This window comes from Saimiri boliviensis, chromosome 2 (genome assembly GCF_048565385.1).
Source record: "Saimiri boliviensis isolate mSaiBol1 chromosome 2, mSaiBol1.pri, whole genome shotgun sequence".
In the NCBI taxonomy this organism is placed as follows: Eukaryota; Metazoa; Chordata; class Mammalia; order Primates; family Cebidae; genus Saimiri; species Saimiri boliviensis.
In genome coordinates this window covers 47,097,109-47,646,878 of record NC_133450.1, presented here as the reverse complement: position 1 = coordinate 47,646,878, position 549,770 = coordinate 47,097,109, and the positions used below count along the sequence as shown (strand labels likewise).

Here is a 549,770-nt window from a genome sequence, read left to right as displayed (position 1 = left end):
ATGACTCTCATCCTTCCTCTAGGGATGGTACTACCTGATTTGCTTTCTGCAGTACTAACTGCATGAGCCCTACAGAGCTGCCTTGCCTGTTCAGGGGACTGTCCCAGCCTGAGGCAAGGCAATGGGATGTGTTCCCAAGAGGAGCCAAGGGCTGTTCTGAGGGAGCCTTCTAGCCAACGCCGTAGATAACCATCCAAAGTGATGAGAAGGCTGCCATGCATCAGAGAAGCAGTAATAATTTTACTTATTTAAGATCTTCACAGTGAGAGCTGAGACTTCCCCAGGCTGCCCACAAGATCTTCAGAAGTCTTCTTGTGGCTTTCTGGGGACCATCCCCGGTTACTGTTCCAGTGGTGAGTGGAGTGGCTCACCGGCTTGTGGGAGCTGCTGATGCACATCTCTTCTAAGTCCTCATTGGGTGACTTCATATGGTGTCTTGAATCAGCCATAGCAAGAGTACATGTCCCATGGAAGTCCACAAATGGTACCAATCAGGGCTTTCTTTTAGAGAGAGGGCTGGCTTATCAGTATGTGACTGGTATAGAACCTTTGGAACTGTGTACCTAAATGCCGCCATTTGCTCTGGCAGCTAATTAAGATCACAGTGATCAGATTTCCTCAGCACCTGCTCACCCTCTTCCACTTACCAACTTATATTCCTATTATCCCCTGAGGTTGGTGAGGGGGCAGAGGCAGTTGTCTATGTGGTAGAAAAAGAAGATAGGCCTCAGGACCACCTCCAGCCTTCCACAGCCCATCATTAAAAGCCACCAATGGGGCTGGGTGCAGTGGCTTACACCTGTAATCTCAGTCCTTTGGGAGATTGCAGCAAGTGGATTGCTTGGGCCCAGAAGTTTAAGGCTAGCCTGGGCAACATAGGGAGACCTCATCTCTACAAAATATTTTTTTTTTAATTAGCTAGGTGTGGTGGAATGCACCTGTGGTCCCAGCTACTCAGGAGGCCAAGGTGGGAGGATTTGGTGAGCCCAGAAGTTTGAGGCTTCGGTGAACCATGACCATGCCACTGCACTCCAGCCTGGGCAACAGAGTGAGACCCAGTCTCAAAAAAAAAAAAAAAAAAAAAACACACACTATTGGAACAAAAACCTTACATGATGGCACTGTCTCCTAAAGTCTCAAGATATGAGAGAAGCATGGGCTTCAAAGTTATATCAACTATTATACAAATCCTGACTCTACCACTTTGAGAACTAAATGAAATAATATATGTAAAGCACCAAGCAATCCATAACCACTGAAATTGTCAATTCTTTCTCTCAGCAAATAAATCTAACAGCCTGCTCTGCACCAGGCACCATTCTTGGCTTCAGGATAGAACAGAGAGCAAGACAGGCCAGACCCCAGCCCGCAAAAACTTTCATTTCAGCCATGGAAGATTTTAGAAGTCATCTAGACCTTCCATTTATTGAAGGCAGTGAGTGAACTGGGGCCCCAAAAGTCCATAAGATGTGAAGTTAGACCTCAATCCTGGTATCCCAAGAAACCAGAAGGAGCAGTGTTCTTCATGGCAGCCCACTGTGCTTCCCTCTGACAAGGTTTCAGTCATCTTAGAAACATAAGCCACAGAGTACACTGCCCAGGGGAATGGCACATGCAGTCACTTTTGATTGAAGATAGAAGAGATTCAGGATGTGAGAAGCCTGACACTAGAGAGCACTAATCGATACTCATTCAAAAACATTTGTTTTTTGAAACTGCCCAGCACCATGCAAGATACCAGGGAACACTAGTTGAATTTGGGGAGATGGGTGCTACAGTAAGGTTTACCCAGAGTGCCCTGAGGACACAGGAGGAAGGAAGCAGCACTACTGGAGAAGTTAGGAACAGGTGAGACTAAGCAGACTTGTAAAGGAAGGGCATGGGGTAGGGGTGGAGGTTTTTTGTGTTTTTTTTAAGGCAGGTACTAAGACACAAAAGTGGCAGAACAGCTAGAAGTTTGATGTGGCTTACATTCACATTCGATAGGGAATACACTTCCAAAGAGAGTGGAGTAAAGATATATGATTGACACTTAAATTGTGTGTGATAGGTTTCCACTGAGGATCCACCTTTGACCCTGAGTGATTTATGAAGTCCTCCCAGGGGAGATCAGTAAGCGAGGTTGGTAAAAGCAATCACGAGCACCCTTTCAGCCTCAGAAAGCAGCTTTGGCATACTGTGAGCAAACAGCTTTGAAGTGTAAGGCCTCAGAGTAGTTCCAGCTTGGGACGAGGTTTTCCTGGGCTTTTATTCCCACCAACACAACCACCAGCACATGGTGCTTAGTGACCATGGAGCAGTCACTGGGTACGCTGCCACCCAGGGCAAAGCTGCCAGCCTTGAAAGCATAGAGTGGGGAACAGGCATGGTGGCTCACGCCTGTAATCCTAGCACTTTGGGAGGCTAAGGCAGGTGGATCACTTGAGGTCAGGAGTTCGAGACCAGCCTGGCCAACATGGTGAAACCCCATCTAGCCTGTGTGATGGCACACACCTGTAATCCCAGCTACTCAGGAAGCTGAGGCAGGAGGATCGCTTGAACCTGGGAGGCAGAGGTTGCAGTGAGCCAAGATTGCACCACTACACTCGAGCCTGGGTGACAGAGTAAGACTCCATCTCAAAAAAATGAAAAACTAAAAGCACAGAGTGGGGTATCATGCACAAAATATGGAAAAAGTCCAGGGGGGTTCTGGGCAGAGCATTAACACTGTCAGCTGCAGGAGGATTTAAGCAGAAAATTATCAGATTTGAATTTTGGAAGTTCAGTGGGGCTGAAGCGTGGGGAGAATGCACCAGAGGGAGGCGAGAGGCAGGCACCGAGGAGTGACCAGAAGGCTGGCCCAGTATCAGTATCCCTGGGATGTGATGTAGTGAAGCTGTGGGCAGATGAGAGATTGTAGGAGGCAGAGTCAACAGGGACCTGGGACTAGCGTGGGACTGCGGTGGTGTTATCCCTGGCTTGAGGGATGCCATGAAACCAGCAACAAGCACAGAGAAAGAATGTGCCTGAGCAGTGAAGGAGAAGCCAGTCTACCAGACTTAGCACTGGTGGAGCACTGAGGGCCTGACCGAGATCCAGCCTGCCCCCTCTGGAGCAAATCAAGGTTCTTGGCTGGTCCCTGAGGATGCTTAATTCCTCAAAGGAGCCCAGGGAGAGAAGAGATTTTTGTTTTGCACTGTTACTATTATTTTTTTTTTAAACAGTTTCGCTTTGTTGCCCAGGCTGGAGTGCAGTGGCGTGATCTTGGCTCGCAGCCACCTCAACCTCCCAGGTTCAAGCAATTCTCATGCCTCAGCCTCCTGAGTAGCTGGGATTATAGGCACCTGCCACCACACCCAGCTGATTTTTTGTATTAGTAGAGACAGGGTTTCACCATCTTGCCCAGCCTGGTCTCGAACTCCTGAACTTAGGCAATCTGCCTTTCTCAGCCTCCCAGACTGCTAGGATTACAGGCATAAACCACTGCACCTGGCCTGTTAATTTATATTTTTCAGAGGTAACACAGTCACATGGCTCAGAATCCAAAAGGTATTGAAGGATGCACAGTGAAAAGTCTTCTTTTCATCCCTGCCCTTAGCCCACAGGCAGCCAGTGCTACCACATTCTTGGGTAGCCACAGAGAGAGCCCATGCCTTCTAAGCAAACATCTAAGATACTCAGAGAAGAAATTTGCTGCATGCAAATCTGGGCCTCTCTCTCCAGCAGAGGGGTCATAATTTCCAGTCTGAGGCCCGCTCTGGCCCTTGTGTCCCACACTTCTAAGTGGGCCCATTGCCCCCACCCCTTCCCAGGTCCTAATGCAGCTGCTCCGACCACCAGAAACTTCCCTACCCCACCAGCAGGGAGGGTAAGAGGAAAGTGTGAAGGCTTAAATAGAGACTATTTACAGCAGAGAAGCAGTGAGAATGCCTAGAAGAAACCAGCCTGAGCGGCCCAGCCCAGCCCCACTCTCCTCCAAGGAAGTGGACTCAAACATGGCTGTGAGATGCATGTCACACAGAGATTCCTCTTTGTAGAACAACTTCCCAAGCGTTGTGGGGTGTCAAAATGAGGCTGTGGCACCTCTGTCCCCAGGTGTCCCCACTGATGTGAGTTTTGACCAACTGGCCTACATTAAACAGGAAAGGGATAGGTGCAGGGGTGGGTTGAGGAGGGATCAGTGACTCCAGGGTTATGGATAAGTCACTGAGGAGGAGTTTCCACCAGCTCCTGAAGGCCCCTTTGGGCCCATGAGTAGGATGGGAGGTCTCTGGCAGGCCAGAGAAATGAGAAGGCGATGTGAGTGACAGTAGGGTGTGATCCAGGCACGTAGAGTGAGGAGCATCCACAAGGGCCCCATGGAAGCCTGGGCCCAATGGACAAACCCAGGCAGGCGGCTGGGCTCAGGGCTGCCCTTGCCCTTCCTCACCCCATCTCCTACCACCCCACGCCAAAGGCCTTGGCACTGTCTCAGAAGCATCTGTCTCCTACTACCCACACCAAAGGCATTGGCATTGTCTTTGAGGCATCTGGTCCCTTAAGCTTTTGGCCTCCACATCCTTGGGGAGAGCCCCACCCATGGCCTCAGAAGTCCTTTGCCACAGTCCCTCCCCGTCACCTCCAGTCACTGGTGTTCCCCTCCTTGTTTGGCCCACCCCCTCCACCAAGCACACTCCCCTGGGCCCTGCTGCCTCCACCTTCTGAGGCATCCCCTCCTTGCACAGCTCCTCCCAACGCCTCAGCCCCATCACCTGCCTGTCCCCACCAGCCCCTGTGCTCCAATCTCTTCTTTAATCCTCCATCTCCTGGTCAGCTGTGTTTGTGCAGCCTCCTGTGTGCCCAGCCCTGGGCAGGGCAGGGTGACGGGTACAGGCAAGCCTTATGAGACAAAGTTCCAGCTCTCAAAAGTGCTTGCAGTTAGCGTCATAAAAACATTAGGCAACCATTGCAAGACCCAGGGTGGGGACTTAAAGGATCGGGAGGGGTCGCCATAGCCAGGCACCGCCCTAGGTTGGACACAACCCTCGTTCCATTCAGGTTTCACCTTCCTGGGGGTGATAGAACATTCTTATCCTTGCCTTTCTCTGTCAAGCCTCACCTGTCTCAGCTCCTGCCTGCAGGAAACCAAGGGCATCCTTGCCCCCTCAGTGTGTCCTGATTCCCTGCCTGACACCCCAGTCAGTTCCTCCAACACACATGCCCATGGGTGCTCTGGTCTAGGGTCCTCCCCAGAGTCCCATGGCTTCTGGCTTGACCAGGCTGATGGGCCTGATGTTGAACAGCAGAGGAGGCAGGAGCCACCTCAGGGCTGAGCAGGGGCTAAGGAGGAGCATGGGATGGGTCTTCTGCAGGCGGTATCAAAGAGAAACAGCAGATGTTAGTTAAAGCAGTGAAAGCAGGCTTTATTCAGTAACGACTGACAGTAGGGGAAAGAGCCAAGCTCCATTCTGTGCACAGATGATCTGGGAGCTTTAAAGGGAGGAAGCAGGGGGTTAGCAGAGCCTCATAGAGTGAATGGAATGAGGCCAGCTTTCTCTCTGGCTGCTGTCCTTAGTGAGTAAGTGAATGAGTGAGTGAGAGAGAGAGAGAGAGAGAGAGAGTGTGTGTGTGTGTGTGTGTGTGTGTTTAACAGAGACAGGGTTTTGCCATGCTGCCCAAGCTGGTTTGAACTCCTGGCCTCGAATGATCCACTGCCTCAGCCTCCCAAAATGCTGAAATTACGGATGTCAGCCACCATGCCTGGCCTTGATGACTACATTTTAAAGGAAGACCTGATGCTTCTGAGTTGCAAGAGATACATATTTACAATTGCAAGCCCTTTTGAGTAAATGCTCTAAGAAAGGTCAGGGGCCTATCATCAGGTGTTGGCTAGAACAAATAATAAATGTTTCTGGCAGCACTGAGCTTCCTCAAGCTGGCCCTTTATGAGGGGCTGGGGTCATCCTAGGGATACAGCCTTGTGCTGCTAAAAGCCAATCTAGAGTCTGTTCAAGTCTCTTAACTCGAAGGTTTGGACAGAGTTGTCATGCGCTGTGAGTTCTGCAGTTCTCAGTGGGATGCCGCTGCCCACTGCCCTGTGCTCCAAACTTCCCAGGGAACTCAGCAGTGGGCCAGCTGTGGGAGTGAACAGTTTTCCCAGCCAGGGTCTAGGGGCAGGCTCAGGCTCAGCTTGAAGCAAGGCCAAGGGATCACCAGCCGCCGGGACTTGAATGCCAGCAGTGGAGAGGAACTGGGAGCTTAACTTGACAGTGGCGAACCTGGAGGATATGAGGACCCTGCCTTAGACCCTTGAGAATGGAGAAGCCTATGAGGAATGCTGGGGAGGAGGCAAAGGGAGGAAGTGGGCCCAGTTTCGTGCAATTTCTGTTACAAGTACCAACACATATGCCCCCTACTGGTGAGTAAGGAGGTCTTGGCAACCTCCTTATTGAAGAGGCAGTTCCAGAAGAAATGAGCAAAGCCAGAACAGACACAGCCTGAGCATCCCTAGAGAGGCTCGTGCAAGAGGCAGCAAAGGTGCCTTGGCTTTGGCCCTTCACTGTCACATTAACACGCTATCATCAGAAACCTGTGTTCTTGTAGGGGCTGAGAGAATTCAGGTTTATTGGGCACCTGCAATGCCCAAACACTACCTAGGTCCTATTCTTTTCATCTGCCACATGAGGTAAGTACTCCTTTACAGCTGAGGAAACTCTTTTATAGCTGAGGCTCAGAAATGCTAAGTAACTTGTCCAGGATTGCAAGTCTTTACAGCGAGACTCTGGATTCGACTAAATCTGTGTAACTCTGTAGAAAAGTGTGAGCTCTTTCCCCTGCATCATGATACCTCTGCTGCCTTGTATCTGGTTTGGTTTTGATTTTTCTTGTGGTTGTTTTTTTTTTTTTTTTTTTTTTCTGTCAGCCAAGCTGGAGTGCAGTGGCGCTATCTCGACTCACTGCAACCTCTGCCTCCTGGGTTCAAGTTATTCTCCTGCCTCAGCCTCCTGAGTAGCTGGGATTACAGGGGTGTGTCACCATGCCCGGCTAATTTTTGTATTTTTAATAGAGATGGGGGTTTTTCCATGTTGTCCGGGCTGGTCTCAAACTCCTGGCCTCAAGTGGTCCATCTGCCTCAGCCTCCCAAAGTGCTGGGATTACAGGCGTGAGCCACTGCACCTGGTCTCTGGTTTGATTTTGACTTGGAGGACTTCTACTTTGGGTAGAGGAAGGGTTGGGGACTGGGCAGAATGGCGAAAGCATTTCCAAGCTCACCACGCCTAAGTACCTCCTAGCCAAGTTCAGCCTTATTCCTCCCTAAACTTGACCACACTCCCTTCTTCTGCACCTTTGCTCCAGCTATTCTGATCTCTGGATTACCATTCACTCTTCTTTCACCCAGCCCCCAACCCCATTTTGCCTGCCAGAATTCATCCATCCAGGACCATCTCAACCTCCCAGAATTTTCTCATGGCGTTTTCTACCCTTGCTTTGCCCCTTTCCAGGGAACCTCTTCCTATGAAATTCACTTGGCTCTTGACTAGTGTTAGAGCCATAGATGTCCTCATCCATTTCCTGGATAAGGATGACACCTTTCCAAAGTTAGGGATTAGGTATTGGACCCTTCATCCTCTCTTCCCTTCTCCTGCTGTCTCCTTCCCCATGCACAAAAATTTTGAAACCTTCAGCACAGGACTGCACAGTACCTGAGGCAAACCAAGAGTGTGGCTGAGCTCACGGGCCCAGTGAGACCCAGTGGTGAGGGTCTCACCCTTCCTCCCTGGGGGGAGGTACACTGGGCCAGCCGTGGCAGTGTCTGTATCCCAGGACTGACCCTCTGAGGACTCACTGCTCCCTAGGATCCATCAATCCTTGGCTTGGCCCCACATACCACACCTCAGCCTCAAAACCCCTGCTCAGGGGCCTAGGAGAGAATTTCCCAACAGTGCTGCCTGCAGTGGAAGCCTTGGGTGCCTCTGCAGCACTGCTCCAGGTCCTCCCTGCCCCTCTTCCCCTCAGTGTCCCTTGCCAGGCACAGAGCTCAAGTCTGAGTCATGATTGGGCCCACAGTGGGCTCAGGAACACAGCACTGCTCCTGTCAGCAGTTTCCGGCATTCTCTTTTACACTGAATTCTGAGCTTCAGAACCACTCCCTGTCTACTCCCTCCCAGTGCTGCAAGGCCGGGCCCTATGGCCTGGAGTGCAGCCACCCCTGACCAGGTTCCCTGCCCTGGGCTTGAAGATTCCCAATTCCTCCTCTTAAGCTCCCACCCCAGCCCAGTGGGTGCCTCCACGGCTCACCATTTATTCATTCATTCATTCTTTCCCAACTAGTCTCAATACCCTGTTTTATTTCCCTCATGGGCACTTAGATTCCCTGAACTTGTCTTTTGTGTATATTTACTCCTACCAGGACTGTCTCCCCAACTATAATGTAAGCCCTATGGCAGTAGGGACCTTGTCTGTCTTGGTCACTGCTGTATATTGAGCTGTACTGGTGCTCCATAATTGTTGGTTGATAATTGACTGGCTAAATTATGTTAATGTTTGTTGTGCAAGCACCGTGGTGCAGGCACCTTGCTAGGTGAGAGGAAATGCAGTCAAATGAGTCCCCTTGGGTAGGTAGTTCACAGCAGGAACACAAGTAAGGTGCCATCACCCCATGTGATGAGCTATAATGAAGGCACCACATGACCTAGTGCTGAGAGGCAGACAAGACACTTGATGGAGCCCCAAGTCAGGGCTCCTGCTCACCGACAGCTCCCGCTCCCGCTCGCTTCCTCTAGGAAGCCTACCCCCATCCCCAGACAGGGTAGCTCCTCATCAGGTGCTCACCCACCACCACATGTAAGGGCAGAGCATTTGACAGAGTTGTACTTCTACATTTGCTTATATGATAATTTCCATCATTCAGAAAGTTTAATTAAACAGCCCAGGGCTAGCTTGTATGCTCCGTGACACAGAGACTGTGTCTGTGCTCTGCTTACTGCCTTAGCCCCTGCCCTAGCGCGGATCAGGCACAGAGGGCCCTCAGTCGCTATTTGTCGGACGGATGAATGGCACAGGGAAAGGGTGATGGCCACGTCCTCCCCAAAAAGAGCAGTTCCTCTTTACTCCCCTAGAGGAGCACGTCCTTCATCCCCTGTGTTCATCTACCAGCGACTGTATCCCATCCTTCCCCAGGACCCCACATCTCACTTTGCTCCATGGCTTCTGTTTTTCATCTGACATAGAACGTCAGGGCTTCTGCCTTTTGGTCCACTCACATATATACCCAAAACCGAATGTGATGGTGCCCCCTGCAGTTGGGCAGCAGCCTTGCCAGGCAGCAAGCTTCTTCGCTACGTTCCCACCTCCACCAGTGCTCTGGGCAATTTTTAGCCAACATGTCATCATCATCACCAGTCACCATGCAGTGCCTGGCCCCTGTCACAGAGGCTTCAGTTCTGGCTGGCTCAGGAAGTTTTTCCAGCTTTTCAGGACCATTTCTTGGTTGCTCTTCCTTCAACTCTTCCCCAAGAGATGCCAACCTGAGTCAGCACCAACCACACCCTGGGAGAGTTAGAATGGTTTTATGGGGACTTTCCCTTTGGGGCCCTTCTGTCTTTTAGGGCAGCTTTGGGAACCTACCCTCCCTTTTCACTGGCTAACCCATTCCGTCTTATTCTTCAGCCAGGAAGTGTACTACACACACATGGCTACCCCCATGGGCCGTCAAGGAATTTCTCCAGCCTGACTCAGAAGGAACTGGGAACAGGGAGAAGAAAAAGAATTCAAACCAAGTGTCCAAGGAATGGGCAGTGTGGGGGGAGGGGCAGTGGAGAGGATCTTGTTGGGCTCTGAGTTACTCTAGTCCCCTGGTCCATCCCAGGGATCAGAATGTTTCAGAACTTCAGAGTGGAGAGACTCTGGTCTCTGAATGTCCACTACTACATTCTCACAAAGTGGTTGACCATCACATGCTTGATTACCTCTCACACTGGTGAGCTCACCACCTCTCACTGAGGCCCATTCTACCTTTGGGCAGCTTTAATTATTAGAAAGTCCTTTCCTCATAAAGAATCTATATCCATTCTCTGGTCTTTGTTCTTTGCTCTCAAGATACACAGAATCAATTAGGTTTCTATTCCAGGAGTTGGAAGACCATTATAATCTGTCCCTTGAGTCTTCTCTCCCAGTTCAATATCTTGATGCCCTCCCTCCGGTCATGGGCTCCTCTTAGCATCCTCACTTCTACCTCTGGACTCTACAGTTTGTCTCTGTCCTTCTCAAAATGGGCCACACACTCCTAACAGGGTTTGACTCTCACAGAGTCTGGGCCTATAAGCCCCATTGTTCTGGGTACTAAAGCTCTCATAGTGCATCCCAAAGTCATGGTAGTGCTTTTGGCAAGCAGATCACAATCAACTCTTTCCAATCCCACATCAAACAGAGTCTTCCTGTCTTCATATACTACTGTTCTTCCACCCCTCACATATCTTACTCCTGTGCAGCTGATTATCTGAAGACCAAAGAACCAGACTGTAATCCTGTCCCTATTCGATACCACGTGATAAATCTGGCCCAACAATCTTGCCAGATGCCATCATCCAGTATTCCTCCCAGTTACGTGCCAGTGACCTTTGATTATGAGAGTGGCATCTGTGCTCATCCCACGTCACTGAAAAAGTGCCATCACTAGGGACCTCCCTCAGGGTTGACAAAGACACATTAATTCATATTATCTGGTGATGGATATCCTATCCATTACAACTATATCTACTATCCTATCACCCCACCCACAGTTCACTGTTTCGTTGTTCAACATATCCTATGATAGAACTGGTAGGTGCAAAAGCACTAAGACAGTCATTTGAAAACCTAGTTTCCAAACCTGGCCCCATCTCCAGAGGCATGACTTCATTGAGTATCTCTGGGCTGCTGGAGACCTGTCAAGCCCTGTCTCGCTCTGATGTTCTGTTCTGTGATGGTCAGAGTTATAAAGAATCAGGAAGCTGGGGCAGAGGACGGTCCCTGTTCCAAGAGATAAGAATCAGGCACTTCTGCTTGTGCCATGGGGAAGCTTCACTCTGCTGTCAATGACACACACCAAGCGCTCAGCACTTCTCTTCCCCTTTCATTTTCTTGACCCCAACTTGTGCTGGAACTCAGACTTCCCTATTTCATTTCCTCTGGGTCCCAAGAAGATCCAGACCATCTGGCCTGAGGTGCCTCCCCTTTCTGGCCCCTTCACAAGGCCAGCATCCATCACCCCCATCCCAGCTTCCCAGAGGTCTCTGGACACCTCCTTCCACCCTCCTCCCACACTCCTGGCCCTGGCTGCGGCTCCAGCAAAGCATGGTGGGTGAGGCAAGCCTGGAGGAAAAGCCAGCAAGAGAGCATCTTCTGGAATCAACCTGAGCATGAGGCCAAGCTTTATCACTTCTGGCCATGCAGCCTTGGGCAGAGCTTCAGTTTCTTGCCGTCATGGCTATAAAGTATTCAGTCATTATAATTTCTCAGAAATTATAGCTTCAAGAGCACAGAAGCTCTCCTCTCTTCATTGTCCATTTCTTCTTTTGCTCTCCACTGAGGCTTCTCTGCCTCGCACCCTCAGCCCTCAGCCCTGCCCTCATTACACTCTCCCAAAGCTTGTTTGTGGGTTCCCTCACCTCCCCTCTCCCCAGAGCACCCATTCTCTGCTGGGGTGTAATTATTACCTGCACACACCTGACACCCACGCTGACCTCTTCTGCCTTGACCTCTCATCCTCTCTCCAGGCAAGGATTTCTTGCTGCCTCAGGACATCTCCACATCAAAACCGAACATGTGAGAAGTAGTTTTCCTCTTTCTGCACAATCCCTCCCTGTGCCCATGTCCTAGGACCTCTGTGGACACCACAAATTCTCAAGTCCTTGGCTTTACAACTCACAAGCCTTCCTCCAAGTTGCTTTCATGCCTGCATCTCAGTCTCACCTGATACCAAATCCTGCCTACTGGTCGTCAAAAATAGTCCTTCGCCATCCCATTCGCAATGCCCACTGCCCACCCACAGCCACAGGGACACTGATGTGGATTCTAGGTTCTGCCAAAATATCCCTGAGGAGAGGGTTTTCTAACCTCCTTCCCCACATTTACCTCCACTGTGTCTCCCATCCTCCACCAAACCTCTTACCCATAGCTGTGTCTGGGAGAGTTTTAAAATAGGAGGATCAGAGCTGTACATTCATGATTTGTGCACTTTCAGTATAATATGCTATGCCTCATTGACAAGTTTTACAGGAAGAATAGAATAAGCATCAAAAGTTAAAGAGAAAACATGTAAACCATTACATATCACCAGATCTAAAACAAGTTCGTCTTAACCTGAGTCTGGGTGAGGTGTCCCTTCCATGGGCCCTCAAGGACCCCTGTCCTCCTACTCCAGCTTATGTGTTTCACCCAAGAGACCTGCTCTGTCCAATACTAACCACTAGCCCCGTGCACTTATTTACATTTAAATTAGGCCAGGGCAGTGGCTCACAACTATAGTCACAGCACTTTGGGAGGCTGAGGCAGGATGACTGCTTCGAGGCCAGGAGTTGGAGTCCAGCCTGGGCAATATAGAAAGACCCTATGTCTAAAAATTTTTTTTTAATTCGCCAGGCATGGGATAATTTTTAAAAACTGGCTGCGTGTGTGCCTGTAGTTCTAGCTACTTGGAAGCCTGAGGCAGAAGGATCAGTTGAGCCCAGGAGTTGGAGGCTGCAGAGAGATATGATTGCACCACTGTACTCCAGCCTGGGCAACAGAGAAAGACCCTGTGGCTGGAGTGCAGTGGCACAACCTCTGCTCACTGCAACCTCTGCCTCTTGGGCTCAAGCAATTCTTGGCCTCAGCCTCCAGTGTAGCCGGGACTACAGGCACACACCACCTGGCTAATTTTTGTATTTTTAGTTGAGACGGGGTTTCACCATGTTGGCCAGGCTAGTCTCGAATTCCTGACATCAAGTGATCCGCTCACCTTGGGCTCCCAAAGTGCTGGGATTACAGCACTACAGCTGGCACCTGGCCAAAAAAAAAAAGTTAATTAAAATAAAACTAAACTAAATATTCAGTTCCTAAATTGCACTAGCCACATTTCAAGTGCTTAGTAGTTCCATGAGGCTACTGTCAACTGTGTTGGAAAGCACAGACACCAAACATGTCCATTATCCCAGAAAGTTCTATTGGACAGTGCTACACCTCACCATAAGCTCTGGAAGATAGAGACTTACTTGTCTTTCTGGTCCAGTACTGGATCCCTTGCACCCGACATGCTGTGAGGCCCAGCACAGATGCTGAACATCAAAGAAGTGAATGAATGCGCACACTGCCGCACACCGCACATGGCCCAGTGGGAGCTCCATGACCTTTCTCCCACTTGCTTCCCCTGCCTCCAGACCATGGCTTCTAGCCAAGCGTTGACCCAAGGTCCTAACCCAGGGCTCATGGCCCCTTCCCTCCCTCTGAACTATCTCTGATCTGTGACAGGCTTAGGGTCCTGGAGCCATTATATGTGAGTATGTGTGTGTGCTTGTGTGTACGTATGTTGGGAGCAGGAGTAGAGAATGAATTGGCAGGGGTGAAAAATTGTCAGGGTTCCAGGTCTCAAGAAGCTCAAGTTCAGGCCTCTGGCAATGGTCACTCCCACTTATGCAGCTGACTGGATTCTCAATCTCCCAGATGTGTGACTTTGGACAAGAAACTAACCTCTGTGAACCCACTGTATTCCCTGCTGCTTCACTGTAAAATATGGATAATAATATCTACTTCATATAGGTAGTGAGTGCAGTAAATAAGATGTCTGGGGCTCTGTTGATACTCAATTATTGTTTTTTTCTTTCTATACATAGAGGGCAGTACAATCTCTCCTTCAAACATCATTTAGATTGTGGCTCTCAGACACCTGCATGGTTCCCACTTATCCCACATAGGAGGCCAAATATAACTCCTGACAGCTGCTTTTGCCTTCAAGCAAGAGGCTTGTCATCAGTTCCATTGCCCTTATCTCCAAAGGCACCTGGTTCAGCCTCTCTCTGCCAGCCAGCTACGCTTGTTTGGCTTTCTCTCCCTCACCTTCACGTCATATTACATACCTGAAATACCATTCCTGCCTGCTCTTTCCAAAACCCAGGCCCTGCCTTCCCTGATGCAGAGTTTTTCGTGAGACTCACTTCCTCTCTTAAGCCTGCTTGACTCAACCTTCTCAGTTTCAAGATTGCTAATCACTAGAAAATATTTCTTCCCTATCTCAGCCTCCAACCACCCCCTTTCCTCCTCCCTTAGTGACTATGAAGCAAGGCTGTACCTGGCAAATCTGCACCTGAGGGCATCTGTGTTCCCAGGTGTCTGGTTGCGCCTGTGAGTGTGTGCAGAGCAGGAAGCAAGAGAAGGTGATGACCAACAACTAAAAAAGGCTGGTGGTGAGGTGGAAGGGCTGCCCCAGACTAGATACAGGTCCCATTTGGCCACTTATTACATGATGGCCCTCAACAAGTTACTTAATCTTTCTGAGCCTCAGTTTACTATTACTATACTGAGCCCTTACTTAGGACAGACACTAGTCTAAGTACTTTACATAGATTCTTTTATTTCAGCTTAACTTCAACAGATTAACTTCAACTGCAGCAGGTAGATAATATTATTTTTCCTATGTTAATGTTGAAGAAAGAAACACAGAGGAAGCTCAACACAGAAGTTGAGTAACTTGCCCCAGGTCACCCTGGGACAAGTAAGTGGCAAAGCTAGGATTTGTAGCCAGGCAGTTTGGCTCCAGCATCCACGTTCTTAATTACTCTGCTAACTACCTCCTACCTGTAATTCTGTGTATGTGCACATACTTCATCTATATGCAAAGCTCCCATCATAGTGGCTGGCACAAAGAGAACCAATAAATGGTTTAACTCTTTCCTCACTGGGACTGCAAATACACAAGGATAGAGAAAAAAAAGTCTCTTTTCCTCTGTAATTTGTTATAGGAGCTAGGGAAGAACAAGTATATAATGGGCCCTTTACATACATTTCTAGGGGCTGAGAAAGGTGTGAAAGATATATAAAGATTTAAAGCACTGGCTGGGCATGTGACTCATGCCAGTAATCACAGCACTTTGGGAAGCTGAGGCAGGCCGATAACCTGAGGTCAGGAGTCTGAGATCAGCCTGGCCAATGTGGTGAAACCCCCTCTCTACTAAGAATACAGAAACTAGCTGGGTGTGGTGGCACACGACTGTAGTCCCAGCTACTTGGGAGGATGAGGCAAGAGAATCACTTGAACCCGGGAGGCAGAGGTTGCAGTGAGCCGAGATCGCGCCACTGCCCTCTTGGCGTGGGTGACAGAGTGAGACCCTGTCTCAAAAAAAAAAAAAAAAAGATTTAAAGCCCTACCTTCTAAACCAGGTGTGAGTTAGAAACACACATACGCCACATGGACACAATATTCACAAAGACATCACACATGTACACATGAGGTACACACACACTCAGTAGCCACCTTGAACCCCATGAAGACTCCACCAGAAAACCTTCCTGAGCTGCTCCAGGCCATGCAGAGCTCTCCTATTCCTGAATGCCAACAGAACTCATTGTTAGGCCCGACCAAGCCAGCCCTCACTATGTGATATTTTGTTCGTTCATTCAAATTACTGCTGAATACCTACTGAGAATTAGGACCAGGTATCAAAGAGGCAACATCAAAAAAGTATGGTTCTGGTCCTCCAGGAACTTTCAGTATGATAGAAGATACTGGCACACAAACTGAGACTTCCGGGGAAAGATGACTTACAGTAGGCACAGGGGGAAAAAAGCACTGCCTTTGAAAATACATACGAAGGTCTATCGGACGAGGGCATTTTAGGGAACTTCCTGAGGTGCCACTTAAGTATTTTTTCTTTGTTCTGTGGAGTTCAAAAAGTTAAATCTTAGAGATAAACAGGAGTTACTGTGGCAAAGGAGGGGCGCAGAGAAAGGAGACTGAAGAAGAGGGAAGAGGCTAACATTTAGGGAACTGCATGTATTTCTGTAGGCTGTCATGCAGAGTTTTTAGCAGGGTCAGCGGGACGTATGGCCAGAGAGTAGGCAGAGCCCAAATGCCAAAAGATCTGATGTGCTAAGCTGAGAGGTTACAATTCTGTCCTGAAAAGGAGACACTCAGGGCTTTTAGGCAGAGAGATGACATCAAATCTGCGTTTTAGAAAGATTGGTTCAGCAGCACAGAGGAGGACTGGTAACAGAAGGGACGAGGTAGCAGACATTGAAAAGACTTTCAACAGTCTGGAAAAGAAATTTGTAGTTTGAACTCTTAGAGGCAGTGGGAATAGAGAGTATTTAAGCGAGTTTAAGAAGTGGGGAGGAAATAGTGTCATTCGCTACAATAGAAAACATAAAGGCCAATGTTTAGACAGGATGGATGAGAAACAATTTATACTTTTTGGCTTTTGAAGTTTGAGGTGTCTCTGGAACACGCAGGTGATATCCAATAGGTGTTTGAATATGTATGTGCATGTATATTATTTATTGTTATTTAAGCTTCCAAGACATCTGGGCTGGAGATATAATTTTGGGCGTCATCAACTTATAGGTAGTAATTAAAACAATGAGTGTGGATGATGTCACCCAGAGAAAGTGTGATGCCAGATTTGTGGGCCACAACAGAGAGCTCTGCAGAACTCCAACTCTAAGCAGTTGAAGGCTTAGTTTTAAACATTCTCCCAGGAACAGTGTATGCAGTGGAAAAGCGGTGAGGAAAGGGCCCTGGAGATCACCACATTTAGGGGAGGAGGTGAACAGATGAGGAGAGCCAGAGGTGCGGGAAGAGAAGCCAGAATGGGAGTGCCAAGTGTAAAGAAGTGGGTAGGGTCAAATGCTTCAGAGGTTAGAGAAAATGACAGGGAGTTCAACTCCACCTGTTAGATTTAACTTCTAGAAGGTTGTCAGTGTGGCCAGGGTAAGGTCAGTGGAGTAGTGAAGGTGTGGGTTTCCAGCTATTGGAAAACCTCTTCCACTAACTACACTGCACTTTGAGTTACCAACCAGCATGGTCCGCCCCCATTTCACACGCACGCTACAGTCGCACGAGCGCGCTTGCACACACCAGGTGGCTAATAGGTACTCAGCGTGCCTTGACACCGAGCGCAGAGCCCCCGCGCACGCGCCTCCGAGCCGCCTCCTCCGCCGCAGGCCCTTCCCCAAGCCTGCAGAGGGCGCTGCGTTTCGGTGCGCTGGGACGCGGCGCCGCTCTAGCCAGCTCCTGGGCTCTGTAGCGGGCGCCGCAGCTGTGCGTCCCCCGCGCCTCCTCCCAGCGCAGGTGGGTCCGCCCGCGGGGGGCGGGGGTGCCCGGGAGCCGGGGGACGGGCGGGTAGCGGCAACCTTTGGGGCGCAGAGTGGTCCCCATCGCCCAGATGTCCCGGCTGGTGCGTTAGCCGTGGCGAATCGAGCTGTGGGAAGGGCCACACGGATGGAAGTCCTAGTCCGGGTATTTGCCTCTTCGTGAATGTGCAACGCCTGTCCCAGGACCTCTTTACACCCTGGGGGTCTCTGCCCAGGCACGCGCGCTGCTTCCGGGACACAGCTGAGGGCGGAGCTAGTGGGGGCGGGGCTACGTGATTGACACCTCTCTCCTCAGACTTCAAAGGCTGCCTCTGGACCCCTTCCCTGTCTTGAACCCTGAGCCGGCACCATGGTGAGAACCCTGAGCCCAGCCCTTCACCTCCGCAGGCCCGTACCCTCACCCCGAGTGGCCATGCCTTGGTTGCCCCGTATGAACCTGGGGCTCCACAGTGTGGGGTTTTTGCAGGTCAGCTCCTGCAAGGCAACCTGCACTCTTCCAACCCGTTCATCCTTGTAGCACGGACGCCTGAAGGTGAAGACGTCAGAAGAGCAGGCAGAGGCCAAAAGGCTAGAGCGAGAGCAGAAGCTGAAGCTATACCAGTCAGCCACCCAAGCCGTATTCCAGAAGGTGGGGCCCTCAGAGGTAGCCCCAACCTCAGGTGGCTCCCTCAGTATAGTACACAGGCCAAGAGCGGGTTCCTAGAGTCAGACAGCCTGGATTCAATTCTGGGTTCTCTCACTTATAACTGTATGACCTTGGACAAGTTGCTGAATCGCTGGGCCTCAGTTTGTTCATCTGTAAAATGGAGCTAATAATTCTACCTACTGCATAAGGCTGTTGTGAAGATTAAATGAGAGAATACTAGTAAAGCCATAAAGCATGGTTCATAGTACCTGTTGTATAGTGTGGGATTCACAGAATATTGGGTGGTTCTATATTTATGTTATTTAGTCCTGTAGTGGGCAAATGGTATGATCTCTGACCCTGCTACCTGTCTTCTCAGCGTCAGGCTGGTGAGCTGGATGAGTCAGTGCTGGAACTGACAAGCCAGATTCTGGGAGCCAACCCTGATTTTGCCACCCTCTGGAACTGCCGACGAGAAGTGCTCCAGCAGCTGGAGACTCAGAAGTGCGTAGGGTCAGGGTCTTAGAAGACTGCCCTGGCCCTGCACCTGCACTGCCTGGGTCCAGGGGTGGAGGAGAAATGTGGCAGCCAGTGGCATAGATGGAGGACAGGAGAGGGCTGGGTGCAGAAAGTGAGGGGTGAGCTGAGGTGGAGTGTAGGAAAGCCCTGACCCTGCTTCCCCTCCGGGTGCAGGTCTCCTGAGGAATTGGCTGCTCTGGTGAAGGCAGAACTGGGCTTCCTGGAGAGCTGCCTGCGGGTGAACCCCAAGTCTTACGGCACGTGGCACCACCGAAGCTGGCTGCTGGGCCGCCTGCCTGAGCCCAGCTGGGCCCGGGAGCTGGAGCTGTGTGCCCGCTTCCTGGAGGTGGATGAGCGGAACTGTACGTTCCTGCAGGCTTTGTCCCCATATTCCTCACCTGCCCACATTCTGGTGCTGGGGCCTCATTAAGGCCCAGAATGGGGAGGGATATCCAGGATGGGTCCACTGAGCTGGCGCTGAAAGGGATGATGGAGCCAATGCCTCCTCCGTGGAGTGCACTGAGGTGTTTCTAGGGGTTCCAGCCAGGTAGCTCCTCTTGCCCTGCTTCTAATATATGCTGTCACCTCTCCCCTCCAGTTCACTGCTGGGACTATCGGCGTTTTGTGGCCTCACAGGCAGCAGTGCCCCCTGCAGAAGAGCTAGCCTTCACTGACAGCCTCATCACCCGAAACTTCTCCAACTACTCCTCCTGGCATTACCGCTCCTGCCTCTTGCCCCAGCTGCACCCCCAGCCAGATTCTGAACCACAGGGACGCCTCCCTGAAGATGTGCTGCTCAAAGGTAAGCAGGGTCAGGGGTGCTCAGGAGGACTCTGCAGTGCTGCCCTTCCAGCCCCTGTGCCTGACCCTGTTCCTGAACCTGTCACTCGGATTTATTGAGCACTTACTTCATGCCTGGCTCCATGGGTGCCTAAGACTCAGTCCCTGGCTGCAGGGAGCTCAAGCGTCTGATGGGGAAGATAAAACTGACATACGCAGCCCCTGTGCAAGGACAGCATATAAGTGAGACTAGGGGCTGGAAGTACTCCAAGGAGAGGGTAGGGTGTTGAAGTGGCCAGGAGCCTACCATTGGCCTGACCACAGCCCATGCCTCCTGGAACCCCACAGAGCTGGAGCTGGTGCAGAATGCCTTCTTCACTGACCCCAATGATCAGAGTGCCTGGTTCTATCACCGTTGGCTCCTAGGCCGAGGTGAGCAATGAGGAAAGGGGCTGGGTATTTAGGGCTTGGTAGGAGTGGGAGAGGGTTTAGGATCTGATGCTGTGTTTCCCCGCAGCTGACCCCCAGGATGCACTGCGCTGCCTGCATGTGAGCCGGGACGAGGCCTGTCTGACTGTCTCCTTCTCTCGGCCCCTCCTAGTGAGTCCTGCAGCTTTTGTCAAGAGCCACTGTAGGATTGTGGGCCTGTTGCTGTTGGGGCTGAAGTCTCTCTTTGTCCCTTGTATCAGGTAGGCTCCAGAACGGAGACCTTGCTGCTCATGGTTGATGATTCTCCCCTGATTGTGGAGTGGAGGACCCCAGATGGCAGGAACCGGCCCAACCATGTCTGGGTATCCCAGGATTGGTAGGGCAGAAGTGGGGGTCTGGGGCAGGGCTGGGTGGGAGAGTCAAAAAAGTGGTTATTAGGCCCCGGCATTTCCTTGACCCAGCACTCCCAGCTCTGTGACCTGCCTGCCGCCTCCCTCAACGACCAGTCGCCCCAACACACGTTTCGCGTCATTTGGACAGAAGGTGATGTCCAGAAAGAATGCGTGCTTTTAAAAGGTGATGGAACTTGCAGCCTCCACCCCTTGCAGCAGCCCCCATCCGTTTCTTCCTCTTGTGGGTGCACCCCACAACCACCTACTCTTTCCCCAGGCCGCCAGGAGGGCTGGTGTCGGGACTCCACCACAGAAGAGCAGCTATTCAGGTGGTGACAGGGAAGCACAAAACAAGGAGAGGGGCTCTGGGCAGCAGGCAGCTAGGGCAGGAGCCGGAGCCTCGGGGAGATGTTTCAGGGTAGATTCTGGGGATTTGATCAGTACTGCAGGGCTGCCGGCCTCAACACCTCCCCACCCTGCCCACCCTCAGGTGTGAGCTGTCAGTGGAAAAGTCTACAGTGCTACAGTCTGAACTGGAATCCTGTAAGGAGCTGCAGGAGCTGGAGCCTGAGAATAAATGTGAGGCCCCATTCTGTGAGAGCCTGCTCCCAGAGCCCACTGAGGAAGCCCCTTTCCGGTGTGGCCCTGAGAGGAAAGCAGGAGGGCTTCAGGCGGATGGGAGCAGAGGAGGATCCAGGAGAAAGCCTCCTTTTCTCCGCCCTCTCCTCAGGGTGCCTCCTTACCATCATCCTGCTGATGCGGGCGCTGGACCCCCTGCTGTATGAGAAGGAAACCCTGCAGTACTTCCAGACCCTGAAGGCAAGTTGTGCCTGCAGAACAGGCCAGGGGGAGGCCCAGCAGGCAGGAGGCAGGCAGCTGACATGCATGCCCTGCCCGCCCCGTCCACTCCAGGCCGTGGACCCCATGCGGGCAGCATATCTGGATGACCTGCGCAGCAAGTTCTTGCTGGAGAATAGCGTGCTCAAGATGGAATATGCTGAGGTGCGCGTGCTACACCTGGCTCACAAGGTATGGGCTGCCGCACGCGCCTTCCCCTGGCCCTCATCCTGCTGGCCTCCCCACATCCCTGATGTCGCCCCAGTCTCAGATGCTTTGGTGGACTTCCTCCCAATCAAGAGGGAGTTCATTCCTTCCTCCCAGCTTGCCCCTCTTCCAGCCTTGCTTTCTGTCACTCAGCCCATTTTTCTTTTTGTCACTCTTTCAAATCCTGAGTCACCAGGACCTCCTTGTGCTGCTCCTTCCCCAGTCTGCTCATAGCTTCATCTTCCTTCACAGTGACCCCTACCCCACCCCTCCTACACATTCCAGCACGTCTGACCATGGAGCAACCCCCAATACCTGAAAGCCAAATAGTTTCCAGAGATTCCTGAGAAGTTGTCCAGGCTCCACTTTTCCTAGTCCTTCCCAACACATCAGTTTCATCACGTCACTACAAGGCACCTCCGTTCCTGCCAAAGTCATCTCCTGCCTCATCAGAATCCAGTCCCTGTGGTGTCTTTGTTTGCCCAGCACCCTCCACTGGCCCCTGCACCCCCAAGCTCCAGGCCTCCTCCTTCTTGCCCACTCCACTGGTCACTCCACTCACAGCACTCACTGTCTGTCCCACGTCCATGACATGTAGCATGTACTACTGTGGGCTATAAGGTCAACTTCCCACCTGCTCCCATCCTCTCCTTGGCTGGGGTTCCCAAAGGGCTTGTGGGGCACAGAGGGCATGTGCCTAATAAACACTGGCTGAGGACCCTCTCCCAGGTCTCCTAGGAAACCCATCACTTCCTTCCTCCCCTCGCCTCCAGGATCTGACAGTGCTCTGCCATCTGGAGCAGCTGCTCTTAGTCACCCATCTTGACCTGTCACACAATCGTCTCCGAACCCTGCCACCTGCCCTGGCTGCCCTGCGCTGCCTTGAGGTAAAGTACCCATGTCTCCATTGCTGTTGTGGGTGGTTCTTTTCCCCTTCTTCTACCTCAGAAGCCTGTCTTACAAAGAGATGTCCAGGACCTTCTGCCCCTAACAGGTGACTGCATGCCTTCTGCTTCCGTCACTCAGCCTGACCCTGTGAGCCCCTCTGTGTGCTGTGGGCCCATCAGCCTGAGCTCCTTAGTTGCTGAACCATCCCTGGCTGACAGCGCCTGCCCTGCCTTGTGTCTTCCTGCCCCCAGGTGCTGCAGGCCAGCGATAATGCCATAGAGTCCCTGGATGGCATCACCAACCTACCCCGGCTACAGGAGCTGCTATTGTGCAACAACCGTATCCTTCCTTCTGGGTGCCTTTCAGACAGTGGGTAAGGTGAAGTGCCACCCTGGGAGGGACAGACAGCAGGCAGGGTATGTGCCACCCTCTGGCAAGGCAGGAGACAGGGACTCTGTAGTGTGAGTTGAATGGGGAGAGCCTGAGGCTTTTGGGCTATCACTGACTTGCACTGGTGGAGTTTTGCAGAGTGTAAGTGACTTCTTCAAGTCAGAGTTCACAAATGGGCAGCCTGCAGATGTTCTTCAGGACCATGTAGTTTTTTAAAAATCAGGAAGTTTCATACTTAAAATAAAAATCTAGAGTTCTGATTCCTCTCTTAAAAATTGGAAGATAGAGCAACCTTTCACTAGTATTTGCACACAGCAGCCCTGGATCATTGCTGAATAGTAAATGTCTCTTTGGACCAGGCTAGATTTCCACCTTACCATCCCCTCCACCACTCCTCTCATACTATACCAGCCTGCATGGGGTGTTGTGGCTCATTCTTTTCTGGCTAACCCTGTGTGCAGGTGTTTGCAGTCCCTGCCTAGAGCCTGACTCCCTGCAGGGAGCATATGAGATGCCCATCAAACATACTCCCAGGCAGCAGTCCCCAGCTCTTGGGGGCACACAGGAGCAGATGGATTGGGAGGAACCTGCCAAGCTTTCCTTGACTCTCCTGCACAAGGCCTCCAGCAGCCTGCAGCACTCCAGCCTCTTGCCTCCTGCCCCAGGATGGTCCTCCTCAACCTGCAGGGTAATCCGCTATGCCAAGCAGTGGGCATCTTGGAGCACCTGGCTGAACTGCTGCCTTCAGTGAGCACCATCCTCACCTAAGAGGCCCTGCCCTCTCCCCTTGCCCTCTAACTTATTGGGACTGAATAAAGAATGGAGAGGCCTCCTCAGGCTACCAAGCTGTTATTGTGGCTACCACTTCACCATTGCCTTCTTTGCTACAGCCATTTATTTTGGCCTTGGTTGCCCCATATGAACCTGGGGCTCCACAGTGTGGGGTTTCTGCAGGTCAAAAATTTTGGGAAAAGAAAGGGAAGAGACGTGGGGAGACGTGGGGTGTTCCTGGCCCATTCTTTCTGCACCATCCTGCTGTTTCCTCTCAGGGACAGCCAAGACCTCAGTGTTTGGGTCAGAATTCAGGGTGAGGGCTGAGCTTGAGTTTATCTTCTGGTTTGGGGTGGGAGCTGAGGCTGGGTCTAGATTCCAAGCAGGAATAGAGCTTGGGATCAGGTTCTGGTTCTGGCTGAGTTGCAGAGCAGCTGTGAGTTTCTCCAGGTGGAAGCATCATAACAAGTTTTTCCCATGACCCCTGCACCTTTCAGATGTCCTCTCTGCCCTGGCCCCCATTCACCACAGCCGGGGAGGCTCGGGGGCTTTGTGTTCCCAGGAGTGGGCCAGGGTGCCCTTGTTCCACCCTGCCTTAACAACAGTATCAGTCCCCGTGAGTAGCATTCTACGGTTGAAGTACTCTTAAGCATACTTGATAACTTTTGATCCTCACAGCCTTTCAGGGATGAGATGATTAGGCCCAGTGTACTGATGAGGAAACTGCTGTTGAGACTTGCCCAAGGTTGCTGAGCAAATCAGCACTGAAACCAAAGTTGTCTCTACCCTTGCTCTATTACTCTAGACTCATATTCTTGCTTCTGTATTGCTAAGGAATGATTGGGCAGCAGCCTGGCCTTGGCTCCTTCAAGTCCTGAGCTGAGTGTCTACTCCCATGGTGTCCCCCAACACATACCATGTACACACCTTGTCCTAACCTAGAGAGGCCTGAGTGTTGGTGGGGGGAGGGGACTGGCTCAGGGGCTAGGGCACTAACTCAAATCTGGCTGGGTGGGGAGAGAAAGACTGATTAAAGCTAGAGAGAGTGTGACAAAGGCATCTTCCTGGTTGTCTGGGATCCACCTGGGCCCACATGTGCTCACACACATCCGGACAATCAGGGCCCTGCCCCTTCCCGTATCTGCAGTGATGCACAAACACCCAGGCCCAGCACAAAGCCCTCTGGCTGACCTGCCTGGAAGTTTGATTTCCAATGGTGTGCGAACTGAGGGTGTTGGAGGTGGGGCAGACCTGTTCCCCCCCACCTCCCTCTGGGCAGGTTCTGGTGCTTGAAGCTGGACAAGAAAAGGCAGTGTGGGTGTGGAGGGCTCCCTGCCAGTTCCTGGGGCCTCTTTGTCCCCAGTCCCCACGGCACCTCCCTGCCTGATGCATCACCAAACAGCCCCTCCTGGATTCTGCTTCCTTGTATCTTTTTATCAACCTATTTTCACTGTCTTCTGCTCGGCGGCCCGTGGGCAGAGCTGGGATACCAATGGGAAGGAAGGAAAGAAGGAAGAAGCCCCTGGCTGATGGGCCCAAGAACAAGACCCAAGGAGAGCCTCCCTGAAGATGCACAGCCTCCTCCTCTCTGCCCTGGGATTGCCTTGGTGCCACCCTTGGTGTTTCCCCGGTTCCGGGGTGGAGTTAGGATGCGCACAGGACAGGGGCCTGAGCCGGTTGGTCTGGATTCCCAGGAAGAATTCCAGGTTGGAAAAAGGAATCCTCAAGTCCAGCTGAGCAGAGACTCCTCGCAGTGAGAGAAGGGGGTAATCTGCACCCCTGGAAGGGGGACTCAGTTCCCACCCAAGCCTAAGTGGAAAGACCTGAGCTACCCCCAAGCCCCAAGGCTACAGCGGGGGTGGGAGCATAAAGAGATTGCTCCTACTCTGATCCCCCTAATCCAAAACTTGGGGGGCAGCTCACTCATGCCTGGGGCCGTAAAGCAGCTGAGAAAGAAGGGACAGACTTGGGGGTTGGGGAAGTCAGAATATCTGGTAGAGCCAGCAGGTCAGGGGTTAGCTGGTGGAGCCAGTCTGCAGCCTGGGATTCTGGGACCTCCCTGGACAGGATGAGTTCCAGGACCAGGCCCCTGGGCCAGTTTCACAGGGCTGAGCCTGGACTGGGCTGTGCGGAGCTCGGCAGCAGGAGCCTGTGAGAGCCAAGGTAGGCAGCCTGTGCATGGGACCAGAAGGTCGGCCAGACAGGGCTGTGGGTGGAAGGGCCTGCCTGCCCCACTGTCCTTGCAGCTTCTTCATTCGGGAGAAGGGGCTCCTCACATGCCCAGTCTGGTAGTTATCAGCCTGGTGCCAGCCATCACACCCTGGCGGATCCCACTAAAGCCCAGCCTAAGCCAGACAGACCTCACCCCTGTTCGCTCTCTAGCATCTTCTCCCTGTTCCCCGCCCAGAGGCCCGGCCTCTTCCCTCCGCCCCCCACCCCACAGCAGTTTGGCCCCTCCCTCTCACATAAGTCACCTACCAGGCCTGTCCCGGCAGCATCCAGTCTGTGGGTCCCGTCCCATCCATCCTGACCTGTTCCATCTTGACCTCAGGACCCAGCGCTGCGGTTACCAACACTGCTGCCAGGTGAGGGACTCCCATGGGCAGCAAGGTGCTGAACCCAGGTGGCCCACCTTATCGGGGGCCATGCTGGGATCCAGCAAGGTGGGGTATGGGCCAGCTGTGTACCTGTCTGCCCCAGCCAGGCTGTTCCCCAACACCAAGACTCTGCTTTCCCTGGACTGGGCACAGGCTCCAGGCACCTGCCATGCCCTACCCCTCCTGGCAGCTCCAAATGGAGTCTTCCCAGACTTGGGAATGCCAAGGACCCCAGGCCCCGGGGCCCCATCTGTCTTCTGAGAAGCCTTGAGTTGGGGGATTTCTGCTAAGAAATGAGTCCTAGAGGCTGTGAGCGTTGTGCACCTCTACCTCTAAACTGTGGAGCCAGCAGGTGGAGGGACCAGGCCCAGGGATGCTGGAGCACTCTAATGTGTGTGCAGCTGTATCTGGAGGCTGTGATAAGCGTCCATACAGGGAGCTGTGCATTTCCTGGGACAGATCCTTGAGTGGGTTTCTCCACTGGGGAGTTTTTGGATGTGGTTTGGTGGGGTTGAGGGGAAGGCTTTTCTCTGCAATGTGATAAGCTTGTCTGTGTCTGAATGGTCTTCAGGGAAGGTCTCTGGATGTGTCTGGGGAATCTCTGGGCCATGGTGGGACTGTCTCGGTCATTGGGCTGGGACTGAATCATCTGCCTGGATGGAAGGTTTCTGGGTTGGCCGGCTGGGACTACATGGGTTAAGAAGCCACCCCTGCCTCTTCCTAACAGGCATGATGGACGGGCCACGTTCCGACGTGGGCCGTTGGGGTGGGAACCCCTGGCAGCCCCCTACCACGCCTTCGCCAGAGCCAGAGCCAGAGCCAGAGAGACGCTCTCGCAGAGGAGGCCGTTCCTTCTGGGCTCGCTGTTGTGGCTGCTGTTCATGCCGAAATGCAGCAGATGATGACTGGGGACCTGAACCCTCTGACTCCAGGGATCGAGGGTCCAGGTCTGGGACCCGAAGGCCTGGCTCCCGGGGCTCAGACTCCCGCCGGCCTATCTCCTGGGGCAGTGGTGTCAATGCAGCTGGAGATGGCACCATCCGAGGTGAGACCAGTCTGTCTTCCTCAGCTGAGAGCGGAAAGGCTTTAATGGGACCAGAGACTCATTCTGGCATTTCTGGGGGGATCGGAGACTAATGATGAGGGCCTGGGTTCCCATGGGGCTTCATTGACCCGAAGCTGTGCCCTTGCAGAGGGGATGCTAGTAGTGACCGGTGTGGACTTGATGAGCTCGCGCTCAGACCAGAACCGCCGAGAGCACCACACAGACGAGTATGAGTACGACGAGCTGATAGTGCGCCGCGGGCAGCCTTTCCATGTGCTCCTCGTCCTGTCCCGGACCTATGAATCCTCTGATCGCATCACCCTTGAGTTACTCATCGGTCAGTGGGGCCTGGAGTGGGAAGGCCCTATATTTGGTGGGGAGAGGCTGGCATTAGGGTCAGAGAGGTCTTTAGGCTCCTCCCTGCCCTACTCTTCACCTCTGCCAGATAAGGCAGGTGCAAGTGTGTGGGTGTGCCCCAGGGGGCGTGTCTCAGAGAGGGTCTTGGTGTTTCCATGTTTTCCAAGCCCACCCTCCTCAAGCCTCCTGGGGCATCTGTCTCAGAGTACTCCTCTTCAGGGCCTGCCTCGCTGCCTTCTTCGGCATTGCTGCTCTGTCCTTTCGGCGTCTGTTCTCTTTCCCCAGGATGTGGCTGTTTCTCTTCTCTCTCTTTCTCTCTCCCTCTCTCCTTTGACGCCCCCCATCTCTGCCAATTTTCTGTCTCTGTCTCTGTCCCTCTGTCCCCATGACCCAGGGCAGGTGCCTCCCTCACTGCGTTGGTTGGTGGAGCTTGACTTCTCAGGCTGGTGATTATGCTGCTGCCTGGGGCAGGCGACTCCTTTTAGCCTTTGATTAGAGCTTAACCTTGCCCACCTCAGCCTCTAATTTCCCAGGTACCCCTACCACCTCCACCAGGGATGCCCTGGGCTCTGGAAACTGCAGCCCCAGGGAACAGGCAGTGTTGGCCTTCAGGATCTGGACTGCTCTTTCTTTCTTTCTTTCTTTCTTTCTTTTTTTTTTTTTTTTTTTTGAGACAGTCTTGCTCTATTGCTCAAGCTGGAGTCCAGTGGTGCAATCTTGGCTCACTGCAACCTCCTCCTCCTGGATTCAAGTGATTCTCCTGCCTCAGCCTTCCAAGTAGCTGGAACTACAGGCACATGCCACCACGCCTGGCTAATTTTTTGTATTTTTAGTAGAGATGGGGTTTCACCATGTTAGCCAGGATGGTCTCGATCTCCTGACCTCATGATCTGCCCGCCTTGGCCTCCCAAAGTGCTGGGATTACAGGCGTGAGCCACTGCACCCAGCCTGGACTGCCCTTTCATATGGGGCAGGTAGATCTGCACCCAGCCAGGATGGATCTGCCCCTCCAGCCCAGGCACTGCAACAGTCAGGCAGGCAGAAGGTGACAAGAGCCCCGGTCTTTCCTCCCCACCTCAGAGTTCAGTGTCAGGGGAACAGGTTTGGGATGTTGGACTAGGGCCCTGCCCTTACATATGGGCAAACATTGGGTGGGGACAGAGCTGCTCTGAGGGAGATTGTCAGAGAATAAGGCTATGGCCCAATGCAGGGACATACACAGTGGCTCATACACATTTTGGGTGGGGCCAGAAGAAGTCCCAGGGTCCATCCCTTCTCCTTAGGGAGGACTCACCAGCTAATTGCCGATTTCATACTCTAGGAAACAACCCTGAGGTGGGCAAGGGCACACATGTGATCATCCCAGTGGACAAGGGGGGCAGTGGCGGCTGGAAGGCCCAGGTGGTGAAGGCCAATGGACAGAATCTGAACCTGCGGGTCCACACCTCTCCCAACGCCATCATCGGCAAGTTTCAGTTCACAGTCCGCACACAATCAGACGCTGGGGAGTTCCAGTTGCCCTTTGACCCCCGCAACGAGATCTACATCCTCTTCAACCCCTGGTGCCCAGGTGAGCGGCTGGGGTCTGGAGCAGAGGGTAGGTGGGAGGGAAGGACAGGGCAGGGCTTCCTGCCCTCCAGTGCAGCAGGGTGCCTAGGTGCCTGACCCTAGGAGAAGCCAGCCTCCCATCATGCAGATGAGAGGACCGAGGCCTGGTGCAGAAAGGTGGCCAGCCCAGGGTCACACAGCCAACCATGCCGCTCCTGGTGAAGGCTCCGGCTACGGTCAATCTCCTCCACCATCTGTCATGCTTCCCCTGTCTTCACGCTGCAGTCCTGTCAGGCTAGGGGCATCCCCACCTTTTCTTCTGTGGACACAAGTCCTGCAGAACTGGCCAAGGAGTAGGCGAGGCCCAGGGAGAGAACTGGAGGGAACCAGTTTTGTGTGTTCTGGGGACACAGAGGACATTGTGTACGTGGACCATGAGGATTGGCGGCAGGAGTATGTGCTTAATGAGTCTGGGAGAATTTACTACGGGACCGAAGCACAGATTGGCGAGCGGACCTGGAACTATGGCCAGGTATGGTGTAGCTGGCCAGGGTCACATGCAACCAGGGGAGCTGGGGTGGATGTGGGGGCTGGGGTATTGGAGCAGAGTGCTGGCCTAGGGTTCGGGCTGTCACATGTGCCCTCTGTCCCTCCTACCAGTTTGACCATGGGGTGCTGGATGCCTGCTTGTACATCCTGGACCGGCGGGGGATGCCATATGGAGGCCGTGGAGACCCAGTCAGTGTCTCCCGGGTCATCTCTGCCATGGTGAGCACCCTCATGTCTCTGAGCCCTGCTGTGTGTCTGCCTGCTCCCTCACCGCACCCCCACCCTCATCCTGCCCTTTCTGGATTCCTCCAGGACCCCCAGCCCTTCCTCTGCCCTTGCAAAGGATAACTCAGGAAGGGGTCTCGCCTCCTCTTCTCTCCCTTGACTGCCCCCTATTCTGCCTTTCCTGGCTCCTGTCCCAGCTTCTGTGGAATGTAGGGCCAAAGCCAAAACTTGGCACGCCCAGGATTCACATTCCTGTGTCAGAACCTGGGTGGGAGGGAGGGGGCAGATGGCTCAGGGAAGGGCTGGGTGGCGCTCAGGCTGATGTCTGGATTATGAGGCATTTAGGGGATGAGGGGTGGTTGCAGGGTCGGGGCTGGGCCAGGGACCACATGGCAGGTCCTGAGCCCCTCCTCCACCTCAGCCCCGTCTCATCCTGTCCTGGGCAGGTGAACTCCCTGGATGACAATGGAGTCCTGATTGGGAACTGGTCTGGTGATTACTCTCGAGGCACCAACCCATCAGCCTGGGTGGGCAGCGTGGAGATCCTGCTTAGCTACCTACGCACCGGCTATTCCGTCCCCTATGGCCAGTGCTGGGTCTTTGCTGGCGTGACCACTACAGGTAGTAGAGGGACTGGGACAGGAGTGGCCTGGGCCCGACAGGGAGAAGGGAGGAAAGCCAGGCTCCACCGTCACCCAGCCCTGCCCAGCTGTGGCTACAGTGCAGGATGAGGCGGGTGGATGATAGGCTGGCCTTAATTATCATTAATTACTGTTAACAACAGAGAGAGGCCTAAGGAAGAGGAGGGAGAAGGGACAGGCAGGAACTGAGCCAGGCAGTTGGCCTAGCTTCCCTGACCCTAAGTGCTTTGTGGCCCAAAGGTCTTCTTACCCCAGTGACCCTGACCCTGGCAGTCCGTGCACAGCATGGCAATCCTAGTTTCCCTTCTCCCCCTGATATTCCTGACACAATACATCACTTGCCCTCAACCCATGCCTTGAACCCCAACCTTGGCTCCTCCACAGTGCTGCGCTGCCTGGGTCTGGCCACCCGTACTGTCACCAACTTCAACTCCGCCCATGACACAGACACATCACTTACCATGGACATCTACTTCGATGAGAATATGAAGCCCCTGGAGCACCTGAACCATGATTCTGTCTGGTGAGCTGGGATGGACTGCCCGTCTCTGCTGAAGAACGATCATCTGAGTCTTGGAGGTGGAGGGTGGGCAGGGCCAGGGCGCTGGGGAAACCCTAGACTCCTGACCCTGGGGCTCAGATCCAGCCCTCCCTCCATGTCCATCCAGGAACTTCCATGTATGGAATGACTGCTGGATGAAGAGGCCCGATCTGCCCTCGGGCTTTGACGGGTGGCAGGTGGTGGATGCCACGCCCCAGGAGACTAGCAGTGGTGAGACAGCCCCCGCCCCCCGACTTCCCACCGTGCCCCTGCTCATCTTCCCCTCCTGAGTAACATAGTCCAGAGCAGGCGTCCCCAAACTACGGCCTGTGGGCTGCATGCGGCCCCCTGAGGCCATTTATCCGGACCCCCGCCGCACTTCAGGAAGGGGCACTTCTTTCATTGGTGGTCAGTGAGAGGAGCACAGTATGTGGCAGCCCTCCAACGGTCTGAGGGACAGTGAACTGACCCCCTGTGTAAAAAGTTTGGGGACGCCTGGTCCAGAGTGTCAGTGCTGGGCTGGGAGAGAGTCAAGCCCTGTAACCCCATGGCTTCTTAAACGGGTTTATCAGCTGAACCACCAGGTGGCCGTTAGTTTTTACCTTTCTATATAACTCTCTATTTGCCTAAATTTTACTTATTTATAATGGCTTATTTTATTAATCATGGTTAATATGGAAGGGAGTTTCAAAATTCAAAAGATGTAGGAGTATTCAGTGAAAGAGAATTTATATTCACTATTCTTACTTGCTTTTTAACTTACATATCCTGGAGATAATTAATTGAAGAACCCTTTAAAGTTATTTTTATAAATAATACATGTTTGGAAGGAAAATAGTATAGAATTGAATAACACAAAATGTAAACATTCCCTATTCTCTCTCAAGAGGTATTTGGGGTTTTTTTTTTTCAAAAATATTTTTTAAGTACATTTCTAGGTTCTACCCCAAACCTGATACATTAGACTTTCCAAGGATAGATGCTAATAATATATATTTTTGAAAGTTCTTCTGGTGATTCTGAAGATCAACCAGATTTGGGACCCACTCCAAAGGGTGGCCAGAGAGGTGGAGTGATCTCCTCTGGGGCACAGGGCGGTAGGTCAGCAACAGAGCAAGTCCAGTCTAACACATACTCTTGCTTTCACCGAGTTCCTTCCTGTCTGTTCCATTGCTCACTGGGAGTTATATATACAGTATCAAAAAAAATCAGCACTTAGATAGGTTCAAAGAAGAAAATAGCCCTTATGACCCAGCCTTAATATATAATCACTGTTGATATAACCCACAGATCTCTTTTCTGTGTCCACATACACGTTTCTGCAGAAATTAGAACTACTGTACACTCTGTTCTCAAACAAACCCCCACCCCTTCCTACTGGGATACTCCAGCCCCAGGCCACCAGGCCTGCCCTGCCAGCTGCCTTCTGTCCAGCCTCTCCTTTACTCACCCCAGGTCAGAGAGCCCTCCCCTACATTACTCCCCTGGCCTCTTCCCAGCGCGCTGCCCCCTGAGCTGTGCAACCCAGTGATGCCTGTGATGCTGAAATGGCCTGGCCCAGACACTGGCAGATCTGAGCTCTGGCCCCCAGCTCTGGGAGGTGGCATAGTGGACATCAGGCAGGGAGCTCAGGGACAGCCAGACAGGGGCTTGGTCCTAGCCTGATCACTTCTCAGATGTGTGCTCTTGGGCTAGGACCTCACACTTTTAGGCTTTGGTGGTTTGGATGCAATTTGGGGATAGTATATGCCATATAGGGTGATTGGGAGGATTAAATGAGAACTCCTGTATCTGAAGGGACCAGCAGCATGCCGGGAGCATAGTAGCTACTCAGAAAGTCTTAGCTCCTTTCATTCTCCCTGCACCGCCTGTCTTGTGGGATCTGGGCATGCACTTCGGCTTGCTGTTTCCCTGTCTTTAAAGGAGTGTGTAGTGTTAGGTGTTGTCTAAGATTCTTTCCTGTTAGCTGGTACTAACTTCCCACTCTGCCCTCCCCTGCCAGGCTTCCTCCTGTCAGCCTGTCTCTTCTAGGCAGCCTCCTGAGTGTGATAAAGGCAGATACTCTATTTCCCACCAGCTCCCCCAAGTAGAGAGGGCAGCAGGTTGCAGAGCTGTGGGTTGTTCCGAGTCTCTCTGGAGTGGTGGTGGCGGTGGCGTCCTTGCGCTCCCAGCCAGCAGGCAGGGCCGCTGTGGACTCTGGGTTGGTTATGATAAAGGATGGGGGGTCCTGTCCTCCGGAGATCACAGATAGTGGACATCCAGTGTCGGCCAGCCATGAAAGAGCATACAGGACTTGGTTATCAGGCAGGCTAGTCCGCACATCTGTACCCGCCCTTGTCCTCCAGCAGAGCAGCCTGGGCTAAGGAACGTGGACTGAGAACCAAATGGAGCCACTCTCTCTTTGTTTTCCATCCCTGTGTTGCACTGGCTGTCAACTGACTTCCAAGTGTTTGGGTGAGGGCCGATGGCCTTGTTCCAGAGGCCACCAGCAGTGGGACCAGGCTTGGGGCCCTGTATGGACCTCACCCAAGGTCCAAAGGTCCATCCTGGCCGTCTCAGATCTCTCGCCTGTGTCCTCACTCCCTAGGCATCTTCTGCTGTGGCCCCTGTTCCGTGGAGTCCATCAAGAATGGCCTGGTCTACATGAAGTATGACACACCTTTCATTTTTGCTGAGGTGAGGGCTGGGCTCCAGGTACTTTCTTGGGCTTCAGTCCTGGGTTCTCTGGTCCCGACTTCACCGCTGACTGACCAGCTGTGCAATCCTGGGCAAGTCACTCATTATACAAGTCAGTTTCCTCACCTGTAAAAGGGGATAATCAAGGCTGCCTTGCTTCCTGTACTCAGGATCAAAAGAGATAATGGGTATGAAACTGCTTCACTAGTCATAAAGTCAGCCAATGAGCGTGAGGGATGACTGTTATTATTACCAAAGTGTGCTGCAAGGAGCCTCCCAGACCAGCTTCTTCCCTGCACTCTGGCCTCATCTGGCTCATCTTAGAAAGTCTCCCCTTGGCTCTGCCAGGAAGCTCCCACCCTTAGGACCATGCCCTGTCCCCCAGATCCGGGGATCAGGGGAAGGAGGCCAGGAGTCAGGCATCCTCAGACTCTCTGGCTCACTCATTCCTGCTCACTCCCAACCCACCCCCCCCCCACCACAGGTGAATAGTGACAAGGTGTACTGGCAGCGGCAGGACGATGGCAGCTTCAAGATTGTGTATGTGGAGGAGAAGGCCATTGGCACACTCATTGTCACCAAGGCCATTGGCTCCAACATGCGGGAGGACATCACCTACCTCTATAAGCATCCAGAAGGTACTATTCCCCCAAGCCAGCCAGCTCTGGGCCCCATGACAAGTGTCCCTGCTGAGTGCTCGCCCATTCAGGTGGGAATTGGAACCTCACCCTTGATCCTCAACCCCCAGGCTCAGACGCGGAGCGGAAGGCAGTAGAGACAGCAGCAGCCCACGGCAGCAAACCCAACGTGTACGCCAACCGGGGCTCAGCTGAGGATGTGGCCATGCAGGTGGAGGCACAGGACGCAGTGATGGGGCAGGATCTGAACGTCTCTGTGATGCTGACCAATCAAAGCAGCAGTCGTCGCACGGTGAAACTGCACCTCTACCTCTCGGTCACCTACTACACTGGTGTCACTGGGACTATCTTCAAGGAGACAAAGAAGGAAGTGGCACTGGCACCGGGGGCCTGTAAGTGCTCCTTACCCAACCCTACCCCCTGGATGGCTGGGCACCTCAGGGCTGTGGAAATGGAGACCCCAGGAGCAGTGGGGAGTCCCTGTGGGAGGCCACGTGCAGGAAAACGGGCCTCAGTGATGCCATGCCTCTTCTCCCCAGCGGACCGTGTGACCATGCCCGTGGCCTACAAGGAATACCGGCCCCACCTTGTGGACCAGGGGGCCATGCTGCTCAACGTCTCAGGCCATGTCAAGGAGAGCGGGCAGGTGCTGGCCAAGCAGCACACCTTCCGTCTGCGCACCCCAGATCTCTCCCTCACGGTGAATGCGTGTTGCCGGGGCGTGAGGGGTGGTCAAGGAGTGAAGGCCAGGGGATAAGGACATCAGAGGAGGGCGCTAAGCCAGGAGCAGGCTGGCCTGATGAGCCTTTGTAGGGGAAGATCAAGGACTGGCTCTGGGGCCTCAGTTTCCTCATCTGCAGCATGGGATCTTATGTCTCTGGTTCTGTGACAGCCTTTGTTGGGGTGTAGGTTGAAGTTTCATCTCTGACTTTGAGGAGCTTTCTCTCAGGAGGATAAATGTGGGGTTCAGGAAGAGGTTTTGCTTCTAAGCAGCTTCTCCTCTGGTGCAGTGTACGGACCCCATGTGTTTGGCCAGGGTCTCTGATGTGGGGGATGGGCCTCTTTTTCTCTCAGTTACTGGGAGCAGCAGTGGTTGGCCAGGAGTGTGAAGTACAGATTGTCTTCAAGAACCCCCTGCCCGTCACCCTCACCAATGTCGTCTTCCGGCTTGAGGGCTCCGGGTTACAGAGACCCAAGATCCTCAACGTTGGGTGAGTCTGGCCTCTCTCCTGCCCTTGTTGCCACTCTGGCCTTTCCTGCAGGCTGCGCTGGCTCCCAGCTTTGCTTCCTCTCTGTCTGGATAAGTATGTTCTGTCAGGGCCCAACCAAGCAATACCTCCTGACCCAGCTCGGTCCCACCAGCCTTTAGGGAGACCTCCTAGGAACCTGGTGCTGTGCTGTGTCCCTGCCCTGCCTCACTATCTAATTAGGGAGCTAAAGCCCCACATAGGAATGGTTAGTAACTCAGTGCTAATATATTTACCCAGCACTGAATTGACCAGGCACTTTTAGGAATATTATCTGCTTTGGGCAAAAAACTCTTTAAAGCACATTAAAAGGTCAGGTGCGGTGGCTCACACCTGTAATCCCAGCACTTTGGGAGGCCAAGGCAGGTAGATCACTTGAGGTCAGGTGTTCGAGACCAGCCTGGCCAACAAGGTGAAACTCTGTCTCTACTAAAATACAAAAATTAACCAGGTATGATGGCAGGAGCCTGTAATCCCAGCTACTCGGGAGGCTAGGGCAGGAGAATCGCTTGGACCCAGGTGGAGGTTGCAGTGAGCTGAGATTGTGCCACTGCACTCCAGCCTAGGCAACAGAACCAGACTCCATCTCGAAAAAAAAAAAAAAAAAAAGTACATTAAAGCTCATCATAGGATTAAAAGCAAAGTTTTGGGCCAGGCGTGCTGGTTCACGCCTGTAATCCCAGCACTTTGGCAGGCTGAGGTGAGTGGATCACTTGAGCCCAGGAGTTGAAGATCAGCCTGGGCAACATGGTGAAGCCCTGTCTCTGTAAAAAATTTTTAAAAAATTAACCGGGGCTGCACGCAGTGGCTCACGCCTGTAATCCCAGCACTTTGGGAGGGCGAGGTGGGTAGATCACGAGATCAAGAGATTGAGACCGTGGTCAAACCCTGTCTCTACTAAAAATACGAAAATTAGCTGGGTGTGGTGGCTTGCACCTGTAGTCCCAGCTACTTGGGAGGCTGAGGCAGGAGAATTGCTTGAACCCGGCAGGCGGAGGTTGCAGTGAGCCGAGATCGCACCACTGCACTCCAGCCTGGCGCCTGGTAACGAAGCAAGACTCTGTCTCAAAAACAAACAAACAAACAAATTAACCAGGTATGGTGGTGTGTGCCTGTTGTCCCAGCTACTTGGGAGGCTAAGGTAGGAGGATCACCTGAGCCCAGGGAGGTTGAGGCTGCAGTGAGCCATGTTTGTGCCACTGTACTCCAGCTTGGGAGACAAAGTGAGACTTCCTCTCTTTCTCTCTCTCTCTCTTTCTCTCTCTCTCTCTCTCTCTCTCTCTCTCTCACACACACACACACACACACACACACACACACACACACGGCGATAAAGTGAGACACCCTCTCTCTTTCTGTCTCTCTCTCTCTCTCACACACACACACACACACACACACACACACACACACACACAGTTTTGGAACCCTAAAGATGTGGGTTCAGGTCCCAGCTCTGGCACTTACTGGCTATATGCCTTTAGGCAAGCAGCTTCTCTCCTTCGAGCCTTAGTGTTCGCATCTGTAAAACAGGGATAGGAATAACCCCTGGACCTAGGGTCTTCTTGGCACAAAGTTAGTGCTCCACTGGTAGTTGTTATTTTTATTATTGCCATTATCACCCCCACTCACAGATGGGAAAGCTGGCGGCCATATCACTCACAGTCTCACAGTTTGTAGGGAAACTCTGTTCTTCCCACTGTGGTGTATACCACGCACAGGCTCTCAAGCTCATTGCTTGTTTTGTGCCATGAGGGCCACCAAGTAGCAGTTCCAGAGGAGAGAACCCCATCCCTCAGGCTCTTACCCAACCTATCTGGGCCTGATCCCCGGCTGGGCAAGCCCCTGAGTGCAGTGAGGACACACACATGCTGTGTTCCTGGGCCTGTGGCTGTCATCTCTGGTTCAAACTCACACATGGTCCCCTGTCCCTCCCTAAGAAAAGCACAGAGGGAAGGCAGAGCAGGCCAGAGCCTGGCCTTCTGGGACATGGGCGGGTTTTGTCTTCAGATAGAGGACTCCTGAGAAAGAGCAATGGCTTGGGGTGGGGAACTGAGGAGAGGAAGCAGAGGACACCCTGCACATTCTGCCCACCCCTCCCTCACACATAGCAGCTCTCCTGGTGATGGCCACCACCTCTGCCATTAGGCCAAAGCTGAGAAGGCAGCTATGTTGATCTTCGCCCCAGTCTGGGTCCTTGGAAATACTATGATGTGTCAAACAGGAGGGCTTTCCTCATGTCACCCTACCAGGGTCTCTGGCAGCTCAGTCAGGGGAGTCTCTGACCCCCCAAATAGCCTGCTTTCTAGTCTTGCCCAGGAGACATCTCTTACCCACACCCCCACCATGGTGGGGAGAGGTTCCTTGTCCTAAGGGATCCCCAGAGCTGGACTTGCCTCAGCAGCCCCACCAGGTCTTTGCCTCTTGTCCCTGCCTGGAAGGAAGGAAAGGGCCCCTGTGTTGAGTGTTGGGGGACCTGTCCCGTCTTTAGCTATAGGGCTTATATGAGTCTCCCTACAGTAAAACACAGGGTTGGGTGATGGCTTCTTAAGGCAGGTCCTCCCTGGACAGTCTGTGGCTCCATAGCTGCTGTGAGCCCAGATCAGAGCCTCTAGAACAACTGGGAGCCTCCAGGGGGACATCTCTGAGCTGCTGGTTCAGATACGTAAGATTCCAAGATGGGTGTACTTCGCCTCTCATTTGCACATCAAAGGCTGTGGCATGGAACCCCATTATAGCATAAGGTGTGCCACCTCAGCGTGGTGACTGGCCACTTAATAAACATTCTAGAACTCACTCCTCCAGATGGCTGTTGTCACCACCAAAAGCAGTCACCAGGAAGGCTAGAAGTCTATTCCAAACCTTCCTGGGAATTTCCCTCAGAGCCTGAATCATATCCTCTAGAATGTTATCAGAGTGGTCACTCTGCCTTCTTAGGGGTAGATTTGACTCTGGGGAGAAACCTGAAGTCATTTAGCGCTAAGACGAATTAATAAGACAAGTGAACAGGTGGGTAACTGCCCTTTTCCATCAGCACAGGCACACAGTGAAGGAAGGACAGGCTGACTGTTGCATCACTGAGCACACGTGTGTGCGTGTGTGTGTGTGTGTGTGTGGCTGACTTGCATCACTGAGCACGTGTGTGTGTGTGTGTGTGTGTGTGTGTTATGTGTGTGTGTATGTTTTAATGGCCCTGTGAAAGAGTCCAGGAGGAGTTTTTTAAATGTTTCAAGCCCAGGGAATATGATTGAACAAGTACACAATTGGACAATGCTCATTTCAATGTTTAAGTTCTGGTGTCCTTGTCGGGGAGTTGGTTTCATGACCAACTCAGTTCCAGGAACATCCCAGTTTTAGCAGATAGCTTGTACTCAGCTTCAACTCACAAAAGAGGTGTGGTAAAGTCCCCACCTCACAATGAGACCAGGGCAGGGAGAGATCTTGACATTTCCATCTAGAAAACAGTTTCTTTTGGAAATAGTTATTGCAATGTAAAGTTACTTTCTGAAATGTTGCAGTTCAATTATGGTATAGATTAAATAGACTTCTGAGGGCTGGTCTGAGCTTGAACAACCTTGAATCTTTTATTTATGAAAAAGTGAGAAAAAATTAAGAATGCAAATTTGTAAGCAGTCAGGACATAGCCTATGCATTAAGTTATAGACTTACTTTATAGACTTCCTATCATACTACATTCTATTATATATCCCTACTTCCCTCCTTCATGGAGCTCAGAAGTACCTTCAATATAATCAGATCCCACTCTTCCTTTTACTTTCACTTCCATTTTATGACCCAGAAAGTGAGGATCAGAGAAGTTAAGTAGCTTCTCCTAAACCTCACAGCTAACCAGTGGTAGAAGAGGGAATAACGTGGTCCAGGGAAACTGCTCAGAACCAGGCTCCAAGCCAAATGCTTTGCCCTGAAAAGAATTCATCTTTGGAGTTAGGGATGTTAGCTCATTCTCTTAGAGGACAATAGTGACTGTACAAGTTCTATGTCTGGAGAGGGTCCCCAAGGGCAAGCTTGGGTTAATAGGGGGCCAGAGGTAAGGTTTAGGCAAAGGCAGGAAGGACAGACTCCCACAGGCATAAGCAAATGCAATAAACACAATCATGCTCAGTGCATAACGTGAAACGTGCAGGTTGCTGGAGGAGCTCAGAGAAGGGTGAGATTCCTTTTCCTAGAGGCAGGAGGTGCTCAGGGGAGCCCTCACTGAGGATGTGGTGTGTCAGGCCCTGGAGGAAAAGTAGGCCTTCACCCAGGGTGGGGAGGCAGAGCTGGATGCTCATTCAACACAAGACAAAGACTGCAAAGCATGACTGTGGAGGTGAGTCTGGTTTGTCTGGGGAAGAAGGTGTTCGGTAGGGCTGCTCAGCAGGAGGAATGAATGGTGGGGGATGATGAGGCTGTGCTCATAGCAGTGGCTGAGTCACAGTGAGCCTGTGTGTCAGGTTAGAGAGCCGGGATCTCATGCCACAAGCACCAAAGGAGCCAAGCCCTTGAAGGATTTAGTTCACCTCTGAGTGGTTAGCAGAACAGAATACAATAGTAGGATGGGAGCGAGGAGTCCCATTAGAGGACTAGTGAAATCATGATTCCCAGGGAAGGTCTGGGAATCAATTTTTCAGAGGCCCATGTGGAAAGGAGAAAATGAAAGAGTGTGTGTGTGTGTGTGTGTGTGTGTGTGTGTGTGGTGTGGTTTATGCACCTGCCTGTCTCTCACACACATACAGACACAAGGGTTTATGTCCATTTAAAGATGTCTGCTGTTTGTTCTTGGGAAGGGTTTTTCTTTGAAATGATGATCGTAGCAGAGAATAATTACTTTTCTTCAACCTATGCTCTTGTCAAAACTGAAAGTATTTGGAAATATTGTGTTGGGCTCCCAAAGTCTCATTTTGAAGTTTTCTTGGTTTTGGAAACCCCAGGTGAGATGAGGATGTTCTGTTTAGGGCAGGAGCAGTAGTGATGGAGGGGATGGCATGAGAGGCCTCTGGGGTGGCACCAGCAGTCTTTGTCCAGGTGGATGTGGGGGCAGGGAGGGAGGAGTCCCAGACGATGGGGAGAGTTCCAGCCCAGGCAGCTGGTGGGTGGCTGCTGATCTGGCTATGCAGAGGCAGCCCTGGGGCTCCTGGTCTTGGGTGTGGAAATTCCAGGTGAGCCTGGAAATGTCTGAATGGTTCCACCTCCTGCTTCTTCCTCCTGACTGCCCTGGATCAGTTCTTACTCTCCACTCCACCCCCAATTACTCCAGGCCCATGACCTTGTCTCTCCCCACAGGGACATTGGGGGCAATGAGACAGTGACACTACGCCAGACATTTGTGCCTGTGCGGCCAGGCCCCCGCCAGCTCATTGCCAGCTTGGACAGCCCGCAGCTCTCCCAGGTGCACGGTGTTATCCAGGTGGATGTGGCCCCAGCCTCTGGGGACAGAGGCCTCTTCTCAGATGCTGGAGGTGACAGTCACTTGGGAGAGACCATCCCTATGGCATCTCGAGGTGGAGCTTAACCCTGTGCCAGGAGCAATGGGACTGGAGTCAGATGAGCAAGGACACTGCCCCAAGATGGGGGCCCACTGCAGAGCAGCTCACCAGAGCTCAGGTGGGGAGTCCAGGGCTCCTGGAGAGGGAGTCAGTCTTCACTTGCACTGGGGGCACAGATGCTAATAAACTGTTTTTTAATGAAGCTGCTGTTCTGTCCATCTTTCAGTCATGCCACACCAAGACAGATGAAGCCATGGTCTGTCCCAGGGCAGCACATGGCCTTTCTATATCATCTACTGATAGGGGCTGGTGTCCCTCATCAGAGAGGGGGACCATGAAGGAAGTTGAGGCTCAGAGAAACAGAGTTGGTACTCTTTGTATAACTCTCTTCTACCTGGAAATTTTCCTGTGGATGTGTTTTGGAGGATTTTGGCTTTGGTTTGAATGAAACTGTTCCCTTACTTCAGGTTTCTTCAAGTGTAGTCTCTAGACCACTTCTGTTACAATCATTTGAATGTGTATTAATAATCCAGATATATGGGCCCTAGTACAGACTGTATATCAGAATCCTTGTAGCAGAAGCCCAGAACAAACTCACCAAGAGTTTGACTCCTGTGCACACTAAAGATCAAGGACAACACCCTTTCATTTTTCTTCTCAGCTGTTCTTTCTGCATTCCCACTGCCTACATTCTTCCTGGGCCAGTGGTAGCTATGAGATCGTGCACCTGATATTCTGGTCCTGAATTCACATGTCTTCTTGAACCTTTGAGTTTAGAAGGCTTTCAAGACAAAGGGCTCATGGGGCAGGAAAAAGAGAACTAAAATTGAGCTGTAAACACATGAACAAGGTGCACACCTTGAGGTATCAGTAGTATAACATGCACAGGGAAGAAACAAGCCCTTCCTGTAAGGTGCTCCTGCCCAGTAGGGGTGACAGAGGTGTAAACATTCTAAATACAGTAAATGCATATGTCACACTTACCAGGAGCCAGGTTCCAAGCACTTTATGAATTCACTGAATCCTTACAACAACCTTATGAGATAGGGTCTGCATGGTAGTAGAAGGATGTTCAGGATGCTGAGGGGCCCAAAGAATGGCGACTCTGCCTGGACTGATGCAGAAAGGCTTCATGAAGGTAATTATCAGATGACCCATGAAAGATGAGAAAAAGTCAAGTCCAAGAGGCAGAGGACAGGAATCATCCAACATGTGTGAAGTACAAAAATACGAGATGACACAGTATATTTGGAAAATGCAGACAGCTGGATGAGGACTGGCATATGGGTGCATGATGAGTACAAAGTGGCAAGGGATGTGCTTGAAGAAGTAAGCTTGGGCCAGGTCATTAAAAATCCTTTTGCCATATTTACGAGTTTGGACTTTCTTCTGAAAGTAAGGGGGAGCTTTCAACTGGGGATAATATGATCAGTTTTGCATTTCACAAGATTCATGATGAAAGCAACATAGAAAAGAAATTAGAGGGGTTGGGCTGGAGGTAGGAGGACTAGAGTCCTGTCAGGATGAGAGACAGAAGAACCTGAAATAGGATAGAGGCAGTATGAATGAAAAAAAGGGGGATGGGTTTGAAGGTTGTAGAACTAATTAGACTTGGTAACAGATTCAATTTGGAGAGGAGGGAGGACAGAGAGAAGGGTGGTGGTCTGGGTTTCTGACTCACGGGTGCCATGCACAGAAATACGAAGCCCAGGAGGAAGACCATATTATAAAAGGGAAGATAATCTCTGGTCTTTAGTCTGGCTGCTAACAAGCTTGGGAGTCCTTACTCCTGCCCTCATAAGAAACAAGCTGAACAAACTGAAAGTCAATAACTCTTGTTAGATCTATCAGAGAATTGAGGGCACAGAGAAAACTGCTGCCCCTAAAACTGGAGAGACAAAAAGGCAGATACAGAGAATCACGATTTCATAGCAGAAGCCCAGAAACAGAAACTTCTGGGAAACCAGTACCAGGGTAGGAAAACTTTAAGTGTAATTGACTTACAGCTGGAGGTTTACGGTGGACAAATTTGAAGGCTAAAAAAATCTGTAGTGGCCAGGCCTGGTGGCTCAGGCCTGTAATCCCAGTACTTTGTGAAACTGAGGCAGGCAGATCACTTGAGCTCAAGGGTTCAAGACCAGCTTGGGCAACATGGCAAAACTCCATCTTTACAAAAAAGACAAAAAGTAGCTGGGTTTGGTGGCACATGCCTGTAATCCAGCTACTTGGGAGGCTGAGGTGGATCACCTGAGCCTGGGGAGGTTAAGGCTGCATTGAGCCAAGACTGCACTCCAGCCTGGGTGACAGAGTGAGATGGTCTTAAAAAAAAAAAAAAATTATAAGAGGTCCCATTCTTAGGTGGGCACCCCACACTTTTTTTGTTTTTGTTTTTTATTTTTCGTTTCTTATTTTTGTTTTGCCCAGGCTAGAATGCAGTAGCACAATCACAGCTCACTACAGCCTCCAATTCCTGGGCTCAAGCAATCTTCCTGCCTCAGCCCAAGTAGCTAGGACTACAGGTGTGTACCACCATGCCTGGCAAATTTTTAAATTTTTTTGTAGAGACAAGGCCTCGCTATGTTGCCCAGATTGGTCTTGAACTCCTAGCCTCATGCAATCCTAGGTGTGAGCCATGGCACATGGCCATAAGTTTTACCAGGATCCCACAGTGAAAACTGAAGCCCCTCCTGTGAGTCTGGCAGAGGGGAGGACGAAAGTAGCCATTTTGAAATACATCCATTGCATTCTGTTCTTGCTCTGTCACCCAGGCTGGATTACAGCTCACTACAACCTCGACCTCCTGGGCTCAGGCAATCCTCTCACCTCAGCCTCCTGAGTAACTGGGGCTACAGGTGTACGCATCCAAGCCTGGTTGGTTTTTAAAATTTTTTTGTAGAGATGGGCTCTCGCCATTTTGCCCAGGTTGGTCTCAAACTCCTGGGCTCAAGCAATCCACCTGCCTTGGACTCCCAATTGCTGGGATTATGGGAGTGAGCCACACCTGGCCCTGTATTCCATTCTTAACAATGTCTGCCCTCAAGAGAAACTAACTCTATTCATTAAGAGAGCATGCCTAATCTGGAAAAGGGACATGTCCAGCTCCAGCCAGGATAGCACATTTCCAGCATTTTACATGGGGGAAGAGAAATACCCAATTCTTGTTTTCCCTGCATGTGAGGAGACAAAGGAGGGAGGGAGCAGGGTCTAGTAGCACTTACGGAAGTCACAGCTTCCAGCAAAGGCTTACTGAAAGACAGAGACGTAATTACAGGACTACTGAATGCCTTCCCTCGCCCCCGACACCTTACTTCTAATAGAGTTCTCATATAATAACAGGGAATACAACTGAAATAACTGCACATCTTAGACTTTATTTAAGAAGTCTCTAGGGAACACCAAAGATGACAGAGGAGACAGTAACAAGGACACCAGAGAAAATTTTAGCTGATACCTACAGCTATATCAAGCAATAAACACAGCCTAACCCCTAGCCAGATAAACCTCACAGGAAAGGTTTATTTGCCTGTTTCTTTTATCCATACATAACAACAACAAAAATCACGTGGCACACTAAAAGACAAAAATACACAGTTTGAAGAAAGAGAAAGTGTCAGAACCAAATTCTGATATGGCAGCGATACTAGAATTATCAGACCAGGAATGTAAAACAACTATGGCCAATATGCTAAGGGCTCTAAAGGAAAAAGGGGACAACATGAAAGATAATGGTAAGCATTATGTTTGGTGGATAATATAAGCAGAGAGAGGAAAATTCTAATGAAAAAACAGAAATGCAGAAATAAAAAACACTGGGCCAAGTGCGGTGGCTCATGCCTGTAATCCCAGCACTTTAGGAGGCCAAGGCAGGCGGATCGCTTGAGGCCAGGAGTTCAAGACCAGCCTGGGCAACATGGCAAAACCCCGTTGCCACTAAAACAAAAATTAGCCAGGTGTGGTGGCGCACGATCTGTAGTCCCAGCTACTTGGGAGGCTGAGGCTCCAGAATCGCTTGAACTTGGGAGGTGAAGGTTGCAGTGAGCTGATACTGAGCCACTGCACTCCAACCTGAGCAACAGAGTGAGACACTGTCTCAAAAAAAAAAAAAAAAAAAAAAAAAAAAAAAAAAAGTACTGTAACAGAAATGAAGAATGCCTGTAATGGGCTTATCAATAGACTAGACATGGCCAAAGAACATGGTGTGCTTGAAGGAGTATCAATAGAAATTTCCAAAGCTGGGGCTTCCAGCCTCATCGGGGAAAAAAAAAAAAAAAAAAAAAAAAAAAAGAAAAGAAAGGAAAAAAAAGAAATTTCCAAAGCTGAAATGCAAAGAGGAAAAAAAATGAAAAAGAACAGAATATCCGACAATTATAGAAGGTGTAGCATACACATAATCAGAATGGAAGAGAAAATAAAGGAACAGAAGAAATGAGGTGATAATGACTGAGAATTTCCCCAAATTAATGACAGACACCAAACACAGATCCAGGAAGCTCAGAGAGTACCAAGCAGGATAAATACCAAAAACAAAAAATACAGACAGACTGGCCTGGGCAACATAGCGAGATCCCTTCTCCACAAAACACATTTTTCTTTCTTTTTTTTTTTTTTTTTTTTTTTTTGTAGAGTCTGGGTCTCACTGTGTTGCCTAGGGTGGTCTCAAATTCCTGGCCTCAAGTGATCCTCCTATTTCAGCCTCCCAAAGTACTGGAATTACAGGCATGAACCACCACACCCACCAAAATAATTTTTTTTTTTTTTTTTTTTTGAGAGGGAGTTTTGTTCTTGTTGCCTAGTCTGGAATGCAATGGCGCGATTCGGCTCACCACAACCTCTGCCTCCCGAGTTCAAGCGATTCTCCTGCCTCCGCCTCCTGAGTAGCTAGGATTGATTACAGGCATGGGCCACCACATCCAGCTAATTTTGCGTTTTTAGTAGAGACGGGGTTGCTCCATGTTGGTAAGGCTGGTCTCGAACTCCTGACCTCAAATGATCCACCCGCCTCAGCCTCCCTAAGTGTTGAGATTACAGGCACGAGCCACTGCACCCTGCCTAAAAGACTGTTTTTTAATTAGCCAGGGACTGGGTGCAGTGGCTCACTCCTGTGCTCCCAACACTTTGGGAGGCCGAGGTGGGAAGATGGCTTGAACAGGCACCTGCTCCCACACCCGGCTAATTTTTGTACTTTTAGCAGACACGAGGTTTCACTGTGTCTCCTAGGCTGGTCTGGGCTCAAGTTATCCTCCTGTTTATTTTTCTTTCTTTCTTTTTTTTTTTTTGAGACGGAGTTTCGCTCTTGTTACCCAGGCTGGAGTGCAATGGCGCGATCTCGGCTCACCGCAACCTCCGCCTCCTGCCTCAGCCTCCTGAGCAGCTGGGATTACAGGCACGCGCCACCATGCCCAGCTAATTTTTTGTATTTTTAGTAGAGACGGGGTTTCACCATGTTGACCAGGATGGTCTCGATCTCTTGACCTCGTGATCCACCCACCTCGGCCTCCCGAAGTGCTGGGACTACAGGTTTGAGCCACCACGCCCAGCCCTGTATTTTACTTTTTAAGGGCGGGGCGCCCTCTTCTGTTTTATAAAAGAAACAGTCGAATTCCTACTGGAGGCGATGCGAGCCAGGGAAGGCTCTAAAGACGCCGGCTCGAGGGACTTAAGGAGCTGATTTTCGATGGGTGAAGGCAGTGGGAAGAGGCGGTGGCATGATCCTCGTTTTACAGACTAGGAAGTCGAGCCTCAGGGGAGCGACGTGGCTGCTCCGCTGGCTCCACGAAGCAAGCGGGATAGGGAAGACCCAGACGAGCGGGCCCACGCGGACTCAGCGGCCGGCCAACTCAAGTCAGCCGGCAGAGGGCGCGGGGCTCTGGAAGCGCCGGCTCCAACGCGGCGTGGCCTTCCGACGCGCCGTCACACTTCCCTCTGTGGCTGCCCATTGGCCGCCTCTTACCGCCCTTTTCCGGGGCAAGAGTACTCGCTGCGGAGCCGGAAATAAGGCACCCTCGGGCTCGAGACAGCGGCGGCGTTTAAAGCTGGGCGACCCGGTGCCGTTGGAGACAGCCAGCTTCGCCACTCAGGCTCCTCCAGCCCGAGCAGAAGTCCCCCCGCAGAACTCTGGGTGCCTACGGAAGGCGGCCGAGCCGGATCGCAAGGTACCCAGAGCCGACTGATCGGAGCCACGGAGCGCTGCCAGAAGCCCCGCCCCTAGGAGTGATCGGGAAGCCTCATTCATCCGGGTGAGGAACCTGGAGGGACCGCCTCAGGGCGGAGCCCGCCGGCCATGGCTACGCCCCCGGGGGCCGGTCCTGCCGCTCTGCGCTTCGCCGCCGCCGCTAGCTGGCGGGTAGTGCGCGGCCGCTGTGTGGAGCATTTCCCGCGAGTACTGGAGTTTCTGCAATATCTGCGCGCTGTTGCCCCTGGCTTGGTTCGCTACCGGCACCACGAACGCCTTTGTATGGGCCTAAAGGCCAAGGTATTGAAGCAAGTAGGATCTAGAAGGGGAAAGAGAGAAAGGGGTGGGATGCGAGGACCTGACAAGGGCACACGGCTTGGGGATGAGACTAGTTGGAACAAGTCACCTTGCCCCGAGGTGGGGATTCTGAATTCAGTACCGCACAGGTGGTGGTGGAGCTGATCCTGCAGGGCCAGCCTTGGGCCCAAGTCCTGACTGCCCTGAATCACCACTTTCCAGAATCTGGACCTGTAGTGCGGGACCCCAAGGCTGTGAGTAATCCCTGGAACAAGCCCTGACCCCAGTTACACTTGGTGCAGTAAAGTTGCTCCTCCTGTCTACCGGATTTTGGTGCTAACTTGTCTGTCCGATATCCTCAACAGACAAAGCAGGATCTGAGGAAGATTTTGGAGGCACAGGAAACTTTTTGTCAGCAGGTGAAGCAGCTGTCAGACGCTCCTGTGGATTTGGCCTCGAAGCTGCAGGTGAGACTGGTTTGAAGGCTGTTAGGTGGCTCCTATTTTCTCTAAACCACCTTTTTTTTTTTTTTTTTTTTTTTGAGAGTCTCACTCTGTCATCCAGGCTGGAGTGCAATGGCGCTATCTCAGCTCACTACAACCTCTGCCTCCCAGGTTCAAGCGATTCTCTTGCCTCAGCCTCCAGAGTAGCTGGGATTATAGATGCCCAGCTAATTTTTATATTTTAGTAGAGATGGGGTTTCACTATGTTGGCCAGGCTGGTCTTGAACTCCTGACCTCAAGTGATCCGCCTGCCTCAGGCTCCCAAAGTGCCAGGATTACAGGCATGAGGCACCATGCCTGGCCACTAACCCACTTTTGACCTCCTACTCTCCCTGCTGCAGGAACTTGAACAAGAGTATGGGGAACCCTTTCTGGCTGCAATGGAAAAGCTGCTTTTTGAATACTTGTGTCAGCTAGAGAAAGCACTGCCTACACCGCAGGCACAGCAGGTTTTGTTGGGGCAAAACATGTAAGGGCAGAGTGTGGGGTGGTTGTATCAAGGACTGTGGTCTTCATACCTCTATCCCTGCCCACAGCTTCAGGATGTGTTGAGTTGGATGCAGCCTGGAGTCTCTGTCACCTCTTCTCTTGCCTGGAGCCAATATGTTGTGGACATGGGGTGGCCGCTTCCAGGTACTAGGAATTTGGAGGTGTAGTGTTTAGCATGAGATCTTTTGAGGCAGCCTATTGGAATAGTTTCATGGGCTCCAGGCATAAGAAACCATTTACTCTGTTACTATCTGTTCTCTTTATAAAGGGCCTCATTTTCTTTTTCAGAGTGCTCTATTACTGACTCAGTGAACCTGGCTGAGCCCATGGAACAGAATCCTCAGCAACAAAGACTAGCACTCCACAATCCTCTGCCCAAAGCGAAGCGTGGCCCATATCTTCCCCAGGGACCATCTTCAAGGACACACCCAGAACCTCTAGCTGGCCACCACTTCAATCTGGCCCCTCTAGGCCAACGAAGAGTACACTCCCAATGGGTGTCTGCTAGGGGAGGCCATAAGGAGCGCCCCACAGTCATGCTGTTTCCCTTTAGGAATCTGTGCTCAGCAACCCAGCGCACATCTAAGCCTGAGAACAAGGAAGAACATGCGATATGCACAGCAGACCTAGCCATGAGCACAAGAGCAGCCCCCACTGGGAAGTCTAAGAGTCCAAGCCAGACCCTGAGGGGAAGGGCTCTGAAGGAGAACCCAGTTGACTTGCCTGCCGCAGAGCCAAAGGAGTGAGTGGAACAGAGTTAATTCTCCTTACTAGGAGCACATTCTTTGCCTGCCTTCCTTTCACCCTATCCTCTTTGCTTGCTCTCACCTCAGGAATTGCTTGGATTGCTACATGGACCCCCTGAGGTTATCATTATTACCTCCTAGGGCCAGGAAGCCAGGTAGGTAGTCTTGAGTCAGGATTGGATAACAGCCTCCTCTCTTGGGGACTCTGAAGAGCCTGTGTTCATCTAGAGGTAGTAGTTTGATTCTGGTTTCCCTCCTACAGTGTGTACTCCATCTCTGTGCAGCTCCGTCATTACCATAGGGGACTTGGTTTTAGACTCTGATGAGGAAGAAAATGGCCAGGGGGAAGGAAAGGTGAGTAGGAAGGAGCAGAAAGCTGGGGAAGTGGATGGGCAGAACAGGACTAAGAAATCCACATGCTTCAGAATTCAGAGGGCTCAGGCAATGGTTTCATTTGGTGGGATCTGCCTGCTCCCTTCTCTACAGGAGTCTCTGGAAAACTATCAGAAGACAAAGTTTGACACCCTGATCCCCACTTTCTATGAATACCTCCCCTCTTCTGGCTACAGTGCCATGCCTTCCTATGACTGTAGAGACAGCTGTAAACCCCTGTGATAGAACTAAAGTGCCCTCTGTATTCTGCCTGTCTCCTGCCTCCTCAGCTCTGCAAGTAGTTTAGTAGGAATGAAGTGGAAGTCCAGGCTTGGATTGCCTGACTACACTGCTAAAAATACTTTGTAATGCTGCTTAATTAAACCTTGGATTTGTTAAAATACTGCCTTGATGTGACGGAGGGGAATTTAGGTTCCCATAGGTCAGCATAAGCCATGCCTTAGAAACAGCTGGCCCTTCCAGACTGGAAGGATCCCTTTGCCTTTTTTACTTCCCTTGGTAAGTGTTCAGCTGTGCCCAGAAGGGTTAACAAGGTTGAGAGCCAGGAAGAGATCCTTTTGCTATTCCGGAAATATGTGTCCTAATGTCAGAATATACTTTGTAAATTCTCATGCTTTCAGATCATCTGGGGGTAATGGCACTAGAATGGAGATACTTCATGGAAATAATACTCATTGTCCTTGACCCCAGTGGGTCAGCGCTGACCCTACCGCCACCCACTCTGGAGCAGCAGCCAGATGCTAGCCTTGTACAGAAAGCCCCAGCATCTATTTACAATCAATGAGCTCTTTCTTTATTGAGGTATTTCAAATATACAAACACTTCTGAGCTTTTTAGATATCTGAAGGTCCCATTTAGTGAAGCTGATTAACAAAACATGATTCTAAAAGCCTGCCTCCTCTAAACCAAAGCCATGTAAAAAATTCACGTATCAATCAGCATCTTTTCCTTTTAATAATCTTCAGGTGTCAGGTCCCCACATTCCCATTTGATTATCTTGCATCATTTTCTCAGACTTTTCTTCCTTGCTTCCTCCCCAGTGAGTGCCCTGGGCATTTCGCATGTGCAGATAGCGAAGTACAGAGTTACTGCAGGAGCCCTCAAGAGTGAGCCAACAGGAAATGACAAAGTAATACAGAGCTGCAGTAGCTGGGATAGGTGAGGTGCCCACTTGGCATGCCCCGTGGTAGAATACTGGTGTCTTGGGAGGGCAGAACTGCTCAGGTCTAGCGCGCATCACTGAAGATTGGATTCACCTGCTGGGTGACTCGGATGAAGGTAGTTCTCCTGCTCAACTCTTTGAGCTTAGCTGCTCCCACATAGGTACACGTAGAGCGGATCCCTCCTAGGATGTCTCGGATGGTATGTTCCACATCTCCTTTAAAAGGAACTTCCACTGTCTTTCCCTCTGAGGCTCTTAAAGTTAAAAAAAAACAAACAAAAAACCAAACAAAAAAAAAACTTTATCTTTTCCTTCTGGATTCCGTGAGCCGAGGGACTTTTCCCCAGACTCTAGCATTGAGCCCCTGTTCACCATTCTTCTCCAAGAACTGTACCATCCCCCTCTCAACAGCCATGAGTTCTGCCTCCATACTATTACTAAGTTCCTGAGCTACCACACATACCTGTACTCAGCCACACCCCCAGCATACTTCTTCATGGCCATTTCAGAACTCATTCCATAGAAGAGCTTGTACTTCTTGCCGTCCCTCTCGATAAGCTCACCCCCTGACTCACTATGCCCAGCCAGCATGCCACCCAGCATCACGAAGTCAGCTCCTGCACCTGCCACCATCATGGAGGGGGGAAAGAGATTATTAATATGGCCAAGGTGCCCATATGGCCACCCTCAGAATAAACTCACACCACATTCTCAGTCCTGACAATGATTCCAGCCTCTTCCTGGTTCTGATTCCCTAGCTGACCCACAGTCCATGCAGGCCTCATCTGCCCTGGCTTCTATTCCTCAGTGAGTATGATTTCCCCAAGATTTAAAAAAGAGGCTCTGGAGAATCCCTGCCTGGCACTTGCTTTCTCCTTTTGCTGTTTTCACCATCATCTTCTGGTCATTTCATTTTACTGTGCCCAGCTAAACAAGACTCATTTCATGTGTGCCAAGAGCAAAGATCTCCAACTTTAATGGGAGTAATTATCTCCTGGGAAGCTGTACAAAATAAAAAATAAAGATTTGCTGCCCTATTCCTCAGAGCCTAATATTTTTTTAGGTCTTGGTGGGGCTCAGGAGTCTGCACTGTGCAACTATCTAGGAGATGGTCAGATGGCCATGCTCACACTTGGAGAGTCTCAGATGTCCCCTGCTGGCCACCCCAGGTGATACCATAGACTTCAGAGTCACTAATTTATATTATGAAAGAATCTGAATGACTTCCTGAGCCTCTCTTATCCTGACCCTAGACCCTAGACCCTCAGAGGTGACTCATCCTCTTACAAAGAATAATCCTTCTGTGCCCTCAAGCTTCTTACCAAAAGCCTTGGCCACATCCCCAGGGCAGCTGCAACCTCCATCCTGCAAAGTAAGGAGCGCTATGAACACACAGCATAGATTTTCTAAGCCCTCGGTGATGTCCCAACAACGCAACTCAAAGCCAACAAGAACCCAGGAATTCTAGTCCATCTCTGCCATCTCCATACCCTGCAGAAAACCCAGTTCATACCCTACCCTGCCCTTGGGCCTTACTGAAATGATGTGGCCTTTGAGGCCATGAGCAGCATCTGCACACTCCATCACTGCACTGAGCTGTGGATACCCCACTCCAGTTTTCTTCCGAGTAGTACATACAGAGCCTAGGAAGAACATGACAAGGGTGAAAATGATGTGCTCCATAGGTGTTTGCCACTGCAGGGGTAGCCAGTGGCCCAGGTGAACCAGCTTACCTGGCCCAATTCCCACTTTGATGATGTCAGCCCCAGAGAGGATTAGCTCTTCTACCATCTCTCCTGTTACCACATTCCCTGCCTGAGACAGAGCAATTGAAATACAGCATCCTTAGGGTCAGAAACAGGTCATATATTGTCATATACCGTATGCCTGGACCATGACTTTCCAACATTATTACTAAGAAAGGATGCCTCAGTGCCCTCTACTGGGCCTTCTGAGGGCTTTTACACTAGCCACTTTAGAGAACCCTGCTCCCTACCCATTCCCCCAACACCAAGCCAAAGTAGGGGGTGAGTGGCAAATGTCACCACTGAACCTAGAGTAAAGCCAACGTCCAGGATGCACTTTCCTAAGACAACAAGGTGCTATGATCAACAGGGACACATGAAGTGGCATGGAGGAGCATTCAGTGAGGCAAAGGGAACTACTGGACCAGGCTCACATCTAATTTAAAGTAGATTTATCTCCTATTCCTCAAGAGACCAAACATACTCTGTTAAGCCATTCTGTCATAAAACCTGCCTGGCTTCAGGAAAAGGGAGAAGACATGGATGGTACTGTAGGCTGAAGACCCATTTGACCAGTTGTACTGGCTTCTGATGGTCATAGACACACCCCTCAATGAAGAAAATGGGGACCTGCCATCACTCTTCTAAGGTTGTAAGAAAATAAATCATTGTTTATGTGACCCCTTTTATGTGATTGTAGTATGTGTCCATTTCAGTGGGCAGATATCTATGTGCCACAGGTATGTACAGTGCATAGATGTTCCATCATGGTTTGGTGAGTGACGTCAGGGACACTAGATTTACAAAGACTATGAACCAAGCATTAGAGATACTGCACTGGCCAAATAAATGGACATTTTAAGCTTAAAACTATGGATAATCATCCAGTATCATGATTAAATGGACTAGGAATATCATAACGCAGCAGAGGAGAACTGGACTGATGTAGCAAAACGGAAAGGCAGGAAAGTGGAAAGATAAAAAGCACCGACCATAATAGAAACATACCATGATGGTGTGCTGGGGGAAGCGCTTCCGTACATCTTTTACAAATTCAACGAAGTGCTCAGAGTAGCCATTTGCCACATCCAGGCATATATAGTTCACCTGGGGAATAGCTTCCAGGATCTGTTCCAACTGCTCAAAGTCAGAAGAGCCTGTGCCTGAGCTGGCAGCCAGATGCTGTGGAATAAACAGAACCATTGGCCTATCAGAGATGATCTGGTGAGCAGCCAATGGGTCAGTGATGAGGGTTGGTCCCCAGAAAGCCAAAATATAATTGCTGGAAAACTAGGAAAAGGAAGGGAGCAGGGTAGGGCCAGTGTTACCTCAAGACAGTCAGGATTCTGGCTAGCAAACTCTTGCCACTGATCGAGGCTGTAGTGCTTATGGACAGCAGTGAAGAGAGAGAACTGGGGAAAAGAAAAGGAAGCATCAAAAGAAAGAAAACTTCATTAAGGTCTCTCTTTCTAGAAACAGACCTATTCTCTCTGAGAGAGGAAATAATTGAAGTTGGGGAGGAAACAACTTTAAGAAGTCGGGTTGAATTGGGATTTGAGTTCAACCTTTCTTCTCCCTACAAATACTGGTAGGGCTTTTTTTTTTTTTCCTCCTCCTTTTTTTTCTTTCTTTCTAAAGAAACTGGTAGGGCTTTTTACCATAAGCTAGTACTTGTCAGATATTCCCACCAAAGTACTGAGTGATCTATGTTGGATTTCATCTGCCAGCAAATTTACTGCTTCTGACTTTAAAGGTGACAAGCTGTTGGTGCAGTGGGACAGGCAGCAGACATGAAAGAACCATGAAGAAGTTGGATGGAGCCTGTGCTTCTCTGCTCTGACTCAGCCAGTCCTCCTAAGGTAACCTAGGACTAAACTATTTTTGGTTAGGTTCTCATTCATTTACCAGCAGTAATTCAGAAGGTCTGGATGCCCACAAAATACAATGCCTTAAGGTTGATAAAAGCTAATAAGGTGCTACCCTATCTCCATCTCTAGTGGAAAAAAGGACAGATTTCCTAGTTGGGGACATGGATCAAGCTAAAAAGTGTTTCATTCAATCCATTTTAATAAAGTTCAAGGATATAATGGCTCATCAAGTTCATATTCTCTAGCTCAACAAATTGCAAACAATATCTCAATAGCTGGAGAAAGGCATTCAAAAGCCATTATGAATGCTGGTGTTTGTGCTTTACATGTCTACATGCAAACAGACAAGAGACAGCAGTTGGCTGAGACAGCACAAATCTTGCATCTGACAGGAAACGCAAGGAAGACATGTATTAGCAATAAGCAAGTGCCCTACATATGTACTCAGAGATAAACACTATCTAGCTAAAGCTGATATTGAATTCTGCTTTCTCAACATTCTACCATCAACATACTGGTAAGCAAAGAAAAATCACTATAGGATGGAAGTCAGCAGACGTTAGAGATATACTGGCATAGTGTGGCATGATGAGCACATCAGATTACATACCAAGCTTAGAAAAAGATGTTTGCTTGCATCCAACCTTTTTATTACTATAAGACTTGGCTCTATCTCTAAAATCTGATTTCTTTACCTCTCATCAGCAATACTGAAAGCCAGGCTCAACATAAAGCATCAAGACAATCCCCAAAAAGGTTCATGTATTACAGCATGTCAGTTGACTCTGCAGTCAGAGTCGCCATTTCTGAACTCTGCTGGTCAGGGCAGATGGACAATGGACAGCACCAAGATTCCTAAACAGTTACTGAATGGCAATAAAAATAAAGTAAAAATAAAACTGCATAACTATCAACCTCAAAGAAATGACAAGACATTCCACAAAGACACAGCAATAAAAAATAGAAAAAAAGGATATGAACTCCTTAAGACTAACAGAGCCACAAACAGTAGCAGAATCAACCAGGGCTACACAGATCAACCAGCAGAGTGCGTATATTCTTAAAGTGCCCAGATAACTTTCTACCTTCTCAGCAACAAGTATAGAGGCAGGTATTAGTACTGACAGGAGCAGCATCTTCCATTTCAAAGTGAACAACTTGTATATAAGAAAAACACATCCCATTGGGGGCACATCCCAGAAATTCCCAGGAACCTAGGACTTAAAGAAGAGGAAGATTAAAAAAAGAAAAAAGAAAGGCAGAATTATTCTTTTATCAATGAATTGTGCTTATTAAAGAATAATCAAAAGAAAATAATTCCTTCTCCTAGGATCTTCTAGTTAGGAATTTTGAATGCTTAAACTATAGTTTCTGGACTAAAACAGTGAATGCTTAATGTGGACAATCGTACAACTGAAGGGATGCATGTGACTGGGAAGGGGTGACCTGGGTGGTGGGAAAAGTTGGCAAGGTGTACAAACTGCTAGACAGGACAAAAGGGAAAATTCTGTTCATGTATCAGAAAAATGGGAGTAAAACTTAGCTTTGAATCTAATTCAGATGGCCTTTTGAACTGAAAGGGATTTAGTAGTGGAAAAAAACTGTAAACAGAGCATCCTGACTGCTAACTGCCAGAGAGCTGACTGGGCATGGAGGTGGGATGCAAACACCTCTGCAGTCAGCTGGGCTAACTGGACACCAGTAGGGGTGGGGCACGAGGAAAGCCCTACCTTACAGAGAACCTTGGCCATCTCAAAGGTGCCCACAGTATCCATATTGGCAGCAATGATGGGAACCCCAATGTACGTCTGCTTTGAGTTCCGAAATGAAAAGGATCTTGTGAGATCCACCTGCAGATACGAAGAGGAAACTGAGCATTTCATTAATCCAAAAAAACGTACCGTATTAGGGCAAGGACAGGCGTCTTTCTTGGTTGTGGCCCACCAGAAGCGTGGAGTCAAGAAACAGCAAGTAGAGAGGCTTGCTCACCTCACTTCGAGACTTAAGGGTACTGCGTTTGGGCCTCAAAAGGACATCCTTGAAGTCCAGTTTCACATCGTTGTCGATATGAGGCATGGCGCTTCGCCTCGGGAAAGCGATGAATCTGAGGGCTGGAAGGCAGGAAGTCATAAGGACCAATCTTCCCCTGGGGTTTAACGCCCCGTTACGGCTGGCAGCCTCTGCTGTCTTAAGTTGTGGAAGGTCGGGCAAACGCCGAAGTGTGTTCCTGAAGCCTGTCACCTCGACCCATCCCGTGGCTGCGATCACCCTAGGGGTCTCCATCCCTGGTACTGTTTGTTGGAAAGAAGAGCTGGGAAAGGGTTGTGAGAGACCCTGACGGTGCATTCCTTACCCCGCTACACTTCCTTCTTCTATCCCTGCAAAGAGCAACGGGACAAGAGGCTGATTTAAGGGGACGAAAGAATGTGGGCGACTGCGGGCGGGGAGGGTTCATAACCAGCTTCCGGAATAGGGGCACTCACTTCCTGTTGCGTTGGTCCCGGCGGCAGTTGATGAAAGACCACCTTGCTTAGCGACTAGCCTCGTGCAATCCCGCTGAGCCTTCTGGGCCACGCCAACAGGTCCCTCTAGTCGCCGGCGAGAACTACTAGGCGACGAATTCCAGCTTCGGCGACGGCCGGGCGAGGCCTTCTGGGTAACAGAGTTCACGCAATGAGGTTGCTGCTGGATCCGAGGGACGGGAGACTACAACTCCCATGGTGAAACGAGCGGGACCGCCCCCTGGCACGATGTGAGATGTAGTTCGTTCTGCCCCAGCTTTTCGCTAGCTCGGGCTCGCTAGGGACTCTCAGAATCGCAGAGTTGTCATCTCGGCTGTAGCTAAACTGGATGCCTCGTTTTTATTTACAACGTCACTGAACCAAAACACGGGAGGACTCTTGAGCCTTTCCGGAACCCAGTGGAACGCGGGGGGGAGCGGGGGGGGCAGGGAGAGGGTGGAGCCAGACAGTGACCCGGAAGCAGAAGTGGCCCTCGCAGGCAGAGTGCTGGAGAGCGGCAGCGGCGACCGGAGTGCTGGGAGCGTCAATTTATCCGTGTGCAGTCCCAAACTGGAAAGAAGATGCTAATTAAAGTGAAGGTGGGAGCACCTCCAGCCTTGCCAAGACGCAGTAGTGCTGCGCTGGCAGCTGTGCCTTACGGGATACATGGGGAAGGAAAACCACGCCTTTCCCGAGCCTGGAGGGCGCTGACAGCATCAGGGCTCCGCGCGAGGGGTGATGGGAAATAGGGGGACTTAGAAGGGCTTTGAGAGCGGGGCCCAGGTCCCTGGACCCCCGACCCTGGGGTCTTTTGTCGTCCCTGCTTTTTTTTTTTGCCAGAACTTTGCTGTCACCCAGAAGGGGTTGGCTTTTGTCATATCTCACTGTATTCGAACCCCCTCAGTCATAGAGAAGGCCTAGCAGCGGCTTGACTCCCCCTTCTCTCAGATTCTGGGAATAAGCGTTGCTCTCCATTCTTCATTCCCAGGTTACCTGCTTCTCCCAGTCCCTAACGTAGGCCGCCTCCGAGCACAGCCCTAAAACGTTAGCCCGGGGAAACCGGGGCCTCCCAGGGGCTAGACTATGAGCCCTTACTGGTGGTTGCCAAGGTGTGGTATCTCAGCCATCCTACAGGAGCCAAAGCGGGGAGTGTGGTCAGTCAGCACCTGCCTTTCTGAGCCTGGCATCCTGGACCAGCCTCACTTCCTTGGCAGAGGCAGGTTAGTTACTGCTGCCCTCGTTCTTGGTACTAGCCGTGGTTTCCTTCATCTGCATCTCTCAACTCCCATGGTGGTTCTTCACCAATTTCCAGCCCTTATTAGTCCTATCTGCTGTTTCCTCTTTTGTGCTTTCAGACCTCGCCTCACCGCAACCTCCGCCTCCTGGGTTCAGGCAATTCTCCTGCCTCAGCCTCCTGAGTAGCTGGGACAGATGCCCCGACCTCCCCCCACCCCCCCCCAAAAAAAACAACTGCTGACAAGTGATGAAGTCCAGTGCTAGTTTGGCCTTTTTATAGCTAAGTAAATCTGTCGTTATTTCATCAGCTTCTTAGCATATTTTCCGTACTTAATAGTCATTCTTAACCTTCTCTTCTCCAGTCCTTCCAAACTATTTCTCAACCTTCTCTTCCCCAGTCCTTCCCCACTACTTAGCTAAGGTGTGAGGCCAAGTATTAAAATAGTTGTTAAAGATGATTGTTTTTCTTTTTTTCTTTTTCTTTTTTTTTTTTTTTTTTGAGATGGAGTTTCCCTCTTGTTACCCAGGCTGGAGAGTGCAATGGCTCGACCTCGCCTCACCGCAACCTCCGCCTCCTGGGTTCAGGCAATTCTCCTGCCTCAGCCTCCTGAGTAGCTGGGACTACAGGCACGCACCAGCATGCCCAGCTAATGTTTTGTATTTTTAGTAGAGACGGGGTTTCACCATGTTGACCAGGATGGTCTCGATCTCTTGACCTCGTGATCCACCCGCCTCGGCCTCCCAAAGTGCTGGAATTACAGGCTTGAGCCACCGCACCCGGCTGATTGTTTTTCAAACTTTGAGTAGCCACCTATGTAAGAGTCGTGACGTCAATTTAATAGGTGAATGGGTCACTGGCACCATTAATAAAAGAAAATAGGCTGGGCTTGGTGGCTAATGCCTGTAATCCCAGCACTTCGGGAGGCCGAGGCAGGCCAATTGCTTGAGCCCAGGAGTTCGAGACCATCCTGGGCAACATGGTGAAACTCCATTTCTACAATAAATACCAAAAATTAGCTGAGGGTGTGGGTGCAGGCCTGTAGGCCCAGCTATTTGGGAGGCTGAGATGGGAGGATTGATTGAGCCTGGGATGTCAAGGCCCTGGTGAGCAGTGATGGCACCACTGCACTCCAGACCCCATCTCAAAAAAATAAATAAAAGGCCAGGCGCGGTGGCTAACACCTGTAATCCCAGCACTTTGGGAGGCCGAGGTGGACGGATCACCTGAGGTCAGGAGTTCAAGACCAGCTACTCGGGAGGCTGAGGCAGGAGAATTGCTTGAACCCGAGAGGTGGGGGTTGCAGTGAGCCGAGATTGAGTCATTGCACTCCAACCTGGGCGACGAGAGTGAAACGCCTTCTCCAAAAAAAAAAAAAAGAAAAAAGAAAAGAAAAGAAAAAAGAGAGAAAAAAAGGAAATATCAGTATAGTGCTAGGTAAGGATATTGTTTTGTCGATTTTTTTTTTTTTTTTTTTTTTTTTTTTTGAGTTGGAGTCTCGCCCTATGGCCAGGCTGGAGTGTAGTGGCACGATCTCAGCTCACTACAACCCCACCTCCCTGGGTTCAAGCTGTTCTCCTGCCTCAGCCTCCCAGGTAGCTGAGACTACAGGCACACGCCACCATGTCCAGCTAATTTTTGTATTTTTAACAGAGACAGGATTTCACCATGTTTGTGTTAGAGACATGAAAAATTTGCTATTTGTGATATGCTCTGAAACTTCAATTCTAAGTTGATTTCATAACCCACTGATGGGTTAAGACCTGCAGTTTAAAAAATAGTGTTGGAAAAAAAATCAATGCTGTGTGTGGAAACTTGAAAAAAGAAATACGGTGTCCTATCACCTGTGGTCTTGCTAAAATGCTGGTTATGATTCTGTGGGTCTGGGATGGGCTCAAGTTTCTGCATTTCTCACAAACTCCCAGGTGATGTTGAATGTCTGAGGACTACACTTTGGATAGCAAGATTCTAGATTTTGTCTGTTTCTTTGAATCCATATTTATCTAGTACTTCTCCAAGATTTCCAGTCTTCTTTCCAGCAACACTTACCCTTCTGTCTTTAATCTCGCTCTATCTCCCCCCTCTCCCTCCCTTTCCCCCCAATCCCGTCTTGTTTGTTGCATTTCTTTATTAAATGCATAGGAAAGCAGTTATGTATGAGATAACTGTTAATCTCATCTGAAGAAAATACTAATTTTAAAAAGACAAAAACAAAACAAAACAACAAACCAAGGAGATAGCTGCTAATTCCCATGTAAGTGACAGGTTTTTATTTACAGTTCTCCCTTTTTTTTTTTTTTTTTTTTGAGACAGGTTCTCACTCTGTCACCCAGGCTTAAAGTGTAGCTTTTTTGGTTTTTTGTTTGTTTTCTTTTGTTTTTTTGAGATGGAGTCTCGCTCTGTCACCCAGGCTAGAGTGCAGTGGCGTGATCTCAGCTTACTGCAACTGCCGCCTCCTGGATCCAAGTGTTTCTCCTGCTTCAGCTTCCCAAGTAGCTGGAACTACAGGCACCCACCACAACACCTGGCTAACTTTTGTGTTTTTAGTAGAGATGGGGTTTCATCATGTTGGCTAGGCTAGTCTTGAATGCCTGACCTCAGGTGATTTGCCCACTTCAGCCTCCCAAAGGGCTGAGATTACAGGCATGAGCCACCGCACCCAGTCTTATTTTTTTGTTTTTATTTTGAGACATTCTCACTGTCACTCAGGCTGGATTGTAGTGGCGTGATCTCAGCTCACTGCAACCTCCATCTCCCAGGCTCAAGGGATCCTCCCAACTCAGCCTCCCCAGTAGCTGGGCTTACAGGTGCATGCCACCGCACCTGGCTGATTTTCTGTATTTTTAGTAGAGATGGGGTTTCACCACATTGCCCAGGCTAGTCTCAAACTCCTGAGTTCAAGCTATCCGCCTGCCTTGGCCTCCCAACGTGCTGGGATTACAGGCATGAGCTCCCCATGCCTGGCCGAATTATTCATTTTCAACTGCTGTCTCTGTGTAGCTGACTTCTTCCATATTTTTCTGTAAGATTTTACAATTTGTCCTAATTTAAGTCTTCTCTTGTCACCTTGTCTCTGTGGTTCTAAAATTAAGTATATAATCTTCTGTCATAAACCATATCCCAATACCAGTCTCATATGTTAATCCCATCAATTGCTCAGGTGTCTGGAATACAATTCTTTAGAGTGATGTAAAATTACATGATCCTTTTATAGGACCTAATTTTTCACTTAAAAACCTGTTTCTGTTTCATTTTTCTTTCCATTTTCATTACCCTCATTCTGGTCTGGGGTCTTATTTATATCTTTATTTCTCGAATACTTTCAATCAGATTGCCCTACTGTCATAAAGTGGAGAGTCTAAACTAAGAGATGATGTACAAAACCATAATGTGCAGGTCTTCCTTGAGCTTCTTTTTCATTATGTAATGTCCTAACCCCAGATCCTTCATTGATTTCCTCACTGCAGATTACTTTGGCAGCTGTCTTTACTATGTGAACCAGTTTTCTCATTATGTTTTTTAACATGCAATAAGATGTACACTTCTTGAGGGTTTAGTTCAGTGAGTTTGTTGTTGTTGTTGTGGTTGTTGTTGTTTTGAGGTGGAATTTCCCTGTGCCACCCAGGCTGGAGCGCAATGGGGTGGTCTCGGCTCACTGCAACCTCCGCCACCTGGGTTCAAGTGATTCTCCTGCATCAGCCTTCTGAGTAGCTGGCACTACAAGCATGTGCCACCACACCCAGCTAATTTTTGTATTTTTAGTAGAAATGGGGTTTCACCATGTTGGTCAGGATGGTCTCTATCTCTTGAACTTGTGATCCGCCCGCCTTGGTCTCCCAAGGTGCTGAGATTACTACAGGCATGAGCCACTGTGCCCAGCTAGTTCAGTGCATTTTTCACAATAGCATACGTTCATGTAATTACAAAATATAAACATTTGTATGCCTACCCCTCAAGAGTTTCATAGATTAGTTTTGCTTGTTTTAGAATTTTATATAAATGAAAGTATACAATGTACAGTTTTTGTATGTGGCTCCTTTCAGTCAGCATAATGTCTGTTGTTGTATGTATCTGTGGTTTATTCCTTTTTTTTTTTTTTTTTTTTTTTTTTGAGACAGTGTTTCGCTTTTGTTGCCCAGTTTGGAGTGCAGTGGTGCTATCTCGGCTCACTGCAATCTCTGCCTCCTGGGTTCAAGCGATTGTACTGCCTCAGCCTCCCAAGTAGCTGGGATTACAGGCATGTGCCATGCCCAGCTAATTTTTTGTGTTTTTAGTAGAGACAGGGTTTCTCCATATTGGTCAGGCTGATCTTGAACTCCCGGCCTCAGGTGATCTACCCACCCCAGCCTCCCAAAGTGCTGGGATTACAGGCGTGAGCCACCACTCCTAGCCGGTTTATTCCTTCTTATTACTGAATAGTACTCATTGGATGGAATACTATTAATAGATAATTTGTTTAGCCATTCTCCTGTTGATAGGAGTTTGAGTTATCTCCATTCTGGCTATTATGAATAAGGTTTCTATAAACATTGTTATGCAAGTCTTTCTGTGAACATGTTTCAGTCCCTTTGGATAAATACCTAAGAATAAAATAACGAGGTCATGTGGTAGATATATGTAACTTTTTTTTTTTTTTTTTTTAAGATGGGGTTTCACCGTGATGGCCAGGCTGGTCTTGAACTCCTGACCTCAGGTGATCCACCCACCTCAGCCTCCCAAAGTGCTAGGATTACAGGCGTGAGCCACCACACCTGGCCATATGTAACTTTAAAAAGAAACCAACCGGTTGTACCATTTTATATTCCCACTTGCAATGTATGAGCATTCCAGTTGCTCTGTACCCTTACTAGCTAGTACCCTTGCAGCACCATAAAAATGCTGATGTCAGTCATTTTTATTTTGGCTATTAGTGTTATAATTAATGCTACATAATATAAATTAAAACACTATATATATAGTGTTATATAATGTTATCTCATTCCAGGCTTAAATTGATGACATTGATTTTCATTCACCATAGCACTTTGTTATTACATAACCCTTGGTGTTTGCACAATATAGCACTTCCTTGTTTTTTTATATTTATTTTTATTTTTGAGACAGAGCGTCCCTCTCTTACCCAGACCGGAGTGCAGTGGCACAATCTCGGCTCACTGCAACTTCCACCTTTATTCAAGCGATTCTCCTGCCTCAGCCTCCTGAGTAGCTGGAACTACAGGCATGTGCCACCACTCCCAGCTAATATTTTGTATTTTTGGTAGAGACAGGATTTTGCCCTGTTGGCCAGGCTGGTCTCAAGCTCCTGACCTCAAGTGATCCATCTGCCTCAGCCTCCCAAAGTGCTGGGATTACAGGCATGTGCCACCATACCCAGCTAATTTTTTTATATTTTTAGTAGAGACGGGTTTTTACCACGTTAGCCAGTCTGATCTCAAACTCCTGACCTCATGTGGCTTGCCTACCTTGGCCTCCCAAAGTGCTGGAACCACTGCGCCCGGCTTAGGTTCATCTTATACTTGTTAAATAGCATTGAATGTGTCAGATCACAGTGTGATATATCAAGAATGTCTTCTAAAATTGTTCAGTTACTTTAAAACAGTTTTAATTATGGACAGTTTCAAACACTACAGCAAAGAGAAAGGTGTATGTTTGGAACAAGTTCGATGTATAAATCTTTTTCAATTATAAATTATGAAGTTTAAATATAGGTCTAGTATTTATTTGGGATGAAAATTTACCATTTGAATTTTTTTTTTTTTCTGAGATAGGGCCTTGCTCTGTCCCTCAAGCTGGAGTGCAGTGGCACAGTCACCCCACTACAGCCTTGAACTCCTAGGCTTGGGCAGTCCTGCCTCAGCCTTCTGAGTATCCAGTTGCTGGGACTACAGGCTTGTGCCACTGTCCCTGGCTAATTTTATTGTAGAGATGGGGATCTCACTATGTTACCAGGCTGGTCTCAAAATTCCAGGGCTCAAGCACTGTGCCCACTTCCCCCTCCCAAAGTGCTGAGGTGGGAGGGTTGTTTGAGCCCAGGAGGTCAAGGCTGCAGTAAGCCAGGATCACACCACTGTACTCCAGCTTGGGTGACAGAGTGAGACCCTGTCTCAAAAAGTAAAGAAAAGGAGAAAAATAGAAAGTGTTCAGTAAATGTTATTTGTGATTATAACATGATCGTCAGTGTATTTAGCCCTTCAAAAATACTCAATGACTGCTTATGTGTCAAACACTGGGAAAGTTTAACACTTAAAACAACTAGCTGTAATTGCTGTATTAATATTGGAAGTATTAATAAAGTATACTGGGAACTGGTCTACACATTATACAGGAGGAGATCTTATATTAAAGGGGTCTTGAAGTTTGGAGAAGGAGCAGGGGAGGATATTGCAACAAGGAAAACAGTAGAAGCAAAGAAATGCCTGTAAATTAATGAGCATAGTGTGTTTGTGGCCTGGATCACTGTGGACTAATGCAGATAGAGCTTTAAGAGCAAGGAGGAATGGGAGATGAGAATGGGTGGAACACAGTGTTTGTGACTGCATAATCGGTATAATTATTGTGTTTGAATATCACCAGCCCTTAACCTATGGAAGCAGTCAAGAAGACAAGAGCTGCAATTTAGGATTTAGGTAGAAGTCTATAAAGATATGGGGGATGCAATGTTGACTTCTAGTCTTTTTTTCTTTTCTCTTTTTTTTTTTTCCAGGGGGAGGGGGGTTTGACAGTGTCTTCCTCTGTTACCCAGGCTGGAGTACAGTGGCACAATCATGGCTTACTGCTGCTGCCTCTAACTTCTGGACTCAAGTGATCCTCCCACTTCAGCCTCCTAAGTATCTGGTACTACATGCATGCACCCCTGTACTCAGCTAATTTTTTTTTGGTCCAGACTGGTCTGGAACTCCTAGGCTCAAGTGATCCTCCCACCTTGGTCTCCCGAAGCCTTAGGATTACAGGTATGAGCCACCATGCCCAGCCAATTCTAGCATTTTTTTGTTTTGTTTTGTTTTGTTTTTTGAGACGGAGTTTCACTCTTGTTACCCAGGTTGGAGTGCAATGGTGCGATCTCGGCTCAGCGCAACCTCCGCCTCCTGGGTTCAGGCAATTCTCCTGTCTAAGCCTCCTGAGTAGCTGGGATTACAGGCACGCACCACCATGCCCAGCTAATTTTTTGTATTTTTAGTAGAGATGGGGTTTCACCTTGTTGACCAGGATGGTCTCAATCTCTTGACCTCGTGATCCACCCGCCTCGGCCTCCCAACGTGCTGGGATTACAGGCTTGAGCCACTGCGCCTGGCAATTCTAGCGTTTTGAAAATATTGCTTAGAGGTGATTCCTCGAGAATTATTTGAATTAATATTAATTTTTAGCACTGATATTTATAACAGAACAAGGTCCTTCTGACTTTTTTTAGATGCCTTTCCAGCCGCAGTGGCTCATGCCCGTAATCCCATCACTTTGGGAGGCTGAGGCGGGCAGATCACGTGAGGTCAGAAGTTCAAGACCAGCCTGACCAACATGGAGAAAACCCATCTCTACCAAAAATACAAAATTAGCTGGGCGTAGTGGCGTGTGCCTTTAATCCCACCTACTCAGGAGGCTGAGGCAGGAGAATCGCTTGAACCCTGGAGGCAGAGGTTGTAGAGAGCTGAGATCACACCATTGCACTCCAGCCTGGGCAACAAGAATGAAACTGTGTCTCAAAATAAATAAATAAATAAATAAATAAAAGATACCTTTCATTGCCATATCATCCAAAAGAATGCCAATATTCTCACTGATTTTGGGGGACGGGAGAGGCAATGGAAGATGACTCATGGGATTAAGGGAATCAGATGATTTGAAGAATCTTGCTCTATCAAAGTTGGTCACAGCCTAAAAATATTTGATGAATGTAGGTATGTTCAAAGCCTTCTAATTCTCCAAAGCAATGCTGCTGAGAATATGCATCTCTCAGAAGGCAGTGGATCCCAAAGACCAAGAGGATGTTTTACCTAAAAGACAAATTGTACATTGGGCTTTAGGACTCATGAAACCCTTGCCTGTTTCAGACGCTGACCGGAAAGGAAATTGAGATTGACATTGAACCTACAGATAAGGTGATGCATGCCCAACTTCTTTTCATATACTTCTTGCCATGTATATTTGTTTGTGTATGCTTGTGAATTTGGTCCTTTTGCTCTCATGCTGTCTGCATAGCCCTTGTTCGTTCCATTTCCATGGTCCTACCCCTGAGCACCTCCTGACTACTTGTCTCTCTAAAGGTGGAGCGAATCAAGGAGCGTGTGGAGGAGAAAGAGGGAATCCCCCCACAGCAGCAGAGGCTCATCTACAGTGGCAAACAGATGTGAGTTTGGAGTGAGAATGACAGCATGGCCATCTTCTGTGAAGATGAGAGGGGCCACATACTGAGGTGGATCAGGCCTGTCTTTTGTTTTTGGTGCCTTAGACCCTTTGGCAATCTGGTGAAGCCTCAAGCCCCTTCTCAGAATAACATTTTTTCAGGCATAAAACAAAATATATAGAATTACAAAGAAAACTAATTATATTGAAATACAATTATCAAAATACTAAAACAAATTTGTGATTTAGTAAGTATGTGCTTTTTTATTAATACATGAGATCTAATAGCAGGTCTAATATGACCATAATTTTGAAATATTTTCAAGATACCTACAAACAATTATGATATGAAAATAGCTAATTTCTATTGTTAACAAGTTAATATATTGCTAATATTACTGTGGTTTTTGGCCTATGTTTAAAGTTAGAAGAAATGTTAAATTTTAGTTGTGGGTTAGTAAAAATAAAGATGGGATTTTTTTTTTTTCCTTGTTCAAGTTCACAGACCCCAAAAGAGATCCATGAAACTTAGGTTAAGAACTCCTGTTCTGGCTAGGTGCGGTGACTCACGCCTGTAATCCCAGCACATTGGAAGGCTGATGGGGGCGGATCACCTGAGGTCAGGAGTTTAAGATCAGCCTGGCCAACATGGTGAAACCCTCTCTCTACTAAATATACAGAAATTAGCCGAGTGTAATGGTGGGTGCCTGTAATCCTAGATACTCAGGAAGCTGAGGCAGGAGAATCACTTGAACCCAGGAGGCAGAGGCTGCAGTGAGCCAAGACTGCACCACTGCACTCCAGCCTAGGTGACAGAGACTGTCTCAAAAACAAAATAAAACCAAAAAACTGTTCTAAGTCTTTCTTTTTTGGCTTCCTTTTCCTGCAGGAATGATGAGAAGACAGCAGCTGATTACAAGATTTTAGGTGGTTCAGTCCTCCACCTCGTGTTGGCTCTGAGAGGAGGAGGTGGTCCGAGGCAGTGATGGACCCTCTATTTTACCTCCTTACCCTGTCGCTCATAATGAGGCATCATATATCCTCTCACTCTCTGGGACGCCAGGGCCACTGCCCCCTCCCCTGGATGCCCAGTAATGTATGTCTACTGGTGGGAGACTGTGAGGATCCCAGGATGCAGTATTCCTGGCCCAGTGGGCCCTTGCTGACTATTGGGTGTTAGTTTGCAGTCCTGTGTGCTTCCCTCTCTTATGGCTGTGTCCCTGGTTGTCAATAAAATATTTCCTGGCCTCCTGGAACCTTTCTTCTGTTGCACAAGCTGACTGAAATAAAAATGGACCTAATGCTCACTCAGTTATAACAGGCTGAAGGAGCAGGACAGTGGAAGGGATGGGGTTCTTAGAGGGATTATGAGACTCTAGGAAAGCCTGCTTAGTGGTTCGCTGGAGCCAGTTCCTAGTGGCTCATGGGAACCAATTATTGGCAGCTCTTTCCAACTCTATTAAGCGACTTCATGATGGTAGCTTGAAGTTGGCCATGGTAGGATTATTTACAGAAATTGGCAGACAATACAGATCAGTTCCTCCCCACAAACATTTACCAGTGTAGTGGTAACATGGATGGTGGAAACCTTAGGAGAGTGAATTCTCTGACTGTGGCTTCAGTGGACATTTAGGCCTGGCTGGAGAAAGCCGTCAAGGGTTTGGCTGACACTGCACTCTGGATGGAATATTACTGAGGGCTTTGGGTTCTACACTATGAAGAGGTTGATAATGGAGAAAGATTGAGTGGCAAGCTGTGATATATCGCTTGGTCTTGAGAAGAGGCAGGTGCTAGGAGAAAACGCTTCCCTTCTTACCTGGCTTCTTTATAGAATCCGGCAAGGCTGGATGGAGTGGGGAAGTAGGGAGGATGTCTGTAGCCAAATGCCTTGGGGAGACTTGACTGCTACGGTTGAGTGTGTGGTCGTGCTGGTACCTCACTGCAATCCTCATCCCCACCCAGTATCAGACGGCGCTCTTGCGCCGTCTCCAGGCTGACGACGTTCTGAGTGGCGACGCTCTAGTCGCCATTTGTCTATGGCAGGCTGGGTGGCTGTGTTAGCTGCCGGAGTTGCTGCTCTTTCTACCGCCCTGGGTGAAGCCCCACCTCTGCACAACGCCTGCGGTGCGGGTCATGGCGCGACTACCGAAGCTGGCAGTCTTCGATTTGGGTGAGGGACGGTAAGGGGAGAAGTTCGTAAGCCGCTCTCCTTTTCACATTCTTAACTGCAGCTCTCCAGTCCCTGCGCCCCCGCCCCCAGGCTGAACCTTCCCTCTCCGTCCTCTCGCAGATTACACTCTATGGCCCTTCTGGGTTGACACGCACGTAGACCCCCCGTTTCACAAGAGCAGGTGAGGTAGGGACATGGAGGACTGGGGCGAGATGGGGCCTGGCTGGGGCTGAGTGCACTCTTGCCCTCTCCAGTGATGGAACTGTACGAGATAGGCGGGGCCAAGATGTCCGACTGTACCCAGAGGTGCCTGAGGTCCTAAAACGATTGCAGAGCCTTGGGGTGCCTGGTGCAGCTGCTTCACGGTAAGGAAAGCAACTGACAAAAACTGATAGTGTGATGCCGAAGGGTGCATGCATGAGACTTACGGTGAAACCTCTGGGCTACAAAAATATGGGCGGTGCAAGTATGCAAGTATTTGCATATTTTTTCTCCTTGTATGCTCTCCTGTGCCTTTTAATTATTAAAAAGTGGGGCCGGGTACAGTGACTCACACCTGTAATCCCAGCACTTTGGGAGGCCTAGGCGGGAGGATCACTTGAACCCAGGAATTTGAGACCAGCCTAGGCAATAGAGGGAGACCCCATCTTTACCAAAAAACAAAATTGTGGTGGCATGCACCTGTAGTCCCAGTTACTTGGGAGGCTGAGGTGGGAGGTTCGCTTGAGCCCAGGAGGTTGTGACAGCACTGAGCCATGATTGGGCCACTGCACTTCAGTGTGGGTGACAGAGCTAGACCCTGTCTCAAAACAAAAACTAAAACATTGGCCCAGCACCAGCTGTGTCAAACAGGAAGGCAATGGGTTTAAACAGAGGCTGAGGATGCCTGTCCATCCTGGAAAAACAGCAAGTTGATTTCCCCTGATTATACTTAATAATTTTGCTTAATAAGTTAACTTAGCCCTGGCCCTTCACTTTGCTAATCCCATCTTTCACACTGTCTTGCAGGACAGGTGAGATAGAAGGGGCCAACCAGCTACTGGAGCTCTTTGACCTCATCAGGTACTTTGTTCATCGGGAAATCTATCCAGGCAGCAAAGTCACACACTTTGAGAGGTATGTGGAGATAAGGGAGGAACAGGGTGAGAAACTACCAGAGGCTTGGGGAACCAAGATACTAGCTTGCTTACCCCTGCCCTATCTTGCACAGGTTACAGCAGAAGACTGGAATTCCTTTCTCCCAGATGATCTTCTTTGATGATGAGAGGCGGAATATTGTAGACGTCAGCAAACTGGGTACTGAGCGATGAGGACAGCCATTTGGGGTCCCTAGGAGGGATTAGATACATACAGGATGGATAGTTTTCCCTATAGGTGGCACCCCCAAAGGTCAGAGTAATAATGGGGAGCCCTGAAAGCCTGATGAAATGTGACTTCTTATCTTTCTAGGTGTTACCTGCATTCACATCCAGAATGGAATGAATCTTCAAACTCTAAGTCAAGGGTTAGAGACATTTGCAAAGGCCCAAACTGGGCCTTGAGGTCCAGTCTTGAGGATGAGCCTCCTTTGAGGCCTATACTGAAAGGAAATCAAGAAGGCATTTTGAGGTGCATTTGTAATTTATTAAAGTTCATCTGTGTATGACAGAAGAGATTTTGCAAACAGTGTGGGTAGTTTCTATTTTTCTAGCCTGTGAACTGGGGTTGGTTGTCCTGAGGTGCAGAGACCAGAATGTGAGACATTAGACTGCATCAGGTTTGCCATCTAAATTTAGGGCAACCCCAAGTGCTTGAACCCATCCCGTACCATTTTCCTGAGCTCTGTAAAGAGCATGAAGAGTTTTCCCACTGACTCCACACATTGAGGTGCCATCACACTGCACATTTCCCTCAGGAGAATAAGCACATACTCTGGGGTGGAGACAGGACTGCCTTTTTATGTAACAGAAAATGATGCGGCCGCTTTAAGAGGAGCACGTCGGTCTGGGCTGGTGGCTTGGGTCACGTGACGGCGGTGGTCTGGTTTGCGCCTCTTGATGATGTCGCTGCGGCGCCCTAAGGAGGGATTGGGCAAGGCTGGTCCCTGTGTGATGAAACATCACCCTCCCAGGAGCAAGGCGGAAGTTTGGAGGACGCTGAGTGGCGGAGGCGGGAGAGGCGATGAGTGGTCTCGGCAGGCTCTTCGGGAAGGGTGAGCCGGGTGGGACTGGCCATCCAGGACGCGCTGGCTGGTGCTGGGGAAGCAGAGACCCCGGCGAAATTCGGCCGGACCGCTGCACGGGACAGGGGTTAGAAACTCGGGAGACAGGCTGGAAAACCCCAGCCGATGGCGGAGCAAGGCTCATCGCAGGTGCCAGAAGGCACACCTTATCAGGGCGACTTGTTCCCATTCTCCGTCCTTCCCCGCTCTCAGAGGGGAGAACTCAAGATCCGGGAGGGGACTTGAGGGCGTGGCAATCGTGCCGGCTCCCACTGTTAAGGCTGTCTTCAGCCCTCTCCAAAACCTTGTTCTAAAATACTTTGTGCTGGGCAAGAGGGATCCAAGGTGAAGAAGAAATACTGTCTTCTTGGTTGGACGTGGTGGCTCCTTCTTGTAATCCCAGCACTTTGGGAGGCTGAGGGGGGTGGATCATGAGGTTAGGAGTTCGAGATCAGCCTGGCCAATATGACGAAATCCCATCTCTACTGAAAATACAAAAATTAGCCGGGCATGGTGGTGTGTGCCTGTAGACCCAGCTACTCTGAGGCAGGAGGCTGAGGCAGGAGAATCACTTGAACCTGGGAGGCGGAGGTTTCAATGAGCCAAGATTGCCCCACTGCACTCTGGTCTGGGCAACAGAGTAGGACTTCATCTCAGAAAAAAAAAAAAAAAAAGGCAGCTAGGAATAGTAAAAAGAATATTGGCTTTAGAACTCTTACTACCACATTTTGATTCCTGCACAGTCTCTTACTAGTTGTGATTTTTAACATCTTTGTGGTTGTTTTCACATTTGGAAAGTGAAGAGATAGCACATTCATTGTAGAGATTTGGGGATTAGCAATAACACAGTCAGGTGCCTAGCACATACTATGCATTCAGTGATTGGTGGCTAATATTTTTCCTTCACAAAATTTGGGCCCACTTCATTGGACTCTTCAGGGAAGAAGGAGAAGGGGCCAACCCCTGAAGAAGCAATACAGAAACTGAAGGAAACAGAGAAGATACTGATCAAGAAACAGGAATTTCTAGAGCAGAAGATTCAGCAGGAGCTACAAACAGCCAAGAAGTATGGGACCAAGAATAAGAGAGGTAATGAGGGAAAGGAGCCTATGGGGAGGGCCCAGATGGGAAGCAGGTGCTTCTGACTCTTGATGTTCAGGGTGTGGGCTGGGTCAGCCGCCCTACAGGCTTTGCGGAGAAAGAAAAGATTGGAACAGCAGCTGGCACAAACTGATGGGACGTTATCTACCCTGGAGTTTCAGCGTGAGGCCATTGAGAATGCCACCACCAATGCAGAAGTTCTTCGTACCATGGAGCTTGCTGCCCGAGGCATGAAGAAGGCCTACCAGGACATGTGGGTATGGGGGGACGGGTGGAGGGACCCAGGCACTGGGAAGAGTGGCTTGCTACCATACTTTAAAGCCTCTCAGAGTGTGGAGTTACAGTACGGATGTTTGTGATGGCTAGACCTTTGTCTGCCTCCTTGCTTCCTATAAGATCCTTTCGCTGGCTGGGGCATTCTAGGGAGGAAAGATGTCTCCTCTAATTCTTTTTTTGTTTTATTTCTTTTTTTTTTTTGGAGGTGGAGTTTCACTTTGTTGCCCAGGCTGGAGTTCAGTGGCACGATCTCGGCTCTCTGCAACCTCCACCTCCCGGGTTCAAGTGTTTCTCCTGCCCTACCCTCCTGAGTAGCTGGGATTACCGGTGGGGGCTGGGTGGTTATAAAAAAACCACCCAGCTCATTTTTATATTTTTAGTAGAAATGGGGTTTTGTCGGGCTGGGCGCGGTGGCTCAAGCCTGTAATCCCAGCACTTTAGGAGGCCGAGGCGGGTGGATCACAAGGTCGAGAGATCGAGACCATCCTGGTCAACATGGTGAAACCCCGTCTCTACTAAAAATACAAAAAAATTAGCTGGGCATGGTGGCGCGTGCCTGTAATCCCAGCTACTCAGGAGGCTGAGGCAGGAGAATTGCTTGAACCCAGGAGGCGGAGGTTGCGGTGAGCCGAGATCGCGCCATTGCACTCCAGCCTGGGTAACAAGAGCGAAACTCCATCTCAAAAAAAAAAAAAAAGAAATGGGGTTTTGTCATTTTGGCCAGGCTGGTCTTGAACTCCTGACCTCAGGTGATCCACCTGCCTGGGCCTCCCAAAATTCTGGAATTACAAGCAGGAGCCACCATGCCCAGCCACCTTCTCTAATTCTTTTTTTCTTTTTTCTTTCACATCTGCAACATTTATTTTTTTAAGGAATGGATTTTGAGAGAAAACAATGTGGCACAGAAATATGGAACAGAAAACAAATACAAATATAGGCTATTTTGCTAATTGTTTTTATAACCACCACAAACTAGCACAGAGAATGCCCTGTACAAAACACAAAGGTTCAAACATCAAGGTGTTTTAGCAAGGCTGAAAATTTCAGTCTCTGGTATTTGGAATTTAGGCTGCATTCCTTGTTTTAGGATCACTGGGTGTGTGGCACGGTCCATGTTTTTTGTTTTTTTTTTTTTTTAAATGAGACAGTCTCACTCTGTTGCCCAGACTGGAGTACAATGGCCTGATCTCAGCTCACTGCAACCTCCACCTCCCAGGTTCAAGTGATTCTCCTGCCTCAGCCTCCCGAGTAGCTGGGATTACAGGTGCACACCACCACTCCTGGCTAATTTTTTTGTACTTTTAGTAGAGACAAGGTTTCACCATGTTGGCTAGGCTGGTCTCGAACTCCTGACCTCAGGTGATCCGCCCGCCTCGGCCTTCCAGAGTGCTGGGATTACAGGTATCAGCCACCGCGCCTGGCTGCCTTCTCTGATTCTTAAAGATCCTTCAGGAAAGAGAATGCAGCCTGTCCTCTCCAGTGTGGCTCCTTGCTATTTCTTAGCCCAGGCTTGTGTCTTTGCAATTTTCCAGGGATCTCTTCTACTTGATAGCTATGGGCTTATCAGTGTGACCCTACAAGGCAGGAGGGGTTTCAATCATGTGAGATGAGAAAGTCAAGGGGGCATCATTTCCTGATTTCTTAGCTGTCTATCTCATTCTCAGGGACATTGACAAAGTAGATGAACTGATGGCTGACATCACAGAACAACAGGAGGTGGCCCATCAGATCTCAGATGCCATTTCTCGGCCTGTGGGCTTTGGAGATGATGTGGATGAGGTGATTGGGGGTGAGGGGTAAGGGAATATTGGAGTAAGTATGGGACTGGCCAGAAGGAACACCCAAGAGAGGCTCTTGGAGCAAGTTTGGGAGGGAACTTCAAAAGTGGTATGTTTTCAGAGGTAGAAGTTTTTTCCTTCATCTTGAATGGTCTTGTTTTCCCCATCCAGGATGAACTGCTGGAGGAACTAGAGGAGCTGGAGCAGGAGGAATTGGCTCAGGAGTTGCTAAATGTGGGCAACAAGGAGGAAGAACCCCCAGTCAAATTGCCTAGTGTACCTTCTACACATCTGCCGGCAGGGCCAGGTATGCAGGGTTCTTCTGTTGTCTTGAGGACTTAAGAGGGTGGGAGAGATATGAGGAAAGATTCTTCTTCATCTATCCTGTCTCAAAGGAACCATACAGAAAGGGCTGCTGCTACAGTTGTGCAGGTTGTGAACTGCATACAGGCACCTACCTAGCCTGTGCTCCACTCAGCAAACTGTGTACCCTTGTTTAGGGCTAAAAATGGCAGGAGCAAGAGGCACCATTTTTCTAATTTGCACAAAGGTGCTGTGGGATTGAACAGCAGCCTAACAAGCAGAATGATCACACGTTTAAGGTTTTTGCTGGGGAGAGAGAATTCAGCAGACTCTGAAGGTCATAGCAGGGGATGGTTGGAATTGCTGAGACCTTAATGCTTCTCCTTTCTTTTCTCTGGGTATCTCTGTCCTCAAAGCTCCCAAAGCAGATGAAGATGAAGAAGCACTAAAGCAGTTGGCTGAGTCGGTATCCTGATAAGTCTGGGCTTGTCTTCCTAACACTACCTTTGTTGGTCCTTTTTCCTTAAGTGCCAAGTACTGAGCTAAAGGAGGATAACTTTTTGGGGAAGTCCTGCTAAAGGTGGTAGTGTGACCCTGCCTGAAAAGGGTCTTTTGCCCTCCCAGCCCTGGATCAAATCTGAAGAAGGATCTTGCTCCAGGAGGAGCCGCTGGGCTCCCTTCTTTTTGATAGCAGTTATAATGTCCTTGTTCCCAATAAAATTGGACAGACAGAATCTTAGTGTCTATACTACCTTGTTTACCCTTGAAGCTCTCCCCCTGGCCCTTGTCCTCAAGAGCCTTATTTTAAGCAATGAGTAATTAGAGCAAACAAGGGGGTTTGAAACAGAACAAATGGGCATTCCTAATATCTCAACTTATGTTCCAGGCAAGCACTGTTTCATCTTTGAATTTGGTTTGTCCTAGAGTTGCCCAGTTGCTGAGGGAAGAAACTGCTGTCTACCACTTATCTTAGAACCATGAGGAGACATCTCTGAGTCTCCCCTCATTGCTTTCCCCTTGTGCCTCTGCCAAGACAGTCCCACATTTCTTTTACAAAGCCCATTTTCAGGGAAAAGGAGGGAGAATACCATGGAAGAAGCAAGTAGCTTTACTACTTGGAATGGAAGGAGCAAGTAGCTTTCCTTTATCCAGAGTCCACAGTTAGTAGCTTTTACTACTAGAAGGGTTCGTTTGAATTCTGAGTCTGGGAGCAATAGTGTGAGGAGCCTTGTCTCCCTGCTATTGTTTCAGTAGTGGTTAAGGTGACACTGGAGGAGGGAAAAGGAACCAAAGTACTTCATATACCTGAATGCCTATTTCTTTTCTGTTTTTTTGTTTTTTGAAACAGAGGTTCATTTTGTCACCTAGGCTGGAGTACAGTGGTGCTATCTTGGCTCACAGCAACCTCCGCCTCCCAGGTTCAGGAGATTCTTGTGCCTTAGCTGGGCACCACTATGCCTGGCTAATTTTTGTATTTTTAGTACAGCCATGTTGAACAGACTGGACTTGAACTCTTGACCTCAAGTAATCTGCCCGCCTCACCCTCCCAAAGTGCTGGGATTAGAGGCATGAGCCACCGCACCCAGCTCGAATACCCATTTCTAAAAGAACTAACAGTGCGGCAGGGCGCGGTGGCTCACGCCTGTAATCCCAGCACTTTGGGAGGCCGAGGCAGGTGGCTCACGAGGTCAAGAGATCGAGACTATCCTGGTCAACATGGTGAAACCCTGTCTCCACTAAAAATACAAAAAATTAGCTGGGCATGGTGGCATGTGCCTGTAATCCCAGCTACTCAGGAGGCTGAGGCAGAATTGCCTGAACCCAGAAGGTGGAGGTTGCGGTGAGCTGAGATCACGCCATTGCACTCCGGCCTGGGTAACAGAACGAAACTCCGTCTCAAAAAAAAAAAAAAAAAAAAAAAGAACTAACAGTGCCATCACTTTGGACTATAGACAGACAGAACCATAATCAAAGTGGAGCAACCAGGGCTTTTGCCTCACTGCTTAAGCATTTAAACAGCACGAAGGTGTAAAATAATGAGCATATACTGAGATGAATAATAAAGCGTCCCAAAATAGTGTTAATCTGAGCACCCCATCCCCTCTGAGCCACATCATGGATTACACTATTGATTTAACATAAATGTCAAGATTATTGGTTAGCCGGGCGCGGTGGCTCAAGCCTGTAATCCCAGCACTTTGGGAGGCTGAGGCGGGTGGATCACGAGGTCAAGACCATCCTGGTGAACATGGTGAAACCCCGTCTCTACTAAAAATACAAAAAATTAGCTGGGCATCGTGGCGCGTGCCTGTAATCCCAGCTACTCAGGAGGCTGAGGCAGGAGAATTGCCTGAGCCCAGGAGGCGGAGGTTGCGGTGAGCCAAGATCGCGCCATTGCACTCCAGCCTGGGTAACAAGAGTGAAACTCCGTCTCAAAAAAAAAAAAAAAAAAAAAAAAAAAAAAGATTATTAGTTAAAGGCTCTGGGCAGAAATCCCTCTCCTATCCCAGCAGTGTTCCTTGCTGTAAGATTCCCTTGAGAAAAGAATGTCTTTGACTCTAGTTGATGAAACTAAATCAGACTTAGATTTATTTTTGGTATAAAAGATTTTTAGCCCAAGACCCTCCTAATTGCTCCTCTCTCAGCCCCCTTCTTCAGCCATTTTCAGGTCGTAATTCCAAGGATTGGTGACGATTAGTGGTGGCGTGGGGCTGGCACATGGCCTCAAGCAGCCTGATCTCATGGGTGGGTTGCTCAGGCTGGAACTTGAGCACCCAGGGATCCTTGATGATATCCAGAATGGTGACACGCTTAGCAGCTTGGCGTAACATCTGAAGGACCAGGTTCTAGAGCAGGGGAGAGAGAGGTCTTGCCTGAGTTTTTCTCCATTGTGCCACACAGATAATGAGCAGCTGGACCTAAGAAAGAAGCAGGATAGCCTATCGTACCACTCATGTCAAATGAGGTGTGGCTCTGATTTTATCTTGGAGAGCCAGGCAGTTAACCCCCTGGAGGGGGAGTGAAAAGTTCCTTGCGGGGAATGCTTTCCATAATCCCCTTCTGGCCTAAAGAGGCAGAAGCTGGAACCTGCATATCAAGCAAGGTTTGGAGCCTACTGGTTGGCCCTTTATGCCTTCCATACTATTTTTTTTTTTTTTTTTTTTTTTTTTTTTTTTTTGAGATGGAGTTACTCTATCACCCAGGCTGGAGTGCAGTGGCACCATCTCAGCTCACTGCAACCTCCGCCTCCCTGGTTCAAGCGATTCTCCTGCCTCAGCCTCCTGAGTAGCTGGCATTACAGACAGGCACCCGCCACCACACCCAGCTAATTTTTGTATTTTTATTAGAGACGGGGTCTCACCATATTGGTCAGGCTGGTCTCGAACTACTGACCTCGTGATCCATCCACCTTGGCCTACCAAAGTGTTAGGGATTACAGGTGTGAGCCTCCACACCTGCCAACTCCATTCTATTATAGGGCAGGAGCTAGTGTGTGAAATGGCTCTGGTGTGGGAAAAGCCTTACCCCAGGGTTGGGAGACCTAGGTTGGGTGACCTAGGATGGATATTCATCCCTCCCTGTGGGTCATCCCTGAGGCCTCAGCCCTGCTTAGGTAGCCAGTACCTTGCACTCCTGGGAGACGGTGAGGTTAGGTGGGAAAGTGACCTCCTTCTGAGTCTCTCTCAGCAGCTTTTTGAGATTGGTGTCATCAAAGGGCAGATGAGCGACCACTAGAGTGTAAAGGATGACGCCCATGCTCCAGGTGTCAGAGAGGAAAGGGTTGTAGGGCAAACCTAGTAAGATCTCCGGGCAGGCATAAGCAAAGCTGCCGCAGTAAGTCTGGCTGAGGTGGGAAAAGCAGTTCACTTGGCGGTAAGAAGCGCTACGACCCACATGGTGGTTAGAAGGCACCATCTTGGCAAAGCCAAAGTCCGATATCTTCACGTTCTCCTGCTTGTCCAGCAACAGGTTCTCCAACTTTAAGTCCCTACCAGCAGCAGAAAGGCTGGGTGTCAGGCTGGGAAGAGGGCTTAGTTTTAGACTGGGAGCTGAAGGGCCAGGGGTCAGAGGGTAAGGAGAGTCCAAAGTGAGGAGAAAGAGAGGATGGTATGTGAAGACCACTGGGAGCTCACCACTGTATTTCATAAAATGCTCTCCAGGATGGGCATGGTGGCTCACGCCTGTAATCCCAGAACTTTGGGAGTCCCGAGGCAGGCAGATCACGAGATCAGGAGTTCAAGACCAGCCTGATCAACATGGTGAAACCCCATCTCTACTAAAAATATAAACATTAGCTGGACATGGTGGCGTGTGCCTGTAACCCCGACTACTTAAGAGGCTGAGGCAGGAGAATTGCTTGAACCCAGGAGGCGGAGGTTGCAGTGAGCTGAGATGGCACCATTGCACTCCAGCGTGGGGGCAACAGAGCAAGACTCCATCTCGAAAAAAACAAAAACTCTCCATACCGTGAGTATTTTATCAGTATCCTTAACCACATGATTATAATAGAGTGCATGAATAGGCCTAGATATTTAGGAGCAAGTTCGAGAGAGGAAAAAAGAGCAGAAAATGAGAGATGTGCATAAAACCCCCTTGAGAGCAAAGGCCCCAGTCTGGGTGGCAGCGATCTCACCGGTGCACGATGCCCTTGCTGTGCAGGTAGGCAATGCCCAGGGTCAGCTGGGAGAACCACTTGCCAGCAAGGGGCTCAGAGCAGGCCCCGTAGCGCTGGATCCATTCCAGGACGTCACCACCCTGAGCCAGCTCCAGAATGATGTATACTCGAGATGTGGTCTCAATGGCCTGATAGAAGTTGATGAGGTACTTGTGCCGCAAGACTTTCATTACCTGACCCCAGAAGAAGGACCCATCAAACCTGGGAAGGGAGAACTCTGACTGCACTCACAGCCATCTCGTACCCTTAGCTACTTACTTAGAACTTTGCAAAAGGATCAACCCCTGAACCTCAGAGAACTAGTGGCCTGTGGGCAAACCCTATGTTTTGCACTTTTACTTTTTGTGGAGCTGGAGGTGAGTGGGTGGATGGGAAAGAGGTTTAATTTACATAAATCTTCCTAGCTGCTTAGTGAGACATTCAGTTCTGGTTTGGGGGTTTCTGGCCCCACCCCTTCTGGCCATACCCCTTCTGAGAAACCTCAAGCAGCTTAGTACCAAGCTCCAGTTCTCTCTTCCAGTCCCCTTTCTAACCTGTATCTCTCGGGGCAGGAACTTGTTAAGATAGTCGTCAGAGGCCTTCTTCTTTGAGATGATCTTGACTGCCACCATGATCTTCTGCTTTGTGTAGAAAGCCTCATATACTGTCCCATAGGAGCCATTGCCAATGACCTTGCCCACCTCATACCCATATTCATCCATGATGGAGTGGTAGGCTGTGGCTGTGGTGGTTGGTGCTGCCTCTGATACATCTACCTTCCCCATGGTGTTGGGCTTGCTGAGAGCAGGGAGCTTTACTACTTGGAAGCCTCCTATACAAAGCCAACACCTTGAGCCACTGAAGGCTAGGGTATCAAAGTGAAATAGGTCTCCAAATGCTTGCCTATATAGTCACACGAGTCTGGGATGCTGGGCTCAGCCCTCCACTAGCAACTTGGAGGGGGAAAGAAAAAGAAGCAGTTCTTTTTGTCTCCACTGGTTGTTGTTACTTCCTCCTTTTGGTTGCGGAACCCCTCAAGGTCTCATGTTCCGGATACATCACAATCCACCTCCTATCCGTCTGTTGGCCACAAAACTTAAGAATGAAATACAGGCCGGGCGCGGTGGCTCAAGCCTGTAATCCCAGCACATTGGGAGGCCGAGGCGGGTGGATCACGAGGTCAAGAGATCGAGACCATCCTGGTCAACATGGTGAAACCCCGTGTCTACTAAAAATACAAAAATAGCTGGGCATGGTGGCGCATGCCTGTAATCCCAGCTACTCAGGAGACTGAGGCAGGAGAATTGCCTGAACCCAGGAGGCGGAGGTTGCGGTGAGCCGAGATCGCGCCATTGCACTCCAGCCTGGGTAACAAGAGCGAAACTCCACCTCAAAAAAAAAAAAAAAAAGAATGAAATACAGTGTGAAACATACTCATTCCCAGAGGTACCTTCCAGTCTGGTAACACTCCTCCTAAAGATCAGCCCCATCATTGATATATGAGTACCGACTATGTAACAGACAGTATACTGAGTACTTGGATAAAATGTCACCCAAATGTCATGCCAGACCCTTCCTTCTTCCTCAATCCCTACATACAATCTATCATCAAATCCTGTCTCTGCTACCTCCTACTTATCTCTTTAATGATACACTCAAGGCTTTCTGAGCCTACTGCAGCCCCTTAGTTCAATAAGGTCAGTAGAGACACAATGATCCTAGAGTTTATAATGCAGCATGAGAAATATGAGTGTGAAAGTATTATAACTATAAGGTGTTGAACATGTTCTAGGACAATCTAACCTTGAAATCCATGCTTATCATGACCCAGAACTCTCTAGTTTTCCTCCACATCCTCCGGTCATTCCTCAGCCTTCACTGAAGCTGTATCTTTCTCCATTCATTCCTGAATCATATCCCAAGTGTTCTATCACAAGCTTTATTTTCTCTAACGAATGAGAGGTTCTTATCTTGCCCAGGTTGGTTGGCCTCGAACACACAGCCTCGGCTCCTCAAGCTCCAGGACAACTGGCATGAGCCACCGCGGCCCCTACAAGCTTTATTTTCTCAAACCTTCACATTCTCCCTTATTGATCTCGTTCACACCCATGATGTCAATACTACATTTACGCTGACTGCTCCTAGTTTCATCTCCATTCCATTTATCTCTGGAGTTTAGATAGAGCAGCCAATATTACATGGCCATGTCCATCCCAGCCATGGAACTTACCATATCTGCCTAGAACTTAACCATATCAAAAATTGAACTTATTTTCTTCTCTCAGAACTTTCTGTGAGTTGTACATTAATCACCCTTAATTTAGACACTCAAATGTCATCCCAAACCCTCCTGCCTCAGCCCCTACATTCAATCTATCACCAAATCCTGTCTCTTCTACCTCCTGATTATCTGTTTAAAAATACTCTCATGGCTTTCTGAGCCCACTGCCACTCCCTTAGTTTACACCTCCATCATTGAACAGATTGCCCCAGCCAGGCTTCTGCTCCCCTCCAGTCTGTCCATCCTCCTTAAGACTAAAGCATAAATCTGATTTTATTTTCATTTGAAACAATTCAATGTCTCCTCATTCTCCTCTGGATCAAGTCCATCCAAATTGTTTCATACAGCTTTAAGTCTGATCCTGCTTGCCTCCCCAATTTTAACACACAAATACAGAAAAAAAATTTCCATATTTCTTTGCCACAAATACAGAAAAGCAGTTGTTTGGTTTGCTTCATCCAAACAACTGCTTTTCTGTATTTGTGGCAAACTAGTACTCTTCTTGAGAACTTGGCATAGGAGCTGTTTTAAAGACTTTACTGACTGCTCAGGCTTCACTTAGCTATTCCTTCTTCCTGGGTGCTCCCATACTTTGTCACAGCACCTAACACCGTGTCTGTAATTGCGTCTCTTGCTTGCCTCTCCCACTAACCTATATAGGGAGGTCAACTGATCAGATGAGACAAATGACTTGTGGAGAAGAGAAAAGAGCTGGTTTGGAAAATAAGCAGCATTGAGGGCCCAACTGAGGTTGGAGAACACAGCTTGTCCATAGACACATATTATAGTGTTGTGATTCTTTTTAGCATCTTGGTTATAGGTATTTGAATGATGATTTAGGGTTTTGCTTGGCAGCTGCAGTGAAACAATGAGAGACAGGCATCAAGAACACATGCAAGAATGTGGCTGAAATGATGGAATGCAGAATCTAAGCTGCATGGGTAAGGAAGATTATATGGTTTGGATCTGTGTCCCCAACCAAATCTCATGGTCAATTGTAATCTGCAGTGTTGGAGGTGGGGCCTGATGGGAGGTGATTGGATCATGGAGGTGAGTTTCTCATGAATGGTTTAGCACTGTCCCTCTTGGTACTGTCCTCACACTAGTGAGTTCTCATAAGATGTGGTCATTTTTAAAAAGTGGGTAGCACCTTCCTCTATGGCCTCTTGTTCCTACTCCTACCATGTGAGATACCTGCTCCCCCTTCGCCTTCTGCCATGATTGTAAGCTTCCTGAGGCCTCCCCAAAAGCAGATGCCAGCGTTATGCTTCCTGTACAACCTGCAGAACCACAAGCCAATTGAAGCTCTTTTCTTATAAATTACCTAGTCTTAGGTATTTATTTATAGCAGTGCAACTGACACAGAAGACAAGCTAGAAACTGGCCAAATGGGCAGGTGGTGGCTGGAAATTGCAGGTCTCAGTGGAATGGGAAAACAAGTTTGGTCACAGAGGAGTTATTTAGATTTAAGATATTGTGGGCCGGGCGCGGTGGCTCAAACCTGTAATCCCAGCACTTTGGGAGGCTGAGGCGGGTGGATCACGAGGTCAAGAGATCGAGACCATCCTGGTCAACATAGTGAAACCCCGTCTCTACTAAAAATACAAAAAATTAGCTGGGCATGGTGGTGCGTGCCTGTAATCCCAGCTACTCAGGAGGCTGAGGCAGGAGAATTGCCTGAGCCCAGGAGGCGGAGGTTACCGTGAGCCGAGATCGCGCCATTGCACTCCAGCCTGGGTAACAAGAGCGAAACTCCGTCTCAAAAAAAAAAAAAAAAAAAAAGATTTTGTGGCCACGTGTGGTGGCTCATGCCTGTGATGCCAGCACTTTGGAAGGCCAAGAGGGGTGGATTGCTTAAGGTTAGGAATTCAAGACCAGCCTGATCAACATGGTGAAACCCCATCTCTACTAAAAACACAAATATTAGCTGGGTATGGTGGCAGGTGCCTGTAATCCCAGCTACTTGGGAGGCTGAGGCAGGAGAATTGCTTGAAGCAAGAAGGTGGAGGCTGCAGTGAGCCGAGATCACGCCACTGCACTCCAGCCTGGGCAACAGAGTAAGACTCTGTCTCAAAAAAAAAAAAAAAGATTTTGTGTGGTGGGTGTGGTATTAGGCCATTCTTGCATTGCAATAAAGAAATACCTGAGGCTGGGTACTCTTGCTTATGCCTGTAATCCCAACATTTGGGAAGCCAAAGCAGGTGGATTACCTGAGCCCAGGAGTTCAAGACCAGCCTAGGCAACATATCAAAAACCCATTTCTATTAAAAATACAAATATTAGCCAGGTGTGGTAGTGTGTACCTATAGTCTCAGCTACTCAGGATCGCTTGAGCCTGGGAGGTGAAGATTGCAGTGAACCAAGATCGTACCACTGCACTCCAGTGTGGGTGACAAAGTGAGACCCTGTATCAAAAACAAACAAAAATTTGAGACTGGGTAGTTTGTAAAGAAAAGAGGTTTAGGCCAGGTATGGTGGCTCACACCTGTAATCCCAGCACTTTGGGAGGCTGAAGTGGGCAGATCAAGAGGCCAAGAGATTGAGATCATCCTGACCAACATGGTAAAAACCCCTCTCTACTAATAATACAGAAATTATCTGGGCATGGTAGTAGGTGCCTGTAGTCCCAGCTACTCGGGATGTTGAGGCAGAAGAATAGCTTGAACCCGGGAGGTGGTGGTTGCAGTGAACCAAAATATCACACCACTGCACTCCAGCCTGGCGACAGAGCAAGACTCCGTCTCACTCACACTCACACACACAAAAGAGGTTTCATTGGCTCACGACTCACCATTCTGCAGGTTATATAGGAAGCATGGTGCTGGCTCAGCTTCTGGGGAGGCCTCAGGAAGCTTACAATCATAACAGAAAGTGAAGGGGAAGCAGGGATATCACATGGTGAGAACGGGAGTGAGAGAGTTGTAGGGGAGGTGGTGCACACTTTTAAACAACCAGATCTTGTGAGAACTCACATGGTGAAGACTACACCAAACCATGAGGGATCCGCCCCCATGATCCAAACACCTCCCACCAGGACCCACCTCCAGCATTGGGAATTACATTTCAACATGAGATCCAGCCAGGGATAAATATCCAAACTATATCAGTGGGGACAGAGGGGCAGAGGAGAGAACATAGGAAGAATCCAAATTCTTGTATCTTCCATCCTCCAAAACAGAACAAATACTCTAAGAACAGATTATGCCATAGGCTAGCAGTAAATTCCCATTTATTGACAGTCTGACCTTGCTGGCAGGATGGTTCCAAAGTTCTATTGGAAGCCAGCTCTACAGCTCTACATCCTCAATCTAGCAAGATGAGCAGTTTTCCAGGGCACATCATGGTAAGGGGGGCCCACCCAATCTTGTCCATCTGATCCCACAGGCTGGCCCCCAGACAGGTAACTTGGTGGCAGTTCTAGTCTCTCACCATGTACAGGGTTTAAGTAAACCAGTTCATGCAATGATCATGTATTAAGCTGCCTGATAGATACAAAAACACTGCTAGGTCCTGAGGAAACAGAGTTGAATAAATTACAGTCTTCCTGTGAGGAGTCTGAAATTAGCAAGGGAGACAGACACATAAGTAAAATAACAGTACAGTGAGACACACTATAAACAAACCTGGAAGGAGAAATAAGAGAAGGCTTTATAGAGAAGGTGACATTTGCAATGTTCAAAAAAAAAAAAAAAAGGATAAGTAGGAAATAGGAAATTGGGTGGTTTAGGCACAAGGAACAATATGAGGCTTACAGGCTTGAGAGAACATGATATTCAGTATTTCTATTTGAAAACAGGATAGGGTTCCAGAAGGCGAATGTACCTGGAGAAGTGATTAGGATCCAGGTCTGAGAGGTCTCAAATGCCAGGCTATTTTGATTCTACCCTGTATATTCATATAATCTGGGTGTACAAAAAATCGAGGTCCTTGCTTTAATTTTTTTTTGAGATAGAGTTTGGTTCTTCTTGCCCAGGCTGGAGTGCAATGGTGCAGTCTTGGCTCACTGCAACCTCTGCCTCCCAAGTTCAAGCAATTCTCCTTCTTCAGCCTCCCAAGTAGCTGAGATTACAGACATGAGCCATCATACTTGGCTATTTTGTTTTGTTTTTTTGGTTGAGAAGGAGTTTCGCTCGTTACCCAGGCTGGAGTGCAATGGCACGATCTCGGCTCACCACAACCTCCGCCTCCTGGGTTCAAGCAATTCTCCCGCCTCAGCCTCCTGAGTAGCTGGGACTACAGGTGTGCGCCACCATGCCCAGCTAATTTTTGTATTTTTAGTAGAGACAGGATTTCACCATGTTGACCAGGATGGTCTCGATCTCTTGACCTCGTGATCCACCTGCCTCGGCCTCCCAAAGCGCTGGGATTATAGGCGTGAGCCACCGCGCCTGGCCATTTTTTTTGTATTTTGTATTTTTTTTGTTGTTGGGGTTTCACCATGTTGGTCAAGCTGGTCATGAACTCCTGACCTCAGGTAATCCACCCGCCTTGGCCTCCCAAAGTGCTGGGACTACAGGTGTGAGCCACCATGCCCGGCCTCAGTGCTTGCTTTAAAAAAAAACAAAACAAACAAAAAAACACTGTTGACCAGGCACCCCCTCCCCCTGAAAATCCTGATTTAAAAAAAGAAAATCTTTCCAGTAGCAGTGTGAAAAATGACCCAGGGGGAAGGTAACTAAGAGACTAGCAAGATGGCTGTCATGGTAACTTAGGTGAGAGAAGATGGAGCCTGAACCAAAGAAGTGGAGGCAAGCATCTGTGAGATATTCAGGAAGTAAGTGGAGAGGGCATGGTGACACTGATTATCTGAGGGGGAAGATACTGAGAAAGAGGCCCAAGTTTCTGGCTTTAGAGACCAGGTGGTTGTCAGTTAAAGATGATTTATTATTTTTATTTTCTTTTGAGACGGAGTCTCGCTCTCTGTTGCCCAGGCTGGAGTGCAATAGCAGGAACTCAGCTCACTGCACCTCCACCTCCTGGATTCAAGCAATTCTCCTGCCTCAGCCTCCTGAGTAGCTGGGATTACAGGTGCTCACCACCACGTCCGGCTAAACCACTCTCAAGTTCTTTTCCTTTTCCTTTTTTTGGGGGGAGGGGGCAGAGGAGGGACGGAGTCTCAAAAAAAAAAAAAAAAAAGATCGCACAATTCCACCAGGCTGGATACAATAGTGCGACCTCGGCTCACTGCAACCTCTGCCTCCCGGGTTCAAGCGATTCTCCTGCCTCAGCCGCCCAAGTAGCTGGGATTACAGGCGCCCCCCACCACGTCCAGCTAACTGTTTTGTATTTTTAGTAGAGATGGGGTTTCACCATGTTGGCCAGGCTGGTCTTGAACTCCTGACCTCAGGTGATCCGCCCACCTCGGCCTCCCAAAATGCTGGGATTAGGGCGTGGGCCACGCGCCCAGCCATTAGTTCTTTTTCTAATTACAAAATTCACTGATGGTCTAAAAAAGCTCCACCATCTACTTCTTTGAACCTCACCTATGTCTGCCGGGAGAAGGACTGGGTCAGAAAGGGCAATAATCATGGAAGCAGGTAAATGAAGAGCTTTTCAGGCCAGAAGTCACTTGTGATTTTCCGCTGTGCTTCTTCCCCTGAGGAGTGAAAACCTTAAGTGCACTTCCTTACACGTTGCTACCAGGTGGCCAAACGGAAGTCACTGCCCAAACGTCTGATTTCCAAGGGGAACTAACTCCCTAGATGGCAGATCCCCTTTGAAATAGCTGGGACACAAGGGTAAACTTTTTCAAAATTTGCCCTACAAGGTTAAGAGAAGCCCAAAGACATATAGTGATAAATAAGAGCAAAAACATAATAGAGACTAACGGACCACAGATTCCTTACCACCAATTAACAACAACCGTGTTAGGCTACCCAGTTCACGGAGTGAAAAGACAAGACATCCTCTCTCCTTGGGTGCCTCCGCCAGACCCGACTTCGGCTTGCTTATCGTGGGGCACTAAACGGTCACTGTGCGGCCAGGGAAGTCTCCAGTAGAGCTCCGGGAAGACATTCCTATGACATATTTATTACTTTGGCGCGGGCCATTCGTAACACGTGGGAGAGGGGTGAGGTGAGATTCAGACCGTGGGACCCTTGCATGGGAGAGACGCGCAAAGCCTCACCCCTAACCCGGCTGGGGGACCACGAACCGCCTCTCAGGACTCGGCCTCAGCAGCCGGTGGTTTAACCCGCAAGTGCTACTGACTCAGCAACCCCTGCTCCATGCGTCTCCCTGGCCCTCGCTAGGCTGCTGCCGCGGGCACAGCTCTCAGGCCTCGGCCAGCGCGAGCCTCCTGGCCAAGAGCTCTCCAGCCCCAAATCTTTCCAGGAACCAGCAAGTGGCCTAGTGGCGACTCATCCTGAAGGGGCATCAGCGTCCTCGCCGCCAGGCCTCAGCCCCTTCCCCGGGAAGCCGTCGCGAAGGGTCCCCAGGGGCCGCAGCAGCCGGGGACCTCTAGGGCCCAGGCCAGGAACTTTCCGCCAGGCTGAGGTCCCCGCCGGTGAGAGCGGAAGTGGTAAGACTGACGTGTCCTGGGCCGCGCTGCTGATCGCCGGGAGGACCCCCGCCTCGCCGAGGACGGGCGGGGCGAGCCGAGCCTCACGGGGTCCCCGGAACTGGGCCGGGCCTCCAGCTGGAGAAGGCGCAGCGAGTTCTTGAATAAGGCAGTGCGGTGTCCAGCTCGGTGCAGCCGCAGCCGCCGCCGTCAGGCGCAGCGGCGGGCAACCCCGTGGAGGTCGGTCGGCAGGTCCTCTCCAACCCGCCGCTACCGCACCGCTCTGGGGGAGACCCCGGCAGGAGCCCAAGGGCAGCTACGGGGCCGCGGAGGCCGCTGGCGCCGCCTCGGTCAGCCCTTCCCGCGCGGTGAGGACCCCGGGGCTGTGGCGGGAAGGGACCCGAGGTGCGAGACGGCGCGGCGTTGCCATGGAAACGGGCCAGGGCGCGTAGTGGAGACTCCAGGCCGGACGGACTGCGGGAGGGAGCCCAGGTTGGGAGAATGAGAGAGCAGAGGCGGAACCGGGTCTTTGGGATACAGAGACGTAGGGTGGGGTGGGGCAGGGGGCCAATGGAGGCAAGTGGAGCCAGAGGGCCGCAGTTCGAGGCACCTGACCTGGGGTTTCTGTAACCTCCCTGGTTTCTATAACTGTAGGATTCCCCTAAACAGGTTCCACTGCCTTAAGGATGACAGTCGTAGGGAACCCTCGAAGTTGGAGCTGCCAGTGGTTGCCAATCCTGATACTGTTGCTGAGCACAGGCCATGGGCCAGGGGTGGAAGGCGTGACACACTACAAGGCCGGCGACCCTGTTATTCTATATGTCAACAAAGTGGGACCCTACCATAACCCTCAGGAAACTTACCACTACTATCAGCTTCCAGTCTGCTGCCCTGAGAAGATACGTCACAAAAGCCTTAGCCTGGGTGAAGTGCTGGATGGGGACCGGATGGCTGAGTCTTTGTATGAGATCCACTTTCGGGAAAACGTGGAGAAGAGAATTCTGTGCCACATGCAGCTCAGTTCTGCACAGGTCAGCCTCTCCACATTGGCTATCCCATAGCCCTCCTTCCCAGAGACTAACAGTGCCTTACATTTATGGTTCAGAGTACCTTGATGGAAACTGTCTGATTCCATTCCAACTACAATACAACCCAGTGCGGCAGGCAGGGCATGCGATGCTATTCTAATTAAGTGGACTAAGATACGTACTTGCTCAGCAGTGACTTTTTTCAAGATTACATGGACAGTGAACTGCAGAACTGATACCAGAGCCCAGGATTTCTTACTGCAAGCTTCTCTGTTGGCCATAAGGTCTCAACTATCAGTCCTACATAGTTCTGTTGCCTTCCATACCTACCTCTTGGCTGTTTCTTAAATTGTCTCCTGTAGTCTCTACCTAACCTTCCCTGTCATGCTTTTTCCTTAGTGAATACTGGTACTTCTTAGTCCACTCCAGACCTCCTTACGCTGCACCACTCTTCTTTTTCTAGGCCCTAACCCTGTCAAGTCATACTTGCCCTTTTATGGAGGACCTCAACATTCTAGAGTCTAACCCAGTGATCCTCAAGGGAACAGTTTTGCCCTCCAGGGGAGATTTAGCAACGTCTGGAGACATTTATTTATTTCTCTTTCTTTTTTATAATGTTCTGCTTACTAGCCTATATGGAGACATTTTTTGTTGTTACTACTAGGGGGTGCTACTGGCATGTAGTGGGAAGAGGCCAGGAAGGCTACATCCTGCAGTGCACAGGACAGCCCCACTATGACAAAGAATTATCTACCCCAGGCTGGGTGTGGTGGCTCATGCCTGTAATCCCAGCACTTTGGGATGCCAAGGCAGGTGGATCATGAGGTCAGGAGTTTGAGCCAGCCTGGCCAACATGGTGAAACGCTCTGTCTACTAAAAATACAAAAATTAGCTGGATGTAGTGGTGGGTGCCTGTAATCCCAGCTACTTGGGAGGCTAAGGCAGGAGAATTGCTGGAACCCAGGAGGTGGAGGTTGCAGTGAGCCAAGACCGCACCAGGGCACTCCAGCCTGGGTGACAGAGCACGACACCGTATGGGGTGGTGGGGGAGGGAAGGAATTATCTACCCCAAAATATCAGTAGTGCTGAAGGTGAGAAACTTGACTGGGGAGGTCTTGTGTGACCAACTCCTGACTTCCTCTTTATAGGTGGAGCAGCTGCGCCAGGCCATCGAAGAACTGTACTACTTTGAATTTGTGGTAGATGACTTGCCAATCCGGGGGTTTGTGGGTTACATGGAGGAGAGCGGCTTCCTGCCACACAGCCACAAGATAGGACTCTGGACTCATTTGGACTTCCACCTAGAATTCCATGGAGACCGAATTATATTCGCCAATGTTTCAGTGCGGGACGTCAAGCCCCACAGCTTGGATGGGTTACGACCTGACGAGTTCCTAGGCCTTACCCACACTTATAGCGTGCGCTGGTCTGAGACCTCAGTGGAGCGTCGGAGTGACAGGCGCCGTGGTGATGATGGTGGTTTCTTTCCTCGAACACTGGAAATCCACTGGTTGTCCATCATCAACTCCATGGTGCTTGTGTTTTTACTGGTGGGTTTTGTGGCTGTCATTCTAATGCGTGTGCTTCGGAATGACCTGGCTCGGTACAACTTAGATGAGGAGACCACCTCTGCAGGTTCTGGTGATGACTTTGACCAGGGTGACAATGGCTGGAAAATTATCCATACGGATGTCTTCCGCTTCCCCCCATACCGTGGTCTGCTCTGTGCTGTGCTTGGCGTGGGCGCCCAGTTCCTGGCCCTTGGCACTGGTGAGGTGATAACAATGAATTGGGGATTTCTCTTATGGGATTGAACTAGGTAGGGAGTTTGTTCAGAAAAGGTCTGTGGGTCTTCTTTTCTATCCAGAGGGGAAGACCTAAGGGATAGGGTGGCTGTAGCAAGGATGCATGTATTCTGTTGTAGATTTTCTGGATAGTAAAACTGGGGGAGATTGTTTTGCTGGAGGACCTTAGTCTGGGAGAAGGGGGGCTGATTCCCCTGAAATTGCTAGGGGAGAGACAGGTGAGGCCTAACGTGGGCTTTCCACTACCGTCCTGCAGGCATTATTGTCATGGCACTGCTGGGCATGTTCAATGTGCACCGTCATGGGGCCATTAACTCGGCAGCCATCTTGTTGTATGCCCTGACCTGCTGCATCTCTGGCTACGTGTCCAGCCACTTCTACCGGCAGATCGGAGGCGAGCGTTGGGTGTGGAACATCATACTCACCACCAGTCTCTTCTCTGGTGAGGACTTCCCTTTCCCTGGTGGGCCTTTCTGGACTTAGAAATTAAGAACACATTGTGGCTGGGCACAGTGGCTCACACCTGTAATCCTAGCACTTTGGGAGAATGAGGCTGGAGGATCACTTGAGCCCAAAAGTTTGAGACAAGCCTAGGCAACACAGTGAAATCCCCTCTCTATAACAAATAAAAAATTAGCCAGGAATGGTGGTTCACACCTGTAATTCCAGCTACTCGGGAGGCTGAGGCAGGATGATTGCTTGAGTCTGGGGAGCCTGGGAGGGTGAAGCTGCAGTAAGCCATGATTGTACCACTTTACTCTAGCTGGGGTGACAGAGTGAGACTGTCTAAAAAAAAAAAAAGAACACATCATAGAACTTGGGATAGAGTCAGGGTGAGGCTTGAAGGGAAAGAATATTGTAAAAGAAACAAGAAAACCAAAAAAGATAAGAATGCATTTCTTTTGAATAGTTTAAAATTATTAAGCCCTTAAAATGTCCTAGGCAGTGTGGTAAGCACTCAGCAATACCTGTGTGAAGTAGGTAATATTTCCATTGCACAGATGAGGAAACTGAACTAAAGGCTGCTTAAGTAACTTGTGTGAGATTACACTCCTAAAAAGTAATGAACCAGGTTTCAGACCCAAGCAGTCTGTCTTGTATTCTCACCCATTACAGTGAAATAATACCCCTGAATTTGCCGGGCGCGGTGGCTCAAGCCTGTAATCCCAGCACTTTGGGAGGCCGAGGCGGGTGGATCACAAGGTCAAGAGATCGAGACCATCCTGATCAACATGGTGAAACCCCGTCTCTACTAAAAATACAAAACATTAGCTGGGCATGGTGGCGCGTGCCTGTAATCCCAGCTACTCAGGAGGCTGAGGCAGGAGAATTGCCTGAACCCAGCAGGCGGAGGTTGCGGTGAGCCGAGATCGCGCCATTGCACTCCAGCCTGGGTAATAAGAGTAAAACTCTGTCTCAAAATAAATAAATAAATAATACCCCTGAATTGTTATTTTGAAGGTGGGCCCACTCTAGGCTTTCAAACTGGATTGACCTTTCAAAGGCAGTAGTAGTTTCTGTTCTGAACCCTTCTTGTTCCCAATCCTATGTGTCTGATTTATATCCCATCACATTTATATTTGAACCAAGTTTTCTGAAAACAGGGCCTTAATCCAAAGGAATGTCTCATGCGAGGAATTACCAACTCCAGGGCAAGATGGAGGCAGGTGGATTTGTAATACTCCCAGATTATGTAGTAGCTACCTTGATCCTTAATGACACAGAGTTGGGGGGTAGTGTTGGTAAGATAAAGAGCAAAGATGGGATCTGAAAGGGTGGAGGTGAAAGCATTTGACTCTGCAGAGACATCTAGAAGAATAAGCCTGCTGTTAGAGTAGCAGGCTGCTTCACCCCCCTCCCCTTTTGGTCCTGGATGTAAGTGGGTGCCCTTAGAGATGTAGCTCCTAGTGTTGACCCTCCCTCTGGGGGCCCCATCCCTGCAGTGCCTTTCTTCCTGACGTGGAGTGTGGTGAACTCAGTGCATTGGGCCAATGGTTCGACACAGGCTCTGCCAGCCACAACCATCCTGCTGCTTCTGACGGTTTGGCTGCTGGTGGGCTTTCCCCTCACTGTTATTGGAGGCATCTTTGGGAAGAACAACGCCAGCCCCTTTGATGCACCCTGTCGCACCAAGAACATCGCCCGGGAGATCCCACCCCAGCCCTGGTACAAGTCTACTGTCATCCACATGACTGTTGGAGGCTTCCTGCCTTTCAGGTATCCTCCCTTTATCCCAATGCTATCACTCTTAGGTTCCTGACCTCACCTTTTCCTGTCCCTACTTATCCAGTACCCTAACCCAACTTCAATGATGATGCGTTGTTCAGCGGTACCATTCAGAGATCATTAAATGGTTCCTCCTATCCCCAAGCAGGACTGAGTTTGAATCAGTTCAGATATGAGAGTGTCTCACTTTTAAAGCTCTCTGGAGACATCTCCCCCTTCACCTTCCTGGTTTCCAACCTTAGTGTCTGTGGCCATCATGTGAGACTTAAAGCCTATTTGATTACTTATTTACTTTGTTGAATACCTCTTTGTGCCAGGCAGAGAATGAAGTGGAAAGTAAAATGGACAAGATCCCTGCCCTTAACCTATCAGGGAAGATACTCTTGAAGTGAGAGCAGCTAATCATAGGCAAAAAATCCCCATGAAGCCAGGAGTTCTGGGGCAGAGAATGGAGTGAACTCACTTTTCACAATGACCTAGCAACATGGGAGAGGGTGGGGGCTGGATTTTGGCCCAGCCACTGTGCTGACAGTGCACAGCCCTTTAATGCTGTGTATCATCTCTTTTCTTCACAGTGCCATCTCTGTGGAGCTGTACTACATCTTTGCCACAGTATGGGGTCGGGAGCAGTACACTTTGTATGGCATCCTCTTCTTTGTCTTCGCCATCCTGCTGAGTGTGGGGGCTTGCATCTCCATTGCACTCACCTACTTCCAGTTATCTGGGGAGGATTACCGCTGGTGGTGGCGATCTGTGCTGAGTGTTGGCTCCACTGGCGTCTTCATCTTCCTCTACTCAGTTTTCTATTATGCCCGGCGCTCCAACATGTCTGGGGCAGTACAGACAGTAGAGTTCTTTGGCTACTCCTTACTCACCGGTTATGTCTTCTTCCTCATGCTGGGCACCATCTCCTTTTTTTCTTCTCTAAAGTTCATCCGTTATATCTATGTTAACCTCAAGATGGACTGAGTTCTGGATGGCAGAGCTACTGCTGTTCTCTCCCTTTCTTCATGCCCCGTTGAGCTGTCCTACCAGCTTCTCTTTTGAACGAGTGACTGAATTGTTTGATGGCATTGTTGCCTTCCCCTTTGCCCTTTGGGTCTTCCTTCCCCAGAGAGGGCCTGGAAATTATAAATCTCTATTATTATTAAGGAGTATATATTTGAACTTTTTAAGTTGCCTTTAGTTTTGGTCCTGATTTTTCTTTTTACAATTATCAAAATAAAATTTATTAAGAAAAAGGATCATGTAGTTGGAGGTTTTGGTCTGGATATAGGAACTCGAGACCTGCTGTTAAGGGCACGGTCCTTTAGAAAGCCGAGCTGGCCACTGAATAACCGAATCTCGAGTTCTCCAACCCAGCTTGGGAACTCTCCGCGTGGGGAACCTACATTGCCAGAGCCCGGTTTCCGCGACTCAACCGGCGCTCAGCCTAACGGAAGTGGAGGAGCCGGACCTCTTTGTGGGAAGTGAATTGAATCACCTTGGCGACCCGCGGGGCGTGCGGGAACGCTCTTTCCGCCGGAAGTGGGTGTCAGCCTCCACGTGCTGTCCCTCCCCCTCCCCCTTTCAGCCCAATAGCGGCGGCTCAGCTGCTGCCATGGAGCCCGCCGGTCTGGAGCAGCTCCTACGGGAACTGCTGCTGCCGGACACCGAGCGCATCCGTCGGGTATGGAGCAGGCCTAACCGGACCAGGGCGAGCGGGAGGTTGCGGGAAAGGCCCGACTCTCACCCCTAGCTCTCCCCCAGGCCACGGAACAGCTCCACATCGCTCTGCGGGCCCCCGCCGCCTTGCCGGCTCTCTGCGACCTGCTCGCCTCGGCAGCCGACCCCCAGGTGAGACCCCTGCACTGGCCAAGCCCCAGTAAACGCCCCGTGCGGTCCCCTCAGCACCTTCCTGCCCGGACCTCCACATGCCTACTTCCTCGTCCTAGATCCGACAGTTTGCGGCCGTGCTGACCCGCAGGCGACTGAACACCCGCTGGCGACGGCTGGCGGCGGAGCAACGGGAGAGGTGGGCTGGGCCTGGGGCGGGGCGGGGCCAGGTGGAAGCTTTTCTTGGGCAAGCCGGGTACCAAACACCTGCCACCTGTGTTCTAGCTTCAAGTCCCTGATCTTGACGGCCCTGCAGAGGGAAACAGAGTGAGTACCTACTCCCTTCTCTCGGGATCTTGACCTTCTTTGGGTTTTTGCCTTCCCCTTCAGCTGCAGGCTGGGACTTGGGGGGCAGGGACTTCCGTTCTAGACCCAAGGTGAAGATTTTAAGGCTGTTTTGAAGACTGAAGTTCTTGAGAAAGGGTGATGATGATCTGGCAAACCAAAGTCAGAAGAATGAGACTGAAATTCAGGCTAAGTAAGACAACTTACCAGATTACATGCCCGCAGTGCTGCTGGGCTCCCTTTGAGCTGCTATCTCATGTGTCCCAACTTGGCAAAGACCCTGTACCCACCCCTCCTGAAAGTTTCCCTCCTGGCTGCCCCAATGAGCCTGGCCACTCAAGAGGAAGGCATTGGAGGGTGACTGGAGGAGATCTCTCCTGTTTGCAGGCACTGTGTGAGCCTCAGCTTGGCCCAGCTTTCAGCCACCATTTTTCGAAAGGAAGGCCTGGAGGCCTGGCCTCAGCTTTTGCAGCTTCTTCAGCACAGTACCCACAGCACCCACAGCTCAGAGAGAGAGGTACCATCACATAGTTGGCAGGAGGAGGGAGGGCCCAAGAGGCCAGATAGACCATGTAAGCTCGCCCTCCCATCCTCTCTACTCTTGGACAGATGGGGCTTTTGCTGCTGAGTGTGGTGGTGACCTCCCGGCCCCAGGCCTTCCAACCCCACCACCGGGAGCTTCTTCGGCTTCTGAATGAGACTCTTGGTGAGGTGGGCTCTCCTGGGCTGCTCTTCTACTCTCTGCGCACTCTGACCACCATGGCCCCCCACCTCAGCACTGAAGACGTGGTGAGATGTGGGCCCACTCATATCACTGACTCCCTTTCCTCAGGCCTTTATGTCCTCACCCTTAAAAGTTAGAAAGCTGTCCCAGACATGGTGGCTCGTGCCTGTAATCTCAGCCCTTTCGGAGGCCAAGGCAGGCAGATCACAAGGTCAGGAGATCGAGACCATCCTGGCCAACCCGGTGAACTCTGTCTCTACCAAAAGGACAATAAGTTAGCCAGTCGTGATGGTGTGCTCCTGTAGTCCCAGCTGCTCGGTAGGCTGAGGCAGGAGAATCACTCGAACCAGGGAGGCGGAGGTTATGTGAGCTGAGATCGCACCTCTGCACTCCAGCTTGGCAACAGAACAAGACTGTCTCAAAACACACAAACACGCACACACACACACACACCCTACAAAACTGCTTTGGATTCTTTACCTGCCTGTGGCCCTTCCTGACAATCAAGAGGGGATGCTGTAGGTGGGCCTGGCTGTTGTTCCTGGGCTCCTCCTCACAATTCAGGCTGTGAGGAAGCTGCCAGCTGCTGGGTGTAAGATTAGGCTACATCATGCTCTCTCTGATGTGTCCCTCAGCCTCTCGCTCGGATGTTGGTGCCTAAGCTGATTGTGGCGGTACAGACCCTGATCCCCATAGATGAGGTGAGGACAGCTGGGCAGGAGTTCTGTTGGAAGGAGTGCGGAAGTGTCCAGCTGGGCCCACTGAAGAAGAGCATGGTAACCCTGTGCCTTGTTTTGTTTGTCAGGCAAAAGCCTGTGAGGCCCTTGAGGCTTTGGATGAACTGTTGGAGTCCGAGGTACCCATCATCACTCCCCACCTCTCTGAAGTCCTCACATTCTGCCTGGAGGTGAGCCTAGAATGGACATGGCCCCTGCCACATGCCCTGTTGGGACTTTCCTTGCCTGTCTCTGATTCTTTTTTTTTTTTGAGACGGAGTTTCGCTCTTGTTACCCAGGCTGGAGTGCAATGGCGTGATCTCGGCTCACCGCAACCTCCGCCTTCTGGGTTCAGGCAATTCTCCTGCCTCAGCCTCCTGAGTAGCTGGGACTACAGGCACGCGCCACCATGCCCAGCTAATGTTTTGTAATTTTAGTAGAGACAGGGTTTCACCATGTTGACCAGGATGGTCTCGATCTCTTGACCTTGTGATCCACCCGCCTCAGCCTCCCAAAGTGCTGGGATTACAGGCTTGAGCCACCGTGCCTGGCCTGTCTCTGATTCTTATTATCTCTGGACAGGTGGCTAGAAATGTGGCCCTGGGCAATGCGATACGCGTACGTATCCTTTGCTCCCTCACTTTCTTGGTCAAAGTCAAAAGCAAGGTGAGTGCCCGTTGACATATCACCAACCCGTCCATCTCCACTCTTAATCTCACTTTTGGGGCTTTCTGTCCATTTCAGGGTATCTAAAGTACTGTGGGGGTCCAAGCCTTGCCCTGGCCTCACCCCAACTCCTGCCTGGGAGATTGGGAATCTTCTGTCAGACCTCTATGGCCTGGAAGACTGTTTTTTGGGTTTTTTTTGAGACAGGGTTTTGCTCTTGTTACCCAGGCTGGAGTGCAGTGGCGCAATCTCAGCTCACCGCATCCTCTGCCTCCTGGGTTCAAGTGATTCTCCTGCCTCAGCCTCCTAGTAGCTGGGATTACAGTCATGCACCACCATGCCTAGCTAATTTTGTATTTTTAGTAGAGACCGGGTTTCTCCATGTTGGTCAGGCTGGTCTTCAACTCCCCGTCTCAGGTGATCTGCCTGCCTTAGGTGATCTGTCTGCCTTGGCCTGCCAAAGTGCTAGGATTACAGGCATGAGCCACTGTGCATGGCCAAGACTGGAATTTTTTTTTTTTTTTTTTTGAGACGGAGTTTCACTCTTGTTACCCAGGCTGGAGTGCAATGGCGCGATCTCGGCTCACCACAGCCTCTGCCTCCTGGGTTCAGGCAATTCTCCTGCCTCAGCCTCCTGAGTAGCTGAGATTACAGGCATGCGCCACCATGCCCAGCTAATGTTTTGTATTTTTAGTAGAGACGGGGTTTCACCATGTTGAGCAGGATGGTCTCGATCTCTTGACCTCGTGATCCACCTGCCTCGGCCTCCAAAAGTGCTGGGATTACAGACTTGAGAAGACTGGAATTTTTAATGTGAGCCCATCCTGGGAGCAGATTCTTAGGGACACTGTTGCATGTTCTTCATCAAGGCCTTACTAAAGAATCGTCTCCTGCCACCCTTGCTGCACACCCTTTTCCCCATTATGGCTGCTGAGCCCCCACCAGGCCAGCTGGATCCCGAAGACCAGGACTCAGAAGAGGAAGAGTTGGAAATTGAGCTGATGGGGGAGACTCCCAAGCATTTTGCTGTACAAGTGAGATGTGGGGCAGGACGGGGGGAAGGTGTTAGGTGGCTGTGGGAGGTTGGTGAGGAAGAGATGGAGTCGAGCAAAGTAAGTCTCCCCATCCCATCTCAGGTTGTGGACATGCTGGCGCTACACCTGCCTCCCGAGAAGCTCTGTCCCCAGTTGGTAAGTGTGGCTTTGTCCTTCTGGTGTCCCTACCTCCAGGTGTGCCTAGTCCCCTGAGACCAAGGACATTTAGATCCTGGGAGGTGTGAAGGCCTATTGCCACAGGAATGGGCAGGCTCTTGCTGGGGTTTCAGGAGAGTGCCACATGCTTCCCTAGATGCCCATGCTAGAAGAGGCCTTGCGGAGTGAGAGCCCATACCAGCGCAAGGCTGGACTCCTTGTGCTGGCCGTGCTGTCTGACGGAGCTGGCGACCACATCAGGCAGAGGTATCTGTTCCCCTGTCCCAGGGTGAGGGTTGCCCACAGGGAGGACCATGGCTGTCCTGGTTTATACTTGTTGTTCAAGCTTATTTATCAACAGCATTTCCTCCCATTCTCAAAAGTGTCCTGGCTTGGAAGATAAAAATGACAGGGCTTCCCAGCTATAGGGACCAGGGGCTGCTGCCCACCCTCTGGTGACAGGAAAAGCCTTGGTTTTTCCAGGAGAAATGAAGAGAGCAGGTCAGCCTAGGGCTCTCAGGTGTAGCTCCTCAGCCTGTGTCCTCTTGTCCTGCCCCATCCAGACTGCTGCCCCCACTGCTGCAGATCGTGTGTAAGGGCTTGGAGGACCCCTCGCAAGTTGTACACAATGCCGCGCTGTTTGCCCTGGGCCAGTTCTCAGAAAACCTACAGGTGAGCCAGGCTGAGTGTGAGAACCATCACTTGAGTGTCTCCTTCCCCTCACCTTTCAGCTCTTCCAGCATTCCTGCTGCCATTAGCACTCCAGTGTGTGCCCAGCAGGTGAACCTGACTCGGATCCTGCTTGCTCCTTCCTCCAGCCCCATATCAGCAGCTATTCAAAAGAGGTGATGCCGCTGCTGCTCGCCTACCTGAAGTCGGTGCCTCTCGGACACACTCACCACCTAGCCAAGGCCTGCTATGCCCTGGAGAATTTCGTGGAGAACCTGGGTAGTGATGGCAGTGGGGAGCTCAGGGGACGGGGATGAGGCTTTGGCTGAATGTACAGGATGTGCATCTCCCTGAATTGTTGCCTGCGGGGAAGGGGTGTGATGGCACCACAAAGAGGGAGGTGGGCATGCAGCAGGTAGGAGACCTAGGTTGGTTGGTAGAGGAGCATCCTTTCCCACAGGGCCCAAAGTGCAGCCCTACCTTCCGGAGCTTATGGAATGCATGCTGCATCCCCTGAGGAACCCCAGCAGTCCCCGGGCCAAGGAGCTGGCTGTGAGCGCCCTGGGAGCTATTGGTGAGGAGAGAGGCAGGAGGCAGGGATGTGGGCCTCACCCAAAGCCCTGTGGCAGGTGGTTCCTGCCCTCTCCAGCTCTGATTCTGTCCTTCCATCCTGTAGCCACGGCCGCCCAGGCCTCGCTGCTGCCCTACTTCCCCGCTATCATGGAGCACCTGCGGGAATTCCTGTTGACAGGCCGTGAGGACCTTCAGCCTGTGCAGATCCAGAGCCTGGGTGAGTAAGAGGCTCCCAGGTGAGGGTCCCAGTGCCAGCAAAAGGCTGATGCTCACCTGTTGTTCAGAGAGACTGCCCCCACGGGAGCACAAGTGTCTTCCTTCTCATGAAAGAGGGGTATTCTTTTTTTTTTTTTTTTTTTTTTGAGACGGAGTTTCGCTCTTGTTACCCAGGCTGGAGTGCAATGGTGCGATCTCGGCTCACCGCAACCTCCACCTCCTGAGTTCAAGCAATTCTCCTACCTCAGCCTGCTGAGTAGCTAGGACTACAGGCACGTGCCACCATGCCCAGCTAATTTTTGTATTTTTAGTAGAGACGGGGTTTCACCTTGTTGTTGTTTTTTTTTTTTTTTTTTTTTGAGACAGAGTTTCGCTCTTGTTACCCAGGCTGGAGTGCAATGGCACGATATTGGCTCACTGCAACCTCTGCCTCCTGAGTTCAAGCAATTCTCCTACCTCAGCCTCCCGAGTAGCTGGGATTACAGGTGTGCGCCACCATGCCCAGCTAGTTTTTGTATTTTTAGTAGAGACGGGGTTTTCACCATGTTGACCAGGATGGTCTCGATCTCTTGACCTCATGATCCACCCGCCTCAGCCTCCCAAAGTGCTGGGATTATAGGCGTGAGCCACCGCGCCCGGCCCAAAAGAGGGTATTCTTTACGATGTACCAAGGGGTGTGGCGGGATTTCTGAATTCCTCCTAGTTACCACATGTCGTCCCATAGCCCACCTCCACAGCCTGGGTGCTAATGGAACCCTTGCCCTGACAGAGACACTGGGGGTGCTGGCACGAGCGGTGGGGGAGCCCATGAGGCCACTGGCTGAGGAATGCTGCCAGCTGGGTCTGGGCCTCTGCGACCAGGTAGACGACCCTGACTTGCGGCGCTGCACGTGAGTGACCCCTCACCCTGCGCCTGCCCCTGTGTCCCCACCCCTCCTGTTTGCCTACTGAACCCACTGGAGTCCCCACCCTAGACTCTAGTCCTCTGGTTTGGACCATAGCCAGGTGTTCCTGGGCTTCCTCATCCTGTCTGGCTGTAGCAGGCAGGACCATACAATTTCTTGTGCCTACTTTGACCAGGTACAGCCTATTTGCGGCCTTATCAGGTCTGATGGGTGAGGGCCTGGCACCCCACTTGGAACAGATCACCACACTCATGCTGCTGTCACTCCGTTCCACCGAGGGCATTGTGGTGAGCAGACGGTGGGTGGGCTGGGCCAGGCCAACCCTGCGATGGGATTTATCTCCTGGGCCCAGCTGAGCCCAAGTCCTTGCCGTGCCTCCACTCCAGCCTCAGTATGACGGGAGCAGCTCCTTCCTTCTGTTTGACGATGAGAGTGATGGGGAAGAAGAGGAGGACCTCATGGATGAGGACGTGGAAGAAGAGGATGACTCCGAGATCTCAGGGTGCAGAGGGGTGCTTTTCTGGTCAGGAATCTAGACTTGGGTTTCAGACAAGGGCTTAGTACCTGATCACCACTCCCTCCCCATCCTACTATAGGTACAGTGTAGAGAACGCCTTCTTCGATGAGAAGGAAGACGCCTGTGCTGCCCTGGGGGAGATCTCCGTGAACACCAGGTGAGCATTTGCCCTTCCCTGGCACTGAAAACCTTGCCTGGGAGCCCCTTACCCACAGCTGTGTCTTTCTCTGTAGTGTAGCCTTCCTTCCGTACATGGAAAGTGTCTTTGAAGAAGTCTTTAAACTGCTGGAGGTGAGTGGGCTGGTGGGTGGGGTTCTCACTCTGTGTTCACAGTGCACACAGTAGGCACATCCCGCCCCTCCTCATCCTGCAGTGCCCTCACCTGAATGTGCGGAAGGCAGCCCATGAGGCGCTGGGTCAGTTTTGCTGTGCACTGCACAAGGCCTGTCAAAGCTGCCCTTCGGAACCCAACTCTGCTGGTGAGAAAGAGAGGCTGGGCCAGGCTGGGGGTTCTCGGTGAGGGACAGGGCCTGACAGGGGCTTCAGCCAATAATGTCCCCAGCTTTGCAGGCCGCCCTGGCCCGAGTGGTGCCATCTTACATACAGGCAGTGAACGCGGAGCGGGAGCGCCAGGTGGTGATGGCTGTGCTGGAGGCCTTGACAGGGGTGCTCCGCAGCTGTGGGACCCTCGCACTGCAGCCCCCTGGGCGCCTCGCTGAGCTCTGTAGCATGCTCAAGGCCGTGCTGCAGAGGAAGGTGAGCAGGGCAGGTGGGCTTTGGGAAGGAGAGGTGCTGGGCCCAGACTGGGGACTGGCTATAAGTCCACCCCCAGACTTTCATAAAAAGGGAAGGGGCATGAAAGCTCTGGCTAATAAGTTGAGCTACTTCTTCTTGTAGACAGCCTGTCAGGATACTGATGAGGAGGAGGAAGAAGATGATGATCAGGTGAGAGCGAGGGATGAAAACTGGGACCAGGCAGTCTAGGGAGTCTCCATAGGGACAGGGGTGGACAGTGTATTCGGGCTTGGACTGGGAAAGCCAGGGCCACTAAAAGAGATTGGTAATGGCCAGAGGGGCAAAACTCTGATACCACTATGCCAGTGGGAGTTCAGGGAAGGAGAGAAGTGTGGACTGGGGTATGCTTGGAGCAATAGGAGCAGGAGAGCCAGGGGAAGAAGCTGGGCCATGGAAACACCCAGCCTGAGAGGGGTCAGCCCCGTCAACCAAGGGCAGCTCCAGGGACCCCTGCAGCTGGTGGCAGAGCATGGGGAGGTCTGCAGTCACTGAGCTGGCCCTGGTGCTCCGGCCCCTGACCTGTATCCACAGGCTGAATACGACGCCATGTTGCTGGAGCATGCTGGAGAGGCCATCCCTGCCCTGGCAGCCGCGGCTGGGGGAGACTCCTTTGCCCCATTTTTTGCTGGCTTCCTGCCATTATTGCTATGCAAGACAGTGAGTGTCCATCCTCTGGCTTCGAGCCCTAAACCACTCATGCACCTGGTGCCCACCCCAGCCTTTATCCTTGGCCCAGGCTGATTGTATTCCCTTTCTGTCCTCTCCTGTCAGAAACAGGGCTGTACAGTGGCAGAGAAGTCCTTTGCGATGGGGACCTTGGCAGAGTCCATTCAGGGTCTGGGTGCCGCCTCAGCCCAGTTTGTGTCTCGGCTGCTCCCTGTGTTGTTGAGTACCGCCCGAGAGGCAGACCCTGAGGTGCGAAGCAATGCCATCTTTGGGATGGGCGTGCTGGCAGAGCACGGGGGCCGCCCTGCCCAGGAGTATCCTTGGCTCATAGGAAGTGAGGGACTTGGGGTTGGGGAAGTGTCCCTAGGGCTTCTAGGTGGGCAAGTTCTACCTGAGTGTGTGGGCCATTCCTTGACTGTGGACCAGAAACTTTCCCAAGCTGCTAGGGCTCCTTTTTCCCCTCCTGGCACGGGAGCGACATGATCGTGTCCGTGACAACATCTGTGGGGCACTCGCTCGCCTGCTGATGGCCAGTCCCATGAGGAAACCAGAACCCCAGGTGAGGGAGGGAGACATCAGGCATGGCCTGGAAGCTGAGTGTGGTGGAGGGCAGGGCAGGTTGGCCTGAGATATTTGTGTGTCCAGGTGCTAGCTGCCCTACTGCACGCCCTGCCACTGAAGGAAGACTTGGAGGAGTGGGTCACCATCGGGCGCCTCTTCAGCTTCCTGTACCAGAGCAGCCCTGACCAGGTAACCTTGCTGCTGGCAGCCCTCAGAGGGGAGCATGCCACTCCACTCAGTGATAGGCACTGTCTGCTGATGAGGCTCGGGAGCTCCAGGCTGTCAGTTGCACCTGAGGCAAGCTGACAGTTTTAGCTGTTCTTTGATACTCCCTGCACCATTTCTTGTCTGCAAGGATTGGCAGCCAGTCCTATGATGGCACAGGTGGGACTTCCCTCTCCACGTAGCATTTTTCCTGAGGAAGCTCTATTTCTACCCTTTGGTCTGAGCCAGAAGTTGCAGTTTTCCTAGGCTGGTTTCCTAAGCCAGGGCTCTTTTAAACTGCTCTGTGGAGCCCTGGGTGCCTCTGGGCCACCATGCCATATGTTTCAATCAGATCAGCTCTGCTCTCTGAAGGGATTTTGCCTGTACCAAGTAGCTAGGTTTGGAGTCATGTTGGAGTGTTTGTGTCACCCTTGTTTTATACCTTTAGAGACTGTTGTGTAGGTGGAGCTCTTGGGTGTCTGGGTTTCTTTTTGAGACAGAGTCTCGCTCTGTCACCCAGGCTGAAGTACAGTATCATGGCCTTGGCTCACTGCAACCTCCGCCTCCCGGATTCAAGTGATTCTCCTGCCTCAGCCTCCCAAGTAGCTGGGATTACAGGCATTAGCCACCACACCTGGCTAAGTTTTGTTTTTGTTTTTGTTTTTGTTTTTTTAGTGGAGACGGGGTTTCACCATGTTGGCCAGGCTGGTCTTGAACTCCTGACCTCAGGTGATCCAGCTGCAATAGGCTCCCAGAGTGCTGGGATTATAGGTGTGAGCCACCGTGCCCAGCCGGGTGTCTGGGTTTGTTTTGGTCTTGAGGTTATGACTCTAATCATCTTGTCACATATCCCCCATCCCCTCCAAAAAAAGTCATTACCACCAAGTTTCATTGGTCCTTCTCATGTTCATAGTTGTCTTGGATGCCTGTGAATCAGTACCAGGCAAAACCATCCCTGGTAAGACACTCTGCCACTCCTTGGTCTCGACCACTCCGCCTAGACCTGGGGTCCAGGGATATTGCCCTGAGTCAGCCACTCTTTCCTCACAGGTTGTAGATGTGGCTCCCGAGCTCTTGCGTATCTGCAGCCTCATTCTGGATGACAACAAGATCCCACCAGGTGAGGGTAGAAGTCATGGGCAGGGGCTTGGGGGAGGAGGGGTATGGTAGGGCTCAGAGGGCCTGGGGCAGCGAGGCTTTAGGAGCCCAGACCTTTCCCCCTCTCTCTCCACCCAGACACCAAGGCCGCACTGTTGCTGCTCCTGACATTCTTGGCCAAAGAGCATGCCGACAGCTTCCAAGCAGCCCTGGGCTCACTGCCTGTTGACAAGGCTCAGGAGCTCCAGGCTGTACTGGGCCTCTCCTAGACTGCAGGCTGCAGCCAGGCCAGAGAGAAGGAGCCTGCCCAGGCCTTACCACCACCTCTCAGCCCAGTTCAGTTTTGCCTTACCAAAGATTCTGGACCTCATACCCATCTGGCAACAGCCCTGCCTACTGCTTTACAGGGCTGTCCCTGAGGCTGGATCTGTTACAAATGAGTCATGACATCATATTGTAATAAAAGCAGTTTGTTTTCTGCTTGAACAATAACTCAGAGCAAGAAGGCTAGACATGCACATTCAGAAATGAGGCAGGCAGGGCCCAGTGAAGCACAGCATGGTTACTCGAAGTGGCCGGTTTCCTGACGGTTTAAATGGACTCTAACCTCGGTGGAATCTGGGCCCCGGCTGGATCAGGAGGCGACCATATGGCTTTTCTTGTTCTATGCGAAGAATCTGCTGTGCTGAGAGCACTGGTCAAGAGGGGAGGAGAGGACAGGTTGGGGGAGTCCGCCTATGGGCCTTTGGTTTGTGTGTCTCTGCCCCATATACACAAGACGCACACACTTACCCAGGAGCAGGTAGAAGACCCGGGCAGCCATCCTGCGGGGGCTGAGAGGTGATACCAGGCTGCTAAAGTCGGGCTCCCTGTTGGCCTGCAGCTCCAGTGCCACTGCCCTGTAGGGATCAAGAACCATTAGCTGAGGCTTCAGCCCCAGTCCACCCCCATCAAGGTACTGCCTCTCTGGTACCTGTGCACAGCTTCCAGTGAGAGTAGCTCAAGCTCTGGGGGTAGCACCAAAGGCATCTCCATAGGCACCTCGGGGACTTCAGGCACCATGGGCAATGCAGGAGCCTCTGGCTGCTCCATCTCAGCCAAGGCCCTAGGAGAACATGAAAGTCACAGCAGGTAAGATGGCAGCCGTGGCAGTGACAAGGGGCTTAGCCATCCTAGCAGCCATTTCTACCATCTGGCCCTGGCTCCCAAAAAGCCTGGCTGCTTACCATCGTTCTGGTGTGATGAGGCTGATACGGGACTTCTCCTCTTCAGCTGCCTCCAGGGAGAGCTCTGTTGAAGGAGGAAAGGCACAGGGGGGCATCTGCTTGGGTGGTAGTTAGGACCTTGTGGTCACCTGGCGTAAGTGGATGCCAGAGCTGTGCAGTGACTTGTTAAAAGCACACAGATGGGGAGCTGAGGAGGACCAATCTGCGTTCATGTCACGTACATATGCCTTCACTCATGAAACAGCTTCAGCAGTTGGGGTACTAGTTTCCTGGGGCAGTGGTTAGGGTGGTGGTCTCACTGCCCCTCTTTTCTAGGTGCTTACCTGCAGACACCATAAGGGGACCACTGGGCTCCCAGGCCTCCCTTGGGACCTGTGGATGGCAGAAGCAGAACTAAGATCCCAAGCATCTGGGACTTGGGCCTCAGAAGGCCCAAGGCCAGTGAGCCTGTGCTGTTGGCTCTTGTGGCAGGAGAAGGCAGCCAGCTGGGTCAGGCAGAGCCCAGCCTTGGGGCAATTCAGAAAACAGGTGGTACAGTTACCTCAATCTCACTTGGAGCTTCAATCCTTCTCCTTTCTTCCTCAGCAGCTGCCTCCCTCTCAGCAGCCTCTTCGGTCAGCTCTCGCCTGAGTGCTCTTGGGAGTGGCTGGGCACAGGAAGTCCAAAGGCCCAGTAGTTCAGGGGGTAGCCAGCCAGCTGTGGACAAGCGGGCAATAGGCACAGGGTTTGAGCTCTGAGGAGCACCAGGAATGAGGAATTGGTTTTGAGGATCCTTCGTGCCCAGCCCCTGCCATTCTTACACAGAGTTGGGGTTCTGAACAACTCCACAGGGCTTGTGATGGTCCTCTCAGGAGGCTGCACCATGGGCTGTGTGGTGAGGGAAGGCCAGAAGCCCATTATGAAGCAGCCACTCCTCAGTTCCCCTTTGTCTTTTTGCAATGCATTGTTCCAGGGCCTCTGGACTTCCCCAGCCTTTGGGCTCATGACCTTGCTTGCCCTGTTTATTACTAAATGGTGTATGTGAACACATGTCGTATGCATTTTCTGGGGAATGGAGGGGATTTTTCATCAAGTTCCCAATCCTCCCCATACCCACCTGAGGAGTTTAGAAGGCCCAGCCTGCACCTGTCCCTGGTCATCCCTGCCTCCATCCCTCCCCCAGCAAAGCCTGGGCTGCACTCACACATTCCCGGCAGTGGGCTCTGGTTTGTAGTTGTTTCCGGAATTTCTCCCGGGAGATCTGTGTCTCCTCGTCCCAGAATGGTAACTGGCGGCGACGGCGGCGGCGAGGAGGTGGGGGTGCCGGAGGCCTCCGCTGAGTGGGGAGGGCAGGTAGGGGCAAGGCTGCCCATTACTCCTTTTTCTGTCATTCTGGTGGACTGCTAACAGGGCCCCACACCCTGCCCCTAGAGGAACCTGGGGAAAAGGCTTAAGCAAGGTCTTCATGCACTTGTGCAGCTCATAACTTGTATAAGGGTACCCATCTGGGAAGTAAGTGCAGGCCAGATGTGATGGGGTGTAGAAAGGGACATCTTTTATGATCTGCACTAAGGCTTCCTGTAAGCTAGCAGTGCCCAGGGCTTGAGGAGGCAGCCCTGGGAGGGGAGGGCAAATGAAGAGGATAGGAAGGGATGCTACTCACCTCTGGGCTGGGTGGGGCTGGCAGACGAAGTTCCTCTGGGGGGGTCACCTCTGCAACAACACCCAAGGTTGTGGCTGTCCCATAAGCCCCTTACCGCTTGCAGACCCCAGGGCAAGAAACTGCAGGGTCCTCCCCCTTCAACAGGTTGGGATATAAAGCCCTTGTCTGCAGCAGTATCCAGGTAGTCCCAGGAAAGCACCCAGGGTACGGTAGACACTCACCCATGAGCAGGGCCTCAGGCTCCCAGCCTGTCGGCCTCAGCTCCTCAGGGACCAGGACCTGGACTGGAAGTGGCTCTCCTATTCCTTCTACCCTGAGGGGAAATGGGCAAGATAAATGAGGTGACCCTTCCGAGCACTGACTCCCTACCTGGTCTAGGAATTCCTGCCCTTACTCTGCAGGAGCTGGAGGTGAGATCCGGGGGACTATGATTTCACCCTCTGGGGCCCGGGGCTCCTCCTTTGCCTCTGTGGAGAGAGAATCAGAGTTCACAGGACAGAAAAGGAAAAATAAAAGCATTGTCCAGGACCAGACTACCCGTGCCAGGGGTCTGACCTTCCAGTGCCAGGCGGGCCCTAAGCTGCTGGAGACGCCTGGCTTCTAGCAAGATAGCTTCATCTTCCTCTGCAATCAGTAGGTCCAAGTCTCGGCGGCTGATCTCTGGGATATCCCGTTCACCCTGTCCAGAGAAGTGCAAGGGGAGGGGACTCAATAACATTTCTGAAAAGGCAAGTGGATCCAGGAGAGTGGGTCATAGAGGCACACCACAGGGCTGAGTTCAAGGAAGCCAGTGGGTGCTCAAGTACAGGGACAGAGAATAGGGAAATGGAGATGGAAAAGCCAGGGCTCTGGGGGCAGAGAGAAGTAGATGCAAGGGGGCTGGACCTCAGGCCCTGTGTACAGGGGACAACTCACCTCAATCTGCAGCATCCGTATGGGCTCTTCCTCCCGGAGCGTGATGGCCTCTGGGGGAAGCATAGTGACCAGAATCCTGTCTGGAAGGGCAGGGGAGTCGCCAGCCTCTCTGCTTCTTTCCAAATTCCCACAGCCATGCAGTGAGCCAAAAGCATGGACTCGAGTCAAGGTAACCTGGGTTCTAATCAGACCCAGGCTAGACCCTGGCATCCTGACCCTGGGTACACTGCTTGATCACCGTGAGCCTCACTTTCCTCATCTGTAAAGTGGGGAGGCTGGGCAAAGTGGCTCACACCTGTAATCTCAAGACTTTGGCTCATTTGAGCCCAGGAGTTTGAGACCAGCCTGGGCAACAAACATAGACCGTTTCTACAAAAAAATTTAAAAACTAGCCGGGTGTGGTGGCTCATTCCTGTGGTCCTGTCTACACTGGAGGCTGAGGTAGGCAGATTGTTTGAGCCCTGGAGGTCAATGCTGCAGTGACCTATGATCATACCACTGTACTCCAGCCTGGGGGAAAAAAAGGGAAAAAAAAAAAAAAAAAAAAAAAAAAAGGCATGGTGGCTCATGCCTGTAATCCCAGCACTTTCGGAGGCTGAAGTGGGTGGATCACGTGAGGTCAGAAGTTCAAGACCAGCCTGGCCAACATGGCAAAAACTCATCTCTAGTAAAAATACAAAAATTAGCTGAGCATGGTGGTACACACCTATAATCTCAGCTACTTGGGAGGACAAGCACTTGAACCCGGGAGGCGGAGATTGCAGTAAGCCTAAAGTACACCAGTGCACTCCAGCCTGGACAACAGAATGAGACTCTGTCTCAGAAAAAAAAAAAATAATAATAATAATAATAATAATAATAATAAATCTGACCTCAGAGCGGGTGGATCACCTGAGGTCAGGAGTTTGAGACAAGCCTGACCAACATGGAGAAAACACCTCTACTAAAAAATACAAAAAACTAGCAGGGCATGGTGGCGCATGCCTGTAATCTCAGCTACTTGGGAGGCTAAAACTAGAGAATCAATCACTTGAACAAGGTAGGCAGAGGTTGCGGTGAACCGAGATTGAGCCATTGCACTCCAGCCTGAGCAACAAGAGCAAAACTCCATCTCAAAAAAAAAAAAAATAAAAGAAATCTGACCTCAGAGGACTCTTATAAGGTACTGATGAGGTTACATATATAAAGTGCCCCTCATCAGACGTGGTAGCTGACGTCCATAATTCTAGCACTTTGGGAGGCCAAGGTGGGCAGATCATCCTAGGTCAGGAGTTCGAGACCAGCCTGGCCAACATGGCAAAACCCCATCTCTACTAAAAATACAAAAATTAGCCAGGCATGGTAGTTCATGCTTGTAGTCCCAGTTACTAGGGAGGCTGAGACAGGAGAATTGCTTGAACCCAGGAGGCGGAGGTTGCAGTGAGCCAAGATTGTGCCACTGCATTCCAGCCTGGGTGACAGGGAGATACCATCTCAAAAAAATAAATAAATAACTGCCCTTCACAGGGCCCGGCTCTTATGCTCAAAAATGGTCATTTCTACAGCTCTTGGGCCTGCCTATGCCTCTCACCAGAAAGTAGGTTCTCTGCTGACCTGGCTTCCTGGGCTCTGTAGGCACTTCAGGAGGAATCTCTTCAACTCTTTCTGGGGACACAGCCTCTAAAAGATGTCGAATCTTTGGGGAGGGATTGCAAACAAAATAAAGGATTTAGCTTCAGCCCTCTGCTTTTCCACTTTCACAACCTTCTTCAACAATGCATGGTAATCTCCTTTTATGCCTAATTCTTGTTGCATTGACATCAGTTTGCAGTAAACTCACACACTATCTAGTCTTTCCTCAGTTCCTGCTCTCATCTCCCTCCCCAATCCGCACCCCAGTTATCTAGCCCTTATCAATTTGTGCAAGAAGCAGTGCATCCTTACCCTTGTGAAATGTTATGGTTGACAGAGGTGAACAAAAAAGATTCTTGATCTTAAGGTCTAGTGGGGAGACAACATTGTATATAACCCCACAAGAGTCAAGGCAAAGGGTAAAACAAGGCCTTAGCAAAGTGCTAAGCTCCCAAACTGCATTTGGTTCTGGCTGGACTGGGATAAATATTTCATAGAGAAGGGTAGCATTTGAGCCAGGTCTATAAGAATTATGTAGAAACTGACTCATAGAGGATGAGGAGTGACCATTATGGTCTAGGGAAACAGCACAAGCAAAGATGTGAATGTGGCATCACTGAGGAACAAGGGCCAAACTGGTGTTTAGGAGCCACAGATGCACAGGGGAATGAGAGAGAAGTCTGGGGATGACTAGCTCTAAACTGGGGCATGTGCCGGGTGTGGTGGCCTATAATCCGAGGTGGACGGATCGCTTGAGGTCAGGAGTTCAAAAGCAGTCTGAGCAACATGGTGAAATCCCGTCCCTACTAAAAAATACAAAAATTAGCCGGTGTGGTGGTACGCATCTGTAATCCCAGCTACTTGGGAGGCTGAGGCAGGAGAATTGCTTGAACAGGGGAAACAGGTTGCGGTGAGACAAAATTGCGCCACTGCACTCCAGCCTGGGTGACAGAGTGAGACCCTGTCTCAAAAAGTAATAATAGGCCAGGCAAAGTGACTCATGTCTGTAATCTCAGCACTTTGGAAGGCCAAGGCAAGTGATCACCTGAGGTCAGGAGTTCGAGACCAGCCTGGCCAATATGGCAAAACTCCGTGTATACTAAAACTACAAAAATTGGGCTGGTTGCGGTGGCTCATGCCTGTAATCTTTGGGAGAACAAGGCAGGTGGATCATGAGGTCAGGAGTTCGAAACCAGCCTGGCCAGCATGGTGAAATGCCGTCTCTATTAAAATTCAAAAATTAACCAGGCATGGTAGCAAGTGCCTGTAGTCCCAGCTACTCAGGAGGCTGAGGCAGGAGAATTGCTTGAACCTGGGAGACAGAGGTTGTGGTGAGCAGAGATGCACCACTGAACTCCAGCCTGGGCGACAGAGCAAGACTCCTGTCTCAAAAAAAATAAAAACAGGCCGGGCGTGGTGGCTCAAGCCTGTAATCCCAGCACTTTGGGAGGCCGAGGCGGGTGGATCACAAGGTCGAGAGATCGAGACCATCCTGGTCAACATGGTGAAACCCCGTCTCTACTAAAAATACAAAAAATTAGCTGGGCATGGTGGCACGTGCCTGTAATCCCAGCTACTCAGGAGGCTGAGGCAGGAGAATTGCCTGAACCCAGGAGGCGGAGGTTGCGGTGAGCCAAGATCGCGCCATTGCACTCCAGCCTGGGTAACAAGAGCGAAACACCGTCTCAAAAAAAAAAATAAAAAAATAAGGCCGGGCGCGGTGGCTCAAGCCTGTAATCCCAGCACTTTGGGAGGCCGAGGCGGGTGGATCACGAGGTCGAGAGATCGAGACCAACGTGGTCAACAGGGTGAAACCCCGTCTCTACTAAAAATACAAAAAATTAGCTGGGCATGGTGGCGCGTGCCTGTAATCCCAGCTATTCAGGAGGCTGAGGCAGGAGAATTGCCTGAACCCAGGAGGCGGAGGTTGCGGTGAGCCGAGATCGCGCCATTGCACTCCAGCCTGGGCAACAAGAGCGAAACTCCGTCTCAAAATAAATAAATAAATAAAATAAAAATAAATAAAAACAATTAGCAGGATGTGGTGCCACGTGCCTGTAATCCCAGCTACTCCGGAGGCTGAGGCAGGAAAATCACTTGAACTGGGGAGGCAGAGGTTGCAGTGAGCTGAGATCATGCCACTGCACTCCAGCCTGGGTCAAAGAGCAAGATCCTGTCTTCAAAATAATAACAAAATAAAAAAATAAACTGGGTCATGGAAAGCCCTAAATGCTAATATTCTGTTTGCAGCAGGAGCCACTATTCAAATGGGGAACCAAGGAATGGGGTGACATTAAGCTGTAGGAATACTGGGAATAGATGGAGGAGCCATCTTACATCTAGATGTAAGGAAGCCCAATGCAGACATGAGAGCCTGGATTAGGGTCGTGACAGTGAGAACAGTGTGGAGACAAGTGGGGACAAAAGCTGCCTCACTTGGGGAAACCATCTGATCAGATTGGCCTCAAGTAGATAAGTATGGGAGCTTCGCCCAGATGGGTCCACCATGGCAGTCCCCCTGCACCATCTCCTGTGGGAGAGAGCTGTGGCAAGCTTCCTTCCCCAACCCCAATGTCAGAGTGACACAGGGATAGCACGCCCCTTCTGCATTGTCAATTTGTGAGTCTGGGGGAATGAGCCCTACCTGAGGGATATCGAAAGGACTAGGAAGTCTGGGATCCACAGACATCATCCCAAAAAAGGGATCTGGAGCATCTTCCAGGGTCTCCATCATGGCCAGGTGGTTAGGAAGCAGCAAGCTGGGTCTGGGAGAGAATGTAGGCTGTCAAGGACTGAGGCTGAGCTAGGCTGAGGCCAAGCTAGCAGGTGTTCCATCAAAGGCCAGGGGACACTCACAGCTCAGTCTCCATATCTATTCGGATCTGCAGCTGGGCACGGTGGATGCGCTCCAAGATGTGCTGGATGTCCTCTGTGAGCAGTGAGGGCAAGGTAGGGAGCCAGCTTAGCAGACAGCTCCTCAGCCAGCCCCACCTGAAGGTTCCCAGTCTTACCCACGAGGTACTGGCATTGTTGAGAATAGACGCGGATCACACCGATCTGAAGTTGGGCCGAGAGATAGAGGGAGAAGCGGGGCCGCGGCAGGCCGGGCTGCAGGGGCTGCACTCGTACCAGCACATAATTGAGGATTTCCTCGCTGGGGAACAACGCGCCCAGATCACCGCTTTGCCCAGGACCGAGCCCACAGCCTTGCCCACTCTATCCCCTAACCCACACCCTGCACCAGGCCCTCCTTTTCTGGGCCTTACCAGGTCTTCACCACGTTCACCCTCAAGTATTCGCGCTTCACCAACCGGCTGCCGCGTGTCGCTGCCAGCCTGAAGTGGGTGGGGAAGGTGGGAGAATGCGGATGGAGGGGAAGCTGTCAGTCTGGGATCCCGGGCAGTGCCCCCATCATGCGCCCATGGGCCTTGCCCTTACCAGATGGTGGCAAAGCAGCCGGTGTGGCGCTGAAGCACATTGGGATAGTAGAACATGGTCCCTCCGGCCTTTTACCCTCGATTCCACCAGATCCCTGTTCGGATCTGAGTTGGAATTCTTTAGGGCACAGAATTCCCAACACTTTGGAGAGAAGTGTCAGGTTTGGACAGGTGAGGAGGTGGGTGCACCCAGAAAGCCAAGTTAATGAGGCGATCAACAGTTGGCGGATACACGATTACCGGGATAACTAAGACGCAGGAGATGGGCACCCCTCTTTGTGGATCCACCCTTAGTGGATCCGCACGCCAAGTGGGCCCGTCGAACTTGAGCCTTCTGGGTTGGGTTCCAGGTTGGAGATGCGGAGCTCCGAGGGGACGCCTGGGCCGGGATTCAGAGCAGGTCCCAAGGGAGCACAGTGTCCTCCACAGCAGGCCTTGGTTCTCGAGCACTGGAAGCGATGTCAGGCCCTGGGGCCTTGCACTGGTTTGGGCGGCTGCGGTACGGCCCGGGCTGCCTCCCACAGGACTAGATCGCACCGCGGAAAGCCTGCCTTCCGGAGCCCCGCACTTCGCTGCTCACTAGATGGCGGCTTTTGCCAGGCCAATGGGGAACCGGGGTCGGGTTGGGAGCGCCAAGTACCCTGAGCTCCAGGCAATAGGGTCTCCTGAGACAGGCGGCAAACCAATCATAAGGACTCTGCGCGCTGCTGGGGTCCATTGTGAGGTGTCCCGACCAATGGGACTCTGGTTCTCGTCTCTAGTAACAGGCGTTCCTTCTTGGCCAATCAGCGCAACCCCGTGGCTTGCCTGGCAACAAGGGTGCCTCAACTGGTGGGGGAGGTAGGGTCACCTCGGGGGCAAACCTGCTGAGCCTCTTCTGGGTGCCAAGATGTACCTTGCACCACGTCTGACCTGAGGTTAGACCCCGCCCTTCCCCCAAATTCCACAAACTGACTTTGTTGCCAGCTAAGGCGTGTTGTGTGCTGCGGAGGTAGAAAGATGTAAGATGACGGCCTTCGAGCGGCCACAGGTCAATGAGGAAGAAGTCATTTTTTTTTCTTTAAGACAGAGTCGTGTCCCGGTTGTCCAGGCTGGAGTGCAGTGGCACTATCTCGGCGATCTCGGCTCACTGCAACCTCCTCCCCTCATCCCAGCCAGATTCAAGCGATTCTAGTGTCTCGGCCTCCTGAGCAGCGGGGATTACAGGTGCCCACCACCACACCCAGCTAATTTTTGGATTTTTAGAAGAAACAGGGTTTCACCATGTTGGCCAGGTTGGTTTCTTTGCTTTTTGAGATGGAGTTTCAATCTGTCACACAGGCTAGAGCACGGTGTCAGCTCACTGCAACCTTTGCCTCCTGGGTGCAAGAGATTCTCCTGCCTCAGCCTCCCGAGTAGCTGGGATTACAGGTGCCCGATAGCACATCGGCTAATTTTTTTATTTTTTAGTAGACAGGGGTTTCACCATGTTGGCCAGACCGGTCTCGAACTCCTGACCTCAGGTGATCAACCCACCTTGGCCTTCCAAAGTGTTGGGATTACAGGCATAAGCCACTGTGCCTGGCCACAGAAGTCAATCTTACATGAAACTCCAAGAGGACTTACTGGGGTCACTTCCTCAACCTGAGCAACTTAGGTTATGAGCATGCCACATGTGGTCCTTTCTCACCTGTCAGGGTTCTCCCAGCTGAAACAGACTTTAGCTTTGTTGGAATCAGCACATACTTCTCAGCCTAGAAAAGCCATATTCTCAAACAATTATTTGTGTAAATTTAAGTTGTATGGTTGTAATAACAAATAACCCTTGTCCCTATGCCTCCTACCTTTGCACAGCCATTTCTTTGGCCTAGAATGCCCTTTCTCTGCCTTGACTCCAGGGCATGCTTCTTCCTAAGACTTATCTCTTACTGTAGCTGAGCTGTCCTATCTTCTTAGTCTCCTTCAATTTGTGAGCTCTTGAGGTTGGGGTCTTCTCAGTGAGTGCCTTGCATCTAGCTCAGTAAATATTTGCCAAATGAATGTGCAGTTGTACTCTATTTACAACCAAAATGTGAAAGCTGAAAGGGATTTAGAGATCTAGTCCAAGTCCTGGCTTTACCAATGAGGAAACAGAAGTCCATATAGACTGTTTCAGACCACACAGCTCCTTCGTCCAAGCCTGCTTGGGAACTCTATGCTCTTGAATTCCAGTATTCCCAATCCCTATCCTATTGAGCTCAGCTAAATTGGTTTCTGCATGATGCTTACAAACTGTTTCAATCACTATACATAAGTTATCAATTTTATTTATTTATTTATTTTTTGAGACAGAGTTTCGCTCTTGTTACCCAGGCTGGAGTGCAATGGCGCGATCTCGGCTCACCACAACCTCTGCCTCCTGGGTTCAGGCAATTCTTCAGCCTCAGCTTCCTGAGTAGCTGGGATTACAGGCACGTGCCACCATGCCCAGCTAATTTTTTTTGTATTTTTAGTAGGGACGGGGTTTCACCACGTTGACCAGGATGGTCTTGATCTCTTGACCTCGTGATCCACCCGCCTAAGCCTCCCAAAGTGCTGGGATTACAGGCTTGAGCCACTGCGTCCGGCCATTTCATTTTTTTTTTTAAGAGACAAGATCTCAGGCCAGGCAAGGTGACTCACGCCTGTAATCCCAGCACTTTGGGAGGCCGAGGTGGGCGGATCACGAAGTCAGGAGTTCAAGACCAGCCAGCAGCCTGACCAACATGGTGATACCCCATCTCTTTTTATAAAAATAAAAATAAGAGACAAGATCTCGCTCTGTCACCCAGGCTGGAGTACAGTGATGTGATCATAGCTCATTGCAGCCTCAAACTCCTGGGCACAAGCAATCCTTCTGCCTCAGCCTCCCAAAAATTGTCAGTATTTGTAAGTGCTCCCTTTGGGGCTCAAAGACAATGAAGTAGGGCATCTGCCCTAACAGTGCCTGGAACCCAGTTTAGGAGAAAGGCAAGGAACACAGAATAGTTTGTTCATTAATTCATCCATTTGTTCAACAAGTATTTATTGGCCAGGCGCGGTGGCTCAAGCCTGTAATCCCAGCACTTTGGGAGGCCGAGGCGGGTGGATCACGAGGTCAAGAGATCGAGACCATCCTGGTCAACATGGTGAAACCCCGTCTCTACTAAAAATACAAAAAATTAGCTGGGCATGGTGGCGCGTGCTTGTAATCCCAGCTACTCAGGAGGCTGAGGCAGGAGAATTGCCTGAACCCAGGAGGCGGAGATTGCGGTGAGCCGAGATGGCGCCATTGCACTCCAGCCTGGGTAACAAGAGCGAAACTCCGTCTAAAAAAAAAAAAAAAAAAGTATTTTGGGAGGCCAGGTGCGGTGACTCATGCCTATAATCCCAGCACTTTGGGAGGCCGAGGTGGGAGGATTACCTGAGGTCAGGAGTTTGAGACCAGCCTGACCAACATGGTGAAACCCCGTCTTTATTAAAAATACAAAAATTAGCCAGGCATGGTGGTGTGCACCTGTAATCCCAGCTACTTGAGAGGCTGAGGGAGGTGGATCACTGGAACCTAGAAGGTGGAGGTTGCAGCAGTGAACCAAGATTGCACAACCACAGCTGTACTCCAGCCTGAGTGACAGAGACTCTGTCTCAAAAAAAAAAAAAAAGAATTTTTTGTAGAGGTAGAGTCTCACTATGTCACCCAGGCTAGTCTCAAACTAGCCACGGGGCTAGTCCTCACACTTTGATCTTCCGAAGTGCTGGGATTACAGGCATAAACCACTGTGCCCAGGCAAAAAAAAAAAAAAAGATTTTTTTTTTTTTTTTGAGACACAGTTTTACTCGTCGCCCAGGCTGAAGTGCAGTGGTGCGATCTCAGCTTACTGCAACCTCCGCCTCCCAGGTTCAAGCAATTCTCCTGCCTCACACTCCTGAGTAGCTGCAATTACAGGTGTCTGCCACCATGCCTGGCTAATTTTTTGTATCTTTAGTAGAGACAGGGTTTCACCATGTTGGCCAGGCTAGTCTCGAACTCCTGACCTCAAGTGATCCACCTACCTCAGCCTCCCAAAGTTCTGGGATTACAGGCATGAGCCATTGTACCCAGCCAATTTTTAAAAAAAAGAATTAAAAGAAAAATAAAGGGAGTCAAGGAGGTAATTTAGACCTTGTACAAAGAAGGTCTAGGAGGAATTTCATCAAATTGAGAGCACAACAAGGTTTGTACACCTCTGCACTCAGTACCTGATTTCTTCACTGCTAGTGCAGAGCCTGTATAGGTGCTTGGCTTCCCAGGATGATGGACAAGACTGAAGAGAAGAAGGGAGGTCCATGGAGGCAGGGAGGCTCAAAGGCAGTACTGAAGCTTGTCAAATGAGGCAGGAGGAAGGTCCTAGGAGGACTTATGCATCCAGATTTGATCCTGTGTGTGAGCCATTGAGGGTTGATGAGTGAAATCACAGGAGGAAGTCTGGAAAGCTAAGCTGGTGTCATATGCAGGAAGACAGAAGCTGAAGGCTGTGGCCTGGGTTGGAAGTAGTTTGCTGGAAGTGAATATACAAAAAAGTAGGTGTCAAGTGGCTTTGTGAAGAAAAAACTTCCAGTTTGGTAGTAAAATGAACACAGAGGAAAGGGAAGGGAGGGTCAGTCGATTTGGAGCCCTCACGTCTCATGAAAAGCGTGTTGGACATGGCAGTCTAGGCCGGAGTATCTTTTATGGGACTTAGAGCAAGGAATCCAGTTTGGGAGTACCCTGCTGGGGTGACAGTACAATTTGTGCTGGGGGAAGGGGCGCCAGGAACAGCAGGTACAGGTTTAACAACTCTTCTGACTCCTCTATTCTCAGACCCCAGGGCCTCTAGAATAGTTTCGGGTCACCCTCAAGTGTCTCCTCTTCATTTAGACCTCTAGTCTAACCCCAGGCCTGAAGTTGGGGCTCTCTAACAAGAACTGTGGAGCCCAGACTACCATGTGAAGTTGGTGGCTATAGTGCCTGGCTGAAGGCTTGGTGCCCTTTTGATGGCCAGTCCCAACCCTCTCCCTAATCATGGCTGCCTAGAGAGTAACTCTGTAGAGTGCCAGGCCCAGGACCCACAGGGCCCAGACAGCATCTTAGCCAGAACCTGTGGGCAGAAGAGAGGAAAGAGGTCTGAAGATGACAGAAGGAAGAGAACCCCAGTGCCCTGCTCATAAGTTTACATTTCTGTCTCCCAGAAAAATCAGATACTGATTCCTCTTTCAATAAAATTTTATTTTAAATCCTTAGTGAATAACTAAGAGGAAAATATAAAGTGCTTGCCTTTAGAGTTGGGAGGTCGGGGAAGAGGGAAAGACCCCTGGGTTCACACCATTTAGATTTCCCAGTCCCTTACAGACGAAAGAGGTTGTATATCTCAAAATTCAAAAAATAAAAAATTTAAAAAAAGAAAGGACAAAATATTAGCCTTGAGTTCTCCACCAGCCAGTGTGTGCGAGGATTTTAAGGACACAACTATCACATACAACCACTGAGAATTATTGCGAGGAGGACAGGTCAATCATGTGAAGAATGAGTCTATTTCAAAGGAGACAGGCAGAGCGAAGTAGTGAGGTGGAAGATGGGTTCCCCAGGCTCTACACCAGGGACAGAATGGCTGCCTCCTGCTCTGGAGTCTCCTCCAGTAAGTGTCGGGCAAAAGCCTGCTCCATCTGTATTGGAAGAGATGGAGAAGAGCGTCTCAGTGAGTGCATCAGGGACAGACACCACCCCCAGGAGCTCCTTCCCCACTGGGAGACCCCCTTCACCTCCTGGAGCACCACTGCCCCTACTCTCATTAGATAGGCGACTCTGCCCCTGCTCTGAGCTCACCTTCACCGTGATAAGATTCTGTGGAGTATGGCTGGGGCCACAGCTCTCCTCCCAGAAATTCAGTGTTACCTGGAACTTGGGTGGGGGGCCCAGGCCCTGGAAGTACCTGGCCAAGTCTGAAAGAGAAAGGGTCAAGGGTTGGAAGGACAAAAAGGGAGAAGAGAGAGGGCCACAGGTAGGGAGGCAATAGTGAGGAACCCATGATGGAGAGAGGTAGGAGGGGGGTCCACATGGAGACAGGCCAGAGCAGGAGCTGCAAGGTCAGGAGAAGTGCTCGGAACTAAATGCTACTCACCCATGTGCAAATAGGAAAGGGTGCCTCTGCCTCAAGTATGTGTTAGAAGTAGCAGATCACAACCTGAAAAGCTCTCTGCTGGGAGAGTTTAGAGTCCTCCCAGGCCACAGCCCTGGCTGCTAACATAGATGTGCCCAGACCTTTGCTGCTTACTCACACCCTCTCAGTGCTAGGGTACTCATGGCCCTGGGAACACCCACACGCTACACCCCCTGTACTCCTGGTCCCACTCTTAAGTCAGATTTAGAATTGAGTAGGAACTGGAACTGGATGGGAGAGAAGGGCAACCCCAGGGCATTCTTGGAGTATAGTAGAGATGGTGCAGCCAGGGCCAGAGGCATGATGTGTGCCAGCTCTCCCAAATGTGTGTATGTAGGAGAAGGCCATGAGGCTCACTCTGTGCCAATTCTTCTGTGCACCTTCACATAATGACTGCATGCTTCATTGTGATGGTGTTCCCCAAGATGTACTGAGCTCTACCTGAACCTCCTCTTCCACTGTCTTGGCTGGAGGAGAGCTGCCATATAGCTGCCAGGCTGGGCATATGGCCACACAGGATGTGCACCACACAAGTGCAGGAGTGCCATGCATAGTCTACATGGAAGATCTGCTGGCAAATAGGGTGGTAGCAGGACCCACCAAGTTGGGCCCGGGGAGTACTAAGAGGCAGGGGGTAGGAGCTCAGGTGCCCAGTGAGAGCATCCTCACCTCTGCAGAAGTAGGCAGTTCTGAAGAGCTCCACGCACTCGTTGCTGGGCAGCAGATGTGGGCCTGGCCCAGGTGGATCCTGGGGTGCATTCCAGGAGATGGGGATGGGGCAAAGGCGCTGCACGAAGAGGCCTCGGGGGTTGCTGGCCACCAGGATGCCCCTCTCAAGCTGACTCAGCAGGCGCTGTGTAGGCTCCAGTGGACCAGGCTTGGGGAATAGCACCTGCTCCATGCTGCTCTCAGAGCCTGAGGGCTCAGCCACAAGGCGGCAGTCCAGGCTTTGCACCTGGGCCTCGCCCACCACGCGCCCATTGTAGATGAAGGTGAGCAGCAGTGAGTAGTCTGGGGATAGAACAGTCTAGCTGTACCTGGTGCTGGAGGAGCATGCAGGCTGGTGATAGCCCCTCTCCAAGGGAACATCTCCACCTCCCCTCCCCTCACCAGCCAGGGGGCTTCCTCTCAGGTTTTCCCATCACTCAGGCAAGTAGCTAGTACTACTGAGTGATTCACCTGGGCTTAATGCCCAGGGTCCTGTAGTTTACAAGAAGGTCCCTTGAGACTGGGGCTCTGTTTGGCCCAAAGAAATTAGTGTCTCAGTGTGAATTTCCAGGAGAGTGTATAGGGTGGTATTTTTGGGAAGCAAGCTTTTTAGAGTCTGACCAGGTACGTGGAATTCTCATCACCTAGAAACAAGTGCCTTGGGCTATGATAATATGGTCACAGTTTGCTGTAAGCCCTGACTGACTAGATAATGCATGTACTGTCAAAGGAGGATGGCCTCAGGGGCACAGGGCACAGGAGAAAGTTAGAAATGTGACGTACCGGACTCTGGAGGAAGCAGAAACTCCAGGAACACCTGATCCCCTTGTAAGGGGGCATCAGTTGTGTCTGTACCTGGAAGGGAAGCAAAGGCACTGGTCATTCAGAGTGGGGCTGAGGAGTCTTGGGCCAGAGTGAGACATGGTGGACGACACAAGAGGCAAGGCAGGTGGTACCTTCCTGTGGCTCAGGGCTGCTGCTGCTGCTGCTGCTGCTGTTGCTCCTGATGTCTGAATGGACTGCTCCCCTACTGGCTCCCTCCTCTTCCTGCAGACACAGTGTTTTTTTTTGTTTTTGAGACGGAGTCTCACTCTGTCACCCAGGCTGGAGTGCAATAGTGCAATCTCGGCTCATGGCAACCTCCAGCTCCCAGGTTCAAGCTATTCTCCTGCCTCAGTCTCCCGAGTAGCTGAGATTACAAGCAGATGTCACTATGACCAGCTAATTTTTGGATTTTTAGTAGAGACAGGGTTTCACCATGTTGGTCAAGGCTGGTTTTGAACTCCTAACCTCAGATGATGTGCCCACCTTGGCCTCTGAAGATGCTGTCTTTCATTGGCCCACCTCTCCCTCTAGTTACTGTCCTGCTGTCAGGCCTGCCCAATTCCCTCTCCATCGCTCACATTATTGAGGGAGTCCTGGAGCACAGAGGGACTGAGTGTACAGTTCTGCATGGCACCCTCTTCCTCTTTCCTCTCAGAAGACACAGAACTGTGCTGTCGCTTTGATGGTGATTTCTGAGTCCCTCCTGTGGAATTGTTAAGGGAGAGAGAAAGGTCAGGGTCTTGAGCAGGGACAGAGGGTAAAGGAGAGGTCTGAGGCAGTGAAGGATGGGCAGGGCTAGGAAGGGAAACCTAGGTAGCAGCCTCCCCAGGGCATGGAGAGGGCAGAGCTGTGAGAAGCCTGGTAGAGGCCCGCAGGTCTATCCTTCCTCCGCAGTCTGCTGAGGCTAGGAGTGGTTGGGCAAGGGGACACTCACCAGAGAGGGTTCCTGGTGGCAGCAGGCGATACACCTTGTAGGGCTCAGCAACATCCATGCGGCCCCTCTCAGGGACTTCCTCAAATTCAGGACTCTTGTTGAGTGCACAGCGTAGGCGAGTCTTCCAGGCAGCGGGGCCTCCTGTGTCCCCCTCCTTATACTTTCCCTTAAATATTGCCCAGGCCTAGGAAAGAAAGCAAGGGAAGAGGAGGCAGTGTGTTACAGGCTCCAGCTGCCCCTCCAACAGGACTGGCTTCACGGGCATGCAGCTCTGAGCTCAGAAGGCATTATGAAGGGTTTATACTCTGTGTTGCTATCTTGAAATCCCTAGGAATTTTTGAACAAGGCCTCTGCATTTTCATTTCGTACTGGACTCTACAAATGATGTAGCTGGTTTTCCTCTCCAATCTGTCCCTTATCTGAAACCCAGGCAGACGCAAGTACAGAGGGTAAGTATACCAGTGTATACACAATCCCTCACACAGAGGAACAGTGGTTTCCAGGCCCTTTCACCTTGAAGAAGGCAGCATCCTGATCCTCCCGGAAGTCCTGCTTGCCTGCATGCTTCCAGGGAATCCGGAACATGGTCTTAGCTGCATCATCCCAGCACACTCCGGGGAACTGCCCGCTCTCCACTTGCTCCACCACCCAGTTCCGGAGTTTTCGGGTACAGCGTGCCCTGCCTGATGCCATCCTGGGGGATAAGAGGAGCAGGAAACATTAAAACTGACACTTTGGGAGGGAACATCTCCTGAGACCCATTGGAACTAGATTCTAGCAACAGGCCCTAGAGATCCCATCCATCTTCTCTTAGCTCTAGACACATTTCAACACCCTTTGAGACAGAATTGTTTCCTTTCTGCCATCACTAGCAATGACCCAAAAAAAAAAAAAAAAAAAAAACCAACTACCCCAAAAACATTGTTTTTAACGTTCTAAACTGTGCTACCTGGAAGGAAACCGTAGGTACTGGTCTTAATTGTAGGACTTTTCAGAAATGCATTGATTAGGAAAGAATTCCTTTGGTGATCTGTTCCTGGTTAGAGCCCCTGTCTAGATTCCTGAGTGTCTGCAGAGGCAGGCTCTGTAAGATGCATCAGGCTCTTCTTCACCCACCACCCCACAGCCTATACAACCTAGCCTCTGACCCCCACCCCCCTGCTGGCCGCAGGAGTAGGTGGGGCAGGAAGCTGGGGTGGGGGTGGAGCTGCAGTTGAAGTGGGCAGGGCAGATGGCAAGGAATCAAACAGGGTCAACTGAGGCTGGGGCAATGAGCCTTTTTCCCTGAACCATCTGGCAGCAGGTCCCCCTGATCTTTGCCTACAAGGATCTGCGGTGCTAGCCCTTGTCAGTTGCACTCTCTGGCTCAATCTCCCACTTCCTGACTTACAGGTCTTCTGTCTAGCCCTCGGTCTAACAGACGGGTCCCTAAGACCCCCTACCCCCAATCTGGCTGGGCTTTCTAGCCCTAGAGCCTGGGCTGACCCCCATCCTTACCTGAGTTGCTGTCCAGGCTGTCTCAGGACTCAGACAACCTCAGCTTAACTCCTGGCTAGGCGGCTGATCTCTCCGCCCCTTTCTACAGTCCCCACCCTAAGTTTCAATTCTCCTCCAAGAACGGCTTTTTCCCAGAAATCACGTGGCCTCGAGTTGCAGGGCACCAGTGGCCACCAGAGGGCAGCAGTATCTGAACATCTAACTGTCAGGATGCCACTGTCACAGCAGGGGGAGCCTGCTCTGCCAGCTCATTTCAACCCTGGCTCATTCCCCTTCCTCCCTCAGATAGTCTTGTTTGTATCTAACCTTCTCTGAGTGACACTGTGGCTTTCCCAGGGAGGCCAGTTTCCTGGAGTCAGGTCTGGGGCCTGGACTGCTGTGTACACCTGTGCATCTGTGTTCCCCCACAAGGCCTGCTTGGTACACATTGGGTGACTTCTAATATCAGTCAAATTCAGTGAAAGAAAAAAAGGAGGCAGGGAGGGAGGAAGCCCAGGCCAGGTGGCTGGATGGGGAGCACCTCCCTTGACCATCCAGGGTGTCAACTCCTTCCTGGTCCTGAGTCCAGGGAGGGTTAGGCACTAGGTTGCAGGGGGCCCTTTTCAGCAAAGCTCTGTTCATCCCACTCTTTCCCTGGTGCCTCCAGATGGTGGCATCAGGAAGAAGGACTGCCAAGAAGTCTGGGTAGTAAGATGCCTCTTTATTGGTGCTGGAGCTGTTCCTGAGGGAGCAGGCCATGGGACCCTCATGGGACCCTTGCTCTCAGCTACTTCCTCCGGCGAGGGATACTCTGTCCCAAGGGCACCTCTTCTGTCAGCTTCTGCAGGAGGAGAGAGAAGGTAATGATACTGGAAGCCTGGGGCTCAGACACAGGCTGGGCCAGGTGACTTCTGTAGGGTGGGGTCAGAGGTGAGGCTGTACCTGTAACAAGCGGGCCTGGTAGGCAGGGGGATCCTCTCCAGCCAAAGGCTGGGGGCGTACATGTAGGTAGCGCTCAGTGGCCGTCTCCAGCTCTTCCATCTCATACAGGGTGGCTGGGTCCAGTGAGTGGGCATTGATGAGGCTCACAAGATACTCTTTGTAGTGTGCCCTGGGGAGAAAAGGGAGCAGAATATTTGTTCCGTTGGCTAATATTAACTGAGTATGTCTAACATGTAGCTGGGCTCTGGGACACTTGGATGAACAAGACTGACAACTCCTGCCTGTGCCCACATGGCCTGCTACTATCTATCCATGCCCTTGGCCAGAAAGCCTCCTCCCTCCCACCCACTGCAGGACCTACTGCTCCCAGGGACCCACTTTACTGCCTGGGCATGCCCGCACCACTTCTACCCGCTGCCCAACACCATGCCCGTGTCCTGCTGGCACTCACTGGCACAGGCCGGCATAGCCAGCTGGAGTTTCCTTGCCACAAGCTTCGTCCCTTAGCCCATTGGGAACCTCTTTCTGCTCCATCACTCGGCAGCCACCTAAAATGGTGAAGAAAGAAGGGAGCCTCTGTTGAGAGGTCAGTGACTACAAAGCTCCAGAACTGGGATATCCACAAAGCCGGGAAGGCAGCCTTCAAGGAGGGGACTACAGCAACTCCTACTTTCCCAGTGGTGCTGGTGGGTTACTTAGAGGTGCCATCAGTGGGAGACCATCTGATAGAGAGGGGACCATTTGATACAGAGGCAGGAAACTTGTCCCTACTTTTATCCAAGCTGGCTTTTGGCTCATAAACACACACCCTCTTGAGACAGTTTTTTGTTTGTTTTGCAGGGGTTGTTCTTTATCTCTTGCCTAGTTAACTTATTCTGTGAAGGTCTTACCTTTAAAAAAATTAATTAATTAATTAAAAAAAAATAGAGACAGGGTCTCACTATGTTGTTCAGGCTGCTCTCAAATTCCTGGGCTCAAGTAATTCTCTTGCCTCAGCTTCCCAAAGTGCTGGGATTGCAGGTGTGAGCCAACCATGCCTGGCTAATTCTGTGTTTTGTTTTTTTTTTTGAGATAGAGTTTTGCTCTTGTTGCCCAGGCTGCAGTGCAATGGTGCAATCTCAGTTCACTGCAACTTCCACCTCCCAGGTTCAAGTGATTCTCCTGCCTCAGTCTCTCAAGTAGCTGAGATTACAGGTGCCCGCCACCACACCCGGCTAATTTTTTTGTATTTTTAGTAGAGATGGGGTTTTACTTTGTTGGCCAGGCTAGTCTCAAACTCCTGACCTCTGATTCTACCGATTTCAGCCTCCCAAAGTGCTAGGATGACAGGTGTGAGCCACCAAGACCGACTACCTGTATTTTTAAAAAAATAAATTTAAAGCCTTTATACAAATGGGGAGCCAAAAATAAATAAAAATAAATAAATTTAAAGCCTACAGCATCTGGTATTCCAAGGCAATCTCTCATCCAAGTACTAACCAGGCCCAACCTTGGTTAGCCTCCAAGATCAGTCACATTCAGGATGGTATGGACTGTAGACTTACCTCTGTCTATTAAGAAGTGAAAGAGGTTAGAACTATATGCAACACCTTTCTGTTGCCCTCATGGAACCTAAAACAGCGCCCTGCAACTAGCAGGTCTCACTAAACACTCATTGAGTTAATTAATGAATTATGATCACTTGGGAATGGGAGAAGAAAATTAGTATTAATACCTTCCCGGGTACCAGGTCCTTTAAAGATGTCTTAGTAAAATGGCTTAGCTGCAAGGTGGGTATTACCCCCATTTTACAGAGGAAGAAACAAGTCCTGGAGTCTCAATTAACTTGCCAAAGGGCATGCAACAAGTGACCCTACTCCCAAGCCTCCCCTTCAGCCATCACAGAGTGGGAGCCCAGCACATCCTCCCCACTCTCAAAGGCCTGTCCTAACACTCACCTCCAGGGACTGCCCGGGCCCCAGCTGGAGGCTCTGTATTAAACATGATGTTATTGTCCTGAGGAGAGACAGATGGGTGTTATGTTCCCCTTGATGCCAATGCCTGTTGCACTTCCTAGCATGAAGTCTTTTCCATTCTTGCCCACCCTGGGCCCTGCCTTCTTCTCTCCTGGCCACGTCTGACCTGTAGCAGCTTCTGGAGCCGAAGAGCAGTCCAGTCCCGCAGGTAGAAGAGGCAGTCTCGAGGGTGGTGGCCGTGCAGGGACTTTTTCACCCTGCAGTTAGGCTCTGGACATTTCTGACAGAAACCCAGATGGGAGAGAGGAAGTTGGAGACTGTTGGGGTCCTGGCCTCTCAGGAACCCCTGCATGAAGGATGTAAGGGTGAAGGGAGACGGAGACATTGGAGGGTCTAAAGCAAGCAAAGGGTAAGGGGATAGAGAGTTGTGCTTTACATCCCACTGACCTCCTCTTCTCTTCCCCGGGGCCACTCTTCAATGGCCTCTGCCTCTCAAACCCAATGGGAGCCTCCTACCCTTCCATCCCTCCCCCAACTCTCTGGGCTCACATTCTTGGCGTAAAAGGCATTGTAGCAGCCGCTGCAGAACTGGTGGCGGCACTGGGTGCAGTGAAAGTGCATGCAGCCTCCCCGGGCCAAGGCATACGAGAACTTGCATTTGGGGCAGTCTGCAAAGGACAAGAGGTCAGGGCTGGGGCTGCCACTGCAAGTCAAGGCCCTCAAGAAGAGAGCTACTGACAATTACAGGCTTCTGAGCAAACAGGCCAAGTGGGACAGCCTTACCAATGCCATTTTCCTGAAGATACATTGCTAGGCCCTGGGCCTGGTATTCTGGGTCGTTCATGCGTTTCCAGTTCTGGAAATCCTCACAGCTCCGACCTCGGTGCTGCTCCTCCCACTGCCAGAGGGAAAGGAGGCTTCACATGGGAGCTCTATCCCATACCCTGGGCCCTTCTTGCTGGCCCATCCACTGACATCCAGTGGTCCACAGCTTGGTTTATGTCACTGCCACCTACCATTTGCTCAAATCTCAAAATGAGGGCCATCCTTGGTTCTTTCATTTTCTCATACCACCTCACATTCATTTTGTCTTGTTTCTACCCCACAAGTCCATCTCAACGCTGCCTCCTTTTCCCTCATCCCTACTGCTACCACTTTACTGCAGGCCACCATCAGAACTTGCCTCAATTGCTTGCCCTGGTTACTACTATCTGTTTCCCATTTCTGCTCCTCTATGGTCGATTCTTCCCATGGCTGCCAAAATGCCTTCAAAACTGTAACTCAGGTAGCTTCCACGGTATTAGTGGTCTAGTTTTGTGGTTTGGTGGTAGTCTCAGGTGCATTTTGTTTCATACATGATGCAGATAAATTTTTTTTGGTATCAAACATCATACTTTTTTTTTTTTTTGAGATGGAGTCTTGCTCTGTCACCCAGGCTGGAGTGCAGTAGTGTGATGTTAGCTCATGAAGCCTCCATCTCCTGGATTCAAGTGATTCTTCCACCTCAGCCTGCAGATTAGCTAGGAATACAGGCACATGCCACCATGCCCAGTTAATTTTTGTATTTTTAGTAGAGACAGGGTTTCATGACATTGGGCAGGCTGGTCTTGAATTCCTGACCTCAAGTTATCCACCCACCATGGCCTCCCAAAGTGCTGGGATTAGAAGTGGGAGCCACTGTGCCAGCCAAACATTACACTTCTTAAAAGATAAATGTGGCTGGGCACAGTGGCTCATGCCTGTAATCCCAGTACCTTGGGAAGCTGAGGCGAGGGATCACTTGAAACCAGGAGTTGGAGGCTGCAGTAAGCTGTGACTCCGCCAGTGCACCCTAGCCTGGGTGACAGTGAGACCTTGTCTCTAAAAATAAATAAATAAATGAAAGATAAATGAGATAGTACCACCCCTTGTTTTATTTCAGAATGAAGGCACCTGCCTCACTTGGCCTCCAGGGCTCTCCAGACCTAGCAGCTGGCTTCTCTCTGACTACCTGCCACTCCTGCCTTGCTTTCCAGGCTCCAGCCATACACTTTTTTCTGACTCTGGCCTTTCCATGCGTTGTTCTTTCTATTCCAAATACTCTTTGCATGGCTGGCTTCTTTTTAACTTTTAGGCCTGAGCTTAAACCATTTTAGAGAAGACTTGTGTGACCTCTCTACCCTAAGTATGTCCACTCTGTTACTCTGATCTCCGGTTCCTGTTTGTTTGTTTGTTTGTTTGTTTTTTGAGACGGAGTTTCGCTCTTGTTACCCAGGCTGGAGTGCAATGGCGCGATCTCGGCTCACCGCAACCTCCGCCTCCTGGGTTCAGGCAATTCTCCTGCCTCAGCCTCTTGATTAGCTGGGATTACAGGCACGTGCCACCATGGCCAGCTAATTTTTTTTTGTATTTTTAGTAGAGACAGGGTTTCACCATGTTGACCAGGATGCTCTCGATCTCTCGACCTCGTGATCCACCCGCCTTGGCCTCCCAAAGTGCTGGGATTACAGGCTTGAGCCACCGCGCCCGGCTCCTGTTTGTTTTCTTCATAGAACTTATGCCTATACACAATTAGTTCCTCTCTGGCTGACTTTCTTTCCTTTCTTCCTCCTCCCTCTGCTTTCCTTTCCTTTCCCTCCCTCCGCTTTCTTCCCTTTCTCCTTGTGCCTGTCTTTCTGACTAGTCTGTAAGCTCTTCTGCGCTCAGAGCTCATGTCTACTTTGCTCTCCAGTACACAAACTCCCGAGTCTAATACAGTACCTGGCAGTAGCTCAGCAAGTATTTCTGAAAGGATGAATGTGTCTCACCTGGCGCTTGCAGCGCACACAGAAGGTCTGGTGACACTGGGGACACGTGGCCTCCAGCTGCTCTCGCTCATATATAAAGCCAAAGGAGCACTGTAAGTGCAAGAGCATAAAGTTATCAAAGGCCTGACCTGGAACCATTTCCTGCCCCTTCATAGTAGCTCCCCTGGGCAGGCCACTTACCTGGGCACACCACAAGAACTTGGGGTCCCGCATCAGTACACCCTCGGTCAGCTTCTTATGGAACAATGCATAGGCATCTGGCTCTAGGCTCTCTCGAAGCTGGGGACAGGATGCAGAGGTGGTGGGCGGGAGAGTTCCTGTTCAAAGCCCAGGGTACCTGAGTCCTAGGGGCTGCAGTACCTGGATGTCTAAGGTAGAGAAGTAGCTGAGCAACTGTGTGTCATCGGTGAGGTCAGGGCGTCCACAGGCAGGGCACACCATGTCTGTGATGTGCTTCTCCTTCAAGGCGATGGTGAAGTGCTGGCGGAAGCACTCAGGACAGATGGTACACTCACAGGAAGTCAGGGCCTGCATCTGAAGGGGTTGGAGGGGAGGGGGTCAGAAGCCACAGCTGCCAGCCTGGGGAAGAGGCAGTAGCCAGCTGTCCACTAAGAAATCAGGGTCTAATTAACAACTGGGCAGGGTTGACAACCTTAAGTGCCAGCAGGGCCAGGCAGGCAACCAAAACATCTGAAGACAGTAGGGTGGAGGAAAACAGACAATGGTGACCCCTAAGGTAAAGGCAAAAGTGCCTCTAAAAGGCATTCACATTCCATTAAAATAAATATACAAATAACATCCTCGAAATGACACAACTATAGAGGTGGAGAACAGATTCATGGTTGTCAGGTGACTGGAAGTGGGGGCAGAAGGGTATGACTAAAGGGGTAAATGAGAGAGTTGCTTTGTGGTGATGAAACAATCTGTATCTTGATTATAGTACTGGTTATATGCATCTATATGTGGTACACAACTGCATAGAACCACACATACACACACACAGGCACATCCATGTGAAAAATAAAATCTATAGTATAGCTAACACTGTGACAATGTCTTTTTCTTGGTCTTGATATTGTACTATAATTACATAAGATGTCACCACTGGGGGCCGGGCGTGGTGGCTCACACCTGTAATTCCAGTACTTTGGAAAGCCAAGGAGGGCGGATCACTTGAGGCCAGGAATTTGAGACCAGCCTGGCCAATATCATGAAACCTTGTCTCTATTAAAAATACAACTATTAGGCTGGGCATGATGGTTCACGCCTGTAATCTCAACACTTTGGGAGACTGAGGCAGGCAGATCAGCTGTGGTCAGGAGTTCGGGACCAGCCTGACCAAGGTAGAAACCCTGTCTACTAAAAATACAAAATTAGCAAGCTGTAGTGGCGCATGCCTGTAATCCCAGCTACTCAGGAGGCTGAGGCAGGAGAATTGCCTGAACCCAGGAGGCGGAGGTTGCGGTGAGCCGAGATGGCGCCATTGCACTCCAGCCTGGGCAACAAGAGCGAAACTCCGTCTCAAAAAAAATAAAAATAAAAATAATAATAATCATAAAATAAAATAAAATACAGAGTAAAACCAAAATAAAACACAGACAGAACCAGTCTGACTAGTCTGACCTAGAGTACGTGGAGGCTCAGGAGTTAAGAAGGGCTTGTTCCTATAAACTAGGTATTTGCTGCTATTAGAGAGTTACTGTTCATTTTTTTTGGTGTGACAATAGTAGTATAGCTATGTTTTCAGGAAGAATTTTGTTGCATATGATGCCTCATGCCTGTAATCCTAGATATTTGGGAGGCTGAGGCAGGAGAGTTGCTTGAAGCCAGGAGTTGGAGACCAGCCTGGACAACACAGCAAGACTCTTATCTCTAGAAAAATAAGGTTGGCCGGGCACTGTGGATCATGCCTGTAATCCTAGTACTTTGGGAGGCCGAGACAGGTGGATCACCTGAAGTCAGGAGTTTAAGACCAACCCGGCCAACATGATAAAACCTGTCTCTGCTAAAAATATAAAACCTAGCTGGGTGTGGTGGCGCATGCCTGTAATCCCAGCTATTCAGGAGGCTGAGGCAGGAAAATTGATTAAACCCAAGAGGCGGAGGTCGCAGTGAGCCAAGATTGTGCCATTGCACTCCAGCTTGGGGGACAAGAGCAAAAGTCCGTCTCAAAAAAAAAGTTTTACTTTTTATTTTTATTTTTTTTGAGACGGAGTTTCGCTCGTTACCCAGGTTGGAGTGCAATGGCGAGATCTCGGCTCATCACAACCTCCACCTCCTGGGTTCAAGCAATTCTCCTGCCTCAGCCTCCCGAGTAGCTGGGACTACAGGCACTCACCACTATGCCCAGCTAGTTTTTGTATTTTTAGTAGAGACAGGGTTTCACCATGTTGACCAGGATGGTCTTGATCTCTTGACCTTGTGATCTACCCACCTCGGCCTCCCAAAGTGCTGGGATTATAGGCATGAGCCACCGCACCCAGCCTAGTTTTACATTTTAGAGATACATACTGAAGCATTTATAGATAAACTATATTATTCCTGGTTATTTGCTTCAAAATAACCATCTGTGTATATAAGTGAAATAAAGACTATGTTTGTTGAATCACTGAAGCTTGGTTATGAATACACTAGCAGTGGAGGAGTTGTGGGCAAGTATGGGAATTTGTTACACAGTGTAGTAAAATTTTTCTACTACTTTGTGTTTGAAAATTTCCGTAATAGAACATTTTTTTTTAAAGGGAGAAGGTTGCCTCTTCCTGCCCTCCCCCTGCCAGAAGCCTTCATGGGTACACAGGCAATTGCAGAGCAGAACACAGGATGAGAGATGGGGACTGGGGTAGGGTGGGGGTCCAAAAGAATAGAGTAATTCTCTGACCAGGTACTGTAGGGAGGAACCTACCCGGTTGTGGGGCAGGGCCCAGCCACACACAGCACACTCCTGGGCAAGCAAGCGGCGCAGGAAGGCCCGGTCCTGGCTGTGCCTCACGGCTTCTACCACGTCTCCCAACTCATAGTTCCTTGGTGTCTCCTGCAGCAGCGACAGTGCCAGCTCTGCCCGGCCCCAGCTGGGGAGTGTGTAGACTGCCAAAAGCCGCCTGACCAGGCTCTGCAATGTGTTTCAGGTGGAGCGGGGAAGTGGCTGTCAGACTCCAGGGACCCTTCCCCTCTTGCTCCTCTAGGTGGACACTTGGGTTTCTCGCCTCCCCCTACCTGCTTGTCCGGCCCATCCCAGGACGGAGTGGGCTCAGGGCCACTGTCCCAGAGGCGCTGGCGGAAGGGCTCCAGGCGTTGGCGCTGTAGCTCAGTCAGGGCCCGTGACACATCACCTCCATGCTGGAACAATGCCTGGAGAGATCCCTCCTCAGGTCCAAAGCCTAGAGACTGAAGCTCCTGCACCTGTAAGTTGGGAGTGGCAAAAGGGAGTGAAGTGGGAAAGCAAGCAAGGGAGGGTGTGCGAGATGCAGACCCTCAACCCTATCCCATATCTAGCACAGCTGATACCTTCCTTCGCCTGGTCCTCACACACTCCTCCACAGCTTCATCAAGGTTACCATGACGATCCAGCCAGGCTTTCCGAGCCTCCTGACAGGAAAAGGCACCCAGTCCAGGGTCCTGCTGTCCAGCCAGCTCAGCCACCATCTCCAGCACGTAGGGCAGTTCTGAGCGCAACCACTGCAGAGGAACCTCAGTGCCCGAGTACTGCAGAGCCGAGAAGATCTCCTCTGGACAGGCACCTGCGGCTTCCCCTTCCTAAGGCACAGTCCCACCCATCAGGCCCATCAGCAGGGGCACCCTTCACCCACCCTCAGCCTGAACTAAGATGGTGACAGTGGAAGAGCTGAGACATATGGATCATGTGACCAGTGTACAGTAGGGTAACTGCCTCAGTAAGAGGCAGCTGTTGCTAACAATGACAAGATTTACAGAAACTTATTAACCACCTGCAGCATCTCCTTTCCCACACCAGCTCAGCCCTACCTCAACCCAGGCCCGGTCCTTACCTGGATCATGCTCACTAGCTGGAGGCCTTCCTCCCGCATCTTGTCTTGGCGCTGCTTCTCAGGGTCTCCACAGGAACTGGGCAGAGGGGCACTAAGGCGTTGTGGGGGCCCAGGCTTGGGGAGTCCCTTTTCCAAAGAGCTGGCATGGGGCCGGGGGGCATGCTGTACTGGGATGGGGTTACTTGTCCGGTTGCACATAACACACACCCAGCCAGGGCTCGAGTTGCAGAAGGTACAGTGAATACAGTACCAGACTTGAGTCTGGGCAGAGGCCAGCAAAGTATCCCCCTGCTGGGAAGGCAGAGAGAATTATCCCTTTGACTGGCTGGCTGAGGTTCACAACAGAAATACAGGGAGTTGGGAGGAACTGAAGGAAAACATGGGATAGGGAAGAAGAGAACGACCTGAAGTAACATGCAATAAGGGGCTGGGAAGGCCAGGAACAGGTTACCTGAAGGGGTTGCAGGCAAATGCCAGCATCTCGGGAATCCACCACCAAGCTGGGAGGCTGGGCCAGCCGAGGTCGCTCACATATGGAACATAGCACAGCCACTGCCTCATTCTCAAAGGTACAGCTCTGGCAGGCCCACCGACCCCGTGCAAGCTCAGGTTCTAGGCCTCCAGTTCCATGGGGACCGTCAGTTCCCAACCCCAACCCCTTACAGCCTCGGGGCCGATCACAGGCCACACAGAGCACTGCCCAAGGCTCATTTAGCATGGCACAGGCAGCACAGTGCCAGGGCAAACGAGCACTTGCAGGATTAGGGGAAGAAAGAGAGCTGTCTCCTAGGGCCAGCAGGGAGGTCGACTGGGGCCGTGGTTGGGCTGAGGCAGGTAAACTGTAATGGAAAAGCAGACATGGCCTGCTGAAGTGGCACCTGGTTCCTGGATCGCTCATCTCTGAGCATTCCCCATTTCCTTGGTAACGACCCATGTCACTGGCCTTTGCACACATTGTCTCTGTCTCAAACATTCCTATACCCGTAGCCTGTGCAACACGTAAGTGACAGCTTAAAGCTCACTTCTTCCTAGTAGATACTATTATTAATATATGGCCTGACCTACACTAGGTGTTTTAAATGTTGCCAACTGATTCAGCTGACCCTCCAGATGAGGTTCCAGCCACCTATTACCATAATAACCTGGGTTACTGCAATTGCTACTTGCTTGAGGTGTACATCTATTATCTCCTCCAGGGTTCTGACTGGCTGCTTATCCTCTATCAAACAGTCTCCAGCACAGAACCTGGCATGTAGTAGTCCATAATCAAATGATCTTAAGGTCTCTAAATTTCACTCCCACCCAGAAGAGAAGGCCTCTCACCTGGGGCTCAGGTGGGTACCCTGGAGGACTCCAGGCAGGGTCTGGCGGAGGTGATGAGCACGGGATGGGTGTCCATGGAACAGGTGATCACAGGCTGGACACAGGGCATGTTTACAGGATGGGCAGTGCAGTGTGCCTGGGGCAGAACCACAGAGGAAGCAGGGACCAGGAGTGGAGCCTGGAGAGCAGGAGAGACAGAATGTAACATCTTTCCAAGAAAGAGCAGGTTACATCTAAATCTGCTGTGGATGGGGGCAAATTACAAGACTACTTTTCAACACATCTGGACCCAAGGAAACAATTTTAATCTCTTTTAAAAAACAAAGGGAGCTCGGTGTGCCGGCTCATGCCTGTAATCCCTTGGGAGGCCAATGCGGGCGGATCATGAGATCAAGAGACTGAGACCATCCTGGGCAAAACGGCAAAACTCTGTCTCTACTAAAAATACAAAAATTAGCTGGGTGTGGTGGCACACGCCTGCAGTCCCAGCTACTCGGGAGGCTGAGGCAGGAGAATCACTTAAACCCGGGAGGCGGAGGTTGTAGTGAGCCGAGATCACACCACTTGCACTCCAGTTTGGCAAGAGAGCGAGACTCTGTCTCAAAACAAAACAAAAGAGGCTGGGTGCAATGGCTCACACCTGTAAGTAATTCCAGCACTTTGGGAGGCTGAGGTAGGCAGATCACCTGAGGCCGGGAGTATGAGACCAGCCTAACCAACACAGAGAAACTCCATCTCTACTAAAAATACAAAATTAGCTGGGCATGGTGGCACATGCCTGTACTCCCACCTACTCTGGAGGCTAAGGCTGAAAAATTGCTTGAACCCCAGGAGGTGGAGATTGCCTTGAGCTGAGATGGTGCCATCACACTCCAGCCTGTGCACCAAGAGCAAAACTCCATCTCAAAAAAAAAGGAAGATAACCAAGAGAATAGAGGAGCATCCCAAATTTCCATCAATATAGCTTTCTACTTGGTCCCCAATTTAGGACCAATAATACCTGGGGCAGAAGGTGTAGTGAGGGGGCCAGAAGCAATCTCTCTCAATAGGGGGTCAAGTTCTGAAAGCTGCAGCATCTGAAAAAGAAAGGGCAGGCAATGAACAAGGGTTCAGGAACACAGAGTCCACAATTCCTGTTCCCTTTGTACACCAGCCCCTTTCCTGCCTTCCTTACATCATCTTCAACCTTGTCTTCCAACAGCTGCTCCAGTGCCTGCTGTCTTGGATGAGTATTCTGCAATAATACAGATAAAAACGGTTTACACCAAGACCCCTAGAACAAAGCCCTCCCTGGTCCCTTAACACTCAGAGGGAAAATCGGGACCCGGAGCTCCCAGAATGCTGAACTATGCCCATAGTTCAGCAGCACGGGGGTCCTCAGACTTACTTGAGTTAGGCTGAGCTCCCCAGCCCTGGTGCATAAGTCCATCAAGACTAGAGGAGCATCTCACCTGCAACAGCAGGCTGAGCTCTGTCCGAAGCAGCAGTACTTCCAGTGTGACTGTAGCAACCTGGCGCTCATCTGGCTCCTCCTGCCCTTCGGGGAAGCTCAACCCATCTGGCTGCTCCTCGGTGTAGCCATATAACCGCAGCACATCTCGGCCCCCCTGCCACACACGTTCACAATCAGTCACCACCCAGGAGGTTTCCTGCCCAGAAGCGCTGAACACCTCCCCATTCAGGCGAGCCTTAGGCCTTTTCTAGCCAAACACCAGCCCACTCTACCATAAGGCCCTGGAGATTCACCTGCACAGCATCCACTGTGCTACAAAAGACAGGGTTATTAAACTTGACGCCACGCCAGTACCGGGGCCGCTGAGGGCTGAGAAGGTTGCGGCCGTATTTCTCCAGGATGTTCAGGGCCGTGGACAGGGTGTTGAGGTAGTTTCGGGGCTGGAAGCAATCAGAGCAGAGTTGTGAGCATGGCCCGGGCTTCAGGCCCTGTGTTCCCCTTCCAAGCGGGGCCGGGCCTCACCTCCCCATGAGCGTTGCAGCGAACCAGGCGTGCGGCGTCCAGCTGCAGGTAGCGGGCGGCTGGCGGCAGAGAGCTGACTAGTAGCGGCCGGAGCTGCTCGAGGGAAAACACCTGCGCGGAATCCCTCCTCAGGGCGCTAGCCAGCTCCTCGCGGGCCGCCAGGAAGGCCTGCTCCTCCTCCTCCCCCGGCATCCTGAGGCAGCGGTCAGCCCCAGCCTCGCCGCCCGTCGGAACGCCGCGCGGGCAGCGCGCGTCCCGAGCGCCGCCCCTCGCGTCTGGTGCCCGGCTGTGAGGCCCACCCCGGGCCGCACAGCCGCCCCAGCTCACTAAGACCACGGTCACTCTCCAGCCCCCGGCCCAGCGCCAGGGTTAGCCAAGAACAGGAAGTACTAGGAAAGAGGGCGTGCTGCGACCCAATTTCAGAGGAACGGGCGGGGCTTAACGTTAAGGTTGGAGCCGGGATCGGGAAACTAGGGGGCGTGGCCAAGAGGGAGGGCCGGGTCCCAACCAATCAGTAGGCAAGGGGTTCCTGGCTCCTCCCTCAGCGCGCCCCAATTTCTTTCCTCAGTCAGGCGCTTGTCTCCGCCTTCCTTCAGTCTGGTTCCACCTCTTCCGGATAGCCCCAGGCGTGGGGTTATCCCGTTCAGCTCAAAACCTTCCTCCTAGCTGGGTCAGTCCGCTACGCTCCGGGCCTCACCGGGGAAGTCCCACCCCGCAGGGGACCCGACTCTGGCCGGCCCTATGCCCTCTCGACCGAGTCCCGCCCCATCTCCGGTCTGTCCTGAAGGCAACGGGAAGACCCTCACCCAGCCTCCGCCGGCTCCCTTCCACCGGCAGCTAGGCCTTCTCCACCCTAGGCGCTTTCTCTTGCTGCCCCTCCCACTCCCTCTGATTCTCCGTCCACTACTTGAGGTAGAGACTTCTCGGGGGAGCCCCGCCACTGGAGACCCGCTCTGCCAACTCCTACCTCTCTTACCCCAACCCTGGACTTCCTGTTGGCCCTAGCTATAAGCCCCGCCCCTCTCTGAGAGACAGCCCCCGCTCCAGTCTCCGCGGTCCCACTCACCCTAGCCCCTCCCTCGGACAGCCCCTGGGCTTGTGACCCAGCCGGCACCGCCTCTCCTAGTGGCAACTAGCTGGGAATGGCTGAGGGGCTACCTACTGCGTGCGGCTTGCCAGGGGGAGGAGGGGGCGGAAAGACGAAAGGGGGCGGGGTTGAGGGGGGCGGGCCTGGACCTGGGGAGTGAAAGCGAAAGCCCGGGCGACTAGCCCGGAGACCAGAGATCTAGCGACTTGAAGCAGCATGGCCAAGCCGTGTGGGGTTCGCCTGAGCGGGGAGGCCCGCAAACAGGTAATGGAGAATCGGAGGCCAAGAAGGGGTCGGGGAACCCTCTTGGGTGGAGGCCAAGCTGGGTGGTTCAGGGGACCAAAGCAGTGCCAGAGAACTCCCCCAGTCTCTCTAGTGCTTTCACTTCTTGGGGATTCCCAGGTTCCTGCCCTCTGACTCTGTACTGAGCAGGAGCTTCCAGGGAAAACTGGCTTGTGGTGGGAAAGGCCTGAGCCACAGTTGGATGGCACCCTATTGGGGGTGGAAGCTTTTGACAACCCAGACCCCTAACCACCATCCGGGTACTGCTTTCTGTAGGTGGAAGTCTTCAGGCAGAATCTTTTCCAGGAGGTAAGTTTCTGGATTTAAGAGATTTGACCCAGAATCTTAGAACAATACTTGAGGATAACAACCTCTCAGAATGACCTCCCAAGTCACCCTAGACTTAGCCCTATTTCCCTTACCAAGCCTTCACCCGAAGTAACCCTGGAACTATTAATACCTACCTTTACTCTGACCTTTCTTAGGACTCTTCCCCACTTCTGGCACTTCTCCCCTCTTTTGAGGTGGAGGAAAAACGCCATGGCTCCCAAGGCAGGAATATCACAGTCCTAACCTTGGCTCTGCCACTTACCAGCTTGGACACGTCCCTTCATTTTCAGGTCTTAAGTTTCCTCACTTACAAGTCTTGGACCCAGTGATTTCCAAAGTCCCCTCCAGTTCCATTTGCCGCACATCTCATTGAGCATATTCTGTGATTCCCCTCCCTTGCAATGTAACCCACAGGCTGAGGAATTCCTCTACAGATTCTTGCCACAGAAAATCATATACCTGAATCAGCTCTTGCAAGTAAGTAGTGTGGGCCTCTCCTGCCCCATCCCATGTCCTCTCTCCCCTTTGCCCACCCTCTCTAGCTAACAACTGGATTCAGCATGCAGAGAATTATTTCAAACAGTGGATTGGGGATGTTAGGATGGTGTGAGACCTGAGCCTAGGTTGGGAGGCAGAAGGCAAGTAGGATGTGTGGAGGGAAGTCTGTGACCCAGGAAGAAGAGAAGAGGTTGGGTAGCCCCTGACAGTGAGCTCTGTGCAGGAGGACTCCCTCAATGTGGCTGACCTGACTTCCCTCCGGGCCACACTGGACATCCCCATCCCAGATCCTCCACCCAAGGATGATGAGGTGAGACACTCAGGGTGCAGGACTTGGACTATAAACCCAATGGAGATGATAGCCCTTCAACCTCTGTGACTTTTCTAAAGCTACTTTCCCCCTTTTTGTCTTAGATGGAAACAGATAAGCAGGAGAAGAAAGAAGGTAAGAGAGATAAGAGGTGACTAGGAAAGGGGAGATGGCACATTGACTACTGGATGAGAAAGGGCCTGAATCCTCTCTTTCTCACAGTCCCTAAGTGTGGATTTCTCCCTGGGAATGAGAAGGTCCTGTCCCTGCTTGCCCTGGTTAAGCCAGAAGTCTGGACTCTCAAAGAGAAATGCATTCTGGTAAGCTGGGGAGCTAAGGGAAGTGGAAAGAAAAGACAAACAAGGTGAGGCACTGGACTCCTCCATAGATAGAAGTCCTTCATACAGAGACCTAATCCTGAAAAGGAAAACGTCCTTCTGTGCCTTGGGCTTAGATCCCCTTTGTTCTCCTCATTCTGTTAGACCTCTCATATCATAGTGGTACCCCCCAAATCAGAGACTGTACAGTATCCACTCTGTAACCTCAGAACCTACTGCTGTATCAGGTTCATAGTAGAGGTGGTATGATACAGTGAGTAAATTGGTTTAGAAGATTGGACCCTAGAGAGAGACAGCTTGGGTTCAAATCATGATTTTATCAGTTACCTCGCTGGTAACCTTAAGTAAGTCACTTAGACATTCTGTGATTCAATTTTTTCATCTGTTAAATGGGTATAATAAGAATATATATCTCGGGCTAGGCGTGGTGGCTCACACCTGTAATCCCAGCACTTTGGGAGGCTGAGGCGGGTGGATCATGGAGTCAGGAGTTCGAGACTGACCTGACCAACATGGTGAAACCCCATCTCTACTAAAAATACAAAAAAATACCAGGTGTGGTGGCGCGTGCCTGTAATCCCAGCTACTCTGGAGGCTGAGGCAGGAGAATCGCTTGAACCTGGGCAGCAGAGGTTGCAGTGAACCAAGATTGAGCCATTGCACTCCAGCCTGGGTGACAGAGCAGGACTCTGTCTAAAAAAAAAAAAAAAAAAAATTCTCAGAAGGTTGCTATGATGATTAAATAAGACAAGTATATGGCACAGTGCCTAGCACATAATAAGTAACCAACTAAGTATAACTACTTTTTAGGAAGTGACAGTATAGAACCCAGTATGTTTTTTGAATGATTCTTACATGATACCTCTTAACACAGGTAATCACATGGATCCAGCACCTGATCCCCAAGATTGAAGATGGAAATGATTTTGGGGTAGCAATCCAGGTAAGAAAAGGGTAACTGAAATGTCCTCTCACTGGGAGTGGGGAGAGACTTGGAGGGTGAGAGTTAGGAGCTGGACATGAACCAGAAGGAGGAGGAAGGTAGTGTTTGAAGAGGGAAGGACATGAAGTGTTGTCTTTGCCTCCCATGTCACCACAGGAGAAGGTACTGGAGAGGGTGAATGCTGTCAAGACCAAAGTGGAAGCTTTCCAGACAACCATTTCCAAGTGAGGGGAGCTGGAGGACCAGTATAGGGGGGCAGTAGGGACATTTCTTTTGGACCCCCAAAGCTGGGTAGCCCCATCACGATGATGGGAGACTTTGGGGAGGGTCTGAGGGAGTACATTTCCCTCAACATTCATTCCTGTGGTATTCCCTTGCTTCTGGCAGGTACTTCTCAGAACGTGGGGATGCTGTGGCCAAGGCCTCCAAGGAGACTCATGTGGTGAGTGGATGGTCCACCTGCCTTTTAGCTGGGGGTGGGAAGAGGAGGTGTGGAGGAAGAGGTCCTCCTTGTCTTGTTTGTGACCTTCCTGATATTAAGCTAAAAGCATTGCCTAGAAAAACTGATTTAGGCTTCAACGACCTTGATCCTTTTCTCTGCTCAGTCCTTTGGGATCCTATTTCTCGGTGCTAAGAAGGGGTTCGTTCTCAAGTTAATCTATTTCCTATAAAAGGAAACCATACTCATGTCCCAACATCCCATGGGACTGACTCAGCTTTGCCTCCCACATTGCAGATGGATTACCGGGCCTTGGTGCACGAGCGAGATGAGGCAGCCTATGGGGAGCTCAGGGCCATGGTGCTGGACCTGAGGGCCTTCTATGTGAGTGTGGAGTAAGCCCTTAGGGCAGGTGGATGAGTAGGGGTGGGCAGGGGATTGACCAAGAACCTCACTCTTGCTCCTTGGCCTTCTCCCAGGCTGAGCTTTATCATATCATAAGCAGCAACCTGGAGAAAATTGTCAACCCAAAGGGTGAAGAGAAGCCATCTATGTACTGAACCCAGGACTAGAAGGAAAATAAATGACCCAATAAAGGACCTTCCTGTGTGTGTCATTCATTCAAAAAACATTTATTAAGTGGCACCTATGTCCAGACTGAAGATGAATGTGGTGGGAAGAGGTGGGTGTCATGAAGACAAAGATGAATTAGATGCCCACCGTAATCTTGAGGCCCTCCAAAGGAACAGGATGGGGATTGTTACATGCCATGACAAACATGCAGATAACCTGTATTTTTGAAATTTCACAATATTATTTTCATTCAAAGGTCTCATGAATTAGTGGAAGAGGTGGCATTTGCAAAGAGCCCTTACGGGAATAATAAGGCTTTGGCTAGACATGGGGACATCAGGAATGAAGAAAGAATCCTCATTAGTTTAGGACAAGCCTAGAAGGAGAATGAGGTTTTGCTGGGAGAACTATGGATGAATGATTGGACTCCTTCTTAAGGGCTGGGAGGGAAAAAAATAATGCTCCCAAGGCATTGTGGTTAAGGAAATACACCGCAGGACATTATGGGAAGGATGAATCTGTAAGTTTTTCTTACTGTCCTCCCCCATACCCCTTTCAGCCAATCACTGTCTTTATCTCTGCTTTTCGTAATTCAGCCCTGGGCTGGTGGTAGAGACAAGGGTTCCTTTGCTGTGATCTTTGCTATAAATTCCATGGGATTGTTCTTTAATTCAAGGCCTTACCCTATTATAGAATATGAGATAAGAATGTGCTGGGAAGCACTGGACAGTCTGGAAGCCTGCCCCCATACAGATATCATTAAATCCTTAAAGGACCATGGGCAAAAGATAAGAAACTAAGGGCAAGAAAGCCTGCAGTCGCGAAGGTAAAAAGGCTCATTAGTAAGTGACAGAGCCGATCTAGCGTACAGATCCAGTCATCCCATAATAGGTGCAAGGCAGTCTGCTGTATCCGCAGCGCTCCGGGACACCAGACTGCAGGCTAGCGCTCCATCCCCGGGGCTCGGCCGGGCCAGTGGTAACACTGGTAGCAAGCAAAGCCAACCAGCAACCGAGAGCAGAAGTCGGAGAACTACAGCCAATAAGAGTGCGGGCAATTTTCTTTGCTTTACAATTGCGGGGTCTTTCCAGTCCGCTGGAGACAAAGGCGGGGCAAGGTTGGGACGCGGCCGCTGATTGGACAAAATGAAAGGCTTTAGCCCTATCAAGGGGCACCACGTGGGCGGGACTTCAGAAGCCAGTTCCGCAACCAGCGGCAGCTTGCTTGGGTCTCCCTGGTAGGCGCTGAGTCGCCACCGCCCGCTAGGGGCGCGGGAGGCGGGGCTTGGTGCGGAGGGATGCACTCGGGACCGCCTCCTGGGCCGGGCCGGGGGCGGGCTCCTGCACCCATGGCGCAGGGAGCCGGCGAGCTACCGCGACCGGAGTTAGCGTCGTACCCGAACCGAAGTGAGAGGGCACTGGGAAGGGTCAAGGAGGGTGCCGAAGCACTGGAGGGAGCTTCACGGACGCGAGCTGGGCACCGGCTCGCCTGGACGGGGTGGGGAACCGGCTCTAATCCGGCTTGCTGTTTCCCTGGCAGGCCCTGCTCGCCATGGGGGAGGTGGAGATCTCGGCCCGGGCCTACGTGAAGATGTGTCTGCACGCTGCCCGGTACCCATACGCCGCAGTCAACGGGCTGTTGCTGGCGCCACCGCCGCGGTCCGGAGAATGCCTGTGCCTCACTGACTGTGTGCCCCTCTTTCACAGCCACCTGGCCCTATCCGTCATGTTGGAGGTCGCCCTCAACCAGGTGCCTCGGTTGGATGCCCATTTCCTCACCGCGAACCCACCCAACACCCCAGCCCAAGTTCATCCCCGGTCCCTTGGCAGCAGTGCGCATCCACAAAGCCAGCGGCACGATGTAATTACTGATGGCCCCTTTCCCACGACAGGTGGATGTGTGGGGCGCACAGGCCGGTCTGGTGGTGGCTGGGTACTACCATGCCAATGCAGCTGTGGACGACCAGAGGTGAGTGGCGTAGCCAGAGGCAGAAGGAAAGGATTATGGTGGGAGGGATGGGGGGGAATGGCGCGCAAGAGAACCAAGGTTATTCCTTTAATCTTTCCTTTATCAAAGCGTAGGAGCAGGGGCTTTACATGAGGTACTATGCTAGGTGCTGGAGTGAGGAAATACAGAGATGAATAGGACAGAGCCCTGCCCTGGAGTGGTGGGGGCGGGGAGGACAACTGTATATCAACAGACTGATTTTTTTTTTTTTTTTTTTTTTTTGAGATGGAGTCTTGCTCTGTCGCCCAGGCTGGAGTGAAGCGGCACAATCTCGGCTCACTGCAACCTCTGCCTCCTGGGTTTAAGCGATTCTCCAACCTCAGCCTCCTGCTGGGATCACAGATGAGGGCCACCACCCCTGGCTAATTTTTTTTTGTATTTTTAGTAGAGACAGGGTTTTGCCATGTTGGCCAGGCTGGTCTAGAACTCTGGACCTCAGGTGATCCACCTGCTTCAGTCTCCCAAAGTGCTGGGATTACAGGCATGAACCACTGCGCCAGGCCAACAGACTGATCTTGCTTTAACTGAGGTGTCCCCCAGGTGCTGAAAGAACAGAGAAAGCCCAATCAGCAACTTCCGAAATAGGGAAGTTTCCTTATATATATAGAGACAATTACATACATAATATATATATAATGTATATGTAATATATATATAAATCATATACATTAAACAAGTTAGAGATACTGTTTTGTAAATTTGTGTTTCTTCCTCACTTAATAAATATTTGACATCATTCCATTTCCACACCAAGATCTACCTTTCCTTAATAGCTGTATAGTCTGAATATGGATGTCCCATAATTTATGTAATGCTTTACATTATATATTGAAGTTTCCAATGTTTTATTACAGTCACTGTCCTATTATTACCATAACTTCTTTGTAAGTAGAATTTCTGGGTCAGCATATGTATAGTATGTATACAGTTTCAATTTGGATGGTTGTGCCGTTACCTTCCAAAAAGACGACCTTTGGTTTCCACTCTCACCAGCAATATCTGAGCACCTGTTTCCCACAGCACTCAAGCTTCAAGCAGTCGTGCATCAAGCATCCAGCAGGCCCGATCCCCGCAGGCCAGCTACAGGGAAAGGCCACAGCTGCGCCCACATCTATGAGACCTGGGAGGCCCAGCTCAAATGAATGGGTTTTGCCCACAGTTGGCTCCTCACTCTGATCTTCCCTCTACACAGCCCTGGGCCCCTGGCCTTGAAAATTGCTGGGCGAATTGCAGAATTCTTCCCTGATGCAGTACTTATTATGGTGAGGCTTGGGTTACCAGGTAGGGAGGTAGAGAAAGTGGGGCAGGGGGATCCTTGAAACTCTCACTTGCCCTTTTTTCTCCACTCAGTTGGATAATCAGAAACTGGTGCCTCAGCCTCGTGTCCCCCCAGTCATCATCCTGGAGAACCAAGGTCTCCACTGGGTCCCTAAGGACAAGAACTTGTGAGTATCCCACTTCCTCTACCTCTTCTCAGAAGCCCAAGGCTCCTGGGTTTCCCCTGTCCTTGGCCCTGCCCCAGAGGTCTTTCTCTAGACTCAATCTCTGTTAAGTTTGTGTCTGGCCCCACTACTTGCTGTTTGACCTCCATGGGGCTTACTATTTCAGAGTGATGTGGAGGGACTGGGAAGAGTCAAGGCAGATGGTGGGAGCTCTACTGGAGGATCGGGCCCACCGGCACCTTGTGGACTTCGACTGCCACCTTGAGGACATCCGGCAGGACTGGACCAACCAGCAACTCAACACTCAAATCACCCAGTGGGTTGGTCCCACGAATGGAAATGGAAATGCCTGAGCCAGGGCGGTCCAGATCCAATAAAGAGACTTGAGCTGAAGGGCAATGGTATAACTGTATTTATTGTGCCTGGGAGGCAAGGTGAAGAAAAATCTCAACAGGAGCAAGTTTGGGGAAAGTCTGGAGTCCCTAGTAAAAAGCAGGATATGTGTCTGCTGTACCCCTCACAGAATGGGAGCGATCTCAATAGATCATTCCCTTTGTTTCTCCCCTGGGCTTCTTGAGCTTCTCGAAGTTCTTCAGAATGATGTCATATAACACAGCCTACAGGGCCAGGGAGGAGTGGAGGTCAGTCAGAGGCCTCCAGTGGCTCTGTGCCCCATTTCTAGCCTTGTGGAGAAGCTGAGCTTTGTCACCCTTAACCCCCAGCCTGCAGGGTCAGGGAGTGGGTGGCCTGGGAAAGCTGCATCTGCCCACCCCTGCCCTGCCCTCGTCTCCTCACATAAGCATTACGGATCTCCATGACCATCAGCCGGATGTCGCGGTACTCTGCCTCATCCAGCTCGTGCACCAGCTGCCGATAATCACCCTGTGGGAAGCTCAGGTCAGGCCTGACTTGACATGTGTCCTTCCCCCATGCACCCTGACCTGGGCCTCACCTACCACGTGGGGCTGCTTGGCTGCTTTAGTTACTGCATCACCACGCTCAGAGAAATACCTGTGGAAGAAGAAGTGTGTATGGAGTAGAAGATGAAGGAGGTAGGTCTCTGTCCAAAACAAAGCAGTATGCATGTGGGTGGTCACTCACTTAGAGATTTGAGTGTGGAAGCCTTCTAGCTTGGTGTGGAGGCTGGTCATCAGCTCAAATACCTTCTCCTAGGGAAAAAAAAAAAACAAGGGGGAAAGTGGAAGGAAGCATGGACTAGAAAGGAGAGTGGGGAAGTGGGGCAGCAGCACTCTCACCTGGACGGCCACTCCAAAATTGTTCCCATCCTCAATCCGAGGTATCTGCAGCTGCAACCAGGTGGTGACCTGGGAGGAGGGAATGGCATCATGCCACATCAGCCCTCTGCCCAATTGCCAGTTTCATATTCTCCCTTGCTTCCCTCCCCACACTGGGTGGAGGCATTCCAGGTCTATCCTGAGCCCCAGGGCCTGGACTTATGGTTTCACTTGCTGTGCCCTCTCTTGCTAAAACCTGGCAAGTGCCAGGCCCTAACTAGCAGGGACCAAGAGGACAAGGGTTTGTTTGACGTGAAGCTTTAGAGTTGAAAGAGGAGGGCTTGCCAGGTTGAGCTGCTCAATGACATCCTTGATCTCAGGCTTCAAGCGCTGCAGAAGGACCACAATCTTTTCATTGCAGTTCACTGGGCCACAGGGAGGACCTAGAGAGTGAGCAATGGGTCAGTTACATGATTAAGCCTATGTGAGGTGAAGGGGAGAGTGGAAAGAAATCCTTAGGAGGACCTCCTGTGGGTGGGACTCAAGTCTCTTCCCACCGTCATAGTTTTACCTTTGTCTTCATCTTCCCCTTTCTTCTTTTCATCCTTGTCTTCCTTCTGCAGGGAAAGAGGGGCTCATGCGAGTCAGAACTAAGGTTGATTTCCCCCATGGTTGGATCCCTCCTCCCAGGTCTTCCCAGCTTGCCTCCTGCTGTTTCTTCCGCTCCTCTTTTTCTTTCTCCTTGACTGGATCAGGCACTGGGATGTCCAATGGGGCCTTCAGATTGCTCAGGTTGGCTTCATTGAGAGCTGGCTCCTGGTGTAGGGTGGGAGGAGGACTGGAGGTGAGGGTGTTCCTCTCACCTCACTCTCACGACCCTCCAGACTCTTCTCTTGGTCTTTACTCCCTAGCTCCCTGCCCAGCCACGGTACCTTTAAAAATGCATCCAGCTCAGAAATCTTCTTGGGGAAATAGCTCCCGAGCAGGTTCTCTGTCTGTGTGTGAGGTGGGGGTGGAGGAGTATGGGAGTCAGCATCAAATGCCTGTCCTAGGTGGTGAGGCAGGGTTGAGCAGTAGAAGTTGGGTCGGAGTGGGGCTGCTGATGGGGCAGGTCTTACCTTGGTACAGAGGTCTTCACGAAACACATCCACCTGTGGGGCACAGACATCCCTTCAGAAACCTGGCTTTAAGGCTAGTTCATTTGAGGACAATTCCCTTAGGGTTATGCAGGGCCTGACCTGGGGAAGGGTGGAGTGGATCCTTCTAAGGCTAGACCTGAAGAAGGCGAGATAGACGCCTGTAGAGGGGGTTGGGGTGGTGGAGGAGTGGATTTCTGCAGACCTGGATCTGGGAAGGGTGGAGTGGGCATCCCTGGGGCTGAATATGGGGGATGAGAACGTTCCTGGAGGTGAAGGGCCAGTGGTTCATGTGAGAATGGATCCCTGGGGTCACCTGGGTGGTGTAAGGAGGGGTGCTGAAAGGCCTCTGCGAGTTGGATAGGAACCTCCGATAGGATCCCCGGGATCCTCCCTGACGAAAAGGCCAGGAAGTATCTGGGGCAGTCCCGCACCAGATCTGTGGGTGGCCCCGGCCCCAGGCCAGCGGAGTTCCCCTCCATGCCAGCTCTCCGCTTCACCTCACCCCGCCGAACCACAACCGCCTTGCCTGTCCTCGCAGGTAGCGGTCGCCGCTCTCTCCGGGGCGCAGGTGCTTCGGGCGCCCCGGCTCGGCCGGCTGCCCTCGACCCGCGTGGGAGCCTGGGGGGCGGGTCGGGGATGCCCTTGGCCGCTTGAGCCACGCCTCCCCAGGGGGCCCTTCTTAGACCCCGTGGCTCTCACCTTGGCTTGGGCCTCGGGATGGACCCTGAGTGTGGTCATGGCCGGGGTGGGGGTCCTAGTGCCGCACGAGGAACGAAGTGGGCACCGCGAAGGGAAAGCGAAAGCAGCGCCTGCACCCCGCTCGGCCTTCCTGGGTAATGGGGCGGGGAGGGCTGGAGGGGCGGTGCCGCAAAGGAGGGCGGCGGGCGCGGCTCCCCCTAGCGCGCACAGGCGCTCTTCGCCCACTTTCCCCGTGCCGCCTCGCGAGGGCCAGCTTCCAGCCTCCCTACCTCCGCCGGCCGGGTCCCCGCCTCCCACCGCCAGCCGCCGGAGGACACTGGTCCTCCCATCGCCCCGCCCAAAACCGGCTCTCCGCGCCCCGCCCTCCCACTCCCTCCCCTTCCCCTCCCCCTCCTCTTCCCCTCCCCCTCCTCTTCCCCTCCCCCTCCTCTTCCCCTCCCCCTCCCACCTCCCGTCCTCCTTCCCTTCCCCCTCCCATCCCCCTCTCGCCTCCCCACTGACTCCCCACCTGCTGCTCTTCTTCCCCTGCTCAGCCTGGGACAGATAAGCCCTATTTAGGGCTCTTCCGTCTTTCCCCAGAAATGGAACAACACCTGGCCTCTCTTTCCTAACCTTGCCAGCGTGGGCCTCTGGCTCTGCCGACATCCTCCGCACCTGCAGCAACACCGGCACCAGAGCAGGCACCATCCCGGACCAGCTCTCTCCTGGACCAGGGCTGCAGATGTCATTCTTCTATAACCCATCTCACGGAGCAGCAGGTTCATGCCTCTCTGGCTTAAAACCCTTTCTCTGCTGCCTGTTGACCTTAGAATGAAATCCAAAAGGCTATCCTTCGTGGCCTGCCTGGCACCTGTCTCCCCTTCAAGTTCACTTTCTACCGCTTGCCCCCTCATTCATTACGCTTGCAAATACTTGGGCTATTTCTCAAATGTGTCGTGTTCATTCCTGCCTCAGAGCCTTTGCCCTTGTTAATAATCCCTTTGCCTAAAACACCCTTGCCCTGGGTGTTGTCATTCGGTTCTCAATTTAGATGTCACCCCTTCAGAGAGAACTATTTTCATCATCCTCTATAAAGAACCTCCCTCCAAATCTATTACAAATCAGCCTGTTTTAGTACATTCATAGCATTTATTTCTGATATTAGCCAGTTTTTTGTTTTTTTACAGGATAGTGATTTAAACCAGGTTTTGGGCAAACTTTATTTCTATAAAGGGCCAGAGAGTAAATATTTAAAGGCTTTATGGGCCTTACACTATCTTATCTACTCAACTCTGCCATTGTAGCAGGAAAGCTGCCATATGTAAATGAATTAGTGTGGTGAAATTCAATAAAACTTTATAGACACTGGAATTTGAATTTCATGTAATTTTCTCCTGTAATAAAATCTTCTTCTTCTTTTGCCTTTCAACCATTAAAAAATGTAAAAATGGCTGGGCACAGTGGCTCACACCTGTAATCCCAGCACTTAGGGAGGCCAAGGCAGGTTGATCACTTGAGGTCAGGAGTTTGAGACCAGCCTGGCCAACATGGTGAAACTCATCCCTACTGAAAATACAAAAAATTAGACTGGTGAGTGGTGGGGGCCTGTAATACCAGCTGCTCGGGAGGCTGAGATGGGAGAACTGCTTGACCTGGGAGGCAGAGGTTACAGTGAGCCAAAATTGCACCACTGCACTGCAGCCTGGGCAACAGAGTGAGACTCTGTCTCAAAAAATAATAATAAAATAAAAAATAAAACTATAGGCCGGGCATAGTGGCTCACGCCTGTAATCCCAGCACTTTGGGAGGCCGAGGCGGGCAGATTATCTGAGGTCGGGAATTCAAGACCAGCCTGACCAACATGGAGAAACCCTGTCTCTACTAAAAATAGAAAAATTAGCCAGGTATGGTGGCACATGCCTATAATCCCAGCTACTTGGAAGGCTGAGACAGGAGAATCACGTGAACCTGGGAAGAAGAAGTTGCAGTGAGCCGAGATTGTGCCATTGCACTCAAGCCTGGGCAACAAGAACGAGACTCCATCTCAAATAATAATAATAGTAATAATAATAATAATAATAAAATGTAAAAAAGTTCTACCTTTTTCTTTTTAAAAAATTTTTTGTAGAGACAGGGTCTCACCATCTTGTCCAGGCTAGTCTCAAACTCCTGGGCTCAAGTGATCCTCTTGCCTCAGCCTCCCAAAGTGTTGGGATTACAGGTATGAGCCATCACTGCCAGGGCTCTGCCTAAAAAAAAAAAAAAAAATTATAAAAACTATTCTTAGGTAGCAGGTCATACAAAAACTGGCCATAGGAGGGCCAAAGTTTGCTAATTCCTGGTTTAGAGGACAGAAGATACACCATATTGCCTAGCTTTGTAATCATGGCTCCTCTGTTCATTAGTTGTGAACAAGTTACTTAACCTCTGTCTCAGTTTTTGCAACTGTACAATGGAAACACTATTACCTCAATTTTATTTTTTATTTTTTTTTGTCAATCAAGATCAGTACAACCTACCTCATACTTTTACTGTTGTGAGGACCAAATGTGTTAACTTTTGTAAAGAACTTACAGACACTTAGAACAGTGCCTGGCACAGAGTAAACAGAGTGCAAGTGTCTGCTATTATTTGTGTGTCTATTATCTGCCTTCCCCCGTTAGTTCATAAGCCTCCAAACAGCAGAAATCTTATTTACATGGCATAGAATTATGCTCAGCTCAATAAACATTTGTTAAATAGATGAGCACATACAGACTCCTATGGGGAAGACAGGGTAGGAAGGGTAGAGTGGAGTGCCCAGATATGTAGGCCCCTGAAGAGAGCAGAGTGGAGATTCAGTGGAGAAGGCAGGAAAAACAACCAACCTGGCTTCTGGAGATGGAGCAACTGCTCAGCAAGAATGATGTCCACACCTAAAGGCATCATTACCTGGCTTAGAAGCACCATTCCTGGATGTTTCAGTCCCCAGATAGCTTGAAGTCTGCAAAAACTAGGAGGCTGAAAGGACAGCTGGAGGGATGGATATCAAGCATAAGGAAGGACATTTAAGGTTGATGAGAGTAAGGAATGGCTGAGGAACCCTAGTGACTACCAGACCCTCTTCCTACCCTTTCAAGTACCCAACCAAATGATGAGAAGAGGCAGAGCCAGGCCCAATGGCTTTTATTCCTTTCAGTTATGCTTGCGGCTGGAGTGGGAACGGGGGAAGAGCCCATGGCCTGGGCTCCCTGGAGACCAGGGCTGATGATACCAGCTGCCATAGGTGAGGTACCATGCGAAGGTGCCCACTGCGGCGCCCACCACCTTGTGAGTGTACTGGTGGAAATAGATGACAGTACAGACCAGCAAGAAGTTCCAGAGGCCCAGCAGCAGCACGTTGAGCAGGAAGACAAGGCGCAGGGGGGCGCCTGCAGGCAGCCCATGGGCCAGGTACTTGGCAAACACGGCCGCTTCCTCTGCCATGAGCAGGCAGCAGAAGGTGAGCAGGAAGGTGTGTGAGGAGACCGTGTAGCCCCGCCACTGGTGGCCGGCTGCCAGGCAGCTGCGGCGGTCAGGCAGCTCGTGGAGCAGCAGACCCTGGGGCAGTGGCTCAAAGCAGGAGCCGGTCAGGTCCTCGATGAGCAGGAACGCCCGGCCGGCTCCCCGCCACACAGCTGCCCCCACCACCAGTCGGCTCAGGTGTCTGGCAGTTACTGCCACGCGCCGTGTAGCCAGGAACACCACCAGCAACACAAAGCCCCCCAGGAAGGTGCATGTCCAGCCCCAGGCTGAATTCACAAATTTTCTGTGGGTAGAAAAGAGGGGAAGACTACTGAGACCCCAAGCTCCATCTCCCACCTTGGTCTGTGTTCCCATCACTACACTTTCCCCAACCCTACACATCATCACCCATTCTCTCCTTGCCATACCCTGTACTGTCCCCAGTCATTTAAACTTTGCCATTTCCTTGGAGGACCATTCAGCATGCCAGGATCCACATTTCCTCTTCAGTCCTGCTCCTGACTTCCCCTGTACCCCACAGCTCCTTTCCCTTCCCCCTCACCCGACCTTCTCCTCAACCTCCTAGCCTATTTTTAGTGTTCAGACTGGCAGAAGGACAGAAGCCTGGAGAAGGGAGCTAGGATCCCAGAGTGCAGGAACCCGGCTCCCACAGACTTGAATGGACTCACATGTTGAAGAAGTTGCCGTGGCTGGCGAAGATAGTCCGAGGGTTGACATGGAACTGCAGAAGGGGCCCAAAGATGACCACCGCTGCTAGCCAGGCATGGTAGAGGCGCCGTAAGCAGGGGCTGCCTAGAAGGCGGGCAGCCTGTTCGCTTCCAAAGTACAGCAAGACAGAGGCCACCCAGAGCAGTACCTTGACCAGGCAGCCCAGGAGTGCCCGGATTCGGGCCCCAGCCCCCAGCCCTGCCCCCACCACTGCCCCCCGCTCCATGTTCCCTCCCCTCCCCAATAACTGCTTGCTCTGCTGGGCAGCTGAGGAGGGGCTGATGGGGCCCCCCCCCGGACAAGGACAGGCAGTGACAGGTGTGGCAGACACAAGGCAGAGCCTTGCTGGCAGCTGGCAGGCAGGGGAGAGGGGGCGGGGGGCAGTAAGGGGCCAGGGTGGAGGTCTGCCCTGTCAGCAGGGTCCTGGCCTTGGGTGTGTGGTAGTATGTGTTCTGACAGCAGTCTGTGTCCTTTCCTGTTAGCCCTGTGTCCCAGGCTCCAACCATGTTCCAGTTTATGTCTCAGGGCCAGCTGTTCAGGGCTGTCCTTGTCCATAGACTGCTGGGGTCTGTCCCTCTCTGCCTAACCCTACTTTACCATTTGCTCCACAGGGAAATCAGAGGTCATGAAGATAAAATTAACCAAACCTTTAAAGTCATTGAAAAAAAAAAAAAAAAAAAAAAGCTGTCAGTCTTCTTATCAGTGTGATCTAGCACTTTTCCTGGGGTCTGAGCACAAGAGCGTACCACTGCAGTATGCAGCAAGGTGGCTGTGCACAGTGCTGTGACCATCTTAGGTCTTTAGAGGCAGATCAGCAGGGGTCTCCATTTCAGTGATCTGTGACCTCAGCAGCTTGGCTCTGCCCTAGTTCCTATCTGGATTGAGGTGCTCTAAGGGGCTAGTTTGGCCCAGCGCTGCTGTGTAAACTGGTGGTTTCATCTGTTGATCGTGTTGACTCTCAGATCCCTAAAGATTAGTTTGCTCCCAGGTGACGGGGTGGAGGACACCCTAAAAGGGCAATCACCAGACAGGAGTCAATTGAAACTTTTAAGTCCATCCTCCAACCAACTATCCTGGGCCTCTGGGCTCTCCATACAAGCCTGCCCTCCCAGTCTGATTGCTGAGGCTGCAGCAGCAGGGCAGAAGAGAGCCACCTACCCGCAGAGAGAGCCTGTTAGTCAGTAACTGTTTCAAGATCACTTTTTCTTTCTTCCTCATTCCTCAAAACTGGTAGGATTTCAGAGCACAGAGGAATTAATGAAAGGAATGAGCAAGCAAGGAAACCCATGTTCTGGGCCCAACTGTGTGACTTCAGGAAAATCAATGAACCCTCTTTGGTCCTCAGTAAATCAATTTCCTCTATAAATTGATCAAGACAGATTGGATAATCAATCAGATTCCTTCTAGATCCTAAAGCCCATACCTAGTAACAGTGACTTGTAATAAACCCTATAAAATAATTTTGAACTAGGCTGGGTGTGGTGGCTCATGCCTATAACTCCAGCACTTTGGGAGGGTGAATTGGGCAGATGGCTTGAGGTCAGGAGTTCGAGACCAGCCTGGCCAACATGGTGAAACCCTGTCTCTACTAAAAACACACACAAAAAATTAGCCAGTGTGGTAGCAGCTGCCTGTAATCCTAGCTACTTAGGAGGCTGGGGCAGGAGAATCCCCTGAACCCGGGAGGCAGAGGTTGTCATGAGCCAAGATCATGCCACAGCACTTCAGCCTGAGCAACAGAGTGAGACTCTGTCTTAAAAAAAAACAAAAAAGAAGTTTGGCCGGGCATGGTGGCTCAAGCTTGTAATCCCAGCACTTTGGGAGGCCGAGGCGGGTAGATCACGAGGTCAAGAGATCGAGACCATCCTGGTCAACATGGTGAAACCCCGTCTCTACTAAAAATACAAAAAATTAGCTGGGCATGGTGGCACGTGCCTGTAATCCCAGCTACTCAGGAGGCTGAGGCAGGAGAATTGCCTGAACCCAGGAGGTGGAGGTTGCGGTGAGCCGAGATTGCGCCATTGCACTCCAGCCTGGGTATCAAGAGCGAAACTCCATCTCAAAAAAAAAAAAAAAAAAAAAAAAAAAAAAGAAGTTTGAAGACCTGCAGACTCTCTACACATTTTTTTATTTGGCATACAATGTTTCATTGTAGCTTTTCAATTTTTTTAATTAAAAAATTTTTCCTGGCTGGGCACGGTGGCTCATGCCTGTAATCTCAGCACTTTAGGAGGCCGAGGTGGGCACATCACCTGAGGTCAAGAGATGGAGATATCCTGGCCAACATGGTGAAATCCATCTCTACTAAAAATACAAAAATTAGCTGGGTGTGGTGGCATGTGCCTGTAGTCCCAGCTACTTGGGAGGGTGAGGCAGGAGAATTGCTTGAACCTGGGAGGTGGAGGTTGCAGTGAGCCAAGATCAAGCCTGGTGAAAGAGCAAGACTTTGTCTCAAGAAACCCCCCCCCATTTTTATTTATTAAATTTTTATTATTTATTTTTTGAGACAGGGTCTCACTCTATTGCCCAGGCTGGAATACAGTGTGCTATCATGGCTCAATGCAGCCTCCAACTCCTGGGGTCAAGTGATTATCTGCCTTAGCCTCCTGAGTGAGTAGCTAGGACTACAGAAATGCCCCAGCATGCCTGGTTAGTTTATTTTTAATTTTCTGGCCAGGTGCGGTAGCTCATGCCTGTAATCCCAGCACTTTGGGACCAGCCTGAGCTGGTCTCACATAGTGAGACCTTGTCTCTACAAAAATAAAAAAAATTAGCTAGGCATAGTGATATATGCCTGTGATCTCAGCTACTTGGGAGGCTGAAATGGAAGGATTATTTGGGCCCAGGAGGTTGACACTGCAGTGAGCCGTGACTGCACCACTGTGCTCCAAGCCTAAGCAACAGAGAGAGACCTTGTTTCAAAATAAATAAATAATTTTTTTTTTTTTTTTTTTTTTTTTTGTAGAGACCAAGTCTCACTAAGTTGACCAGGGTGGTCTTGAACTCCTGGCCTCAGGTGATCTTCCTGCCTTGGCCTCCCAAAGTGGTGGGATTATAGGCATGAGTCACCATGCCTGGTCTCATAGTGGTTTTAAGTAGTTCTAGTGTATTACATACTGACATTTCAAAGTAAAACCATTAAGTCACTCTTTCAAATGTATCCAATGAAATTTAAATATTACAGTGCTTAGATACTTCACCATTATCCACTAAAACACATGTCACAAGATTTTACATTAAAAATTATATTTTAGCCAGATGAGGTGGCTCACGCCTGTAATCCCAGAACTTTGGGAGGCCTAGGCAGGCAGATCACCTAAGGTCAGGAGTTCGAGACCAACCTGACATGGAGAAACACTGTCTCTACAAAAAATACAAAATCAGCTGGGCGTGGTGGCACATGCCTGTAATCTCAGCTACTCGGGAGGCTGAGGCAGGAAAATTGCTCGAACCCAGGAGGCGGAGGTTGTGGAGAGCCAAGATCATGCCATTGCACTCCAGCCTGAGCAACAAAAGAGAAACTCCGTCTCAAAAAAAAAAAAGAAATTATATTTCAACTCCCTCATAAAATTTATCCTAATATGTTTTTATGCCTGAAAGTCTTTTATTGAGCATTTATCACAGTTCTCTGCCAAAAAAAAAAGCATATAACTTAAAAAATTTAATTTTTATTTTTATTTATTTATTTATTTATTTGTTTTTATATCTTTTCTTTTTTTCTTTTTATTTTTCTTTTCTCTTTTTTACAAACTCTTGTGTCCAGGGCTGACTTTCAATAGATCGCAGCGAGGGAGCTGCTCTGCTACGTACGAAACCCCGACCCAGAAGCAGGTCGTCTACGAATGGTTTAGCGCCAGGTTCCCCACGAACGTGCGTTGCGTGATGGGCGAGGGGGCGGCCGCCTTTCCGGCCGCACCCCGTTTCCCAGGACGAGGGGCACTCCGCACCGGACCCCGGTCCCGGCGCGCGGCGGGACACGCCCCGCGCGGGGCGGAGCGGCAAAAATTTAACTTTTTAAAATTTCTGGGCCGGGTGTGGTGGATCACACCTGTAATTCTCGTCCTTTGGGAGACTGTGGCAGGAGGATCACTTGAGCCCAGGAGTTTGAAACTAGCCTGAGCAACATGGTGAAACCCTGTCCATGCAAAAATAAACACAAATTAGTTAAGCATAGTGGTGCCCACCCAGCTACTCAGGAGGCTGAGATGGGGAGATCGCCTGAGGCTAGGAATTAGAGGTTGCAGTGAGCAGTGATCACACCACTGCACTCCAGCCTGGGTGGAAGAGCAAGACTATATCAAAAAATAAAAGTAACAGAGTAAAAATAAAATTTTCCTGTGACCATAAAGCCCTAAGAGTTATTTTTTCCCCTATGGATTATATTTTCATTATAACTGTTAGTAGTCTAAAATGTATTGTTAGTACATGAATACCTTGGTTTTTGGGGGTTTTTTGAAACAGGGTCACTTTCTGTCACAAAAGTGAAACAGTCTCATTACTGACATGAGAAAGTTTAGTGGTCTGGGTAGATTAAAGCAGCCACAACATTCTCTTAAACCAAAGCCTAATCCAGTGGCATGATCACAGCTCACTGCAGCCTTGACCTCCCCAGTCGTTTCAAGGGATCCTCCTCTCATGGAGCTCGGACCATAGGTACATACTACCAAGTTCAGCTAATTTTTAAATTTTTTGTAGAGACAGAGGTCTCGCTATGTTGCCCAGGCTGGTCTTAAACTCCTGGGCTCAAGTGATCCTTCTGCCTTTGCCTAAAGTGCTGAGATTACGGAAGTGAGCCGCTGCACCTGTTCAGGAAGAGTTCTTGAAGGAAATTAAGTTACTACTTCAGTGAACACATGAATTACACAAAAGTGAAACAGCTTTATTGTTGATATGGAGAAAGTTTCAGTGGTCCCGATAGAAGATTAAAGCAGCCACACAACATTACCTTAAACCAAAGTCTAATCCAGAACCGGGCCCTCTCTTCTCTTTTTTTTTTTTAAAGAGACAGGGTTGGGCTGGGTGCGGCGGCTCACGCCTGTAATCCTAGCACTTTGGAAGGCTGAGGTGGGCGGATCACCTGAGGTCAGGAGTTCGAGACCAGCCTGGCCAACATGGAGAAACCCCATCTCTTAAAAAAAAAAAAAAAAAAAAAAGAGAGAGAGAGAGACAGGGTCTAGCTTGGTTGCCCAGCCTGGAGTGCAGTGGCATGATCATATCTTATTGTAGCCTCCAACTCCTGAACTCAAGCAATCCTCCTGCTCTGCCTTCTAAGTAGCTGGGACTACATGTGCATGCCTCCACTCACCATGTTGCCCAAACTGGTCTCCAAATCTTGGCCTCAAGTGATCCTTCCATCTTGGCCTCCCCAAGTGCTGAGATCACAGGTGTGAGCTACTGAGCCCAGCCTATTCTCTTCAATTCTGTAAAGACTGAGACTGGTGAGGAAGCTAGCAGAGGTTCGTTCATAATGCTCAAAGAAAAAAGCCATCTCTATAACATAAAAATGCAAGGTGAAGAAGCAAGTGCTGATGTAGAAGCTGTGGCAAGTTATCCATAGGATCTAGCTAAGATCACTGATAAAGGTGGTTACACTAAATAACAGATTTTCAAAGCAAACAAAACAGCTTTCTATTGGAAGATGCCATATTGGAGTTTCACAGCTAGACAGAAGTGAAGGCTGGGCTACAGAGCTTCAAAGGACAGACTAACTCTTGTTAGGAGATAATGCACCTGCTGATTTTAAGTTGAAACCAATGCTCGTTTACCATTCTGAAAATCTTAGGGTCTTAGGAATTATGCTAAATGTATTCTGCTGTGCTCTATAAATCAAACAACAAAACATACATGATGGCACATATGTTTGCAGCATGGGTTACAAAATATTTTAAGCTCACTGTTAAGATCCACTCCTTAGAAATAAAGCTTCCTTTCAAAATATTACTGCTCATTGACAATGCATCTGGTCACCTACAAACTCTGGAGATATAAAGGGAGATTGTTTTCATGCCTGCTAACACAACATCCATTCTGCAGCTCATGGATCAAGGAATAATTGTGACTTGCAAGTTTTATTGTCTAAAAAATACATTTTGAACCCCATTTCTACAAAAAATTAACAAAAACAAGCCAAGTGTGCTGATAGGTGCTGGTAGTCCCAGCTACTTGGGAGGCTGAGGCGGGAGGATCTCTTGAGTCCAGGGCGAGGCAGAGGTTGCAGTGAGCCAAGATTGTATCACTGCACTCTAGCCTGTGACAGAGCAAGACCCTGTCTCAAAAAAAAAAAAAGAGAAAAAAATCCATTTCATAAGACTATAGCTACCACAGTGATTCCTCTGATAGCTATAGACGAAGTCAATTGAAAACCTTCTGGAAAGGATTCACCATTCTAGGTGCCATTAAGAACATGCATGGCTAGCCGGGCGTGGTGGCATGTGCTTGTAGTCCTGCTACTCGGGGGGCTGGGGTGGAAGAACCGCTTGAACCCAGGAGGCAGAGGTTGCAATGAGCCGAGATTGCACCCCTGCACTTCAGCCTGGTGACAGAGAAAGACTCCGTCTCAAAAAAAAAAAAAAAACAACAAAAAAACATTCATGGCCAGGCACAGTGGCTCATGCCTATAATCCCAGCATTTGGGAGGCTGAAGCGGAGGATCACTTGATCCCAGGAATCTGAGAGCAGCAATTTTTTTTTTTTTTTTTTTTTTTTTTTTTTTTTTTTTTGAGAGGGAGTCTCACTCTGTTACCCAGGCTGGAGTGCAGTGGAGTGCAGTGGCACAATCTCAGCTCACTGCAACCTCCACCTCCTCGGTATTACCAGGCTGTAACAGAGAGTGTGCTCTCTTGCTATCTACTTGCAGGGAAGCTTCTGAAGTTGGTGAGGGAGCACCTGCTGCAAGGCTCAGTGAACAAATGGTTTTGGTATTTCCCTTTATCATGGGGCATCAGAAGGGTATTTTCTCCAACACAGGATGGCAGCTAATGACTCTGTTGAGGCTGGGCGTGGTGGCTCACGCCTGTAATCCCAGCACTTTGTGAGGCCGAGGCGGGGGGATCACGAGGTAAGGAGATGGAGACCATCCTGGCCATGGTGAAACCTTATCTCTTGATATAAAAAAAAAACTAGTCAGGCGTGGTGGCCCATGCCTGTAGTCCCAGCTACTCAGGAGGCTAAGGCAGGGGGGATCGCATGAACCCAGAAGATGGAGGTTGCAGTGAGCTGAGATCATGCCACTGTACTCCAGCCTGGCAACAAAGCAAGACTCCATTCCTCCACCAAAAAAAAAAAAAAAAAAAAAAAAAAAAAAAAAAAAAAAAAGGCTCTGTTGAAACTGTATTTTCCTGAAGTGAGAGGAAGAAAGACCTCAAATAGGAAAAGGAGAGAGTGTGAGAGAGAGACAGACACTGAGCCAGGTTCCCACACAGAGTTTATTGAGGGAGCCAAAGCCGGTGAGAGGACGAAAGAGTCCTACTTCAACCTACTTCCTTAAAGCTGCGTGCCTCCAGCATGATGGGACCTTCTCAGAGGGCAGGGCCTGCCCTATGAGGGGCCACAAGGAGCCTTTTGGAGACTCCCGCCTCTCATACCACAGCCTGTCCTACCCCAAAGACCCAGACACGAAAGCAGTCATAATCCCTACCCCAGGAAGGTGCGGAGGAAACACCCTTACCCATGCTCCTCCCCTAGAGACCTCAGGAATAAAGGCCAGGACACCTGCCCTATGATTGGCCAGTTGAATCCTCAACATGATTCAGGCAACAGGCCTGGCTGACAGGTCTGTTCAGATGTGGCCTCAGGCGTCTACTCTAGGAGCCAACCTCTAACATTCAAACATGATAAAAAACACTCAGGACACTTCTCTTGCTAGCAGAGACCACACCCCAGATAATGGCACTCCTGCCAAACTCTGGCCAGAGATAGGGACTCAATCTGACTGGGTGTGAGCATGTGAGGAGACCACTCTGCTCCATGGGGAGGATCTTCTAGGGCTCAGCTGAGGCTCAGAGCCTGGGCTTCTGTTTCTTCCCATCCAATGCCAGTGATTCCTCCAAACATTCCCCACAAGGGAGAAAGGGAGGAGGAGGCAGAGAGCTTATCAAGAGGTTCACCCTATATGGGGCTGGAGGTCAGATCTACTGGGGTGAGGAAAAGGCTGTAGAGGAGTGGGGCACTGGGGCAGGGGCGCTGGCACATTCCTCAGACTCTGGCATGTCATCCCGGAAGTACTCAGCCTGGCGGTACTGCCACAGACGCAGGTTCCCGTCCCACTGCAGGGCAGAGGGTGGCAAGTAGTCAGGACATGCTGCCCCCCAAGTCCAAGCCCCAGACATGTGCCAGCCCCCTCAACCCTTGCAACCTCACCGAACTGCTGACAATCTTTTCTTCAAAGGGGTGCCAACTGACGTCACGCACACAGGCCTTGTGGTTGGTCAGCTTCTTCACAATGTGGCCACTGAGAAGGTCGTACACTGTCCAGGACAGGCAAGAGTGGAGAGGGACCACCGTAAGACTCTAAACTCTCCCTCACCTCCCCATGAGTAGCACCACTGACCTGCCTCTCAGGCAACTTCCCATGTTCCCATTGGGGCAGAGCCCACACCAGAGGACTGTGTTATTTCTACTTCTATCCCTGTTCCTTTCCCTACCTTGGGTTGAGGGTATGGTTTAGTGGTATGGGTATTTCTGGTCCTTAGCTAAATTTTTTTTTTTTTTTTTTGACGGAGTTTCGCTCATTACCCAGGCTGGAGTGAAACGGCGTGACCTCGGCTCACCGCAACCTCCGCCTCCTGGGTTCAAGCAATTCTCCTGTCTCAGCCTCCCTAGTAGCTGGGACTACAGGCGTGCGCCACCATGCCCAGCTAATTTTTGTATTTTTAGTAGAGACGGGGTTTTACCATGTTGACCAGGATGGTCTCGATCTCTTGACCTCGTGATCCACCTGCCTTGGCCTCCCAAAGTGCTGGGATTACAGGCGTGAGCCACCGCGCCCGGCCTGCTTAGCTAAATTTTATAGGGGCTACAGTTAAGAAAATGCACTAGCTTTAAAGCTTTTAGTAAAATATGGAAGTCACCACAAAAGTGAAAACTGAGCTGTCTGGAGTGTGTACTTGTCTAGACAGAGTACATCTTTCTTTTGTTATGGGTCTGTGAGTGTCTCCCTAGGGATAGCACTGCCCTGCCTTAGGCTCCTTATATCTGTAGCTGTGCTTGTGCTTTTCTTGTTTTTTTGAGACGGAGTCTTGCTCTTGTTGCCAGGCTGGAGTGCAGTGGCGCGATCTTGGCTCACTGCAACCTCTGTCCCCCGGGTTCAAGCGATTCTCCTGCCTCAGTCTTCCAAGTAGCTGGGATTACAGGCGCCTCCCACCATGCCTGGCTAATTTTTCTATTTTTATTAGAGACGGTATTTCACCATGTTGGCCAGGCTGGTCTCAAACTCCTAACATTAGGTGATCTGCCCGCCTTGGCCTCCCGAAGTGCTGGGATTACAGGTGTGAGCCACTGCACCAGCCCTCCTTTTTTTTTTTTTTGAGACAGTTTCTCACTCTGTCACCCAGGCTGAAGTGTGGTGGCACAATCATGGCACACTGCAGTCTCGATTTCCTGGGCTCAAGTGATTCTCCCACCCTAGCCTCCCAAACAGCTGGGACTACAGGCCTGCGCCACCACATCCAGCCATGGTTTTTTCCATGTTGCCGTAGCTGGTCTAAAACTCCTGGGCTCAAGCAATCTGCCCACATCAGCCTCCCGAAGTGCTAGGATTACAGGCGCGAGCCACCGCGCCCAGGTTCTCCTTTCTTTCTGCTTCAGCAACTGCATGTCCTTTACTACTTGCTACCATCTTCCTGTATCATTTTATCTCTGTTCCCTTCTACCTTTCATCTGCAACCTCTTTCCTTGACTGGCTGAAAAACAGGACCAACTATATTTTTGGCAGTCTATTATATTTACTGGCTAGAGTTCTATGTTCCTTTTCTTAATTTAAAATGCTGAAGAATAGAATGTTTTCTATTTCTCTGTTTAAGCCTCCAAGCTAAATTAGATTTTACCTGTAGCTGTCTGTGGGCTTTTTAAGGTGGTCAGTGGTGGTTATAGGCAGAATGGGAAAGAGTCATTCCTGCCCTTCCTGAGGCCCCCTGTTCTGACACAATCCTTACCAACCACTTTGCCGGTGGAGCAGCCACTGTAGATGAACTGCTGGCCGGTGCTATGAGTAGGGGAGAACCGGCAGCGGATGAGGGTGTGCAACACTCCGTGGCCCCGGTAGGTCATCAAGGAGCTGTCTCCCGGGAGCTTCAACTTCCGCCAGGCTGGGTAGGGATGCAGGGTAAGCCCTAGGTTAGGGAATCTGCTTTGGGATTGTTTTGTGTCACCAGTCCTGAGCAAGCATGTGTGCCCAGAGAAAACTATCTTTCTAACCTTCAAGTGGTGGCTCTTTTTTTTTTTAAGATAGGGTTTCACCATATTGGTCAGGCTGATCTTGAACTCCTGACCTCAGGTGATCTGCCTGCCTTGGCCTCCAAAGTGTTTGGATTACAGGCCTGAGCCACCACGCCCAGCCCAAGTGGTGGCTCTTTCTCCACCTAATTGTCAGTGGACAGTCTCCAGTATGTCCCAGCTCGCTAATCATACTCAAATACTTTTGTATTGGTTGATTCTGAGTGACCCCCATCCAGGCCCCAATCCTAGGAACCTCTGGCCATCCCATCCACGATTTAGCAAATAAAGCGTTAATGCCTGGCAAAGAGGGCTGAGGGGGAGGGCTCCAGGGTTCCCAGCTACAGACAAATCCACTGTGCCTGTACTTCCAGTCTCACCTTTTTTGGGCACTTGCTGCCAGCGATAGTCCCAGTTTTGCTGTGTGGCAGCCTGGCGTGAGGCTTCCATGCCTTCCCGTGTGGAAAAGCGTCGGATATCCCAGAGCTTGATGGTCTGGTCTTTGGAGTTGGAGATGAGATATCGGGCATCACCCTATGAATCCAAATGTGGATAGTGAAGCATCAGAGCTTACAAATGTCAGCACCTGTCAGTCTAGTACCCATTCTCTAGTTGAGCAGAACTCCAGCCTCTGGTTTTGCTTGCCTCTTTCTTTATCCAGGTGAACTCATTTTTATTGTTCTGCCTCAGAGTCTACCATCTGGCTGGGTTTTCCTTTCTGTGCCCAGGTTACTGGCTGGCTTTCCTATTCTATCCTGGATCAGACTGTCTTCCATTTTCCTTTTTAAAAAATATTTAATCCAAAAAAAAAAAAAAAAAATAGAGACAAAGGCCACTAGGTTTCCCAGGCTGTTCTCAAACTCTTGAGCTCAAGCGATCTTCCCACTTTGGCCTCCCAAAGTGATAGGATTACTGGTGTGAGCCACCTACGATTTTTCTTGTACAGAAAGCCCTGTCCTACTCCTTTAGGACTGGTGAGAACAGATGGAATTCATGTTCCCTAGATTGAGCCCCTACCCTAAACTCCAACCCTTATAAACATTGGCTAATAAGGAACTGTCAAATTCCCACACCAGTCTATTTTCATGCCCTCCTGAGCAACCAGAACTTTTAGTAGCCTGGCTAAAACAGGCTTTTTGCAGTCCTGTTTCCTGGCCCACCTTGCTGTCAATGAAGGTGATGCCATCCTGGTGTCCAGCGAGTGCACCCACAGGCTTGGGGTCATCCTCTCGCATGGTGCGTCGATCCCACACTTTGCAGATGGCATCATCACCCCCAGAGAACAGGATTTGTGAGCTTATATCAGCAAAGGCCACTGCATTCACATCATCCTCATGGGACTCAATCTAGGTGAAAAGGAGGCCAGAATATAAGATCTCTTTCTAGGTCTTATAATAAGCCAAAGACCAGGAGGCGGAGGCTCTGTCTTAGGAGCCATACCTGAAGGGTGCGCCGGTTCTGCTCTCGGTCAAAGACATACAGGCAGCCATCATTGGCCCTGAAAGGGAAGCAATAAAGAAGGGTCCTGGAGCCGTGATCGTGAGGATCAATGTGGTATGTGCTCTAGAGAGCCCCACTGAGAAATCCTGCTCTGGGTCATGGGGTAAGAGTTAGCTGTGTTTTCAAGGAGTCTCTCGTGCGGGGGAGATGGAGAGCAAGAGGTGAACCAACTTGTAAATCCTGACCTTGGAGAAGATCTGGTTCTTCTCTGCAGCTGCCAGTGCCATCTGTGTACAGCTGAGCTCATCTCTGGGGGAACCCCCATCTTGTTAGTTGAGGGAAACATACCCCACAAGCACTCACCCTCCTAGTACTTCTCGTCCATCTGAGGAGACAGCAATGGAGAAGACAGCAAAGCGACGCTCATCTGGCCTGAAAGCAAGAAGGAACTGGGTTAAGTGGACTTCCCTTCAGCTTTTGCTAATTTACATAGAATCTGACAATGGTTGTAAGGCATATCCCCAGGGGAAAAAAGAAGTCTGGTTAACATGCACCACAATGCAGATCCTCAGTGAGAACCCAGAAACAATCCTGCAACCATCCATTTACCCAATCCTTTGGCTGACAGGATGCTGCTTCCCTCCCAGGAATCCACACAGATCCACCAGTATACATTTCCCCCTAAGCAGAACTTCCAACTCAGAGGTTTATTCCTGAAGAGCTTCCCTTGAGAAGTTTCTGATGAGTCTGACCAGAAAGGGAAGCCAGTACCTGAGATCCAGCGCAGTGTGTGTATCTCCCTCACCATAGATATTGCAGATATGAACTAAGACAGCAAGAAAAACAAGAATCTTTCAGGCATGGGGGAAGGAGAGTGGACATGAAGTTAGGGAAGAGATCAAACAAAGGACAAGGATGTTGGAGCACGTTGGGAGTGATCTTCCCTGGACAAAGTGAGGAATCCTGGCTCAGAGGGGATGAGCACATGGAAACCTCAGGTCTCAGGGTGGAGAGACAGTGGAGGCCTGGTGCATACTCACTGTAATCAGACCAGCTGGAGTAGAGGAAGTGGTTCCCATCAGGGGTAAAGGCCACATCCAAGATGCTCCAGCCTACATCGCGGGCCTTGATGCTCTTGAATTTATGGAAACGGCCATACCGGCAGTCATACAGTCGGATTGTCTGGTCTGTATAAGTAGAGATCAGGCAGAATTATGGAACACTTTCCTTGTAACTTTCCTAGATTAGAGGTCTGCCACTCATTGTACCTGTGGAATCTTCGCTTTATCATGGGAAACATGCTCTGGGTAAGCATCCCTAAGCCAAGTCTGAGCTCCCTGTCTGTGGCTTTCTAGCCTCAGTCAGAGGGAACGTTCCATGTTCCAGGAAAAGACAGTTGACAGGACCAGGGTCTGGTACCTTGGCAAGCAGACATGAATATTTGACCATCTTTGCTGTAGATGCCACAGAAAGCCTTCTGAGAGTAGCTATCAGTGAAGCCCAGATCATTGGGCAAGAAGCTAGGGAAGGAGAGAGAAAGTGAGGATAAGGGGTGCTCCGGATAAGGAGTATCCCAATTAGCAGAATCTTTACAGAGCTAGAATATCAGTACAAAGTCATTCTCTTTTGGTTGTGAGTGCAATCCCGTCTTTCAACCATTCCACCATCCTTTAAATTTCTATACTTTTCCAGTTTGTTTACTCTCAAAGTTTCAACCCCATTTAACCTAACCTTTAATATCTCCTTCAAACTTTAGGAGATAAAACTTATCTGGCCCTTAGAGTCTCTTCACCAAGCCCCATACTCACTGAGATATCACTCGAGACTGTTCTCCAAGGGAGAAGCTTCCCTGGTGGCAGAGGCCCCGTTCTCTCTAAATGGAAGGGATTGGGGAATATTGCTAGCAGAAACAGAGGGCCACTTCAGCCATATCAAGCCCCCTCCTCCAAAGATCTTGCTCTTGTTATAGAAATAGACACAACACGCCATAGTCTGTCCCACAGAACTCTGATGGAGGCTGGTTAACTCCCCAGCACTAGCCCTTGAGACTGCCTTGAAAAGTTTACTTTCTTTTTCTCTGGGGCTGGCAGAGCTACTGGCTTGCTTTGGCAGTCCTGCTGCCAGGCTGGGAGGTGGAGAAGCCTACCTGGTGCAACATTCGAGGGAAGCTGTGTTCCTGGGCTGCCCGCCTAAGCCCGAGCTGCCCTGTGGCCAATTCCACTTGTGTCTTGATCTCATTGCATTCCAGCTCCCGGGTGTCAGGGGTGGCATCCACTGTGAATACCAAGAAGTTTCATCCTAGGTCTTTCAGCCTCAGGGGACAGTTAGCAGAACCATACCCAAGCCCACTCCTGTGGCTTAATATACTGGGGTTATAAGGACTCCCTTATTCCCTAAATTATTGTACCTTCTTTTAATGTATTGTATTATTCAAAATATCACTAAAAGGTTTTCTAGTAAAAGTCTTCCAACATTAGGGCCTTTTCCTCTTACCAGGTGGGTTGTATCGGTCCCCAAGACGACCATCCCAAGCTCTGTCATTCTCTTCCTCTGAGTCCAAGAGGGCCTGAATGAATTGTAAATTTGCTGCACCTCCTCCCTGCACCAACCTCACTTGGCCTCTGTGGAAAGACCCCCAGTATAAAGGAGGGGACCTCTTCCCTCAAACCAATAAATTCAGAGTCAATGGCTATCTAGCTCTTAGACCGCTTGGTACTCATTTTGAGGTTTCAGGATGACTAGATCTTGGCTGTTATTTTCAGTTTCCTATAAAACACAGTAGGAAAGTGAATCTTACTCTTAGAGCAAGAGCAAGACTAACACGCTGTGGACATGACCTACTAAGTTGACCTCCCAGCGAGTTAAACATTCTAACAGCATTTCCTTAGAGCAAGAGCACAACCAATATGCTGCGGACATGACCTACTAAGTTGACCTCCCAATGAGCTAAACATTCTCACAGTGTTTCCTTCTGAGCCTCTGCCTGAGAAGTCCACCACAGAACACAATATGATAAGCTGGGTGCAGTGGCGTGTGCAACTGTAGTCTTAGCTACCTGGGAGGCAAGGAATGCTTGAGCCCAGGATGTGGTGTGCACTGTGATCACACCTGTGAATAGCCTGCTCTCCAGACTGGGGAACACAGTGAGATCCTATGTCTACTGAAAACAAAACAAAACACAAACAAACAAAAAAGACTACAATATTCAGAAGGGACCCCCATGCTCATCTTCCCCGCAAATAGCCATAAGGAAAGAAACAAAGCCAGCTGCACTCTTCCAGTCAACTCCAGGTGGTCTCTCTGTTCAAGGTACTCTTTCCTCAAGAACAGGTCAGGGCAATTTAAACATGTTTTTCAAGTAATCAGAGTGGCCTCATATCACGTGTCAATGCCTTACTAAAAAGTTCAACACTCCCTTCCCGTCTCTTCACCCCTTACATCACTCCTTTCCCACCAGGCTCCATTTTGTTTTAAACTTACTTGGAAAATAGATTATATTTGTTTAGTCATAGCGAGAGAGGCTCCCTTGAATAGTCCCTCAAACACATGAGCAGGTCCTCTTGGTGACCCTCCCTAGGGTATGGGGCTGCATGCCATGGGTGCCCAACAGGGAAAGACTGTTCCGTACAAATAGAACGGCTGTTCTGGGCAAATCCCATTTCCTAACCTCTCTAATTTTCCTGCCTGGAGTTGGGATCAAGGGGCCGTGGTAGCACCTGGTGGGGTCACACCAGAGGGTAAGTTACCTGCGGAGGAGATAGGCCAGTACCTGGGCCAGATCCACATCTTCATCCTCTTCTTCCTCTTCCTCACTCCGACGCAGGCCAGCCCCTCTTCGGGACAAACCCTCGGAGGGGTCTCCGGACCCGGATCCCGCACTGCTGCTGTTCCGTGATCCCATCTTCTGGTCACAGCATTCTTAGGTCCTGTGCGGGGGCTCCTCCTGTCACCTCCTTGGGTTTGGTGAAAGTAAAGCGTGCTCTAGAAATACCAGGGTCTCCCGAGATGGGGTAGCTATCTATAGGAGGGTGACCCTTCCTCGGGGCTGAGATCCCTTTTCTTTAGCCTATGCCAACTACCAAGGCGTCGGGAACACAAAGCTTCCCCAATCCTGTGAAGCAAAGAAAGTGAGAGTGAAGCGTAGGGCGCTACCCTACCTCACCAATTTTAGAAGGATTTCTGTTTTCTACACCAAACTCACCTATTAAAGTCCCAGAACTGGGGAGCGGGAGGGTTGTTGGGCGGTGTTGGATTCCCAGGTAACCTCTCTGACAGACCAATCGAAGCCCCTCGAGGAAGAAAGAGCGTCACTAGCTTATCTCATCTAACCAATTAGAAGCCTTAAGACTCAAAGACCCTCGACGCCCCCTCTTACCGACCAATCAGAGCGCTCTCTTACGAAAGCCGGCAGCAGTGACAGCCAATGAAAATAAAATTTGGCCTACCCCCCCACCTCTTCCTTGCCTCACGCCCACGTGGTGCGCCGGGGGTGTGTACGCCAAGAAGGGGAGGAAGCCAAGAAGCACCTCCCACTGAAGCCGGCAGTTACCGCCCCCCGGGAGACCACCCACCAGCCAGGAGCGGTCGCAGGACCGGCAGCGGCGCGAGGCCTTGTTTACACCGACTGCTGCCGCTGCGTTGGCCAACCGCTCCTCCGTCATGCGCCTACCTCGTCACACATCTCGCGGCTTCCTGGCCGGCGGGCTGCAAACGTCACACGACGGTCCCGCCCCCTTGGCCAGCCAACTGAACAGCCGAGCGCGGTGATTGATAGATAGGCGGGAGAATGAGCCAGAGGCCTGAGGGTAGGAGAAAGTCCGCACCGGAGGCGGGCCTTTCGCCCTTGTTGGGGAGGAGTAAGTGGGAACTGGCAGCTTTTTGGATCAGAGACCGCCGAACTAGACGTAATGGCTGAAAGGCAGGGCTTAAAAAAAAATAATTGGTGGTTCACTACCGAGAGGTATTTTAGCAAGGGATACAATTTACTGTCTGTCCCTAAAGATCATTTGGCATTGCACTTTTCAGACAGTGCCCAAGGCCCCACCTCCCCCTTTCTCCCCACTGTTTCCTCCGTCCAGCTGGAGCCGTTCTCCTGTCGTCGGCTGCAGCGCCAGTCGGTCCTATCTTCAGGGGTGCCAGGCGTCCCAGTAGGCTTCCACACATTCCTTCCGGGCTTAGGTTTTAGAAGCCTTGTTCTTGGGACTGCCCCTTTTAGACCTCCCTTTAACCACTCTGGCAACTTCTTAAGACAATCCCTGGCTTTCCGCTGCGGTCTTTGCAGATGCTCCCTAATACACGCGTTGTTCTCTCAGAGCTTTTCCGGTTCCGGCAGTCCCCCCTAGACGCTTCCTTGGCCCTCCGCGATTTGCAGACGTTCCCTAGACCCTCTGTCCTCGCGGTGCTTCTCTGCCCCCGGCCGCGGGTTCAGGGTGCGCGCGCCGCCTCCTGTCCCCGCCAGCCGGTTGTTGAGTAACAAGCCTGAGTCCAAGGCCGGGACTTGCCACGTCTCTGATCTTCGGCCAGGCTGGGTGGGGAGGCGTGTGGGTTGAAGGACCTTGGTGTCCCGGGCTCAGAGGCTCAGGGTCCGAGCTGAACTTCAGTCCCCGCAACCGGCACTCCCTTGGGAAAGCTGCGAGCTTCCCTGCGCCGGCTCCTGAGGGCGTCGATGGGCTCTTTGCCTTCTTGGTCCCTTCTGGGGCCTCTCTCAGTGAGCGACGTCTCCTGGTCTCCAGACCCCGAGACCTGAGCCTGTCACCAGGACTAGCTTTGATGGACTCTGCATCCATAATGCTTGGTTTAATGTTCTACTGTTAACGGTCTTGAAATTCTTACTAATTTTAAAGCAGGTGCCGGGCATTTTCATCTTGCGCTTGGCTCCACTGATTATGTAGGTGGGCTGCTGGGCGCCCATCACGTATTGCCAGATTACTTACTTTCTGTGCTTTAAGGTTTGAGACTTTAGGATACCGTGGTTTCTGGGTTATCCAGCCTGGAAAATCGGAATGTTTATTTAATTATTGATTTCACCTCCATTCTGTCAGAATGTGACGGAATCATCTTTAAAAAAATTGGCCAGGCGTGGTGACTCTCACGCCTGTAATCCCAGCATTTTGGGAGGCCGAGGCGGGTGAATCCCCTGAGGTCAGGGGTTCGAGACCAGACCAACCTGGCCAACACGGTGAAACCCCGTCTCTACTTAAAAAAAAAAAAAAGAAAAATTAGCCGGGAGTGGTGGCGCACTCCTGTAATCCCACCTACTCGGGAGGTTGAGGCAGAAGACTCGAACCCAGCAGGCGGAGGTGAGCCGAGAGCACGCGACTGCACTCCAGCTGGCTCTACAAGAGCGAAACTGTGTCTCAAACAACAACAATACCTTTATCAATTCTTTGTCTTTTAAATTAAGGCCTTCAAATCTTACAGATTCTTTAGCCGATTGAGGTTATTTTCTCAGTAACCATCCAAAATCAAAAAATTTATTACTTCATGCCTCTTCCGTTAGTTGATCTGAAGAATCCTCCTCTAACAGCATTTAGGGCTTAAGAACCCACAAGTGAGCTGGGCGCGGTGGCTCTCGACTGTAATTCCAGCACTATGGGAGGCCTAGGGGCAGGATCATTTGAGGCTAGGAGTTCAAGGCCAGCTTGGGCAACATAGTGATACCCAGTCTACAAAAAAGAAAAAAAAAATAGGCTGAGTGCGGTGGTTCATGCCTGTAATCCCAGCACTTTGGGAAGTCGAGGTGGGTGGATTACAAGGTCAGGAGATTGAGACCATTCTGGCTAACATAGTGAAACCCTGTCTCCACTAAAAATACAAAAAATTAGCCGGGTGTGGTGACACGAGCCTGTAATCTCAGCTACTTGGGAGGCTGAGGCAGGAGAACCGCTTGAACCCGGGATTTGGAGGTTGCCATGAGCCAGGATCTTACCACTGTACTCCAGCCTGGGCGGCAGAGCGACTCAGGCTCAAAAAAAAAAAAAAAAAGCCGGCCATCGTGGCGTGTGCCTGTGGTCCCAACTTACTTAGGAAGGCTGAAGGAGGGAATCTTGAGCCCAGGAGGTGGAGGGAATCTTGAGCCCAGGAGGTAGAGGCTGCAGTGAGCCATGATTGCTCCACTGCACTCCAGCCTAGGCACAGAGCTAAACCTTGTCTCTAAAAAAAGAAAAGGAACCAACAAATAGTTCACTATTGTTCTTTGTTTCAATTACAGACTTCCAAACCTGGTTGTCTATTTTTAGTAACCTCATTTTTTGATATTCCTGTCAAGCAAATATGCCCATAAATAACTTGTTTATTTTTACGTCTGCACCTTCCCAGGAGAATTTATTATCAGAGGGAAGCTGTCTCTACCAAACTTCCTTCCTCACAGTCTTGCACTTTGACCCAGTAATACTGCCTCCAGAAATCTAGCCTGGACCCTCATTAAGACTGTTGTTCTCCTTTCTCTGTGCAGCCATCAGGTAAGCCAAGATGGGTGCACACAAGTACATCCAGAAGCTATGGAGAAAGAATTGCAGTCTGATGTCATACACTTTCTTCTGAGGGTCTGCTGCTGGCAGTACACCAGCTTTCTGCTCTCCACAGGGTTCCCCGTCTCACCTGGCCTGATAAAGCGCACCAACTGGGCTACAAGGCCAAGCAAGGTTAGGTTATATATAGGATTTGTGTTCACTGTGGTGGCCAAAAATGCCCAGTCCCTAAGGGTGCAACTTACAGTGAGCCTGTCCATCATGGTGTTAACCAGTTAAAATTTGCTTGAAGCCTTCAGTCCATTGCAGAGGAGTGAGCTGGACGCCACTGTGGGGCTCTAAGAGTCCTGAATTCTCAATGGGTTGGTGAATATTCCATATACAAATTTTTTGAGGTTATTCTCATCGATCCATTCCAAAAGCTATAAGAAATCCTGACACCCAATGGATCACCAAACCAGTCCACAAGCACAGGGAGATGTGTGGGCTGACATCTGCAGGCTGAAAGAGCCGTGGCCTTGAAAAGGGCCGTAAGTTCCACCACACTATTGGTCGTTCTCACCCGGCAGCTTGGAAAAGGTGCAATACTCGCCACCTCCACCATTACCACTAATATAAATAAAGTTTGTAAAATTCATACGTAATAAACAATTTAGGACAAAAAAAGATGTGTGTTCTACATAGCAATTGTTGATAAAAGTGGAACACTGGAAACAAAGATCTAAATATCTTACAATATGGGATTGGTTAAAGAAATTATGGTCCATATAGTACAGACACAGAAATACCAGGTAGCTATTAAAATGGTGTTGTAGTCTTTTTTTCACTCTTGTTGCCCAGGCTGGAGTGCAATGGCACAATCTCGGCTCACTGCAACCTCTGCCTCCTGGGTTCAAGCGATTCTCCTGCCTCAGCCTCCTGAGTAGCTGGGATTACAGGCATGCACCACCACGTCCAGCTAATTTTGTCTTTTTAGTAGAGATGAGGTTTCTCCATATTGCTCAGGTTGGTCTCAAACTCCCGACGTCAGGTGATCCGCCCACCTTAGTCTCCCAAAGTGCTGGGATTACAGGTGTGAGCCACTGCGCCTGGCCTTCAATTTTTTTTTTTTTTTTTTTAAAGTACGTATTCCTGGTATAGGATTGTTGTAGCCTTTTATTTTTATACCATGGGAAATTGTGCAAACTACATCTTTAAGTTTTCTAAAAAATGATAGTCATTTCTTCTGGTGACATGATAAATGCAAAAACAATGTGGTTTCAGTTTTTTATTAGAAAGTATAATAGGCATGGTAGCTCACACCTATAATCCCACTACTTTGGGAGGCTAGGTGAGCAGATTGCTTGATCCCAGGAGTTTGAGACCAGCCTGGGCAACATGATGAAACCCCATCTCTACAAAAACTACAAAAAAAAAAAAAAAAAAAAAAAATTTAGCTGCACCTGTAGTCCCAGCTACGCGGGATGCTAAGGTGGAAGGATCACCTGAGTCTGGTTGAGGCTGCTGTGAGACATGATCAGCCACTGTAATTCATCCAGTCTGGGTGAGAATGAGACCCTGTCTCAAAGGGACAAAAAAAAAGTATAATAATACTTACCTCATTACACCATTAAACAAAGTCGAGAAGGCTTTCATGAACCAGTGACAAAAGTGTAGCTTGTACAAAGGATTCTGATTAATACAATTACAGCACCTGAGGTCCAGAAAAACAAAAAACTTCTGTTAAGCGTGTTTCTTTAACAATTCATTTTTTGATTCTCTTTTTCTCCTTCTTACAAGTTAGTTTAAACCTGAATAAAATCTTTTAATTCAAGCTTTTGTAACATGGAACTTGTACATTATTAAATAAAACATTTAAAAGTCATGGTAAATGTTAAAAAATCTGAGGTTTTATGACCAAAATGAGTCTTCCTTCACATTGCATCAAATGGGAAAGATACAGGATTAATCACTGGATCCACTGATTAATTTTTTTTACGTGAAAAAGATTTTTAAGCCTATGAACTTATCTCACTATGACCTGTAATGTTTTTCAAACTATATAAGAGCATTTATATCTTAGGGCATACTATATGCCTATTGAAAGAAATAAAATGGCATATATTTAAAAATAATTATAGTGAAGTCACTTTGATACACTCAGTTTTGCCTTTCCTCTCTCGATTTTGAAATTTGGTACTTTGCTTGGTTCCAGTTTGTGAAACACATTTCATTTGGGTAACCTCTACTCTCTCCAGCTGCGCTTAAAGTCACGTAAAGCCACAGAGAGGTTTTTCTACCTTCAGCACCCATTTTAAGACCATGTCTGATAATTGCTAAGTAAATGTCAGCTGATTGACTTCCTGCCTGACCTGCCTTGGCGTTTCCTGTGCTCTTTAGCATCTCCACTAGAGGGCAGGCCGGGCTGCTGAGGAGAGAAGGAAAGGTGCGTTTTCATTCTCTTGCTAAAGCTGTGCTCCTCTCCTCTATTGCAGCCCCCAGCCTGGTGACCACACAGAGCTCCTGGGACAGTTCCATTCTTGGAAGTGGCTGATGCTCATACATGTGTTTAAACATTGCCTTGTAGCATCCTCTGTGTTGATGGAAGTGGAGAGTGTGCTAATTTACCTAGGGACTTAAAATATGTTGACTAGAAAGCAACTAAGTAATTGTGGGATATTCTAATACTCTCATGTCTTGTGTCCGTAAGAACCAGATTTTTCTACATGTAGGGTAGGAGCTACAGATGTAATACAAGTAAATACCCTTTGGTGGCCCAGATGGTGGCTCACACCTGTAAACCCAACACTTTGGGAGGCCAAGGCAGATGGATTGCTTGAAACCAGGAGTTCAAGACCAGCCTGGGCAACATAGTGAGACCCTATCTCTACCAAAAAAAAAAAAAAAAAAAAAAAAAAATTAGCCAGGCGTGGTGGCTTGCACCTGTAGCTACTCGGGGGGCTGAGGCAAGAGGATCATTTGAGTCCAGGAATTTGAGGCTGTAGTGAGCTGTGATCACGCTACTCCATTACAGCCTGGGCAACAAAACAAGACTGTATCTCAAAAAATGAAAATCCCAAAAAAACCCTTTAGCCCTGATTTTGAATAGAACATGTCAGTATGAGCGCTTGAGGTTTTATCTTCTGTCTGTATCCACTAAAAAGATCTAGAAACAATGACCAATCCAATATCAATGAACACTCCTAGCATCCAGATTGTGGTCTTAAAATGCCGTTTCCCACTGAAAGAAGCCAGAGATTCTTAGAGAAATGGCTGATTTTAGGTTTGGGGAAGGAACTGAACAAGATGAGCATGGAACAACTTATACCAGAGAGCCAGGAAGCAAGCAGTATCTATCATGTCAAAAAGAGTCAGCTCCTTTTGGTCTAGCTTCCATGGCCAAATGTGGGACAATTTGAGCATTTAATAAGGTCAATTTAATAAATGCTAAGTATGTTTAAATCCATGAGTTCATAATGTGTAACTAACTGGTTACCTTTTCAAAGGATGATAGGAAATCAAATCATTATTTTATTTTATTTTATTTATTTATTTTTTTTGAGATGGAGTTTCGCTCTTGTTACCCAGGCTGGAGTGCAATGGCATGATCTCGGCTCACCGAAACCTCCGCCTCCTGGGTTCAGGCTATTCTCCTGCCTCAGCCTCCTGAGTAGCTGGGACTACAGGCACGTGCCACCATGCCCAGCTAATTTTTTGTATTTTTAGTAGAGACGGGGTTTCACTATGTTGACCAGGATGGTCTTGATCTCTTGACCTCGTGATCCACCCGCCTCGGCCTCCCAAAGTGCTGGGATTACAGGCTTGAGCCACGGCACCCAGCCCAAATCATTATTTTTAAGATGGTGAAGGTAATTAAGCAGTTATCTTGCTGTTCCTATATAAAGGATACTACAGGATAATGAAATAGAAGTGTCCATTTTATAAAATTATTGCAACTGTTATGACAACTCAGACATGGCTGTTTTGCAATCCCTAGTGAGTTAATGCATCTAGACACTGAACATCTGGTTCTGGATTTTCAATGGCAAAATTGAAGGAAAGGAAAGGAACGGGGAATCTGTAGACTGATAGAGACAAAAGACATATGAAAATGTTTAGAAAATGAGAGCAAAGCTAAACTATAGTGTTTAAAGATCTACATTTAGGTGATCAAACGATAAAAAATGGAAAGAAGTGATTATTACCCACCACAGTGTATCTACTATGGCAGGAAGGGGTGGCTGTGATAGAGATGGGCAACAGGTTGGGGCAGGGCAGGTTTGGTGTCTGGCAAAGTTCTGTTTCTTTCCCTGGGTGGGGTTCCAAAGGTGTTCACTTCATGATAGTTTATTCAGCCATATCTTTGTTTTAAATGGTTTTCTGTATCTGTGTTTTATTTTTAAATAAAATGATTAATTATAATGTGTTAACTATATTTTATCAGTTATCTGGAGCTGAAGGGCATGCGGCCCAATTTTATTCTAATTAATAACCCCCCCCTTTTTTTTTGAGATAGAGTCTCAGAACTCTGTCACCCAGGCTGGAGTGCAGTGGCATGATCTTGGCTCACTGCATCCTCCACGTCCTAGGTTCAAACAATGCCTGCCTCAGCCTCCCGAGGAGCTGGGACTAAAGGCACACACCACCATGCCTGGCTAACTTTTGTATTTTTAGTAGAGATGGGGGTTCACCATATTGGGCAGGCTGGTCTTGAACTCCTGATCTTCTGATCCACTTGCCTCAGCCTCCCAAAGTGCTGGGATTACAGGTCTGAGCCACCGCACCCAGCTAAATAAAAATCATTTTTAAGGCTGACACTTTCTTGTCCCTGTGCATCTAGATACCAGAAAGGTTCCTGCCTCTTAGCTGGAGGGATTTATTATTATTATTATTATTATTTTTTGTCTTTTTGTTTTTTTCTTTTTGTGGAGAACGGGGTCTCGCTATATTGCCCAGGCAGGTCTCGAACTCCTGGGCTCAAGCTATCCTCCCGCCTCTGCCTCCCTAAGAGCTGGGATTACAGGCGTGAGCCACAGCGCCCAGCCTATTTTTAAATCTATTTTCTTTCCCTCCTAAATTTTACTTACATTGCTCATGTTCCTCTCAAACTGTAGAGTCAGCAATATGTAATATATGCTTGCAGGGCCTACTCTAATCATTATAAAGTGGAAAGGTCATGATGGCTAGCATGCATTAAATGGTTATTCAGTGCCAGGTGTAGTTCTGAGCCTTTTATTCCATTGACTCTTTTAATCTTCTCAACAAGACTGTAAGGTGTAGGCCTTTCCATTTTACAGATGAAGCGTCTGAGAGGCAGCTCTGGCTCGAGTCTACTATGTGCTTAATACCTGTGCTATGCTGCTGCTGATGGTGTTCAGTTATCAGATGCTATTTATGAAGCTAAGTATTTGGGTGTGTTTTAGTATTATTATTTTTTTAACTTTCAAATTTTATTTATTTATTCTGAGATGGAATCTCACTCTGTTGCCCAGGCTGGAGTGCAGTGGCGTGATCTCAGCTCACTGCAACCTCTGCCTTCTAGGTTCAAGCGATTCTCCTGCCTCAGCCTCCCGAGGAGCTGGGATTGCAGGCATATGCCATCAGGCCAGGCTGATTTTTGTATTTTTAGTAGAGAAGGGGTTTCACCATGTTGGCCTGGCTGATCTCAAACTCCTGACCTCAGGTGATCTGCCTACCTCAGCCTTCCAAAGTGTGAGCCACCGTGGCTGGCAGCTGTGTTTTAAAGTACAATATACTCCATTGCTAACTTTGTTCTAACCTCTGTTTCACTATAACCTTTAGATTTTTACACATTCTAGCTAGTCACTGGCATTTCCTATGAGAACATTTGGTGTTTCCTCTTTCAGTTTTTTCCTTTGAGGGAGTTCCCAATAATTCCATTTTATTGTTGAAGTTTGTTCCCTTTTTCTGGGTAAAGATTTCCATCCTACCCACCTTAGTTTATACATTCACTCAGCCTGATCCAGATTGCACAGAAATTATTCTAAGCTGATGCCACTGACTCATGTGGGACCATTGCATTACTTTCCAAAGTTGATTTCAGATGAGTTTAGGCTAAGACCTTGCTACTCAAACTGTAGTCCCCAGGCCGGCAGCTTAAGCATCACCCAGGAGCTTGTAAGACAGACAAAATCTCCAGGCTACCACAGACTTGCTGAGTGACAATCTGCATTTTAACAAGATCCCCAGGTGATTCAAAGGCACTTTAAAGCTTGAGAAACATGGAATAGGTGACTTCTTTTTCTTTCTTTCTTTTTTTTTTCTTTTCTTTTCTTTTTTATTTTTGAGATGGAGTCTTGCTCTGCCACCTAGGCTGGAATGCAAGAGCATGATCTCGGCTCACTGCAGCCTCTGCCTCCCAGGTTCAAGTGAATCTCCAGCCTCAGCCTCCCGAGTAGCTGGAATTACAGGCACCTTCCATCATGCCTGGCTAATTTTTGTATTTTTGTAGAGAGGGGTTTCACCATGTTGGCCAGGCTGGACTTGAACTCCTGACCTCAGGTCATCTGTCCACCTCGGCCTCCCAAAGTGCTGGGATTACAGGCATGAACCACTGTGCCCGGCAGAATAGGTGACTTCTAAGGTCCTTGCAGTTCTAGACAGCTATACTACGATGAAAGACATGTCTGTGCAGTTATCACTTTAACCCTGAGCTCTACTGTTTATTAACTGTGAAGCTTTGGACAAATTACTTGATCTCTCTGTGCCTTTGTTACTTCATCTGTAAAATGGTACCTCCCCCAAAGCGTTGTTATGTACATGCTTAGAATGGTGCCTGGCACACAGAAGGTGCTATGGAAGTATTAGCTGTCCTAATATTGAACATGTTTCTGTGAATACAATGCGACCCCCAGTACCACATCAGACAGGGGGAAAAACACATTTGAGAACTGATAATGATGCCACTTCACTGGTGAATGGGGTTGTAGAGGCTTCTGCAATCTAAGTGGGAGATCAGGAATTTTGGGCTTGGGGGCTATACTGAGCAGCTTACTAGGCCCTCACCTTTTTTTAAGACCTCAGGATATAGAGTGGATAGTGCCTTCTCCCAGCAGTTTGTAGTCTGTGACCCAGTGCTAGAGCTGCCTGTAAAACAGATCTTTGATTGTGCTGGGCTGTGCTTCCAGGGGCTGGAAGAAGATTGTGAGATCGGTGTTAGAGGGAAGACTGTGAAGCTAGATGGGAAATGAAAACAGCACAAATCTTGTGTAAAATAGATGAGCATCTCTTATTATTGGACGGTCTTTGTGGGAAGGTCTGTGGCACACAGAAGATGTTAGTTAATATCAAATTGCTCATATTTTCTGCAAGGCTGGTGGCTTCCCTATTCCCAGAAAGGGGTGCTATGTTCTCTTGCTAGACTGCAGCCTCAGGTCACATTTTGTACACACGTCTCTCTAGGGCCTCAAGTTCAGCCAACACCTCTTTGGGCAGATCCTGGTTGACCTGCTCTGTCAGGTAGCTCCGAATGTCACGAACCTCCTGTTCCCAGAAGTCCTTGGGGAGGGAGAACAGCTGAGTGGTGTCTATAGCTCCGAGGCCACTGAGATCCAAGGCTCCTTCCTTTGGCACCAGCCCGATGGGTGTCTCTTGGGCACTGTCCTCCCCTTCTAACCGCCGGCATATCCAGTCTAGCACCCGAGCATTCTCCCCAAAGCCTGGCCACAGGAAGCGGCCTGCCTCGTCACGCCGGAACCAGTTGACATGGAAGATACGAGGCAGCCGGGCCCCCTTGCGACCCTCCATGCTCAGCCAGTGTTCCAGGTAGCGCCCGAAGTTGTAGCCAAAAAAGGGCCGCATGGCAAATGGGTCGTGCATGATGATCTTCCCTAGGGAGGGGAGCAGTATGGGTAAGGAATCTTCTTCCTCACTGGGGAAGGGAAGGGCACCCTACATCTGGTTGGAGGAAGCTGTGAAAGGCTCATGGTTCTGGAATCTCATCAGGGATGGGGAAAAGATAGAGGTGGGAAGAGGTAGGGCCATATCAGACTCCAGAGGTGGCAAAAGGAAGGTCTGGCTCAGGGACGGAGAGAGGAGGTGCTGTGTGCACACAGAGGAGAGAGAGGAATGGGGTAGGTGCTCACCTTTGTGTTCTGCTGCAGCAGTGGACTCAGAGCGCATGGCACTGCCCACAAACACCCCATGACGCCAGTTGAAGGCCTCGTATACCAGGGGTACCCCTAGATCACCAAGAACAGTCACAGGCAGTCCTTTTCTTTGGACCCTCGCTCCCGCCCTTCTGGTGAGCTTGACTGATACTCTCTCTCCTAGGACCTTGGCTATCCCATTTCTAAACCCTTTGCCTCCTTCCAGGTTTGCATTCACCAGGGGAGAACTCTGGAGACAGACATCTAGCTACAGGTGAGATCCTGGCTGAGGCTCTGGATCAGAGGGAGGTAGGCCCTAATACAGAGATAGCCCTTTTGGCAAGAACATGGAGCTCACATGTTGTTTACCTTTGGGTCTGCGTCCACCAAAGATGATAGCATCAATGGGGACACCCTCTGGGGCCTCCCAGGCTGGGTCCATGATGGGGCACTGGCGAGCTGGGGCACAAAATCGAGAGTTGGGATGTGCACAGGGCTCCTTGTCACCTGGTAGAAGAAATACAAACACTATTGTTTCCAAGGTCATGTCAACCCCCAACATATACCTATATGGGCACACATTCTTGCTTTTTTTTTTTTCTCCCTCATCAGCTGCCTAGAACCTTTTGTAATAAGGAGCAGAGAGAAGGGAGCCAGGACACCTCCAAAAGCTCAGGTTATTTAGCCACGAAGGTGCTGCCAGCCGAACTATGTGAGAAAAGAGTGGGAGAGGAATTGGGGTTTGGCAGTGCACCAATATTTATGCTACACTACAGGCACTTGGCATTGACCAGGGCTCAAGGGAATGGGGTTAGATATGGTCATAAGGTTATAATAATTTCCCCCCCAGACACTATTTCTTTATTTGTGAGATTATTATTTACATAAATACCCAAACCTAAAGCAAAAACTAAGAGTGTCAGCTCAGTACTTCAGACAACCGACAAACTGGGGAAGACAGGCTCTCCTAAGTTATCAAAATGGAAACAGGAATTTATTTTATTTTATTGTTTTGAGACGGAGTCTCACTCTGTTGCCCAGGCTGGAGTGCAGTGGCACAATCTTGGCTCACTGCAATCTCTGCCTTCCAGATTCAAGCAATTCTCCTGCCTCAGCCTCCCAAGTAGCTGGGATTACAGGCATCCAACACCACACTTGGCTGATTTTTTTTTTTTTTTTTTTGTATTTTTAGTAGAGATGGCGTTTCACCATCTTGGCCAGGCTGGTTTCGAACTCCTGACCTTAGGTGATCCACCCGCCTCAGCCTCCCAAAGTGCTAGGATTGCAGGTGTGAGACACCAAGATTTTATTTTATTTTATTAATTCTTTATTTTTGAGACACAGTCTCACACTGTCACCATGCTGGAGTGCACTGGCACAATCTTGTCTTTTTTTTTTTTTTTTGAGACGGAGTTTTCGCTCGTTACCCAGGCTGGAGTGCAATGGTGCGATCTCGGCTCACCGCAACCTCCACCTTCTGGGTTCAGGCAATTCTCCTGCCTCAGCCTCCTGAGTAGCTGGGATTACAGGCATGTGCCACCATGCCCAGCTAATTTTTTGTATTTTTTTTTTTTTTTTTAGGCGGAGTTTCGCTCTTGTTACCCAGGCTGGAGTGCAATGGCGCGATCTCGGCTCACCGCAACCTCCGCCTCCTGGGTTCAGGCAATTCTCCTGCCTCAGCCTCCTGAGTAGCTGGGATTACAGGCACGCACCACCATGCCCAGCTAATTTTTGTATTTTTAGTAGAGACGGGGTTTCACCATGTTGACCAGGATGGTCTCGATCTCTTGACCTCGTGATCCACCTGCCTCGGCCTCCCAAAGTGCTGGGATTACAGGCTTGAGCCACTGCGCCCGGCCCTAATTTTTTGTATTTTCAGTAGAGACGGGGTTTCACCATGTTGACCAGGATGGTCTCAATCTCTCGACCTTGTGATCCACCCGCCTCGGCCTCCAAAGTGCTGGGATTACAGGCTTGAGCCACTGTGCCCTGCACTATCTTGTCTTACTACAACCTCCGCCTCCTTGGATCAAATGATTCTCCTGCCTTGCCTCCTGAGTAGCTGGGATTACAGGCGTGAACCACCATGCCTAGCTAATTTTTGTATTTTTAGTAGAGATGAGGTTTCACCATGTTGGCCAGGCTAGTCTCGAACTCCTAACCTCAAGTGATGTACCCGCCGTGGCCTCCCAAAGTGCTGGGATTACAGGTGTGAGCCACTGCGCCCAACCAGGAATTGATTTTAAAACTAACAAAATGCTGGTGATTTCCCCGGCCTGCTAAGACCCTGATGAAGGGTCTAAAGAACAGGGCCTGTAGATAGGGCCTGAATAACACAGACAGGGCTATCACATGGGTAGGCATAACTTCAGGAGCCCAGGTCACACTTGGCACCTTCAGGTGTCCTGGAGAGGGGTTGGGAGTAAGTCAGTGGCACATGTATGAAGCACCACTGTGGGGCCCCTGAGTGGTCATGGTGCCTTCTCCGTTGGAGGTTGCTGGTCAGACCTGGGGGGTGGGAAAACCATGGAGCCAAAACCCCCACCTTCTCCCATCCCCCAGTTTCTGCCTCCCCTCACAGATAAAGAGCCATCTTTCATCAGCACCCAGCACAGGACCCTAACACAGGGTATTATTCTGGGAATTGAAGCTGGGCACAAGATGCCCTAGTTATGCCCCTGAATCTGGTGATGATGAAAGGGTTGGGGAACTAGTCTGTGGGGAAAGATCAAAGTTTCTTGGATTTCTCAGTTGGGTGGGAAGTCTGAGGGGGGCTTAATGATGGTGTTAGAGAAAACAAAGGGTGATTAGATGAGGCAAGGAGGGTGACTGCTAGGCCAGCCTGGCGAATCTGAATATAGGCTGCAGTGACCACAAGGCCACCCTCCCCTCCCATGCTCTTCTTTGCTCCCGCCCCCTTGGTGTCTGGACTGCCTGACTGCAGATGGCCATGGAAAGAATGCTGAAGGTCCAGAGTGCAGGGCTGAGGGAGAGGTGGGACTCCCAGGCACCCAGGGTAATGACAGGATTCAGAAACTGGCTTCTGGGAAAGACTCAAGCACTGACCTAATTTTGTTTGTAGGAAGGATTGGGGGGACTGTTTTGGAGGAACAGGGGAAGGGGAAGGGTAACAATACTAACATTTAGACAGTGGTTATTACACAGGGGGAGCCAAGTGGCAGGAAGAGAGTCGGAGCAGAGGAGACAGGTTTCCTTTCTTCCTAATGGAGCCCAATACCTTCTGCAACAATTTCCAAAACTTCTTCCTTTTTCTTTCATTAAAAAAGTCCAGCCTGTATTTATTATTGAGAATTTACTATGTATTTGTCAGTGTGTTAAACCCTTTCTATGCACTATTTAATCCTCCGACAACCTCATGAGATAGGTACTATCATAACTACCCTCATTTAACCGATGTGGAAACTAAAGCTTAGGGAAGTTGAGCAACTTAGCCAGATCACAAAACCAGTGATTGGTAGAGTTGGGACATGAACTGAGATTTTGCCTGGGACTGGAAACTGCAAATGTTCATGACTTCCTGTGCCTCTTGGCAGTCCTAGAAGATTGCTGGAGGTTGTGGAGAAGGCTTTTCCACCATTAGGGTGCTGAGCCCTGGAGGCTGTGCCAGAACTTCCCCACCACACATACCAGGTTTCCAGGGTTTGCCCAGCCAGGAGGTCACAGTAACACCAGGTGAAAGAGGCTGGTCGATGCCTTCCCAGTACACGCCACCATCGCTGGTCTCAGCCACATTGGTAAAAAGAGTGTTACTCTGGATTGTAGCCATGGCGTTGGGATTGGTGGTAGCAGAAGTACCAGGGGCAACCCCAAAGAAGCCGTTCTCAGGGTTGATGGCCCGGAGTCGACCTTTTAGGAGAAGTGAAAGAAAGGAAGGACCAAACAAGGAAAAATTGAGATGTAAGACCAACGAAGGTCCTGTTCCACCCTGCCCTGTCCTGAGATGGACCAAAGATCTGATGAGGAAAGACTGTCTCTAGGGTGGCTGTGCTGCCAGAGGAATGGGATGGCTCTTCAGGAAAAGTTCTAACTCACAAACTCACTGTGGACACTGGAGAAGAGACCCCGAGGCTCTGACAAGAGCCAGAACTAAGAGTGTGATCCGAGGGTCCCTCACCTTCACTGTCAAACCTCATCCAAGCAATGTCATCCCCCACACACTCCACTTTCCAGCCTGGCAGTGCTGGCCGCATCATGGCCAGGTTGGTCTTGCCACAGGCACTGGGGAAGGCAGCTGCCACATAGCGCTTCTTCCCTGCAGGGTTGGTGATGCCCAGGATCTGCACATTGAGGAGAGAGGGAATAGGAAAGAGGTCATCAAAGGTGAGGGCATGGTCTGCATGGGGAAGGACAACTAGAGTTTAACAGGGAGAACCAATGTTTATTCGCTACATAGGTGACTGCACTGCCATCAGGCCTGGGGTGGAAGCAGGGGAAGCCCCAACATTCAGCAGCCTGGGGCCAAAGCTTTGGTCCTTCAAGTGGAGTCCCTGTCCACTAGCCTGGCACCTGGCAAGAGGGAAATGAGGCTAAGGCAGACTGGCCAGGCCCCACCCCTGCCCCATCCCCGGCAGCTGCCCTGCTCCTCACCAGGCCCTCACCAGCATGTGCTCTGCCAGCCAGCCTTCATCCCGGGCCAGCCGAGAGGCGATGCGCAGGGCAAAGCACTTCTTGCCCAGCAGGGAGTTGCCACCATAGCCGCTGCCGAAGGAGACGATCTCCCGCTGGTCGGGCACGTGGCCAATCAGGGTTTTCTCTGGGTTGCACGGCCACTGGCTCACTGGCTCCCCTGGGGACAATGGGGTCATGGGGCGGCTGGCAGTGGCATCAGGAATGGGGGTGTCAGGGGTTGGCAGAAGAGACACTTGGGAGCAGTGGCAGCACCAAGAGGTGGCTGAAGCCCCCCACCTCATAATAGCCATCAGCTTCCATTCCCCTATTCTTGGACATGGACTTTTCTCAATCTTATGCAAAGTCCTCTGCAAACACAGCTTCACCCCCACAGGGGATGCTGCTCTGGATCTTGGGAATTAGGCTGCCAGAGAGGACAGGTTCTTAGGGTCTGTGGAGAGCTAAGATTTGGGATTTCCTCCAAGTGCAAGAAGGCCTCCGTGTCCTCCCTGGGGCAGAGCAGGTACTTACCTTGTCCTGTCAGGGGCTGGCCCACAGAGTGCAGACACTTGACAAAGTCACCATCTCCCAGGGCCTGAAGCACAGGTGTCCCCAGTCGGGTCATAATACGCATGCTTGCCACTACATAGGCTGAGTCAGTGAGCTGTACCCCGATGCGGGACAGTGGGGAGCCCACAGGACCCATGCTGAATGGAAGCACATACATGGTGCGGCCTGTGGAGGAAAGCATCCCCTGGATGAAGGGTTCCAAACCTGGTTATATCTTCCATGCCCCTGCCACTGTGTTCCTGTCCTGGTTACCCTGCATGCAGCCTGGAAACCTCTCATCCACAGCTCGCTGGAAATCAGCTGGGGACATCCAGTTGCCCAGCTGCCCACGGGCCCCACCAGCTGGGAGAGGTACTGTGTCCCGCTGAGAAGGAGTTACAATCACCGTCTTGCTCTCTACTCGCGCCACGTCCTTGGGGTCTGTGCGGGCCAGCCAGCTGGGGGAGAGGGGATTGTTAGGCACATGATGGCCAGCAGCTTTCCTTTGTCCCTAGACCCACTTTTCAAGTACAACTTTGACTCCAGGTCTTCTGTTGGCCTTATTTTTCCCTGTCCAATCACATCTCAGTCCCTTCCTCCAGGCTTTGTCCCATCTAAGGGGTGTTTCCCAATGTCCCAGCCCTCTGGAGGTCTCTGCCCTTGGCAAAAGCTCCCTCAACTGGTGAGAGAAAGAGAGAGAGAGAGAGAGAGAGAGAGAGAGAGAGAGAGAGAGAGAGAGGGAGGGAGAGAGAGAGAGAAAAGCAAAGGATCTTATTTGTATCAGCTTCTTCATTTAACATTAAGATACAAGTTAGGCAGGCGCAGTGGCTCACGCCTGTAATTCCAGTATTTTGGGAGGCTGAGGTGGGTGGATCACTTGAGGTCAGGAGTTTGAGATCAGCCTGGCCAACATGGTGAAACCTTGTCTCTAGTAAAAATACAAAAATTAGTTGGGCATGGTGGTGCATGCCTGTAATCACAGCTATTCACAAGGCTGAGGCAGGAGAATGCTTGAACCTGGGAGGCAGAAGTTGCAGTGAGCCAAGATCACACCACTGCACTCCATCCTGGACGATAAAGCGAGACTCCATCTCAAAAAAAAAAAAAAAAAAATCCCAGTTTCTGAGTCTGTTTCCCCAAAGCTCTCATTCTTGTTCATTCCATTGGGATGGTCTCGTTAAGTTGATTTTGATTTTGTTTTGGTGAACCCAAAGTGGCCTGAGAGCACCTATTCTGCAGGTTGTGGAGCCCAAGGCTTACCAGTTATTGTACTTGGGGAGCTTTCGGATGAGGCCGTGCTGCTCCAGCAGGGTCAGTGTGGCAGTATTCTCAGCCTCAGTTCCATCACAGATGTGGATGCCCTCTGGTTGGCACAGGCGGGCACTGCGTTCTACAAAATCTCGAACACCGGCAGGAAGCTGGCCCAGATCTCCACTAAGTACTCGCAGGGTCTGGATGCTACGGCATAATGGCCAGCCCAAGGGGCTCAGCCCATGCCAGCTATGCCTGCAGGAGAAACAGGGAGGCCATGAGCTAGCTGCTGTCATGGAGGGTGGACAAGGCGGGTGGTGGGGAGACAGAAAGCTTGGGCTGCTGCACCCTGCTAAAACATGTCTGTGTGCAGGGACCATGAAGAGCAGGTTGCAGTTGGTGTGTAGCATCTGTTCAGGACACACGTATCTTGTAGCCTTTATGAGGCTTGAGGAGGGTGTCTCCTGGTCAGCGAGGGACAGACATGGCCAAATGAGCAAAAAAGGCACACGTCTGGCTGTGCAGACTGTCAGGCATGCTGATGTTGCTGCACGTGTAGCCCATACCCATGTTTAACTGTCTAATCAATGTTTAGAAATGAGTAGGGGCCTTTGGCACAAGTGTCAAGAAGCTAGGCCCAGGTGACAACTTCATATGTCTGGTGTTTGGAGCCTCATCCATTTTATTTCCATTTTCAAGTATCTTTTTTTATGAGTTAAAATGGCAGCTGTTTTTATTTTTTCCTTTTGGTGTGTATGCTGTAAGACTATGAAAGCCCCAAGCAAAGATCCCAGTCTTTGAGGTTATATAACGTCTTTCCAGCGCCAGGTTTCTAGATGTGGGCTCTCACACAGAGAATAGGTGACTGGATGCTAAGCTTCCAGGACCTGGATCTGCTGCTGCCTATTTGGACCAACAATGATTGCATAAAATGTTGCTCTCAGGTAAGTATTTTTGAACTGTGTGGAAGGTTGACCATTGGGGAATGAGTGTCACTGGCTGGGGTTCATGAGCTTAATTCTCAGGAGGTCGGTGTCCTGTTGTCTGTCCTCTCATGGCCCTGGGAGGCAGAGAAGCAAGGTCTGCTCTGATTGGCCTGGACCCAAGGTGGAGTAAGCCCAAGAGAGCAAAGGCCATGAGAGGGATGTTACTCTCCTCCTCTACCAAGGCTTCACCCATCAGAAACTGCCCTCCACACCCAGGACCATGTGACCCCGTGCTTCCCTTGGCTCTCCTTCCTAGAGGTCATATGCCTAGAGAGCCTTGGTGTTGGTGGGAGTGTGGAACAGCAGCCTGCCAGCAGCTCAGACTCAGAGGGTGTTAGCCTGAGGAAGGGAGTAAACTCAGAGCATGGATGTGGATGCGGGAGCTTGAGTCTGGCTGGGCTAGAGGCTGGGATCTTTCCACCAAAGCAGGATAGATGATCACTGTGGCCCAGGGGCAGGGGAGAGGGCTACTGGGACCTGGGTCTGTTCCTGCCTCAGAGGGAAGTTCTCCCTGAGCATTAATTTTCAAGACACACAGTCTTGGCCAGGCGTGGTGGCTCACGCCTGTAATCCCAGCACTTTGGGAGGTCGAGGTGGGCGGATCATTTGAGGTCAGGAGATCAAGACCAGCCTGGCCAACATGGTGAAACCCTGTCTCTATACAAACAAAACAAAACAAAACAAAACAAAACAAAACAAAACAAAACGACACACAGTCTTGAGGAGCGCCTCTCTGCAGCTGGAGCCTGGCTCAGGTTATCTCTTGTGAAGCCCCCACACCCTCCTCCAGGCCCCTAAGTGGGACCTTTCCTCCAGAGACCACCCATAAGCGCTAGCCAAGTGGAACGGGCTGTGGGAGGGATGCGGGTCACTTCCGACTCTGGGACAAAAGCCAAGGAGAAGATAGGTCTCAAAGAACAGAAAGGAGGCTAAGAGGACGAGCAGACAAGCAGGAGGAGCCTTGGGGCTCCAGGTCTGGACAGAGGAAGAAGCGAAGCTATGTAAGAAATGTACTGGGGCCTGGGTTCCACCACAAGGCAAGGTGGCGCCCACCTCCCACCTTGCTTGCCTCCCTCCCCTGGCCCCAGGTCCCTCGGGCTGCGCTGGACTTCCGCCAGGTTCCAGTCCTTCCAGTCCGGGAATGGATGTTTAACCTTCCACCTTCTTTTGGGGCTCTGAGCTCAGTCTCCTGGGGCTCACGTACCCTTGTCCCCAGGGCCCTGAAGCCTCTGGAAGCACCCTGGGGCGCGGGCTGGGAGCCCGTTAGAGGTCCGAGGGAGGTATCTGGGACGGAAAGGAGGATTTGCGGAGACCCGGCTCAGCAGAGACGAGCGAGGAGGGGGAGGAAGTTCTGAGAGCGGCAGAGAGAGACCGCGCGGTCGGAGGCGAGCGAGGCAGAGAAGAGGAGGTGCGGGCGGAAACGAGGCGCCCCGGCGGCTGCCCTCCCGAGAGACGCACATTGCTGGAGGCCGGACCACAGCAGTCACCCCTGCCCGCCTCCGCCTAGGATGGGAAACCTGGCCGAGGCTGAGAGCAGGAGAGCGCCACTGTCAGCCCTGAGGGGGCGAGCGCGGCGGAAGGTGCGGGTGGGCCCCGGGCCGGGGGTCACTCACCGCAGGCCGGGGCGGTACAAAGCGGCCATGGCACCTGCGGGGTAGCCACGGAACCGAGCGGAGCCGGGGAGGTATGGAAGGCGGGGAGGGAGGGAGCGCGACGAAGCGAGCCACAGCCGAGGCTGGCGGGAGGTGCTTAAAAAGGAGGCGGGCAGCCCGGGGGCGGAACCCGGCCGGGCGGCGCGAGCTTCCCTCCGCCCTGCGGGCAGGCCAGCTCCCTCGGCCCCTGCGGGGCTCCAGCCCCAGGACCGCCCAGCCGCCGCCCCAACCCCTGCCTCCCAACCGCCAAACCCACCTCTCCCATTGGAGGACGGGGTCCGCTCTTCGCCCCCGACTTCGAGGCCCCGCCCCCCATGCGCCACCGCCCTCCTCGCTGCACATGATGTAACTTTGAGGACTCTTGCTCTCGGGAGAGACACTAGGTGGCAAACAAGCTAGGGATGAGGGGCGAGGCCAGGGGCGGGAACCCACGGGGGCCAGACGTCTAGAAGTTAGGGGGTTCGCCGGGCGCGGTGGCTCAAGCCTGTAATCCCAGCACTTTGGGAGGCCGAGGCGGGTGGATCACGAGGTCAAGAGATCGAGACCATCCTGGTCAACATGGTGAAACCCCGTCTCTACTAATGGTGCAAAAAATTAGCTGGGCATGGTGGCGCGTGCCTGTAATCCCAGCTACTCCGGAGGCTGAGGCAGGAGAATTGCCTGAACCCAGGAGGCGGAGGTTGCGGTGAGCCGAGATCGCGCCATTGCACTCCAGCCTGGGTAACAAGAGCGAAACTCCGTCTCAAAAAAAAAAAAAAAAAAAAAAAAAAAAAAAAAAAAAAAGAAGTTAGGGGGTTGGGCATTGCCTTTCCAGTTCCTCCTGGGGACCCGACACCCTGAGCCTCGGGCCTTTCTGTAGTCCAAGTCCCCAGTGCTAAGGTCTGCTTAGTCCCCAACTCCTAAATCCCCGTTTCTCCTCCTGAACAGGGTTCCTTTCTACCTTACCATGAAATGAAGACTATCCATCCCTGGGTCGCTTCGTTGGTCGTCTGATCTGGTCATCCCCCTCCCCCGCCATGGAGTCTTGCTCGTCACCCAGGCTGGAGTGCAGTGGCGCGATCTCAGCTCACTGCAACCTTCGCCTCCCGGGTTCAAGCGATTATCCTGCCTCAGCCCCGCAAGTAGCTGGAATTACAGGCACCAGCTACCACACTGGTTTAATTTTTGAGATGGGGTTTCACCATGTTTGCCAGGGTGGTCTCGAACTCCTGACCTCGTGATCTGCTTGTCTTGTCCTACTAAAGTGCTGGGATTACAGGCGTGAGTCGCCGTGCCCGTCCTGGTCATTCCTTCTCTCCACAATCCATGAGGAAACACATCTGCCCACCCAACTACCACCATAAAGTCCTCAGGTAATTTCTCAAGCTATATCTCCATTCGGACGTCTCTCGCCAACCTGAGACCACTGGATAGCACCCACAATGCTATCTAGCACCTCGGACTCAGCATATCTATGATGGATGTCTGCTCAGCATCCACTCCCCCTTTCTGGAAATAGCAACCTGATTTTCTTTTGGGGAACCTCAGTCTGTATTGTCATGTGGGTCTGACATCACCGCTCCTGGGAGTAGGCTTGCAGTTTGGCCAACTTTTGTATTCCTCACTCTCGCTCTGACCACAGCAATCAGGGATATTAAAGGATGGGCATGAGACCCCTCTCCAGGACTTTTTCTGAAAACTTTGGAAGTGAGCTCTCTTTTTTGTAGGTTGCTGAGCTGGTAGAATATAAGCCTGGAACTGCTGGGTCTTAGCTTGGCACTGCAAAGCAGGAATCTGAGACAGAAGCCAGCCTAGAGGAAGCAGAGCAGGGAGATGGAGAGCAATGGATTCCTGATTTCAGTTATAGGAATCGATGCATTTCTTTTCTTGCTCAAGCTAATTTTAAATGGAGTTCTGCCACTGACAATAGAAACAATCTTGATTCTCAGATTTCTTGGAGTTCTATGCTGGAACATACTGGGATAAGGAGAGCTGGTCTCCAGCCATAGGCTTACTGCTGATCCCCGTCTCTTGCCTCTCAGGCTCCAGCCTACACTCACCCTCAGCTATATGTATTTGGATCTCTTTCTCCCCTGTCTGTAGACCCAAACTCTGTCCATACTTACCCAGCTTCAAACAGATGCCTTTTGGCCAAACTTTGGACTTAAAGGTGCCACACTGGTGGCAGCATGGTGCACCTGAAGGTCATCGTCTTCTCCATAATCCTGCACCTGTTCTCATGGTTTCCTACCTCAGCAAATGGCATCATCATCTGGCCAGTTGCCCCAGAGGGAATCAGTCTAGACTATTCTTATCCTCCATAGCCAATCAGATGCCAGGACCTTTGGATTCGTACTTCTCAATTAGCTCTTAAGTCTGTAACAATCCCTATGGCCACTGCCTTAGTTCAGGGCTTATCTCTCACCTGGCTTCAGGTGACAGCTTCTAAGGCACTTCTTGGACTTCTGCCTCTCCAAACACCAACCCCTCTCCCTACCAAGCCACTCCCCACACTGTGCATGCAAATCCACCATGGAGATTTAAGAGAGAAGAATAATGTTTATGGTATGGACAGTAGGTGCCAGGCTCTGTGTCAGCAACTCTGCATGCATAATCTCATTCCATTTCACAACTACATTTTATAGATGTGGACACTGAGGCTTAAAGAGTCATTTGCTCAAAGTCGCACAACTGGTTAGCAGGAGAAATGGAATCTGAATCCAAATCTTTCTGACTCGAATCACCAAGTCCCCCTGCTCCTTGCAAATCCTATACTGTCCCCTCTATTTACCATTAAAAATTAGATCATGTCACTCTTAGGCTTAAAATCTCTTCAAGGCTCATTCCATCCCATGGTGTCTGATGTCCTTCATAATCAGACTCCAATTTATCCACTGTTGTCACCCCCGCATCCCCACTTACCTCCTTTTCTCCTACGTACTGAACTCTGAAGTTTCCAGAGCACTTCTGTGAACTTTTTTCTGCCCATCTGCACTCAAACACACATGAGCCTTTTCTGTTCATCCCTTAGAATGAACATCTATTTCATCTGTGTTGGTTCTATCCCATGTATATGCCTATATTTTTGTACTCACACACTTTACTATACTGTAGTTATTTTTATATGTCTGTAATCCTTCCTAGAGTGAGGATTTCAATCTTGTTTTTCTCCTAGCTCCTAGCAGTACCTGGCCTGTAGGGCTGAGGGCACAAGGTCGTGGGGTGAGCCTTATGCTGTGCTGAGGCGCAGGATTCGAGAAATAAAAAGACAGGACACAGAAGTACAAAGAAAATGCAGCTGGGCTTGGGGGTCCATGCCATCTATTAGTGGAGTCAGGCAAGGCCCTGAATGTCCAGAAGTATGAGTATTTATTGTGTATAGGTTAGGGGGCAGGGCAGTGAGTGAAATCATCTTTAAGGATAGTGATAGGGCCGTGAGCAATAAAACATGGGGTCCACCCCCATTAGGTCACCTAGGCCAGGCGGTGGACAGTGTGCAGCAAGGGGCCCGTTCCCATGAAGGCAAGGGCTGTGTGCAGTAAGGGGTCCACCCCCATTAGATCACCGAGGCTTGAAGGTGGGCCTTGCACAGTGAAGAGGGTGCAGTGTGCAATACTTCTATCTATGGGCAAACTACTTCTAAGAAGCTTTATAGGAGGATGCTTTCAGTCACATAGCAGGGACAGAGCTGTCAAGGTTACCGCCACCTTCTGGCAGCTTCCAATGGGTTCTATGGGAAGATACTTTTCAAGCAGCACAGTATCAAGAAGCTGATAAAGTTCACAGTCACCAAGGTGGATGCCGTTCTGAGGGTAGCGTTCCACAAGAACTGGAGCAAGGTCCTACAACTCCTTTATCAGGAGGAGTGGCTCTCGCCCCAAGCCTGCCATACAGTGGATATCTTTTTTTTTTTTTTTTTTTTTTTTTTTTTTTTTTTTTTTGAGACGGAGTTTCGCTCTTGTTACCCAGGCTGGAGTGCAATGGCGCGATCTCGGCTCACTGCAACCTCCGCCTCCTGGGTTCAAGCAATTCTCCTGCCTCAGCCTCCTGAGTAGCTGGGATTACAGGCACGTGCCACCATGCCCAGCTAATTTTTTGTATCTTTAGTAGAGACAGGGTTTCACCATGTTGACCAGGATGGTCTTGATCTCTTGACCTCGTGATTCACCCGCCTCAGCCTCCCAAAGTGCTGGGATTACAGGCTTGAGCCACCGCGCCCGGCCGACAGTGGATATCTTTATGGTACTGAACTCTGCCGCCTGGACCATGGATTCTTGTCCTTGTATAACTGTCCCTTAAATCATGCTCTGCACTGTGTTTGCTCTAGGCATTCCTCCGATTATAAGCTGCTTATCCCTTAATTCATGCTCTGTACTGTGTCCATTCTAGGCATTCCTCCAATTATGAACTAAGATATAATTATAGGTATATATGTAGGGAAATATTCTTTAGGCACTCATACTATCAACTATTATATGATTATATAGAGAGGATTAGATAAAGGGATTCTTCAAGCCCTAATTCTATAAACTAATATATAATTATAAAAGGAAATAGCTGAGTAGTAACACTATAAAGTGAGATATTCTTCAAGCCCTAACTGTGCTAGGGTCCTGCTTAGCTCTCATTCCTCAGTGCTTATATGGGGGGTTACCCACACTGGCCTAGAATAGGCACTTAATAAAAATTGGTTGAATAAAAGAATGAATGCGTGCCACGTTTCTGAATCCTTCTTTCCCACAATTACTTCCTTCTCTAGCTTTAGGCAGACTGAGCAAGGGGATCATGTGTGGATTTCGTTGCACTGTTCATTTCCCCTTATCTGCCACATGCTTTTTTTCTGTTCCGGCTGGGGGAGCCTGGCCCACCAGCTGGCCCCATGTCCAAGGAGTACCACCAGGGGGCAGAGTGTGACCAGCCTTGCCCTGATCTGCATTGTACTCCCAGGGGCCTCTGGGTTCATCCTGGAAGTCTCACAGCCCCCAAGTTGTGGAGGCTGTAGTGTGCAGCCCAGATTCCCCCTTCAGGATCATGGTGCTCATTGTTCCAGCTGCTGAGTGTTGGCTGCTAATGGCTCACAGCTGAATACTTCCTTGAGCACAATTTGTAGCCGAAGGAAGCTGTCTCAACAAAGGCAATGCCTGTTTCCTGGGGGCAGTATGTATGCAATGACTGGTTGTTATAGTGTACAAAGGCCTAACCCTTCGCCTCAGTTTGGGAAAACTCTAAAGATCCTTCCCAGCCCTAGAGCTCTCTATGCTCAGCTGATTACAACTGCAGTGCCATTCAACTTTTCCCTCTCTCAGGTCCTGCTACTCTCACTTTCTTTGAAAGGCCCTCTGAGTAAACCACCTGCGCACAAGGTTCTATCTCAGAGTGTGCTTCCAGCTGCAGATATTCCCCAGGCTCAACTTGGTTATGGCATTAGCCCTCTAATACATTAGACTCTGATTTCCTTGTTGCCTTCCTCCACAAACACAAAGTGGTGACATACGTGATCTTTTTGTACACAAATCTGATCACGTCATGTCTCTACTGAAAACCCTTCAGTAGCTTCTCCCTCCTCTTAGAATAAAGCCCAAACCCTTAATGTGATCTCCCAGGCCCTGCATGATCTGTCCCCTGCTGACTTCTCCAGCCTCACTTATCACCATTCTACTCTCTGGCCACATGGATCTTTTCTCACTTTTGTGAACACGTCTACCTCTTTCCTGCCTCAGAGCCTTTGCATATGTTGTTTCTGCAGCTTGCATTTCCCACCCTGTCCACACCTCCAGGCAGGGTCACTTCTTATGCACCTGACCAGTCTTGGTTTAATATGACTTAGGCAACCTGTCCCTGTGATGCATCTCCTCTGCCCTTGTATTACATAATGTCTTCATGAAAGAAAATTTCATAGCACCCTACTCTTCTTCATAGCACATTCATCTCCATTTAAATGACTTGTTTTTATGTAGACACATCTCTAACATATGTAGGACCTGGGGCAAGAGTACAAATAGAGGTTCTCAAACCTTGTGAATAAATATTTAAAATGGGCTGGGTGTGGTGGCTTATGCCTTGTAATCCTAGCACCTTGGGAGGCAGAGGCTAGAGGATCACTTGAGCCCAGGAGTTTAAAACCAGCCTGAACAACGTAGTAAGACTTCTCTACAAAAAATAAAAAATTAGCCAGGCATGGTGGTATGTACCTATAGTCCCAACTGCAGCTATGATTGCACCACTGTACTCCAGCCTGGGTGACAGAGCGAGACACTATTTCAAAAAAAACAAAGTTAAAATGTATAACTCAGGGTCAGGTGCAGTGGCTCATGCCTGTAATCCCAACACTTTGAGAGGCTGAGGTGCGTGGATCACTTGAGGTCAGGAGTTCGAGACCAGACTGGCCAACATGAAACACTGTCTTTACTAAAAATAGAAAAATTAGCCCGGCATGGTGGTGCATGTCTGTAGTCCCAGCTACTCAGCAGGCTGAGCCAGGAGAATCACTTGAACCCAGGAGGAAGAGGTTGCAGTGAGCTGAGATCACACCACTGCACTCCAGCCAGGGTGACACAGCTATCTCAAAAAAAAAAAAAAAAAAAAAAAAGTATAATTCAGGCTAACAAACTGTTACACAAAATATATTCTGTTCTTCTACCTTGACAAATATATACTTCACCATGGCCTGGAAGGCCAGGTTCAAATTTGTATTTTATTTGGAATCCTCAGGGTTCTGCACCAGAATATGGTGGTATAGGGGAGGTGGTTTTGGCCACTGGCCCTCAGGTGGGCCCACTTCGCCTCCCACCCCTGACACATCTTTGCTGCAAGCAGCCTTGTGTGGAACCATGTGGACCTTTCATCAGGCCATCCCAAGTCTGTCCACAGACTCCTGCAAGCAGCTACCCTTTGTCTACCCTTTGACCTTAGAATATGTGAACCAGTCATGTGGTCCAGTCATGGGAGGGCAAACTCAGGGAAGTTGTCCATGTGGGTCCCAGGGTTGGGCCTTTTGGATAGAGAATGCTTTTTTTTTTTTTTTTTTTTTTTTAACGAAGTTTTGCTCTTGTTGCCTGGGCTGGAGTGTAATAGTGCCATCTGGGCTCACCGCAACCTCTGCCTCCCAGGTTCAAGCAGTTTTCCTGCCTCAGCCTCCTGAGTAGCTGGGATTTACAGGTGCCCACCACCATACCCGGCTAAGTTTTTTGTATTTTTAGTAGAGACTGGGTTTCACCATGTTGGCCAGGCTGGTCTCAACTCCTGACCTCAGGTGATCTGCCAGCCTTGGCCTCCCAAAGTGATGAGATTACAGGCGTCAGCCACCGTACCCAGCCTGGACAGGGAATGCTTAGCTATCTGGAGCATGGTCCTGAGAGGATTAGGGTATGGGCAGAGGAGAGTTAGACTCTTCACCCATGTGGTGGGATATAGCCAAAGGAGGGCCAGAGTAGAGCCTTCTAAAGCACAGGGACCAATGCAGGGGCCACTCCTGCCTGTGCCTAAGGGCAATAATTTTTTTTTTTTTGAGATGGTGTTTCATTCTGTTGCCAAAGCTAGAGTGCAGTGGTGCCAAAATGGCCCATTGCAGCCTCGATCTCCCCAGGCTCAGGTGATCCTCCCACCTCAATTTTTGTGTTTTTAGTAGAGACAGGGTTTTGCTATGTTGCCCAGGCTGGTGTCAAACCTCTGGGCTGAAGCGATCCACCTGTCTTGGCCTTCCAAAGTGCTAGGATTACAGGTGTGAGCCACTGCACCCAGCCAAAGGGCAATAATTTGATGTTTCCCTGTTTCATCAGTCTGTAAGTTTCATGAAGTCAGTACTGCTATCAGTATAAGTTACTGAGGTGTCGCCAATGCCTTACACAGGGCCTGGTGCAGAACAGATGTTTAATATGCATTTGTCAAATGAATGTAGGAGGTACACCAGAGATTGAGGATTTGGATCAATTACTACAGATCTAGATACAATGATACAGAACTGGGAAAGAGAACCAGGCTTTCAGGGTTCCAAAAATAAGAGTACAGGACAGGGGAGAGGAGGGTAGCATCCTGGAATGCTGACTGTCTCATCTTTTCTCCTTTTTCTTCATTTTCAACCCCACTCCTGCAGGCCCTTTGCCTGCCTGGCCCTCTTTCTCCATGGTCCGATATCACTCCAGCCATATCTTTCTATCTTTCTGTCCTTTGGCCATTGCTCTTCCTCTGCGGCCTACGTATGTGTCTGTTTCTTTGAATTGGTGTCTAGGTCTTCGTGCCCAATCTTATGTCCTGTCCCTTCCTGCTACCATTCCTACTGTTGTAGTCCTTGTTCCTCTCCACCCTTCCTGTTGTCTTCTACTCCCTTCGTGGTCCTCTCCTGGAAGACCTCCTCTCTTTACCCCTCTCTTCCATGTGCCTACATCTCTGTCTCCTTTAATCCAAATCCCTGTGGAGCCCCTGACTTGTCCTGTCCTCTATCCCATGTCTACACCTACTGCTTCCTTGTCTTCTTCCTCTGTTCTATTATTCCTGGAGTCACGCTGCTTCATCTTTTTCATCCCCATTTTTCTGTCTCCAGATGTCCTTGAGCCTGTCCGTGTCAGTATTCATTTCCCAGTCTCCAGTGCATATGGGAGATGGAATCTGCTTTCTGGGTCCCCACTGACTGCCATAGACTCTCCTCTCTGTGCCCTTGGTCCTTTACTCTGGCCCAGACTGGGCCCAGCCTGAGCCCAACCCTCACTGCCCCAGCTCCTTTCCCTAGTTTAGTGGTGCCTGGTCTGAGCCCCGAGCGGCTCAACTCGCCTGAGCTTGTTTAGTCTGACTCCCTTAGCCTGTTAGCAGCTTAGCCCTCCCACCTCTCCTTTGAGCCCTCCAGTAAACAAGAGGATCAGTGCAGACCTGACAGCTGCTGGCTGGGGGCAAGTGTCTGGCCAGGCCAGAGCAGGCATGAAAAAGGGGCTGCACTCAACATTTCCCATTCTTCCTTCAACCAGGGAAATTGTAGAGTCTCTTTCCTGGGTGTCCACTTTAGAGAGCTATATTCCACGGGCATGTGTGTGAGGTCCTCTCTCTCCATGATCCTCATTCCCATTTTGTGGTTGGTTCCTAGGCCTTAGGCTTTTTGATTCTTTTAAGAAAACAGCAGTAGATCCCGGCAGTCACACAGAGAAGCTTGAATGGTGATGATGGTTTCTGTTCCTTCAAACAGAGACCCAGGTGTGGGAAGAGCGTGATGTCATTTGATCTAGGTTTTCTAACATGTGTGGAAAGCATGGTAGGAGAGACCATATACATACACACAGACAGACACATACACATACACACGCCCCCTGCCCCCTCAAGGGAAGCTGGGTAGACTCTAGGCATTCTGTGCAGTTCTCAAACTTTTTTTTTTGAGATGGAGTCTCTCTCTGTTGCTCAAGCTGGAGTGCACTGGCACTACGTCGGTTCACTGCAACCTCTGCCTCTCAGGTCCAAGTGATTCTCCTGCCTCAGCCTCCTGAGTAGCTGGCATTACAGACACCTGCCACCATACCTGGCTAATTTTTGTATTTTTAATACAGACGAGGTTTCACCATATTGGCCAGGTTGTTCTTGAACTCTCAAAGTGCTGGGATTACGGGCCTGTGCCACTGTGCCTGGCCTTCAAACTTTCAAGCACATCACACTTGCTGAAAGGGCCTTAAAACACAGATTTCTGGGCTCCACCCCCAGAGTTCCTGACTCGGTTGATTTAAGGTGAGACCAGATAACATGTATTTCTAACAAGTTCCCAGGTGATACGTATGCTGCTGCTCCCAGGACCACACTTCAAAAATGACCATCTTAGATAATCAGTATCTGCCAGCTCTTCTCCAACGTCTAAGGCTGGGACCAGGTTAAGTTGTATAAGTGATGACCTTTGGGGGCTGATGGACACCCAGGTCTCTGTGTTGAGAAAGAGGATCTGTTAACTCCATGGGAGTATTCGGGTGGCCTCAGAAGGTAGGGAGTGGCCTTTAACTCCATAGACCCTATTTAAACAGCTTCGGACAGGTTTAAACATCTCCTTAGATAATTCCTAGTATCCCTGTTCCAACTCCTACTCGGGGATGATAGCTGTAAGAGGTGTTAGGGGATTAGGCTGAAAATGTAGGTCACCCCCCAGCCATCTGGGAATTAGAAGAGCGAGAGGAGGAGAGAGGGGCAGAGACACACAGGGAAGAGGTGAGAGGAAGCAGAGGGCATGCGAGGGCAGTTACAAAAGTGTCTCCTATGGATGGTTGTGATTAGATTTCAATGTCCCTTGAGGCCCAGAAGGAAGGAACAGAGTTCCCTGCTCTTTTTTCACCTGCTCCTTCTCCCAAGCTGGGCTGCCTGTTTTGGGGCTGGGATCAGCAAGAGTGGGAGATGCAAAATATGGTATGGTCAAGTCCTGGAGATTCCCTGTGGGAAAAGTTGCTTTCCTTTCTGATGCAATGGCTATGAGGGGCATAAGACCAGTGAGCGTGACGGTGGGGCAGAGGCAGAAATGTGAGGATTCTTCAAATTAGGAATCAGACCCAATAGGCCAGGTGAGAGTGGGCCTGGGAGAGCTTATAGTCTCCAAAGACACTGATGAGGGGGCTGCAGGGCCTTGGAAGGTGAGGGTGCTGGGAGCTTGTCTGGCTCTCTTTTCCAGTCCCAGGCTACCCATGACTAGGGCTGAGGGTTGTGTTCACGTGGAGGGATGGTGGTTGAGGCCCATGTGGCTGTCTGAACTGGGAAACTGAGCACTCAGGAGTTGGATCATCAGTGAGGAGCTTTGTTGGGGAAGGTGCCCCCTTTCCTTTTTTGAGAACAAACATACTTGGACTCTCCTCTCTCTCCATTTCCCCCAACCCCAGGCCAATAAGATATGCAAATGATCTCCTTACCCCATTGGTTAGAGGCCTCAGGACCACAGATGACCTCAGAGAGCTGGCCCTTTAAGAATGCCCTTTGGGCTCTGTGCCCACAGCCCCCTGGAGCTGAGCAGAGAGGCACCAGACCCTGCTCCATGGAGCCTTCAGTCTCTCAGGAAGCTGTGCCCGCCTGGCTCTGGAACTGACCGCATCCTCTCTGGCATCCCTAAAGTGAGTATTTCCAGGACCTACCTGGGTGCCAGGCCGCTTGCCTAGAGCCCCTCTTTCAACACCTGCTCTTTGTTTTGTATTTCCAAAAATCCTCACACTTTGGTACCCTACTCTATTCCCACCCTGGCTGGCCTGTGTCGCTCACTGCTATCACATCAGAAAGAGAAACAACCTTCCCCACGACCCCTTCTGTACATTCAGTTCTTTCTGGAACCTCTCAGGGTCTCACCGTCACCTCTGCCAGGGCCCAGTTCCTTGTGCTTCCCTCCCCTCGGTCCTCTCAAGGGTGACAGGTTTAATGCAGAGGGCAGCAGCTCTGCCCTGGAACAGGAAGAGAGAGGCTTGGGTCTTCCTCTTGCCTCTCTGGGTAAAGCCTGGGGTTCTGAGACGTGATTGGAAAGAGGGCTACCTAGGCTACCTAGGTAAGAAGGAGTGGAAGTCTGGCGGGGAGCGGTGGCTCATGCCTGTAATCCCAGCACTTTGGGAGGCCTACGTGGACGGATCACGAGGTCATGAGTTCGAGACCATCCTGGCCAACATGATGAAACCCCGTCTCTACTAAAACTATAAAAATTAGTTGGGCATGGTGGCATGTGCCTGTAGTCCCATCTACTCAGGAGTCTGAAGCAAGAGAATTGCTTGAACCTGGGAGGCGGAGTTTGCAGTGAGGCGAGATCACGCCACTGCACTCCAGCTTGGTAACAGAGCGAGATTCTGTCTCAAAAAAAAAAAAAAAAAAAAAAAAGAGTGGAAGTCTAAGCCCTGGGGATGAGCACTCCCTGCCACGCCCCTTCTGGGGGTGGTGTGGGAGTTACTGGAATTGGGAGCTTGACTAGAGCTTGGACATCCAGACTGGGGAGGATATCTGAGGTCCCCTAGTCAGAAGTTCCTCAGGTGAACATGTGCCCCATGGTTGATAACAGAGAGTTCCTTGATGATATAAGTTTAGGACACTTTGTGTTGAACTTGAACGGATGGTTTACTAAAGGATCAATCAGGTTAATATGCTCTTGTGATATGTGAATGTGTAAGAGGTGGGGATAGGAGGCAACATTTCTCAAAATTATCTGAGCACAGACCTCTTCATGAGTATTGCTCAGAATCCGTGTTCCAGAGAACACTCTTTGGTACATGTTACAAAGTCTAACTTCCCTCATTGAACAGAGGGAAAAAAGGAAAATGGGTTGGAAGGGTGAAGGTGATCTGCTCGAGTTCACACAACATAGCAAGTTCTGAATAGAAGAAGGAAAATCAATCTTGGCTGGTTCCCCTTGGAGAGACTGGCCTTGAGGAAAGATGGTGGCCAGTTGATCCTGATCTTTCTAGAACTAATTCTAGGACCTTTTTTTTCTATACAAAGTCCCTTGCTCCTACAAAAGGGATTCACTGATTGATTAATCCATGGAACAAATGTACACTGAGGGTCTTCTAGAGGCAAGGTACTGCCCTGAGGGCTTTGAGAGACAGAGAGGTATAACAGCACATTATCTTTGTGTCTTAAAATTCACAGCATACCTGCCTTCCCATTGTCCTAAAATATACACTTACTCTGTCACAGTTAATTAAGCAATTTTAAAAAATGGCTTGGAAATGGAATGATGCCTCTTGAGATGACAGACCTCTCGGCATGTCTCAGCACCAGGGTTGGGAGCACTGCCATACTGCTCTTGTTTTTCATAGATCCTGAAGCATCATTGAGGTAAGAGGCTGTGCTGTCCTCTTCCTCCTTCAGGCCTTCAGCTGCTTGTCTCCTGTCAGGAGCCTCTGCCCCTGAAAGGTTGCTCTGCAGCCTGGGGGGGGACTGTGAAGTGGGCAGAGCTGCACCATCCCTCTGGCTTTCCTGAACTCTTGCTCCAGGGCACTTAGGCTTTGAGGGAAGAGGGACTTGGTGAAGAGGGAATGGCAGGTGATCTCCATGTGCTCCAGACCGCTCCTCTTTGCAGGTGCACTCCTCCCAGCCCAGCTCCAGAATGGCCCTGCCCCCCAGCCCCCTGGCCATGGAATATGTCAATGACTTTGACTTGATGAAGTTCGAGGTAAAGCGAGAGCCCTCTGAGGGGCGACCAGGCCCGGCTACAGCCTCACTAGGCTCCACACCTTACAGCTCAGTGCCTCCTTCACCCACCTTCAGTGAACCAGGCATGGTGGGGGCGACCGAGGGCTCCCGGCCAGGCCTGGAGGAGCTGTACTGGCTGGCTACCCTGCAGCAGCAGCTGGGGGCTGGGGAGGCACTGGGGCTGAGTCCTGAAGAGGCCGTGGAGCTGCTGCAGGGTCAGGGCCCAGTCCCTGTTGATGGGCCCCATGGCTACTACCCAGGGAGTCCAGAGGAGACAGGAGCCCAGCACGTCCAGGTGAGTGGTCAGCAAGCTGGCCTGAGGGGAGGGAGGCCGAGGGAGGGGGACTGCCCAAGAGGGGAGGGGGAGCTCCCGGAGAGGGTTATGGACTGGGGCAACGGACAGAGGGCCAGAGAAGGGAAGAAGGTCCCTTGAAAGAAAACAGTTGGAGAAAACTACATTCTGCTTCTCCTCCTTTTCTCAAAATGGAGAGAAATGAGTAGGCTGAACCAGGAGGAGCAGGGAGAAGGTAAGAGTAGCAGAGGATCCAAAGGGAAGAATTGAGCTGGGGAGTGGGCGACTCCGGGAGGTAAACAGACACACGGTGTGTGGAAACCAGGGAAAGGGTTACCTGTGGAACGGAGCCGGGTTAAGACTGGTTTAGATTGGCCTTTTCAAGACTTCGGGCTTCCCAGCCCCCAACCTTCTCAGGAAGGATTGGGACTCATCCTATTAATTACAGACACAGGTGGGGGTGTTGAGGGCATTAGGATGTAATCCAAATCCTGTGAGGGTCACGGGGTTGCGGGTTTCAGGACAGGGAAACGCAGAGCGTTGGAGGGTTGGGGGGTGTCTGGGTGCGGGTCCACTGGACACACCCGGGCCTGGAGCGGGATGCCGGGGACCTCAGAGAGGGGCCCGGGGTTCAGGTGCGCGATGGGCTCGCCTGACCGTGGCCGTGCGCCGTGGGGCGCCCGCCCGGGTCAAGCAACGCTCCGCTGGAGGGACCCGGGAGCCTCGGGGCCTGGGGCGGGGTCTGCACCGAAACGGACTGCGTGGAAGCGCGAGCATTCGGGTGAAGGTGGGAGCCGGGGCCGGGCGGGGCGGGGCGGGGCTGTCCCGGGGCGGGGCCACGTAGCGTCGCGCCCCCGGTCCTCGCCGGTGCGACCCGGCGCCGACCCGGTCTCTGCACTCTTCCTCCTCAGCTGGCCGAGCGGTTTTCCGACGCGGCGCTGGTCTCGATGTCTGTGCGGGAGCTAAACCGGCAGCTGCGGGGCTGCGGGCGCGACGAGGCGCTGCGGCTGAAGCAGAGGCGCCGCACGCTGAAGAACCGCGGCTACGCGCAGGCCTGTCGCTCCAAGCGGCTGCAGCAGCGGCGCGGGCTGGAGGCCGAGCGCGCCCGCCTGGCCGCCCAGCTGGACGCGCTGCGGGCCGAAGTGGCCCGCCTGGCCCGGGAGCGCGATCTCTACAAGGCTCGCTGTGACCGGCTCACCTCGAGCGGCCCGGAGTCCGGGGACCCCTCCCACCTCTTCCTCTGAGCCGTTCAGGGCACCCTGTGGTGTAGTGGGGGCTGGATGGGATGGCACCGCCGAGGAGGCGGCTGCACGGTTCTCTGCATGGTTATCAGAGCGCCTTCTGGTCCAAGCCATGCCCTATATGACCACACAAATATCCCCAAAGCTTTTGGGTTCTCGAGTCATGCCCGAGTTTAGATGCTGGACAATTTTTGGAGAGGGGTCCCCTCGCCTTACGCAGGTCGTACACAGAAACCCGGCCCACATGACTAGCACGCTGAGCTCTGCAGGGACCAGTGCCAGGCAGTGGGGGGTGGAAGTGTGGTGACACAGTGAATGGGAGGTGGGGGAGGGATGCAGCTCCCACCTCAGTTTAGTTTCTAATTCAAGGTTTTCAACCTGTAACACATTAAAGCTGTAATTAGCGATGAGGCTGTATTTTCATTCTGAAGCTTGTAACCTCCCCATTTTAGCACTAAGGCATTTCAAGATTTCAATGCCCAGCAACTAGACAGACTGGGAACTCTATCTAAGATGCTTTTCCCTTGCCCAACTCTGTGGCCTCCAGGGCCCAGAGTGGCAAAGGCCTGAAGAGTGAGCTCTGGGGGTTGTTGGTGTGGGCTGGGAGAGAGCCCTGTGCAGAAGTCTGGAAACCTGGGTGCTAGTTCCAGCTCTTCCATGGGATCCCCCTGTCACCTTGAGCAAATCGATTACTTTCTGAGCCTGTGTTACTTCATCTAATTCTCATTTGGATTGGATAATTTCTGATACTTTTCCATTTCTGGCATCTCCCCAGTACGGAAGTCCCAGTGGTCTCCCCAAGAAGTCCTCGAGACAGCCTCACAATGGCACCTCCTATCCTGCTCCAGTTTCCCACTGCAGTCTAGGCAGGGGATGTGCAGCCCAGGTTAGGGAGCCCAGCTTCTCTGTGAGCACATACATGGGTTCTCTGCAGCTCCCTCCAGACTGCCTGGTTCTCCAGAACTGCACAGGGTGCTCCTGCCACCTCCCGCCTCCCTCTCTAAGTGCTGAGGCAAGACTTCTCCCGGGATGACAACGAGCTGAGAGACTGCAGGTTTTGTGAATTAAACTTGAAGTCCAGGCAGAATTCTAATGCAATCGGCTAAATGTTCTTGCAATTTAAGAAGTGTTCATTCTTTATCCTTGCTTCAGGCTACTGTTTTGTGTGTCTGTGTGTGGGAGAGGGAGAGGGAGAGTGAGAGAAAGGGAGGTCCCCACCTGGAGCTGAGTGGCACATCTGTTATGGGGAGCCAATGGAAATGGGGTGGAGGGGCAGGCATTGGGACAGATGGATCCACCACCACCACCAAATTCAGAAGCCGCAGTGGCCCAGCTTGCCCTTGTCTGTGGCTATCCAGGTCTCACAGTTTCCATGGTAACCCAACCCTCCAGTTCAGCAGCCTAAGGAGGGGCAGGTGTGGCCTCTGGGCAGAGCACAGGCATTGTGCTGGGAGCAGCCACCTCACTGGTTACTGTCATCTGTCATCTACTGGACATAATAAATGGGAGAAGTGTTCGGGCATGGGGGAAGAGGCTTCCATATGTCCCTCTTCCTTTCTACCCCCTCTCTCCACCCCCTCCCCAGCTGTCTCTTCTCTTCCCATCACAGTTCTTGCTCCCTCTTCCCCCTCCTCTATCCCAGCTCATCCCTCCTCCACTTAGGAGCCTGCAATGGGAGTCCTCTCCTCCATTGCTCTCAGAATTTCTCTTGTCTTGTCTCCTCTCATTTCCCCACCATTGGCCACTGGCTCTCTGGCTCTGGATTCTCTCTCTGATGGGCTCACAGACCTTTAGCTTCTCTTTCTTCATCTCCTTCCATACTCCTTGTTGAAGGGAGAGAATGGGGCAGAGAGGGTCCTTTCAGGAACCCAGCTCTTTTTCTCTCACTCTAAATTTCACCTGTGTCTATCCTTGCCTGCCCTGGAGCTGTAATTCAGAGCCACTGCTTTCTTGTTCACTTTTCTCACCTGCATGGCACACAAAGGCAGACAGACCCATCTATAGACATCTGAGCATGCAACTGGGCCACGTATACAGTACACATACAGGTGTCAGAATGATACTCCTGGGTCACCTAAATATACTTAAAAAAAAAAGTTGCAGCCAGATGCAGTGGCTCACACCTGTAATCCCAGCACTTTGGGAGGTCCAGGTGGGCAGATCACCTGAGGTCAGGAGTTCAAGACCAGCCTGACCAACATGGAGAAACCACATCTCTACTAAAAATACAAAATTAGCTGGGCATGGTGGCACATGTCTGTAATCCCAGCTACCTGGGAGGCTGAGGCAGGAGAATTGCTGGAACCCAGGAGGCGGAGGTTGCAGTGAGCCGAGATTGTGCCACTGCATTACAGCCTGGTGATAGAGCAAGACTCCGTCTCAAAAAAAAAAAAAAAAAAAAAAAAAAAGAATGGTGCTTTAGGTGGGGCGCAGTGATTCAGGCCTGTAATCACAACACTTTGGGAGGCCAACGAGGAAGTTTGAGATCAGCCTGGGCAAAATAACGAGAACCCTGTCTCTACCAGTAAAATAAAATAAAGTAAAATAAAATAAAATAATTCAGATGTAATGGCATGCACCTGGAGTCTCAGCTACTCAGGAGGCTAAGGTGGAAGGATCACTTGAGCCCAGGAGTTCGGGGCTGCAGTGAACCATAATCATGCCACTGCACTCCAGCCTAGGCGGCAGAGTAACATCCTGTTTCAAGTTGTAGTTCTACCAGTTTTTTGACCCTGGGTGGGTTAAACTCAAGCCTCAACTGATCGTCAGAAAAATGGTGAAAATAGTGGTAACTACCTACTGAGAATAAATGCATTTAAACAAGCACTTAACATAAAGTTGACACATGCTAAACAATAATATTTGCTGTTGTTGCTAATGTGATCGCTAGGTGTGTGAATGTGTGTGGGTGTGTTCATGCATGGCACATCCCTGAGTCCATGAGTGTGACCCATTAAGGCCATGAACAGACACACACATTGACACACCCAGGAAACCAGACTGTATAGGCCTTAGATGCCCCACTATGTTCCCAACTCACTAGCAGGCCTGCTGCCCTCCTTCAGTACCCCCAGCACCCATTCGTGACCCGTCCCACAGCTGTGTGGGGGCTAGGGTTCAGCTCCTGGGGGATTCAGCAGGGCCTCTCTAGAGACAGCTATAAGAAAGCATCAGGCTGCCCCTGTGACAGCCCCTAATTATCCCCCTAGCTTCTGTAATTAACCCCCTTGGTGTCCAGACCCCCTGGGGTTGGGAGGTGAGGGTGGGGGCTCCTCAGACCCCACTGGCACATAGTTGGGGTAAGACTGCAGAGACAGCAGCCTGCCTGGGAAGCACTGGTTCAGATTTTGAAAGGTGCTGGTCCTCATTTCTTATGGTGTGTGTCGGGGGGTGCTGCAGGCTGCCCAGTGGGCATCTGAGGCATGATGGTTAGAGGTTGAGGTGCTAGGAGCGGTTCTCTTTATTAACAGCCAGAAAGTCAGGATCACCCAGGAAGTCACTGAGGGGCCACAGCATTGAAGGGTAGGGGGTTTGGAGAGATGGGAGCAGGGCCCACCACTCACGTCCAGGACCCAAGGGGCACAGCTGGTCCAAGAGGTGGAGGCATTGGTCACTGGAGTCAGGAGGGTCAGGACAGGCACCTGGGAGGGGGTGGGAGAGTCATAAGCACTCTCTTCTACACTACGCCCAGCCTAGATGGGCTCTACTGAGCCCCACTTTGCACCCTCTATGTCCACTCCTTTGGGCCCCCCAGGACTCACTGAGACGCCGAGGGAGTGTCGGTCCGGAGGGTGGCAGTCACGGGCTAGGGCTGGGAGTTGTGGCCAGTGTGCAGGGCCTCGGAGCCCCAGGGCTGATGCCCTGGCTGGCGTAGTACTCCACTACCTGCCTCGGCACCTCTGCCAGGACACACTTGGCGAGTGCAGAGGGGGCAGCCTGGGGGTGGGAACAGCGATGTGGTTAGGGGTGGGAGAAAGAGTAGGGGAGGCAGGGTCAGCTAAGGGAGGGGTGGGGCTTCAGGGTGGCCAGCTGGGCTCCCTCCTCCTTAGCAGGACATCAAATGGTGGAAGATGAAGGTCAGATCTGGGGACATGAGAAACCAGGGAGTCCTTCAGCCAGAAGGGGCCCAGGGGACTTACATCCTTGAAATCTCGGAAGGGCACAAACTGGACAATGTCTCGGGCTGCAGGCACCCCTCGGGGGCAGCGCAAGGGTCCGTCATCGCCATCCAGCAGTCGCATGTCAGAGAAGTCAGCATTGCCCACGCCCACGATGATGATGGACATGGGCAGGCGGGAGGCACGCACGATGGCAGCGCGGGTCTCAGCCATGTCACTCACCACACCGTCAGTGAGCACGAGCAGCACCGAGTACTTCTGAGGGCCAGCAGAGAGGGTGGAAGGGTTGGCTTTGTGTGCAAGGGTGTTGACACCATGTCCACCAAGGTGCAGGCCCTGGCCTGGCACCACTTGAAGACACATGGGGCAGCTCCTCTTACCGTGGCTTGGCCGGTGCTCTGCTCCCGCTGGGCTGGCTCAGCCACACGGTTGATGATGGGGGCCACGTTGGTGGGGCCATAGAGCTGGATCTGGGGCAGGCAACGACGGTAGGAGGCGATGACCCCTGAGATCTCTGTGGGTGAAGAGAAGTGGTGAAGCTGGTAAAAATGAGCAAGGGATCCTCCTGACAATCCTCAAAGCAAGGATGTGCATCCAGGTCTGAGGACTGCCCTCCCCCTTGAGTTTCTTCACTGAGCAGTGAGAGAGTTGGATAGTCCCTTGGTGGGGACAGCTTGGGGGGCAGATGCTGGGCCTTGGCCCTGGAAGCCTCACCTGATGCAGACAGGTCTGGGATGGGTGGAAGGGACAGGGAGCTGGGCCCCTGGAAATGGAGTCTGTGCCCCTGTGTGGGGTGTGTCTGGGGGGAGACGGGGCAGGTGAAAATCTCCCCTCTTACCTTCACATTCAGGATTTTCCGGGTCAAAGTTGATAGCAAAGTCATGGGACACCTGCGAAGGCAAGGCGGGAGCTGTGAGGGCCTGCCTTTCCTTCCTGTCTGACAAGCTCCACCCTCATCTCCTTCCTTCTCTCTCATCAGCCTACCTCAAAGTTGGGGGGGATTCGAGCCCCAAAGCCAAAAGCTGGGAACCGCTTATCACTGGGGAGAAGAAAAGGCTGTGGGGTCCATCGGGCAAGGCCTCCCTGCCTGTTCCCTCCCGCCCCACTTTCTCCTACCTGTCATAGTCCTGGCAGATGCCTCCTACTGCACGCAGGGCCTGCAGGTAGTGGTTGGGCTGTCGAGGGCTGAGGCAGTGCAGGGACTGGCTGCTCCTCGGGTCCCCATTGGAGGCGGTGAAGTCGATGGCCACCTGGGTGGGGTGCGGGTGGGAAAAAGGCCATGCTGCAGCCCTGAGAGCCACCAGGGAGCCTAGGCTGGAGCTGGATCTGGATAGAGGACTCGGATGAGTGCGGGGGAGGCTACAGGTGGCTGTTTCGTGATCTGGGGGCACAAGCTGACAATGCCGAGGCTCACGAGCAGCCCAGGCGGAGGCGGTGGAGATTCTCCTTCCCTTCTCTATGCACTCAGCCCCTCCCTCTTGCCTTTGTGTCTACCCTCTGGGTCTTTACCGTGAAGCTGATCTGGCAGCCACCCATGATGTAATCCAGGAAGGTGTGCACTTTCTCCACCTGGTGGTAGGGAGAAGGGTAAGGCGAGGGGATAGGGTGGTCCTTTGAGGAGGGAGCTTGGGTAGGGCTTCAGTGGGGAACATGCGAGAGCCAGAGTTTTTTGGGTTGCAGTTGGGGGTGAGATAGGGCAAAGATTTCCAGTTCCCAGAAGCAGAGAAACTGGTCTTTGAAACAAGGGAAGGGTTGAATCTGAGAGTATGGTAGGGGCAGGGGCTGGGGTAAGGGTTGAAGCAGGAAGTAAAATTTACCGCACACTGGGCCAGCACTACTGTTCCTGAGCTCTTGTAATTCTTCTTCTTGTCCCGATACTTGGGGTTGATACAGTCCCACTGCATCTAGACCCCACCCCACAAGCTCAGGGTCACAAGTCCATCAGGTGACCCCTCTTTCCCCCTTTCAGCAGAGCCTCCCAGAGCAAGATCCCCGTGGCTCCATCCTTCAGCCGAGGCCAGGTGCTTTCCACCCTCTCCACCTACTATCACCTATAGTGATCTCTTTAGCCACACCCTCAGGATTCTCCCAGGGATCTGGGTGGGATTCTGGGGATGGGATATTTGTGGCACCTCCTGCCCAGGGTTTGCCGTCCCTTCCTGCATCTCCTGGAAAGTGCTGGTGAACTCGCCGATGAAGTCATGCTTCCCACTGGAATCATAGTCATACACCAGGAACTGAGAAGACGGGGGGTGGGGGGAGGGGGGGTCAGGTTGGAGATGCTCTGTGGTGTTCATGGCGGTGGGGGAGTGGGTGGGTAGGGGGACTCAGGAAGGTAGGGGCCTCACAGTCTCAAGGTCCAAACAGACATCCTCAGCTTGCCCAGAGAGGCCACCTGCTGAACTTTGCTCTTTGGCTCAATCTGCCAGGGACTTTGGCCACTGATAACAGGCACACATGTGGGAAGTTTAACATTGAGCTGTGACCTGTTATTTATCCCACAGTGGGATGTGCTTATCACATGAGGGAGAGGAGGGAGGCTTGCTGCATGCAGGGGAAAGGTCTTAGACAGCAGGTTGGTTGCTGTAAGCAGGCTGTGCTGGCTTGGTTGGGATTTCACCTTGAGAGGTCGGTGGACATCACAGCTGCACAGGGAATGCAGGGACAGGCGGAACGGCTCCCAGCTGGGGTTTAGGTTGTTCTTCACCACCTTGGAGAGGCACCAAGCTGCTGGTCAGCTCCTGTCTGGGTTTTCTTATTTTGCTCTCCCTCCCTTCATCCCCATAGCCCCAGGCACCAACCTCAGTTCTCCAGACCAGCTGATCACTTTGGTCCCCATTGGTCTTATAGATTTCCATGAAAGGGTCAGACTTGCTGAACAGATCCTGAAAATACAGGAGAAAGGGCCCCTGAGGCTGGTGAGAGTTGCAAGGAGGGCGGAGGAGGGACTCACACTGGGAAGGGAGCAGGCCTGGGCTCCTGGGATCGGTCTTGAGTGGGAGGCCTAGGATGGACAGGGGTGTTGGGGGCCTGAACTCCGGGGTTCCAACCTTGTTGTCCAGCTTGTGGGCTCTGAAGGTGAGTTGCACATAGTCGTTTGTGCCAGATACCTCCTCGGCCACGATCTGCAAGGGAGATACAAGTGGCAGGACTCCCCTATCCCCACCACAAGGACCACCCATCCCCTTTCCCTTAGGTGGGAGTAGTCCTGGGCATGATGTCACCATGGGCGTCCATGCAGGAGCATTGAATACCAGGACCAAGAGTATGGGTGATCTTGCCTACCGTGATGGTGGACTTGCCCGCAGTCTTCCCATTCTTCAGCAGTAATGGCTTAGTGACCTTGGTTTGTGATACAATCTAGGGATGGAGGTGGAGGGAGACCCAGCTGTGACATCTCCATCTGCCTCAGCCACTTACAAGGGATGGAATAATAAATGTTATTTGAGTGTCCGCAAGGGTTGGCATTTTAACCTGGGCTGGAGTTGGGCTTAATTTTTACAACAGCCTGAAGAGGGGAGCACTCTGACTACTCCCCCATTTTTTAGATAGGAAAACTAAGACTCAGAGAGGTTAAGTATCTTTCCTGAGGCTGCACAGCTAGTGAGTAGCAGAGATGTGGGAGCCACGGCTGGGTTGAACTATCTGTAGAGCTCATACTGTCTTTTATTTTGGATTCCAGAAGTAAAAGCTGATGAGGTAGGGTAGGGTGGGGTGGGGAGGCTGGGAATGCAGACCTGGCCCAAGGTGCACTCCGTAGAGCCGAGGAAGGTATCATTTCTGGGGCTGGTGGCTCCATCCTCAGCATCAAACACGTGGAACTGCAGGGGCTGCTTCTCCTCAAAAAAATACTCGAGGGCCAGCACCCGGGAGAAGACAGGGCTGGAACAGGAGCGAAGCACCTCCGTGCGCTCCACCTGTGGTGGTGGTTGAGGGGAAGCGAGGGCTGTCTGGGAACCAAGGATACTTTTCCCTGCCCTTGACTGCCCTCGTCATGCCAGCTCTTCTTAGACCCCCACATCTCCAGCAACCAGCTCTTCTCTTCTTAAGCTGATCCCTGAGCTTGGGGTGCTGCCTGCCCACTGGACCCTCTGTGTCTGTCCTCCTCCGAAGTGGTATGTCCATTTCCAGGAGGGTATGACAGTTCCTGTACCTCTGTCAGAACTGGGACCTTTCTGTGGTTGGGTATCCTCTGTGCTATCATGAGGCCTTTGGGAGCAACCCCACTGCCTCTGGGGCAATCTCAGGACCCTCTGGGACTCCATCTCCAAGGTTACCCAAATGGCCTGGAAAAGGTGCCCAGGAGTCCACACATTTCCCTTCAAGGCTTTCACTGGTCCCACCCAACCTCCCTCCTTCCCAAGCTTAACCCAGGTTAGTTAAGGAGAAACCTGAGCTGCTCTCACCTCCACCCACTGCTCATCAGAGTAGAGCTTGAGCAGCACGCAGGGGTGGGGTTTGGTGAGTGTGTCCCGGTCCAGGAGGCCATGGCAGGACACCCGCAGCTCCACCCGAGAGGCCCCCAGCGTCATGGTTGGGGGCTCAGGCACCCATCCCATCTCAGGGTCCGACATGTCACTGTGGGGACAGAGCAGGTGGCCTGGACCCTGGAAAGGGAACACCTGCCAGCAGAGGGGTCTATCCTCTGGCATCCCTGGGCCCCACCCCTTAACCTCCTTCCCGAGACACTGGGGTCTCACAGACCTCCTGCTTCCCCTGGCCTCTGCTTGGCTTCACCAGAGCTCTGAACAGGGGAAGGCAGAGGACCTGAGCCTCCCACTCCTGCACAGAAGCTCTGTGCTGCTGGCCTGGGTATGTGTGGATGGGGTAGGAGAGGGCTGAAGGGTTGGGGTGGGGATGTTCCTGGCAGTCTTGGCTCGTAGGCCATCGATTGATTTACACTTTCTGCTGCCTCAGCACCTTCTGCTACTTCCCGACTGGTGCTGGAGCCAGCACTGCACTCAGTCTTGGCACGAGGGACCTAAACTAGGGCAAGGGGGTGGGGTAGGGGCTGAAGAGGTCCTTGGGGTCTGAAGAGGACGGGCCTCTGGAGCAGAGTCTGCAGTGGGCAGGAGACAGGTTGGAAGGTCCCCTGCTGGGCTATCCCTATCCACTCCCCACCCCCACTCCCCTTCTGGCTAGCTGATGGAAAAGGAGGGCTGGTGGGCTGGGGAGGCAGGACCAGGGTTCTGCTGAAGGCTCCTTCAGGCTCCTGGCAGGAGCTCCAACTATGACAAGCCTCACATCCCTCCCCACCTCCCCTGTTTTCACACTTCTTGGCAGCACTGGCACTGTCTCTTAGCGACAGGATTTTTGGGGAGTTGAGGCTCCCTCCATGCTGCCCGTGGGATGCACGCATGCTACCTTCCCCCAGCAGTGGTTCCAAGCCTTGGGCTGAAGCAGGCAGGGGTATGCCGGCCCGAGTTCATGGCCGGTCAGTCCATCTATCTGTGTCTGTACAGATCTCAGGGTGAGGCTGTCTGATCCCATGTCATGCTTCCTCGAGTGAGTGTGCATTGGTGTGTTTGAGTGCCCCACCCTCTGTGTCTGTCTTCCCCGGATGTCGTGTGTCCGTCTCCAGAGGGTGTGACAGTTCTGTACCTCCCTCAGAATTGGGACCTTTCTCTGGCTGGGCATCGACCTCCCCACAATGTGTGCCTTTCTGGATATGTGAGGGAGGGTCTGGGCTGGGGGAGGGGGGGTCTCTGCCTTCCAGCGACAAGTCTCCTAGTTCTTGGGGGTCCTCTGAAATAAGCAGGGGCTTGTGGTAGTGAAGGGATTGGGCAGGGCTGGGATCTCTCTGGGGGTTCCAGGAGATGTTGTTATGGAGACAGGCAAGCTGGGCTGGGCTGGGCTGGGGCTGGGCCGGGGAGGAAGGGTGGGCTCACCTGGGCTCTCGGTCAGGGGCTCCTCTCTCCGGCTCTCTGGCCCTGGCCCTGACTCCCTTGCTGCTCCAGCCGCTGGCGCCGGCTCCGGCTCCGGCTCCGGCTCTGCTGCTATTTATGGGGCCTGGATGGGGAGGGGTGGGGGGGGCGCAGCACCAGCTCCCCCCGCACAGATGGATTGGGAGGGAGAAGAGGGAAGGGGCAGGGCCACAGCCTGGGAGGGAGCCACAGAACCGGGGGAGGAGGGCGGGCTGAGGGTGGCTCGGAGGCAGGACCCCCATAGACACAGTGACACACATCTTCCCCTTCACACCACACCCACACCCAGGATCACAGAGATGCGCACATTGCAGTGGTGCGTGCACATACACATTCACACAGAGGAACGATGGCGACACATGCACCCACGGCTCACAGGCTCACACATATCTTGACACACACAGGCGCCAATACATAAACTCACTGTGACACCATGACGGTTACAGCCCCCCGCAGATACACATTGGGAAACATACCCCTTCTCACATCACTTTCAACATTGTTACACTAGCTAAGGATATCTGCAGTCACATATACAGGAATACTGGGCTGTCCTTGTTACACATGTACTCACATTAACCCGGAATACAGCTGAATGTAAATCTTCCCGGGCTTCTTAAAAACCATCACGTACCTTACTGGACTTCATTGTTTTGAGAATGGTATCCAGTTCCCTAGCCACCATGTTATAAGGAGACACAGGAAATGGACACAATTGCTTAAGGACACCCAACCTCATATCCTGGTCACATGAGGGCATGTGCTGAAGGACTGACTCCCAAGGCTTCTTCCCGGTGCCACAATGTACCCAATACCCCCTGAGATTCAACCCATATGGCCTTATCCTTGTGGGAGGGGCTGTGCCATGCACAGATCTTAAGGAAACAAAACAAGTCATTCCTGGTGAAATCAGTAAGGAAGGGAAGTAAGCAGTTGCCTGGGGAGCTGCAAACCACACGTGAAGACATTTGGGCACATTGTGGTCTGTGATGAGTACGCAAGAGCATTTACCTTCACCCTCCATCCCCTTAAGCTGCTCGTGTATTAATGTAGCAGCCATTTACTGAGCATCTCCTGGGTGTCAGGCACTGTGCCAGGTGTTGGGGCTACACAGGTGATTAAGACACAGCCTCTGCCCTTAGGGGAGGCAGATGTATATGGAACAGGGAGACAGAGACAGAATAAGCCAATACACCAACTGAATTAAGTGTGACAGGTGCAATGTTACAGACCTGCTCAGGATGCATTGGGAGCTCATTAACGGAGGGTGCAATATGGATGAGTGGGGAAGGCGTCAGGAAAGGCTTCACAGAGGAAGAGGCTTTTGAGTGGGGTCTTGAATGCCAAAATAGTATTTGCTAGGACACCATGGAAGACAGCTACTTTAGTTGTTGACCTTCTCATGCCACCGAGACTTCTGTTCACCTACAAGCCACTCTGTTATTCAGAATTCTGACTAGTGAGGGTGACCCCAGGACGACACAACATCATTTAATTCCCCCATTAGTGTGCATGCACATGTACACGCACACACACACATGCACACACACGTGCACACACACACACACACACACACACCCTGCTCCTCAGTGTCCTTCTGGTACACCAGGGCTTCCAATCCCATTACACCTCCAAAAGCTGGACAGACACTGGTGCTGGTTTCTGTCCTTTTGGTTCCTTCTCCAGACAGCTCAGCCCTGACCCTGTGTATAACACCCACTTTGGCTTGGAGACTTAGTCCCTTTCCCTCAGCAGTTATGTTTTTAAATCCTGCTCCTCTCAGAACCCCAGGTCTATCCCTGTGGGATGTTTCTCACTTTTCCCTACTGTGGCCAAGCTCTGAGGGTTTCTGGGAAGGAAGCAGATGGTGGAGGCCGTGAATGGGGACGATAGCAGAGACTTGAGGCAGGCAGTGATTTTGTTTTTTTATTCTATACAAGTGGGGAGAGAGTCCCTGGGCATAGAGGGACAGAGATCCACACTCCCGGGGGAGGAGACAGGCCCCTACCCGGAAGCTCTCTGCAGAGAGAGGAATCGAGGCAGGTACTGAGAGCCTCCATCTCTCCAGGTGGCTCCCTCTCTTCTAGTTCCTGCCGCCAGCTCCCCCATGCCTGGTCCTGCTGTCTTGCCCCTGTAGGACAGGGGCTGGCAGGGGGCCCTGGGGGGCTAGGGGTGGATAGGGGTCCAAGTCCTTGTGAGGCACATGTCGAGGGCTGAGGAGGGTGTTGTGGCAGCTGTCAGTCTGTTCCTGGCTCACTGGTTCCTGCTGGGGACAAATCCAGGGAGTCCTGTTTCCTGGGCAGGGACAAGTGGCCACCTGGCATTGGGGGTAGGGGATTGTTGGACAGATAGGTGGGAAGGGGGAACTGCCCTCTCACCACCAGCACCTGTGGGGTCAGGGGGCCGTCTTCTATCAGGTTCCAGCTTGTCACAGGACTGTGCCCGCCGTGTCCTCTTGGGCTTCAGGGGGGCAGTCCGCCGGCCTGGATCAGGAGGCCCTGAAATAACAGTCAAAGCAGGCCTATCACAGGAGTGGGGCTCAGGCTAGGATGCTCATCCAGGCTGTGACTCCTGGTTGTCACTCATTCCATGCTCTGGAAGAGGACCTGACGTGGGCAGCAAAGTCCTAGAGGTGCCCCGAGCCCCCCACTCAGCCAGGGTGGCCGACCTTGGACTTCGGGCTCCTCTTGGTCTTGCTGTGAGCCCAGCCTTAGCCGGTGTTTGTTGACTCCTGGAGCTGCACCCCCAGCCTCAGCTTCCTCCCTGACCCCTGGCTCCTGGGGAGGCTGGCGACCCCTGGGCACAGCCATTGGCTTGGGAAGCTGTGGAGCTAGAGGGGGGTCCTGTAGCTGGTGGAGGAAGGAAGATGCTGGCTCAGTTAGTCCCTTTGCCTCATCAAAGTGCCTCCCCTGCCCACCTTGCGGGCCCTCACCTTGGCATTCCTAGCTGGAAGTGTCCTCTCTGGGAAGAGGGTCCCCTCCTTCTCCTCTTCCCCATCTTGGGAGGCTGGGCTGGGGCTCTGGCAGCTGTGGTTGGGGGCATTCTCTTCAGCTAGGGATGGGAGAGAGGAGAAGCTGCAGGAAAAGGCATTCTTGCATAGCCCTTCCCCATCTCAATCCAGTGAAGCCCTGGAGGCCAGGACTTTCTCCCTCCAAGCCCACTTTCTCCTATGTTTCTGCCTTTCATGTGCCTTTCTATGTCCATGTTCCTTAGCCCTTGTTTCCCAGGATCATCCTGAGGCCATCACCTCTGGAGGGGACTCTGGCTTAGCTGTCCCTCTTGCAGAGCAGTGCCTGAGCCCTTTCCTGCTGGGGCAGAGCCAGGGCGCAGGGCCTGCTGGGTCCACAGGCATGGCTGCTCATCCAGGCTGCAGTGCCCTGGGGGCTCTGCCAAGGCTGCAGCCTGGCATTCCCAGAACTCTGTGTGAAAGTCTGATTTAGATGGAGAGGTGCCCTGGCACACTCATCTCCCACCCCTGTGGCCTTTACGCAACATGAGCCTGTGGGTCTGACACTGGAAAGCATTGTCTGCGTGTGGATATGTGAGGTGTGTGTGCAGTGGGGCAACTGACTATTGTGGTTTCCTTAATGAAAGATGGAGCCCTACTTTGGGTGCTTTAATTAGCCTGTGTGTGGGATGGAAAAATCAGCCAAGATGCCCCCAGTCCTGGGTTGGCCTTGGAGGAAGAGGCAAGGGCACGGGCACTCCAAGTTTCAGGACGGCCTGGTTCTGCACTACAGGGGAGAGAGGGGAAGATGCAGAATGGGTGGAATGGGACAGTGGGGAGCATGTGGCCTGAGCCAGACCAGCCTGCTTAGCTCTTAGCTCTTTCTGGCCCTTACGCCCTAGGCTGGTGGTGGGAGTGGAAGAGGCTGAGGGAGTGTCTCCATCTATAGGGAGGTTTTGTCTATGTCAGTATTGATGGAAGGTTGCAGTCCAGGCCTCTGGCAAGTGAAGTTGATGCTGAGCTGACCAGCTTTTCTTTAGTGGCTCCCTAAATGGAAGGTGCTCTGAAGCCAGCAGAAGGGAAGTGTCGTGCCTGGGGTAATCCCCAGTCCCTTCGCTTTTATTCCTCCAGTCATGAAGCCAGAAAGTAAATGACTTGTTTAAGATCGTGGGTGGCTGAGGAAGACTAATACCACAGGTTTCTGACCTCCAAGGCAGAGCTTTTGCCCATGTTTGGGGCACCTTTCTGTGTGAGCTGAGGGTGAGTTGTTGAGTGACATCTGAAGGAGGCTGGAATGTGTGAGGTGGGCTTGGCATAGCTGATACTTGCTGGCAGTTTGGCTTGCCCAACCTCTTCCCAGCAAGGTACAGAGAGAAGCCTTCTCTACAGAGGGTACCACTGTGCTGATGGTGGCCACAGGCTGCAGCTGCCCTAGAGAATTCACCAGAGCCATCCTGTCTGCTAACACTGGAGAAGCCGCTTTTGTTCTGTAGAAGCTTTGTTTGGATTGGGTTGTCTCTTTTGGATATAGCTTTTACATATCCTTAAACATTTTCACTGTGCTGACTTCTCACTGCCACACCTTGGCCATAAATTCCCCAGCCATGGCTTCTGTTTCTTTGGATACACTCTGGGCTTTCAATACTGCTGCCCGAAAGAGGCTTTCCATACCTATGTGCCATGTAGCCTCTGCTCGGCGCATGGCGCTGAAGCTTGGTTTGGTGCTTTGGGGTGGTGGTGGGGGCTTCCAGGCTCCAGGCCCTGGAGTAGAGAGAGGGGATGAGAAAGAGGGAAGGAGAAATGAATAAGGTAGATTAGGAGGGGTCCTTGAGAAGAGGGGTCAAAGGAAGGGCTTGAATATGACCGTTCTTACCTGCATCATCTGAAGAGCGCCGTTTCTGCCAGGTCTGGGTGCTGCCCTCCTGGTCTGGGCCTGGGCCCTGAAAGAACAGTGGGTCAGGCTGCAAGAAAGTCTCCTCCATGGCAGGACTGCAGCTGACAAAGGGCTTCTGCTCTAGCATCTCCACATCATCCTCATGTCATTAGTTCCTAGACACTTAAACTGTTTCCCAAAGAATGGCATGCATACCTCCCCAGGGGCACAAGAAATGCTTACACAAATAAGTATACTTCCATATTTATAGTTACATGTTTATTTTATGTGTAGTAGAAGAAAACATGACTCATTCAAAAAGCCTGTGATTTTAAAGATAATAATGCCTAGGTCTAGCCTAAGTTAAAAAAAGGTGAGTTAATTTAAATAAAAATATTATTTAAGTAATAATTCAGGTAAAAATCAGTCACAAAGGTTATAGTTGAGTCAACATTGCTTGGGAAACAGAGCTCTAGAGGTACGTATTTTTATAACCCCTCATTTTACAGTAAAGAAGGAGAGGCTCCAAGAGGTTAAGTGACCAGTCCAGGATTCCATGGCAAGTATGTGGTGGGGGCTGAACAGCAGCTAATATCTTCTAATTTCAAAGCATCTGCTTTCCCTACTGAGCCACCAGGGATGAGGGAGCGGGGAGGAGAGGGTGGTGGACAGGTACCCTCAGGATCCACAGTTTGTTGTCCCAGGCTCCACTCACCTCTTGTTTCCCATCGAAGCTCCAACCCTTGGCTCTTTCCAACCCGGGAAGGGCGACACCATGAACCCTTGGCTGCTGTGCTGTCCCAGGGGCTGGGCCCTCCTCCCCTGGCTCCGACCCCTCAGTGCCCTAGAACAAGGTCTCTTATTAACAGTTCCTGGTGGAAGGGGGCTCCCCAGGCTGCAAGGGAGTTGCCATGAGGACCCCTTCCTCACGGAGCCCCTGGGCATGGGGAAGCCCTGCTGAGACCCTCTAAAGCAGGTGTCCCCAAACTTTTTACACAGGGGGCCAGTTCACTGTCCCTCAGACCGTTGGAGGGCCGCCACATACTGTGCTCCTCTCACTGACCACCAATGAAAGAAGTGCCCCTTCCTGAAGTGCGGCGGGGGGCTGGATAAATGGCCTCAGGGGGCCGCATCCGGCGCACGGGGCTGTAGTTTGGGGACGCCTGCTCTAAAGAGTCCTTCCGCCGGGCTCGGTGGCTCAAGCCTGTAATCCCAGCACTTTGGGAGGCCAAGGCGGGTGGATCACGAGGTCAAGAGATCGAGACCATCCTGGTCAACATGGTGAAACCCCGTCTCTACTAAAAATACAAAAAAATTAGCTGGGCATGGTGGCACGTGCCTGTAATCCTAGCTACTCAGGAGGCTGAGGCAGGAGAATTGCCTGAACCCAGGAGGCGGAGGTTGCGGTGAGCCGAGATCGCGCCATTGCACTCCAGCCTGGGTAACAAGACCGAAACTCCGTCTCAAAAAAAAAAAAAAAAAAAAAAAAAAAAAAGAGTCCTTCCAATGCCTGCATTCACATACAGCACTCCCAGCATGCTCTTGGCTATGGTCTTAGTCCATTCTCAAGGAGAGGAGAACAGATATGACCAACATTCCCAAGAACCCTGGGTCCTAGCATTCCTCCATTAAGCTTGGGGTGGGGTAGGAGACTGGGATATGTGTGGGGCAGGAAAAGGTGAAGATACAGCATCCCCTGCCTCACTTACCATCTTCCTCCGGAAGGAAGGCCCCCGGCCCCCACCAAATCCAGGGAGGAGGCTGCCGTCCTCCTCTGGGCTCCAGCAGGGAGAGGAGTTATTGCCAAGGCTTGCAGGGTCTGGGCTGGGGGGGCTCTCCTGAGTCGGGGGAGGGGGTGGGGGTGGAGGGAGGAGGAGTCCAGTGGTGGGGGACCCTGGCCCCCTGTCCCCCTTGAAGCTCCGGGGCCGACGAAAGTGAAACAGGCCCCGGCGCCTCTTCTTCTGAAGTGGAGGCAGCGGTGGCTCCGAGAGTCCTGGCCGCACGGTCCTCAGAGTCCGGGGGTAGCTGGTAGTTGGGGTAAGTTAGTGACAAATGCCAGATGCAAGCTCAATCCTGGGTCTGCTGAACCTGCTTTCCTTTCATCTGGTCTCTCCTGCTGCACTGCAGCCCTTTCCACTTAGTTTTGAGGGGAGATGATGCCCTCACCTTCCCTGTCCCATTGTAATCCTCCGGCAGCCTTTCCCCCAGACTGACTATTTCCTCCCATCTCCCTCACCAGCCCCGCATCTCCTCTCAGCTTCTCCAAGTGACCTGGTTCCTCATGGACAGACACCGGGCAGTCAGCTGGACGGTGCGGGGAACACTACCTCCTGGACCTGTCACCACTAAAATGGTATCCTGTCCCAGGGCTGCTGCCCCCCGCCTCCCTCTCATCCCCACCTGCCCCCGACCCCACTGTGGTGGTTCACTCTTGCCCCATTTCTTCCCAGCTGTCCTGAGAAGATGCAGAGGCCATTGGACCTAAGGGCTAGGTGGGGAAGGATGAGAATGTGGGGAAATGTCCTACGGAGACTGGCTTTGGGCATCGTTGTTATAGAGACTCCCACGGGAGCTGGGAGGACATGGAGCCCTTCCAGGGCCTTGGGCCCTGCTGAAAATGGGAGTGTGTTTAGGCATCACACCTGGAACTTTCATCCATGACCCTTCGGCTGAAGAAGTCCTCCAGCCCCTCATCTAGGCGGGTGGCCATCCCATTCTCCTGACGAGTCCCAGGTGCTGACATCTGCTGGGAGGAAAGTCCTGTGGGACATCTCATCTAGGTCCGGAAGTCCCACCTCCCATCCACTCAGGGCATTTCCCTTTGGGCTTGGACATTTATGGAAATTTACACGTCGGTTCACCCGGTGTTTCCTAAGCTTGGTGTCTCTTGGTGTTCTTGGTGGCTCTATCCTTCACCAAAATAAGAATGGCACTGCCTGGCAGACAAAGATTTCTTATATGTGACAAGGTCTAACTCCCATACAAACTGGATAATCCCTCATCTGTTCACTGGCATGCCTGGGCTCCTGCCTATCTCTGGCATTGGGGTCCTAAACGTAAAACCCTTGGCTCTGGCATCACACTAAGTGAAGGTGATCCTCTTGTGAGGCCTTAGGGACTCACGCTGGGCCGACCAGGTCCTGGAGGTGTGGTCCTGGGTGGGCGGGGCCTCCCTTGTGTTTGATGCCTTAGTTTGTAGCCATGAGTAGGCAGCTCAGATAGACCTTCCCAGGAGCCACTAGCTGTGGGCTGGCTGCCCCCGAGTCCTGAGAACCAGCCAGGGGGGATCCCCAGGTTCCCCAGTTGGCTTTCCATGTCCTGAGGGCTCCCACCTGCAAGGACAGCAGCATCAGAGGGACTAGCAAAGGAATAGGGAGAAAGTAGGATGGGGAGACAGAAATATTCAAGGGAAAGAGGGGCTATGGAGGATGCCCATGAGAACAGAGGCTGGGAGACTCACTGATGAAGGCAGATACTGGCCGGATCTTGCGGCAGCGTTTCTGCTTTTTGATGGCCATAGTGTCCTGTAGAAATGAAGACAAGTGGCAGGGCCAGGAACCTCACCCAGAGCTACCCGCTCCTCATAAAGCCTTCTCATTTGAATCCATTCTGCCCCTCACGCCTCAGGGGGTTGAGCCATTGGGATGAAGGAAGAGATTGGGCTGGATTGGGGTTGGGGGCAGAAGGCCAGGCACAGTGAGGTGGCCAGGGGAGTCCAGAGCAGTAGAAGGGGACACTGTTGTGCAGGTTTAAGGGCAAGGCCCAGGTTATTAAGGAGGGGAGCAGGAAGTGGGGGACTCACAATGTTGGTCCCAAGTTCATCATCTGTGGTCTCCTCATGGTCATGATTCCGGCCTCGGCCCCGGGAGGACAGATCCTGCCCTTGTCCTGGGCCTCCTGGTGGATCTGACAGTGTCCTTAGCTGGGTCAGGTGCCGGGCCTGGGGAAGGGCAGGTATGAACAGGATTCCAATGAAGGTGCCCACCTCCCAGGGCCTTGGGAGGAGGGTGATTAGGGAGACAGGATGATGTGGGGTGGAGAGCATGCCCGAGCTAGGCCAGGTTGCAGAAGCCTTACCAGGCTCTTGTGGGAATGATAGAGCTCTTGCAGGATCTCATCCACTATGGAGTTGGTTAGGTAGGTGACGACTGAGAGCTTCACTTCGCTGTGGGCACAGGTGCGGCTGCTCAGAACAGTAGCACCTAAGCCCCCTACATGGCCCCTGAGCCACTCCCTCCCACAGAGCCTGAGAGAATGGCCAGCTGGCCTGGCCTGGATGCCCATGAAGAGCATGTAGCTGCGAAAGGAGGCAGCCTAGGCTCGAGACACTCTGTTCTCCATAAGCACACATCTAGTCCCACCCTGGAGCCCCCAGCCCAACTATGTGTGGGGACAGAGGAATTAGAGGAGAAGAAGGAACAAGGGGACCCTAGGTTAGGCCCCTGGAGCCCCAGTGGAACATGGCAAGGTCACTGGGGTGCTGAGTAACTAAATCCTGCTAGTTGCTACTGTGAGGGTAGAAAAGACCTCTCCTTGAGCCTGGCTGTTTCATGGGTATGTGTACTAGTTTTCCTTTGCTTTGGTGAGTGGTGGCACCCAGACCCAGAATGAAAGAACTCTAGGGGCAATGAAAACTGGGAGGAAGACAGAGCTTCCATGTACCTAACTCAGCGACCTTTCTTTGTCCATGCCTCTGAGGGAGCATTGTGTATTTCTCATTCCTGGTGTATGTGTGTGAGTGTGTGTGTGTACACCTGTGGGCACCACCTTGGCTCCTAAACCCCAGCTCAGCACTTAGTTTTCTAGGGCAAAGACCAGTCAGACCCTAAATAGCAAGGTTGCATTTGGTTAAAGATTGATCCTTGCAATGGAGATTGTACCATTCATTATTCATTGCTGATAACTCTCCAGTCCCAAGTCCCTAAGTGATCTGGGCCAAATCCAGCCCAGCTCCCAGCCCTGCCCTTTGCCTCTCACTCCAGCTTGTTCTGAATGTCCTGTCCTGCTTGCTCCAGCAGCGCCCCTCTGATGAAGTTCCGGGGTACAGTGACACGTTCTGCCACATTGCTCAGCATCTTGTTGTGCCCCTCTGCCACCCGCATGGCCACAGGGCATAACTCCTGTGTCAGGCTGACCATGGACTCCAGGATCACCTAGTATTGGGGAAAGGGAGGCCAGAGGCCCAAGGCAAGCAGGGTCAGGGCTGGCACCACAGGAGAAGTGACTTTCTCTATTCCAGCCCCTCATGCTAAGAGGGTCCCACCTACAGTCACAAAACCATTAGTGGCAGAGCCTTGGACACTCAGGCTTCCCCACTTTCTGGTCAGTGCTCCTTCCACCCTACCATATAGACAGGGGGAGTCAGTCCAAGGATCAAAACCCAGAGCGGGGCCGGGCACAGTGGCTCACGCCTGTAATCCCAGCACTTTGGGAGGCTGAGGTGGTGGATCACTTGAGGTCAGGAGTTCAAGACCAGTCTAACCAACATGATGAAACCCCATCTCTACTAAAAATACAATAACTAGCCAGGCACTGTGGCATGAGCCTGTAATCCCAGCTACTTGGGAGGCAAAGTCAGGAGAATCACTTGAACTTGGGAGGTAGAGGTTGCACTGAGCTGAGATCACTCCAGCCTGGGCGACAGAGTGAGACTGTCTCAAAAAAAAAAAAAAAAAAAAATATTCAAAGGGTGGCAGACAGAGTTCAGGGACAAAGCTAGCAGAAAAAAATCCCAAGCTCATATTGTAGCAATGCCTTGGCACAGTGGGACTGTGTGTGGTCTCGACTCTGTGCCTGTCCTCCTGGCCCTCCAGTAGTCTCCCCAGTTTGACTTCAGTTCTTGGCTTAGGACCTCAGTCAACACTGGGCTCCCACCATGGCTTCCTCCTTCCTCCAGTACTTGCCTGCAGTTCCTTGTCCACAGCTTTGGACACCTCACTTGCTACTGATTCCAGCCTCTGCCGCACAGGCCCGTCATTGGCCAGCACGTGGCCCAGCTCATAGAGGCTGGGAAACAGCTGGAGAAGGAAGGGGTTATGATTAGCAGGCCAGAACCAGGACTTGCTAGGTCTCTGGGGGGCCTATGCTAGGAAGGCAGATGCACAGGGCAGGGCTGGCATGGCTTAGCATGGTCAGCCTTCTTGGGTTCTCTAGACTGCGGGGGAAGGGTGGGCTTCGGAGGGCTCACCGCCCTGGAGTTCTTGGCATCCTTGATGAGGTCCCGAGCGTAGAGCAGCTCATCCTGCACGGGCTCCAGGGGACACAGCCTCAGGGCCCGAACCTCCTCCTGCACCCGTCCACACAGCCGCTGCAGCATCTGGAGCACAGTGGCAGGAGTGTCAAGGGGACCCCTGCTTCCACATCTTCACAGGTGGGACCCCTTAGGTGGTGCTACTGGTGCTGGCACCGACAGTGGTGGAGATGATGTCTCTGGCTGGCCTGGTCTCCCTTGCTATGGCCTTCTTGAATGCCCAGGTGAGCTCCTGGAGTCCTGTGCACTCCTGTGTTCGCCCACGTATGTTTGAAACATATGCAGGACATATCCTGCAGGTCCTTTCTTTATGCTTCCCCACATGCTCAGTCCAGTGATAAGGACCACCATGCAGTGCCTCTTCATGCTCCCCTACTCAGTTTTCTCTCACATCACACCTGTGCCCTGCATGCCCCAGGCGTGCCCCCTGTGTCCCAGAGGGAAACGTTTACTTGCTCGGCGCTGCTGGTCACCAGGCCCTGCTGCAGCCTGAAGGCCTGCTCCTGGGGGCATGTCTGGGAGTGGTTGTTCCTCACTAAGCACCATTGGATCTAGAGACGATGGGGGTGGTGGGTCAGGGCCTAGGGATGTGGGCTGCCCGCTGCCCCTTGCTGTCCCACCCTGCTTAGGACAGCACCCTGCACCTTCTGCCAGACGTCCTCGGTGCGCTCAGGGGCGCTGCGGTAGGCTTGGGAGATGTCACTCACGGGGAAGGACATGAAGCGCAACGTGTGGTTGCTGTGGGACACAGGGGCACAGCTGAGTGGGAACAGGTGGGGATGGGAGGCCCCTGCCTCCTCTGTTGGTAAGCCACCCTCCAGCCCCTTTGCTCATCACTTCTCTCTTTCATGGCCCTTCCTAAAATTTCTGTGCAAATAGGCCAAAGGGGCTGGGGTGGGGCAAGAGTTGTTCAGGCCTGATTCAGGCACAGGGAGGCTAGGGACTTGGATTAGGGCAGGACCATGGTCTACTCACCTCTCCAGGGCCCTTGCGATGTCCAGGAAGCCCAGGGCAGATGTATTGTTCCGATCCCATAGGATAGTTCTGGGGGCAGGGTAACCACCAGTTTGGCACCCCTCCCCGCCCCGGGTCCCTACTAGGGGCCAGGGACACAATCCTCTTGGTCAGAGATGGTTCTGGGGCTGGGGGTCTTCTGGAAGCTGTGATCCAGAGCATCAAGGCAAGCAGGGAGATTGTGTATGTATGGGGAGGGGCTGGGGCTCCAGGTCAGGGAGTCCAGGTGTGGGCCCCACCTGAGGGAGGAGTTTATCTGCAGGGCCTTAGACAGCATCTTGGCCCCGATGTCCTCCATGCCATTGCCGCTCAGATCCACCTTGGCTAGGCAGGTGTTGCTGCCCAGGGCATTGATGAGGATACTGGTGCGAAGCTTCAGCCGGGAGTCTGCCACCGACAGGGACTGCAGGGACTGTGTGGGCAAGGTGGGGTTGGGCCCAGTCCCAGAAGCCTCCTCCAACTGCAGGTCCCTCCCAGGCCCAGGCACTCACACAGTCCTCTTCCTGGATCAGCTGTACCAGCTTGTGGAGGATCTCCTCCAGGGTCCTGCAGGGAGGCGGGGCTCAGAGTAGGAGGGGAGGGGCTGGGGTCATGCTATTGGAGGAGAGAGGTGGCCAGAGGTAATGCGGTGAGCTAAGAGGATGGATGAATGATGGGACGAGGGTCTGTGGGCATGGAAAGGGGGCCTCACTTGGCCTTGACATTGAAGTTCTTGCCCAGAAACAGGTGCTTGAGGGACTTGTTCTTGCCAAGGGCGGGCACCAGTGTCAGGAGGTCCGAGTCAAACCCTGGTGAGCAAATGGGAGAGGCCTGGCCTCGAGGCCTGAGACTGACTGGTGTCCCTTCAGGGCTGCTTCTGCATGCCCCAGGCCCCTGTTCTCCTCTGGCCCCAGGGAAGGGAGGCACTGTTACTCACCATTGTCCGACAGATCCAGGCTGCCTACACAGGCGACAGCTCCCAGTTGCTCCTGCAAGGCTTGGGCTCCCGCTGAGCGGAGCTGCAGGGACAAGGTGAGGTGGTGAAGGCAGGGATTGGGGTGGGGGATATGGTACCTTTAATAATTAGAGATCAGAGTACTCACACCAGGACTCAAGGTCATGCCAGGATCTGGGTGTAAAATCAGGGAGGCTCTTTCCCTACACCAGATCCTTCCCTAGGGCTCACTTTCCTCCCTTTAGCCAGAAAGGCCGCTATTCCTGAGACAGCTTGCTCCTGCCCTCTGGTGGAAAAGTCTGGTATATCCCACCCCAAAACTTGAAGGACCGAGATACTAGAAACTGAAAATGAATGGCCTCTGGAAAACAGGGCCACACCTCAGACAGAGAGGAACGTGGTGGTGTGGCCAGGTCAGGGGGTTGCAGAGGGTCAGCACAGAGGCTAGATGGAGGCAGGGTTTGACTTAGGTCCAAGAAATGCACATGGGTGGCGGGCGGGCAGAGGTGCTGGGGACTGGGGGCTCACCTCACAGCTGCTGAGATCCAGGTGTAGGTCACCGAGGTGACTGTTGAGGGAGAGGCCCTGAAGCAGCGCCCTGTGGGGGAAGGTCAGCAGGCCCTCCTTTACCCCTCCCCGCTCCCCGTGGCTCCCTTGGATGCCCCCCCAACCCTGCACCCACCCGACCTGAGGGCCTCCAGGGGCAGCTTCGTGGCTGACAGGTTGACGTGGCTCAGTGTGTAGGCGCTGCTGAAGAACTGCTTGAAGGCCGGTGGGGCCTCTCGACTCTTCCTGTGGAGAGACCCCTGGGGTCAGCAAGGGAGGGGGTTGGCCATGGCTTGCCCTATCTTCCCTTCCCCCTCCTTCCCACCTGTGGGAGCAGCTGTTGCGAGCCAGGTTGAGGTAGGTGAGGTGGGAGCAGCAGCCATGGAGCAGGGCACCGAGAAGCTGTGGGGGAGACGTAGTGGGTCTCAGGGGAGCTGGAAGGGGTGGGGGAGCGGCAGGAAAGGACCCCTCCTCCCTCTCCATCGAAGTTCCTGGCTCTTCACTTTCTGGTTGGCCTGTGGGAGCTCCACTGTTGGTGCCCACTCAGATTCTTGAAGCCTCTGTTTTTTCCCCTGTGGAACGCGGGTCTACTCCCTGTCTGGCTTCCAGGGGTGTGGAGCTGCTCATAGGCAGTGGATGTATAAAGTCAGGGCCACCATTGACTCCTAAGATGGCTTGTTCAAGTTAGGAAAAGCATCCATTCCCCCGGGACACACTTCTGTGCCAGGGCACACAGCTGGGGAATGGAGCAACGGCTGGCATTTAGGCACAGCCAGCACAACCCTGTGACCTGGATAAAGTGCCACACTGTATGAACTACGGACATTGCTTTATACTTCAGCTGAACCTGAAGTCATCCAGACAGCTCTGCCCACCTGTGTACTCAGGGATGGGGGGTGAGACAGAGGCCCACCATGGTCTCCCCAAATCACCTTGGATGGGCTTCCCCCACCAACTCCTCACCAAGTCTATGGTGCAGTCAGTCCCTGACAGGTCCAGGTGCACCAGGACATTGGGTTGGGCCAGAAAACTGTAGAGGGCCTAGAGCAGGAAGGATAGAGGAGCTGCAGGGGAAGGGATGATAGAGTCTCGCCACCGCCGGGGACCCTAGGGCAAAAGGCCTCCCAGCTCCTGAAGCTTGAGCATGCTTTCTACAGGGGGCTGAGGCTGTTCCGAGGACTCACATTGGCCTCGTCCGTGGCGAGGAGCCCAGGGTTCTTGCTCAGGTCCAGGTATCGAAGGGAGCTGGCAAAGGCTGGGTTGGCCCCAAAGGTCTGGCCGAGTGCCTGGAGCCCTGAGCACAGCGGGCACTGGGCTGGGTTGGCCCCCAGCCCCACCTCTTCCCCTCAGTACATAACTCTTCCCCACTCCCCAAACGTGGCTCCTTTTCACTCCTCTGTCCCTGAGGTGGTGTGTGAGTGTGTGGGTATACCTCTGGAGCTCAATACCCCAGGCAGCACCGGGGTAGGATCAGAGGTCAGGGGTCCTGGTGCGAGTACCTCGAGGGGAAATGGCAGTCTTGGCCAGGCACAGTTTGGTTAGGCCAGTGGGGAAGCAGAGGAGCTGCTGGCTCAGACTGAGAAATCCTGGGGAGTGGAGAGAGAAACGGGCCCAGTGAGAGGCAGGGCCATGGGCGCAGGTGGCACAAAGTCAGGTTGGGGGCTCTAGTAGGGTACAGGCCTGGGGTCAGGGATGGAGGTGTCAGGGCGGGGGGCAGGGGGCTGGAGAGCCCCTGTTCAGACCTGGTTGGGCTCTGGGCTAGGACATGGGTCTGCATTGCGATGGGGACAGGATTCAGGGCTGGGGCTCACCCTTGTCCTCGATGGGGTTGTGGGACAGAGTGAGGGCATGCAGCACACAGCTCCCGTTCTCCCCAAACACCCCGGCCAGCTTCTGGACAAAGTCCCTTCAGGGAAGGGGAGGAAGGATTTGTCCTGAGCAGAGCCCCATGTCCCAGCCCTTGGGCTTCCCCTCCTCCTCTACCTGCCTGCCTGGCTGGGGCTGCAATGGTCAGAGGGCCCCACAACAGGGGAACAGCTCAGGGCCTGTCAGGGAGCTTGTCACCACTCCGGAGTACCTGGGGGCATTCCACACCTTAGGAAGTTGTGCTGAGACAAAGGTGAGCTTTGGGTCCTCAAGACTGGAGCAGCCCACCCTGCTTGGTAGTTAATGGAAAAAGAGGATGGGGCATGGAACATCCTGGGGAAAGGCCATGGAGCTGGGGGTCAGAGGCCTGGGTGTGAGTCCTAGCTTGGCCTCCGACTTGCTTTGTGCCCTCTTTTGGCCTTGGTCTCCTCTTCTGTAAAGAGAGGCACTGGATAAGATAGACCAGAGGCCTATATCATACTCTGAGGTTCTGGGGCCCTAAAACTATATCAAGGGTGCACTACTGCCCAAGGAGGAGGCTGGCCTCACGTCTTGAGCCCGGCGTTGTCCAGCACCAGCTCTTCAAGGCTCCCCGACTTGCTCAGGGTGTGTAGCACCTGTTCTAGCACTTCAGAGCCCTGAGAAATGAGGGGGTCTTGCGATCAGGGGCCAAAGGGGGCACTACTCCTCCCACCTCACCAGCCCCTCCTAGTTCCTACCAGCCGCAAGTCCTTGCAGTAGAGTTTGGTGAACCACTGGTTGTAGGCCAGGGCTGCCACCATTAGGGCCAAGTCTCTGTGGGGATATGGAAGGGGGCAGAAAAGTGGTGAACAGGTGGCTGGGTCAGAAAAGAAGAGACCAAGGATGGGGTGGTTGGGCTGGGGAAGACCTCGATAGGTAGATGGGGATGGGATGGAGTTAGGGAAATAGAGCTGGGGCTGTGGGACCAGAAAGGTGCTTCTGGGAAAGGCTGGGATTGGGCTGGAGCTAGGAATTTGAGGGTAGAGTCTCTGCCCCATCTGCTTACCGGCTCTCCAAGTGGCTGAAATCCAAAAGATTGAACTCCCGGTTATCTTCAGCATGGTAGATGGTGTCCACATCCTTGGAGAGGTGGAACTGGCTCACACCTGCTCCCCACTTCCTCCTTGGCCCCCTCCCTCCAGGTCCCACCTGTCCCCTACGGGGCCCCTGCCCAACATACCCATTGAACCTCCTCACGGCAGTGTAGCCCATTGTAGTCACACAGAGCAGCATAGGTCTCAGAGAAGCCACCTGTGGGACAGGAAATAGGCTGGCTCCATGAGGGTAAGGAGATGGGGAATAGGCTTGGGGTTCAAGAACAGTCAAGGTCACTTTATGTGCCAGTGCTCTTTGTTCTTGTTATGCCATGAACTTCCTGAGGTCTGGGAGCTATGGAGTCCTCAGGGTAGGCAAAGCCCCTCCCCGCCTGCCCAGGCAACACCCCATGCACAAAGCACTCCCCGCAAAATGGTTTAGGGCCTACTTTCCTCACATCTGCCCCTGCTCACCGCAGACACTGTGGGTGGTAGATGTTGAAGTCTCAGAGTTGGGGGATGTGTCTCGGGGCCCCTCTGGGGTGTCTGCATTTCCACGTCGGATCAAACACCTGGAAAAGAAACAAGTCATCCCAGAGAGGGCTGGAAAGAGGCTCTTAATTCTTCACACATTATAGCTCCTGCATCCCAGGAAAAAGCAGGAGTGGGGACATGAGAGCTCTCCTTCTCCTCGGCCCTGGTCCAGGGGAAGGAGGAAGGGAAGGAGGAGTCTCCCTCTCATCTAATCCCTTAAGAGATCCCTCATTTGCCACTCACCCAGGGCCAGGGCAGACCTTGGACAGGGCAGAGCTCACATGGCGCGTCACCTGGTCCACACTTTCAGCTGATGGCAGCCGCATGCTCACCATGCCACGCTCTGTCTCCACAAGTATCTGGGGGAGAGGAAGTTTCAGACTCTCAGACTCCCTCCTCTCTGCTCCCTCCTCCAGTTGGCCCAGTAATGGGGCCCAGAGCCCTGGTACTCACCTGGTTCTGACTGAGCGTGTTGAAGGCACGGATCTCCAGGACATTGAAGGAGCTCTCCACCTAGGAGGGATGGAGATGCTCAGCTCCTGGTAAGGGCCTGGGTTGCCAGGCTCGGGAGGTAGGGAGCATGCCAGGTGCTCTCCTGCTCCTCAGCCCAACTCACCTTGGCTGGGACTTTGAGGGGAAATAGGTGGAGGCGCCAGGAGGTCAGGGCCTGCAGAGAGGAAAAGAATATCAGCAGCTCATGGTGGCTGCTGGGCCCTGGTGCTTCTGCCCTCCATAAGCCCTTCATCTCTGCTCTTGGAGTACCCCCCCAACCTGATGCCCTGTCCTAGACTTCTTCTGGACATCAACCCAGTCCAGCCCTGCCTCCTCCCTCCAGGTTTCATCTCTTCAGTGACCACCCACTTCTGTCTCTTCTGCCCTACCAGCTCCTTGCCCTCTACTGGCCAGCTGCCCTCACCAGCCACCTCCTCACTCCCCACATGCCCAGTGCCCTCACCAGCACTCGGTCCTCAAACTTCTTGGGCTTTGTTTCCAACTTCACACGATGCTGTTGGAGCACAGCCCCTTGGCTCAGGCACCTCCGGATGCTGTCTGAGGGTGGGTGGGGGCCTGCTCAGAGCTTCCCCTTACCCTGGCCACCCCCACTTCCCAGGGCTCTCCAGATAGAGGCAGAGTCAGGGTCAAACGGGAAGAGAGAGAAACAGAGAGACAGAGAAAGGAGGACAGGTACAGAGGCCTTTCCTTCTTGGGTGACTTTTCATACTCTCTCTTTTTCGACTTTTCTCTTCCTATCAGAGAGGGAGTAGGGTGTGGAGAAAACCCCAGCTCCTGATGTCCCTGAGTCAGGGGACAGTTGCTGACTGTCTGTGGGAGGGTGTGTCTTACACTTCTGAGAGTGTGAAGAATTTTTCCAACCCATGCACTACAACAGCCATTGACACATACACAGTGAGTCAGTGTGTGGGGGTGTGGGGTGTCCCTTTGACTATATTCTAGGTGGTCTGGGTGTGAATGTCTGTCTTTACTATGGGTGTGCATGCCTCCTGGAGATGTCAGGGAGCCTGAGTGTAGCATTGGTGGGGACAGGTAAGTGTGAATGAGTATGCTGTGGAAGGGGCACAGAGCCAGACACTTCCTCTGTGTGCGTGTTGGGCAGGGAGAGGAATTAATGTTTAAATGAGCCCCATACCCATCTGCTGGCCGAGCCACCCGGATATAGTGTGTGTGTGTGAGTGTGTGTGTGTATGTGTGCACACATGTGCTGGGGTGCCATCTCTGTGAAGGTGTGTTTACACACATCTCATGATTGTGCTGTGTGTGTGTGCAGGTGTGGGAGATCACCACAGTGCAGCATGCCTCTGAGCATCCATGAGCATCCGGAGCTCTGCGTGGGCTAGCCTGTGTTCCTGTCTCTGGGGGTCAGAGACAATGCTGGGCAATGCTGGGTGGTTCTGAGAGCCATGCAAACGGGGGAGGCCTTGAGGTGTGGGTGGTGGGTACCGAGAAGGGGGTAGACTGGGACAGGTGCTGTGGGAGGCTAGCCGCAGAGACTCTCCTGCTCCTGGTTTTAGCTCCGATCCAGGGCCTCTTCCCTGACCCCCTTCTTTGCCCCACAGGCCTGGGCGCTGCCCAGAGCCTAAGGGGTCCTTCAGGGCCAGTTCCGGGGCGGGGCCAGGAGGAGGAGGGTGTTAAGCCACGCAGTGGTCAGGACCAGGGGCAGCTCCCATCGCCGGGCGGGGCGGGCCTGGCCCCGCCCGGCGGGGGAAGCCAGGAGTCTCTAGAGGGGAGACTGGACGCTTCACCGAGGGTGGGTCAGGAACGCCAACAGTCAGCCCCAGGGAGCGCCAGGGAACTGCACCTGTCACTGAAGGGCGGGACGGGTGGCTACGGGACAGGAAGGTCCTGATCGGGTGAGGCAAGGCGGGTAGTGGAGGATACTCCGGGGACAGCGATGCCCAGACTGGAATTCAGGGGCTGCCTTGGAGCCGGGGTGCAGGGGGTAGGGTGGGTGGGTGGGGGGTGAGGCACCAGGCTGGGGTGCACCGCGGGGAGGAACGCGCTGGATCTGGGATGCTCCCGGACGGAGCGTCCCAGAGACCGAGGCAGCCTCGTACCTTGCAACTCGCGGGTGAGCTCCACGCTGCCCTTGGCCATGGCGGCCGCTGCTGCTGAGGCTGCTGCAGAGGAGCCGCCGCCGCCGCCGCCGCGGGGGAGCCGCGGCACATGCTAGACCCGGCTTCGGCAGGGCCCGGGAGCTGAGCGCTGCAGCAGCGGCGGAGCCCGCTCCAGTCAGGGGCGGCTGCGTGAGCGCTCCTCCCCCCGCCTCGGAGCGCTGGCTCCCCCGCCCCGCCCGGAGAGCTACCGGACTGAGCATGCGCACCGCGCTGCCAAGCCGCGTGAGGCGCCGCGCGCGCTCGCGCCGACCCCTCACACCCGCTCCAGCGTGAGAGGCCCGGTGCGCGTCGCCCGGTGTCCCGGCCTTTGGGGCGGGGGACAGCGTCCCCGCTTTCCGTCTACTCAATCTTCGGGCCCCGTGGGCAGAACCCATTTCTTTTGTTTGTGGGCCTAGATACCTTGCAGGGCCTTTCCCTGTTCCCCACCAGCTCAGGACCCGTCCAGCTTGTCCTTGCTGACTCGGGAGGGAACTTGAGAGCTAGGGCCATGCGGGGAAAGGACCTGGCCAGATCTGGGAGGTGTTAGAGCGTTCATCCTTCCCCCCACCCTCACCCGGCTTGGCCTGCCTCGCGGATCCCCGTGACGTCCTGGGAGTTCCCGTGCCACCTTCCTTCCAGCTGGCAGCTCTGAAGACACCTCCACTCCTCAATATCACGCTCAGGTCCTGGAGCCAGGGAGGAGGGCTAGCAGATCCAGAGAGCCAGCCTGGCCAGACTTCTGCTCTCTGCTCAGCTAAGCACCCCACACTGAGAAATGAGCACGTCAATTCAAACCAGTGTAATCATCTGCATTTTATTTGAACCTCATTTGCAAGTTGTTAATTTCTAACTCTGCTCCTTCCACTCTAGGTTTCCTCTCTGGCATCTCCCCTCAAATTCCCCAGTGGCCCGGGCAAAAAATAGCTGTTGGTCTTTGCCAAGGTAGACTCAGCCTTCTCAGCAGGCCTGTCCTGTGTTCTCAGGGGAGACCTTTACCCAAGGCCATAGCAACAGCAGGAATCCCGAGTAAGATGCCACCTTGATGGCAGGGAAGGCTGGATCTTGTCACAGGCAGAACTGATTTTGTGAGGTGAACAGTAAGGTGGGCAGAGGTGGGAAAGGCCAGTGATGAATGCAGGAACAGCACCAGAAGGGCTGTCTCCGGGTCCTCAGAGGCGGGACGGGGTTCCTCCACCCACCACCACTGTCTCCCCAGTGATGTAGCTGGCATCTTCAGAGCATAGGAAAGACACGATGCCTGCACACTCCTCTGGCTCACCCATCCTGGGGAATATGGGAAACAAGGAAGGGAGTAAAAATCAAACAGTTCTGGCCCCCTCACCTGGCCCATGGGGAATGAAATTTGCTTAATCAAGAATTATTAGATGACTTTTCAGGATCATTATACAAGCTTTCTGTTTATCAAATAGGGTTACCACAAGGATATGCTGTTATAATTTAGTATAAGCATACTGTAGTCTGTAAAACCCATCATTACTCATAATATTCAAATACTATAGAAACACATTGCTTTTTTTAGAGAGCTTAGGACACCAAAATCCAAAGTTATATAGATAAAATGGTGAGCAATTATTTCATACTTCAAAAAAATTGTTTCACATGTGCACACCCCAAAGTATTAGGGAGTCTGTGTGACAGTAAATGGTGTGTTTAAAATGATTCCATTTGTGCAGGCTCAACTTCAGACAACTTTTTTGGGAATCTATACTTGTTCCTTAAAGTCAGGTTCATTTGGTGAGAATATGCCAATTTTAATTTTATCAGTGACTGCATAGTTAGGGGACACTTTAATCTGCCTGCCATAGAATGCTCTAGAGGTGGGCAGAGTGAGTAATTCAAACCTAGAAGGGCTGAATTAGTGGTTCTCCACTCTAGCTGTATCTTGCAGTCATTTGAGAGGCTTAAACTAAAAAAGGAAAAAGAAAAGACAAAAACAAAAGCCCAGATGGTGAAGTCCTACCTTGGGCCAATTAAGAATCCCTGGGAGTGGGTGAGTTTAAATCTGCAGTTTTAAAAGCTCCCCAGGTGATTCTAATGTGCATCCCGGATTGAGCTACATGGGCTTGATACAGGAGATCTAGGATGACAATCCCCTAACTTATTAATGAGTTATGAACTAGGCCTGCAGCTCATGTATCGGAATGGCTTTGGGAAGATTTGGGATATCTGGACCAGTACAGAGTTAGACATTGCTGGCATTTGTCCTTGAGGTACAAGATGGAGAAACTAGATAGTGCCCAGAAGCCAGAAGGTAGAGAGAGGCAAGCAGCTTAGAGGAAAGGGAGCCTGACCAAGGTGCTTGAACGGTTCACCCAGTTCATCGGGGAGGAGAGTAATTCCTTCGGCAAGGGAGTTTGGGGCTTAGTGAAACTTTTCATTCCTTTCATTTGGTTTGTAGATCATCAACCTGAGTTTTGTAAACATGTCTCATTATTCAAGGGAACTAAAAATGCATGGTTTTGGTTTTGGTCCCTGGTCTCCATGGATGCCCAGAGGTGGAGTCAATCCCCAAGGTGGAGAGAGGACTCAGGGCTTCTCCCAGAGCTCTGCACTGCTGAAACCCCAATGTCTCTGTGTTTACCTTTTGAAAGGGAAGCTGGCTTCTTGCTTAGGCCACTGCAGTGACAGTGTTTATGAATTTGTGGTCTGTGAGGCAGAGGAGAGCATGTCTGTGTTATGTGTGGGACTGAGACAGCAGGCTATGGGCTGCTAGGGACCAGAACTTTCCATCTTCACGCCTCTTGGGGCCTTTGCCCCCATGACAGTCTTACCTTCTTATCTTCAGGGTTTTTTTTGTCATTTCCTCTTGTTCCTCATCTCTCCAGAGCTGCAGGAAGAAGGGAAATCTCTTTTATGTTCAAGAAGAGGAAAGTGAGGAACGGAAAGCGAAGAAACTGCCTGTTCTCATAGCAACTGAGAGGAAAGATCGAGAGAGAGACTTCCCTCCTTCACTTCCTATTTTTTTCTAGCTCCCAGCTCTCCCCACTGCCCTCATCTGTTTCATTTGTTTCAGGTTCTTGTGATGCATTTTGCTGCGTCTCTCCAATTCTCATCCACTTAAGGAGAGAGGAAACAATGTGAGCAGAGTCTGAATATCTCAGTCTCCATTCTACTCCTCAAGAAAGGTGTGGTAGGAGTTTGGCTTGGATAGGGCAGCTGGTATAGAAAGGGAATATGGAAAAGCCTCAGGAAGGAGAATGGAGTGGTTGAGAGCTTAGGACTCAGGAACTGGGCTTCTCTGTCCAAGAGGATGGATGCCGTTCAAGAGTTCCAGTGGGCTGCAGAGCTCCACTTCCTCACCATCTTGCTGAAGCTAGTCCTGATAAGTCCAGGTGCTAGGCAGTTCACCCGAATGTTCTTTGGGGCCAGCTCTATGGCCAGGCACTTGGTGAGGCCCAGTAAGGCTGTTTTACTGACGCAGTAAGAGCCAAGGCCCTGGAGAAGGAAGAGAATGGATTAGGTTCATAGTTTCCAGGTCATTCTTGGTTCTAATGATCAGACATAAAGGGCAGTGTTCAGCAGGAATCTCCTGTAAGGAAGGGGCACAGTTAGGAAACTGTCTTGTGGCTAAACCTCCCCTAGGTTGGGGTTTGTGGAGGCAAGACAACTATTTGGTGGGCAGGGACTTGGTGGTGTGATTCTAAAAGGGGACACAAACTTCTCTGGGTAACAAGAGGGGTGGAAAGATGTGGAGTTTAGGATGGCACGTAAGGGGCAGACAAAAGGATTCTTACAGAAGATGGTTGGAAGGCTGCTATGGTGGACGTGATCACCACTGAGCCGCCTCTGGAAAAAGAAGAGAGCTGACCCTCTTCCCAGTGTAGACCACTGCCCTCAGCCCGTAAGGGTTCCCGTCTCACCCAGGCTCTCTCTCACTCTCTGTACCCTCGTTTCTCCATTTCTGGCACCACTGCATTTGTCATCATGGCTGTGGCCTTCACATTAATGTTCAGAACCTGAAGCCAAGAGAAGAAAAGGAAACAGTGTGAATGAAGAGCATTAGAGGAGGCATGGCAATGAGGAGTTAGAGTGGGTTCCTAGGATGTTTGTCAGAGATGACAAAGATCTCAGAATGATACACCTGCATCTTACACATGAAGACACTGAGGTTCAGGGAGAAGTCGCTTTCACCAGCTGCTCAGCTAGATAATGATACATTAGGTTCAGGTGAGAAAAAAACGGAGCCTGGTTCCTCTTGTTTCCTAACCAGCCAAGTATGATTTGGCCCAGAATGGGCCTAAATCCTCAGGGCTCCTTTGAATTTCAGCTGTGTTTTCTGTGTTTCTTCAAAGTAGATAGAGCCTGGAATTGTCATCCTCCTGGACCTGCCCTAGAGTGGGCCATGCTTCTCAGGAAAAATGTGGCCTGACCTTGGATACCTGGGGTTGTTGTAGCACTACTCTGTCTTCTGATCGTAGGGAGTGAGATGCTCTTGCTCCTCTAGGGTGGACTGTCTGGCTTAGACGTGATCAGAAAGTAGGATCATGAGGAGGCACCTTCTAGGGAAGCCGGGGGACAGGCTATAGTCAGAATCCCCACATCATAATCTAAAACAAATGTATGACCCCTGTTTACATTGTTCTACACAACTGCTTATATTAAAATATTTCAATCTTTCAGAAAAATTGGAAATAGAAATACAACATAATCTTTACTTAGATTCACCAGTTGTTCACATTTTGTCCCATTTGTCCTCTCTATAGCTCTGTTCTGTTTTTTAAATGAACCATTAAAACTCAGTTGCAACTTTTCTGAAAGATTTTATGTAATAAAATGAAAAATTACTAAGAACAAAAATAAAAAAAGAAAATAAATTAAAAAAAGAAACTCAGGGCTGGGCATAGTGGTTGATACTTGTAATCCCATCACTTTGGGAGGCAGAGGTGGATGGATCACTTTGAGGTCAGGCGTTTGAGAACAGCCTGGGCAACATGGTGAAACCTTGTCTCTACTAAAAATACAAAAATTAGCAGGGCATGGTGGCATGTGCCTGTAGTCCCAGCTACTCAGGAAAATGAGACAGAATAGCTTGAACCCAGGAGGTGGAGATTGCAGTGAGCCAAGATTGCACCACTGCTCTCCAGCCTGGGCAATAGAGGAGAGTCCATCTCAAAAAAAAAAGTAAATAAATAAAATAAATAAACTCAGTTGCAGATATTACAATGCTCTCTCCCTAAATACTTAGCATACATTTCCAAAGAGTAAGGATGCTCTTTTACACAACCATAATCCATTATCACACACCCAAGAAGTTTGACACTGATGATGATTTTATCTAATATATTGGCCCCAATTGTCTCTCAAATATGTGTGTGTGTGTTTTAAAGTCCAGAGTTCCATCAAGGATCAGCCATTGTATTTGGATTTGATGTACTGTGGTATTTTTAAAAATATATAAACTAAAAGAAAAGTTGCCGGGTGCGGTGGCTCAAGCCTGTAATCCCAGCACTTTGGGAGGCCGAGGTGGGTGGATCACAAGGTCAAGAGATCGAGACCATCCTGGTCAACATGGTGAAACCCCGTCTCTACTAAAAATACAAAAAAATTAGCTGGGCATGGTGGCACGTGCCTGTAATCCCAGCTACTCAGGAGGCTGAGGCAGGAGAATTGCCTGAACCCAGGAGGCGGAGGTTACGGTGAGCCGAGATTGCGCCATTGCACTCCAGCCTGGGAAACAATAGCGAAACTCCGTCTCAAAAAAAAAAAAAAAAAAAAAAAAAAAAAGAAAAGTTACAGGCACACATCATTTTATTATGCTTTGCAGATATTGTGTTTTTTACAAATTGAAGGTTCATGGCAACCCTGCGTTAATTGCAGCCATTTTCCCAACAGCATGTGCTCACTTTGTCTCTGGGTCATATTTTGGTAATTCTTGTAATATTTCAGACTTTTTCATTATTATTATATCTGTTACGGTGATGTGTGATCTTTCACGGTTTAATTGTAATTATTTGGGGGTACCATAAAACACACCCATAAAATAAGGTGAACTTAATCAATGAATGTATGTGTTCTGACTGCTCCGCCCTTCTCCCATCTCTCTCCTTCTCTGTGGGCCTCCATATTACCTGAGACACATTGATATTGAAATTGGAGCAATTAATAACCCCTACAATGGCCTCTAAGTGTTCAAGTGAAAGGAAGAGTCACACATCTTTCACCTTAATTCAAAAGCTAGAAATAATTAAGCTTAATGAGGAAGGCGTGTTGAAAGCAGAGGCAGGCTGAAAGCTAGGCCTTGTGCACCAGTTAGCCAAGTTGTGAATGCAAAGGAAAAATTCTTGAAGGAAATTAAAAGTGCCACTTCTGTGAACACATAAATAACAAGAAAGCAAAACAGCTTTATTGTTGATATGAAGAAAGTTCTAGAGTTCTGGATAGAAGATCAAACTAGCCACAACATTCCCTTAAGCCAAAGCCTAATTAGAAAAAGGCCCTAACTTTTTTTTTTTTTTGAGGCGGGGTTTCGCTCTTGTTACCCAGGCTGGAGTGCAATGGCGCGATCTCGGCTCACCGCAACCTCCGCCTCCTGGGTTCAGGCAATTCTCCTGCCTCAGCCTCCTGAGCAGCCGGGATTACAGGCACGCACCACCATGCCCAGCTCATTTTTTGTATTTTTAGTAGAGATGGGGTTTCACCATGCTGACCAGGATGGTCTCGATCTCTCGACCTCGTGATCCACCCACCTCGGCCTCCCAAAGTGCTGGGATTACAGGCTTGAGCCACCGCGCCCGGCAACGGCCCTAACTTTTTAATTATATGAAGGCTTAGGGAGGTGAGGAAGCTGCAGAAGAAAAGTTGAAAGCTAGCAGAGGTTGGTTCATGAGGTTTAAGAAAAGAAGCCATTTCTACAACATAAAAGTGCAAGATGAAGCAGCAAGTACTGACGTAGAAACTACAGCAAGTTATGCAGAAGATCTAGCTAAGATCATTGATGAAGGTGGCTACACCAAACAACAGACTTTCAATGTAGATGAAACAACCTTCTAGTGGAAGAAGATGCCATGTAGGGCTTTCATAGCTAGAGAGAAGTCAATGCCTGGCTTCAAAACTTCAAAGGACAGGCTTATTCTCTTGTTAGGGGCTAATGCAGCCAGTGACTTTAAGATGAAGCCAATGCTCATTTACCATTCTGAAAATTCTAGGGCTCTTAAGAATTATGCTAAATCTACTCTGTCTGTGCTCTATAAATGGAACAACAAAGCCTGAATAACAGTACATCTGTTTATAGCATGGTTTACTGAATATCTTAAGCTCACCGTTGATAGCTACTGCTCAGAAAAAAGATTCCTTTCAAAATATTACTTCTCATTGACAATGCACCTGGTCACTCAAAAGCTCTGATGGAGATGTACAAGGAGATTAATGTTGTCTTCATGCCTGCTAACACAACATCCATTCTGCAGCCCATGGATCGGGGGTAATTCTGGTTTGCAAACAAGTCTTATTATTTAAGAAATATATTTTGTAAGGCTACAGCTGCCATAGATAGTGATTCCTCTGATGGAGCTGGGCAAAGTCAACTGAAAACCTTCTGAAAAGGATTAACCATTCTAGATGCCACTAAGAATATTTGTGGGCTGGGCACGGTGGCTCACGCCTGTAATCCCAGCACTTTGGGAGGCCAAGGCAGGCAGATCATGAGGTCAGGAGCTCAATACCAGCCTGACCAACATGGTGAAACCTGGTCTCTACTAAAAATACAAAAATTTGCTGGGTGTGAAGGCATATGTCTATAATCCCAGCTACTTATGAGGCTGAGGCAGGAGAATCACCCGGAAGGTGGAGGTTGCAGTGAGCTGAGATTGCACCACTGCACTCCAGCCTGGGTGACAGAGTGAGACTCCATCTAAGAAAAAGAAAAAAAAAAAAAGAATATTTGTGATTCATAGGAGGAGGACAAAATATCTACATTAACAGGAGTCTGGAATAAGTTGATTGCAACCCTCATGGATGACTTGGAGGGGTTCAAGACCTCATCAGAGGAAGGAACTCCAGATGTGGTGGAAATAGCAAGAGAACTAGAGTGGAGCCTGAAGATGTGACTGAATTGCTGCAATCTCATGATAAAATGTAAACAGCTGAGGAGTTGCTTCTTATGGATAAACAAAGAAAGTGGTTTCTTGGCATGGAATCCATTTCTGATGAAGATGCTATGAACATTGTTGAAATTACAACATGAGATTTAGAATATTACATAAACTTAGTTGATTAAGCAGTGGCAGAGTTTGATAGGATTGACTCCAGTTTTGAAGGAGGTTCTACTGTGGGTAAATGTTATCAAACAGCATCACATGCTACAGAGAAATCTTTTGTGAAAGGAAGAGTCAATTGATGTGGCAAACTTCACTGCCATCTTATTTAAAGAAATTGCCACAGCCATCCCAGCCTTCAGCAACACCACCCTAAGTCAGCCGCAATCAATACAGAGGCAAGCTGATTTGCCTCCACCAGCAAAAAGAATATAATTTCTAAGGGCTCAAATGATTGTTAGTATTTTTTAGCAATAAAGTCTTTTTTTTTTTTTTTTTTTTGAGACGGAGTTTCGGTCTTGTTACCCAGGCTGGAGTGCAATGGCGCAATCTCGGCTCACCGCAACCTCCGCCTCCTGGGTTCAGGCAATTCTCCTGTCTCAGTCTCCTGAGTAGCTGGGATTACAGGCACGCGCCACCATGCCCAGCTAATTTTTTTGTATTTTTAGTAGAGACGGGGTTTCACCATGTTGACCAGGATGGTCTCGATCTCTTGACCTCGTGAGCCACCCGCCTCAGCCTCCCAAAGTGCTGGGATTACAGGCTTGAGCCACCGCGCCTGGCCCCAATAAAGTCTTTTAAAATTAAGACATGAATATCTATTTTAAGACATAATAATGCTATTGCTCATTTAATAGACTACATTAGATGACCATTTTAGTGTAAACATAACTTTTATATGCACTGGGAAACCAAAAAATTAATGTGGCTCATTTTATTACAATATTCACTTTATTGTGTGGTGGCCTGGAACCAAACCCACAATATCTCCAAGGTGTGCCTGTACTTAGTTTAAAACTGACTTTCATATGGTCTCTATTCAGACTGTTCATGAAAGATATTCCTTTGTTTTAAAGACTATCAGAATCTGGCTGGGTATGGTGGCTCATGCCTGTAATCCCAACACTTTGGGATGCTGAAGTGGGTGGATTGGCCAGGAATTTGAGACCAGCCTGGGCTACATAGTGAAACCCTGTCTCTACCAAAAGAAACAAAAAATTAGCCGGGCATGATGGCACATGCCTAAAGTACCTGGTACTTGGGAGGCTGAGGCACAGGAATTGCTTGAACCTGGGAGGCTGAGCTTGCAGTGAGCTGAGATCGCACCACTGCATTTTAGCCTGGGTAATACAACAAGGGAGGAAAAAAAAAAAGGAAGAAGGAAAAAGACTATCAGAATCAGGAACTAGCTCACTGAAGAACATTTTGGCATTCTGGTCTTTATGTGTATGAAACACTGGTAAATAAATCATAGTATTTTCACATGCTGAATCTTCAGTGTTGGGAAACTCTTGATGACATCTGATGTAGTTGGTATGTTTGTCCTCTCTAAATCTCATGTTGAAATGTGATCACCAATGTTCTGGGGCCCAATATGAGGTGTTTTGGCCACAGGGGTGGATCCCTTAGAAATGGCTTGGTGCCCTCCCCGTGGCAATGAGTGAGTTCTCACTCTATTAGTTCATGCAAGAGCTAGTTGTTTAAAAGAGCCTAGTATCTCACTCTTGCTTCCTCTCTTGCCATGTGACATGCCTGTTCCCTTTTGCCTTCTGCCATGATTGTAAGCTTCCTGAGGCCTCATCAGAAGCAGATACTGACACCATGCTTCTTGTACAATCTGCAGAACCGTGAGCCGAAACAAAGCTCTTTTCTTTATAAATTGCCCAGCTCAGGTATTCCTTTATAGCAATGCAAAACAGACTAATACAACATCAGAGTAAAAAGCAAAACCATGAGAGATCATAAAAAATTAGCACTTCCAAATCATGTGGGAATGTTAACCTTAGTAAACAAAGACAAATATTTTAATTAAAGCTTTGTAATTAAAGAATGTGTGTGAAACCTATTACAAATATAATGTAATTATACACTTTCACATAAAACCCAATATTCTACCACTTGAATTTAGACATCTGGATCTCAGATTTTCTTGACACTGCAGTTAAGAAGAAAATAATATAGGTTTTTATTTTTATTTTTTAAAAGATTGTATGTTATAAAGTGGCAACTGGTCATTTCACCGGAATTAGTATTTTACTTAACTAGTAGCTTTTAATGTTTCCCAACTACTGAAAAATGATTCCTTTTTGGTGGCTGGGTGGGCGTGTAAGTTTAAGTGTCGTAGTTGTTGGCATATAAGCTGCCACGTCTCTGTTGGAAATCAACCAGGCAGAAGAGCATGCCGGGGAAGAAGGCTGGGGAGGGGAGCAGACGGCGGCTAGCAAAGAGCAGATGGAAGCAGACAGAACCAGGAGCAGCAGAAATGAATGAGAAGAGCAGAGACAGAGGAAGCCACCCCCACCCGCCCTTTACCAGGTGCACGACAGGTATGTGGCATGTGGCAAAGAGTCCTCACATTGACATTGCACTTGACAAATGCATTCTAAAAGCAGATGAAGTTTGTGTTGAATGTGTTCTGAGGCCCGCCCTCTGCTGCTTTAATCCCCTTACCTTGTCCCACTCTTCCTCGGTGTTATCTATTAGTTTTTTAAAGGAAGGGCTGACAGCAGCATTGGAGAACAGGATATCGATGCCTCCATGAAGCTTCACAGCCTAGAGAGAGGGGTAAGGTTAGGACCAGGGCTGCAGTAAGTAAAGGAGGTGCATTTATCTATGTTGATAAAAACTTCCTTCTAGGCTAGGCGAGGTGGCTCATGCCTGTAATCATAGCACTTTGGGAGGCCAAGGTGGGAGGCTCACTTGAGTTCAGGAGTTTGAGAGAAGCCTGGGCAACATAGCAAGACCTTATCTCTATATTAAAAACAACAACAACAACAAAACCTTCCTTCTTAGGAACTATCATCAAAATAACTTCTCTTTCGGTTTCACAAGATGGCGGCGCGCTGGGAGCGTAACTTCTGCATTTCTAGGAGCTTCGCGCTGCGGCTGGTTTAAGATTCTAGGGTTGTACAGGCCCACGCCAGATACGTCTGGCAAGAACCTTGGCCTCAGAGATGGCTCTGAGCAAATCAATGCATGCAAGAAATAGATACAAGGACAAACCTCCTGACTTTGCATATCTGGCATCCAAATATCCAGATTTTAAGCAGCATGTTCAGATAAATCTGAATGGAAGAGTGAGGTGCAAGTGGTTCACGCCTGTAATCTCAACACTTAGGCCGAGGCAGGACGATTACATGAGGCCAGGAGTTCAAGACCAGCCGAGGCAACGTAATGAGCCTTAATTTTAAAGACCCTGAAGCAGTCCGAGCTCTGACTTGTACTCTCCTAAGGGAAGATTTTGGACTTTCTATTGATATTCCATTGGAGAGACTAATTCCCACAGTTCCCTTGAGACTCAACTATATTCACTGGGTAGAAGATCTGATTGGTCACCAGGACTCTGACACAAGTTCTCTCCGAAGAGGAATTGACATAGGTACAGGGGCCTCCTGCATCTACCCGTTACTTGGAGCAACCTTGAATGGCTGGTATTTCCTTGCAACAGAAGTGGATGATATGTGTTTCAACTATGCAAAGAAAAATGTGGAACAGAATAACTTATCTGATCTCATAAAAGGTTAGCGCCACAGAATGAATACCTCCAAACTTTGTATTTTCTTTCACCTGCCTTTTTAATTTAACATATTTCATTACATTTTTCTTTAATATGCAGACTTTGGTAATTTTTTAAAATCTAGTACTTTGTCATTGGGTTTACTGTTTTGATGTGAGAATTAACTCAGAAAGAAAGTAGTAACTACAGTTGATTCTTATTATTTGTGGATTCTATATTTGTGAATTTGCCTACTTGCCGAAATTTATTTAGTTATGCATTCATTTATTTTAGTAGATTTTCTTGAATAAATGTTGCTTTATTTGCCTTAGGAAAAAAAAAATAACTTCTCTTTCTTAAAACATCTTTTCTTCAAAACCATCCTAAGATCTACTGCTAACCATTTAAGGTTGATTTCTTTCTTTCTTTTTTTAGACAGAGTCTTGCTCTGTCAGCCAGGCTGGACTGCAATGGCATGATCTCAGCTCACTGCAGCCATGACATGCTGGGTTCAAGCCAACCTCCTGCTTCAGCCATCCAAGTAGCTGGGACTAGAGGTGTGTAGAGACAGGGTCTTGCCATGTTGCCCAGGCTGGTCTTGAACTCCTGAGCTTAAGCCATCTGCCTGCCTTGGCTTCCCAAAGTGTTACAGGCGTGAGCCACCAGGAAGTTGGCCTTACTTCTTCTGCCGTCCTTTCTTCCAACCTCCCATTTTTCTAAGGCTGCCTCTGACCCTTTGCTCTTTTCTTTACACTTTCCCTTTGGGGAGCTCTTTCATTCTCATGATTTCAAGTCTCACCTCAAAATCTATTTCCAGACCCCTCCTTCCTTTCACACTGAGTTCTACCCCCATTTCTCCAAGTGCTTACTGTCTAGTTCTCCTTGAATAAGTTACCATTAACTCAAAGTCAATCTGTTCACACTTACCCGAATGGAAAAACGGGCTTAAATAGAGGTGTAGAAAGTTACCACTGGAAGGGACTTTGAGATAATCAATTCCAGTGACCTCAAGGTAGAGGTGGTAAAACAGGTTCAGGGAATTTTCTCAAGATCATATAGTTCAGTAATGACACACTGGGGCTAGCTAAGAACAGGAGGCCTGCTTATTCTGTGTTTGGGAGAGGTGAAGTGATTTGCTCAGGGTACAAAGCTAGTTAGTGGTGGAAGAACTGAGGTCAGTCTTCCACTTTGTAGCACAGAGCTAATTTGTAAGAACCCTCTGAAAGTGAGTTGGGGTCATTACAAAACTGGCTGTCCAGTAGAACCATGATGGGAGAAGATACCAGCCTGAATTTAAAGCAATTCCATATTTGGTTATGATGTCATTTTCTGTCTCTCTCTCTCTTTTGACCTGGAGGCATGAAAGATTCAAGGCAGAAACTGAGATTTAAACTGAGAAAGCCAAGAAAGGCAACATCTCACCTCTTTAATAAGTTATAAGTAGGTATGAGGTGTGTGCTAGAGTGGCCAAGCAGAATCTGCCAACAAAGGTTTTCAGTAAAAAGCCACCCTGAAACCAGGCTTTGCATTTGCCCAGAGCTGGCAATTTTGATGCCTTGGGCAAGTAGCACTAAATGGGCCCTCGATCAACTTTGTGCCTCAGATTTGGCACACAGAGGGGTGTTATTAACAATGTACACCATCTGCTAGCTTCCCATTTTAATTAATTATTCTTGTTAACTAGGTGCTAAGCTCAGTTGTTTCTACACGGTTGAAGGAATGAATGCCTAGGCTGTCAACATGTAAATCTAACAAGATTTAAAGTCACATAATCTTTTAAAACCATTATTAATACTTTCTTGCACCCTTCAAATTTTGGTATTCTGGCACAAAGGACAGTCACCTGCCTTGGCTCTGTATAAATCTCACCAATGGACTTGTCACTAGGGAGGTGCAGAATAAGTTGGAAAATGATGTGCGCTGTGCTCAGTGCATGCGTATTTGGGATGGGAGAAGATAGTGTGGATGGCTCCAGAATCACCTGGAGACAGTTCTACTTTGCTATATACCCCATGCCCCTCTCCTTCCAGGTCTGTCAGCACAGAGATGGGAGGAGACCGGTTTGATTGAACAGACAGCAAAACATAAAAGATAAATTAGGCTGGCTGTGGTGGCTCACACCTACAATCCTAGCAGTTTGGTAGGTCCAGTGGGGAGGATTGCTTGAGGCCAGGAGTTCAAAACAAGCCCAGACAATGTAGCCCCAGCTCTACAAAAAGTTTAAAAGATGAACTGGCATGGTGGTGCATGCCTATAGTCTTAGCCACTTGGGAAGCTGAGGTGGGGGGATTGCTTGAGTTCAGGAGTTCGAGGTTACAGTGAGCTGTGATCATGCTACTGCACTCCAGCCCGGGCAACAGAGGAGTCTTCTAAGTCTTGTTCTCACTTGTGTGATCACTATACTAAAGCGGTTAGGAGGTGTTTGCTCTGTGTTCTGATAGTTATACATTTTAAAGAAAAAATATAATCAAGCAGCTAAGCAGCTAATTTGGTTTCTTCTTACCACACCACTGAGAAGTTTCGTGGTGCAGATTAGGAGGCCACTGGGTAGTAACTGTCCTCAGGACAATGTTTTTTCTCAAGGCAGAGTAACATGTGGCAATTGGCAGAACAAATTTCTTTTTTGTTTTTATTTCTGTTATTTTTTTGAGACAGAGGTTTGCTCTTGTTGCCCAGGCTAGAGTGCAATGGTGCCATCTCAGCTCACTGCAACCTCTGCCTCCCTGGTTCAAGCAGTTCTCCTGCCTCAGCATCCCAAGTAGCTGGGATTATAGGCATGTGCCACCATGCCAGGCTGATTTTGTATTTTTAGTAGAGATGGGGTTTCTCCATGTTGGTCAGGCTGGTCTCGAACTCCCAACCTCAGGTGATCCACTCGCCTCAGCCTCTCAAAGTGCTGGGATTACAGGCAGGAACCACCGTGCCTGGCCTGGCAGAACACATTTCAAACTGCTGACAAATATTCTATCATTCTCCTCTCTGACAATGGTCATACAAACTACCTGAGAGTCGGTTTTGACTCCTCTCCTATTTCCCATTTTTTGACTTGGGGTTGGAAAATCTTAGTTGGTTCCCACTAAATGTCTCTTGGGCACATCTGTTCCAGACCCACCACCACTGCTCTAAACCTGGATGACAGCAACAGCTTCCTCCTCGATGCCCTGGATTCAGTGTCTTCTCTGTATATCCTTCCTACAAGAGCCAGATTACCTTTCTTAGTAACCATCTTTCTCTTGCTCAAAACCCCACAAGGCTTCTTATTTCCTACAAGAATGTCTAAACATATCCTTTTAAGAGGCCATATCCTTTTAAGATCCTTAACATACCCTTTTAAGAGGCTATGGCCCGGCATGGTGGCTCACGCCTATAATCCTAGAACTTTGGGAGGCTGAGGTGGGTGGATCCCCTGAGGTCAGGAGTTTGAGACCAGCCTGGCTACTTTTTAGTAGAAGCCCCATCTCTACTAAAAATACAAAAATTAGCTGGGCATGGTGGCACATGCCTGTAATCCCAGCTACTCAGAAGGCTGAGGTACGAGAATTGCTTGAACCTGGGAGGCAGAGGTTGCAGCGAGCCAGGACAGTGCCACTGCACTCCAGCCTGGGTGGGTGGGGGGAAACTCCATCTCTGGGGGTGGGGAGTGGGAAGAGGATATGGAGGCTCATGGCCTCTATCTTTCCAATGCAGCCCCTTTTCTACCAGTACTCCTAAGCCTGTGCTCCACTGTGGACTGACAGTGCTCCTCTCTTTCCTTCAGTTCCTCTTTTGGCTGTCTGCTGGTATTGCAGAGTTATCTGGAACCTCACTGCTATTCCATCTGTTCATTCTCATCCGTTCCTCAAGGTTTAGCTCAAGCACCACTTCTGGGCCAGGCCTGCAGGACCTGTTAAGTGAAGCTGATGGGGCCACAGGATGTTTTTCCAGCAGGATTTTGACATTAAATTGCTACTTACATGTCATATGGTTAGTCACTAATTGACCCAGACTCCCAAATGGCTCCTTCCACCATCAGGATCAAGGCCCCAATCTTGGGCTCTGTCCAGCAGTCTAGGCCAGGCAAGGTGACTTTCTTGTACTCACATTTGGCTCTTCCCAATGCACATTTGAACATTTGCTAGAATTATCTTATACTGTCTACCCTACCACTGTCTACTATTGCTTAAGATCCTCCTCTTCTAAGAAGATTTCCAAATTATTTCTGCCAACCTTCTGATTTGTTAGCACACCCTATACTTTCCATTTTTGGGTAGATTCTCCCTTCCACTCTTAGGAATAAAATGTGTGCCCTTATCTTCAAGGGAAGAGGAGCTTCCTTTGCCAGATTGTTCATATTTTTTTGTGCAGTTGGAAGGCTGGTGTCCACTACTAACTGTGACACTGACTTACATACTTTCTTTGAGACTAAAATCCAGTACCTAGTAGTCCATAGGCAGCCAAAAATGGAAGGGAGCTTGGGAGGAATGGGTTGAATTACAGCTCTTTCCTTACTGGCTATGGGATCTTGGGAAGTTGCTCCAGCTATCTGAGCCAGTCTCTGCAGACTGAGAGAATAGTCTTTGCCTTGCTTGGGTTGTTGTCAGGTCTAGAAATAACCTGAGTAAGACTTTGAACACAGGAAATGGCACATAGTAGGTAGTTGAAACATGGTGGGCTGCTTCCTGAGGTTCCCAGGGACTTGACTCTAAAAGCTGAATAATAGCGAATTATTTATTAGCTCCTATGGGTGGGAACATCTATTTCGTGATTGTATTTACCCTTCTCATCTGTCCAATTAGATTGGAAATTACTAGAGAACCAGTACCAGCTATTTCTCTGGGGTATGTAAGGGATGATGCAGGGCTGAAGCAGTAGAATGTTTTAAAATTCTCTGACTGGTATGGGATGATTCTCAGACATTAGTAATAGACATAATAGAAAGGCACACAATAAAAATGTGCTGGTGGGCTGGTGTGAGTATGCAGAACTCACTATGTTTTAGTTAACAGCACTGCATTGGATCTCATCAATGCTGTCCAGGAAAGCAGGGAAGGAGGCTCAGGCTGGCCCCCTTTTCCACCTCCTGGCTCTATACCCATTTCTTTGCAGCTTACCGTGGCCACCAGCCGCTCCCGGTCCTCGGCCTTTCCCACGTGGCACACGGTGCCTGTCACGCTCAACCCCTCCCCCTGCAGCTTGGCCACCGCCTGATCCACGCTCTGCTGCTTCCGGCTGCTGATGATCACGTGGGCCCCATCCTGGGCCAGACGCCGGGCTACGGCGAAGCCGATCCTGCGAGCAGAAAGAGACAAAGACTGCCAAGGCCTGAAGAGGTTGATAGCGTGGGCTGTGAAGTTAGACTGGCCAGGTTTGAATTCTGGCTCTTTCTCTATATGACCTCCATGTGTCTCTACTCTGTGTAAAACAGGCTTAATGGTATGGCCATTTTTGGCATTCATTTACTTATTTTTCATATGATCTTGGACTGCAGCTTCAGTTCCCAAGAACTGACATCACTTCCTACAGTTCCCACCATGGGTGACAGGCTTCATCCTCTGTTGGGACTGAGAGGTGAGAAATGAGCTAGGTGTGCAGCAGCAGCCACTTCCATGATTTAAGGGTCTCACTCAGAACAGCCCTGCCTCCAGGTTTCTCCCTTACTAGTCTACATCATTCTTAAAATTCTATCCTTTTTTTTTTTTTGAGATAGAGTTTAGCTCTTGTTGCCCAGGCTGGAGTGCAATGGTGCAATGTTGGCTCACTGCAACTTCTGTCTCCCGGGATCAAACGATTCTCCTGCCTCAGCCTCCTGAATAGCTGGGATTACGGGCAAGTGCCACCACACCCAGCTAATTTTGTGTTTTTAGTAGACGCAGGATTTCTCCATGTTGGTCAGGCTGGTCTTGTTCCTGACCTCAGGTGATCCACCTGCCTTGGTCTCCCAAAGTGCTGGGATTACAGGCGTGAGCCACCATACCCAGCCAATTCTATCCTGAGTTATTTTTTTGGGTGCATATGAAAGGATGGTCTCTGGTCAAAAATGTAAATATTCCTTTGGGAGGAAGAGTTACACATTTTGCAATTGTCAGCCATTAGCATTTTACCTACATTTGTATTTTAGTTTTGTGAAGAGCTGGCATCTAGCAAAGTCCTGTAGAAATGAAAAATAGGACAGACAAGAGTGGTGGGTGAGAAATAGGCTGGGCAAGCTAGGCCCAGACGTACTGACCTAAACAAAAATCTTGACAAATGGCTCTTGAGTCCCATCTAAGTAAGGGGGGGGCGGGTTCCGGGAGACTTTCCGGTGCCCAAATAGAGTGTCTGGAACATTTTCACTGTGCTGGAGGCCGTGGGATAGGATTTTGAAATCCGGATTCCCTTGGATTTCTGGTTTCTGGTCTTCCCGGACGCTAGGTGGGGCTGGTTGACTGGGGCAGCCCAGAGCACTGGGGTGGGGTGGGGGTGGGGGCGCTGGATCGACGGGGCTGCACAGAGGTGGCACAGTTGTGCCAGAGGCAGCCGGGACATGAGGGCTGGCAAGGGAGGGCCCAGGGCCAGGGGATTCGAAGGAGCTTCAGGTGGACCACGTGGCTCCTTTTTTCCAGGGCCAGACTTTGGCGGCGTGTGAGGTCTGAGGACAGGGACACCAGAGGCAAAGGACGAAAGGCCACTGCCTGTTTCCAGGCATCTAGCGCCTCAGAAACTCCCGCCCGAGCACTCACCCGTGGGTGGAAGCCGTTAGGACGGCCACCTTATTCGCGAGCGGGTCCCGGCGGGTCATCCCTGAGCTGGCCATCCGCACCGACTTCCAAGCCCGGCCCCAGGGGCCTAACAGCCCCACCCTGTGCATGACTCAGACGGGCAAGTCTGGCTTCCACCCCTCCCAGGGCAGGTGAGTGATAATAGGGCGAGGGACAGGACGAAGGGCGGCCCGACCCCCCGGCCCGCCCCCCGGCCCACCCCTCGGCCCACAGAGGTGAGTGATAATAGGGCGAGGGACAGGACGAAGGGCGGCCCGAACCCCCGGCCCGCCTCCCGGCCCGCCCCCCCGGCCCGCCCCCCGGCCCACCCCTCGGCCCTCGGCTGTGGCGGTGGGCGCCCCTCGCCGGCCGCCGCGCCCCGCAGCCGACTGTCTTCCGCCGGACTTTGGCTTGGCCTCCCAGGCAGGCGGGTGATCAAAGCGCTCTCTGTCCAAGTTTCCTGTAGGGCTCGCCCCTCCCCTGGCCCCGACAGGAACCCGGACTTTGTCTGCTGCCCTTCTGCATCTACTTGCCCACGTTTTCTTCTGGAGGAAGTGGGGGTTTTGAGTTGGTTGCTTTTGCTTCTTCAAAGCTAGAGATGGAATTCTTTCTCCAAGAAAGTCAGGGTCTATGTATGTGACATCCCACAGGAGGGCAAATGTTTTGAGAATGCCCATGGAGGTGAGGCCTGTGGTCCTTCTTGTGTCCACCAGGTGAAGCTGGAGGAGCCTGGGAGAGAGATGCGATAAGGGAGCGGCTGCACCAGGCCTGGCACTGCTCTTCAGTCTGCTCAAGGTCTCCTCCATCTTCACGGGCCCTGGAGGGTAGACTACGGTCATTTACCAAACATAATCTGTTATATCCCTTGCCAAAAGGACTTCCTCCTTTACAGGAGCTAAGTGCTAGGGGGGAGGCTAGAGAGTCCCTCAAGCAGTGGTGGAAATGCAAAAAACTTGGAGCACTCATGTTCTCCCTAACCACTCTGTCCCTGGGTCTTAGCCTCCATCCTAGTTCAGTAAATATTTGTTGATTGCAAATCGCTTTATGAACTGTAAACTACTGAGCACATAGTAGTTACTGCCACCATGTAGTGATTATTATTGGTGTCCCGGGCCAGACTCTTCATTTGTAAATTACTTGAGGGTATGGAACGGATGATGAAAAAAGTCCTTGCCAGCTATAAATTCTGTGTCCAAGACTTCAGCCTCCACTTCTGCCAAGTGGGCTGAAATGATCTCCCTCTGGGTTTCTGGCAGAATGAATAAATCTGGATGGCTTATGGTACACTGCAGAATGGCCCCAACAGACCCAAATGCAAGCATCTGAACTGGCTTAACCCACTGGCCTCCAAATGTCAGACTGAGAAGCAGTGCTGGTCCATGGCAATGTTTTCACTAGTTCAAGGCAAAATGAGAAAAGTAAAGACATTACAGTGAGTTTCGTAAAGCTAAGCGTATTTAATAGCCCTTTATTGTGGAGTATATGTTTGCTTCCTTTTCCTTTTTTTTTTTTTGTGTTAGTCTTTTCTTTCAGAAAAGATGATGAAATCAGATGGGTAGGTTTAGAAACGTGTTGGTGAAATCACCAGTTTGGCAGCCTTATGCCAGTCCCTACAATTAGAGGGGAAATAATCCTGGTTTGTGAAATTCAGTTCAGGGGCCACTTTTTAATAGAATTCATGCTCATTCAAGATTCATTTAGTATATGAGTAGGTCAGCTGAGCAGTTGAAAAAGGATTTCAGCAATCAAAAGTAGGTGAATGGCTAGCAAGTAATAGAACAGGCCTGCACTGGATTTATAGTATCTTCCTCAGCCAAGAAGTTACAGCTGCAGTACTCAGCTTTGGTACTCAGCACAACTCGATGAGATAAGGGAGTTTAAGTATTATTTTCCCCATGTCCAGGGAAAACTGACTCTGACTGGTGCCCCTCAGTCTGAGCCTCATGAATTATTGACAGAGGCTAGAGAGTACTACATTCCCTGTCCTCTTGCACTGTTTAGAGCTAATGCACTGTGGGAACCCTTCCCAGGGCTCTCCATCTGTGTGGGGGCCTGTGGGAGGGTACACAGAAGGACTGCTGCAGAGTTTCTTAGGGCTTGGTTCAAAGGGACAGGGCTACAGGGCACGTTTGACTCTCCACCTTCTTTTAGAGGTAGATAGCCAGACAGCCAAAGGATTCTGGGAAAAGAGAATTCTGGCTTGGGAGCTTGGTGAACATCACATGGCTCTTTCTTGCATGGGCAGTGTTGCTATTTGGCCTCCAGCACTATTTCTTTTGTAGAGAGCACAGGGGAGCTTAGGGAGGGGGCCTGTGAGTAGAAACGGATAGAAAGCAGTTAAGAAGTATGGGAATCTCTAGCACTACTCCTCATCAAGCTGGCTTACTGGAGATAAGAACAGGAAAGCGTGGGCCAGGCGCAGTGGCTCATGCCTGTAATCCCAGCACTTTAGGAGGCTGAGGTGGGCGGATCACTTGAGGTCAGGAGTTTGAGACCAGCCTGGCCAACATGGTGAAACCCTGTCTCTACTAAAAATACAAAAATTAGCTGGACCTGGTGGTGCATTCCTGCAATTCCAGCTACTCAGGAGGCTGAGGCAGCAGAATTGCTTGAATCCAGAAGGCGGAGGTTGTAGTGAGCCAAGATTGCACCACTGCACTCCAGCCTGGGCAATGGAACCAGAGACTCCATCTCAAAAAAACAAAAAAACAAAAAACAAAACAAACCAGGAAATCTTTTGGTGAAATACATACATATGTGGGAGCATCTCTTTGAAATGGGAACTGTAATAGGCAATGGGATTGTTCTTCTATGGAGGTGGTAACATCTGCCTATCTTGAGGAAAAAAATGCTTCCATGATTGAGGGCTCTACTCCCATCCTTTTCAAGGGCTGGCTGCCTGTGGTCCAGAAGAGAATTCACCTGGGGTGGAATTTAAGTCTTGCATTTTGCATTAGCTTTCTTAGTTTGACTGTTGAGTCATGCATCACTGACACGATTCAGGATTAGGGAATGTGGGAGGGTTGGAGTGGGGTTAGGACAACTGCCAGGCAGAGAAAGTAATAGTAAAAGTGTTAACAGTAACTACTTATTGAGCACTTACTTACTAAGTGCTGGCAAGTGTTAAGTGCTTTTTGTAAATCTTATTGAATATTTTTAATCTGGTGAAATGGATGTTTTAAATTCCATATGTGCAATCAGAGTAAGTGATGACAACCTCACCCACTGTCTGTGTTGTACAGCTACACTTCATTTTTCTGGCATTGCTGGCAGATTGATAGTTTTCATAGAAATCAATTTTCTCTGAATTGGAATTTTAACTTTCAGGATCAGTGTGTTTTTCAAATCAACACATATATTCATTGAATTATAAAAATAACACCCGCTCATGATTTTAAAAAGGACAGAAAGTTATGTGAAAAGTGGAAAGTAACTCTTCCCTATGCTGCTTTTACCTTCTTCCCATACAGCTCTTGGCTTTGTGTATTCTTCGAGAAGTGTCCTATAATTTACATGCATTGTTCTTTTAAAAACTGTTCCCACAAATGAGATGACACTATACATTCTGTCCTTCAAATTGCCTTTCTTTTCTTTATTCCTTGCCCCAACCCCCCTTTTATTTCTTTTTAAAATATTTTAAAATTATTATACTTTAAGTTCTGAGATAATGTGTACAGAACATGCAAGTTTGTTACATAGGTATACACATGCCATGGTGGTTTGCTGCACCCATCAACCCATCATCTACATTAAGTATTTCTCCGAATGCTATCCCTCCCCTAGCTCCCGACCCTTGAACAGGCCCCAGTGTGTGATATTCCCCTCCCTGTGTCCACGTGTTCTCATTGTTCAACTCCCACTTATGAGTGAGAACATGTAGTGTTTGGTTTTCTGTTCTTGTGTCAGTTTGCTAAGAGTGATGGTTTCCAGCTTCATCCATGTCCTTGCAAAGGACATTAACTCATCCTTTCTTATGCCTGCATAGTATTCCATGGTGTATATGTGCCACAATTTCCTTATTCAGTCTATCATTGATGGGAATTTGGGTTGGTTCCAAGTTTTTGCTATTGCAAACAGTGCTGCAATAAACACATGTGTGCATGTGTCTTTATAGTACAGCGATTTATAACCCTTTGGGTATATACCCATATACATGGGTTTATGCAATAAATATATGTGTGCATTTGTCTTTATAGTTGAATGATTTATAATCCTTTGGGTATATACTCAGTAATGGGATTGCTGGGTCAAATGGTATTTCTTGTTCTAGATCCTTGAGGAATTGCTACACTGTCTCCCACAATGGTTGACCTAATTTACACTGCCACTAACAGTGTAAAAGTCTTCCTATTGCTACACATTCTCTCCAGCATCTGTTGTTTCGTAACTTTTTAATGATTGCCATGCTAACTGGCATGAGATAGTATCTCATTGTGGTTTTGATTTGTATTTCTCTCACGACCTGTGAGGATGAGCTTTTTTTCATGTGTTTGTTGGTCACATAAATTGTCTTCTTTTGAAAAGTGTCTGTTCATATCCTTTGTCCACTTTTTGATGGTTTTTTTTTTTTTTTTCTCTTAAATTTGTTTAAGTTCTTTGTAGATTCTGGATATTAGCCCTTTGTTAGATGGGTAGATTGCAAACATTTTCTCCCTTTCTGTAGGTTGCCTGTTCACTCTGATGATGGTTTCTTTTGCTGTGCAGAAGCTCTTTAGTTTAATTAGGTCCCATTTGTCAATTGTGGCTTTTGTTGCCATTGCTTTTGGTGTCTTAGTCATAAAGACTTTGCCCATGCTGTGTCCTGAATGATATTGCCTAGGTTTTCTTCTAGGGTTTTTATGGTTTTAGGTCTTACGTTTAAGTCTTTAATTCATCCCGAGTTAATTTCTGTATAAGGTGTAGGGAAGGGGTTCAGTTTTAGTTTTCTGCATATGGCTAGCCAGTTTTCCCAACACCATTTATTAAATCAGGACTCCTTTCCTCATTGCTTATTTTTGTCAGGTTTGTCAAAGACATCAGATGGTTGCAGATGTGTGGTGTTATTTCTGAGGCCTCTGTTCTGTTCCATTGGTCTATATATCTGTTTTGATATCAGTACCATGCTGTTTTGGTTACTGTGACCTTGTAGCATAGTTTGAAGTCAGGTAGCATGATGCCTCCAGCTTCGCTCTTTTTGCTTAGGATTGTTAGGCTATACAGGATGTTTTTTGGTTCCACATGAAATTTAAAGTAGTTTTTTCTAATTCTGTGAAGAAAGTCAATGGAAGTTTGATGGGGATAGCATTAAATCTCTAAATTACTTTGGGCAGTATGGCCATTTTGACGATATTTGTTCTTTTTATCCATGAGCATGGAATGTTTTTCCATTTTTTTGTGTTCTCTTTTATTTCCTTGAGCAGTGGTTTGTAGTTCTCCTTGAAGCAGTCCTTTACATCCCTTGGAAGTTGTATTCCTAGGTATTTTATTCTCTTTGTAGCAATTGTGAATGGGAGTTCACTCATGATTTGGCTCTCTATTTGCCTATTATTGGTGTATAAGAATGCTTGTGATTTTTGCACATTGATTTTGTATCCTGAGACTTTATTGAAGTTGCTTATCAGCTTAAGGAGATGTTGAGCTGAGACAACAGAGTTTTCTAAATATACTATAATGTCACCTGCAAACAGGGACAATTTAACTTTCTCTCTTCCTATTTGAATACCCATTATTTCTTTCTCTTGCCTGATTACCTTGGCCAGAACTTCCAATACTATGTGAAAGAGGGCATCCTTGTCTTGTGTCAGTTTTCAAAGGGAATGCTTCCAGCTTTTGCCCATTCATGATATTGGCTGTGGATTTGTCATAGAGAGCTCTTTTTATTTTGAGATACGTTCCATTGATACCTAGTTTATTGAGAGTTTTTAGCATAAAGGGGTGTTGAGTGTTATCAAAGGCCTTTTCTGCATCTATTGAGATAATCATGTGGTTTTTGTCATTGGTTCTGTTTATGTGATGGATTACATTTATTGATTTGCATATGTTGAACAAGATTTCAGGGATGAAGCTGACTTGATTGTGGTGGATAAGCTTTTTGATGTGCTGCTGGATTTGGTTTGCTAGTATTTTATTGAAGATTTCTGCTTCGATGTTCATCAGGAATATGGGCCTGAAATTTTCTTTTTTTGTTGTGTCTCTGCCAGGTTTTAGTATCAGGATGATACTGGCCTCATAAAATGAGTTAGGGAGGAATCCCTCTTTTTTTTTTTTTTTTTTGTATTGTTTGAAATAGTTTCAGAAGGAATGGTACCAGCTCCTCTTTGTACCTCTGGTAGAATTTGGCTGTGAATCTGTCTGGCCCTGGGCTTTTTTTGGTTGGTAGGCTGTTAATTATTGCCTGAATTTCAGACCTTGTTATTGGTTTATTCAGGGATTTGACTTCTTCCTGATTTAATCTTGGGAAGGTAAATGTGTCTAGGAATTTATCAATTTTTTTTCCAGGTTTTCTAGTTTATTTGTGTATGTGTTTACAGCATTCTCTGATGATAGTTTGTATTTCTGTGGGATCAGTGGTGATTTCCCCTTTATCATTTTTTATTATGTCTACTTGATTCTTCTCTCTTTTCTTCATTAGTTTGGCTAGCAGTCTATCTATTTTGTTGATCTTTTCCAAAAAACAACTCCTAGATTCATTGATTTTTTGAACAGTCTTTCATGTCTCTATCTCCTTCAGTTCTGCTCTGATTTTAGTTATTTCTTGTCTTCTGCTAGCTTTTGAATTTGTGTGTTCTTGCTTCTCTAGTTCTTTTAATTCCGATGTTAGAATGTCAATTTTAGATCTTTCGTTCTTTCTCTGTGGGCATTTAGTGCTATACATTTCCCTGTAAACACTGCTTTGGCTGTGTCCCAGAGATTCTGGTATGTTGTGTGTTTGTTCTCATTGATTTCAAAGAGCTTATTTATTTCTGCCTTAATTTTGTAATTTACCCAGTAGTCATTCAGGAGCAGGTTTTCAGTTTCTGTGTGGTTGTGTGGTTTTGAGTTTCTTAATCCTGAGTTCTAATTTGATTGCACTGTGGTCTGAGAGATTGTTTGTTATGATTTCTGTTCTTTTGCATTTGCTGAGGAGTGTTTTACTTCCAATTATGTGGTCAATTTTAGAATAAGTGAGATGTGGTGCTAAGAAAAATGTATATTCTGTCAATTTGGGGTGGATTAGGTTTGCTTAGGTTTGATTGGGTTTAGGTTTGCTTGGTTCAGAGCTGAGTTCAAGTCCTGAATATCCTTGTTAATTTTCTGTTTCATTGATCTGTCTAATATTGACAGTGGGGTGTTAAAGTCTCTCACTAATATTGTGTGGGAGTATAAGTCTATTTGTAGGTCTCTAAGAACTTGCTTTATGAATCTGGGTGCTTCTATATTGGGTGCATATATATTTAGGAAATTAGCTCTTTTTGTTGCATTGATCCCTTTTCCATTATGTAATTACCTTCTTTGTCTTTTTGATCTTTGTTGGTTTAAAGTCTGTTCTGTCAGACTAGAATGGCAACACTTGCCTTTTTCTGCTTTCCATTTGCTTGGTAAATATTCCTTCACCCTTTATTTTCAGGCTATCTGTGTCTTTATCCTTCACCCTTTATTTTCAGGCTATCTGTGTCTTTGCACATGAGATGGGTCTCCTGAATACAGCACACCAATGAGTCTTGACTGTATCCAATTTGCCAGTCTATGTCTTTTAATTGGGGCATTTAGCCCATTTACATTTAAGGTTAATATTGTTATGTGTGAATTTGATCCTGTCATTATGCTGCTAGCTGGTTATTTTGCCTGTTAGTTGATGTAATTTCTTCACAGTGTTGATGGCCTTTACAATTTAGTGTTTTTGCAGTGTCTGGTACCAGTTTTTCCTTTCCATGTTTAGTGTTTCCTTCAGGAGTTCTTGTAAGGCAGGCCTGGTGGTGGCAAAACCTCTCAGCATTTGCTTGTCTGTAAAAGATTTTTATTTCTCCTTCACTTATGAAGCTTAGTTTGGCTGGATATGAAATTCTGGGTTGAAGCCGGGCACGGTGGCTCAAGCCTGTAATCCCAGCACTTTGGGAGGCCAAGGCGGGTGGATCACGAGGTCAAGAGATCGAGACCATCCTGGTCAACATGGTGAAACCCCGTCTCTACTAAAAATACAAAAAAATTAGCTGGGCATGGTGGTGTGTGCCTGTAATCCCAGCTACTCAGGAGGCTGAGGCAGGAGAATTGCCTGAACCCAGGAGGCGGAGGTTGCAGTGAGCCGAGATCGTGCCATTGCACTCCAGCCTGGGTAACAAGAGCGAAACTCCATCTCAAAAAAAAAAAAAAAAAAAAGAAATTCTCGGTTGAACATTCTTTAAGAATCTTGAACATTGGCCCCACTTTCTTCTGGCTTGCAGAGTTTCTGCAGAGAAATCTGCTATTAATCTGATGGGCTACCCTTTGTGGGTAACTCGAAGGTTTACCTATTAGGTCACCTATTAGGCCAGCCTTTCTCTCTGGCTGCCCTTAAGTTTTTCCTTCATTTCAGCCTTGGTGAATCTGATGATTATGTATCTTGTGGTTGCTCTTCTCGAGGAGTATCTTTCTAGTGTTCTCTGTATTTTCTGAATTTCAATGTTGGCCTGTCTTGCTAGATTGAGGAAGTTCTTCTGGGTAATAACCTGAAATGTGTTTTTCAACTTGGTTCCATTCTCCCCATCACTTTTGGTTACACCAGTCAAACAGGTTTGGTCTTTCCACATAGTTGCATATTTCATAATTTGCTTGTTTATTTTCATTCAGATCTGCTGCTCTCTTCAGAGTTAGCAGGCAGGAATGTTTAAATCTGCTAAAGCTGTGTCCACAGCTGCCCTTTCCCCCAGGTGCTTTGTCTCAGGGAAATGGGAGTTTGATCTATAAGCACCTGACTGGGGCTGCTGCCTATCTTTTAGAGATGCCCTGCCCAGAGGGGAGGAATCTAGAGAGGCAATCTGGCTACAGAGGCTTTGCTGAGTTGTGGTGGGCTCTGCCCAGTTTCAACTTCCCAGCAGCTTTGTTTACACTGTGAGAGGTAAACTACCTACTCAAGCTTCGGTAATGTGAACTCCCACCCCCGCACCAAGCTCGAGCGTCCCAGGTGTTCAGACTGCTGTGCTGGCAGTGAGAATTGCAAGCCAGTGGGTCTTAGCTTACTCGGCTCCATGGAAGGCAGATTTAGTGTGTGTGGGGGGTCAGTTTTATCCACAGTTTCTGGCTTGCCTGCTGTTCTTGAAGAGTTAGATGAGAAAGAGATGTTTGGGCTGTTTCCAGGAGGAGCTCTAATAAATTCCAGCAGTGAGGAGGCCCCCTCCCCACTCAGGATTCTGTTTCTGTCCAACTTTCGAGGTGGGTGGTTCCCAGGAAGCATAGCAGGGCAGGATGTCAGGGAGAGCCTTGGCTCATAGTTCACAAGTATTAAATACTTTAAGCTACATGATATTCATACAGTACTTCCACATAAACCTTAACTGTAATTGTTGCAAGGATACACCATTTTCCCCCAAAGCAGATTCTAATTAATCAACAATGTGCTGATTAAGCATCTGCAGGAGAAGCACTGTGCTAAACACTGTAGAAAATTAAAGATTTAGAGCATAAACTTCATCTTTACACTCAAGGAATTTACAAGCTAGCTGAGGAAATAGGACACATCAATGAAAAACCTAGAAAACAACTGCCAAAAAAAAGTGCTAAACTAAGTGAGATTCATTGGCACCACTTTTCCACCCTTCGCTGTGTCTCCCCTGCAGAGTGGCTCAACCTTGCCCCCAGTTGGCAGAACTTTGGGGACAGGAGGCAGATCACATGAATCTTCCCTCCAGTCCCTTACTCAGTCTTTATCCCATGGAACTTTAGTCACTGTTGGTAGTTTTTCTGCACCCCTTCACTCCCTTCCCACAGGGCTTGGTGGACTGGGGTGGGGAGAGTTTGAGGGTGATGAGGGGAGGAGGTGGTTTCGTGCGGATATATCCAGAAAATGAATCCTGCAAAGGCGATTACACTAGATAAAAATACATTTAATTTCTTTAGTTGACTTCTGTTAAAATGGAATGGGTCTGGTTAGTTGGAGGGGTCAGATATCTCTTGTTAAATTGATAAGCAGCTGCTGAATCTCATTCATATAGAAGGAAGATAAAAGGCCATCAGGAGACCTGGGTGTGGCCTTGCTGGGGCTCTTCTGGTTGCCTAGTAGTTTTTCCATGTTCTCTCGTTATGTCTTTATATTAGTGTCCCTTCGATATACATTTCCCCCTAGTTGTGCTGATGCTTGTGTGACTGTCATCATTTGGGTACAATCCTCTGAATTAGACAGTTCAAGAGAGTGACAAAAGTGTTACTGGAACCAACTTTTTCTATTAGGCCAGCCTTTCTCAATGGGGTTTCCAGGAAAGAATTAAGGTCTACAGAATATTATTTGAGTGACTGTCTTCTCAATCTCCCTAGGATGTGACATGACTAGTTCCATTCTAGAAGCAGGAGAGATATAAGTTAATTCATTACATAAAATAAGCTTTAGAGCTGAGTTTTCTCATGAAGCCCAGATTGAGAAGGGCTGCTCTGGGCCCTCGTCCAAGGGTCTCAAGCAACATCAGAGCTCCCTCCTTTTTTTGGCCTGTCTCAGTTGCTACAACTGACCCATAATGACTTACTGGGTCATGAGTTTGACAGTGTACACTAAATGTAATTGGAGTTCAAAGGAGAGACCAAGGCCCTTTGGGGGAATAACTTAACATACTATGTTAAGTTATAATGCTTTAGGCATTCTAAGGTCATCTAATATTAACTTAGACTAGGCAGTGAACTTGGAGAGAGAAGACTCTGAAACTTTGCTCTCTCCCGCATTCCCTATCAGGGACTCTGTAAGGCAGGGTGGCGAGTAATGGCTTCCCTCTATGGTATGGGAGTGGAAGTTCTCTGTTTAAAAAACTTTAGATCTTGTGAACAGTGATCTAAACAGCAGTCTCGGATCTTTTGGCACCAGGGACTGGTTTCATAGAAGACAATTTTTCCATGGACTGTGGGATTTGGGGGTGGATGGTTTGGGGATGATTCAAGCTCATTACATTTATTGTGTACTTTACAGATATTATTACATTGTAATATATAATGAAATAATTATACAACTCACCATGATGTGTCAGCTTATCAGTGGGAGCCCTGAGCTCTTTTCCTGCCACTAGATGGCTCCTTCTGGGGGTGATGGGAGACAGTGACAGATCATCAGGCATTGGATTCTCATAAGGAGAATACAACCTAGATCCTCTAGAACCTTTGCATACGCAGTTCACAATAGGGTTCATGCTCCTATGAGAATTGAATGCTTCTGTTGATCTGACAGGAGGTGGAACTCACCAGGTAATATGAGTGATGGGGAGTGGCTGTAAATACAGATGAAGCTTCCCTCGCCCACCCACCACTCCCCTGTGCAGCCTGGTTCCTAATAGGCCATGGACTGGTCTGGTCTGTAGCCCAGGGATTGGGACCCGCCCCCCACCGCATCTAAATAGCAAAGCTGAAGCAAGTATACCTACCCCATCTGATATAAATTTAGAATTGTTGGGATTTGGCATGGCGAGTCAAAGTGTTGAGTAACCTGACGTTCATCAGTATGGTCAGGTGGAGAAGATGAGGGCGTTTTGAGCTCACGAAGACAGGAGCAGACGCCCGCTGGGACGAGGGCACAGCAGCAGCCTCGTTCTCTCATCCTCGTTCCCTATCATATGATGCTGGTCAGGAGGAGACTGGAGCAATAGTGTGATATGGGAGTTTAAATCTTTGGGAAAGTATTTTTTGAGTCAGGCTTGGTCTGGACATTGCCTGACTCCTGTGGTTTGGAGGTTGCTAGGGGGATGACACATTTCTTCAAGATTCTTGTTTCTTTCCTGGCCAGATCTAGCAGAGTTGAGTTGGGTGCTTGTAGGCCGTCAGAAGAACTCCATCCTTGCTTCTCTGCCACTACTGTGCACTGAATCCTGTCTGAAATCCTTCACTTCCCACTTTGGCTAGGGACCCTTTCTTCCCTGCTGGATCCAGGGAGAAGAAGAAGTAACATCAGAACTTGCTGTGCTTCAACCATAGCTTGTGGGGCTGTCTCTGTGTAAAGTCCTGCTAGCCTAGAGTTTCTAGCTTTTAGTGTCACCTGTGGAACTACAGAAGTTATCCTGATTCTAGGCTAAGTTCCTCTGCTATGCATTCTCATGCACTTCCTTTTTGAAATAACTATCAAATGGATGAATGCTTATTTAACATTTATTTTCCTGGGCTAGACTGTGAGCTCCATAAGATTTGGAACGGAGTTTGTCTTGCTCACTGCCATATTCCTATTGCCAAGCACAACAAAATCATCGTAGGCATTTCAAACAGGGAATTAAAAATTTATGTATGTAACCAATTTCTGGTTACACAGACTGGGCTGAGAAGCCAAATGGGCTGGTGAAACAACCACATATTAGTTGCAGTAGAAGCTGCTATCACCCTGAGGGCTGGAAGGACACAAGAAAGGAGTGGGCAACAACTTCATTCTGACTAACGTCATTCTTAATTATATGGAATTAAAAAATTTTTCTTTTGGTAGGAGTGACCACAATACTAGTAAAAATGTAGGCCATTTAACATTACCCTATTTGAAATCCAGCATAGTCTTCTTGAGCTCCAAATCTGAAATCTGCAAGGATAATGCTTCTCAAAATGATGAAAGCACCATTTTTGAGGCAAAGACCCAGCCTGTCCTGGGCAGGTTGGTCCTTGGTTAGGGTTTCAGGTCATGTTTGCAGATCAGAACCCCAGGAGGCTTCCATCTGAGATGGCGGTGTCCTTTTGGATGCAGAAAAGGCTGTAATGCCACCTTTGTCCACCAGAGGGCTTCAGGGCCACCCCTCACAGTCCAGCCGGCTGGGATTCGGTGGCTCACCCATGCCTTGGCAGGGTGCTGCCTTGAGGGGTTTCTTTTTAAGTACCTCATGTGTTGGAGCAGATGTGGGGGTGCAGAGGCTGCCCTGATTCTAGAAGGGAGGAATTTTGCATTCAGTTCCCTTATGTTCTCTTTCACAGCTTCATTTTATGCTTAATAACAATTGGTTTGAAAAATTTTAAAATTGGGAAATCAAAGAAGGGTGTGTGTGTGTGCATTTTGTAGGCAGGTCTGGTTAATTAATGCCTGAACTCGCAGCTTAAACATTAGTTAATGTTGTAGAAATTCAGAGATGGAAAAGTGACCTTGGAAATAATCTAGCATCCTTTCATTTATAACTAAAGCAGCAAATGCAGCCCTTGCTGCTTGCAAGATGCCTGGGAAGTTCAGAGCCTGAGGAATGCAGCAAATAAGTAAGGTTATTAAAGCGTTTTTGGTAAGATTTTATTTCAGTTTTCCAATCTTTCCTCCCTTTTCTTAGACTCAGCCTGAGCCTTAACAGCAGCAACAAAGCACAAAAAGGCAGTTTTCAGTTTTCTATTGAAAGTGCTTGGCTCTCTTGTTCTAATCTCATCGTTGGTCTTGGGACTTTTTCCAGACTCTATTGAATCAGAGGATAGAAAGGCCTGGCTGGTAGAAAAATTATCCAGGAAAATATTGGAGTGACTAGAAAACCGGTCAAACTCCTAATTGCAAATTCTATTAAAATTAATTTAAAAATGTTACTAAAGAATTTTCAGCAGTACAGCAGAGACCAGCCACTGGAGTTACTTAAGGGAGAATGCACTAAACTGAAAAAAAAAATCAATGTGGGTTTTCTAAAAAAGTTTTTTAAAAAACGAAACCAACAATCCCATATAAAAAACTTTATTTTAATTAATCCCAAAGAAAAAAATAAAACTACAGGGAACCATACACAGAATTCAGAAAATGACTGGAGCCTCTTTTCAAAGAAATGAAGTGGACATTACATCCTCTCAAGTGAAAGTCAGGATAAAAAAGGAAGGTAATGATTATTGCACAAGGCACATTGAAAATGATGTTTAAGCTGCACAAAGCAGAAATGGCACTTAAATCAGTAAAGAAACCTGAGCAATAGACCCAGAATTTAAAGAAACTAAATTAAGAAATGAAACATTCTAGGAGGGCAGATCTGAGGAATAGATCTGAGTATTGCGATTTCTGAATAGTTAGACTTCCTGAGTAAGCCAAACAATGAAAAGGCCCTAAATCAATAATTAAAGATGCAAGAATACTTTATTCCAGAACCAGTAAGAGATTTGACTTGAAATAGAGAAGAGTCACACGGTCTAATAGAATACTTAAAAACATTTAGGAAACAGTTCTCACACTCATACATTTTTTAATTTGATATTTACAATGACAATATGAGGTAGACAGTTGTTATTGTTCTCCTGTCTTACAGATAGAAATTAACCTCCAAGAAGCTTAGTGATTTGCTCAAGGGATATGACTAGTAAGGGAAGAACCCAAGTTCAAGTTCAGGTCCTGCTCTCCAAAGTCGGGGGGTCTCATACATATTTTAAATAATAAGGAAAAGATATCTTCGGTGACATGCAAAAAGAGAAGATCACTCCTAAAAGAATATACATTGAAAACATGATTGGCTTTTCTAGTAACGTAAGAAGTGCTCAGTGGATTTGAAATAATGTTACCAAGAATGAAAGAGAGAGAGAGAGAGAGAGAGAGAGAGAGAGAGAGAGAGAGAATGCATCCACACTCTACTTGACTTTACCAAACTGCCTTTCATGTGGGACACAAAAAAGACCTATAAGCTCTTCAAGGTCCTAGAAATTCAACCAGTCGCTCACTTACCTTATTCCAACAGGCTTCTAGGACTGCTTCTAAGAGAATTTTGCATTAAACACAGATACCTAAAGAGAAGACATTGATCTGAGTTATTTATTTATTATAGAAATACATAAAGAGAACATTATGAGGAAGCACTTTTTGTTGATAAGTATAATTATTATATTTGATGAAACAAAAGTAAGATATGTCCTTATACCTGTATGAGGAATTGCAAACTACTCTGACCTTTCTAAGAGAGTTATTTGGCTAAATGTGACATGAAACATTCCTTAGATTCAATACTACCCCTCTGGGAACTTTTCCTGAACCAATAATTCAAAGAAGAAAAAGTTATAGATTGTTATACTGATATTTATAATTGTGAAAACTTCGAATAAAAACCGAAGAACTGGGTTTTAGCCCACATGAATATTATGTAGCTGTTAAAAATAATGAAGATAAAATATGCATATGAAATTAGCAGTGGAAGTAGAACTAAACTTTTAACCATACTGTGATTAAAACAATGAAAAATGTGTGCATGTAGATAAAGATTGGAATGCAATTCAGAGAAATGACATGAGTAAATTTAGGGTGGTGGAATCAAAGCAGAATTTTAAAAAGTCTTTACATACTATTAAATTTACAAATAGTTAGAAAGTTGCCAAAGCTGCTGCTGCAACATGGGCAACCCCACCCAAGTCAGAGGTTCATGGACTAAGTCTGGAAGCATAAGAAACTGCTTACAGTTGTTGCCCTTGAGTAGGGGAAGTGGGGGCTCATTGGCCTGGGGAAGAGGGCTAGGAAGTGACTTGTTCACTCTAAATGCTATATTTGTTGGTGCCTTTTGGGTTTTGTATTCTGTGGATGTGGTGCCAATGAAAACATGATGTTTTGCACAATAAATCTACGTATTTCTGACCTGAAAAATTTCCCCAGTGGTCTGATGATGGGACAGAATAGTTGAAGTCAGTGTGGTGTTGGAAAATGCAAAACATGTAGTTACTGTGCCATGTAAATGGAAAGGCAGAGAGTGGAGACAATGCCAAGGATAGAAGGAGAATAGTAGGTGGGAGTGAGCCTGCCTAGGAGTCCAAATGAAGCTGTGAGACCAGGTAGAATCTTGGGGCTGTGGCCATTGGAGCAGAAAGCTGCAGTGCAGAAGGTGAGCGGAGATGGTGGCACAGACAGCAGAGGAAGAGTGTGCTTGGATGGCAAGGGGAGGGGCCGGGGGGTGGAGCCAAGGGAGGCCAGCACTACTCACTGTGGTGTAGTGTGGACAGACACTGAGCTGTGGGGCGTGTAGTGGGTGGCCTATGGGGCCAGACATGCTGGGTGCGTAAAGTCAGGGCACCAGGGAAACTTGGAGCAGGGGCTCCCCCTGGAACAGCTGCTGAAACCAGTATGAGCTGGGGAGGACGCAGACGCACAGGCTGGGCTCAAGGCTATGGAGACAGTGGGATTGGGTTAGCTGCAGATCTTAAAGGCATCTTCTCTTAAAGGGTAGGATGGAAAGAACAGAATTGGCAATCAGAAGGCCGAGATTCAAGTTCCGCTTTGAGGATCAGCTCTGTGACCTTCCTCACTATTTTGTCATCTTCAAAATGATAATATTAGCTGCCTCATGGAGGTAGAACAAGGAGGCAAGAGTGAGAACATCTGCAAAAAATAGCAGAGATAAGTGCTCTCTGAGCTATAAACTGTAAAACCAGCATCATTCATCAGAGCAGAGAGGGGCTCAGTCACTTTAAGGAGGTAGAGTGACTCTCAGGCCTGAATGAAGGTATTAACTTGTTAATTAGAATAAGGATTTAAAGACCCACAGATCCCAGGAGGAGGAGAGACAGGTGTCCATGCTAGTAGTCTATTCCCTGCTCAGGTGAGGTGCCCAGCCTGAGGCCGTGGTGTCTCTGGGTTGAGAAACAGGCATTCTGTTTTTGTGGAAAGGGATGTATTAGGCTATCCTGGTTATATTGGCCAGACTGGTCTGGAACACCTGACCTCAGGTGATCTGCCCACCTTGGACTTTCAAAGTGCTGGGATTATAGGCTTGAGCCACCGTGCCTGGCCATGTGACCTTCTTTGTATCAGTTTCCTCATCTGTAAAATGGGATACTAAGAGTAGCTTCCTGTTCCTTGTGAGGAACAATGATAAATCATGTGAGGGTCCTCAGTGCCTGGTCCGGTGCAGTACACACATTTGTGGGGTTTATTGAAAATCACTGGCTTGGCATTTTGACTCATCCACAGTAGACTCTGTGACGCTGCTCAGGGTGCTGCTGCCAAGGAGTTTGCTAGAGGGATGGCGTTCCAGGTGGAGGGTATGGTTTGTTGAGTGTCAGAAGGGTAAACAGGCCACAGGTAGCTGGGGTAGTTGCAACCTGGCCACAGACCATTCATGACAGAATTTTTAAAATGATGTGTTAATGGTGGGAGGCGAGACAGAGCAGATTGGGGCCAGATCCCATGAGTATGGGCAATGACAGTGTGCTGTGCTAATACATTCTGATTTCATCTTACAGGCTACGGTGGTCCCATGGAGAATTTTAGGTAGGTGAGTGACAAAATGGAATTTGCATTTTAGATTGTGAGATCCTTAACAGCCGGGGGAGGGGGTCTTGTTCATCATTGTGTCTTCAGTAAGTCACCCATCTTTTGACTCATAGTAAGAAATCAAAGAGCATTTGCTAAATGAATGAAAGACAATGCCAGAGATTGTGGAGTCCAGATGGGCATCAGGGAGACCACCTAGGCCTGTTGCACTAGCCCAGGTGGGAGCGATGAGGGTGTGGACAGAGGCAGCAGGAGGTGCTGGGGGAAGGTCACACTCCCCTCCAACTTGTGAAGGAGGGTCACAGTATTTGATGGCTGATGGAGGAGATGGATGAAGATAAAGCAAAGATGACTTTATCTTTCTAGCTAGGGTGATGCCAAAGCTACTAAATATGAAAGGAAAACAGGAGGTAGACCGGTGTGCTTAAGCTTAGGACAACACCACAATGCGAAGTACCCCGTGGATGTCAGTGAGTTTTTCCTCTTAATAATTTTTCCTGCAAGCAAGGCTGACATTGCTAACACTTCTGATGAGCTCTCTTAAATTTTTAAGGGGACCCATAATTGCAGTTTCAAGGTGGGATCTGAAAAAAAAAAATAATGTGAACAGTTTTCACCCATCTATTTTAGATTATATATGTTATGGGACATGTTTGAAAAGGCATGTATAAGCAAATTTGTTTAAATTCAAATGTTACAAATTCACAACTACATTCGTGTGTATCTTGTGTGTGTGTATGCAACTCTATACTTCTGGAAGTTGTGGAGATAAGCAATACTGTCTGACCCTGGCCTTGGGGCCTCTAAGTTGCCTGACAATGAGACAGCTCTCAGACTCAATGTCCCATGGGACTGAGGGCTCCCAGGGTCTCCCTCTAAGTTCTGGATGCAGTGACATCTGAGAGAATTTCCCTACACAGGAGGCACCTAAGACTGAAACTGCTTAGTGTTTTTTTTTTTTTTTTTGAGACGGAGTTTCGCTCTTGTTACCCAGGCTGGAGTGCAATGGCGCGATCTCGGCTCACCGCAACCTCCGCCTCCTGGGCTCAGGCAATTCTCCTGCCTCAGCCTCCTGAGTAGCTGGGATTACAGGCATGCGCCACCATGCCCAGCTAGTGTTTTGTATTTTTAGTAGAGACGGGGTTTCACCGTGTTGACCAGGATGGTCTCGATCTCTCGACCTCGTGATCCACCCGCCTCGGCCTCCCAAAGTGCTGGGATTACAGGCTTGAGCCACCGCGTCCGGCCTCGTGTTTTATCTAACACGTTTATTCCCCCATGCAAGACTACCTTTATATATACCTCATTTGATGGAAAAATATCAAGGGCTGGGGGTCCCCCTGCTGCCCATCCCTATGGCACATTTATTCATTTGGCCCAAGCACACCTTTCCACAGGAGGCTGGGAGGGCAGGCACCTGGCTGGGCTGATCCGCCTCTCATGAGTTCCAGCTGCACCAGATGATGCTGGTTGGTGTCTACCCTCAGCCCTTTATAAAAACACCTGTGCAGTCTTGTTTAGATCCTAGGGAAATAACAGCTGATTTCTGTGGATGAGAAGTTCATATCAGCTAGCAGAGGAAAATTTATTGTTTCATCTCATAACGCACGTGTTTTAATTATTTCTACCATCAGATTTAACAAAGCTCTAAAATGAAATTTAAAGTAGCATGAGGATTTTATGAAGATCTTGTATAATAAATTCCAGCCATATTGCTTTATTCACAGAATCTGAAAGACTGCTATTTGCTTTTCTTGTTATTTTCAAGAGGAAATTTTTAAAAATCTTTCTCCCTAGGTCTCTTGAATAATAGTGGCGTATTTTTCTCTGTCATGGTGTAGACAAAGGCCCTCTTCTACTGCATTTATGGATTTTAAAAAGTTAACGATAGCAGTTTGTTTGAAGTAGATATTTTGTATGTGTGTGTTTGAGGTGAAATTCGTGCAAAGAGGTGAAATAGTCTTCCGCTTTCCTGCTGTGACCAAGAAGGTTTTGTCTTTTATGTGGGCATGAAAATGACACTTAAAAATCTTAGTTGGCTTTTCAAGGATTTAAAAAAAAAAAAAAAACATCAAGGACATTGCCAGTTTTTGTTGTTGTTGTTGTTGTTGCTGTTGTTCTATTTAATTAATTAATTAATTTGAGCACCCAGGCTGGAGTGCTGTGACATGATCTTGGCTCACTGCAACCTCTGCCTTCCAGGACTCAATAGTCCCCCCTCCGACTTCTGCCTCTCAAGTAGCTGAGACTACAGGCATGTGACACCACACCTGGCTAATTTTTGTATTTTTTGTGGAGATGGGGGGTGGTGGGCTCACTAAGTTGCCCAGGCTGGTCTCAAATTCCTGAGCTCGAAGCCGTCTACCCACCTCAGCCTCCCCAAATGCTGGGATTACAGGTGTGGGCTACTGTGCCCAGCTTAAAGCACTAACTTTCTAATTACTCAGGATACACTTGATGCTGGTAACTGCTACCTGCATCAGAGATGCCTGAAAGTATCTCTCAATATCTAAGGGAAAATGTTTTGAAAAAAATGAAAAGCTATGTGAGGAAGTAGAGAATAACAAATTGTATAGAAACAAAACAGAGCCAAATAGAAATACAGAATGCGTGTGCATATATATGCCTTATAGTTTCTTCATTCTACTCTGAAATGGAGAATATTATCATTCCCTTCTTTATATTCAGGAATGCAATAGGTAATGACATATTTTTAGTAATCCTCTAGAAATCTTGATAAAGTTGACCCAAAGTAGGAAACTGTAGCTAAGCTTACTCTTAGTTTTGGTGGCATTAAATAAGGGAGGACTAGCCCAGGAAACTGTGGACAGAGTCCACTAGCTATTTCTCTGGCCCGTGGTTCTTGTAAAACCAGCCGATGACAGCAGTAACTACGGGTGTAGACCAGGCGTCCCAAAACTACGGCCCGTGGGCCGCATGCGGCCCCCTGAGGCCATTTATCCGGCCCTCTGCTGCACTTCAGGAAGGGGCACCTCTTTCATTGGTGGTCAGTGAGAGGAGCACAGTATGTGGCGGCCCTCCAACGGTCTGAGGGACAGTGAACTGGCCCCCTGTGTAAAAAGTTTGGGGACACCTGGTGTAGCCCCTGGAGATGAATCAGAAGGAAGCCTGGAGACTGTGACGTGAGTTAGCAAGAGCTGTGCACTCAATAGGACAAGGAAGACAATGCCAGCCAGCCCATTCCTTTTCTGTCTCCAACTTCAAACATTAAAAATCATGTTTTTGGTATGTGTTTTTCTGGAAGGAATAATTGGGATATCCAACGATGTGAGGGGAGAGGGAAGTGGTAAACAGTCATTTGCCATAAAGGAGTGGGAAAAAAAATGGAATGCTCCAAGGTTGGTTGTATTCTTCCAGCTCCATCTATGGGAAAGAGAACGAACAACTGGGTGCTTTCCTTCCGGACAATGATTATGACACAGGTTACTACTGGGACCAGAAGCACTGCCACTGTGGACAACACGGAAGAGAAGTATTATTGAGAGTCACTTATAATGAGATGCTGCTTCAAATTAGGAAAAATTTGATAAATTTATAATACAAATGATTATAAAGACCTAAAGATCATTCATGACAGAATTTAAAAGTGATGTGTTAATTATAAATACCAGTATCTTGCTAGTTCCGGTGCCTTGCTTGGGCATATCAAGTATGTAACCTATTAATATAGTCTATCTGGACTGAAATAAGCCTGATTAAGACCCCATTTTGGTATTTACTCCCCACTACTAATTTTTTTTTTTTTTTTTTTTGAGATGGAGTTTCACTCTTGTTACCCAGGCTGGAGTGCAATGGCGCGATCTCGGCTCACCGCAACCTCCGCCTCCTGGGTTCAGGCAATTCTCCTGCCTCAGCCTCCTGAGTAGCTGGGATTACAGGCACATGCCACCATGCCCAGCTAATTTTCTGTATTTTTAGTAGAGACGGGGTTTCACGTTGACCAGGATGGTCTCGATCTCTTGACCTTGTGATCCACCCACCTCGGCCTCCCAAAGTGCTGGGATTACAGGCTTGAGCCACCGCGCCCAGCCCCCACTACTAATTTTTTTAATTCCCTGATTTTGGTACGTACTGCCCACTACTAATCTGAATTTTTGCTATAGTCATTCCTAGGAAATGTTCAAGAAAAAGTTTTAGATGAATTGCTCTCAAGCCCAACTCAATGCTTGTTAATTGGTTAAGAAGATAACTAATGAGTCTGGTCATCCAGAAAGGGTATGAAAATGAGGAATTCCAGAGTTGGCAAATGATGCGTATGTAGGCAGCTAGTTTTCACAAAGTTTGACAGTTTATCGCTTAATTTCCAAGGTCACTGAAACATGGTGTCCACATCAACTGTTGGGAGGGGAGTCGATGGCAGGACGGTTTGAGGTGGCAGAGGTGTACACTCAGGCCATGGGAAAAACACTTCTCAAAAACAAATGACAAGAGGCTGAAGTGTGGGAATAACAAGGTTTTACCCCCAGGTTATGTTAGGGCTAGTAACAAGAAAGCTTCAGTAGTATTGAGCCCACTGGGGCTCACTTCTGAGTGCTAGGCAACAAGGTCTGAGTTTTGAAAAAAAGCCAGTCATTTTTCTCAAATTTAGACAAATTTTCCCATGTCTTAGTTTGGGACAAGGTTTTTACTTGTTTGTTTGTTTCTCCCTTAAAAAAAGGATTCTTAGACTGGGTGCAGTGGCTCATGCCTGTAATCCCAGCACTTTGGGAGGCTGAGGCAGGCAGATCATGAGGTCCAGAGTTCAAGATCAGTCTGACCAACATGGTAAAACCCTGTCTCTACTAAAAATACAAAAATTAGCCAGGCATGGTGGCAGGTGCCTGTAATCCCAGGTATTCAGAAGGCTGTGGCAGGAGAATCGCTTGAACCCGGGAGGTGGATGTTGCAGTGAGCCGAGATCATGCCACTGCACTCCAGCCTGGGCAACAGAGCAAGACTCCATCTGAAAAAAAAAAAAAAAAAAAAAAAAAAAAAAAAAAAAAAGGATTCTTGGATTTGAAATTGATTAAGAATGACTAAAATAAAAACTAGCATGTATTCTGTTTCAACCCCAGCTTGTCTGACACCACCTGGCATACTACAATTCAATTCTGGTGGTAACCCCCTGGAGCTAGTGCAGACTCCATCAGTTACGGGCTAAGACTTCCTTCACTTTAGGTGCCAGCTGCAATTCAGAGGCTCCCAAGCCACCTGCACTATTGACCAAGGGGCTACAAATTTGGGAGCTCTTACAACTCCCTCAGGTTCAAAAATTCTGTAGCATGACTCACAGAGCTTGGGAAAACATAAAAAAAAATTACAATTTTATTATAAAGGATACAGATCATCAGCAGCCAAACACAGGGTGAGTTCAGGGAGAGTCCAGAGTGTGGAGCTTCTGTGCCCTCTCCTGTGGAATCAGCGTGCTGTCACCCTTCTGACACATCAATGTGGTCATCAGCCAGGAAGCTACACCAAGCTTTGGTGTCCAGAGTTTTTCTGGGGTTTCATTGTGTAGGCATAGTTCATTAAATCTGGCCAACTGATTGAAGTCAATCTCCAGCCCTCCTCCCCTCTCCAGAGGTCAGGCTGGGCTGTCCTCACATCGTTCAAAGTCCCAACCCTCTAATCATGTAGTTGGTCTTTCTGCTGAGATTTTCTGGTGGACAGCCCCACCATGTGTTTCCTTATTAGTATGAACTCAGCTGGCTCATGAATAATGAAGACACTTCTGTCACTTGGAAAATTCCAAGGGTTTTAGAAACTCCAGGCTAGGAATCCAGGACTAAGACCAGACAAATTCTTTATTAAACAACAGCACAGGAATACAGGTAATGTGGGCATACTTTTAGAGAATGAACTTTAAACGATGTACAGGAGGTTCTGATTTGTTTTCCAAACTAATGCCAGGGTGATCTTACCAAAACACATGTGTGCTTGAAACTCTTCAGTGGCCTCCCATTATTCTCAGGATGAAGAGTAAAATCCCTAACCATGTCTCTTGCGTGGCTCAGGTCCTGTCTTGTCTGGCCTCACCAGACACAGCCCTTGCTGCTTGCTCCCATGGGCTGGCCCTTCAGTTTCTTGAACGCACTTGCTGTCTTGTCTGGTCCTCTCCCCTTGCTGTTCTGTGCTTGGATCTGTTGTCTTCCCAGCCTCTTGATCTATGTGTTCCTATAGCACTTTGGCTGCTTTCTTTCATGGTCCTTGATCTGTCTTCCCTATTAGCCATAAGCTCCAGGGCGAGCTGTTTGTGCTCATAGCTGTATCCCTGCCCCCAAACTCAGAAGTTCCTAGTACAGAGAGGATGTTCCACATACCTTTGTCGAACGAATTAATTAAGTGTTTTCTAATTCGCCCCCAGGGAATTGGCAAAAAACGCTTACCCAGGGCTAAGAGAATACTGTTTGCTTTGCCTGGACTTCCTTTGTTCTTGTGTTTTCATGTTCTGCTTATTTTTATTCTCAATGTCTCTCATTATTTTTGCCCCATCTCATTCTGTACAGGGCTCTATCTGATGTCAGGGCCTTTGTTTATGCACTTGTTCAAAGTTTGCTTCTCCAGAGTCTTAATCGGTTGTAATCCTAAGGAGACTCTAATGTGTTCTACAAAATCCCTGCTGCTACTTATTAATCTGGGGAAGGCTTCTGGCTCTCTGTGGTATGGGGATTCTACCTGTGCTGCGGCTCTGCTTTGAGCCCTTTTAAAAAGCCTGCTTTCTTTGTGCCATATCCTAGCCCAGTCTTTTAACTGCTGTGCTGTTCTAGGTCACTCCTTACTTTCGTTTTGTGGTATTTTCTGTTTAACATCGTTAAGCCTCTCCTCGGCAGTACTTGGCCATTAGGTTGTTTCTGTTGAATGGCTTGATGCCACTTTCAGGTGTATTAGTCTTGGTAAGTATAACAATTCTGCTGGAAGGATATAGGAAGCAGACACAGAAGAAGTAAGTTAATATTACTTGGGAACATACAGCTAGTTAGTAGAATAACTGCAACTAGAATGCCAAACTCCTGAGCTCATATCTAGCTGTTCTTTCTACTCTACCCAGAATTGGCTCACATTTGTGAGCAAATAAATAGGAAATTTTGTTGACTATCTTTCCACTTATCAAAATGTTTGGAACTATAGCAAGCTACTTATCCTATTCATATCACCTCATTTGATTCTTAGAATTGCAGAAACTGGGAGAAGCAATTAACAGCAGTAAGCTCAACTTTTCTCAACGTTCCCCTTCAGAGGTTCTGAACAAAGAGAACAAGGAACCCAGATTACCCAAAAGCTCCAATTAAAGGGAACTTGACTGCATATCCAGATGTGAAAATCACTACCAACCCTCCAGGTTTCCCTTCAGTGTCCATGTTGTAAAAAATGGCTGGCAAATTTATTCATATTAGCCACTGATATGTTCATACTTTCTGTTTTTATTAGAATAAATGAGAAAAAAAGACCTTGGTATTCCCACCTGAGATACGAAGCTGTTCTAAAAATATCTAGTTGGCTGGGCATGGTGGCTCATGCCTATAATTTCAGCAGTTTAGGAGGCTGAGACGGGAGGATTACTTGAGCCCAGGTGTTCAAGACCAGCCTGGGCAACATAGGGAGACCCCATCTCTATAGAAGTATTAAATTAAAAAAAAATTATAAAACAATAAAATTAAAAAATCTTAATAAGAATGGCTTGCTTATGGTCATCATAAAGATTCATAAAATATGAAATGTAGATAGAATTTAAAGGAGATAAATTTTAGAGTTGTATGAGATTAAAAAATAAAAAAGGGCAGGATGCAGTGGTTCATGCCTGTGTAATCTCAACATTTTGGGAGGTCAAGGCAGGCAGACCCATTGAGGCCAGAAGTTCGAGGCCAGCCTGAGAAACATGGCAAAACACCATCTCTACAAAAAATACAAAAAATTAGTTGGACGTGGTGGTGTGCACCTGTAGGCCCAGTTACTTAGGAGGCTGAGTGGGAGGATCACTTGAGCCCGGGAGGTGGAGGGTGCAGTGAGCTGAGATTGCACCCCTGTAACCCAGCCTGGGTGACAGAGCCAGACCCTGCCTCAGAAATGAATAAATAAAATAAAACATAAAAAATAAAAAAGGTTGCAGAGAAAGAAAGTTTCCAGCTCTTCCAGTGGATCTGACAGGTGCCTCTTGTTTGCCTGCAGTCCTTGTGTTCAAAGGGATAAAATGGAGATGATTAACTCCCAGACAGTCAGATCATCTGATAAATTGGAAGAATAAATACCTAACAAGATGGCACGTCCTGCTAAAATATGTGCATCTCCTCTGAGGTTTAAGGACATTTTATGTCTTCCCCATAAAGTGTCTCCAGTGTCGTGAGGCCCGGGCCTTCCTGCTGTAAACCCTGCTTCCGTAGTCCACACTTCACACAAAGCCATGATACCCCGTGTTTCATGTGCACACACCTGCACATGCCCCCAGATGTGTTTCTCAATACTCAGATGTTGTTTTGTCAATCTTTTCATGTCACTAATGGAGGAAGATAGTTAAACAGTTCAGCTCCTTGTTCCTTCTCTCTGTTGGCTCCTGTCTTCTCTTAGTCTCTCCAGATCCACATTTTACCTGTCCACTCCTGGCCAGGGAGGGAGGCTGGCCAAAATGAACATCATCAACAGACTCTTGCTTTCCGGCTTTTAGCTGGGTTTGGCTAAAGGAAGTCATCAGCAGGCTCTGGGAGAGCTCAGAGTGAGATGGGGTGTTTACTACTGCAGCTCACTCACTTTCAGTTCAAGAGGGTTTCCTCATCTCACCTCTGATGGGTGATCCTTTCCCATAGCTGCTTTCTCAGGGTTCTCAGAATCTCCCTTCCCTGACAGCCTTCATGCTTAGAGATGGTAACCAAGGAACTGCATGACCCATTGTTGGTTTCATAAGTCCTTCCTACATATTGGCAATAGTCGCTTGTTAACAATTCCTCAACTAGCCTGTTTGCACAAGCCATCGGTTTCTTGTGGGGACTCTAACTGATAATACTTTGTTGTGTTTCTCTCTCACTTTTTCTCCCTCCTTTTTTGTTTTCTTATCTCCTTTGTCCCACTCCTTTCCTCCAATTTCCTCTCCCTGTCTACCATTTTTTTTTTCTATCCCTGTTTCCTCCATCTAATACTCAATTTTTTTTTCTCTGTAGCTTTACAGTATAGGGGAGAATGCATTGTATTGTTCACTATCTGGTTGCCACCTGTATTCCTTCTCTGTGGACTCTTCCTCATCTTCAGAGTGAGTTACTTCAATCTTTGCATCACATTACCTTTTTTCCTCTTTTTTCCTCCTCTTCTCTTCTCTCTCTTATAAGAACATTTATTATAACTCCATTGTGATTACATTTAGTGCTCACTCAGATAGCCCAGGATAATCTCCCCATCTCAAGATCCTTATTCACACCTGCCAAGTCCTTTCTGCCACATAAGAAAACATTCACAAGCTCTGGGGGTTAATGTGGAATATATTTGGGGCCATTATTCACTCTACTGTAGATGGTATATTGTTCGGTCTGTGAAAATGCATATTGCTTAGTATCTAGGAATGGCTTATCTTCTTCTGCTTTGCACTGAGGTATTTATAAGTAGTGTTGGCTCTTGAAGAGAAGGGAACAACTTCCAGGCTAGATACTATATGAAAAAGCTCACTGTGCAGAAATCATCCACTTCTTGTGTGGAATTATAAAGCATCACCAGTATAGCAGCCTAAACATGTTGAGCCCATTCTTACATGGGCCATGCTTTTTCTTGAAGAAAGAGCTTAGGCAGCTGGGGAATGGACAACCTTTAGATGATTGTTATGATTTTGTGCAAAGCTAATCCTTTGCTTGCAGGCTTCAGTCCGCCCTTTGTTAACTCATCTTTAATCGTATCTGTAGTCTGACCATGGAGATGCTGGGAAAATCCTCACCACCTGATTGCCAAAAGCAAACATCAAGGCCTACATGTGGAGCTACTTCTAGGGAAGCTGCTGAGATGAGACTCTCATTCCTAAAGCAGGATAGACCCTTGAGCTTTGTTGACCCCAGACCTTGGCCCTAGTGAACCTTCTCTGAAAAGCAGAGTCTAGAGATAGGGTGTATTATGATAGGGAATGTGGTCAGAGGGAGATTTTGCCTCTTAAGTCCTGCAGCGGTAACAGATGGAATCGGGGTGATGCTGGCTGCCTACACCCTCTAGAGTGGCTGCCTCTTGTCTACAGTCTGGCCCACACTGACAGTAAGCCCAAATTGTGGAAGCAGCCTTGCCCAATTCAGAAATGTCTCCAAGACCTGGAGTTTTTCAGTGTGATCTCCTTCAAAGGGGAGAGAGTCACAAACAAATGACAAATGCAAGACAAATAGAGACTGGGGATAGCTAGTGGTTGAGCTTTGAGTATCTCTAGCAATGCCTTTGGGGCTCAGAGGATGGTTCTTGATCTGTAAATTGACAGGTATTGCCCACATTTACAGAGTACTTTCCTATAGGCAGGGGAGAAGTTCTTATTTGTTCCTACTTGTTCCTCTGACAGGCAAGGTTTCCTCTATGCAGTTTGGCATCTGGGGACTCTGGCTGTCTTTCCTTTGCAAAGGTTGGGGAGAAGGAGGCGTGGGAACCTGGGAAGATGGGAATGAGCTTTGTGGGTGTGGACACAGCTGAAGTTCCTTCCTTGCCTGAAGGGGTCAGCAAAGGCCCAGCTGGGGTGGCAACATCTTGACTCCCCGGAGGGAAAAAATTCCTAATAGCCCATAAAACCCGGGGGGTGGACAGCTCCTATCCAGCTACTGTGTGATTTCTCCGCTTGGACACTGACAGATCCTCCCACAGGGTTCCCTATCTGCCTGGAGATACTTGGGCAGGCCCTAGATGTTGGAGAATGGGAGTCTGTGGGATTCAGGAGAGGGAGTGCGCCCAAGAGCCTGGATGGAAGGGGCCACAGGGGTGTAGAATCTCCCAGCTCTGCCCTCTCGGATATTCCGGGGATGTCTGTGCCCCAGGCAGAGCCTGTAATCAAGTTACCAAAGCTAATAAGATAATTTCTGCATTAAATGAAATTGTAGATGAAGGCTAGGGACGTAGGAAACAGACTAATGGCTCTAATGTTTTTCCTCAACCTTTCGCATCTCAATATAGTGCAGTCATCAGAGTCCTTGTTCATGTGCAAGGAAAATGATGACTCCTCGGAGAAGCTGCTGGCAATGATCATTTAGTTCCTCATTCTTTTGTGTTTAGTTGGGTAGGATCAGGCAGGAGAAACTAGGGTAGAGGAGAGCAGTAAGTCACAATCTGTCCTGTAGATAAACATCTCTTTTCTTACCCAGTTTCACTGGTTGCCATGTTTTAAACAATCAAGAATATTCCTATGTTTTAATTACAAAACTAAATTCTTCTTATTAAAAATAGAAAAAAACCAAAAGCCTCCTTTTACTTGACTCCTCCCATCTACTCCCTTCCTCTGAAGTATCTATCATTGTTGATCTGGAGAATGTCCTTCTCTCTATAGGTAGTGGTTTGAAAACATGTCCACAATTATTTGATATGACTTCTTTCAAAAGGTGGAGCCCATTCTCCTCACCTTAAGTGCAGGATGGACTTAGTGACTCACTTTTAAAGCATAGAATGTGGCAGGAATGATGATTTATGATGTCTGAGATTAGGATGTAGGTGGTATCAAGGCTTTCTCCTCTCTCTTGCTCTCTCCAACTCCCTGTTCTGGGGGAGGCCAAATGCCATGTTGTGAGGACACTCAAGCCAACCCAAGGAGAGTGGTGTGTGTTGAGGAACAGAGGCCTCCTGCCAGCAGCCACATGAGTGATCCATAAAGATAGTATTATAATGGATTTTTTTCACCTACGAGGGCATAGGCTCCCAGATGTCAGGGGTACTCTGAAATTCAGGATTACCAGTCACAGGAAAATGGGCAGAGGACAGAGCACACAATACCCAGGCACATTTTTATATTGACAAATAGTACCTAAGAGTGTATATAACAGGCACGTCTAGTTTTAGTAGCTTGGGTTATATGGTGGTTGCTGATATTTGCCACTCAATTACCCTTCAGGGTTGGAGGACTTATTGCTCCAGCTGCTGGGAGCGCTGCAGGCAGAGAGCCCTCACCTATCAACCTCCTCTTCCTAAACTGAAGAGAGCCATCATGCTCAGGGTCATGCCCCTTCCCAGCAGCCCACATCCAGGGATTGACTAATGAGTGGTATAGAGCTCACCCCTTACACCCCAACTCAGGAGAGCTCTGATGGCCACCCCATCTTCAGAACTCCCTGCAGAATTGGCTGAGGAATTCATTGAGACTGCACTGCAGCTGAACTTCATCATCTGCCCACCCCCACTTCCTCGCCCTTCCCTTTCACAGGTGTTGTTACTCAAAGCACTCCCCACTGAGCCGCCTGTATGCCAGCCTCCATCTTGGAGTCTGCTTCCTGGAAACCCAAGAAGAGACAGTGGGTACCAGGAATATTTTAGGAAAGTGGATGAAGAGACAGTGTTTTAGAGAGGGATTACTGGCCACCCAGCTGGCATCACTGGTGGTAGATGCAGCATCGACAGCTAGTAGCAGAAGGTGGTGGTGCAGTCGCTCACTGGTTATGAGCTGTGATGGTGTACTGTGGAAGGGCGTGCATTAACTAGTACAAGGTGTTAGGCATTTGAGAAATATGGGGGGAGTGGTAGGTAACTCTATTGATGCTCAGGAAAAGGATAATAAAAAGCTGAAAGTAATTACTCAGGTATTAAAGCTAAGTGTCAGCTGGGCATGGTGGCTCACACCTGCCCAGCAATTTGGGAGGCCGAGGCGTGTGAATCACTTGTGGTTAGGAGTTAGAGACCAGCCTGGGCAACATGGAGAAACCCTGTCTCTACTAAAAACATAAAAATTAGGAGTTGGCCAGGAGTTCAAAATCAGCCTGGCCAAGCTAGTGAAATCCTGTCTCTACTAAAAATGCAAAAAAAAAAAAAAAAAAAAAAAAAAATCAGCTGGGCATGGTGGGAGGTGCCTGTAATCCCACTCAGGAGGCTGAGGCAGGAGAATCACTTGAACCCAGGAGGCAGAGGTTGCAGTGAGCTGAGATTGCACCACTGCATTCAAACTTGAGTGACAGAGTGAGATGTTGCTAAAGAAAAAGAAAGGAGAACCTTTTAAAAAAGAGTAGAAGAGCTCCAAAGGAGGTTAAACTCCCACATAAGGCAGGTCTGCTATGCCAAGGACAGGGGATCTGGGTGGGAAGATGGGACCCTGGCATGTATCAGAGTTGATGCCCCCAGAGCTTGACTCCCCAGTTTCCCTGGGAACCAAGGGGGTAGAAGCGGGAGTGGCTCTGATTACCATCATGCCCAGGGTCCAACTTGGGGACATTCCCCCATCCCACTTACCCTCCTGCATTTCTACATCTTTGGACTCTGTTAATTTAGAGGTCTTAGATCTCAAAGGAGAATGCTTTTATTTGGGAATAAGCAAAAGTTCTATTCAGCTATAAGCTATGGCTGCCATCTGGATACTTTGAGCTTCTTGTGAAAAAGAACAGCAGGGAAATAGAGGATTCTCACCCTCACAGGACTGAATGACCCTTATCATTAAGTGAGGAAAGGAAAGAACACACTGAGAAGGCAATATAGGAAATCTCTTCAAATATAAATGGGTATAAGCCCTGGCCATGGAAATCTACTTTATGGATGCACAGCTAGTCATCCTGTATCCATGGGTTTTGCATCCCATGGATTTGACCAATGGCAGGTTGAAAATAGTTTGTTAAAAATTGTGTCTGTGCTTAATACATACAGACGTTTTTCTTGTCATGATTCCCTAAACAATACAGTATAACAATCATTTATATAGTACTTACATTGTATTAGGTATTATAAGTAATATATAGATGATTTAAAGTATATGGGAGGATGTGCTTTGGTTATATGAGATTTTGGCATTTGCAAGAGGTTAATGACATTTGGCGGTGGAGCCACTGGGAGGTAATTAGGATTAGATAAGATCATCAGGGTGGGGCCCCCATGATGGGGCTGGTGGTTTCATAAGAAGCAGAAGAGAGACCTGAGCTGGCACACACACACTTCTCTCTCACCATGTGATGTCCTCTGTTGTGTTATGACATAGTGAGAAGGCCCTCACCAGGAGGAGCCTCCCAGCCTTGGACACCTCCTCAAACTGTAAGAAATAAATTTCTTTTCTTTATAAATTACCTAATTTGTAATGTTCTGTTATAGCAAAGAAAATGGACTAAGATAGTGGGTCTGGAGGACTTGGTTATCTGTTAGGAGGAAATGCTCCCACCAGAGAACACAATAAAGGTTTCCCTGAATCCACAGGTATGATTACCATCTGATTATTTTGGGATTCTCATACTAGTAGAACAGCAGACAATGGAAGGGAGATATAATTGCCTCTGATCACCATAAAGAAATTGGATACCTGATACTTAATGGTGACACAGAGGAATATATCTGAAATTCAAGGATCCATTTGGGCATCTGTGGGTGGTCCCATGACTCATATTAACCATGAACAGCCAATTGCAGGGATGGTGGCCTGACAAAGGGAAGCAGGAGCTCAGATTCATCCAGGTTAAAGGTCTAGTCACCTCCTAAGGCAAGGAAGCTGTGTTACATTAAATTCGAGGTGCTTATACAAGTAGAGCTGTCAAGTAAGCAACTGCATACACAAGTCTGGAGCTGGGAGAGGCCCAGGTATATTATCATCATATAGAGTAGATGACTCTACCCAGTGGGTGAGTATAAGTTACAAAAAGAAGAATTGAGGTCTGGGTCACACCAATGTTTAGAGGACATGACCTTTCAGTATTTGTTTGTAGAGGTGAGAGGTGGGAGAAAAATCAGGAATTTGGCATTCTCAAAGCCAAGCGAAGATAGTTTCCAAGGAGGAGAGTTATCAGCTGTGTCAAATGCTGTTCATAGTTGAAGTAAAAATGAGGATTGAGTATTGACTCTTGTTTTCTGTGGTGTGAAATTTATCGGTGGCCTTGACAAGATAGGTTTCAGTGGAGTCATGGGGACACAAAATATGAATCAACCTGAAAATGGGGAGGAAACAACCAAGAGACAGTAGATATAGACAACCCTTTCAAAGAGCTATGTTGTTTTAAAAAATGTGGGAGTCGGGGGAGAATAGGCCAATGAGGAGGATCCCAGTGATCCACGATAGAGGGTGAGCTGGTCAATGCAGGGGTGCGAGGGTAGACCAGTGGGGAGCATCCAGGGATAGGCAGGAGGAGATAGAACCAGAACATAGGCTTTTAGCCAGGAGCACCTAAAATCTACCTAGAGTCAGTGGAGAGGAGAGAGAGTGAATGGGAAGAGATGTGTTTGGGTGGAGAGAGATATGGTGGGAGCTTGGAAGGTCTCTTCTAATTGCCTAGTTTTCTCAGGGAAATAGGAGGGGAGGTCATCAAGAGAGAGTGAGGACCTAGAGGTTTGAGGAGACATGGGAGGATGCATATAGGCTATATGCAAATAGCATACCATTTTATACAGGGGACTTGAGCATCTGTGGATGCATCACAGAGTTGTCAAGGGAGTGGGAGTGTGAATGCAGATAAAGTGTGAAGCTGGACAGCATCAAGGGGCCCCCCAAGATTAGGGATCATGGAGTTGAATTATGGATTTCATGAGGTGACTGGGTGAAATTACTTTCACTACCTTGCTGATTCATCTATATTGACTCTGAAAATGTCAGGTAAAATTTTTATTCTTGGCCTTTATCCAGTGTATCTTGAAAACTTTGGCAGTCACTAAGCAGTTGAACTCCATCTGTCAAAGGTGATTTCTTCCCAGGCTAATAACATGACTTATGGGTGAATGTTGAGAAGAGCTGAAAAGGATTGCACACACTTAGATACCTGGAAATGCTAGTTGAAGCACTGAGTGTTGTGTATTCAGGCTATCATTGCTCATCTCTTGTAGAACTTTCCCCATCTATGTTCCTTGATAAGAATTGAGGTGTGGAAAGGTGAGGTCCTTAAAGGATAATCAACACATCCACTGCCTCATTTCACCCTATATCCAAATTCAGAACATCTCAATGCAGATGAAAACACTTAATTTCTAATAGCAAGCTACAGTCTTAACCAAATCAAGTATAAGATAGGGAAAGATAAGAAGTCCTAAGGCATTAATCATTAAAGGAGGCGTCCCAGTAACCAATATTCAGAATGGTCTTTCTGCTGGCAACTTGGAGGTTTCTTCACTCGAGTTCACACACCATAGTAAAATAAGGATAGGAGCAGAATAAGAATCTCTTCCTTTCTGAGCTTGGCCAACTAAAAGGGGAGGTAGTAAAGTGAATTTTACATCACATTGAACACAGGTGCTTTCTCAGGCAGATCATTTCTCAGGCAGGCCATTAGGAAAGACCACACATGGAAGTTGAAGATCTGAAAATTAATTTCTCATTTTAAGAAACAACTTTATTGAAGTATATAATAAAATTTAAGTCTACAATTCAATGATTTTTGTAACTTTACCAAGTGGTACAACCATCACATTCAGTGAGTTGTAGAGCATTTTCATTGCTCCGGTAAGACTCCTCATGTCCTTTACAGTTGATCTCTATTCCCAGCCCCAGACCCAGGCAACCTTTATCTATTTTGTCTCTACAAATTTTATAAATTTGCCTTTCTGAATCTTTCATGCTAATGAAGAAATTGATTTTTAAAATACATATACGCCTACTTACCTCGTGGAAAGTCTTTGCATATATACTGTCTGTCTCATATAGGCCTGTCTTAGGCCTATGGTATTTTTGGAAGAATATCTATTCATATCTCTGTATCTCTATAGATCTATTTATATAAAATATTCAACATACAGTCTTTGTATTACCTTGGTGGTGAGTTCCAGTGGCTTTGTCTAGGGCACAAAGGGAATCTTAGTGACAGGAGTAGTTCAAGATTGGGCAGGTCCTGGGGTGTCTGGGCAGCTGCTGTTCTCTCTTCTCTCTACGTCAGGCTATCCTTCCCTTTCTCCTCCCCCTAGGATACACCCAGGACGTCTCCATGCCCTCTTTCCAGACTTCCCTTTGTTAAGTCATCAAACCCCTAAACCAGGATAAAGGCTCATACCAAAAGACAACAAATCACATTTTGTCCATCACGCAGGACCTCTTTCAAATCTTTGCTTACCACCACAGTGCACAGGGACCTCTCTGAATCTCTATGGGCTGTGCACATCAGCTCCCAGGAACTCTGGTCCTTTCTTTGTGTTTTCTATGTTAACATATGGGCCCACTGTCCATTCAGTTGTCTAAGGCAGAAACCACAGTCAGCCAAGATCCTTCCCGTTTCTTCCATACCCAGTTGTCACCAAGCCCTGCTAATATGGTATCTGCTGTCTTTTAGTTGATCTTCTTCTGATTCCTCAGTCACTGCCTTTTGTTGGAGTGCTCATCTGTCTTGCCTGGAGTATAGCTGAAGCTTTTGTTCTGCTCTTATTTCCAAATGAAGGTGGAGGAATCTTTCCAGGGTGAAAAGCTGATCAAGTTTGTGTCATTGTGGAGATTCAACCATGGCTCTCCCTTGGCTTTTATGATAAAATGTACATTTCTTGCCTTCCCACACTGGGATTTTGTTGATTTGTCCCTGACTCATCTCCCGCTGCCTTCACAAGCTCCTTCTATTGTAAACATAACAATGTTCTTGTATTTCATGCTTGCATCTTCTTATTCCCTGGATTGTTCCTACTCTTCCCTCAGACTCAGCAAAGGCATCCCTTCTGCAGGGAAGCCTTAGAAACACATCTACTTGGTTTTACATGGCTGTCTCTCCAACCCAACTTTTAGTGTTTCCCCTGCCCCTCTTCCCACTGCCCCCCAGAATGACAGTTTCTTAAGGGCAGAGTTTGTATTTTATACTTCTCCAGAATCATTGCACATGATAGACAGTCATTCGTTATTTGGAATTTCTTAGCCTCTTAAAAAAATGCACCTCTCTTTTCAGAGAAAAGGAAACCTGTGTACACTGCTGCTTGGAATATAAATTAGTACAGCCATTGTGGAAAGTGGTTTGGTGATTTCTGAAATAAAAAGCAGAATTATCATTCAACTCAGCAATCCTATTACTAAGTATTTATATCCCAAAGGAATACAAATCATTCTACTGTAAAGACACGTGCACACATATGTTCATCACAGCACTATTTACAATAGCAAAGACATGGAATCAATCTAAATGCCTATCAGTGCTGGGCTGGATAAAGAAAATGTGGTACATATACACCAGTAAATACTATGTTGCAGTAAAAAGAACAAGATCGTGTCCTTTACAGTAACGTGAATGGAGCTAGAGACCATTATCCCAAGAAAATGAATGTAGGAGTCGAAAACCAAATACTTAACGTTCTCCTTTATAAGTGGGAGCTAAACATTGAGCACATATGGACGCAAAGAAGGGAACAACACACATTGGAGCCTACTTGAGGGTGGAGGGTGGGAGGAGGTTGAGGGTGGAAAAATCACTCCTGTGACATGCAATGTACCTGTGTAACAAACCTGCACATGTACTCCTGAACCTAGAATAAAAGTTTAAAAAAGTCACATCTCAGCGTTCATGTTTGTCCTCTGCAGATACCTTGAGCCTCTTATGGGGTCATGAGGATTGTGTGCTGAGATCCCAGGAGACAAAGCTGAGATTCAGCTGGATAAAGGGGATGTGCAGCACAGCTGATGTTTGTTCTTTGTGGAAATCAGCCTCTTTTCTCCTAAGGAGAGTTCCAGAGCAGTTATTTCTATTATCAGTCTATTTTTTGGAGTGTGTTTTGTGTACCAAACTAAGGTTTATTTGGCATTTTCATTTTCAACGCAAACGCACTGAAGTGGATGGTACTATCCTGCTTGACACATAAGGAAACTGAGTCACAAACAAGTTAAATAACCTGCCCAAACAATATAATCATTATTCATTAACACTGAGATTTTTCTTTAAACCCATGCTCTTAACTTTTTTTTTTTTGAGACAGGGTCACATGCTTTGCCCAGGCTGGAGTGCCAACTTGGCTGCTGCAACTTCCACCTCCCAGGTTCAAGTGATTCTCCCACTTCAGCCTGCTGAGTAGCTGGGATTACAGGCATGCACCACCACGCCCAGCTATTTTTTGTAGTTTTTGGTAGAGACAGGGTTTCACCATGATGGCCAGCCTCCCATGCTCTTAACTTCTAAGCCATAATGTTTTATGAATTCATTTATGAATTGGATACATGTTGTGAACTAAAATTCAAGCAACTTTGTATTGTAACCCAGCATGAACATTGAAGTTAGTGGGGTGTCTAAATGTAGGTTGAGGGTGGGGAACCAAGTTAACTACACAGCCTCTTGCCTGGTCCTACCTTTAAATTCACCTCCCCAATCTCAACCTGGGCTGCTACGAATAGGTTTTCTTGGCTACCATTTTCCTAGTCCCTATTCCAAAGACCTTGATATAGGTGGTACCTGTTATTCTTAAAATATTACATGTCTAAGATACATGTAAATAAGATACAGTCTTCCATTGACAGTTTTGGAGTCAGGCTTAAATGTGTGGAAACTGCTTCTATACCAGGCAGTTTCTTTCTTTCCAAAGTATGCCTACCTTTTTCTGGCTTTCACAGTTGTAAGTCTATACTTTCTTTGAGTAGAAAAGTGGTTTGCATCCTTGACAAAGTAGTTGGCATTAGAACCTAATCTTTTCAGTGTTTGTTTGACTTTTTGATTTTTAAAATTCAGAACAAATGTAATATGACTCAGGTCTTGAAGGTATAACTCAGTATTCCTGCACTGGGAGGGAAGGAGTGTGCTCCATCTTTAGGCAGAGAAGTTCTAGGAATATCACATAAAATTATATATATACACATCTACATGAATATACACATATATATGTATATCTACATGAACAGATATGTGAAAATGTTTTGACAGCTGTAAGTTGCTATACAGATGCTGGGCATGTAACTTTGTTAATTTTGTCATTTTGTGTATAGCAGTGCTCATCCTATTTGCTATATTTAGTAGTTTTGTTTTTCTTAAAATTCCTTTCCTTTCCATGGCTCTTAATGAGGCATTTTTCCCCTTCTGTTCTTTCCCTGACCCTTCCACCCCCACAATTTACCCTAAAGAGGAAAACAAAAAATTTTCTTTATGACAATCAACACTTTCAACACTTCTGTGACCAAATGAGTGGCTTCCCCCACCACCCCACAACACCAACCAATTCTCCTGTTCTTTGGACACCAGCTGGGCATCCTGTAATTCAATCATGACACCAACTACCTGCAGTTAGTTTGAGTGCATGTTAAGGGCTCAGTCCCACAAGACTGCCTGTTTCGGAAGCCAATTGCAAGTACTGAATCCCCAGGTTACCCAGACTTCTGTCAGCCTTGGCTACAGATGGAGGGTTCCCAGGACCTCCTTTTTAAGTTTGACCATTTGTTGTGTTGGCTCTCAGGATACAGGGAAACACTCTTGCTGGTTTATTATTAAGGCTATGATACAGCATACAGATGAACAGCCACATGAAAATGCATGTAGAGAAAGGTCAGCAAGGGTCCTGAATATAGGGGCTCAGTCCCCATGGAGTTGGGGTGCACTGCCCTCGGGGCACATGGATGTGTTTGCCAACCCAGAATGTCTCTGAGCTCTTTTAGGGATTTTTATTTTTTTATTTTATGGAAGCTTCATGTAGGCATGATCAATTATTAACTCAACCTCTATCTCTTCTCCCCTCCCTGAGGATGGGAGTGAAGCTGAAAGTTCCAAGCTTCTAACCATGGCTTGGTCTTCCTGGTGACCAGCCCCCATTAAGGAGCCCAGCAAGAGTCACCTCATTGGAAGAAAAGATGCTCCTATCACCCAGGAAATTCCAAGGGATTTAGGAGCTCTGTGTTTGGAACTGGGGTCAAAAACCAAACAAAAAATACTCCTAGCACTTTTATGGCTTAGAAGATTACAAAGGTTTTAGGAGCTATGGCCAATAGCTGGGAAAGAAGACCAAAATATACATTTCTTATGTCATAATATCACAACCTTTAGTTTCCTATCTGTCTCTGAACATACAATCAGTCAGGAACTTACATAATTATATAATTTGGTACATTCACATAAAGGTATTTACATGTTACATATCATTTGTAACTTGTCTTTTTTCATGTTAATATGTCTCAGAGATATCTTTGAATCAGCACATAGTAAGTTTACCTCATTTAAGAGCAATTCTGCACTTTTTGACAGAAAGCACTCATAAGAATACAGGCAGACCAGAAGCCGTGTTTCAATCCTGTAGTGAAGCTGGCACCCAACTGGGCACTAGTTCTCTACTCGTGCGAAATGATGTCATAATGGATCCTGCCTTTTGGGTGTCCTAGGGTGAGTGGTCAGTACACCTTTGTTCTTCACAGACCTTGGGGATCAGAACATGAGCAAACAAGAAGGCACAGAGGCCCAAGTCACACTGACACAGTGGCAGTAGGTTCCAGTCCATTCTCAATCTTTCTACTTTGAAGAAATACTTGAGTTAATTTTGAGGTCTCCAGGAATCCCTGTGTAAATACAAATACATCTAAGGCTGTAGATCACTGTATGACAGTAAGCTACGGACGTAATAACCCACTATTATTCGTCAGTGTAGTTTTTTATAGGCACTGATATTTTTCAGTGGATCTATTTACTGCAACCAATCTATCAGCCTGCTCTTTTTGTGTGGTTCCCCTACCCTCTGCCCCACAAAGGATATCCCCTCTACTGCTAGTCAGTAATGTAGGTGATGAGACTTCAGTTTTTTCTTCTAATAAATTCCTATCTGATTTTCAAAAAACCTTATCCAAGTAGACTTCAAAGTTTTATCACACATTCATAGTATAAGATATACTAATGAGGTATGGGACATAGTATATGACATATGCAAGAGTAGTTATTTCTCCTGTTTAAGGCTAACAGTTTTTTTTTTAGCCAGTCTGTCTTGAATAGAATCAGGTAGCTAAAGATTGGATAACTTTTTAAAATTAATCCTTCTTTTTTCATAAATTTTAAAAACCCTCAAGGCAAACATGATGTATTTCCCTTAAATAACTGGCTTAAACTAAAAAGGAATGGAATTTTTGAAAGGTCAGCTTGGTAGATTTATTTAAATAAGGATTATAAATTTATTTTAATTAATGTTATTTACTATATAAATTTTTTTTTGCCAGTATTCAATAGTAAAGCAATTAATCACAAGCCACAGCAATATGAATAAGAATATGTTTTAAGATATTATTTTATTAAAGCTTTGAATTTTTCTTTCACTGAGTGGCATGATAAAGGTCAAATAAAGGACTAGCAGAAGCAAATTGTTATGCACATATATTAGTTTCTTGATTTCCTTTATAGGCTTATATGTGAATACAAAGTGTTATTTTTGAGGTTAAAAATATGGAATGAAATTCACATCTTTTATCTAAAACATATCCTTACTTTTTTGCTGCACAAATACTTACTGAATTCTGGGCCAAACTCGTGACAAGCACACATGGATATAATTTTCACCTGAAACGAGACAATATCTGTCCCAGTTCTTTATTGTTGTTAACAAAACAAGCTTGCTCACACGTGTAAGACTTTGAAAACTTCAGCAGATTGTTCATTGCTTTCTTATGAGTGGTAGGATACTCTTAGAGAAATCCAAAACTTTTCTAGGGCAGATCAGTGAATCTTACTTGGTTTACTTCACAGAATTCTTCCTCTTCTCTCAAAGTCAAATTCTCAGGATGAACAGAATATACAGATTCAGAGACAGGATCCTTACCCTGTCAGAGGTAGATGTCAGAGAAACACTCTAATAAAGAAGGCAGTGCCTGGAACTGTTCCATGATAAAATGAAAATGGGCTCTATAGGAACATGTTACTAGGGGAATGCAGAGGGACTCATTGTATCTACAAGCAGGTAGACTCTTTCCCTCTACCACAGACTTTGGAACTCTTGTCAGTGGGCCGGTTCAGGTTCTTGACTTTGCTTGTGTGGAAAGGAAGGAAAATACTATGAAATTTTGTTCTGGGAGAGAGATCCAAGATGGCTGATCACTAGCAGCTCGGGATTGTAGCTCCCATTGAAAGCGCAAAGAAGGAGAGGACGCCACACCTTCACATGAATTCTTGTTGCTGACGCACCAGGAGATTCCCAGCGGAGGAGCCCCACGGGTCGCCAGCGCGACTCTTGTGACCGGTGAGGCGGTTTTGCCGGCGCCTCGGAGCTTCGGTTCTTGGTGCAGAGTCGGAAAAGCACCATCAATCTTAACGCCGCTGATTTAGTCGGTGCAGTGGGTTGCTCAGATTTCGGCGCTGAGAATCAGTAAGTTGGACGTCCACTCAGAAACCCAATTACAAAGACGGTAATTATAAAGACCACAGATGGATAAATCTACAACGAAGGGAAGAAAACGGTCAAAAAAGGCTGAGAATACCCAAGATCAGAACGCCTCTCCCTCAGCAGGGGATCCCAGTTCCTCATCAGCAACGAAACAAGGCTTGATGGAGAACGAGTGGGTTCCAATTACAGAAGCAGGCTTCAAAACGTGGATAATAAGAAACTTCTGTGAATTAAAAGAACTTGTTCTAACACAATCTAAAGAAACTAAGAACTTTGAAAAAAGGTTTGACGAAATGTCAACAAGAATACAAAATTTAGAGAGGAAAATAAGTGAATTGATGGAGCTGAAAAACACAATACGAGAACTACGTGAAGTATGCACAAGTTTTAACAGCCGAATTGATCAAGCAGAAGAAAGGATATCAGAGGTCGAAGATCAACTCAATGAAATAAAACAAGAAGACAAGATTAGAGAAAAAAGGATAAAAAGGAACGAGCAAAGTCTCCAAGAAATATGGGACTATGTGAAAAGACCTAATCTACGCTTGATAGGTGTACCTGAATGTGACGAAGAGAATGAATCCAAGCTGGAAAATACGCTTCAGGACATTATTCAGGAAAATTTTCCCAGCCTAGTAAGGCAGGATAATATTCAACTCCAGGTAATACAGAGAACACCACAGAGATATTCCTCAAGAAGAGCAACTCCAAGGCACATAATCGTCAGATTCACCAGGGTTGAAATGAAGGAGAAAATACTAAGGGCAGCCAGAGAGAAAGGTCAGGTTACCCACAAAGGGAAGCCTATCAGACTTACAGCAGATCTCTCAGCAGAAACCCTACAAGCCAGAAGAGAGTGGGGGCCAATATTCAACATCCTTAAAGAAAAGAACTTTCAACCCAGAATTTCACATCCAGCCAAGCTAAGCTTCACATGTGAAGGAAAAATAAAGTTTTTTGTGAATAAGCAAGTACTCAGAGATTTCATCACCACCAGGCCTGCTTTGCAAGAGCTTCTGAAAGAACCACTACACATATGAAAGGAACAAACAGTATCAGCCTTTCTAAAAAAATTATCAAAAAGAGCATCAATATAATGAAGAATTTACATCAACTAATGGACAAAATAGCCAGCTAATGACAGTATTAAACTCACATATATTATTATTAATTCTAAATTTAAATTGACTAAATCCCCCAATCCAAAGACAGGCAATTTGAATAAAAAACTAAAACCCATCAGTATGCTGCATCCAGATCCATCTCACATTCAAGGATACACAAAGACTCTAAACAAGGGATGGAGAAAGATTTACCAACCAAACAGAGAGCTAAAATAAATAAATAAAAAGCAGAAGTTACAATTAAGCAACAAAGATCAAAAGAAGCAAAGAAGGACATTATATAATGATAAAAGGATCAATGCAACAACAAGAAGAGCTAAAGATCCTAAATATATACGCACCCAATACAGGAATACCTAGACATACAGGACTTATAAAGAGACTTAGACTCCCACATAATAATAGTGGGAGACTTCAACATTAATATTAGACAGATCAATGAGACAGAAAATTAGCAACGATATTCAGGTCTTGAACTCAGATCTGGAACAAGTAAATGTAATTAACATTTATAGAACTCTCCACTTTAAATATACAAAATATACACTCTTATCAGTACCACATCATATCAATTTAGAAGTTTAAATGAAATCTTGGTTGGCTCCTTGTTCGTTATTCTCTTCCCTCATTTTCTTTCATGTCTCCATTATTAAGGATAATTATAGGCATACCCATATTTGGACTGTATTCTAGCCTGGGCAATAAAGCAATACCCCCATCCTCTCTCCCTCTTCCTCTTTCTCTTTCTTCCTTTTCTTTATTCAAAAAAAAAAAAAAAAAAAAAAAAAAAAAAAAAAAAGAAATTTTGTTCTGTGTTTTACTGGTGGTTTTCAATAAGGCTTGAGACTCGCTGTATACTAAATAATTTTACTTTGTCCAAAAAGATGTCTGATCACTTTTTTTCCCTCTTTGCTGTCAGCTTCTGGGAGGTGTTCTCTAAGCCCTAGGAATGTCCTGCCTGGTAGGAGTGGCTTTTTGATTGATCTTACAAATGCTTTTTTTGTCTCTCTTTTTTTTTTTTTTTTTTACTGGTTGTAAACATGGATTACCTCAATCTTAAAAAGAATAAATTGGAGTTTGTGTTTTTGTGGGAATGATTCCAATTTACATTTACTGAATTGCTATAGGGTTATTTGAGCTCACCAACTACTGTCATAAATTGGTGAGAGGAGGTTTGGATTGATGCAGGTTCTGAGTGTAATAGTACACTATATTGATGATATCATGATAATGTCTGAAACTGAAGACCAAGGGTGGACTGACCTAAATGGGGGATGACACACTTGACCAGCACAGGCTTGTGGATAAATCCTGCAAAAGCTGAAGAGCCTGCTCAATTGGTAAAATTCTTAGGAATAACCTGGGTAGGAGCCACCCATGACATTACACAGGTGACGAAAAACTGCTGTCAATATCTATCCCTAGATCTAACTAAGAACGTTAGTTATAATCTAGTCCAACATTTGTGTGGTAGATTTGAGTTTTGAAGGATGTGTATTCCACATTGGGTATATTGCTAGCTTTTATCCATAAAACTACCCCTAAAGAAGGCCATACTTGAATGGGGCCGCAAACCAAATCAGGCCATGCCAGAAGTGTGAAAAGTATTTTTTCTCCAGATGTTTTGGGCCCTTATGTTCCACACTCATACATGATTTTGGAAGTCCCTGTAATGCATACTCAGACTGGAGGTTACAAAAGCTTATGAGTGCCACCCAGACGGAGCCAATAGAATTTTGTACCAGAACATTCTTGGATGGCATGGTAAAAGATATACCAGTAGAGAAACAACTACTAGCTTGCTATTGGGAATTAATGGAGACTGCCCCTATGACTGAAGGATGTAAAATACTCCTGAAACGGAAATACCCATAATATCTTGGGTGATGTCAGAGAAACACTCTAATAAAGAAGGCAGGGCCTGGAAGTGTTCCATGATAAAATGAAAATGGGCTCTATAGGAACATGTTACTAGGAGAATGCAGAGGGACTCATTTTATCTACAAGCAGGTAGGCTCTTTCCCTCTACCACAGACTTTGGAACTCTTGTCAGTGGGCCGGTTCAGGTTCTTGACTTTGCTGCACAAAACAATTTCAGAGTGAGTCCAAAGTAAGTAGGCAATTAAGTTTATTGCAGAGCGAAAGTACACAATGAGTATTCACAAAATACTGGTGAGGTGAAGTATGCAAAGGCAGACCTGCAGTTGGCATGTGTGCTCAATATCTACATGCTCTAACATGGATCACGTGTATTATTTGCATACAAAATCTCCACCTAAGGGTGTGTTTTTTACTATCAAAATGAAAAGAAGCCCACTATACACTAAACCTGAGCCTAGTTGCACACATAGGACCTTGGAGAAGTGCCTATTTCCCTTAAGGCAGAAATTTGATTGGCTGGAGATTGGGGAAGCTACGTCAGGAATAAGGGGCTTTTGTTTTCTTTCCCAGGCTGTACTGGGTATCAGGGACTTGTAACTATCTGGCAGTTGCTGGTATCCTGGAGGACTGCTTATCTTGTACCATATGTTAGGTGCTGATGCATGAGGCTGCAAGGGATGCAGAGTCTGCTGTGAAAAAAGCCCACAGGGCTTCACACAGGAGGACAAGTCAGTGTGGCCTTCTAACCTTACTTATCCTGCCTCAGAACCACCTGAGAGGCTCCTGGATCCTATCACCACCCGGACAGTGCTCTGTTAACAGATCCATATTAACCAACAAATACAGATCTAAAGAGCTGCTTGGTTTGTAGAAGACAGTTCCAAGATGGATGAATAGCATCCTGTTTGGAAGGCCACCACACTAAGATTGGCAAATTGAAAGGCTCTGTTTGAAGAAGGTAACAAATTAGCTCAACAGACTGAATTACATGCTGTTTTCCTGGCAGTGATGAGATAATTGAACAACAATAAAAAAGCTTTTAGGTTTGGGTTCTTACTGACTCAAGAGCAGTAGTCAGTGGCCTGGCTATATGGTCATGCAGATGGGCAATGAGACACTGGGCTATTAAATGGATGCTCACATAGGACATGACCTTAAGAAATTAGACAAGTCTGCTCTAAGAGAGACTTGGTCAGAGACCAGGGGGTGGCCAATATATTAAAATGTACCCCTGCATGTTTAAGGGGTACATTAAAAGAGGACATGTTGATGCCTACAAGAAGAGCTCCTTTCTAAGGTCAGAAGGCAATTAGGATTGGCAAGAATATACCCTGCTTTGCTGCTTGATGTGGCTACTTGGGTCCCTGAAATGAAAGGATGTGGAAGTATTCCAGCAATGCAGAGATGGGCTGAATCCAGCCATTTTCCTCTTGCAGAAATTGCCAACAAGATCTGTTCTGTGTGTCAATAAAACAAAGACTGCAGATGGCTATGGGACAGACGTCCTGGGAAGAGGGTCCACCCATAGCTGACAAGTTGATTATAATTCTTTTCCAGATCACCTCAATATTTTTTCTTTTTTTCCTACATCATTTCAATTTTCTTTTTTCCTACTTGTAGTTATCCCAGCATCAGAGCTGTAGCGACTGCAGATTCAGGAGTCAAGGATGATCCCTAAGCAGGAAACTGTAACTGTATTTGGAAACTTTTCAATCAGAATTCCTAAGATCCTGATGAAGTGAACTGTGCATTCACCCCATCCCACAAAATTGGGGTTGACAGTGACTGCAACAATATTGCCTAGTGGTAATGATGCCCCACTAGTTCTGTGCCTCTGTAACCCTACCCTATGTCAGCAAGAGTGAACCGAGGGGGTGACACCTGCTGGACTAATCTTGTTGCTGGACATCTGGATCAGGACAGTGGCTGAGCCTCATGTCTCTCAAAGGTGGCAAGGATTGGCCAAAAGGTAAAGGGAGAGAGGAGGAATAACAGCTGAGGATAAATGAATGTATAAATGAGCTATGTAATGAAAAACCAACATTGCATTTTACCTCGAGAGACTCAAAGCAAGAGAAGATACTGTCTCTCTTAGCTCAATCATACCAGATGCCTGAAAGGGTGAGGCCATGTGTTGCCAAGACCACTCTTGCTTTTGGAACCTGACAGACTAGAATGGAAGCCTGCAAACGTTAGTGGCATTGCCCTGGGAGCTATTTTGGGAATATGCAAGGATGATAAACTGGACCAACTGTTAATGATTGAGTGAGACTCTGAAATGTGCCAAAATCTGTTGACTTTTACTTTTCAGCTCTCGTCTACTACCATTCTGCAAAATGGCATGACACTGGCATTGCTGGTAAGGTTGGAACACGGATACTGATGGCCAATGTATTCGGAAATGGGGTTAAAGGCTCCTTAGGATGTAATGCTGATGGAAAATAATTGGCTTGCAGAAGAATTGGAATTAGCTAATCACAAGCTACTTTTTTTTTTTTTTTTGAGATGAAGTCTCATTCTGTCACCAGGCTAGAGTGCAGTGTCGCCATCTTGGCTCACTGCAAACTCTGCCTCCTGGGTTCAAGCAGTTCTCCTGCCTCAGCCTCCTGAGTAGCTGGGATTACAGACATATGCCACCACTTCCAGCTAATTTTTGTATTTTTAGTAGAGACAGGGTTTCACCATGCTGGCAGGATGGTCTCAATCTCTTGACCTCATGATTCGCCCAGCTTGGCCTAGTGAAGTGCTGGGATTACAAGCTTGAGCCACCGAGCCCGGCCTCATAAGCTAATTTTTATGCTAAATAGTTCTTCACAAATTTATCATAAGATACAAATAATGGTAGATCAAGGAGGGGGAATGTAACCAAATCAGTATTAATATATCAATTGTATGTAATGGCTTTATAGGATGGATTGTTTTTGGAAATATATTCCTATCCCCCACTGGCTCCTCCAAATATTAAGCTTATATTTGTTTTGCTCTAAGAGAGACTTGGTCAGAGACTAGAGGGTGGCTGGTATATTAAAAGACGTAATCTTGCCCCTCAAATGTCTGTCCTTTGCCTTCAGCTTCCATAATAAACTGTAGTTTGTGAGGGTCCTCTTCCTGGTTTGCAGAAGGACACCGTCTTGCTTGTATTCATGTATCATGGTGAGGAAGAGCAATAATCTCTCCGGTCTCCCTGTCTCGCTCCCTGTCTCCCTCCCTGTCTTCCTCCTTTCCTTCCTTCCTTCTCTTCTTTCCCTCCTTCCTTCCTTCCCTTCCTTCCTTTCATAAAAATTAAATAGACAGCCAGGTGCAGTGGCTCACGCCTGTGATCCCAGCACTTTGCAAGACCGAGGTGGGTGGATCATGAAGTCAGGAGTTTGAGACCAGGCTGGTCAACAAGGTGAAACCCTGTCTCTACTAAAAATACAAAAATGAGCCAAGCGTGGTGGTGTGTGCCTGTAATCCCAGCTACTAGGGAGGCTGAGGCAGGAGAATTGCTTGAACCCAGCAGGCAGAGGTTGCAGTGAGAGGCGATTGTGCCACTGCACTCCAGCCTGGGTGGCAGAGTGAGACTCCATTTCAAAAAAAAAGAAAAAAAAAATTAAATAGAGACAGGGTCTCACTATGTCGTCCAGGCTAGTCTTGAAATCCTGAGCTCAAGTGATCCTCCTGCCTCAGCCTCCCAAAGTGCTGGATGACGGGTATGAGCCACTGCACCCAGCCAGGTTGTGTCTTTTCTTATAAAGGCACTAATCCCATTTATGAGAGCTCCACCTTCATGAGTTAATTATCTCCCAAAAGTCCCCCCTCTAAATACCATCATATTGAGGATTAGAGCTTTCACATATGAATTTTGGGGGCACACAAAATTTAGTTCATACCACAACTTTTTGAACTAGTGCACTGAAGTGACTTAGATGACTGCAGTTCTTTCCCACAAATCTTATCAGTGAGAGAATTGCAAGAAATTGAAAGAAGTTCACAGTACATTCACTTCTAGCTTGCATAATTCAAGTTTTGTAACATTTTGAAGAATACAGCTCTTGCCGGACAGCTGCTGGCCATGAAAGTTTGCTCCTGATTTTCTATTGCCCCGGTCCAGCATGTACACTACTATCAGGGAGTCAGTTGTTTATCGGGGAGGAAAATCCAAGGGAAGATACTGACATCAGCAGCTTACTCTCCCTCCTTTTCTGCAATGCAGTGTTCGCCAATTATCAATGCCCACTTTCAGCTTACATTAAAAACTAAGGATGGACTCACCCAAATGGCTATAGCTCTGCATCGTACTGCCATGCAGAACAGAAAGCTTTCTAAAGAAATTGCTAACGTGGCTGCTTTATTACTGCCCTTCACTGGAACACCTCAGCATCACCCAAACTGCAAAGTTCAACAGCTGATTTTTTTTTTCAATTTTTTTCTTCCCTTATTTTCAAATATTTAATTGATAATTTAGATAGTGTATCTCATATTTAAAGTGTGCAATGTGATGATTTTATATATAAATGCATTGTGTAATCATTATCAAAATCAAATTAACACATCTGTCACCATCTATGCTATTCTCCAGAACTTGTTGTCTTATGACTGAAGTTTTGTACTCTTTGATCAACATCTCCCTGTGTCTCCCTAACCCCTAGTGCCGGCAACCACTATTCTATTCTCTGTTTCTATAAGTTCAACTTTTTTAGAATCCACATATAAGTGAGATCATACAGTATATGTCTTTCTATGTCACTTATTTCATTAAACATGCTGTCCTTCAGGTTAATTAATGTTGTCACAAATGGCAGGATTTCCTTTTTTAATGGCTGAATATTTGTCATGCACACATGCGTACACACACACACACTCACATATATATAAACACATGCCACAATTTCTTTATGCATTTATCCATCAATGGATACTTAGTAGTTTCCAAGTCTTGGCTATTGTGAATAATGCTGAAACGAACATGGGAGTGCAGGTATTTCATCAAACTACTGATTTCATCTTCATTGCATATATGCTCACAAGTGAGATTGCTAGATTATATGGTTGTTATTTTAACATCATCTTTCAATTTTATTGTAACATGTACTGTTCATCTAACTTTCTCAAGCATTTGTGTTTTCTAAATTATTAGACTAATGAAATGGAAGGCATTCTTTTAAAAATGTCAAATTTCAGCTAATTTACAAGTACAAATTATATCTGGTTAAACATTTACAGATCAAGCCACTGTAAGATTTAGGGAAACTGCTTATTCATTTCCCTGCCCCATGCCCTGTATCAAGGTATTTCTATTAAAGTTCATGCCATTATCAAAAACACAGTAATTGAGTTTATATAGGAAATTCAGCTCAGTGGCAAGAATTAGGGCTCTGGACTCAGTATAAGTAATATAGAATTATAGTAACACAGGGTAGAATCTAGGATGAGTAATTTATTCATATGTAAAATAAGAATGATTATAATAATACCTCATGGGGGTTATTTTGAGAATTAAATGAGATAATGTATATAAATTGGATAGCAGCACATCTGACACCTAATAAGTAGCTAAGTAGGTGTTGCTTTTATGATACCTTTTCTATTTTCTTTTTTCAGCTGGCATGGAATTCACAAGGTAGCTTTTTTTTAAAATTGTACTTTAGGTTCTGGGGTACATGTGCAGATCATGCAGGATTATTGCATAGGTACACACATGGCAAGGTGGTTTGCTGCCTCCACCCCCCATCACCCACATCTGGTATTTCTCCCCTCATTATACTTCCCCCACCCTCCCCACTCCCTGCTGTCCTTCCCCTTACCCCCCTCAGCTGTCCACAGTGTGTGATGTTCCCCTCCCTGTGTCCATGTGTTCTAATTTTTCAACATCCGCCTATGAGTGATAACATGTGGTGTTTTGTTTTCTGTTCTTGTGTCAGTTTGCTGAGATTATATGGTTATTCTATCTTTAATTTTTGAGGAAACCCCATACTGTTTTCCATAATGGCCATATCAATTTACATTTCCACTAATAGTGCACCTGTTTCTCTCCATCCTTACTAAACCACATCTTTTGTCTATTTTGATAACAGTCATCTTGATGTGAGAGGTGACATCTCATTGTGGTTTTTATTGCATTTACTTGGTGATTAGAGATGTTGAGCACAGTGGTTCATGCCTGTAATTCTAGTACTTTGGGAGGCTGAGGTGGGCGGATCACCTGAAGTCAGGAGTTCAAGACCAGCCTGGCCAACATGGTGAAACTCTGTCTCTACTAAAAATACTAAAATTAGCTGGGCATAGTGGTGCTTGCCTGTAATCCCAGCTATGCAGGAGGCTGAGGCAGGAGAATCACTTGAACGTGGGAGGCAGAGGTTGCAGCGAGCCCAGGTTGCGCCACTGCACTCCAGCCTAAGTGATGGAACAAGACTCCATCTCAAACAAAACAAAACAAAAATTATTAATTCAATATCCTTGTTTGTTATTGATCTGTTCAGATTTTTAAATTCTTCATGATCATTCTTGGTAGATTGTATAGTTCTAGGAATCTATCCATTTCTTTTAGGTTATCCAACAGAAGGAAAGTTGGAAAATTTACAAATATGTGGAAATTAAACAATACAACTCCTGATCAATGGGTCAAAGAAGAAATAAAATGGGAAATCAAAAAAATTTTGAGAGAAGTGAAAATGGAAATAAAACATGCTAAAACTTTTAGGATATAGCAAAAGCAGTTCTAAAAGGGAAATTTATAGCTATAAATGCTTACATTAAGAAAAAAGAAATCTCTCATATAAGCAACCCAACTTTACATCTCAAAGAACAACAACCAAAAAAGAACAAACTAAGCCCAAAGTTAGCAGAAGGAGGGAAATAATAAATATTAAAGCAGAAAGAAATGGAATAGAAAACAGAAATAAAAGAGGACTTAAATAAATACAATAAAAAAAATCTGAATCTCTCTCACAACCATGGTGGAGAAAATCATAATGTGAGGTTAATATTACAAGTGTAACCAGTTTTGTCAACTTAATAAAGAAAGCTATTATTTCTCTAGTATTCTCCAAAACCCAAATAATTATGAAGTCTACTTCCCCTGAGGAGTTTCCTTCCCTGTTATGTCCAGAAAGCATCTGATAGTTGCCTCAAGGCTCACTGGTATCACTAAGAGCTTCCTTGATGTAGAAGGATCCAACAGGCCCTACCAGAATGTCACTGCCCTGGAATCTGGCCTCAGCTGGGCTGCTATGGCTGTTGCTGTCATCACTTCTGCCACCTCTTCATTTAAAATCTTCGTTCTGCCTTTAAGTTGCAATTGTCTCAATTACTCTCCTCCTCCCTCTTCACCTCGGTCTAATCAGTCCTCTCAGAAGCACTTAAACTTCCAAGCCACAAAATAAAATTTAAAATATCTAGTTTTCAGAAGCCATAAAGGAACAGATTGATAAATTTGACTGTGTTAAAATTTAAAACTTCTTTTTGACAAAAGAAAAGACAGACTGAAAATGTAATTGCAGAACATATGATAAAATGGCTAATTGCCTTAATTTGCAAAATATCTCTCATACAAATGAATGAGAAAGTAAAACAACTCAGAAGAAAATAGGCACGTTATAAGAACAAACAGTTCACAGGGAAAATATAAATGGTCTGTAAAATTATGGAAATACACTTAGTCTTGCACATATTTAAAACATGGAGATCAAAATGTCAGTAAGATAAAATCTTTCAACTTTTAGATTGGTAAAAAATTATAAAAATCTTTACAATATCTAGAGCTGGAAAAAGTCTGGAGAAATAGATACTTTCAGATGTTTTTGATGAGATTTTGTATTGTTGCAACCTTTGGGAAGGCAATTTGATAACATCTATCCAATATTTAAATGTATGTGTATTTTGACTGTTTTGATTGAGAAATTTCACTTCTTGGGATTTACATTGTGAATATACTTGATATAAAAAAAGTATATAAAAGAATATTTACAGGTGCATTGTTTTAAAGGAAACAAAAATGTTACTCCCAAATATACTTCTCTGATATATTTTGAGACGGCTATTCAGAGGGCCTGCAGCAAAGAATAGTCCAGAAAAGCTGCCTTTTCTGGAGGAGATTTCATCTGTAGAGAAAAATCTACATTAGTGAAATAAAAAGCTAGGCTTTCTTTGAGGCAGCCTTTGTTAGTCCAGATCTAGGAAAGATTAACTCAAGCGCAGGCTACCGTCTATTCTTTCTGAGAGCTGCTACCTGTGAGGTTTCATCTACCTAATAAGACTGCCTTTGCTAGCCATGCCTTTCCTTTTCTCTCCCTCCCATAACCTGTACTGCAATGCTAGAAGCTCTTTTCTTTCACTAACCTCAAGATGGTATAAAAGCATCAACCATATGGCTCTTTCTTTGGGTTTTATATTTTGTATGACTCCTGTGAATACATGCACATGTTAATAAATTTTGTATGCCCTTTCTCCTATTAGTCTGCCTTCTGTTGGTTGATTTTCAGTGAACCTGCCGAGGGCAAAGGGGAAATTTCCCCTTGGTCCCTACAGTTTAATAGTGTGATCTGAGAGTCCAAAATAAATGCCCCTTTATCAATTAAGATAGACCCTAAGATTAAGGAAACAAAGTTACCTATGGGTGGAGGGTTCAGGGCTCAGCTGGCATGGCAAGTTTCTAAATTCCCAGGGCTCTAAACTTTCTAACAATAGCAGCCACGGGACAGCTCCTAAATCTGATTTATAACCCAGACTACTACAATTCTGATTGGACAGAGGACTGGCCTTACAAGCACTCTTTTCTGATAAGCTACTGTAAACACTGAGCCAGTTTCAGTCAGCTTAGAGAGGCTGTGCACAAACTGTCTTTGTGTCCTACAGTTAACCTTTTGATGTAAAGAGCCAAATTCCACCTCATTTTAATGCTAAAACCCTGTTTCAAAGTAAATATAAGAAGTATGTAACATGTGTGTTTACCCGTTGCTCATTCGCTCAGCTCCCTTCATAAATATGTATAGCTTTCCCTGAAACCTGCTGAATATGTATGGTTTTATTGTGTAACACAGATCCCATGAGGAATAAAATCCAAGCTGTTCCTTCCCCTCTTCAAGAGAGACCACCTTCAGTCTATGCTGGTTTGGTGGTTTCTGTTCCAAGCTTACAAACCAATATTGCTAATAAAGCTCTCTTTTCTACTATTTAACCATCCTGGTGGTCTTTTGAACAACAGTGAACAATTTAAAAAGCAAACTCGTTTAATAGCAAACAACTTAAAAAGCAAGCTTAAGTATCTATTGATAGGAAAATTAAATTGGAGTATATAAAAATAATATAGCTGTTTAAAAGTGAGGTAGATTTGTAAGTGCTGAAAGGGAAAGATGTCCAAAGTATATTATGAAACAAAAAGAACAAGGTACAGAATAACATGATATAAATAAGAATTACATGGTCATAAAAACGAACTAGTAAATGCGTTGAGCATTTTTCTAGGAAATGTACAACACACACACACACACACACACACACACACACACACACACACACACAGTTACAGCAGTTGCCATGGAGAGGAAAGCCATGGAGGAAGATTTTATTTAGGCTTTTTCTTTTTTTCGACATACAGGGTTAGGTTAAACACAGTCTTCAGTTTATGACACTCCCCCGTCATTGGTTTGACAGGCCCTTTAGCCTCATTCCCCACTTTCATTTACCTCCTTTTCCAATTAAGAACACCCTTCTGCTTAATGTATGTGCTCTTCTCCCTTAAAGAAAAGCCTTCTGTTTAATGTATGTGCTGTTATTTGTATGTATTCTTGTAAAATGTGTATTGTCTGTTTGGTATGTTGTATTAATTTTTATAACTGATATATGCGATGGATCCTATTTTTTCTTCCTTTTTTTACTCAGCATAATGCATGCCGCTCTGGGTGCTTGTAGTCATTGCTTCTAACTGCTGATGGTACTTCCTGTTTTTCCTATCTACTTTATTTTAGATAGACATCTGGGTCACTTTTAATTCCTCACCACCACCATCTAAATAAACATCCTCAGACATGTGCTCATGTAAACTACAGTGTGAGTTTTTTTTTTTCAAGTATAGATCCAAAAGTGGGTCTTGATGGTCATGAAACACAATGATATAGAACTGAGAACTGTCAGATTGCTCTTTAGGGTGGCTGCACCGGTTACATGCCCACCAGTAACATAGGAGGACATCTCTATCCCCACATTCCTGCTAATGTTGGCATTGTTCAGCTTTATAATTTTGCCAGCATAAAAAAGTAATATCTTGTTATTTTAAAAAGTTGAATTATTCTCATAGCTAATAAGTTTGGGCCTCTTTTTATACACTTGCCAGCCTGTTTGATTTCCTCATTTTGCAAATTGCCTGTTTATTTCCTTTGTTCATTTTTCTTTTGGATTTTTTGCTTTTTAATCTTCATTTTAATAGTTTCTTGTATATGTTGTATACTGTGTTCATTTTTAAAAACCATTAGGAATAGCCAGTAACACTTAATTTGTCACCTGTTTTTTAACTTTGATCATAATGTCCCTCCTTGAATAAATTTTCTTAATTTGATACAATTGACTTACTCAGCTTTGGCTTTGTGATTTGTCTTTTTGCTGTTCTTTAGAAGTTCTTCCCTGCCTTGTATGTTAGGAAGATATTAACCCACGATATTTACCATTAACTTATAATCTTTTGCCTTGAGGTCTTTAAACCTTCTAGAGCTATCCTTGTATATCTACTCTGGTAAGTAGGGGTCCAGTTTGATTTTTTACCTCTAATGAGACAGTTTTTCCAACATTATCTCATAAACAATTTGTCCTTTTGTCAATCAACTGTGAGGCAAGATTTATTGTATATCAGATTCTTATTATGGGTATGAATTGTTTTTCAGTTCTTTGTTCTGTTCCATTTGTCCATTTTTTTGTCCTTGTGCCAATATCATACATTATTTAATTTTTAATCATTAGATATAAGATAAAGAAAAATGCACAAAACATAAATCTACCACTTAGTGAGTCAAAATGAGCACGTAGGTCATTATCACTCAGGTTAAGAAAGCACACTGCCAAGAACCCAGAAGCCCCTGTGTGTTGCTCCTCAATTTCTGATGCCTTTCCACCATCTTTTCTTTTTTTTTTTTTTTTTTGAGATGGAGTCTTGCTCTGTTGCCCAAACTGGAGTGCAGTGGTGTGATCTCGGCTCACCACAACCTCTGCCTCTCGGGTTCAATCAATTCTCCTGCCTCAGCCTCCCCAGTAGCTGGGACTACAGGCATGCGCCACCATGCCTGGCTAATTAAAAAAAAAAAATTTTTTTTATTGCATTTTAGGTTTTGGGGTACATGTGAAGAACATGAAAGATTGTTGCATAGGTACACACATGGCAGTGTGATTTGCTGCCTTCCTCCCCCTCACCTATATCTGTCATTTCTCCCCATGCTATCTCTCCCCACCTCCCCATCCCCCTGTCCCTCCCCCATTTCTCCTCAACAGACCCCAGTGTGTAGTGCTCCCCTCCCCGTGTCCATGTGTTCTCATTGTTCAACACCTGCATATCAGTGAGAACATGCGGTGTTTGATTTTCTGCTCTTGTGTCAGTTTGCTGAGAATGATGGTTTCCAGGTTCATCCATGTCCCTACAAAGGACATGAACTCACTGTTTTTGATGGCTGCATAATATTCTGTGGTGTATATGTGCCATATTTTCCCTGTCCAGTCTATGATTGATGGGCATTTGGGTTGGTTCCAGGTCTTTGCTATTGTAAACAGTGCTGCAATGAACATTCGTGTGCATGTGTCCTTATAGTAGAATGATTTATAATCCTTTGGATATATACCCAGTAATGGGATTGCTTCACAGAACTGGAAAAAACACCTTAAACTTCATATGGAACCAAAAGAGAGCCTGCACAGCCAAGTCAATTCTAAGCAAAAAGAACAAAGCAGGAGGCATCACCCTACCGGACTTCAAACTAAACTACAAGGCTACAGTAACCAAAACAGCATGGTACTGGTACCAAAACAGAGATATAGACCAATGGAACAGAACAGAGGCCTCGGAGGAAACACAACATATCTACAACCATCCGATCTTTGACAAACCTGAAAAAAACAAGCAATGGGGAAAGGATTCCCTGTTTAATAAATGGTGTTGGGAAAACTGGCTAGCCATGTGCAGAAAGCAGAAACTGGACCCCTTCCTAACACCTTATACTAAAATTAACTCCAGATGAATTAAAGACTTAAACACAAGACTTAACACCATAAAAACTCTAGAAGAAAATCTAGGCAAAAACATTCAGGACATAGGTGTAGGCAAGGACTTCATGACCAAAACACTGAAAGCATTGGCAACAAAAGCCAAAATAGACAAATAGAACTTAATCAAACTCCACAGCTTCTGCACGGCAAAAGAAACTGTCATTAGAGTGAATCGGCAACCAACAGAATGGGAAAAAATTTTTGCAGTCTACCCATCTGACAAGGGGCTGATATCCAGAATTTACAAAGAACTAAAACAGATCTACAATAAAAAAACAAACAAGCCCATTCAAAAGTGGGCGAAGGATATGAACAGACACTTTACAAAAGAAGACATACAGGAGGCCAACAAACATATGAAAAAATGCTCATCATCACTGGTCATTAGAGAAATGCAAATCAAAACTACATTGAGATACCATCTACAAATTAAGCTACCAGCAAATCCCACTGCTGGCTATATATCTGAAGAAAAAAAACCCATGAAATCAGTGTATCAAGGACATGTCTGCACGTACATGTTTATCCACAAATAGCCAGGATATGGAATTCAGCCCAGCTGAATTCATTCCAACTTGCTGATCCATAAAATTGTGAGCTCAATGAAAAGTTAAGTCACTAAGTTTTGGAGTAGTATGCTAGACAACCAATACATATTTCATTGATGTCTATACCACAATTGACACATTCTACTGTTGATAGAAATTTTTAGAAATTTTGGGCTTCTATAAATTGTGCTGCTATAAAACATTCTTATTATGCCTCCTAGGGCATATGTGCATGCAGTTCTATTGGACGTATATCTAGAATTGAAATTCCATATAATTTTTTATAGCTACATAATAGTTTTACATATTTATGGGGTTCATTTGATATTTTGAAACAAACTTATACTGCATAACGATCAAATCAGGGTATTTGGGATGTCCATTACTTCAAGCATTTATCATTTATTTGTGTTAGGAACATTCCAATTCCACTCCTCTAGTTATTTCAAAATAGACAATAAATTACTGTTAACTATAGTTACTCTATTATGTTACTGAACATTGGATCTTATTCCTTCTATCTAACTGTATTTTTGTACCTGTTAGCCAACCTCTCTTCATCCCCCAACGACCTCCATAGTTCTCAGCCTCTGATAACCATCAACCTACTCTCTATTTCCATTAGATTGACTCTTTAGCTCCAATATATGAATGAGAACATGTGATATTTGTCTTATGGTGTCTGGCTTATTTCACTTAACATAATGTCCTCCAGTTCCAGCCATGTTGCTGCAAATGGCAGGATTTCATTATTTTTTTTAATGACTGAATAATATTCCATTGTTGTATATGTACCACATTTCTTTTGTCCATTCATCCAATGATGATCACTTAGGTTGATTCCATATCCTGGCTATTTGTGGATAAACATGTAAGTGCAGACATGTCTTTGATACAGATTTCACGTTTTTTTTTTTTCCTTCAGATATATAGCCAGCAGTGGGATTTGCTGGTAGCTTAATTTGTAGATTTTTGAGGAGTCCCCATACTATTTTCTGGAATGGTTATACTAATTTATATTCCTATCAACAGCATATGAGCATTCCTCTTTCTCCACATCCTCACTGGCACCTGTTGTTTTACTTGTCTTTTTGATAAAAGTCATTTTAACTACATTTAGATGATATATCATTGTAGTTTTGGTTTGCATTACTCTGATGATTATTGATGTTGAACATTTTCTTCATATACCTGTTGGCCATTTGTATATCTTTTGAGAAAAGTCTGCTCATACTTTTTGCCCATTAAAAAACTGAATTACTTGTTTTCTTGCTGTTGAGTGGTTTGAGTTCATTATATATTCTGGTTATTAATCTCTTGCCAGTTGAATAGTTCGCAAAAATTTTTTTCCCATTCTGTAAGTTGTTTCTTCACTTTGCTATTTGTTTCCTTAGCTGTGAAGCAGCTTTTTAGTTTGATGTGATCCCATTTGCCCATTCTTACTTTGGTTGCCTGTGCTTTTGAGGTCTTATTGAAGAAACCTTTGCCCAGACCAATGTCTTGGAGCATTTCCCCAGTGTTTTCTTCTATTATTTTCATAGTTTCAGGTCAAATTGGAATTATTAGCTAATAGAGTATTATATCTTTAACTTCAATAGTTAATGACTTTATTTTCAAAATAGTTGTATGAATTTATAGTTCTATTATTAGCATATAAGAGTTCCTATTGCTTCACATTCTGTGCCAACATGTGGAATTGAAGAAACATTGAAAAGTTAGTCTTTGAGTTCAAGAACAAGACAAAATATTACATCTTCTCGGTGTTATATTGGAAGTCCTACCCAGTGTAGTAATTCAAGAGAATGAATAAAAGGCATAAATATTGGAAAGGAAGAAACAAAGTGTTATCATTCATGGATCATTTGATGATTGCATATTTAGAAAATCCAAAAGACTCTATAGACAAATTATCAAAATTAATAAATTTAACAAGTTGCCAGAACAAACTTCATATTGGAAAATAATTTACATGATTACATGTTAGCAGCAAAGAGGTAGAAAACAAAATGAAAAGAAAGATGCTATTAGTAATAGCACAAAATATTAAATAATTAAGAATAAATAAAGCACAACATGTGCAAGCCTTTTGTGCAGAAGTTTACTTAAAGTACAAAGAGACATTCAAGAAGATATTACTTAATGGAGGATGGTATTATGTCTGTGGTTGGATAACTCAGTATTATATGCATTTTCCTCAAGTGTTATATAGTTTTTCTCAATGCAATACCAACAGGTTTGTTGAATTGTTTCTAATGTGAATATGCTATAGTTCTCTTTAAAAACCTCTGTATATAATATTTCTTTTAGCTCTGATTGCTTTCATGATTTCCTTTATATCTTTGAAACACAGAAGTTTGAATGTCTTGTATCTAGGGGTAAGCAGGTGTGTGTGTGTGTGTGTGTGTGTGTGTGTTGTTTTATTCTGCTTGAGGTTCTCTAAGTTTATTGTATCACTGGTTTGTTATCTTTATTGATTTCAAAAACTTCTTGACTGTTAATGTCTTTAAATATTTCTGTTATGCTCTATTCTCTCTCTTCTCATTCTGGGATTACAATTACACATATGTTAGACAGATTATATTGTCCCACTACTTCTGTTCTGTTTTTCTCTTCATTCTTTTTTCTTCTTTGTGTTTCACTTTGAATAATTTCCATTAATGTATTTTCAGGTTCACCGATTTTTAAAAATCAGCTGTGTTGAGTTTACTGATGAGCATATTAAAATAGAATGAAATTGCATTTTTTTTTTTTTTTTTTTGAGATAGAATCTTGGTCTGTTGCCCAGGTGGAGTGCAGTGACTCAATTTTGGCTCACTGCAACCTCTGCCTCCTGGATTCAAGCGATTCTCCTGCCTCAGCCTCCTGAGTAGCTGGGATTACAGACACACACCACCATGTCTGGATAATTTTTTTGTATTTTTAGTAGAGATAGGGTTTCACCACGCTGGCCAGGCTGGTCCAAAACTCCTGACTTCAGATGAACCACCTGGCTTGGCCTCCCAAAGTGCTAGGATTACAGGCATGAGCCACTACGCCTGGCATCAATTCTTCATCTTTGATGTCATGTTTTCATTTCTAACATTTCTATTGGACTTGTTTGGTTTCCATCTCTCTGCTGAAATTCCCCATCTGTTCCTGCATGCTAGCCATCTTTTCTAATAGGCCTTAAAAAATATTAGTCACAGTTATTTTGAAGCACTCATCTCATAGTTTCAACATCTAGGTTATCTCTGAATCTGGTTCTGTTGATTGCTTTATGTCTTTGCAATGAATTATTTAAACTGATACATATGTGTCTCATAATTCTTTTTTTTTTTTTTTTTTTTTTTTTTGAGACGGAGTTTTGCTCGTTACCCAGGCTGGAGTGCAATGGCGCAATCTCGGCTCACCACAACCTCCGCCTCCTGGGTTCAGGCAATTCTCCTGTCTCAGCCTCCTGAGCAGCTGGGATTACAGGCACGCAGCACCATGCCCAGCTAACTTTTTGTATGTTTAGTAGAGACGGGGTTTCACCATGTTGACCAGGATGGTCTCGATCTCTTGACCTTGTGATCCACCTGCCTCGGCCTCCCAAAGTGCTGGGATTACAGGCTTGAGCCACTGCGCCTGGCCTGTGTCTCATAATTCTTGATTGCATGGTGAACATAATGTGTAGAACAGTAGACACTGAGTAAATAGTGTTTATGTATGTAAATAGACATGTCTTTTCTTCTGTTAGACAGTGTGGGAGGTTGAATCAATCTTGTAAGAAATAGAGCTAGGCTTGGTTTTTTGTTCTGTTTTGAGACAGAATCTCACTCTGTCTCACAGGCTAGAGTGCAGTGGTGTGATCCTGGCTTACTGCAGCCTCTACCTCGTGGGTTCAAGTGATTTTCATGCCTCAGCCTCCTGAGTAGCTGGGATTACAGACGAACATCACAATGCCCAGCTAGTTAAGCTTGGGTTTTGTTTTTGCTCTCTTTACTTTCTGTATACCACTGAGTTAAATCCCTTTAGTGCTGTGCTATTGCTGCCTTCTGCTTAAGGTTAAAGTGGAGGTCAGAGAATTTTTCTTGATTTCCACACTTCACCTTTGGCGTTTAGCCATCCCTAGATGCTCATGCAAAAGAGGGTTTTCCTTCCATTCTCTTTCCCCTTTCCTAGTGGCAGACTACTGCAGTTTCTTATTTTGTGCAAGATTTGTGGTGAGGGCAGGGGAAATTGTTGTCCTGGTTCCGTTTCAGTCTTGGGTAGGCCCTCTCTGTGTGCCTGGGCCTTAGGGATGGGGCTTTCTCAGCATTGGTGTTCTTCCTTGTGGCAACCAAACTCAGATTTAGATCTGAGATTGGTCTTGGGCAGGAGTTTCCCACCCCTCCCAAAGTAATAGCAAATATGGTTTTTGTTTGTTTGTTTTTTAGCGTGGGTTTCACTCTGTTGCTCAGGCTGAGTGCAGTGACATGATCATAGCTCACTGTAATCTCAAAGTTATGGGCTCAAGCAATCCTCCTGAGTTGCTAGAACTCAGACTCCTGAGTGGCTAGGACTACAGGCCTGTGCCACTGCAATTTTTTTAAGGAATGGGGTCTTGCTATGTTGCCCAGGCTGGTACTGAACTCCTGACCTCTCCTGCCTTATCCTTCCAAAGTGCTGGGATTACATTCATGAACCACCATGCCTGGCCATAGAAGATCTTTTTGCTTGGTATCAGTGTAGGGTGTTGAACCAGAATGGTTTCCTGCCCCTCCTTCAGAGATGGAGGAGTTTTCTTACACTACTCTTCCTAATGGTAATTGGTCTTTGCTTGTATCCTGGAAGTGACAGAGTTTGCTGCTTCTCTATCAGCAGCTTGAGGCTTTTGGTTTGTAGAATAGTCTCAGAGCATAGGGGAGGTTTTGGGCCTTTTCTCCCAGCAACTACTGAACATCTTCTGCAAGCCTGAATCACCAAAGGGGGATCACTCCTGTGTTCTGCCCTGCTCCCCCGAGTCTTTCTCATGAGCACCCAATGGAAGCTCATGGAAAAGAAGCCATTGTGCCTAAGGCTTTTGGGCATTACAGATTGATATGGTAGCTTGCACCAGACTTTTAATAATTCATTAAATTTTAGCTGATTTCTACTTACCGGCTCAAATGATAGCCACTTCATCTTCTTGGGCAGTATCTATTGATCTAGTTATTGTGTCTAATTTCTTCTTGGAGAGCTTGTTTCTTTGGCATTCAGGCTACTTGGTTGTCTCCTGACTTCAGCTCTCTGACAAGCTCAGGAAAAGTAATAATTTTGTAGTTTACTCAGATTTTTCTTGTTTTTATGGTGGAAGAAACATTTTATTTCCTGAGCTGTGTATCTCCTAAACAAAAAGCACAAATCTGAGTTGCATTTTTTTTTTTCTGATGAGAAGTCAGAAATAGTCATTATTGTTCCCCTGTATGTAATATATCTTTCTCTCTTGCTGCTTTTGAGACTCTTTTCTTTGTATTTGGTTTTCAGCAATTAAACTATAGGGTGCCAGGTATGGTTATCATTGAGCTTATCTTACCTTGGCCTTGTTGAAATCATTGGACACAGGGGTTAATATTTTTAATTAAAGTTGGAAAAGTTTTGAGTCATTCTTTTTCAAATATTTTTTCTGCCTTTACCTCTCACTTCTCTCCTCTGAGACTCTAAGAATCTAAATGTTATTATATTTTTCTTTCTTCAACTTTTACTTTAGGTTCAGGAGGTACATGTGCAGGTTTGTTGCATGGGTTAACTGTGTGTTGTTGGGGCCTCTATACAAATGATTTAGTCATCCAGGTAGTGAGCACAGTACCTGATAGTTTTTACAACCTCATCCATCTTACATCCTCCTCTAATTCTCCTCCCTCAAGTAGGCCCCAGTGTCTATTATTCCCATCTTTATACATGTATACTCAATATTTAGCTCCCACTTATAAGTGAGGACATGCAGTATTTGCTTTTTTATTCCTGCATTAATTTGCTTAGGATAATGGCTTCTAGCTGCATTCAGAGCCAAAGGACAAATGATCTCATGCACTGGTTGTTGACTGCCTCTTCTATGCGGCTGTTTCTGACAAACATTAACATGAGATACAGTGAGATAATCTTGGTATCCATTCCTGTAGGTTCATCACATACATCATTCCTAGAGCTCTTGGTAACTGATTGTACAGTCTTTTTCTTCTAGGCTCCAGACTAATCAACCTATCTATTTTCCATTGCCCAGGAGTGAGCACATATCCATACCTCAGACAACTTTCCCTCTGAATGAATTAGATAACCAAATATACTGCTTCAAGCTTTTTCCCACTGAGAATATTTCCCCTAACCATTATCCTCAGGGTTACCCTGTATGGAAATATAATATGGCAGCAGATTTCTTCCAGCCGGTGCCAACATGTCACGTTGATCCAATTGAGAACCAAACTTCGGTCCTTTCCTTTTCTGTTACTTGATCATGGGAGCCTCCCACAAGGAGGCCTTAAGTCTGGGTTGAGGGAGAAGTATCAGTGCAACTGAGGCAGATGCCATGAGAGCATGGACCGTCTTTTAATGTAACGTTAGTGTGCTTTCTAGCTCTGTTTGAGTCTAGTCCAAATGCAGTCCTTCCATCATGTGACAGAGGCCTCTCCTTCTGCTTCACCTTATGACTTGGTGATTCTGACATTACTGAGCTTAGGAAAGGCAGTTGGATTACATGGTCACCTAATGGTCTCTGGCCAGGTCTCAGTCTCTTCTAGGCCTAGTGGTTGTTTTTCTTCTCAGTCTAGTGGTAAAAACAGGAGCTGTTTTCCAAATAGTAAATAGTTATCTGCCACAGAGAACATGGCTTTGTTCCGGAATTGCAGCAACTTGTGCTGCAGTTTTCCTATTGGGACTTTCTATAGACTCCAAGTGGTATTTTAATCATTTTAATCTACACAGATACCTCTGTGTAGAACCACATGGCTCAAATGATAGGGTAGCATGTACCATAGCCTGACACTGTACAGCCATCTCTCCCAGATGACTTTTTTGCTATCTAATAATTGGATCAAGACAGTATTCCTAAGTAAGCTACAGTCTAACTCCAAGTTCCCAACAAATCAACCATGACTATACCCCTTTCTTATTTGGAGTTGTAAAGTGAAACAAATTTTCCTTTATCTTAGGGGAGGTGTTCTGGAATGCTCCAGACCACTAGCCTCCTAAAAACTTTACTCTTGTGGGAGGCCCTTAAATCTTCATGGGTTTATATCCTACTCTCTAGCTTATCAAGTATGCTGAAGTAGCTTTGGATAATACAGGCACTCAGATTCATTTTCCTAGGAGGCTTCTCTACTCCTAGTAATGTGTGGGAGTAAAGAACTATGTATGTAGAGAGACTCTGTCCAGAACACCAGGATCATCCAAGTTGTGTAGCACTCAGTACATCAGGGAAGGGGTGATGTGACTCTGTCTGCCTTCAGAACCTGAATATAGGCCTGGTTCCATTTAAGTGCTCCTTTTCTCTTATATTAATAATTCACAAAGTGATACTATACATGCACTGCTGAGCCCTACATTAAAACTGTCATTAGGTTACTAAAAGTGAAGCTCTCAACAAAATGACAAAATCCAGTTACAACCTCCAGGCTGTGTCCTGTCTTCCTGTGAAGTTCAGCCCCTCTCTCTCCTACCCTAGAAGCAGTAGCCATTGGAAAGTTAATGATTCCAAACCTCTAAGATCCAGAGGCCTGCTCTCCTTCTGCAGCAATAGGGACCAGCAAGGATCTTCTGTCTTGGTTATACCCAAGAGATCAACAGAAGTTAACATACACAGAGTCACATAAAACAACCATATCAAAGGGGAAGTTTGGGCTGAATTAATTCAAAGGGAATTAATTCAAAGGGAATTAATTCCACTTTGCTGTAGAAGGAAAGCAAGAGCCCCATGACTCTTCAGTTGAACACACTGTGCCCATGTGATATGGTTTGGCTGTGTCTCCATGCAGCTCTCATCTTGAATTCCCACATGTTGTGGAAGGGGCTCAGTGGAGGATAATTGAATCAGGGGGCAGGTTTTTACCTTGCTATTCTCATGATAGTGGATAAGTCTCATGAGATCTGATGGTTTTAAAAATGCCTGTGGGATTTTGGACTTGCATGGGGCCTGGGGGTCTGTAACCCCTTTGTTTTGGCCAATTTCTCCCATTTGGAATGGCTATATTTACCCAACCCCTGTACCCCCATTGTATCTGGGAAGTAACTAACAACTTGCTTTTGATTTTAGGCTCATAGGCAGAAGGGACGTGCCTTGTCTCAGATGAGACTTTGGATAGTGGGCTTTTGAGTTAATGCTGAAATGAGTTAAAACTTTGGGGGACTGTTGGGAAGGCATGATTGGTTTTGAAATATGAAGACATGAGATTTGGAGGGACCAGGGGCAGAATGATATGGTTTGGTGTATCCCACCCAAATCTTATCTTGAATTCCCATGTGTTATGGTAGGGACCTGGTGGAAGATAACTGAATCATGGGGTCAGGTCTTTCCTGTGCTGTACTTGTGATAGTGAATAAGTCTCCCAAGAGACTTAAAATGAGAGTTTCCCTGCACAACCTTTCTTCTCTTGTCTGCTGCCATGTGAGATGTGTCTTTCACCTTTCACCAAGATTGTGAGGCCTCCCTAGCCATGTGGAATTGAGTCCAATAAACCTCTTTCTTTTGTAACTTGCCCAGTCTCAGGTGTGTCTTTCAGTATTAGGAAAACCATGTTACCCGGACTCTTCTCTGTGTTTCATATAAGGAGCTGAGTGGAATAGGATTTGTGGTCACAGAGAGGGGAACCATGGGAGTGCAGACCCAGGGGCCATGTGGAACAGATATTGGCTGATAGGCTTTGGTTGTGTGTCCCCAACCAGATCTTAACTTGAATTGTAATAATCCCCATGTGTCAAGGGCTGGACCAGGTGAATCATGGGGGTGGTTCTCACAATAGTGAGTGAGCACGAGGTCTGATGGTTTTATACGGGGATTCCCCCTTCACTTGACACTCATTCTTTCTCCTGCTGCCCTGTGAAGAGGTGCCTTCTGCCACGATTATAAGTTTCCTGAAGCCTCCACCACCATGTGGAACCGTAAGTCAGTTAAATCTCTTTTCTTTTCAAATTACCTGGTCTTGTGTATTTCTTCATAGCAGCATGAGAATAGAATAATACATGGGCTAAGCTGGTCTCTTCTTGCCTTTGGCCCTGAGTAGGTACCTAAGGGTGTGTATTTAATTAAAACACCCAAATCCTCACTTATTAATTCAATTTAGCAAGTATTTGTGAAGTGACTACAAGTTACCACACAGTGCTCTAGGCCTGGAAAATGTAAGCATGTGCAATGAACGACCAAAAAAGAGATGGAGAGAGAGAAAGAAAAAAGGAAAGAAAGAAATGCTTTTTTAGTACTTGAGAGTTTTATGGGAAATGTAGATTATAATGACCATGGAATTAATTGGCTGTAACAGGTTGCCACTAATGTATTGGAGAGAGAAAATGTCAGGATCAGATAAACCAGTTACTAATTTAGGGCATGATAAGAACATTGGAAGGTCTCCTTGACAATGTTTAAAGAGAACTCCAATTCCTGCCATTGCAGGGCAGATCAGATTCTGGGTGGGGGAAGACCAGAAATAGGAACTAATTGCAAAAGTAGTAGACCTTGTGAGAAGAATGATTTCACAATCTCAGCAAATCTCTCACATCAAAATAATGGCCTGACAGGGAAGGAGTATGATCATAAAGTCTGGGATAGAGGTACCTGGGCAGAGTACTTGAGAACCTTGAATCCCAAAGATCCTCTGCTTTCTGGCCTGAGAAAGTGGCCTACACCTCCTATCCCACCCCCGACTGCTAAGGGATCACAATTGACTCCTGACTGGACATCATGCAGAGGCCTCACAAAGGTGTTTGCCTTGAAAGATGATACTTGCCTTCCTCCAAGTTTGCCTGAACCTCCTCTCATGACTTCTAGGCCTATATCTTAGTCAGGTCTCAACATGATCCAATCAGGTAAATACTGGCCATGCTTCAGGAGTAGAAACATCATCTACCATAAAAGTTGTAGCATATGGATAATAATAAATAATAATGGCAGGAACTGGGAGAACATATTGAGAGTAGATATTGAGGGGACACTGAGCTTTTGGAAAATAAGGCTAAATAAAGGTATATTTTTTTTGATATGGTGATTCAGGATTTTTTTTTTTTGAGACGGAGTCTCACCCTGTCACCCAGGCTGGAGTGCAATAGCGTGATCTCGGCTCACTGTAACTTCTGTCTCCTGGGTTCAATTGATTCTTCTGCCTCAGCCTCCCGAGTAGCTGGGATTATAGGCACATGCCACCATGCCTGGCTAATTTTTTGTATTTTTAGTAGAATCGGGGTTTCTCCATGTTGGCCAGGTTGGTCTTGAACTTCTGACCTAGTGATCTGCCCACCTCAGCCTCCCAAAGTGCATGAGCCACTGCACCAGGCCTGACTCAGGATTTAATAATATCCAGGCATGGACACCTGGAGACTGTACTAGCATATTGCATAAATGGCTCTTTGAAGCTTGAAGCAATAATGGATGACAGTAAATAAAGTGGAAATGCTGGAAATGTCTCAGCAGAGTATTGAAGATATGGTCAAAAGAATAAGAGAAATGGATATTCTACAATGGGATGACTGCGTAAGACAGAACCTATTGACTGAATGTATTCCCCTGGACAATTTAGAAGACACTTACTCTACAAAAGCAATGAGGAACATGCTGGTGACAGGGGCACTGGCATCATCGTGAAACTCACGGTTGGGGACTGTCCTTCAAGATTAGGATTATACTTTAAACCAATGGCCATTATATGGTGCTGTAGCCCCGAAAGGTACAGTACACAGGCTTTGTAGGCCAGGCTTTACATTAGGGGAGAGTGCCATGCAACTTAGCTTCCTAGTGTCAACATGGATGCTAAGATTTCAGAAGACCAGAGCACAGCTGATGACATTCAATTATAAAAGACAAAGTTAAGACACAAATGGCAGCCAGAGGCCTGACTCAGACATATCTGTCTATTCTGTTTATAGAAGTTCTGCTTATAGAAGTCTCCTGTCAACTCTTCTGCTCCCTGTCACAATGTAGTCAAAAACAGACTTGATTGCTGGAGTATTTCACAGAAAATTTACACTGGTCTATTATATTGAAGATTTTATCCAATTTGGACCTAGTGGATCAAAAAGTGGCAACTATGACAAGCAGGCATGCCAGAGGGTAGACAGTAACTCCACAAAGAATAAGGGGGCTGCCGTATTGAGGAATTTCTTAGGTATCTAGTGGTCTGAGACGTACTGAGATATTCCTTCCAAGGGAAAGACACGTTATTGCACCTTCCAGTCCTATCACTGAGACAGAGACAGAGCACTTGGCAGGGCCCTTTGGAGTCTGGAGCCGACATATATCACACTAGGGAACTCTTGGTGAGGAGCAGCCCTAATAACTTTCTGGGTCTGATGGTACCCAGCTCATGATGGGTGTCCCTGGTCACATAGGTCCTTCATAACCCATTGTGTGGTACTCGGTCTTTCATTAAGGCTGGTCTAGCTGTTGTGCTACTGAATAACTGATTTTTTAGTAGTAGAGACTGTTATGAATCCTCAAAATGATACTAACCAGGCAGTGGCAAGTTGATTACATTAAAAATCTTCTATCCTAGAAGGGGCAGCAATTCAACCTTATGGGGATCAGTACATATTTTGGCTATTGATTTTCCTTTCTGGCGTATAGCACTTGACCAGCAGCACTATTCAAGAGTGTCTGATGTATTCTCATCGGATCCACATAAAATTTCTCCGGATTAAGCATTGCATTGCACAGTGGAAGAGTGTGACAAGAGCACATGATTCTGAGCTTCACTGGTCTTATCGCATATTTAATCATTCAGAAGTTTCCAATCTGATAGTTCACAGGAATGACAGGGCCAATTTAGCAATGACACTCTTCATGGTTGGAGTGCTGTCCTTCAAGATAAGTAGTAAACTTTGAATCAATGGCCATTATAGGTACAGTACACAGAACAGGGGAATGAAGGGGTGAGAGTTGGAGTGGCCGTTCTTACTGTCACTCCCAGTGACTAACAGGAAATTTACATTTCCCATTTTCTCATCTTTGCTGGACTTGATTCTTGAGATACTTGGGTTCTTCTACCAAGGACAAAGTTTCCACTAAGGCTATGTTATGCTTCTCACCCCTTCACTGCTGCTTCCCGGGATGACATATAAAGTAAACTATTTATACCCCGGTTTTTATCTGACAGTCTGTTTTCAAGGGAACTAACTAAGACAAATGGTGCTAGGAGTGACACCAGCAAGCAGAGCTTCAGGATGGGATTCTACCAAGGACTGCTACAAAGGAGCCCCATTCATGTTGGTATATGAGTGAAGTGTATTCCCCAAAGTTGACCTTGAGACGAGGATTTGTGTGAAAATTATTTATTAGAAAGTGCTCTGAGGGGGTGGAGAAAACTAGGGGAAACAGAAAGTGAGATCAGGAAGGGAAGGAGGTCAGGCAAGAGTGCCACATCAACCAATATCCTGCAGAAAGTAACAATGGTTCAACCCTTTAGGGGCTTGATACTAGTATTTGGAGGGCAGCTTCAGGTGAAGAGTGGGTTCATAATCTTTTATGAAGATTATGATACCTATCCACTGGGAATTTAAGACCCCTTCTTTCTTCTTCCTCAAGACCCAAGAGAACTTTTTGTGGAACACAGCCTTCTAGGATATCCACCTGCAACTGGGTTCAAGGATGCCTCTTTGCAGAATGCCAAGATATTTTGAGAACCATAATCTTACACTTCTGCCTGTGAGTGCTAGGCTGCACTAAGTGAGGCTTGCTGGTGATGCTTGGGTGCTTTTCAGGACAGTTGGAGATTAGGTAGCTTAAGAAACAGTTTAATCCTACAAATAAAGTGTGAACTAGGAGCTCAGAAAAATGTATGTGGACTGAATTAAGATTTTGATAATGCTCATGTGTTTCTAGCTATAGTAGAATCAATATCTTTCTGGTGGAAAGAATGACACTAGTAAATGTTATTTATCTGATGATCAAAAGTGCTTAGAAAAGGAACTGGGGCTGTTTAGTAGGGAAAAGAGTAGACCAAAGTGGGATGAATGGGGATAACACAGCTGTGTAATTATTTAAAGAGCTATCACGGGGAAAAGAGAATTGACCTGATCTTGATATATTCTTCACTTCGAAATCACTTTTTCTGATATTAATATAGCTCCAGCTCTCTTTTGATTAGATAACATGGTACATTTTTCCTTTTAGACTCTTTGTGCTTTTATATTTAAAATTAATTTCCTGTAGGCAGAACTTTTGAAAAAAATGCAATCTAATTATTTTCAACTATTAATGGTGTGTTTAGGCCATTTGAATTTAAATTTGGATAGTGGGTTAGACAATAATATTAAAATGGATATTTCAAACATTTAGATATTCAAATAGAAGGTAAATATAAACTGTGAGATTATGATGTTGGATCAGTGTTAACATTTTATTCAAATTTATAGTAAATTTGTCACTCAGCTAAGGAATATTTGTTTATTTATGAGTCAGGGTCTTGCTCTGTCACCCAGGCTTGAGTGCAGTGGCACAATCTTGGCTCACTGCAGCTCTGCCTGGGTTCAAGAGATTCTCCTACCTCAGCCTCTCAAGAAGCTATGACTATAGGCATGCACCACCACACCTGGCTAATTTTTTGTGTTTCTTTGTAGAGACAGGTTTCACCAGGTTGATCAGGCTGGTATTGAACTCCTGAGCTCAAGCTATCTGCCCGTGTCAGCCTCCCACAGTGCTGGGATTACAGGTATGAGCCACTGTGCTAGGCCAGGAATATTTAAAGTAGATCAGGTTTTTCTGTTCTCTTTCTCCTGCAGAGAAAAGAGACAGAGAAAAGAGACCCCTTGAAATAAAGTTATACATCCTAATGTTTTAACCTTAATATTTCTAGACTTTGGGGGATGCATTTCTATTTATATTTTTCATTGCAACTTCAACCATGCTCAACTCAAAAGAACTTACTTGCACATTAAAGTTTCTCAAATTTGTGGACGAGTATTATGGATTACACTTCATTTGGTCACTTCTTGGTTAAACAGAGAATGTCCCTGTAAATTGCCCAGTGAAGGATTTTTGAACAAGGCTGTAGGCATGAGTAGCCCTGGGTTCCTCCACAAAGCTAGTTCTGTCTCTGGTGTATAAATTCATGGCAACTTCAATCACCCAAGTGGCATGTCTCTGATTTGAGTACATTTTCCCAGGCTAAAGATAAGGCTTCTAAAGTGGAGAAGGTCTTGTAATCCCAGCACTTTGGGATGCCAAGGCAGGTAGACCAGGAGATCGAGATTGAGACCATACTGGCCAACATGGTGAAATCCCATCTCTACTTAAAAAATACAAAAATTAGCTCAGCCTGGTGGCACATGCCTGTAGTCCCAGCTACTTGTGAGGCTGAGGCAGGAGAATCACTTGAACCTGGCAGGTGGAGGTTGCAGTGAGCCAAGATCATGCCACTGCATTCCAGCCTGGCAACAGTGAGACTTGTTCTCAAAAAAAAAAAAAAAAAAAAAAAGTGGAGAAGGTTAGGAGAAGGGTGGGGTAGAATTGGAGATCAGGTGGGTAAGGTGAAGAGAAGAAAAGAACAATGTATACAGATCCATGGAGCTGTGACATGGATGTATCCATAGGGAACTGAGAAGGTTAGAGGGGCAGGGTGTTAGGTATAGTGAGGAAAGTGATGTGAGATAATACTAGAAAGGAAAACTTTGAGTCTGTAGGACATTCCTCATTGCTGGTTTAAAACATGTTAGCATGACTCCCAGAGGTATCCAGGGATACGGTAGAGACACACGAAAAATGAAAAAGGAAAGAACATGTAGTCTGCTAACAATTCTAACAATTCTTTCCTCAACCTTTCATTCATTGACAGTATGCCATTAGTTGACAATTTGTTTGCATGCTAGGGCAATAATGACTCCTCTAGGAAGATAACAATGATCAGTTGGCATCATGATGCCTTGTATGTAGCAGAGTGAGGATAGGCAGGAGAAAACAAGGGAATGAGGGGCAGAAAGAGACAGGACTGCAGAATTGATGGGTGTCCCTTACCCTTAGAGAAGCCTCTCAGATGAATCCTGGCTTCTCTCATAGGTTCACTGGTTGTCATATTTTCAATATCATTAAAGTTCTTTTTGTCTTACAAGTAATGCAAAGATACATTCTTACTTTTCTTTTGTATTCCCCCAACTCCCAGTAAGTAGGGATCTCCTCCTCTGAAGATACACCATTCAGTTTGGGATGTATCTTTTCCTACATTTTTATATGCGTTTACACACTTACACTCCTATGTGAATTTATAAACATGTATTTATATTTGACATTGTGTGGGAGTTTACAGTCTTTGTATCATTCTTCTATTTGCTTCTGTAATGTCTCATTAAAACTTAGAGAAATGCCTACATCAGCAGACATGTAATTACTTCACTAACAGCAGTTCTGAGTTGCTACCTTCTTTCTACCCTGTCTTCCAGGTGAGATGCTAAAGCAGGAATTCTGGGCTCACAGGAATCATGAGGTTGGTTGTAAAGAAGCTATTGTTACAGTTGCTGCTATTTTGGGAGCATGAGCTTCACTCTTATTAGCTCTTGGAGTGCCCAGGGCTTGGAAACCAAGCACACAAGCCCCAGGCACATTCTTATCCTGACAAAGAGCATTTATAGGTTTATATAACTGTCATGCCAAGTTCATGCTCTAAACAATGTGACCAACACAGTAAGCTCCCCAACTTCTGTCTTTAAAACAGACAGAGCAACTGGATAGTAAAACCTCAAGTTCATGGAAAACATTTGTAAATCTCCATGACAAACCATCTCCACAAACCCTGAAATAGAACAGATGACAAATCCCCAGCAGCAGCAAGACCTGCACGGTAGGAACAGCTATGTGGAAAGGAGACAGAAGCACTGAAGGATCTGAGAACAGAGAATTCCAAAAGAGCTGACAAGGATTCACTGGCAAGCACAGTGGACATCTTTGGAAACAGCCACTGAAACTGCCAAGGGCTTTGTTCAGCCCGGTGTTGGGTGACTTCAAGGACTGCCTGGTAGACCATGAAGGGACTGGTGTGGTCCAGACCCTGTGAACTTTGAAAAGGATCTGCACAGATTTGTTTCTAGGTCAGAGCCCCACATTCTAGGTAACAAACCTGCACATGTACCCCTGAATCTGAAAGTAAAAAAATACAGTTATTATCCAAAAACATATATGGAGGAGAATAACTTCCTCACATGTAGTAATCACAAAGAATGAAAATGTAAACAAAGGGTTTCATATCCAGTGATACTGATGTTCGAGTAGTCATGTTTCACTTTATTGTGTTTCATAGATATTGAATTTTTTACAAATGGAAGGTTTGTCGCAACCCTGCATCTAGCAAGCTTGTCTAAGCCATTTTCTCAAGAGCATGTGCTCACTTCATGTCTGTGTCATATTTTGGTAACTGTCACAATATTTTAAACTTTTCGTTATTTATTATGTCTAATGGTGATCTCTGATCAGTGATCTTTGATGTTGCTGTAGTAATTGTTCTGGGGAGCCACAAACTAAACTCATATAATACAGGAAACCGAAAAAAAAAATTTTAAAGTGTAAGTTCAGGATACAAATGCAGGTTTGTAACACAGGTGAACTTGTGTCACAGTGGTTTGTTGTACAGATGATTTCATCACCCAGGTATTAAGCCTAGTACCCATTAGTTATTTTTCCTGATCCTCTCCCTCTTCTCACCCTCCACTCTCAGAAAGGCCTCAGCATGTGTTGTTTCCCTCTATGTGGCCACGTGTTCTCATCATCTAGCTCCCACTTACATGTGAGAACATGCGGTAATACAGCAAACTTAACTGATAAATGTGTGCATTCTGACTGCTCCACTCACTGGCTGTTCTCTTGCCTCTCTCCCTTTCCTCAGGCCACTTCAGTCTCTGAGACAAAACAATATTGAAATTAAGCCAATTAATAACCTTACAGTGACCTCTAAGTGTTAAGTTAAAGGAAGAATTGGTTGTTCTAACTTTAAATCAAAAGCTAGAAATAATTCAGCTTAGTGAGGAAGACATGTCGAAGCAAAGATAGACTGAAAGCTAGGCCTCTAGCACTAAACAGCCAAGTTGCGAATGCAAAGGAAAAATTCTTGAAGGAAATTAAAAGTGCTGTTCAAGTGTACACAAGAATGGCAAGAAAGCAAAACAGCCTTATTACTGATATGCAGAAAGTTCTAGTGGTCTGGATAGAAGATCAAACCAGCCATGGCATTCCCTTAAGCCAAACCCTAATCCAGATAAATGTCTTCTCTTCAATTCTGTGAAGGCTGATAGAGGTGAGGAAGCTACAGAAGAAAAGTTTGAAGCTAGCAGAGGTTGGTTCATGAGGTTCAAGGAAAGATGTGATCTCTATAACATAAACGTGTGAGGTGAGGGCTCATACCTGTAATTCTAGCACTTTGGGAGACCAAGGTGGGGTGGATCACCTGAGGTTGGGAGTTCAAGACCAGCCTGACCAACATGGAGAAATCTCATCTCTACTAATGTTGAGAGGGGAGATCCCCTCCCCACCTCCCTCTTTCTGGCCTCCACCTCTTCTCTTCCAGATGAGAAGGAGGATAAAAAGAGATAAAATACCAAAGAGCTTGAATCTGTGGTCAGGCAACTTGCTGACGCCACTGACCAGGCCATAAATAAGCCCAAGGACTAGGAAGATAACTCCCTTTTCGGTTCCCAGCGTCTCTGCTATCTATAAGCCTTGAAAGAGTTGCAAAGAATGTTATCACTACCAGCCAGAGCCCAGCACTGTACCACATCCTCCACGTTTGCTCAACCCAGGCCCACTCCTGGAAATACCTGCCAAATAATAATTTATTGCCTTTGTCTTATCTATGGAAGCCCCTACCCTGCCTATTCCCACTCATGCTGCATATGAACTAGCAAATCAATGGATTGTGAGGTCAATTGTCCAGCCAATGGACAATGACAGTTTCACCTCAGTTTCCCCTTTAGTGTTATAAGCCTATAAAGGGGAAAAGACGCTGCTTCTCGGAGAGCTCAGTCGTTAAGGCATTAGCCACCTGCAGCTCCTGGCCAAATAAAGAGCCACTTCCTTTCTTGGTTCAGTGTTTGAGAGGTTTTGTCCACCGCTGATCCTGCTACAGTGCTATTGCACACTTAATAGACTACAGTATAAACATAACTTTTATATGCACTAGGGAACTAATACATTTGTGTGACTTGATATACTGAGATACTGGCTTTATTATGGTGTTCTGTAACTGAAGCTGCCTATCTCTGAGATATGCCTATGTCACATAGAATATTTTCTCCTGTTTGAAAAATCCTCTGTGCTCTGCCTATTTAATCCTCTCTCCCCCATAACCTCTGGCAACCACTGATCTTATTACTGTCTACATAGTTTTGCCTTTTCTGGATGTCATATAGTTGGAATCATACAGTAGGTAGCTTTTCAGATTGGCTTCTTTCACTTAGTAATATGCATTTAAGATTCCTCCATGTAACAGAATGGGAAAAAATTTTTTGCAATCTACCCATCTAACAAAGGGTTAATATCCAGAATCTACAAAGAACTAAAGTAGATTTATAAGAAAACAAACAAACAAACCCATTCAAAAGTGGGCGAAGGATATGAACAGACACTTTTCAAAAGAAGACATATATGTGGCCAACAAACATGAAAAAATGCTCATCATAATTGGTCATGAGAGAAATGTAAATCAAAACCACATTGAGATACCATCTCACACCAGTTAGAATGGTGGTCATAAAAAAAAAATCAGGAGACAACAGATGCTGAAGAAGATGTGGAGAAAAAGGAACACTTTTACACTGTTGGTGGGAGTATAAATTAGTTCAACCATTATGGAAGACGGTGCGGCAATTACTCAAGGATCTAGAAATAGAAATTCCATTTGACCCAGCAATTCCATTACTAGGTATATATCCAAAGGATTATAAATCATTCTATTATAAAGACACATGCACACATATGTTCATTGCAGAGCTGTTTATGATAGCAAAGGCCTGGAACCAACCCAAATGCCCATCAATGATAGACTGGATAAAGAAAAAGTGGCACATATATACCATGGAATACTATGCAGCTATAAAAAATGATGAGTTTGTGTCCTCTGTAGGGACATGGATGAATCTGGAAACCATCATTCTCAGCAAACTGACACAAGAACAGAAAACCAAACACTGCATGTTTTCACTCATAGGCAGGTGATGAACAATGAGAACACTTGGGCATAGGGAAGAGAACAACACTCACTAGGCTAGGCTGGGGTGGGGGGAAGTGGGGAGAGGAGAGATAACACCAGGAGAAAAGCCTGATGTAGGTGACAGGGCGGGTTGGAGGATGGAGATAGCAAACCACCATGGCATGTATGTACCTATGTAACAATCCTGCAGGATGCAGGATGTGCACCTGTATCCCAGAGCCCAAAGTACAATTAAAAAAAAATTCCTCCATGTATTTTTGTGAATTTGTAGCTCATTTCTGTTCAATACTAAATAATATTTCATTGCCTGGAAACTGTATACCACAGTTTATTTATCATCTCACCTCCTAAAGGACATCTTGGCTACTTTAAAATTTTGGCAATTATGAATAAATACCCACATGTAGATAAGTTTTCAGTGCCTTTGGATAAATATCAAGAACTGTCATTGCTGGATTGTGTAATAAGAGTATGTTTAGTTTTTGTGAAAAACTACCCAACTGTTTTCCAAAGTGGCTGTACCATTTTGCATTACCACCAGTAATGAATGAGAGTTCCTGTTGTTCTACAGGCTCAGCAGCATTTGATGTTGTCCATGTTCTGGATTTTGGTCATTCTAATAGGTGTGTAGTGGTAATACCTTTTTGTTTTAATTTGAATATCCCTGATGACATATGGCATGGAGCATCTTTTTATTTGCCATCAGTATATCTTCTTTGGTGAGGTGTCTGTTAAGGACTTTGGCTCATATTTTAATCAGGTGATTTGTTTTCTTATTGTTGAGTTTCAAGAGTTCTTTTTATATTTTAGATACAAATCCTTTATTAGATATGTGTATTGCAAATATTTTCTCCCAGTCTCTGGACTGTCTTCTCATTATCTTGACACATTTATTACTATTATTTTGAGATAGAGCTTCACTCTGTCGCCCAGACTGGAGTATAGTAGCGTGATCTTGGCTCACTGCAACCTCTGCCTCTTAGGTTCAAGTGATTCTCTTGCCTCAGCCTTCTGTGTAGCTGGGACTACAGGTATGTGCCACCACACTTGGCTATTTTTTTGTATTTTTAGTAGAGATGGAGTTTCGCCACGTTAGCCAGAATGGTTTCAGTCTCCTGACCTCATGATCTGCCTGCCTTAGCCTCCCAATGGGCTGGGATTACAGGTGTGAGCCACCATGCCCTTTTTTTTAAATGTGAGCTGACACCAGCCACATTTTTAAATGTGAGCTGACACATTAAAAAAAAATTTTTTTTAAATTATTTTTTTTTACTGCATTTTAGGTTTTGGGGTACATGTGAAAAACATGCAAGATTGTTGCATAGGTACACACATGGCAGTGTGATTTGCTGCCTTCCTCCCCTTCACCTATATCTGGCATTTCTCCCCATGCTATCTCTCCCCACCTCCCCACCCCATCCCTCCCCCATTTCCCTCCAACAGACCCCAGTGTGTAGTGCTCCTCTTCCTGTGCCCATGTGGAAGACAGTGTGGTGATTCCTTAAGGATGCATTTTTTAAAAATTAATTAATTTATTTATTTTGAGATGGAGTCTTGCTCTTATACCCAGGCTGGAGTGCAATGGCACAATCTCAGCACAATGCAACCTCCACCTCCCAGGTTCAAGTGATTCTCCTGCCTCAGCCTCCCGAGTAGCTGGTACTACAGGCACATGCCACCACACCTGGCTAAATTTTGTATTTCTAGGAGAGACAGGGTTTCACCATGTTGGCCAGGCCCGTCTTGAACTCCTGACCTCACAATCCTCCTGCCTCAGCCTCCCTAAGTGCTGGGATTACAGGCATAAGCCACCATGCCTGGCCCTGACACATTTATTTTTAAAGAAATGGAATAGAATGGAAAATATCACAGTGCATTAAAACTACAGTGACAGTGAAAATTGTTTTATGAAATTTTTGTTTCATTTGTGTGTGTGTGTGTGTGTGTGTGTGTGTGTGTGTAGCAGATTGCAATGGAACATGTACTTCTTTCTATTGGTTGAGGTAAAGGAAGAAGTAGAAGGAGGAAAGAAAAAGCTGGAAAACATTGCTTAAGTGAAAACATTGCATAGAACTTGATGCAGTTTACCTTCTTTCTTTCTGATACTTATACAAGGCTTGTTGAATGACTAACTGGCAGATAATTAATCATGTTGGACTATAATTGTTAAGAAACAATTTTTAATAAACAATGACATTTAGTCACTCATTAATCCAGTATTTATTTAGCATCTATTCTGGATTAGGCTTCAGTGAAAGAATTTGGAAATTCCAGGAAAAAAACCTCAACTAAATCTCTTTTAAATGGATTAATAAAATTAAAGCAGATGTTTGAACAGGGATTTGAGCTGGTTTATAATCATAATAAACAGAGAGATGCCAACATGAGAAAACAGGGAACAATCAAGCATACTTATCAAGGCACTGTCTCTGCCTGGGGCAAAGTTGGTGGCTGGGTTAGATTGCAAGATCAGAATAGGCTGCCATGATGGCACCACAGTTCCATCTCAGCAGTTCCTGCCCCCCGCCCCTGGATGGGGATGTGAACCTTCTGGGGTCAGAAAATATCTTCTTCCCCTGGACAGGCTTGGTTTTGCTTACATAATTGACTCAAATGTGTTAATTAAGGGGTGGGAAACAATGATTATTTCATTTGGAAAGTTAATTTTTGAAAAGGAACAAATGGTGAAGGAAATGAGAGAGGGAGGGAAAGGAGGGAATCCATATGGAAGGAGGCATTGGCAGGGATGTGAAAGAGTTACCCTCACCCTCAATCAATGACAGTTACCTGTCATTCATTGATAGTGATTCAAAGTGAACCACTGGAAACTTGGAAAAAGATGCCAGTTTATAGCTAAGTTGAAAGTTCTAGAAAAGGGACAATCTTGGAATGAGAATAAGTTGTAGATATTGTGGTATCTGACCAAGATGGCCTTAGCATTCTCAGCCTCACCAAACTTTAGACAGCCTTCTTCCCGACTCTTGCCCCCTGATCTCCCTTTTCTCAGAGCATTTGCTTTTGAAAACCTGTAATTGTAAATGCCTTCTCTGCCCTTTTGAGAGGTAAGTCTTGTTTTGAAAGCCTCTTGCTAATTTTATAACTCAGGAATGTCCTTCTCAAGGACCTTGGAGCCATCTCTTTGAAATGTAAGCATCAAGGGAGATAGTGCCCTATCTTACAGTTTCTGCTAGGGGTGGGAGGGAGTGGGAGCCTTTAGTGGGTGCCTTGCTCCAAGTTGTAAAACTAACCTCCTGTCATGCAGACATGAGAAAGTTTACTTTTTGTTTGGGTAAACTCGATTAGCAAACATAGATGCCCAATAATACTCCTCCCTATCCCAGCTCTTAAAAACTCCTTTTGTTTCAGCAGAACTATGTTCAGACTGAGTTCTGTCCTCTATCTCCTATTGTAATAACCTTGAATAAAGCCTCCTGTGCCCATTTAACTTTGGTACAATTTTTGACACAGCCATTATCTAGTCAGGAAAAAAAATCTGCTTGAACTTAAGAGTACAAAGCTGAATCAAGGTTTTTTTCTCTGCCCCCAAATTACAGGGACTATAGAAAAAATTCATCTCGCTGAGCCTAGAGATTTCACCTGCAAAATTTACAGGTTGAACAAGATGGTCTCCAAGACTTCTTCCAGCATCAAGGTTTTTTCTGATGGCCAGATGCACTTGATTGACTAGGGATACATATTTATATATTTTAAATACAGTATTATATAATAGTTATATATTATATATTGCAAATATATATAATATATAAAATATATTCATATATTAAAACATATAAAATAATATATAATATATAATATATATTCAGAGAAACATATACATGATTTAAATCCAGCTGGGTTGTCTTGAGAGCTGAATAACAAAAACCATTAAGTACTAATTGGGCCACACACTGTAACACTGCTCTTCTCTTGTCCTTAGAAGACTGTGGGGCTCTTCAGTAAGCATGAATGTGGCCACCAGACAGAAAATCCTCATGTCTAGAGGAATGGCAGAACCTCAAGATGCTGCTCTCTGCTGACTTCCCAGAGATTTGTTTCTAGGAAGGCATCTTTGAGGCCATTTAAAATAGACATTCTCCCATTCTGCTGGTTGCCGGTTCACTCTAATGATAGTTTCTTTCACTGTGCAGAATCTCTTTAGTTTAATCAAAACCACATTGAAATAACATCTCATGCCAGTTAGAATGGCGATCATTAAAAAAAAAAAATCAGGAGACAACAGAGGCTGGAGAGGATGTGGAGAAATAGGAATGCTTTTACACTGTTGGTGTGAGTGTAAATTAGTTCAACCATTGTGGAAAACAGTGTGTTGATTCCTCAAGGACCTAGAAATAGAAATACCATTTGACCCAGCAATCCCATTACTGGGTATATACCCAAAGGATTATGAATCATTCCATTTTAAAGACACATGCACATGTATGTTTATTGTGGCAGTGGTCACAATAGCCAAGACTTGGAGCCAACCCAAATGCCCATCAATGATAGACTGTATAAAGAAATGTAGCACACATACACCATGGAATACTATGCAACCACAAAAAGGATGAGTTCATGTCCTTTGCAGGGACATGGATAAAGCTGGAAACCATCATTCTCAGCAAAGTGACACAAGAACAGAAAACCAAATACCACATGTTCTCATTCATAAGTGGGTGTTGAACAATGAGAACACATGGACACAGGGAGCAACACACATCAGGGACTGTCAGGGGGTAGGGAGCTAGGGGAGAGATAGCAGGAGGTGGGAGGATTGGGAAGGGATAGCATTGGGAGAAATACCTAATGTAGATGAACAGGGTGATAGATGCAGCAAACCACCATGGCATGTGTATACCTATGTAACAAACCTGCATGTTCTACACATGTATCCAAGAACTTAAAGTATAATAATAAAAAAAGAAAAAATTGCCATTCTCTACAGACTGTTTTTAGTTGTCATAAAAACTCAGTGTCCTATCCTGGACACCAAGACAGCTGTTAGGGATTTGGAACAACAGGGTCAGAGGAGGGACAGGGATCCAGACAGCCAATTAGGGAATTGTGATGACCACTCCATACTACTTAACTCACTTTGCATTTTTATTGTACAGATCCATCACCTTCCACCCATTCTCCCAAAATAGAAGCACCATTCATTCATTTATCCAGACGAAACATCAAGAACCTATGATGTGCTAGACACTGAGCTGGTTACTAGAGATAAAGCTACTATAATCAAGATAGCCATAATCCCTGCTCACATAGATCTTGCATTCGAGGGGGGAGCCAAACATTAAGCAAATAATCATAAAAATAAACATTAAATTCAACTATGATAAGATCAATGAAGATGTGGGAGGGGGCAGTAAGCTTAGTCAAAAGGGTCAGAAGAGGCTTCTTTTTAATTGCATTTTAGGTTTTGGGGTACATGTGAAGAACATGCAAGATTGTTGCATAGGTACACACACGGCAGTGTGATTTGCTGCCTTCCTCTCCTTCTCCTATATCTGGCATTTCTCCCCAACTCCCACCCCCACTGTCCCTCCCCTATTTCCCCCCAACAGACCCCAGTGTGTGATGCCCCCCTCCCTGTGTCCATGTGTTCTCATTGTTCAACACCTGCCTATTAGTGAGAACATGCAGTGTTTGCTTTTCTGTTCTTGTGTCAGTTTGCTGAGAATGATGGTTTCCAGGTTCATCCGTGTCCCTACAAAGGACACCAACTCATCGTTTTTGGTAGCTGCATAATATTCCATGGTGTATATGTACAACATTTTCCCTGTCCAGTCTATTATTGATGGGTATTTGGATTGGTTTCAGGTCTTTGCTATTGCAAACTGTGCTGCAGCGAACATTCATGTGCATGTGTCCTCACAGTAGAACGATTTATAATCCTTTGGATATATACCCAGTAATGGGATTGCTGGATCAAATGGAATTTCTATTTCTAGGTCCTTGAGGAATCACCACACTGTCTTCAACAAAGGTTGAACTAATTTACACTCCCACCAACAGTGTAAAAGTATTCCTCTTTCTCCACATCCTCTCCAGCATCTGTTATCTCCTGATTTTTTAATGATTGCCATTCTAACTGGTGTAAGATGTAGTTTTGATTTGCATTTCTCTAATGACCAGTGATGATGAGCATTTTTTCATATATTTGTTGGCCTCATGTATGTCTTCCTTTGTAAACTGTCTGTTCATATCCTTCACCCACTTTTGAATGGGCTTGTTGGTTTTTTTCTTGTAAATCTGTTTTAGTTCTTTGTAAATTCTGGCTTAAGGAAATTACAAATAAGCCGAGGTGCTGAGAATATGGAGAGAATGGAATTCTTGTGGGAATGTAAAATGGTGCAGCCACTATGGAAAACAGTATGGTAATTCCATAAAAAGTTAAAAATAGAATTACAATATGATCCAACAATTCCATTTCTGGGTGTATATCCCAAAGATATGAAAGCAGGGACTCAAAGAGACGTGTACACTCATATTCATAGCAGCATTATTTGTAATGCTAACATGTGGCAACAACCCAGTGTCTATGAATGGATGAATGGGTAAGCCAAATGTGATACATACATATAAGGGAATATCAATCAGCCATAAAAATGAAGGAAATTCTGCCATATGCTGTAACATAGATGAACACCAAGGATGTTACACTAAGTGAAATAAGCCAGCCACAAAATGAGAAATACTGTATGAGTCAATTTTATGAAGTAGTTAGTGGTCAGATTCATAGAGACAGAAAGTAGAGTGGTGGTTGCAATAGGCTTGGAGGAAGAGAGAATGGGCAGTTACTGTTAAATGGGGTTTCAGTTTGACAATATGAAAACATTCTGGAGACGGATGATGGTGACAGTTGCACAACAGTGTGAATGTGCTTAATGCCTCTGAATTGAACACTTAAAAATGGTTACAATGGTAAGCAAATTTTATGTCACGTATACTGTACCACAACAGAAAAATAAGCCAAGGCTTGAAAGATGAGTGTGAGATAGACAAGGAAGAGGGCCCAAAACAGACTTCTAGGCAGAAGGAAGAGCATATCCCTGTCTTGGGTATAGACATGAATACTTATGAGAACAAGAAAGGAGGCCAGTGCTGCTGGAATGTGGGGCAGAGTGTATGGCAAGAGACAAAACTGAGGGGGTGCTCTCACGATTCTCACACCAATCAGTCACCAAAACCCACAGGTGCAACCAGAGCAACCTCCCCTGGATCCCGGCTGCCACTGCTTCAGTCGAGACCCTAATGATCTTTTGTTGGCACAAGTAAAGCCTAGCTTTTCCCCACGTGGCTCTCAATGTACCATGTGGATGAGACCACAGCCTCTGGAGGCAGATGGTCTGGGTTTGAATCCTGGCTTTGCCACTTACTAGCTATGATTTTGGGCAAATCACTTGGCATCCTCAAATGGCCATGGCTAACTGTGGAATAATAGTCCCTAGCCCATAGCATCTTTGTGAAGATTTAAGACATGGACTGCACATACAAAGTTCAGGCAACAAACTCAGCTGCTCAAGAAATGTAACTTTATTCTCTTGTAACCAAGCTTAAGTTTTATTTTGAGCCACCTTTCTGATAGCTTACAGAAAGTTAACCATAGTCAATTCAAGGCATTCTCAGGGCTCATTTCTGAGGACCACCCAGTCCCACAGCAATAGTTGAGACGAGCTGTTTGATCAGTCTCTCGAGAGTGGGATGGAGAGTAAGCAGTCTATTCAGAGGTGACCCCAGGAAGCTCCAGCAAGCAGCTGGGTGGACATGGGACACAGAAGGGCAGCAAGCCAATACATAGAGCCCTAATGAGCAAGTAACTGCTTTGGACTGCTGGTAGGTTTGGCAGATAAAATATAGGACTCCTGGTTAAATATGTATTTCAAACAAACATCAAATAATTTTTTTAATATGTGTGTCCTGAGTATTAAAACCAACATAATTATACCCAAAATCATTCATCATTAATCTGAACTTCACATTTTAATGGTGTCCTGTATTTTTGTTTGCTAAATCTGGCATCCATAGCTACTGGGGCCCATTCTTCCCTAAGAAACTCTCATGGAATTTGACTCAGAGACAAGGCATGCCCCAGAGTTGTCCCCAGTGGTGGGCAAAGAAGATGGGGTTACTTATCCACTTGCTCCTGTCATTGGTTGAGGACTCCCCTGGCATTTCTGGCCTCCCCTGCTCCCAAGCTGAATGCCCTTTGGTCAGCCAGAGCCCTATAGTCACAGGTGCTTATCTTCAGCTGCTGTCTGTGGGATGTTGAGTGCAGAAAGGGGAAATAGATGGGGCACCAGCAGTGACTGCTGGCATGCACTGAGACATCCATATCCTCATGTTGTCTTTAGTTTCTTTTATCCCCGACAGTCAACTTCCCTACAGGCATATTTGTGTTAAAAGCAAAGGAAATATGAGCTGTATGATAATGGACAAGTTCCTTTGTCACACACACTCATATCTGCTTGCTTGAGGAAGCAGTCCCCATGTGGCTTAGAGTCTAAACTGTCCCTTTGATTCTGCATAATTCACTGCACATAACAGACAGATCATGCATTAGCCAGCTAGGTCATCTTAAGTGAAGTACCTCAGTCATGCTGAACTCTAGCCAACGGAAGGCCATAAGAAGAGAAATAAAATCTAATCCTATTTGTTCTGCATCACCAGGGGTGACTGTTACTGTACAGAAAGTGTCTCTGGTCACAGAGCTGGAGGAATTATCTGGAAGCCGCTTGGTCCACTATACTGAGAAGCTTGCTAGGAGTTCTCACTCCTAAAGATTGCCTCCAATCGTGACTATGATCATCATGAAGCGAGGGGAGGTGGGAGTCTGTAGCAGTGTTCTATCAGTCAGGGTACTCTCAGTGAAAGAGAAGCACATCTGCATTGCAAGGAGAAAGAGTTTTAAAACAGGAAATCAGAAGCTTACGCCATGATTAGAAGGGTTGGGGAAACAATATGGAAACTGCTGCTACCTTAACGAAATCAAGAAGGGCTGGATTCCAGTAAAGCTGCTAACAATAATCCCAGCTGTCTGCAATACCAAAGCAGGTGATTCTCAGGAGGTTGCCTGGAAGCTGGAGCAAATCACATGCCTGTCATATGTCCAAGCATCTGTTCACAGCTGCCAACAGGGATACTGACTTCTCTTCTGCTTTCCAAATGCCTCGTGAGTGCCTTTAATTGGCAGACTCTATCTCAGGGCCATACAGAAAAATGACACCAGGAAATGATGTTCCAGACCTCCCTGCAATGCGGAGGAGAATGCAGATAGGGTAGGGATGACATCTAATTGACAAAGACAATCTGGTATAAGCAAATGAAACCAAATACTCATGTCAAGGGTATAAGGCACACAGGATGCCATCAAAGCCCTGTGACCCCTTGTGTATTAGTAAAGTGTCTTGTGGACGCTATTAGCAGAATCCTTAGGGCAAATTAAGCCCGGCAGATGTGACGGCTCAATAATCCAGACAGCATCTATTTCCTTCTCAAATGTCAAACTGCCTAGAAGTCTCAAATGTGAATCTGACTCACACATAATTTTCATGTGGCGTAGGCTATCTTTTCCTTGCAGCTTGGTAGGGTTCTCAAGCATAAATAGACTCTTCAAAGCCCAGATCGAACAGAGTGAGGTCCAGAAAGAGCAGGAGCTTACTCTTTCGCATGTCTAAGTCCTTCCTGGGGTAGTCCTTTGCAGGGCCCAGAACCTTCCTGATGATTCATACAAAAAAATCCATGGCCATCTGCTTTTGGTGAACAAATGGCTGTGGCCTGAACCTGTGGCCCCACATTACTGCAAAAAACTTACAACCCTAATTCACCATACAAGACATACAGTTTAGATGTTTGTCCTCTCCAAATCTCATGTTGAAATGTAATCCCCAACGTTAGTTGCAGGGCCTGGTGAGAGGTGTTTGGATCATGGGACTGGATCCCTCATGAATAGCTTTGTGCCCTCCTACAGTATTGAGTGAATTCTTGCTCTGAGTTCACATGAGATCTGGTTGTTTAAGTGTGTGGTGCCCCCATCCCCGCAGTTGGCCAGAGAGAAGGAGATCTGGCAAAAGACAGGTGGGTGGACCTGTAGCAGTGGGGACGTATTGTGCAGATCTTTGTGTCTACATCAATGTCTGCAAGAGAGCAACCACCATAGAGAAGGCATGTGAAACAAAATGAACAGAATGACTCCCTTTGATTACTCAAGTGCACACACAGTGGCCAGTGATAGTGAGGGATGGAGGCCATGCATGCACCCAAGTGTGTACTCCCTTTCATTAACACTGATCTAGCTACCTGTGCTACTGAATTCCCAACTTTCCAGAAGCAGAGACTGGCCCTGAACACAATCAGTATAAAACCGTTCTTTAAGGAGAGTAGCCTACCACTTGGGCACAGGCTGATTACATTGGACTCCTACCCCGGAGGAGGCAGTGATTGCTCTTTACTGAATGTGTTCTGCCTTCTTACTTCCATGGTTCTTTCACCACTATTATCTTGGGGTTTACAGAATGACTGAATTGTTACCACTAGATTCTGCACAACATTGCTTCAAATCAAGGGACTCATTTCATGGCAAAGGAGGTATAGTCATAGAGGTATTACCATGGGATCCACTGGTCCTACCATATACTGGAAGCCTTCCATCTACTAATGCAAAGGCCTATCGAAGGTGAATCTAAGTCACTAGCTGTGGGCAAGACACTGTAAGATTGGAACTGTCCTCAGTCAGTATGTACATGCATCATATGGGGCATATATATGATATGCACCAATATCTAGAATACATGGATCTACAAACTGATGAATGGAAGTAGTAGCAGCCTTTCTTATGTTCAATCTCATTGACCCACTGTGGACTGCAAACTTCCTGTTGCCATAACCTAGGCACTGCTGAATCAGAAGTGCTAGCTCCTGGGCAGTGGGGACTAGGGGGACACTTTCACAGGAGGAGTCAATAAGGGTCCTCTGTACTCAAAGCTGTGAGTACCACCTCATCATTTTGGGTTCCTTATGCCAATGGGTCAATAGGAAAAGAAAGTAATCATGATGTAAGAGAGGAAATTGACCTCAATTATCATGAGGAGCTAGGCAGCTGCTACACACTTAAGAAATGAGAGAATATCATAATATATGTTAGCCAGAGTCTTCTAAGAAGCAGATACCAAAATAAGATTAAGTGTGCAAGGACTTTATTAGGAAAAATACTTATGAGAGAAAATGAGGAAGGATCCAGAGATGCAGGGAGAGCATCAGACTGCCATGTATGTCTGATTCTGAATAAAAAAGGGAGAAAAGGAAAGTTAGATGGAATTGTTCTAGACTGCTGTACAGTCTAGGAAAATTCAGCAAAGCTGTTGGGAGTCCTCAGGCCCAAGTCTGCTGTCAGTCCTGCATCTTCCAGGAAGAAGCCTACCTTAGTGTTCCCGCTGTGCTCAGTCATTGGCTAGGAGTAGCCAGGGAGTAGGTGGGGTGGGAGGGCACAGATCCCTAGGAAACGCCCAGGTGTATTTCAGAGTGCAGCAGTTGGAGCCTCTGCTTAAATTACATTCCCTGTAACTGTAGATCTTCAAGACACATTCTACCAAGGCAGATAGATGAATGAGTGGATTATAAGGTAGATAATAAATACATAGGTAAAATGTGCATATATGATCTCTGTATTTATTGTAATTTGCTCAGCCCTTAAGAAGCAACTGCCTCAACTTCCATTTTCTCCCTTCACTTCAGGCATTTTAATCAATAATCTTAAGACCAACAATCTAATCTTCTAAGCCACAAAAGAAGGATCAATTTTATTATGAAAAAATTGAGAACTTACTGTTGGTAAATGGCAAAACAAATTGAGAAAGATTTTTTTGCAACATAATGATAAAAAGACTAATTTCTTTAGTGTATGGAAGTTGAGACAAATGAAAAGTATTAACAACCTATTAGAAAAACATGTAATGCAGAATAAGCTATAGTACCTTCCTGTGAAGATTAAGTGGTCATTCTCCATATCACCAGAATGCAGTAAATCTCAGTGCAATCCAGAGATTTATACACAAACTCGAAAGTCACCACAATTGCAAAGCATTGTTACAAGACATGGTTCAAAGTAAAATATGCAAAAGATTGTCAGGCAAGCTGCAAGGAGAAAGACAATGTAAATACTTGGTCCCTGATAGTTTAGATATTTGTCCCCTCCGAATATCATGTTGAAATATAATCTCCAGTCTTGGAGGTGGGGCCTGGTGGGAAATGTTTGGGTCATGGAGGGTGGATCCCTCACTAGTGCTTGGTGCCATCCCCTTGGTGATAAGTGAGTTTTTACTCTATTAGTTAATGTAAGAGCTGGTTGTTTAAAGGAGGCTGGCACCTCCTCCTTTCCCTCTTTTACCATGTTACATGCCTGCTTCCCCCTTGCCTTTCGCCATGAATAAAAGCTTCCTGAGACCTCACCAGGAGCTGAGCAGATGCTGGTGCCATGCTTGTGAGCCAAATAAATCTCTTTTCTTTATAAATCACCCAGTCTCAGGTATTCCTTTATAACAATGCAAAATGGGCTAACACAGTCCCCTGAGAAAAATCTCTTAGTTGAAATGAATGACAAGTTGGCTATCAATTTGAACAAAGTATCTCCTAAAATAGTCCAGTTCTATTTACTGAACCCATATTTTCCAAGCAAATTTTTGATAAGAATTTTGTTCTTCAGTCAGATTACTCTCCTGGGGAAAGAGGCTCTGACTGGCTGAAATGACATCTTTAACCCTTCAGTTGATACATTTATGGGAATAGAATGTCCTGACACTAATCTGTTTCAATAAGTTTATAAGCTGGAGGCATTTCCCAGTGGTCTGATCACTCATGAATAAGATGACAGTGAAGATATGAACATGCCAAGCTAAAGGAAAACTTCAGATTGGTGGTTGCTATACTAAGGTAAGATATTCCAGGAATCCCAGCCCCAGTGAGAATCTCGGCCCCAAGTATTTATGGCTTCTTTTGCACTTATGAAGAGGAAAAGAGCCTGGAGAACCCGCTGTGAATCTCAGGGCTCCCCTTTGCACATCAGCAATGCTGACACTGTGGAAGGCTCAGGCCCAATCCTCATGAGTTCTGTCCTCAGGTTGAGGCTGAAGATTGGGACAGCAGGGTTCACAAGGTTGTGAATTTTCATCCAGGAGCCTGAACCACTGATTTGGGCATGGGGAGGAAGCAGGAAACAGGAGAGGTCTCTGCTCCAGTAAAAGCTAGGACAGGATGAATTTCCTGGAAAGGCTGGAAGGTGAAGGAATAGAATTATATTATATCAAAAGAAGCTCAGGGCCCTACAGGAACTCAAACTCACAGTCAATGCTGATGCTCATCGATCTCGTCTTGGCACAGACAAGATATCTTCTACTCTAAGGAGCTGAAATCTGCCTTGTTAGTATTTGACAGGGAGAAGGGTAGAGGGGAAAGGAGAGTACATGTTGTGGGAGCAGGGAAGGGAACAGATGAAGAGGCAACAGGGGGGAAGGCCAGCAGTTCACAGCTACCACACACCTTCTCTTTTTCCCACTCACATGCCTCTCCTATAAGACAGAAGTACAACTGCTTCTTATCAGAGAATCACCATCACCCTGGCTCTGCAGGGATAAGAATGATGATAGTTGCACAGACTGATTGCAGCAAGAAGGGATGGGAAAGAGAAAACCACTCTAAACCTCTTATTTTTGTTTTAGGGACCACATTCATATAAACTGAAATATATTTTGAGGTGATTGTGAGAAGATGTGATGGTAATATAAAGGGCTTGGAGGTGACAGTTACCTTGTATGTCTTGTAACATCATTGCATGGACTATGAGAAGGGAGTAACTCTGTATATGGGATCTGTATAGAGTGGTGGCTTACAGGCTCCTGTAGAGGGATGGCTTACTGCAAATAGGAATGTCTGAGCCCTCAAGAATTTGAAAAGATAGAGAGCAGAGTCCTCAAGACTGTTGGAAATGGAGAGGGAGCCCAGAAAACAGCAGAAAACAGAGGGAGCCCGGAATCCTGCTCAGACTCAAATCTTCACAGCTGTCCACCCAGAGGAGTTGCTTTTCCTAATTTGAACAACAGAGCCACCCAGTCAGCAAGCTGTGCACCCATAGTACTTTGCCCAGGCAGGGCTCTTTTCTAATTCACACTAGGGTAAATACTAATTGCCCAATCTCAAATCAGCTCAGAATGCGGACAATGGGTTGGGGAGGCCCACTTAAGACCAGCTAGGATTTCATTAGTCATATGCAGCCTCCGCCTACACATAGATATCCTCCTGCTTCTACAGGTTTTTGGGGGCTCGGGATTCAACATGGCTTAAATTTGAACTCGCCATATTTCATCTACTCATAATTGAACTCCTAGGAGGAATGTAGATGATATGAACATGGGCTTTAAAGATAATCAACCAACCTAGTGTATTAGTGCTACCAACCTCACTAATCCAGTGAGTTTATTATGAAAATGAAATGAAAAAATGAGCTAATGGACCTGAGGCTCATCCAAGGCATCTCTTCATGTGGTTTTATTCTCTCTAGGACCTACACACAATTCCTTATGACATAATATAAGACTGGGCTCTCCTAAAAAGGACCTCTCTTAAACAAGAGATTTGTGCTTTGGAGATGGATTCAAGGATCTCACAAACATATAATGACTAACCAAAACTGCAAATATGGACTCTTTAGGAAAGCAACAAATTTTAACATCTTACCCTTAATACATATGAAGTCAAATTCAGAAAAAAAAATTGGGGGCAATAAACAAGAAAGAGCAAATGAGGTCCAAATGAGTGGTATTCATTTGTTAATTCAGTAGACATTCACTGAGCATCTATTTTTAGACTATGTACTGTGCCAGATGCTGAAGATACAGAGCGTGGTTGAAGGGACAGACAAGCAAGGAAGGCTTCCTTTCAGAAGTAATGACTTCCAGAGGAGATGATGTGGGGTCTTGATGATTCAACAAGTAAAATCTGGAAAGAGGGTAGGGAGACCTCACGGGTGAGCAGAGAGAACAACAGCTGCCCAGACACCCAGTGGCCTGTCCAACCTTAAGAATAACTCCTGTCACTGGGATCCCCTCTAGGCCATAGTCAAAGCTTATGCAGCCATCACCAATTTAAGAAGAGATTAGCTACTGCTCAACAACTTTCCTGCCAAATTCAGGTGTCATGCCCCTTGGGAGGCCTATGCTATAACTAGTTAATTGCATGTGTGAGTATGTGTTCCGCTCTCATATCATTTCCTGCCAAATAAAAGAAAATGGTACCATGGAGTGTTGTTCTAATGTGGAATGTTGACCAATGCATTGGACGCTGCACCATTTACCTCCAAAAGACACCAAGTCCTTGCCCTGGGATGAGCTCTAGGACATTTGGCAACTAAACATAATTGTTATCTAATATAAATACAATTAATTGAAAATATAGGATGTTAAGAAAATGATTCATGCTGCCAACCTAAATAACAAACACAGAGAGAAAGGCTTTCAAAAAAATGATTGTTTTAGAATAGAACATTGCAATGGAAATATGTGTACCATAGTAAACTAAATGCACATTTAGGGAGACAAAGGAAAACAAAGATTGGTAAAGAAAAAATGAGGATGATTTCATAATTGTTTTAAGATAATTATCCTTGGTTACAAGGATCAATAACAAGTGTGATGCCAGTCCAAGGTTGTACAGGCAGTTGCTGGGCAGATTTTCTTGCAGATGTATTTTCTTTTTTTGTTAGATTGCAATGACTTTTGCGCCAGATTGCTGTTTCTACAGAATCTTTGTGATAGTTTTTGTTATTGGGCATTAATGCATGAAAACTCTCCTTTTTTTGAGACAGGTTCTGGCTTTGTCATCCAGGTTTGAGTGCAGTGGTGCGTTCTCAGCTCACTGCAACTCTGCTTCCTGGGCTCAAGTGATCCTCCCACCTCAGCCTCCTGAGTAGCTGGGACTACAGGTGTGTGCCACTACTCCTGGCTAATTTTTTGTAGAGACAGAGTTTTTCTGTGTTTCCTAGGCTGGTCTCAAACTCCTGAGCTCAAGTAATCTGCCTGCCTTGGCCTACCAAAGTGCTGAGATTATAGGTGTGAGCTGCTGCGCCTAGCAAAACTCTCTCTTCTCTAGCTCTATTTGCCAAATTTTGTTTTTTTTTTTTTTTTTTAAACATATGTAATTCCATTTTGATTCTGACAAGTTTCATATTTTCCCCATTTGATCACGATCTTTCTCCAAAGCGTCATTATTAAGTCATCCTGTAGTGAGGTTTTGATACTCCTTGGTGCTGGGATAAGCCTCTCCTGGGTTGCTGGTCTGGTCCCACGTTGGAGAAAGTGAATGGCAGCAAGAAGTCAGTGTTAAAACTCTTGACCATAATGTGAGCAACAAGAGAGGTTTGAAGGGAGTAGCTCTCAGGCTGAGTATGCCTGGAGTCCACTGTTAAGTTCATTTTTGTATTTCATAGGCATTTGTTACCATCTCAAGGTGCTGAGCCAGCATTATTCTGTCAGGAATTATACTTCTGCAAAATTTAGCAAGTAATAGATGCAAAAATACAAAGTAAAAAAGTAAAAAGAAAAATACAAAGTAAAATTAATAGTAGTATGACAACACCAGTTTGCATATGGTTTTGAGCCATGAACCTGAGCTTAAAGGAAACCAATTGAATAAATCAAATGACCATTATCCTGTAAAATGAAAAGGTGGACATTAAGAGAGTCAGAGTCTTATTACAATATAGACTCTTATTCTGATATCTTGGGAAAAGCTTTTAACAATATGAAAAAGACAACTTTTCAGCCAGGTGCAGTGGCTCATGCTTAAGCCAAAGTGCTGGGAGGCTGAGGTAGGTGGATCACTTGAGGTCAGGAGTTTGAGACCAGCCTGGCCAACATGGTGAAATCTCATATCTACTAAAAATACAAACATTAGCCAGGTATGGTAGTGCACGACTGTAATCCCAGGTACTCAGGAGGCTGAGGCAGGAGAATCACTTGAACCCAGGAAGCAGAGGTTGCAGTGAGCCAAGATCATGCCACTGCACTCCAACCTGGGAAATAGAGCAAGACTCCATCTCAAAAAAAAAAAAAAAAAAGAAAAGAAAAGAAAAGAGAAAGTCAACTTTTCTCACCCTCTTTTGCAGTTACTCTTTTCAGTAATTTCATTAAAGAAGGTTGGATTGGAGGAATCTAGACAAATTCAGGATCTAGTGTAGTCTATAGGCAGATAGCAAGAACTTGAAAAAGCACAGAGCTACAATCCAATAACAGATGTTTTAGCTCTTTGTTGGAAACAATAACCTTTTCTCTCCAAATAGATTACATAGGAATCTCAGATTTAAAAACCTCTTCATGTTAGAAAGCCAAACCAAGGCAGAGTTTAGATTTTACTAAAATCTTTTTTTTTTTTTTTTTTTTTAAGACAGAGTTTCGCTCTTGTTACCCAGGCTGGAGTGCAATGGCACGATCTCGGCTCATCGCAACCTCCGCCTCCTGGGTTCAGGCAATTCTCCTGCCTCAGCCTCTCGAGTAGCTGGGATTACAGGCATGCGCCACCATGCCCAGCTAGTTCTTTTTTTGTATTTTTTTTGGTAGAGATGGGGTTTCACCATGTTGACCAGGATGGTCTCGATCTCTTGACCTTGTGATCCACCCGCCTCGGCCTCCCAAAGTGCTGGGATTACAGGCTTGAGCCACCGTGCCCAGCCAGATTTTACTAAAATCTAAATTAAAATCCAAATCTAAGATTTAAACTGTTAGGGTTCCTGAGTCTTCTAGGAAGTGATTGTTTTTATCTACTTATGGTAAGGCTGGAAACCAGAATGCCTGGGAAGCCAGGCATTCTATGCACATTCTCAAAATGACATTTCTGTCAAAGCTTTGTCAATATAGCCAATGTTTCCAATTGTATTCTGCTGTAAAGAGAGAGCAGATTTTCACTGGGCATATGCAAATAACTACATTGCCATAGGAATACTTACAAATAGTTTCCAAATTTTGGAGGAATCAAGTGGAGAGAAAAAGCAAATGCATCTATCTTTGTTTACAAAAGTATACTTCACCAAGTTGCTATAAGCTATAGATAGCTTGAGAGAGAATTTTTTTTTTTTAATCTGAAAAACAAACACTTAAGTAAAGGATCAAAAATGCTTTAAATAAAGACCACAAAAGTATTATCTTTATCAGTTATTCAGTCTCACATAATTAATTTTTGTTTTGCTTGATCTTGATTAGTAATTTCATGAACTCATCAGTTCCTTTAGTAGAGTTTTGGAAAATTTGTATCTAGTCCATTAATCTTAAAGTTATTAAAAACCAGTATTTAAGAGTACTTCTAGAGTTTTTTCTATGAAAAGTAATTTTGGAGTGTAGCTCATTACTGGTGCTTTTAGAGAAAAATCAAAACAATATCTAGATGACCAAAACTTAGACTAGCCATGATTAAACATCTGACTGAAAGTTCATTATAGCAGTTGACTCTCCAAGATGCCTGAATAGACACAACTCTGGCACACAACACCCAGTGAGAGAGACACAGAAATCCAGAGATCTCCTAGCTCCAACTGAGGTGCCACGTGCATTTCAACGGGTCTGGTCCAAGGGTGAACAAAGCCCAGACAGGGCAGACCAAGGTAGGAGGAGTGCTGCTTCACCCAGAAAGTGCATCTGACTGGTGAGTTGGAGGCCTCCCTCTGGCACTCTGGTCCTGATACAGTGCTTCCCTCAAAGCCTCGGTAATACACAGCACAAGGGATCTTTGCCAGTCAAGTGCCAGGAATTACAAGTGCAGAGTTGAATAGCAGTCCAGGACCATGCCCCAGATTGGCACACAGACCTAAACAGACGCATGAACCCAAAAGCCAGCCAGGAGAGCCTGCGGACCGAGCTATCACCCTTTCCCCCTGCCCAGAGAGAGAGGGAGCTGTAAGCGGACAGACAGATGGAGCAGCTGGGTGAGCCCCTATTCCATGACCAGAGAGAGAGGAAGCTGAAAGGGGGAGATGGCCGGGTGTGGCTGGGCACGGCTGGGTGGGTCCCTACCCTCCCCCACAAACCCCAGAGAGCTGAAGCTCTGACTCTAGAGGGTTGTGCAGCCAGTGCCACAGTCTGAGCTGAACCCCAAATGACCTAGCCCAGTGGAAGAAGGGCACAACCCACCATTAGAGGGGTGGGACTAGGCTACATGTTTTAACAAAAACACAGGAAGCCTGGGTAGCAATGGGACTGCATTCTTGACCATGCAGCAGCACTGCCAGGTCAGTGGAAGAGGCGGGCCTAAACCCCTAGTGTAAACAAAAAAGACATGGGAAGCTTCCCTACTAACCTGAAGGAGTCCCTAGAAACCCAGTAGCCCCTCCACAGGCAGACAAGCGACCTCATCAAGCAGCTCCCTGAGACCACAGCCAGGTAAATCCACAAAGATAGAAAAAACACACCCCCCCAAACACACACAAAAGATGGAACCATCAAAAATCAGAACACCGCTTCTTCAAGGAATCACAATTCCTCAACAACATGGGAACACAACATGACCAAGAAAGAGTGCAATGAATTGACAGAAACAAAGTGAATTGACAGAAACAGGCTTCAGAAGGTAGATAATAATAAACTTTTCTGAGCTAAAGGAACATGTTCTGACTCAATGCAAAGAAACCAAAAACCTTGAAAAAAGGTTAGATGAAATGCTGACTAGAATAACCAGCTTAGGGAAGAACATAAACGACTTGTTGGAGTTGAAAAACACAGCACGAGAACTACATGAAGCAAACACAAGTTTTAGTAGCCAAATTGATCAAGCAGAAGAAAGGATATCAGAGATTGAAGATCAACTCAATGAAATAAAAAGAGAAGGCAAGACAAGAGAAAAAAGAGTAAAAAGAAATGAACAAAGTCTCATCAATGTCAGCTTTATTCATCCCATTTCTTCATCATTTAAATATCTCCACTCTCCTGGGACATGTCCCTTGACTCTTCCATTTGTCTTTTCTCAGTTTCTGGTGAATCACCCTAATTTTATCAGTATTTGTAAAGCCCATGAAGGTAAGCTAAGATTACAAATCTGATGAAGTTTCTCTTACCATTGTTTGATTTTATAGCAGTAAGATTATATGTGGTCCCATGCAAAAGTGTTCCCCTTCAATCTTGGTATTTACTATGACCTGGGTAAGGGCTATGTTTAGTGGATAAATAGCATGATCATTATAATGCTAATCCAACATGGCTTGCATCTGAAGTATATCACTCCTTTATTTGGAAAATTCTATTTGGCATTGTTTTAGAGGGAAACAATCCCCCTTCTCAATGTAAACACATTTTGCAGTAGCTTTTATTCAGTCTACCAGCCTACCTGTACCTGCTATGTGTCTGGATGATACACAGCTATCTACAGTGTTCAAAAGAGAGCTATGGATTTTACAACAACCCAAACATGTTCTTCTAATCTGCAGTTTTCAAAGCCAAGGATGCTGCTGCTATGTTAGTCAGTTTCACAATAATTTCAGTAAAGGCTTTATAAAAAATTGATAGTAATGATCCACAAAATGAGACAACTCTTTCACACTATTCCTTGGTTTCAGTAGTTTCTTAGTTTTACCCTCCCTCTACCTGGACAACATTCCTAGCGACCAGAGGTTGTAGATATGACGTCTGTCGTCCCAACATAATTTGTCTCTTATTTCTTATTATTTTGCATTTTCTTGCATATGAAATAAGCCAACTCCTTGGGAGCTCAGTCTACCACTTCTAAATTTCATTGATTACTTTTGCCACTAGTAACTGATCACAGTACGGCTACAGTTCCATAACATGGATGACCAGATATCCACCCAGAATTAAAGGTTCATCAGTCCCTCCTTCTTATCCTTCCTCTATCAAATAATGTACTTCAGTGACTCAGGGTTGATCTAGTGAATCCTGGTCCAGAGGCCAACTGCAAAAGTTATGCAACTATGAAGTTGGGAGAATGGATCATAAGGCCCCTTCACTTCTGATACCAGTTGCAAGTTTGAAGATCAGCAGAGCACCCTCAGTTTCAGTCATTCACTAGAAAGACTAACATAACTCACTTAAATCTATTATACTCACAGGCAAATAACACACAGTATAAATCTATTATACTCACAGGCAAATAAAAATCAGCCATGGGAAGAGACACATAGGGCAGAATCTAGGAAAGTTACAAAATGTGAAGCTTCTCATGGAGAAGCTTCTTATCCCCATGGAGTAAGGACAGCATTGCTTTCCTGGCATAGGTGCATAATAATACACACAGAATACTGGCAATCAGAGATGCCCATCCAATCCTTGGTGTGTAAAGTCTTTATTGGGACTCATCACGTCGGCATGCTTGGCCTCCCATTGGCCGATGTCAGTTTCCAGCCCCCCCCCCCGGGAAGTCAACTAACACACTGTGAGGTAAAGCTCCCACCCTAAATCACATTGTTGGTAGGGCTCAAAGCCCCACCATAAATCACAATGTTACTGTCTGGCTCACCCAAGGCCCCAAGGCAAATAAAGCCACTCCTACCAGGCAGGACATTCCAAGGGCTTGCAGGCCACCTCCTAGAAGCAAAGGAAAAAAAGACAAGGTTAAATTCTTTACTATATAGCAATTCTCAAGTGTTATTAAAAAAACAGCCAGAAAAACTGCAGAACACAATTTAACAGTATTTTCCTCTTTTTTTCACACAAGCTTATGGCCAAGTGAAGGATTCCAATTATGGCCTGGATACAACATGTGGCTCATTCTGGGAACCTGACTTTGATAGGAAGTCGAAGAGCTTTGTGAATTGAAGTAAATCACATGAGAATCACTGACCTGACCTAGAAAAGTTCGAATTTCTGTGAAAGATTATTCCACCACTCCAACAACGATCTGCGTTTGGCTGCAGTTTCCCACTTCTCACATAGGAGAGCAAGCTTTCTCTTGTTTGAACAACCATCAAGAACTGGAATATTATCTCATTTCAGGTAAAATTGGTATCCATATGTGCTTATTGCAAATTCAGTATTCAGGATTCAGTATTTGCACAGTAGAAAAGTAAGCATAAGTTTTAGACGAAAGATATAAATTTTACTATTTACTTTTAACTTCAAAAATATTACTTTCTATGCACATATGGACCTATAAAAGAGATCAAGAAACTAATACAAGTGTATAATAAATTTATAACTGCTAGGCCTTTATTTTTAATGTTACTCAGTGAGAAACTTTCTTTTCAAAGTCTTAATAAAATAATGTTTTACACTATATTTTTATTTATATTGCTTTGGCTTGTGATTAATTGTTTTGCTATTCAATACTGGCAAAACTTTTTATATAGTAAATAACATTAATTAAAATGAATTTATAACTCTTATTTAAATAAATCTATCAAGATGACCTTTCAAAAATTCAATTCTTCTTGGTTTAAGCCAGTTATTTAAAGGAAATGTATTACATTTGCGTTAAGAATTTTTTAAATTTTTGAAAAGGAAAGAAAGAGATTAATTTCATTGAAACGTTAACAAATCTTTAGCTACCTGATTCTATTTAAGACAAATAGGCTAAAAATGTTTGTTCGCTTTAAATAGGAGAAATAGCTACTCTTGCATATATCATATGCCATGTTCCATACCTTATCAACATGTCTTACACTATGAATAAAACTTTGAAGTCTACTTGGATACGATTTTTGGAAAATCAGGTAGGAATTTATGAGAGGAAAAAAGTGAAGTCTCTTTTGTGGGGCGGAGGGTAGGGGGCCACACAAAAAGAGTAGGCTGATAGATTGGCTGCAGTAAATAGATCCATTGAAAAATATCAGTCCCTATAAAAAACTACACTGACAAATAATAGTGGGTTATTACATCCGTAGCTTACTGTCACAACAATGATCCATAGCTTTAGGTATAATTGTGTTTACGCAGGGATTCCTGGAGACCTGAAAATTAACTCAAGCATTTCTTCAAAGTAGAAGATTGAGAATGGACTAGCACCTACTGCCACTGTGTCAGTATGACTTGGATTTCTGTGCTTTCTCGTCTGCTGACATTCTGATCCCCAAGGACTGTGAAGAGCAAAGGTCTACTGACCATTGATCCCAGGCTACTCAAAAGGCAGGATCCATTATGACATCATTTTGCACAAGTAGAGCACTAGTATCCAGTCAGGTATCAGCTTCACTGCAGGACTGAAATATGATTGCTAGGCCCCCTGTATTCTTATGAGCGCCTTCCATCAAAAAGCTCAGAATTGCTCTTAAATGAGGTAAATATACTATGTGCTGATTCAAAAATATCTGAGACATATTAACAGGAAGAACAACTTATCAAATGGAATATAGTGTGTAAATGCATTTATGTAAACACATTAAGCTATATAGTTACTGTCATTCATCACTTAACCACCAGGAAAATTTTGACGAACCTGTTGTTAGGGAATTTCTTTGTACAAACATCAGAGTGTATTTATACTAACCCAGATACATAGGCTACTACACTCCTAGACTATATGGTATAGTCTGTTGGTCCTAGGCTACAAACTATACAGCATGTTACTTTACTGATTACTACCGGCAACTGTAACACAAATCACTAGGCAATGGGAATTTTTCAGCTTCATTGTATGTGTATTGTATGTGTGGCCCATCATTGACAGAAATGTTGCTGCATGTGGACTGACTGTAAATGAGTTTCTAGTGATTATGTATTCCAAGACATAGAGGTGAAGTTAAAGATTATAATACTGTAATATTAATTATAATAGGAAACATTTATTTTGGTCTTCTTCCCTGGTCAGAAGTTGGATAGAACTCATGAAACCTTTGCAATTTCCCAAGTGATAAAGGTGCTAGGAGCATATTTTGTTCTAATGAGGTGACTCTTGCTGGGTTCCTTAATGAAGGCTGGTCACTAAGAAGATCAAGGCATGATTAGAAGCTTGGAACCTTCAATCTCATCCCCTATCATCAGGTAGGGGAGAGGAACTAGAGATTGATCATTCTTATGTGATAAAGCCTCCAAAAAAATCTCCAAAGGCAGGATTCAGAGAGCATCCAGGTTGGTAAAAACATCCTATGAGCAAGGAGGGGGTGCACTCTGACTCCATGGGGACAGAAATTCTGTATTCAGGACCCTTCCAGAGCTCCCTTTATATATCTCTTCATCTGGCTGTTTATCTCTGTCATTTATAATATCCTTAATAATAAACTGGTAGACGTCTTTCCCTGAGTTCTGTGAGCCATCATAGCCAATTATCAAAAACTTGATAAGAAGGGAGTCATAGGAACCCTCCATTTGTAGGCAAGGCTGATAGATATGTGGGTAGCCTGGGGATTTGCTACTTGCAATTGGCATCTGGAGCTGGGGCAGTCTTGTGGGACTGAGCCCTTAACCTGTGGCATCTGCACAAATGTGACAATTGGTGTCATGACTGAATTATAGGATGCCCAGCTGGTGTCCAAAGAGTAGGAAAATTGGTTGGTATCAGGAAAACCCCCACACATTTGGTCACATAAGTGCTGAAAGTGTTGAATGTTATAGAGAAAACCTTTGCTTCCCTCTTTAAGGTAAACTGGTGAGAGAACAGAAGGAAAAAAATTGCTTCTTTAGAAGCAATATAAAGGAAAGGAATTTTAAAAACCCTGCAAAATATAGCAAATGGGATGACAGCTGCTGTATAAAAAAATGACATAATTAACAAAGTAACATACCCATTATGTGTACAGAAATTTGCAGTTATCAAACCTTTCATATATAATGCATGTGTGTGTGTGTATGTATATATATAATGTAGATTATATAAATGTGTTTGTGTATATAAGTTCTCTTCCTGAAGACAGAACCAACTGGTTCTTTCCTGGGGCAAGAACACTGAGTTATAGCTTCAAGACCTGAGTCATATTACTATTTGTTCTGAATTTATTAAAAAGTCAAACAAATTTGCAAGACTAGGTTCTAATGACAGTTACTTTGTCAAGGATGCAAACCACTTTTCCTTTCAAAAGCATTTGTGGACTTAAAGCTGTGAAAACCAGATAAAGGTAGGCATACTTTGGAAAGAAACTGACTGGTATAGAGGGATTGATTTGTTTCTATACACCTAAGCCTGATTCCAAAACTGGCGATGGAAGCCTACATCTTGCTAACAGGACTTAGACATGCAGTACTTGAGAAAGAACAGGTACATCCTATACCAAGGTGTTTGGAATGGAGACCAAAAAAATGATAGGAACAAAAATGTGTTCAACCCAACCCAGGCAGAGACTGGTGAGGCATACCTGAAGGTAGGGCCGGGCAAGAGGTTTCGTAGTTAACTTGGTTTTCTACCCATAGCTGCATTTAGACACTCTATTAAGTTCAATAGGCATGCTGAGTCAAGATGCAAAATTACTTGCCTTTTAGTTCACAACAGTTTATCCATTTCATAACTGAATTAAAAAAAATGTATAACTTAGAAGTTGAGAGTATGGGGCTTGAAGACAAATCTCAGCACCAATGAGTAATAATTATAATAGGCTGGACAGGTTATTTAATTTCTCTCTGACTGCTTCCTTATGTGTCAAGGGGGAATAGCACCACTCACCTCAGTGGGTTTGCATAAAGATGAAAACATCAAATGTACCTTAATTTAGTACGTAGAACACTCTACAAAACATGGACCAATTAATAATAGAAACAACTGCTCTGGTACTCTCCTTAGGAGGAAAGAACTTCATTTTAGCAGTTAACAAACATAAGCTGTGCTGCACAACCCCTTTCTCCAGCTGAATCCTTACTGTGTTTCCCTCGGTCCCATCATACAATCCTTGTGATCCCATAGGAGGCTCAAGGCAACTACCAAAGGCAGATGTTAAGCAGAGGTCTGATTGTTTTAAGAGACTAAGAAACTCCAAATAATGAATGCCTGTCCATTCATGTGCAATGACTCTGAAGAAGTATAAAATAGGAACTCTGCCCTTAAGATACTATCAGCTTGGTGGGGGTGAAGGAGGGGCAGAGGAGACAATGAAAGTTGGGTTGGAGAGACAGCCATGTAAAACCAAGTAGATGTATTTATAAGTCTTCCCTGCAGAAGGGATGCCTTTGCTGAGTCTGAAGGAAGAGTAGGAACAATTGAGGGAATGAGAAGATGCAAGCATGAAATGCAAAAACATTGTTATATTTATAGCAGAAGGGAGAGGGGTCAGGGACAAATCAACAAAATCCCAGTGTGGGAAGGCAAGAAATGTACACGTTATCAAAGCCAAGGGAGAGCCATGGTTGAATCTCCACAATGAGATGAACTTGATGAGCTTTTCACCTTGGAAAGATTCCTCCAGCTTAGTTTGGAAGTAAAAGCAGAACAGAAGCTACAGCTACGCTCCAGGCAAGACAGATGACCACTCCAACAAAAGGCAGCGACTGAGGAATCAGGAGAATATCAACGAAAAGACAGCAGATACCATATTAGCAGGGCTTGGTGACAACTGGGTGTGGAAGAAACAGGAAGGATCTTGGCTGACTGTGGTTTCTGCCTTAGACAACTGAATGGACAGTGGGCCCATATGTTAACATAGAAAACACAAGGAAAGGGCAAGAGTTCCTGGGAGCTGATGTGCACAGCCCATAGAGATTCAGAGAGGTCCCTGTGCACTGTGGTGGTAAGCAAAGATTTGAAAAAGGCCTGCGTGATGGACAAAATGTGATTTGTTGTCTTTTGGTATGAGCCTTTATCCTGATTTAGGGGTTTGATGACTCAACAAAGGGAAGTCTGGAAAGAGGGCATGGAAACGTCCTGGGTGTATCCTAGGGAGAGAAGAAAAGGAAAGATAGCCTGACTTAGAGAGAAGAGAGAACAGCAGCTTCCCAGACACCCCAGGACCTGCCCAATCTTGAGCTACTACTGTTGCTGTGATTCCCTCTATACCCTATACAAAGCAATTTGGATTCACCACGAAGATAAGAAGACAGTATGTTGAATATTTTACATAAATAGATCTATAGAGATACAGAGATATGAATAGATATTCTTCTAAAAATACTATAGGCCTGAGACAGGTGTCCCATTCCTTGAGCAAGAGAATGTTATAGAACAGTACATATGCAAAGACTTTCCACGAGGTAAGTAGGCGTATATATATTTTAAAAATCAATTTCTTCATTAGCATGAAAGATTCAGAAAGGCAAATTTATAAAATTTATAGAGACAAAATAGATAAAGGTTGCCTGGGTCTGGGGCTGGGAACAGAGATCAACTGTAAAGGGCATGAGGGGTCTTACCGGAACAATGAAAATGCTCTACAACTCACTGAATGTGATGGTTGCAACCCTTGGTAAAGTTACGAAAATTATTGAATTGTAGACTTGAGTTTTGTGATATGTGAAATGTACATCAATAAAATAATTTCTTAAAAAATAAACAATTTTCAGATCTTCAACTTCCATGTGTGGTCTTTCCTAAATACAATTTGCCTGAGAAAGCTCCTGTGCTTGTTTATGTAAAATTAACTTTGCTAGCTCCCCCCTTAGTTGGCCTGCTCAAAAAGAGGAGAGTCATATTCTTTTCCTATCTTTATTAAAAATGGAGTGTTGACATGAGTGAAGAAACCTCCAAGTTGCGAACAGTAAGACCATCCTAAATATTGTTACTGAGATGCCTCCTTTAATGACTCATGCCTTATGGCTTGTTATCTTTCTCTCTTATACTTAATTTGGTGAAGAGTATAGCCTTGTATTAGAAATTAAACATCTTAACCTGCTTTTAGATGTTCTGAATTCGGATATATGGCAGAATGGAGCAGTGGATGTGTTGACAATTTTCCTTTAAGGACCTTAACTTTCCACACCTCAGCTCTTATCAAAGAACACAGCTGGGAAGAATTTCACAAGAGATTAGCAATGATAACATGGATATACAACATTCAGTGCTGCAACTAGCTTTTCCAGGTATTTAAATGTGTGTGATCCTTTTCTGGCTCTTTTCAATAGTCACCCATAGGTTGTGTTATTAGCCACGGGGGAAAAATCACCTTTGAACAGATGAAACTGAACCAGTTAGTGACAATGGTTTTAGTGACTGCCAAAGTTTTCAAGATATATTAGACAAAGCCATAAATCAAATTTCAGATGACTTCTTCAGATTCAATATGAGTTAACCAGAAAGGTAGTTAGAGCTGATTTTATCCAGTCACACCATGAAATCCATAAGCTGGCTCCATGATCACTAATCTCAGGTGGGCCCAGGACCAGGTTATTTCCTCCTCTGCCATCTGCTCATAAGGGACACTGCCTTATTGTTTATTGCAGCACTGCTCACAATAGCAAAGACTTGGAACCAACCCAAATACCCATCAATGATAGACTGGATAAAGAAAATGTGGCACAGATACACCATGGAATACTATGCAGCCATAAAAAAGGATGAGTTCATGTCCTTTGCAGGGACATGGATAAAGCTGGAAACCATCATTCTCAGCAAACTGACACAAGAACAGAAAACCAAACACCACATGTTCTCACTCATAAGTGAGTGTTGAACAATGAGAACACATGGACACAGGGAGCAACACACATCGGGGCCTGTCAGGGGGTAGGGAGCTAGGGGAGAGATAGCAGGGGGTGGGAGGATTGGGAAGGGATAGCATTGGGAGAAATACCTAATGTATATGAACAGGGTGATAGGTGCAGCAAACCACCACAGCACGTGTATATCTATGTAACAAACCTGCATGTTCTGCACATGTACCCCAGAACTTAAAGTATAAAAAAATAAAAGACCATGGTTATAAGCTGAGAAAGAGGCATCGATGCAACAGGGATAGGTGGCATGGGAATCCGGGCACCTGCTTATGTGATTTGCTTAGATCTGACCCCTATTGTATCACTTCCTTCAAGTGGTGGGTTACTGCTGTGTCCTCCTATCTTTCTGACTGACAGAGCCCAGGTATGAGGAACAGCTCTAGTCATACCATCTTTTGAAATTCCATGGTCAGGCCGGGCGTGGTAGCTCATGGCTGTAATCCCAGCAATTTGGGAGGCCAAGATGGGTGGATCACCTGAGGTCAGGAGCCTGGCCAACATGGTGAAGCCCCATCTCTCCCAAAAATACAAAAATTAGCTGGGCGTGATGCTGTGTGCCTGAAATCCCAGCAACTTGGGAGTCTGAGGAAGGAGAATCACTTGAACCCAGGAGGCAGAGGTTGCAGCGAGCCAAGATTGCACCACTGCACTCCAGCCTGGGCAACAGAGTGAGACTCTGTCTAAAAAAAAAAAAAAAGAAAGAAAGAAAGAAAGAAATTCCATGGTCTGATACTCAGTCTCTACCAGGGATCAGGTGCTACTTGCTACTTTTCAAATGTTTTATTGTTTCTGCTGCATTTAGCACTGCCTTGCACTAGAACCCTAGGGTTCTTCACTAAGACTCCCCAACGATTCCTCAATAGAGCTTTATTGGCACAGATACTGGAACTCTATGAGATCCATTAGGTTCTGTGGCCCAAGTGGCAGGGCTGGTTATACAACATCTTAACCTGCTGCAGACCTTGCTCTTACTCTGGGCCCCACTCAAAACTGACAGCCTTCATAATCACCCATTAAATAAGTTGCAGCATAATTCTCAAAAATAGTATGCAATGTCCCCCAAACCTGAAGAGGATGACCAAAGTTTCCTTGTCTTTCACCTCTGGATGAAAGTCTCAATATGCCTCAGACCACTGGAATCCTAAAAACCACTGATGTGATGTGTTTCTGGATCTTTGTAGGATTTACCTCTCACTCTCTGAGGCACACGTTTTACTTGGACATTCAGAGTTCCTCTGACTTCTGCTCATCATGTCCAGTTAACGTTATGTCATCTATATAATGCACTAACATGAAATTCATATTTTAAATACTCAGGCGCCCAAACTAGAAAACTGGGCCTTATTTTTTTTAGCTCCTTTTGCTCCCAGGGTGACCAATTTCTCGCAAAGGCCTGATAATTTTAACTAATAAATATTTCCCAAAGCTAACTTGTTTTCTGCATCTACACTACTTCTGACTAGTTCAGGGCCTGGCTGGATACCTTCCACTAGCCCTTCCAGGCACATGGTCCATTCTGTTCCATGCTCTTGGAGGCTGAGCTATATAGATGACAGCTCACTTCCAGAAGGGTTTTGCTAATAGAGAACACTGAGAGTAGATCAGAAAAAAGGAGGGAAATGAGGTTGTGGTATTTATTCACATGGTTCTCTCCTGCAGGGGTGTCTCTGGCTTGCTATGGCACATGACCAAAGGTCACAGTGCCTGATAGGCAGCCCTCTGTCTCTGTCTTTTTTGGGGTACCACTTCCTCCTCTTGCCCATTCAGGCCTGGATGGTAACAGAACCTCCCTGTGCCTGGCTCTGGTGCTGCACATACTATCTCTTGTGGTTACCCTATACTTTGCCTTTGTTAATAGCCCCTTCATGAAACTTTCTTTAATTTACCCAATATAAGTATGCCATTATTTCCTGACAGTATCTGATGGACACAAGACCTTAGTATCTGTTGCTGCAATAATCTCCTGGCTGTCAGATCAAATAATTGCATGTAATTGTATGTGTATATGCACACATACACACATGCTAAAGTTGTCTGTATGTGGCTAAAATCTGACCATATCAATATCTGACCCCTTCGTATTTCTTACTAAGTTTCCGTGACTCTGATTTGCCCCCTAGATAAAGTCTAAGCTTTTTGTTGGCATGCAATAACCACCACTATCCAGCCCTTGACCAATTCTACAGCCTCATCTCTAGTCACTCCCCACCTCATGCTTGATGCTCCATGGAAACAAACTCTCGGTAGTTTCTCTCACTCTGTGCTGTTTCTCTCCTCTTTGTCCTACTCATGCTAAGTTCCTTGTTTGGTATGCCCTTCTATATCCTTCAAGAATAAGCTCTGATAATTAAAAAACAAACAAACAAGTCATGGATACTGTGGTCCTATTCATGCAGAATTGAACACATGGCTATGATATGAGAATGGGTATGTGCAGAGGTGACTCAACGAGTGGCAAAATAATACTAGCTGTTATTTTGTGAAATATCAAATTTTTACTTTCTTGTATTGGATAATTTTTGAGAAGGTAAGATCATGACTCCCATGCAAATATAAAATGAACAAGTGCCAACATTTTTTAACTCATTAATTAATGAAGGGAACCACAAAGCCATTACAACTGATTTCAAGGTAAATTCAAAGAACCACACGTATATAGACCATAGGGAAGTGAAATAAGTTTGCTTAACAGATGCAAAGCTGATTTCTTCCAATGTAGAAGGAAAACTGAATCTCCTCCATATGAAATTTATTTGCATCTATGGCTAGATGCAAATATGTATTAGTTATCTAAAACTCTGAGTTGTAAATGGCTCAAAGACAAGGAAAGATAAAGAGACCCTACAGAATCAGGTCACCTAGCAGAGTAGCTAAATAACACCTAGCTTTTCACTAAAGATACCCAGTCCATTTAAAAGTCAAGTCTGTTTTAAATCAAACACCGCATGTTCTCACTCATAGGCGGGTGTTGAACAATGAGAACACATGGACACAGGGAGGGGAGCACTATACACTGGGGTCCATTGGGGGGAAATTGGGGAGGGACGGGGGGGGTGGGGAGGTGGGAAGAGATAGCATGGGGAGAAATGACAGATACAGGTGAGGGGAAGGAAGGCAGCAAACAACACTGCTATGTGTGTACCTATGCAACAATCTTGCATGTTCTTCACATGTACCCCAAAACCTAAAATGCAATAAAAAAAAAGAAAAGTCAAGTCTGTTTTAAAGTCTTTTTCAACTTTTCCTTCAACTTTCTTATACATTTTTACAAATATTTAAAAATTTTAAATAATGAACATATATCCTTTTTTAATTAAAAAAAGCATGCCTCCTAAAAATCAAGCAAGCAAGCAAACAAACAAACAGTATTAGAAGCTCCTTTTCTGGCTGCCAGCCCATAACAGTTTCCCAATAGATGCTTATTGAATCAATGAAGAGACTAGTGCATACATAGATTCTGTATCTTTTGAAAGAAAGAAAAAAATATATATATATGACTGGGGCAGAGAAGGGGAGAGACAGAGAAAGAGGGAGATTGGGAGAGAGAGAAAGAAACGCTTAGCTTTTGCTTTTAAAAATAAACTGCTTAGAGTTATATTAACAAAATGTTAAGTAGGAAGAGAAGGAAACCCAACACTGTTTTGAATCCTTGGCTACAAGGGAGGTAGGGAACCATGATGAATGATAGGGATTGTAGGACCCAAATTTTGGAGAAAAAAAATTGTTAATTTATCTTTAAAATTTGCTTCAAAAGCATTTATCTGTTATGATATTTACCTAAGATTTACTAAGGTTGAAGTACTTAAATAAGGGAATTGGCTTTATGTAAATAAACTCATAGCTACAGATTTGTGAAGATTTGAACAGAGAGTTAGTGTTCTAAATATCAGGAAAACACAAGTTCACAGTGTACACAATGCCTGATGCCACCCAAATCCTGAACACTTAAAAATCAAGAATGGCTACTTTACAACAAATGCGTTAAGACCAGAGCTGAACTGACACCACTGACTACACAGGGTAAAGGTCTGACATGCAGTGACTAAGGCATTTGGCCTGTAGGTCCAGTGAGGCCCCCAAGAAACCATTATATCACTGCAGCCAAATCTTTATTCATTCATTCAACAAACATCTATGAAGCAATCCCTCGGTGCTGGGCACCCTGCTACAAATGACACATGTAACACGGTCACTTTAGAGTTAGGTGAAAGTGAGGAGTAAGTACAGGAGAGCATCAGGTCACACGGAGGAGACAACAAATCAGCTTTAGGGTGGAGGGACTCTCCTCATGTGCTGAAAATGAAGATAAGTCTAGAAGAGGCTGAGGGATGAAAAGCAGCCTGAGCAGAGCACTGGGAGCAGGGAGTAAAATGTATCTTGAGGCTTGAGGCTAGAGACTCATGGAGGACCAAGTGATAAAACACATCACCCTTAAGCAGCTGTGGAACTTCAGGTACTTGATAGTTTACAAAGCCCTCTCACATCTTAATTTATATGGGCCTCTCACAACAAACTTGTGAAGCAGATGTTCATTATTTTAGGTGCTCTCAATGAATAAATATTTAAGGGATATGTTGACCTAAGAGGATGAAGCTGAAGCAAAATTAATACGAGTTTATTTGAGCCAAGCTTGAAGATTGCAACCCAGGAGCATAGATTCGAGTTGCCCTGAATATGCATTCCAGTTAGCAGGAGTTACAAGTGGATTTTTAAAGGCAAAAATGGGGACAGGGAATGGGCTGTTACGAAATTGTTTGTCAGAAATCCTCATTGGTTTACACAAAGAACATTAATTAGTGATTGGCTACACATTTTTGAACTATAGAGTGTGTGTTATAGTGTCTGGCATGGCATTATTAGGTTAATTTACAGCTACCTGTGGGAATAGCAGGGTTGAGAGATGAATACTTAGCTCAAAGAGGGGAGTAGGGTGTGGGATTGTGCTCTCATTTTAATGTCTCTCTGGGCCTGATAATTAAAAGGATTTTGTATTCCTCAGATAGAAATTATTTTCTTTTCTCAAACTATGTGTGCATGTCAGAATTTGATACCAGGCAACAGAAACCACTCAACCTAATTTAAAGAGAAGAGATTTAATATAGAAAATTCTGGGTTCACAAAACCATTGGAAGGGTTAAAGGAGCAGGCTATAGGCTAATCTTCCAGGAGTGATTCCTAGACCCACACAGTGTAGCCCAAAAAGGGAGATGATGCTTCATCTCCCTACTTACAGGAACTGCTTACTGGAACTGTGATTGCCTTTCTAGAGGCTTCCCTCCTTGGACTGGGTTCAACAAGAAGATCAAAGAGAAACCACCATGTTTAGGCCCCAGACCCTGGGTTGGAGTGGCCTCATGTCTCCTGTGGCTCCAGTCTATGTGAGAAGCACCAGCCGTGGAGCCAACTATAGGCTCAAACTGGCCAACAAAGCGTCCATGATAACAGGATCCACAAACGGGTGAGAGCAACTCTTCGGGACTTTGGGAACTGTGGGTGTCTCTGGGTTTTGTTGACCTCATTTTCTTAGGCTCATCCCCACAAAACAAAGCCTACGAGTGCTAGTCGTTTTTTGGGAAGGTGATCTTAATGAGAAACACTGAAGAACAGGAGAGGAAACTAGAAAAGGAGACAAAACCAGTGTGGGATGTGTTACAGAGTTGGCCCACTGCAGGCTGCTGGGTGATGAGTTCCACAGGTCTCTAGGAAGCATGAAATGCATCTCAGAGGCATCCATCAGGGGAAAGAAGAGAATTCCTCCATCAGTCGAGAGTTGCCCTACATTGGTTAATGCCTCACACTTTCAAGTTGCATGTTTATGAGCACTCAGTGGTTTCACATGCCTGAGGCAGGGAGCTCTCTGGTTGCAGCTACAAAGCAAACCAAAACCTTGAGGAACTAAGAACAAGTTTTTACAGTAGGAATTCTAGTGGGAGTGGAGGCCAAGAAGATCTGATGTGGACATAGGAGGTTCAATACATCTGTGGACTGACCTATTTCCTCTTTATCTCTTCTGGTCCTCTGACCATCCATAGCAGAGCATGAGGTTAGCTGCTCTGAGTTAGTGGAGAGAATTCATTTGGTGCCTCAGGGCTAGAAATGCAGTAAGAAAAGTCTCAGTCCTAGTCTGAATTGTCACCTCCTCCTCATCTCTGCCCCCAGGATTGGCTTCACCATCGCCCAGCATCTGGCCCAGAATAGGGCCCCAGTGGTCATCAGCAGCTGGAAGCAGCAGAATGTGAACCAGGCTGTGGCCACGCCGCAGGGGGAAGACTGAGTGTGTGCCAGGTACTGTGTGCCCTGTGGGGAAGACTGAGGACTGGGAGTGGCTGGTGGTCACAGTGAGGGGCATAGAAGGAGGTGCAGACAGACTCAGGGATTCTGATTCTATAATCCACACTAGAGGAGAGGGATAAATGCACCATCACAGGAATCAGGTCAACTATGTGTCACTGGAGCCTTGTCCAGGAGTTCCAATTGCCATTTAACAGACCTGGGTAGAGAAAGCACCAGCTCACGGAGGGTATCTTTTCTCCACCCAGGTTTGTTCTCTCCCTCAGGGAGAGAGGGAGTGCATGTCGCCTGGGACACAGGGAGACGTTGGGGTGGGGACCATGCTGGTGGGAAAGGAGAAGTTGGCTTCGGAGAAGTTGGCTTCTCTGCCAGCTCTGTGTTGAATATCATCCAGGCCCCCCAGGAAGATCCCTGAGGAGGGGTCTGAGGGGACAGATGTTGTCCAGAAGGGAACACTTGTCTTATAGTCAGAGGTTGAGTGTTCAGGGAAATGGAGAGGGGACAGTGAAATTTCAAGACACAGTGCAGGTGAGAGATGTATTTTGGGACGGGTAGCCAACAGTGCCTGGGACTAGGAGGAGGACATGAAAGGGTACTCGGGTGATGCTCTACCACTTTTTATCCAGAAGCTCAGTACCTGGTTCCTAAAGGAGAAGAGATAATCTCCATCCTCACGTCATATTGTTCTGTGCCTTGAACTTGATCCAGGCACAGCCCCAGGGACATGAAACACTTCCCACTGCTGCAGACACCTTCTTCCCTCACCCTAGTCCCTTTCTCACTTTCAGGCCCTGGAACACTGGGGGTGTGAACTTCCTGGTATGCATAGCAGGGGTTAGTCCCTTGGTGGGAAGTACAAGGGGGAGCAGTGAGGAGGTCTGGGACAAGGTGAGATCTGGGGAAGCCAGCAGAGGGCAGGCCGGACTTCATCCTCACCTTCCTGCCATGTAACCCTCTCTCCATCTCAGCTCACACATCCAGAGCTGATCCTCAGCTCCCACACATCCATCTTCCAATGACAGACTCATTGGTGCAGAGTGAGGCCAGGGGCTTAGACTCTATGAGCCTCAATTTCTCCATTTGTGAGATGGATGTAGGAATGTCTAAGTGGCAATTTTGGTCCCTATTGTTCAGGAGCTGCCAGTTTGCAGGGAATGTCCAATCAAAAACCAAATAGTCACAAAAAATATGGGGCACAGAGAAGAGAATGACAGCCCAATCCCTAACACAGGTACCTCCCTGAAATCTAGCATTCCCCAGACTCAGCTGTTGATGCCTCCTCTGCTCCAGGTGAAACTGGTAAGCTTGGAGACATGAGGAGACAACCCATAGACTCTGGGGTCTTCTGCCGGAAGAGTCTTCAACCTGATCCCTTTACTCCTGCATCTTCAGGATACTCCCATTTCCATGTGTGTACAGGAAAGCCAAGACTCCGCCTACATCATGGGCATCAGAGGTCGTCATGCCCACATTCTGACCTGGTATTTTCTTATATGGTGAGAACGCTGGACCGACTATATCTCAACTCCCCCATCTCCTGTTTGCTCTGATTTCAGGTACTGAACATCAGTGTGAAGGCCCAGCCCTGCTGCTGAGCCAGCTGCTGCCCCACATGGAAAATATGGGGTGAGGGTGGGGAAGGGGAATAAGGAGGGAGTGGCTTGATATCAAACAGGGATCAGGGGAACTAGAGTGAGAGGGGCCAGATTTGAGAGTTAGACCTTCCTAGTGGGAAACAGGCTTAGCTGAGCCAGTCATATAGAATGGTGAGTGTGATTTTCATACTTCTGGGTCAGCTAAAAACAGAAAAGAGTTCTACACATTAGTGTCATTCTCTCACATCTGGAGTGCCAGGGGGTCTGGCAATGACTTGACTACAGGAGCTCTGGCCACAGGAGTTCAGGCTGATGACCCTGAGGCACCCCATAGCTGACCTGTAACCAGAGCAGTTTTTTTCCAGTCCCATGCAACTCTTGTCCCTCCTGCTTCCTCTGACACCAGCCCTATCCTCTCTGACCTTTTCCCGGCCCCTGCCAGTCAGTTCCCAAATTAAGAAGCCTGCTTCCTTGCTGTCCTCACAGCCTGTGGTAGATGCATCACCTGTGAGATGAGCTGTCTCTTGCTGTCAATTCCCCACTGGTCTCAGTAACTTGGGATGTTCCCAGATGTTCTCCCCGTGCCATTTGTACTGGGGTTGGAAAAATCTGCTTGTGCTCCTGGGAGCTCCTTTTTAGTTCTTAGATTTCAGCCCAATCATTAGAAGCTTTCATTTTCTGACCACCTTAGGAACAGAGCTTCTCCTGAAGGTGCTCTAGCCATCCCCATTCCACTCCTCCAGCTTGGGCCTATCTCATTCCTGCTCTAAAATAGATTCCTCTAGCCATGCCCTGCCTCTTAAACATCTCTTCCCACCTAGCCATGCCTCCTCTGAAGGTCAGGGCCACCCAGTTACCTCCACCAGCACTGCCCTCACTCTCTTCTTTAAAATGGTCAGTGGAGGTAAAGCGAGTTTTCCTCAGTCTCAGGTAAAGTGTTTTGCAGATAGATGTAGTTTTAAGACTCTTTCCCCAACTGTTCTGCTTCCCTTCGGTTCCCATATTGACATTTTGGAGCAGCCGCTGAATTCAGCAAGTATGTACTAAGCAGCTAGTATAGACTGGGCAGTTCTCTGGACTTGTGTGATCATCTGTGGAACACAACCAGGACTTCTAACTAATGATGACTTCTGAGGCCCCTTCCAGCTCTAACACGGGCATGGTGTGATATTAGATTGAATCTCAGTGGTCCCGAGTCACTGACGCTGAGACAGCCCCAGGCCCACCCCACAGGTGATGCATCTACCACAGGCTGTGGGGAGAACAAGGAAGCAGGTTTTCTAATTTGGGAAATGACTAGCAGGGGCTGGGAAAAGTTCAGGGAGGACAGGGCCAGTGTAAGAGAAAGTGGGAGGGACAAAAAATATCACTTTTGTTGATAGAAAATGGCCAAACACAGTAATTTATGTGGTTGAACACATTACAATGGTTTTCAAATTGCTTTTAATGGCAGAAACCTTTTGTCAAAGAATAACCTCCACAGGAGTTCAATATACAAAACAAGACAAAAGCAGAAATGCCAAAGTTAAAATTACACTAGGGGCCTGGTGCTCAACCATTTGGTCCTGTTGTTGGTACTGGGTACCTCTTGCAGAATTTGGCTTCACAAAATGTAATGAAAACAGCATGGGCTTGGAGTCAGAGGGACCTACCTTTAGATCCCTGCTCTGTCACTAGCTACACATGCTTGTTAATTAAACTCTCTGGGCCTTCATTTCTTTACCTATTAAGTGGGATAATGATGCTTGGCAGACCTCTTGTGGACACTAATTGGCGCGATAAAATATGTTGATTATGCACATAATAAAGACTGTGTCTATGTATATTTACTAGAGTAAGTAACAGACATTGGCCAGATGCGATGGTTCATGCCTGTAATCCCAACACAACTAAAAGAACTAGAGAACCAAAACAAAACCAATCCCAAAGCTAGCAGCAGACAAGAAATAACCAAAATCGAGCTGAACTGAAGGAGTATGAGACACACACACAAAATTCAAAAGATCAATGAATCCAGGAGTTGGAGTTGGTTTTTTGAAAAAAATTAATAGATTGCTAGACTAATAAAGAAGAAAAAAGAAAAAATCCAAATAAGCACAATGAGAAATGACAAAAGGGGTATTGCCACTGATCCCTTGGAATACACATAGTCATCAGAGAATATTATGACCACCTCTGTGAACATAAACTAGAAAATCTAGAAGAAAAGGATAAATTCCTGGACACATACACTCTCCCAAGACTGAGCCAGGAAGAAATGGAATCCCTGAACATACCAATAACAAGCTCTGAAATAAAATCAGTAATAAAGAGCCTACCAAGAAAAGCCTAGGAACAGATTCACAGCTGAATTCTCCCAGCTGTACAAAGAAGAGCTGGTACCCTTCCTACTGAAACTATTCCAAAAAATTTAGGAAGCGGAACTCTTCCTTAACTCGTTCTATGAGGCCAGCATCATTCTGATACCAAAACTTGTCACACACACAGCAAGAAAAGAAAAAATACTTGCAAGCCGAATCCAGCAGCACATCAAAAAGCTTATGCACCATGATCAAGTAGGCTTTATCCCTGGGATGCAAAGTTGGCAAAACATATGCAAATTGATAAATGTGATTCATCACATGAACAGAATTAAGGACAAAACCACATGATTATCTCAATAGATTCAAAAATGGCTTTTGATAAAATTCAACACCCCTCCTGTTAAAAAGTCTCAATAAACTAGGTATTGAAGAAATATACCTCAAAATAATAAGAACCATCTATGACAAACTCACAGCCAACATCATACAGAATGGGCAAAAGCTGGAAGCATTACCCTTGAAAACTAGCACAAGACAAGGAGGCCCTCTCTCATCATTCCTATTCCACATATTATTGGAAGTCCTAGCCAGAGTAATCATGCAAGAGAAAGATATAAAGGGCATCCAAATAGGAAGAGAAGAAAAAACGACCCCTGTTTGCAGATGACATGATCCTATATTGAGAAAATCACACAGTCTTGGCCCAAAAGCTCCTTAAGCTGATAAACAACTTCAACAAAGCTTCAGGATACAAAATTAATGTACCCAAATCACTGGCATTCCTATACACCAACAACAGCCAAGCCAAGAGTCAATGCAATTCCGTTCACAACTGCCACAAAATATACCTAGGAATACAGCTAACCCGGAAGGTGAAAGATCACTACAATGAGAACTACAGAATATTGCTCAAAAAAAATCAGAGATGACACAAACAAATGGAAAAACATTCCACACTCACAGATAGGAAGAATCCATATTGTTAAAATGACCATATTGCCCAAAGCAATATATAGATTCAAGGCTACTCCTATTAAACAAATGACATTCTTCACAGAACTAGAAAAAAAAGTCTTAAAAATTCATACGAAACTAAAAAAGAGCTCAAATAGCCAAGGCAATCCTAAGCAAAAAAAAAAAAAAAAAAAAAATAGCTGGAGGCATCATGCTACCTGACTTCAAACTATATTACAGGGCTGCAGTAACCAAAACACTGTGATACTGGTACGAAAACAGACACATAGAATAATGGAACAAAATAGAGAGCCCAGAAACAAGGCCACACACCTTCAACCATCTGATTTTTGACCAAGCCGACAAAAACAAAAAATGGGGAAAGGACTCCCTATTCCATAAACAGTGCTGGGATAACTGGCTAGGCATATGCAGAAGACTGAAACTGGATGCCTTCCTTATACCGTATACAAAAATTAAATCAAGATGGATTAAAGACTTAAATATAAAACCCAAAACTATAAAAACACTGGAAGAAAACCTAGGCCATACTATTCCAGACATAAGAATTGGCAAAGATTTCATGACAAAGAAGCCGAAGCAATTGCAACAAAAGCAAAATTGACAAATGGGATCTAACTAAACTTAAGAGCTTCTGTATAGCATAAGAAACTATCAACAGAATGTACAGACAACCTACAGAATGGGAGAAAGTTTTTGCAAGCTATGCATATGACGAAGGTCTAATATCCAGCATCTAAAAGGAACTTAAACAAATTTACAAGAACAAAACAAGCAACCCCATTAAAAACTGGGCAAAGAACATGAACAGATGCTTTTCAAAAGAAGACATAGATGCAACCAACAAGCATATGAGAAAAAGCTCAATATCACTGATCATTAGAGAAATACAAATGAAAACCACAGTGAGACACCATCTCACACCAGTCAGAATGGCTATTATTAAAAAGGCAAAAAATAACAAATGCTGGACAGGATATGGAGAAAAAAATAGGAATACTTAAACACTGTTGGTGGGAGTGTAAATTAGTTCAACCATTGTGGAAACAGTGTGGCGATTCTTCAAAGACCTAAAAACAGAACTATCATTCCATCCAGCAATCCCATTACTGGATATATAACCAGAGGAATATAAATCATTCTGTTATAAAGACATATGCAGCCAGGCACAGTGGCTCATATCTGTAATCCCAGCACTTTGGGAGGCCAAGATGGGTGTATCACCTGAGGTCCAGGCCTGGCCAACATGGTGAAACCCCGTCTCTACTAAAAATACAAAAATTAGCCAGGCGTGGTGGTGGGCCCCTGTAATCCCAGCTACTGGGGAGCTGAGGCAGGAGAATTGCTTGAACCTGGGAGGCAGAGGTTGCAGTGAGCCAAGATCATGCTACTGCACTCCAGCCTAGGCAACAAGGGCAAGAATCCATCTCCAACAAAAACCAAAAAAAGACAAGTGTATGCATATGTTCATTGCAGCACTACTCAGAAAGTAAAGACATGGAGTCAATCTAAATGTCCATCAATGGTATATTGGATAAAGAAAATGTGATAAATATACACCATGGAATACTATGCAGCCATAAAAATGAATGAAATCATGTCCTCTGCAGGAGCATGGATGGAGATGGAGGCCATTATCCTTAGCAAAACAATGCAGAAACAGAAAAGCAAATACTACATGTTTCACTTATAAGTGGGAGCTAAATGATGAGAACACATGAATGCATAATGGGAAATAACATATACTGGGGCCTATCAGAGGGTGGAGGGTGGGAGGAGGAAGAGGATCAGAAAAAATAACTAGTGGGTACTAGGCTTGATACCTGGATGATAAAATAATCTATACAACAAATCCCCATGAAATAAGTTTACCTATGTAACAAATCTGTACATGTACTCTGAACTTAAAATAAAATATTAAAAAAGTAAAGACAATGAATATTAACTATAGTATAATCAAATAAGTAGTATAAATAAAATTTAATAATTTAGTTTCAATACTTACAATAACATTATTAATATTATTACTACTACTGTTATTAACTGTGAGATCTGAGCGAGTAAAAGATTGTTTTCTTCAACCTTGTGGATAAGGCAGGACTTCATGAAGGAAGCTCCACTTAAGTTGTTTCTATTTTTTATTGACTTGCCAAAATCCTATTATTCATAACCCAATTTAAATGGAGCTTGCCATATGCTGAAAGAATATAACTATCAACCTAGAACTCTATACCTACCAAGTATATCTTTCAAAAATTCATTTTCAGAGAAATGAAAACAAAGTTTACTACCAGAAGATCTTCACTAATGAAAATTTTAAATGGTATGCTTTAGGCAGAAGGAAATAAATGATCTCATACAGAAAATCGAAGATGAAAGTAAGAATGATAAACATAGAATATAGTAACATGAAAAAATTTACTTCTTGTAAAAAGCAATAGGTTTATGGAGTTAAAAAGCTAACTCCACAAATAGTTAAATATGCAAAAATAATATTTTAATCAGTAGATAGAAATGGAGTTAAGGTGTTAGAAGATTTTCACATTAGAGAAAAGGTAAGGATATTAATCTTAAACTTTGATAAGCAAAACAGGCATGTTTATCATTCTAGGGCAAAGCTACATGAATGGCAATGAAGTATGCAGTATATTTTTAATCTAACAGAGAGAGAAGTGGAATTGGGGAAAAAAAATCTTAAAGCAAGAAGGGACAGAAAACAAAGAACTGGGAGAATTTATAAAAAGCATAAAATTGGATGCTAGACATTAATCCTAGTGTATCAGTGATGACAGTTAAAATATAAAGATTGTCAAGCTAGATTTTCAAATCAAATTAAAATTTTAAAATCTGATTAGACAGAAATGACATATTTTATTAAATTTTTTATTTCTGTTGAGTGAGTTTATAAAAATTTATTTATAGAAACAGTTCTAGGAAATTTATAGTTCTAGGAAAGGCTAGCAATCAAGAAATTGAAGCAGGACAGATAAACCTCAGCACATTACACAAACTGTACTCAGCTCAACTGCTATAGTTAAAATGCACATTTTAATCCTTCTTTACAGAATTAAAATATATCTTTCTTGATGGTAACCAAAGTATTATATTGTCAATGCTAAGTAAAAGTCAAAACTAAAATGTGCAGGGGAAAAAACAGAAAGAAAAAAGAAAAAATATAGAACAGAAATCAATGGAAAATAAAGCAAAATACAATATAGGGATCAAGAAAACAATCCCTATTTTTTTTTTTTTTTAAGAAAATGAATGTTTTTGGCAAATTTCTGATGGGATCGATCAAGGAAAAAGAGGAAAGACATAAACAGACAATATCAGAAATAGAAACAAAAGATAGATCTTGAGGACAATAAAAAGGCATGGAAAGAATGATAACAGCAAAGAGAAATGTTTATGTCAAACTTACATTTATGCTGAAGTTAAAATGAAATAGAAAATATTTTTAAACTTACATATCTTACCAAAACTGACTCAAGAAGAGAAAGAAAACCCGACTGGTCCTATAACCATTAACTAAATATAATCTATAGTCAAAGTTTTTCCTACGAAAACAAAATCCAGGGGCTGGGCACAGTGGCTCACACTTTGGGAGGCTAAGGCAGGTGGATCACTTGAGTTTGGGAGTTGAAGGCCAGCCTGGGCAATGTAGTGAAACCCTGTCTCTACCAAAAATACAAAAAAGTAGCCAGATGTGGTGGCATGTTCCTGGGGTCCTAGCCACTCAGGAGGCTAAAGCAGGAGGATCGCTTGAACCAGGAGGTGGGGGTTGCAGTGAGCCAAGATCATCACTGTACTCTACCTCCACCAGACCCAACCTATTCTTGTTTACTCACATAGTCCTCCACCCTTCTTCCATACACCCTCTGTTCCCAGTCACACACAAGATAATAACTGTCTTCTACTGACATACCACCCTATCTTAATCTTTCCAGGCAAGATTCAGTGGTCCTGGTCTCCTTAGTTTTAGCCTATATTCCGCTTGCTGTAGGTATGACCATCTCATGTCTGTAGGTTAGGTAAGCGGAAACTCTCATTTCATCTGGAAAATTGGATGTATGGAAATATCCAAGGTTTGACAATTGCTCCCTCAGGACTTCTCCAGTGCAAATGTGGTTATTGTGTGTCACAGACCTTGCCTTTTACATAATGCACACAGTAGGGGCCTCTTGCCACGTCTTTCGTACATTGTTTCTCACACTTGATGATCTGGAGATGTCATCAGGATGAACTCCTTGAGCAGAAACCAGGAAACCCAAGTGACTCTCCCTTGTTCCCAGTTCAAATCTATTAATCTACTTCTCTTTCTTTCCACAGAGGCTGAGGGCCTATAATGTCAGTAAAACAGCCCTTCTGGGCCTCACCAAGACCCTGTCAGGGGAGCAGCCACGAAAGAACATTCGGGTAAACTGTCTGGTACCAGGAGTCATCCACACTTGCTTTTTAGCACGGTGGTGAAAACCATGAGCAGCTCCTGTTCCTACCACCTGAGCAATAGTATGCCTTTCCTTTCCAGACCATGCCCCAGAGAGAGCTGGACACTCTGGCTTGAACCTGTGGACTTTTGCTCTGATAGCCGTAGCCTTTAGGATCAGCAGCAGAATCAGGATCAGTTCTTTGTGAGAGGCCACCCCAGCAGTTCTTTCACAAGGACACAGGCCGACACATCACAAGGACACAGCCCATGTGACGTGACTCCATCTGTATGAGTATCACTGACTTTTTGACCTTTCCTGTAGCTCCTTGTGGACCTGGTCTCGGGTGATCACATGAGTCTCTTTGGAGTACAGAGGTGGGTTGTGGAGAGGCACTGTCCTTTGTGGAGCTGGATTAACATGACCTCAGAACCTTCATGATAGGTGAAAGATCACACACTATCCCTCACAGTCTTATCCATTTTCCTTTCTGGGGTCTTACAGTCCTCTCAGGCCTGGGGTGACTTATATACATCCCTGCACAGACCACATCTCTTCACTTACAGCCCTTCACTCATTCCCACTGGGGTCTTGACTTCATAGCCTCCCATGGGACGCCAGGGCTCATGGGAAAAGTGTAAGTAGTCTCAGCTCCACCGCCTCTTTCCATGCAGAGTGGGGTGGCCTGAGAACTGTGTGGGACTTGGGTCTTTCCTGCACTTTCCAGACACAAGCCACATCACTGGAGACCTCTGAGGGTCAGGAGCTCTGAGCTTAGGCTTGTGTCTAGTGCAGAAGCTTCAGGGGGGTCCTCGGGCCACCCTGCTGCAACATCTTATTAACAATGAGTCCATGCTCCGAATACACACTTTGATTCAAAACAGCCACTGGCAGAAATAATAAAGAACATCAGAAAACGGGACTTGTGGTGTGAAACTATCATTAAAACTAGATAAAGTGATGTCAGCTTTGCCAGAAATTAAATGGTGTTCTTTGGAGTCTTAGGGAAAGGAAGGAGCTGAACCCAGGCAGAGAGATAACCGGAAGGAAGGAAAGGAAAAAGGCATTTTGAGCATGCTGCTAGATGCTTTCATGTGGATTGTTTCCTAAACATCTCTGTGAGCCTGATGACTTGAAGCAATCTAAAGAATATGCTTTGAAGGCACACAGCTAGTCCGTGAACAGAATCAGAACCCAGTCTATTGGCACAACAGAAAGGGATCAACGAGAAAAGATCAGTCCCTGCAGTCCTTATTCTTCCCTCAGATCCTTATGCTAAAAGTCTGGCTCTGGTCTACCTGCATTCACACAGTTCAGCCTTCTGCAGATAAGTGCCACAGCAGTAACTATCATCTCTCATACAATTTAAACTCTTGGTGCCTGAAAGTCAGGAACAATGGCAGAACTTGAGTGCCCCACCCACACCCCTTTGGCCCACATTGGGACCAAAGACATCTTTGGTGAATAATTCCCAGATACACTGAAGGCTTCCTACCATAAGCCTGGAGAGTGGTGGGCCTGTATAAAGGGGTATACACCAATATAACATGTAAGAACTAGAGACTTGCTCTCATTAGCCCTTCCTGAGAAATCCCCCAAAAGACAAGCTTTCAATAACCAAAATAACTAAAATAACATTGACATAAGGACTGACGGTGAATACTATAGTTCCTTGTAGAACTAAAACAAACTATAAGAAATGAGTTTAAAAGGAAGGTAGTATGAAGTATAATGACTTTCTGATCTGATGGTATAGATACGGCAGAATTATAAGAAACTAAATATTGGCCAGGTGTGGTGGCTCACACCTATAATCCTAGCACTTTGGGAGGCTGAGGCAGGAGGATTACTTGAGGTCAGGAGTTCAGGGTTTCATGGTGAAACCCCATCTCTACTAAAAATACAGAAAGTTAGCCAGGCATGGTGGCGTGTGCCTGTAGTCCCACCTAGCTACTCAGGAGGCAGAGACACAAAAATCATTTGAGCCCGGGCTGCAGAGGTTGCAGTGAGCCAAGATCGTGCTACTGCACTCCAACCTGGGCACTCCTGCCTCAAAAACAAAACAAAAAAACTAAATATAGTTACTATATTAGTCTGTTCTTAGGCTGCTAATAGACATACCTGAGACTGGGTAATTTATAAAGAAAAAGATATTTAATTGACTCACCATTCCACATGGCTGGGGAGGCCTTACAAACATAGCAGAAGGCAAAGGAGGAGTCAGATTACACCTTTCATGGTGGCAGGCGAAAGAGTTCGTGCAGGGGAACTGCCATTTATAAAGCCATCAGCTCTCATGAGACTTATTCACTACCACGAGAACAGAATGGGGGAAACCACGCCCATGATTCAGTTATCTCCACCTGGCCCGCCCTTGACATGTGGGGATTATTACAAATCAAGGTGAGGTTAAAGTGGGGACACAGCTAAACCATATCAGTTACTTACAGAACTAAAACTGAGAGTTATAAAAGAGGGAGTACGGTATGTAATGGCTATATGATTTGATAATATACGTCTAGTACAGCTGTAAAAATGAAGGGGAGGTTGGAGATGGCACTCGCAAAGGAAATTTTTAGCTATTTTCAAAAATAGTGGTAGTAGAATAGTTATGTATTCCTCAGGCCTTTGTGTGGTTTCAAATTTGTCTTGGGACTATCATTGAACTCATTATAATTTTTTTCTTGGTTCCGTCTGAAGAAAAGGCCTAGAAACAACAACCAACCCAAAGCGGTTGCATCCCTGGCATTCAGATTGTGGTCTTAGAATATCATTTCCCACCAAAAGACCCCGAGGCTTCTTAGAGACGTGCCTGATTCCAGGTCGGGGCAGATGAGCAAGATGAGGAAAGAACTGTGATATTCCATTGTCACAGCTGATGTCACTCTTCTACTCAGCTGCTCTGTTTCTCTGAACACCATAGTGTATTCACCATTATCATAAATCCCTGTGGCTCAGAGTCCTCTGGCTACCATTCCAATTTTGCTGCTTAATAGAACAATTAGAACTGATTGGCCTTTCCTGTTTTAGATTTCTTTCATCATACTGATAAAAGGGACATGATGCCTCCCTCCTTGTCATTCTTTGCTTACAAAAAAGACCCTTGAGCTTCCTAACAATGTCAGTTTCCCTTTTCTAGTTGATTTTTCATTCTTTTAGAAAGGGAGTATCCTCTATATCATAGTCAACTTACACATTCTCTGGTCTTTTAAATAAATCCATTCCTGCATGTCTACTCTGTGGTTCAGCATTTGGGGATAGGTGTTGCCTGAGATTTTGTCTGACCATGCAATTCATGTTTCCTGTTTCAGGTCTGGTTTCCACACACTCTTGTCCTGAGACTTAATTCTCCTTCTTTTTTTTTTTTGCCATACCACCAGTCTCATTTATCCATGTCCTTCTATATTCTCTCATGGCTTATGTTTCTCTATAGGGGTCAAAGCCAACCTGACTGGAATGGCAGTAAGCTGTATCTTGCAGCTCCTTCCAGATGCTGCTGCTTCCTGGTCCAGCTGAGGTTGCAAGACAGTGAGGGTTTGTGTTAACCATCTGAGAGTGGGTGGAGTCTGGTGGACTCTGGAATTGGGTTTTGAGAGAAGAAGCATTAACTCTGTCATGCTGAATACTGGAAGTGTACAAAATTTAGAAGGGGAATAGAAGAAAAAAGTAGGAGTTGTGCCTCAATTTGGTGTAGAGCTTACTACTTAAGAACATAGGCTTTGGAATTGGTGGACTGGGTTCAAATCTTCTCTCTATTGCTTACTATATGAGTAAAACTTTACTTTGGTAAAGTTAAAATCTCAACTTTTTCCTTATCTATAAAAGTGATGATTAAATCATATGTGTCTGGCACATACTAAGCATTAGATAAATTTACCTTTATTAGTAATAATTGTATAAAGAACCTAGTAAAGGTCTTGATGATCTATCCTCAGTGGCTCCAGAATTTGCAATCAGGACTAGTTTGGGAGCTGCACCCTGCCCTGCTGTGTGCAGGTGGTGTTGGAGGGGCCTAAAACAATACTTATAAGACACTTTACAAAAATTGAGAAAATAAAATGACTCTGGGATATGTTTCTTGTCTGATGACCAAAAGTGACTGAGAGGGAACTGGGAATGCTTGGCAGAGAGAAGGCCAGGCAAAAGTGGCATAGGTGAAGATAACAAAACCTGTTTCATGGTTTGAAGGGCAGTCACAGGGAACAGAAAATTGACTTGCTCAATAATGCCCAATGGTGTAAGTAAAAGGGATGCATCTAATACCAATGGGAAGAAGCTATGTATAGAGAAAGGTTTCTGCTCCTATTAAAAAGATGTTTCCAAATCCCCAAAGAGGAAATATAGCCATGGGCATGGGGATTTCCCATGTCACTAAAGCTTTCCAAGAGAGGATGGAAGGTCTACTTTGCTGTAAGTTTGCAGAGGGAATCAACCTCTGACAGGTTTAAGTAGATGATCCAAAACCAGCTACACACCAGTCTCTGATTCTTTGTTGAGGTGTCTTGTTAAAGGAATATAGGAGCATAAGAACTTGTGGGAAAGGGTCAGAACAATCTCTAGGATCAGATGATAGTAAGAGCCCGAAGGCTGAAGTGATTTGAACTAGACAAAACTAACCAATAATGCTTTTTTTTTTGTTTTGAGATGGAGTTTTGCTCTGTCGCCCAGGCTGGAGTGCAGTGGTGCACTCTCCGCTTCCTGCAACCTCCGCCTCCCAGGTTCAAGTGATTTTCCTGCCTCAGCCTTCTGAGTAGCTGGGATTACAGGTGTGTGCCACCACACCCAGTTAATTTTTTGTATTTTTAGTAGACACAGGGTTTCACTGTATTGGCCAGGATGGTCTTCATCTCCTGACCTTGTGATCTACCCACCTTGACCTCCCAAAGTGCTAGGATTACAGGCGTGAGCCACTACACTGGGACCCAATAATGCTTTTAAGCAGGAAAGTATGAACCCATGTATTTATAACCTGCCAAATTTGTACATATGCTGTATTCCTGAAATAAACTGCTCTTTTCTTAGTTGTCTCCTAAATAATATCTCCCAAATGACTCTTCAGGAATAAAACTTTCTTTAGAGCAAAATTGTCCAAAATGGAAAGAAAATCTTCAAAAGACTAGAAACATAACTTTTGGCTGGACATGATGGCTCACACCTGTAATCCCAGTGCTTTGGGAGGTCAAGGTGGGAGGATCACTTGAGGCCAAGAGTTTGAAACCAGCCCTAGCAGAACAATGAAATCCTATCTCAAAAAAAATTTTTTTTTAATTAAAACATTAGCCAGGCATGATGGCATATAGCTGTAGACTCAGCTACTCAAGAGGCTGAGGTGGAAGGATGGTTTGAGCCTGGAAGGTAAAAGTCAGATGCAGTAAGCCATGGTTGCATCACTCTGGACAACAGAGCCAGACCCTGCAAGAAAGAAAAGAAAGAGAGAGAGAGAGAGAGGAAGAAAGGAGGAAAAGAAAGAAAGAAGGAAGGAAAGAAAGAAAGAGAAGGAAGGAAGAAAGAAAGAAAGAGAAGGAAGGAAGGATAAGAAGGAAAGAAACATTGCTCTATCAAGCATGACAGAATCAAACCACAGTGTACCAAAAGTCCCAGTATGTGTACAGGCATACCTCAGACATGCTGTAAGTTCAGTTCTAGACCACCACAATAAAGCAATTATCACAATAAAGCAAGTCACAGGAATTTTTTGGTTCCCCAGTGCATATAGCAGTTATGTTTATACTATACTGTATTATAAGTGTGCAATACCACTATGTCTAATAAACAATGTACATACCTGAATTTAAAAATACTTCACTGTGAAAAAATGCTAACAATCAACTGAGCATTCATCAAGTCATACTCTTTTTGCTGGTACAGGGTTGCCCCAGTGTTGATGGCAGCTGACTGATCAAGGTGGTAGTTGCTAAATGTTAGGGTACCTGTGGCAATTTCTTCCAGTAAGACAACAGTGAAGTTTGTTGCATTGATTGACTCTTCCTTTCACAAAATATTCCTCTGTAGCATGCATTGCTGTTTGATAGCATTTTACCCACAGTAAAACTTTAAAAATTGGAGTAAATGCTCTCAAACCCTACTGTTGCTTAATCAGCTAAGCTTATGTAATATTCTAAATCCTTTGTTGTCATTTCAGCAATGTTCACAGCATCTTCACCAGGAGTAGATTCCATCTCAAGAAACTGCTTTCTTTGCTCATTCATAGAAACCAACTCCTTATTTGTTCAAGTTTTATCAGGAGATTGCAGCAATTCAGACACATCTTCAGGCTTCACTTCTAATTCTAGTTCTCTTGCTTTTTCCACCACATCAGCTATTACTTGCCTTTCTTCACTGAAGTCTTTTTTTTTTCTTTTCTTTTGAGACGGAGTTTCGCTCTTGTTACCCAGGCTGCAGTGCAATGGCACAACCTCGGCTCACCGCAACCTCTGCCTCCTGGGTTCAGGCAATTCTCTTGCCTCAGCCTCCTGAGTAGCTGGGATTACAGGCATGTAGCACCATGCCCAGGTAATTTTTCGTATTTTTAGTAGAGATGGGGTTTCACTATGTTGACCAGAATGGTCTTGATCTCTTGACCTCACTCGTGATCCACCTGCCTCAGCCTCCCAAAGTGCTGGGATTACAGGGGTGAGCCACCACACCTGGCTTCACTGAAGTCTTTAACCATTCAAAGTCATCCATGAGAGCTGGGAATTGATGTCTTCCAAACTCCTGTTAATGTTGATATTTTGACCTCCTCCCACGATCACACACGTTCTTAATGACATCCACAATGATTAATCCTTTCCAGAAGGTTTTCAATTAACTTTGCCTAGATCTGTTAGAGGAATCACTGTCTATGGCAGCTATAGTCTTGCAAAATATATTTATTAAGTAATAAGACTAGAAAATCAGGCCAGGTGTGGTGGTTCACATCTGTAATCCCAGCACTTTGGAGGCCGAGGTGGGAGGATCACTTGAAGTCAGGAATTCGAGACCAGCCTGGATAACATGGTGAAACCCTGTCTCTACTAAAAATGCAAAAAATTAGCCAGGTGTGGTGGCGCATGCCTGTCTTGTAATCCTATCTACTTGGGAGAATTGCTGGTACCTGAGAGTCGGAGGTTGCAGTGAGCCAAGATTGTGCCATTGCACTCCAGTCTGGGAGACAGAGTGAGACTCTGTCTCAAGAAAAAAAAAAAGATTTGCAACTCAAAATTACTCCTGATCCATGGACTACAGAATGGATGTTGTGTTAGCAGGCATGAAAACCACATTAATCTCCATGTACATGTCTATCAGAGAGCTTGAGTGACCAGGTGCATTGTCAATGAGCAGTATAATATTTCAAAAGGATTTTTTTTTTTCCTGAGGAGTAGATTTCAATAGTGGACATAAAACATTCAGTAAACCATGCTGTAAACAGGTGTGCTGTCATGCAGGCTTTGTTTTTTCTTTTATAGGGCACAGACATAATACTTAAGGGACCTAGGATTTTTGGAATTGTAGATGAGCATTGGCTTCAACTTAAAGTCACCAGCTGCATTAGCCCCTAATAAGAGAGCCAGCCTGTCCTTCAAATCTTTGAAGCCAGGCACTGACTTCTGTCTGGCTATAAAAGTCCTAGAAGACATTTTATTCCAATAGAAGGCTATTTTGTATACATTGGAAATCTGTTTTTTGGTGTAGCTACCTTCATCAATTCTCTTAGCTAGATCTTCTGGAGGACTTGCTGCAGCTCTTCTACATCAGCACTTGCTGCTTCATCTTGTACTCTTGTGTCCTGGAGATGGCTTCTTTCCTTAAACCTCATGGACCAACTTCTGCTAGCTTCAAACTTTTCTTCTGAAACATCCTCATCTCTCTCAGGTATCACAACTCTCTTTAATTGAAGAGAATCAGTTAGGTCCTTGCTCAAGATTAGGCTTTGAGTTAAGGGAATGCTGTGGCTGGTTTGATCTTTTATTCAGACCACTAGAACTTTCTCCATATCAGCAATAAGCCTGTTTTGCTTTCTTATCATTCCTGTGTTCACTGAAGTAGCACTTTTAATTTCCTTCAATAACTTTTCCTTTGCATTCCCAGTTTGGCTAACTATTTGATGGAAGGCCTAGCTTTCAGTCTATCTTGGCTTTCAACACACCTCCCTTACTAAGCTTAATCATGTCCAACTCGATTTAAAGTGAGAGATGTGTGACTCTTCCTTTCACTTGAACACTTACAGGTCATGGCAAGATTATTAGTGGACTTAATTTTAATATTGTTGTGTCTCAGAGAATAGGGAGGCCTGAAGAGAGGGAAAGAGACAAGGCTGTTTAGTGGAGTCAGTACTCACACAACATGTATAGATTAAGTTCCCCATTTTATATGGGCTCAGTTTGTGGCATCTCAAAATAATTGCAATAGTAACATCACAGATGACCATAACAAATATAATAATAATGAGAAAGTTTGAAATATTATGTGTGAGAATTACCAAAATGTGTTGCAAAGACATGAAGTGAGCATATGCTCTTGGGAAAATGGTGCCAATGGACTTGCTTGATGCAAGTTTGCCACAAACCTTCAATTTGTAAAAAACACAGTATCTGCAAAATACAATAAAGTAAGGAATAACAAAATGAGGTTTGCAGGTACTTTAATGATGAATAAATGTCATTATACATTTGTAAACACCCATAGAATGTTCAAGACCAAGAATGAACTCTAATGTAAACTATGGACTTTGGGGGATTAAGATTTGTCAATGTAGGATCATCAATTATAATAACTGTATTTCTTTGATGGGGGATGTTAATAATAGGGGAAGCTATGCAGGTACGGGGACAGCGGACATATGGAAAATCTCTGTAGCTTCTTACTAATTTTTCTGTAAACCTAAAACTGCTCTAAAAAAACTTTTTAAAATTCATGGAACACATTTTTAAAAAAGTTAATTGAAATCTACAACATTAGTTTTATGACTGACTAATTAACGAAATCTGCAATTTGAAAAACACTCCTCTACAGCTACTTTAAAAAATGGTAGTGGAAACTGGGCATGGTGGCTAATGCCTGTAATTCCAGAATTTTGGGAAGCCTGGGCAGGTGAATTGCTTGAGTCCAGAGGCAGCATGGTGAAAACCCATCTCTACAGAAAATTCAAGATTTAGTCAGGCATGAAGGCACATGCTTGTAGTCCTAGCTACTTTGGAGGCTGATGTGGTAGGATCATCATAGCCTGGAGTGGTCAAGGCTGCAGTAAGCCATGATCACACCACTGCTCTCCAGCCTGGGCAACAGAGTGATACCCTGTTTCAAAAAAAACAAAGTAGTGGAGAAACTGCTTAATATACCTAACATGTAAGTTATACCTGGGAATATTTAAAAGTTTAAAAAATATTAAATTATCAAAAAGTGGTATGATGTAGGGTGGGTGAAAGAAAGACAGATCAGACTCATAATTTTTAGGGTTAGAGGGATACAGACCTGAGGATTCGAATTTTGGAAGGGGAAGAAAAAAATGGTATAGACAGGAAACAGACTGAAACACTAATAACTTCATTTGGCAAATTCTGCTAAAAACAGTTGAGTATGCACCTTAGTCAGGGGACCTAAAAATTTCTAATTCCCAGATGGCAGTATCACCAGCATACAGTGAACAATGTGTTCTTTTAAAAGAAATTTTATTTCATTTATTTTTAATGACAAAGTAATACATAATTACATTCTCATCATGAATTTAAAATTACACAGGAAAAATCCTTTTTGACTCTGTTACTTCTCCCTAATTGCAGTGACCTTTCAAGAACAATTTTAACTTTGGGTATACTTCCAGACATTTCCTAATACATTTACATTGAGCTAGAAATCAAATGTTCATGAACAAATAGAAATATATTTAAAACCTAACTGGTATTATAATGGTTGTTTTGTTCTGTAACTTGCTTTTTATATAACATCACAGAGATTTTTCTATGTTAGTGGATGTACATTTATCTCATTCTTTATAATGTACTCATAGTACTGATATATTTAGATTTAGATGTGCATTTTATAAATTTGTTTTTGTGTGTTCCTGCTGTGTTTTGCTTCTGTTTCTCCTTTCTTGCCTTCTTTTTAGTTATTTGAATATTTTAAAAATATTACATCTTAATTTATCAATCATGATATTGATCACATTTCTTTACTTTTTTTGGTGGTTGCTCTAGGGATTAAAAAATATACAGCTTTTCGTTATCTATTTACAATCATTTTATCATCTTAAATGGAATATAGAAATCTTATCACCTTATAGGACCCCTTACCCTCTCTACTTTATGCTATAGTGGCACATGCCTATAGTCCCAGCTACTCAGGATGCTGATGTGGGAAGATCACCTGAGCCTGGGGAGGTTGAAGCTGCAGTGGGCCATGATCATACCACTGCACTCCAGCCTGGGAAACAGAGTGAGACCTTGTTTCAAAAAAATGATAGTGGAGAAACTGTGTAATATGCTTATCATAAAAGTTATACCTGAGAACATTTAAAAGTTTCTAAAATATTAAATTATCAAAAAGTGGTATAATGCAGGGTTAGTGAAAGAAAAAGAGATCATATTCATAACCTTTAGGGTAGAAGGCTCCAGACACGACTATTTAAATTTGGGAAGGGGAAGAAAAATGGGCATAGAAGACGTAAATTGAAAATCCTATCAGACAGTGTTATGACTTATGCTTTCAACAATCAAACATATTTTAAAGAATACAAGAAAGAGAATAATTGTCTATTATATTTAACCAATTTTAATTGTTTCTGTAGCCCTTACTTCATTCCTGATGTTCAAAGTCTCGTTCTTGTATCATTTCTCCTCTGCCTGAAGGAATTCCTTTAGCAAGTCTGTTGGAACAGATATGCTGCCTCTGAATTCTCTTAGTTTTCCTTTATCTCAGAATGTTTATTTCACCTTCAATCCTGAAGGACACTTTCACTGAATATAAAATTCTGGGTTGACAGAGTGAGACCTTTTCTTTCAAAATTTTAAAAAATGCTGTGTCACTTTCTTCTGGCTCCACAGTTTCTGATGAGAAATCGACAGTCATTTGAGTTGTCCCCGTAGGTAATATGCTGTTTTCTTCTGGCTGCTTTTGAGGGTTTTTTTGTCTTGAGATTACAGCAATTGGCTTATGATATGCCTATATATAGCTTTCTTTATTTGTTTTTCTATTGAGGATTCTCTTACTTTCTTGAATTTGTAGGTTTATGTCTTTGGTCAAATTTGGGAAGTTTTTTAGTTATTCTTTTTTATTTTTTAAGTCCCATTTCCATCTGGGACAATCTTACCATTCTGCTATTGAGTCTATCCAGTGTTTCTTTGTTGTTGTTTGTGTGAGACAGGGTCTTACTCTGTCACCCAGGTTGGAGTTCAGTGGCACAATCATGACTCACTGCAGCCTCAACCTCCTGGTCTCAAGCAATCCTCCCACTTTCACCTCAGCCTCCTGAGTATCGGGGACTACAAACATGTACCACCACACCTGGATAATGTTTTTTAAAACTTCAGTTATTATAGGTTTTAGTTCTATAAGTTCCATTTGAATAATTAGTTTGTTTGAACTGTTGGACAGTATTCATTGTCTAAATACTCCATAACTTATTTGCCTATTTGCCTATTAATAGACAAATGTTTTTAACTCATTATTACAAACAATATTATAATTAACATGTTTCTTCATACATATGAATGAAGATCTCTTTAGGGTGTATGTCTCTAAATGAAATTGACAATTCACAGGACATACCACATCCAGTTATGCAACCCCTTCCTAGATTCTTTCAGTTGTACCATCTCCAAGCCTAGGTCTCTTGCTCAATGAAGAGTTCCATCTGCTGCCTCCTTACCTCATCCCATACCACACTGGGTGGATATACATCGGCTGCGTGGAGGGTATTCACCAGTGCATGAGTAAATGATCTGCAGCTGGGCAGTGGCTTCTCCAGCAGCAGTTGGGCAGCTGAACCATGCCTCCTCTTGGCACTCTGATGAGCAGCTTCAACTCTTTCTGCACCAGGGTCTACAGCTCAGCCTATGTTCTAGTCAAGGCCAGGAGATTCTCCAGGTTGAATTTCAGCTCTGAGTCTTCATTTTTGCCTTCTGACCCTCTGCCGGTATCAAGAGATCTTGCAGACTCTGGCTAAACATGGTTCTGGCCTTGTTCTCTACTTTTGGACCTACATTAAGGGTTATACTGCTATGCCACTGACAAGAGGAGCCAAGTAATACAATTACTAAGTGTGAGTGTGGGAGAATTAATGCTCTGTGGAGCAATCTTTGACCAATCACAAAAATATGGAAATATAATGTGAGCCACACATAAAATTTTAAATGTTCTAGTAGTCATGTTTTAAGCATTAAAAAGAAAGAATGTTTTATTTAGCTCAATTTATCTAAAACATTACTTCAACATACAGTCTACATAAAAATTATTAAGGAGATATTTTACTTTATTTTATTTTTTGAGACTGGGTATTGCTCTGTCACCCAGGCTGGAGTACCATGGCATGATCAAAGCTCACTGCAGCCTTCACCTCCTGGGCTCAAGTGATCCACTCACCTCAGCCTCTCAGGTAGCTGGGACTACTGGTACATGCCATTGTGCCTAATTTTTTGTATTTTTGTTTGTTTGTTTGTAGAGATTGGGTTTTGCCATGTTTTACAGGCTAGTCTCAAACTCCTGGCCTAAGTGAGCCACCTACATTAACCTCTTAAATTGCTGGGATTACAGGTTTGAGCCACTGCACCTGGACCTTTTAATTTTTTTTTCCTGAAAGCTTTGAAATCCAGTATGTATTGTATACTGACAGCACATCTCAATTCAAATGCTAAATTTCTTCAGAAACACTTGGCATATATTTAGATTTTATAACATTTATACTTGAAAAAATAGATTCACCCAAGCTGTTTCAACACAAATTCACCCAAGTTGTTTCAACACAAAAGTTTTTCCATAACTGAACTGGGCATCAATTTTAAATTAAAACCAAATTTCATTAAAATTTAAAATATAGTTTCTTTGTCACATTGTCCACATTTCAGGTTTTCAGTAGTCACAGATGGCAAGTGGCTACTGTACTGGACAGTACAGTTTTAGAGTCCTAATTTCTACCTATTTGGAAGGGAGTTTGGAACTTCTATATGAGTGGTTTTTTTGTTTTGTTTTGTTTTGTTTTGTTTTGTTTTGTTTTGTTTTGCATTAGGAGGCAAATCTTCACTAATGGGAGAACATGATACAATAATAATTTGGAATAGTGTATTAGTCTGCTAGGGCTGCTATAACAAACACCACCAACTGCTTCGCTTAATCAATAGAATTTATTTCCTCACAGTTCTAGAGGCTAGAAGTCCAAGGTCTAAGTGTTGGCAGGTTTGGTTTCATTGTGAGTCCTCTCTACTTGGTCTTTTCCTCTGTGCCTGTCTGTGTCCTAATCTCTTTTTATAAAGACACTAGTCATTGAATCAGGGCCCACTCCAATGACCTTCTTTAATCTCAATTACCTCTTAAAGACACTGTTTCCAAATACAGTCACATTCTGAGGTATTGGGGGTTAGGACTGCAGCATATAAATTTTGTGGGGACACAACTCAGCTCCTAACAAAGATTAATCTGGATGTCCTTTCTTCCATCTTTGAGTACCCCATTCTGGCCATGAGACAAGATGTTGCCAATTACCTCAGCATGTCAGTTGTCTATTTCTGTGTAACAAAATGCTCCAGAACTTAGTAGCTTAAAACAACAAATATTTATTAGCTTACAGTTTTTGTGAGTGAGCTCATCTGGGTGGTGCTGGCTCAGAGTCTCTGATTCTGTTATTCTCAGGATGCCAGCCTGGGCGGACAGAGGTTGGAGCATGTGCTGCTAGGGTGGCTCACTCACATAGCTATTGGCAGTAGGCCTCAGTTCCTCATTACATGGGCCTTACCACAGGCTGCTTAAGTGACCTCACATTATGGCCTCTGGCCTGCCTGTGCATGAATGATCTAAAGGAGAGTGAGCAGGAGGTTATAGTACTTTTTATGACCTACTTTCCTGCTGTGGCTTAAAAGTGTGTTCCAAAATTCATGTATTAGAAACTTAATTCCCAATGAAATAGTGTTGGTAGGTGGAGACTTCTAGGAAGTGTTTGGGTCATGAAGGCCCCACCTCCAGGAAGGAATTAATGCTGCTATAAAAAGGGCTTCTGGAAATGGGTTCTGGCTCTCCCACCCTTCCACTGTGTGAGGAATAGCACTACATCCTCCAGAGAGGCACCATCTTTGAAGTAGAGACCAGGCTCTTACCAGACACCAAACATACCAGTGCCTTCATTTCCCCAGCCTCTGGAGCTGTGAGAAATTCCTGTTCTTTTTAAATTACCCAGTCTCAGGTATTCTGTTGTAGCAGAATGAAACAGACTGTAACATATCTGAAGTGCATAATGTCACTTCCACTCTATTCTAGTCATTAGAAGCAAGATACTAAGCCCAGCCCACATTTAAAGGGAGATAAGTTTGGTTCCACCACTTGAAGGGAGGTATGTCAATAAAATTATGAACATATTTTAAACCCACCACACCCAGTAAGAGAGTGGTTGGGATAATTCAATGAATAAGGTATCACATTTTTAGCATCTAAATTCAAGAGTTATGATCTAGGTCTTAAATACACACACAAAGAGAAACCAGAAAAAAATACAAGCCAATTAACTAGGAAATTCTTATGAGCTGGAGAAAGAAGAATTTGGAGTGGAGACACAGAGTGGCAGTGGTGTAAGTACCCTGTTCCTGCTTAGTATAGAGCTGGGGTAACTGATGGCCAGATATAATTCCCCTTAATATTTAGGGCCCAAGAGGAGAGAGAGAACCCAGGCTATCCTCAGCAGCAATCAGTGGGAGTAGTCTCTACACTATTAGGATGCAGCAGTCCTGCAGACGGAAGTGTTTTGTGTGTGGGGTAAGGGAAGTCCAGAGACAGTCCTCTGCTTTCCAAGGCCCTGGGCCAGGGTGGGGACTAGTGAGGAAGAATGTTGAAAGTTCCATAGGCCTGAGGTATATCACAGAAATTGAGATAGCAGAGACAGCAATTTTTGAAGGAATGTCCTGGTTTGGACAAGAAAGTAAATTGAAACTTTTGGAATGGACGGTTTTTGCTGAGGATTGAAGGGTAGGAACATTTAAAATTTTCATTTATGTCAAATTGTTTTCCAAACATACTGTATAAATTTGTAGTCCATAATTGCCGTTTTGCCAACATTTTTAATGACAATGTTTTACATTTTTATCATTCTAATTAGTGAAAAAAGACATGTTAGTTTTAATTTTATTCTTTATAATTACTAGGAGTTTAAGGATCTTTTATGTTTTTATTTACTGTCTTGGTTTCCTCTTCTGTGAATTGCCTGCTCCTCTCTTTTGGTCACATTTCTACACTGTCTTTTCTGTACATTTGTAAGAGCTATTTGTATATTTAAAAGCTAATCCTTCACTTGTTCTTTGTTGCAAATTTGCTGTCACGAACTGCCACTTATCCTTTAAGCTTGTTTATAGTATCGTTTGTCATACAGAAGTTTTAAATTTTAATATTACCAAATATACTAATCTTTTCCTTTGCAGTTTTAGTTTTTATATCTTGTTTAGTAAGTTCACCCATCTCCAAATCACGGAGATACACTTCTATATACTTTTCTAATCATCTAAAAGTTACATTTGCTTTTAGGGATCTAAAATCTAGTTTTTCTACTTATATAAGGCTGTGATGTAATTTTATTTTTTTCCAAAAGGTGAGGCAGTTTTTCCAGCCTTTCTTCTGAAAAGCTGATCCTTTCCTTACTGAGCTTGCATGCCTCCTCTACAGTCCACTGGGTCCCACGTGAGGATGTATCCACGTCTGGGTCCTCTACTCCACTTCATGGTTTATTTCTCTTCTCCTGTGATGCCATCATATTGTTTTGAATTCTAAAACCTTCAATACATTTTGGTTAATAGGGCAAGGAAACCTCTCTTACACACACACACCTGTGTTCTCTTTTAAAATTGTTTAAGCTTTTGAGTGCCTTGAGTTTTCCATTGCCATTTTAGAACAGTTTCCTGAAAATCCTGCTGAGGATATCTTACTGTTTATTTCTTACATAATTAATATTTTTTAAGAATATTTACCAGTAAAGTTACCATTCCAGCATCAAGTATTTTTTAACTATTTGATTCTATCTAGTATATTGGTTTTTTAGATAAACGTTTTTCCTTTGTATTATGTTTTTAATGGTTGCTATAGAGATTACCATATGCACTACTTGCTTACTATTGTCTACCTTGGTTCAATGTTACTACACTTCACAGGTATGTAATATAAGAACATTTCAACTGCATAATTTTATTGAACTCATACTCCTATCCTTTGTGCAGTTGCCATGATGTATTTTAACTCTACATAAATTTAAAACTCCAACAGTACATATCCCTTCTGGGAGTCCAGCGGAAAACCCCTTTCCGGAGCAGTAGATAACTTGAAATTTCCGACACCACCCCCGGTTGTTGCCATCTGTTGAGTTCATTAGATTCTTGGTCTACTCATTCATAGTTGCAGAAATAGCCAAGGATTTGAGAGAAGTTTTGATACAGAAACTTCCTCTCTCTAGTTTCCTACTTTCCACAACTTTCTTCTTCAATTTCCAGCTATCCTGGCAGCTCATGAAATCCAACTTGTGGCTTCTCATCCCAGTGGTGAAACCCCGTCTCTACTAAAAGTACAAAAAATTAGCTGGGCATGGTGGCACGTGCCTGTAATCCCAGCTACTCAGGAGGCTGAGGCAGGAGAATTGCCTGAACCCAGGAGGCGGAGGTTGCGGTGAGCCGAGATCGTGCCATTGCACTCCAGCCTGGGTAACAAGAGCGAAACTCCGTCTCAAAAAAAAAAAAAAAAATGTTGTTTTCAGCCATACAAAAGAATGAGATCATGTCTTTTGCAGGAACATGGATAGAACTGGAGACTATTATCCTCAGCAAACTAATGCAGGAACAGAAACCCAAATCCACATGTTCTCACTTATAAGTGGGAGCTAAATAAAGAGAAATCATGAACACAGAGAAATTGCTTCAAATCACAGAGATACAACAAAGAAAGAAACAACAGACACTGGGGTCTACTTGAGAGTGGAGTGTGGGAGGAGGGAGAGGAGCAGAAAAGATAACTATTGTTTACAGGGCTTAATACTTGGTTGAATGCCGATTCACTCTACTGACTGTTTCTTTTGCCGTGCAGAAGCTGTGGAGTTTGATTAGGTCCCATTTGTCTATTTTGGCTTTTGTTGCCATTGCTTTTGGCATTTTGGTCATGAAGTCCTTGCCTATGCCTATGTCCTGAATGGTTTTGCCTAGATTTTCTTCTAAGGTGTTTATGGTATTAGGTCTGATGTTTAAGTCTTTAATCCATCTGGAGGTAATTTTGGTGTAAGGTGTCAGGAAGGGGTCCTGTTTCTGCTTTCTGCACATGGCTAGCCAGTTTTCCCAACACCATTTATTAAACAGGGAGTCCTTTCCCCATTGCTTGTTTTTGTCAGGTTTGTCGAAGATCAGATGGTTGTGGGTATGTTGTATTTCCTCTGAGGCCTCTGTTCTGTTCCATTGGTCTATATCTCTGTTTTGGTACCAGTACCATGCTGTTTTGATTACTGTAGCCTTGTAGTATAGTTTGAAGTCCGGTAGTGTGATGCCTCCTGCTTTGTTCTTTTTGCTTAGAATTGACTTGGCTATACGGGCTCTCTTTTGGTTCCATATGAAGTTTAAGGTGTTTTTTTCCAGTTCTGTGAAGAAGGTCATTGGTAGCTTGATGGGAATAGCGTTGAATCTGTAAATTACTTTGGGCAGTATGGCCATTTTCACGATGTTGATTCTTCCTAACCATGAACATGGAATGTTTCTCCATCTGTTTGTATCCTCTCTTATTTCGTTGAGCAATGGCTTGTAGTTCTCCTTGAAGAGGTCCTTTACATTCCTTGCAACCAACAGAATGGGAAAAAATTTTTGCAGTCTACCCATCTGACAAGGGGCTGATATCCAGAATTTACAAAGAACTAAAGCAGATCTACAAGAAAAAAACAAACAAGCCCATTCAAAAATGGGCGAAGGATATGAACAGATACTTTACAAAAGAAGACATACAGGAGGCCAACAAACATATGAAAAAATGCTCATCATCACTGGTCATCAGAGAAATGCAAATCAAAACCACATTGAGATACCATCTCACACCAGTTAGAATGGCGATCATTAAGAAATCGGGAAACAACAGATGCTGGAGAGGATGTGGAGAAATAGGAACACTTTTACACTGTTGGTGGGAATGTAAATTAATTCAACCATTGTGGAAGACAGTGTGGCGATTCCTCAAGGACCTAAAAATAGAAATCCCATTTGACCCAGCAATCCCATTACTGGGTATATATCCAAAGGATTATAAATCATTCTACTACAAGGACACGTGCACACGAATGTTCATTGCAGCACTGTTTACAATAGCAAAGATCTGGAACCAACCCAAATGCCCAACGATGATAGACTGGATAGGGAAAATGTGGTACATATACACCATGGAATATTATGCAGCCATCAAAAACGATGAGTTCACGTCCTTTATAGGGACATGGATGAACCTGGAAACCATCATTCTCAGCAAACTGACACAAGAGCAGAAAATCAAACACCGTATATTCTCGCTCATAGGTGGGTGTTGAACAATGAGAACACATGGACACAGGGAGGGGAGCACTACACACTGGGGTCCGTTGGGGGGAAATGGGGGAGGGGCGGGGGGTGGGGAGGTGGGAAGAGATAGCATGGGGAGAAATGACAGATACAGGTGAGGGGACGGAAGGCAGCAAAGCACACTGCCATGTGTGTACCTATGCAACAATCTTGCATGTTCATCACATGTATCCCAAAACCTAAAATGCAATAAAAAAAAAAAATACTTGGTTGAAGAAACAATCTGTACAACAAACACCCGAGACAAGTTTACCTATGACACAAGCCTGCATATGTACTTCTAAACCTAAAATAAAAGTTTTTTTAAAAGTTGCTTTTTGCCCAAGATCTGTCCCTTGTACACTACTGAACTGGGGAGCATTTTCAAAGGTAACAAACACACAAATGTGGACCTCACTCAGCATGAGACACTTCTTTCAAGGTTTGCATTTTCATTCATTTCTGCTTAATTTTGATCTCTCTTCAATGTCTTCAAACAGTTGTATTAAATTGTGCCTAAAGTTTATGGTTATAATTATCAGGAAGGTGAGCTTGGTATAAGCTATTCTATCATTACTGGGAGGCAAAACATGATTTTTTTAAATTTGATATTTAATCTGGTAGAAATTTATTCCACTGTATTTTGTAAGATAAAACTCTAACTTTGTTTTCTAATAATAAAACTGTAGCACATGATTTACTAATTAATTCTTTTAGCATACCCAAAGTGTCATCTTTTAGATGTCACTTATACACACACACAGACACACACACTTCTGGGCTTTGTATTCTGCTCCATTGCTCTTCTTGACTCGTGTTTTGCAACATTACATGTGTCTCATGCTCTTCTGGAGATAGAAATTTGACCCTTTTCTGATGCACTCAATGTACTCTTCCTTTTCTGGGTTCAATTTCTAAATTTGTATTTCCATAAAATGATCCATCACATGAAGATTTGTAAATTCATTAGCACAGAGGTTATCACAATATTCTCTTTTCGCTTAAAAAAATCCCTCAAATCATCTATTTATTGTATCTCTGCGTAGTGGGATAATGTTTCAAAGTGTTCATTGGTTGTTTTATCACCCTGTCCTCAGCTTTTCTGTGCTTTTGGAATTCCTTTACTTATATCCCAAGAGTCTTCATACCACCTATTCCCTTCCCTTAACTAGTACAACCAGAAATGAGGCTCCCACCCTAGAGGCAGTAAACAAAAGCACGAATGTTTGTTTCAAAAATTGCTGGTCTATGTATAAGGCAGAAATGATCAGACATGCACTTACAAGATGGGTTTTTCTGCTCTTGTAGACTATTTAAGAATTTCCATTAGTTGTGAACAAGAAAAGAAAGAAAAAACTGTTGGCCTAAAATGATTTGTGAATGCCAAGTCCTGTTTTCCTTCTGATATGGTTTTGCTGTGTCCCTACCCAAACCTCATCCTGAATTGTAGGTCTTATAATTCCCACATGTTGTGGAAGGACCTGGTGGGAGATAATTGAATCATGGAGTCAGTTTCTCCCATACTGTTCTCATGGTAATGACTAAGTCCCACAAGATTCGATGGTTTTAAAAGGGGTTTCCCTTTTTGCTTGGCTCTCATTCTCTCTTGTCTTCTGCCATGTAAGACGTGCCTTTCACCTTCCACCACAATTGTGAGGCCTCCCCAGCCACATGGAACTGTGAATCCGTTAAACCTTTTATTCTTTATAAATAGCCAGTCTTGGGTATGTCTTTCTCCACAGTGTGAAAATGGACTAATACACCTTTCTATTGCCACCAAGGAGAGCCACACACATACTCATTGCAACTCCTACCAGGAGGGAGGGTGCATAAACAAAGATTAAAGAAGTAAAGGCAAATCCCTACCTCAATATATTTTCCTAGAGCTGGTTAAGAAAACCCTCAGAATTCCTTTCAGGATTGGTCTGATTTTCTCAGCTTCCCATAAGATGAGGAGACAAGAAGACTATAAGAAGCATTTGCATCTAGCTGGCAGCAGTGGTGACTGAGTTATATATCTGGAAAGGTATTAAAAGAGAGAAAAGGAAGAACCAGTCTCAGCAGGAAAGCTGTGATTTGGGCCAAGAGCAAATTAAAAGCAGGAGCTCAGAGCCTGTGTCCATGAGCCTAAGATACTAGAAATTTGCAGAAATGGGGGCAGGATGTGGACACTGGATTTTCCATAGAATGTGGAAATACAATTTCATTTTTCTGAAATGACAGTTATTTTGTCTTAATATCTGGATTATGCAAATTATTTTTATGAGCCTCTGAATACCACAGGAATTTAGGATACTTGTTACATCTACACTGTAGATTACAGTCTCAATAAACTAGACATGTCCTGGTATAATTGTCAAGAGCTTTCCAGATTTATAATCCAGCCCATCTTCTCTCCTGCATCCAGGATCCTACAGTACTATATCCTCAAGCTCCAGAGCTTTGGGGGACAATATGATCACAATGATGGCCTTTAGGCCCTTGGAGCATATGATATGGTCCATCTACCATTGCCCAATCCTGGATGATTGGTGAACAAAACTGGTAACTGAGGAGCTATGGCCTCAAGCTCTGCTGCTCTGGACTGAGGGTCTTGGAGTCCTGAAACTCCAGGTATCTCATGGACTTGGGTCCATAAAGGGGAATGGTCCTTAGAAGCATCATTTTTGCCCTTCAATCTTCAGCTCCAGGTGGTGCTATCCTGGACTGCATGGCCACTAGGTTGGAAAATTTCTGAGGGTGTCCCTTCTTGAAATTGTGTCTTCTTTCAACTCCAGTGACAACTGAAGCTTTGAACCCATCTACTTCTTAATCTTTAGATCCAAGGGGACAGGTTTCTAAGAAATGGAGCTGCATACAGAACCTGCTGTGAGATCAGCAATTTTGGTTACTGTCACTGCTCAGTCAAAACAAGAAGGGCTGTGATTGTGGCCAAGCCAATCACAAACCAGCCAGGGTAGATTTGATGTCAATTTTGACCCTTATGGAAGTTTCTAGACTGGTCTAAGGGGAACTTGGTAGCCAGGCTATTTGGTCTTGGAGTTGGGAGATTTTCCTTTGACAATGGACTAGAAGAAGAGCAACTGGGGCAGATTATTCACAGAGTTTCTCAGGCCTCTAAAGGCATAAATCATTGAAGGGTTGGGAGGAGGAGGTGAAAATGAAGCTCTGGATTCTCCCTTTTCCCCCAGTTTGCTTGTCTCCAGACCTGAGAATTGTCTCTTCGTATACTCCACCTGAGCAGTTGCTTCCAGTGCTACCATATCCTGACATGGTTGAGGTAGAGTCTGAGATTCAGACCATGGAATAAAAATATGAGATCATCTGTAGCAATATAAAACAAACAAACCAAAATACAAAATATAAAAAATATAAACTTCTTAAAAAAAGAGCTAATTTTTTAAAAGTAAAATCTTGCTGGCCAGATTTGTTAAGCCATAAACAACTCAATATGTACACATCTTTTTTCTTGCACTCTGCTTTCTGTAAGCTTGTACATCCACAAGGAAAATACAAACTCCCAGTACGCACAGCACTAGTTAGATTTTTTTCACTTCTATCATTTACAATAAAGATATTTGTGCTTGAGTTAGTTTTAAGATTTGTGAAGATGTTTATATAATAATGTAAGTTCCAAAATAGTGGCTATTGTGAAAATTTATGAATATTCAAAATTGTATGAGTTGATATAAATGATTCAGCAGTAAAGCTTACCAAGGTTCTTTCTATAGATACATTGTCTAAAAAGCTATAAAAAGCTCAGTGCAAAGTCTTGCTGTTTAAGATGAATGATTTCATCCTTCCTACTGCAGTATGGCTATGTTATTCTTTTTATTTTTAAATAAAGTGATATCCGACAGTTTTTCCTCCAAATCTAAACATAAGGTAAGGTTGTTTGTCACTTATACCTTCATAGTGGAAAATGAAGCAGCCTGATCAGAGTCACCAGCTTCCCCATCACCATACTTCCGTTAGGTTCCCTGTGGCAGGCTCTGCATTCAGGCTACCCAATAGCCATAGCTCACCCTTAGAGAAGAGAAGCCCATCCCCAAAGAGCAAAACATAGTTTGTCCAAGGAAATAACAGTAATTCCCTTAACCTTTACGAATGATTTGCTTAGGGGCAACCCTATGGCCGGTGAGACATGTGGAAAATATTCTGGGAGGCTCTATGATTAAGTTTGGTGTTGAAGATACCATGTAATTAACATTTATTAGACTTTGAGACTATTAAAAGGATTAAGACATGTTTTCTACTCCAGGGATACTCAGTGGAAGAGAGAAATATAAACATACTTACAATATAATTTAATGATTATCATGTACAAAGCACTAAGGAATAATGAAAAGAAAAAAGCAAAATGTTCAAGCATGAAAGGACTTCTCAGAAAAGATGCTTACTGTAGGCACTTGGGACATGTATCTAAGAAATCTTTGTTTATCGTGAGATCAGAGATTACTTCTTACATTTTTTCCTAGAATTATATAGTGTTAGGTTCTACATTTAGGCCTGTGATTCACTTTGAGTTGATATTTGTACATGGTATAAAGTATGGATCAAAGTTTTTCTTTTTTTTTTTCTTACATACAGTTAGCCAGTTGTTCCCAACATTTATTGAAAAAGCAATTCTTGGATAGATCCAAGATAGCTTAATAGGAACAGCTCTGGAGTGCAGTTCCCAGTGAGAACATAGAGGGTAAGGGATCACCGCATTTTCAAATGAGTTTTTACTGCTCACAGACCAGGAGATTCCCAGGCAGAAAAGCATCAGGAGTTTCCAGTACAGCCATTTCAGCTGGCACAGCGTGTTTCCACACAAAAACTCACACAAATCTGGGTGGCTGTTTCAACTGGTGACTGGAACACCTGGGAGACAGAGTCCCCCATTCAACTGGAAAAAAGGGGGCTGAAAGAGGGAGCCAGGTGATCTGGCTTGGTGGGTCCCACCCCTACAAAGACCAGCAATCTGAAATGCTCTGGACTGAGAGTTTCACAGCAAGCATAGCTAGATCTGGGATGGTCCAGCTCTGTGGGGGAAAGAGCATCTGCCATTACTGAGGCAGTCAGCCATTACTGAGGCAGTCCCCCATTACTGAGGCAGTTCACCATTACCGAGGCAATCTGCCATTACCGAGGCAGTCTGCCATTACAGAGGCAGTCCGCCATTACTGAGGCACTTTGCCATTACTGAGGCAGTTCTAACTATACCTTTATAAACAAAACTGCAAGGAACTTCAAACAGCAGCTGGGCAGAGCTTACAGTAGCTCAGCAATGCCTCTGCTGGCAGACTATGATTAGGTTACCTCCTAGCTGGGCAAGGCATTTCTGAAAAAAGGCAGCAGCACATCAGGAACTTATAAATAAAGCCCCACCTTCCCAGGACAGAGCACCTGGGGAAAAAAAGGCAGTTAAGGGTTCTGCTGCAGCAGACTTTAATGTACCTGCCCAGGAGCTCTGAAAAGAACAACAGAGCTCACAGCTCAGCACTTGAGCTCCTAAAAGGGACAGACTGTCTCCTCAAGCAGCTCCCCAACCCCTGTATATCCAAAAAGACACCTCATAAAGGAGAGCCCAGACTGACATTTTGTGGGTATCCTTCTGGGATGAAGATAACAAAAGAAGAAACTGGCAGCAACCCTTACTGTTCTGCAGCCACCACAGGTGATTCCCAGGCAGGGAGGGTCTGGAGTGGACCTCCAGCAGTCCTACAGCAGAGGAGCCTGACTGTTAGAAGGAAAACTAAAAAACAGAAAAGAAATAACTTCATCATCAACAAAAAGGATGTCCACTCAGAGACCCCATTTGAAAGTCACCAACTACAAAGACCACAGGTAGATAAATCCACAAAGATGGGAAGAAACCAGCACAAAAAGGATGAAAACACCCAAAACCAGAACACCGCTCCTCCTTCAAGGGATCACAACACCTCACCAGCAAGGGAAAGAAGCTAGATAGAGAATGAGTCTGATGAATTGACAGAAGCAGGCTTCAGAAAGTGGGTAATAATAAACTTCTCTGAGCTAAAAGAACATGTTCTAACCCAATGCAAAGAAACTAAGAACGTTGAAAAAGGTTTGATGAAATGCTAATGAGAATAAACAGCTTAGAGAAGAAATAAAAATTAATTGATAGAGGTGAAAAACACAGCAAGAGAACTTTGCGAAGCATACACAAGTTTCAATAGCCAAATCCACCAAGCAGAAGAAAGGATATCAGAGATTGAAGAGCAACTCAATGAAATAAAATGAGAAGGCAAAATAAGAAAAAAAAAAAAGAGTAAAATAAATGAACAAAGCCTCCAAAAAATATGGGATTATGTGAAAAGACCTAATCTACATTCGATAGGTGTACCTGAATGTGATGGACGGAATGAATCAAAGCTGGAAAACCACTCATCAGGATATTAACCAGGGGAACCTCACCAGCCTAGCAAGGCAGGCCAACATTCAAGTCCAGGAAATACAGAGAATACCACAAAGATACTTCTCAAGAAGAGCAACCCCAAGGCATATAATCATCAGATTCACCAGGGTTGAAATGAAGGAAAAAATGCTATGGGTAGTCAGACAGAAAGATCAGATTACCCACAAAGGAAGCCCATCAGACTCATGGTGGATCTCTCGGCAGAAACCCGACAAGCCAGAAGAAAGTTGGGGCAAATATTAAACATCCTTAAAGGAAAGAACTTGCAACCTAGAATTTCATATCCAGCCAAACTAAGCTTCATAAGCAAAGGAAAAATAAAATCCTTTACAAACAAGCAATTGCTCAGAGATTTCATCATGACCAGGTCTGCCTTACAAGAGCTCCTGAAAAAAGCACTAAACATAGAAAGGAAAAACCAGTACCAGCCACTCCAAAAATGTACCAAATGGTAAAGAGCATCGACACAATGAATAAACTGTGTCAACTAATGGGCAAAACAACCAGCTAGCATCAAAATGGCAGGATCAAGTTCACACATAAAAATATTAACCCAAAAAGTCAATTGGCTAAATGCCCCAATCAAAAGATACAGACTGGCAAATTGGATAAAATGTCAAAACTCATTGGTGTGCTGTACCCAGGAAACCCATCTCACATGCAAGAACGCACAGGCTCAAAATAAAGGAATGGAGGAAGATTTAACAAGCAAATGGAGAGGAAAAAAAAAGCAGGAGTTGCAATCCTAGTCTCTGATAAAATATACTTTAAACCAACAAAAGTCAAAAGAGAAAAAGAAGGGCATTACATAATGGTAAAAGGATCAATGCAACAAGAAGAGCTAACGATCCTAAATATATATGCAACCAACACAGAAGCAGCCAGATACATAAAGCAAGTTCTTAAAGACCTACAAAGAGACTTAGACTCCCACATAATAATAGTGGGAGACTTTAACACTTCACTGCCAATATTAGACAGATCAACCAGACAGAAAATTAACAAGGATATCCAGGATTTGAACTCAGATCTGGACCAAGCAAACCTTGTAATTGACATTTACAGAACTCTCCACCCCAAATCCACAGAATATACATTCTTCTAGGCACCACATCACACCTACTCTAAAATTGGCCACATAATTGGAAGTAAATCACTCCTCATCAAATGCAAAATAACAGAAATCATAACAAACAGTTTCTCAGACCACAGTGCAATCAAATTAGAACTCAGGATTAAGAAACTAACTCAGAACCACACAATTTCATGGAAACTGAACAACTGGCTCTTGAATGTTGACTGGATAAACAATGAAGTGAAGGCAGAAATTAAGATGTTCTTCAAATCCAATGAGAACAAAGACACAACGTACCAGAATCTCTGGGACACATTTAAAGTAGTATCTAGAGGGAAATTTATAGCAATAAATGCCCACTTGAGAAGCAAGAAAAGATCTAAAAGTGACACCCTATCGTCAAAATTGAAAGAGCTAGAGGAGCAGGATCAAAAAAATTCAAAAGCTAGCAGAAGACAAGAAACAACTAAGATCAGAGCAGAACTGAAGGAGATAGAGACACAAAACACTTCAAGAAATCAATAAATCCAAGAGCTGATTTTTTGAAAAGATCAACAAAAGAGACCACTAGACAGACTAATAAAAAACAAAAGAGACAAGAATCAAATAGATGCAATAAAAGATGATAAAGGGGATATCACCATAGATTCCAAAGAAATACAAACTACTATCAGAGATTACTACAAACAACTCTATGCACATAAACCAGTAAACCTGGAAGAAATTGATATATTCCTGGACACTTGCACCCTCCCAAGCCTAAACCAGAAAGAAATCGAAACCCTGAATAGAACAATAACAAGGGCTGAAGTTGAGGCAGCAATTCATAGCCTACTAACCAAAAAAAGCCCAGGTCCAGATGGGCTCACAGCTGAATTCTACCAGACATACAAAGAGGAGCTGGTACCACTCCTTTTGAAACTATTACAAACCATCCAAAAAGAGGGAATCCTCCCCAAATCATTTTATGAGACCAACATCATCCTGATACCAAAACTCAGCAGAGACTCAACAAGAAAAGAAAACTTCAGGCCAATATCCATAATGAACATAGATGCAAAAATCTTCAATAAAATACTGGCAAACCAATTGCAACAGCACATCAAAAAGCTTATCCATCACGATCAAGTAGGCTTCATCACGGGGATGCAAGGCTGGTTCAACCTATACAAGTTTATTAACGTTATTCACCACATAAACAGAACCAAAGACAAAAACCACATGATTATCTCAATAGATGCAGAGAAGGCCTTTGACAAAATTCAACAGCACTTTATGCTAAAAACTCTCAATAAACGAGTATGGATGGAACATATCTCAAAATAATAAAAGCTATTTATGACAAACCAACAGCCAATATCAAAATGAATGGGCAAAAACTGGAAGCATTCCCTTTGAAATCTGGCACTAGACAAGGATGCCCTCTCTCACCACTCCTATTCAATATAGCATTGAAAATTCTAGCCAGAGCAATCAGGCAAGAAAAAGATATAAAGGGCATTCACTTAGGAAAGGAGGAAGTCAAATTGTCTGTATTTTCAGATGACATGATTGTATATTTAGAAGACTCCATCATCTCAGCCCAAAATCTCCTGAAACTGGTAAGCAACTTAAGCAAAGTCTCATGATACAAAATCAATGTGCAGAAATCACAAGCATTCCTACACATCAATAACAGACTTAAAGAAAGCCAAATCAAGAACAAACTGCAATTCACAATTACTACAAAGAGATAAAATACCTAGGAATACCACTAACAAAGGATGTAAAGACCTCTTCAGAACTACAAACCACTACTCAAGGAAATAAGCGAGGACACAAACAGATGGAAAAACATTCCATGCTCATGGTTAGGAAGAATCAATATTGTGAAAATGCCCATACTGCCCAAAGTAATTTAGAGATTCAATGCTATCCCCATCAAGCTACCTATGATCCTCTTTGTAGAACTGGAAAAAACCAGCTTAAATTTCATATGGAACCAAAAGAGAGCCCATATAGCCAAGACAATCCTAAGCAAAAAGAACAAAGCTAAAGGCATCATGCTACCTGACTTCAAACTATACTACAAGGCTACAGTAATCAAAACAGCATGGTACTGGTACCAAAACAGAGATATAGACCAATGGAACAAAACAGAGGCCTCAGAGGCAACGTCACACATCTACAACCATCTGATCTTTGACAAACCTGACAAAAACAAGCAATGGGGAAAGGATTCCCTGTTTAATAAATGGTGTTGGGAAAACTGGCTAGCCGTGTGCAGAAAGCAGAAACTGGATCCCTTCCTGACACCTTACACTAAAATTAACTCCAGATATATTAAAGACTTGAACATAAGACCTAACATGAAAACCCTAGAAGAAAACCTAGGCAAAACCATTCAGGACATAGGCATAGGCAAGGACTTCATGGCTAAAACACCGAAAGCATTGGCAACAAAAGCCAAATGGGATCTAATTAAACTCCAGAGCTTCTGCACAGTAAAAGAAATAATCATTAGAGTGAACTGCAACCAACAGAATGGGAAAAATTTTTGCAATCTACCCATCTGACAAAAGGCTAATATCCAGAATCTACAAAGAACTAAAACAGATTTACAAGAAAAAAAAAATCCATTCAAAAGTGGGTGAAGGTCATTAACAGACACTTTTCAAAAGAAGACATATATGAGGCCAACAAACATATGAAAAAATGTTTATCATCATGGGTCATTAGAGAAATGCAAATCAAAAGCACATTGAGATACCATCTCATGCCAGTCAGAATGGTGATCATTAAAAAATCTGGAGACAACAGATGCTGGAGAGGATGTGGAGAAATAGGAACACTTTTACACTGTGGCAGGAGTGTAAATTAGTTCAACCATTGTGGAAGACAGTGTGGCACTTCCTCAATGACCTAGAAATAGAAATTCCATTTGACCCAGCAATCCCATTACTGGGTATATATACAAAGGATTATAAATCATTCTACTACAAAGACACATGCACACTTATGTTCACTGTGGCACTGTGTACAATAGCAAAGACCTGGAACCAACCCAAATGCCCATCAATGATAGACTGGACAAGGAAAATGTGGCACATATACATCATGGAATACTATGCAGCCATAAAAAATGATGAGTTCATCTCCTTTGTAGGGACATAAATGAATCTGGAAACCGTAATTCTCAGCGAACTGACACAAGAACAGAAAATCAAACACTTCAAGTTCTCACTCATAGGTGGGTGTTGAACAATGAGAACACATGGACACAGGGAAGTGAGCATTACACACCGGGGTCTGTTGTGGGGGACTTGGGGAGGGACAGCAGGGGGTACGGGGTTGGGGAAAAATAACATGGGGAGAAATGCCAGATATAGGTGATGAGGGGTTGGAGGCAGCAAACCACATTGCCATGTATGTACCTATGCAACAATCCTGAATGTTCTGCACATGTACCCCAGAACCTAGAGTGCAATAAAATATATATATAAATAAATAAAATTCTAATAATTAAAAAAAAGAAAAGGCAATTTTGTCTTCTCTTTGTTGCCTTTACACCTTTGGCAAAATCAGAAAGTCAGTTCATATTCATAAATCACATGATTTATATATATATGTATATATATGTGTGTGTGTATACATGTATATATGTATATACATGTGTGTATGAGTGTGTGTGTATATATATATCTATATATACGTCAATCTCTTTCTAGACTCTATTATGTTCCATTAATCGATTTGTCTATCCTTATACCAACACAACACTATATTAATTATTGTAGCTTTACTGTCTTGAAATCAGGTAGCGTTAGCCTGCCAATTTTGTTCTTTTATAAAGTTGTTTTGTCTACTCTAGTCATTTGCACTTCCATATAGATTTTAGAATCAGCTTTTCAATTTCCACCAAAAAAAGGCAGTTGGGTTCTTTATTGGACTGCATTGACTCTATAGGCCAGTTTGGGGAGAAATGACATTTTAAGGATATTGAATCTTTCAGCTGGTAAACTTGATATCTTTTTATTTATTTAGGTCTTCTGTAGTTTATCTCAGTAATGTTTTGGAGTTTTCAGTGTATGAGTCTTGTACGTGTTTGTCACATTTATTTTTTCAAATATTTTACACTTTTATGCTATTTTAAGTAGTTTTTAGAAATTTTGAGCTTTTGATTGTTCATTGCTAGTGTATAGAAATATAATTGATTTTTGTATATTGATCTTCTATCCTGCAACCTTAGTAAACTCACTTAACATTTCTAGTAGCTAGAGTAGATTTTATTGGATTTTGTATTAGATAATCATGTTACCTGTGAGTAAGAAAGGTTTTACTGTTTTCTTTCAAATCTAGATTATTTCATCCTTCCCAATATGGATGCATTTTGTTTATTTTTCTTGGCTTATTGCACTGCCTAGAACACCAAGTACAACATTAAATAGAAGGGGTGAGAGAGAGCATCCTTGCCCTGTCTGAAATAGGGAAAACCTTTGTTTTTTGAAAGATGTTTTCATTGGCTATGGAATCCTTGGTTGACAGTTTCTCCTAATTATTTAAAGGCATTGCCCCACTGTCTTCTTGCTTGTACCATTTCTTGCTTGCTTTGCTTGCATTGATAAGAAATACGTGTCATTCTTATTTTTGTTCCTCTGTGTATAATATGTTCTGTTTTCTTAGCCTCTTTTAAGATGGTCTCTTTATCATTTATGTTGATTAATTTCACTATAATATGCCTTGGTATAGTTTTCTTCATGTTTCTTGTGTTTAGGATTCATTGAACTTCTTGATTATGTGGCTTTATAGTTTTTAAAATCAAATTTGGATATTTCTCAGTCATGATTTCTTTGAATTTTTTTCCTGTTTCTCCTCCTACACCCTATTCTTTGGGGACTCCAATAAAATGTAGACTGTGTTACTCAAAGTTGCCCCACAGCTCATTGAAGATTTGTTCATTTAAAATTTTTTTGTATATGTTTCATTTGCATAGTTTCTATTGCTACATCTTCAAATTTACTATTTTCTTTCTACTGCAATGTTTATTCTGTTGTGAACCCCATTCAGTGTATTTTGTATCTCATGCACTGGAGTTTTCATTTCTAGTAGCTCAATTTGGATTTAAAAAAAAATCTTTTATGTTTCTACATAGCTTTTGAGCATATACAATAGAGCTCTAATACCTGTTTTAATGTTCTTTTCTGCTAATTCTAACATTTTAGTTCTGTGTCCATTTTGGTTGATTGATTTTTATCCTTATTATAATTGTATTTTCCTGCTTCTTTGTATACCTTACATTTTTTATTGGAAGCCAGACATTGTGAATTGTATCTTGTTAGGGGCTGGATATTTTTGTATTCTTATTAATATTTTTTATTTCTGTTCTGGGGTGCAGTTAATTTGCTAGGGAACAGTTTAATCCTTTTGTGTCTTGCCTTTGAAGTTTGTTAAATGGGTCAGAGCAGTGCTCATTCTAGAGATAATTATTCTCCACTCCCAAGGGAAGACTATTCTAAGCACTCTGCCCAATGCTTCATGAATTATGAGGTTTTTCAGTCTGACTTGTGGGAAGAGGCACTATTCCTGGCCCTGTGGGAGCACCCAGGCACCTTTCTTGTGCTTCTTTCCTTGGCTTTGGTTGTTTCTTCACATATGTGTGCTGATCAGTACTCTTCTGAATACTCAAGAGGAAACTTCTGTAAATCTGTGAACTTTTCTCTGCAGCTCTCTCCTCTCCAGTCCTCTGCATTTTGACAAAATCCCCAGGTGACTTGCATACTTAATAAAGTCTGACAAGCACTGTTGTCAGTGGTATCATATACTTGTTGTCTCAAGTGTAAAACTGTGTCAGAATGCCTTAATGCTTAGAAAATGCATGTTGATGTGTTTAGGGGCAAAGTGCAATGGATGTCTGCAACCGATATTCGAACAGCACAGAAAACAAAAGTGTATGAGATGAAGTAAAGGTTGCATGATGTTAACAGTTGGTATTAGGTTAGTGCAATTAACGGCAAAATCACAGTGAGGGCTATACAAATGCTTATTGCACTATTTTTCGTCTTTTATGTAGATTTTAAATTTCCATAATTTCAAATGGAATGGCCTTAAATTTAAAAATCTATTTTGAGGAAAGTTGACAAAGTGACAATATTGAGTTTTCTCATCAATGAACATGGTATATCACTCCACATAATCAGATTTTCTTCTTTGTCCTACAGCAATGTTGAACAGTTTTCTTCTTATAGATTTTATACATTTATTTTCCATTTACATTTACTCCTAAACATTTTACTGTTTTGTTGTTGCAATTGTGAATAGATTATTCTCAGTTATAATTCTGACTACTGCTAGTATATAGAAAGCTATTTATTTCAGAATATTTTTCTTGTAATTTGTTACCACGCTATAATCTTTCAATTTTCTAATAATTTTTGTTCATTTTCATGGACATTTTAGGAAGACAATTATAGCATCTGAAGACAATACAAAGTTTGTCTTTTCTAACATTTTTAGAGGTTTTTAGAAAACTTTGCTTATTAAATTGGTTTTCTGCACAATATTAAATAGCAGTGACAGTGAGTACAATTGTCTTCTTCCTGACTTTAATGGAATAGCCTCTAGTGTTTCACTGTTAATCTAACATTGCTTTGGATTTCTGTTATGTTGTTTTTATCATAATACTCTCTAATAGCTCTTATTTAATTAGGAATGTCTGTTAAATTATATTATTCTCCTTTTGGCATACTTGAAAATGATTTCACTGTTTTTGTTTCTTGTAATTTATGAATATAATAAATTTCTTTATAATAAGCTATATTTTTATTTCAGAAATAAAAACATCTTTGTCATATATTATTCTTTAACATACTGTTGAATGTAGTCTTACTGACATTTTACTCTTTCAAGCTGTATTCACTAGTGAAATTTATGTATAACATTATTTTCATTTGTTTTCTTTGTTAGGCTTCAGTATGAGTCTTAATATAAATGATAATATTCCTTACCAAATGATAATATTGCTCACTACATGTGGGTATATTGAATGGACTCTGGCTGCTGTGTGATTCACAGTCAGTCTCCTGTTCATCAGTTGCCTAAGGGCCCCAAGCACACACATCTTTAATATTCTGTTGACCCTTGGTAAAATAAGCCAGAAGAAATACCATCAGCTCATTAGCATTAGCTTAGAACCACAGGCATTAAAATACTTCTAGATGAAATACCTTATGGACACAAAATGGCCAACTGGTTTTGGGAAATCAGCTTAATAATATCCCATTGCTAAAAATAAAGACAGATTGAATAGAAACTCTCCTAGTAAAATGGATTAAAGGCTGTAACACAAGTAAAACTTTTAAGGAAGGTAAAAAATTTAGTGCATGAGTAGGAAAGACAGTGATTATTCAAATTAGCTCCCCAAGCACTCAAAGCACATTTGCAAAGTAAAAGTGAATATGAACACCTTCACAGCGAGCATTTTGACTGCTCTGTTCCTTTTTTTGTACCGAGTCTGACCCAGTGCCTCACATCAGACAAGCCCTCAATGAGTACTTTTTGATTGAAAGAAGGAGAGATGATTGGAGAACTTTCACACATTCTATTGCTCTGTCAGATGACACAGGGATGTCCTGAGTTCCTACAAGCCACATCACAGTGCCCTGGAGGCTGAGGAACACAACTGAGAACTGCATGGTCCAGCTCAGATGGGATGAGCTTAGAATACAATGTCAAATAAACCTCTTTTCAATTACAATATGAATATCTGTACCTCAAGGGGAGGCTGTGCTGGTGAGAAGAGGTACGGGGCTCTGTCTCCTCCATAACCAGGGCAGAGCAGGGAGGGCCATAACCAAGGCAGGCCCTCATCTGTGGTGGTTGCTGATGTAGGTGCATCAGGAAGGCTGGCCATGTAATAACTGCTTGGCCAAGTGACAACTCAGGCTGCTCCTGGTTGAGAAGCAGGACCAAGTAATGACTATGTGGGGTACTTTCTAGGGGCAGGGCATTCTGGCAAATACCAGCAGCTATTTCCCCTAAGTGCAACTGTAATTTAAGAATTGAAGGATATGAGTTTAGCTGTGGTTTATACTCACAGTTTATGAGTGATAGACAAGCACACTGGATTCTAGAGGCATTCCCAAATCAGCCTAGCTTCTGGGGAGCCAGAGGAGTCCCTTCTCTGTTTCAGGCTCCCTCTGCAGCTGTTTGGCAGTCGCTGCTGGGAAATCTGGCATGAAAACAGAATTTAAAGGTCTTTGGGGTGACATTGGAAAAAAACTGCCAAATCTGAGAAAATTATATTAAAGTTTCAAAATCTCCCAGTGAGGCATGATCAGTGTCTGTGAGGCATCTGTGACCCAGCAGAAGCCTAGCTCTCGGAATAGCATTTTAAAAGCCAAATGACATGGGGGTAGGAGTGCCTCCCATCTCTTTGATATAGCGAGACATCCAATCTATTACCAAGTTCTCTCTTCTATCTCCTAAATATAGCTTGAATATGTCTATTTTTCTCTAACCCCACTGCTCACTTTTAGTCTAAGTCATAGTTATCTATAGCCTAGACTTTTGCAGGAGCTTCCCCACTGGTGGTTGGGCCATGGCACTGCAGGGCCTCAGGAGGCAATGTGTACGTTGCAGCCTAGGTACATGCACCCCCTGGGGCATATCACCACACACCATAGGTTACAATAAGAAGAAGCCCTTGGATCACGCAGCTTGGAGGCCCTGCTGCTTTCCTCCTCCTTCCTCCCTCCTTCGATCTATTTTCCCTTTGCTATTTATTTTTATTTTTGGAATATTTCAACTACAGGGAAATAGCAAGAATAATATAATAAACACCCGGATGCATCTGCCACCCAACTTTTTCATATTTTAATATTTTACAAATTTTTTGAGCTTGGTCATCTAAATGTTTATTATTTATGACATGTAGCATGCATAGAAAAGACTATATAATATGCAAATGAACATTTTAAAGAACAAATACTCATGTCCCCAGCACTCAGCTTAAGAAATAGAATATTTTGAATCACTTTTGAAGTCTCCCATGTGCAACTTTTCGAACTAGAGACTCTGCTGTGTCCCCCTAGGAGTAACCAGTCTCATGAATTTGGGGGTTAGTGTTTCTTTAAATTTCTTTAATAAATACACACACACACACACACACACACATACACACACACACACATATAGATTCAAATGTTTTGCCTGGTTTTGACTTTTATATAAAGAGAATCAATGGGAATGCATTCTCCTGTGACTTGGTGTTTTTGCTTACTGCTAAGTTTTGGGAGTCATGTCTGGTATTGTAAGGAGCTTATTATTTCTCCCTTTTCCTGCTTTCCAGTCTGCACTCACAGTGTAGCCAGTGCAATGTCTTAGATATAAATTCAATTATTTGTCACTCCACTGCATACAACCCTTCAGTGGCTTCCCAGTACTCCTGGAATAGAATTTCTGATACCTAGTGTGGCCTAAGAACCCTCAGGTGACCAGGCCTTGCCTCCTTTTCCTGGCTCATCTCATTTTCTGGGCTGAGATCACACTATTCGCCTTTCATCTCCCTGATCTCAACAAGCTCTTCCTTTCCTTCTGGCCTTTGTGCACACCTGAGGTCTTCCTTTCTCCCTTCACCTGGCTATTCTAAACTAACTGATTAAATATCACTTCTTTCAATGGGTCTCACTGACCTCCCGATATAAATTAGGTACTTCTTGTTTTGCTTCCTTTTTACCCTTCCTTTCTTCACAGCACTTACCACAGTTTTGTATCATATGTTTATTTGTGCATTTATTTTTATATTTATTTAATGCCCATATACCTTTGAATTTCATTGATGACAGGATCACATATATTTTCCTTATGATGGCTTATCTAGTCCTAACATAGCCCCAGCGTATAGCAGGTACTAAATAATTATCATTCAATGAGAAGTGAAGCCAGCAAAAGTCAATGCAGTCAGAACAAAAAGTGTGTTCAGAGCATGTATTCTGGGTCAATTCACTGCTGGACAAAGATTGTTAGAAGTGAAGGCAAAGCATTTTTCAGGAACACATGTCAGGTACAGTATGATCAGAGGCCGACGGTAAGCTTTGTATTTGTCCTATATGCTGATCTAGAGAAGCTGACCAAAAGGCAGCTCTGTTGCTCTACTATACTTCAAAAATAAAATATGTAACAATAACCAAGACCTATTGAGCACTTACTTGTGCAGGCACTATTCTAAGTGCTTTGCATGAATAAATTGACTTAGTTATCATAATAACCCTAAGAGGAAGGTACTATCATTATTACTATTTTTATATAACAGGAAACTGAAGCACAGAAAGATGAAATAACTTGCCAAAGCTTATATGACTAGTCAGTGGCAAATCTAGGATGGACCCAGACAGTGTTACTCCAGTGATCCTCACCATTAGCAGTATCACATTTTAGTAATTTTTTTCTGTGAATATTTGTGGCAAAAATAAATGAAAAGGTTTATACCAAAAGTTCAAAGTGCCATGGGTCTATGGAATGAGAGAGTTTAATTTTTCATATGGCTGTCTGCCATAGCATCTAGATGGTCCCTGAGAGGCAGATAAGACTCAGAGGAACAGACATGGCAGGATGAGGTCTTCCATACCAGACACATCAACGTAGTGGGAGGCATATATTAGGGAAGACTACGTGATTTGGTGTTGATAGACAACAGGTGGGTGCAAAACGGATGGAAGTTTGTAAAGATAGACTCCTGCCAAGATGTAGAGGGTCTTAAATGAGACTTTTGGAGGTTCGTCATGTTTAAAGCAGGGCTTCATCTTAGACAAAGGCATTGCAGTATTGAATATATAACAGAGTCCTGTTGCAGCAACAACTGGATCTCAGGTGAAGGAGACTGAATGATATTTCTCCCCTTACCTCTTTGTAGCTACTTATTTCCACAAGGGCTGAAAGGTCCCTGCACTTCAGATATATAGAAAAATGTCTGATGGCTGGGGAAGCCTTGGAGGAGGCAGGTTGGTGGGACAGACATCAAGGAACCCTGAAGAGAGTTCAATGTAAGGGCCAGAGGCAAAGAGAACTAGGATCGGCATTGGTGACGAATATCAGAGGGCAGGGCTGGGTCTAGGAGGAGGAGGGCAGCAGGTCACACTGGAACTCATCAGAATCTAATCACCTTTCCAGAGTGTATGCTATAGGAGAGGGGCTGTGGACACTGAAACAGACATGTCCAAATACCCCATTACAGGCCGAGTGTGACCATTGGAGTGATATGGCCCTCGGTGCTTCCAGTTTCACCAGCATTGCATGTTGCACTTTCCCAGCAAAGCCAAACATATGTGTGGTAAGAGTGATGGGCACAGTTATAACCTAAAAAAGCAAGAGTGGATTCCATTCCTGAACATTTGGAAGTATTCCAGGAGTATTCTTGGAGAGAGAGCTGGTACAGGAGACCAGACTTTCTGTAATCACATAGGTGTTAAGTCTGAACCCATGAAACTTGGGAAATAATAGTAATGGGACTAAATCTATTCTCCCTGGATGCTGCATCCTGAAACACTTGGGATATACAGCTCCCCAGCCCAGATTGTTCTACTAAACTGCACATAAGTTATGGTCTGGACTTCTCCACTTGGTTGTTTCACAGCACTGACAACTCAATATGGCCACAACAACATTCCTATTCCCTCTATGCTCCTCTCCTCCACCTGGCTGCCTCCTTATCTTAGTGAAATGGCACCATTTTCTCACAGTTGCTCAAAGCAGAAATTTGTGCATGGTATTTTATTTTACCCCCTATGTGCAATTCACAAAGTCTGTTCTAGTTTACTTTCTCTCACCATCCTCACATCCTATAATTAGATCAGGCCACTATCATCTCCACCTGGGTAATTGCCACAGAATCCCAGCTGGTTTTCCTACCTTCAAATCTGCTTACCCAACCACCCCTCCAATTGATTCTCTACTCCACAAACACCATAACTATTCTAAAATTTAAATCTGGGACGGACATGGTAGCTCACACCTGTAATCCTGGCACTTTGGGAGACCAAGGTGGGTGGGTCGCTTGAGCCCTGGAGTTCAAGATGAGCCTGAGCAACATGGTGAAACCCCATCTCTGCTGAAAATACAAAAATTAGTCAGGCCTGATGGTGTGTGCCTGCAATCCCTGCTACTAGGGAGGCTGAGGTATGATAATTGCTTGAACCTGGGAGGCAGAGGTTGCAGTAAGCTGAGATCACGCCTGGGCAACAGAGTAAAACTCAGTCTCAAAATAAAATAAAATAAAACTAAAATTTGAATCTGAGCATGAACTTTCTTGAACTCCTTAAAACACTTTAACAATGACCTCCTGCTCTCACCATAAAGCTCAATGTCTTTACAAGGTGTGCAGCATTAGTGCCTTGAAGCATGATTGGCACCTAACACATACCCTGTAAATATGTGTGGCATAGAATCTGGAATGAGTTCACATGTCTCCCTATAGCTTGCTGTAAGCACTAATGAGAGTAGGCCTTGACTTCCCTATGTGAAAATAGTCGCTAACATGTTGTTACAAGTTGGTGATTTGTCTTTTTATTTCATCTGTGTATTTTCTGCTATGCTAAAATTTTAAGTTTGATTATAATCGAATCTATAGATCTTTTATTTGTGGTTTTGGGGACTTAAGTTATACTTAGACATTCCTTGCCTGACACTGTTCACAATAGCAAAGACATGGAATAAACCAAATGCCCATCAGTGGTAGACTGGATAAAGATGTGGTACACTGCATAAAGAAGATGTGGTACATATACACCATGCAATACTATGCAATCATAAAAAAGAACAAGATTATGTCTTCGGAGAAACATGGATGGAGGTGGAGACCATTATCATTAGCAAACTAATGTAGGAACAGAAAACCAAATACCATATATTCTCACTTATAAGTGGGAGCCAAATGATGAGAACACATGAACACAAAGAGGGGAACAACAGACCCTAGGGCCTACTGGAAAATGGAAGGTGGGATGAGGGAGAGAAGCAGAAAAAATAACTATTGGGTACTAGGCTTAGTACCTGGGTAAAAAAATAATCTGGACCATGTCGTGGACCGTCCGGGACAGGTAGGCACGTCTGCCAGGAGTCTCTCGACCTGCAAGAGGGTCCCAATACCTGGAAGAGGGAGTGCGCCTGGAAAAATAATAAAGACAGAGAGAGAGAAAGCGAGGCGTCCGGAGGGCTGATAGGCTGTGCCTAAACAGCAAATTTTATTTTTCAAAGGCCAGGAATAAATACACTTTCTTGGCTCTGGTTTACGTCATAGCAAGAGGAAATGCAAATGTATGCCTCACATGACCTATACAATAGAGAGTCAGATATGCAATCAGTGGTTGTAAAAAGTAACAGAATTTCCTGTAATCACAAAGCTTGTTTGCATCCAAACATTATTCACAAAGCTTGTTTACATCCAAACATTATTCCTCCTGGCTGCAGGTATCTCTGGTTTGACCTTGTTTTAGAACCGAGATGTGAAAAGGTTTTCTGGTTTTGCTCATCAGAATATCTTTTAATCAGATTTTCCTTTGTCTGCTCCAGACTCAACTTATCTCAACTTCCTCATTCAGGAATCTCTGAGTCAGGAATCAAAGCCATCCCTTATGGTGGCATTTGCTTTGCAAATATCGACAGTTAAACCATTATCTAGGATACAGGGCAGTCAGGTGGGTAAAGAAAAAGTTTTAAGGCTTATTCTTAGAGTCATAAAAAGGTTAAAAGCAGGAACCGGTTGCCGGCAGGGGGTCACTCGGTCTAGCAGCACCGCATAGTTTTAGGCCCAAACGATATTGTGGTTGATATTAGCAACTGATCATTCATCTTTAAGTTCCTATATTTCCGGATAGCTCGACTGCCTCCAGTAGGAAACTGTGTTTGGGATCAAACTCACCGTATAGTGAGACTCACGCCTTTTGGGGGTCTCACACGGCAATGTTCCCCACAGGACCACAAATCCCTGTGACATGAGTTTATCTAAATAACAAACCTGCATATTTACTCCTGAACTTAAAATAAAAGTTAAGAAAAAAAAAATTATTTGCTGGTTTCATGGTTATAGAAACACTTTCCTATGCTTTGACTTACCACTCTGATTTTATTTTTTATGTTTAAATATTTAATCCATTTAAAGTTATTTGTGCATATGATGTGAGTTAAAAAATTAATTTTGTTGATTGCCCATTCAGTGGTCAATTTCCCCAAATAAATAATCCATTCTTTTCTCACTGATTTAAATGCCACCTTAATAATGTATGAGATTCTCATATACACTGGGTCTGTTTCTAGCCTCTCTCATCTGTTCTGATGGTTCAACTTTTCTATTTCTACACAAATATCATACTATTTATTATTTATGGTTTTTTGACATGCATAAGTTTTGAATATTTTAAGAGTAAAACTTATACTACGAGTTTTCTTCCATTTAAAAGTTCAACCCTTCTATCTTACTTATTGAGATTTGTAAATGAAATAACTTAATTCCACATATGCATTTACTGTACAAGAAAAGATTAATTTAAGCAACCGAATATTTTTACTCTGCCTGTAACAATCGCATGCCTACCACCTCACATAATTTCTTCAGAATCTCTTTTCAAGTATATTAGAAAAGTCATCTTTTTATAACTATAAATAGAGGTATTTTTCAAATTTCCTATAGGGTAATATATTTTAATTACAGAAAGTAATTCCATTACTATTGATGAGAAACAGCCAACAATATTTGTACAGTGTTAGCTTTTGTTTAAACATGAAATGCCTGCAGCTCTGGATCTGTATCACTTCTGGATGTATTTCTTTATTTTTAAATCACCTGTTACAGCTTCTGCAAATTAAAGTCAGAGAAAAATGTTTAAGATTCTCAATTCAGAAATATGATTAGAGTTTATTATAACTCCTCATTGGAGAATTATTTAATATAATGCTTCTATAATTAAACCTATTATTTCTTCCTTTCACATTTAAACACAAAAAGCCACACTAAAAGTTTAATACCAAATGACAAATCATATCTACATCATTATTTTAGTAGTCTTTTTATACATTTCTTAAAGAAAAATAAAATCAAAAATTTATATTTTATATATTTCTGAGCACATAATTAGAAAGTTTATATAATTCTTTATTAAAGCCAGAGTGTGGGAATAAAATAAAACTATTTGTGAGTATAGCAACACAGTTTTTTTTAATAAAGAGTATTTCAAATGCAAAATCTTTAAAGTATTTAAAGCAAATATTACTCAATTATTTTGTGCCAAAACTTGTATGGCTAACATATTGATGTTGGCAACCTCCCTTTTCAGAATTTATTCTATAGCAATGTGCAAATATATATATATATATATATATATATATATATATATATATATATGCAATCTGAAAATCTAACAATGGATGAAAGTTTTGGTAACTCAAGGTATCTGTAGAACAGAATACTATGTAAATGAGTTGCAAAACAATATGTTTAGTTTTATCCTTTTTTTGTGTAAAATTAAACAAACATACCAAAAAAGTATTCTATGATACAGAATGTAACAAGATGAAGATCATGTTAGTTTTTCAGAGCAGGGGGTCCTCAGCCCCCAGCCCAAGGACCAGCTGTTAGGAACCAGGCCACATAGTAGGAGGTGACTGACAGGCAAGCAAGCATTACTGCATTACCACCTAAGCTCTGCCTCCTGTCAGATCAGCAGGGGCATTACATTCTCATAGGAATGCAAACCCTACTGTGAACTGTGCATGTGAGGGATCTAGGATGAATACTCCTTATGAGAATCTAACTAATGCCTGGTGATCTGAGGTGGAACAGTTTCATCCAGAAACCATTCCTCATGCCTCCCCAGTCCATGGAAAAATTGTCTGCCATGAAACTCATCCCTGGTGCCAGAAAGGTTGGGGGTCACTGTTACAGAGGGAGAAATATTTTGATAGTAAAATATCTCAATAAGGTAGCACCAACTGCTTGTGTACTCACATGTCATGGACATCAGCTTGCACTAAAAGTTCATGAAGTTTCTTCATAAGTCTGTAAGAAAAGCTTGCAACTTAAAAGAAATAGAAATTATCCTAGAGCCTTTATTTTTTGGAGTGTAATTTAAGCATTTGTCTGAAGCACAATATTTGCCATTTCTTTCAAGGCATTGTTGTTTATTCTATTCTGAACCACTAGTGAAATGATCTGCTTCGGAAATTTCCTCCCCCAGCAATTTAATAATATCCATTTGTTGTTACATTTGGCTTTCCACCAAAATCATCATCTGTTGGTGTGTCAGATTCTGCTTTATTCCATGTTTGGCTGCTTTGTCTACTGACATTGTTAAGGTGATGCATGTTGGCTAGCTGTTTAAAGTTTCTAAATAAATACTTCTTAGCCTTTGTCCCGAAATTTTTATAAACAGCTCCAAGAGATTGTTTAATTTTTAACAGTTTATCTGTGATTCACGACAATAATAGTCCATAATTCATTATTTCTTTGTTTGTCAAAATTCTGCAATTTTATTAGTGTTCTTAGCTATTCAGAATTCTTTTCCTCTTAACTGATGATTTCCATTTGTTGAGGTTAGAGAAATAAATAGGTCTTAATGTAAAAATGCAAATGCTTACGTGCCTTGCTGTTCATTCTACTCTCTTATCTTTAGATTCTGGAAATTTGATCATTCTTGTCTACACATGCAAGAAAATGTTTGTAGGTCACGGACATTTTCTTTGATGGTCCATTGTTAGGCAGGGCTAATATCTAGAATCTACAAAGAAAATAAACAAATTTACAAGAAAAAAACAACACCATCAAAAAGTGGGCAAAGGATATGAACAAATATTTCTCAAAAGAAGACATTTATGCAGCCAACAAACATATGAAAAAAGCTCATCATCACTGGTTATTAGAGAAATGCAAATCAAAAGCACATTGAGATACCATCTCATGCCAGTTAGAATGATGATCATTAAAAAATCAGGAGACAACAGATGCTGGAGAGGATGTGGAGAAATAGGAATGCTTTTACATTGTTAGTGGGAGTGTAAATTAGTTAAACCATTGTGGAAGACAGTGTGGTGCTTCCTCAAGGATATAGAAATAGATACCATTTGACCCAGCAATCCCATTCCTGGGTATATGCCCAAAGGGTTAGAAATCATTCTATTATAAAGACATATACACACATATGTTTATTGTTGCACTGTTCACAATAGCAAATACTTGGAACCAACCCAAATGCCCATCAATGATAGACTGGATAAAGAAAATGTGACACTTATACACCATGGAATACTATGCAGCCATAAAAAGAATGAGTTCATTTCCTTTGCAAGGACATGGATAAAGCTGGAAACCATCATTCTCAGCACACTGACACAGAACAGAAAACCAAACGCTGCATGTTCCCACTCATAGGTGAGTGTTAAACAATGAGAACACATGGACACAGGAAGCATCACACATCAGGGCCTGTCAGGGGGTAGGGAGCTAGGGGAGAGATAGCAGGGGGTGGGGGGACTCGGGAGAGATGGCATTAGAAGAAATATCTAATGTAGATGATGGGGTGATGGATGCAGCAAACCACCAGTATACCTATGTAACAAGCCTGCACATTCTGCACATGTATCCCAGAACTTAAAGTATAATAATAATAAAAAAAGAATAGAAAAAAGAAAGTGCCTTATTCATCAGGGCTCTGGGTTGCTGTTTGGCATCCCCTATCCAGCTAAGGGAATTGCAACATGGATCCTTGCAAACATATTTTACACAAGACTCCACAATTTCCCATAGTGGAGTCCCATAAACAATTAGATCGTTTATGCTGTATTCTTGTAGAAATGGAAGACAGTTCAATAAAAAAGGAAAGGGCAACATAGAAAACTATTTTTCTTAAGGGTAGATAGATAGATAGATAGATAGTATTATATATAACAGTAATATATATATATATATTACTGTCATCTCTTACTTCCTAATAATTTTGTTTTCTCCTGTCTTGAAATTCTTAAGGATATGATTTTTGTAGATCCTAGTGCATTCCAAACATACTGTTAACCCAAACCTCTCCTCTGTGTTTCAAATCCAAATAGCCAACTATCTACTGAAAAAATTACCTCAGAATCAACCTAACTAAAATGGAGCTTGATATTTTATTGTCAATTAACTATTTCTTATCTCAATCAGTGGCAACAGCATCCGGCCATTTCCCCAAACCAGAGACTACAATACATAAAGCTCCACCTCCCTCACCCTCAATATCAAATTGGTTCCAAGAATTGGCCAATTTTACTAACCTCTTGTAACTACCCTCTGCTCCCCATGCCCTGATTCAGATCTCAGCTACTTGGGCCTGGGCTTTAGCCTCTTAACTGTTCTCCCTATCTGTCATCTCACTCCTCTCATTTCATCCTCCATGTTGCTGACAGAATGATCTTTCTAAAACACGTATAATACTAAGTTTTTACTCTGCCACATGTATGGAGACTGTGGTGTGTGTGTCAGGCTCTGTGGTAATGTGCTGGAGCTAGAAAGATAAACATAACTCTATGTTTGATAAACATGACCCTTAATTTCATAATCTGGTGGAGACAAACAGTTATAATACAATGATAAGTCATAATACAATGATTTTTAAAAAGATCCCTAGGGTCTTCCTTACAAAATAAAGAGGGGCCACATGTCATAGAGGAAGGAGCACCTGATTCTGCCTTGGGAATCACAGGATTCACAGAGAAAATTAAAGGGAAGAGAAACTTGAAGCACTTTACACGATACTGCCTCATATGAGAGGACTTCAAAAAGCTTGCGGGAAAAAAAGGGATTAAAAGATTATATATATATAAAATATTCTTAAAAAGATAATAAAAAAACTTATTTCTTGACATAATCTCCATAGGTTCAAGACATTTTTGTAAGCAATTATACCAGTCATTTAGTCCATCTCTACAGAACCAAGGGTTCTGGGAATTAAACCATGTCAGTACAGTCTTTTACTTTATCAGCTGAAGAAAAATGGATGCCCTTAAAAGATTTTAAGACTGAGAAACAAAAAGAAGTCAGAAGAAGCCAAATCAGTACTGTAAGCTGGGTGCCTAATGATTTCCCATTGAAACTCTTGAAAAATTGCCCTTGTTTGATAAGCAAAATAACCAGGAGCATTGTTGTGCTGGAGGAGGACTCTGGTGAAGATTTCCTAGATATTATTCTGCTAAAGCTTTGGCTCAAAACACTCCCATTAAAAGCAGGTGTTATTATTTATTGACCCTACAGAAGATCAGCAAGCAAAATGCCTTAAACATACCAAAAAATTGTAGCCACTACAGGTCCACTTTTGCTATGACTGGATCACCTCCACCTCTTGGTAGCCATTGCTTTGATTATGCTTTGCCTTTAAGACAGTACCAGGAAAGCCGTGTTTCATCTCCTGTTACAATTTTTTGAATAAATGCTTCAGGATCTTGACCTCGCTTTTTCTCACTTGGATAATTTCCATTGAAATTTCTGCTCTTATTTGTAGCCGATCTGGGCTCAACAGTTCTGATATCTGTCGAGTGGAAAGTTTGCTCAATTTTAACTTTGCAGTCAGAATTGCTTAAGCTGAACTAATTGAGATGTCTATAGTGTTGGCTATTGTTTCTACCATTAATCATCAATTCTCTTCAACTAGGGCATGAATAAGACAAATTTTTTCCTCACAAATCGATGTGGATGGTCTGCCACTGTGGTCTTCATTTTCAACATCCTCTTGCCTCTTCTTAAAACAGATTATCGCCGGGCGCGGTGGCTCAAGCCTGTAATCCCAGCACTTTGGGAGGCTGAGGTGGGTGGATCATGAGGTCGAGAGATCGAGACCATCCTGGTCAACATGGTGAAACCCCGTCTCTACTAAAAATACAAAAAAATAGCTGGGCATGGTGGCACGTGCCTGTAATCCCAGCTACTCAGGAGGCTGAGGCAGGAGAATTGCCTGAACCCAGGAGGCAGAGGTTGCGATGAGCCGAGATCGCACCATTGCACTCCAGCCTGGGTAACAAGAGTGAAACTCTGTCTCAAAACAACAACAACAACAACAACAACAACAACAACAACAACAACAAACAGATTATCCATTTGTAAACTGCTAATTTCCTTAAGGCACTTTCCCTATTCATAAATTGTCATTCTTCCATACAAGCTTTGCCATAAATTTGATGTTTGTTTTTGCTTTAATTTTAACAGCAATTCATGTTTCTCTGATGGGGACTCTTCTCAAACTAAAATCTTATTTTTTTTTTAAGAGCCTCAAACTAGATCCTGTTCAGATATATAACAACTTAGTTTATTTTGGTATGAAAAAATTTTGAAGCCCAGCATAGTTTTCGTAATACTCATTTTCCATGAAGTTCTTCAAGACCCCTCATATATCTCCATGAGCCCGGGTCTCAGAAAGGGTAGGGGCCATGGAATGGGGTGAGTGAAGGACCTCTCTTTGTGGGGAAAGGGAAGAGATGTTTACCAAGATGCCTGCAAGGCTTGTTGATCACTACTGACAAGCAAGCTGAGGTGGGGTGCCAGGCTTTCCAATTTAGAAGCACAGAGCCATGAAGTCTTGGGCTAAGCCATTAGGATTTCTGAGCTGAGCATAAAAGCCTCAGTTCTAATATTTGGGAGGTTTCTGGTGACAGAGAAGGGAGAAAAAGTTCAGGCTCTAGGCGGTCATAGCATTAAAGTCTTGCCATAACCTGAGCTGGGGAGGACCATGGAAACCTTTGTCTCACCTCTGTATCTTATAAATAAGGCATGAGAATATAAAAGAGTTGGACAAATTGCCCCAGATATTCTGCAGTAAGAGTTTTGAGTCCTAGCTCTGCTGTATGGCCTTGGGTGAGACAGTTAACTTGTTTATAAAACAGAATTAATAATGGTCACTATTTTATGGGGTCACTGTGAGGATTAGGTGAGTAATGCATAAAGGATACCTGGCATGTTGAGCCAGGGTGAGTCTCAGTGCCAGTGTGCTATTATAATATTACTACTGATGAGGTCTCACAGCTAACTTAAAGCAGAGATAGGACAAGAACCAAGGGTTAGTATCATATTCTGTTTCCCCACCCATTGAATTCCTTTCTGAAGGGAGAAAAAGAAGAGTATCCTAACAGCAAGAACCTACAGTAAAGTCATCAATGGACAATGACCAGGGCGTGGAGCCAGAAAGGTTGGAAATTCTTAAAACCAATTACAAGAGCTTTCTCCATTTTCTTTCCTTCTCTTTGCCTTCTGGAATGATCAATCTTGTGAGGGAGGGCAATTTAGGGGTAAACAGCTTTGTAGAAGTATGAAAGGCACAAGGGGTACCCACCAGCTGGGTAATTCTAGTTGTCCTAAAACCTAGGCCTTTTGGCAGAAGGAAGAAATAGACTTTGGGACTTCCTTCTACATTAGTCAGCTCTGGTAAGTAGGGAAGGAAAATGGACAGAAATCGTAAAGAAAATCTCTCTTCCTAAATAGAGTGCAGAACCTTACAAGGTATAGCTAGGCAGGGTACAGAAGGAAAAGCTAATTAATTTGCATTTTGGAAGACTAAAAGATGTACATGGTAAACATTTCAAAACATAACAAAGAATACACAGGAAAAATATGTCTCCCACGCACTCCCTAGTTTTTCCTTAGTGACAAACTCTGTTACCAAATTTTAGTTTATTTTTCCAAGGATATTTTGTGCATTTACTAACAAATAGTCATACACATAGACTGTTCATTGAGTACAGTTTTACATGTTAGTGACTTGCTTTTTCCACTTAAAAGATCTATCTTGGAAATTATACTTTGTCAGTAAATTAAAGCTGCCTCTTTCTTTTTATGCCTACATAGTATTGTATTGAATGGATGCACCAAAATACATCCCCTATAAACAGACATTCATATTGTCTCCAAACTCTTGCTTTTACAAATAGACTTGCAATGAATATCTCTGTACATATGTTTCTGTACATGTATGTATATATCTATAAGATAATTGCAGAGAAGTAGAATTGCTTGCAGCAAATTGCTTGCACCCAAAGAAATGGTGCATTTAAAAATTCTGATGACACAATAGTATATTAGATGTGATTTTCCTGTCTTAGATTTTCAGCAAAAGCCTCAAAGACCAAACTCTAAGTAATGAATCACCTACTCAGGACATGAAAAGAGATACTAATATCTGTTTTCTTTCCATCTTTAGCCTCTCCTTTGCCTCCAGGTTACATAAGAGAAGGCTAAGAGTTCGTGGAGAGGTAGAACATTAGAAGACAATGTTTCTTTAGAGCATGAGAGACTGGAGTGTTGTCAGAGCCATGTACTGTTTCTGCTTTTTATAGCTTGTTTCCCCAGAGAACTTGTCATGTTTCCCTTGAAATTTGGGGATACAGACACTTGTATTTGAGTCACTATTAGGAAAGCAGTCTAAAGGCCACGATCTATGACAAAGCTCCCTCCATGAGCAGAGTGAGAAGAGGCTGCCTTGGTGTTCTGTGTTTTCTTAGATTCTGTGTTTGTCTATTTGGCACTACGGGGCCAATTACATTAATTAGATTTTCTTATTTTCTGCATTTTTAATGCTCTAGTATTTGCAGACCTTACAGACCCGGGGAGAGAACTGTCTTCCTACCTCCCAGAGCTTGCTAATTCCTAAAGATAATAACAAATTGCCTTCCTTCGTTGCAGACACAAGAAAAGAAAACCAAACACCGTATGTTATCACTCATAGGTGGTGTTGAACAATTTGAACACATGGACACAGGGAGGGGAGCATCACACACTACGGTCAGTTGGGTGGGGAGATAGGGGAGGGACAGCAGGGGTGGGGAGGGTGGGGAGGGATAATGAGGAGAGAAATACCAGATATAGGTGATGGGGGGATGAAGGCAGCAAACCATTTTGCCATGTATATACCTATGCAACAACCCTGCATGATCTGCTCATGTAACCCAGAACCTAAATTACAATTTAAAAAAAGAACGGACTTGGCTATGTGGACTCTCTTTTTGTTCCATATGAAGTTTAAGGTGTTTTTTTCCAGTTCTGTGAAGAAGGTCATTGGTAGTTTGACGGGGATAGCATTGAATCTATAAATTACTTTGGGCAGTATGGCCATTTTCACAATATTGATTCTTCCTAACCATGAGCATGGAATGTTTTTCCATCTGTTCATGTCCTCTCTTATTTCCTTGAGCAGTGGTTTGTAGTTCTCCTTGAAGAGGTCCTTTATATCCTTTGTTCGTTGTATTCCTAGGCAATTTATCCTCAAAGAGACATCTTACTTAGGAATATTACATGATCTCTTTTCTTATGTCATTATATAGCAGATATTAAAACTTGAAAGTTTTTAACAAAGTACTTAATTCTTGTAATAACCAAGGCTATAATTAATAATTAAACTCAGGAAATCTTTTTTTTTTTCCTGCTACAGCTTTACCAAGAAAACATTTTCTTACAGAACCGCATATCTAAAGTATAAGAAGTAGGAAAACATTTTTAGAAAGTTTAAAATTTCTTATTCTTCCCATTTATGTAAGTGCTTAATATACTAATATTGTTTTAGAAAGCCACTTCAAGGGGGAGTTTATTCCTTTAGATTTCTTTTAACTTTTACTTTGAAATTATTTTAAACTTTCAGAAAAAGTTGCAAAAACAGTACAGAGAGTTTACATATGCCCTTCACCTCTTTCCCTGATGTTACCATCTTACATAAGCATAGTACGATTATCATGACCAAGAAATTGACAGCGATGCAATGTTGTTAATGAAATAACATATTTTATTTAAATTTCACCAGTTTTTCACTAATGTCCTTTTTCTGGTAAAGACCCAATCCAAGACCACATATTGCATAACTGACCTGTGTTCTTAGTGTCTTTCAATTTGAAATAATTCGTCAATCTTTCTTTCACAGAATATAAAAGAAAGAACATTTAAAAATACAATTTATATTGTTTCTGCCCCATCCCTGTAACCAGCCATTTTTCCTTGGTGTCCTAATTTTGTGTGTGTGTATGTGTGTTGTTTTTTGTTGTTTGTTTACTGCCTCTGGATTTTGAGTCTTAGAAAACTGGCTCTAGGGTCTAACTCCTTTCCTTTCCATATCAGTGAGACACAGTATAGCCCTACAGTCTGGTTTCCAAGGGTCAGATTATTCCATATAAAATAATCACAAGGGCTTCCACATGAGGTCTAGTAGAAATGTGCAGGTGAGCATTCACCTCCAAGTTGTATCCTCTTAGAGGCTCCTGTCATTGTGAGACCCTTTGTTTTTTTTTATTAATTTTAATTATCCATTACATAACTATTGACCACACACATACTTCCTAAGGACAGACATTAATTCTCAGGGACTTTAGTGCCTAAATTAATATTCATAAGCAGAAACACTATCTGGATTGTAGCATCCACTCTGCAGCTCCTTCCCAGGACACACTTGGCCCTTCGACATGCAAAGCCCTGGATAGCTCCCTTTCTTTCAGAACATGCTTCAGGGCTTGTTTCAGGGCTATCCACCCTTTAAAATTAAAGCTGTTTTTTATTGAAAAGCAGGATCAAAATCTTTTGCAGAGCCTCTAATTATCTGGTAATCTCTGAAATGGAAGGGAAATGTTCCTATGGGGACATATTCTTCTTCTATCTGTCCCCCCCATGCAAAAAGTCTGTGTATGAGTGACAGTTTTCCTAATTAACCTTAATTGATAGCAATGTTACCTTAATATCAACACAAATGAGAAAATTAGTACCTATATAATTATACATAAAAGCTGTTTCCAGCTATAAAGTCCATTTTGCCATCACACTAAACTAAACCAGAATTCATGAAAATATTTACCAAGTTGACCAAAGTCTTGTGAATATTATCCAATGATATTTTATAGTTAATATCAAGATTAACCATCTCTGGTCAATGTTACCCAACTGCAGCCTTTATGAATGCTGTCTCCTGATCCTTGCAATAGTATTAAGTTCGTTTGCAAGTCTGCAGAAATATTAATAGCCAAGAATATGTATATTTATATACAATCAGTTCCTGCCCATAGAATCAAAAAAAAATCTATAATAGATAAATGAGGGTAAAAACTGACTTTTAGTTGTGCTTGATTCAATTCTCTATAACATGAAAGATCAGAATAGAAAATCTCATATATTTTTTATGGTCCATTTAAATTGAATATCGGTGGTTTTTATTAAAACTTTATATCACACTTATTCAATTTTTATTCTATCATCTGATACTAATTTTTATCAACTTTTATGTCTTGGTTTTAAATTATTTGTTTACTTGCTGTTTTTAAATGACATATATTGGGTGAGTCTAACTTTAACCTTTTAAAACCCTTATAACTTTGACCTAACTGGCCTCTCTTCTATTAATTTTGTTTATTAGTTTAGGCAGAAACTGCTTTTTAATGGTGGGTTCACATTATTTATATGAGATCCAGTGTTTGGCACATATGGTGTTAATTTTTTCAATATATATTAGGCAACTTTATTGTCTCTGGTTATATGGACTATATTTTTCCCTTTATCTTTTAAAACGTTTTAGAAGACAAAAAAAAATCTATTTTAAAGCCTCATGTAAATATCTTGAAATGTTCTGTAAGCATTCTAGTTCTCTTTCCGTAATCAAAAGCCTGTGTACGTCTCTGCAAGAAAAAGGATGCTACTTTTTTTGTCTGCATCTCTTATTCCTTGCATCCAATTTCCCATTCATAATTAAATTATGAATTAAATTAGATATTTCTCACTTTTTTTCTCTTCATGTTTCTTTTATACTTTCTGTGTCTTATTTTAAATAATTACTGCAGTATCAGGAGTAACCCTTCCACAGTTATTTTTACTTCTTTAATTACAGTTGGTATCAATAATTATCACAGGTTCATTTTTTTTTTTAGCCATTATTCATTCAAATTTTTCTCTAATTTTAGCCTTTCATACTATATGTTGTAGTTGTGAGCAATTTTTTCAAAAGAAGCCCCTGGCTGCCACACATTTTTTTTAAGACTGGTCATGTCTGCAAGTATCTCTCTGTTGCCTCCCTATACAAATGGCTTGATGTGGTCCATTATTCTTGACTTGCACTTAATGCCCTCTGTAGACGATGACATCGGATTGTCATCCAGCATTGCTCATTGCAGTGGAAAAAGCCAAAGCTAGTTTGAAATTTTGCTCCATGAAAATGACCTACTTTTTTTTTGCTTGAAAACTTGCAGAATTATTTTTCCCTTTACGGCTTTAACTTTTTATGAAACTGTGCCATGGTGTTGCTTTTTGCTGTTGATTTTTGTGTGGGACTTTGGTAGTTCTCTCTGTAATTTTTTTAAAATAATATTTTCTCTGAAAATTGGTTTTGATTCTTTTGTCTGTTTTTTCACTTTTAGAAACTTCTCTTATTTGGAAATTAGATCTCCAAATTTAACAATTTCTCTTGAGTTATTTTCTTATTTTTAAAGTTGCTTTTCTGTATTGAATATTGTAATTATCGATAAAAAGGAGAGGGCGGGTGAACACATTTTTTTGAGTCCCAGGTCCAGCTTTATTACCTAATACAAGTCCAAACTCTGAAACATTAAAATTCATTATTCCAAAGTTTAATTAAAAACATAATTTACAAATATTTAATATTTTCTGAAAAGCATTTCCAAGTTAAGAATGAAAAAAAAAATTACACAATATGTAATCAAATGCCAGTTGGCTTCAAATCCCATCAAGTCCACACTCAGCAAAATCAATCTTTTTAGGTTCTTCAAAATCTTCTGTTAAATCTACAAAGTTGTTTTCCACAATAAGGCAAGGAATGGAAGCCCTCATTGCTTTTTGAACTCCGTACACACTTACAGTATCACTTGGAGTTACATGCTGTGCAAGTTTTTTAAGATTATTAGTCACTTGTTCAGAGAGATGCATTTCTCCATATAAGGGACCCAAGAGACAGATCATATTGGAAGGAGGTCTGATGTTCAAAAGCTCATCCTCGGCCGGGCGCGGTGGCTCAAGCCTGTAATCCCAGCACTTTGGGAGGCCGAGGCTGGTGGATCACAAGGTCAAGAGATCAAGACCATCCTGGTCAACATGGTGAAACTCTGTCTCTACTAAAAATACAAAAAAGTAGCTGGGCATGGTGGCACATGCCTGTAATCCAAGCTACTCGGGAGGCTGAGGCAGGAGATTTGCCTGAACCCAGGAGACGGAGGTTGCGGTGAGCCGAGATTACGCCATTGCACTCCAGCCTGGGTAACAAGAGCGAAACTCCGTCTCAAAAGAAAAAAAAAAAAAAAAAAAAAAGCTCATCCTGGGCTTCCTGGAGCTCCTTGAACAATTTGGTGGTCTTGTCAAGTTTCTTTTGAACACGTCAGCTTTTTCAGAGTTAAAAACTTCAGCTGGAGTGCCAAAGTTTGTTACTCCTTTCAGTGCTATGAGCCTGTCCTGAGTTTTGGAGTCCAAACATACTGCTGGCTCTATATCTGTAATATCCATTTCATTTGCTGTGTCACATATCCTAGTATGACCATCTTCAGGTGATGACACCTCCTGCACTTGTAGGGTCCTGGAATGTTCTCCTCTTGCTAAAACATTCAGTAAACTATATGCCATAACATATAGATAATCTTGGCATGTGGCCAAAACCTTAGGGATGCTGAAAGCACTTGGAAGATCAGTCTTCCCCAGAGTTTGAATAGACTAAATCAGAATCATCCTTGCTGACATTTGCAAATGTGGGGTCATAATGTGGTGCACAAGAACTGTAGGGTTCATAATTCAAATATAACACTTGAGTTACTTTGTTTCATTTATCCTCTTTGAACCCCTGCAAAGTACTCTCTCCAGACTGAAGTCTTCAGATTGTCATTCCTAGTCTCACAGGACAGTTGCCCTACTCTTAAAATGGGATCCACAAGACAGGGACATCCCAATGTGGTTGTTCCATCTGGTTTTCTTCTTTCAGATTCACGCTATCTACAAGCCACCCGGTCAGCTTTCCTCAGATTCCTTAACTGTACAGTCAGCCTGGTTCTGCCCTCTCTTAAATTACTGCTTTCAAATTCATCTTCAAGCATAATTTTGTCTTTTTACTTTCTTTGCTGGGACTTTTGAAAGCTTGTGTTTCAGCATCTCCAGAATTTTCCCTTTCTTGGCCAGCAGTGAGGCACGCTGGAGATTGCCTTAAATATAAAAGCGCCACACAGAATAACAATCCTCTAACAGAGAGGCCTTATTTTAATGAATATCAATTGGTCTCTGTTTGGCTGAATCAGGAATGACATGACAGCGGACTATTTTATTCATTTTACAAGCAGAGAAAAGAATTACAGATTCTTCCTTTTGGTAAAAGTGGTGAGTGGCTATCGCTAAGCATAAAGTAGGTGGAATATGTAAGTGATCTCACTTTTCTACCGTCTTTGAGGAATTCTTCATATAACTTGCAGAATAGGTCACACGCAGTAAGACAAGGGTTGGTGAGTTTTTGACATGAGGACTCTGGGGATTGTGTCCTAGGATATCTGATGGGAAGAAGGATTTTATCTACCTACTTGGGGTTCAGGGGAAGCCCTAGACCTAGATCCTGGACCAGTGGTCTGTGCTGAACCTAGGGCTGGGAACCCACAGAGATCCAGACTGAGGGACTAGGCCAGTCTAAGGGGAATAAGGGTGGCTGGAGGGCTGGCCATATGCTCCCAGGACTGGCAGCGGTAGGGATGTGAGAAGTAACATGCGAGTGGTCAAGGCTGGGCCTGTTAAGGTGAATTAGGACAGATTATTAATGCAGTCCTTGCCTTGTAGGGGACTGACACAGAAACCAGGGTGGGACTAAGCCTCAGTGGTATATTAGTGGCCTCAGCCAGTGGAAAGGGGTAATAGAAGTCTTTGGGAACATAGCCATAGTTATGAATGTGGAAGATGTAGCCTACTTTTTCCCTATTTTATCTATCAGAGTTGTTTGACAGATCCCTGGAGCAACTATATGTCTTCTCTATAGACTTCAGAACTGGCCTCTCTTCTACAATGCACCAGCAGGTGAAGGCTGTGAAACCAGATGCCACATTTATTGTAAGGATCTTCTTGAGGACACTGTCAATGACATATCTCTTTCCATTTTTTAGAATCATAATAAATTCTTTCAAAGAAAAGTGTGACATCAGAGGAATTACCAGCCCCTTATGGCCTCATTTACCTTGCATTGACTGATGTTCCCATCACATATATCTGCTCACTCTTTGCAAATTTCAATTTCAACTAAGTTACCTTTTTTTTTTTTTTTTTTTTTTTGAGGTGGAGTCTCACTATGTCACCTAGGTTGGAGTGCAGTGATGCGATCTTGGCTCACTGTGACCTTGGCCTCTTGGGTTCAAGTGCTCCTCCCTCCTCAGCCTTGCAAGTAGCTGGGATTACAGGTATGTGCCACCACACCCAGTTAATTTTTATATTTGTAGTAGAGATGGGATTTCACTATGTTGGCCAGGCTGATCTTGAACTCCTGACCTCAAGTGATCCACATGCCTCGGCCTCCCAAAGTGCTGGATTACAGGTGTGAACTGCTGCCCTCAGCGTGAGTTCCTCTTTCTTATATGCGATCCTTTCATTTGAAGCACAGAAAAAGTAAACATAATTTGAATCTAGTTAATAATTTAGGCTTGGATAGCCAGTTCCCACAACTTCCCTATGGACATTGTCTTCAAAGGTGTTACTACATTTCTACTCCTTCAAAATACTTTGACCATAAAGTAACTACAGTTATTTTAGTGAAGGAAAACTGTTCGCTAAGTTCATATTCACATACTTATAATTCTAAGGTCCTCACTTGCTATCATTCAAATTTACTCACTTTTTAAATAGACTTCCACCTTCCAAAGAGGCTTTTATATATTCCATTGTTACTTTTCTGATGTTCCCCACAACTGCTAGGAAGCTGATTTCATGAGAAAAATTATTTTGACAGAACATTAAATTTTCTCCTAACCATAAAAAGTGGGTCTTTGTGATTTGTGTCTTCCCCTGTACACTCATTGCACTTTCTCCTCTAGACCCATGGTTAAAGTTTGAAATTGAGGGTACATGAGAGAAGAGGACTGCATATTAGAAACCCTTTTACCACATCAATATAGAAAATAGGGGCTTGCTACCTTCTGTCCAGAGAACTCAGACACCATCGGGTATCACCAGTGTTGACCTAAGCAAACTGCTCTAGAATCAGGAAAGTTCAGAATGGTTTCATTTTAAAAACCAAACCAAAAGCAAAACTTTATCCCTTTCTGGGATATCACTGGCATTTGTGGGGGCACTTGCTCACCACCCCTCAGGAATTCTGCTGCAGGGCTTTAAGATAATCTTTGAAGGTGACTATGTCATATAAGTCTGAGTTTTTCTCAATCTACAGCTAATATTACCTGAGGGAACACAGGTCTTCCAGAGAGTGGGAGAGAGTAAGAGAAGCTGGGATGTGGGGGAAGGAGTGAATCAGAAAGAGAACACGCTCAGCCAGCCTCAATTTGCTTCTGTTTTCAGGGTGTCAGCCACCACCATCTTCAGTATCAGTAAATGGAAGAGAGAGTGTAGCAAATATATGCCCAAATGCAAACCAAATGCTACCCCAATGTGCAAATCAGAATTCAATTACTTCTTGTAATTCAGTATCCCACAGTGTAGTCTGAGATTAGACGGCTAATGAACCTAATGAAGTTGTTTCCATTTTCACATCTGCCCCCAAGCCATCTTTCCATGCTCAAATCCTAGAGGGCACAAGCAACTTTTCAAGTTCTGATTGGTTTGAAAGAATTTAATGTGTGCAGCATCCTAATGCACAGTTAAATTACAATATATTTTTTAAAAATACATTTTATTTGAGGCACATACGTGCCTCTTTCTAGTCAGGAAAGAGTAGTCTTAGGGAGCTCAAGGGAGAAGAATGAACTAGTCAGGAAAAGTCTATGGGTGCAATCAGTACTGGTGGCTGCTAACTCCTCCTAACCCTACCCACGCCTGTCCTCACTTGAGTATTTATTGTAAAATTCTTAGCACAACAGAACTGTCAGAAACTGAATTGTACAAAATTGTACATACTACTGCTTAGGCACAAGTGGGTATTTTGTTTTAAAATACTCATAGTATATTTCAGGATTTTGTAAAATATCTAAAAAATGCAATGGTTTATACACTTGCTAAGCTAATATGCCCCCACAGATTCACAGTTATTTTTTCTTTCTCCTAAACTCAAATATTGTTAAGTATTCTGTGCCATTAGTTAAAATGTATAAATAGTTAATCACATTCTCCTCTTATACTGTTTCCTCTAAACACTGCGTAAACATGATATGGCTGAAACAAAACACAAAGGGATTTCTGATTTCTTTTTGATCAGTGGTTCCTAATGATATATGGTAAGCATTAGACCCAATCAGTTCATTCTACTTTGCATATCTAGTTTCTGTAATTGATTCATCATGCAGGACAAACATGAAAGACAGCATATACTTCCAAAAACCCTAGACCATGCAATCTTTAAAAATGGTTTGCTATCTTCATCTTTAGAAGTTCTGATTCCAAAGTACATTGTCTCAGAGCACTGGACCTGATATCCTCTCTGGACCCACTTAATCAACATCTGCAGCCATGCTATGTCACAGCAAACGTCCAAGTTCACACACGGCTATTCCTGGGCTCTGGGAACATGCCTTTGGTTTCTTTACAGACTCCTTGGAGCAGCATGTATACTATAATGTCACATCTAGAAAACTTGAATTCTTAATGTATACTATACTCTGGAGTTGATCAGATTTGTTGTTTTCCTTGGATGTTCCAGTCCTTGAATTTTCTTTCAAAGGCTATATTTGCCAACATCAGCTGTCAGTTGGGAACTAAAAAGCCCCAGCGGAAGAGGAACGTGGGAAAAGAGGCTCCAAGTGAAATACCAGAGAATCACATATCACCACTTTCTCCCACCAATTCACAAGGAAAAAAACCCAAACCCACAATTACCAGAGTTTTGCAACCAAGTCCGCTCCAAACATCTCTATTCGCTTTTCCAAATATCTCTATTCACTTTGATACACACACACACACACACACACACACACACACATATGAAGCAATTTTTCAACTTTTATTTTAGAATCTGGAGTGCATGTGCAGGTTTGTTAAAAGGTATATCGCATAATGCTGAGGTTTGGAGTACAGATGAATCTGTCACTCAGGGAGTGAGCACAGTACCTAAGAGGCAATTTTTCAGCTCTTGTCCTTTGCTTTCCCTCCTTCCTCTAGTAGTTCCCAGTATCTATTGTTCCCACCTTTATGACATTGTCTACCCAATATTTAGCTTCCAATTATGAGTGAGAACATGCAGTATTTGGTCTTCTATTTCTGCATTAATTTGCTTAGGATAGTGGCCTCCAGGTACATCCATGTTGCTGCAAAAGACATGATTTTGTTCATTTTAATGGCTTCATGTTATTCCATGATTTATATGTGCCATATTTTCTTTATTAATCCACTGCTGATGGGCACCTGGGTTGATTCTATGTCTTTGATATGGTGAATAGCACTGCAAAGAACATATGGGTGCATGTGTCTTTTTGGTAGAATGGCTTATTTTCCTGTGGGCATATACCCAATAATGCGATTGCTAGGTTAAATGGTAGTTCAACTTTTACCTCTTTGAGAAATCTCCAAACTGTTCTCCACAGTGACTAGACTTAGTTTCATTTCCACCAACAGTGTATAAGTGTTCTCTGCAGCCTTGCCAACATCTGTTTGTTTCTTTGTTTGTTTTTATTTTTTAACAAAAGCCATTCTGACTGGTGTGAGATGGTATCTCATTGTGGTTTTGATTTGCATTTCCCTGCATTCTTTGCACTGCAGCACTATTTACCATAGCAAAGACATGGAATCAACCCAGGTGCCCATCAGCAGTGGATTGAATAAAGAAAATATGGCACATATACACCATGGAATAACATGCAGCCATAAAAAAAAATCATGTCCTTTGCAGCAACATGGGTACACCTAGAGGCCATTATCCTAAGTGAATTAACACAGGAACACAAAACCAAATACTACATATTGTCACTTATAAGTGGGAGTTCAATATTGGGTACATGAGGACATCTCTGATGATTAGTGACAATGAGCATTTTTTATATGTTTGTTGGCTGCTTATGTGTCTTTTGAGAAGTGTCTGTTCATGTTCTTTGCCCCCCCTTTTAATGGGTTGGTTTTTGCTTATTTAGTTCTTTATAGATTCTGAATATTAGCCCATTGTCAGCCCATAATTTGCAAATATTTTCTCCCATTCTGTAGGTTGTCTGTTTACTCCCTTGATAGCTTCTGTTGCTGTGCAGAAGCTCTTTAGTTTAATTAGGTCCCATTTGGCAACTTCTTTTTTTGTTGCAATTGCTTGTAAGGGCTTAGCCATAAATTATTTGCCAAGGTGGATATCAAGTATTTCCTAGGTTTTCTTCAAGGACTTTTATAGCTTGAAGTCTTATATATTTAAGTCTTTAATCTGTCCTAATTTTTATATATGGTAATAGGTAAGGTTCCAGTTAGATTGTGCAGTAGAACACACCTACAATGGAGTTTGCAAAACAAAAGTGTTCCTCAAGCACAATAATTATCTCAAGATAAATATCCATATAACCACCCAGGCCAATAAACAGACATTGCCAGCATCCCAAAGACCCTTTCACCCTCCCCCATCCGCACTCTCTCTCTATTACCCTTCCCTCAATGTTCTGACTGTCATGGCCAACCACTGCCTTGCTTCTCTTTAGATCCCTACTGCCGAAGCACTAAGTGTATCCCTGTGCACTATGGTTTAGTTTTGTGGTTTTAAGATCACATAAATAAAATTATACAACACATTCTCTACTATGACTGATTCACTTCACTCCATATTACATTTGAGTATATATACATATATACAGTCTATGATATTGTATACATTTTCAGTTCATTCATTTTTATAACTCTATATTATGCCATTCTATGACTAGATCATTTATTTGTATTCTCCTATTGATGAATATTGGGTTGTTTCAGTTTGAATCTATTACAAATAAAGCTACACGGTGCACATGTTGCTGTTGTTTATGTACCTAGAAGTGGAGTTGCTGTCCCCTAAGGTATGTTCAACTTCAGTAAACGGTGCCATACTGTTTTCCACAATGGCAGTCGGTATCCATTTAAACTTCCAGTAGTAGTATATTTGTGCCCCCTGTTGCCCCACATCTTCACCAACACTTGGTATTGTCAGGCTTTCCTAACTTTCTTGTGCATCTTATGTTTTTTTGTCTGAATTTCTAATGTGGCTGAGCACCTTTTCATATGTTCATGGGTCATTTAGAAGTCTCGTTTTGTAAAGTGTCTGCTTGAGTCTCTTGTCATTTGCTTTTGAGTTGTTTGTTGCTTGTATTTTTCTCCTGCTGTGTGGCTTACCTTTTAATACTATGAATAGTAACTATTGAGAAAAAGAAGTTCTTGCTAAGCGTGGTGGTGCACACCTATGGTCCCAGCTACTTGTGAGGCTGAGGCAGGAAGATCCCTTGAGCCCAGAAATTAGAGGCTGCAGTGAGCTATGATTGCACAACTGCACTCCAGCCTGGGTGATAGAGTGAGATTCCATCTTTTAAAAAAAGTTCTTAATTTTAATGTTATTATATAATCAATCTGTTCTGTATGGTTGGCATTCTTGCATCCTGTTAAAGAAATCTTTCCCTACCAAGAGATTATGAACATATTCTGCTATATTATATGCTAGAAGCTTTACTGGCCCTTGGTCAAGTTGCCCCAGGTAATCCTGATTTTAAATCCATCAAGAGGGGATGTGAATGCATTGCTGTTTTCCCAGAATGCTCCTGGGCTTCTTATGCAAATTTGCTCATTGTCTAGGACCCAGTAACCTTCAAGTTCCACATATCAGTACTTTTTCTCATACATAAAACCTATGGGACCTCTCTCTATCTCTGTCTCATCTCCCTTTCATCCTTGCAAACTTTTCCCACCAGATATTTTCCCAGATATTTTCTTTCCTTCCTCCAGTGGCTGCCTGCCTTTCCTCATGTGGAGCAGTCCTTTTCTTTCTCTTGCTTCATTACTTCTGCCTCTCGTTCTTTACCTTCATGGTACAGCAGTGGCCCCAGGCAAGCAGAAAGATCCTTCCTTATTGGAGGAGGGCAGTAGGGAGTCATAGGCTCAGTGGTTCCACCACGCAGGGCTTGACTTGGCTATAACATCCAGTCCCAGGAACCAGGGTTCATTCCACTGCTCCGTTGCTCTACCTTGTGTATCCAAGGCTCCACTCTTATTTCATTTATTTATTTACTTGTTCTTTTTATTCTCAGCCTTCATTCCTATTTCCCTCCCCTCAAACTCAAAGACATCTACTCTAATACACTTGATTTGTATCTTCTTATTTATATACATTCATCTTAAAATATGTGTTGGCATTTTGTATGTACACTTTTAAACGTACATAAGTCATATTGCAATGTAGATTTCATTCTGTTTCTTACTTTACTCAGCATCATGTATGGGGCTGGGATAGGAGGGCTGAGTCTACATCTGGCTCATTGAGTTTCACTGTATCTTGGCACAGCGACCAGAGCTTGTCTAAGTGCTGCCTTATAGGACAGGAAAGATCAAGATGGAACTGGGGTATCTTGTTAAAGCAATGATACATTCAGAAATTGCTGTATAATGCTGGAAAAGCAAGGAGGCTAGACTGAGGGAGCAGATCCATCCATCGTTGGCTAAAAAGCAATGAGAATGCCCAACTGAACAAGTAGTCTTGGAAGAATCTTAACTTCCCAGTGATTCTGCATGACACTGCTGTTAACTTTCGTGCAGTCCAATTCCAGTACTTAAGGCAGGATTTTAAAAATGAAAGTGTAAAATATTTAAAGTAAGTGTGATATAAAGAAGCATTTCGCCGGGCGCGGTGGCTCAAGCCTGTAATCCCAGCACTTTGGGAGGCTGAGGCGGGTGGATCACGAGGTCGAGAGATCGAGACCATCCTGGTCAACACGGTGAAACCCCGTCTCTACTAAAAATACAAAAAATTAGCTGGGCATGGTGGCATGTGCCTGTAATCCCAGCTACTCAGGAGGCTGAGGCAGGAGAATTGCCTGAGCCCAGGAGGCGGAGGTTGCGGTGAGCCGAGATCGTGCCATTGCACTCCAGCCTGGGTAACAAGAGCGAAACTCCGTCTCAAAAAAAAAAAAAAAAGAAGCATTTCATCTTTGAGAACACAAGCCCTCCCAAGAACTGGTAACTATTGTTCCTATAGCAGTCAAGGCCTTTGACTTTTGCAAAAACAAGAGATGACATGAATTCCTTTGGCAGCAAATGAGATGTAGCACACTCAGCACTGGCATGCAGACCACACATCTGTACTAACATTCATGGCCACAGGCAGTGGTGTCTTAGCAGGAGTTTCATCCTTAGGACGGCCTTAGTGAGCCAGGAGTTCTTACCAGGTCCAACTGGAGCAGAGAGGAAGAAAATGTATTCTATCAATTTCCTGACTGGAATAGTCACTGAAAGAAGCTAATCATACCTCCTTCTCTAGTGGGTTCTAATAAATTGAGAATTATATGGAAGAAGACAGATGGTAATCAAAGTCAGGGTAATCTTTATACTGTTAATGCTGAATTGGAGAACAAGGCTTTCCTCTCCCTGCTCTCTAAATTGAAGGCAACTGGCAGAGAGGACTGACCTGATGTACCCAGCTAGGTTCACGTAAAACATCTTTAACCCAGAGCAGAAATCCAACTAGCTCTAGCAGAAATAAGTCCTGCTTGCCTAAGTCCAGGTGGTCCAAGAAGAAGAGAGCCAGAGAAGACTGCCCTGCTGCTGTAAGACACCATCGGTAACCTGGGCCACTCAGTTTAGCTCCTCATCAGAGTACAGGAGGAAGTAACAAAGTGAAGGGAAGGGTGGACATTTCCTCACCATCACTTTTGAAAGGGCTGAGCTATTGTATGAAGTACTTTTCTTTATTAGCAGAATAAAGAAGATAGAGAGAGGATGAGAAAGATCCCCCCTGCAAAAGTCTATAAAGCCCATGTGCAAATGTAGCTGGTGACTTAAGAGTGGGAGGAAACCATAAGCCAAAGAAATAATGATTTGTGACTTATATAATTACCTTTTTTCTACACATAGATGTACAGATAGTTTGGGAATCTTAATACATATTTTGGAAGGCCTACTGAAGGGATTCCCACACAGTAAATCTCCATGCTTCTGTGGGGAGTGAGGAACTTTTCCACTTCTCACATCCAATATGACTCCTCCCATGGTGTCCAAATACTTCATGGCTGTGGTCATGGAAAACAGACTGCCCCTTTGTGAGCCTTGAGATGCCAACCAGTGGAGAATGGGGACACGTCTTTGCCTGGTTGGAGCTCCAGCTTGATCAACTGGGGCCCCCTTTGTGCAGTAGAGAGAAGCCAGCCCAGTTCTTTTATAAGCTGTCCAGGAGGTAATACACTGTAAGCTCCCTTGGGAAAGGTCAGGAATGTGTCCTGGAAGCTTGTCTGAAAATCAATGACTTTCATTTACGGGAATGAACTTGTTTCCAGAACTGGGAAGAAAACCTATGGCAGATATCTGCTCCCCTCTCCCCAGAGACTCAGGAGAATTTTCCCTGGAGCAGGACTGAAATGAAAGAAGAGGTGATTTCCTAGGCAGCCCAACCCCATGGTAGAAATACTCAAGAAATGGCAAATTTCTGAGAGACAGAAAATAAAATAAAACCCTAAGATACTAACAGGCTTACCTGGGAGGCTGGAGAATAATCTGTTAAGACACTTCTGAGTATTTGAGTGTGAGGAGAGTAACAGGGATCTAAACTCTAAATACCCCAAAAGGTAGGAAAATAAAACCTCAGCATGTGCACTGATAATGAAAAAACTTGCAATTAGCTGGGCATGTTGGGGCATGCCTGTAATCCCAGTGACTCAGGAGGCTGAGGCAGGAGAATTGCTTAAACATGGGAGGTAGAGGTTGCAGTGAGCCAAGGTTGCACCACTGCTCCAGCCTGGGTGACAGAGCGAGACTTCATCTCAAAAAAACCAAACCAAAACAAACAACAACAACAACAAGACTTTCAAATGGCAAATGAGAGAGAGGGACTTTATGGGGAGGAGTGAAGGATTATGATGGCTAGAGGTTGACTAGAGATTGAAGAGTCTGAGTTTTATTGGTCGGCTGGTTTTGTTCTGTTTTTAGATTAAAGTGCTCCAAGAGGTTGAAGCTGCAGATAAAAGAGAAGACACCTCATGGAACAAAGTGTCCAGAGCGGTGGGAGAAAATGAGATACTGAGTGAATGTGAATGTGGAAAGATTCCCTTGGAAAGGGAAGATGCACCTCTTCCACTGATTGGTGAACTTTCAGGTAAGAACAGAAGCAAATGCAAGTTTGGACCAGAGTCGGGGAGATTAAAGGAGGGCTCTCTCATCACCATTGTTTTTCTGGGGAGTATGCAGGCAGGTCACTGCCTGGAATGAACAGAGTGGAGCTGCAGAGGAAGATGGCAGTGGCAGTTTAAATAGCCACTGGGGAAGACAGGTGACGGTCCAGGGAGGCTGGGCCAGCCAGGGGACAGGGGACATGGCGCAGCATTGACAAGAAGACAGGAGAGCTGATGGTGTGAGCTTGGAGAAGATGGTGACAAGGACTGGAGTGTCACAGCACACTTTTGGTGAAGCTTGGGGTCTGAGCAATGCCCCTTGAAGGGCCCAGATTTCCCCAGCTTCTTTGCTCGCTGATAGGTTAGGTTTGCTGTCACAGGTGAGGGGCCATCACCTTGCAGTGGTGACAGCATTCAGAGTGGACATGCCACCGCAGAGAGCTGGAACCATGGAGACCATTGTGACCTGGGGGCCAAAATGTTGGGAAACACAGAAATCCAGAGGTGAGGGTGTGGGGTTTTCGGTCCAGCTCCTTAGTTAACAGCCAAGGAAACTGAAGCCCAGGGAGATAAAGACAGGGGCAGAGGAGGAATTCTTTCTTAGCAGATCTTCCATTGGTAATTCAGGATTATTTCCAGGGCTCCCAGGTGAGAAAATGGGGAGGGAGAAAACTGAATGAATCTGCTCTTAGAGTCACTGGCCTCCTAGGGGTGGGCTGTTGGCTGTACTCCTGGGCATTTTGCACAACTTTTAATATAAAGTCTTCTCTTTTCTAGGATCTCAGGATGCTTGAATCCTGGGACAAACATAGAGTAAGGAGCTCCTGAGGATGGGGGCAGTGGTGAGAAAACAGGCCACTGAGACAGTGATGCTGTTTGTAGGCAAAGAAGCTACTCATATTTGCCAACCACAACAGGAGTCCGGATTAGGAGTTTACAAGTTTACTGCCCCCAAAAAGCACACAAACAAACATATATTCAGGCTTTGCAATTCTCAGAAGCAACTCTGTCCCATCCCAAGTCATGCCCTACACTGGATCTGTCTTAGAATTCTACGTGCAAACTAGCCCCTGCTACCTATGGCTCCCCAGAGGGCCTGGCCTTCATTCATTCTCCTGTCCAATCACTATCTGGTCCCCAGGGCAAAGTATAGTGTCTATACCCAGAGTGACAGTCTGCAGAGCCTCAGGGAGAAGCCAGTCCCCAGGATGCTCTCCCCAGTGACATAGCTGGTATCTCCAGAGCGCAGGAAGAACGGGGTTCCTGCACAGTCCTCTTGCCCCTACATGGAAAGAGAACAGAACTGAGGCCTCAGCCCATGCTCTGATGAACTCTGACTGCTGGCATTGCTGCTCTGAACATAAGGCCCAGCACCACCTCCAGCCCTGGATCCCACTTCCCAGGCCCCTCACAGGCCTGGGCTCCGTGGAGAGATATAGTACGGCCTCCCTCATGCCCTCCAGATCCCACCTCATTGGCTGTGCATCCCCTGACTCCATGAGAGGACAGGCTGACAGGCGAGGATACAGTTTGAGAGCCCTGTCTCCCCTGGAGAAGACTACCCGCCTCTGCTATCCACAGGGATTTTTAGAGGAGTTTTGCAGAGCTAAATGATCTTTAACCTGAAAAAATTCAGAGGCTCAGTGCTAGACAGAACTGTGACGGGCCAGAGAGAGGCTGCCATGGCAGACTCATGCCCTGTGGGCAGATGGCCCTGCTCAGTGCCGGGTCTGCAATCCCTCGACTGCTCCCACAGAGGACAGCCCTGGTGCTGATACAGGAAGTGAGAGGCTGCTGGTCTTACAGGGACATGTCCAGGCTGGGGAAACTAACAAAGTGGTTGGTGTGGGAGCAGCTGGGAACTGTTGAACCTCATCACTTGGCTGAAGTCAGTTCTTGATGATTCCTGTCAACAGGCAGGGCACCTGGATGGCCTTTGGTGCCAGCTCTGTAGCCAAGGGCTTGGTGAGTCCCCGCAGTGCAGTTTTGCTGGTGGTGTAGGCCTCCAGCATCTAAGAAGGAAATGAAATGGATAAGGTCCACTGCAGTGGAGGAGAGGAGCTCTTGTGCCTGCTCTTACACCTGCATTCACGTTTCTCCCACTCCACTCCTGGAAATTACCAGTGAACAAAATCTGAGCAGGAGCAGAATGAAACCTGGGCTTAAAGAAAAGTCAGGAAGGCAGAGGCTGTTTACCCATGCTCGGCCCAGACAGAATTGCTTAGGGTGCAAAGCCAGGGAACTGCACTAAAGAGACCGATGACCAGATGCCTGCTCCACCATGACTGGTTGCCCTTGGGCAAGTCGCTTTAGATCTCCATATCTCAATCTCCCACTCTGCCACATGGAGTTTATCAGTCCTGCTCTGTGATAGTCACAGGAATATCATGCAGGGACACTGATAGCCTATAGTGCCCCCTGGTGTCAATTTTTTTAAAAAAAACTTTCCTCTGAGCTTAACACGGCCCCACTGGTGCCTGACTTCGTGAGAGCAAATAGTATAGCCATTCTGTTCTTCAGGTGAATGTAGCCCCAAGCCAGAGTATGTGTCTTGTCAAGCAGAGGATGGCCTGGATTTCAGCTCCCACTTGTTTCTAGACTGGGTGACCTTGTGCAGTGAACGAGCTATACAACCACACATGGCAGCCCTGGGGCTGTAGGAACTGAGATAATGGCATAAGTGTGGTTTTAGATCTGAAAAGAACAGGCATACAGTGTTGGGCACTTGGATTTTACTGTCATGCGGGATCAATATTTACCTCCCTCCCACCCTGGCAACCACTCCACTGCCCTATCCCCAAACTCCCCACTAACTGTTTGAGGTGCATAGACAGCAGCAGAGGCAATCAGCACCACAGGCCTCCCCCTGTGAGAAGAGGACAGGCATGACAAGTGGAAGATGAACATAATTAAGAAGCTATATGCTTCCAGAAAATGGGCTTCCAAGTGACTAGGAGGCAGAACTGAGGAAGGGGAAAGAAAGGAAAGTAGGGGCAGTGCCAGGGTCTCTGGGGAGAAGTGAGTTCTTTGGGGAAGTTAGAGCTGAGAAGATTCTGACGCCAGCTCCGCTGCTCAGATGCCCCAGGACTCCCAGGGCCTGGCACCCGGGCAGGGCTGATCATCATCTGGAGCTCTGGAGAACAGGACCTGGGAACATGGAGCCATCAGTGTGAGGCTGCCAGCTGGGAACAGCCACTCCCGCAGGAGCAGAATGCATTGAGAGTGGCCTGGGTTGCAAATCTCATTCCAGAGCAGGAGCAGTAACTGGTTCCTGACTCGGACCCAAGCCCAGATGAATGGCAAAGGTGGAGAGTAGTTCCACCATGAGAGATCCCATCAGGGGACGGACAGAAGGAGCTTCTTTTGGCCTCTCTGAAAAGGTTAGGGGCTCATGATTATCCCGTATGACGCTGTCCCATCCCTTGCAGCTACCACGGACCTGCCGTTCTCAGAGGACAGAGCACATCAGAGGTGATTGGGGCTCCCCTGTGGGTGTGGAGTCTGCCGGCCACATTCTTTCCAAATGTTCCCTTTCACTGTGTTGGTCATATCCTGTGGGGCCCAAGGAGCCTGAAGACGTGGTTCAGGAAGTGACAAGAGAGACTCTGGCATCCAGGGCACACTCCACCCTGTTCTCCTTGGGATATTCCACTTCCTGGGCCCCATCCCCTAGTGCTACCTCAGGGTAGCAGAGAGCAAGGCAGAGTCTCCCCAACTCTCATGGAGCCCTTACCCCATCTTCTCTATATGGGGCAGCAGCTGGCTTGGCAGCAGGGCCAGGGCCTTCGCATTCCTGCTCAGGATCTGAAGTCAGAACAAGGAGGGGAAAGGGGGACTGTCCATTCAGCCGGTGCCTCTGCTCACCTGGAGTCCACGGACCTTACTGAGGGGAGGCACTGAGGGTCTGTGCTGCTGCTCTCCATATGTCCGCCACGTCTTGGAGAAAAAGAGACTTGAGGGATATGCCCTGCCCACCAGGAACACTTGGCTTAACAACCACCTATGTGACTTGCTGCACAGACTCCCCGCAGGGCACAGCACCCTCCAGAAAAAACAAGTTCCTGAAAATAATATCAGGGGAGGATATCGAGAAGGCTAATGTATTCATTCTGCTTTAATGAGTAGAGGTGAGAATTCACAGGGCATAAACACAAGCCCTGTGTGGGGGACTGTTTGGGGCAGGTGTTGAAATTTTAGTTTCTTATAAAAACAAGAGGCTGGCCTGGGCAGAGATGAGCCGGGAAGGCCATGGACTGTGAGAACCACAGAGAGAAAGTGGGGCAGGTGGGGAGAGGGGATAGGTGGTCAGCGGGACGAAGCCTTCCTGAGGACGGGATGGCTCATCCAGGTCACAGGACCCATTCTCTGCCAACAGGGTCAGGTTGGGGAAGATGAGGACTAAGCCCTCACAAGGGAGCACGTCAGGCATGGGGGCTACAGAGGCAGTGGGAGCCCCTGGAATGCTCCTGGATTCTGGCTAGGAAGGGGCCTGGGCAGAGGTCTCTTCTCTCAGCTGTGTCTGTGGGCAGGTGTGGTGTCCCTGTGACAGCCCAGAGGGGGCCCACGGGACAGGGGCTAGTGAGTCCAGACTGAGACAGCTTCAGAAACCTGAGCCAGGAGAGAATCGGGAGTAGAACTGGTGGCAGTTTCTCAGATCTGGGGCTTGGTGTGGGACTGAATTGGATTGACTCCCTCCTAATAAATAGAAAAAGGTAAAAGTGACGGCATGCAACTTTGGGGACTAGGTCAGAAAAAGCACGGAGGCTTCCATCTTGGTTGCCCTCTCAAGCTCTCCTCTCTCTTTCTGCTCCCTTGCTTTGGAGGAGGCCAGCTACACAGAAACGTAGGCAGCCTATGGAGAGCCCCATGTTGTGAAGAGGAAGGCCTCCTGCCAGCGGCCACTTGAGTGAGCCATCGTGGAAGTGGCTCTTCCAGCCCCAGACAAATCTGCAGAACCTAAAGCCCTGCATCACATCCTGATTGGAACCTTATGAGAAACTCTGAGCCCAACCCACCCAGCTAAGCCACTCCTGAGTGCCTGTCCCATAAAAACTGTAAGATAATCAATGGTCATTATCTTAAGCTAGTAGATTTTGGGGTATTTTGTTATAGAGCAATAGATAATATAATTAAGCAAATGAAACTCCCTATATTTCTCCCAAACCTGCTCCATCTGCTGCCTTCCCCTCCTCTGTGGATGGCAGGCAACTCCACCTTTCCAACAGCCCCGGCTCAAGACTTTGGAGTCATCTTCAATTTCTCTCTTTGTCTCACACCCCACATCCAACCTGTCAAAAGATTCTGTTGATTCCATCTTCACTATATATTAAAATGTAACATTGTCACCATTTCTACTGCTACTGTGTAGTGGGGCCACCATCTCCTCTCTCCTTGCCTACCTGAAGTCTAACCTCAACATAGGGTCCGAGTGATCCTTTAAATATGTAGGCCGGAGCAGGTGACTCTTTTCCTTAAAGCCCACAGGAGCTCCCATTGCTCTCAAAGTAAATGCACAAGTCTTACAATGGCCTATAAGGCTCTAAGTGATCCGTGAAGCCCCTGAACCTCTGACCTCACTATTGCTCTCCTCCCGGCCACCCCTGCCTCTTTAAGGTTCTTCAAACATGCTGAGCACACTCCAGCCTGAAGCCTCGTGCACAGCTGTTCTCTCTGCCTGAAATATTTTTCTCCCAGATAGCTACACACCTACCATCCTTCTCTCCTTCAAGTCTTTGCTTAAATGTCTCTTCTCAGTGAAGCCTGATCTGACCACTGTGCTTACAGTTGCAATTTATTCCCACTCCTTCCTGCACTCTGAATCCTTCTTATTCTTTTTCTACCCTACTTATCACCTTCCAACATCCTATGTAATTTACTTATTTAGAGTGTCCATTGTTTATCGTCCATACCCCCTGCTAGAATATGAGCTCCAAGATGGCACAGATCTCTGTCTTTGGTCTCTGGTGTATCTCAAGTGTCTACATCAGTGACTAGCACATAGAAGCACTCAGTAAATAAGTGTTGAATGAATAAATTGGCAATTCTACATGTTCCTACATAACAGCTTTATGCATGGTGCACTTTTAATCTAAAGCTTCCTGTTTCAAAGTTATTACAAATGTTCTCAAGCCTAACATTAATCCTTGAGAACCTCCACTGACCTTCAGCAAGCAGGAGTTAGAAAGTACAGAGCAGAAAGGAAACCATGAACCTTAGATTCAAATGCTCAGATTCAAGGATAGCAAAGGAGCTGCTGCTGATGCAGGTGAAACAGATTGTACCACACAATGTGGATTAGGTGTATCAGAAAATTACTTATAAAGTATTACAGAAAGGGAAGTAAGAAACATGACTTCATACATCCCTGATCTTCTCATGAATGAACTAGAACAGTGCTGGCCAAAATATAATGTGAGCTGTATATTTCAACATGTAATCAATATAAAGACATTAATGATATCTTTAGCTTTTTTTGAGACAGGGTCTCACCTGCTGCCCAGGCTGGAGTGCAGTTGTGCAATCAGGGCTCACTGTAGCCTTGACCTGCTGGGCTCAAGTGATCCTCCTGCCTCAGTCTCAAGTAGCTGGGATTACAGGCACATACCACCGCATCTGGCTAATTTTAAATTTTTTGTAGAGACAGTATCTCCCTATGTTTCCTGGGTTGGTGTCAAACTCCTGGGCTCAAGCAATCCTCCTGCCTCAGCCTCCCAAAGAACTGAGAGTACAGGCATGAACAACCATGCCTGGCCAAACATTTTTTATACTGAAAAATTGTATGTGCATTGTATACTTACAGCAGGCTTCAGTTCAGACTAGCCACATTTCACATGCTATAGTCACATGTTGCTAATGACCATGATATTTAACAATACAGATAAAGCAGCACATGAGAGCAGTACAGACAAAGAAGCCCATGTTCCCATCTTAGTCCAGAAAATGTGTCGATTTTGCTTTAACTCACCCTCCTGAGAGTGATGTCAACCAACAGCATTCTACAAGCATCCATGGGTATCCAAACACTTATACTGATATATCCTAAATCTAGGTCTATGCCTGTTGAAGATTTGTCCTAGTCTCCCGGTTTTCAGTGACACACGATACAAAAGAACCACAATAGCACAAAGCAGCCTTTGTGCTCTGAGCACATACATTGTCTTACTAAAATTAGAGCAAATCCTAATGACCTATACTCTTTGCTAAGACTCTATAAGAACCTCAGCACTTCACCTAAGACTACAGCTTCAAAATAAAACATATGCGCAAGTAACTTTATCATCTTTCTATAATAGCAGAAAAGTGAAAATAACCTAAATTCACAACAAAATTGTGGACATTTTTCCTTGATGGGACTATTCAGATAGTAAAATGGAAGTTTTTAAATAGTTTATAATAGTGTGGGGAAAATGCTTATGTTAAAATGCTAAGTGGAAAATCAAAAAACAACATTGTGTATGGAAATACTGGATAATCAAAATTATGTTAAAATAATACATACAGAAAATAGCAGAAAGTAAACATACCATAATGAGATAAAGATGATAATCTGAGCCACACTCCTGCCTGTCCCTCCACAATATAGCATTAGAAAAAAAAAAAAAAAAAAGGAAAGTTTAGAGGGAAAAGAAAAAAAATCAACAGTGGCACATAAAAACATGAAGTGGTGTTCTTGATGAACCAAAATTTATGAGGAATAGAGTCATACTGAAAGATAAACCATAGCCTAAAATCTTGGAAGAGCAGATTGTATCCTAAGGTAAGAACAGTTATGGTGCCCTGAGTGAGATGGCAGTAGACACGGGAAGGTAGGAGGTGGTCGGGGTAACAGTTTGCAGGTGCTGTGCTGAGAGGAGCTAGCCAAGATGGTCCCTTCCCCAGTACCTACCATCTGACAGGCATCCATCAGCAAAGGTGTTACCCCCATTGTGAGTAATAATGATAAGAATGGAAGGCCACTAACCCAATATACCAGAAGTCAGAAAAGAGATAGCCTTGTAATTAGAAACACAAAAGAAGTTTGCAGGAGCTACTTGTAACTTATTAACAATCCCAATAAATACAAACAAATTGAATTAATATATTAAAAAGAATAATCTTTTAAACTTTATTTTGAAAAACAGTTGCATACAATTTACAAAAGATTCACCTAAAATGAAAAAAAGCAAGACATATGTAAATAAAGGAATGGAGAAAGATACATCTAGTAAAATGCTAACCAAAAGAAAGCAAGCATAGAAATATTAAAATCAGAAAAAGAATTCAAGGCAAAAAAAATATTATAAAGGACAAAGAAGTATGTTGATAAGAGTATGTTCCCTCAAGATCTGTTATGAATATTAGTATATGGATTTAACACATCTGTCTCTGGAATTAACAGTTCAAGAATAAAACCATGGCTTAATGCAATCAAATAGAAATATAATATGAACCACAAATGCAAGCTACATTAATCATTTAAAATTTTCTGGTAGCCACGTTTTTTAAAAAGTAAAAAGAAACAGGTGAAATTACTTTTAATTTATTTTATTTAACTTAACACATCCAAAATACAACCATTAAGTAAATAATCAATATAAAAAGTCATCAATTTTTTCATACCAAGCCTTTAAAACTAGTGTGTGTTTTACACTCAAAGCATATGTCAATTTGGACTACCCACACCTGTTGAACTGTAATCCCCAATGTTGGAGGTGAGGCCTGGTGGGAGATGACTGGATCATGAGGGAAGTTCTAATAGTTTAGCACCATCCCCCCTTGGTACTGTTTAGTGAGTGAGTTATCAGGAGATCTAGTGGTTTAAAAGTGTATAGCACTTCCCTCACCTCTCTCTCTTCCACCTGCTCTGGGCAGGTAAGATGTGCCTGATTCCCCTTCGTCTTCCACCATAATTTTAAGTTTCCTGAGGCCTCCCCAGAATGAGATGCCAGCATCATCAGCCTGAGAAACTGTGAGCCAATTAAACCTATTTTCTTTATCAATTACCTAGTCTCAGATACTTCTTTATAGCAATGTGAGAACAGAGCAGACTAATACATATGGCTACTATATTGGAAAGCAAAAGTGTAGATAGCTAGATAACACAATTTTATCAAATGGTCTTATTAAAATTTTTTCAGTTAAAGAATAAATTAAAATATAAATTATAAATACTTAGAAATGAACAATGCGAACGGGCCACACTTTTAAAGTGTATTCAATATAACCAAGGCAATACTCAGGAAAAAATATAGAGATGTTTAGTTTTAGACATATTCATTGAAAATCATTTAAGAAAGATTGAAAATTATAAAAGCATAATTTTAAACCACGAAGCTCCAGAAAGAATAGCAGATAAACTCAAAATAGAAAGGTCATAAAAAAGATAAAGGCAGAAATTATTGAAATTGAAATGAAATTTACCAAAACTTCAAAAGCAATTTTCTCTGGGTGACAGGGCTTCAAGTATTTGCTTTTCTTTAACTCTCTATTTTTCTTCTCTTACCAACTTTTCTAAGTCTTGCTTTTTTAATATAAAAATCCTATCTTTAAAAATGTTCTGTAACACCACAGAGACTTTGAAAGATTATTTATCTTCAAATGCCAATACTTATTAAAGTTCCAATAGTGAAATTTTGAACAAGTTACACACAAGCAATTGGGCAAATTGTATAAAAACTGGAGTGTTCTTAGATTTGCTGAAAGATTACTATGGCCCAAATCTGCTCTGGAAACTTCTAGCTACATTTCCTAGACATGGAAATCAGTGGGAGACCTCTGGAAGGAGGTTCCTAAGGCAGCAATCCCCAACCTTTTTGGCATCAGGGACTGGTTTCATGGAAGACAATTGTAAGGCCGGTTGCCTAGGCAGGAGCTCAGACATGCCCACTTCTGCACTCGGCACCTAGCCCGCCTTGGAAAACCCCTCTGCCCTCAGCACTAAGCTCTGCACTGGGCACCTAACCCGCCGTTTGAAAATCCCGCCTACCTGCCAATAGCAGCCTGCCCCGACCATGCCCTGTTTCCCCGCAACAATGTTTCCACAGATAAAGCCGGGCAGGGTAAGAGAGGGTGATGGCTTCAGAATGAAACACTTCCACTTCAGATCACCAGGCATTAGATTCTTAAAAGGAATGCACAGCCTAGCCCCCTCACATGTGCAATTCACAATGTGGTTCACGTGTCATGAGAATCTAATGCTGCTGTTGATCTGGCAGGAGGTGGAGCTCTGGCAGTAATACTTGTTCACCCCCTGCTCACCTCCTACTGTGTGGCCCTGTTCCTAACAGGCTGTTACTTCTTAGGGTTGTGGACCCCTGAACTAGGGGATAAGGACAGGCCCTCTTTCCCTCACAGCAGAATGCTGTGGGAGCCCTGACCCAGCCTGACCGTCTGAGGAGAGGAAAGCCTCCAGGACTCAAAGCGAAGCCAGTTCAGTAGTGCCTCAGGCAGTGGCTGTTGGCTTCTGCAGCCCAAGGGATATTTGACTTTTTATCCTCGGGGGAAAAAGTTTGTTTTTAAAGAAAGTTAGTATTCCCTCTAATAAGAACCCTGTAGCCAAAGGATAACGAGGCAGGGTCAGAAGTTGAAGAAGCATGTGTACCTCATGCACATAGGCATATAACCACCGCAGACAGGTTCGTGAGCCCTTTCCTAGCCACATTCCTGGCATCCTGCGGGGCAGGGAGTAAGCTCAGCAAAGGAAGCAGCCTGTCCTCAGAGTCCCAGTCCTAAGGGGATGTTTCCACCCAGTATTCCTAGGAGACAAGTTGCCTTTCTGAAGAGGACAGAACTTTGTGTTACCTGAGGACAGAACCCAACTGCCTTTGCCTCTCATCTATGGAAGGGTTGCTTTGTAATGGCGTCAGTTCCATCCATAAATTCTCAGATGCTGTCTCCCTTGGGTACAAATACTTAAACGTTAGGTTCAACCCCATCCCTTCTTATCTCTTTTTCCTCTTTCTCTGCCTCCAGAATTCAGTTCAGTCTCCCCTCTGACTCCACCTCCTAGTCGTCTTCTTGAGGCATCAGAGTATCAGAATGGACTTGCATTTCCCGCAAAAAACCCATGCATGTGGACCCATGCCACACTCCAATATAGGCCAGCCCCTCAGAATCTGCCTACAGGTGGCTCCATCCTGCACAGAGCTCTTGCCTTAGGGTGAAAGTGGGAAAGGAGGAAGAAATGGGTGTCAGAGGATTATATAACCCACTATTATGTATCATATAATATTGCTATGAGGTTTCTCACTATCATGTATAATAGTGGGAATGCTGCAAAAGGGAAGGGAGGCAAAGCTAGGTCAGGATAATGGGTCAATCATGGGAAGATTTTAAATGTGAGCCCAATGTAAAGAGTAATCATTTGATGTTCAAGCCACCAACACAACCATGATTCTCCTTTTCACTTAATGCACTTTTGTAATGACCATAATTACCTGTTTCAGTTGACAACATATTTATCTGTGTTTCTGATATCACACACGAAATTTCTTCAGGACAGTGACTATGCTTATTCTTAGTGGTATTCCAGCACACCCAGAATATTGTTATTCAATTCTAGCTAACAGAATAAACTGTGCATTAAGTGACAGGGACTCTCTTATTCTCTCCAGAAACACTAATGTCACTTCATATACAATGAACTTTTCCACCATCTTCTCCTTGAATGTCTACTTTTACAAGTTTACAGTTGAGTCTAAGTTCTATGATGGTTTGTTTCACTTTCTAACTAAAAGTCTAATGAGATTTTACAGTAACTTCCAGAAGCAAGCTTCCAGTCTACAAAATATTTTACCATGCAGTGTTTAAAATGTTTTGAAATCCGTGTTGTCTTGGTATTTTTGTTTGGGACTTTAAAAATCCTTAATCCTGAGCAATTCCTCCTGGCACTGTATAGTCTTTAAAAATATGGTTTTTAAAAGATGTATATGCCACCTAATAATACTCCATAATTAATCTAACAATTTTCCTGTTGCTGAATGTTCATGCTGCCCTCAGTTTTTCCTTATTATATATAATGCCATGTTCATCCTTACCAATAAAGCTTTGTTTCTCCACCTGATTATATCTAAAATCAGGTAATCAGAATTAATGTATGAAAGACATAAATATTTTAAAGTCTTAGTGCAGCTGTCAAACTGGTTTTCAGAAAGTCTGTTCCCCTTTATTCTCCTAATAGCAGTATATAAGGCTCATTTCTTTCACTATTTGTCACCCTGTCACAATGTATATTTGAATTTTGCTTATGTGGAGAATGGTGTGAATAGAAATTCAAAGAAGTATGCAAGCCCATTCCAGCCATATTGGGTTATGTGGCCTGACAAAAGGCATCAGGCTGCCTTTTCACTTGGAACATAAAAGTTCATGACTGTTGTATCTTCTACAGGAATAGTAAACTTTAATCAGTTGAAAATATTCCTCTTTCAGGGCATTGCTCCATGAATTGCCTTCTAGCATTTACTATTGCTGACAAGGGATGACAATCTAAGTCTTAGTCTTTCGTATACTTCCTACTATTTTCTCTGTCCAATAAATGGATGGTTAGGTAAATTATGGCATATCCATTCAATGGATTATTATTATTATGCAGCTTAAAAAAACCACACCTATTATTTACCCAAATGAATGTTCCTTATGTATTATTACATGAGAAAAACAAGTTACAGAGAGAGATGCGCCATTTTTAGAAAAGCAAAAATTCTCTACATTTCTAATTATATTTTACATATACTTTTATACATAGAAAAAGATGTCAAAAGGTAAAAATCAGGTAGTTTTAGATTCCTTTTCATTTAGGAGAAGGAATTTAGACTGCTTTTCATTTAGGTGAAGATCATGAGGTGTACTTATAATGCTATTGCATATTTCCTATAATTTGAGTTTTTGTTACTACTAGTCAGGTTGAGGTATCTTTTCATGTTTATTGATCATTTGATTACATTCTTGTGTAAATTTTCTCTTCACATTTTTATCCATTATTTTATCGAGCTATTTGAGGATTTTTGGAAATCAATTTATAGGAACCCTTTGCATATTATAAATTACATGGGTTGCACATATTTGTTCCAAGTTTACTATTTGTCTTTGACTTCGTTTGTGGTATCTTTTGCCATATGAAAAATGTTAAATTGCTATATACCTAGATATATTTACCTTTTTCATTGATGAGCTCTGGGTTTCATGCCATGTTTCAAAATGTCTCAACCACTTCAAGTTTATACCTAAAATTATTCTAAATTTCAATGTTTTCTATATTCAGATCTGTAAATGTAATGGGATATATATACATACACACATATATATATATGATCACACAGATCAGAGAACCAATGTGGAGATTCCTGAAGTTGCTGATTGTGCCTATTATAAGTCGACATTTAGGAATTGGGGAAATAACAATGGGGTGAGTCTATGGAACGACTAGGTACACTATGAGTCACACTTGAGCTCAGACTCTACTGGTCCGCTGACCATTGTAATCCCCTACTTTAATAATAGACCAAAGAGGTGTTTTGGGTCCCCAAGAGTCAATGTCAATTCAGAGGCAATGTCTAGTAATCCTTGCAAGGCCTGAGTATTTTCTTTCTCTAATGAACAGTTACCTAGTAAGTTATCACAGCACATTTGGGGAAGGCTTGAAGGAATATTTATGGTATGTATTTGTAGAAATGATATAGGGTTATTGTTCAAAAGGACTCAACCTCCCCTTTAATCAAGGGGTTCTATATCCATGACTTCACTTAGATTTGGAAACTGAGTGAGAGATCATGACTTTCCACAGTGGTGACTCAAGTCAGGTTTTTGGCTACTGTATCTAGAGTATTTCCTATTACGTAGACCAAACAACAGTTTAGTAGAATGACCATCTATCTTTTTTCTACAGACACAGCAATCAATTGCCCCCGCCAAATATCTCTGTGAGCTGAGGCATTCTAACAATCAGCATGTCCTTGTTGCTCTTTACAACAGCAGTACTTACTTTGATTTTGGAGGTTAAGTGACACCACTAGTTTTCTGATATTCTAAAATCCCATTATCCCCACTGAAATTAGGGAGCCCATCTCAATAGTGAGTGACACTTTCTACAGTCATATCTGGCCAACAAAGAAAACCACTACAGAGATTTGCAAGGATTCTGGTCTTTGCACTAATGTATATCTCAAACCCTTAGTAAAGGGAGTCTCTGAATTTTTCCACAGAACTCTTATCAATACAGGAATAAAAGACATAGGGAGAAGCCACTTCTCCAGGCTAAAACAGAGCCCCTGAGGAAGGAGTGAATCTGGAAGATCCCCTACCCCTAGGGCTTTGATTCAGATATTGTTGGAGGGAGCATTGCATGGCTCATGGCTCACTAGGTGGTGAATAAGCTCATTGAGGTAAGCTGCCAGGAAAAGTGATTAGAAAGCCACCTTCTGGGGTATCAGGAGAACCATCTCAGAAAGATCCTGTGCCCAGGAACTCACTACAAAGCCATCAAGGAAGTACTGGGGGGAGCCATGCACACAGAGGTGCCACACTGTTGGAATTCACTGGGAAACTGCTTTTTGGAGCCCCAGGAGGAGCTGCGCTGCAGGAGCCAGCTGTACCAGGAGAAATGTCCCTTCCTACCCCAGCATCGCTCCAGGGCTCAACACTAACAAAGTTTTTAACACCATACCAGCCGGCACAAAGGCAATGTTTTAGTTCCACAAGCAGGGCCACAAAGGGAGTATTTGCAGCAGAAAGACAATAAATTTAATAACTAACCACAATCTCTAAACAACTAATGACCTCCATCTAATTCTATTCACTTCACTGCTATGTGGGTGTTATACTTTTGTAATATTATTTCAATGATGTCTCTAGAACAAGTGGAGCCAAAATGTGTGCTTGCCATCTTGAACAGGAAGTTTCATTAAAAAAAAATGTCTTTAAAGCTGAGTGGAGAACATATGAAACCTTGGCAATATCTGTGCTGCCAAAGTGAGCATGTGAAACACTGGCAATAGATGTATTTTGAAATTAGGTCACTTGAGATTTAAGTCCACAAAAATTAGCTAAATGGTTAGTTGTTGAACTTAAAACTCTAGTAGCCTAGCTTCAAAAATGCTGCTGTAGGGCTGGGCTGGTCACTACTATAAGCCCAGCCAGTAGTGGGATGCTGAAGCAGAAGGATCAGTTGAGGCCAGGAGTTTGAAACCATCCTGGGCAACATGGAAAAAAACCCATCTCTACCCAAAAAACCCCCAAAAATTAGCTGGGTGTAGTGGCTCATACCTGTAGTCCCAGCTACTTGGGAGTCTGAGGTGGAAGGATTGCTTGTGCTGTGGAGTTCGAGGTTACAGTAAACTATGATGGTGCCACTGCACTCCAGCCTAGGCAACAGAGCAAGACCCAAGACCCTGTCTCAAAAAAAAAAAAAAAAAAAAAAAAAAAAAAAAAAAAAAAAAAAAAAAAAAAGCTACTATACAGAATGCCCTATTTTTAAAATTAAAAAAAAAAAAAAATGCTTTCCTGACAACGCATCTGAATTGACTAAATGATCCAATGGTGTAAAAGTGTCTAGTGTGATAACTGACAATTGAAGGTACTCAATAAATGTTGAGTGAGTGAATAGCAATTATTAAGGAACATCTTCCCCTCTCTTCCACCTTCCAGAGAGATGTGACTGGAATGGCTAGCAGGCAGTGGACAGATACCAAAAACTGTTTTTCTTCTTACAAGTTTCCTAAGATTATTGAGCACTTAATATGCCCTAGGTGATATGCCAGGCTCTAGGAATACACAGAAAAATAACTGAACGTCTCTTCCCCTAAGCAACTTACATCTAATGAACAAGATTGATAAGTAAAAACATATTTCACCATGATGTATATGTGCTATAATAAAGGTAAATCTAAGGTGTGAATATAAGACATAGGAAAGGCTGCCAACCCAAGCTGGAGTGGGCTGGAAAATTAATTCTAGGCTGCATATAGAAGATAAGTAAGAGTTAGCAAGATAAAGAATGATGTATTTTCAGAGCACAGTGGCATATAGGCAAATATATCAGGTAGAAGAAAGTATGGCATATTTGAGGAAGTCCAAATATTTGGTAAGGCAAAAGCATAAAAAGAGATTTGAAGTGGTAAGAGATTACAGTGGAAACATAGGGCAAACAATGGAATTTGGACAAAAGTGATATGCTCTCATTTGCATTTGGGAGAAATCTTTTGCCACATTTGGAGAAAGAATTGAAGAGAAATGAGAGCCTGGATATGAGGAAAACATTTGGAAGCTGCAGCAGTAACCTATGTGAGAAATTGTGAGAACCTAAATCAGACCATTGCTCATCAAGATTTTACTCATTTTGATACCTAGGGATTGGTGCTCCTGGAGCTGTGAAATGCATGGCCTGTGTAGCCCTGGTGAGGGAGATATGGATATGTGGCTACGGATCAGAGAAATATCTGTGAAACATAATCCACAAATTTGATGAGAGGTTAAAAAAGAGGAGTTAGTAATCATACTCAGATTTTTTACAAAAGCAAATGGTTACATGTGGTACCAGTCACCATGATTGGGAACATTAGAAGAGTATAATTGGGTGGATAAACAAAGTTAGATTTGAGAGATGCTGATTTTGAGATGGCTGAGGGATATCTGAAAGGATATATCCAGAAGGCAGTAGACTTTAAATCAGGAGCCTCTAAAGATAAAAGTGTTGAAGTACTCAGTGTATAGACAGCAATAGAAGCTCTAGAAATGAACAAAGTTGCCCAGGGAAAAGTTGTATAGTGAGACAGTGAGAAAGTCAAGAACATAACACTTGGAAGCAAATCATTCTAGAGATAAGCACTGGCCTGAAAGAGAAGAAGAAAATTTTTTAAAGTAGGAACAACCAAAAAGAACAGCGTCTCTCAAAAATCAATGGAGGAAAAAATTATAAACATCACCAAACTCAGTAGAAAGATCTAGCAAGGTAAATATAGAAAAAGATTCATCAGCTTTAGAAACCAGAAAGTCAATGGTTCCAGAACAGTTGCAGAGGAGTGGTGAGGACAAGAGCCAGGCTGCTCTGCAGTGTATGGAAGATTGAGTGGTAGCTACTGCTTCAGTCAGGACCCTTTCTGTTGCAAGTGCCAGAAACCCAACTCAAACTCACTTAACAAAGAAGAAATTTATTGTATATATAAATGGAAAGTATAGAGGTAGAGCTGGCTTCAGTCATAGCTATTAATAGATCCAGGGACATTCAGAAATAGTTTTCAGAAGATGCTTTGGATTTCTCTCTAACTTCTATCTCTCTAACCCCTTTTTCTTCCTCCACTTTATCTTTTAATTCTATTTAAATCTCTGCCTTACTCCCTCCTTATTCAGATGGACTTCTTCCAAGACCACCATAGTTAGCGACTGAATTTCAAATAATCTCAGAATCACAAATCAGAGTGAGAAAATCTTAGCTTTATCACAAGAGTACAGTGAGAATTCTAACTGGCCTATCTTAAGTCATGCACCCATCCCTGAACCAACCCTGTGGCCAAATGAATGGAGAATCCTGATTGCATAGCCTCTAGCAGGTGTGCAGCCAAGAAGTAGGGCAGACATTTTTGCTGATACCCAGGTGCACACAGAGTAGGGAAGGATGTTTCCACCAAAGAAGAGATTCTGGATAGAGGAACAATATATGCCCACTATATCCTACCCCTTAGATGTTTAGCATTCTTTCTTCTCATAGTGTCAGAAATGTCCCCACCTAGTGCAATGCAACCATCCCATTTACAAATGAAAATATCCTAATTCTGAAATAGAAATGACCAAATAATGTTATTATTGCATCCAGCTCCAAGTCTAGATCCTTGAAATATGGGCATTCCTCGGTTTCAAATTTTTCTCCTCATGACTATGCACCCAGTGATTAACTGATATATTTTTCTACCCCAAACAGATATAAAATGGTGAAGGGAAATATAAAATTTTAAAATTAAAACATACTAGCATTTGGAAAAGGAAACAAACAGCAGCCATCCACTCAAAGTACATATTTCTGGGTAGGGATGGCATGGAGTTCATGTCTCAGCAAAGGAGTGAGTTTATTAGTCAGCCAATGTGCCTGCCTGCGGTCCCACTGGGAGACCTCTTTCATCCATGGCCATGCCTGAGAAGGGTATAGAAGAGATCATAAAATAGAAATCCCTTCCAAAGACTGAAACTCTCTAGCAGCCCATTTCCTGCTGACACAGTTGTTTGTTTTTCCAGCTGACACAGTTTATGAGAGGTGGGGGCCTATGGCTGCCTTTGAGGCTGAGAAAATGTAAGTTACCGTTTTGTTTAGGCTTGGAGTTTCACTGATAACCAACTCCCATAAACTCTAGTAGGCATTAGAACCTTTGGGTTCAAAGACCTGTACTCCATCTTCTGTCTCTCTATAGCCTCAGAACTTTGCCCTTAGCCCTAGGCCTAAATTTAATCATTTCCCTCTTGGAAAGTAATAAGGTGAAGGCAATAAACCTCCGGTGAAACACTAGGTGAGGCAACTTGATGTGCACCTGTACCAGCCTGCAGCCCATTGGCTAACCCTGACAAAAAGGAAGAAAGATTCCTTGAATTAGATAGTTTGAGGAAGGAGGTATGTAGGAAAGCCCAAGGACTCCAGCTTCCTTCATTTCTCTGGCCTCTCAGGTATCCCAAATTTATCTCCCTGCTGTGTTTCCCACCTTTTTGCCTTTTATGCTAATTTTTTAAAAAGGGCAGAAATTTTGGTTTTGGCAATTCTGTAAGAAGCATAATTAACTGAGCCTCAGCAGTCTCACCCATAGACAGAGGGGTCTCTATTAGCAAAGTTGTATGTTTTTCCCTTTCTACTTTCAGGCAGGTCAGCTCAGTTCAAAGCTTATCCTTTTGGTTTGTTTTTTGGTAAGACCTTACTAAAGGTGACAAGAAACAGCTGTTATTTTCTAACACCCTGATATTTTCCCACTAAGTTTTCTAAAGCTCCAGGTTTAACAGACATTGGTCTGAGATAGCTAAGCTGCAGTAAGGACAAGTTTAATCATCTTCGTCACTACCACATAACAGGGAAAGAGGGCTTCTCACTCAGCCAATTTCACATTTTAGAGTCAATACCCTTTTAAATCTTGATTTAAAATCAGCCAATTTCACATTATAGAATCAATACCATTTTAAATCAAAGGTCCTTTTTTCTGTCTTATTTTTAGAAACATGCAATAACTTGCAGTGCAATGAAATGTAGAACTTAATTGGGCTTTAAAATTTAAAACCTTTTTCAAGGCTACTAGACAATGATGAACTTTGCAGATAGATTGACTTGAAATTGATGTCCTACATAGAATGTTAGAAAGTGATAAGTGCTAGGAAGAAAAATGAAGCCAGAAAAAAAGTATGATAGAGAGGTGCAGTTTTATAAAGGGTTCAATACAAATGTGACGTTTGAATAAAGACCTGAATGAGGTAAGATTGCAAACCCTGCAGGTAGCTAAGGAAAAAGTGTCCCAAGAAGAGAGATCAGCTAATGCAATTGTCCTAATGCTGGAGCAAGCCTGGACTATTCAAGAAACAGAAAGAGAACAATATGGTTAAAGTACAGTGAGTATAATTGCCCAACAGGTTCTTCCTGCCTGCAGCACAGACAGAACCAATTCACTGAGACTGTGGTATTGCAATAGAAAAAGAATTTAATTATCACAAGGCAGTCTAGTGGAAGGACAGGAGTTATTACTCAAATCAGTGTATCTGGTGACTCAGAAGCTAACATTTTTCAAAGATAGTTTGGTGGGCAGGGGACTAGGGAATGGGTACTGCTGATTGATTGGGGATGAAAACAAAGGGGTGTAGAAAATGGTCCTGTGTGCTGAGTCAGCCTGTAGGTACAGTCCATAAGACTGATTGAGTCATCAGTCAACGATTTGGGTGGAGTCAGTCAGTCTCAGAATGTAAAAGTCTGAAAAAAATCTCAAAAGAACCTACCATTACTATTGTAGAAACTATGATAGTGATATCTATGGGAGCAACTAGGAAAGTTACAAAGCTTGTGACCTCCAGAACAATGGCTGGTTATCATCTAACTGTACCTACATATTATCAGAATTAAGGCCCCTATCATAATCCTAACCTCATGGGCTTTTATTAGTTTTACAAAGGCAGTTTTTGTCTCTGAGCAAGGTGTTTGCAAGGGTTAGTTTTAGGAAAGACTATTATTATCATTGCTTCAAAGTTAAAGTATAAACTAAATTCCTCCCATGGTTAGTGTACAGTTCTAATTAGGGAAAAGGAATCAGGCCGGTTGGGACAAGGGAAAGCAAACAAGTTGTAAGTCTGCCATTCTTCATGGTCCGAGACATATAGCCCTCCTGCACAAATAACTCACAATCTTCCTGTGCCACACTATCACCAAACACCTGCAAATTAGCTCACTGCAACCTTGGCATTATTGATACTGTAAAAAGCCCTCTTCAACAGACAACATAAACGTTATGCTATAAAATCTTCATCAAACCCTTATTTCTTGGAAGTCAGCTTCTCTTCTGTTGACCTGCCTGTTGCCTCCTCACAACGTATTTTCCAACTTTTTCTAATAAATCTATCTTTCTTTACCTACAACTCTCTCGGTAAATTCTCTTACCCCTGTGTCACCAGCCCAAATAGTTGTCACTCACCCAAGACATTTTGGTGGCCCATACAGGAAGTCTCTCTCCTCAATAGGAGCTCTTTCTCCTCTCTGTTTTCTTTTTCCAGCTTGGAACCCTAAGTGGACAGCATCTAAGCATGGAGACAATTTCAGGTCTCTGGCAACGGCTACACTCAGGGTAGGACTAAAAGGTGTCCATGAGAAAGCATCTAACCACCATCATTCATTCAGGTGAGAGATCTTTGTCTATTTATCCTTTTCAGTCTTTCAGCAGCTGGCTTCTAGTATCTCTCTGGTAATCGATGGCATAATAACTGACCAAGCCACTCTCTGGTGTTGCCTGAAGGCTATAAGGTGAACATGGCTGGCTGCCTTGCCCAGAAGAAAGGAAGACTTCTCTCCTATCTTTTGAAAAGTCCCTAATCCCAAATGTGATGCAACTGACAGTGGAAGCTCATTCACAGCAAATTCATCCACATTTTAGGTGAATTAGACCTTCTTTTTCTCACTCTGAATTCTCTTGTGTAGTCAGCCAGTTGTCCTGTTCTGGACATTGCTAAATCAAGTGATCTCAGACAGCCTCAGAATGGTGAGTCTTTCCCTACCCTCCCCCTCTCCTGGACCCACACTAAGCAGAGATCTTCCTTTACCCTTTTCCCCTTGTACCTGGGCTAATTACCCAGCATAAGAGAGTACCTAGACTAGCCATCTAGTGTAAGGCCCCTGAGCAGCCAAGTGGTCTTTTCTAACAGGTGGGATGCCCCTTTAGAAAGTGCAGCCTGGCCAGGTGTGGTGGCTCATGCCTATAATCCCAGCAGTTTGGGAGGCTCAGGCAAGTGGATCATGAGGTCAAGAGATCGAGACCATCCTGGTCAACATGGTGAAACCCTGTCTCTACTAAAAAATACAAAAATTAGCTGGGCATGTTGGTGCGCACCTGTAGTCCCAACTACTCGGGAGGCTGAGCCGGGAGAATTGCTTGAACCCAGGAGGCGGAGGTTGCGGTGAGCCAAGATTCCACCATTGCACTCTAGCCTGGGTAATAAGAGCAAAACTCTGTCTATAAAGAAAAGAAAAGAAAGTGCACCCTGAGTCTCTCAGCTGACATAAGTGAAACACTTTTCATTGGTGAAGTGCCCCCAAGTGAAAGTGCAGTTCAGTTAGCCCCCAGCAATGCATTTTCCAGTCCCACCATGGGAAAAACCCCATTTATTCCTTCTGACTCATCTCTAGGCTGTATTCCAAAGCACTGGAACAAATTTGATCTCCAAACCCTCAAAAAGAAATGTCTACTTTTCTTGCACAGAGCATGGCCTCTACGCAGAAAATCATCAAATTAGCCTCCTCAATCTTTATAACCAACAGCAGAATAAGGAGAATAGGGCTAAGAAAAAAGAAAAATGCAAAGACAAAAGGCAGGCTGAACTGTTGGCTACTTTGGAAACCTCAGCCCCCTCCAGTTAGCTCTAAAAACACTCCTCCAAATAATTGCCACTGTTGCAGAAGGCCAGGCCACTAAAAGACAAACTGCCTCAATGAGATGAATGGGGAAAAGCCCCACACAACTTTCCCCCTCAGCTACAAGCTTGGCCACTGGAAATGGAACTTCTCTGAAAACCAAAGGGTCCCCAACAAAGAATCCCAACTCCCAGTGGCTTTAAGCTGAAGGGACTCTCTGCTCTGGCTAAAAACAGCTTACCTTAACTGGTGACTTGCAAAGGTGGAAAAAATTCATCTCACACTTTGCACATCTAGGATGCTAAGGCTCCTGGATAGAAGAAAAGGGTGGGAGGGGTGCTGGCCCCACACTACACTGTGCAATGGCTGGAAGGCTCACAAGCCATCCTATAAAGCATAACCTTCTCCTCTCCTCTTCATTCTTTTTTCTCTTTTTTTCTGTTCAATCCAGGGGTCCAGCCTTAAAAAGGGGAAGACATTTTCTAACATCTTAACCCCTGATTTTGTTTTTCTCTTTAAAACTCTGGCTGGTTACACATTACGGCCTGCTTTTGTGCACATTTCAAACTGATGGGCAAACTACAACAAGAAAAACTCAAAGCTCGAATGGTTAACCAGCACTGTAGAGTTAAGTCTTTGAAAGCTCTCTCTATCTGCCTCTCTTTTTCCTAACAGCAGATTTCCTGCTTTCAATCTGCTGTTACTAAGCTGTTGGTGCTGAGATAAGACTCATGGTTTATCATTGAACTAAAACGTAAACATTGAAAACTCATTTAAAGTTAAAAAAAAAGTAAAGCAGAATTTTTAATAAGCAAGGTTATAAAAAATTTATAGAAAAAATCTATGGTAAATTCTAAAATAAAATGACATTTTTTTAAAAAGCGATGATTAGAAGAAGTCAGGGAGTCCAAGCGTGTCATAAATGGTCTGTGCAAGTCATTAAACGATTCATAAAAATTTATGAAAAAAATTTTTTCATGTAATTAAGTTGGTTATAATTTTAAAATTATAAATGTTTCTTTAAAACAACAACAAAAACCTCAGAATCATATCTCAAAAGAATCAAATCTCAACTATTAATGTAGGTTCTACTTCAACTTTTGCTTTGTCCTACAGCTTCAGCATTTCTCCCCTAGAAAAGGCCTAAGATAGTAACTTTTTTAGTCTTTGTCAGCTCCTGTTCTGTCATTATAGCCTGGTGCTAAAATGTTTCATCTTGAAGGTCACAATTAAGCAACACACTTTAAGTTTTGTTAAAGTCTTCTTTAACAAAACTTAATTCTGTACTCTTCACGTTTCTTAATATGTCTACATTCTCAATGTAATCAAAAATTTTTCATGCTGTTCCTATAAGTAATATATTCCCTGCTATACTGATAACCCTAAACACACCATTACTGTGTCTAATTAAATACGAACACTTTTCATTAAGTTTAACTTCCAAGTTACCTAAATGGGCTTCCAATAAGAAAAACAATCATACTACAAAAGATTTTTCTTTGCCTTTTTGGTGACTGGCTTTTAAAAAACCACAAAATTTTATCTTCTGAAGTTCAGCAGTCTCACCTTCAAATAATTCTGCAGATGAAACATCAGTCTCTTTCCAATAATGCCTGCTACCTTTATGAATCTCCCCTGAATTCTGCTAGATGCTGGTTTCACCTTAACATTCTCCCCCTCTCTAATGAGTCCCTTCCTCCAGCAATATCCAATATCCCATTTCCCACAATTTGGGACAAAAACCCATGTAACCTCCTAACTGCCCAACAATCCTAGGTAGGGCCAACTCTATGTCCCTGGTCAGCAGGAAGCAGTTAGAACACAAAATCTTCACCCACATGCCAAAGATTTGTCATTGTTGGTCTGTTGGGGGCAGGGGGGAATGTGGAGTCCTAATTAGGGAAAAGGAATCAGGCTAGTAGGAGTGGGGAAAAGCAAAAAGAGAAAGCAGATAAGGTGTAAGTTTGCCTTTCTTCATGGTCCAGGATACTTAGCCCTGTGGCACAAATGACTCACACTCTTCCTGTTCCCAATTATCACCAAACATCTGCAAGTTAGCTCACTGCAACCTTGGCATTATTGATACTACACAAAGCCCTCTTCAACAGACAACATAAACACTATCCTATAAAATTTTCAGCAAACCTTTGTTTCCTAGCAGTCAGCTTCTCTTCTGCTGACGAGCCCATTGCCTCCTTGCAATATATTTTTCTACTTTTTCTGATAAATCTGCCTTTCTTTATCTGCAACTGTCTTAGTAAATTCTTTTACCCCATGCCACTGGACCAGATAGTCGTTGCTCACATGCAACAGTTAGCTTGGCCTGTGCCCAGGAATGAGTGAGGTCAGCCAGTCTCTGAGGCTAGAAGAAAGATGGAGAGTCAGCCATGTTAGACTTCTCTCACTGTCATAATCTTTGCAAAGGCAGTTTCATGAGCAAGAGGGATATAATGAGGATGTTGGTGGAAGTAGAAAGTATATAACTTTTCAGGAAATCAATTTGGCATTGTCTTCATTCAGGAAATCAAGAACCTCAACTATTAATTTAGGTTTCCCACTTATAGAAGTCTAAAGAAATAATTTATAAAATTTTGAGTGTAGACTTATTTACAAAATGCATGTATAGTCATAATTTACTAATCCTATTTGAAGGCATTTGAGAATATTTTGGAAATGTTGGGAATATTTTGATTTTGCAGTGTAGAATTATTTATAAAACAAACAGGATACATGTAATTTACCTACCAATCTTTATTTGGGGGCATTTTGGGTGTTTTCAATATTTTGATTTTATAGATAAATCTATACTCAATATTTTATAAATTATTTCTTTAGTAGAGACCCCTATACATGGGAATCCTAAATTAATAGTTGAGGTTCTTGATTTGTAATGCCAAATTGACTCCTGAAAAGTGTTAAAGTTCCATCAGCATCCTCATTACATCCTCCATCACCATTAAGTATTATCCCTTTAAAATCTTTGTCAACTTGATAAGCAAAAACAAAAATGTATTGCTTTTATTTGTAGTTCTTTGATTACTGTATTAGTCCATTTTTACACTGCTGATAAAGACATTCCCAAGACTAGGCAATTTACAAAAGAAAGAGATTTATTGGACTTACAGTTCCACAAGGCAAGGGAGGCCTCACAATCATGGTAGAAGGTGAAAGCCATGTCTCACATGACAATGAGAGCAAAGCAAAACAGGTTTCCCCTTATCAAACCATCAAATCTTGTGAGATTTATTCACTACCATGAGAACAGTATGGGGGAAATCAACCTCATGATTCAATTATCTCACACTGGGTTCCTCCCACAACACATGGGAATTACGGGAGTACAATTCAAGATGAGATTTGGGTGGAGACACAGCCAAACCATATCATTTCACCCCTGACCCCTCCCGAATCTCATGTCTTCACATTTCAAAACCAATCATGCCTGCCTCGGCTGATTGCCCCCCACTCCCAGCCTGTGTTCATCATTATCCCTGATTGCCCAGTGAAGCTTCCCCAGGACATTAAGCTTCTCTCCTCACCTTGCCATCTTAACTGTTCATGTGATAATATAAATACTCCTCACCCCACCCTGCCATCTTAACTGTTCTTGCTCTGTGAATATCCCTCTGCCCCACCCTATCATCTTAACTACTCTTGTGCCTTACTCCACCTGCCATTGTAACTGAACTTATGGTAATGTATACTGTTTGCCCCTACCCCCATCACTGTAACTGATCTTACTCTGTAACTTTCCACTGCCCACCCCAAACCTATAAAACCAACTCCTATCCCACTGACCTCTGCTGATGCACTTTTCAGCCTCAGCCCACCTGCACCCAGGTGAATAAGCAGCCATGTTGCTCACACAAAGCCTGTTTGGAAGATCTCTTTATTAAATGCATTTAATATTCAGTACTATTGGATGCAAATAACACCAATTTTCTGTATTAGTCTGTTATCGTGCTGCTAATAAAGACATACCCAAGACTGGGCAATTTACAAAGGAAAATGTTTATTAGACTTATAGTTCTACATGGCAGGGGAGGCCTGACAATCATGGCAGAAGGTGAAAGGCACATCTCACATGGCAGCAGCAAGAGAGAGAATGAGAGCAAAGCAAAACAGGTTTCCCCTTATCAGACCCTCAGATCTCATGAGACTTATTCACTAAAATGGGTACAGTATGGGGGAAACCACCCCCATGATTCAGTTAACTCCAACCAGGTCCCTCAAAATTTTACTGTAGAAGACCAGAATATGCCACCCCAAGATATGCCTCTTAAGCAAAAGGATTATTTTGAGCTGGTTATTTTGAGAAACTGCAGACACAGGAGTAGCTCTAAAAAGTTGCCCTTTGTAAGAGAAATTTATATCCTTAAAGGAAATCTACATTTGTGAGGGTGTCTCCCTCTCTGCATCAAGAAGAGAGGGACAACTAAATCACTAGAGACTCTTAATCAGTGGAGAAGGCATTGACTTAAATCTGCATAACAAAACTTGCCTTTGTGTTATGGTTAACTGGGCCTTCCCCCATACTCTTCTTTCTGATTCCAGAGAAGGAGAGTATTTAAGCCTGAAATCTAAGATACTCTTACAGATCTACTCTAGAGATTTACTCATTTCTCTGGCTTTTCATATATATTTTGTTGGTATAAAAGTAATTGCAGTTTCAGACCATGAATTTTGAATCATTATAACTAGGCTCAAACACATTTTTATTAATCAAAATAGGAACCATGACAATCAACACATTTTTGACAACAAGAAGTAAGTTTGCTTATTCCTGTAGCATAAAAATCCATGCCACAGGATTTAACAAACTCTTGGAAATCATTTTCTGCATCCTGCTGGTTGTGGAAGCATTTTCCCTGCAAAAAGTTGTCAAGATGCTTGAAGATGTGGTAGCTGGCTGGCAAGAGGTCACGTGAATATGGCATAGCCCATTTCATTCAACTTATGAAGTGCTGGATGTGCAACATACAGTCATGGAGAAGAACTGGGCCCTTTCTGTTTATCAATGCCTCTGGCAGGAATTGCAGTTTTTGGCACATCTCATTGATTTGCTGAGCATACTTCTCAGATGTAATGGTTTTGCCAGGATTCAGAAAGATGTAGTGGATCAGCACTTGAAGTCAGGAGTTCAAGACCAGCCTGGCCAACATAATGAGGCCCATATCTACTAAAACTATAAAAATTAGTTGAGCATGGTGGCAGACACCTGTAATCCCAGCTACTTAGGAGGCTGAGGCAGGATAATTGCTTGGACCCAGGAGGCAAAGTTTGCAGTGAGCTGTGAGCCAAGACCATGCCACAGCACTTTAGCCTGGGTGACAGAACAAGACTCTGTCTCAAAAAAAAAAAACAAAAACAAAAACAAAAAAAAAAAAAACAAAAAACCTGTAGTGGATCTGACCAGCAGCAGACTGCCAAACAGTGACCATGCTTTTTTGTGTGGGCAAGTTTGGCTTTGGAAAGTGCTTTGGAGCTTCTTCTCGGTCCAGCACTGAGCTGGTCATCTGTTGCCATATAAAATCCACTTTTCATCACACATCACCATCTAATCAAGAAATGATTCATGTTGAATAGAATAAGAGAGGATGACACTTCAAAAATGATAGTTTTTAAAAAAAAAATTTTGGTCAGCTCATGAGGCACCCACTTATCTAGCTTTTTCACCTTTCCAATTTACTTCAAATGCCAAATGACCATAGAATGGTCGACATTGAGTTCTTTGGCAACTTCTCATGTAGTTATGAGAGGATCAGCTTCAATGATTGCTCTCAATTGGTTGTTGTCACTTTCGGTGGCCAGCCACTACACTCCTCATCTTCAAGCCTCTCATCTCTTTTGCAAAACTTCTTGAACTACCACTGCCCTGTACGTACATTTGTTAGCAGTTCCTGGGCCAAAGGCATTGTAGATGTTGCAAATTGTCTCTGCTTACTTTACAACCCATTTTGAACACAAATAAGAAAATTGCTCAAATTTGCTTTTTGTCTAAACATCATTTCCATAGTCTAAAATAAATATAAGGCCGGGCGCGATGGCTTCAGCCTGTAATCCCAGCACTTTGGGAGGCCGAGGCGGGTAGATCACAAGGTCAAGAGATAGAGACCATCCTGGTCAACATGGTGAAACCCTGTCTCTACTAAAAATACAAAAAAAAAGTAGCTGGGCATGGTGGCACATGCCTGTAATCCGAGCTACTCAGGAGGCTGAGGCAGGAGAATTGCCTGAACCCAGGAGGCGGAGGTTGCGGTGAGCCGAGATCGCGCCATTGCACTCCAGCCTGGGTAACAAGAGCGAAACTCCGTCTCAAAAAAATATATATATAAATATAAAATAAACAGCAAGTAATAAGTCATTAGCAAAAAACAAAATGAGAAATGTACATTAAAATGAGAAATGTACATTAAATGTACATTAAAATGTACATAAAAAACTTGGTGTATAACATAACCAAGTTTAAGAATGTATTCCAATATCAAACAGCAAATTTTAACAATGCAAAAAGCACAATTACGTTTGCACCAACTTAATACATGAGGTATATATGTTATTAAACTTCTGCTTGTTTTTTTCTTGTTAATTTGCCTTTTGTTACAGAAAGTCCCAGCTAAGAAATCATGAAGGGTGGAAGAGAAAGTTATTTTTCCTCCCCTATACAGATTTTCTTATCAATTTGCATAACCTCTTTCTTAAGCTCATTAAATCTGACCTGTCATTTTTTGCTGAAACTGCCAAAATAATATGTAGAAGCAACACAGGGTCATGAATATTCTGCTTATCACTTCACCATCACCATAGTGGGAGACTCCACTAAGAAACTGTGGTATGGAAGAACTTGGGCTCATAGTGCAAATATTAGAGTGTACCTTTTGCCTCCCTCTTCTGAGGCCCACAATTCATCCTATCTCCTTCTTCCAACTGCCCTTGCTGTCACTTAGTTCCTTCCTACTACAAGTTCCTCCCTGTTTGCTATTCCACTCATTAATCCATATTTTATATCAGTCTTCCCATTATAATGTGATTTTTTTTTCTTTTACAGTGAAGGTCTTGTTTCTATGGTGATACAAGAGAAAGTCTTTACAGAGTTGTTGCAGCTCGAAGGTTTTACTTACTTTAAGAGCTCATTAAAGCTAGTTGAGGTAAAGGGCGGGTGGAGATCCTGAAACTGCCTAGCAGAGGTTGAAACTTCATACCAAAGTTAAGAGTCAGTAGGAGTGCACAAAGAGCTTCTTTCTTGTCATTGTAATTACCTTGCATAGGCATGAAACTTTTCAGACCTATCTAACATCAACTTTATATATTCATGATATTTTTCACATATAGCCTTAACATTTGGTCTGAGACAACTTTTTAGACAATTTAAACAACTTTCCAAACTATGGTTTTGAGGAAGCAGAATATTATATGGCAGCTACAGGATAATTAAGGATGACTGGAACGTTTTCTTTTCATAAAAAAGAGAACAAACTTTTCTTCACGTGAAAGGTAAACAGAGAAGTTCCACAGCATAATTAATAAAGATGGTTCTACTGCAAAGTCTAATAACCTCTCCTTTTTGTTTGCCTCTGTACACAATAAAAGTGTTAAAATATTTTCAAAAAAGATAACATGACTCATAGAAATATAAAATGAATAGGTTTCAAAGTTTTATTCAACTGATTAATTAATGAGGGAACCAATACGATTTTATAACTGATTTAAAGAGCATTTGAGAAGTTAGGTATTTATAGAAAATATTAGCATAAGATTGCTGGGTTAGAAACTGGTAAAAGTCCAACAAGAAAACAAACCAGAACCTTTGGGATCAATTGCTGTATTAGAAAGAAATTATTCATATCTCAAACAAAAACCAAACATTAACTTTTCCCCAAAGACAATTGAGAACAAAGCCCACTACACTGATAAATGCCCTGTCATCTCTTCTACCTATTTCCAAGTTTAAGAAAATTTTTCTCACAGAGTAAAATTGTTTGCTAAGGGAGGAGGGTATAGATGGCTCTGGCAATAAGGGAGCCAGGAAGGGTTCTGGGAGCCCATATATCCTTCCTCCTGACACAGGATGGGAAATGACTCTTCCAACAGCCTTCCAAACCTGGAGCGAGCTACTGTTTACAGAACTGCCAAAAGGAAGAAATAGAAAAGAAGAAAGGAGCAACAGGTCCAAAGTAAGTCCAAAACCCAACAAGGCAAACAAAACACTGTTTACTCACTAAATATTAAGGCTTGACAATCATCTTATTTGGCTGCATGTCTCCCCTTTAGACACACTGCGGCAGGGGTTGTCTCCCAAGACCCTGAATATTCTCTAAATTTATTCTCTCACAGTTCTGGAGGCTGGGAAGTCGAAGATTAAAATGTGAGCAGAGTCTGTGTCTGGTGAGAGCTTGCTCTCTGTGTCTAAGTTGCTGTAACATCTGGAGGAGATAAATATTGTACCCTCACATGGCAGAAGAAATGAAAGGAAAGAGCTCACTGGTTTTCCTGGGAACATTCCACACTGCAGCTCTCATGGGTTGCAGTCTTGTGCCTTTTGGCTTTCACAGGCTGGAGTTGCATACTTGTGGCTCTACGGTTCTGGGATCTTACTTACTAGCCTCACTCTACCAGAGATTGTTCTGTGGTGGCCCCACTCCTGTGGCAGTTCTCTGCCTGGGCTCTGAGGCTCTCTGGGGCATCCTTTGAAATCTAGGTGGAGGAAGTCATCCCCCCCCACCGCCCAGGTCTTGTGTTCTGTGTACCTGCAGAGTTAACACCCTGTAGAAGCTACCAAAGTTTATTCCTGTGCCTTCTGGAGGGGCAGCCCAACCCACCAACCTCACTTGAGCTGCACCAGAATGTGAGGACTTGAGGCAGTCCTGGACAGAGCTCTGAGGTCCCACAAGTTCCCTGGGCTTCTCCAGCACCATGGGCTCTTCCCTTGAAACCATTCTGCCTTCAAGGCTATAGCACTTTGGCCCTGTGATGGGAGTGGCAGCCTTGAAGATCTCCAAAATGCCTTCAGAGGCATACTTCCATTGTATTGATGAATAGTATCTGGCTTCCTTCTTTTCATTCTAATCTCCTTATCAAATGTTCATTTGGGCACACCATTTGGTGTTCTCTCCTACATATATACCTTTTGTTTCTTTATAACCTACCCAGACTAAGATTTTTCCTGCTCTTTTAAGTTCTATTTCCCTTTTAATGATAAATTCTATCTTTAATTCATTTCTCTTTCTCTCGAATTTTACTCTAAGCAGTCAAGAGAAGCTATGCCGTACCCTCAACACTTTGCTTAGAGATTTCTTCCATTAAATATCCTCATTCATTTCTCTTAAGTTCTGCCTTCCACAAACTACTAGGACATGGACACTGCTCAGCTAAGTTCTTTGCCAATTTGTAACAAGAATGGCCTTTCCTCCAATTTCCAATAAGGTATTCCTCATTTCCATCTGAGACCTCCTCAGAATGGCCTTTACTGTCCATATTCTGTTTACTACATTCTGTTCATGACCTCTTACATAATCTCTAAGGAGATTGAGGCTGTCTCCACAGCTCCCTCTTCTGAGTCCTAATCAAAATAGCCCTTTATGGTTCAACCTCTACTCATTACCCAGTTCCAAAGCTGCTTCTACAGTTTTAGGTGTTTGTTACAGAAGCACCCCACTTCTTGGAGATAGGGACAAGAGGCAGGGAAATTCTGGGCAGAAGCGGGTGGGTCATGGTGAGGGCCCCACCCTCAAGCTGAAAAGCCTAATACCACGGCCCAAAGTGAGAACTTTACATTCCTGTTTTCCTACTCAAATGTTGCCTTTTCTAAAGCCACCCATGGCCTGCCCTACCCGCCCCCCGCATCCTATTCCCATAAAAACCCCAGGCTCTACCAGAAGAGGGAGGAGAAGAGGAGAAGCAGCTGGACATCAGAGACTATGGTTGGACATTGGAGAGAAGCAACTTGACTTCAGAGGGATGGCTTGATGGCATTGCTTTGGAGAGGAGTTCAGCCAGGGATAGCTGGACTCTGGTGGAAGATTATTTTCCCACACCAGCCACTTTTTAGCTCCCCCACCGACAGCCACTTTCATCAGCAATAAAATCCCCCACATATACCATCTCCAATTTGTTTGTGCAACCTCATTCCTCCTGGACACTGAACAAGAACTCAGGTATTGGTACAAAAGACTGTCACACTGACCCTCCACTGAGCTATTAACACTTAAGCCATCCACAAATGGCAAAGCTAAAAGAGCACTGATTATAACACTCTTTCTAGGGCTTCAGGGGTCATGGGCATACCCCTAGACACTACTGCAGGGCCACATGAAGTCTTGCTCCTGCCAGTGCCCAAAAGCATTCACTCTGGCTCCTGCACCCACTCACCTGTGCTCCCCCTCCTATGAGGGGTGGAACGCAGTGGGACTAAGCAAGTGGAGTCCACCCTGCTGGCACCAAAGCAGCCATCTAGTTCTAGTGCCTATGCACTCCAGTTTCTGCCCACGAAAAAGTCAGGGAAATTTCCTGCTTCACTGGTACCAATTTATATCTTAGTCCATTTCTGCTGCTATCACAAAATATCTTAGACTGGTTAACTTATAAACAACATAAATTTATTATCTCACAGCTCTGGAGGCTAGGAAGTCTACTATCAGGGAGCCAGCAGATTTGGTGTCTGGTAAGGGCTTACTCTCTGTGTCCAAGTTGCTGCAACCTCTGGAGGGAACAAACACCATGTCTACACATGACAGAAGGGATGGAAGGGATGAACTCACTCTTTTATAAAGGCATTAATCCCATTCATGAGAGTGGAATCCTCATGGCCTAATCACCTCCTAAAAGTTCTACCTCATAATACTGTTGCACTGGGGACTAAGTTTCAACATGAATTCTTGATGCACACAAACATTTGAAGCACAGCAACAGCATTCATTTGTGGGAGGGGGTGAGGAAAGAAGAGAACTCCTTACAGTTAGATTTATAAGGCAGTGGGAGAAGCCAGATAATTCTATCTCCTCTATGAAGAGGAAAGATGAGGTCGTGAAGGAGCAGGCTTCAGAAGACTGATGTCCTGGACTAATTGTTTCTATCTGCCAACCCCTCAACCCCACCACCCATTCATACATTGAAGTCCTAACCCCAAGTATCTCAAAATGTGAGGTATTTGGAGGTGGGGTCTTTAGAGAGGTAAGGATAGTTAAATGAGGTCATTGAGGTGGGCCCTAATCCAATGTAACCAATATCCTTATGAGAAGAAGAGATTAGGACCTAGACATACATGGGGAAAAACCACGTGAAGACAAAGGGAGAAGATGGCCATCTAGAAGCAGGGAGAAAGGCCTCAGAAGAAATCAGCCCTGAAAACACCCTGATCCTGAACTTCTAGCTTTCACAACTCTGAGAAAACAAATGTATGTTGTTTAAGTCACCTAGACTATGGTGCTTTGTTACAGCAGCCTACTGTGGTTTGAATGTGTCTCCTAAATTTCTTTTGTTGGAACCTTAATCCCCAAATTCATATGTTGATGACATTTGGAGGTAAGCCATTGGGAGATAATTAGGATGAGATAAAGTCATCAGGGTTTGATTCCATGATGGGACTGGTGGCTTTATAAAGAGAAGACGGACCTGAGCTGATCTGCTCTTACCCCCTTGACATGCGATACCCTGTGTCTTGTTATGATGCAATAAGAAGATCCTCATTAGATGTGACGCCTCAGGACTTCCCAGCCTCCAGAACTGGAAGAAATAAATTTCTTTCTAAAATAAATTACCTAGTCTGTGGTGTTCTGTTAATAGCAACAGAAAATGGACTCAGACAGAGCTTTACCAAACTAATACAATTGGTGAAGGTTTAAATATCTGTTGATGGGGAAGGGAAGTGCCTGGGTAGGATCAAGTGGAAAGGGTGCCAAGTGATATCAAAAGTCAAAATTACATTAAAAGCCAAAATTTTTAAGTGAATTTCTGCAACTTTCTACAACTTAGCTATAGAAGAAAAGACATTTGGATTGATCAGACACAAATATTCTCCCACAGGTGTACAGTGGAAAAGAAGTGAGAAAAGCAATTAAAGAACTTACAAGAACTGAAAGGATATATTGTGAAGTCTAGGCTATACAAAGAAGGAAATAAAATGAGAGAGGGAATTTACAGATTAGGACAATACAGAGAGGTCAGGGAATAAGAATTCTCCATAATGTTGAAGAGCCAATTTAAGAGGAAATAGAGCAGAAACCAGTGGAAAAGCAGGAATTTGTGGCCAGAGAGTAGGATGTATACATTTAATATTTCAAGATAGAAGGGACCTGGATGATGACAAATCTAAGTTACCAACACAATTTGAAGTGGCTGAAGTAAAGTTAAGCTGAAGCTCACTGGAACTGAGGATATCAAAAACTTATAAGGCTAAATATTAAATTAGTTGAACAAAGAATTCACCCAGGATGAAGATAAGAGTTCAGGTAAAGAGGAATCTTGAGTTAGTTTTCCATGAATGGGAGGAATGATGGTAGGTTTTTTATTCAGTAAACATTTATGGAGCATTTTTCATAAACCAAGTTCCACAGATATGGCAGCAACTAATATTGAATGCTCCCCATGATCTTGGTGGTCTTCCAATTGAAGTGTTCACCCTCTGGTGAAGAAATGGAAGATGGTGATGAGTGGTTGAAGGCCTGAGGGCATGAACTTATGAGAAATACATTTATACATGATAGTGGAGAAGTAATGAATTAGAAGTATCATTGGGGAATTAAGAGATTACACCATTGCACTCCAGCTTGAGCAACAAGAGCAAAACTTCATCTCCAAAAAAAAAATTAAGTATTTTTTAATCATTTAAAAATTAGAAAAAAACAAAATGAAGGTTTGCTTCCAGGAATAAAGGGGTAAGACCCCACCAGGTGACTGTCCCATAGAAAACAACAACATTAGAAGATAATTTTTTTAAAAAAGCAGCTCCCTGAAGTCACTAGAGAATGAAGAGAAGACAGACTCTGATGGGAAGTACACCTTTGGAATGGGGAGAAGATGAGTCATACTAAGAAAGTTCCTTTCTTTATGACTTCTAGCCTGGAACTAAGTGGAGTTACCATAACACTCATGAAGTGATAGGAGCTTGAGTAAAAAGCCAAATTTTTTCTGGATGAGAAAACAGAAAACTGAACCTAGTTAAACTGACAACTAAAATGAATGTAAGAATCCTAGAAGTAAAAGATCCAGAGAGGGGAATTCCCAAATTATGTCACTAATTTACCCCAAGCCCTGCATGTAAGAATAGATTCAAAGCAGCTCAGCTAAGGACCAAAGATCTAATTTTGGACCAGAACTGTCACCAGAAAAACAGAGTTTGTGGGTCAAGTCTAATCCAAACATTTGCCAGCGAAAATAAATAACATTGCACATCAGGAAAAAAAAAATAATAGATGCCAGAATATCCACAACTTAAAATTAATAATGCTCAGAATATAAATACAAAATGAGTCAATATGCTGAAGATTAATCATTAGATGTGGAAAAAAAGAACAAAGAGGTGAAACACATATTCAAGAGAAAAGCACATCAGCTGATTCCAGCTCTGAAATGAACCAACTGTTGAAACAAACACATAAGAATTGCAAAGCAACTATTATAAGTGTCCTAAATACAGTTTTTAAAAATGTTCACAATGAATGAAAAGACAGAAAATATCAGCAAAGAGTTTTTAAAATAAAAATTCCATTCCTATTTACCATAGAAAAATGAAGACATGCCCACACAAAGACTTCAAAATGAATAGTGACAAAAAGTATAATTATAATAAGCAAAAACTGGAAACAACTCAAGTGTACATCAGCAGGTGAACAAAGATATTGTGGTATATCATAGAATGGAATATTGTTAAGCAATAGAATGAAAAGAATTACTGATATACACAATAAAGGTGAATCTTAAAAGCATTATGCTAGGCAAAAGACGCCAGACATCAAGAGTATATATAAACCATATGACTTCATTTATAGAAAACCTAGAAAAAAATATATAATCTATCATGACAGACAATCAATGGTTGCCTTGGGCCATTGGCAGGGGTGTCAAATGGAATGGGGCACAAGAGAATTTGGGGGGGCAATGGAAATGTTCTGTATTTTCATTATGGTAGTACTCATAGGTATGTAAAAATTTAACACTCAATGAAGAGTTTGCTTGAAGTGCATCAGATTTACTGTATACAAGCTATATGTAAATGGTTTTCTTAAGGAAAAGATATGGAGATAACACTGATATTTTCAAACTGAACAACCAAGGAGATTTTAATTTAAAATTACTTAGAAAAGTGGCAGAAGGAGTAAAAAAAAAAAATGAAATTACTTAGAAATAAGTAAACAGGATTTAGTGCAACCAACAAGGTACAGTGCCGTACTCCTGGGCTAGCAACAGCAGGGAGCCATTACCACCTCTAGGCCTAAAGGGACAAGAGAGTGGAAGGTGCTGCCTGACAAGAGCCATAGTCTTCGGTGGATACGGCCCTCACATGGTAACCAGATAATAAGGGAGCCTGAGAAACAAATTCCCTGGCCTCACTCTCCTGTGCCCTCCAATCTCCTGCAAGTGCATCCCTTTGACCAAACCCAACTGGAAGCCAGAGGTTAATGACTGTGGATGCACCTCTACAGGTCAGCCTCCCAGGGCACAGAGGAGAAAAGACACGTAGAGAGTGGATCTGGAGGGGAAGATGGAAAGTATCCAGCCCAATTTATAATTTCCTGGGAAAGAAATGAAGGAAAGTAGGGATGGATAAAAAGTCTTAGGGAATGAGGCAAGAGACTGCCAAGAATAAGACTTCTAGGCCAAGGGACTGCTCATCTATCACTAGCCAAACAGAAATGAGCTGAGATTAGAAGTGGCCAAACATGTTTGTTTCCAAAAGGAAAGTTTCAAACACCTTGCCTTCCTTCTCATTTCCTAAGCAAGTTTCCTGACATGACCCTGGACCCTAATGACACTCTAAGGCTCTCCACTTCCATATTTCCTAAGCCCCCCCGATTTTCCACGGAGGACCATGGCCTCACTCTTTTAACCACATACTGTCTTCACAGCTTAGAGAAGTAGCTGGCCACTACGATGTTCTCCCAGGTAATGGAGGACATGTGGAGAGCACAGGAAGGACACGATTCCTGCACAGCCCTCCAGCTCCCCAAACCTGAGGGAAGAGAGCAGAGCTGAGGGCTCAGCCTTCGCAGTGTTGATCTCTGACCTCAGATCCTGCTGCCCCGGAGTGCCTAGCATTCACCCCATCAACCCATACCTCACCAGGCTCCACAGGGGGCTCATGCCCACCCTCCAGCCCAGGACTGTGATGTCTTCAGACTTCAGAGAGGGGAACAGCTAGTAGACTGGAAGATCAGTCTTCTTAAAACTTGAAACTGAACTTTCCCTCAAGTAGACACAGACCACTAAAGCCCCAAGTCCCACCTACCGCTGCAATACATGGACTTTGTTAAAGCCGGGTAGCAAATACAGCAATGTTTTCTCCTGAGGAAAGATTTCAGGTCAATGTTAGGCAGATGGACTGTTGGCAGGAGCAGGGAATATTGGGGGGCACTAGTAGCAGGGAAGAGTTGCGAGTTGGGAAGGGCACCATGGGAGACCAAGTCCGCTGTGGGAGGGTGACCTTGTTTGGGCAAGAAGGGTGAGGTAGGACTCTGGTCTGCTCCCAGAAAGGACAGAGCCCCCCATGATTCTGTAGGAAAGGGAGAGGTTGTGGGTCCCAAAGGCTGCAGGCCAGAGCCTCTGAGTGATAGGCCTAGGCTGGGGCTCCAGCCTGAGTGTGCAGGTATCTGTGGGCCTCAGTTCAGCTGGAAGCCTGGCTGGGGAAGGGACCTGTGGGACCATGGGGGCAGGGAGTGGGAGCAGGAGCCACAGTGACCCCAGCCACTTGTATAAAGTGAGTGTTGATTATTCCTGGCACCAGTCAGTTTAACCAGATGTCTTTTGGAGCCAGCTGCATTGCCAGAGGCTTAGAGAGGCCCAGCAGGGCTGTTTTGCTGGTGTTGTAGGCTCCCAGCTTGTGAAATTCAAAAGGAGGCAGACAAAGTGGATTGGCAATACAGGGATGGACAATTAACTGAACAACCAAAGCTGTGAATCTGGGTCACAGAATAAGAAGATATGCCTGACTCTAGCCCTGAACTAAAATGCCTTCCCCTACCCTTCACCAGCCCATAATAATCTTCAAGGACTGAAATTCTGAGATAGCAGGGCTCTTCCAGGCTTAGGGAAATGTTGAGTTGCTGCCATGTGTGTCCAAGGCTTGACAGAGAAAGCTGCACTGTGCTTTTGAACATTCAGTGAGGAAGCTGGAATTAAGAGACCCGGGTCCCAGTCCTTGAAGTAACACAAACTGACTATTCTTACTCTGGGCACATGACTTAATGTCCTTGGGTATTAGATCCCTTATGGCAAAGTGAGATTATACCTGGTCTGTAGCAGTCAGGGTGTTACGCTAGTGTTAACACATCTCTTTTTATTTTTATCTTTTTAATAGAGACAGGGTCTTGCTATGCTGCCCAGGCTGGACTTGAACTCCTGGGTTCAAGCGATTCACCTGTCCCAGCCTCCCAAAGTGCTGAGATTACAGATGTGAGCCACCACATTCATTTTATCTGGGATTAACAGCCAATTTTCCCACACCCCCCTGCAGGGCCTCACAAGAAAACAGTTGAAAAGAAAGAGAGATGAGAAGAAATGAAAGTTCAAGAAAGAGACCAGGTGAGCTAGGAAATTGTATCTTCATGCTACAAGGAAACCAGCTCAGGGTTCAGGGTGAAAACAATTTGGAACATTAGAGAGAAGCTGGACATCTAACTTAGTGGATACCGAGGCCACTGGTGGGGTCAATGCCACCCAATACACACAACCAGAGTGGCATCCCTTGGGGCAGGGCCCCAGGGCTAAGGGGCAGCTCTCCTGGAGAGCAGAGCCAAGTGATGCTCTTGTGTCACAGAGACCCCCATGAAGTCTGGGCATCACTAATGAGTCCCAGCCTGGCCTGCCCCTGGGCGGCCACAGGACACAGGACAGCCAGGCTCTGTATGGAAAGGTAAAGCGAGGCAAACTCACAGGGCCTCTGACTAGAAAGGAAACAGATGACATGCCTACAGATGAGGGCAAAAGTAACTGGAGATGGCGGCTCCAGGGACTTTACTCTGGCCCCTTCATCCCTGCAGCCACTCCTGTAGGGGCAAGGTCCACGCCACTCCCTGGGATGAAAGAAACAAGAGCCAGTGAAAGGTCCTTTGAAGACCTGGAAGGCAGGCCCTGCCCCTCCCCAGCAAATGTTTCATCTTCATCACAACTGCTACACCCCATGGGGAAGAAGGCCTACCATCTGCCCTGCCATCCTCTACTTCCTGAATCCCTGCCCAAGTGCTTCCAGTGGTGAGGGGGTAGAAAAGACCAATGCACTTAGACCCCAGTGCCCACTAGCCCCGCTCATGCCCTCACCCCCTGTTCTCCATGTGGGTCAACAGCTGGGTCAGCAGCAGGGCTGGGGTCTCCATGTTCATGCCCAGGATCAGAAATGAGAATGAATCCAGAGGCAGGGGATAGGGAGAGATGAGGTCTGTCCAGGGTCCATCTCACTGGTCACGTGGAGACCTGTGGCCAGAGCAAGAATGAAGCTGGGTGACTGTGACAAGTGCTGGGACACTGTGTTCCTTACCATGTGTGCAGGAAAAGGGATCAGAGGTTCCAGTCCTGCCCAGGTCATAGCGGGGCCACCAATAATCTGTGACTTAGGGAACCCTCTCACCGTTGGTCCCCACACAACCTCTCTCCAGTCAATATTCCCCTCCAGAGAGGAGGCTGGGAAAATGCAGGTGAGGGAGGGAATTCAGGATAACTTAGTGGGTGCCATTAGGTAGGTGCAATGAAAGAAAGGGAATCCAGACTGAGCACTTAGTCTATGTCAAGAAAGCTTTGGAACCAGGATTTAAAAAAAAAAACAAAAACAAAAACAAAAAGAACCCAGAAGAGCCTGAGTGTGGCTGAAGGGAGAGGAGGGAGAATTGATGAGTCTGGAAGGCCATGGAATGTGAGACTCACAGAGAGAAGGCGGGGCAGTCTCTACCAGAAGGGGAGGGGTCGTCAGTGGGATGAAGGCTCCCTGAGGAGGGGATGGCTCACACAGATCACAGGACCAAGTCTCTGCCAACACTGATGAGCCCTCAAAGGGGAGCCCATCAGGACAGCAGGGGCAGGGAATCTCCAGAGGTGGTGGGAGCCCCTGGAATGCCCCATGGATTGGGTGGGACCGTGGGCCTGAGCAGGGGTCCCTTCTCTCAGCTGTGTCTGTGAGCAAGTGAGGTATCTCTATGACAGCCCAGATGGGGCTCATGGGACAGGCAGAATGAAGGGACTGGCACATGTGCCAGTGAGTCCAGACTGAGCAGCCTCAGAAACCTGAGCCAATGGGGGTCCTTACCATGGATAGACCGAGAAATCTCTGGCATCTCAGCTCTCTGCAGCAGTGATGGCTACAAGGAGAGTCGGGGTAGGGGATGCTGCTGCAGCCTCGTCTAGACTGGGCACAGTCAGTGCCTGTTGAATTTACTGATAGGCAGCTTGTCCCAGGGAGTCCCAGCCCACACTCATCACAGTCAGTGTTCAGGTGGGGAGGGAGGGCATGTGAGAGCTGAGGTACTCCGTGTGCATATGAATGAGTGCAGAAATGGAGGACAGAGCCAGGCAGGAAGTGATCCTACCCCCGGTCCTCACCTTGTCCCGGACCGGCTCACTGGCTCCCAGCATGCTCCCCACCAAGAGATTGACCCCTGCCATGCACACCAGGAAGTCACCGCCTCCACTGTGCTCCATTTCCTGTGAAGGAAATGACGGAGGATGTGGAGGAGGGAATGGAGGAGAGGTGGTGACAAACCAGGGCAAAGGGACAAACGCCTGCCGGAGGCCATCCTGCAGCATCCCTGGTGTGCTGGCAGATCCTGGCCATCAGAGGTCAGTGAAATATTTGTTTCTCAACGCCTTGGAGGCATCGAATTCCTGCCCGTGTGATGCCTGGTTGACTCCCAGGCCCTCTCCAGTCCAGATCTGCACTTACCTTCTACATTTCTAATCAATATTTTCTCACTTCTCCCTCCATTCTGGAATCACATCAAGAGCCCATTCTCTGCAATATGCAGCTGCCCACTGCATGCTCCTTCAGATTCTGCGTCACAACTCACCCCTTCCAGGGTGGTCACGCACAAAGAGCTCTTACCCAGTGGGGTCCCCAGCACAGCACCTGGGGGTGCACTAGAGCTGTGCTCTCAAACTTCAACAACTACACAGTTCACTGGCAGACCATGTGCAAAGATGGCCTCCATTCAAGCAGCCTCAGCTAGATCTGAACTTTCGGGTCTCCAGCAAGCTCCCAGACCAGGCCACCCTTTGGTTAGCATTGCTCTAGGCCAGCCCGTGAGAACTCCCTCCTGCCAGGAACATCTCTCCTTGGACACATCTGGTTGTCCATTTGCTTCATCTCCTGGGCAGGGCCCTGTCCTGGGCTGCACATATTGTTGGCCTAGATACGACTGCTAGAAGCCTCAGCCATGTCAGGGCTGGATCTGGATATCCCATCTTCTCCTCCTCCCACTGCCTGCCCCCTCACCATGGCCACCAGCCACCCCGGTCCTCCACCTTCCCCATGTGGCACACCATGCCCACCACGCTCAGCCCCTCCCTCTGCAGTGTAGCCATGGCCCCACCCACTTTCTGCTGCTTCTGGCCACTGAAGACCACGTGGGCCCCATCCTTGGCCAGATGCCCAGTGATGGCAAAGCTGATCCTGGGGGCAGGGATGGCGTGATGGCTTCCACCCTCCCCACTCTCCTCCTGGGAGCCTGATCTTGAGACACAAATTGAGTCCCCTGGTGTTGTCTGAAGCGACCTCCAAATCCTTCCAATCAGGGAAGAGGAACTGAGTGGCTAATACTTATCAGGCCTTCACAAAGGCTACCCCATTTAATTCTCACAACTTCATGCATCATTATATTTTATAGATTAGGAAATGTTCACATCAGTTTTGTTAAAGGAGTTTTTAAAAAGTAATGCTTCATCAAAACAGTTAACTTGCTGGGTACCCGGCCTGCAATTGTAAAGAATCTTTTTAACTGCCCAGTGTATTTTCTTTTTGTTCTAGCCAAAAGCCTCTGGTATAAATTACAGTTTCTCTAAGCTTAACAGTTTCCCTATGCTCTGCAGTTGAAACACTTTCATGTTGAAGAACGCATTCTCCCCTCTGCATTTCCTTACTTTAAGGGGATCTGATGCACTGTTAATGGGGCTGGCTAAACCCCTGCCATAAAGGAGGAGCAGAAGGCACATTTCCTCTTTGTTGTACAAACTAGCTGCATAGCTCGGAATGTTTTAAAGTATTCATTTTTTATGAAGGTCAGGTCTTGGGAGCACCCACAAAGATTTAAAACATCAGGGTATCAGGGAAGTCTAGAATGATTAAACAATTCTGAAATACAATGGCCTAAATTGGTGAAGTTATAGACCATGAAAGGTCAAAAGGAAGATCGTGCCCCTGAAGCACCCAGCACCAGAAACTCGGCCTCCTGCCAGTGGTAATGGCTCACTACAGCTTATGGCTTATGATGGCAGTTAGAGCATGAGTGGAATTGGAGGGACATGGGAAGAAATGTGACAATGAGAAGAGGTTCACCTATGAAAATTCCCTGAGCTGGTCCTGAGATTTTGCCCTGCTCATTCCCCTGGTGCCACTGGGCATCCTCCAGTCAGTGAAATCCTTGAGTCTGAGAGACAAATAGGTCTCAGGCTTCTCCCTATTAGACTAGGATCCTAAAAGGCCACAGTGGATGGAAGTTGAGGAGAGAAGGATGTCCTGGTGATAAGAAGATAAATATCTTAGGACTACTGAGCCAGTAGGTAGGTAGGCAAGATTCAAGCACTGCTCTCATTGACCCAGAAAGCAGTTGGCTTCCCAACCACATCATTCTTAGAGCTCAGAAACCAAATATTTTAAGGAAAGATGCTGAGATTTGGAGTGAATTATAAATTTCAGAACAGTGTGAAGAAGTGGGAACATTGGGCAGGGATGTGTGAGATGGCCGTTGACTGCAGAACCCATTCTGGAAGAGAACACTGACATCTCCTAGTCATGAGCCAGCCAGGGACTCCCATTCACTCACCCTCTTGTGGACCCAGTGATTACAGCCACTTTATTAGCCAGAGCACTGCTCTTCTCTGTTCTTTTGCTGAATATTCTTGCAGAGAGAGGGGCAATGAAGACCCCCAAATGCCCCTGACACAGCCTTGAACATTGCAGTCACTGTCTGGTCTACCTCCCTCTGGACCCAAAGCTAAGGAAGAACCTGGGAAGACATTCACGTTACTGAATGCATTAGGAGATGTGCCTCCATGCATCCTCCATGGAAGCTCCACTGAGGCCTCTGACAGATGTCCCACCATTCTCCAAACTTTCCAGAAAAGTACAGGGCTGGCCATGTTCCACAGCCTATTCCCCTAAAAGGGCTTCCCCACCATAGTGAACTGCAGCACCACAGCAGACATGGCCAGGCATGGCGCTGGGCCCCCAGCAAGTGCCTGCCTGATATTTGCCTGGCTCACCTCTACATCCATCATCTGAGCATTGAACTTGTTCTCAACAGCAGACCTTTCCTCAGTCTGCTGAAGCCTCCCCTCAGCTCCCCACCTAAAGTAACAGCAATAGCCCCCTCCTCAGATATTAAACTTGTAACATTTTTGACAGGCAAGTTGCTTTTCTTCATCACAATGACTCCCTTCCAACTCTAGATAAATTCCAGTCACTCCCTTCTGATTCCAATAAAGTCAAGCCACTCTTTTCTGGTTCCAAAAAAAATTCACAGAGCCTCTTCCCTCACCTTCTCCAGATGCCCAGGCCTTCCTGTCCAGGCCAACCTGCCCAAACAGCCCACAGCACCTGGTGTCACTGTAACTGCAATGGCAGCATCTCGTATCTGAAACAATTTTCCACACACACCTTTTATCTCAAACCCCCTTACTATTCAGTGGGGAGACCAAGAAACAATAATTATCCTAGGTTGGCTCTCCTACGAGGTATACTGAGAAGCAAGTAGTTTTTCTGGAGATGGCCCTGGGCAGCAATGTTAGGAGACTGGAGGGAGCGAGATGGAACAGAAGATAGCCCACGAAAAGTATGTGATTAATCAGGTTACCTCTGAAGACACTGAAGTTCAATCTGCTGAGGAACTCTGAGCATCTGCCTCAAATTTCAAGAGAACTGGGGACTTAAGGTGACCCTCCCAGTCTTCCTGCACTCCAGGAAACCCCCCAGTCCCAGGCAAACCAGGACAGCTGGTCAACTCTTGTCAGTAACTGTTGAGGGCTGCTCCTAAGCGGCATTAAATTCCTTAGCACTGCCAGCTTGCCCCACCTGTGCACAGAGCAGTTTCCAGGAACCAGAAAAACCCGGAGAAAGTCACAGGTGCGAGCTGTTGGACGTTGGGTTGAATACAGAAAGGTGAGTGCTGAGAAGACTTAGGCAGGATACCAATAGCATCTGCTGCATAGTTCACATGTGTTGATCATTATGTTCTAAGCACAGTGCTATGCAATTTTCATAATTTTTTCATGTAATAGTTATTTAGCCTTTTGAGGTAGTCACTGTTATTATCCACATTTTATAGAACTGGAAACAGAAGTACAGAGAAATAAATTTTTCAATTTCTCACAACCAGTAAAAAGCTCAGGTTCAAACCCAGGTCTACTGAATAGAAAATCTGCAGTCTTAGTATCTAAACTATACTGGCTTCTATGACTCCTCTCGGGAAGGTACTACTTGCTCTGAGCCCACAGGACTTTTATATTTGTCTTGGATACCCTCAAACTTCACTTGGGTTTATAATAATCAAGATACTGTGGTATTGACAGAAGAATAGGCACACAGATAGATGGAACAGAACAGAACACCCAGTAATAGACCCATAAAAGTACAGCAAACAGGTTTTTGACAAAGGTGCAAGAACAATCCAATGAGAAAGGATAGTCTTTTAAACAAATGACACTGGAGCAATTGGACATCCATAGGGGAAGAAAATGAGCCTCAAACTAAACCTCACACTTTATTTAAAAAAAAAAAAAAAAAGCCAGATGCGGTGGCTTATACCTATAATCCCAGCATTTTGGGAGGCCAAGGTAGGAGAATCACTTGAGCCCAGGAGTAGAGACAGGCCTGAGCAACATAGCAAGATTCTCATCTCTACAAAATAAAAAAATTAGCCAGGTGTGGTGGCACACGCCTGTGGTCCCAGTTACTCAGGAGGCTGAGGTGGGAGGGTCACTTGAGACTGAGATGTCCAGCCTGGATGACAGACCAAGACCCTGTCTAAAAAAAAAAAAAAAAAAAAAAAAAAAAAACCCTCAAAATGGATCATAGATTGAGATATAAAACTATGAAACTCTTTACAGAAAACATAGGCTGAAATCTTCAGGACAAAGGACTAAGTGAAGAGCTCTTAGACATGGCACAAAAGCATGATCCATAAAAGAAAAAAATGAATCAGATTTCCTCAAAATAAAAGCATTTTCTCTGTGAAAGACCCTCTTAAGAGAATGAAAAGTCAAGTTATAGACTCGTAGGAAAATATTTGCAAACCACATCTGACCAAAAAAACCTCATATTCAGAATATATGAAGAACCCTGAAAATCAACAGTAAAAATGCAATTCAACTAAAAAGTGAGAAAAATATTTGTGCATTCATCAAAGAGGATATATGCATGCCAAATAAACACATAAAAAGATGTTGAAAATCATTATCAATTAGGGAAATGCAAATTTAAACCACAATGAAATATTACTATTCATGTATTAGAACAGCTAAAATAAGAAAAACATCAAATATTGGTAAGGATGTGGGGAAAGTGGGTCTCTCCTACATCGCTGATGGGAACATAACATGGTACAGCCACTCTGAGAAAAAGCTTGGCAGTTTCCTTTAAAAAGTAAACATATGCCATATGACCCAGTTACTGTACTCCTGGATTTTATCCCAGAATCGAAAACATATGCTCACACAAAATCATGTACATGAATGTTTATAGCAGCTTCATTTGTACATATTAGTCAAAACTGGGAACAACTCAAATGTTCTTCAGTGGCTGAATGGTTAAGCAAACTGTAGTATATCCATCCCGTGGGCTACCATGAGACAGTTGTGCCATATCCCAAACATGCATTCAGTATTTGTCCGAGGTTCCTGGCACAGATTTCTGTGGAATTTCCTGAGTGGCAGGAGTGTCTTTTGCTATTCATAATGAGCCCTTTTCAATCATACCTGAGTATATACTACAGAGGTGACTTTAAGTGGGACCTCTAGATAGTCTCAGGATGGAACTGGTCACCAGAGTGACTAAAGGGCCAGAATTTGCAGTTCCACCCACTGACCTCCAGGAAAGGGAGAAGGGGTCTGGAGATTGAGCCTTGTAAAAACTCATGAATGATGACATGTAGAGGGCTTCCAAGTTGGTGAAGACATTGGGGTGCTAGGAGGGTGGTGCACCCAGAGACAGTAAGGAAGACAGACACACACACACACAGTGTACCTTGCCCTATGCATCTGTTCCATTTGGCTGGTTTTGAGCTGTATCCTTTAGAACAAACCAGTAGGTGTAAATAAAGAGATTTCCTGAGTTGTTTGAGCCATTCCAGCAAATTATCGAACCTCAGGAATCCCTGAGTTGTAGTTAGTCAGTCAGAAATATGGGTGGTCTTGGGGCTTGCGACTGACATCTGAAATAGGGGCAATCGGTGAGACTGAACCACTGAACCTGCGGAATCTGATGCCACTGCCAGCTAGAGTCAGAGTTGGATTGAACTGTGGGGTGCCAGCTGGTGTTAGAAAAGTGGAGTGTGAGAAAACACTCCAGAGCAATAAAGAACAAAATACTGATAAGTGCAACAATTTGTATGGATCTCAAGAGGGTTCTGCTGAGTCAAAATAGTTGATTCCAAAAAGTTGTGTACCATAGGGTCCCATATATTCTTGAGATGGGCTGGGCGCGGTGGCTCAAGCCTGTAATCCCAGCACTTTGGGAGTCTGAGGCGGGTGGATCACAAGGTCAAGAGATAGAGACCATCCTGGCCAACATGGTGAAACCCCGTCTCTACTAAAAACACATAAAAAATTAGCTGGGCATGGTGGCGCGTGCCTGTAATCCCAGCTACTCAGGAGGCTGAGGCAGGAGAATTCCCTGAACCCAGGAGGCGGAGGTTGTGGTGAGCCAAGATCACGCCATTGCACTCCAGCCTGGGTAACAAGAGCGAAACTCTGTCTCAATAATATATATATATATTCTTGAGATGATAAAATTATGGAAATGTAGAAAAGATTTGTGGTTGCCAGAGGTTAGAGATGGGCTAAGGGGAGGCAGATGAGTATGACTACAAAGGGGTGGCCTGAGGGATCTTTGTGGTGACGGAACAGTTCTGTGTCTCAACTGTGGTGGTGGCCACACAAATCAACATGTGATAAAACATCCAGAACTACACACACACACACACACACACACACACACACACACACAAGTGCATATAAAACTGATGAGATCTGAGTAAAATTTGCGTGGATTGTATCAATGTCAATTTCCTGGTTTTGATATTACACGTCGTTATGGAAGACATTATTAAATTATTATAATACCATTGGAACTACTGGAGAAAAGACACATGAGACCTCTCTCTACTATTTTTGCAACTTTCTCTGAACCTAAAATTATTTAAAACTAAAAGTTTCTTTTAAAAATTCACTTAGCTTTGACTTGTAGAACACAATTGGACTAAGAGCTATAAAAGAACAAAATATAAATTAATCAGGCTCAATTTCTGGGACCACTTTAAAGCAATTTTTTATTAAAGAAGACATCTACACTCTCATATTTACCCTTGCTTCTTAATAAGTGAGGCATATCCCAACATTCTTTGTGATTTCACAAGTAGTACTTGGGGACAGAGCTTAGACATGTGTAAAATTTGGCTTGTGAGACATGTGGGAACCAAAACAGTGCTCTTCTCAAGGTAACCATGTAAGACATCAAAGATCATTGATCGTTGTAAGGACAGAGTGATAGACCTGGCTGGAGGGGAGACAGACAGAAAGAGAGACAGACAGAGAGACAGAGAGAAAGGGCTTGTGAAGAAAATGGGATAGAGCTTTAGGTTAAAGCAGGCTGTGTTTTTGCAACGAGGTACAGACTCCAGTGGGCCTGGGCATGAAGTGGAACAGAGAAATGGCATTGATAGAGCAGAGAGCCTGGTATAATACTTTTATAATATTGTGCTTTAAGTGTACCTTTCCTGTGTTTAGCTAGATACACTAGTCCTTACCACTGTGTTATAATTGGCTGCAGTATTCAATATAGTACCATGCTGTAGGGGTTTGCAGCCTAGGAACAATAGGCTATACCATAAAGCCTAGATGCATAGCAAGCGATGCCATCTAGGTTTCTGTAAGTACACTCTATGATGATCCCGCTGTGGCAAAAATCGCCTAATGTTGCATTTCTCAGAACATATCCCCAACCTTAAGCAACACATGACTGTATTTGCATTCACAGGAGCAAGGCCCTTAGGTGTCTTCTGCAAATCACTATCATTTTGCCAGGCACCTCATGAGAAAAAGTATCAGTCCCTGGGAAGATAACTGTGAGAAGGCTAGAAGAAATTTGGATTAGTAGAATGCAATGAAGGAAAAAAGAGAAAAAAAGCTTAATAAATAAGAAACACAAAATAAGATTTCAGAAATAAGTCCAAATGTATATGGATGTTCACAATAGATGTGAGCGGGTTAAGTTCATGTATTAAAAGATGGAGTCTCTTTTTAAAACCCAGTTAAATACAGTTTGTAAGAGACATAGCTAGGACAGCCACCAAAGGAAGATTGAAAATAAAGGAGTAGAAGGTCACATATCAGGCAAATGTTAATAAAATGAAGGCAGGTATGACAATATTATAATAAGAAAAAATATAATTCAAGGAAAAGGGCATTAAAGTGGAAAAAGATAATTATATTATTAAAAAATATATAAAACAAAAATTACAATAGTCACTAACTTTTATGTCTATCACACATAAGTTTAAAGTTGGCAAATATGCAAGTCAGTGAGTAACTTTAACATGTATCCCTATGAAATCAACATATTAATGAACAAAATCTAAGAATAAAGATTTAAAATAATTAATAAAATGTTAAATTCCAAAGAGTAGAAGTCATGTGAGTCATTCACAGTCACTGACCTATATGTAATAAATACAGAAAAAGAGCATAAAAGTATAGAATCCAAAAAATATCATTTACCTGGAAATTTTAAATCACCTTATATAATAGCTTTTAAAAGAGAAAAATCACAGCAGAAATCACTACTTAGAAATGTAAAACAAAGCCAGGCATAGTGGCCACACCTGTAATCTCAATACTTTGGGAGGCTGAGGTGGGAGGATCACTTGAGACTAGGAGTAGGAGTTCAAGATCAGCCTGGGTAACAGAGTGAGACCCCCACCACCCCTGCCCCGGAATTCCCATCTCTCTCTCTCTCTCTCTCTCTCTCTCTCTCTCTCTCTTTTTAATTACCAGCCGTGTTGGTGAGTACCTGTAGTCCTAATTACTAGGAAGGCTAAGATAGGAGGATTGCTTAAGCCCAGGAGTTGGAGGCTACAGTGAGCTATGATGTGCCACTGCACTCCATCCTAGGTGACAGAGTGAGGCCCTGTCTTGAAAGAAAAAGGAAAGGAAAGGAAAGAAAGAGACAGACAGAGAGAGAGAGAAGTGAAAAAGGAAGGAAGGGAGGAAGGGAGGGAGGGAGGGAAAACAAAGAAAGGAAGGGAAGCAGGGAGGGAGGAAGGGAAGGAGGGAGAGAGAGAATGGAAGGAAAGAAAGGAAGGAAGGAAGGAAAAGGGAAATAAAGAACGAAAGGAAAGAAAGGAAGGAAGGAAAAACAATATAAGGACCTTGCAGGAAAGTAAAATCATGTAGGATGTTATCAAAGCAATACACATGGACTACAGCAGTCTTAAATACACTCAAGGAGGTGGGGAGAGATAGCATGGGGAGAAATGTCAGAAATCGGTGAAGGGGAAGAAGGCAGCAAATCACACTGCCATGTGTGTACCTATTCAACAATCTTGCATGTTTTTCACATGTACCCCAAAACATAAAATGCAATTTAAAAAAAACATTAAGGGAAGCTGGGTGAAGGATATACAGGAACTCTCTCTGCTACATTTGCAACTTTCACAAATCTACAATTATTACAAAACTAAAAGTTTTGGGGTTTTTTTCTTTTTATATAAATTCTAAGAGATTAGAAACAATTCTCTCACTCGCTCTCTCGTTTTTGTTTGCTTTTGAAACAGGGTCTTATTTTGTCATCTAGGCTGGAGTTCAGTGGTGTGATCTCAGCTCGCTGCAGCCTCAACCTCCCAAGCTCAGGTGATCCTCCTGCCTCAGCCTCCCAAGTAGCTAGGCCCACAGGTGCATGCCACCACACCTGGCTGATTTTTTTTTTAATATTATTTTTCTGCAGAGACAGGGTCTCATTATATTGTCCAAGCTGGTCTGAACTCCTGGGCTCAATCAATCCTCCCATCTTGGCCTCTCAAAGTGTTGGGATTACAGGCGTGAGCTACCTGTTATTTTAAAATGACCAACCACACACAGCTCAGAGAATTTTCAAAGTCTGTTTCTTAAACTTTAAATGTAGAATTTGGCAATGATTATTAAAGTTGTGAATGGTAAAATCTATTATTAAAATTTCACAACTTTAAATTAGCAGTGCACTTAGAGCTTTTGTATAAAAATTGGGCTATTCTTAAATTTTCTGAATTAATATGTTCCAGTTTCATAGCAGAAACCATCAGACATGCTTCCAAGACGGTAGAATTCACAGGACAGCCCCAGGCAGAACCCTCTCATCACTCCCATCCCTAATCCTGGGGAGCCTTCCTAGCCCAAGGAGCAAAGCCCAGGGTCTCTAAGAGTGGGGATAGCTCAGCCCACTGGTGTCTTTGGCAGGGCTGATACTTGCTACCATGGCAGGGAATAGGGATTTGGCCTTTTATCTCTGGGGACAAAAGAAATAAGGAAATTAGCACTTCCTCTGATAAGGATTTGAGTCCAGGCCTTAAAACTGCCCCTGTAGCCGGGCGCGGTGGCTCAAGCCTGTAATCCCAGCACTTTGGGAGGCCGAGGCGGGTGGATCACGAGGTCAAGAGATGGAGACCATCCTGGTCAACATGGTGAAACCTCGTCTCTACTAAAAATACAAAAAATTAGCTGGGCATGGTGGCGCGTGCCTGTAATCCCAGCTACTCAGGAGGCTGAGGCAGGAGAATTGCCTGAACCCAGGAGGCAGAGGTTGCGGTGAGCCGAGATCGCGCCATTGCACTCCAGCCTGGGTAACAAGAGCGAAACTCCGTCTCAAAAACAAACAAACAAAAAAACTGCCCCTGTCTACACTCTGGCACTCCTGGTGGTGACCAATACATGTTACTGACCACTGGGTCCTCTGGGAGCCAAACTTAACCCTTCCAAACAAGGGCTGTGCTAAGAAAAGGTATGTGTCTCCTAGAGGACTCTGGCCTCTCCAGTTTCAACAGCCCATTGTCTCCAGGGGGACCCCTGAAGGAAACAGACATGCCTACCTGGGACCTCCGAACTCAGGTGCTTACCTCGGATTCCTGAGCAGAAGCCTGGGGCTGCCGAAGTCCTGGAGCTGTGCTGATTGCCCTGAGTATTCTGTTATATAAGAGTTCTAGCCCGTTTCCTCTTGTCTTTCAGACACTCCTTTTAAGCTCACCCTGTTCCTTTCTCACCACACTCCCAAGCTGTTTGTTGAGTCGTAAAAACATCTAAGCAGGCCAGCGCGGTGACTCACGCCTCTAATACTAGTACTTTGGGAGGCTGAGGCGGGTGGATCACAAGGTCAGGAGTTTAAGACCAGCCTGGCCAAGATGGTGAAAACCTGTCTCTACTAAAATTAGAGAAATTTGCCAGGTGTGGTGACACATGTCTGTGTAAGGTTTATTGCTGGTGTAAAATGAGGAAACTGAGGCAAGTATGAGAAAATGAGAAGCTTATCTAACTTCTGGGCGAGGTTTTGCGGTCTAGGAAGGGGCTATAGAAGTTACGCCTAGCTGCTTAGGTTATGAGGTTTTATTGGGGTGGAAGGGGATTGATTGGCTATTGGGGAAACAAAGCAAAGGCAATTTTATTGGCTGTTAGGAAGCAGGAAGTGTCTGGAGCTAGCGGTTATGGGTAGGCAGGCAGGACCTTGGGCCTTGATTGACTGTTGGGGAACAAAGTGAAGGCAATTTTATTGGCTATTAAGAAGCAGGAAATGTTTGGAGCTAGTGGTTATGGGTAGGCAGGTTTTTTGGGGGCATACGGAGCAGACAGCTACTGGGCAGGGTCTGACGGGGTTACTTTAAAAAATTTCTTGCAGGGTTTATTAACAGCGAGCTGGGGGTTGAATGTATAATTTAGTGCTGAATGTGGGCTTGGGTCTGGTATGCCGAGGCGAGTGCAGAGAAGCCGAGCAGCAAGGCCAGATAACGAGCTCGGGTGATGACGTAGTTATTAGATTCGGAGAGATGGATGTGTCAGCTTAACCTTCTGCGAGGCAGCTGGCCTTACAGTCTGTAATCCCTGCTACTCAGGAGGCTGAGGCAGAATTGCTTGAACCCCGGAGACAGAGGTTGCAGTGAGCCAAGATCACACCACTGCACTCCAGCCTGGATGACAGAGCAAGACTTCGTCTCAAAAAAAAAAAAAAAAAAAAAAAAAAGCAAATTGTGGTGTCCTTAAAGCCACCTGTAGTATCCCTGAACAACCCCTCAAAGCAATATTCTGCCTCCTAAGCTGCCCCAGCTGGGTTCCTGGTAACAAAAGATCCTGGAGGAATACAGGTGTTCTCTATTTCCAAAGAGCGCAGAGGAGGCATGGAGGGACAGTTTCAGTAAGAGGGAGAAGACCTTGGAGAAGGAGTAGAGAGTAATTGAGTCATGTGTGTGCACTCATGTATGTGTGTGCATTGCCTAGCACTTAGGAGACCGTCGATATCTATTTGTTAAATATTTATATATCACACAATAAAAAGAGAGGTATGTACCTAAATGCCTCTTTATGGAGAGAGAGAGCCCAGAGCAAAGCAGAGTCACTGAACTACTGGAGAGCTACAGCCACAGGGAAAGTTTAGTAAGTTTTTATCAAATTCAACCCATTCTAGATCAAGCCACCAGCATCATCTCCAACTCCTCTTGAGGAATGTTTGTCATGATGCATTGTAAGTTTCCACCAGTGGCATGTTCATATTTCTGTCATCTGTTTTGAAATTCTGCTCATTCTCTGCAGATGCCCTAATGGAGCACTGTTATACAACTTCTAGGTGCTCTAGAAATGCTTGCAAACTGACAGGCTGACAATGAACAGTGGGGTTACATGAGTTTTTAAAAATGTGTTTAGCTGTTCTCTGAGAGTGCTGTTATCCCTATTTATGCCACAGACTTCTATGGTGAAATATTTATTTTGAATGTATGAAAAAGAACAGTATACTATAGCCAACACCCACATTTAACAAATATTAACATTTTGCCTTATATTCTCTAACTTTTATTAAGAAATAAAACATTGTAAGCCCAGCACAGTGGCTTACACCTATAATCCCAGCACTTTGGGAGGCCAAGGCCAGCGGATCACTTGAGTCCAGGAGTTCAAGACCAGCCTGGCCAACATAGCAAAAGCCTGACTCTATTAAAAATACAAAATAAATAAATAATTAATTAACCAGGCGTGATGGTGTGTGCCTGTAATCCCACCTACCTGGGAGGCTGAGGTATAAGAATCACCTGGGAGGCAGAGGTGAACCAAGATTGCACCACTGCATTCCAGCCTGGGCAACAGAGTGAGACTCGGTCTCAAAATAAACAAACAAATAAATAAATATTACAAATTGAACAGAAACTCCCTTTTGTGCTTCTTCCAGATTCCATTCTCCTCTCTCTGCCCTCCCCAGAGGTGGCTACTGTTCAGAAGTTGTAATTTTTACTACATTTTTACATTTTTACTACATTTTAAATCTGTTTTTAAACTTTACCAAAGGTGGTTTTATCACATTGTATCTATCATTATGCAACTTACTGATTTTCAGTAACCTTATGTTTTTGGAATTGACCCGCAACATACGCATCTCTAGTTCCTTCATTTGCACCACCATGGAATATTCTCATTGCGTGACTATACACAATCTACTTAGCTATTTTCCTGTTGATGGATATTTAGGTTGTTTTCATTTTTATCTATTACACATAATGCTTCCATAAATATCCTGTGCACATCTCCTTGCACCACACGTGTGAAATTTTCCCAGAGTTTATATCTGAAAGGAAGAAGCTGGGTAAAAGATCACAGGCATCTTGATTTTTACTTTATATTACCAAATTTGTTTTCCAAAGCTATCATAGTAATTTACACGCGTATGAAAACTCCTATTCCTCCCATTCCCAGTGCTGGTCTCTCATGCATTTTCATCTGTGTCATTTGGTAGGTGTGAAAGAGCATCTTGTCTTGCTTTGCATTTTTCTGATTTGTGGTGAGGTTGATCCTCTTTGCCTGCTGGGCCATCCAGGGTTCCTCCTCTGTAAGTTGTCTGCTCATTCTCTGTAATGGGATTGCTGGGTCAAATGGAATTTCTATTTCTAGGTCCTTAAGGAATCGCCACACTGTCTTCCATAATGGTTGAGCTAATTTACACTCCCACCAACAGTGTAAAAGTGTTCCTATTTCTCCACATCCTCTCCAGCATCTGTTGTCTCTAGATTTTTTAATGATCACCACTCGAACTGGCATGAGATGGTATCTCAAGGTAGTTTTGATTTGCATTTCTCTAATGACCACTGATGATGAGCATTTTTTCATATGTTTGTTGGCCTCATGTATGTCTTCTTTTATAAAGTGTCTGTTCATATTCTTTGCCCACTTTTGAATGGGCTTGTTTGTTTTTTTTCTTGTAAATCTGTTTTAGTTCTTTGTAAATTCTGGATATCAGCCCCTTGTTAGATGGGTAGATTGCAAAAATTTTTTCCCATTCTGTTGGTTGCCGATTCACTCTAATGACTGTTTCTTTTGCTGTGCAGAAGCTGTGGAGTTTGATTAGGTCCCATTTGTCTATTTTGGCTTTTGTTGCCAATGCTTTTGGTGTTTTGGTCATGAAGTTCTTGCCTATGCCTATGTCCTGAATGGTTTTGCCTAGATTTTCTTCTAGGGTTTTTATGGTATTAGGTCTTATGTTTAAGTTTTTAATCCATCTGGAGTTAATTTTAGTGTAAGGTGTCAGGAAGGAATCCAGTTTCTGCTTTGTGAATACACTTATATTGCAGGTGTGTGCTCAAAATTCATTAATTGAGTATTTAAAAATGTTGGAGACCACAGTTCTAGGCAAAATAACATAACAAAGAATATTGGGTCAGGGGCTATTCAATGAGTAATGAAACTATGCTAACCTTCTTGTGTTTTTAAATGAAAGAATAGAAATATAGAAAAAATAGGATTTCATTAGAAAATTTTATGAGTATAGATGGTATAAGTCACAGTACTTACTAAATTAGTGTAAATATCCATAGCTTCTGAACAAACAGAAATAAAAAAAAAAGATATACTATAGAAAACCTTAGCAGTCTGACATTAGTCAAAAAAAGGAGTTAAAAAAGGAAGCAAATATATAGAATAAAAATAATGTTCTTATTTTGCCCAGGTTGGCCTTGAACACATAGTCTCACCTCCTCAAGCACCAGGACAACTGGCCCGAGCCACCGGGCCTCCCGTTACTGGGTATATATCCAAAGGATTATAAATCATTCTACTATAAGGACACATGCACACGAATGTTCATAGCAGCACTGTTTACAATAGCAAAGACCTGGAACCAACCCAAATGCCCATCGATGATAGACTGGACAGGGAAAATGTGGCACATATGCACCATATACACCAATATTATGCAGCCATTAAAAACGATGAGTTCGTGTCCTTTGTAGGGACATGGATGAACCTGGAAACCATCATTCTCAGCAAACTGACACAAGAGCAGAAAATCAAACACCACATATTCTCACTCATAGGTGGGTGTTGAACAATGAGAACACATGGACACAGGGAGGGGAGCACTACACACTGGGATCTGTTGGGGGGAAATGGGGGAGGGACAGTAGGGGGTGGGGAGTTGGGGAGAGATAGCATGGGGAGAAATGCCAGATATAGGTGAAGGGGAGGAAGGCAGCAAATCACACTGCCATGTGTGTACCTATGCAACTATCTTGCATGTTCTTCAAATGTACCCCAAAACCTAAAATGCAATAAAAATAAATAAATAAAAATAAGTGTATTCACTTATTTATAAATTATAGACATGCATTCCTTATCAACATATTGTATAACTTTTCAAATATATACAAATACATATATATATAATGAAATAGAATATAAAGATGAAAGTTCTAGTATTTTCTTTTTGATTACTAAGAGACTATTTTGCTAACCATCTGGGGTGCATACACCCCATTTGAATACCATTTGCATAGAGATGTTATTTTACTATGAGAAAAAAACACAAAAAGTATATTAAGAAATTTACTATCGATTCTTAATTACATTTGCTAAAATACTTTACAAAATTCAATCATACCATCACTTTTTGCTTCCTACATCTTCCTTCTCATTTGCCTTCACTCAGTAATTTAGTCTTCTAGATTATCCAGTAGACATATTTCGAGCTTTTCAGTCGATTTCCTTTTCTTGTTTTATATGCCTCTGTGCTACAAAATATCCTGCACTCTCCTCCAATTCCCTTATTCTCTCTTTGACTTTTCATTTGCAAGTATTTGTTCTTTTTTCTAATTCTACTTTTAACCTAGCAGTAGACTGTGATTAAGCCTGGGGAATCAACCACTACTCTGCTTTGAATCTCTGTTCTACCAGTGATTCCTGTGAGAGGGGCAAGCTATTTCACCTCATATCCCTCATTTGTATATGACTGATAATAATAGTACCTATTTCATGGGACCATTGTTCTGATTAAATGGAATATAATAACAATATATTTAAAGCATCTAGACTGGTGCCTGACACCTATTAAGTACTTAATAAAGTTAGCTATTTTAATTCCTAATTTTTCAGAAATAGTCAAAGAATGTAGTTGATCCTCTACTCTTCTGTTTTTCTTTCTCTCCCTCCCTTGAGGATTGAAATTTTTATTCACATTTCATCTGTGGCTTTATGTTTGAAAAAATTTTGTGGAAATATTCCTGTGTATGTGCTTTGCAGATTGAAGACGTGAAAACAAAGCCAGGACCAACTCTCCCCCAATAACTAGAAAAACGACAAAATATTATAACGTATTTGAAAGCATCAGAAAACTATCAAAAGTTATTAGGCTTGAATCCTGGAGATCAATAGAAGGGTGAGTAAATAAAATGTGAAATATATACATAAAAGGAAAAACTATACAGTATTAAAATGGAGTGACTAGATTCATATGCACTGACATGGATGACTTCAAAAACATTTGGTAAAAAAGTACAATATGCAAAATATTATTTGTAGTCTGATATTAATTATGTAAAACACCACACATACATTATGCATTTTCTTTGAGTACTTTTTTTTTTTTAGGTCTGGAAGGAAAAATACTAAATTCATGAGTGTAGTTAACTCGTTTCTAAGGAGAGAGATTAGAGAACAGGAGCATTTGCCCAAAGGGATTTCAGGGGTATCTACGATGTTCAAACTTGTAAAAGACTAAACAATTTTTTGAAGGCTAAAATGAAGTTAGAGTAAAACAAATAATTATGATACGCTTAACTGTATATAAACTAAGCTCCATTAGAAGCAGAAAAGAGGAATAATACCCTGTTCCCTGGGGGGCTGGGCCAAGCTCTCCACAGCCCTGTCTGCTGTCAGGAACGGGAGCCACAGGCAGGAGCCACTGGAACTGGCAGTTGGCTTGCTAATAACACAGTTATGCTATGAGGGCATATTATGTGCAAGTCGCAAGCTCGCAGGCAGTAAAGCTATCATGTGAATCCAGGCACATCTGACCCCTGAGCTCAGATTTCTAACCACTCTGCTGCAGTGTATGTGTGTGCTGGTAAACTGAAGTAACATGTCCACACACGTATCATAAAGTTAAGGTTCAATGAAACGCAATCACTGTGGTAAGAGTACGTGGAATGCTTATTCATTAACATGATGATGTCCTTATCCCCAGAAAGATGCAACTTACAGAATTCTGCCCTCTGAGATTTAAACTAGTGAAAATAAATATTTAATGAATGAGAGTAGCTATCTAAAAAATTCACCTTAGGAAACAGACCAAAGAGGAAGAGAGGAGTTGATGCCACACGTCAATCAATATGTCTGGAGTGAAGTCACATGAAGGCATAATTGCTGAGAGTAATTTGGATTTTTAAATGTTTATATTCTTTGATGCAGTGATTCTACTTTTTGGAAAATATACTAGGAGCATAATACTAACTACCTAAAGAACTTTTTGCATAAATATATTCACCATAAAATGATTTATAGTAAAATGAAAAACAATCTAAATAGTCAACACTAGTGAAGTGGTTAGGAAAATGGACCTTGCATATGGTGGAATTATGAGACACACATACAATGTGCATATACAGGCAGAGTTACCCTCCTGCTACAAATATACAGATATGCTAAATAATGTATAGTAATATTTAAAATAATATAGTTAAGGCAGGAAATAAAGGAAATTAATAAAAGGATATTATATTATAAAATAATAGGACCATAATAAATAATACGAAATCCTCAAGTCCCAGAAAGGAATAAAGAACCCAAAGCTAATGTGGTAAGAGTGAGATGAAACTAGAGCAGTCAGGCCAGGCATGAGGGCTCATGCCTATAATTCCAGCACTTTGAAAGGCTGAAGTGAGAGGATCACTTGAGGCCAGCAGTTCAAGATCAGTCTGGGCAACATAGCAAAATCCTGTGTCTATAAAAAGTTTAAAAATTAGCCAGGTGTAGTGGTGCACACCTATAGTCCCAGCTATTCAGAAGGCTGAGGTAGGAGGATCACTTGAGTCTAGAAGATTGAGGCTGTGTGAGCAATCATCACACCACTGTGCTCCAGCCTAGGTGAGAGTGAGACCCTGTCTCTAAAAATAAAAACAAAAGTAAAAGAAACTAGAGCCATCAGTGGAGTGCTGGACCTGGAGATAGGTCCCTTAGGCTAAATGACTGAGAGTTTAATATGCACCTGAGGAGGGCAATCAGGCCTTCGTTCCACAAAAGACAGGGACCTTGGCCCCATTCTCTGTAAAGCAGATGCTGAGGCAAGGATGAAAGAGCTGAAGCCTTACTTGATGTATTAGTCTGGGTTCTCCAAAGAAGCAGAACCAATAGGAAATGTATTTACACAGAAAAAGATTTATTTTAAGGAGTGGGCTCAAAAAACTATGAAGGCTGGCAAATCCAAAGTCTGTAGGCTGGAGACCCAGGGAAGGGTCCATGCCACAGTTCAAGCCTAATGCCCTCTGCTACAGAAGTCCTTGCTCATGGAGATTAGTCTTTTGTTCTATCCTTCAGTTGACTGACTTCAATGTAGATCCACCCACATTATGGAGGATCATCTGCTTTACTCAGTCTTCCAATGTCAACCTGAATATTACTTATAAACACCCTCCCCAAAACATCCCGAATTACATTTGACCACATATCTGGGCCCAGCCAAACTGACACCTAAAATTAATATTACACTTGGAAAATTAATATTACACTTGGAAAGTGCAAAGAGAAGGCATCAAGGACAAAGACAAAGACCCTTAATGACAAGCCTCAAGGATCATAGCAGAGCATGTTACTCAGCAAGCATGTCTGTTTAACACAGGGGTCTCCTCCAAACAGGCTGCAAAGAGAAAGGACACTTCGGTGTAGGCCATGGGGCCGAGATAAAGATTTTATCTGCCAATCTCCTTCCCATTTCTGGTTTCCTGTTAGTCAAGGTTTAGTCACAGGAGTTAATTCCCCAGCACCTCCCGGTGTGGTTAGGTGGCCCCTTCTGCAGTGAGAGTTACTGTGGTGTTTCATCCAAGTCTGGAAGTAGTTGAAAGAGCCAGAAACTCGAGATTTGTGAATGGTTAATACAGCTGCATGGTTGAGGTCAAGAGGAAAGACCCACTCTTCCCAGAGAACGTGATGGTCCACGCCCGCTAGTGTCAGCAGGCTCCATCATGGAGACAGACTTGACTCCAGTGTAACCCACCCCTTGCGCCATTCACATCCACTCATTCTCTCCCATTATATTGACTCTTACGCTATATTATGGCAATTCTGGGTTTGTTTTGTTTTTGTGTGCATACAAGACACCCTCACTTCTTCCCTAAGAGGGAGATACAGGTCCAATCAGTTACAGTTGAAATCCCCTGGGAGAATTCAGGCACGAGGGTCAGTGAAACAAGAGTCCTTAATAGACATTTATCATCCATCATCTCTCTCCTGGTTGATTGCCTCGTGGAGTAACCCAGCCCTTCAGGCCCCTTGTTCTCCCTGCACTTGGTGGATTGCTGCAACTCCCATTGACTGTAATTATAGGACATAGAAGTACCGGGAGTTATCCAAATACATTACCTGAATTTTGGAAATTCTTTTTACTGATCTCTTATACAGAATGAATTCTAGTTCCTCATGCTAATCAAAATTGATTACCCAACCAGTACAATAAAATAAGTCCTTCCTTTATTTGCCCATTCACTGTGGTCAAGTGGAAAAGTGGCCAGATGATATCTCTCATGCATGTCTGGTTTGGGGAACCCGGCTCTCTGCAAAGGTCACATTTCGGCCAGCTGACCCTGTCCACACAACTACTTCCTCTCAGTTCCAGTAACTGCTCCCTGCCCTTGTCCTTTGTGGTAGCCAAATAGTAATTCCCAAGGGCATCCACATCCTAATTCCCAGAACCTGTGACTATGTAAGGTTATAGGACACAGGGAGAATTAAGGTTGAAGATGGAATTAATGTTGTTAAGCATATGATTTTAAGGAGATGAGTGTAGATTATTCAGGTGGTATCAATATAATCACAAGAGTCTTTTACATCTGGCGGGGGAAGCAGAAGTCAGAATGAGAAAGACAGTATTACAAAAGGACTCAACCAGCCATTGTGGGCTTTGAAGATGGGAAGGGTCCAAGAACCAAGGAATGCAGGTGACCTCTAGAAGCTGGAAAAGGCAAAGAAAGGATTCTCCCTTGGAGCTTCGGTAAGGAATACAGTCCTGGTAACACCTTAATTTTGACCCAGTGGGACCCATTTCTGATCCCCCGAGATTGTAGGATAATGAGTGTGTTGTTTTAAGCCAATACATCTATGGTAATTTGTACAAATAGGTAACTGATACACCCCTTTAGACTTAGGGGTGACAATGGGTCCCACTATTGCAGACCCCAACGCACTGCACCATCCCTAGTTGGTTTCCTAAACCCACCCATGCCTCTGAAGGGATTTACAGCTTGAGTTGTTACCAGTTTCCTGCTGAGACCCTAAACTGAGACAGAGCCCTAGGCATTACTGCCCGGATTTGAGTATCCTCAGCCATGGGAAGGGAGAATATGTTTGTCTAAAGACGTAGAAGGGCAGCTAAATAAAGTTCTTTCTGAAGTATCCTGAAGGCTCCAGTGAAGAGCAGAGCCCTTGGGTGATCAAAGAACCTAAGTGGAGATTTATTTCCTCTCCTCCAAATCTGTCGCCTCCTCCAGCTTCCTTCCTTCAGTCCCGGGGAAAGCACCTTGGACCAGAAATTGGGAGTTCTGGTTTATGATGCAGTTTCTGCTATCGAGTGTCTTCAGGAAGCAGCAGCTAATTCCTCTGAGCCACGATTGCTTCATCTGTTAAAAGGTAGGCTTGGAGTAATATTTCCTCGGTAAGCAAGTCCATCTCTGACATTATTAATCTGCATGATTTAATATTACCCTGGACACCCCATCCTCTTCTTGTGTGACCCACACAACTTCAAGGTTCTTTGACAAGGTCCTCTTGGCTGCATTAGTTTAGGCCGTGTATGCTACAATAGCGAAAAGGTCGATGGTTTAGAGAATAAGATATCGATGTCTTTTAAGGCAGTTCCAGGTCAGAAGGGATGAGTTGAGGATGGGGGTGGGAATTCTGCTTCATACAGTGGGTCACTTGGGTGACCTGGCACACTTGGGTACCCAGATTGATGGCAACTCTGACACCTGCAATGTGTGGCTTTCAGGATTGATGTGGTTGTTTCCACCCCAGGCAGCCAGAAGCAGGGAAAAGAGTACAGGAAAGCAGCTGTGTGAAGTGTTTTATTTGCTAGGACTGGGAGAAGTATACATCATTTCTGTTCTCATTCCATTGTCTAGAACTCAATCACATAGACACATCTAACTGCAAGGGTGACAATATCACTTGAAGCCTAGAAAAGAAGGCTCAGATTTAGGTGTATCTGCCACAAAACTCACACTAACTGCCTTTATTTCTCAACTTAAAGTCCTATGAAGGGCCCAGGAAGCCGACCAGGGCTGGGCCCTACACCTGTCTCTGCTCTACTCTAATTTCCTGCCACGTTCCTTCTCATTCACTATACCTGGTCTCACCGGCCTTCTTTCAATTCCTGAATCCTGCCAAGTCGTTGTGTTTGCTCTTCCTTCTACCTGGATCCCTCCTTTTACAGATCATTTAGGTCTCGGCTCCCATATCATCTCCTCAGAGACCTTTTCTTGACCATCCTGTGCAATGTTGTCCCCACCTCCCAGACACCTTCCCACAGAATCCCTCATAAAAGCAGGCCCTGGTGGCCAGGTATCCCCAGACATGTACTGAATACTAGCAGAGTTTAGGCTCAAACAGGAGTGCCCAGAAATGTTCCCTCCCAACCCTGCAGCACATGCATAAGGAGTCCTGTCTGCAGTGATCAGGTTATTGTCTCCACCTCCCAGACATTGCTCTGTTGAGGAATAATGGTGTTCAGAATTGAAGGAAAACACTGAATCTCAAGTAATGTAATTAAAGACAAATCCACACTTCTACTGGAGACATCATAGTGCAATTCCAGAACATCAAAGAGAAAGAATGACTTGAAATAACTTCAAAAGTATTACTTTAGCAAGAAAGAATATGAGCCATAGGGGGAATGGGATGTAAGGAGCAGTAGTGGGCCAAGAGAGCAATAAAACATGTTGGCAAATCTAATAATTGATGAATAATAAGTCATAACTACTGAGAGGTTAAAAGCATGGAGATCAGCTTTGGGAGTGGTGTGCACCTGTAGTCCCAGCTACTCAGGAGACTGCTGTGCACTCAGGAGTTCAAGGCTCCGATGGGCTGAGATCGTGCCACTGCATTTCACCCTGGGTGACAGAGAGGGACCCTGTCTCTTAAAAACAAAACAAACAAACCAATAATGGAGGAGGAACTAAAATTCCAGGTGATATTCCACTATAAAATTACATGAATTTCATATAATTTCGTGATTTGGAAGCTAGGGGGAAAGAGAGTGTAGAGGAAAATTAAGTTCAGGCAGGACCACTACGCTCATGGATTCTTGAAGGCCCTCTGCACAGGGTAAGGTGTATCCTCTGTACCTTTGCTTTCAGTGTCTTGTCTTCTCCTCCATGGACACTGCCTGTATTAGGATCGTTTCTCCTGTGACAAGAAGATGGAAACTCTGCCCCAATCAAAGTACATTCCACCCCCAACTTGCCCCCATTTCTTCACAATGATCACTGCAAACAATAGGGTTCCTTATGTATGGGCTGCAGGTCGGGAGGGAACAGTTAGGAGCATCCCTGCCTGAGTCTGAACTCTGCTAGGATTCAGGGCATGTCTGGGCATGCCTGGCCACAGGGCTTGCTTTTGTGAGTGATTCCATGGTAAGGGCACAAAAGACCACTGGGCACTATGGCAGGCAGGGGTTGTGGGGGCAGAATTAAGGACACAGAACAATAAGATTTACCTTCTGGCCCTGACTCATGGCAAAAAGAGTGATGGCACTATTAATCGCCATGACCTCTGGAAGACACAGGGACAGACTTTACTCTGTACTTGTGCCCTGTGGCCAAATGTCCCATGAGCTGTACAAGGTTAGAAATAACCAGGTCCCTGCACATTTGTGGCTTTCCACAATGTCAGACTTTTATTGACGCTGTCTCAAACATAAAAACTATGAGCTAAGTGGGATTCAGCAAGGAGGCAATTCTCCTTAGTACTTCTCATTCACTCAGTTGTCAGAGCCATGGCCACATAGGCTCAAGCCACTCCACAAATCAGTCGACATTGTAAACCATACATAATAGTATATTTGATCAATATGCAAATGCTATAAATTAAACATTCCACAACGAACAAAGTAACATTAAACATCAAGAAAGAAGGGATAGAAAAAAATACTAATGAACCAGTCCAGGGAGACCAATGTAGACAAAAATAATCTTCTGGTCTGGCCTGGGGTGGCTGTTGGTCTTGCAAGGAAGTCTTTGACATGGGCAGAGCTTTGGGTGGCAAATGTCAGATGCATATCATGAGTGACAGCAAGACAGTGCCTCTTACGGTGGGCTTTTTGAGCTGCTGAGGACTCCCCAGAGTCCTCTGGTGAGAACTGATAGTGGAAGAGTGTGCTTGGTTATATCTTTATTTGGTTGGATGTAGTCCTTATTGATCAGGCAAAATATCTGTTCTTTTTTGGCAAGGTGCCTTTTGAAATGTAAGATGGAGCCTTTTTCTGAGATGGAGTTACTTATGTCACAGGTGCTCTATACAAAGTATCACACTTAAAACCTTAGAGGGATTCTCTCCCATGGAATACAACTCTATGGAGCATGAGTCCATGAAACATAGCTTACATTGACAGCTGAGAGGACATGCAGGATGACATCAATAGGTGTGGTGGCTAGCTCTAAGATGGTCCTAGTAGTCCCTGTCTCTTAGTATTCACATCCTTGTTCCCTCCCACATTGTACCATGATTAATCTGTGTAACCAATAGCATATGGCAGGTGGGATGGCATGTCACTTCCAAGGCTAAGACATAAAGGACATCATGGCTTCTTTCTTGCTCTCTTGAAGAGAGTAAGTTGCTGTGTCTTGAGCAGCCTTATGGAGAAGCCTACTTGATGAGAAACTGAGGTCTCCTGATAACAGCCAGAGAGTGACCCATCTTGGAAGTAGCTCCTACAGCCCATCAAGACTTCAGATGACTGTAGCCCTGGCTGTCTTCTTGACTGCAACCTCACAGGAGACCCTGAGCTAGAACCACCCAGCTAAACCAGTCTAGGATATCTGATCTTCAGAAATTACGTGAGATAACAAACATTATCATAAGCCATTGTAGCAACAGATAACTAATAAAACAACATTTTCCTAGCACAATTCTAAGCAAATGGAATTAAATGTAATAAATCCTGTATAAATGGGGATAAAACTCTAAATGTGTGAAATGAAAGTAAATGTTTAATAATACTAAGATATATTCAATAGCATGGTGGGGGAAATGTATTATGCAAGAGATATATTGGGAGAATGTATGAGATTTCTTTGGAGAATACTGATAATTTCTCACTCCCTCACCTCCAGGAAGAGAATAAGAAGCTACTTTCCAACATAAACCTATTGAGGGGGAGCTTCCAGGGCACAGAGAGAGAGCTTAGTGTGTGTTCTCTGCAGCTGGGAAGGGGAGATCTTAGACTCCTGCTGAACTGAGGCCTGAGAAAGCTGAAGTTGCTTGTGGCCAAAAGACAGATGACTTGCATTTCCAGGGTTTGTTGGAGGGTTGAAGGTTTTCCATAGAACAGATATTTGCCACTTGGCATAGGGAAAGCTAGCCTGGAGCTATTTTAAGTTCTTCCCAGGAACATCAAATGAAGAGTAAAATTTGGGCCAGGTGTGGTGGCTCATGCCTGTTTTCCCAGCACTTTGGGAGGCCGAGGCAGGCAGATCACAAGGTCAAGGGATCAAGACCTTCCTGGTCAACATGGTGAAACTCCATCTCTACTAAAAAATATAAAAATTAGCTGGGTGTGGTAGTGCACACCTGTAGTCTCAACTACACAGGAGACTGAGAAGGAGAATCACTTGAACCTGGGAGGTAGAAGTTGCAGTGAGCTGAGATCACCCCACTGCACTCAAAAAAAAAAAAAAAAAGATTTGTTGGTACATTGTGGATCACCAGATTAGGGCTGGTGGCGGAATCAGTGGTGGCAGCTGGAGAAACAGAATCCATTGCCCACATCACAGATTGTGTTGGGCTCTGACAAACCCAAGGGTTACAAGAGTCTGTTTCAGACATCGGCCAGGTCAGACAGCAGGCCAAGTAAGAACTGTCCTGTCCTCTGACTCTTTTCAACCTGGTAGGAGGGGAGTTGAATGAAGAAGAAGCAGATGCCACTGCAAACTCCTTCCTAGATTACAGACTCTCACTGCTGGCCGTGGCTGGCGAGCAGAGGGGGAGGAGAAGGAGGAGTCTTACCTATGGATGAAGTGTGAAGTGCTGATTATTATCTTGGCTAGACAGTTCTTCTAAGTTTTTCATTATGAGAGTTGTCAAGCATAAAGGAAGGTGTCCATCACCTAGATGTAATGATTGTTAATGCGTCGCATATTCGCTTCATCTTGTTTTTGCTGAAGTGTTTGGGGTAGATTGAAGATGTGGTGTTTCATATTTCTGGATACTTCAGACTACCTCTTCAGAGACTAAAGATGTTTTTCTGCATGCTGCAGCAATGCTGTGGAATTAATGATGATTTTGAGTCTCCTGATGCCTGTGCCTATGTGGGTTTCCTGTCTCTGAGGTGTGTTTTTATATACAGTTAGCTTATTCATGCCAAGAAAGAAAAACTGGATACTTAACATCTAAACTGAGGCTGTTAATTTGTGACTTAAAATCACTCAGAACTGTTCCCAAAGAAAAACCATAATAATTTCATTCAGGAGTGAAGGAATTTTATCTCTGCTGAATAAAGCTGAAAGACATGACAGAAAACAAGAGGAAAATGCGTATTCTCATAATTTCAAAAACAAGAAAAGTTTATGTCTTGTAAGGTGACAGGCACTGCTGGAAAGATGCTATAAGTTTATTCACGTCTTTGTAACCCAGATGTTTAAAAACTGCACAGGAACCTTATGCATTGCTGATATGCATGCAAATTGGTACAAATTCTATGCAGGGTGCTGCAGCTGTATCTATCAGCAATTTTAAGGCATACGTTCTTTGATATGGCAATGCCTTCCTATAAATAAATTCCTATGGAATTTATTCTGTACATATCCTTACCAGTGAAATGACAGTAAAAGGACGTGCCTTGAAGCATTGTTTGTAATAGCAGAGGATTGGAAACCATCTTAAAAGGCCATCAGTGAGGAACTAGTTGAATATATGGTTGTATATATTGTTATTTTTGTGATATATTATGTGTGTGGGTGTGTGTGTGTGGTGTGTTGGCTCAGGCTGTCATAACAAAATACCATAAACTGGGTGGCTTAAACAAAAGACATTTCTTTCCTACCAGTTCTGGAGACTGGGAAGTTCAAGATCAAGGTTCCTGCTGCTTGGGTTTCTGATGATGGCTCAATTCCTGGCCTGCAAACTACCACCTTCTGGCTGAGTCCTCACATGGCAGAGAGCTCTGGTGTCTCCTCTTAACAAGCCTTATTCTAGGCATCACCCTTATGGCCTCACTTAACTTTAATGACTTCCTCATTCCAAATACAGTTACACTGGGTGTTAGGACTTCAACATATAATTAGGGTGGGGGTCACAATTCAGTCCCTCACATGTGGCATGGTATTCCACAACAGGAATACAACAGAATAAGCTAGCAGAAAGAATGAGGCTATATGTACAGATAGACTGTGAAGTGGAAAACAGCAAAGAACAGGATGAGGTGCTGAGTGCCCACATTTGCCCTCCTTATCCACTCTTGGCCCTTTCCCAGCTGCTTCCTGCCCCAGAGCGACCTCTTTAAACTGCATCAATAGACTCTTGTTCTCTGGCTCAGGTTGAGTTCAGCCCATGAGGTGCTGTAGCAAAAGATCAGAGGGAAGAGAGGAAGGACAGGTGATTATGCCCCTGCCCCTCCCTGGAATGCTCCTCAGCTGGCTGTGTTGCTCACACTATGTCGCTGTGCCCTCTCACTCAACTGTTGCTGGCCTTGGGCTTTTCCCTGACCTTGGTAAACAGTCCATAAATGAAGCTCTACTCAAATGACTCACTTTGTGTATGCCATCTGTTTTCTGTCAGGACTCTCGTTGATACAGTACATTAGCATGTGTGTTTTTGAAAAAACAACTGGTAAGCGTGTTTGGAGCGTGGGGTATATGCACTTATTTACACTTAGAATATCTCTGGAAAACTGCAGAAGAAACTGGTAACAGTGGTTGCCTCGAGGGAAGGAAACTGGGTGGCTGGGAGTAGGGGGAGAAGAGGAAGTGATATTTATATTTACTGCACCCTTTTTGTTCATTTTAAATTTTGTACTCTATGCATGTATTATTTATTCAAAAATCTTAATTATTTAAAAAATAAAAAACAAAAAGTGAGGAGGGACTTGGTGCCAGAAAGCTTCACAGGCAGCAGTCCCTGTAGCACCCGGGTCCCTCCTTCCCTAGGAGCGGCTGCCTTTCCTGGCAGATACTCCAACCAACCAACTAAACACAAACACAAACAAAAGCATGATTAACAGGCTTCTTCCACTCTGCACCATATAGATGAGAGGTGCAAAGTTCTGAAACACTTTGGTGCATTAACTCAGACCATTTCCTGATACTCATTGGCAGGCAAGAAGTTCCTACTAAAGGCCGTAACTCAAAACCACCATCAGCATGTATGCTGACCACCTTTGTCCCTCCCCTGATGGAGGTCAGAGCCACAGTGAACAGGGTACAGCCTGCTAGGGATTTTCACTTAGACCCACCCTCTCACCCCTCTCAGACATCTTTGCCACACTAGAGATTCAAAACCATCTATGCCTTCGTTGAGCGATAGCAAGAAAGTAGGGGATCTGGCTTGAAGACCACACAGGGAGGCCTTGTCCGCCTCCTCTGGGCTTGGCTCTTTCTCCTGCTCTTCACCAATGGCCGCTGACCTGTTATTTAGCAATGTCTCTATTTTTATCGTGCTCATTATACTGCAGTGCTCTTCATTTTCATCTCATTATTGTTGGCGGGGTCATCCAGCGGCTTTGTCGCCCCGGGAGACAGGGAGGGAGCTGCGCACTCAGCTCTCTTCCCCAGGCTTGGCTAATCCATCGTCTGACAGTATATTGTCAGGTCTCGGTCTTCCAGTTGTAGGGTGGCTGCCGGAGCCTGTCAGTCCTTCCAGCTCTTCTTCTTGCCAGAGATGTCTAGTTTAATCACAGTTCCCTGCATCGATCCTTCCCTGCTTAGACAGAAAAACATATCTATATTTTATAGACAGATATATAATTGACAGAGAAAACAGAACATGCATACAAATCCTTTGTATGACTCTTTTGGGGGAGTAGTGTCTCAAGGTAGCTGACTGCAGTATTGGAAGCACATAGGATAGAGTCACTCCTGCCCTAAAGAACATATGTTGCTGCTATTTCCCCAGCTAACATGACACAAGGGTGGTGGATAGAAGTCCCCAGGACATTTTTGCAAAAGGGCTACCTTAATTTTGCACCAGTTCTGCAGCATCATAAAACTGGTTAGGATATCAAGGAGGTGACCACAGGAAAGGAATGGACAAGGCACTCCTGTGAGGGGAACTGAGGAATTCCCTCAGTTCCCTGAGGGTCTTGCCCCTCTCTCCTCACATTCTGCTCTCCAGACCCATAGTGGAGACATAGGGCTCCAAGCCCCAAGCCCTCCCACCCTGTGCCTTTTCTCATATGATAAGTCTGCTGGAACTGCTCCCTCTCATTCTGTGAAACCCAGATGTCCCCTGCTGCCTCTGTGGTGAACACTTCCTGGATCCCTCCCTTATACTCATCCATACCCTTCCAGCAAATTGAAACCTACTTTCCTCCGTGGTCCTGTAGCCCTTGGCTCCTGGGATTGTTGCAGTTGGTTGTCCACTGTCTGACTCTCCCATTGCTTGTGCATCATCAGATTTTACTGGGTATCTAATGCACAGAACATAGCTTAGCTGAATAGTACTACATCCAGAATGCTAATTAGAGATACTTACGTAAAGCACTGTCTTAGTCAGTTTGGGCTGTTATAACAAATGCCATAGATTGGGTGGTTTAAACAACAAACATTTACTTCTCGCAGTTCTAGAGGCCGGCAGCCTTGGGTTCTCGGTGAGATCCCTCTTCCTGGCGAATAGACAGTTGCCTCCTTGTTGTGTCTTCACAAGGAGACAGAGAGCTGTGGTCCCTTCATTTCCTTATAAGGGTTACCCATCATGGGTGATCCACCCTCATGAACTCATCTATACCTATTTACCTTCCAAAACTGCTCCCCCCTGCCCGCTTCCAACTGCCATCACATCAGGGATTACATCAATATGTGAATTTTGGAGGCACATAAACAGCCCAGGGCAAGCATCTGACAACTGATGGTTTCCTTTGTGCCAGGCACTATGCTGAGAACTTCACAGGCACTATCTCACTTATCCCTCACCACAAGCTACAGAGTCTTCCCCTCCAGCAGCTAGAAGACTAGGGATAGAAGAGGGTAAGTAACTTACTCAAGGCTACATGGCTAGAAATTGATAGCAACTGGACTTACATCCAAGTCTGACTCCACAGGATTTATTTCTCAAATTTTTAAAATTCAAATGTAATACCTACATATGGTAAGGAATAAAAAGAATGTAACTCCCTTAAAAGATAAAAAGTGTTCCTGCTACCCAGATCAACGATACCTCTCCCAAAAACAATCGCTGTTAACTCCCTTTTTCTTTCTAAAATTGGTCTATACATATACTCTTCTGTTTGCTTTTACACAGTAGCATATGCTAGATATTCTTCTATACCTTACTTTTTTTTCTACTTTACTTATATCTTGGAGATTATTCCATTATCAATGGCTAAAGACCTAGCCTCACTTTTTTAACAAATGCAGAGCATTCTAGAAATTGTTATACCTTATTTAATCAACCCCTGTCGATGGGTATTCAGTGGTTTCCCGTCTTTTGCCATTATACTGGGACTATAAAGTGTATCCTTGTCCATAAGTCTTGGCTCAAGTTCCACTGCATTTAAATCTTTGTTACTTCTGGAATTTTTAGCATAACAAATGAGGTTCAGAATGAGTAAAGCATGTGCTCTTGACCACTATACAATGGCCAAATATCTTACCTGGCACACAGCAGGTAAATGCTTGTAAATGGTTGCCAGTAACAATGACAATGGTGATACTCCCAGCAGCATCCACGAAAGCACATCCTTGAGGAATGTTGTTGAATATATGAAGAGGCAGTTAGTTCACAGCATTAAGGAGGACTAACTGGAAATCTTCTCACCCTCAGTGGGACTATCCCTAATAGTCACTTACCCATCAAAATGAATGAGTTTGCAGAACTTTCCTGCAAGTCATCTTTGACATGGTGAGGGAAGAAAGATGTCACAAGCATACAGTTGTGGGATGCAGCCAAAGGGTTCTGACCCAAGATGGAGGCACTTCTAAAGAAGTACTCTTGGAATTCGTTTAAGGAACTACTAGTGCACAGTTCAGAAGAACCACTGTCTGCACAATATTCAGTGGGTGCAGGCTAACAGGGATGGCCAAGTGCCAGAGGGAATGGGGTCAGGTACTTGTGTTAGGAGAGGTGATGGGTGAGAAGGCAAAGCCAGCAGAGGTCAGACCAAGTGTCTGAACACAGAACAGACCCTTCGGTTGCATGACAACACACAGGGCTTATGGCGAGCAGTAAGAGGCTCCTGTTTGGGTTTGGGTGATGAGGTACCTTCACTCCCCAGACAATTAGTATCACAGTGCAAGAGCAGGCAGACGCTGCTCTTTAGCCATAGAGTTGATAGTAACAAACCAACCCCCTGCTGGGTGGAGGTTGGGGTGTCACAGAGAATAACTGATCAGTAGGGTGTGTCCCCATGCTCAGTATGAAGACTTGGTATTAAGACATCATTATAACAGCTAATATCAATCATAAACTAGTACCAGATGTTCATTCATTTTCTTCTCACAACAGCCCTACAAGTTTACCCATTTTACACCTGAGAAAACTGAGTCACAAAGAAGTTGACCCTCTAGAATTGGAGTCATATAACTTGTGTCTATTATCAAAATTTGGACATCAGTTCTGCTCTAAGAGATGTACTTACAGATGGCTGGCTGTCCCCTAAGATGCAGTCTTCACAAGGAGAGCCCCCAGCAGGATGATCAGGCCTTCGGTCACACCTGTGCCTTTTTTAAGCCACTTGACCCCACTCCAGAGACTGGCAGATGTCAGTGCTGCTCTGCTCCTTCCTGGTGCTCCTGGATGAGGACTGCAGTGAAGGCACAAGCTGCTTCTATGAATAATGCAACCATGGAATAGTGGGAGTAAGAGCACTGGACAGGGAGTCAGGAAGCCCAGATCAGCAGATGGATGAGAGAGCCCAGGAGGAAGGAAGGAGACAGGCAAGACTCCTGACCCAGCTCTGCAAGAAACCAGCTGTGGGTGAACACAGAGGTCACCAGATCCACCCGCATCAGGCAGGATCCAGTAGAAGTCAGCAAACACAGGGGTCAAGAAGGGAGGGTGTGGCAGGCCTCTGGCTTTACACCACAAAGTCTGCTGATTAGATGAGCCAGGATGTGCCAACACAGGGATCAGGACTTGCTTCTGCTTCAATTTGTCAGCAAGCCCTTGCCTTCTCCATCCTGGGGCAGGTGGGCTGACTCCTGTGAAAGGCCCTTGGGTCATCTTTCAGGGGGATGCTGCTTCCTCCTCCCGCCCCACCCCCTATCCAGGGCTCGTTGAATTTTCTGTTCTCTGGTTTTGCCATGTCTCCAGATATCTACCAGCTGGCCTGGCCAGAGACGAGCAAAATGTGAAGTCAGAAAAGAACAAAGCCAGTTTCCTTAAGCAGCCCAAGACTTTGACCTTGCCAGCCCCGAGCCTCACCCCTCACACCCATTTCTATCTCACTGATAGAGGAAGGGAGTTCCCCTTTATCAGCTGCACTTGTGAGAAACACAATGTCTTCGGGTCCCTGTTGGGGCTCTCGTCTGAGGGGTGCTTTGAGCTGTCCGTCTACCCTAGCAGGTTGTCATGGTGCCTGCTGCTCCAACTCTCCATTGGATGGAGCAGCAGATTGTCTCCATGGTGATCAAAAGGTTCTGTGCAGAAAGGATATTTAGCCTTGGAAATGAACTCATGGAAACACTCCTGGGAAATAAGCCTTTTCCGGTGGTGTCAGAAGAGATTCTCCTCCTTTTGACACAGTTCTTCAGCCATTCCACTGGCCCAGAGAGTTTAGCTTTCTAACAGTTGGTGCCATCATCTATGTTAACATTATAGCCATAGAGGATGCCAACTCCAGATTCCTGGCTGTGCCAAGTAACACTTGCAAGTCAGCAAAGTATAGCTGAGATGCCGAAAAGCACTTGCCCTTTCAGTGCTCTGTGGCAGCGCCCCCTGCACACCTTCCTCCCCAGTCTCTGTGGAGCCTGGCTTCTCTTCCACTCTGACAAGACAATGGTCCCGCTTCTTCCTCATAGGGTCTGAGCTGATACAGCTGAAAACAATGCTCTTCCCTCACCCCGCCCCTAAAAAGTCAGCATTTTAGGAGAACCTTTGATAACAAATAGGTCTCTACTATTGCCCAGCCGTCTCTGGTAGACATTTCTCTGCCTCATGTGTGTGTATTTCTTTTCTGCCTTTCATACCTCGAATCTTGGCTTTTGCACAGTGCAAGCTCACAGTATATCAGGGAGGTCACTAGGGCTCTTTGAAACACCTAGTTCCTTGCTAATCTGCTACTCGCATTCCTGGAATCAGGCTGGGCTAGGTCAAGAGAGATTGGCTTTTCTCGCTTTGCCTTTCTGGCAGGCACCATTTCCCTACCTTCCTCAGGCACCCTGCAACTTCTTGTCTCTCCCTGTCAATACTTGCTTTCAAAGAATGATCAGAAACCCATTCACATCTGAATGTGACTAATCACAGATTAAAGTATATCTTCCCTCAGGGAAATCAGAGGTTAAATCGTAAGGAATAAGTTCTTAAGTGGAATTCAGGTACCAGCTCAAGGATCAGTGCTACAAGAGTACCGTGTGAACATGATTCTCAGAAAAAAGAAATGATATGGGTCTTTTTTCTCCAAAGCATTTCTTTATACTTGCTGACTCCCTTGGATGATAAAGGGAGTTTGTTTTGTTTCAGCTGCTATTTCTAAAGCCTAGGAATGTGAGTTTTCATAAAGTTCTGCCACACTGAAGCTAGATATAGCAGCACCATAGAGGATGTCCACTGCGCAATGTCACTGCTTCCCTCTCAGCTGCCCGGCCTGAGGGCACAAGCATGATGGTATCATCAGAATATTCAAGTGGGGCAGCCCGCCATGGGCAACCACTCCCCCAGCTGCCTCCTCATCTTCACCTCCTCTTCATGACCGTGGGTTTCTCCTGGGATGTCTCACTCAAAGTAAATCAAAAAGCCTTTTTCAGATACACCTCAGTTCAAGTATGACTTCACCATATATGTCACTGAGTGGCTGTCTGCTCCAAAAGTAGTGCCTAGGACAGGTACATCCTTTCTGATGTGACTTTGGGAGACAGCAGTGAAGGGGCAGGGAGAGAGAGGTAGGTCGGCAAGCGGAGTGACATAAATAAGGAAGCAACGTGGGGTCTCTGCTGTGGGCAACAGGATTCGTTCCACCAGGACCCACTGAGAAACTAACAGAATGCTTTCCCACCCATAGGAGGGAAACTATGCTCTGTTCCATGCTCTTTAACCCTGTGCTTCTGACTGGCGCATGTTTGAGTTGAGTCTGGGCTCCCTGGGAACTGTCCATCTGGGCTGAGCTGGGGGTGCCGCTTAGGCAGGTTACTGACTGTTTCTGGAATCTAGGTTCTTCACAGGTAAGCCTCTGTCTGATAGAGCTGTTACAATCTATAAATGAGAGAATTCCTGAGACGCACGTAGCACAGTGCCTGACCAAGAATAAAGGCTCAATAAATAGCAGCTACTATTCCCGTGCTGCGACTGGAGACACGGGGAGCACCCGTGTTGAGCCCTAAGGCTCTGAGAGTGCAGTCCTCACCACACCCCCATCTCTCTGGCAGGACTCAGATTGGGTGGGACTGGAAGTGACACAGAAAGTGGCCACTGAGGAAGCAAGCTGAGTTCTACATCTAGGAAACTCTGACAAGTTTTTATTTCTCAAAAGAAAGACAGCCCCAGTAGGGCCCAGAGTGCATGAGGCAGAGAGATCTATAGCTCTGGAGTGGCCAGGAGGGTGACATCCTCCACTTTTTTTTTTCTTTTTTAAAGAAGGAACAGTTTTCTACTATGGTTTGCCACTGCCAATGCACCAGCCTGACTCTTCAGAAGAGGCATTCATTCATTCAGAATTCATTCATTTATTCAACAAGCCTTCACTGAGGACTTCCTGTGTGCCAAGCTTCTTGTTGGAAGCCGGGCCTTCAGAAACGAAAGATAATCCCCGAGCTAAGAGCAGAAAGGTATGGCAATGATGCCCATGAACTGTGACAAGTGCCACACTAGAGGCTGCCCTGGAAGGTGGGTTCCACCAAAGCGAGCAGCCTGCAAAGGCTTCTTGACAAGACAGGACACAGCACGTAGCACTCATGGGACACTATAAGGCATTTAATGGGCAGCAGTGATGCTCCTAAGGACAAGTAATATTTATTTTTTAAAAAATTTTTAAAAGATTGACCAGGGAAGCAGAGGTTAGGAACTGAGAGGAGTTGTCTGCCACACAAAGGAATTTGGCTTCATCCTAAAGCTGATGGAAAGCTACCCCAAAGAATCTATTCAGTACCCCTCAGTCCATCCCCCCTGCTATGGTTTGAATGTGTCTCCTCTAAAATTCAGGTGTTGAAACTTTTTTTTTTTTTTTGAAACAGAGTTTCACTCTGGTTGCCTAGGCTGAAGTGTGGTGGTATGATCTTGGCTCACTTCCGCCTCCGCCTCCTGGGTTCAAGCAATTTTCCTGCCTCAGCCTCCTAAGTAGCTGGGATTACAAGTGCATGCCACCATGCCTGGCTAATTTTGTATTTTTAGTAGAGACAGTTTTTCACCATGTTGGTCAAGCTGGTCTCAAACTCCTGACCTCCACTGATCTGCCCACCTTGGCCTCCCAAAGTGCTAGGATTACAGGCATGAGCCACCATGCCCACCCAGGTGTTGAAACTTAATGGCCAGTGTGATGGTATTGAAGTGGAGGACTCTGCCCTTTGTAAATGGGATTAAGGCCCTTATAAAAGGGTCTTCACTAGCATTCAGCTCTCTTGCCCTTCCTCCTGTCCTGTGAGGATACAGCGTTCCTCCCCTCCAGGGGATGTAGCACCAAGGAGCCATCTTGGAAGAAGAGAGACCCAATCCTCTGTAGCCAACACTTTGATCTGGAACTTCCCAGCCTCCAGAACTGTGAGAAACTGTCCTTTACAGATGACCTCATCTCAGATATTTTGTTATAATAGCACAAATGGACTAAGACACCTCTCATTTGTCATAAATGCTGCAACTTCTACAACAACAGTGATGTTCTAATCTATAAGTGAAGGCAAATCAAAAGCAACAAGTAGGCCTCTCTGCAAACAAACTTTTGGTAGCTGTTTAAAATCACCACCAACAATCAAAAGCGTTCTCCCCTTGCCTTTGCTGATTGAAAAAATGTTGGCCAGGTACAGTGGCTCATGCCTGTAATCCCAGCACTGTGGAAGGTTGAGGCAGGCAGATCACTTCAGCCAGAAGTTCAAGAACAGTTTGGCCAACATGGCGAAACCCCATCCCTACTAAAAAGATAAAAATTAGCCAGGCATAGAGGTGCATGCCTGTAGTCCTAGCTACTTGGGAGGCTGAGGCATGAGACTCATTTGAACCTGACAGGCAGAGGTTGCTGTGAGCTAAGATGGCAGCACTGCACTCCAGCCTGGGCTACAGAGCAAAACTCTCTCAAAAGGAAAAAAAAAAAGAAAGAAAAACTGTTCATACACTATCCTGAGTTGCCTTTATACTTTCACTAAGAAGTTCATAGCATTGCTGTGGAGTCCCAGGTACAATACTGTGATGGTTAATACTGAGTATCAACTCGATTGGATTGAAGGATACAAAATATTGATCCTGGGTGTGTCTGTGAGGGTGTTGCCAAAAGAGATTAACATTTGAGTCAGTGGGCTGGGGAAGGCAGACCCACCCTTAGTCTGGTGGGCACAATCTAATCAGCTGCCAGGGAATATAAAGCAGGCAGAAAAAGAGGAAAAGGAGAGACTGGCTTAGCATCCCCGAGTCTACATCTTTCTCCCATGTGGGATGCTTCCTGCCCTCGAACACTGGACTCCACATTCTTCAGTTTTGGGACTCTGACTGGCTCTCCTCGCTCCTCTGATTACAGTCTATTGTGGGATCTCGTGATTGTGTAAGTTAATACTTAATAAAATCCCATTAACATGTGTGCGTGTGTGTGTGTGTATCCCATTAGTTCTGTCCCTCTAAAAAAAAACCTGGACTAATACAAATACATACTGAGTGAATAGGTGGATTAAAAGGGGGACAATGGTAATAATGACAAATGCGATGAGCAGCTAATAAGCAACTATGCATTCCTGCTTGCACAGACATAGACAGTTTGTAGTAACAGTGATTGCCTCCAGGGAGGGCAGTTGAATTCTAGAGTTTGAGGATAAAAAAGAGACTTACTTTCCACTTTTTACCCTTTCAAAGTACTTAAATTTGTCACAAAATTACTTCATCCAAAGAAATGTTTAAGTAAATGTAAGTGCTGTCAATACCCTCCAGCCAGACACCACCAGGAACACAACTGTAGTCAAATAAAACTGGTTTTATTGACTTGCCGCAATGAGGGAGAACACACACCATGGGGATCTGCAGAGCATCTCGGCAAGAGAGTGTTAGAAAGGATTTATAGGATTTAGCCTGTGTCAGGAGATTTTGAGGAGGATTCAAGGAAGCAAGGCTTTACCCTGGATCAGATCCTGCAGGGAAGCAGGGGTAACTCTCTGATTAGAATATTAACTCAATCTTAACAGTTTGAATCTAGAAAGAGAGAGGAAAGGAGCAAAGTTAAAGGTGCTCTTGATGAAACAGCAGCAGCCACTCATATAGGCTGGGGAATGGGTGTTTGGTCATTTTTGTAGTTTGGATGATATATTTAATCCATTCTCACATTGCTATAAAGAACTACCCAAGACTGGGTAATTTATAAAGAAAAGAGGTTTGATTGGCTCATGGTTCTGCAGGCTATACAGGTAGCATGTCTGAGGAGGCCTCAAGAAACTTAAAATCATGGCAGAAGGCAAAAGGGAAGCAAGCATGTCTTCACAAGGCAGAGCAGGAGAGAGAGCGCACTGAGGAAGGTGCCACACACTTTGAAACAGCCAGATCTCATGAGAACTCTATCCTGAAACAGCACTAGGGGGATGGTGTAAACCATCAGAAACCTCCCAATGATCTAATCACCTCCCACCAGGCCCCACCTCCAACACTGGGAATTACAAGTCTACATGAGATTTGGGTGGGGACACAGAGCTGAACCATATCAGGTAATAATTTATTTTGCCTGTGTTCAGACATGATTACAGAGTAATCTTATTTTTGCCTTTATTCATCAAGTTAACAGAGTGACCTTGTCTAAAGGTGGTATTTCCTGAAATTGTTTATGTTCAATAGAGCACCTTCATTTAGCTATAGGGCCAGGACAGCTCCTATTAACACTAAGGACTGGCTGCCTGGTTGCTCTTCTCTTTTTCAGTGACTTCAAACTAAGGAGTACAGATATTAATTCAATCAGTTACTTTTACTATACTGCATGAGTGGTACAGAAATTGACCTGATTTTTTTTTAAATTATTGATTGAATACTAAGTAAGGATCACTTCAGCAACTTTTTGAGACACCAAAGTCCTTTAATAGAAGATATTCTAGAACTCCACTGAGCAGGAGCTTTAGGGATAGGACTGCTGTTGGCTGGGATGCAGTGGGGATTAGCCAGGCTCTCTGACCACCATCAGTATGACAGTGAAGTCATTTGGGCTTATAGGTGGGCTGGCAGAGGTTAATGCCAGCTGGGCCATCCCATCTTCAAGAACTATTCTTATTCAAATCCAGATGCTCCTGCCCTGATGAGTGGGGGTGGGGGGGTGCTTCTTAAAGGATCATCAATTCAGGAGACCAAGAAAGCAGGGGAACCTTGCTTGGGGCTTTCTCATGGATAAGCCCACACTGGGAATTAAGGAACCTGATTTCTGGATAATTTCTCCCACCAGCCCTCCACATTGTCAAATCCCTTGCCCCTCTGTGGCCCTCAGTTTCCTTGTCTGTAAAATGGCAGGGGAGATGAAAGGTGGGGGGAAATTAGACTTTTGTCATATCTTTTCCAGTTCTCTCTTCTTTAATTCTGGGGTGTAGCTGCTCCCAAGGCAGGTGATGGGCAGGTTTCAACCTCTCCTTGAAAAGGTTAGAGACCAGGTGCACTGGAGGAAAACCAGCAGATTTGGCAGGAAAAACACAGCTTTCATGATAGGCATGTGGGCTTACATCAGATGAATCCTCAGGCAGTTACACTTCCCCACAGCTACGTAAATGCTTAACCCAACAAGGGAAGCAGGGCAGTAGGAGAACTGAGCCTTCCTGAACGGTTTGGCAGAAAGTTAGCTCGTAAACTTCAGGAGAATAGGGAAGAGAAGAAAGGAGTTAGAGAAGGATTCTGGAAATGGCTCTATCTGATGTAGGCTGTTTTGTAGTTGGGGGTTAGAGGGTCCTATGATCTGAATGTAGCCACTGAAATTGTTATGCTAAAACTTAATGGCTAGTGTGATAATATTAAGAGGTGGGATCTTCAAGAGATGATAAAGTCATGAGTGCAGAGCCCTGATGGGTGGGATTAGGGCCCTTATAAAAAGGCTTGAGATAGCGAGTTCATGTTCTTCTGCTCTTCCAGCATGTGAGGGCACAGCCACAGGGTGCCATCTTGGAGGCAGAAAGCAGCCCACACCATACACAGAATGTTGGCACATTGCTCTTGGACTTCTTATGCTCCAGAACTGTGAGAAATAAATGTCTGCTCTTTATCAATTACCCAGTCTGCAGTATTTTATTACAGCAACATGAACAGACTAAGATAGAAAGTGATGGTTTGTTTTGCTTGGCATCCCATACTCCCTCCTCTTGCCTGTTAAAAGAACCCCTCCAGATATGGGCCAACTGTACTGTCAGTAAACTGTTCAGTTGGCCCAGGGAACCATTTGCTTTAGATGGAAGGACAGCTCATTTTTCTGATAAAATCTGACCCAGGACATTTGAGACCCAACTGCCTGGCACTCTGGCCGAGGTTACTGCTGAGGTTTCCAGGCATCAAATCCACACTTGGGGTGCTTCAGGTCTCCAGGGGTCCACCATTACCATGAGCATCCTTTGCAAATTGTCTCCAGAAGGCAAGTCACCTGAAACGGGACAAGAGAAGGCCCTGTATCCCTCCACTTCCCAGGGTCTCACGTTGTAAAACTGTCCTGTTAGTTACTTAGGGAGAAGCCAAGGGAGTTTTAAGATCAGCATTTAAACTTTATAGTATTAATTGTTGTATTTAAATAATTCTATTTACAACAAATAGAACATTCAGTTTTGAAAGACCCCAAGCTCTTTTTATGAGTCTGGTTAATTAAGGGTTTTTTCTCTGATCCTTCTTTCCTGTGTTTTCTTCCTTTTAATTCTCTGGTTTCTTTCGGTAACCCCAAGAGACAGCCACAGGGGACTGCTCAAACCATTAATGACAGATTTGAGATTGGGCAGCCTGAAAGCCTCCCATGAAAATTTCTAAACTGTATCCCTTGGGAGAAGTGGACTAATTGTCATTTTGTGCATAGGAAAGATTCCGTTTCTCCCTGGAGTCTCACAGGAGCAATGGATTGAGTGTTTTATCCTTAAATATATTTGAGCCCATGAACTGTTCCTTCCTAGAGACCATGTAGCAGATGTATTGGGTTCCCTGACTCACGCCCTCTTGCCCTCATCCTGATCTCAGACATGGCTGGGGTGGGCCGTTTCCTGTGGATCTCAATTCATTGCACTGTGGATGCATCTTCCTCTTTGACTGGGGGAAGTGTGGAGGAGCTGATGACCCTGAGACAACCTTTGATAGGTGGGAAATGAGAACCCATGGATGAATGCTCTGTCTGCCATCCCACACTTCCAGAGGTATCCCACACTCCTCGTAAGAGATCCTAGAGGGATGGGCATGTAGTGGCTTTCCTACCTCCCTGACTCTCTCACCACTCCCCACCCCTTACTCCTGCTCCCTCCCATATCTTATCCAAATATTGAAAGCCTCAGGCTCTGATTTCAAGAGACAGAACAGTAAAAAATAGCCAGAGGAAAGAACTGGGTTGATAGAGGCTTGGCCATCATTTTATCATGGAGGGTAGTTAAGAAAAACTCAGATTCAAATCCCAGCTTTGCCGATTGCAAGCTGTGTATGTATATCCGCAAATTAACTTCTCTGGAGTGCGTAGCAATTAGAAAATATCAAAAGTCATAGATAAAATGATCAGCAAGGGGAGTCATTTTACTCACTAGGATTCATAAGAATGGTTCCTGCCTAGGGGACAGCATCTTTAAACCTTCAAGGGCTAAAAGGACAGAAACTCTAAACCTGAGTCCAGCCACTAAGGGCACACAAAACAGTCATGGCCTGCAGCGCTCCTTCAGGTCCCTCCACCTGCCCCGACACACTGTCCCAGCACTACATTTAAGAAGGCATGAGGCATACTGTGGCTTGCGGCCTTCATTCTGAACCTTGGCATGTGACCACTCCTTTCCTCCATTTCCATCCTACTCCTGTTATTCCTTTACTTTGTCAATGAGCCAGTGCTTACCCTCACTATATAACTAGCCAATGGCACGATTTACTTTGGAAGGACAACTCATCTTCTTGGTAAAATCTAATCCAGGATGTTTGTTGCTAAAGTCAGCAGTGAATAAACACTGCTTTAGTCATGCACCCATTTCTGTCCTCACCTGACTCCACAGAACCAAGCCTCCGTAAGACCTCACGTTCTGTTCTTCAGCACAGCCACACTGTCTCAAGCCACCCTGAGACTACCGCTGCTGCTCCAATGTAACACTGCATTCCTCACCCTGGCACTGCCCAGACCTCCCTCCTACTGGGTGAGCCCAGCCTCACAAGTGGAATGTGGGCAGGGATAGCTGAAGAGATGCAGTGCAGGAGTGACTGCTACATTGCAGTGGACAAGAAAACCTCCCCCAACTGTCGCAGTGGTCCAGAAAAAGCAAAAACTGGATCAGGGGCTGCAGCTTGCCTTTTTTATTTGAGGGGGTGGGGATAACATCCAAACAAGCATGGGTTACCTGGGGAGTCACCAGAGAACCCTTGGGCTGGAATGCCATCACCCCAGTTTACCAGGATGCTTATCTGTGGCCATCCCTGCACACTCTAGAATTCCCCATTGCCCTGGGACTTTTGCCCTTTTCTCTTAAGGGATCAGAGATAAGGGGATTAACCTAAAATGTATATATAGGCAAGAGCGTGCTCCCAAAGTGGAGAGTCTGCTATTCTGACTCCAGCACCCAGAGTCTGGCCCATCCTGAGGTGCTCTGCCCACAGCTGAAGAGCTGTAAGCTCACTGCCTTTCATCACTTCCAGGGTTCTGTTTCCTCCTCCTTCCCAGCACAGACTCTTCCAAGCCAGCAGAAACCCTCTGGCTGTTGTTTTGTTTTTTGTTTCTCACTGATTAGTCCAGATAAAAGGGTCTCAGTACCGCCCAAGGCTACTGTAAACCAAATAAATACTGAGGTGATTTATCCCAAGGAAGCACATGTGCATGCTTATCCACAACCCATAGCCTCTGTGCTGGAAACTTGGCCTGAGAAAGACTATGGGAGACTCAACCAGTCCCAGCCCTTGTCCTCACCCTACCCAGTTAGGCCACAAGACGCTGCCCTCTGTCCACTTAGAGGGCTGTGAGGCACAGGGCAGCCCAAGGAGCATGGCAGGGTGGAGGAGCTGAGTCAGAGCACAGAGGCTTTCCCTTCTCTCTGTCCCCTACTCCCCTCCCAGCTAGGGTTACCCCCCTCCCTGGAAGGCTGGGCACAGCTTGGGCCCAGGATGGGTATTTCCATAAAGGAAGATGCAAAAGCCATCAGTTGAGTGCAAATCCCCCTCCACACCTCTCATATTCTCACCTATCCTTTCTCCAGCACTTCCCTTTGCTAAGGTCAGTCCCACTGTACCATACACACACGATGCACATACATGTGCACACACACAAACACACAACATGTTATCAGGACTCCAAATCCTCCCCTTGAGCGTTGCTTGGCTATATGCAAAGTCCTCTTCTCCCCACTGTGTACAGAGATGGGGCTTTCTGTCTTGGTGACATCTCTCTGCTCTTACCTAGGAAGTCCAAATTTTCTCTATTCTCATTGCAGGAAAGACAGAGTCAGTCCCCTGCACTGCTTTCAAACTGCAGATCCACCAGCCTCTCTATAGCCAATCTCTCCACTCTCAGTGTCTCCCCTGCAAGCCTACAGGACACTGTCCCATTTTGCTTGGTTACTTTCCCTGCACTCAGCCCTGAAGGTGTAGGAGAAGGTCATGGTGCTGGAGTTTGGGTGGCAGAGCCACATTCACTGCCTTGGCGGTTCCAGAGCTGTGGAACCTTTGAATGAGCCACCTCTCTGAGCCTGCGCTTCTCACCTGGAGAATTCAGCCTTCCATTGTCTGCTGCATCTCCTACTACACCTTGCTCTGCCTCCCCAGCTCATCCAGGCCTGTAGAAACTTCCCCACACTGACTGAAGCCTCGGTGCTGAGCCCTTATGCTTTTGGGTCACTGATGAACTCAGATCCCCACTATTCTCTGCACTGAGATCCAATCCCTCCTTTGGGCCACTTCAGGTGACATCCTGGCATGAACTGTGGCCTGGACATGTCCCAAACCCAGAAAGACCTTGTTATTCATTTTCCTCCATCCTCACTCCAGAGTTGCTGACTTTGGCTAGAAAAAGCATGTGTCTATGTTGCCTGATTTCACTATAAATTCATCCACTGGAACAGGTATGGGGCACTGGGTGACTCAGACAACATTCTGTTCAGTCCTGATTCTTTTTAAGTTCCATCTAGCCCAGTAGCTGGTTCAAATCTCCCTTGGGACCCTGGGATGTCCCCAAACACTGCCATAGGAGGGATTCAGCCCCATTTGCTGCATGAAGAAGGGCTGTGAACCAAATATTAGATGAGACTCACACACCTTGAAGTCAGGAAGGATTTGGGGGGACCCCCATTTCTTGGAAACTGCGGGTCCCAATCTTTTTTTTTTTTTTTTATAATAAGAAAAAGAATAAAGAAGAGGAAGAAAGAGAAAGAGGAAGAGGGAGAGAGAATGGGGGTATTGCTTTGCTGCCCGGGCTAGAATGCAGTCTAAATATGGGTATGCCTATAATTGTCCTTAATAATGGAGACATGAAGGAAAATGAGGGAAGAGAGTAACAAACAAGGAGCCAACCAACATTTCGTTTAAGCTTCTAAGTTGATATAATGTGGTACTGATAAGAGTGTATATTTTGTGTAAAGTGGAGAATTCTATAAATGTTAATTACGTTTACTTGTTCCAGATCTGAGTTCAAGTCCTGGATATCGTTGTTAATTTTCTGTCTCATTGATCTGTCTAATATTAATATTGAAGTCTCCCACTATTATTGTGTGGGAGTCTAAGTCTCTTTATAAGTCTTGTGTGTCTGGGTATTCCTGCATTGGGTGCATGTATATTTAGGACCTTTAACTCTTCTTGTTGTTGCATTGATCCTTTTATCATTATATAATGTCCTTCTTTGCTTCTTTTGATCTTTGTTGCTTTAAATACTATTTTATCAGAGGCAAAAATTGTAACTTCTGCTTTTTATTTATTTATTTTTGCTCTCTGGTTGGTTGGTAAGTCTCTCTCCATCCTTTGTTTTGAGTCTTTGTGTATCCTTGAATGTGAGATGGGTCTGGATGCAGCATACAGTTTTAGTTTTTTGTCCAAATTGCCTGTCTTTGAATTGAGGAATTTAGTCAATTTAAATTTAGAATTAATAATGATATATGTGAGTTTAATACTGTCATTTAATATTAGCTGGCTATTTTGCCCATTAGTTGATGTAAATTCTTCATTATATTGATGTTCTTTACTTTTTGGTATTTTTTAGAAAGGCTGATACTGTTTGTTCCTTTCTATGTGTAGTGGTTCTTTCAGAAGCTCTTGTAAAGCAGGCCTGGTGGTGATGAATTCTCTGAGTGCTTGCTTGTTCACAAAAAACTTTATTTTTCCTTCACTTATGAAGCTTAGTTTGGCTGGATGTGAAATTCTTGGTTGAAAGTTCTTTTCTTTAAGGATGTTGAATATTGGTCCCCACTCTCTTCTGGCTTGTAGGGTTTCTGCTGAGAGATCTGCTGTAAGTCTGATAGGCTTCCCTTTGTGGGTAACCTGACCTTTCTCTCTGGCTGCCCTTAGTATTTTCTCCTTCATTTCAACCCTGGTGAATCTGACAATTATGTGCCTTGGAGTTGCTCTTCTTGAGGAATATCTTTGTGGTGTTCTCTGTATTACCTGGAGTTGAATATTATCCTGCCTTACTAAGTTGGGAAAATTTTCCTGAATAATATCCTGAAGCATATTTTCCAGCTTGGATTCATTCTCTTCGTCACATTCAGGTACACCTATCAAGTGTAGATTAGATCTTTTCACATAGTCCCATATTTCTTGGAGACTTTGCTCATTCCTTTTTATCCTTTTTTCTCTAGTCTTGTCTTCTTGTTTTATTTCATTGAGTTGGTCTTCGACCTCTGATATCCTTTCTTCTGCTTGATCAATTCGGCTGTTAAAACTTGTGCATACTTCACGTAGTTCTCGTATTGTGTTTTTCAATTCCATCAATTCACTTATTTTCCTCTCTAAATTTTGTATTCTTGTTGACATTTCGTCAAACCTTTTTTCAAAGTTCTTAGTTTCTTTAGATTGTGTTAGAACAAGTTCTTTTAATTCACAGAAGTTTCTTATTATCCACGTTTTGAAGCCTGCTTCTGTAATTAGAACACACTCGTTCTCCATCAAGCCTTGTTTCGTTGCTGATGAGGAATTGGGATTCCCTGCTGAGGAAGAGGCGTTTTGATCTTGGGTATTCTCAGCCTTTTTTGACTGCTTTCTTCCCTTTCTTGTAGATTTATCCATCTGTGGTCTTTATAATTACCGTCTTTGTAATTGGGTTTCTGAGTGGACGTCCAGCTTATTGATTCTCAGCGCCGAAATCTGAGCAACCCACTGCGCCGACCAAATCAGCGGCGTTAAGATTGATGGTGCTTTTCTGACTCTGCACCAAGAACCGACGCTCTGAGGTGCCGGCAAAACCGCCTCGCCGGTCACAAGAGTCGCGCTGGCGACCCGTGGGGCTCCTCCGCTGGGAATCTCCTGGTGCATGAGCAACAAGAATTCATGTGAAGGTGTGGCGTCCTCTCGTTCTTTGCGTTTTCAGTGGGAGCTACAATCCCGAGCTGCTAGTGATCAGCCATCTTGGATCTCTCCTCATGCGGCTCCCAATCTTACTGCCCAGTTAGGGAAGGTTTGGGGCAAGGACTCCACCAGGGGACTTACTCCAAGCAGTGACGATGCCACCAGCAAGGCTCATGGAGGGCTACAGAATGGAGCCCATGTTTGAATTCTAGCTCTTCCTGTCTTCTCCAGAAGCCACAGGAGCCTTGACATCCAGCTCTGCTTTCTGGAGAACCAGGCTGAGGGGTGTGCTTCCATAAGAATACATTCCTTCAGCAGCCCATCGAGGTGGATGGCCTGAGGCAATGCATGGTAGTGCCCACCTTCCAGGGCGGGCAGCCGGGATATGGCACAGATGTCCAGGCAGGGAGAGCTGGTGTTAGAAAGGCCCAGCACAGAGGCTGCAGGTGGCCCAATTCCATGAGGAAGGAGGGAGAAAATAAGACAGTGGGAAGAGAAGGAGCAACGGACAGGGCCAGGCACTGCTCAGCCAGAGGACCCTCCCCCATCAACATCCAGAAACAGGTTTGGAAATAGGGACATTGGGGAGCTGTAAAAAGTGGTCTCTGCTCCAGTGAGAAATTACCACTCACCTCCAAGTGACTGCATTCCTCTTCCTTTCCATGGAGTTCTTGGGAAGGAGTAGGAGCCTGGCTGCAGAAGGCCAGGAGGAGGGAGGTGATGCTCAGGGGGTCCCAGGCACCTCCAGAGATCTGCTTGCATTTACCTCTTTTCTACTGCACGGCCTGGGCCACACAGGAAGCAATTCTGGGGCCCCTCCTATGTCAGCTCTTCACCCTTTGGCTGCTGAGTCATAGGAATGCCCAGAGGAACCCAAGGAAGAGGCCAGGGCAGCCTGGATGGGGATGGTTGGAAATATTTCAGTAGTTAAACCTATCAGGGTTGCCTCATTCTGACCTGGCTATGGCTTCCCTGTCAGGCCACATTCAAAGAAGTAATTGAAGAGAATGGAATGAAGGAATAGTAGGTGGGCAAGATTAAAGGAACCAGCAAAGGGTAGTGAAGCAGCCAGGAACCAGCAACAGTGATTCCTAGCCTGCAGGGGCCAGGGAGGGAGCCAGTTGGTGGTTGGGGGGTGGGAATGGCCTCACAGGAGCTATCATCCTAGATGGACACAGCCACTGCCTTCAGGGAGGAGGCCAGAGAAACATGTGGCCTCCCAGTTCTACCGTGGACTGGAAGCCTGAGGGCAAGGGAGCCTTCATGATTCGTTGCAGAGGTCAGCCTGGCACCATGCAGGGCAGAGAAGGGTGGGGAGTGGATCTGGAGGGCCAAAAATACATCCAGACTCTGGTCTTGTCCATTACTATAATATCTCTGCCTATGTCTTGAGGAGCCCAGAAGTGTGCTTATCCCTTCACCACTAACAGTCCCACCAGTTCAGATCCTGGCCTTCTCACAGAAAGACAGCATTCCTGCAACCCAATTTGTTCTTATGTTTAATGGGTAGGTCTCAGCCCCAATGGCACCTCCACCAGCTTTACTAGAAGCCATGGTCCATGATCCCATGATGATTTGCATATGATATGCCTACCCTGGCTTGCCCACCACCCCCACACCCTCAACTCCTCTGCCCTACTCTTTATCTTTTTTATTCTGTACCTACCAACACTATGTATTTTATTTTTAATATGTTTGTTATTTCTTGTAGTCTCTCCTATCATGTGAGCTCATAGGGCGGCAATCTTTGTTGTGTTCACAGCTATACCCTAAGCTCCTAGAACAGTGCCTGGCACAGAGTGGTACTCAGTAAATGTATCAAATGAATAAACATGTTCTGGCTCATTTTCTGAGGAGCGTTCTACCTTCTGTTTTCCCACGAGACTGAAGGAACTGGAGGGAGGTTGGGTCTTATTTATGTTTGTGTTCTCCAGGTTACCTGGCACAATGCATAGCTGTAGTAAGATGCACAAATGCTTTTGTAATTTAACTATCCACACTACAAGGACCCGTTCCCCGGGTGGTGTGGAGAGGAGGCATTGTCGAAGGGCTTCCATGAGACCAAGGCCAAGGGTCAGCTTGGAAGCCTTGTCTCAGTTCCTCCCTCTGCACTGGTTCACGACAACACTTACAGGTGGCAAGAGAGGTACTCAGGGCCACAGATGACTCATGGGCCACTGTTCCCTCTCCACTGTTCTGAGCCTGGGTATGCATACACAGAGGGTGGTGTCCCTGAGTATGACTCAGGACAATACACAGGGCCTTTTCCAAGACAGCCATGTGTTCACCCCAAGAGGAACATCAGCTCTGACTACTCTCCTCTAACTGGAATTATGCAGAAGATTTGTTTTAACTGGGCTGAGCATGGTGGCTCACACATGTAATCCCAGCATTTTGAGAGGCCGAGGAGGGTGGATCACCTGAGGTCAGGAGTTTGAGACCAGCCTGAGCAACATGGAGAAACCCCATCTCTACTAAAAATACATAATTAGCCTGGTGTGGTGGCCCTTGCCTGTAATCCCAACTACTGGGGATGCTGAGGCAGGAGAATTGCTTGAATCCAGGAGGTAGAGGTTGCGGTGAGCAGAGATCATGCAATTACACTTCAGCCTGGGCAACAAGAGTGAAACTCCGTCTCACCAAAAAAAAAAAAAAAAAAGATTCAGTGTAACTGTTTTCTCTAGGTTCTCAAAGGCCTGTGTGGCCCAGAAAATGTTAAGAAGTGCTAGCCTTGGAGGACCCCTGGGAGAACTCCAGAATCTTTCCACTATCGCCGACCGCCATCTTGCTGAGCCCCCAGCAGGCCCAGTTCAGAGAACGGAGCACACGCAAAGCCTCTGTGAGGCACTGCACTCACTCCCACCACCATGTGTCTGTGACAAGCTCAGGGCAGCTGGCGGTAGAGGCCTTTCCACCATGATGCCCTGGGCTCCACTCTTCACAGATGCTTCCAGACTTGAGGATAAATTTGAGTTTATTTTAGGGGAAAAAAAAAACTTAAAGCACGAATTACAGAGAGAAGGAGCTAAGATCCTTCAGAGGCCTGAGCTTCTACTCCTTTCCCTTAAGGTTCCTTCAAAGCACCAGCCCCACACCAAGAACCCCACACATTGATTGGATCAGTCAAATCTACAACAGTCATGCAGAGAGATCCTAAGGAGAATAGTTAAGAGTTTTTCTTCTCCTTAAGCCTAGTATGAGTAAGCCCCCAAATTCTGGCAGAACAGCAGACTCTGTCTCCAGATCCAAATGATCACCTAGAAACCCCCTCAGGCTCCTGGGCCTGGGACCACAGCTGCACAGCCACCCCCACCCCTCTCAGAGCCGACAGGAGAAGCCGGCCACCACAATGTTCTCCCCCGTGATGTAGCTGGCATCTGGAGAGCACAGGAAGGACACGATTCCTGCACAGTCCTCCGGCTTCCCAATCCTGGATGGAAGGAGGACACAGTGTTAGGCATCTTTCACTCTGGTTCTGCTGCTCTGGGGCTCATGGACAATAGGTGGGAGTGGGCTCCATGGGGAACAAGGTGGATATAGCAAGGCTACTTGCACCTTCCAGGGCAGTGTAGACTCCAGGTTTTAGCAAAAGGAATGGCCAGAAGACAGGGAGGAATCTGCCCTTGCAATAGACTCAACTGCCCCTGCCCAGCCACACACGGACCACCAAATCTCCAAACCCCACTTGCCTCTGCAGCTGATGACGTTCACTGAAGGATTTCCAGAAAGCCTCATTCTCATAAATCTGGGCAAAGGGAAGAGATGAGAGTCAGTGCTGCTAAAACAAGGAGATGGACAGGGCCCCGGGAAGGCCACCAGGCAGGGCACCTAGAGCAGGTTTGCCCTTCTCAAAAGAAGCAGCATCTTCTCAGGATGGATGGACTGTACCGTGGCTGAGTTCAGAGGACAATAAGGACCTCAGTCATAGGCATGCTGACCTGAGGATTCAGTGACCCTTTTCTCCCTTAGCCACTGGGAAGGGTTCCCCTGAGCCAGACTGGAATATGGAAGATACACCCCAATCCTCACCACTTTGCTGAAGTTAGTCTTGATTACTCCTGGAACCAGGCAGTTTACCCGGATGTTCTTGGGGGCCAGCTCCAATGCTAGTGTCCTGGTGAGACCCAGCAGTGCTGTCTTGCTGATGTTGTAGACACCCAGCTCCTGGGAAGGGAATTGAGAGAGTGATTAGGATATGGGAGAGTGGAGGAAAGCAGCCACTGGGTTTCTCACCTACAGGGATCTTACAGGCCCAGCAGCCCTCCCACCCATGTGGAGACAAGCTCAGCCCAGGGCAGCAGGAGGATGGTGGGCATCTGTCCCAGGCATTTTCCCTGTGAGACTCTAAGGAAGAGAACAAAGTTACCCTTCACCCTACACCACTCAGGAGCACAAGGACCAAGCACTTACCACTTTTGGGATATAAGCTGAAACGGAAGAGACCAGGATGACAGCACCCCTCCTGAGATGAGAGAAGCACAAGAGAAGCTGAAGCTAATGACCTACCACTAATGGCGAAACTATCATGCGGTCATTAAATGATGCAACCCTCACAGAAGCAACATAGGTCCTGTTACTATCCCCATCTCACAGCTCAGGAAACTGAGGCTCAGAGAGGTTTAGTACCAGCCAATATGTGGCAGAGCTGGGATTCCATCCCTGTTTCTCATAAATACAGTGTCCATGCTCAGAACGCTTGTATTCTGCTTCCTCTCTTGCCAGGTGCTTGAAAAAGAGAGCAGAGTGGGCATGGTGAAGAGGCACCCAAGGCTAATAGTGAGTGCCTGCCTATCAATGGGTGACCTCTAAGGAGCAGATGGAGCAGGGGAGACCAGAAGTGACAGTCAGGAACTTTCCTTGTACTGAAGACAGCCCCTAGCCAGTTCCTAAGGGTGTGTCTATGAGGAGTACAGTCAGATCTGCAGGACCTGGTACACAGGCAAGGTCCCTGGAGACCAAGAGCGGGCATGAGGAGAGCTCTGGGATAGGCTTTTTCCTATGGGGAGGAACAGGGCTAACCCTGTCATGAGTTTTAAGTTGGTAAGAACAGAAAGCAGGGAAGGTGAGAATGACCAGCCCACAAGGTCAAGGAGCTAAAGCACAGCCTTGTCCCAAACCTGCTGATGTCAAGGCCAAGGAGACTATGCCTGGGCCCCTGGAATACTGCTCTCATTCTGCAGCCACTGGGATTGGGAATGGCAGCCTCACAGAGGTGAGGCAGGACAAGAAGATGAGGGATGTGGAGATCCCAGAGAGACCTTTTATGTCCTCCACCCACTACTGCCTGTTCCCGACTCCACTCCTGTGCCCACCTCAGGTCCCCAACTCCCACTGCTCCCCACTCCCACCCTGCAGTACCTCTTCTCCATGTAGGGCAGCAACTGGCTCAGCAGCAGGGCTGGGGACTTCAGGTTCACACTTAGGATCTAAAATCAGAGCAGAGCATGGGCGAGGGCAGAGAAACACGGTCAGCCCAGGTCCTGCTCTCATAAGACACATGGAGCTATATAATTTGTGCAGCAGACCCAATTTATGTGCAGATGTGAGAGACTGATCCCCTTCTCACTGGTGCAAGAGGTGTTTCCAATTTGCGAATGGTTTCATAGGCAGACAGGCTAAATCACAGACCTGTGAGCAGAGCCCTGAAAATGTGAATTGTTCGGGACTGACATGAGGAAGGGAATGTTCAGGCCTTTTAAAGAAAATGGGGCCAGGGGGCAGTGGGTCATGCCTGTAATCCCAGCCCTTTAGGAGGCCAAGGTAGGGGAATCACTCAAGGCAAAAGTTCAAGAACAGCCTGAGCAACATAGTGAAACCCTGTTTCTACAAGAAATTTTTAAAATAATTGGCCTGGTGTGGTGGTGCACACCTGTAATCCTAGCTACTCAGGAGGCTGAGTCAGGAGGATCTGTTAAGCCCAGGAGTTTGAGGCTGCAGAGCACCATGATCATGCCACTGCACTCCAGCCTGGGGGACAGAGTGAGACAACAACACACTGTAAGCAGAGGCCTCTGGAGAAAGACTGAAGACAGCCTGATGGGGGAGAAGCAGGTGCTAGGAGCAAGGGAGATTTCTGGAAGAGCCTCTTTTGTCTCTCTCTGCTTTCATTTGCTTGTGCTCTTGCCTTGTCCCCACAGAATTTAAGGCATACTCACAATGCAACAGGATAAAACAAATCAAGTAGGTACTATGCGTAAAGAAATGGAGAATAGGGCCGGGCGCGGTGGCTCAAGCCTATAATCCCAGCACTTTGGGAGGCCAAGGCGGGTGGATCACAAGGTCGAGAGATCAAAACCATCCTGGTCAACATGGTGAAACCCCGTCTCTACTAAAAATACAAAAAATTAGCTGGGCATGGTGACGCGTGCCTGTAATCCGAGCTACTCAGGAAGCTGAGGCAGGAGAATTGCCTGAACCCAGGAGGCGGAGGTTGCAGTGAGCCGAGATCGCGCCATTGCACTCCAGCCTGGGTAACAAGAGCGAAACTCTGTCTCAAAAAAAAAAAAAAAAAAAAAAAAGAAATGGAGAATAGGAAAAATCAGTGTAGAAAAATAAGAAAAAGCAAGAGTGAGGTTGGTGCCTACAGTTCATAGCATGTGATAAGGACCAAGCATTTATTCTATTATTCAGTCACAGAAATGCAGGCTGTGAGGGCCTACACATGCCAGTTATTGCAGACTTGGCTCTGAGCTTTCCTGTAGCCGCCACAAAGTGAGACACAACAGAGAACCACCACTCTGGGAGCTAGATGTCTATGCTGATCCTCCTTGTGACTAAAGTCTGAATCTGGGCTAAGTCACACAGATCCTGACACTTTGGAAACTCTGTCAGATGGGTCTGGGAATGGGGAGAAGTGAGAGAGGAACTGGCAGGAAGGATGCAGAGGCAGAGCCGGTGACCTAGGGCAGTCCAGGTGGGACTGATGTGGCACCAGGAATCCCTCCTGTGGGGATCTGTCTTGATGGAGGTCAGCTGCATCCTGTATCTCTAGGGAATGAGACTGCACATCTGCAACTGACCAGGACTGTCCACTGTTTTTTCCACTCCCCGATCCCACGCCCACTCAATTCCTTGGATGTGGGAAGGGGAAATACTTCAGCTGAATGTTGCTGTGGCCCACTTGATGACAGGTTTCCAGTGTGGGGGATGATCCGCCCATGACTGCAAGAAGTGGCCCACATGTCAGAAAGGGGGTACCAACATGAGATCCCTAATAAGAAGGAATTGAGGATTAGGTTAGCCCTAAGGGCTTCCTGGTCAAAATAGACTCCAGCTGGCCCACAGGATGTCTGTCCAAAATTCCATGTGCATCGGGCTGAGTGACGGGCTGAGGTAAGGCCTCTCCTAGACTCGGGAACAAAACCCAAGCCAAAGAAAAGGTGAGACTCCTTCCTTTGATGAAGAAAACTGCCCCATTCAAAAGTAAGGGAGAGTAGCTGTGTGTGCCAAGTAGTCCTGAGCAGAGAACTATTCATGAGCCTGAAAGAGGGCGCACACTGGAGAGTCACCGGGCCAGGAGAAGGATGGAGGCAAAGTGGTTGTGGTGGTGTAACAGATTACAAGTTTCCCAACCTGCTCGAGAGAAGGAGGGCTCTGCCTGGAGATGGCCTCAAAACTGGCTCAAGAATAAGATGAGTGGTAAGGAATTCTCCCTACAGGACTCCTACTGAAAACTGCATTCAGTTAAAAGCAGAGCATCTGGTAAATTCTAAACTCATTCTGTGACAATTTCACCTCCGAGGTGATGGCAGATGTGATTGGGGACAAGTCATCAATGATTTCTGTCCAGTGATGCAGAATTGCTCACTGAATGCCAAGTCCTTGGAGAACAGGGGAGAATCTGAGAAAGTAAGGTCAATTGTTGGCATGTGCCCCCAGATTCAGGAGGGATCACTGCAAACAGTTTCAGGAAAAAGAGTCATGATCCTGTGAACGGAGACACTAAACAGGAAAATGATTCAGGAGGGTTAGCAGACTGTCAGCAATAAAATCCCAGCTGTAAACTCACAAATGATCCTTTGGAGGCATTAAGAACATAGCTAAAGAGCCTGGGGAAGCTGCTCAGCAGGGGCTGCAGGGAGCTCAGATTTCAGATCATCTCTGAGGATGTAGCCAAGGGCACCCAGCCAAGGGCAGATAGAAGGGAGGGGACAGCCTGAAGATGATGTTGGCAAATGAGAGTGCAGGAGCTAGGGAAGGCAGAACACACTAAGGCCAGCAGGCAGGAAACGCTTCGACCCAGCGTTTAGGGCAGAGTGGGGAATGCTCACAATGGCAGAAAGAATGAAATTCACCACCATGCATTCTGGCAGAGAGAACAGAGAACAAAACACGAGAGTGAAAGGCATAGGAGTCATTGAGGAACAACTAAGCCCAAGATGGGCTTTAAGGCATTTCACAAGGTCTCTCCCAGACCCTGGCTGACAAGGTGGCAGAATCCTTAAGTGGACTTGCAGCAGACTGGGATGTCTGCGCCCCCAGAATGCTGATAGCTGGATCCAGTCCTGACAGCAGGTTTGTGTGAGACTTGGTGAGGAGGCCCCCTCCAGGAGAGACAGAGTCTCCGCAGGAGGCACAGGTCACCAAAGAGAAACACACTACCCATATCTGCCCCCACAAAAGGGTGGAACACATAGAAGTGCTTGACTCTTACAGAGATTCTGACTATCCATTCACAGCTGTATCTCTAGAGCCTGGAATGGTGGCACCTGGCACACAGCAATAAATATCTGCTGAATGATTAAATGCAAGAGGGATGAAAAGAATAAAGCAGAAAGTGTGGGGGCCAGATTTAAGAACGAACAAGCCAGAAAGTAGCATCCAGGCACATTCTGGGGGACAGCTGGCCAGGCAGGACTACCACCTGCAGCCTGCTTCTCCAGTAACCTCCAGAGGGAAGCAGAGAGTCTTGGTGGGCATAGGCATGTGCTGGAGCCTAGAACAGAGCTGGCCTCAGACCCTCAGCTGCCTCTCTGGGGAGCCCTCTCACCTTGTCCCAGATCTGCTCACTGGTCCCCAGAGTGCTCCCCACCAGAGGGTTGACTGCTGCGTTGCACACCAGGAAGTCAACGGCCCCACACTGCTCCAGGGCCTGCGGAGAAAGGCTTGGGTGAGTATGGAGATGGCCTGAGGAGGCCTCTCCCTCCCAGAGCAGTGGAGGTCGTAGGGCCTTCAGGCAAAGCTTGCAGAGCAGATGCTTCAGCCAGGAATGATTACAAGGCTCCGCAGAAAACCAAACTCAAGGAAAGTGACCTAGGTGGCCCAAGGGCAGGCTCCTGGGGCCAGTCCCCAAGGGAAGAAGGTCTCCTCCAGGAGTCCCTCTGGAGACATCCCTCACCCCCTTCAGACTCTTCCTCAACTTCTCCCAGGGCCTGGGGATAGGGTGAGCATCCTCTCACAAACAGGCCACTTTCCTGACAGACCTTCTGGGTGATGAGGTCGGTTCGGGCAGCCTGGGCACAGTCATGGTCTCAGGACACATTCTAGACCCCCACCTCCTCCCAGGGCTGAGCAGCGAAGGAAAGGTTCTTCATGTTCCCCTCTCTGTGTCCTTCCACTGCCTTCCCCCTCACCTTGGCCACCAGCCGCTCCCGGTCCTCAGCCTTCTCCACATGGCACACGGTGCCTGTAACACTCAGCCCCTCCCTCTGCAGCTCACCCACAGCCCGATCCACATTCTGCTGCTTCCGGCTGCTGATGACCACATGGGCCCCATCCTGGGCCAGACGCTGGGCAATAGAGAAGCCGATCCTATGGACAGAGTTGGAGGGCATGAGTCAGTGTCAGCCCCTCCCCACTGTCCTTCCTCTACCCAGCCCTGGAAATCAGCAAAGAAGGCTGGATCTTGCTCTGCAACGCTGAGTCCTTGTGGAAGCCAGGGACCCTGTGAGGGGCCAAGACCCATGGGCAATCCACCACTCACCCACTGGTGGACCCCGTGATCACAGCTACCCGGTTAGCCAGGATGCCCTTCCGGTCTACCACAGTGCTGCTCATCCTCACAGAATGCCTAGCATTGGGATAAAACAGGCCCCGTTGGCCCCAGATCACTGCTGGCAGCATGGTGATTGGTGTCTGGGATGCTTCCTGCTGAATCAGGCCTGGGAGGGAAAATCAATTTCACTTATTACTGATACAGTCAGTGAGCATGAAGGTAATCTACCCTGCCCCTTCCTCCAGACAGACAAGGCCAGCAGGTATAGAGATTTATTATTTTTCAACAGGAAAAGACAAAACTCTCAAAGAACGTGAAGACTTGTTAATTGACAATACCATTTTTGTTAATGTTAAAGGATAGAGAAATGTAAATGAAATCTCAAAACAGCAGGCAGGATGGGAGAAATGCCTAGAACAGTGGTGCCAATGGCTCTGGCCTCACACACGCCCTGAAGCGTGTTTACACAGCAGCACACCCACACCTGCTGCCCAGCTGACTGCCGCACGTGCCCGCTCCTGCCATTTCTCCACAAAACCCAGGACCATGACCACTATCCAGTACCTGAGAGCCACTTCTTTAGAAACAAGGAAGTTACTAGCTTAAGCAATCTAAATTTGGTCTTGCAAATGCAGTTTTTAGAACTGATGTAAACAGTTACATGCAACTGCACTTTGTTTGAGATCCTGTGCTTTGCTTCCCGTTTTATGTTCCATAACCCACAGATCAACTTAAAAATCTAAGTCTATCTACATTGAATGTTAAGTGTCTTACTCGTGACTATATCTAAACTATTAATACAACTTTGGCCTGAACACTCTCTCATGCTCATACAACTATTTCTTCTGCTCTATCTCGAGAAATCAAAAGAAACTGAATAACTGAAAGAGAAATGAAAATAGGATTTCAAACAAACACAGAAAATCTCAGTTCCCATTCATTTAAACAATCTCACTTGTTTAAATTACTGTGGATACATCTTCTATCCATCATATTAAAATCTTTAATCACAAATTTAACATACACACTTAAGGGAGAAAAACTACTCACTCAAGAACTACCTGAGGCCAGGCACCATAGCTCACACCTGTAATCCCAGCACTTTGGGAGGCCAAGGTGGGCAGATCCATTGAGCTCAGGAGTTTGAGACCAGCCTGGGCAACATGGTGAAACGTTATCTCTACAAAAATTAGCCAGGTGTGGTGGTACATACCTGTAGTTGCAGCTACTCAGGAGACTAAGATGGGACGATTGCTTGAGCCCAGAAGGTCAAGGCTGCGGTGAGCTAAGATTGTGTCACTGTACTCCAGGGAAACAGAGCAAGACCCTGTCTCAACAAACAAACAAAAAGAACGACCTGAGACTGGGTTGACTCACAATTCCACAGGCTACACAGGAAGCATGGCTTGGAAAGCCTCAGGAAACTTACAATTGCAACAGTAGGTGAAAGGAAAGCAGGCACATTTAACACAGCTGGAGCAGGAGGAAGAGAGAGCAAAGGGGGAGGTGTTACACACTTTTAAACAACCAGATCTCGTGAGAACTCACTGTCACAAGAACAGCAAGGGTTCAGCCCCCATGATCCAATTACCTTACACTAGGCCCCTTATCCAATATTGGGGATTACGATTCAAAATGAGATTTGGGCAGGGACACAGACCCAAACCATATCAAAGTCTATATGCCTATTAAAGGTGGAATGGATAAACAGATCGTGGTGCATTTCTATAATGAAATACTATAAAATAATGAAAATGAATGACCTGAAGCTACACTGAGCAATATAAAGGAATCTAAAAAAATATGTTGTTGAGTGAAAGAATTCAGACACAAAAGAATACATACTATGTGAGTCCACAAGTTTTACCTGTTGTTGAAACCTGTGGACTCAGTATGCAATCTTTTGCGTGTGACCATGTTGCTTAAGAGGCAAACAGGTAACAGAATATGTTGCTTAATTCTGTGTTGCTTAAGAAGGCAAGCAGGTAACAAAAATACAGCGAAATGCAGGGCAGTGATCACAAAAGTCAGGAGAGTGGGTATTCCTGGGGTAAAGCTGTGTGGAGGCACTTACAATTCAGAAGGGGAAAACAGGTTAGGCGCGGTGGTTCATGCCTGTAATCCCAGCACTTTGGAGGTCGAGGCAGGTGGATCATTTGAGGTCAGGAGTTGGAGACCAGCCTAGCCAACATAGTAAAATCTCATCTCTACTAAAAATATAAAAATTAACTAGGCATGGTGGCATGTGCCTATAGTCCAAGCTACTTGGGATGCTGAGGAAGGAGAATCGCTTGAACCCAGGAGTTGGAAGTTGCAGTGAGCCAAAATTGCACCACTGCACTGCATCCAGGGTGACAGAAAAAAGAAGATGGGGCAGGTGAAGCTCCTCGACTTCTGGGCCAGCCTCCATGGCCAGGTCCCGGGACTGCTGGACTGGGACATGGAGAATGACCTCTTTCTGGCCTTCACCACATCTCACCTCTCCTTAGCCGAGCAGAAACTTGCCAGGTATAAACTCTGAATTGTTAAGCCACTAAAATTACCCCTAGAGAAAAAACCCAACCCTGATATGGATGGTCCAGATTATGAGCCCAACCTGTGAATGTGGGTAAACCCCAACATCGTGTATCCCCCTGGAAAGCTGGAGGTCCCAGGACTTACGAAGAGGGAAGATCTGACAAGCACGCTCCCCTCCTCTCAGCCATTCCAGAAGGAGGAAGATGCCAGCTGCTCAGACCCCACAGGGATGGAATCGCTGTCCCAGTCCTCCAGCGAGCGGTCATCCCTCAGAAGCAGTTTGCCTTTTCCCCCAGCACCTGGGAGATGTGATGCCCTTCCTCTTTGACCTTTATCCCCAAGAAGAGAGTGCTAGCTAATGCTTTATTAAATTTACACTTAGCAGGAAAAAAAAAAAGAAGGGGTAAACTAAAGAGCTTCTAGGGTGCTGGCAATGTTGTATTTTATGAGTGTAAATACATACATTTCATAAAGTGATGCTTACATGGTGTCCATGAGATATATTATATCACCTATGTATTTGTATACTTTTTGTGGATGTGTTATAGTTCACACAATTTAAAAGTAAAGATCTGCTTATGGTAAATTTTAAAATTCAAGCAGTTTAAAACTAATTCAAAAATTAAATCATCCAGTTCCCTTCGCAGAAGCAAATTTGCCAGCATCTCAGATACTTTCTCAGAGATGTTCTATGCAAAAGGCTTTGCCTTAAATAAGCAAAAGCTTTCTGGTTTTAAACGTTCAATTAACAAAGGGCTTCCATGGAGTATCCTAGCCAGGAAGCAGAGGATCAGGAATGAGTGTTATGTGAGTTCCTTGAACGCAGACTATACTCCTCCCTCTGGGGGCCCAGGGCCTGAAACACAGGAGTGCTCAATAAGACTGGTGAGCTAATCAGGCTGGGAAAGTTGCAGGTAAATAGGACCTGGAAGACTGAGAAGATTTTGAAAGGGGCAGCAACAGGATAGACGCTCCTGTTAGGGGGAACAGGCTGAGAGGAGGAATGGAGCGTGTGCATGCCCAGGGTGTTTGGGAGAGAGCAGGGATTCCTATGTGCCTGGAGGGCAGAGAATTGCGGGGGCTCATGCCTGAGAAAGCAGACTGCAGTTCTGAATGACTCCACCAGGCTGGTGCTGATTGAAGCTCTCTGAAGGGAGGTCTATTGAGCCCGGCAGGTTAAAGCAGCCACATCCAGGCTGCTGTGTGGAGACCCGTGCCCTCAGGAGGCCCTTCGGAAGAGAAAGGTGTGCCTCTGTAGCTATGTGAAGATGTGAAGACAGGGAGAGGATCTGGCGTAGGAGACTCAGGTATGAAAATATTTTACCATGAACTGGAAAATGCCAGGGATGCTTGTCTAGGGGACCCTCTTTCACCCAAATCCGAATTTCCCAGCTCCACATTCATATTAGCCCAGAGGCTCCTGCCTCGCTCCATGTGGGATTCCCATTGGCCTGCCCTCCACTACTGTTATGGAAGAACCTGATCAGTTTCCTGCTGAGAGAGGGAGGGAGGGAGTCGTTCCAGCAAGGAGTTAGCAGGCCACTCAGGGACTTGGGGGTGTGCCTTTCTTGTGGGACGGGACAGTGCCAGAAAGGTGAAGAGAGGCAGGCTCTGGCAGCTCTGGGTCAAAGGGCCAACAGGTGTGAACTTTCAGGAGGCTCTGGCATGAGATGACTCTGTCTACAGACTTCGTCAGTTCCAGACTTGCTCTGGCCACTCCATCACCGAGGGACTCCTGGTTACTAAGCAACCCCTGCCTTACCTACTGCATCTCCCCTTGTTCCTTAGCAACCCTTGCATAATTCAATTCCCTCGAGTTAGGGGTCTATATCTATAAATCATAAGTGAATGGGTGCTGCTCAAGAATTGTGGAGAAATTTTTTTTAATCAAATATCAGTCTGTACTCAGTGACAAAATGCAGGCGACCAAATGCTCTGCTTTGGGAAGGAAGCCTTAATTTCCAGTTTGTCTATTCTGATTTTGTATTTCCAAAAACAGTCTTTGCCGGTCCTAGACGTCCTCCCTCTTTCCTCCCAGCTGTTTCCACTCTGCCTGCTGTTGCTCTCGCTTACTCTCTCACACGCCCTCTCTCCTTCCTTGCAAGGTCATATTTACAGCCTTGCATTTTGTGGAGACGAGAGATTTCAGCTTCTGATTGATCTACCTTTTCCAAACAGGACACTAGATTCTGAACACTGTTATACCCCCTGGGGAACTCCTCTCGCTCCCCTGTGAGCATAGATTAACCCTCTTTTGAGGTTGAGGGGAATCCAGTCTCCTTGGCTGGGAGGACAGCAGGAAAATGAGTACTCGCCTTTTGTCGGGACAGGACGCCCCCTGCTGGAAGACTGGAGTAACAGCACCTCTGAGAAGTGTTTCTATCTCAGCAAGTCTCGCTGTCCCCTTTCCGGCCTATAACTTCTCACTAAGCCCTGCTTGTCTGAACGTGCCTCAACGTGGTTTGCAGGAAAGCTGACCTATGTAATGAAAGGCAACTCTGTCTGACCTGTTGCAGGTAAACCATCTGCAGAGATGAAGTAAGGACTCCTCTGTCTCCCCTGCTTCCCCTACCCATGCAAAGCCCCTCTTGTGGCTGGGGGAATGGGAAGACTGAGCAGCTTCCAAGGCCTCTAGTTCACCCTTTCTCACTCACTCATACTTTCCCCCAGTCAGCTGGGCCGGCTGGAGCAGAGCTGACCACAGGTCCTGGGAGCTTAGGGTAGCCCCTGAGCCTGGCACTGCCCACTCTGATACCCCTTTCCATGCAGATCAATTCAGATGCCCAAATTTGGGGGTGGAGAAGCTGAATGGACACACCCTTAACCCACTCCCATCTTGGTTGTGGATGGTCTTCAGCACTGGTCCAAAGAGAGAAGGGAAAAGGAAAGGAACAGGGAAGAAAACAAAGATTGGAAGAGAGAGAATGAGAGACATAGAAGAGTTAGAAACATTGAAAATCAGAAAAGAGAGACTAATGTAAACTGGAAATAGAATTCGAAGTTCCCCAACCGACTGAATGCACTTCCTCTTGGCAAAGGGCATTCCAAAGTCAACCTAATACCTTTTTTTTTTTTTTTTTTTTTTGCCCAGGCTGGAGTGCAGTGGCACAATCTCAGCTCACTGCAACCTCCACCTCCTGTGTTCAAGTGATTCTCCTGCCTCCGCTTCCTGAGTAGCTGGGATTACAGGTGCATGCCATCTCATCCAGCTAATTTTTGTATTTCTAGTAAAGATGAAGTTTTGCCATTTTGGCCAGGCTGGTCTTGAACTCCTGACCTTGTGATCTCATGATCTGCCCACCTCAGCCTCCCAAAGTGCTGGGATTATAGACGTGAGCCACCGTGCCCAGCCTAAGATAACAAATTCTGACCTGACTCTAGTATAGCATCATATGACAGATAGCAGGTCCTGAAAGAAATTGAAGTATTTTACACCAAAATACATTTCTTTGACATTTTTTGAAATGGCCCTGCAAAACTATCTCTTGTGAGGAAAATTTACATTCTATAGAAAATCCCCTTCTCTTTCCAGGTCTTTTCCTGATCCAAGAGAGATTTAACTAAGAGTCTGGTACCTTTTAGGGTATGATAAAAGACATTTACAGTCTATTCTCTATGAAGCCTGCTGCCTGGAGGCTTGATCTAAATAAGAAGAACGTTGGCTTCCACAACTCCCCTAATCTTAACAACAAACGTTTCTTTCTGTTGACCTCAACTCTTTAGGAAGAGCTTAACCCTTTCAACCAATTGCCAATCCGAAAAATCTCTAAATCTACCTATGATTTGGAAGCCCCCACTTCAAGATGTCCAGCCTTTCTGGGCCAAAACAATATAATCCTTACATGTATTGATTTATATCTCTGCCTGTAGCATCTGTTCTCCTAAAATGTATAAAATCAAGCTGTAACCCAACCACCTTGAGCATATATTCTCAGGAACCCCTGGACCTATGTGATGGGTCATGGTCCTCACATTTGGTTCAGAATAAATCTCTTCAAATATTTTACAGCTTGACTCTTTTTCATCAGCACTAAGGAGATGTTAACAGAAGACGTGTGATCTTGAGAGCAAGTCTGTTCCCCTCCCTCGCCTCCATCTGTATCGCAGTAAAATAAGGGGTTGACTTGGGTGGTCCTAAGGGCTCTGATGGCCCCACGAGCTTGGTAATGATAATCAAAGAAGAAATAGACTGAGCTGCAGACATACAGCCAGGAAGAAAGAAGCATCAACATAAAAAGTAAACAGTAGGCAGTTCCAGTCATTATAGACCCAAACACAAGGCAGGGAGGCAGCTCCAGCCTGAACCACATCCTGCCTGCCCTAGGCAGTGATGATGCTGGCCCAGGCTTACCTGACTGTGTACCTGTCTGTCTGGAGCGCTAGTCAGGAGCCCTCTGTCAGGCAGTCTGCAGCTGAGTGTGAGGATGTGAGTGAGCAGCAGGCTGGATTTAAGGCTCTGCAGATTCTATCTTACCAACTCAAAGATTCCTAGAATTTATGGCCCCAGAATTCAGAAAGATGGGAGGAGTGTTTCGGAAAAGGCCACACCCATGGCTGGGGAGGAAACCTGGTGAAGGTGCAGGACCTGTTGTCTGAGTAATATTCTGCAGAATGCTGCACATACCACTTAACAAGCATAACCGGCAAAAAAAGTCCAGCTGCTTGCCACTTGTGGAAAGAAGTCAAAATGATAATAGTTATGATAGGAGGGAACAAGATTTCTTTATTATCCATGCTAGCAGGGGAAGAGTGGAAAGCAATTCCACTCTTCAATTTGTGGAGGGAACATAGGGGTTTTCAAAGAAAGGGTTTGGAATGCAGAATACGACCAATTACATAGTATTGATAATATAATAATTATTATTTAAATCATTATAACTAGGCTCAAACACATTTTTAGTAATCAAAATAGGAACCATTACAATCAACACATTTTTGCAAATGAGAAATAAGTTTGTTTATTCCTGTAGCATAAAAATTCATGCTTTGGGATTCAGTGAATTCTTGGAAAGCATTTTCTGCATCCTGCTGGTTGTGGAAGTGTTTTTCCAGCAGAAAGTTGTCGAGATGCTTGAAGAAGTGGTAGGCAGTTGGCAAGAGGTCAGGTGAATATGACAGATGAGACAAAACTTCAAAGCCCAATGCGTTTAACTTTTGAAATGTTGGTTGTGCAACGTGTGGTTGGATGTTGTCGTGGAGAATTGGGCCCTTTTGGGCTGCAGGTGTTGCAGTTTTCAGTGTATCTCATCAATTTGCTGAGCATTCTTCTCAGAAGTAATGTTTTTGCCAGGATTCAGAAAAGCTGTAGTGGATCAGACCAGCAGCAGACCACAAAACAGTGACCAGGACCCTTTCTTGGTGCAAGTTTAGCTTTGGGAAGTGCTTTGGAGCTTCTCAGTCCAACCACGGTGCTGGTCATTGCTGGTTGTTACATAAAATTCACTTTTCATTGTATATCACAATCCAATCTTAATCAGTTTGACCATAAGGTAAGATTTTTATAAACCTTTTATAACTCTTTACAATTTTCTGTTAAAGAACAGAACAATGCTCTAAGAAAACCATGTTGTGCTTTTATTCCAATGTCCAATTTGTGGATAAACTGAATAATGTCCCTTCAATTTTTAGCTACTATGTTCATACACAGAATTTCTTTTATAAGATTAGTCTTCCACAGACCTTCTACAACTTGCTCAAAACTTCAGTTTTATTCTAACTTAAAACTATTATTTAACCCTCTAAACTAGGCAAAAATATCTATATTCCATGCCTTCTTATAATGTTTTACCGAAAGTACTTTCTATTTTCCTCATATACCTTGCATGTAAAACTGTTTTTCAGCCAGATGTGGTGGCTCACACCTGTAATCCTAGCACTTTGAGAGGGTGAGGTGGGTGGATCTGAGATCAGGAGTTCAAGATCAGACTGGCCAACATGGTGAAATCCCTTCTCTACTAAAGATACAAAAAGGTAGATGAGCATGATGGCAAGCACCTGTAATACCAGATACTTAGAAGGCTGAGGCAGGAGAATTGCTTGTTGTGGTAAGCTGAGATCACATGAGCCTGGGCAACAGGGCAAGACTCCATCTCAAAAAAAAGAAAAAAAAAAAGCACTTGTTTTTCCAAACATGTTACACAGTTAACTCAGCAACTTTTACTTTTGGTGAAAGTCCTAGTAAGTAAGCTGCTCTAATTATGTGCTAGGTTTGAAGCCTAGGACACCAGGCAGAAGTGCAGATAAGGTTTGACTTATCACAGCTAGGGACTTGCACAGCTAGGGACATGGCTGATTCTGTATGTTAGCAGACCTTGCTTAGAATTCAATAGCTCTAAAGCAGGCAAGTTGTACCGTTAAGAGTAATGGTAATTGCTTATGACTTTAAAGCATTTAGTAGACCTACTAACTTTTAAAATTATTTAACATTTCTTTCATAAATTCCCTTTCAGAAATCTTTTTACAACTCACACAAACCATTTACAACATTCTTGGACTTTCTGACTCGTCCTAAATGTCTCTTTTCCTAAACAACCAGTCATTTTACTTTAGGACAAGAATTTACTATTCAAGAACCTTTCTCATATAAAATCTCTTTTCTTTATAACCTTCCTCACCAAAAATACCTCTTTATCTTTATAACCTTTGAATTAAACAAAAGTAATTTTCCTTTGTTATAAAGTTAAGGGTTGTACTGCATATTGCTGCATGAGTCCCGTGAAAAGGGAGCAGATAAAAAGATTGTCTACATACTTTAAAAGTTATCCCTCTCAAGAGATTGCTCAGTTAGTTTTTTTTTTTTTTGTTTTTTTTTTTTGGCTGGGGCTTGTTTGAGTAAGAGTGGGCTATTTCTAAACCCCTGAAGTAGGAATGTTTAGGTTGAAGTTATTGGTTAAAGATTTAGGTAGCTTTTTGGTAGAAATAGGGCTATTATAGGGAAAGATGAATTCAAAGATTGAGTAAATATTAAGACATCCATCTTGGAAAGTATATTTTTGCCCCAAGGAGATGTGGAGTATTTAGACATTACCAGAGATTGGTGAGAGAATGGTAATTGGTTCCTCAAGTAGTATAAAGGTGTGTGGATCCCAACAGGATTTGGAGAAGAATTGCTTAGACAAGGAGATTAGCACAGAGTATGCAGCTCTTAAACTCAAAAGGGAAACTTTAAATTTTACTTGCCACCTTCACAGTTGCCCTTGGCTTTGTCCTGTTGGTGACAATGTCTGATTTGGAAACAAGCTGGAATGGAGAGCCCTTTCAGCTCAGGGCCAACAGGGGTTGGGATTCTGTCTCAGGGGCCCTTCAGCCTTCAGGACAGTCCCATTTCCAGTGGTCAAGCTTGTAGCAGACAGGGCAAGACATGTGGGCCTTTTTCCCATTTATCCCATTGAGGCAGTTTGCCTTCCAGTGACCTGGCTTTCTGTACCAATGGCACTTACCTGGAGGATTATCCTTAGGGCAATTGGGAAGGGGCTGGTGGGCTTGCAAAGCAGCCAATAGTTGAGCCTGCCTCTAGTCCCTGCATTTCTCTTTCTCCCTAGCCCTGTCCTCCTTATTCTGCTCTCAGTTATAAAAGACTAAGGAGGCTAATTTGAGGATTTCCTGCATAAAGGCACTAAGTTCTAAGGGCTGACTTTTGTAATTTTTTTCCAGTTTATTTTTAGACTAAACAATATTTTAAAGAAAAACTAGGTTTTTTTTTTGTTTTAAGGCTTAGGAGAATGAAACTTTTTCCAGTTTGGCAAATGCATCCAAGGGGCATGTCCTGTGGTCTGGAGACACAATTACCCATCTGCAAAGTGAGAAAAGAGGAGGAAAAAGTAAAAAGATGGCACCCTTTCTTACTTTTCTATTATCCTGAATAGGGTGTCTCCCATTTGTCCTTAGGGTTCTGGAATAAATTGGTCTTACCATGTACCCTTAACCTTGGTCCCATCTTATCACAAGTACCCACTTGTGAACAGAGGAGATGCTGGAGTGAACAGGGAGCCCCCTGTTCATCCTTGGGGTTCTGGAACGAACTGATCTTACCGTGGACCCCTAACCTTGCCTTTGTCTCTGTTCTAATGATAATCTGTTAGCCTAGGACCAGCCTTCATCTATGTCCTGTGGGTCTCTTGCTCCTGCAGTCTTGGGCTGGCCTATATCCTTGTCTCATGACCTTATAGTGACTCTTGCTCAGAACATTCCAGCAACAAAATGATTCTCTCTTTTCTCAGAGTCCCATTTCCCATGTTCTTTAAGTAGATGAGAAGCCCGGTTTTCAGCTAACTGCTACAAGGGGCTGGACTTCCCTCCCTTTTAATATGACCTTGAAGGTCTTGATACATCTTGACAAGGGCGTGGAAGTGATTAGCAAAATGGAGCCTACAGGAGGAAGTGGAAGGAAGCAAGGAATACTCAGGGAAAGCCTTTTTATGTTCACAAAAATATCAGCCCTTGGATTTGAGAGGGGAACATTTATTTGCCCTCTTGACATAAAAAGTAACCCCCACAGGACTTGGAGCTTGGGGTAAGGACACACAAATGGCAAAAGAAGAATTTCCCTTCTCCCAAAGGAGTGCTAACTCAAAAAATAAAATTAAATTAAATTTAAAAAGCAGAGTGAGGTCCTATGCAGGCAGATAAACTGCTTCAAAAGCCACCAGAAAACTTGGCCCTGGGGTGTAAAAGGAATGGAGAGCATATGGTAAGTCATAAGGAGCTGGCAGAGCCAGAGTTCCAATTAATGTCTGTCCCAGCCATGAGCCGGCAGACAGGGGAAGGGTTGGAAGTCATCTGTGCTGGTAGAGTAAAAACAAGTATAAATCTCAGGGGATAATCACAAAGAGAGCCCATGTCTTTGCTGCTGAACAGTTGCAGCAAGAGCTGGGGGCACACAAATAACAGGGAGTGTGTGTTTTAAGGCAGAGAAAACAGTAACATAGCATGCGAAGTGAAACCAGAGAAGAGACAGACTTGCCCCTGAGGCGGACAGTCAGTGGGTGTGCAAGGCCATTTCAGAATACACACGGGGAAAACAAGAGAATAGACAGTGCAGATTTTTTGGAAAAGAGTGGATTTTAGTTGACAAAGCAGAGGCAACCCCAGATATTGCACCATTTTAGGCTTTAGCCCTGCCACTCTTGTGAGCTTCCTCACCTGGAGGGCCATTACTGCCTCAGATGTACTCAGTGCAGACTCCAAGGACCTTCCCACCCCCTGGAGCCACCCGTCAGGGTGAGCTGAGAGATCAGCTGGGGTAGCAGAGCCTCTGTGGCTGAGAGGAATCATTCTGAGGGTTGGCTATTAGACGGGAGAGTGAAAGGAGAGAAGGAAACTGCATATAGGAGTTGAACACCTCCAGCTGAAGAAGGTGAGATGCAGAGATTTCTTACCACTAGAAAAGGTAACCGAGCCACATGGCACCAAATTATGTTAGCAGCAGTGAATCCATACAGGTCTGCAGCAACCTCAATTCTTGCCTCCTCAGAAGAAAAAATTCAACTGAGGGACATAAGGCAGAATGAGAGACCAAGGCAAGTGTTAGAGCAGGAGTCAAAGGTTATTAAAAAGCATTAGAGCAGGAACTAAAGGAAGTAAAGTTCTCTAGAAAGAGGGCCAAGTGAGCAACTTGAGAGGTCAAGTGCCAGGTTTCACCTCGGACTTGGGTTCTTACTTATTGGCATTCTGCCCATGCAGTGGCCTCCCAGCACCTGGGAGGGGCTACATGTGCAATGTGTTTACTGGAGTTGTATGCATGCTTACTTTAGGCATTCTTCCCTTACCAGTTGAGTGTTTCTAGAAGGTCATATACCAGTTAAACTCCGCCACTTTGCCTCTTGATGTGCATGCTTGAGTTCACTCACTCAACTCCTGAGATCTCATGTGGAAGCTGCTGACCACCAGCTTCAGGTGTTTCTATAAACTGGGAGATGGCCTTTCCCTGGCACCATCTGTGGCCAATTATTATTTTAGAGACACAGTGTAACAACTGATATTTCTGCTGTGGGGTGGGGAGTCCTCTCCTCTGCTCACATCTGCCTACCTATTGCAACAAAGCTTCTAAGGAAATATATGAGAGAGTATGGTGTGTGCTTAACAAGTATTTTGGTAAATAAATGTGCAGTAGGTGTGGGAGCATAGCGTGGGAAAGGAAAGGGAGCAGAGGTTCACGGCACATTCTGAGATTGTATTTCCGAATGAAAGGTAAAACATACACAGTTTGTCTCAAAGTTATATCTTGAGACTGGGAGGAGGAAGAGGGAAAGGAAAAGAAGGAAAAAAGCACAAAGCAAAGTTTGAGGACCCATTCTTGGCAGTCTGGCTGTCCCTAAAGATGCTGTCACATGATAGAAACAGATGGACCCATGAGTCCACAGCCCCAAACTCAAGCAGGCTCCAGACCCCACTTCATACTAGGCATCCAGTACACAAAAATAATGAAGACATAGTCCCTACCCTCAATAAGCTTATAGAAATAAATAAATATCAGTCTAATGGAGAAATCAGATAAATGCAATGCAGGGATACATGTCAAAATAGAAGTAGGTCTAAGGTTCTATGCACCCCAGTAAAGCATAGTAAAAGCCATGGAGATCACTATGGGATATTTCAGAGGAGGTACCCCTGCAGTTGGATAAATAGTTCTGGAGCTCAAGACTGAGCGATAAGGAGAATGATTTGGGGATTATTGGTCATAGGTAGAAGCAGCCTCATTAAATGGATGAGCACTCCCAGGAGCATGAATAAAGCAAAATGAGAAGAGAACCAGGATTTAGAACTGTGGGAGCCAGCCTCTAGATGGCCTCTGTGATCCCTGCCCACTGGCACTCGCACCCGTGTAAGCTCCTCACACCACACCAGAGTTGCCAGAGGTAATGATCCATCATGTCCGAGGTTAGGATGTAAGAAACGGAGCGTTCTGCGCTCGCTTGCGCGCTCTCTCTCTCTCTCTCTCTCTCTCTCTCTCTCTCTCTCTCTCTCTCTCTTGCTCTCTTGCTCTCTCTCTCTCTCTCCCCCTGTCTCTCTCTCTCTGTCTCCACTCTGGCTCCATATTGGGAGCATCCCTATTGCAAACCCATGTGGCAAAGACGTCACTCCTCCACCCTACAGCCAGTGAGGAACTAAGGCCTGTTTGCTCAATCATTTGAGTGAGATTGGAAGCGCATCTCTCAGCCCCAGTCAAGTCTTGAGACAAATACAGCCCTGCTGACAGCATAGCTGCAACCTCATGAGAGATCCTAAGGCAGAACCACCCAGCTACACTGTTCCCAGATTCCTGACTCTCAGAAAGTGTGAGATAACACGCTTTCAACCTGTTAAGTTTTAGGATAATTTGTTATGCAGCAATAGATAACTAATATAGGAATCTTGGTGAAAGGTAACCCATTGAAGAGACAGAGCAGAAAATTCTAAAATATGAGACATTTTAAAAATAAACCAACCACAATTAAAATAGTATTGTGCTTCCTGCGTCCGCAGCTGGCTCCGGTACTGTCGGCTTGGGTGGCAGCGATTCGGGCGGTTGCCTGGCTGTTCCTCAGGGCAGCAACCTGGCTCACACGCGGCCGGCCACGGCCTTCACTACCCAAGCTCTGACGCCGGCATAAGGGCCAAGTGTTCTGAAATTACTCTGAGACGAGAGGTTTTGAAAGATGGTTTCCACAGAGACCTTTTAACAAACGTGAAGTTTGGAGAAGGCATTGAGGACTTACAGAGGTGCCGACTCTTAATTAAACAGTACATTCCTACAGGACTTTTTGTGGAACCATATGAGTTGGCTTCATTACGAGAGAGAAACATAACAGAGGCAATGATGGTTTCGGAAAATTTTGATATAGAGGCCTCTAACTATTTGTCCAAGGAATCTGAAGTTCTCATTTATGCCAGACAAGATTCACAGTGCATTGATTGTTTTCAAGCCTTTTTGCCTGTGTACTACCGCTATCATCGGCCACATAGTAAAGATGGAGAAACCTTTACTGAGCCATATTTGTTGATGTATTGTGAGACCAAGAGTTCCAGATTTTGAAATGCTGGGCCCACCCAGAAGTGGCAGCTCTTTGTGCTTTGGAGAATGAGGATATCTGCCAGTGAAACAAGATGAAGTATAAATCAGTATAAAAGAATGTGACTCTGCAGGTTCCAGTGGGACTGAATATACATACCTCTTTAGTATGTTCTGTGACTCGGCTCATTACAATCCTGTGCTCTACTTTGATCCTTGTAACAGTTTTCAAATATGGCCATTTTTCCCTATAAGTTTTATGTAGTTAAATGCTTCCTAGAAACTTAAATAAGATCTATTCTGATGAGAGGTGTTCTTCTAGAATTGAGCTAATAACTTTTATCGTTTGTCTTCATTTGTGGCCAAAATTATGTTTACTAGAGGAAATCTGGGATCATTCTCAGCTGATTCCAAAATTTAGTGCTCTATTGCATAGATCCTCGGTAATCCTCAAGCATCAAATGCCATATGAGGAAACTTAATTCTGCTAAATTGGTGTTTATTTTGTGACAAGTGACTTTATCTTCATTTGGGATAGAAAAATTATTTCTTTATATAGTAGAGACAAATTATTCTCATTTTGTGAATACTTTCCATTTAAGCTACAAATTGTGAAAACCATACATATAAGAATAAAATAGGCCAGGCACAGTGGCTCACGCCTTTAATCCCAGCACTTTGGGAGGCCGAGGTGGGTGGATCACCTGAGGACTGGAGTTCGAGATTACCTTGGTGAAACCCTGTCTCTACTAAAAACACAAAAATTAGCTGGGTGTGGTGGTGGGTACCTTTAGTCCTAGCTAATTGGGAGGGAGATGTGGGAGAATCACTTGCACCTGGGAGGCAGAGGTTCCAGGGAGCCAAGATTGCACCACTGCACTCTGGTTTGGGCTATAGAGTGAGACCCTATCTCCAAAGGAAAAAAAAAAAGAATAAAATCACTTGAGATGAAAATCATGTTTATTCAATTTTTTTTTTTTTTTAGAGAAAGAAAGAGAAAGTAAAAGGGAGAGAGAGAACAGGATTCTTGCTCTATTGCCCAGGCTGGAATGCAATCTAAAAATAGGTAATAAAAACCTCTTTTATGCCAATAATTGTACTTAACAACGGAGACAGGAAGGAATAAGGGAAGAAAATAGCAAACAAACAAACAAACAATATTTCATTTAAGTCTGTGAGGTACTATGCAAATGCTAAAGAGTGGTTTACTTCCAATTATGTAGTCACTTTCAGAATAGGTGTAATATGATACAGAGAAAAATGTATGTTCTGTAGACCTGAGGTGGTGAATTCTATAAATATTCACTAAGTTTGCTTATTCCAGGTCTAAATTCAGATCATAGATGTCCCTATTAATTTTCTATCTCAGGCCGGGCGCGGTGGCTCAAGCTTGTAATCCCAGCACTTTGGGAGGCCGAGGCGGGTGGATCACGAGGTCAAGAGATCGAGACCATCCTGGTCAACATGGTGAAACCCCGTCTCTACTAAAAATACAAAAAATTAGCTGGGCATGGTGGCGTGTGCCTGTAATCCCAGCCACTCAGGAGGCTGAGGCAGGAGAATTGCCTGAACCCAGGAGGCGGAGGTTGCGGTGAGCTGAGATCGCTCCAGCCTGGGTAACAAGAGCGAAACTCCGTCTCAAAAAAAAAAAAAAAAAAAAAAAAAAAAAAAAAAAAAAATTTCTATCTCATTGATCAGTCAAATATTAACAATGTGGTGTCAAAAACTCCCACAATTATTGTGCGGGAGTCCAGGTCTCTTTATAAGTCATTAAGAACTTGTCTTATGTATCTGGGTGCTTCTATATTGTGTGTATATATATTTATGATCATTAACTCCTGTCGTTGCATTGATCCTTTTACCATTATGTAATGTCCTTCTTTGTTTCCTTTAGTCTTTGTAACTATTAAAGTCTATTTTGTCGAAGACAAAAGTTACAACTCCTGGTTTTTTTGTTTGTTTGTTTTTTGTTTTTTGTTGTTGTTGTTGTTGTTGTTTGCTCTCCGTTTGATTGATAAATCTTCCTTCATCCCTTTGTTTTGAGTCTTTGTGTGTCGTTGCTTGTGAGATAGATCTGGATACAGTGTACCGATGGGTTTTGACTTTTTATTCAATTTGCCTGTCTGTGTCTTTAATTAGGGCATTTAATCGATTTAAATTTAGGATTAATATTAATATTTGAGAGTTCCATATTGTGATTTAATGCTAGCTGGCTATTTTGCCCATTAGTTGATGTAGGCTCTTCATTATAGAGATACTCTTTACGTTTTGGTAAGTTTTGGGGATGACTGATACTGGTTGTTCCTTTCTGTTTGCAGTGCTTCTTTCAGAAGCTCTTGTAAAGCAGGCCTGGTGGTGATGAAATCTCTGAGTGCTTGCTTGTTTGCAAAAAAATTTATTTTTCCTTCACTTATGAAGCTTAGTTTGGCTGGTTATGAGATTCTAGGTCGAAAATTCTTTTCTTTGAGGATATTGAATATTGACCCCCACTCTCTTCTGGTTTGTAGGGTTTCTGCTGAGACGTCTGCTGTGAGTCTGATAGGCTTGCCTTTATGGGTAATCTGACCTTTCTCTCTAGCTGCCCTTAGAATTTTCTCCTTTATTTCAACCCTAGTAAATCTAGCGATTATGTGTCTTGGAGTTGCTCTACTTGAGGAATATCTTTATGGTGTTCTCTGGATTACCTGGAGTTGAATATTGTCCTGCCTTACTAGGTTAGGAAAGTTTTCCTGAATAATATCCTGAAGAATATTTTCCAACTTGAGTTGATTCTCTTCATGACATTCGGGTACACCTATCAATCATAAATTAGGTCTTTTCACATAGTCCCATATTTTTTGGAGACTTTACTCATTCCTTTTTACTGTTTCTTCTCAAATCTTGTCTTCTCATTTCATTAAGTTGGTCTTCGACCTCTGATATCCTTTCTTCTGCTTGATCAATTCGACTGTTAAAACCTGTGCATACTTTGCGAAGTTCTTGTATTGTATTCTTCAGTTCCATTAATTCACTTATTTTCGTTTCTAAATTGTCTATTCTTGTTAGCACTTCATCAAACCTTTTTCCAAGGTTCTTAGTTTCTTTACATTGGGCTAGAACATTTTTTTTAGCTCACAAAAGTTCCTTATTATCCATCTTCTGAAGCTTAATTCTGTTAATGGAACACACTCATTCTATATCAGGCCTCGTTCCTGTGTTGATGAGGAACTGTGATCCCCTGTAGAAGGAGAGGCACTCTGATTTTGGGTATTCTTGGCCTTTTTATGCTGGTTTCTTCCCATCATTGTGAGTTCATCCACCTGTCATCTTTGTAATTGCCAACTTTCAAATTAGGTCTCTGAGTGGACGTCCAACTTGT

The 549,770-nt window shown here is 45.8% G+C and overlaps 25 protein-coding genes, 2 long non-coding RNA genes and 3 pseudogenes across 74 annotated transcripts; 15 read left to right on the top strand and 15 right to left on the bottom strand.

Annotated features, from left to right (window-relative positions):
* The first annotated feature begins 17,116 nt into the window (after window positions 1-17,116).
* On the top strand, window positions 17,117-23,199 carry RABGGTA (Rab geranylgeranyltransferase subunit alpha). 4 transcript variants are annotated; one of them, XM_003924271.3, is made up of 17 exons: window positions 17,147-17,257; window positions 17,576-17,632; window positions 17,798-17,908; window positions 18,285-18,409; window positions 18,599-18,786; window positions 19,023-19,226; window positions 19,553-19,636; window positions 19,722-19,804; window positions 19,894-19,995; window positions 20,104-20,209; window positions 20,303-20,354; window positions 20,516-20,604; window positions 20,756-20,844; window positions 20,938-21,054; window positions 21,843-21,956; window positions 22,209-22,296; window positions 22,967-23,199. In XM_003924271.3, the coding sequence occupies exons 2-17, from the start codon at window positions 17,630-17,632 to the stop codon at window positions 23,113-23,115; spliced, it is 1,704 nt and encodes a 567-aa protein (XP_003924320.1). In that variant the 5' UTR covers window positions 17,147-17,257; window positions 17,576-17,629; the 3' UTR covers window positions 23,116-23,199. The 4 variants fall into 4 exon arrangements, with proteins under 4 accessions (XP_074249365.1, XP_003924320.1, XP_010333300.1 ...); XM_010334998.2 differs by having other exon boundaries at window positions 17,198-17,257; window positions 17,496-17,632; XM_074393265.1 differs by lacking the exon at window positions 17,147-17,257 and adding an exon at window positions 17,264-17,425.
* An 86-nt stretch (window positions 23,200-23,285) lies between these two features.
* On the top strand, window positions 23,286-40,867 carry TGM1 (transglutaminase 1). Of its 2 annotated transcripts, XM_074393263.1 has the most exons (16): window positions 23,286-23,734; window positions 24,598-25,703; window positions 26,443-26,760; window positions 26,909-27,097; window positions 28,439-28,687; window positions 29,079-29,197; window positions 29,326-29,433; window positions 29,886-30,060; window positions 30,465-30,603; window positions 30,749-30,852; window positions 33,209-33,297; window positions 33,782-33,935; window positions 34,046-34,327; window positions 34,475-34,635; window positions 35,010-35,146; window positions 40,463-40,867. In XM_074393263.1, exons 3-16 carry the CDS (start codon window positions 26,445-26,447, stop codon window positions 40,689-40,691), a joined length of 2,451 nt encoding a protein of 816 aa, XP_074249364.1. In that variant the 5' UTR covers window positions 23,286-23,734; window positions 24,598-25,703; window positions 26,443-26,444; the 3' UTR covers window positions 40,692-40,867. The 2 variants fall into 2 exon arrangements, with proteins under 2 accessions (XP_074249364.1, XP_074249363.1); XM_074393262.1 differs by having other exon boundaries at window positions 23,286-25,703.
* A 5,402-nt stretch (window positions 40,868-46,269) lies between these two features.
* TINF2 (TERF1 interacting nuclear factor 2) lies at window positions 46,270-52,852 on the top strand. 2 transcript variants are annotated; one of them, XM_003924283.4, is made up of 9 exons: window positions 46,270-47,137; window positions 47,284-47,388; window positions 47,500-47,601; window positions 47,979-48,086; window positions 48,174-48,270; window positions 48,415-48,868; window positions 48,960-49,027; window positions 49,135-49,226; window positions 49,359-52,852. In XM_003924283.4, exons 1-9 carry the CDS (start codon window positions 46,946-46,948, stop codon window positions 49,485-49,487), a joined length of 1,347 nt encoding a protein of 448 aa, XP_003924332.1. In that variant the 5' UTR covers window positions 46,270-46,945; the 3' UTR covers window positions 49,488-52,852. The 2 variants fall into 2 exon arrangements, with proteins under 2 accessions (XP_003924332.1, XP_010333305.1); XM_010335003.3 differs by having other exon boundaries at window positions 46,272-47,137; window positions 49,135-52,852.
* GMPR2 (guanosine monophosphate reductase 2) lies at window positions 50,036-56,944 on the bottom strand. 4 transcript variants are annotated; one of them, XM_003924280.4, is made up of 10 exons: window positions 56,394-56,502; window positions 56,030-56,151; window positions 55,771-55,890; window positions 53,501-53,584; window positions 53,181-53,354; window positions 52,161-52,242; window positions 51,964-52,070; window positions 51,750-51,792; window positions 50,891-51,050; window positions 50,036-50,681 (listed from the first exon to the last, which is right to left on the bottom strand). In XM_003924280.4, exons 2-10 carry the CDS (start codon window positions 56,114-56,116, stop codon window positions 50,492-50,494), a joined length of 1,047 nt encoding a protein of 348 aa, XP_003924329.1. In that variant the 5' UTR covers window positions 56,117-56,151; window positions 56,394-56,502; the 3' UTR covers window positions 50,036-50,491. The 4 variants fall into 4 exon arrangements, with proteins under 4 accessions (XP_003924329.1, XP_010333306.2, XP_074249357.1 ...); XM_010335004.2 differs by lacking the exon at window positions 56,394-56,502 and having other exon boundaries at window positions 56,030-56,387; XM_074393256.1 differs by lacking the exons at window positions 56,030-56,151; window positions 56,394-56,502 and adding an exon at window positions 55,126-55,260 and having other exon boundaries at window positions 55,771-55,858.
* A 55-nt stretch (window positions 56,945-56,999) lies between these two features.
* On the top strand, window positions 57,000-67,192 carry NEDD8 (NEDD8 ubiquitin like modifier). Its single transcript, XM_003924290.4, has 4 exons — window positions 57,000-57,140; window positions 65,821-65,868; window positions 66,034-66,116; window positions 67,002-67,192. Exons 1-4 carry the CDS (start codon window positions 57,123-57,125, stop codon window positions 67,096-67,098), a joined length of 246 nt encoding a protein of 81 aa, XP_003924339.1. The 5' UTR covers window positions 57,000-57,122; the 3' UTR covers window positions 67,099-67,192.
* A 99-nt stretch (window positions 67,193-67,291) lies between these two features.
* MDP1 (magnesium dependent phosphatase 1) lies at window positions 67,292-69,945 on the top strand. Of its 5 annotated transcripts, XM_010335006.3 has the most exons (6): window positions 68,138-68,282; window positions 68,403-68,463; window positions 68,537-68,647; window positions 69,291-69,398; window positions 69,493-69,578; window positions 69,732-69,945. In XM_010335006.3, exons 1-6 carry the CDS (start codon window positions 68,246-68,248, stop codon window positions 69,821-69,823), a joined length of 495 nt encoding a protein of 164 aa, XP_010333308.1. In that variant the 5' UTR covers window positions 68,138-68,245; the 3' UTR covers window positions 69,824-69,945. The 5 variants fall into 5 exon arrangements, with proteins under 5 accessions (XP_074249359.1, XP_074249361.1, XP_010333308.1 ...); XM_074393258.1 differs by lacking the exon at window positions 68,403-68,463 and having other exon boundaries at window positions 67,292-68,282; XM_074393261.1 differs by lacking the exon at window positions 69,493-69,578 and having other exon boundaries at window positions 69,291-69,344.
* Window positions 69,946-70,039: 94 nt separating this feature from the next.
* CHMP4A (charged multivesicular body protein 4A) lies at window positions 70,040-74,674 on the top strand. The gene is made up of 6 exons (XM_010335005.2): window positions 70,040-70,473; window positions 71,422-71,571; window positions 71,659-71,836; window positions 73,524-73,638; window positions 73,809-73,944; window positions 74,357-74,674. Exons 1-6 carry the CDS (start codon window positions 70,443-70,445, stop codon window positions 74,413-74,415), a joined length of 669 nt encoding a protein of 222 aa, XP_010333307.1. The 5' UTR covers window positions 70,040-70,442; the 3' UTR covers window positions 74,416-74,674.
* A 1,768-nt stretch (window positions 74,675-76,442) lies between these two features.
* On the bottom strand, window positions 76,443-81,323 carry TSSK4 (testis specific serine kinase 4). The gene is made up of 4 exons (XM_003924289.4): window positions 79,149-81,323; window positions 78,574-78,788; window positions 77,565-77,958; window positions 76,443-76,786 (listed from the first exon to the last, which is right to left on the bottom strand). The coding sequence occupies exons 1-4, from the start codon at window positions 79,377-79,379 to the stop codon at window positions 76,595-76,597; spliced, it is 1,032 nt and encodes a 343-aa protein (XP_003924338.1). The 5' UTR covers window positions 79,380-81,323; the 3' UTR covers window positions 76,443-76,594.
* A 6,065-nt stretch (window positions 81,324-87,388) lies between these two features.
* On the top strand, window positions 87,389-93,677 carry TM9SF1 (transmembrane 9 superfamily member 1). Of its 3 annotated transcripts, none has more exons than XM_010335013.3 (6): window positions 87,389-87,742; window positions 88,044-88,405; window positions 89,551-90,172; window positions 90,464-90,649; window positions 92,151-92,424; window positions 93,009-93,677. In XM_010335013.3, exons 2-6 carry the CDS (start codon window positions 88,061-88,063, stop codon window positions 93,400-93,402), a joined length of 1,821 nt encoding a protein of 606 aa, XP_010333315.1. In that variant the 5' UTR covers window positions 87,389-87,742; window positions 88,044-88,060; the 3' UTR covers window positions 93,403-93,677. The 3 variants fall into 3 exon arrangements, with proteins under 3 accessions (XP_010333315.1, XP_010333316.1, XP_010333317.1); XM_010335014.3 differs by having other exon boundaries at window positions 87,389-87,779; XM_010335015.1 differs by lacking the exon at window positions 87,389-87,742 and adding an exon at window positions 87,786-87,866.
* Window positions 93,678-93,771: 94 nt separating this feature from the next.
* Window positions 93,772-104,558, top strand: IPO4 (importin 4). 2 transcript variants are annotated; one of them, XM_039468723.2, is made up of 30 exons: window positions 93,772-94,102; window positions 94,183-94,269; window positions 94,368-94,447; window positions 94,534-94,575; window positions 94,981-95,110; window positions 95,203-95,382; window positions 95,953-96,018; window positions 96,123-96,224; window positions 96,616-96,699; window positions 97,569-97,733; window positions 97,836-97,889; window positions 98,047-98,156; window positions 98,453-98,561; window positions 98,708-98,837; window positions 99,019-99,132; window positions 99,235-99,348; window positions 100,117-100,237; window positions 100,428-100,539; window positions 100,639-100,754; window positions 100,849-100,926; window positions 101,003-101,060; window positions 101,143-101,248; window positions 101,332-101,525; window positions 101,667-101,714; window positions 102,096-102,221; window positions 102,336-102,544; window positions 102,657-102,789; window positions 102,876-102,980; window positions 104,046-104,115; window positions 104,232-104,558. In XM_039468723.2, the coding sequence occupies exons 1-30, from the start codon at window positions 94,034-94,036 to the stop codon at window positions 104,360-104,362; spliced, it is 3,243 nt and encodes a 1,080-aa protein (XP_039324657.1). In that variant the 5' UTR covers window positions 93,772-94,033; the 3' UTR covers window positions 104,363-104,558. The 2 variants fall into 2 exon arrangements, with proteins under 2 accessions (XP_039324657.1, XP_074249353.1); XM_074393252.1 differs by lacking the exons at window positions 95,953-96,018; window positions 96,123-96,224 and having other exon boundaries at window positions 93,959-94,102.
* REC8 (REC8 meiotic recombination protein) lies at window positions 103,638-118,341 on the bottom strand. Of its 3 annotated transcripts, none has more exons than XM_010335012.3 (19): window positions 112,926-118,341; window positions 112,754-112,822; window positions 112,499-112,641; window positions 112,344-112,416; window positions 112,132-112,252; window positions 109,470-109,551; window positions 107,877-107,956; window positions 107,517-107,640; window positions 107,356-107,428; window positions 107,183-107,274; window positions 106,962-107,011; window positions 106,503-106,634; window positions 106,120-106,186; window positions 105,861-106,015; window positions 105,643-105,691; window positions 105,320-105,383; window positions 105,067-105,198; window positions 104,886-104,992; window positions 103,638-104,787 (listed from the first exon to the last, which is right to left on the bottom strand). In XM_010335012.3, exons 1-19 carry the CDS (start codon window positions 112,979-112,981, stop codon window positions 104,696-104,698), a joined length of 1,761 nt encoding a protein of 586 aa, XP_010333314.1. In that variant the 5' UTR covers window positions 112,982-118,341; the 3' UTR covers window positions 103,638-104,695. The 3 variants fall into 3 exon arrangements, with proteins under 3 accessions (XP_010333314.1, XP_074249355.1, XP_074249354.1); XM_074393254.1 differs by having other exon boundaries at window positions 107,877-107,926; XM_074393253.1 differs by having other exon boundaries at window positions 103,638-104,992; window positions 107,877-107,926.
* A 90-nt stretch (window positions 118,342-118,431) lies between these two features.
* IRF9 (interferon regulatory factor 9) lies at window positions 118,432-123,573 on the bottom strand. 4 transcript variants are annotated; one of them, XM_039468724.2, is made up of 9 exons: window positions 123,347-123,573; window positions 122,057-122,237; window positions 121,544-121,727; window positions 121,188-121,312; window positions 120,741-120,831; window positions 120,568-120,639; window positions 119,746-120,087; window positions 118,743-118,858; window positions 118,432-118,582 (listed from the first exon to the last, which is right to left on the bottom strand). In XM_039468724.2, exons 1-9 carry the CDS (start codon window positions 123,571-123,573, stop codon window positions 118,508-118,510), a joined length of 1,413 nt encoding a protein of 470 aa, XP_039324658.1. In that variant the 3' UTR covers window positions 118,432-118,507. The 4 variants fall into 4 exon arrangements, with proteins under 4 accessions (XP_039324658.1, XP_010333313.2, XP_074249356.1 ...); XM_010335011.3 differs by lacking the exon at window positions 123,347-123,573 and adding an exon at window positions 123,041-123,335; XM_074393255.1 differs by lacking the exon at window positions 123,347-123,573 and adding an exon at window positions 122,493-123,034.
* An 83-nt stretch (window positions 123,574-123,656) lies between these two features.
* On the bottom strand, window positions 123,657-137,121 carry RNF31 (ring finger protein 31). Of its 5 annotated transcripts, none has more exons than XM_074393249.1 (21): window positions 136,005-137,121; window positions 135,776-135,922; window positions 135,481-135,636; window positions 135,204-135,263; window positions 135,030-135,105; window positions 134,030-134,207; window positions 133,158-133,545; window positions 132,707-132,997; window positions 132,207-132,455; window positions 131,916-132,101; window positions 131,605-131,811; window positions 129,063-129,236; window positions 128,883-128,981; window positions 128,703-128,792; window positions 126,700-126,814; window positions 126,466-126,584; window positions 126,083-126,262; window positions 125,899-125,956; window positions 124,413-124,509; window positions 123,962-124,130; window positions 123,657-123,888 (listed from the first exon to the last, which is right to left on the bottom strand). In XM_074393249.1, the coding sequence occupies exons 1-21, from the start codon at window positions 136,194-136,196 to the stop codon at window positions 123,658-123,660; spliced, it is 3,462 nt and encodes a 1,153-aa protein (XP_074249350.1). In that variant the 5' UTR covers window positions 136,197-137,121; the 3' UTR covers window position 123,657. The 5 variants fall into 5 exon arrangements, with proteins under 5 accessions (XP_074249350.1, XP_074249351.1, XP_074249352.1 ...); XM_074393250.1 differs by having other exon boundaries at window positions 132,207-132,404; XM_074393251.1 differs by having other exon boundaries at window positions 126,083-126,196; window positions 136,005-137,119.
* A 105-nt stretch (window positions 137,122-137,226) lies between these two features.
* Window positions 137,227-140,830, top strand: PSME2 (proteasome activator subunit 2). Its single transcript, XM_003924279.4, has 11 exons — window positions 137,227-137,355; window positions 137,650-137,682; window positions 138,118-138,180; window positions 138,425-138,511; window positions 138,616-138,646; window positions 138,734-138,831; window positions 139,724-139,792; window positions 139,949-140,016; window positions 140,180-140,234; window positions 140,529-140,615; window positions 140,711-140,830. The coding sequence occupies exons 1-11, from the start codon at window positions 137,308-137,310 to the stop codon at window positions 140,789-140,791; spliced, it is 720 nt and encodes a 239-aa protein (XP_003924328.1). The 5' UTR covers window positions 137,227-137,307; the 3' UTR covers window positions 140,792-140,830.
* Window positions 140,831-142,050: 1,220 nt separating this feature from the next.
* EMC9 (ER membrane protein complex subunit 9) lies at window positions 142,051-144,646 on the top strand. Of its 4 annotated transcripts, none has more exons than XM_003924292.4 (6): window positions 142,051-142,210; window positions 142,344-142,553; window positions 142,696-142,772; window positions 144,004-144,073; window positions 144,162-144,256; window positions 144,420-144,646. In XM_003924292.4, exons 2-6 carry the CDS (start codon window positions 142,356-142,358, stop codon window positions 144,604-144,606), a joined length of 627 nt encoding a protein of 208 aa, XP_003924341.1. In that variant the 5' UTR covers window positions 142,051-142,210; window positions 142,344-142,355; the 3' UTR covers window positions 144,607-144,646. The 4 variants fall into 4 exon arrangements, with proteins under 4 accessions (XP_003924341.1, XP_039325172.1, XP_039325173.1 ...); XM_039469238.2 differs by having other exon boundaries at window positions 143,832-144,073; XM_039469239.2 differs by having other exon boundaries at window positions 143,805-144,073.
* Window positions 144,647-144,650: 4 nt separating this feature from the next.
* PSME1 (proteasome activator subunit 1) lies at window positions 144,651-147,626 on the bottom strand. Of its 2 annotated transcripts, XM_003924291.4 has the most exons (11): window positions 147,327-147,620; window positions 146,607-146,639; window positions 146,421-146,483; window positions 146,194-146,304; window positions 146,060-146,105; window positions 145,834-145,931; window positions 145,510-145,578; window positions 145,355-145,422; window positions 145,210-145,264; window positions 145,049-145,135; window positions 144,651-144,870 (listed from the first exon to the last, which is right to left on the bottom strand). In XM_003924291.4, exons 1-11 carry the CDS (start codon window positions 147,363-147,365, stop codon window positions 144,790-144,792), a joined length of 750 nt encoding a protein of 249 aa, XP_003924340.1. In that variant the 5' UTR covers window positions 147,366-147,620; the 3' UTR covers window positions 144,651-144,789. The 2 variants fall into 2 exon arrangements, with proteins under 2 accessions (XP_003924340.1, XP_010333318.1); XM_010335016.3 differs by lacking the exon at window positions 144,651-144,870 and having other exon boundaries at window positions 144,878-145,135; window positions 147,327-147,626.
* Window positions 147,627-150,454: 2,828 nt separating this feature from the next.
* Window positions 150,455-158,804, bottom strand: FITM1 (fat storage inducing transmembrane protein 1). The gene is made up of 2 exons (XM_003924293.4): window positions 151,478-158,804; window positions 150,455-151,092 (listed from the first exon to the last, which is right to left on the bottom strand). The coding sequence occupies exons 1-2, from the start codon at window positions 151,741-151,743 to the stop codon at window positions 150,480-150,482; spliced, it is 879 nt and encodes a 292-aa protein (XP_003924342.3). The 5' UTR covers window positions 151,744-158,804; the 3' UTR covers window positions 150,455-150,479.
* A 119-nt stretch (window positions 158,805-158,923) lies between these two features.
* On the bottom strand, window positions 158,924-168,051 carry DCAF11 (DDB1 and CUL4 associated factor 11). Of its 3 annotated transcripts, XM_010335017.3 has the most exons (16): window positions 167,960-168,051; window positions 167,590-167,677; window positions 167,158-167,341; window positions 165,882-166,009; window positions 165,535-165,662; window positions 165,197-165,261; window positions 164,808-164,908; window positions 164,429-164,575; window positions 164,160-164,214; window positions 163,752-163,820; window positions 163,389-163,446; window positions 163,109-163,294; window positions 162,329-162,482; window positions 161,669-161,821; window positions 159,876-159,982; window positions 158,924-159,781 (listed from the first exon to the last, which is right to left on the bottom strand). In XM_010335017.3, the coding sequence occupies exons 1-16, from the start codon at window positions 168,047-168,049 to the stop codon at window positions 159,647-159,649; spliced, it is 1,848 nt and encodes a 615-aa protein (XP_010333319.1). In that variant the 5' UTR covers window positions 168,050-168,051; the 3' UTR covers window positions 158,924-159,646. The 3 variants fall into 3 exon arrangements, with proteins under 3 accessions (XP_010333319.1, XP_010333320.1, XP_010333323.1); XM_010335018.2 differs by lacking the exon at window positions 167,960-168,051 and having other exon boundaries at window positions 167,135-167,499; window positions 167,590-167,725; XM_010335021.2 differs by lacking the exon at window positions 167,960-168,051 and having other exon boundaries at window positions 165,882-165,954; window positions 167,158-167,499; window positions 167,590-167,725.
* A 1,924-nt stretch (window positions 168,052-169,975) lies between these two features.
* On the top strand, window positions 169,976-171,698 carry LOC101052546 (large ribosomal subunit protein eL15-like; annotated as a pseudogene).
* Window positions 171,699-178,061: 6,363 nt separating this feature from the next.
* On the bottom strand, window positions 178,062-188,122 carry PCK2 (phosphoenolpyruvate carboxykinase 2, mitochondrial). The gene is made up of 10 exons (XM_003924294.4): window positions 187,973-188,122; window positions 185,383-185,628; window positions 184,396-184,580; window positions 184,105-184,308; window positions 183,564-183,751; window positions 183,080-183,242; window positions 182,593-182,811; window positions 179,314-179,451; window positions 178,942-179,037; window positions 178,062-178,686 (listed from the first exon to the last, which is right to left on the bottom strand). The coding sequence occupies exons 1-10, from the start codon at window positions 187,999-188,001 to the stop codon at window positions 178,232-178,234; spliced, it is 1,923 nt and encodes a 640-aa protein (XP_003924343.1). The 5' UTR covers window positions 188,002-188,122; the 3' UTR covers window positions 178,062-178,231.
* A 12,874-nt stretch (window positions 188,123-200,996) lies between these two features.
* Window positions 200,997-202,683, top strand: NRL (neural retina leucine zipper). 2 transcript variants are annotated; one of them, XM_039469119.2, is made up of 2 exons: window positions 200,997-201,083; window positions 202,307-202,683. In XM_039469119.2, exons 1-2 carry the CDS (start codon window positions 201,018-201,020, stop codon window positions 202,637-202,639), a joined length of 399 nt encoding a protein of 132 aa, XP_039325053.1. In that variant the 5' UTR covers window positions 200,997-201,017; the 3' UTR covers window positions 202,640-202,683. The 2 variants fall into 2 exon arrangements, with proteins under 2 accessions (XP_039325053.1, XP_039325052.1); XM_039469118.2 differs by having other exon boundaries at window positions 200,997-201,398.
* Window positions 202,684-206,065: 3,382 nt separating this feature from the next.
* Window positions 206,066-213,353, bottom strand: CPNE6 (copine 6). 2 transcript variants are annotated; one of them, XM_074393247.1, is made up of 18 exons: window positions 213,253-213,353; window positions 212,643-212,763; window positions 211,161-211,332; window positions 210,492-210,671; window positions 210,040-210,114; window positions 209,805-209,879; window positions 209,556-209,639; window positions 209,375-209,464; window positions 208,887-208,991; window positions 208,572-208,658; window positions 208,264-208,323; window positions 207,871-208,004; window positions 207,739-207,793; window positions 207,593-207,644; window positions 207,135-207,268; window positions 206,776-207,012; window positions 206,398-206,572; window positions 206,066-206,277 (listed from the first exon to the last, which is right to left on the bottom strand). In XM_074393247.1, exons 3-17 carry the CDS (start codon window positions 211,326-211,328, stop codon window positions 206,435-206,437), a joined length of 1,674 nt encoding a protein of 557 aa, XP_074249348.1. In that variant the 5' UTR covers window positions 211,329-211,332; window positions 212,643-212,763; window positions 213,253-213,353; the 3' UTR covers window positions 206,066-206,277; window positions 206,398-206,434. The 2 variants fall into 2 exon arrangements, with proteins under 2 accessions (XP_074249348.1, XP_003924345.4); XM_003924296.4 differs by lacking the exon at window positions 213,253-213,353 and having other exon boundaries at window positions 212,643-213,033.
* Window positions 213,354-214,590: 1,237 nt separating this feature from the next.
* On the bottom strand, window positions 214,591-232,496 carry CARMIL3 (capping protein regulator and myosin 1 linker 3). 9 transcript variants are annotated; one of them, XM_039469437.2, is made up of 40 exons: window positions 232,271-232,496; window positions 230,653-230,747; window positions 230,314-230,364; window positions 230,151-230,210; window positions 229,941-230,056; window positions 229,638-229,735; window positions 229,310-229,380; window positions 229,136-229,209; window positions 228,828-228,903; window positions 228,658-228,746; window positions 228,054-228,148; window positions 227,742-227,828; window positions 227,427-227,536; window positions 227,206-227,283; window positions 226,568-226,644; window positions 226,384-226,488; window positions 226,225-226,294; window positions 225,679-225,760; window positions 225,454-225,550; window positions 225,254-225,308; window positions 225,002-225,174; window positions 224,724-224,792; window positions 224,393-224,486; window positions 224,201-224,299; window positions 223,686-223,814; window positions 223,402-223,515; window positions 222,476-222,651; window positions 221,576-221,663; window positions 221,301-221,438; window positions 220,959-221,022; window positions 220,622-220,830; window positions 220,141-220,244; window positions 219,208-219,523; window positions 218,214-218,342; window positions 217,499-217,565; window positions 217,297-217,386; window positions 215,611-215,729; window positions 215,347-215,527; window positions 215,066-215,176; window positions 214,591-214,944 (listed from the first exon to the last, which is right to left on the bottom strand). In XM_039469437.2, exons 1-40 carry the CDS (start codon window positions 232,308-232,310, stop codon window positions 214,916-214,918), a joined length of 4,125 nt encoding a protein of 1,374 aa, XP_039325371.2. In that variant the 5' UTR covers window positions 232,311-232,496; the 3' UTR covers window positions 214,591-214,915. The 9 variants fall into 9 exon arrangements, with proteins under 9 accessions (XP_039325371.2, XP_039325373.2, XP_074249343.1 ...); XM_039469439.2 differs by having other exon boundaries at window positions 214,591-214,941; XM_074393242.1 differs by having other exon boundaries at window positions 215,066-215,161.
* Window positions 232,497-233,107: 611 nt separating this feature from the next.
* Window positions 233,108-250,904, bottom strand: LOC101028676 (dehydrogenase/reductase SDR family member 4). Its single transcript, XM_003924297.3, has 8 exons — window positions 250,777-250,904; window positions 249,169-249,346; window positions 243,034-243,135; window positions 236,216-236,286; window positions 236,065-236,116; window positions 235,631-235,765; window positions 235,102-235,157; window positions 233,108-233,593 (listed from the first exon to the last, which is right to left on the bottom strand). The coding sequence occupies exons 1-8, from the start codon at window positions 250,902-250,904 to the stop codon at window positions 233,479-233,481; spliced, it is 837 nt and encodes a 278-aa protein (XP_003924346.1). The 3' UTR covers window positions 233,108-233,478.
* Window positions 243,397-244,374, top strand: LOC141583549 (RNA N(6)-adenosine-methyltransferase METTL16-like). Its single transcript, XM_074393241.1, has 2 exons — window positions 243,397-243,664; window positions 243,762-244,374. Exons 1-2 carry the CDS (start codon window positions 243,537-243,539, stop codon window positions 244,105-244,107), a joined length of 474 nt encoding a protein of 157 aa, XP_074249342.1. The 5' UTR covers window positions 243,397-243,536; the 3' UTR covers window positions 244,108-244,374.
* LOC141583550 (uncharacterized) lies at window positions 250,857-353,891 on the top strand. Of its 3 annotated transcripts, XR_012516200.1 has the most exons (5): window positions 250,873-250,946; window positions 320,931-321,022; window positions 322,746-322,789; window positions 348,200-348,477; window positions 349,417-353,891. It is a non-coding gene; the product is annotated as an uncharacterized LOC141583550 (long non-coding RNA). The 3 variants fall into 3 exon arrangements; XR_012516202.1 differs by lacking the exon at window positions 320,931-321,022 and having other exon boundaries at window positions 250,872-250,946; XR_012516201.1 differs by lacking the exons at window positions 320,931-321,022; window positions 322,746-322,789 and having other exon boundaries at window positions 250,857-250,946.
* Window positions 343,566-487,250, bottom strand: LOC141583551 (uncharacterized). Of its 3 annotated transcripts, none has more exons than XR_012516205.1 (5): window positions 486,992-487,250; window positions 412,830-413,598; window positions 409,880-409,993; window positions 404,929-405,062; window positions 343,566-348,069 (listed from the first exon to the last, which is right to left on the bottom strand). It is a non-coding gene; the product is annotated as an uncharacterized LOC141583551 (long non-coding RNA). The 3 variants fall into 3 exon arrangements; XR_012516204.1 differs by lacking the exon at window positions 343,566-348,069 and having other exon boundaries at window positions 400,390-405,062; window positions 412,830-412,880; window positions 413,463-413,598; window positions 486,992-487,244; XR_012516203.1 differs by lacking the exon at window positions 343,566-348,069 and having other exon boundaries at window positions 400,390-405,062.
* Window positions 419,745-439,664, bottom strand: LOC101053496 (bromodomain-containing protein 7-like; annotated as a pseudogene).
* A 37,678-nt stretch (window positions 487,251-524,928) lies between the features above and the next one.
* Window positions 524,929-538,894, bottom strand: DHRS2 (dehydrogenase/reductase 2). 4 transcript variants are annotated; one of them, XM_074389541.1, is made up of 10 exons: window positions 533,336-533,402; window positions 533,120-533,263; window positions 531,895-532,072; window positions 531,545-531,722; window positions 530,962-531,063; window positions 527,331-527,398; window positions 526,383-526,434; window positions 526,002-526,136; window positions 525,662-525,717; window positions 524,929-525,402 (listed from the first exon to the last, which is right to left on the bottom strand). In XM_074389541.1, the coding sequence occupies exons 3-10, from the start codon at window positions 532,032-532,034 to the stop codon at window positions 525,291-525,293; spliced, it is 843 nt and encodes a 280-aa protein (XP_074245642.1). In that variant the 5' UTR covers window positions 532,035-532,072; window positions 533,120-533,263; window positions 533,336-533,402; the 3' UTR covers window positions 524,929-525,290. The 4 variants fall into 4 exon arrangements, with proteins under 4 accessions (XP_074245642.1, XP_074245644.1, XP_010333229.1 ...); XM_074389543.1 differs by having other exon boundaries at window positions 533,120-533,233; window positions 533,336-533,392; XM_010334927.2 differs by lacking the exon at window positions 533,336-533,402 and having other exon boundaries at window positions 533,120-533,329.
* Window positions 534,509-546,666, top strand: LOC101054143 (phosphatidylinositol-glycan biosynthesis class X protein pseudogene; annotated as a pseudogene).
* Window positions 546,667-549,770: the final 3,104 nt, after the last annotated feature.

Bases quoted from the DNA above. Each gene is read 5' to 3' on its own strand.
- RABGGTA (XM_074393264.1), top strand. The intron at 17,909-18,284 runs GTGGGGCCCTCA...CTGTCTTCTCAG, and splicing joins CCCAAGCCGTATTCCAGAAG to CGTCAGGCTGGTGAGCTGGA. The intron at 19,227-19,552 runs GTAAGCAGGGTC...GGAACCCCACAG, and splicing joins TGAAGATGTGCTGCTCAAAG to AGCTGGAGCTGGTGCAGAAT.
- TGM1 (XM_074393263.1), top strand. From the start codon at position 26,445: ATGATGGACGGGCCACGTTCCGACGTGGGCCGTTGGGGTGGGAACCCC. The intron at 30,853-33,208 runs GTGAGACAGCCC...CTCACTCCCTAG, and splicing joins GCCCCAGGAGACTAGCAGTG to GCATCTTCTGCTGTGGCCCC. The intron at 33,936-34,045 runs GTACTATTCCCC...CTCAACCCCCAG, and splicing joins CCTCTATAAGCATCCAGAAG to GCTCAGACGCGGAGCGGAAG.
- TINF2 (XM_010335003.3), top strand. From the start codon at position 46,946: ATGGCTACGCCCCCGGGGGCCGGTCCTGCCGCTCTGCGCTTCGCCGCC. The intron at 48,869-48,959 runs GTGAGTGGAACA...CTCTCACCTCAG, and splicing joins CCTGCCGCAGAGCCAAAGGA to GAATTGCTTGGATTGCTACA. The intron at 49,028-49,134 runs GTAGGTAGTCTT...TCCCTCCTACAG, and splicing joins TCCTAGGGCCAGGAAGCCAG to TGTGTACTCCATCTCTGTGC.
- GMPR2 (XM_010335004.2), bottom strand. From the start codon at position 56,386: ATGCACCGTCAGGGTCTCTCACAACCCTTTCCCAGCTCTTCTTTCCAA. The intron at 52,071-52,160 runs GTAAGCTGGTTC...TGTTCTTCCTAG, and splicing joins CAAAGTGGGAATTGGGCCAG to GCTCTGTATGTACTACTCGG. The intron at 50,682-50,890 runs GTATGTGTGGTA...TTTAACTTTAAG, and splicing joins GGGGGTGTGGCTGAGTACAG to AGCCTCAGAGGGAAAGACAG.
- NEDD8 (XM_003924290.4), top strand. The intron at 65,869-66,033 runs GTGATGCATGCC...GTCTCTCTAAAG, and splicing joins ACATTGAACCTACAGATAAG to GTGGAGCGAATCAAGGAGCG. The intron at 66,117-67,001 runs GTGAGTTTGGAG...CTTTTCCTGCAG, and splicing joins ATCTACAGTGGCAAACAGAT to GAATGATGAGAAGACAGCAG.
- MDP1 (XM_074393258.1), top strand. From the start codon at position 68,149: ATGGCAGGCTGGGTGGCTGTGTTAGCTGCCGGAGTTGCTGCTCTTTCT. The intron at 68,283-68,536 runs GTGAGGGACGGT...TGCCCTCTCCAG, and splicing joins GCTGGCAGTCTTCGATTTGG to TGATGGAACTGTACGAGATA. The intron at 69,579-69,731 runs GTACTGAGCGAT...TTATCTTTCTAG, and splicing joins TGTAGACGTCAGCAAACTGG to GTGTTACCTGCATTCACATC.
- CHMP4A (XM_010335005.2), top strand. From the start codon at position 70,443: ATGAGTGGTCTCGGCAGGCTCTTCGGGAAGG. The intron at 71,837-73,523 runs GTGGGTATGGGG...TCTCATTCTCAG, and splicing joins AAGAAGGCCTACCAGGACAT to GGACATTGACAAAGTAGATG. The intron at 73,639-73,808 runs GTGATTGGGGGT...TTCCCCATCCAG, and splicing joins TTGGAGATGATGTGGATGAG to GATGAACTGCTGGAGGAACT.
- TSSK4 (XM_003924289.4), bottom strand. From the start codon at position 79,379: ATGGGGAAGGTAGATGTATCAGAGGCAGCACCAACCACCACAGCCACA. The intron at 78,789-79,148 runs GTTAGAAAGGGG...TTCTGGGGTCAG, and splicing joins TCCTGCCCCGAGAGATACAG to GTAATGAAAGTCTTGCGGCA. The intron at 77,959-78,573 runs GTGAGATCGCTG...CCCTCTTCCCAG, and splicing joins AGCAAGGGCATCGTGCACCG to CCTGACACCCAGCCTTTCTG.
- TM9SF1 (XM_010335013.3), top strand. From the start codon at position 88,061: ATGACAGTCGTAGGGAACCCTCGAAGTTGGAGCTGCCAGTGGTTGCCA. The intron at 90,173-90,463 runs GTGAGGTGATAA...ACCGTCCTGCAG, and splicing joins GTTCCTGGCCCTTGGCACTG to GCATTATTGTCATGGCACTG. The intron at 92,425-93,008 runs GTATCCTCCCTT...TTTTCTTCACAG, and splicing joins GGAGGCTTCCTGCCTTTCAG to TGCCATCTCTGTGGAGCTGT.
- IPO4 (XM_039468723.2), top strand. From the start codon at position 94,034: ATGGAGCCCGCCGGTCTGGAGCAGCTCCTACGGGAACTGCTGCTGCCG. The intron at 94,576-94,980 runs GTGAGTACCTAC...TCCTGTTTGCAG, and splicing joins GCCCTGCAGAGGGAAACAGA to GCACTGTGTGAGCCTCAGCT. The intron at 96,019-96,122 runs GTGAGGACAGCT...TTTGTTTGTCAG, and splicing joins CCCTGATCCCCATAGATGAG to GCAAAAGCCTGTGAGGCCCT.
- REC8 (XM_074393253.1), bottom strand. From the start codon at position 112,981: ATGTTCTACTATCCCAATGTGCTTCAGCGCCACACCGGCTGCTTTGCC. The intron at 107,429-107,516 runs GTCAGACCCCTG...CTCTCTCCACAG, and splicing joins GGCCCGCCTGGCACTGGAAG to AGGCAAAGGAGGAGCCCCGG. The intron at 107,275-107,355 runs GTAAGGGCAGGA...ATTTCCCCTCAG, and splicing joins TCACCTCCAGCTCCTGCAGA to GGTAGAAGGAATAGGAGAGC.
- IRF9 (XM_039468724.2), bottom strand. From the start codon at position 123,573: ATGGTCAAGGGAGGTGCTCCCCATCCAGCCACCTGGCCTGGGCTTCCT. The intron at 121,313-121,543 runs GTGAGTGTCCCC...ACAATTCCACAG, and splicing joins GCCACCAGGAACCCTCTCTG to GAGGGACTCAGAAATCACCA. The intron at 118,859-119,745 runs GTGAGGATGCTC...TTTCTCTTTCAG, and splicing joins AACTGCCTACTTCTGCAGAG to ACTTGGCCAGGTACTTCCAG.
- RNF31 (XM_074393249.1), bottom strand. From the start codon at position 136,196: ATGCCGGGGGAGGAGGAGGAGCAGGCCTTCCTGGCGGCCCGCGAGGAG. The intron at 135,106-135,203 runs GTAAGGAAGGCA...TTTCTTTTTCAG, and splicing joins AAGACAAGGTTGAAGATGAT to ATGCTGCAGCTTTCAGAACT. The intron at 125,957-126,082 runs GTCAGACGTGGC...GTCTCTCCTCAG, and splicing joins GGCTCCAGAAGCTGCTACAG to GACAATAACATCATGTTTAA.
- PSME2 (XM_003924279.4), top strand. From the start codon at position 137,308: ATGGCCAAGCCGTGTGGGGTTCGCCTGAGCGGGGAGGCCCGCAAACAG. The intron at 137,683-138,117 runs GTAAGTTTCTGG...TGTAACCCACAG, and splicing joins GGCAGAATCTTTTCCAGGAG to GCTGAGGAATTCCTCTACAG. The intron at 138,512-138,615 runs GTGAGACACTCA...TTTTTGTCTTAG, and splicing joins CTCCACCCAAGGATGATGAG to ATGGAAACAGATAAGCAGGA.
- EMC9 (XM_074393248.1), top strand. From the start codon at position 142,356: ATGGGGGAGGTGGAGATCTCGGCCCGGGCCTACGTGAAGATGTGTCTG. The intron at 142,773-144,161 runs GTGAGTGGCGTA...TTCTCCACTCAG, and splicing joins GCAGCTGTGGACGACCAGAG to TTGGATAATCAGAAACTGGT. The intron at 144,257-144,419 runs GTGAGTATCCCA...TTACTATTTCAG, and splicing joins GTCCCTAAGGACAAGAACTT to AGTGATGTGGAGGGACTGGG.
- PSME1 (XM_010335016.3), bottom strand. From the start codon at position 147,365: ATGACCACACTCAGGGTCCATCCCGAGGCCCAAGCCAAG. The intron at 145,423-145,509 runs GTGAGAGTGCTG...TTTTTTCCCTAG, and splicing joins ATTTTGGAGTGGCCGTCCAG to GAGAAGGTATTTGAGCTGAT. The intron at 145,136-145,209 runs GTAGGTGAGGCC...AGCTTCCCACAG, and splicing joins CAGCCAAGCAGCCCCACGTG to GGTGATTATCGGCAGCTGGT.
- FITM1 (XM_003924293.4), bottom strand. From the start codon at position 151,743: ATGGAGCGGGGGGCAGTGGTGGGGGCAGGGCTGGGGGCTGGGGCCCGA. The intron at 151,093-151,477 runs GTGAGTCCATTC...TTCTACCCACAG, and splicing joins CACGGCAACTTCTTCAACAT to AAAATTTGTGAATTCAGCCT.
- DCAF11 (XM_010335017.3), bottom strand. From the start codon at position 168,049: ATGACGGAGGAGCGGTTGGCCAACGCAGCGGCAGCAGTCGGTGTAAAC. The intron at 165,262-165,534 runs GTAGGCTTCTCC...CCTTCCATTTAG, and splicing joins TCCCTCGAATGTTGCACCAG to AGAGAACGGGGCCTCTGCCA. The intron at 163,821-164,159 runs GTACTGGCTTCC...TCTTGCTTTCAG, and splicing joins CACACTGCGCTGGATCTCAG to GCCAGATGAGCGTCGCTTTG.
- PCK2 (XM_003924294.4), bottom strand. From the start codon at position 188,001: ATGGCCGCTTTGTACCGCCCCGGCCTGCG. The intron at 184,581-185,382 runs GTAAGCCTTGGG...CCTCTCCCCCAG, and splicing joins CTCCCCAAGTACAATAACTG to CTGGCTGGCCCGCACAGACC. The intron at 183,243-183,563 runs GTGAGGGCCTGG...CTCAATGTGCAG, and splicing joins GGCTGGCAGAGCACATGCTG to ATCCTGGGCATCACCAACCC.
- NRL (XM_039469118.2), top strand. From the start codon at position 201,018: ATGGCCCTGCCCCCCAGCCCCCTGGCCATGGAATATGTCAATGACTTT. The intron at 201,399-202,306 runs GTGAGTGGTCAG...CTTCCTCCTCAG, and splicing joins CAGGAGCCCAGCACGTCCAG to CTGGCCGAGCGGTTTTCCGA.
- CPNE6 (XM_003924296.4), bottom strand. From the start codon at position 212,938: ATGTGTGTCACTGTGTCTATGGGGGTCCTGCCTCCGAGCCACCCTCAG. The intron at 210,115-210,491 runs GTCTGCATTCCC...CTCCATCCCTAG, and splicing joins CGGAGTGCACCTTGGGCCAG to ATTGTATCACAAACCAAGGT. The intron at 209,880-210,039 runs GTAGGCAAGATC...TCTCCCTTGCAG, and splicing joins CGGGCAAGTCCACCATCACG to ATCGTGGCCGAGGAGGTATC.
- CARMIL3 (XM_039469437.2), bottom strand. From the start codon at position 232,310: ATGGCCAAGGGCAGCGTGGAGCTCACCCGCGAGTTGCAAG. The intron at 221,664-222,475 runs GTGAGAGGCAAA...CTGTGCCCACAG, and splicing joins GACATTCAGAACAAGCTGGA to CGAAGTGAAGCTCTCAGTCG. The intron at 215,730-217,296 runs GTATGGAAAGCC...TCCCATCCCTAG, and splicing joins AGAGGCTACATGGCACATAG to CTGAAGAGAATGCCCCCAAC.
- LOC141583549 (XM_074393241.1), top strand. From the start codon at position 243,537: ATGGCTCTGAGCAAATCAATGCATGCAAGAAATAGATACAAGGACAAA. The intron at 243,665-243,761 runs GTGCAAGTGGTT...CAACGTAATGAG, and splicing joins AATCTGAATGGAAGAGTGAG to CCTTAATTTTAAAGACCCTG.
- LOC101028676 (XM_003924297.3), bottom strand. From the start codon at position 250,904: ATGCACAGGGTGGGGCTGTTAGGCCCCTGGGGCCGGGCTTGGAAGTCG. The intron at 235,766-236,064 runs GTAAGAATCCTT...TTCCTTCTCCAG, and splicing joins CAGCCTTCCAACCATCTTCT to GGCCTTGGCTCTTACTGCGT. The intron at 235,158-235,630 runs GTGAGGAAGTGG...TTCTTCCTGCAG, and splicing joins GGACTAGCTTCAGCAAGATG to CTCTGGAGAGATGAGGAACA.
- DHRS2 (NM_001278540.1), bottom strand. From the start codon at position 532,034: ATGCTGCCAGCAGTGATCTGGGGCCAACGGGGCCTGTTTTATCCCAAT. The intron at 531,723-531,894 runs GTGAGTGGTGGA...CTCTGTCCATAG, and splicing joins ATCACGGGGTCCACCAGTGG to GATCGGCTTCTCTATTGCCC. The intron at 526,137-526,382 runs GTAAGTGCTTGG...TTCCCTTCCCAG, and splicing joins CAGCTTATATCCCAAAAGTG to GAGCTGGGTGTCTACAACAT.